Source organism: Lissotriton vulgaris, chromosome 2_1 (assembly GCF_964263255.1).
Source record: "Lissotriton vulgaris chromosome 2_1, aLisVul1.2, whole genome shotgun sequence".
Lineage (NCBI taxonomy): Eukaryota > Metazoa > Chordata > Amphibia > Caudata > Salamandridae > Lissotriton > Lissotriton vulgaris.
This window is the reverse complement of record NC_141687.1, coordinates 1,698,456,976-1,699,016,157: the sequence shown is the minus strand read 5'-3', so window position 1 is coordinate 1,699,016,157 and position 559,182 is coordinate 1,698,456,976. Positions and strand designations below refer to the sequence as shown.

The 559,182-nt window shown below is 44.9% G+C and overlaps 1 pseudogene across 1 annotated transcript; it reads right to left on the bottom strand.

The window, feature by feature from the left end:
• Positions 1-233,650: 233,650 nt before the first annotated feature.
• On the bottom strand, positions 233,651-459,397 carry LOC147733126 (pancreatic secretory granule membrane major glycoprotein GP2-like; annotated as a pseudogene). Its single transcript, XR_015308702.1, has 10 exons — positions 459,092-459,397; positions 453,504-453,512; positions 395,828-395,896; positions 368,361-368,575; positions 364,899-365,047; positions 358,008-358,253; positions 305,904-306,066; positions 242,134-242,209; positions 237,127-237,159; positions 233,651-233,940 (listed from the first exon to the last, which is right to left on the bottom strand). The product of XR_015308702.1 is annotated as a pancreatic secretory granule membrane major glycoprotein GP2-like (transcript).
• Positions 459,398-559,182: the final 99,785 nt, after the last annotated feature.

The following is a 559,182-nucleotide window of genomic DNA, read 5'->3' as shown; positions in this document are numbered from 1 at the left end:
ACCTTTCCCGAGGCCCCAGAAGACAGAGACCCAACCGACAAAAGCCACAAGTCGCCTGACACCAACTTCCCCCCTCACGCTGTCAAACAGGCCAACTCACCTCCAAGCCAGTTAGTCTTAGACCCTCAGAGGCTCAGACCGTGAGATGACGCAGCAGCTCCACCTGACCCGTCCACCCACTGCTCACGGGAACCCTCACAGCGACCAATACTCTGCAGAGAGTTAATCATTAACCAGAGGAACATTACTGTAACAAATAAATACAAAACACAACTGCCTTAGGAAATCAGCAAAAGCATCCACAGACCTGCTTGACCAAAGCCCTCAACATCATAAACACTGCCTTCTTGTCACACCTACACCACAACCCCAACCCAGCTCGGCCCTCCCCCAACAACGAACTAATTCAGAAACAAATGCTCACCTCACCTATTCTCCAAGCAAATCTACAACCTCTGTAACACCCACAAATCCCCGCTATGTGGGGCGCCGAAGCACATGCCTACATGGGCAGCATGTCACACTATGTAGGGTGTGGGGTTGGAAGGGTGTTGTCTTTTTTTTGATCATGTGTGGTAAGTGTTTCCATGTTGTGCATGTGGACCACAGGGGGTGGTGTCTGTGTTGTGGGATGCAGCACTCAGTAGTGTGACGGATGAAGAAGTGTGAGAGACAGGAGCACACTTTATTGTTTTCAGTAAGTTGGCAGCTTTGTGCAGCTCTGCATGTTCCTTTGTGGTATTTATTATGATCATTGTCCACTTAGCTGGTTATTGCACTGGGTTGTCCATTTTGAGATAGTTGGTTTAAAGTTTACGGTCCCAAGCAGGGATAGGTTAGAGGGCGAGATAGTGGAAAGATATGCTGGAATGGCCTGTTACTATCATTCCATATCTGAGTATCATTCTGAGATATCAAGAAGCAGTCATGGTGAGTAGCCTACTGGCAACATCAGTCCGAAATAGATCAAGTGAAACATACTGACCAAAACACCAGCCTCAGTGTCAGAATTCACTTGACACTCACACCATCAGCCACTCAGTGGCGTAGCTTCAGGGGCAATGTTTGGGGTTCATCCACAAATACATAAATTATTTGCGTGGTAGTTGCGTCTGGGGCCCTGAGTCAGGTCTGAAATCTCTGTGTGGGGTTCTCTGACAAGAATAAAAGACAAAACCACGACCTTTGATATAACACTGGAGAAATATTAACAGATATAAACATCTGGTGGCTGAATTTCAAGACCAGAAACTAGATAAATCGGAACCAATGCTTGCTTCCCTGCTTGTCCAAATTGTGTGATTCTAGGCAAACATTTTATTTCACAGTGTCTCCTTTTTCTTTATTATCACATATGAGAGTGCTTTCAAATAACTGAGTTCAGGATCTGCACCTTACAAGCACCTCTTATGTTTGATTTAACAGACTATACTGTTACCCCTTCTATAATAAGAATGCAGTCCATGTTTAGCGTTTACATGACTACTGACTTGCCACTTACGGCATTGCCGTTAGCCGGGAACCCATTTATGTTTTTAGTCCATCTTTAAAAACCATCCCTTTTCGTAAATGTTTGTAAATGCAGTGATATAATCTGTTGTACAAAGGTGAAAGGCTTCTGCATGTTAAAGAAATATACTTTTTTTCTAAATTTGCAAAGATTGTATAACATTTTTATATTATGTTTGGTGCACAATATATATGTAAAACGTTTTAATGGCTAGGGCCATGCATGGACTCTTAGAGCAAAGCCAGCCCCTTGGCTCGGATCTGGCTTGGCTATCCCTTCAAATTTGTTGGTGCGCCCGCCTCTATTTGCAATCCAGGCTTAGTACAAAGGCCATCAGTCATTTGGGTAAAGTGATTTGCAAAAGGCGAGGAGCAGAAGCACTGAGCTCTGCCCACATACGCCGATTTGATAACTCTGCCATCAAGGCTTCTCACGGTGGAGACAAATCACAATGTGTGCATTAAAAACTACTTTTAAAATAAGTGATCCCGGGACTCTAGGCCTTGGTGATCGTAGTCATGAGTTCCCAGGGAGACCTACGAGGCAGAGGCCCAGGGGCGTAGCTTCAAGTGGGGTTTGGGGCGTGACACCTCACAATGCATTTTTGGCTAGGTAGTTGAGTGTGTTTGTCCTGCTTCAGGTATGCTATGCCAGTCTCTGTTTTTCTGGTCTTTCTCATTTCACTAAGAGCGTTGGATTTTTTCGTTTTTTTGGAGCGGAACCCTAAATACATGTGACTGGTATACCAAAAAAACGTAAATCTGCACCCATAGAAGTACTCCTTGAATGGGTGCAAATGTACTACTTTTGTGCAGTAGTGGCTCCTGGAGGGAGTACTGAGGCGGTGGGGCGGGGGGTAGTAAACGCCCCACCACCCAGCAGCACTCCCTCCAGGAGCCACTACTGCTTTTTTGAAGTTCAGAAACAGTTGCAGCTGTAGGCTAAGAAAGTTGTGCCTGTTTCAGGGGTCTAGGCCCTCTACTGTTAACCAAACACCCAAAAGATGATGGGGTGAACGTTTGCAAATAGTCTAACCAGTAGCAAGGCTCAGGGTAGTATTTCCACCCAATATTTTCCGCCCACTGCCTGCTCTAGACGTAGGCCCACGTAATGAAAATCAGTGCTGACCCTGTTCCTAATGGAAACAGTCCATCCTGAACCATGGTCATCTTACCCCTCCACCTTCCACCCTGCAGCCCAATGTTTTTTTAGTTGGAAATTTGAGGTTCACACCACCCGAATCTCACTGACTAAGCTACGCCCTACAGTCACTGTACTGAAGTTAAGCAACTGCCACATCCTGAAATCAAGAACTAATGACTTTAATAATATTTACCAGAAAACATCTATTCACACCTCAGCCCCAAATCTCACATCTACCTGTTCCATATCACCCCTCACCAACCAGATAGACTCCCATGTACAACCACCCAAAAATGCCTTCCAAAAGCTTTACTACACATACCCCCTTCTCACAAACATCACTAAGAACTCCAACATGCACACACACAGTGGCAAGTAGGCAGCATCCAATTCTCTCCTTCCCATTTGCACCACCTCAAAGGTGCTGACGATCAACGCTCCTGAGCCCGATTGCTTCTAAACACTCCCTGGAAGCCACAAACATTTTTGATATATTCCTAGAAAAAGTGACCTACTCTTACTTATAGAAAGGTGGCTTGTTTAACATTGTACCCTAGTCCTACAACACTTTCCCAGAAGACTACAAACTGACTTACGTAACTCAAGTCTCTTTAAGATAAGGAGCCATCACACCACTAATTTATTTATTTATTTATTTATTTAGGGAATTTGGATAGCGCACAGATACCCCAACGGGGTGTCCCGGCACTTCTGTGAGAACTGATGTTGTGTCTGACTCAGATGGTACTAACAGAAGAGAAAGGTTTTTAGAGCTCTCCGGAAGGTGAGTTCCTCCTGGATGGTCCGGATGGACATAGGTAGCTTGTTCCAGTGGGAAGAGGCACAGACTTGGAATGTTTTTCCCCCAGAACAAACTTTTTTGAATCTGGGGGTGGAAAGAAGATGTCTATAGCTAGAACGGAGAAGTCTGGTGTTGCTGTAAGGACGGAGGCAGGAGGATAGGTATGCAGAGCCCTTTCTGTTGACTGCCCGGTGAGCTAAGGTAAGTGCCTTGAATTCCGCCCTTTTATGAACGGGGAGCCAGTGCAGCTTATGCCGGTGGGAGTGATACGTTCACAAAGGGGGAGGCCACAGACCAGACGAACAGCAGCATTCTGAACTGTCTGGGGACGCCGTTGGAGGCCCAAGGAGAGACCAAGGTACAGTCCATTGGCGTAATCCAGATGGGAGGTGATCAGAGCCTGCACAATAGTTTTCCTAGTCTGGACAAGAATCCAGAGCACACTTAGTATATCAAATCAAATTTCAATCTTCCAATGGTCAAATGGTTGAAATGATGGGATAGATCAAACACGCATAAGTATTTCAAAAAGGTTTTATTGTTCAACAGTGTTCTTTCCTCAGAATCACTGTGCTTATCACTCTAGCCTACACGTGTTTCATCACAGCATGTGGCTGTGAATCTTCAGGGCTAAAAAGGATGTATACAAGAAAGAAAAATAAAAACAAAAGGAAAAGAAATCAAACTATACAAATAATATGTGTGGAGGGTGGGGACACCAGTGAAGTGGAAACCAAAGAAAATAGGGATGGGAAAAAAGAGAAGGTGACTTTGGGTGAAATAACTCACGAGACATTTAAAAATCGGGTCTATACTATTGGTGCGTGTAATAGGTTGTGTGTAGTGACATACGGCCTTAGAAAACGGTTGGTATATCTTATACTAGGTAAGAGATTAATCGGTTTATCATAAGCATATAATTTGTGGCGTGCGGTGACTTTTCATGTTTAAGTATTGTCCTTTATGTGGTCTAAACCGTAATATTTCATTCATTAAAATGTTCCATGCCTCTAATAAGCATACAGTTTCAATAAGCAGAAAATGAGTATTTCAATAATTGGTTCTATATCATCATTCATTAATGAAACGGAATTAAACGTTCAAATTAGGCATATGCATGTGTAAAGTAGCGAAATAGTAAAACTGAATATATCACTTTTACGGGATCCGAACCTCGTTCCCTCATGCCTTGACATGACCAACTCTTGTTAGTAAATGGGACAATTGTCCAAACGTAAGTAAATGTGTACAAATAAAGAGCAAGAAAACGTCTGTCATTACTCCAAATCTATACAGTACTCCCACTAGACATGCTATATGTCTATATGTATTCTCTGCTCTAGAATGGGTACAAAACGTATTAGCTTTCACCACGTATCCAATAAACCCCTTAATGCTATTACTCATCTTACATAATTCCATCTATATGCTTCATGAAAAGGTGGACAAAAGTTAACATATTCTTTTGTAATTAGTTTATGTAAACACTCGCTACGAAAGAACCCTAGAGAATTCTAAGCATGTGTGACTGTCCCAACCGTGTTAGAATGTCTAAATAGGAATTAGTGACTGTAAGTTCCGGACCAGTTGGCACGCACTCTATGCATTGTGAAGACATGGGCTAAAGGTACTAAGCTGCCAAAGAAAAGCAAAAAATCCGGAAGAAAGTATACAAAAGGGTGAAGGGGGGGTTTGGGAATTACCTGATCTGAATGATCTAGGCGCATTATCTGTTGAATGAGGATAAAAATTATAATCAGCATAAATAATGAGGGCCGGTGTCAGACAAACGTTAAACAGACTGTGAAGAAATTGTTGAGATTAATGAAGGAAAAACTCACCGGGAGACCGGTGATAATTCCGTCCCGGTCCTAATCGGGATGTTTATGTTTGTAGGAGAACGGTACCGAAAATGATCGGTTGCCGTTTCGTCAAAATGGGGATGGTGTGTAAAAGTTCACACAGCGTCGGTGCTAATCGGGCTACACAACCAAAAGAAGGGAAATATTATTATGGTAAAATGGTTTGGTAACAAAATGCAGTGAGAGGCGAACCTCTTCAAAGAGACCGCTTCTATGGCTTACCTGTTTGCCCGTGGGTTGAGCCGAGTGCAGCTCCTGTTTCCGAATGCGGGAACAAACACCACGCGGTTCACGCCCATTAAAATAGGGCAATTGCAAAAAAGACTAGACCGCTCAGGTCGACTAATAGTGGGCAAGAATTAGAAGAGTTACTCAAATGAGTAATCAAAGTCCCCTTCATTTGCACTAAGTGCATATGTACAGATAGGGGACGCGCAAATACGTGAAAAAAGGACCGGGTGAAAAAAAGAAGGCTCATAATTGAACCCCAAAAAATTAACCAAGGGGATGAGAATTAACAAACAGAAAGGTAGGAGTCGAAATGATCGGTGTGGTTCAGAGTTTAGTACGGACCAAAATCTGTCCAATGAGTAAACGACTATTACAGCGTGTTTGTTAATATTGTGCCTGTTTAACAATTGCACCAAAACAATTATAATAGTCCCTAAAATCTTTCTTGTGGTGAGAAACGTAGACCATAACATGTTATGGGTTGTTTTGAAGAGGGTGAAACGGAGTTAAAAGGCTCTCCTATGCAGCTAGCATGGAACAAGCTCCATAGGAAGGTTGATCCATTATGGAGATGTTTTGGAGTATAAAGAGACCCGTGAGATAAAATGGAAAAAAATCATCCATTTTAAAATTATTTTTTAAATTTTTGTAATTTCTTATCCCTGTGATTGGCAGAAAAAACCGGAAAGCAACTCCCAATCGGGAGGAGAAGGAAACATTACCCTCAATGTCTTGGGAAAATACTTGCTAAATCCCTAGTGGGTATAATTGGTGACATTATTCCTGGTAATACATTCCACATTTTAATCAGCATAGTTATTACTAAAATTCAGTAGGCAAAGTTCATATAAGCTGGACATATTCTTCGTGAATTCGAGTCTACACAATAATTGTATATTATTACTCGTTACATTTAACATTGTACATTATCCTCATATACAGTAGTCATACTTTATATGACATCTTAATAGTCCTAGCCTAAGAAGAAATGTAGTTCATCATCTGTGTTTTGGCCTCTGTTGGTAGAATCCAGACGCATGATCCATAGTGCTTCCTGCCTTCTAAGGCGAAGTTCCCTGTTTCCACCTCTTACTGAGGGCTGTATCACATCAATGCCGTAGAACGTGAATGACTTGTTATCTCCTTGTGCCGGACAAGAGGCCATATGTATGGCCATGGGATATCGTGGGTCCTTAGTGGCATAAGCTCTAGCATGTTCTCTGATGCGTTCCTTAAGTGCCCTGATCGTACTCCCCACATATCTACTTTTACAAGCGCATTCAATGATATATACAGTGAATTTTGTGTTGCAGTTAATGTTGGTGTTGATTGTATACTGTTTCGATCTGTGATCCTGAAATGTCTTAGTTCCATGTTTGGCCCACCTGCACATTGGACACATGCCGCATTTAAAAAAGCCTTTGGACTTTTGAGTCAGCCAGTCACAAGTTCTTATAGCTTTGGGCACAGTAGGACTTAGTCTATTCTTGAGATTTCTCCCTTTACGAAAAGTAATTTGAGGATGATTGCCTATAGCCTCAGTCAATGTTCTGTCAGCACTAAGGATGCCCCAATGTTTCTGGAAACTTTTTCGTATTACAGGACTCAGCTCATTGAAGTCTGTCACAAGTCTCACTGGTTGTTTTCTAATATCAGTTCTTGGGCGTCTGGCTGCCAAAGTTGATTCTCTGCTGGTTTTTATGATCTTTTGGCCGGCTTTGGAAATAATTTGAGGATTATAACCTCTGTTAAAGAACCTGGACTGCATGTCTTGTAAACAAGTTTCAAATTCCTGTTCCTCACTACAGTTCCGCCTTGCTCGTATGAATTCTCCATACGGGATTCCGTTTTTTTGATGATCAGGATGACAACTCTTGTTGTGGAGTATTGAGTTACATGCTGTTTCTTTGCGGAATAATCTACTTTGTAGGATACCATCCTTGATGTATAGTTCTAAATCCAAAAAGGAAACACTTGTAGAGCTAATGTGTGTGGTGAAGCGCATGTTCATATCATTGTCATTTAAGTATACACAGAATTCTTCAAGTGTAGTGTCAGATCCTGACCAGATTAAGAGGCAATCGTCTATGTAGCGACCCCAATAAACAATATTATCAATCCATTTACTGCCCTTGATGCTCCAGATCATGTTAGCCTCCAGAGCACCCATATATATGTTGGCAAAAGAAGGAGAAAACCTTGAGCCCATGGCTACTCCTCTAGTTTGTCTGTACCATTTTTTGTCAAAAACAAAGAAATTCTGATTTAAAATAATATCCATCATCTTTATCAGCATCTTAGTGTGTTCGAGCAGAGTAATAGGTCTGGTGTTCAATGCTTTCGTAACAGCCTGTAATCCAAGTTCTGGTTCAATAGAAGTATAAAGGGAAACCACGTCAAGGGTTGCCATAATCAGTCCTGGTTGCCATGTGATGTCCGTTAAGATACTTAGGATATGTTTCGAATCCTGAATATAGGATGGCAGGTTTTTCACCAGTGGACTCAAAAATTTGTCCACATATTGGGAAAGTCTCTCAGTTGGACCCCCAATCCCCGATACGATTGGTCTACCAGGGGGAAAGGGTGCGGTTTTGTGAACCTTTGGCAGGGTATAGAGCTAAGGATAGGAAGGACGTGTGACTTTCAGAAACATGTATTCCGCATCATTAATCAGACATGCCCCTTTCCATTCTCTTAGATGGTTATTGATCAATATTGTAACCGGGCCCATGGGATTATTAGGAATGGCTTCATAACAGGAATTGTCAGAGAGTTGGGAGAAGATTTCTGTGTTGTAGTCTACTTTGTTCATGACAACTACGTTGCCTCCTTTATCAGCTTCACGGATGATAATGTCCTGGTTGTCACTCAGAGTTTTTAGCGCTATTCTCTCTTCTCTGGTTAGATTGTCATTAATTATATGACCACGTTTAGAGATTTTGTTTTCGTACTTGTTGATATCATCCAATACGAGTTTGTAGAAGGTGTCAATGGTGTTACCACTAGGAAGTGTTGGTGTCCATTTGGATTTATTTTTTAGGCCACTGTCTATTGTGTCGTCAGTCTTCAGTTCCAAGTCTGTTAATAGGTCATTGAATGAATTTGGGGGATCATCAAAATCCGTGATTGACAATAAGAGGTGTGATGCCAGGACCTCTTGGATACTGATAGGGTTAGTTGCAGTCTCTTCTAGGTCATCATCAGAAATTGTATGTTCTGTTGGGGTGCCCCAGAAATATTTTTTGAGTTTGAGTCCTCTGATATATTTGAACAAGTCAATCTTCATCCTACATGGATCGCCTTGGTCCATGGGATTAAAACTGAGACCTTTGCTCAATAAAGAGATCATATCCTTGTCCAGGTTCAAGGATGAAAGGTTAATCACCTGTACATCCTGACCAAATGAATTCTTCACTTCTTGGCGCCCGACCTCAGTTTCTCTCTGTAGTCGTCTTTGTCCTCCTCTCTGGCCTCTGCGGGTTTTGCGTGGGTTGGGTTTACTCTTGTTCGGTTGGTAATTTTCATTGTCCTGACTTCCCGAGAAAAAGCACTGCTGGTTCCGGAGGTTGTTGGCATCATTCTTGGATCCTGATTGGCGGTTGCGTTATCTTCAGGTTCACTCTCCGTTTCCGGAACACTGCTAAGAGAGGTGTTGCTTGAGGATATATTAGATGCTCCAGTTTTGGCAGCTTGTTGGTTGTTAGTTGCTTGTTGGTTGTTAGTTGGTTTGCGAACTTGTTGGTCATATTTCTTAGCAAAAGTAAAGACTCTTCCTTCACGGTAGTCAGCTTCATCTCTACGTATCTGTCTTGCCTTGCGGTCTTTGAGATCATTTTGATGTTTGGTCAGGATGTCTTCAAGAATTTTATAGTTTTTTTCAGTTGCATCCTTGAGATTAAGGGCTTCTATCTCCTTCTCTAGTTCCACAATTTCTGCCTGTAATTTGGTTACTTTTCGGTCTGCATTTTCTATTAGGATTCTCATTAGGTTGGTCGAGTTCATGGTTACTGATTCCTCCCATTTGTTCAGTAGGTCATCGTCGAGGTTATCAAAGGTCGGAAAGGTTTGCGATCGAAGACCTCTCGGGATTCTTTGTACCCTCAGATATTGTTTCAAGGTTGCGCCATCCCACCAGCGCGAATTTTCCGTTTTTTTAAGTCGTTCCAGTTTAAGAAATTTTTGTTTCAAGCTGGTTCCCGTTTGCTGATTTCCACTTGTCCTAGTGGTGGTTGGATGTGTGCCTTTAGCGAGATTTTCAAACATCTCGGAGGCGATCTTATCCCTATCCATTGTGAATCTGGTAGTAACTGGGTTGAAAACCGTAGTGGCTGCCTTTCTGAGTCAAGAGTTTTTATAGAGTCAGAGAACAGGTTTTTGAATGTTCAGAAATATGGCGCTCAGCTTGTCACGGTAAGTATTAAAGTGTCGTGGTATAGAGTTAGGTGCTTCTTGGCAGAGGAAAACCTTAACCTCTGAAAGAGAAGAGGTTCTGGGACCTCTCTCTAATGTAATTGGACAAGAATCCAGAGCACACTTAGTATATCAAATCAAATTTCAATCTTCCAATGGTCAAATGGTTGAAATGATGGGATAGATCAAACACGCATAAGTATTTCAAAAAGGTTTTATTGTTCAACAGTGTTCTTTCCTCAGAATCACTGTGCTTATCACTCTAGCCTACACGTGTTTCATCACAGCATGTGGCTGTGAATCTTCAGGGCTAAAAAGGATGTATACAAGAAAGAAAAATAAAAACAAAAGGAAAAGAAATCAAACTATACAAATAATATGTGTGGAGGGTGGGGACACCAGTGAAGTGGAAACCAAAGAAAATAGGGATGGGAAAAAAGAGAAGGTGACTTTGGGTGAAATAACTCACGAGACATTTAAAAATCGGGTCTATACTATTGGTGCGTGTAATAGGTTGTGTGTAGTGACATACGGCCTTAGAAAACGGTTGGTATATCTTATACTAGGTAAGAGATTCATCGGTTTATCATAAGCATATAATTTGTGGCGTGCGGTGACTTTTCATGTTTAAGTATTGTCCTTTATGTGGTCTAAACCGTAATATTTCATTCATTAAAATGTTCCATGCCTCTAATAAGCATACAGTTTCAATAAGCAGAAAATGAGTATTTCAATAATTGGTTCTATATCATCATTCATTAATGAAACGGAATTAAACGTTCAAATTAGGCATATGCATGTGTAAAGTAGCGAAATAGTAAAACTGAATATATCACTTTTACGGGATCCGAACCTCGTTCCCTCATGCCTTGACATGACCAACTCTTGTTAGTAAATGGGACAATTGTCCAAACGTAAGTAAATGTGTACAAATAAAGAGCAAGAAAACGTCTGTCATTACTCCAAATCTATACAGTACTCCCACTAGACATGCTATATGTCTATATGTATTCTCTGCTCTAGAATGGGTACAAAACGTATTAGCTTTCACCACGTATCCAATAAACCCCTTAATGCTATTACTCATCTTACATAATTCCATCTATATGCTTCATGAAAAGGTGGACAAAAGTTAACATATTCTTTTGTAATTAGTTTATGTAAACACTCGCTACGAAAGAACCCTAGAGAATTCTAAGCATGTGTGACTGTCCCAACCGTGTTAGAATGTCTAAATAGGAATTAGTGACTGTAAGTTCCGGACCAGTTGGCACGCACTCTATGCATTGTGAAGACATGGGCTAAAGGTACTAAGCTGCCAAAGAAAAGCAAAAAATCCGGAAGAAAGTATACAAAAGGGTGAAGGGGGGGTTTGGGAATTACCTGATCTGAATGATCTAGGCGCATTATCTGTTGAATGAGGATAAAAATTATAATCAGCATAAATAATGAGGGCCGGTGTCAGACAAACGTTAAACAGACTGTGAAGAAATTGTTGAGATTAATGAAGGAAAAACTCACCGGGAGACCGGTGATAATTCCGTCCCGGTCCTAATCGGGATGTTTATGTTTGTAGGAGAACGGTACCGAAAATGATCGGTTGCCGTTTCGTCAAAATGGGGATGGTGTGTAAAAGTTCACACAGCGTCGGTGCTAATCGGGCTACACAACCAAAAGAAGGGAAATATTATTATGGTAAAATGGTTTGGTAACAAAATGCAGTGAGAGGCGAACCTCTTCAAAGAGACCGCTTCTATGGCTTACCTGTTTGCCCGTGGGTTGAGCCGAGTGCAGCTCCTGTTTCCGAATGCGGGAACAAACACCACGCGGTTCACGCCCATTAAAATAGGGCAATTGCAAAAAAGACTAGACCGCTCAGGTCGACTAATAGTGGGCAAGAATTAGAAGAGTTACTCAAATGAGTAATCAAAGTCCCCTTCATTTGCACTAAGTGCATATGTACAGATAGGGGACGCGCAAATACGTGAAAAAAGGACCGGGTGAAAAAAAGAAGGCTCATAATTGAACCCCAAAAAATTAACCAAGGGGATGAGAATTAACAAACAGAAAGGTAGGAGTCGAAATGATCGGTGTGGTTCAGAGTTTAGTACGGACCAAAATCTGTCCAATGAGTAAACGACTATTACAGCGTGTTTGTTAATATTGTGCCTGTTTAACAATTGCACCAAAACAATTATAATAGTCCCTAAAATCTTTCTTGTGGTGAGAAACGTAGACCATAACATGTTATGGGTTGTTTTGAAGAGGGTGAAACGGAGTTAAAAGGCTCTCCTATGCAGCTAGCATGGAACAAGCTCCATAGGAAGGTTGATCCATTATGGAGATGTTTTGGAGTATAAAGAGACCCGTGAGATAAAATGGAAAGAAATCATCCATTTTAAAATTATTTTTTACATTTTTGTAATTTCTTATCCCTGTGATTGGCAGAAAAAACCGGAAAGCAACTCCCAATCGGGAGGAGAAGGAAACATTACCCTCAATGTCTTGGGAAAATACTTGCTAAATCCCTAGTGGGTATAATTGGTGACATTATTCCTGGTAATACATTCCACATTTTAATCAGCATAGTTATTACTAAAATTCAGTAGGCAAAGTTCATATAAGCTGGACATATTCTTCGTGAATTCGAGTCTACACAATAATTGTATATTATTACTCGTTACATTTAACATTGTACATTATCCTCATATACAGTAGTCATACTTTATATGACATCTTAATAGTCCTAGCCTAAGAAGAAATGTAGTTCATCATCTGTGTTTTGGCCTCTGTTGGTAGAATCCAGACGCATGATCCATAGTGCTTCCTGCCTTCTAAGGCGAAGTTCCCTGTTTCCACCTCTTACTGAGGGCTGTATCACATCAATGCCGTAGAACGTGAATGACTTGTTATCTCCTTGTGCCGGACAAGAGGCCATATGTATGGCCATGGGATATCGTGGGTCCTTAGTGGCATAAGCTCTAGCATGTTCTCTGATGCGTTCCTTAAGTGCCCTGATCGTACTCCCCACATATCTACTTTTACAAGCGCATTCAATGATATATACAGTGAATTTTGTGTTGCAGTTAATGTTGGTGTTGATTGTATACTGTTTCGATCTGTGATCCTGAAATGTCTTAGTTCCATGTTTGGCCCACCTGCACATTGGACACATGCCACATTTAAAAAAGCCTTTGGACTTTTGAGTCAGCCAGTCACAAGTTCTTATAGCTTTGGGCACAGTAGGACTTAGTCTATTCTTGAGATTTCTCCCTTTACGAAAAGTAATTTGAGGATGATTGCCTATAGCCTCAGTCAATGTTCTGTCAGCACTAAGGATGCCCCAATGTTTCTGGAAACTTTTTCGTATTACAGGACTCAGCTCATTGAAGTCTGTCACAAGTCTCACTGGTTGTTTTCTAATATCAGTTCTTGGGCGTCTGGCTGCCAAAGTTGATTCTCTGCTGGTTTTTATGATCTTTTGGCCGGCTTTGGAAATAATTTGAGGATTATAACCTCTGTTAAAGAACCTGGACTGCATGTCTTGTAAACAAGTTTCAAATTCCTGTTCCTCACTACAGTTCCGCCTTGCTCGTATGAATTCTCCATACGGGATTCCGTTTTTTTGATGATCAGGATGACAACTCTTGTTGTGGAGTATTGAGTTACATGCTGTTTCTTTGCGGAATAATCTACTTTGTAGGATACCATCCTTGATGTATAGTTCTAAATCCAAAAAGGAAACACTTGTAGAGCTAATGTGTGTGGTGAAGCGCATGTTCATATCATTGTCATTTAAGTATACACAGAATTCTTCAAGTGTAGTGTCAGATCCTGACCAGATTAAGAGGCAATCGTCTATGTAGCGACCCCAATAAACAATATTATCAATCCATTTACTGCCCTTGATGCTCCAGATCATGTTAGCCTCCAGAGCACCCATATATATGTTGGCAAAAGAAGGAGAAAACCTTGAGCCCATGGCTACTCCTCTAGTTTGGCTGTACCATTTTTTGTCAAAAACAAAGAAATTCTGATTTAAAATAATATCCATCATCTTTATCAGCATCTTAGTGTGTTCGAGCAGAGTAATAGGTCTGGTGTTCAATGCTTTCGTAACAGCCTGTAATCCAAGTTCTGGTTCAATAGAAGTATAAAGGGAAACCACGTCAAGGGTTGCCATAATCAGTCCTGGTTGCCATGTGATGTCCGTTAAGATACTTAGGATATGTTTCGAATCCTGAATATAGGATGGCAGGTTTTTCACCAGTGGACTCAAAAATTTGTCCACATATTGGGAAAGTCTCTCAGTTGGACCCCCAATCCCCGATACGATTGGTCTACCAGGGGGAAAGGGTGCGGTTTTGTGAACCTTTGGCAGGGTATAGAGCCAAGGATAGGAAGGACGTGTGACTTTCAGAAACATGTATTCCGCATCATTAATCAGACATGCCCCTTTCCATTCTCTTAGATGGTTATTGATCAATATTGTAACCGGGCCCATGGGATTATTAGGAATGGCTTCATAACAGGAATTGTCAGAGAGTTGGGAGAAGATTTCTGTGTTGTAGTCTACTTTGTTCATGACAACTACGTTGCCTCCTTTATCAGCTTCACGGATGATAATGTCCTGGTTGTCACTCAGAGTTTTTTGCGCTATTCTCTCTTCTCTGGTTAGATTGTCATTAATTATAGGACCACGTTTAGAGATTTTGTTTTCGTACTTGTTGATATCATCCAATACGAGTTTGTAGAAGGTGTCAATGGTGTTACCACTAGGAAGTGTTGGTGTCCATTTGGATTTATTTTTTAGGCCACTGTCTATTGTGTCGTCAGTCTTCAGTTCCAAGTCTGTTAATAGGTCATTGAATGAATTTGGGGGATCATCAAAATCCGTGATTGACAATAAGAGGTGTGATGCCAGGACCTCTTGGATACTGATAGGGTTAGTTGCAGTCTCTTCTAGGTCATCATCAGAAATTGTATGTTCTGTTGGGGTGCCCCAGAAATATTTTTTGAGTTTGAGTCCTCTGATATATTTGAACAAGTCAATCTTCATCCTACATGGATCGCCTTGGTCCATGGGATTAAAACTGAGACCTTTGCTCAATAAAGAGATCATATCCTTGTCCAGGTTCAAGGATGAAAGGTTAATCACCTGTACATCCTGACCAAATGAATTCTTCACTTCTTGGCGCCCGACCTCAGTTTCTCTCTGTAGTCGTCTTTGTCCTCCTCTCTGGCCTCTGCGGGTTTTGCGTGGGTTGGGTTTACTCTTGTTCGGTTGGTAATTTTCATTGTCCTGACTTCCCGAGAAAAAGCACTGCTGGTTCCGGAGGTTGTTGGCATCATTCTTGGATCCTGATTGGCGGTTGCGTTATCTTCAGGTTCACTCTCCGTTTCCGGAACACTGCTAAGAGAGGTGTTGCTTGAGGATATATTAGATGCTCCAGTTTTGGCAGCTTGTTGGTTGTTAGTTGCTTGTTGGTTGTTAGTTGGTTTGCGAACTTGTTGGTCATATTTCTTAGCAAAAGTAAAGACTCTTCCTTCACGGTAGTCAGCTTCATCTCTACGTATCTGTCTTGCCTTGCGGTCTTTGAGATCATTTTGATGTTTGGTCAGGATGTCTTCAAGAATTTTATAGTTTTTTTCAGTTGCATCCTTGAGATTAAGGGCTTCTATCTCCTTCTCTAGTTCCACAATTTCTGCCTGTAATTTGGTTACTTTTCGGTCTGCATTTTCTATTAGGATTCTCATTAGGTTGGTCGAGTTCATGGTTACTGATTCCTCCCATTTGTTCAGGAGGTCGTCGTCGAGGTCATAAAAGGTCGGAAAGGTTTGCGATCGAAGACCTCTCGGGATTCTTTGTACCCTCAGATATTGTTTCAAGGTTGCGCCATCCCACCAGCGCGAATTTTCCGTTTTCCGTGGATCAACCTTCCTATGGAGCTTGTTCCATGCTAGCTGCATAGGAGAGCCTTTTAACTCCGTTTCACCCTCTTCAAAACAACCCATAACATGTTATGGTCTACGTTTCTCACCACAAGAAAGATTTTAGGGACTATTATAATTGTTTTGGTGCAATTGTTAAACAGGCACAATATTAACAAACACGCTGTAATAGTCGTTTACTCATTGGACAGATTTTGGTCCGTACTAAACTCTGAACCACACCGATCATTTCGACTCCTACCTTTCTGTTTGTTAATTCTCATCCCCTTGGTTAATTTTTTGGGGTTCAATTATGAGCCTTCTTTTTTTCACCCGGTCCTTTTTTCACGTATTTGCGCGTCCCCTATCTGTACATATGCACTTAGTGCAAATGAAGGGGACTTTGATTACTCATTTGAGTAACTCTTCTAATTCTTGCCCACTATTAGTCGACCTGAGCGGTCTAGTCTTTTTTGCAATTGCCCTATTTTAATGGGCGTGAACCGCGTGGTGTTTGTTCCCGCATTCGGAAACAGGAGCTGCACTCGGCTCAACCCACGGGCAAACAGGTAAGCCATAGAAGCGGTCTCTTTGAAGAGGTTCGCCTCTCACTGCATTTTGTTACCAAACCATTTTACCATAATAATATTTCCCTTCTTTTGGTTGTGTAGCCCGATTAGCACCGACGCTGTGTGAACTTTTACACACCATCCCCATTTTGACGAAACGGCAACCGATCATTTTCGGTACCGTTCTCCTACAAACATAAACATCCCGATTAGGACCGGGACGGAATTATCACCGGTCTCCCGGTGAGTTTTTCCTTCATTAATCTCAACAATTTCTTCACAGTCTGTTTAACGTTTGTCTGACACCGGCCCTCATTATTTATGCTGATTATAATTTTTATCCTCATTCAACAGATAATGCGCCTAGATCATTCAGATCAGGTAATTCCCAAACCCCCCCTTCACCCTTTTGTATACTTTCTTCCGGATTTTTTGCTTTTCTTTGGCAGCTTAGTACCTTTAGCCCATGTCTTCACAATGCATAGAGTGCGTGCCAACTGGTCCGGAACTTACAGTCACTAATTCCTATTTAGACATTCTAACACGGTTGGGACAGTCACACATGCTTAGAATTCTCTAGGGTTCTTTCGTAGCGAGTGTTTACATAAACTAATTACAAAAGAATATGTTAACTTTTGTCCACCTTTTCATGAAGCATATAGATGGAATTATGTAAGATGAGTAATAGCATTAAGGGGTTTATTGGATACGTGGTGAAAGCTAATACGTTTTGTACCCATTCTAGAGCAGAGAATACATATAGACATATAGCATGTCTAGTGGGAGTACTGTATAGATTTGGAGTAATGACAGACGTTTTCTTGCTCTTTATTTGTACACATTTACTTACGTTTGGACAATTGTCCCATTTACTAACAAGAGTTGGTCATGTCAAGGCATGAGGGAACGAGGTTCGGATCCCGTAAAAGTGATATATTCAGTTTTACTATTTCGCTACTTTACACATGCATATGCCTAATTTGAACGTTTAATTCCGTTTCATTAATGAATGATGATATAGAACCAATTATTGAAATACTCATTTTCTGCTTATTGAAACTGTATGCTTATTAGAGGCATGGAACATTTTAATGAATGAAATATTACGGTTTAGACCACATAAAGGACAATACTTAAACATGAAAAGTCACCGCACGCCACAAATTATATGCTTATGATAAACCGATGAATCTCTTACCTAGTATAAGATATACCAACCGTTTTCTAAGGCCGTATGTCACTACACACAACCTATTACACGCACCAATAGTATAGACCCGATTTTTAAATGTCTCGTGAGTTATTTCACCCAAAGTCACCTTCTCTTTTTTCCCATCCCTATTTTCTTTGGTTTCCACTTCACTGGTGTCCCCACCCTCCACACATATTATTTGTATAGTTTGATTTCTTTTCCTTTTGTTTTTATTTTTCTTTCTTGTATACATCCTTTTTAGCCCTGAAGATTCACAGCCACATGCTGTGATGAAACACGTGTAGGCTAGAGTGATAAGCACAGTGATTCTGAGGAAAGAACACTGTTGAACAATAAAACCTTTTTGAAATACTTATGCGTGTTTGATCTATCCCATCATTTCAACCATTTGACCATTGGAAGATTGAAATTTGATTTGATATACTAAGTGTGCTCTGGATTCTTGTCCAATTACATTAGAGAGAGGTCCCAGAACCTCTTCTCTTTCAGAGGTTAAGGTTTTCCTCTGCCAAGAAGCACCTAACTCTATACCACGACACTTTAATACTTACCGTGACAAGCTGAGCGCCATATTTCTGAACATTCAAAAACCTGTTCTCTGACTCTATAAAAACTCTTGACTCAGAAAGGCAGCCACTACGGTTTTCAACCCAGTTACTACCAGATTCACAATGGATAGGGATAAGATCGCCTCCGAGATGTTTGAAAATCTCGCTAAAGGCACACATCCAACCACCACTAGGACAAGTGGAAATCAGCAAACGGGAACCAGCTTGAAACAAAAATTTCTTAAACTGGAACGACTTAAAAAAACGGAAAATTCGCGCTGGTGGGATGGCGCAACCTTGAAACAATATCTGAGGGTACAAAGAATCCCGAGAGGTCTTCGATCGCAAACCTTTCCGACCTTTGATGACCTCGACGACGACCTCCTGAACAAATGGGAGGAATCAGTAACCATGAACTCGACCAACCTAATGAGAATCCTAATAGAAAATGCAGACCGAAAAGTAACCAAATTACAGGCAGAAATTGTGGAACTAGAGAAGGAGATAGAAGCCCTTAATCTCAAGGATGAAACTGAAAAAAACTATAAAATTCTTGAAGACATCCTGACCAAACATCAAAATGATCTCAAAGACCGCAAGGCAAGACAGATACGTAGAGATGAAGCTGACTACCGTGAAGGAAGAGTCTTTACTTTTGCTAAGAAATATGACCAACAAGTTCGCAAACCAACTAACAACCAACAAGCAACTAACAACCAACAAGCTGCCAAAACTGGAGCATCTAATATATCCTCAAGCAACACCTCTCTTAGCAGTGTTCCGGAAACGGAGAGTGAACCTGAAGATAACGCAACCGCCAATCAGGATCCAAGAATGATGCCAACAACCTCCGGAACCAGCAGTGCTTTTTCTCGGGAAGTCAGGACAATGAAAATTACCAACCGAACAAGAGTAAACCCAACCCACGCAAAACCCGCAGAGGCCAGAGAGGAGGACAAAGACGACTACAGAGAGAAACTGAGGTCGGGCGCCAAGAAGTGAAGAATTCATTTGGTCAGGATGTACAGGTGATTAACCTTTCATCCTTGAACCTGGACAAGGATATGATCTCTTTATTGAGCAAAGGTCTCAGTTTTAATCCCATGGACCAAGGCGATCCATGTAGGATGAAGATTGACTTGTTCAAATATATCAGAGGACTCAAACTCAAAAAATATTTCTGGGGCACCCCAACAGAACATACAATTTCTGATGATGACCTAGAAGAGACTGCAACTAACCCTATCAGTATCCAAGAGGTCCTGGCATCACACCTCTTATTGTCAATCACGGATTTTGATGATCCCCCAAATTCATTCAATGACCTATTAACAGACTTGGAACTGAAGACTGACGACACAATAGACAGTGGCCTAAAAAATAAATCCAAATGGACACCAACACTTCCTAGTGGTAACACCATTGACACCTTCTACAAACTCGTATTGGATGATATCAACAAGTACGAAAACAAAATCTCTAAACGTGGTCCTATAATTAATGACAATCTAACAGATATAATTCACAAGAAGCACATACTGGTTATTGTTTTGCCCTCAGGAGAGGGCCGGGACTGCAAGCCCCAGCACGCAACGCGGTTCGCACGCTGCCACCGCCAGTTCCGCCACTCCAGGAGGCGCTTAAAACGGGCCCGGGGCTCCCACAGTGTCGGAGACCGTTGGTTATGGTTTTGCCCTCAGGAAGGGGCCGGGACTATAAGCCCCAGCATGCAACACAGCTTGCACGCCACCACCGCCAGTTCGGCCACCCCAGGTGGTGTGTAAAACCGGCCCAGGGCTCCTCCAGCGCGGGAGACTGTTGGTTATTGTTTTGCCCTCAGGAGGGGGTCGGACCGCCAACACCAGTACGCAACACAGCTTGTACGGCACCACCATCAGTTCCGCCGCGCCAGGAGACGCATAAAACCGGCCCAGGGCTCCAGCAGTGTGGGAGACCGTTTGTTATTATTTTACCCTCAGGAAGGGGCCGGGACTGTAAGCCCCAGCATGCAACGCAGCTTGCACGCCACCGCCGCCAGTTCAGCCACCCCAGGTGGTGTGTCAAACCGGCCCAGGGCTCCCGCAGCACAGGAGACCTTTGGTTATTGTTTTGCTCTGAGGAGGGGGCCGGCACTGCAAGCCCTAGCATGCAATGTGGCTTGCACACTGCCACCATCAGTTCCACCGTTCCAGGAGGCGCGTAAAACTGGCCCAGGGCTCCAGCAGTGTGGGAGACCGTTTGTTATTATTTTGACCCCAGGAGGGGGCCGGGTTGCAAGCCCCAGCACGCAAAGCAGCTTGCACACCATCACCGCCAGTTCCGCCACACTAGGAGGCGCGTAAAACCGGCCCAGGTCTCCCACAGCACGGGACGCACGTGGGCAAAGCCCGGGCCAAGGGCAGGCCCATCTTCACCCGTCCGCGGCCTATCATGGCTGGGCTGGGCCTAACCTCTTGGTTAGTCACTATTTTGAAGCAGAGCAAGCAACATAGTATCTGCCTTTTTTGTCTAAGAGCCACTTTTCAACGTTACAGGTCAGCGAAAGTCCTGGAAGACCCAACATTGTGGTGACCCCTAGTTTTATTTGTTCAATTGTTTTATTTGTGGAGGTCCCCCTGCTCGGACAGGGGGATCTCCACAACTTTAGGATTCCTCTGCATATACTCATTATGGGGAAGAGAAAAGCTGCTAATACTGATCCTCTGACTAACAATAAAAGGGCTACTATTGACTTGTTTGTAGCGAAATCAGTGGGGGCCATTTCTAAGGAGATTGACAAAGCGGAGAGGAGAATATCTATGGGTTTGGTCGGTCCCCCCTTTTGCCTGTTGACTTAGCAGATGTGATAACTACGAGTCCCTAGGTTATTACCTTGGATAATTCACAGGCTTCTGCAATGTCAGAGGGTGGTAAGCAATGTTCTAGGACCCCCGCCCCAGGCACTGTGGGGAGGGGCAATGGGAACCTCTAGATAATAACAAGAAAGGCATGGAGCCAGAGGTTTCCCCGGTACCCCGGAGATTGCGCAAAGCAAAGAAGAGAAATGAGCCCACACGGAGAGTGGAGGAACCAAAACCATCAATTAGCCTGACGGACATGGGGGAATTTTGGAATACCCTGAGGGAAATAGTTATGAATTTGCTGACAGACCTGCTCTCGCAGCTTTGGGACAAATTGGACAAAGTGTTATCAGACTCCAGAGAAACATTTGGTGGGGAAGTTCCTTCCTCACCAAGTGCCCAGTTACAGCAAGCATGTTCCCGTTTGCCTGTGCAAAATAATTTAATAAGCAGACCACCACATAATAATCGACCGCTAGGGAAAGGATCTCTGAGACATGTCATGGTCCAGAGCAATTTCTAACCATAAGGGTCACGTCCATTACTGGGGCCTGGTAGGACGTACTAAACTTATACAAAAGTAAAATTACCTGGCCTTCAATTCACAATACTGCTTTTTTATTCTGCAGATTTTGGATACAATACATTCAGTCATTGCACCTTTCTTTATCAATTGTAATCTATTTAAATCATCTTTAAACGACAGCTTTCATCTTTGATGCATTCAAGGTTACACATTTCATTTTTCAGAACATGATTCATTTAACAAAGTAACATAACTTTGTGCAAAAGATAACAAAAACATTAAAACAATATCAATGCATTATTCCTTCTGGACATTTTCACACGGTTACACCAGTCAATAATATTAATAGTCAGCCTGCCTGTGCTAAGATTATTTACACTTTTTTGTTTTTCAAAATGCACAAGCAGACTCGCTACGGGGAAAGAAATTTTTTTTGTTCCCTCTATGGGTATATTTTTTTGGTATTGAACCCTCACAAGAGTCCCACTCAATATGGATCCCTCGTATGCGGATCAAGGAAAAAGCCGACGCCTTTCCAATCCCCCTCTGAGTTTGAGGATTATAGTCAGTGCTGAACCACGGTGTAATCTGTATATTTTAATACAAAAAAAGGAGAGGGTAAAAAAGAACCAACACCACAAATTAGAACTCTATTTCTACAGGTCCCTTCTATATATGATAGATTCTTAAATAACAGTTTATGTACCTGATGTTTTTGAAAGTGACTCGCTCCTGTTATGCACCTTCTTTCTATTGCTTGCGAGTACCTAAACATATCAGAGAAAACTGTATAAATGAAGCAGTCTGGGATTTCATGTACTCATTATCATGACTCGCTTATTGGGAATGTACTGGATATTTTCATGCGTGTTTCCAGTGTGTTCTTGTTGCCGGTGATCGTTTCTTTAAATATTTGTGAAAGCTTGAACTTTGTCCTGAAAGATATGTGTTTTGATACATTACTGGGTCAGCAGTTCATTAATTGTCTTAGTAAAGTAAGAACTACACTGGTCACTCCTTTTACTTGAAAGTGGCTTCCTCTTTTCTCCAAGGCACCAATTTCCACTGTAAAGTTGTCTGTTTTCGTTTGGACCATCAGTTAAGTTAGCACACCAGATCCTACTGATATAATTGAAATGCTAGTCAATGCATGTTTGACAACATTTAACCCCTTCGAGGCTGATGACGAGCTGGGCTCGTCATGGTGTAGCCTCCTCGCACACTGATGACGAGCCCAGCTCATCATGTAAAGTGCGTTTTTTAAAAAGTCAGCATACGAGCAGAATAAGGGCAGCGCGCATGAGGTTAAGTGAAACGCTGCTTATTACAATATTGATTTTCCACCGATCGTTGTCACCGATATACATGAAAAGCTTGTCAATGTGCGTTTAACATCATTTAAGAGGAACTCTGCTTCCTACAACCGTAATAGTCACATAATAGCAACAGGACCTCCCACCCCACAACATAAGCATGCATCCCGCAAATAACACACAAGACACCAGTGTTAGATTGGGAAGAAACTGCTGCAGGTTTATTACATACAACGTTATGTAATCATAGCGGGGTTTCTTACGGGCGATCCAAGGGCAGGCCGCATTCTCACCACCTGCTCGCCTGTAGAGCCAGGCAGCACCGTGGCGAACCACCTATGTGCTACCCCTTATGGTAAAGATTATACTCATGCCCCTTGCGGGCCGTACTAGGCTAACCCCCGGTTGCACAGGCCCACAACAGCCCGAAGGACTACTGGGGTGCCGACACGGGTTCCCGGAACCTCCCATGAGGCCCCAGGTCTTAGGCTCTGGCACCCCTGGCACGCCCGCTGAGGTAAAGTGCTGCACCTCTCTGCTTCCGGATCACCCTGTAACTCCGCCTGCAATGAAAATTAAAACGTTCAAACTGTCCCCCCCTAGCTGACACACAGGGTGAGAGGTCGGGAGGGAAAAAGTGTGTCCCCACTGGCGAGGTCACTACGACGCGTCTGGTGCGGCAAAGAGGCAGAGGAAATGGCGAGGTGGGCTTAAGTACCCCTCGCCCTGCCTGCCGCACCGGACGTGACCACACTGCTCCTCCTCGCTCCCCTCGGGACTCCTCCTGCACGGGGGAGGAGAGGGGCTAGAGGGGGCGGGGGGAAGCCCTCTGTGACTAGGGGGCCGCCCTCCTGATGGCCACTGCGTGGCCTCGGGCAGCCGCATAGTCACATCATGGCAACATGACCCCCCCACCCCACAACATAAGCATGCATCCCGCAAATAACACACAAGACACCAGTGTTAGATTGGGAAGAAACTGATGCAGGTTTATTGCATACAACGTTATGTAATCATAGTGGGTTATCTTACGGGCGATCCAAGGGCAGGCCGCATTCTCGCCACCTGCCTGCCTGTAGAGCCAGGCAGCACTGTGGCAAACCACCTATGTGCTGCCCCTTATGATAAAGATTATACTCACGCCCCTTGCGGGGCGTACTAGGCAAACCCCCGGTTGCACAGGCCCACAACCGCCCGAAGGACTACTGGGGCGCCGACACGGGTTCCCGGAACCTCCCATAAGGCCTCAGGTCTTAGGCTCTGGAACCCCTATGTGCCTGCTGAAGTATAGTGCAGCACCTCTCTGCTTCCGGATCGCCCTATAACTCTGCCTGCAACCAAAATTAAAACATTAAAACATTCAAACTGCCCCCCCCAAGCTGACACACAGGGTGAGAGGTCGGGAGGGAAAAAGTGTGTCCCCGCTGGCGAGGTCACTACGACGCGTCCGGTGCAGCAAAGAGGCAGAGGAAATGGCGAGGGGGGCTTAAGTACCCCTCGCCCTGCCTGCCACACCGGATGTGACCACACAGCTCCTCCTCGCTCCCCTCGGGACTCCTCCTGCCCGGGGGAGGAGAGGGGCTAGAGGGGGCGGAGGGAAGCCCTCTGTGACTAGGGGGCCGCCCCCCTGATGGCCACTGCGTGGCCTCGGGCAGCCGCATAGTCACATCATGGCAATAGGACCCCCCACCCCACAAAATAAGCATGCATCCCTCAAATAACACACAAGACACCAGTGTTAGATTGGGAAGAAACTGCTGCAGGTTTATTACATATAACGGTATGTAATCATAGTGGGTTATCTTACGGGCGATCCAAGGGCAGGCCGCATTCTCGCCACCTGACCGCCTGTAGAGCCAGGCAGCACCGTGGCGAACCACCTATGTGCTGCCCCTTATGGTAAAGATTATACTCACGCCCCTTGCGGGCGTACTAGGCAAACCCCCGGTTGCACAGGCCCACAACCGCCCGAAGGACTACTGGGGCGCCGACACGGGTTCCCGGAACCTCCCACGAGGCCCCAGGTCTTAGGCTCTGGAACCCCTATGTGCCTGCTGAAGTATAGTGCAGCACCTCTCTGCTTCCGGATCGCCCTGTAACTCCGCCACAGCCCGGCCGGCGGCAACCATCACCGTCCGGGCCCCCCACTACCTAGCTTCCTTCCTACCTGCATCCTTATGGCTGGAATGCTTCCTGCCGATCTAGAAGAAAGGGCCACCCCACAGTGAGAGGTGGACCCCGGCACCACATGGTAGCCCTTGAATTAGTTCCTGAATCAGCTCATGCCTGACGGGTCCCGGAGCACTCTGCTCGAGAACTTGCCCCTGGCACAGTTGACTCATCACCACAACCTCACTACAGTTTCACAGGATTAGACACCTCGCCACCCTGCGTAGCACGATCGCCGGCCACCAAACCACACAAAGTCCCCATGCGTCTACGCCCTGCCTGCCGCACCGGACGTGACCACACAGCTCCTCCTCGCTCCCCTCGGGACTCCTCCTGCCCGGGGGAGGAGAGGGGCTAGAGGGGGCGGGGGGAAGCCCTCTGTGACTAGGGGGCCGCCCTCCTGATGGCCACTGCGTGGCCTCGGGCAGCCGCATAGTCACATCATGGCAACATGACCCCCCACCCCACAACATAAGCATGCATCCCGCAAATAACACACAAGACACCAGTGTTAGATTGGGAAGAAACTGCTGCAGGTTTATTACATATAACGGTATGTAATCATAGTGGGTTATCTTACGGGCGATCCAAGGGCAGGCCGCATTCTCGCCACCTGACCGCCTGTAGAGCCAGGCAGCACCGTGGCGAACCACCTATGTGCTGCCCCTTACGGTAAAGATTATACTCACGCCCCTTGCAGGCGTACTAGGCAAACCCCCGGTTGCACAGGCCCACAACCGCCCGAAGGACTACTGGGGCGCCGACACGGGTTCCCGGAACCTCCCTCGAGGCCCCAGGTCTTAGGCTCTGGAACCCCTATGTGCCTGCTGAAGTATAGTGCAGCACCTCTCTGCTTCCGGATCGCCCTGTAACTCCGCCACAGCCCGGCCGGCGGCAACCATCACCGTCCGGGCCCCCCACTACCTAGCTTCCTTCCTACCTGCATCCTTATGGCTGGAATGCTTCCTGCCGATCTAGAAGAAAGGGCCACCCCACAGTGAGAGGTGGACCCCGGCACCACATGGTAGCCCTTGAATTAGTTCCTGAATCAGCTCATGCCTGACGGGTCCCGGAGCACTCTGCATGAGAACTTGCCCCTGGCACAGTTGACTCATCACCACGACCTCACTACAGTTTCACAGGATTAGACACCTCGCCACCCTGCGTAGCACGATCGCCGGCCACCAAACCACACAAAGTCCCCATGCGTCTACAGACTCCCCGAAGTATATATATAACCTGTGAAGTACACGGTCCTTCAAGAGTTCTTGGGGTCGTAGCCCCCCCGGAGGATGACCAGCTGGAGGGAGGGGCTCCGGACTAGAATGCTGTGGGGTGAGCGGGATAAGCTTGGCCTCCCACAGTCGCTATACTTACTACCTCAAGGCCCTCAGGGAAGACCGGCTGGGCTTGAGGTGGCCAGGGCAAGATATGCAACTATCCCCACCCCAGGTGGGACCCGGACCCACAAACCCTGGTGTGAAGGACAGTGTCTTATCCAAAAGGCTACTGGAGATACAAGTAAGTACATTCCCAGAGTAAACCAACATGATCATCCCCCGTGAACCACACTCCTGGCCTCTCCCTGGACAACGCCTTCCTGCAGATAAGGCTTCCTAGAAGAATGTGGACTAGATGTTCCACAGTGTGGGGACTACACTACTGGGTTAAGTATGGCTCCACCAATTGCAGGACTCTGCCACCTTCTAAATTAAGCCGAATCGCATGAGTATGGCAACCTGCCAGGTAATCAACGCAACTAAGGAGTGTCAAAAGGACCTAGGCGCCTCACCTGCACGTGTTGTTACCTACCCTGCACTAGCGGCTCCACCTTGGCGCAGGGGCAAAACACTACACCAGGCACGCACGCCACGGAGGGCGATCGGGCAGAGCCACGGAAGGGTAACCACCTGGGGTCTACACATACGCAAGACCAGTGCTTGGGCCTACCACCCCAAGGGATCTAAACATGGTAGTGTCCTTGCCCCCTACTTCGACAGGCATTGCCCTATGAATTTCAAATATTAACCCTTTAGATTAGTCAAGCAACCTGCACTGATCACTGGACTCCCTAATACGCAGCCAACAGGGTAAACATACGTCCTAACAGGCCCGCCATCTTAGCACACTGGTGAAAGGATAACTGAAAGGGGTGGCTGGCGCATAAAGACCATCACGAGGATGGTTAGGTCCTGGGCCCATAGAATAACATTGCCGGATCTCCATCCCTAATTATGGAGTAAATAACAAAGGCAGCTAGAAATGCCTCAATGCTTTTACATTGATGTGAACAGGGTGTTTCTGCAATCTAACATCTGTCTCTCAGTTCGACAAAACAACCTAGCCTGGTCTTCAATACACTTTGACCTCCCCTGTTGGAGCAACTGGTAACCCCCTACTATCGGTGTGAAGCTAAAGCACACCTTACTGCCTGCCTACAGCAGCACCAAGCCTGCGGTGCCTGGATCAACAGACACCAGGGCATACAACTGCGAGACCCCATACCCACCAAAAAGGTTCTACCAGCTCTGCTCGTAACTGGTCCCACACATAAACCTGGTCTGGCTCTCTGCTCCAGAATCAAGGAGCTAACTTAGGATTCGATCAGAAGCTAGCTAGTCTCCCCAGAAAGTCAATGGGGGGGAGGAGGACCTAGACTGTTCTGAACAGGGGGGTGGGGAGGGGGGAGGGGGAGGGGCCCACAGGAGCCCCAAAACAACCAATACACCCAGCTATGGAGGTGGTAGATAGATCCAAACCTAATCTGCTGCCTGGTGCACGCCCCACCCCGGGCTCTCTAATTAGCTTGCTCTAACCGGCAGAAGGAAACCCGAGCCCGGAAAAGCTACCTGCGAGGACACTTGCGGGAAAGCCAGGAGCACTGGGGCAAGCGCTCGCGGACACTCGCCGGGTACTCTAACCATGCCAATCCGGGGGAAAGCTCAGTACCCTCAACTCGGCCTTCAGGCGCGGCGCTGGCCGGGGTATAAACTCTCCCCTAATCAGCGCTAGTTATTACTACAATCAGGCTGGGGGGCGGGTCGAGGAAACACTGATATGGGAGCAGGTGGAGTGGCCGAACCCCCACATGCATGCAGCACAACCAAGACCTGCCGAGCGGCTGAGTCCATGACTGGAGAGGCCAGTACAACCAAGTAAATGGCACAAAGGAAAAAGCGTTGCCACGATGAATCGGCAAGGCCCTGAGGGGACGAGTCTGCTCCAGTCCAGGCCTCACCACGAATCCCTCAATGTGCCCAAGCTTGCACGAGACACGCAATACTGGCCTGAGCCTGCAAGCATTACACAAACTCTTGCACTGCACTCGAGAGCCAAGTCAGTGCATCACCCCAAGATGGGACTCAGAAAACCGCAGTCTTCAACCTTAGTAGCGGCCTGAGTTCACTGTGCCGTGGGCTCCCATGTGCGATGAGCCGACCATTACGCGGCGACCAGAACCCCCTCGGCCTAAAACATAATCACCGTCTGCATCCACACCCTTCGCTCCAGCTCCCCTTACCAGATGGCCGTCCTGGAGGCCGAATAGCAAAAACCCCGGGGAGGGGGTGGATATGAGGAGACACTACTATGGCTGGACCTTGTGCTTTACTTCGCGCATACCCGATAGTACCCCTACCCAGCTGCCAAAGGGGTCGCTGCAACAGGTCCGGACAAAGGTCGAATCGTCCTGCCCCTAAATCCATGTGCCTATCATGCAGAGGAACTTCAATCACTACACCTGTGGCACCTGCTGCCGGCCATCAAAACCCCCGGGACCATGCAGACTGTCCCGTTGTACACTTTATTTATTTAACATGGGAGGCAGATCTTTTTCGGTTTTAGTACCGAAGCTTTGGAATGCCCTGTCTGAAACTCTCCGAAAGGAGGAGAATCTACTCCGCTTCAGGAAAGCCCTGAAGACCAGCTTGTTCCGAACATCGTTCAGCCCAGCCTAGGCATTCCACCTTCTCTCTCTCCTGGATGTTATGTTCTGTGGTCAAAGTGCCCTGAGACCTGTAGGTGACCCGGCGCTATATAAACCCATAATAACAATAACAATAACAACATATCAGTATGGTGTGACTAACCCGAAGGCGTCATGCGCCCCAAAATTGGAACTGAACCGATACGCGAGAACATCAGAAGTTAGCAAACCACCAAAGCAAACGCTACCTCAAAAGAGGCAAACTGACCATCGTGCCTAACCTGCCGCAAAGGTTAGGGCAATGCTAATCTGAACGAGGTGGGTATACCTAAAGGAACTGGATATGGCACACTAGAGGTCTCACCATTGCCCTCAAAACACGTGCGTGCAGCTGGGGAAGCGACGTGCTAAAGTTCCCGGCCGCTCAGCCTGCCGAGCATCAGCGGGGAAACCAGCCTCCGGGTACCTGGAAGGCCAAGCCAGACCCTTTTCCCCGAAAAGCAGGGGAACAACGACTCAGCTGACTGGAAGCGCAGCCACTGAAACTTTTCCTCCGATGACTGGTATACCCTTGCAAGGCACCCGGTCCAGTGGACCCTGGAAAGGGCCCCAAGTGGAATGTGATTAGCTGAACCCCACTCCGCCTCTAGGCACTTAGAAGGAGGTGGTGGGGGGGGGGGGCGTGGCCTCCTAGTGTGGCGCCATTTAAACTGACCGGACCCCCCTGTGCCACGCCATGGAAATAGCGGCGACGTGCCGAGATCCTAAAGCCGTGTCCCGGAACCTGGTGCCTCCCCGGTAGACGGCACGGCCCGGCAGAGCTCGCCGCGCCTGACTCCAGGGACGGAAGACGACCGGATGGCCTACCGTCACGCTGAGGGTAGGGCACGGAGCGTTACCCATGGCAACTCCCCTGCACTGCAAAATGTAAAGCCATGAGCGGTTATTTATTATTTTTTTTTATATATATGCGATTTCTATAGTGCGTACCACCCGAAGGTTTCAGAGCGCTATACATAAGAACCAGTTGAAAAGCATAAGGGCTTAGGATTACATGCGTTACAAAAGGATACACACGCAAAATTGTAAATGTACAATTATGACCAGTCACTCAAGGAGGTGATACAGGTGGATGTACTCCAGAGTCATACTGAAATGGTAAATAGTATGAAGGTCTCTGCATCTACTAGCGATTCGAGTTAACTCTATATACATTGAGAACAGATATGAATGGATATACTCTAAGGGACACAAGGAATGAAAGATAGAAAGGTCTACTGCACATACCAGTGATTAGATTCAACTCTAATACATATGGAAGGGATACTTAGGGAGGAACTCCAAGTATCACATACAAAAGGTAGGTAGTACAAAGGTCTACTGCGAATACTAGTGATGAGGGTTCTCTGTATACAGAGGGGAGGGGTACGACTGGGTAACCACGAAGAATCAAATAGAACTGGAAGAGAGCACAGCGGTCTACTGCATATACTAGTGATGGTTACCACTGGTATTGGTCATGTGTGACAAGCGGGAGATGATGAATTGCTACCTATGTTCAGTGCACTCACCAAATTATCATGGACTTGGAAAGGGGGCGCAAGACGTCCTCGAGGACGCAAGTGGAACAGTTGCCGGGCAACCAGCGAAGCCCTCACAGTTTCACACGCATCAAGCGGGAGCTGCCGGTTTGGAAGAAAAAGAAGCAGTCTCGATCACGGTGAGCAGTGGAGAGTGTGGGGAAGTGAATGGGGAGCTGGGGGTGCTGGAAAAAATGAATAATACACAGATGATGGATGCGTTACTCTCAGTAGAGGCTGGATTAAATGCGGAACTGAAGAGCAACTGCAAAGCTAAATGGGGCAGTTTGACGAGTCTAGACTCACAGCAGCAGGCTAAGAGCAGAAGCGCTAGAGGGGGTTCTCCAGAGTTTTATTCTGTTAATGAAGGGTCAGACTCAACAGACTTGAGTGAGCAGGAGGGGGGCAGTACTACTGAGGTCACCACAACCGGTTCAGATTCAGATAACTCTGGACACTCAAGGGATAAAAATAGCCAAAGAAAAAAGAAAACAGGAGCAAGAAGAAGCGGAGAAAGTAATAAAAATAAAAAATTGTCCTGGGACTATTCAGCGACCTCTGGGATATATCAAGAGTCTGGGGACGGAAATGGGGCTGGTAGTACACCCCAAAACATAACTATGGAAATGATGTTCAGTACCTTAAAACAAATACAGTCAGAGGCCAGGGTGGAAAGTCGGAGGGCAAGGAGAGATACAAAGAAAATACAGGCGTCAATTAGAAAACTGAACAGGAAGTATGAGGTGGTGGAAGAGAGGGTGTCAGAAGTGGAACAGAGGACAGGAAGAATGGAGGACGAGATGACGGACTGGCAAGACTTTAAAAATGAACAAGGGAAGAAAATTGAAGATCTTCAATGGAAGATAGAAGATTTTGAAAATCGGCAAAGACGGAACAACATAAGGCTACTTGGAATTGAGGAGGGACTGGAGGGGCAAGACCCAAGGGGTTATGTCATCAAACTATTGAAAGGAGCTTTCCCAGACTCCCAGTGGCAGTGGGAATCGGAAATCCAAAGAGCGCACAGATTCCCACTTATAATGAAGAAAAATCATAGAGCCCAGCAGAGTACATTGCCAAGAGCAATGCTTGTGTTCGTGGGGAACTTTCTTGCAAGACAGGAGATTATGGACAGAGCAAGACCAGATGCCAAGAAGACTTTTGACAATGTTACATTCTTTGCTAGACCTGACTTCTGTCATGTGACAGTTGAAAGAAGATGGAGGTTACGGCAGTTGATTTCCCCCTTTCAAAATGTAGGCGCAGAGGCGTATTTACTCTACCCAGCAAGGCTAAAGATTGTTAATCGAGGGCAGATTAGGGTGTTCACGTCAGAGATTAAAGCAGGAGAATTCTTGGCTGAGCTCACGGAACAGAGAGGGGGGGGGAAAATAATAAAGAAAAGAACACATCTAAAACAACATAGAACATGATACTATTGAACAACAGGTAACACGTAAGGGCAACAGGCAAGGGCAGGAGAGAGAGGCGATCCTACAGCTGAGGAGGCCACACATAGGTCAGGATTGACCTATTTGCCCGTAAAAGGGGGGGAGGGAGACAGGGGGAGGGGGGAGAGCTGGGGGGGAGAGGGGGGGGCAGGAAGAGTTCGACATATGGTTAAATACAACACGCAATAAGGAAACAAAGGAATACAATGCATTTGAGGAAAGAGTACCGCAGGCAGAAGCTTATGGGAATAAAAAGTGTTATCAATTGATGGAAAAATATAAGATCTGGCGATGACTTTAAGGATCGCCTCTATAAATATATGTGGTCTCAATAATGGTGGGAAAAGGCAGAGAGTAGCAGCAATGCTAAGAATGCTAAAACTGGATATAATTTGTCTCCAAGAGACACATATTGAAGGAAATAATAAATTTTTACTGGAGCAAATGGGATTTGAGGTGCTAGCTTCTACCAGACAGGATACCAAGACTAAGGGGGTAGCTATATTAGCTAAGAAAGGGGTATGTAAAATAAAAAGAAAAAAAGAAGATCAGAGCGGGAGATGGGTTATAATTGAGGGTGAAACTAGTGTAGGATGCTGTACCTTAGTGTCGATATATGGTTCTACAGAAGATGACCCTGAGGTTATTGAATATTTGGATCATGAATTGTCTCTTTGGCCAGAGCCAATTATTTGTTGTGGGGATTTGAACATAAATGGGTTGAACGGTTTGGGTAGGACGGGTATGACGGGTGGTGGGGCGTACGGGGGGAGGAAGAAGAAGGTTTGTAAGGCTGTATGTGATCTTATGAGACATAATTCATTGATCGATCTATGGGCACAGAGCCATCCACCTGGTACGGGTAGTACATACTATTCAGCACCTCATCGACTGGTTGTCAGATTAGACTATTTTCTGATTTCTAGTATACTAGTAGATGGTAGCCAAATAGAGAGACTGCCTAGGATGCTATCAGACCATAACCCACTAGTGTTGACACTACCACACAAGATAGCAGATGAGAGGAAGACTTATAACTGGACTTTCGAGAGGGGACTTCTTAAAGATGAGGGATATGTGAAAAGAATGGCAGCCTGGATTGAACAATTCTGGGAAACTAATAGAGGGACAGCAACAACTGCTATGGTCTGGGATGCCTTTAAGGCAGGCATCAGGGGGGAAACTCTCTGTTTTACGTTGCAACGAACTAAAAAAGAGAGAGAGGAAATGGAAACAATGATAAGGGAACTAAAAGAACTAGAAGACCTCCTAATATCAGCAATCACCAAGCAGGATCCGTTGGAAGATCTATTGCTAAATATAGAGTTAAAAAAGGCAGAGGCAGGTGAAAGTGCAGCAAGGAGGGCTGCGGCTAGGTATTTAGCCAAAAGAGAGGAGGGATATGAGTACAATGAGAGAATTGGGCACCTCCTCGCTATTAGAACTAGACAGAAGGCAGCAGCGGGAGAGATTAAGGAAATTAAAAATGAGGTAGGAGTAGTGGTGAATAAAGTAATAGACATACAGGACGTGTTCAAGAGATTCTATACAAAACTTTATGAGCAGGATATAACTAAAACAAAATCTGAGATCATAGAATATCTAAACATTATAACGCATCCAGTATTGGAAGGGGACGAGAAGGAGAAATTGGACACGAGCTTTACATTACAGGAGATCCAGGAAGCTGTGAAAAGTTTACCCTGTGGGAAAGCTACCGGCCCAGACCAGATCCCGGCAGAATTTTATAAAATATTTTGGGATATATTAGGGAAAGATATGCACGAAATTTTTATCCAAGCACAGAGGGGAGAGTCAATACCACAATCATGGGCAGGGGCTGATATCATTGTAATTTTAAAGAAAGATAAGTCACCTCTAGAACCTGGGTCATATCGCCCAATAACACTAATGGATTCGGATGCTAAAATATACACAAAATCACTTGCACTTAGGTTAAGTAAGGTTATAGAGCACTTAGTTAGCACATCGCAGCACGGTTTTATTCCAGGGAAGGGCACTACACAGCACACAAGGCAAATGATCACGATTCTGGATGCTATGGAGGATGCAGGAGACCCTGTCGCGGCTATATTTTTGGATGCAGAGAAGGCCTTCGACAGGGTCTCTTGGGACTACTTATGGGAGGTAATGAAGCAGTATGGAATTGGTAGAGGGTACATCAGAGCAATACAGGCTGTCTATTCCACCCCTACGGCCAGAATAAGAATAAATAAAGGGTATACCAAGACTGTACAGATACAACGAGGGACACGACAGGGTTGTCCAGCATCACCACTACTATTTGCCCTTTATATAGATCCCATTTTACGGAGACTGGAAGAAAACAATAGGATTCCCCCAATCGTGCTACATGAGAATAGATATAAAGTATTTGCGTACGCAGATGATGTGGCTGTCATCACTAACAAACCAGATATAGCAATTCCAGAGATAGAAAGAGAAGCATCAAACTTTGGAGCACTTTCAGGATATAAAATCAATACAGGAAAAACCCAGATAGTACAGAATAACCATATGAGATTTCAGGATAGTAGAGTTGTGAAGGAAGCAACGTACTTAGGAATAAAAGTTACGGCAGATCTGGATGTGTTGGTAGACCTTAACATTAGACCACTATTAAGGAAAGTCAAAGAGAACACAGAAAGGATGCATAGATTACATTTGACATTAATGGGAAGAATAAATGTAATCAAAATGATAACATTCCCTAAATTTTTATACCTATTTAGGGCAATTCCGCTATATTTTGATGACAGTTGGTTCAATAAGATAGAAGCTACGGTAAATTCATTTATTTGGGCACAGGGGAAAACCAGAAGAGCATATAGACATCTTACATTACCAAGGGAAAGAGGAGGGTGGGGGGCGCCTGATTTTAGATTTTATTATTGGGCGGTAGCTTTGCAGTACTTTCAGGGATTAATTGGTGGTGGCAATTCCGAACAAGGAGGTAGGGCACAAGGGTTTTTCAATGTTTACACGGTGTTGATGGGGGATGGGGCACTAAATGGATTCTTGAATACAGTTGATTTTACATATTTTAAGCACACAAGATTTAAAACTCTCAAAGCTGCATACAATATCTGGATGACGATATCAAAGAAAATAGGGATAGGAAGATACAACAGGTACACACGGTTGTATAATAACAGATCCCTCCCGAGGGAGATATTTAGAGATACAGTAATGAAGGAGTGGGATGATAAAGGGATCAAGAGAATTGGGGATTTACTGGATCAACAGGGCGGAATTATGCAGTTTCATGAGATACAAAACATTTTTAGGGTAGGGAATAATAGCTTCTTTAAATATCTTCAGGTTAGAAGCTACCTTGCAAATAAGCAAGGTGGATCTTTGGGTTTTGGCTCATGCCGTATAATGGATTATATAGAGAATAGCAGTCATTGCACAATTCGTTGTCTATATGCAGAACTGGGCAAGTATAAAAGTGATGATAGGGATAAATATGTGAGGAAGTGGGAGGGAAAAATTGGTTTAAAACCAGAGGGCTTTCAATTATCGCTTGATTTGGGTCGATTGACTTTATGTTCTACAACCTTACAGTCACAGCACTACAAAACTTTGTACTCATTGTACTATACTCCGGCAAGGATCGCACAATGGGGAGGTACAACAGGAACCACGTGTTCTAGGTGTGATGCTAATGATGCAGATATAATTCATGTATTCTCAAAATGTCCACAATTGTATTCTCTGAAAAATGATATTGAAAAATGTATTGATGTTTCACTAGGTTATAAAGTTAAGCTGACAGATGAATTACTGTTGCTGGGGGTGGTGACAGGGGAAGATGACATTCCTATTGAGTTTATGTTTATGGTAGCCGCGGTATTTCGTATATGTGTTGCAACATTATGGCTTGATAGGGCACCACCAACATTTCAAATGGGGATTGCTAGACTATTGGCAACATATAATTTAGAGAAAGCAATTTATGACAGGAAAGGGAAAAGAGGTAGATCTTTGGGTAAGAGGATTTGGAACCCAATTGAGAATTGGAAAAGTAGACCGATAATGTAGGGAAGGGAGGAGGTTAGGAAGGCTTATAAAGTAAAAGATATTAGCTGGAAGGATTCGGAAAGTTGGAAAATATTATTAGTATTGTTTATATGAATTTGGATGTTTATTTTTCTTAGTGGGAAATGAAATATGTCAGTATTGTGAATATTTAACTGAATAATGCGTGTTGTAAATGTAACCGTGATCTTTGGAGAAAATAAAAAATTAAAAAAAAAAAATTTAAAAAAAAAAAAAAAAAAAAAAGGAAAGGGGGCGCAAGAGGTAATTATATCCCTGTGGTGATTTCGACCTCTGGCAAGTGGAAGGCTGCAATAGCACTGGGACCAGAAGGAACTAAAATAAATTTAACAGTTAACAGGAGGGTGGGGCCACCCTGTGGATGAACCCTTCACTGCGACCCGTAAATAATTGGCCTCGCAAGTAGAGAACCACCTCGCTGCACTGAATCGGTTCTGCAGCTGAAGTCCGCCGCAGACGTGCTGAAACCTTAAGCCGGGGGCATGGCTGTATGCCCATGCCCGACTCAACCTCAAGCTGACCAGGAGTGGACAATGCTTATGCGCGCGACCCAGGAAAACGACAAGCCGCTCCCATCTAAAGTAGACGCAAACTCCTCAATATAAACACTCGCGCCCCCGCCAGCCCCCAACAACGGAGATCGCGAACCGGAGGACCACCCGGGCTGCAGGGCGCCACATGCACTATAGGAGATGAATGCAATCTTACGCTCCCAAAACGGTGGAAAGCAGCATCTGCCCCTCAGGGTCTTCCCATGAAACCCGCACCAGCGCTCACACCAGTACAAACACGAGCCCAGACGGAGTAACTACTAATGTTCTTTCAGCTCCTCCCCGACACAGACATGTCCACACAGTGTCCAGGCCATAACATGCCGCTGGTTCATAGACCATACCCTTTGAGAAACTACTAGTCGCCGTTGCAGATTAACTACCCACAACAAAAGTAAAGCAAATAATTAGGCCTTTTAGCTTAGTAACGCGGGCGTACTCAGGCGACCCAAATCTTTCCCCGGAGCATTAGGGAGGCCGCGTACTGGTGCACCTCTAAGCACTCAGTCGGCGCCAGCCCTCTGTCCTCCACCAAACAGAAACCAACACCGAGCCCGAGCTCCCGGACGCGACTGATGGCGACAAAAGGCAGCGGCGTCCTCGGCGCAACAGGGGGGACTGTGACCAACCGCCCCACTTCTAACATCACACGCTCCCTACACGAGAAAGCCACGGAAGGACGTGAAGCAACAGATTGCTTGAAATGAAACGAAAAGAGCGAGAAGGAGGGTCAAATGGAGCAAGAACAGTCTAGCGGGGGATACCCAAAGATCTACCGAGGGTGCCGAGCACCAAGGGGTGCCCAAATCATGGCCGGCAGTCCCGAAAGAAAAGGGGGGCAGGCCGGAGGCCTGACGTGATTCATCCAGCGACCCGCGCTGCAAAGCAGTCCAGGAAGCACAAACGACTCTCGCCCCGTGCCCCTAAGCCAGCCAGCAGGCCCAAGCTGCTTTCTCTGCCGCACAACACAACACCAGGCCACAGGGACTCGCGGACATCCTGGGCCCCAACCCCTGCCCCGCACGACCAGTGCAACCAGACTCCCACCCGGAGCCACTGACGGAGAAGGGGAGAGACCATGCTACAATACCCCGACACACACTCACCGGAAACAGACCCGACGCCAGACAGAGATACGACGGCGTCACCAGGACGAATCAAGCGGCGAAGAGCATCAGGGAACAAAAGTGTGTCCCCGCTGGCGAGTTCACTACGACGCGTCCGGTGCGGCAAAGAGGCAGAGGAAATGGCGAGGGGGGCTAAAGTACCCCTCGCCCTGCCTGCCGCACCAGACGTGACCACCCAGCTCCTCCTCGCTCCCCTCGGAACTCCTCCTGCCTGGGGGAGGAGAGGGGCTAGAGGGGGCGGGGTGAAGCCCTCTGTGACTAGGGGACCGCCCTCCTGATGGCCACTGCGTGGCCTCGGGCAGCCGCATTTTCCACTGCTCGTTGTTACAGTTACACGTCATTGTTTCACACACCATTACCTGCCGGTGTAAATGAAAGGCTCGTGAATACGTGTTCATTGTCATTTAGATGGAATGCTGTTTGCTACAATGTGGCTTGTTGTCACAGTTTAACATGCTCATTAACGATTGCTGATACAGTCTCTACGCGCTCATAGTTTTTTCACATTGTTTAGCGCAACAGCAGACTATATACTTGAAGTCACTTACATTTGGAGAAGCTTCACATCATTCCTCGATCATGCAGTTGGGGAAACACACATTCCTGTGTGCTTGTGCTGTCTCTTCTTTTATCAAGTTAGGCTTCCTTACAGGAACTGGAAGGCATTATGGAACTTGTAGTCCTTATTCTTTAAGTTATTGCTTAATTTAATTCTGACATTTCATTTAAACCTTTTGTTGTACAGTGAAATTTTAGAATTAAATAAGCCTCGCGCTTTAATAAAGAGCTTTCCAGGTTCCCTCGTCGTGGTGACAGTTTCAAACCTCATAGAACAGTCCATTCAAAATCACGTTCGGAGTGGTTATACTCCGCAAAATGTTGCACCATTGGCGCCGTCAGAATTCGATTTTTGATGCGTGAGCGATGTTGTACTATTCGCTGGTTGATTTGCTGTGTGGTTTTTCCAATATATATTTTAGAGCAAGGACATTCAATTGCATAAACAATATTTTTTGTTTTACAATTAGTAAATTCTGTGTGTGTCCATTTGATGGAATCATGTACAAACTCATGCCTTCAGATAGTCGTGCTGCATGCTGAGCAGTTGCCACACTTACAGTGCCCTTGAATGGGTGGTAAATTCCATTGCGCTCTTAGATCTGTTGCTTTTGTTGCTGTTGGGCACATGTCTGCCTGAATTATTTTATGTCCAATGCTTTTATTTTTACGCATAGCGAATAATGGTCTTTCCATGGGACATTCCAATTCAGTTAGGAGATGCCAATTTATTAGAATTATTTTCCGGTACTTATTGGTATGAGGCCCAAACGTGGACACATACACTAGTTTGTTCAGAGGTGCTTTTTCATTTGTGGTCAGAAGTGTTTCACGTGGTGTGTACCAGGCTCGTTTGACTGCATGCTTTAGCAATTTCCGGGGGTAACCTCTGTCTCTTAGTTGGTCACAGCAGATGGTCGCATTTATCATGAAGTCTTCTTTACGTGCACAATTCCGTCTAATTCTCAACAACTGCCCATAGGGCAAGTTTTTTTTTAGACTGCTGGGGTGGAAGCTTTGATAATGTAATATAGTTAGGCTATCTAGTTTTAGGTTTAAACCTATAATAACTGATAAAACCCCACCGAAAGGAAAATAGCCCTTCCTGGTGTAAACATATAAACACTGAAAAAACACCTTTTCAACCACAAACTAAGTGCCATTCAAAGAAAGGATAAGGTGATGAAAGGGACATTTTTATTTCTTCCTGAAGGGGCCAACACAATTTAACTTTGTTATACAAGGTAGCATCAAGAAAGACTGGGCTAACATTATTCTGCTCGAGTATTGTTGTTCAGAGATGTCACTAAAACATTGTCTCTTCTTCCTTCTGCTTTTTTCAGTTTTGTGGTCTTTGGTCTAAAGATGTGGTGTTATTATTTCAAGTTCAATAAATATTGGAGTGATATTGTTTGTATTTGCAGTAATTCAGCTATGTATGTGAAAAAATTGTAGGATGGTCTGTCAAAATCGATACCTGAGCTGAAGTGCTTCCCTGTAACAGATCCTTGTCACTTGCTGGACAGAATGCTGAAAGCATCCCTACAATCTTCAGTTACTGAAGAATGCTATTGACTTTGTAGTCCATTCTGGTGCAGTAAAAATGTATTTGGCTCTCATATACCCTCTGCACATGCACTATCAGTGCAGAAAGCAAACAATAATTGAAACTAAATTAAAATTCCATAAACACCGGAAAAACACTGTTTCTGTTGTTTTTAATGGCTCAAAAATGTGTAACCACTGTTTTTTTAAGGTATTGAAAAAACTGAAAAAACCCCACCAGAATTTACCTAAAATAGAAACTGAAAACAGGAAAGCCTAAATATAGTGTTCCTGTTCGTTGGTTTACGGTGTAGAGTTTTTGTATATTTCTGATTCTCTGCAAATACTTCTACATCCAAGAATGTAAGAACCAACCTGCTCTTTGTCATGGTAAACTTAATGTCTGGATGCCTTGTGTTTAACCATTCGCATTGAAAAGTTCCATGAATGGTTGAACACAAGGCATCCAGACATTAAGTTTACCATGACAAAGAGCAGGTCGGTTCTTACATTCTTAGTGATTCCCGACAGAGAGAAGGTAGACCACCCTCTAGATTATTCGAACGCGAACGGGCAGATAGGTTATATGGGGTAGGAGATAACATCAGCTATTCACCTAATACCCAAGGAGGGAGAGAGGTCAATTTGATTTCGTGTAATGTGGCAGGTCTGGCTCATAATTTGATGATATATATGGATCCAATTTGTAACTTCCCATAAGATCATTTGCCTGCAGAAGACCTGGGAGGTGGAAAATAAATTCTTTTTAGAAGGTTACAAGATGTTCTTCCTCCCAGTGAAACGGTCGATCTGTGGTCGAGCTAAAGGTAGTTTAGCTATATTTATTGCACTTGAGCTTTGTGGGTCTGTGAAACAATTGACCTGGAACTCTTCAGTGGCACAAGGCTAAAAGCTTGTGATCGGGAGAACGTTACGGTTTACAATAATTAATTTTTGTAAATACAAAAATAGGAATTTTAGCCCACCAAGTTGAAGGATCTAGCTGGTCTCCTGGATAAGTTACAGGGGGATGACCTACCGCTGTAAAACCTTACTCTGTTAGGTGATTTTAATTGTCATTTGTGTTCAGACATCGGACAAAGTATGAGGGACACTCCCATATGCCCGGCAGCAGATGATTGGCATAGGGAGCATTCCTCAGATGGAAGTGATTTAAATGCCCTTTTAAATACTCATGATTTAATGTTTAAATTACAAAATGCAGTAAAGCCCCCTAATAGACTCTACCCTCTTATAATGGGAGGGGCTGTGCTACTACTATTGATTTTATCTTTGTATCATCATCTATCCCTCTTCAAATTGAGGCAACAGGAGATTCTGAAGTGCTTATATATATCACCTTCAGAGAAAGATGTAATTAGTTCTTTTGTTGCCATTGCGAAGTCAGTGGCTGATCATTTAACTGCCCCAGTGGCCAGTTCTCGATTGGATAGCCCAAGGTGGTTTGACATTGGGTGCTCACAGGCGCTGAGGTATCTTAAAGCTGCATTGAAAGAGATTCCTCGCAACAGATCTTTGGTAGCCACTTGCCGCAATAATTATAAAAAGCGCTAAAGGAACGGAGGTCTTCATTACGAACATAGGCCTGGGATGAGTTTGTTCAGGCTAGCAAATTAAAAGATAGCTCGCTATTTTGGAAAGTCATCAACAGACCTTGTTTTTCAGAACCGGATAAACCGACCATAGGTCATCATATCATCCAGGACCAGTGAAAGAATCATTTCCAGGCTGTTTATAATCACAGAGATGGTGATCAACATAACAATGTGGTGCTCCTCTCATGTGACTCTCAGATTAGCTTTCTTCTAGATAAGGTCAAAATTGGCATAGAGGGACTGTCTCAGAATAAGGCCCCTGGACTTCTAAAAATCCAGTGATCAGGGGTGCTATGGATAGAAGGAGGCAGGGAGTTCTAAAGGGCAGATGCCAATGCCTTGAATGAGCGGCCACCTGCTCTAGCTCTACGTACCTGAGGCACCCGGCCAGCTGCAGATCAGCTGAGGGCAAGGCTTGGGTGGGTACATAAGGGGAGCACACAGCACTCAAAATTCCAGGGCAAAGGCCCGAAAAGATCTTATGGGTGATGCAGAGAGCTTTGAAGTGAATTCTCTGTTCCATAGGCAGCCAGTGTAGCCGACGGATGAGGTCGGAGATGTGACAATGTTTAGGGAGTGCAACAGAGCACGGGCATGTTGGAGCCTTTTGACACTGATTTGTTGGATCCTAAGAGTAACGCATTGCATTAGTCCAGTCTAGCTGTGATAGTGGTTTGGATGATCAACTGCTGGGTGTGAGAATCGAAAAGTCCTAGAATAGGCTTTAGGCCAAGTAGCAGTCCAAAGCAGGTGCCTGCTACTGACTTAGCGTGTGCCTCAAAAGAGAGAGCACTGTTCACCCATACTCCTAGGTTCTTGACCACAGATTTTGCAGAGGGGTGCACCAAGTGCAGGGGGCCACCACTGGCCGCGCCAGAGATGAGAGTCCCTTCCCCACCAAGAGGATTTCAGATTTGGTGGAGCAGCAGTTAAATCTTCCTGAAATTTCTCTGAGTCCTGGATGGGGTTGTTAGAGGAGGTAAGCACCAGCTGAGTGTCATCCGCGTATGACACCAGAGTAATGTCTCTGGGTTTAGCCATCAAAGCCAGCGGTCTGATCTAGACATTAAATAATAAAGGGCTCAAAGCTGAACCCTGGGGTACACCACAGCATAGCGGGTGGGTAAGGGAGGAAAAAGGGCGAGCAAAGACTTGAAAGGTCCGATCAGCTAGAAAAGATGAGAACCAGGAGAGGGCCTTGCTATCGATAGCGGTCTCCCTTAGCCGGTGTAGCAGGATCTTATGGGAGACCGTGTTGAAGACTGCACTCAGATCAAGCAGAATCAGTGAGCTGTTTGCCCTCATCCAAAGAAGCATGTTGTTCTGTAACCACAAGCAAAACAGATTCAGTACTGTGTCGTGGCCGGAAAGCATTGACTTCAAGGTACTGGGTTTAAATAGTGTTGACATATGATTCTGTGATTTTAGAGAGGAACGGAAGCAGAGAAATAGGTTGAAAATGTTCAGGCTTGGACACCTTCAGTGTTGTTTTTTTCAACAGAGGAACAACTTTAGCTTGTTTCCAGGACGCCGACGATAGAGACAGATTGATCAGTTCCAGGCACTCAGGTAGGAGAGATTGTTGGAATTTTATAAAAAAGTCAGGGTTCAGAGGATAATCTGGAGACCCTGACTTTACCTTGACAAATAGAGCTTCCAGGACTTTGGGGGAGATAGGAGAAAACGAAGAAAGGGAGTGGGTCCCAAGGCCAAAGGATGGACTCCTCCCAGGGTAGGGGAGAAGTATTTCCAGTGCAGAAACTGCTGTAGATATGCTCAACCTTATTAACGAAATATGTAGCCAATACTTCACATTTCAAATTGGAGGATAGGGTGCTGTCAGGGCCAGAAGGGGATAACCTGTGGGGATATGGCCAAGTCTTAAGCATTTTCCTGAAGCAGCTCTCATTCATTTAGTTTCTAAGGTAGGCCAGCATAGAATTCCAAGGTTTTGGGGTCATCCTCTCCTGGGGATAGGATGTAGCCTTGCGGCTAGAGCTGTCAACCTCGAAGCTTGGGAACCGGGTTCGAGTCTCGACAACGACGCTCAACATCTAGGATTCCAGGCAAATCACTTAATCTCCACGTGCCTACAAAAAAATATGAATGTGTCCTCATGTAATGAAACTGGTGCTCATGTAAAGCACTCTGATACCCGATGTCTCGGGTCTAGTTCGCGCTATATAAAACTCTAAAAAAAAAAGTATGAAAAAGACCTGCCACCCCATCTAGTCCTTTGAATCAATGACACCTTAACAATTGAGCCTTAGAAGATCTTAGAGTCCTAGACTGGGTATAAGGCACTAGAAGGTCCATGATCAAAGAAAGGCACCTCTGATTTATTGCTCGGTGAGCCATGAAGAGTGTCTTGAAGTTGCTTCTTTCTTTTACTAGGAGCCAGTGCAATGTGGCTAATGCACATTTTACTGAAGCATATATGGGCGAATTGAGAATCAGCATAGCAGACTCTTTCTGAATCAGTTGCAGTCTCTTGATGATGTATTGAGATTCACCCAGAAACAAGGAGTTCCTGTAATCAAGACGAGACAAAATCGGAGCTTGCACTACTATTCTCCTGGAGAGTGGGTAAGAGGTCAAGAATTTTTCGCAGTGTTCTGATCATCCTAAAACAGGCAGCTGCATGTTTTTCTTACATGTGCTTCCATAGTTAATACACTGTCAAGCCACATTCGTAGGCTCTTTATGGGGGAGAACTGGATTGGGGGTAGCCCTAAACTCCCTAGCCATTCTGTGTTCATTTAAGGGTTTGGTTTATTTCCTAACACCATCACTTCCATTTTTTTCTGTTTAGCTTAAGTGAATGGCTTGCCATCCACCATACAACTTACTCTAAGCAAGGGGCTAGGTGTTGTTGGATTAGGCCTGTCTCTGGGGAGAATGAGACAACACTTTGACTGGCATCCGCGTATGACATGATCGACACTCCCAATTCCACACTCCAACCAATCATCATGGTTCGGTCCATATACCCCGACCACAAGATATTTGAGGTCCCCCTTAGTGCAAAGGGCAACTACAAACCTACCCTGAGGGTCTTTAAAGAGGCCAGTCATTACCACCCCAGCTCTCTTATCAACCCATATCAGGCCTCCCCTGGCATGCAGGGTATATTCTGCAGAGTAACATTGCCCCTGTAATTCGTGGTGGACCTCCTCACTAAGTGTCACAGCCAAGTGTGTCTCCTGTATTGTGGCATTAGCTACTGAATGTCTATTTAAGTAGGCTTCCTCTCTCCGAACTTTCCTGCTGTCATTTAGACCACGAACGTTTCAGGTCAAAATATGAAAGAATTGTGCCTGCCCGCCCTCAGTTGTCATTACGTGAGTCTAATCAACCCTGAAAGATAAATCCATGTGCATACATCCTGTCTACTGCTGAAATGCCGCAACTCATTCCTCAAACAGCGTATAACCCTGTCTGCAAAAATAAACATGCCTCCCACGCCACGTAAACCCACAACTTCTGTGGCTATTTCAATTCTCTACCCCCCTCCTCATTACCCCTTTAACAACACCAAACACCCAATAAAGCAAACGAGATAGTGTGATACACTTGGGGGAAGATGTTGAAATCTTTTTCTGAAGTCCCACACTACCATGTCTCCATTCACAAATGCAATCGCCCAGATACACAATTCTGTGAGGGTCACAGTGACGCAGTCCTTTGGCATAATTGAGGCGGCAATGTCGGTCTGATAGTCTGCCCACTAATACAGAAACATTGTGGACATTTAGTCTGACACATAATTAACAGCCCCAGAGGACTCACCGTGACAGTCTGCACCTGATTAGTGGAGGGCTACTCATGAATTGTACCTCATAAATGAACTACCTTTCCCCTTACCCAGGAACCCCATGGAATTGTAGCTGTGTACTATTCAAAACAGATGCACAAAGTTCCCCAAGGGGGTAGTATTGGTATAGAGGAGTGGTCTTCCTACCTCTCTCCAGGTGTGGTTGTATGTGGAAGTCAGGGGCAAGTGTCACTTTTTTTTTTTTTGTCCTCATTACGCAACAGTTAAAAGTAAGGAGTTTTCAGGGACCTTTCTCAACTTCGAGGCTCCCCTAAGAAAAGAGACCCCTTACGTCCATACACTTATAAGGAGGAGGATTGTTGTATCGTAGTAGGTTGAGCTAGCCATATTTGCTACTCTTACAAGCCTTCCTCGACATTGTTGCGATAGCGTAATCATTGGACAGTTTACAGAGGAGTAGTGGGAAATCCAGGAATGTTACCACCATGTTACGTGCACAATATATATACCGCTCCAATAAATTCACCTCTTATGATATTCTTCCCACAAGTCCCAGAATTTATATATTTTTTTATCTAGGTTGAACACTTTCAAAACTGAAGCCAGCCATTCATAATGAGTGGGGGGCACATGAGTTATCCATTTTACACAAATTTCCCTTCTTGCCAAAAGAATCAGTATGAAAATTAAGTTTTCTTGAGCTTTAGTAAAAGGTCTTCCTACATTCGTACTTGAGACCCCAAAGATAACTAGGTCGATACTTACAGAAAGTTGTCTTCCAAAAACCCCTTCTAAGGTAATACCCACTTCTTTCCAGAAGGCGTCCAGGCTGGGACAACGCCAGAACATATGCAGGTCATCAGCCATCTGTAGACCACACTTTGGGCAGCTCTTCACTGTGGCCCCGTTCAGTTTGGATAATCTTTTCGGTGTCCAGTAGGCTCTGTGTACAGTGAGTAAATGATTTCTTTTGAGAGCAGCAGACGTTACAATTGACCAGCATATGCTCATAGATACTTGCCATGCAACACTTGTATCCAGCGTCTGCAGGTCTTTTCCCCAGATACTTTCTGGAATTCGGAAGTCGTCCTCCCCAGCCGAGATTAGAGCCCAGTACCAGAAGGAAATTTCTTTCGGAAATGGTTTGGACGTCTGCATCTTTATCTCCAGGGCGGTGTTACCTTTTCTAGTCTCTTTGAGGGACTTGCTCCAACTCAGTAGTTGGTAATACTTAAATTTCGAGAGAGTGGAGTTCGTGCATTGAGATAATATATCCCAATCAAGAAGTTTATTTTGAAACAGGAGCTGTCCCCATTCCGTTATTCCTGCTGATCTTAGCGGTATCGCTAAACTGTCTTTAAGGCAGTCTGGTGTGATCTGAGAATCCCAATCGGGGCCTTATCACTGTAAAAGGGGATATCCACTGTGGATCTAATACAGTACCACAGTCTAGCTGCAGATTTCAGGACCTTCAATTTAATTTTTTTAAAGAACTTCGGATGACCGAATTTGTAGAGAAAGTGGCTGGAAATATTTGTTAAAATTCGTAGGTATAATGGATAGTTTTCATAAGGACCCAACAACACTCTAATACTTTTAAATTGGAAAGCCCTGCAGTATTCTAGTAGATCTGGGCTTGCTATACCTCCTTGCTCTTTAGATCTTCTTAATTTACGCCATGCGATTCTTGGTTTTTTAGAAGACCATATGAAACTGGATAGGTCTCCCTGCATCTTTTTTATCTTGTCTCTATTGAACTCTAGCGGGATAGCGTTAAAAATAAAGGTGAATTTTGGTAATATTGCCATTTTTATGATGTTCGATTTACCCAGGAATGTTAAGGGCAGAGCTCTCCAGACTTTCAGTAACTTCTTTACCTCCATCTCTACCCTATGAAAATGTATTTGGGTAATTCTATCAATCTCCTTTACCAGATCAATACCCAGGTATCTTATCTTTTCTTTACTAAAGGGGGATATGACATTTTCATTCCAGCTTACAGTTTCAGTTTTTGTTTGATTTATCTGATAACCAGATATCCTCCCAAAGTTTATTAAGGTCTCTTCAGTTGTTTTGAGAGCCTCTTCTAGGTCTGAAGTAAAAATCATGAGATCGTCTGCATATAAAGCAACTTTCTTGTGCCACCCTTGATAACAAAATGGGGAGATTGAAGGAAGATTCCTAAGATATTCTGCAATCGGCTCAATATAGAAATTAAAAAGCAGGGGGGAGAGGGGGCATCCCTGGCGTGTACCTCTACCTATTTGGATGTTATTAGTTAGGTGACCATTAATTAGTATTTTGGCTCTGGGTGAGTTGTAAATATTTTCTACGACTTTTATGATGTTGTCCCCCAGTTTAAATTTCTTTAATACCTCACTTAGGTAGGACCAGTTTACCCTGTCAAATGCTTTGGCAGTGCAATTGTAATTATTGATAGTGGGATTTTCTCTACAATAGCGATGTCAATTGCCCCGATCAATTCATGTGTGAGATCCTGAAGATGCCTTCCTGCCATGAAAGCCCTTTTGATTAGAGTTTATTAGTGACCCCGCTATTTTCCCCAATCTTTTTGCCAGGATTTGAGTAAAGATCTTATAGTCACAGTTTAGGATGGATATTGGGCGATAGGATTCGCATTTCTTTGGGTTTTTACCTGGTTTCAAGATAATAGAAATGGTAGCATCGTTCCATGACTCCGGGATTTTAACGTTGTTTATAAAAATCTTGTTAAATAGTATTGTTAAATGGGGAGCCAGCGTATCTTTTAGCTTTGTATAGAATTCATTTGGGAGGGCGTCAGGACCGGCAGCTTTTCCTCTCTTTAGTTTTTTTATCGCTTGGACAACCTCCTCTGTTTTTATTTCACTATTTAAATTTTCTTTTTCCTCTGGGGTTAAGACTGGAATGTTTTGTGCTTGTACAAAGTTGAATATCTCCTCAATTTTTAGATTACAGTCCTCAGTGTAGAGGTTGGTAAAAAAGACCGAGAATTCTTCTTTTATTACTTTCTCTTCAAACCCATTTTGAGAGCTGTCTGTTGGATCTATACAGTTTATTTTATTTCTAGCTTGGTCTGTTTTAAGCTTCCACGCGAGCATCTTCCCGCAGCCCTCTCCATATTCATAATGGACAAGTTTACTGCTTTCCCATCTTTCCCTAATTTTGCCTTCTAGTAATGTCGATAAATTTTCCTTCAAATTGAGCCTTTCTTTAATTAAGTCTTGACATCTCAAGGGAGAAGTGTCTATCAAGATCTGTCGGTCCAGTGTTTTTATCTTCTCTTCTATTTTCTGGATCTCTTTTTTTGCATCTCTTGATTTATGAGTGGCCAAGCCGCAGATCTTGCCCCTTATTACTGCCCTATATGCGTCCCAGACCACTTGGGGTGAAGCACTCCCATTATTGACTTGAAAATATAGTTCTGTCTCCTGTGTAAGTTGGTCAATTATTATGGGGTCTAGGAGGACAGAACGATCCAGAGTCCATCTCGGTAATGTTATATCGTCATTTATTTTTAATGTCATGTGGACAGCCGAGTGGTCTGAGAGATGAGCGGGAAGGTGGATCAGTTTATGAGTGTTTTCTACTAGCCCCTGATCTATTAGAAAATAGTCAATTCTTGATTGTATACCGAGCTTTTTATTATTAAAGGTAAACCTGTCCTGTTTGGTGCCCTTCTCATCCCATACATCAATTAGATTTAGATCCCTTTTATATATTCCTAACCATTCTCTCATTTTAGGCAGACTGACCTGTTTTCTTTTTGGGAGCCGATCTGTATTTGGATTTAAAATTATATTAAAGTCTCCGCCTAGAATCACGGGAAAATTTACCGAAATCAAATGGGAGTATAGTGATTGTAATGGGGTAGGATCATCTATGTTAGGGCCATAAACCCCGGCTAAAATAAAGGTGTTATTAAGTATGCTAATCTTAGCTAGCGCCCATCTCCCCTTAGGGTCTGTCTCGGATGATAAGATTCTTGCCTTCAAGGATTTTTTTATGAGGATCACAACCCCTTTTGTGACGCACTGTTGGTCAGTACAAACATAATCCTCAACCCAATGAAGAGTTTTAATGATCTCTTCCCATTCTTTTCTAAGTAGGTGTGTTTCTTGTAGAATTAAGATTTCGCTATCAGCAGATTTTAGATATTCAAAGATTTTCCTTCTTCTGCTCTTAGTTCTTAACCCATTAACATTCCAGGTGGTTATTTTTATATTCTTCAGGTTTTTTCCCATCTCCCTCTGTAAAGTGTTTTGCATCCATTATTAATCAACTGGTTCCTGATGATCTCCTTTGCTTTAAGATGAGGACTTTTTTTTATGTTTTCCCCTATATTGCTCCCAACCCTCATGTGCCCCCCCCCCCCCTTCTCCCCTCTTAAAAGTGCTGAAGACCACTTGTGGATGTGGTAATATAAGATAAACGCGAAGAAGAAAAGAAAAAAGGAGGGATGGGGAGACACATACCCTCCCTGGGAAAGCCTCCCTTTCCATTGGGCCTTAATTATAGCCCTCTTTGAGCCCCGTGCCTGCATTCAAATAAGGTAATTGAGGATACTAGTGTTGTAAGAGTGTCTTAATACTAGATTTCATTTCTTCATTTTAGGTATATACCGTCTAGAGCACATATATTCAGACTAGGAATGGGATTGAGCTTGAATTTGAATTTGATCCCACATCTGTACTAAAAGATTATCAACTTCAAGAGGATCTTTGATGTTAAACATCTTATTCCTCCACATAATCCGGAGTGAAGCCGGGAACTTCATTTGGACTGTAGCTCCGAATGATTTTAGTTCAGGCATTTTTTGACCCAGTTCCCATTGCCTGTCTTGTGTCACTTTCGCAATGTCAGATCGGATCCTAAAAGACCAGTCATCCCTGTTGTATGCTCCCCTTTTTAGTGCTTCACTCAAGATCCTCTCTTTAATGTTGTAAGATCTAAAATTCACCAGGATCTTCCTTGGATTCTTCCTCTCTTTAGGTTTCCCAAAAGGATCACGGTGTACCCGCTGAATGTCATTTTCCAGGTCTAGGGTTTTACTCCATGGAAAATAATCCTCTATTAGCGAAATTATAAATTTCTTTATATCTGACCCTTCTCGACCTTCCGGCACATTAAGAATTCTCAAGTTAGATCTTCTAGAATGATTTTCCAAGGTTTCCAGCTTTTCCTCCATACTTTTGTCCTTTGCTTTTAAGTCTCTAATGTTTTGTTCTGATGCTTCCACTCTCTTAGTCAGACCGCTTCTACTGTGGAGACCCTCTCGTTTAGTGCCAGTAACTTTGAGTCCAATGCTTCAAATCTATCATGGAGTTTGATTTGGTTTTCCTCTGATATCTTAAATCTGGATGTCATCTCAACAAACATTTTTTCCATTAGGACCTCCATACTGCTACTAGGCTCACAGTGAGTCTTGTCAGATTTAGAGATAATGTTAGTTATATCTGAGTTGTGGGCGTCAGGGGATTCGATATTTATAGCATTCTCCAAATCTGAAGCAGTAGGCATAGTTGGACAGCTCAGGGTAGTTACAGTTCCAGAAGAGCCTTGAGGTATAATCAATGTTTGACTCAGGGTCTGGCTGGAAGGAGACCTCGAGATCAGGTCCTGTGATTGGGCTGTCGTCTGTGGCACCTCATGATCCTGATTCTCTAACTCTCTCATAGAGATTTCTGCCAAAAATGTGCTCGGGTCGCTTACGTCCCCCGATAGTGGCTGAGGTAACATCGGTGAAGTCGACTTTTCCATTACAGCTATAGTATCGACTTTGTCCTGCACTTTAAAATAAGACCTCAAGGAAGGTGTCATTTTTAATGCAGATTTTCTTCTCCTCTCAGCTACTTCCAGCCTCCCTTCTGGCACTCCTTTCTTATTTAATGGTATCCCTTTATCAATTTTAGGAGCTTTACGCGAAACTCTCTTTGTGATTCGCGGAATTACAGGTTGTTTAAGAACCGGTGGAGCTGATTTTTTGAGAAATTGCCTGTTCCTTAAGCAGTAAGTGGGCTTTTCCTGCTGTACCAGATCAAGTTCAGTCTCGGGTTTAGCAGCCAGACCCAAATTATCTACTTTATCTACTATAGTGTCAATTTTACCAATATCACTGAAACTAGCTAAGACCCCTGTCTGCTTTGATAGTACAGGGATTGTTGGAGGTGAGGAAACACAAACTGTGCTTTCTTTCTGCCCCTCCACTTTTACTCCACTCAGCCTCCTTAAAGTGGTATGTTGTAATAGTAGATGTAGATAGTGTGGCAATATATTGTTCTCACAAGCTCCCACCAAATAATTCGCCAGGAACAGATAGTCAGGGGGAATATTTTATACAGGCTTCCCAAAACTGACGTGTCAGTTACAGACAATGTGCTATTAAACTGAGGCTGGTATATCTTAACCAATGCCTCTGTAGAAGGGAATTGCCTAATTCTCCTGTTGCTTTGCTGAGCCTCAGAACTAGGGAGCCCCCCAGGGGAGTGTGCCCGAGCTCTAATCACTTCTAACCCCCCCGCCTTACCTCTAACACAGAATGCGCCTGCAGACCAGCCTCCCACTTCCCGGCGTCTGTGCTTGTGTTGAACGCCGAATCACCGATGTGCCGGCTCGGTTTCCTGCTGCTCGCTGCTGCAACAGCGGGGGTTGGAGGAGGATCTAGGACAGGATTTCGAACGCTGACCGGGATCAGCATGGAGAGTCGAGACGTTATCCGGCAAAGGCAATTACCGCAGGTAGGAAACAGGCTTTTCTTTTTAAAGCACTTGCGGTGCTCCGTGAAAAGCCGAGAGAGAAAAAAAGATCTGAAACTACCACTAAGCTGAGCTACGAGCAGGACCGCCGCTAAATACTACAATTAATACATTTAGCACGCCGTGATTATGCTACAGTTGCCCCTAGACACTATGTTTTCTTTACGAGCATCCTCACTGCACAGTACCGCGCGTGGAGCTCAGGCACGGAGCTCCCGACCGGTCTCAACAGCCGGCCGCCATCTTTCCCCTCCAGGAAGTCAGGGGCAAGTGCCCCTTGTCAGAATTAGGGAAACCTCACAGAACAGGCTGGTTTTACGGCTGCTGTCATATCACCAACCGATTGTTTTGTGTCATCATCGGCTTCCGATATGACAGCAGCCGTAAAACCAGCCTGTTGTGTGAGGTTTCCCTAATTCCCTAATTCCGACAAGGGACACTTGCCCCTGACTTCCACATACAACCACACCTGGAGAGAGGTAGGAAGACCACTCCTCTATACCAATACTACCCCCTTGGGGAACTTTGTGCATCTGTTTTGAATAGTGTTTGATGGGACGTGCACACTGGACCCATCTAAATATTGTCCCCCTCCTGTCCCTCCTTGTTGTTTATTGTAGCTGTGTACTACATACACTGACTTTACATTGTCCATGTCATTACCCATGAGAGTCCAGTTCTGTGTCTCTCAGTCTTTGTCTTTTCCATCTGTGCCAGGAGGGTCTGCTACACGGAGCTGCAAATTGGTCGATGAACCTTGGTGCTTCGAGCGCTGTCCCTTGTCTTTAAGAAACAGCAGAACTGCTTTGGGTCAGAGAAGAAGTGTACCTTACCATCCATCATGACCCTGAGTTTGACAGGATACAGCATGCTGTACTCCAGATTCAGCTCTCGTAATCTCTTTTTGGCTGGAAGGAAGATTCGTCTCGCCTCCTGAACTTTCACTGTGATGTCCGGGAACAGCGATAGGTCTGTGCCCTCATGTCGGAGGGTCCACAGTTCTCTCGCCATTCGCAGAGCTGCCTCCCGGTCCCTGTAGTTTAATAACCTTGAAATTATAGGTCTAAGGGGTGCTCCAAGGACCGGACATGTCGCTAGGGATCGATGCGCCTGCTCAACAACGAATATGTCTGAAAAAGTGTCACGACCTAGAAGCGTGATGAGCAGTTGCTTCACGTATTTTTCCATGTTTCTGATGTTGGACGTCTCTGATACACTAAAAATGCGAATATTGTTCCATCCACAGGATTTTATCTCATTCCTTGTCGGTCTCGGCATCCGCCCTAACGACATCCTCTATGTCAGATATGCGTTGCTCCCCCGAGTCAAGTCTGTCCCCATGCTTGTCTTGCCGCTCCGACATCCTGTCCATGCAGAATGATAGTGCGTTGAATTTGATATTGATTTTAGAGAGACTTTGCCGCTGACCGTGTGACCTGCAGGGGAACATGGGCGGGGCAGCGCTTTAGTCCCACCCGGCAAAACTCCAGCCGGCCCTGGTGGGGCGCCCCGCCCGCGTTTACGATTCCAGGCCAGGGGAGGGCCAACATGTGGGAGGGGCGATCCCCTTATATCTATCGCAGTGGCCAAGGCTCGGCCTCTCTTTTCCGGTATTCCCGCGGCTCAAGCGCTGTTCCTGTCCGGCCTTAGTGTGGCCCTCCTGCACCTGCCTGCCTCGCGGGTCTTGCGTCGGGTTTTTTCCCTCGATGGGTTTGCGGTGAGTGCTGAGTTCAGGTGTCCGCTTGCGGGAGTTCTGCGGTGGGGGGGGGCACAGAGCGGGAAGAGGCGAGGAGCGGAGGTTGTTTGAGACGTTTGTTGTCCCCGATGCCGAGCAGTGGTTTGTGTGGCCAGGGGGCCAAGGGAGAGCGTGTCCTGGGCAGTGTCTGTCCGGCGGTGTTCACACGTGGCCTATGGGCCTGCATCGGATCGCCTCTGTCGCTTTAAAAAGTGCTTGGGTAAAATACATCCCCTCAATGTTTTCGAGGTATTCTGCTAGCGTCAAACCGCCTATGGCCGCGTAAACGTTAATAGGGCAATGGGGAGTGCGTGATCATTGTAAACTATTAGGAAGGGAGAGGATGTGGTCTTACGGTTAGCACGGCCGCCTTTGGTGCTGCGAAACCGGGTTCGAGCCGCCTATCGAGCCATAATTTTAGTGATCGAGCCATGAACTTTGGTGTTCAATAAATAGATGTTTTACGGTGTGGAGGTTTTAGATGTTGGCGATGTTAGATTAGCGAGGGGACTGGGTTGGCGCCTTAATTCACTCGGGCTGGTCTTTTTAAGTGAGCGAGGTTCGGTTGTGGCTGTTTGCAAATGATATTTTCGGATTTGTTTGCCGTGTGGAGCCCAAGACAGCGGATGTGGTTGGCGGTCTGAGCTACGGCGCCCCGTTAGTCCTTCGGGCGGTCGGGGGGCCTGAACCGACCGGGGGTGTGCCACACCGCTCCGCCCGACAGGGGGGGTGGGAGTATAACGAAGTTGGTAATGTGCTGCACCGTCAGAGCATCGACTCGCCGTGCAAGATGGCTCCTTAGGCATGCGGGTCAGCGAGGGGCTGCCTGCTTTGGATCGCCTGTAAGATGACCCACCTGAAAACGTCATACGTGTGTTGTATGAAATAAACCTGCAACGGTTCTTTCCCATAAATATGTCTCCAGAGTTTCATTGGGGAGGAATTGTGTATATGCAAGCGGGCGGGAATGAATGGCGGTGTGGGCACTATGCTTAATAGTGCGGAACACCTCTTTCACATCTATATCCGCTGTTGTGTCTTGGTCATCAGATGTGGCATCCTGTTCAGCAGCCGTGGGATCTTGCGATCAGGTGTTTTTGCAAAACTCGAACGGCAATTTTGACTGAAGCGCGTCAGATTTGCCCATTTTGCCACAGCAAGGCTCACAGCAAAGACACTCCGAGTGCTCTACTGCGTTGGTATTGCACAATACCTGCCAGCACCGTTACGTGCTCTAAGGTATTCCAACTGAGCAACTCACCACTCTGCAGCATCAATAACTCGCTCATGGTAGTTTAAATCCCAATTCTCGAAACACCAGGCCAGGCAAGTGCCTGAGTGGCCCAATAGCGATCAAGGGTCCTTCCAGCAGTGTACAACAGTGTTCTGTGGGCACAGCACTCCTAAGGGCCCCGCCATCATTACATGTGTGCCATATGTTCCCTATGGCCTACTATTGTGCAGTGCAGGCAAGGGGATAGGTGGAAACGAGTAACACCTTTAGTGGGGAGAAGCTCACTGGCACAGTTCTGGGATGGGCCACATAGGGAAACTCAATTGGTGGCCCAGTGGACGCTGCGCACATCACCAGCTCGTTAAGCCCCGCTCAGCTAATGTGGCTGCTCCCCATGTTGACGCGATCTCCCGAGGCGCACGATCCTGCGCCTCGAGTACAGGCAGAGGCTTCCGTTGGTGGTTAGTACTGTGTGGCTGTGTTCTCGGGTCTGCATGGTTCCACAGAAAGTCCTCGTTAACAGTGAACTAGCGACCTGTCTGGCGGGGGTCTGAGTGAGTATTTGAGGCAGGGTTTTGCCAAATTATTAGTGGCGATCCGGGGAGCCGGGCTAACTCGCGGCCATTAGCGAGTCAGGCAAGCTCCGCCCCCATGTCTTCCAATGTTGCATGATAGAAGTGTCAAAGGCAGCACTCAGGTTGAGGAGAATGATTGCTGCTGAGCCTCCTTTGTCGAGCAGCAGTTTCAGCTCCTCCGTGATTGTTAACAGAACAGTCTCTGTGCTATGCTGAGGCCTAAAACCAGTTTGATATGGGTTGAGGAGTTAATTGTCCTCCACAAACTGGGAAAGTTTTTCATTCACATGTCGTTCAAGTATCTTCCACATGACTTGGAGCAGGGAGATAGGTTTGTAGTTCCCCGGGCAAGATGGGTCAAGATCAGGCTTGATCAATGCATGCTTCTACCCTTGGGGAACTATTCCCATTGAAGGACATGGGTTGAACATTGTGGGCAGGATTGTTTGTGCTCCTTTAACAAGAATGTGAGGTGGGGCAGGATCCATTGGCAAGCCAGCTTTAACTTTGTCAACTAAGTCAGAAAGCGACTTCATCATGACTGGGGGGAAGTTTAAGAGAAAGGTGCTCCTTTTGTGTAGAGCCAGAATATATGGTGGAATTGCCAAAGAGCTTCTTGTTTGTTGTAAGTTGTTATAAATAGCTGACACTTTATCTTGAATATAGGTTGCAAGATAATTGCAACATACTGTAGTGGGGATGGGCAGCGAGATTTTATAGTGGTGATCAAATTGACGATGCGGAAAAGCTCCCGTGGGGCAATGGCTGCTTTCATAATTGTTGTTTCATAATATGTTGCCTGTGCTCTTTTAATTTCCTGGTGGTAGTGTCTGATAGCTACCCTGTAGGAGTGTTTTAGGTTGTCATTATAGTTTTTCCTTCAATTCCTTTCAAGAACTTTGCAGTCTTTTTTAAGGGAACTAGATGGTTTCTTATTTACCATCTTTAATGTTGTGATGGGGGCCACTTTGTCTAATTAATTTTTTAGGTATTCATCTACTAAGGAGTTATCAGCATCCGGGTGAATTCTAACAAAGGGTTTTGTTAAGGCTAAAAGATTCTTCCAGTATTCCTGGTTCAGTTTTGTCCATCTATGACCTAAACTAACAGTGGCCGTCTTGGCTAATGAAGGAGGAGTACCCTCCATTGTAAATGAAATTAAGGCATGGTCCGTCCAGACTAGCGGGTGTGGTTTCCCAATTTTATATTAGGGTCATTACTAAAAACAGGGAACATAAGGTGCCCTTTAACATGAGTACCACTTTAAAATATATACATATATATTTTTTTTTTACAAAGAAGAACTGAGGTCTGCACAATAGGCGCTCAAAAAAGTATTCATGTATCACAAGTATATTAGTATATTCGTTCAACAGTAAATTGATTGTTGTGAGTCTCATTGCATTTAATCTTTACATTGTAGCAAATCTTACATGTCATGTGGAAACAATAGGCTGTGCTGTTCTTAAACTGTATGATCCCCTGTTTATGTAGGCCTCGTAGAAAAAAACACTTCATCCTCCTCATGTTCCATGCCTTAATAGGTCCAGCATTGCCCCCAGATCTTTCTAAATTTGCGTGGTCATCCCGTGCTGTGATATACCACCTTTTCTGAAGCCATATATAGATCTATCCCATGGCGCCATTCCCCTAAGGACGGTTTTTCAGAAGTGCCCCAGTGTTTTGCTATGTCTTGTTTGAGCACCACTAGGCCCAATACACTAAAGGTAAGATTGACTTGGGGGAGGTCTATATCGTTTGGGATGAAAGGAGTATGAATTTGGCATTTAGTGAGAGGTAATATGAATTTTTATGGTCAATTGTGTCCCCTAACGTAGACCCCAACGGCTCCATGTACGTGCTTCAAGTACATGTATGTTCCCTCCACAACCAGCTATGAAGACGCAAATACATTTGCGTCCAACGTTAACATGTCCTCTATCCGATCCACCATGAATGGGTCGATAATTCTGTTCCTAAGTATGCCTTGCCACCGTCTTTACATGGTGCACTTTCACGTTTTCCTGGCTCTGGCGAGCTAGGCCCTGATTTCTGCCATCGAGCCTTTTCTGCCTTCTGCCTCTGAAAGCTGCAGCCTGGATCTGCATCCGTGACCCTTGCCTTACTCCCTGCGCGGCGAGCGGTGCCCGGCTCGGCCTGCTTGCCTGCCAAGACTGTATTTTGCCTTCAAGTTATCTGCTCCGCTCCTCGAAAATACATTCCTGTCTAGTGATTTATGAAAACATCTCCCCAGCTGCAGAGCAAAGGGCCCGGCCTTTCTGTCTCCGTGCAAGTAATTCATTGCTCCCGTTACCATGGTAGGCCCATGGCCCCTCGCATTACACGTAGACACGTAGCACATATGCATGCACTAGCAGTCAGTATAGAATAGCCTCTGCCCGAGAGACCTTTCCTTCTAGATAATACAGTTCCCCAAACACAAGATATTAGATATGATTTGGGATTAGGTTGCTCTGACACTCCAGACTTCTGTCTCCTCATGTAGAGCTAAATGTCAAGTCCCCTTCACCCTCCATCCACGTCAATCACACGTCATGCTGCTGCGCGCGCATCCCTGCCATATATTTCTGCTGACACTGCAGGATTCCTCTATGGATCCACCCACCTGTGACACTCTCATGTGACGTTTCTAGCACACTCCTCCGTGTACGCCCTCGTGCACGCCTTCTGTTACGTACATGTGTTCCTATCTCTATTCTCTCAGCTGTTACGCCTTCTGTATCCATCACCATTGTATGCATTTACTATATATATTGTACTCTGTTAATAAAGCATTGTCTATCCCTTCCTGAACCTTCGTGGTGATGGAACATGATACTTGGTTCGAACCAATTCCATTTTATGGAATAAAACCCTTATAAACTCAGATGCCACGGACTCTGCCTCTCATTTTATGATTGAGCTATTTTATTGAACTTTACCGCATAGAAATTCCGCATAGGTAATATTTATTTTACCACATAATTGGCGCCCGAATAGGGACCCCTCCCCCACCTTACGCGCCGGCGGTGCGTTGCAGGCCTAGCCCCCTGCCACAGCCGTGACGGACAACTACGCGTACCCGCAGGATTTCCTGTATCTCCCTTAAGCCAACGGAGGTGACTGAGGCTGCGATCGACATCCAGACAAGGCGGTGAGGAGTGCGGAGGATCCCGACCAGAGCCCAGCCGAGAGAGCAAGGTCCGAGGTGTTCAGAGGCCCACCAGTTCCGAAGTACCTACGTCACGAGTCGAGTCCAGTCCAGTCCGGTCCAGTCCAGTGTGAGTTTCCGAGGCCTTCCGTTCCGTGCTTCCCGGTGAGTACCGTTGCTGGGGACGCATCTAGACGGGTGCATTAATTTGTGTCCGGTCAAGACGGGTTTGGGTACACAGACCCGGTCTGCACTGTTTAGCAGTGTATCTGTACTGTTTAGCAGTATATCAAGTATTCAGCTATCAAGTTATTGTCCGTTCTGAAATGTTTTAATGTGTCTTAATGTCGTGGTATGGGTGATTGTTTGAACTTCATTACTGTGTTCATTGTATTAGTTGTGTCCAAATCCGAGTAAGTATCAAGTATCAAGTATCAAGGTTCAGAATGCCACTGTTTTCTAAACTGAGACAGATAGGAACTAGAAAAGGGATACTCGAGGAAGCTGTTCCCATCCCACCCAGGGACACTCCCGGTTATTTTATGTACCACAAGCACGGCCTAGACGCCGAATTATATCTCGACTTGTGGGTGGATTACACTAAGGATTTAGCAGAGAATCAGAGATGGCCCGTTACAGGGACATGGGATGCCGAGTGCATCATGAGAGTAGAAGAAGCATTGTGGAAAGAGAAAGCCAGACAGTCACAGAAAGATGCCATTGAGCTATGGCGTAAAGAATCACACAGACGGACAGAGAAAGCACTCAGAAAATCGGAGAAAAGTAGAGAGGATTCCGAAAAAGCCAAAGAAAAGGAACTATTAGAAGAAGGAGAACGAGTTAGAATGGAACAACACGATAGACGGAGTAATGCCATTATGACAGGATTGTATCCAGTCCTGGCCGAGGGCCTGCCTAAGGTGACCCCGGAAATACCGAAAGATCTGCCCCCTCCATTGGTTCCGACTAAATTACGTCACAAGACCTCAGCAGATATTTTCCTTTCTTCCTATTTAGACGACGTAGCTCCCGAATATACCAATGTCCCACCTGTACCTATACCACCCGCCGATCGTCTCCCAGGTCCGCAAGCGCAAACTCCCCCCTTCCACAGTTTGTTTCAGCTCCACCCCCAGAAAGAAAAATGTTTTACATAGACAGACAGAATCCCTTGCGAGAAGTGCACCCAGTCAGGAATGATGATAATACCCTTAGACGTGTGTTTGTGTACACGCCCATAACTAAAATGGAATTATTGGAAATGAAGAAAATAGTGCCTAGTCATGATAAAGACCCAGCAGGTTTCCATCGTGAACTAAAAGACATGTTACTCATGGGAGACTATACCTATCCCGACATTATGAAAATATTGAAAGTTTTATTGCCTACCGGTATTTACGAGAAACTCAAGGAAAAAGAATGGGAGGTGGGAGACAAAAAGATAGATTGGGCTGCATTAGAAACAGAAGAAAATGGCCGAACCCCAGGTTTAGGTCTTGGGGATAAAACTAAAGCATTACCAGGATTATTAGTGCAAGTATTGCCAAGGCTGTTGGCAACTAAAAAGGAGGACTGGGATGCAATCTCAGCCTGCAAACAGAAACAAGGCCCCACTGATGTAGGTTGTATGCACATTACACCATACCGAGTTACGCTGAAACAAGGTGTTGTTTTACCACGAATCCAACAATACAAGTTACCACCAGATGCTGTAGTGGCTTTACTGAAAATCATTGACGAGCTCATTGCACAAGGAGTGGTTGTAGAAACCGACTCGAATCTATGTAATTCCCCTATCATTCCGATTCTTAAACGCACTGATCCGAATGCCCCTCCAGTCTATCGATTAGTGATCGATTTACGAGAATTGAATAAATGCATTGTACCACAATATCCCGTGGTCCCAGACATTTCGTCTCTATTGACAGCTATTGACTCAGAGGCAACGTTCTTTACTGTAATTGATCTGAAGAACGCCTTCTTTAGTGTCCCAATTGATCCGGAAAGCCAATATCTTTTCGGATTCTGTTTAAATGGCCGAAGCTTCAAATTTGCACGCGCACCTCAAGGATTCACAGAAAGCCCCAGCATCTATAGCCAAGCATTGAAAAGACAACTTCACAGTATTCACATGCCTGACAACACTGCCCTACTTCAGTACGTCGATGATTTACTGATCACCGCCCGTAGTGAACCGGAATGTGAACAAGCATCACTGACAGTTTTGTATTTCTTGGCTAACAAGGGACACAAGGTGTCTCCTTCGAAGCTGCAATTCTGTGTTCAGCAAGTGGTATACCTTGGGCACTTGCTGTCCAAAGGGGGGAGACAGCTAACACCTGACCGTATCCAGTTAATTGTAAACATGTCACAACCCAAGACACAAAAGGAGGTACGGGCCTTTATAGGCCTCACTTCTTACTGTAGACAATGGATCCCTCAGTATGCATTTCTAGCCAAGCCACTCATACAGTTGACAACTCAGGAGGCAGCGTCTTCGACTGTCCTCCCTTGGACTCAGGAACATACACATGCTTTTGACGATCTGAAGAAAGCCCTATGTCAAGCACCTGTTTTAGCGACACCATGTTACAGTAAACCTTTTACACTTTTTGTCACAGAACGCGAAGGTACTGCATTGTCAGTACTCACCCAGGATCAAGCAGGTTCACACAAACCGTGTGCTTATTTTTCTAGTACATTAGATCCAGTAGCACAGGCTTTGCCTGCGTGCTTGAAGTCAGTAGCAGCAACAGCTCTAGCAATCAGACAAAGTGATTCCATAGTGTTAGGACACCAATTGACAGTACAAGTTCCACATTCCGTGGAAGTTCTTTTAAACAGGACACAGACTCAGCACTTGACTATAGCACGACTGACAGGTTATGAATTGACATTGTTCCAACCACACATAGAAATCAGACGTTGCAATACATTGAATCCAGCTACACTTTTACCACTAAGTGAGACAGACCCTTTGGCACATGATTGTATCGAAATCATTACCATTACGACGAAACCCAGACAAGACTTGACAGACATTGCATTACCAGATCCAGACCTGACACTTTATGTGGATGGTTCATGTATGAGAACAAGTACAGGAGAGTTAGTGGCCGCCTACGCAGTCACGACCGAAACTGAAGTCATAGAAACACATCGTATTGATACACTGTCAGCACAAGCAGCAGAGCTCATTGCTCTGACTCAAGCATGTATTCGAGCCAAGAATAAGAAAGTTAACATATACACAGATTCCCGTTATGCATTCGGAGTCGCACACGACTTCGGTGTACTCTGGCGAGAGAGAGGTTTCTTGACCTCTCACAGGGCCAAAATCCAGCACGGTCCCCTCATCCAAGCTCTGTTAGAAGCAATACATTTGCCTACAGCCATATCCATCATGAAGTGCAAGGCACATACGAAAGTCACAGATACCATTTCCCAGGGTAATGACCTGGCAGATCGAACAGCCAAGCATACAGCTCAGACTCAGACTCACGCAACTGACCTGACAAAGACAGTAGTCCCGACACCGACACATTGCATGACAGTGAGGGATCCCGCCCTAGATGTAATTGACATACAGACACATGCTACACCAGACGACATCAAGAAATGGACTGAACTAGGAGGGATCCAGACAGAACAGGGATGGATGACGAAGGGGAAAGCCACATGGTTTCTCCCCGACTCTATGGTTCAAGTTATCATTAACACCGTACATAGTCCTGCACATTTAGGAGAAAAAGCCATGTTAGACAGTATTCAAAACCTTTGGTTCAATAAACATTTATGAGCAGCAGCCAAACAGAAAGTACGTACTTGCATGATCTGTTGTCAGTTCAACCCAGGTAAAGGCATTCCCGTAGAGCAAAGTGGATTTCATCCTCCCGATCACCCTTTTGAAGTTCTCCAGATGGATTATATCCAGATGGAACGTTGTCGAGGATTCAAATATGTCCTCGTAGTTGTATGTGCACTTTCCCGTTGGACGGAAGCATAGCACATTCCCAGATTACACTGCTCCGACCACTGCCAAGCAGCTGGTACGTGAATTCTTCCCACGGTATGGTTTGCCCCGTATCGTGTACTCAGATAATGGTCAGCCATTCTCGTCCGAGCTCATGAAGCAGGTGTCACTCCTGCTAGGTTATCAGTGGAAGTTCCACTGTGTCCGACATCCCGAGGCAGCAGGTCTCGTAGAGAGACATAATCAGACCCTGAAAACACGCCTTGCAAAAATATGTAGAGAGAAGGGAGTTGATTGGATAGTAGCTTTACCAGTTGCACTCTTTTACATGAGAATGATAGCACATTCAAGAACAGGGCTATCCCCGTATGAGGTGGTCTTTGGTAGGCCGCCGAATATGTGGGGGACGCCTCTGCCTCGTAAAATAACAGATGTTGACTGTAATATGCTGACAGATTACCTTGCCTCCTTGATGTCTGCACTAAAATCATGTCGTTCACAGGTAGCAGCAGCCTTTCCCGACAACACCGAGGTAAAGCCACACGAGATCGTCCCGGGGGACCTGGTGCTTGTCAGGAATTTCGACAGGAGGAGTCCGCTGGAGCCCCGTTGGCAGGAGCCGAAGCTTGTGTTATTAACAACAAGGACAGCAGTGAAAGTGAAGGGCCGCAAGGGCTGGCTCCACTCGAGTCATGTAAAAAGACACTATGGACTGCCGCCAAGACCAGACTCCCAGCCCTTCCCCCTTCCAGAGACTGATACTAAACTCCCCCTGGTAGAGAAAACTCCTTCTCAAGAATTCCGTATGAAGTTGAGGTCTAGCAAGTCAGACAGTTTAATTGTTTAAGTCCTCCCCTAGGTGAAGCGGTTAGACAGGTTCCTGACATGTACAAGTTAGACCCCAATAGAGAGAGAGATAGACAGAAACAGATCAAGAAACATGAATATTGTAAATCTCTCCACAGTCACTGCATTGTGACATTATTGATTATGTTTTTTCTGAGTCTTATGATTATTGCTGCAAGCATATTGCTACACATGTACTTTCCTATTTTCACACGTGCACATTCTTCTTCAAATGACACTGCCGAGCATACTTTCAGTGAATTGCCCCCGCACGAGTTATCTTACCGACTTGCGCTGCGCAACAATACATTCATTAGTATGTTACATCATTCCCATCAGACCAACAATGCTACCAATTGTTGGATATGTGGCCGACTCCCTCCCTATCAGAAGTATAAGGGAGTTCTGCCCCTCTTTCCGTACCCGTTCACACACAATGGTTCCTGTGGTGCATGGTTTAGTTTAATAAATTCTTTAGATTCTGATTCCGTAGTGTACCAGGGCAATTGGCTATGGGGAAATCTGAACACAGTTTTGCATAAAGTATGTTTCCCTGACAAGGAGGGTCTTCCTCAAAGGACAGGGACCGATCTAGAAAACGAAGTATATGGATTAGGTAATTTTACACTTAACCTCATGATTCTGAATGTCCAGTCCGAAGCCGAACCAGTCTTGCCTGCTATGTCAGTATTACCAGTCAAAGGTGAATTATGTGTCAGAAAGAATGGTTCAGTACACCTAGGTCATAGTAAATGTACTACTGTGATCGAATTCAGTGATAAAGGCAAGTCTACATTCAAAGCTTCCCGTCATTCCTATTTCATTTGTGGTCATACAGCATATATACACTTACCTCTAGATTGGGATGGTACTTGTTACATTGCATTCCTTCTGCCACCTGTTTTCCTAGCCCCTCCTGATTATCATAGGAACTCCCATCTAGTACACAACAGACCCAAGAGAGATCTCCCGATTGTCGACTATACTGAAACAGCATGGGAGCAGTATACAGACTTCAATAAAGGTTTCTTTCCCTGTTTAGGTGCTGTTTTTAATAGTAAACTGATACGTAAATTAACAAGAACCCTCGAGGCAGTAGGGAATGAAACTACTTCCGCCCTAGGCAACCTAACAGAGGAGCAGTCTGCTATGCGGATTGTTGTTCTTCAAAATCGTCTCGTTCTTGACGTCATCCTGGCCGATAGGGGCGGAGCTTGTAGAGTCATCGGATCGAGTTGCTGTGTTTTCATTCCAGAAAACGTACCATCAGTATATAGAGCCATAACCCGTCTCCACAAGATTGCAAGCCAGATACACCAGAATCCAGGCACCTGGACTTGGTCCGGTTGGTTCTGGAGCGTGTTATCAGCCTGGGGATGGAAAGTCCTATCCTTCCTCGGAATAGCCCTTCTCATAGTGTTCAGTTGTTGTCTATGTCTGCAATGTGGGCCAGCGATTTGCGGCTTGTGCGCAACATCATGTATTCCCCATCCAAGTTCACGTTCTAAATCCCGCCTGAAAAAGGAAGAGCAAATGATGCTATATGAACAAATTGATGGACTAATGAAGATTGATATATCATGAAGGGTCCGTAGGGGACAAGGAGGGAATGAGGTAATATGAATTTTTATGGTCAATTGTGTCCCCTAACTTAGACCCCAACGGCTCCATGTACGTGCTTCAAGTACATGTATGTTCCCTCCACAACCAGCTATGAAGACGCAAATACATTTGCGTCCAACGTTAACATGTCCTCTATCAGATCCACCATGAATGGGTCGATAATTCTGTTCCTAAGTATGCCTTGCCACCGTCTTTACATGGTGCACTTTCACGTTTTCCTGGCTCTGGCGAGCTAGGCCCTGATTTCTGCCATCGAGCCCTTTCTGCCTTCTGCCTCTGAAAGCTGCAGCCTGGATCTGCATCCGTGACCCTTGCCTTACTCCCAGCGCGGCGAGAGGTGCCCAGCTCGGCCTGCTTGCCTGCCAAGACTGTATTTTGCCTTCAAGTTATCTGCTCCGCTCCTCGAAAATACATTCCTGTCTAGTGATTTAGGAAAACATCTCCCCAGCTGCAGAGCAAAGGGCCCGGCCTTTCTGTCTCCGTGCAAGTAATTCATTGCTCCCGTTACCATGGTAGGCCCATGGCCCCTCGCATTACACGTAGACACGTAGCACATGTGCATGCACTAGCAGTCAGTATAGAATAGCCTCTGCCCGAGAGACCTTTCCTTCTAGATAATACAGTTCCCCAAACACAAGATATTAGATATGATTTGGGATTAGGTTGCTCTGACACTCCAGACTTCTGTCTCCTCATGTAGAGCTAAATGTCAAGTCCCCTTCACCCTCCAGTTCCACGTCAATCACACGTCATGCTGCTGCGCGCGCATCCCTGCCATATATTTCTGCTGACACTGCAGGATTCCTCTATGGATCCACCCACCTGTGACACTCTCATGTGACGTTTCTAGCACACACCTCCGTGTACGCCCTCGTGCACGCCTTCTGTTACGTACATGTGTTCCTATCTCTTTTCTCTCAGCTGTTACGCCTTCTGTATCCATCACCATTGTATGCATTTACTATATATATTTTACTCTGTTAATAAAGCATTGTCTATCCCTTCCTGAACCTTCGTGGTGATGGAACATGATACCTGGTTCGAACCAATTCCATTTTATGGAATAAAACCCTTATAAACTCAGATGCCACGGACTCTGCCTCTCATTTTATGATTGAGCTATTTTATTGAACTTTACCGCATAGAAATTCCGCATAGGTAATATTTATTTTACCACAAGTGGGAGTTGTTCCTCTAAAACATGGGACAGCTCCAATATATTCTCACCCAAATATGTCTCTATGAGGGGGCAACCTCATAATGTGTGTTAGATTTGGGGGTCTTTAGTTGGCACAGATAGGTACTTGTGACAAATAGGGACCCTTTCCTCTAGTCAGGGTAAGGGGTACACTCCTAAAATAACCCCTGCTCACCCCCTTGGTAGCTTGGCACGAGCAGACAGGCTTATCTCAGAGGCAGTGTGTAAAGCATTTGTGAACACATACAGTAATCAAGTGACAACACTACAGATGGACACCACACAAGTTGTATATTAAAAATAAGTATTTTTTATATAGATTTAACCTCATGCGCGCTAGCGGAATTCCGCTCCTGCGCTGAGATTTTTAAAAACGCATGTTACGTGACGAGCTGGGCTCGTCATCAGCGTGCGAGGAGGCTACGCCATGACGAGCCCAGCGCGTCATCAGCGTGGAAGGGGTTAACACAAGACCACAAACGACAAAAATCCACAAAACTGTACTTAAAATGGTAGAATTAGCTTAGTTCTCTTTAGCTCTTAAAATGTGACACTTTGAGTCAATGTACCTTAAGACGCGTAACGCTTCTACAAACAAAGTGTTGCAGGGATGGTGATGCGGCAGTTCCGTACACGCCAAGACGAAGATACGTTGAAGATCCAGTGCAAAGAAACAAAGATGGCATCTTCTTCTTGATGCGGCATGCTCCTCCGATGTTGCGAGATGTCTCGACTCGATGCGACAGCTGCAGCAGCAATACCTTTGTTCAGTGATGCGACAACAGCAGCTTTGGCGGCGACGCTCTGCTCCAATGATGCAAGATGCTTCTGCTCGATGCGACAACTGCAGCGGTGACACCCTTGCTCAGTGATGCGACGACAGCGGCTGCGACGGCGGCATGCTTCTCCGTGGATGCGAGGCACTTCTGCAGTGCAATGCGACAGCTACAGCGGCGACACCCTTGCTCAGTGATGCGACGGCAGTGGCTTCAATGGCAACACGCTTCTTCGATGTTGCGAGATGTTTCTTGTGATGCGGTGCAATGCGGCAGCTACAGCAGCGACATCTCCGTGATGCAACGGCAGCGGCTGTGACGACGACACGCTTCTTCTTCGTGAGTCGGGATTCCACCTCCTTGCGACATGCAGTCCCTCAGAAGGCCCTTCCAAAGAACTCTTGGGGAGCTGGTGGTTGAAGTTTGTTGTCCCTGAGACTTCTAGTTTAAGTGGGCACTCGCACAGCGTGGGTAAACTTGAGTTGATACGGTTGTAATGGATTGTAGCGTGCAATCGGATAAACACTGTCTGACCAAACAGTGAAAGCACAAGAGCTAAGAAGTCTGAAGGTTCCCCTACTCGGAGGGGAACAAACCGATGCACAGCATGTAGACCTTGGTCTTATTCACTAAACATTTTTGATGAAAAACAGTCTGATTGTTGAATTATCAAGTGTTTTATTCTTCACGTGGTATGTTTGTATTCATCTGTGTATTATACATCAAAGGCAAGTTACTGGGTGATCCATAATTCAATCATTATAATCCAAAACACAAATTCCCGATGCATTTCGGGCAGACGCCCTTTCTCAAGGGAAATGCTCTACAAAAAAGAAACAAATTGAACCAAAATCAATAATATGCAGGCGGTTAAATATTCGACCGAATAGCAGCATGTTGAAGCCAGATTTAAGGTGACTAGACAGCAAGTGACGAAGGTTAAAAATGAAATGTGACTAAAAAATACACCGGAGAAGCCAAGTAAAGTATGGTAACCAGAAAGGTGCATGCAAACAAGAAACGGAAATGATAGCAGAAAGTTACACAAAAATAAACAGAGTTGCTAGACCCTAAAACGGGTAAGAACAAACATCAACCTGCTTGGTAGCGCTCAAGTGAACTTACTTGAAGTTGTTAGTAAAGTGCCTCGCGGCGTAACAGCGGTGTGATGATACCAATGTAAGAGGTTCAAACGTGTGTTTAAATAGTGTGTAAAACATAAAGGTAGGACCCAAGATGTGCAATTAGTGAACAGTGAAGAAGGACATCGAACAGAGGAAATCGGTCGCCATCTTAGAACGGGTGTAAGAACAAAAAATCAGTGCCATGAGGTACATTATATAAACAATAGTGATAGACATAAAGTTCTTAATGAATCATAAGTAGCACAAAAATTCAATTCGGTCGTTCAGCCCATTTGGTACCATCGTGGAAAGGAAACGGATCCAAAAGTTCTCACGTTTTAGTTAAGTGTTCTTGTTGTTGTAAGTGACTGGTACTTGTTCCAAGATCAAAAATTTCAGTTGTGCAACTGTATGTCTGGATTCAGCAAAGTGAGAAGCAACTGTGGATTTCAGATTGTTGGTACGTATATTGCTTTTGTGTTCTAAAATCCTTGTGCGGATTTTTCGTTCTGTATGGCCCACATAGCATTTTCCGCATGGACACTTCAATAGGTATATGACATTGTTTGAGTTGCAAGTGGCGTTTACTTTCAATTTGATTTGATGCCCTTTCATGGGGTGACAGATAACATTACCAGAGATGCAATTGTTGCAATTCGAGCAGCTGTAGCAAGGTCTCAGTCCTTTGTAGATCCTGGGTGTGTTATCAAGATTAGGTTTGGATATAATTTCCTTCAAATTTCTACCTCTTGTGAATGCGAAAATGGGTGGTTGGTTGAACAAACCCTTAAAATCAGGTTCAAGGGTGAGAATAGACCAGTGTTTACGAATGATGGCTTGAAAACGGTTGGATGTTTTTGAATATTTGGATACAACCACGATGCGTTCTGATTGTTCTTTGTGCTTGGGTTGCAACAAGGCGAGCCTACTTTTCTTGTCAGTTCTTGCCATGGCAAGATCCAGTATGGGTGTGGGATATCCTCGTGCTTTGAGTCTATCCAATGTGTGTTTCATCTGTGTTTTGCATTCATTCTCATCAGAAACTATTCGTTTGATCCGTAACAGTTGTGCGTAGGGTAGATTATTCTTGAGACCAGAACGGTGAAAACTGCTGTAGTGGAGGGTTGAGTTTCTGTCTGTAGGCTTACGGTATACCGTGGTGAACCAGTTGCCTTGACTCCTGTGAATTTCCACGTCTAGATAATGTATGAGACTATCACTGTGTTCCCATGTGAATTGGATTCTTGATTGAACTGATTCCATGTTTCCAAAAAAGCATTCAAAGTGTCTGTGTTGCCCTCCCATAGGAGAAAAATGTCATCAATGAAGCGTAGGTAAAGACGTCCATGTTTTTGCCAACTGCTCTGAGTCATGATGTGAGATTCCTCGAATTGCTTCATATAAATGTTAGCATAGCAGGGAGCTGCCGAATTTCCCATGGCAGTGCCATTGAGTTGGAGCATCCACTTGTCTTTGATAGAAAAATAACTGTGATACAGTGTAAAGATAGTCAGTTGCATTAGGAATAGTTTGAAATCTGCATCAAGATCGGACGAGGATAAAACCTGTTCCACAGCTTCAATACCTCCATCATGTGGAATGGAGGTATACAGTGAACTGACGTCCACCGTACACATGATGAGTTGAGTATTCTTGTGCTGGTTCATGATGGATTCAATCTTGAGTAGGAAGTCAGTTGTGTCTTTGACATGTGATCTGGTGGCTAAGACGAATGGTTGCAAATATTTATCCAAGAATTTGCCGGTGTTTTCATGCAAGCTTCCTCTTGTCGACACGATGGGCCGAAAAGGGGGATGAGTGGGGTGCTTGTGCATCTTAGGCAACATGTAGAGAACCGGTGGTCTGGGGTTGGATGGTGTTAAAAATCTGCGGGTCTTGTCATCAATTGTACCTTGATCAAATGCAGCCTTAACAATGAGTGTAAGTTCTTGTGCGTACTCCTTGGTTGGATCTCCTGGTAGAGAATCATAGGTGTTTCTGTCATTGATATGAATTTCCACTTGTTGGTCATAAAAGGTGGTGGCCATAACGACTAGGGCACCACCTTTGTCTGCGTTCTGGCAGGTAATGGACGGGTCATCAGCCAATCTCTGGAGGATATTTCTTTCCTTCCGGGTTAAGTTCCCACGTTTTATGTTAGATTGAAAGGGCAAGTTCAAGATTTCCTGCTTGATCAAATTTTCAAAAGCGTCAATGATCTTATGACTCTGTGGTGGCATAAATGTGCTATGAGGTCTCAGTCCTCTAAGCATGTCTTCTTCCTGTGTGGTAACAGGGTTGATGTTGGTGAAAAAATGTCTTAAACGTAAGTTGCGGGTCAATTTAAAAGCACTGACTTCCAGTTCCAAAGAGTTGATCGTGGTGGTTGGAACGAAGGATTGACCCTTTTGTAACGTGTTGATTTCATCTCTGGTAAGTACGGTGGAAGATATGTTGATAACCAGGTTATCTTGAGTATTTATCGTCTGCCCTTGGTTTTCTTTTTGGCTTGTTGAGGTGACTTTCCTGTTTCCTCTGCGGGTTTTTCCCCCTCTGGATCTTTCTGTTGGTCTGGACCCGACTCTAAAAAATGTACCGAGGAGTCTGTAGATGTACTCGGTACTTCTTAGCTCTTGTGCTTTCACTGTTTGGTCAGACAGTGTTTATCCGATTGCACGCTACAATCCATTACAACCGTATCAACTCAAGTTTACCCACGCTGTGCGAGTGCCCACTTAAACTAGATTCTCTACTTACTCTGTCCACGGACCTCAGCACGCGCTTTGAAAATGAACTTCGACACAGTTTCAGGGATGACTGATCAAAAAGCGTCAACCTTCGCCTACACCACAGATGACGCGAACACAATTTACAATTTAATCCAGGAAGAAGTTTCCGCTGCTGGCAACACCCGCAGCGCTGAGAGTAATCTTAAACAATTGCTCTACCTCTTAAAAAAGGAAACCAACCAGAAATTACATGCAAGTACCCTAATACGGTACCACCGTGTACAACGGATCCCCGGGGCCTTCGTGTCCCACTCAAGCCTCTTTTATGCAAAAACAATGTTAAATTTGTGGAACGCTGGTACGCAATATTAAACAAATGTTCCCTCGACTTGATCCTGTTGATCGTCGAGGAATTAGCTAAATCTTTGGATGAACTGTCTACGGAAATCACCAATATCAAAAAGGAACTGACCGATTCCCTATCAGCAGAAGACCTAAACAAAATGCTGGATGACATTAAAATCCAACTGGAAAAACACACCCGAGAAACCCAGGAGAGAAAACTACGGAAGTTTAAAAGGGATACTATAGATTATAAGCTCGGCGAGGTATACACCTGGGCAGAGGTGTATGCCCGCCGACGCTCGAACAAACCCTACAACCCTGCCTCAACCACTGAAACATCATCCTCAGAAGATGACAGCAGATCCAGACCAACTCGCACAACACCAGACGTTGGGTCACAAACACCGAGTACATCTACAGACTCCTCGGTACATTTTTTAGAGTCGGGTCCAGACCAACAGAAAGATCCAGGGGGGGAAAAACCCGCAGAGGAAACAGGAAAGTCACCTCAACAAGCCAAAAAGAAAACCAAGGGCAGACGATAAATACTCAAGATAACCTGGTTATCAACATATCTTCCACCGTACTTACCAGAGATGAAATCAACACGTTACAAAAGGGTCAATCCTTCGTTCCAACCACCACAATCAACTCTTTGGAACTGGAAGTCAGTGCTTTTAAATTGACCCGCAACTTACGTTTAAGACATTTTTTCACCAACATCAACCCTGTTACCACACAGGAAGAAGACATGCTTAGAGGACTGAGACCTCATAGCACATTTATGCCACCACAGAGTCATAAGATCATTGACGCTTTTGAAAATTTGATCAAGCAGGAAATCTTGAACTTGCCCTTTCAATCTAACATAAAACGTGGGAACTTAACCCGGAAGGAAAGAAATATCCTCCAGAGATTGGCTGATGACCCGTCCATTACCTGCCAGAACGCAGACAAAGGTGGTGCCCTAGTCGTTATGGACACCACCTTTTATGACCAACAAGTGGAAATTCATATCAATGACAGAAACACCTATGATTCTCTACCAGGAGATCCAACCAAGGAGTACGCACAAGAACTTACACTCATTGTTAAGGCTGCATTTGATCAAGGTACAATTGATGACAAGACCCGCAGATTTTTAACACCATCCAACCCCAGACCACCGGTTCTCTACATGTTGCCTAAGATGCACAAGCACCCCACTCATCCCCCTTTTCGGCCCATCGTGTCGACAAGAGGAAGCTTGCATGAAAACACCGGCAAATTCTTGGATAAATATTTGCAACCATTCGTCTTAGCCACCAGATCACATGTCAAAGACACAACTGACTTCCTACTCAAGATTGAATCCATCATGAACCAGCACAAGAATACTCAACTCATCATGTGTACGGTGGACGTCAGTTCACTGTATACCTCCATTCCACATGATGGAGGTATTGAAGCTGTGGAACAGGTTTTATCCTCGTCCGATCTTGATGCAGATTTCAAACTATTCCTAATGCAACTGACTATCTTTACACTGTATCACAGTTATTTTTCTATCAAAGACAAGTGGATGCTCCAACTCAATGGCACTGCCATGGGAAATTCGGCAGCTCCCTGCTATGCTAACATTTATATGAAGCAATTCGAGGAATCTCACATCATGACTCAGAGCAGTTGGCAAAAACATGGACGTCTTTACCTACGCTTCATTGATGACATTTTTCTCCTATGGGAGGGCAACACAGACACTTTGAATGTTTTTTTGGAAACATGGAATCAGTTCAATCAAAGAATCCAATTCACATGGGAACACAGTGATAGTCTCATACATTATCTAGACGTGGAAATTCACAGGAGTCAAGGCAACTGGTTCACCACGGTATACCGTAAGCCTACAGACAGAAACTCAACCCTCCACTACAGCAGTTTTCACCGTTCTGGTCTCAAGAATAATCTACCCTACGCACAACTGTTACGGATCAAACGAATAGTTTCTGATGAGAATGAATGCAAAACACAGATGAAACACACATTGGATAGACTCAAAGCACGAGGATATCCCACACCCATACTGGATCTTGCCATGGCAAGAACTGACAAGAAAAGTAGGCTCGCCTTGTTGCAACCCAAGCACAAAGAACAATCAGAACGCATCGTGGTTGTATCCAAATATTCAAAAACATCCAACCGTTTTCAAGCCATCATTCGTAAACACTGGTCTATTCTCACCCTTGAACCTGATTTTAAGGGTTTGTTCAACCAACCACCCATTTTCGCATTCACAAGAGGTAGAAATTTGAAGGAAATTATATCCAAACCTAATCTTGATAACACACCCAGGATCTACAAAGGACTGAGACCTTGCTACAACTGCTCGAATTGCAACAATTGCATCTCTGGTAATGTTATCTGTCACCCCATGAAAGGGCATCAAATCAAATTGAAAGTAAACGCCACTTGCAACTCAAACAATGTCATATACCTATTGAAGTGTCCATGCGGAAAATGCTATGTGGGCCATACAGAACGAAAAATCCACACAAGGATTTTAGAACACAAAAGCAATATACGTACCAACAATCTGAAATCCACAGTTGCTTCTCACTTTGCTGAATCCAGACATACAGTTGCACAACTGAAATTTTTGATCTTGGAACAAGTACCAGTCACTTACAACAACAAGAACACTTTACTAAAACGTGAGAACTTTTGGATCCGTTTCCTTTCCACGATGGTACCAAATGGGCTGAACGACCGAATTGAATTTTTGTGCTACTTATGATTCATTAAGAACTTTATGTCTATCACTATTGTTTATATAATGTACCTCATGGCACTGATTTTTTGTTCTTACACCCGTTCTAAGATGGTGACCGATTTCCTCTGTTCGATGTCCTTCTTCACTGTTCACTAATTGCACATCTTGGGTCCTACCTTTATGTTTTACACACTATTTAAACACACGTTTGAACCTCTTACATTGGTATCATCACACCGCTGTTACGCCGCGAGGCACTTTACTAACAACTTCAAGTAAGTTCACTTGAGCGCTACCAAGCAGGTTGATGTTTGTTCTTACCCGTTTTAGGGTCTAGCAACTCTGTTTATTTTTGTGTAACTTTCTGCTATCATTTCCGTTTCTTGTTTGCATGCACCTTTCTGGTTACCATACTTTACTTGGCTTCTCCGGTGTATTTTTTAGTCACATTTCATTTTTAACCTTCGTCACTTGCTGTCTAGTCACCTTAAATCTGGCTTCAACATGCTGCTATTCGGTCGAATATTTAACCGCCTGCATATTATTGATTTTGGTTCAATTTGTTTCTTTTTTGTAGAGCATTTCCCTTGAGAAAGGGCATCTGCCCGAAATGCATCGGGAATTTGTGTTTTGGATTATAATGATTGAATTATGGATCACCCAGTAACTTGCCTTTGATGTATAATACACAGATGAATACAAACATACCACGTAAAGAATAAAACACTTGATAATTCAACAATCAGACTGTTTTTCATCAAAAATGTTTAGTGAATAAGACCAAGGTCTACATGCTGTGCATCGGTTTGTTCCCCTCCGAGTAGGGGAACCTTCAGACTTCTTAGTCCCTGAGACTTCAGCAGGAGGCAAGCTCTTGGAGATCCTTACAAGTTGATGAAAGTACACACAAAGTTCCTATCTCCTTTCTTTGGCAGTCAGGCAACCACTGCAGGCCAATCCCCCAAGCAGCACTTGAGCTTAGGGATAGTCTCTCCTCAGTCTCTCTGGTTCCACTCCTCAGCAAAGGTTTCTTCTTCTTGTCCAAAAGTGATCTAAATTCTTGGGATCAGGGTCCCAATACTTATACCCTAACATCCTTTGTCCTCTGAGGGCAGAGGGGACTTTGCCTAGTCCAAACCAATTCTGGTCAGTCCTGGAGCACTCTGTTTACATGACTCCTTCATTCCTTTCACAGTGCAGGGCAGAGACATCATACACACCACAGGAGGTTGTGCCAGCATTGTGGAGTGAAGGCACAGTCCTATTCAGGTCCCAGGTGCAACTTCTCCCTCCCATCTAGATGCAGATCTCTCTATTCACCACTGGGCTGACTCACCCTGTATCCTGGAATCCCCCAGCCCCTGTCAGTCAAACTCCAGACAAGGAATACACAACCTAGCAGAGGCAGGCCTAGATTGTTAGACAAGAAAATACCTAGTTTCTATAATTCTGGCCTATGGGGAATAGATAGCCTTGCACTAGTGAAAAACAAAAATGGCTGTAATTCACTTTTAGGACATGCCGCACATATAAGGGCTTGTCCTACCTTATACTTACAATCCACCCTGTCCTTGGGCCTACCATAGGGGTGTCTGATATGAAGAAAAGGGAAGGTTTAGGAACTGGCAAGTGGGTGCACGTGCCCAGTCAACATGGCAGTACCAGACTGCACACAGGCTCTGCAATGGCAGACCTGAGACACACTTTTACAGGCTGCTTCTGTGGATGGCACAACCAGTGCTGCAAGCTCACTAGCAGAATTTGGTTTACAAGCCCTGGGCACACTCAGTGCACTGTACTAGGGTCTGACCAGTAAACCAAATCAGCCAACCATGGAATCACTAATTCATACATCAATTTGTAATAGGAAGAGCATATGCACTTTAGCACTGATCAGCAGTGGTAAAGTGCCCAGTGTCATAAAACAGCCAACAACAGGTCAGAAAAAATAGAGGAGGAAGGCAAAAAGTTCAGGGATGACCCTGCAAAAAGGGTCAAGTCCAACAATGTGTGAATAAAAGTCCCAATTTCTTCATGACAACGGAGGCATGTGGGTGTCGGTGCCTTACCCATGATATGTAGTTTGTGCCGATCATAGTAGATCCTATGCATCACCTTGAATTGTATGAGCCTTGGGTGTGTCTTAATATCTACCTCCATGGGATGCATCAGAGCTGCCACCCAGTCTATATCCTCCTAATCCCCCACATCCCATGACCATCTCTCTCTCAGGCCCACTGGTGTATCTGGCATGTTGTTGTTAATTGTCCGGTATGTGTGTGAAATAGCCTTTCTTTCTGATGCTTCCATCAGGATACATCCCTCCAGAGGGGCATATTCCGGGAGTTCAACAGTATCGATACACTGCCTGCCAAGCATGGTACAAATGCACGAATTTCGGGTATTGGGCAGGTTGTATTTGATATTCAAATTGTAGTGTTGGGAAGGAAATTAATGTCCCTTTCTTCAATATGTCTCCTACTGTAGATAAACCAATTATATCCCATGCCTCAAAACCTTAAAGCTTGGAGACTTCAGCCAACCTCCTACCTTTCCACAGAGGGATCTCTTGTGTAATCCTACCAGCTCATCTCTCATCTTTTTTGTGGCTTCATGCCATGCCAATAAAGATACTTGTGTTGCCGGAGCTAAGGCATGGGCGCCCCCACCTCTGTACAAATAGTGCAGGTGTGTGTTTCTCCAACTCTGTTCTTTCATGACGATATGTAGGGTGGTCTTGTGGAGAATAGATCCAGTCATTTATGCACATTAAATGAGATGTCCAGTAGTAGCACTCAATATCTGGCAGCGGTAGGCCACCAATATAGTGAGACATTTGCAAAGTACAGAGTAATATACGGGGATAGCCACCATCCCAGAGAAGCGTCCACAGCCCTTTTTTAATTGCTGCAAAGACAGATGTGTCCACTGGGTAGTAAGTGTTCTGGAAAGCATAGAGCTATTTGTGATAATGTTGAAGGGGTTGGCATTGCCCATCAACGTTAGGTGGAGACCTCTCCAGGGTTCTACGTCAATTAGGAAGTTGGGAAGTACTCTCCTAATATTTTGTGTGTTGCAGAGCTTCCTTTTGGTGGTCATAATGACACCCAGATATTGGAAGCCATCAGTAGACTTTCGAAAACCCTGAGGAAGTGGCATCACAGGCTCTGGAGTTTGCGGTGTGTATGCCACCGATTTAGCCCAGTGGATGGTATATCCAGAATGAGCCCCTTATTGGTCTATTACCTTGAAGAGTGTCGGGATGGTAACTTTGGGTTTTGATACATAGAGAAGCATATTGTCAGTGTAGTGAGACAGTTTGTCTTCTACTTCATTCTCTGAAGTTACACTGAACCTGTGGTTGTGGGGTGTTGTCTGACCAAGAAGGCCATTGATTCTTTTGTTAGAGAAAAGAAAAGCGGGGAAAGGGACAGCCCTGTCTGGTCCCTCTGCATATTGAGAACTTGTTGGACATCACAATATTTACTCTGCTATCGGATTTTTATAGAGAAGAGCCACCCACCTCCTGAAGTCTGGACCGAAGCCATATTTGAAAAACGTTTGTCCTAAGAAGGGCTAGTGGACAGCATCAAATGTCTTCTTCGATAGTGGCCAGCAGGAGTGTGTTCTCCACGTTTAACAGGGAGATCAGGCAGCATTACTCACACTCATCAGCGAGTTTGCCCTCTTTGAGGATCACTACTATTGTGGCCATTCGGAGGTCCAACAGCAGTTCTCCCTTCCTCCATCCTTCACCGAACAGGTAAAACATATGGGGACCTAGGAACTTAGTTTTTTGATAGAACTCTATCGGGATACCGTTAGGACCCGGTGTTTTCCCAGTATGCATACTGGCTAAGGCCTCTTTTACCTCTTCGAGGGTCAGATCTGCCTCGAGGAGTTTCCTTTCTTCTTCTTGAAGGGAGGGTATTTCAATTGGGGCCAACTAGATGGCAATAGCAAGAGAATCTGGGAGTGGACCTGCTGCATAGAACTGTTTATAGTATCCTGCAGACTCTAATGCTTTGGCAGTGTCTATATTAAGGGCTTCCCCCAATTGGCTATTGATAGACCCAATTTGCATACCTTTCTCTGTGGCCTAGCCATGCTAGAAGTCTGCCGGCTTTGTCTCCTGTTTCATATAAACGATGTAGGGATTCCAGCATTTGCTGTTTTGCTTTTTCCTGTGCCAAACCCTTATATGCTGCCAATCGCCACAGTTTAGATGGGTCGGGAGCCCATGTCTGGGAATCTTCAAGCATAGGGATCTTTACCTCTAATGTCTCCAACCATGCCTTTTCCTTCCCTTTCTTTTGGGTTACCAGATTTTGGGCTCCGTCTCTCAGTACTGTTTTATAGGCTTCCCATATCACTATTATGAGTACCACTTTTTACTCTCTAAGTGAGCTGTAGGCACACTAGATCATGTAGGATGTTAGAGACCGTGATGTTATTTGACTCTTCAAAATGAATATTTAAATTACCAAGAAGTGTGAAAGTGTTTTTTTCATAACCAGGCTGGCTAGTGTAGGGCTTCAATAAAAGTTGCGCAAGGGCCTGGTGGTCATTAGATTAATAGCTCTTAGTAAGAGAGGTCGTAGGGGACAAATATATGGTGAAGGAGAGGGTTTCACAGTCTGGGATGGGCAGGGCATTGTATGTGCACCTAAATGTGTCTTTTAAGAAAATATCAATGCCCCCTTCCCTCCTGTGCTCTTTGTCCATCCTGCATATAAAATATCCTAGGGGAAGCGCATGAATGACACCAGGCAGGGAGCTATCATATAACCACTTTTCAGTTAGAAACAAGATATCAACCTGTTCCTCTACAATCAGTGAGAATAGTTTGTGTTTGTGACAGGCAATGGATCTACAGTTAATACGTGCAAGGTTCATTTTTTTTAACCAGACCTTTTGTCTCTTACTTCTTCAGGTCTGGAAAGCGAGTATCTACTGATGTAAATGTAAATGTACGGATTCCCTTGAACAATTCCCTCTGCCCGGTTCAAATCTTTACACACCCAGTTTCTGAATTCCCACTAACTAAAATCAGCAATTTAAAGTTTCAAAATGAGAAGTTTTGAAGCGCAAGAACGGAGTAACGCTTCCCTCACCGGCGTTCCCGACTAGCGTCTGCCATTTAAGGCTATTCTACTGACCACTAGAGCACAACAGTTCCCTCTGCCCGGTTCAACTATTTTCATCCTTCGCTTCTGAATTCCCAGTAACTTAAATCAACAATTTAAAGTTTAAATATTAGAAGTTTAAAGGGTAAGAAATGTGTAAAATGCAAAGTTTTGAAGTGGGAGCACAGAGCAACGCCAATAAGGTGGCTCCCACAATTCACTCTCAAGAAGAACTTTTAAAAGTGATTAACACATTTTGAAACTCAAAAGCCTTGACCAACTCAATTCCCCACCCCATGAGCTTTGCAACAAATGGTGAAAAACTTCATATTTGAATTCCTAGAGGAGCATCAACATGTATCTGCTAACTATCCACCAACTTCCAGACAAATTGTCTCAGCCCAACCAAACCAAATGTTCCAGCCAAACTGTGATACATGAAACCAGAGCCCCCTTCAATCCCATGTCAGGTGCTCAACTTCACAAAGTAATACAAGCATTTGCAATGCAATAGGTCTCGCATTAGGAAAGTGTGAGCTATTGGTATTGTAAATGACATTTTTTTAAACTATATGTTGTCTTTGAAAATATATAAATTAATAGCATTGTTATTCACAAAGCCAATAGCTTGCACTTTCCTAATGCGAGTCCTATTGGCTATGGCAATGCTTGTTGGTAGCAAGCAAGGACAGTGCTGTTGTGGTGCTGAGTGATGATGTGGTTGGACTGACTGATGTGGTGGTGTATTAGAGTGATGTGGTGGTGTATTAGAGTGATGTTTTGGTGTCTTAGAGTGATGTGGTGGTGTCCCAGAGTCATGTGGTCGTGTCCCAGATTGATGTGGTGGTGTCCTCGAATGATGTGGTGGTGTCCCTGAGTGGTGTGATGGTGTCCCTGGGTGGTGTGGTGGTGTCCCCGAGTGATGTGGCGGTGTCACCGAGAGATGTGGTGGTGTTCCCGAGTGATGTGGTGGTGTCCCTGAGTGATGTTGTGGTGTCCCTGAGTGATGTGGTGGTGTCCCTGAGTGATGTGGTGGTGTCCCTGAGTGGTGTGGTGGTGTCCCCGAGTGATGTGGTGGTGTTCCAGAGTGATGTGGTGGTGTCCTCGAGGGATGTGGGGGTGTCCCTGAGTGATGTGGTGGTGCCCGTGAGTGATGTGGCGGTGTCCCTCAGTGATGTGGTGGTGTCCCTGAGTGATGTGGTGGTGTCCCTGAGTGGTGCCCCTGAGTGATGTGGTGGTGTCCCTGAGTGATGTGGTGGTGTCCCTGAGTGATGTAGTGGTGCTCCTGAGTGATGTGGTAGTGTCACTGAGTGATGTGGTGGTGTCCCTGAGTGATATGGTGGTGCCCGAGTGATGTGGTGCTGTCCCTGAGTGATGTGGTGGTGCCTCCGAGTGATGTGGTGGTGTCCCCGAGTGATGTGGTGGTACCCCTGAGTGATGTAGTGGTGCCCCTGAGTGATGTGGTGGTGTCCCTGAGTGATGTGATGGTGTCCCCAAGTGATGTGGTGGTGTCCCTGAGTGATGTGGTTGTGTCCCTGAGTGATGTGGTGGTGCCCCTGAGTGATGTGGTGGTGTCCCTGAGTGATGTGGTTGTGTCCCTGAATGATTTGGTGGTGTCCCTGAGTGGTGTGGTGGTGTCCCCGAGTGATGTGGTGGTGTCCCTGAGTGATGTGGTGGTGTCCCTGAGTGGTGCCCCCGAGTGATGTTGTGGTGCCCCTGAGTGATGTGATGGTGCCCCTGAGTGATGTGGTGGTGTTCCTGAGTGATGTGGTGGTGTCCCCGAGTGATGTGGTGGTGTCCCCGAGTGATGTGGCGGTGTCCCCGAGTGATATGGTGGTTTCTCAGAGTGATGTGGTGGTGTCCCCGAGTTATGTGGTGGTATACCAGAGTGATGTAGTACTGTCCCTGAGTGATGTGGTGGTGTCCCCAAGTTATGTGGTGGTGTCCCTGAGTGATGTGGTGGTCCCCCTGAGTGATGTGGTGGTGTCCCTGAGTGATGTGGTGGTGTCCCTGAGTGGTGCCTCTGAGTGATATGGTGGTGCCCCTGAGTGATGTGGTGGTGTCCCTGAGTGTTGTGGTGGTGTTCCTGAGTGATGTGGTGGTGTTCCTAAGTGATGTGGTAGTGTCCCTGAGTGATGTGGTGGTGCCCCTGAGTGATGTGGTGGTGTCCCTGAGTGTTGTGGTGGTGTTCCTGAGTGATGTGGTGGTGTTCCTAAGTGATGTGGTAGTGTCCCTGAGTGATGTGGTGGTGCCCCTGAGTGATGTGGTGGTGCGCTTGAGTGATGTGGTGGTTTCCCCGAGTGATGTGGTGGGGCCCGAGTGATGTGGTGCTGTCCCTGAGTGATGTGGTGGTGCCTCCGAGTGATGTGGTGGTGTCCCCGAGTGACGTCGTGGTGTCCTTGAGTGATGTAGTGGTGCCCCTGAGTGATGTGGTGGTGCCCCTGAGTGATGTAATGGTGTCCCCAAGTGATGTGGCGGTGTCCCCGAGTGATGTGGTTGTGTCCCTGAGTGATGTGGTGGTGCCCCTGAGTGATGTGGTGGTGTCCCTGAGTGATGTGGTTGTGTCCCTGAATGATTTGGTGGTGTCCCTGAGTGATGTGGTGGTGTCCCCGAGTGATGTGGTGGTGTCCCTGAGTGATGTGGTGGTGTCCCTGAGTGGTGCCCCCGAGTGATGTTGTGGTGCCCCTGAGTGATGTGATGGTGCCCCTGAGTGATGTGGTGGTGTCCCTGAGTGATGTGGTGGTGTTCCTGAGGGATGTGGTGGTGTTCCTGAGTGATGTGGTGGTGTCCCCGAGTGATGTGGTGGTGTCCCCGAGTGATGTGGTGGTTTCTCAGAGTGATGTGGTGGTGTCCCCGAGTTATGTGGTCGTATTCCAGAGTGATGTAGTACTGTCCCTGAGTGATGTGGTGGTGTCCCCAAGTTATGTGGTGGTGTCCCTGAGTGATGTGGTGGTCCCCCTGAGTGATGTGGTGGTGTCCCTGAGTGATGTGGTGGTGTCCCTGAGTGGTGCCCCTGAGTGATATGGTGGTGCCCCTGAGTGATGTGGTGGTGTCCCTGAGTGTTGTGGTGGTGTTCCTGAGTGATGTGGTGGTGTTCCTAAGTGATGTGGTAGTGTCCCTGAGTGATGTGGTGGTGCCTCTGAGTGATGTGGTGGTGTCCCTGGGTGTTGTGGTGGTGTTCCTGAGTGATGTGGTGGTGTTCCTAAGTGATGTGGTAGTGTCCCTGAGTGATGTGGTGGTGCCCCTGAGTGATGTGGTGGGGCCCGAGTGATGTGGTGGTGTCCCTGAGTGACGTGGTGGTGCCCCTGAGTGATGTGGTGGTGTTCCTGAGTGATGTGGTGGTGTCCCTGAGTGATGTGGTGGTGCCCCTCAGTGATGTGGTGGTGTCCCCAAGTGATGTGGTGGTGTCCCTGAGGGATGTGGTGGTGTCCCTGAGTGGTGCCCCTGAGTGATGTGGTGGTGCCCCTGAGTGATGTGGTGGTATCCCTGAGTGATGTGGTGGTGTTCCTGAGTGATGTGGTGGTGCCCCTGAGTGATGTGGTGATGTTCCTGAGTGATGTGGTGGTGTTCCTGAGTGATGTGGTGGTGTTCCTGAGTGATGTGGTGGTGTCCCCGAGTGATGTGGTTGTGTCCCCGAGTGATGTGGTGGTGTCCCAGAGTGATGTGGCGGTGTCCCAGAGTGATGTGGTGGTGTCCCCGAGTGATGTGGTGGTGTCCCTGAGTGATGCGGTGGTGTCCAAGAGTGATGTGGTGGTGTCCCCGAGTGATTAGGTTAGAGAAAGGTAAGAATATTGCATGGGAGAAAGGAACACATACTGTATGGGAAATAGGGAGGTATAGTGTATGGGAGATAGGACAGCCTAAGAAATGAGGCATCATGTATGAGGCAAATTCAGGGGGATGTATGTCATCACAACGCTTCCTTTACCCCGCATGCCATTACAACGCAGGGATTACAACGAAAGTCGTTATAACGACTTTCGCTGGAGGGCGCTGGATAGTGGAATAGTTTCATTTTCTATTCCAACTCCAGGTCACGTTGACACTAGGGAAGGTGTTGGATAGAAAATTAAACTATTCCCTATCCAACAGCACCCTCCAGTGAAAGTTGTTGTAACGACTTTCGTTGTAATCCCTGCGTTGTAATGGCAGTGCGGGGTAATCCCAGTGTTGTCATGGCTGTTCACCATTCAGGGAGACTGTAAAAAACTGGAAGGCTGCGCACATAGGAGAAAGAAAGTCTGGTTGAATGGGAGAAGTCTACAGACTGTATGGGAGTAAGGAAGGTAGGTTGTATGGGATAATGTATGATAGAGTGCATGTGTTAAAGGGGGATACAGTGTATGTAAAATAAAATATTTGTATGAAAGACAAAAAGACTAATAGAGAAAGGAGAGCAGATTCTGTGAGAAGTTATCACAGAAGGCACGACGTAAAAACTGTTTATGGGAGAACAGAAGGCAGAGACTAAGGGGAAAGTTACACCCTACTGCATGGAAGAAAGGATGAGAGACCATGAAAGAAGCAACAGGTGACCTTAAGACAGAACAAACAGCAGTGTGTATCGTGGAACAGGAAATAGAAAGGAGGGGTTATGGGAGAAAGGGAGGCAGCAAGCAAGGGTAAAAGTAAGACAGAGAGCATGAGAGAAAGAAAAGCCGACATGGGAAAAAGGAAAGCAGAGAGCAAGGAAGAAGGGAAGGCAGAGTTCATGGGAGAGAGTAAGGCAGACAGAATGGAAAAAAGGGAAGGCTGGCAGTATGGGAGAAAGGGAAAAAGAAGCTAGAAAGCATGGGAGAAAGGAAGGCTGAGATCGTGGGTGACAGCAAGGCAGATATGGCCAGCAAGTTCGGGAGCGCATTCCTTGAAGCTGATGTGGGGGTGCGGGGGAGCGGGGGAGCTGCTTCGGAAGCCTGAGATCGTGGATGAAAGCAAGGCAGACATGGGAAAAGGAAGGTGAAGGGAATGGGGGAAAGGGAAGCAGAGTGAGAGGGAAAAACGAAGGCAGAGTGCTTGGGAAAAATGAAGACAGACAGCAAGGGAGAAAGGATGGGAGAGTGCATGGGAGAAAGGAAGGCAGAGATCATGGGAGAAGAAAAGCAGAGTGCATGAGAAGCTTGGGGCACAGTGCACCAGTGGCGTAACGAAACTTGAGGGCCCCCCTGCAAACTACATGGAGGGCCCCCCCCCCCATTCTCTGTGCTATTCTAGAGGTCTCAGGCAAGCGACCCGCCATACTGCAGGGGATGCGGGCTATTGTTACGCCACTGTCACCAATACAGCATTTATAAGTAACACGGAATAGTGGAGGAGTTAAAGGTTGGACTTAGTCTGCCAGCAGGCTATCATAGGTGGTGGTCCATTCATTACAGGGTCCCTGCCATTAGTAGGCTGGGGAAGTTTGTCCAATTTTAGGTGGGTTTCCTGATGCAGACTCCTGTCATGATATACAACATCGGGACCACTCATCCTTCAGTTTTTACAAAAGTGTATTCACTGCTCCTTCTCGTTTCTGTTTTAAAACATTAGACAATGCGACAATGCAATATTTCAAAAGCAGATGTAACTACAAAGAGCATATTTTGATAATACATTTTTATTCGTAGACAATAGCAATCTTAAGAGGCATTGCATAGCTTCATACACACTTTGGCCCCAATTCCATCACTGTCTCTCTCTTTCTCTCTCTCAGTCAGTCAGTCTCTCTCTCTCAGTCAGTCAGTCTATCTCTCTCTGTCAGTCGGTCTCTCTCTGTCAGTCTCTCTCTGTCTCTTATTCTCTCTCTCTCAGTCTCTCTCTCTGTCAGTCAGTCGCTCTCTCTGTCAGAGTCCCAGTCTCTCTCTCTCTCTGTCAGTCTCTCTCTTCCAGTCAGTCTCTCTCTTAGCCAGTCTCTCTCAGTCAGTCTCTCTCTCCCAGCCAGCCTCTCTCTCAATCAGTCTCTCTCAGTCAGTCAGTCTCTCTCTCTTAGTCAGTCAGTCTCTCTCTTAGTCAGTCTCTCTGTCAGTCCCTCTCTCTGTCAGTCTCTCTCTCAGTCGCTCTCTCAGTCAGTCTCTCTCCCTGTCAGTCTCTCTCTCTATCAGTCTCTCTGTCAGTCTCTCTCTCTCAGCCTCTCTCTCTCAGTCTCTATCTCTCAGTCAGTCTTTCAGACAGTCTCTCTCTCTCTCTGTCTATCCCTCTGTCAGTCTCTCTCAGTCAGTCATTCTCTCTCTCTCGCAGTCAGCCAGTCTCTCTTAGTCAATCTCTCTCTCTCTTAGTCAGTGACTCTCTCTGTCAGTCTCTCTCTCCTTCAGCCAGTCTCTCTCTCTCTGTCAGTCAGTCTTTCTCTGTGATTCTTTCTCTCTTTGTCAGTCTCTCTCTGTCAGTCAGTCTCTCTCTCTCGGTCGGTCAGTCTCTCTTTCTCTGTCAGTCTCTCAGTCTCTGTCTCTCCGTCAGTCTCTGTTAGTCAGTCTTTCTCTCAGTCAGTCTCTCTCTCACTCTGTCAGTTTCTCTCTCAGTCAGTCAGTCTCTTAGTCTCTCTCTCTCTCTTAGTCTCTCTCTCTCTCTGTCAGTCAGTCTCTCTCTCCACCCCAGTCAGTCTTTCTCTCTCCCAGTCAGTCAGTCTCTCTCAGTCAGTCATTCTCTCTACCTCAGTCAGTCTCTCTCTCTCTGTCAGCCTCTCTCCTAGTCAGTTTCTCTCAGCCAGTCAGTCTCTCAGTCAGTCAGTCTCTGCCTCTCTCTCAGTCCCTCTTTCAGTCAGTCTCTCTCTCTGTCAGTCAGTATCTCTCTACCTCAGTCAGTCAGTCTCTGTCAGTCAGTCAGTCTCTCTCTCTGTCAGTCAGTCTCACTCTCAATAAGTCTCTATCTCTCGGTCAGACAGTCAGTCACTCTCACAGTCAGCCAGTCTCTCTCTCTCTCTCTCTGTCAGTTTCTCGGCCAGTCAGTATTCAGTCTCTGAGTTAGTCAGTCAGTCTCTACTCTCTCTTCACTCTCTCTCTCCATTCTCTCTCCCAACTCTGTCCACTCTATCTCCACTGTCTCTCTCTCTCCACTCTCTCTCTCTCTCCACTCTCTCCACTGTCTCTCCACGCTCTCTCCACTCTCTCTCTCTCTCCACTGTCCATCTCCACTCTCTCTCCACTCTCTCTCTCTCTCTACTCTCTCTCCACTGCCTCTCTCCACTCTCTCTCGCTCTCTCTCTCTTTCTCTCTCCACTCTCCACTCTCTCTTTCCACTCTCTCTCTCCACTCTTTCTCTCTATCCACTCTCTCTCTCTCTACTCTCTCTCTCCACTCTCTCTCCACTCTCTCTCCACTGTCTCTCTCTCTACTCTCTCCACTTTCTCTCTCTGCCCTCTCTCTCCATTCTCTCTCCACTGTCTCCCTCCACTCTCTCCACTCTCTCTCCACTGTCTCTCTCTCCACTCTCTCTCTACTCTCTCTCTCTCTTCAATCACTCTCTCTCCACTCTCTCCACTCTTTCTCCACTGTCTCCCTCCTCTCTCTCTCTCCACTCTCTATCTCCACCCTCTCTCTCTACCTCTCTCTCTCCACTGTCTCTATGCACTCTCTCTCTCCACTCTCTCTCTCCACTCCCTCCACTCTCCACTCTCTCCACTCTCTCTCCACTCTCTCCCACTCTCTCTCACAAATTAGTGTGCATTCCATGGGCGTCCGCAGAAATATTTCCTGGGGGGGGGGGGGCATTTTTAACTTCATCACCATCCCCCTTGCACCCTTCTCCCCTCTGCCTTGCACCCTTCTCACCCTCCCCCTTGCACCCTCCCTCTCCCCCTTGCACCATTCTCCCCCTCCCCCCTTGTACCCTACTCCACCTCTGCCTTGCACCCTTTTCTACCTTGCACCATTCTCCCCTCTGCCTGGCACCCTTATCCCCTCTGCCTGGCACCCATCTCCTCCCTACCTTGCACCCTTCTCCCCTCCGCCTTGCACCCATTTCCTCTCTACCTTGCACCCATCTCCTCTCTGCCTTGCACCCATCTCCTCTCTACCTTGCACCCTTCTCCTCTCTACCTTTCACCCTTCTCCCCTCTGCCTTGCACCCTTCTCGGCCCCCCCTTGGCCCCCCCTGCGGACGCCCACATGGTGCGTTCTAACAAGAGTGCTTACCTGAGGGCACCATTTTGCTGCCTCATCCCTTCTCATATGAGCTTTGCCCTGGAGAATGCTCTCTGGGGACCCCCACTCCCCCCTTGTCAGGGTCCCGAGCAGTGCAGTTCTGTGCTGCCTCCTGCTCTCTGGGGCCCCCACACCATCCTCTTTCCGGGGGTTGTATGTTGTTACAACGCATGCTTTTACCACGCATGCCTTTACAACGCAGGTATTACAACGCAAGTCGTTACAACGACTTGCGTTGGGGGGCGCTGGATAGTGAATAGTATCTTCAGTACTGCTCGGGGGGGCCTGCCTGGAGACACCGACGGTTAGAGCGGTGCTCCTTTTACCTGCGCTGCAGCCAGGTGGGGTGAAGCTCCTCAGCCTACACATAAGGTATACGGTTGAGCACGCCTGGACTCTCAGGTGACATTTTTACGATTTATTTCTTTGAAAGCAGTAGTGTACTATATATAGGTCCTGAAGAATGCATTAAGAACATCTTATATATGCTGAAACATGTCGACCACTAACAAGTGCGGTTATTATTTAAAACCTGCACCCACACCTGCCTTTTAACCTTAGGGTTTGGGGGTTATCATTAAAATTCTTTTTACCACCCATTCACCTAATTTTAATATCTTTCACCTTTTCATTTCTAATCTTTACACTGCTTTTTCATTAGCCACCATTCCACTATTCTGTTCTGCTCTCATACCTCATACTACATCCCGGTCACGGTAATGTCTACCGGCCGTCTCGTCTCCTGGGTAAGGAGATCCCACATGATGATAAAAAGGGCGGAACAGTGTGGCTTCTGATGGGAACAATATTTCCCTCCTGGTACCCTTGAGTCTTGACTCGACCACTTTTTCAACTATTATTTCTCGCTGTTACTGTCCTGTGTATACATGGTATAGTGGTTCACACTGACAACACTTATTTTGACCCCCAGATATTATTCGTTGTGATATGTTGTGTTAGGGGCGTATATCTGGTTGGTCGATAAACTTGCCCTTAGACCCTCCCCACTTGTTGTTGTTGTGTACAAAATAGATTTGCCCACCGCTCAGGTCTGGAATCCTGGGATTGACCACTACTACCACATACCCTTTTGTCTACTGGGAGATTAGATATACCACCAACTTCCCTATATGAAGTCCAGGTAACCCCTACCCCTCTTTCTCTGCGTATTACATAAGGCAAAAACAAGATTAGCCTAGCTTCTTGGAATGTGGCATGAATTGCCTCAAATGTGGGGGACGATCAATGGAATAATCTCTGGCAATCCCTGGAAATTATCTGTTTCCAAGAAACATGGACTAAGGAGACCCTTTTCTTCCCAGGGTTCCATACTTTTCACTCTCCTGCAGTGCCTTCAATGTCAGGGAGAGTGCAGGGGGGACTATTAACCTTAATTTATAACACAATACCCCTACAAGTGAGGCAGGTTGGCACACCAAATATCCATTCTAAGCTTTTCCAACTCAAGCATAGAAACGAAGCCCCCTGGCTTATTAATACATTTTTATAATAATGAATTTGGAAGGAGCATGAAGGTAGTGGCAGAAGATATAAGTACCAAGGAGCTAGGGAAAATTACTGTACTCAGAAAAAAGGGTCTACTTAATATTATATGGGTAGGGGACTTTAACACCCACCTTTGCAAGAATAACAAGGTTAAGGCGTGTGGCCTAGAACACTAGCAGGGCAACCCCTCATCCATTTCTCACACAATGAATATGGTGACACTCTGAATAGTCTCCTACTCAAGAGTTACCAGGAAGTAATTAATAACATAAAAGTAGGCCAGGTAGGGGAACCATTCAGACGGGGTGCCTACAGGTCAACTATTGACTGTATTTTAGTTTCTTTCTTAATAAATGGGAAAGTGCTTCACCTTGACGACCAATTTACATGCTTTAGCGATCATGCTATACTACTTATCCATCTAAGCCTCCCTGGTAAAGAAAATAAACATCAATCGGTAGTGGATACCATATCCCTAACTACAAAGAATGGCTACCAAATAAAGTGGGCACAGGTTGAGAGGTTGAAATTGGCACCAGAAATAATAGCTCAAGCAAGGGAAGAGTTATCACACTGCCTGGAAGAAGGGGTATGCCCGTTCGCAGCTAGTCACCCAGTTTAGAGCCCTCTTAAGGAAACTAAAACTAGCACTCACCCGGATTAAGCCGGCAAATACCATGCGCATTTGTCAATGGTTTGATCAACCTTGTTCTGCAGCAAAGATAGCCCTTACCAATGCTCTAAAGGCACACCACAGAGATCCAGCGCTGATAAGACTGCTACATAGCAACTATAAGCAGGCCAGAAGAAGAAGAGAAAAGGATATCAAGGAGAAGGCCTGGGACAACCTTGAGCAAGCTGCTGTGTCAGGCAGCAGCAGGGTTTACTGGAATGTTATAAACACCCCTTATTTTAAAGACAATAAGGACCCCTCTCTGGACTCACACATAGAAGAGGACACATGGGGGAGACATTTTGAAATTATCTTTGGTTCCAACACCTCGCCCTACCATCTTCTGTAGAGCAAGCCCGCCTACTCCAGCGTAGTTTGAGATTTTCTCTATTTGAAGTCCGAAGAGGTTTGGAGTCCTGTGCCGCAGGGAAGGCTTCGGGCCCACATTGATCTTTTTCAGGAGAATTATGATATGTGGGTTCTCCTGTTAACAAATGTTTTTGATGCTATAGAGGACGAGGGCCCTCCACCATCATGGAACCAGAGTGGAATAGTCCCCATTTACAAGAAGGGAGACATGGCCAGCCCAAAGAACTATCACCCTGTCTCCCTTCTGGACACACCTGCCAAACCTATGGGCCAGCCCCTACTAACCAGTTTGGAGGATTGGGCCCAAGAATATGACATTCTGATGGAGTCGTGATACAGGTTTCAGAGGGGTAAGGGGACGGTGGACCAATGCCTTAACCTATTGAAAAGTATACCAAAGTAAAAGGTGGGAAGATCTAAATGGCCTTTATGGATCTGTTCTCACCAGAAGTTGGGGCCTATGTTGGAGGGGTTGACCCCCAATAATTTGCTTCATTCTTCAGCTATATACCAATGCCACCGCTTGTGTCAGGTATGGGGCAAATGGGTAATGTACGCGTTCATTTAAAATTGAGAGGGGAGTCGGGCAGGGATGCGTCCTCGCCCAGTTTCTATTCCACATCTATACAAACGGGATGGGGGCAGCCTGGCTGGTTCGCCCTTAGATGTGCCTACATTTGATAACATCCCCCTATCAATACTGGCTTATGCGGATGATGCACTCCTAATAGCTAGGACTGGAATCGCCCTACAAAGCCTTATAATATCATATGCTTCGTTTATGGCTTCATTAGATCTTAGAGTAGAATCACTGACAAAATGTCGAAGATCAGAATATCGACCTATAATCGAAGCAAGAATATCAAAGTGAAGAATATCGACATCCTATCTACATTATGGTAAGTACAAAAATAGTGAGAAAAAAATTGTCTTTAAAAATATTGTTTTTCATTTAAGTTAAAAAATAATGTAAAATAAAGTAAATAATACATATAATTAAAATAACCATACTTAAAAATATTTTAAAATGTTTAAAAATGATAAGTACTATATATAATGTAAAAATAAATTAAACATATACATATCATATATTATATATACTTACTAATAATTTGTAATAATTATTTTAATAACTTATACTTTTGTTTAAAATATCATATACATTATAAATACATCTATGCACATAAAACAAAAATTTAAATAAAATAAATAAATATATAACAAATTTTAAAAAGTTAAATTATTTTTACTCTTTTTAATATTAATTATATACTACATTAACTACAATAATACAACAAATTTTAGATAGCGGAGGTAATTAAATTACTATACCAACTCTAAACAGTGCAACAGTAGGGAAAATGTTTGATAGCATAGGGGTACAAATTACGATTCCCACCCCAGTGAGTGCAACTGTAGGGAAACTGTTGGATAGCGTAGGGGTTAAAATTACTTTTCCCACTCCAGGGAGTTCAACAGTAGGGAAAGTGTTGGATAGTGTAGGGCTGAAAAGTACTATTCCCACTCCAGAGAGTGCAACAGTAGGGAAAGTGTTGGATAGCGTAGGGGTGAAAATTATTTTTCCCACTCCAGGGAGTGCAACAGTAGCGAAAGGGTTGGATAGCGTAGGGGTAAAAATTACTATTCCCACTCCAGGGAGTGCAACAGTAGGGAAAGTGTTGGATAGTGTAGGGGTAAAAATTACTATTCCCACTCCAGTGAGTGCAACAGTAGGGAAAGTGTTGGATAGCGTAGGGGTAAAAATTACTATTTCCTCTCCAGGGAGTGCAACAGTAGGGAACGTGTTGGAAAGCGTAGGGGTATAAATTACTATTCCCACTCCAGGGAGTGCAACAGTAAAAAAGGGTTGGGCAGTGTAGGGTAAAAAATGACTATTCCCACTCCAGTGATTGCAACAGTAGGGAAAGTGTTGGATAGCATAGGGGTAAACATGACTATTCCCACACCAGTGAGTGCAACAGTAGGGAAAGCGTTGGATAGTGTAGGGGTCAAAATTACGATTCCCACTCCAGGGAGTGCAACTGTAGGGAAAGTGATGGATAGCGTAGGGGTAAAAATGACTATTCCCACTCCAGTGAGTGCAACAGTAGGGAAAGTGTTGGATAGCGTAGGGGTTAAAATTACTATTCCCACTCCAGTGAGTGCGACAGTAGGGAAAGTGTTGGATAGCTTAGGGGTTAAAATTAATATTCCAACTCCAGTGAATGTAACAGTGTGGAAAATGTAGGATAGCGTAGGGGTTAAATTAACATACTTATTAATTAAATAATTTTTGTAAAGTAAATGACACATCAAAAATTATTTACTAGAAAATTAATAATAAATACAAAGAAAATTAAATATTTACTTAAATACCATAAAATTACTTTCCACCTTATTCCCCCATAAACACACAACCCGCTACACGTAAAAACCCACAAATAATGTAATTGTCAATTAATAAGTTAATTAAAATTAATAATAAATTAGCAATTAATTAATTAACAATAACATTACCCAAATATTAATTATAATACATTAATTATATTTAATATAATTATAAATTAATCAATCAATACACATTTATTGCCAATTAATAATTAATCAATTAATTAACAATACATTAATTATCAATAACAATAAATAAATACAATATTAATTAATTTATTTATTATAATTAAATTACTTTCCACCCTATTCTCCTACAAACCCAGAGCCCCCTACACATAAAATTAACATAATTAATTTAATTTTCAATTATTACAAATTAATTACCAGTTACTATACCCTTGGCATGGACTGACCATTGGGCAGTCATCTTCGATATTCAGGCACATAAAACCTCCCCTCTGCATACTATCCCCACTCCACTCACACAATTCAAAGCCTGGCGATGCCTGGATCAGCAGCTCCTCAAAACACATCTGTCATCCACTATTTACGACCCTACACCAGACCCTATACTTGCCTCTTCCAACTACTCCGCATGGCTTAATAATGCCTTCAATGTCTTAGTACCACTGAAGAACTTTTAAAAAACACAGAACCGCTCCATCGGCCCCCTTGTTCTCCGATTCCTTCACACTTGAAAAACAACGTTGCAGCAACCTTGAGAGACGCTGGCGCAGAGATTACAATATAACTGATGAAACCCGTTATAAGATAGCCATCTCCAAGTATAAGCATCTCATTATCTCAGAGAAAAGCAAATACTACCTCAGTCAGATAGAAGGCCCAAGACTCCACAAAACAGCTTTTTCAGGTAGTCACTAAACTATCAGGGTCCGTGACAATCCCTCCACCAGCCCCCACCCAAGATCTGTGCAATGCCCTGGCAAGCTCCTTCCTAGACAAAGTCAGCAACATATATGTCAACTTTGCCACTCAACCTAAAACTGACTATTCGATGGCCACTCCTGACAACAACGAAAACACCCCTTCTTTCACGAATTTTAACCAAGTTTCACGAAAACAGATCAAGGACCTAATCTTAACCATCAAGTCAGGCTCCCCCACCGACCCTTGCCCAGCCACCATCTCAAAACTGATTCCTGATTTACTAGCCCCAAACCTAACAGACATCTGCCACGCCATGTTCAACACCAGCACCTACCCTGGCACATGTAAAAAAGGCTATAATCAAGCCGCTGCTGAAGAAGCCGGACCTTGATCCACTAGATACAAAAAATGACAGGTATATCACAAGGCTTCCTTTCCCATAAAATATTTTTGAGAAATTAATGAACTTACAATTAGCCCAATACATTGAAGATAATAACCTCCTGGATGAGTCGCAATTCGGTTCAGGAAAGGCCATGGCACAGAAACTGCCCTCATCAAAGCAGCAGACGAAATGAGAACAATCTTAGTCCATAGTGGGATTGCAGTGTTAGTGCTGCTAGACGTATCAGCAGCCTTTGACACGGTCGATCACGCTACACTGATCGATCGTCTCTCAAACATTGGCATCAAACTGAAGGCCAAGGATCTACTGGCTTTGTTTCTTTCCAACCACACACAATTAGGGAATCTCGGCAACTACAAGTCCTCTCCATTTACCCTCCTGTGCGGTGTGCCACAAGGTTCATCCTTAAGTCCGACACTGTTTAACATCTGTGTGTTGGACCTGGCCAAGGTCATCAAAGCCCACGGGATAAGACTTACATCCTACGCCGATGACACTCAATTGCTGCTTGCAATCCATAATGATAGAGGAGCAATTGCGACCAGCTTCCAAGATGGAATGCTGGCCAACAATTGCCTAAAGTTAAATTGCGGCAAAATGGAGGTATTGATTTTTGGTAAGCTATATCCTGTCTGGGACCAGCGCCTCCACCGGTAGAGAAAGTTAGAAATCTAGGGGTCATATTCGACTACAAACTGGCTTTCACATCACATGTCAATACTATTGTCTCGTCATATTTTTACACTCTCAGAATGATTAAAAAACTCCTACCCTTTCTTACATCAAGTGCCGGAAAAACCCTTGTTGGCACTCTAATAATGTCAAAAATCGACTACTGTAACAGCCTTTTCATCAACGCTCAGAAAAAGGTCACCAGCAAACTGCAGATGGTGCAGAACGCGGCCGCTAGAATGATAACAGGTACCCCCAAGTATCAACCAATCTCAACTGTAGTTTGAAAACTTCATTGGCTACCTATAATAAGCCACATCAAATTCAAAGCTCTTTGCATAGCCTTCAAGGCCATCCACAAAACTGGACCTGACTTCTTGAAGAAGGCTCTCTGTGTTTACACTCCCAATAGAACGTTGCGTTCTTCAACGGCCAACATTTTTTATTATTTTTATTTTTAAAATTTTTAAAACCTTTATTCGAAAAAGTGCACACAGCTATTCAGCCTGACATCCCGGAGGCAAGGCAGCATAACGGATCAGGAGAACAATACTGCAAGAATCAATGCAGCAGCCCAATGAAGGTTGATTTTAGTTTTTATAAAGGAACACAGAGGAAGAAGAAGAAAAAGGAGCGCCAGATAGGGCGCAAAGAGATAGGCAATGGAGTACAAGAAACCAGTGAGGCGCTGTTGGGGGGCAAAGGGGGAACATAGGGAACACAAGTATGAAAACAGGAGAAGAGGTCAGGAGCAAGGAGGGGAGGGAGGAAAACACAGGATAATATTCACAGCGTATTGCAGTTGGTGTCGCAGGCTACGGCGACAGATGTTCCTCCAGCGGAACAGGTTCCGGGGGTATGCAAATGTCTCCCCTGTACATATTCCAGGCCCCCCACAACTTCTGCCACTTTTTGGGTTTACCCCTGGCCACATAGACAGTCTTCTCCCTAAACATACACCAATCCATATTGGCTTTCCATTGCACAACCTTAGGAGCTACCGAAGCTCCCCACTTCTGAGCGATATCACGTTTAGCCACCATGTTGCCAAGGGTCACCCATTGCGTCTGAGCCACGTTGTGGTCCGTCAGATCCCAAATGTTGAGGAGGCACCTCCTGGCCTCCGCATTCACCGCTACCCCAGTCACCTCACCCATAATCAGGTGCACATGTCTCCAGTAAGAGGCTATGGCGGGGCATTCCCAGAGGATGTGCATAAAAGTGGCAACAGCACCACAGCCGCGGCGACAAAGCCCATCGATCGAGTAGCCCATATGCACAAGTCGGGGGACAGTTACGTAAACCCTGTGCAGGATCTTAAGCTGCACCAGTCTGAGACGGGAAGAGATGTCAACCTCCTTGGGGGAGGACACCGCACTCTGCCAGTCCTCGTCATCAATTTCCAACCCATCACGCACCCACTGGTCCCTCACGCCCAGGAGGAGGTCGGTTACGGACATTTATAAGCTTCTTATAGGACAGTGAAATGGCGCTGTCCGGCATATGGCCGTCCAGCACCCTATCTTCCAACGGGGAGCTTTCTGGGATCGCCCCCTCCTCCGGCCTAGCAGAAAGCAATGCGTGTCGTAGCTGGGCATACCGGAAAAATTCCGAGGTACCCAACTGATATTCAACCTGTAGCTGGGGAAAGGTCTTAACCTCGCCTCTCGACAACATGTCATCCACCCTGGAGATGCCTATGAGGTCCCACTTATCAAAACCCTTGGTGTGCCACAATCTGCCCAGGATGTCCGAGTCGTACAGTGGGGTCAGCCTGGTTAGTTTACCTTTCCAGCCCTGCGCCTTGGTGATTGCTCTCCAAATATGGACCATCGTTTTGGTTGGACCCGATATCCGCCCATCTAGAGACCTCGAGTAGAGCGCCCTATAGTAATTTACGCCACACAAGAGCCACCTATCCATGGCGTATCCAGGGTTGTTTTCCGGACCCTAGAGACCGTGATTGATGGCCGCTAACTGGGAGGCCCAATAGTATCTACGCACATCCGGTAGCGCTATCCCCCCATCGTACCACGGAAGCGTAAGCTTCGTGACAGCGATGCGGGCCGGCCATCCCAAAGCAAGGCACGTTGAAGGCCCTCGATCTCCCGGAAGTACCGGGCGGGGACCGGATCCTGAGTATTCTGCAGGGCATAAAGGAACCTGGGCAAGGACATCATTTTAAACAATGCCGCGCGCCCAAGCAAAGAGAGCGGAAGTTTGCGCCAACCCTCCACATCTCGCCGGAGGCGGAGAAGAGGGGGAAGCAGATTATTGTCGTAGCGCGCCTTCACATTACTGGAGATATAGATCCCCAAGTACCTGAAGCCCTGGCTGGCCACCTGGATGCCGCAGCCCCTAGGGAGGCGCGGTGTTCCCCCTTTCAGTACATACAGATATGACTTGGCCCAGTTGATAACAAGGCCAGAGTACCGGCCAAAAAGCCTCAGTACATCACAGGCCACGATGAGGGATGTGCAGGGGGAAGTGAGGTAAAGCAGAATATCGTCCGCGTAGAGGGAGACTCTGTCCTCAAAACCAGGGGCCCACCTGATACCATGCAGATCCGGGTGAGTCCGCAACAAGGCCGCGAGTGGCTCGAGCGCGAGTGCGAACAGAAGAGGCGACAAAGGACAACCCTGTCTAGTGCCCCTGTAAAGGGCAAAAGTCGCCGAAACACGGCCATTAACGGCAACATTAGCCAGCGGTTCAGCGTACAGGAGTTTAACCCATCTCACAAACACCGGACCAAAACCGAGCTTCGCCAACACTGCCCACAGGTAGCTCCACTCGAGGGAGTCAAAAGCCATCGTGGCGTCCAAAGACGCCAGGACAGCCGGCTCCTCAAGGGTATGGGCCCTGGCCAGGGCACCGTGTAGCCTACGCAAGTTAAGGGCAGTGTTGCGGTGTGGAATAAAGCCCGACTGGTCCGGGTGCACTAAGTCGCCGATAACACCAACCAGACGATTGGCGAGCATCTTGGCGAGAATCTTAGGCTCAGCGTTCAGGAGGGAGATGGGACGGTACGACCGGCACAAATCCCTCGGCTTCCCTTCCTTATGGATGACCACAATGGTGGCCAACCTCTGGTCAAGGGGAAGTAGACCATTCTCCCATGCCTCCAGGAACATATTGCGCAGGTGTGGGGACACCACATCCGGCCTGATCTTGTACAATTCAACCGGGATACCGTTGGGACCAGGCGCTTTGCCCGACCGCAGTGAACGGATCGCAAGTGCGACCTCATCCACGGAAACGTCCCTGTCCAGGTCATTACGTTCTTCGTCCGACAAGCACGGGAGATCGATATTGGAAACAAATGCAGCCGAATCGGTCTCAGACCGGTCCGAGACAGAGGAGTAGACACCTCGAAAGTAATCCGCAAAGGACTCAGCAATGGCACTCGGGTCAGTGACCACCACTCCGTCTTCCCCCAATATCTTGGGTATGACACGGCTGGCCCTCTCCCTCCTGTCCAGCCAGGCCAGCAACTTCCCGGCTTTGTCGCCGACATCGTAAATCCAACCCTGCTGTTCTTTAGCCAGGACGAGGGCGGCGTTAGTAGCGAGATCGCGGTACTCCGACTGTTTGAGGGAGAGATCATGCAAGAGAAAAGGATCGGGCTCTGCCTCCAACCGGGAGTCCATCTCCATGATCTCCGCCTCGATGCACGCCAAATCGGCATCTCTAACTCTACGGGCTTCCGCTATAAGAGCAAAGGCCTCGCCCCTCAAAACTGTCTTAAATGCCTCCCATAAAGTGGCGGCTGACATGACCGACCCCTCATTTTCAGTGAAATAGAGATCGATGGCCTTGGCCAGGAGACTACGAGTTTTGGGGTTGCGGAAGTACCACGGATTGACGACCACCGGTCGTTCCGACATAACAATATCAAAATCGAAAGAGACCCACAGCGGGGAATGATCAGAGATACCCCGGGCCTCGGAAACCGCAAGCGCGTGAGCCGCCAGGGTAAGAACGTAGTCGATTCTGGAAAGACTACCGTGGGCGCCAGAGTGGAAGGAATAGTGACATTGAGTGGGATGCAGGAGTCGCCAACTATCGACCAACCCCAGCGTCTCAAGGAAGGTGGGTAGCCACAACTGGGAGCTACGGAGGTCCCTAGGCGGATGGCGGTCCAAGGAACCGGAGCAAACCGAGTTAAAATCACCCCCCACAATCAACAACCCAGCGGGCAAATTCAAAATGGCGCCACCAAGGTCCTGGAAAGTGCTAGTCTGTAAGCCCGGGGGAACGTAAACTGAAAGTAATGTCAAGGCACGCCATTCCCATCGACCCGCAACGGCGGCATACCGCCCCCTCTCATCAATCAGAGTAGTGTCAATCTCAAACGGAAGGGACGTACGCACAAGAACACCCGCCCCCCGAGATCCCGAAGAGAACCCCGAATGGGCCACCATTTTAAACCCTTTACGGTTAAGCGCTTTACATGTATTGCCAACCAAGTGCGTCTCCTGCAAGAGAACAATATCCGGCATGTGTCGTTTAAGCAACTGAAGCACAACCCCTCTCTTAATACGGTCCCCCAAGCCGTTGACATTCCAACTGAGAACTTGAAATTTCCTACCCCCCATCATCATGTCCCAGATCCCACCCGTCCCCGAAAAGCCTCAACAACAAGTGAAACAGAACAGTACTTACGACCCATTGCCTAAAAGACAGAAAAGGAGAAAAAAGAAACAACCAACAAACATCCCCACCACCACCCCCCACCCTGCACCCCTGCAGCAGACTAAAAAGCCCCTCCAACCAGCAGTGTGCCTGTCGCCCCATAAACTAATCTACAAAAAAGACCCTGGAGGAGTGAGGAATCCCCGCAATCCCCTCCCGCCACCCTCCATGTAAAAACAGAAGAAACAAAAAATGGAATAGCTTTGGCATTAGCAGTCACAGACATCGGGAACACCAACCGCCAACAGAACCTAGTCCGAGTTGGCGCAACAGAACCTAGTCCTGGAGATCAAGCCCCCCGGTTGCGCCTCCGGAGTGCTCATCATGCTCTTCTCGACATTGCGGCAAGGTATTCAGCCAGTCGCTCGCAGATTCAGGCATGTCGAAGAACAGAGCTCGGACCTCATACTCGATCCGCAGTTTAGCAGGGAACAGCATAGAGTACTTGAAACCTATGTCTCTAAGGCGCCGTTTCACCCCCGCAAAGCTCTGACGCTGTCTCTGAACGGCCCTGGTGAAGTCCGGGTAAAAGTGCACTTCAGCGTTCTGGAATTTAAGTGGCCCATGTCTCCTGGAAGCTTGAAGGATCACATCCCGGTCTCTAAAATTGAAGAGCCGGGCGATGATGGGTCTAGGTGCGACACCCGACTTCGGAGGGCCGCCAGGTATCCTATGAGCCCGTTCCACCGAGAAAAAGTTACTCAGTCCGGCTGGTGCAAGGTGTGTCTGTATCAAGTCCTCCACAAAGAGGTCTACAGCCGCCTCTTCCGCTCCCTCCGGTACACCAATGATGCGGACGTTCTGCCGCCTTGCACGCCCTTCGAAGTCCTCCAGCCGTCTAGAGAATTGGTCGTTAACTGATCGTAGGGTCCGGACCTTCGCTTGCAGGTCCGAGACATCGGTAGTCAGGCTGGAGGTCTTAATATCAAGGGATTTCACCTGATCATTGGTTTTGCCCAAGTCGGCCCTGATCAGGTTGAGATCAATGGCCAGGGTGTCCACCTTGTGTGTAAGGACCTCATGCTGTTTCTGCATCTCAGTCCGGATGCCCGCGATGGCCCCCATGATATTACTCAAAGTGGGTTCCGAGCCGTCAGGCGAGCCCGTGCGTTGAGAGTCTTTAGAAGGAGCCACCACAGAAGGCGAGGTCCTTTGCTGGGCATAACAGTCGATCTTATTCGACTGTGGCTGAGTTGTCCTCCGAACGCCCCTGTTCGCCGTCCTGTCGGGGTCCCCTCTGCCGGCCATGATGGAGTCGAGGAGAACAAAGGGCTATCCAGCCCAGACAAAGCGGGCAGATGCGTAGGACCGAGGCGAAGCCAGCACACAAGCCAGGCCAACAGCAGGCGACTCCGCAGCTACGTACACTCCGCCAGCAGGGATCGAAGGTTCTCCCTTCGCATTTCAATCATGCGGCGTGTCGTCACGATCATCAGTCACCCATGAGACAATGGCGCATCCCTGGCACAAAGTTCAGCACGACGTAGCTTCGCCTAGGAACAACGGATTTGGAGGCGGAAAGCAGTTCCTGCGTCTGCGACCTTTCACCAATCGAAATCCACTACCGTGGAACAGGATAAACTGCAGGATATTTGCGGAGGGTCGGAGGGTCCGCGGAGCTCCGAGCTTACGCGGCCATCTTGCTCGCCCGCGAAGCTCCTCCCCCAACGGCCAATATTTTGATGGTCCCTCGCATTAAAAAATTTCCTGGGGTGACAGAAGATTTACTATCGCTACTGCTAAATTATGGAACACCCTCCCTCAACATATTAAATCTTGGCCAAACCTACCTGCCTTCAGGAAACTGATAAAAACTTTTTAATCAATAAGCACTCCACCTCTGGCTCGATCTTCTACACAGTCCATAGCGCTGAGACACCCAAGGGTATTTGTGCGCTCTACAAATTGCATAAATAAATAAATAATTAATTAATTAACAATAAATTAATTAACAATAACAATAAATTATTAAAAGAATACATTAATTATACTTTATATAACAATAAATGAATCAATTATTAAACAATAATTACCAATTAATAATTAATGATTAATAATCAATAACAATAAATAAAAACATATTAATTAATTAATTATAATTCAATTATTTCCCACCCTGTAAACCCAGAACCCGCTCTGATACTAAAATGCTAAATTTACTTAAAAAATTACTAATTTCTAAACATTTAATACATATATTTAAAAATAATAAAAATACATTACAAAAAATGTTAAACATACCATATAAAATACATACTAAAATACATAACACTAATATAAACATCGACATTATTAACAAAGATATTTTTGCTAACAATATTGCTTACTTCGATATTACTGACTTTGACATTACTTACTTTGATATAAAAAAAACGATGGGGCATATTAGCAAGAACCTCATTAAAATTATCGTCGTTTTAGCGGCAGGAAACGGCAATAATGTGCTTGCTAATATGTGTTATAGAATTCCAATAGAAGCCCAGGTTAGATGTCCTCCACATCTAACCTGGGCTTTTATTGGAATTCTATAACGCATATTAGCAAGCCCATTATCGCAGTTTTAGCTGCAGTGTCCTGCCGCTAAAACAGCGATAATTTTAACGAGGTTCATGCTAATATGCCCCTATATTACTTACCTTAAGGTCGATATTCTTGTCAACGATATTCTTGACATCGATATTCTGTCCCTACGATATTAAAAATTCGATATTAGTGTAGGTCTATATAAAAAATCGATATTTTGACTGTTCACCCTTAGAGTAAATGAATTGAAATCTTTCATCATTAACGCAAGAGCAGGCAGAGGATCAAAATCCCCCACTTCCATCTAGCATCTAAAAAAATCGAAGTGGTAGACTCCTTTTCATATCTAGGAGTCTTATTTGACGACAAATCTGGTGGTGGCAAGAACACTAGGGAGCCCATTAGGATGGCGGGCGGGCGGATTGCCTCCGCCAGGCCAGCGGTGGTCACCGCCGGCCTGGCGGGGGCAATCCACTTGCCATCCGCTCTGGAATGACCCCCCGCCATATTAGTATGGCTGGGGGGTCCACGGCGGACGGAAAGACCGCCCGATGCTTTTCCGCCCCAGTCGCTTTGCGACTGGGGCGGAAAAGGGTTTATATGGTGGTGGTGTCTATCAGACACCGCCAGCCATATTAGCATGGGCTTTAAACAATGCCTTTCCAGCATGCAGAGACTCCCTGCAGGCCCCTAGGGACTCCGGGGGGGTGGGGGGTGCACATGGGGGGTACCCCCCAGCACTGCCCGCCACAATGGTAGGAATGCAGGATGCGCCCACCATTGTGGTGGGCACATCCTAATGCTGCCCACAGGACCCCCGCCCTTATGGCGGGCGGTCCCTTTCACCGACAGGAACGCGGGCAGGCAAAGTCCGCCCGCCATCCTAATGAGCCCCTAGGTATGGAAAGGAGCCTGCAAGCCAAAAAGAGTTTTGCTTGGAAGTTAGGAGCCAGCACCTTGGATATGATTAAGAATATCTACTGTGCTAAAACAAAGGCAGCAGCAATGTATGGTGTGGGTTTATGGGGGATGGTAAATACGAATAAACACCAGAGTATGGAAGACGTATTTTTTAAACATAGGCTATCAGGACCCCATTCATTTTCAAATTATATTTTACACCGTGAATTAGGGTTACCTATTTGATAGACTGGCTCTCGATTTGACGTAGGCCCACTGAAAATTTAACACAACGCATTACTGGTGATTGTTTGAAGCTGGATCACTACAAAAAAATGGCCTAGCTCAGATATGTAGTGGCTGAACTGACTGCAATCGGTCTGGGAAATCTATTTAGGGACCCCTCAGCTTGCAGCAGTGCTTCAAAACAGAATATAACTGAGTTATATATGCAGAGGGCTACTACGGTACGGAGGGAAAGGAACCAGCAACAAAAGGCGTTCCTCGCATATGATCTTATTCCATCAAGAGCACTGGAAGGGTGTTCATATCTTTGCCGTATTACCATTGCTCAGCATAGATTTATTTTACTGCGCTTCCGCTTGAACCTCATCCCACTGATGTTTCGTGGAGAAGAAGTTTAAACACCCAGAATTGTCTCCCTGCCCATGCGATAATCACTCGCTCAGACGGACCTACACATAGCATTATTTTGTATGTTTTTATCATATTGAAAGGAAAACTTTGATCCTCCCACTATTAAGACGCTGTAATTTTGCACAATGTAGGGTGGCACTGTACTTTTTAAAGGCATTGCCTGATCCCTATGTTTGCTTTTCTGTTGCAAGTTTCTTGTGGTCTTGTATGAGAAAAAACAAGACCCGGTGTCTGTTGCACTGAAATTGTTGAATTATAGGAAAGGGGTCATATCTAATGAGGTGGACCCGAGTGCCCAAAAAATCCAAGAAGATCTCGACTGGTCTCTGAAAGGGTCTTCAAATAAAAATACATTATCTTTATTTGTCTAGGGCTCGTCTAAAGTTACTGCCACACAAACATCTTGATCGTTTTATAACTGTTTTTATAATACTGTTTTATGACTTTTGATGAAATTGTACTTTTATGGTCTGTTTTTTAAAAGAGATCGAATAAAGATTTATCGTATCGTATCGTACCTTTGTTTAATCAACTCACTTTAAGGATGTGCATGCAACTCAGTATACTAAAGGTAAATTAAACATGCTAAGGTCTGTCAAATGTTATAGAGGACAATGATACAACACCAACGAGTTTAGCAAATCAAAGATTTTTGCAGCCAGTGAAACATTGCTCACTTTGCCAAGCTTAGATTTCTGCACTGGGCTTGACTTACTAAAAGCCCATCAAATATTATACTGATTCATTAACCAGCATCAAACTTGTTGACCCATTACATTTAACTCTGCCCCTGATGGATTTCACCGAATTTAAATTTGCCCCCCCCCTTGAATCATCTGCATAAAACTAGACATACAAACAGAAAACTTAACATGCTAATGGTTTGCCAAATATCATCTGTGCTTGTGAAACTGAATCACAGTAAATGGCCCCCATTTTAAACCCCCCGTTGACCGTGCCTCCTTGCACAAGTTAAAAATGATATTATTACTGACCAGCAACATAAAACTGCACTTACGTTTGAATAATATACACACTTATATATATATATGTGTGTGTGTGTGTATGCGTGCATTTTTATATTATATATATATATATATATATATATATATATATATATATATATATATATATATATATATATATATATATATATATATATATATATATATATATATCACCACAACTTTTCCCGCGGGGGAAACACAACGGGTCGCACAACCAACTGGAGTTTAAACAGCAATCTCCTTTTATTTTTCAAATCAAAAATAGGGCAAATAGCGCACTTGATCTACGCGTTTCGGTGTATCGCCACCTTGCTCACGATCAACGGGTTTGCCCCACCCGTATACATTTATAACCAACCTCTTTTCAAAATCATGTTACTTCCTGTCACATGTGTTACTAAGGATTCTAGTCCTTGTAGTTTTACCAGTTCGTTACAAAGCAAAATATCAACTTAAAGTGCACCAAACAAAAACAATTGTTCATATTCAACATATTAGTCCTTCATTTCACTTTTCACTGTGTCAAGCGCCTTCCAATAGGCTAATGTCTCTGTAATATATTCTGCCTCCAGATAGGCACACTTTGCCATCCTGCTTTTCAGTTCGTAAACATTGTCCCTTTGTTACGGTAGCATTATACAGTTTATTTACAGGTGCACATATAATTCCTCCGTTTGGTTCAACCCATTTGGGTGTAGGGTCCTCAGGTTAATGATGAATCTCGATTCTGCTTGCCTTAATTGTCTTTCTCGATCACCTCCCCGCTCACCTTTGATAATCGTATGTATGCCATAAAATCTCAATTTTTGCCAATCACCTTCATGTGATTGTTCCATATGTTTTGCTATGGCGTTGGAGCGGTCCTTATGGATGGTTGCACGCATGTGCTGCAGTATGCGGTTTTTTAGTTCTGCTGTCGTGCTCCCTACATATTTCATCGGGCACGGGCACTCTACTACATAAACAGTGAATGGGGTTTTGCATGTGATACACTGTCTTATCTGCCATTTCTTTTTGTTTGCCAAAGTTATTTCCTTCGTTTGTTTGGCTATTTGGCACATTTTGCAGCTATGGCATTTCACAAAGCCTTTAGTTTTCAACCAATCGTCCTGTCGTTTTTTCTTGAAATGGCTGTGTATCAGATGGTCCTTTAAGTTCTTTGCGCGTCTGTATGTTATGGTTGGATGGGTGCCAACAATTTCTTTCACTGTGTTGTCCAACTGTAGTAATTTCCAATTCTTTCTTAAGATTTTGGATATTTTTTCACTTTCTTGGGAGAAATCCATGATCAAACGGATTTTGTCTGCTTCTTTATCATCCTCTGGTCTTTTCCTTTTAAGGCATTCTTCTCTGGTTTTTGTACTTGCCTTCAACCAACAGTTTTTCACTATTTTAGCTGGGTATTTGCGTTTTATAAATCTTTCCATTGTTTTTTTGCTGTTCTTGTCCCACTCATCTTTTTCACTGCATATCCGCCGGACTCTCAAGAACTCCCCGTACGGGATGCTGTTCAATAGTATTTTCTGGTGGAAGCTTGTGGCTTCTAATGTCGCATTGGTAGATGTTACTTTTCTGTGGAGAGTAGTGTGAATCTGCTGGTCCTTGATATAAATTTCGGTGTCCAGGAATATAATTCTGTCTTTACTCATGTTATAAGTGAATTTCAAATTTTTCACACTGTTATTCATTGTCTGAAAGTATTCCTGGAATTCTGCTTCGGTACCATCCCAAATAATCAACAAGTCGTCGATAAATCTCCTCCAACTTACAATTTTATTGACAGATGTTTCGTTGTTTGAATTCCAAGCTATTTCCTGCTCCCACCATCCCATAGTGAGACATGCGTACGATGGGCTAAAGGAAAATCCCATTGCGGTGCCATTTCGCCGTTTAAAGATTTCTCCTCCAAATGTAAAGGTATTTTGTTCCAAACATATTGTAATCATTTCCAGTAGCATTTGGTTATGACTACTGAATTCCAAGTTTCTCTCCTTTAAGAAAAAATTGCATGCTTTCACACCCATCTCATTATCAATGTTGGTGTATAGTCCAATTACATCCATTGATATTAGCCAATAGGATTCTTGCCAAGGTGTGTCTAGTAGTATTCGCAGTAGGTCACTCGTGTCCTGTATGTAGGAGTTTAGTTTAGCCACATAGGGTTTAAGGAAGTGATCGACATATTCCGCAACCGGTTCCAATATTGATCCCTTTGCGGATATTATCGGTCTCCCCGGGGGATTTTTTTGGTCCTTATGTATCTTAGGCAAGAAGTAAATGGTTGCCATTATTGGGTGTGATACTGTTAGAAATTTTGCCTCCATGTCATCAATTAATCCTTTTGTTTTCCATGCATCTATTTTCTCATCGATTTTGTTCTTTATAGCCATTACTGGTTTTTTTTTCAATTTTTCATAGTTCATGTTGTTCCTCAGTTGACGATGAGCTTCTTTCATATATGCATTTCGGTCCATGATTATCACGTTGCCGCCCTTGTCGGCGACTTTTATTTCTATTTTTTCATCCTCCAACAAGTTTTTTAAGGCCACTCGTTTCTCTTTTGTTAGATTGTCCTGTCCGTAATTCCCTTTCAGATTATACAGGTCCTGTATTACAGCTTCATGAAACAGATCCACTTTGTTTCCAGGCGTTAGTTGTGGGTAGAATTTGGATTTCGTTTTTTTTCCACTTTGTCCTGCCCCACATTGTGTTACGTTCTGTTCCACCACTTGCTCCTTTTTCCTCTTCTGTGGCATTTCTTCCAGGCCATTGTCTGCCTCTTCCCCTTCCTCTCCAAGCCATTTGTTCTTTTAAACCATCAAATTTTCTCGCAAAAGAAAATATTCCGCATAATCATTTGTGTCTCTGATAAATTTTGAGTGTTTTCGGTCCATCACAGTTTCCTCATGTTGATAAACATGGTATGCGGAAAGAAAGTTGCGGAATAATCGGTGTTTACCCTCCCCGGTAAGTACATTGGTGGCACGGCGGCCCACATCTCCAGCAACATACTCATATTTTTTTACCACCCATTTGAAAAATGCACAGGTCTCTCAAATTGATGGGCACCACCGACATACACTTTTAGACACACCTCCCGCTACAAGTTCTAGAATTGCGAACTTTAGAGCTGGGGAGCAACATTCGAATCTCGGCATCAGCTCAACATCCTGTGATTCCAGGCAAATCGCTTTGTCTCCCCATGCCTCCCACAAATGAATGTGTTCTTCTGTAATGTAAATTGTGCTCATGCCATGTTGTCGAGTTCGCGCTATATAATATTGCAAGGAAAAATAAAGTAGGGAAACTCGAGTTCACACACTACTGAATGCGCACTCTTAAGTGCTTCAGCAGTGCACTGTGCATCGGAGCGTTTCACAGGCCTGTCACAGATAAGAAATGCTATCAAAACGAAATCCTACAAAACAATATACTACTGGCCGACAGCAATTCATACCCGGACAACGTCGGGACGGGCTGCTAGTACATATATAAAAAATATTTATTTTTCAGAAAGATACACATTCACTGGATGATGTCATCAGTGATGTCATTTGAGATGTCATCAGAGATGTCATGAGTGATGTCACTGACCATGTCATGAGTGATGTAATATGTGACGTCATCAGCAGTGCATTGCACGCGCTAGTTATAGTGAGTCCAACTAACTATAACGTGGGAATTTCAATGGTTTTATGCGAGTAAAATTTCCACCTAACTATAACTGGTGTGAAACCTATGGTTTTTTCAGTGAATATATATATATATATATATATATATATAATCTTCACACAGTCGGGTCATTCAGAGACCGAGCTCTTCGCCAGGTGGTGCATGACATCGGTTATGCCCGAAAACCGTCAATTTCCATAAATCCGATTCCTTGCCAGTAAATGCACACTCAGAGTTGCATGTATACAAAGAAGCTGTTTAATGATTGGTCGTATAGCGTTTCGCCTAGATTTCACCCCCTAGATTCATCATCGGCATGTTTTGCGAGTCTGTAATAGCGATTAATAAGGAATCGCTATTACAGACTCGCAAAACGGGATTCATGTAGGAATTGCAATATTTATTGCGATTCCTACAGCTTCCTTATTTGCGATTAGCTAATTGCTAATCGCAAATAAGGAATAACTCCCCATTCATTCCTATGGGCCTAAAGGCCCATAGGAATGAATGGGAAGACATATCAATGTGCGAATCGCTATTAGCGATTCGCATTTTGAGTTTGCGATTTCAATGGTGCAGGGGTGTCCAAAGGATACCCTGTTGCACCCCTGAAATGATATTGGATGCTGGTGTTACGCACACACATGTCCCAAGGACATGTGTGTGTGTGACATACAACTTAAAAAAATACACTTAAGTGCATTTTTCTAAGTTTCCGCTATTTACCACGAGGTTTGTCTTCGCGGTAAATAGCGGAATCATCCCAAATGCAAAATTTGCGCTCGCAAAGGGCCAGATTCTCAGAATCTGGCCCTTTGCGAGCCGATTTCGGCTTCATAAATCTACCTGTAAATGTACAAAGTTATTGAAATTCAGCAGTTATAGTTAATATAATTTATGCCCCTGCAATGCACTGTGTATGACCCCACATATTACATCACTCATGATATGGTCAGTAATATCACTGATGGCATCTTCCAGTGAGTGTAAGTTTTCTGTAAACATTTTGAGATTTAAAAATATACTATGCTACTGCATAAGTGAAATTACTATTCTTTCTGCTCTACTAGTCAGTGATACTATTTCTACCATATGTGGCCTAAGTGGTTGTGTGGCTGTCTGTATCCATGTGTGAGTGAGTGTCTGTATGTGTGGGTGTTTCAGTCGCTGTGTGGAGGAGTGAGTGTCTGTTTGAGTGGCTGTATAGGTGAGTGAGTGGGTGTGTCAGTGGCTGTAATGGTTAGTGAGTGGCTGTGTAAGTGGCTGTATGGGTGGGTGAATGGGTATGTGAGTCACTGTATAGGTGAATAAGTGGATATGTGAATGGCTTTATAGGTGAGTGGGCAGACAGGAAGATGGCAGACGTTTTAACATTGAGCAAGATTAATTTTACTGATCCATTAATGTATTGCAATGGTTTTAACTAAATGCACAAATAAATTAAACTTGAAATTTGAAAACTTGAAACTCAGTGTTGTCACTGATGATGTCATGGGCGATGTAATATATGAGGTCATAATCAGTGCATTGCGGGCGTATGTTATAGTCAGCTCAGGGAACTATAACTGCTGAATTTCAATGGTTTTGTACGAGTGAAATCAGAGCCTAACTATAACATCCCTGTAACCTTTGCTTTTTTCATTGAATTTCTAAGGTGTTTTTAATTCTATTTTATAACTGTAACGTCCATGTAACCTTTGATTTTTCAGTGTTTCTTCGTTTTTTTAAATGTTATTTCCTAAACATAACGTCCCTGTAACATTTAGTTTTTTAAGTGAATTTCAAAGGCTTTTTCAAATTGCATTTCTAAAATATTATGTCCTTCTAATCTTTACTTTATTAGTTAATTTTTAGGAATTATTTTGAATGATAAATGTATTATAAAAAATGTTTCATTTTTTTATTACGTTCTTTGTTATGCTGTAGATATGCTTTTTTTTTACAAATAAACCTTTAATACGTTTTACAATGTAAAAGACAAAGATGTACTTAATGTAAAGTAAAAGAAGTCTTTTATGTAATTAAATAATTTTATTTAAAAAATATATATTTTTGAAGTACCTTCGCGGGTCAGGAAATAAAGATATGCTGCTACTCAATGGTTTTTACTCCCAATCATGTGATTGGCACAAATCCGTTAGTCCTAATAAGCAGATTTTACAAATATTTTTATAGCTGACTGTGCATACAGACACCCTTCCGTTGTTATTATTACCATCAGTGTGAATATATTTAGAAGTAAATAAACCCCTTATTATCCTTATATCTATTTTTCAAAATATTTACTCATTTTACCAGTTTCGTGAATCCTCAAGTTTACGTACCGGATTTATGAATTCATGTGAAAACACATCAAAATCTTACCTTCTGATTGGATACATTAGGACCCCACCCTTCCACATGGAAAACCACACCCAAAGGCAGCTACTTCTCGAGTGAAGTCTCTAGAAGGAGGATTGAGAAGCAGCAGTGCTGTGCTTTTAGACAATGGCTGAAGCTACATCCTCCGTTCAAAATGAGGATCCACAACCTCTTGAGGATGAAAAAGAAGTCACACCACCTTGCAGAAAAGAAAGTGATGTGTGGAAGCACTTTACTATTCCTTCTTGGGAAAAGATGGTATCAGCAAAATATGGCAAGTGCAACATTTGTGGCAAGCAGTTATTCAGAAGCACTGCAAAGAAATATTTGCATGGAACAAGTTCTATGTTGAAGCACCTAAAAACTGTTCTTGAGATGGTGTACAACCAGAGGATGCAATAGAAAGCAGGTACAACAGGAAAGACGACCCCTACTGCAGACGTAGGAGAATCATCTTCAGCTACAATACCAGCTGCCTGTGAGGAATTAACTGACATGGTTACTCACTGCGCAAAATTCCACGTACTTGTCACTGTGAAAATGTCTTCTGTGGGTGCAATATTGGATACAGTGAAGAAGCATCACAGTTAGTTTTTTTTTCACATTAAAAGACTAAAAAATGCTTGTTGGAAACTGAAGTCAGTTGCTTCTTTTTATTTCCCCATCCTTACCATTTTTACTGCCATTGTTTTGTTAAAAATAAACTGCAAGAAAATGTTTTTGATTTGGTAGATTGCTGTGCCTTATTTTCTATTTTGGATAAGTTTGGTTTCCCATTTCAGCTGATACATATGTAAAAAAACTTAATATAGTCAGACGGAAGCCACAATTGTCATTAATGGAACAGAAGCTGGGAGGGTGGATATTAAATGGGGCACGCGTCAGGGCTGTCCGTTATCCCCTCGTTTGTTTTCTGTTTATCGAACCCCTTGCTGTCAAAATTTGTAATAACTCATTGATTGTGCCTCACATGGAAAATATTGCAAAAATTAAGCTATATGCAGATGACATAATCTTATATCTTAAAGCTGGAGGGTCTAACATACAGAATGCGTTGGATGGAATTCAGAAATTCATGAAGGTAGGGAGATATAAAGTTAACCAAGCTAAAACAGAAATACTTACATTTAATCCCATCCCTTTGGATTTCCTGGCTTCCTTACATCCTCGATTGCCACATCCAGTGAGATACCTGGGCCTTTATGTTACAAACGGTTATGGGCAATTATTTTCTTTGAATTATACTAATATACATATATATACACATATATATATACACATATATATATATACACACACACACACACACACATATATATATATATATATATATATATATATATATATATATATATATATATATATATGTATATATATATATTATAGTTAGTAGAGAACTATAACTCGCGCCCCCACAATGCACTTCTGATGACGTTACATATTACATCACTCATGACATGGTCAGTGACATCACTGATGAAATCTCAAATGACATCACTGATGACATCATCCATGTGATAATCTGATGCACCTCCTCACACCCTAATAAAACCTTTTAGACACCCACTCTAAAGTATAGACTAACAATATCGAAACCATAGACAGACTAATAGCAGTTGGTACATACCCGCTCAGTGATTCCTAGGTCTACACACACACATATCCACGCATTCACCCATTTTCAAAGGTTTTTTAAATGCTAATTTCTAACTATAGCATCCCTGAAAACTAGGTTTTTTCACTGAATTTCAAAGGTTTTTTAAATGCTAATTTCTAACTATAACATAGCACTCGCATTTGTAGAGTGGTGGAGAAAGATGAGCGTGTCCTCCGAACACCTCTTAGCAATCCCACTGTGTGAGATTTACTGGAGGTAACAGGAGGGGTAGTTAGCACCCAACATCTACCTTGTGGTCAACTACCCCTCCTATTGCCACTAGTAAGCCCCACACAGCAGGGTTGCTAACTCCACTTACTAGGCCACACCCCCCCTTTCAACACCACTCTGCAAACGCGCCACCTGGTACCTTGTAAGTTGGGGAATTAATTCCCCTTGAATACTGAGGGTCCCTGGGGGCCAACTTGCCCACCAGGTACCTCCAGTAAGCGCCACAGAGCTGGATTGCAGAAAGGTGGCCAAAGGCCATGCCCCCTTTCTCCACCACTCTGCAAACATGCCCCCCGGTGCATTGTAAGTTGTGGGATTAATTCCCCTTGAATACTGAAGGTCCCTGGGGGCCAACTTGCCCGCCAGGTACCTCCAGTAAGCGACATAGGGCTCAAGGGCTACCTTTTTGCCAAATTTGGTGTAATTCCCTTCAGCAGTTTTTGGGGCTGTACCCTGTTTCACAATTCCTGTGGAAATTAACATGGGGAAACACGTTTTGGGACCCCCCTTTTTTCTCAGCCCTGCTTGACGAAACACCCCAAAACTTTCAAGACAGGAGCTGACCTGAGTGACCATTAGTTTTGGACATTTTGCGAAGATTCGTCAAATGGCGCCAAAGATAGCGGCAAAACAAAAAACGCTTTTTGAACAGAAACAAGACCCTAACTATAACTACCTACTGGTGACCGCCAGTATGTAATATATATATATATATATATATATATATATATATATATATATATATATATATATATATATATATATATATATGTGTATATATATATATATATATATATATATATATATATATATTTTTTTTTTATTTATTTATATATATCCAGAATCAATAAATGCAGATTTTGACGGGGAATTACAATACCGTTTTTAATAGAGAGACTTGAAATAATCTAGTCCGGGTTTTGCGAGCAACATAGACATATATGATGGGACCCTTCTTTTTAAAAATACAAACTGAAGGGCATAACTCTCAATAGCACAGATAGAAAAACTTTTAAAGCAATGGTATTTGCAGGCTTTACTCTGGTGTGACTTCTCTGAGTAATTTTAGTTGTGCAGCAAGTTTTGAATATAAATATAAATATCATTCTCCCACATAGGAGCGAATACCCAGTGAATGTAGAACAAAGGGCATCTTCAAATTTTATTATTATGGTAAAGCTTTAAAGGAAGCACCAATAGGGTGCAAAACAGGTGAAGCAAGGCAGTGAGACTCCTGAAACCTGTCCCTGTGTTTTATTTGTGTGTGGAATGTAACCATGCAGTAAACGGAAGAATACCTATGATCATGAGTGCCAGCTTTTCAATCACAGAATATTGGGGAAGTGTTTGACTACAACTCTGACGGAGGCAGAAAAACAACTGCTAACTCTTGGGTTATCTTTTGGTTCAATCAGTGATTTTAGCTACACGCAAACAAGAGTGGACATTTTTTGCTTCATCCGAAAACTAAAACGAATGAAATTCTTTTCCATCAAAGAAGGCTTAAAGGCAGCTCAATCACCAGGTGATGTCAGTGGTGCCAACGTGAAATTACAGGCAAAGGATGTCCCAGCAATGTTGGCCTTACATGACATGTTAGAAGAAGTACCCACTCAGGTTGCTGATAACATAATGATACCATCAACACAAGAAGGATTAACAGCAGCACAAATCAAACAAGGTGGAGCGGGTATGAGCCCTTTTAAGCCCAAATCTCAATTTATACCAATGATGCCGAAGGACGCCATCGATATCTTCCACGAGGTGGTTACTGAGGATATTAAAAAGTTATACCATCAGGTCAAACATAAAAAGCGTCAAAAAAGTAGTCAAGACATACAGTATTACAAATTGATAAAAAAATTAAGTGAGAATCATGAGGTGGTCATAACCAAATCGGATAAGGGAGGCAACATTGTCATTTGGCCTCCAAAGGAGTACATAAAAGAAGCACAAAGACATCTTGAGTACCAATTCTGCTACAACAAAGTGGACATGGAACAATATAATATAGCCAGAAATGTTTTAAAAACAAAATTACTACAATGGAAAAGATAAGGATTTATATCCTCTGAAGAATATAATTTCCTACATGTAGAACATCCCATCATGCCTAGGTTGTATTTAATACCTAAAGTCCACGAGGAGATCATCCCTGTCCCTGGAAGACCCATCATATCTGCGATTGGGAGCATAGCAGAACATATAACGAAGTATGTGGACTTCTTTTTACAAGACCTGGTTAAACAATTGCCCACTTATATAAAAGACACAGGGGATCTATTGAACAAGTTAAAAGATGTACAGTGGTTGGACGATTTGATGTTTATAGCTTTAGACATCGAATCCTTGTACACAAGTATTCAACATGAAGAAGGTCTAAATGCTTTGAAATACTTTTTAGTCATGAGACCTATGGACTGCTATACACACAACAAACTTCTTGTAGATCTCGTAACATGGTGTCTATACAACTATTACTTTCTATTTGGAAATGATGTATATTTACAAAAGAGGGGTGTGGCAATAGGGGCCTGTTTTTCCCCCACCTATGCATGCTTGCATGTAGGGTGGTGGGAGGAATAGGTCCTCAAACGAACATTTCAACCTGACTATGACAATCATGTAGCGCACTGGTGGCGCTATATTGATGATATTTTACTGGTGTGGAAAGGAGATGAGAAAAGTGCTTTGAAATGTATTGATCGCATCAATGTTAACACAGTTAATCTGAAATTTACTTCACAGATTAGCAGACTACAAGTACAATCCTTAGATGTGAATATCTACATCAAGAATGGGAATATAGCGACTAATTTACATAGAAAGGGCACAGCTGGTAACACTACCTTACATGCTAGTAGTCAGCACCCGAGACATACAATCAGAAGTATCCCATTAGGAGAATTGATACGTCTTAAACGGATCTGTAGTACAGATGAGGATTTCGCTATCTGCAAACTTAAAGCCCTACAGGAATTCAGAGCTAGGGGCTATGGCGAGTCCATACTGTCAGATGCGGTCACCAAAGTGGATTTAAGCTAGAGGGAGAGTCTCCTATCCCCCAAAACTGAAACAATACAATCAAATATGACATAAAATAATCCCAGATTAATCACCGCCTTTTGTAAACAGGAAAGAACAATTCGGGCTATTATCAAACCTAACTGGCCAATCATCTTAACTGATAGAGTTTTGGCTCCAGTTTTATCATCTCAGCCCATTATTACTCATGGGAAGGGCCCTTCCATGAGTACTCAAATTGTTGAGACCTTTCCCGAATCAGCCACTGCAGCTAAATGGCTCCAGCCTAAGCAGGGGTTCTTTAAGTGATCCTCCTGCAGGGCATGTCGATTCGGGGTCATTACTACTTCTTACGTCACTCCCTTTAGCCCAGAAAAAATTGCAATTGAAGGCCATTATAATTACAAAACAGAATTTGCAGTTTATATACTGACGTGCACCTGCGGGCTTAAGTATGTGGGAAGTACTAAGCTACAGGTGCACGTCAGAATACTGCAACATCTAAGGGCTAATGTAAATAACGAGTCAACATATCCATGTCATGAATGATGTAATATGTGACATCATCAGCAGTGGATTGCGGGTGCGCGATATATAGTTAGTGCAACTAACTATATATGGAATTTCATTGGTTTTATGTCAATAAAATGTCCAGCTAACTATATATGGTCTCTAACCTATGGTTTTTTCAGTGAATTTTCAAGGTTTTGTAAATGCAAATTCCTAACTATATATAGTCTATAACCTATGTTTTTTTAAGTGAATTTCATTGGTTTTTTTAAAAGCTGATATCTATAGCTGTAAAATATATTCTTTATTACGTGACGTATCACGTAGCCACGTGAGACGCCTCATGACGCGTCGCATAACCGTGACGTATCGGCTCTGCAGCGCAAACAAAACCCGTAACGTAAGCGCGCCGGTGCACGCTTACAGATATATATATTTTTTAACCTTAATTAGACAAAATCCACACGTGCAAAAAGCCTAACTATATATACCTTCTGGCTATCGCCAGTAGGTAATATATATATATATATATATATATATATATATATATATGAAGCATTCTTCGTTTAAATCAGACACATGACTCAATTTTTAATTTAATTTGAATTTGGCTTTTTTTTTCTAAATTTCATTCTTTTTTGTGGAATAATTAAATTACAAACTGCAATCTGGATGCCGTTCGGCAGTTAAAACTCCATCTTTTCATCACTTCTGCCCCATACCTGCGGAACTGCCTTTAGATTTGGACAATTCTGATTTCTTTGTTTAAGGGATACCAATACCTGTACACTGAGAAGAAGCTCGACATCAGAAATGCCCATTAAACGAGATAGGTCACCGAGGGTCAGCGAGCAGGAAATTGTTTTATCGTTGTAAGAGAGGTTTCTAGGTTAAAGCACCTCCTAGAGAGGTCTCTGTAACCAGTAACCTATTCCAGAGGGTTACTGAACCTTCCATCCTTTTCTGAGCAATAAAAAACTCGTTTAAGCAGGGAACAAAGAACACTTGCTAGCCGGGCTACAGAGAAGGCTTGCCATGATGCATAGTCTATCACTAGTACAAAAATAATATTAAAGTGCTGAGGTAACGGTAACGCTCTTGCTGAAAGCAACAGGTAAAATGGCGTGTCCCTTCCCAGTCTGAAAAGAGGGGCAGACTTGGTGTGCCCTCCAGACTGTGAAGTCTCGCTGTGGGCTTCATGCCATTACAGAGTCCCTCAGCGCACATGTGTGATTTCCATGTGTGCTGAGGTGAAATGATCAAAAGCCTAAAGCTAACATGTGGTGAGGGAAACTCAAGGCATGGGTACATGCATCACCCAAGACATGCAGGGAGACAGCTGTGCCACATGGACTGGAGCAAAATCTGATCCATTCTCTAAACACCAGCATCACAATAGTGCAGAATGAGTTTGCATGTGTTTTTTAACCAGTGCAAAATGTATATACTGAGGTTCATTCCGTGGAAGGAACGTTTTTGCCTCTGGAATCAGGAATACTTGAGTACGAATCCAAACATCGACACTTGAGCAGAAATAACTAGTATTTGGAGCAATAAAAAGGGGAAATGTGGGTATATTGACCGTATACAAATTGCTGAATGATAAATTGTTCTTACGGTCAACTTAAGGTGAAAATATAGCTGTCCGGGGAGGACTGAACATATGGTTGAGTCAATCAGTCCGGGGGGTAAATAATTAAGAGCCAAGGCTGATCACTGTAACTGTATACATTTTTTTTCACCGACAATAATTACCCAATTAAAGCGGAAGTGGTCGTAGCTCCTTCACAGGCTCTTTGCAGTTACTACCAGCGGCGGCTGAACTGCGGCGGGGGCGGGCACCGACAATGTGCCCCGCGCCCCCTCCGCCACTGCTCCAGCCTCCCTCTTGGTCTCTGGGGCTCCCTCGGCACAGGGGAGCCCCGCACCTGTCCGTTCCGCCTTCTCTTCGTCCTGGTGCCATCTTCCTTCTTCCCCCTCGCGGCGGGGGCAGGCATTCCCGGCCGGCCGCGCTGGGATTGGCCGGCCGGCCCCAGCACTTCCGGGTCGCCACGGGCAGCGCGGCGGCCCGATTTCAGGCAGGCAGGCAGGGACAAAAATGAGGTGGGCACTCGTAGGTGCAAATAACACAGGTGGTAGGGCTCCCTCACATCATGGGAGTCCTGCAGAGTCAGCTGCCATCTTCCTTCTTCCCCCTCGCGGCGGGGGCGGGCATTTCCAGCTGGCCGCTCTGGGATTGGCCGGCCGGCCCCAGCACTTCCGGGTCGCCGCGGGCAGCGCGGCGTCCCGATTTCAAGCAGGCAGGCGGGGAGAGTGCGCGCACGCGTGCGCGCCGATAGATATATAATTGATTTTAAATGCAATTTTCTCAGCAAATACTGGACGGATTTACACCATTTAAAAAAAAGCGTAATCTGCGAACAAATCTCTTCCATTTTACCAAATTTCAAATAATTCCGTTCAGCCGTTCGGGCTGTAGCCGTGTCTAAAGGTCCTATGGAAATTAACATGGGGAAAACACGTTTTGGGACCCCCCTTTTTTCTCAGCCCCCACTTGACGAATCCCCCCCAAACTTTCAGGGAAGGAGAGGAGCGGAGCGAGCTATCTTCTTCAAAAAATTTGCGAAGATTCATCAACCAGCACCAAAGTTATTCCCAATAGAATGTTGGGGATTTCCTATGGAAACTAGGTCCTAACTATATACCTACTGGCTACCGAAGGGTGTGAGGTGCCGCCATAGACTGGACTATGGTTAGGGTCCCTGTGGATGTTTTAAAGGACATTTTTGAAGGGTTTCCGAAGTGGCATATGAGGCTAGTCAATGAAATGCAGCACGGACTACAGGTGCCAGCGCACTACACGACCCAGCATGCAGCAGGTGAAAGAACAGCTGAAACACGACGCCCAACAGAGGGTTAAAAAAATTGGAAGCTCCATAAGGTCGAGGGTCGTGAAGGTGAGCTGCTAGTGCCTGAAAATCTACGGCGCCTCATTCTCTGATGAAGGTCACTGCGTGACCGAAATGCATAAGTGATAGAAGATGCCGATTTAAAAAGCAAATAAAGAATTTGAACAGCGGAAGGGGTTTGCGACTCATTCCCTCTCTCGTGCAGAGAGGTCAGTTTGGATATTAATGTGGCTTGGTCCAGCCCAAGAGTAACACACCGCCCGTCAAGAGCGCCAGTCACACCCGAAACTGGACCACCTTTGTTTGGATGTGGAGACACGAAGGGTGTGAGGTGCCGCCATAGACTGGACTATGGTTAGGGTCCCTGTGGATGTTTTAAAGGACATTTTTGAAGGGTTTCCGAAGTGGCATATGAGGCTAGTCAATGAAATGCAGCACGGACTACAGGTGGCAGCGCACTACACGACCCAGCATGCAGCAGGTGAAAGAACAGCTGAAACACGACGCCCAACAGAGGGTTAAAAAAATTGGAAGCTCCATAAGGTCGAGGGTCGTGAAGGTGAGCTGCTAGTGCCTGAAAATCTGCGGCGCCTCATTCTCTGATGAAGGTCACTGCGTGACCGAAATGCATAAGTGATAGAAGATGCCGATTTAAAAAGCAAATAAAGAATTTGAACAGCGGAAGGGGTTTGCGACTCATTCCCTCTCTCGTGCAGAGAGGTCAGTTTGGATATTAATGTGGCTTGGTCCAGCCCAAGAGTAACGCACCGCCCGTCAAGAGCGCCAGTCACACCCGAAACCGGACCACCTTTGTTTGGATTTGGAGGCACGAAGGGTGTGAGGTGCCGCCATAGACTGGACTATGGTTAGGGTCCCTGTGGATGTTTTAAAGGACATTTTTGAAGGATATACATATATATATATATATATATATATATATATATATATATATATATATATATATATATATATATATATATATATATATATATATATATATGTATATACATATATATATATATATGTATATATATATATATATATATATATATATATATATCCTTCACCAAACAGAAAATAATGTCTGCACTCGTCCAATTGCTCAGATTAGGGTTTTATTCAAGAGACTCAAGGAGCCCCATTCACCTACGCGTTTCGACCGCAGGTCTTGATCACAGTGTTGCCACTTGTCCATTTTCTATTTTCACTTTATATACATTTACTACCCATCAACTTATAATGAAGCATCCTGGGAGATGTAGTTTTAACAATCAAATTGGAATTCAGAAATGTTTTTAAAGCATAGCATGTAAATACATTTTACCAACTTTAGTATTCTATTCATCACTGTTAATTTATATACAAGAGTTTGACAGGGGACAGAGCAAACCTTCAAGGATTTTTGTAATAGTCGGTTCAAAGCATGGAAAAATTCCATTTAACCTGAATGTTGGTTAGTCCGACACATAGTTCATTAATCACTGAATTATCGAATATAATATCTATGTTGTAATCATTGATTTATTGGCTTAGTGCCATAGTTCTTCATAGGTAGTCCCACCCTCAGTCAAAGATTTTATAGGGCTCAGTGCCCAAGAAGGAATATTAAAAAAAGTGATTTTCAAACAGGTCTGCATACAAAGTGGGTTCCAGAGCTCTCATATGTATTTATTATGTGTCTTAGTCCCCATGTATCGGAAGGTCATTAGAGATGTACAACAATTTGGAAAGAAAGGGGACCCCTACATACTAGTTAGTTTGCTAATGGTAGGGAATACATAGACATAAGTTGAGAAAGAAAATAGCAAACCAATGATAATATTAATGCCCTTATTCCAACCTCATTTCAAATATTGTCTACATAGACAGTAATGATTCACTTAGACAATAATGTATGAAAAATATATGATTATTTTATTTTTCTTGTTATTTATTTACTTTTTATGTCCAAAATGGAAAAAAGACATAAAAAGTAAATAAATAACAAGAAAAATAAAATAATCATATATTTTTCATACATTATTGTCTAAGTGAATCATTACTGTCTATGTAGTCAATATTTGAAATGAGGTTGGAATAAGGGCATTAGCATTAGAGATGTACATACATCTCATCGTCCATATTCAATCCTCTCGGCGTCTTGGTTTGAAAGCGTATGATTAGACGCGACTCTAATCTTCTCAATTGCAATTTTCGATTACCTCCTCTTTCATTGGGAAGTATGGTTGCTATTCCACTTTAACGTATGTCTTTCCAAGTTTTTCCATTGTGCAGCGACATATGTTTAGCAATGGCGTAGGACATGTCCCCATTTTGAATTGCTCGGATGTGCTCCAAGATTCTTTTATGTAACGGACACATCATCATTCCAATGTAATTCTTACCAAACGCACAAGTCAAAATATAGACCACATGTGTGGTTTTGCAAGTTATAGTATCCTCTATGTTGAAGGCCTTTCTTGTGGATCTTTAAAGGATTTCAGGGACACTCCTACCGTGCACGCCTTACAATGAAGACATTTGGTAAAGCCTTTCTGTCTAGAGGTCAACCAGTCATTTTTCTTTTTCATTTTAAAGTGACTGTTCACTAATTTGTCTTGCAATGATGGCGGTTTCCGAAATGTTACCAGGGGATGTTCGCTTACTTGATCATCGATATCTGGATCTTTTTTAATGATGTTCCAATATTTATTGAGAATCCTTCTTACGTTTTGACTCTCTTTACTGTAGGTCATGATCATTCTGATCGGTTCTGGTTTAGACGTTGATTCGACTTGCTTTTTATCGATCAGAGTTTGTGTTCTGCTTAGGTTTCTAGCTTTCAGTTCTCCTTTTTTGATATCTTTATAGTTGTATCCTCGCTTAAGGAATCTTTTTGTGGTCTCCTTGTATTTTAGAATCATTTCTTTTGGATTCGAGCAATTTCTTTTCATGCGAATGAATTCTCGTAAGGTATACTCTTTTTTAGGGTTGTAGGATGAAAGCTATCTCCATGTAAAACACTGTTGGTCGCTGTACTTTTTCTATGAACAGTGGTTTCCAATTGTCCCTTTTCTATGTATACCTTTGTATCTAAGAACACAATCTCTTTATCGCTGATAGCTGATGTAAATTTCAGTCCCAGATCATTGTTGTTCAATTTATTCAAATATTCGGAGAATTCAATTTCGGTACCATTCCAGATCAGGAATAAATTGTCGATAAAACGGAGCCAAAGTACAATCTTTGACGTGTGGGGGTCATTCTCTTCGTCCCATGCTATTGTTCTTTCCCAGTAGCCCATTGCAAGGTTAGCGTAGCTCGGTGAAAAAGCCACGCCCATAGCCGTTCCGCATCTTTGGGCATAATGTATTTTATTAAAGAGAAAGGCATTGTTATTAAGGCATAGCTCCGTCATTTCTTTGATCATTTGCCAATGTTGAAGTTCTTCCAATGGTTTCTGTTTGAAGAAAAAATCCCTGGCAGTGAGTCCCATTTCGTGAGTTATGGAAGTATACAAGGAGACTACATCGATGGTAGCCAGTTTGTATCCATCGACTCAAGCAATGTTCAGCAAGTTACGTAGGAAGACTCCTGTATCTTTAAGATACGATGTTAGTGTGGGGACTATGGGTGCCAGAAAGTGATCCACGTAGATAGAAAGATTGTCATACAATGAACCACAACTTGCTATTATAGGCCTGCCCGGTGGTTTCCTAAGTGTTTTATGCACTTTCGGCAGAAAGTACATAGTAGGCTTTACAGGATCCTCATTGGTCAGAAATTGTACTTCCTGGTTGGTCAGTAGTCCTAGATTTTCCCATTTGGTCAATTTGATATTGAGTTCAGCGATCAAATCATTGATCGGGTTCTTTTTTAATTTCTCATAGTTTTTAGTTTCATTAAGTTGACGCATAGCTTCTAGTATATAGTCAGATTTATCCATTAGGACTATATTTCCACCCTTATCGGCTGGTTTGATTTCAAGTGATTCATTTTCCATCAAAGATCGTAAAGCTTTTCTTTCCAGAGTTGACATATTTTCATTTTTTCCTTTGTGTTTAGTTTTTTGCATTTTTTCTAGGTCAGCGTTCACCAGATCAAAAAAAGTATCAATTTTATTTCTAGGGTGTAACATAGGACAAAATCTCGTTTGTTTCTTAAATGTCGTTTTGAGATGTTGATTTGTGACTTGTCCCATGCTAGATAGTATTCGGCTGTCAGTTAATGTCGAATCATCCGTTTCATTAACTAATTCAAAGGCTGTTCGCATGGCAGGAATTTCAGCAATGATTATGTGTTTTTCATTCTCAGCATTGTCATTCACGCTTAATTCATTGTTTGTTTGGATATTTTGTTTTTTAAAGAATTTTGCCAGTTTGAGTTTACGTGTGTACTTATACAGATGGATTTTTGTTTCTACTGGATCAAAGTGTTTTTCCGGGCAGAATGTAAGCCCTTTGTTTAGTAAACTTTCCTCAGCTCTTGTTAAGACATGTTTGGATAGATTTATTATCAAATAAGGATCTGATTCTCCATTGGCTACTATTTGTTTGTGACTCGGTTTCGTAGGGTATATCCCTTTGTTTTTTCCGGAGCCTCTTCTGGTTTTTCTTCGTTTTTTTTTCTGGCTTTGTTGGCCCCTTCCTTTTTGTTTTGTAAATTGTTGTTTCTGGCCTCTTCCTCTCCCTCTCCCTCGACCTCTTCCCCTTGTTTGCTGTTGCTCTAAATAGACCATTTTCACCTCTTCTAAAAAAGGTGTCCTTGTTCCTGTGGTTTCCTGGTCTTCATTTTCGCTCCAATCAGTATCTGATTCGCTCAAAGTGGTATTTGGGGTTTCAGTTTGAGGTTGTGATTTCAGTTGAAGTTTAATTTGTTCAAATTTCTTTGCAAATGTAAGAATTCTGCCACATGAGTAGTCTTGTTCATCTCTCCTGTATTTGCGTTCTTTTCGTTCTTCTACTTCTGTCTCATGTTTGTCCAGAATCATTTCCATGCCTTTTCTTAACTTTTTAGTTTCTTCGTCTTTGCCATGAGATAGTATAAGAGATTCAAGCTCTGATATTTTTACATGCAGTTCATCCACATCAATTTTTGCGTATTTTACTATTATTCTTATCATATTTGTAGAGCATTGCATGTTATTGTTGCTCCAATCAATGAGCATCTCTGGGCGTGTGTCTGGATGGTTAGGGAGAGTATTTATTCTGAGACCTCTTCGGATCATTTTGCATTCCAAATATTTTTCCAGTGTTAGAATTTCCCAACTCTTGGTTATTTATTTTTTTAAAAGTCTTTCCAATTTCACAAATAATTGCTTCAGTGTCATGGAACTCAAATCTGTCTCCTCTGTTTCTTTATTAGTATCATCCGTGGTCTTTTCTGGTTTTTCCCCTTTTTGGAATACAGTTTGTGCACGCAGTGCACGTTTGGTTGCTCTTTCTTCCATGATGCAGGCTTAGTTACTTGGTTTCAAAGAAAAACGTTTCTTTTTTCCACAAAGATAAATTAGCTGTGTGGCCGGGGAATTATCTTTATTTTGTTCCTCTTAATCCATGAGCATTGGACAATATAGTTTAAACAGTCGCGTCAAAACAGAATGTTCCGTATTCTATTGGATCGCTACAGTGAAACTGTGTATATTTACCGCGACTGCCGCTGGGCGTTTCCGTGTGTAAACAATGGACGCAGAGCGCTCTCACCTTCTTGTTTGCTTGTGAAGCGCGGCGTCTCGGAGTTCAATCCTTTTTTTCCCTTTCATGCAAGTATGACGGAATGCCTCTCGTGGGTCCCTCGGGAAAAATAAATAGTTTGTAGTATCCCAGTTCCTCGGCGATCGCCTGGGTTGCCTCGATCCGAGCAGCAAACAGCTTTCCGTTTCTTGGCAATCTCCAATGCCGTACGTTGTCAATCACGTTTGTTTGGGCTGGGAGCCTCAGAAGGTAGTCGGGTGCCGCCTTCTTTTTTATCAATTTGCCACCAATTCATTCCTAAGAAGGTGCACACATTGAACGGTCGGTGCAGACAGCAGGGATGAACGTGTCCCCACAATAAATCCTTCACCAAACAGAAAATAATGTCTGCACTCGTCCAATTGCTCAGATTAGGGTTTTATTCAAGAGACTCAAGGAGCCCCATTCACCTACGCGTTTCGACCGCAGGTCTTGATCACAGTGTTGCCACTTGTCCATTTTCTATTTTCACTTTATATACATTTACTACCCATCAACTTATAATGAAGCATCCTGGGAGATGTAGTTTTAACAATCAAATTGGAATTCAGAAACGTTTTTAAAGCATAGCATGTAAATACATTTTACCAACTTTAGTATTCTATTCATCACTGTTAATTTATATACAAGAGTTTGACAGGGGGCAGAGCAAACCTTCAAGGATTTTTGTAATAGTCGGTTCAAAGCATGGAAAAATTCCATTTAACCTGAATGTTGGTTAGTCCGACACATAGTTCATTAATCACTGAATTATCGAATATAATGTCTATGTTGTAATCATTGATTTATTGGCTTAGTGCCATAGTTCTTCATAGGTAGTCCCACCCTCAGTCAAACATTTTATAGGACTCAGTGCCTAAGAAGGTATATTAAAAAAAGTGATTTTCAAACAGGTCTGCATACAAAGTGAGTTCCAGAGCTCTCATATGTATTTATTATGTGTCTTAGTCCCCATTTATCGGAAGGTCATTAGAGATGTACGTACATCTCATCGTCCATATTCAATCCTCTCGGCGTCTTGGTTTGAAAGCGTATGATTAGACGCAACTCTAATCTTCTCAATTGCAATTTTTGATTACCTCCTCTTTCATTGGGAAGTATGGTTGCTATTCCACTGTAACGTATGTCTTTCCAAGTTTTTCCATTGTGCAGCGACATATGTTTAGCAATGGCGTAAGACATGTCCCCATTTTGAATTGCTCGCATGTGCTCCAAGATTCTTGTATGTAACGGACACGTCGTCATTCCAATGTAATTCTTACCACACGCACAAGTCAAAATATAGACCACATGTGTGGTTTTGCAAGTTATAGGATCCTCTATGTTGAAGGTCTTTCCTTGTGGATCTTTTAAGGATTTCAGGGACACTCCTACCGTGCACGCCTTACAATGAAGACATTTGGTAAAGCCTTTGTGTCTAGAGGTCAACCAGTCATTTTTCTTTTTCATTTTAAAGTTACTGTTCACTAATTTGTCTTGCAATGATGGCGGTTTTCGAAATGTTACCAGGGGGTGTTCGCTTACTTGATCACCGATATCTGGATCTTTTTTAATGATGTTCCAATATTTATTGAGAATCCTTCTTACGTTTTGACTCTCTTTACTGTAGGTCATGATCATTCTGATTGGTTCTGGTTTAGACGTTGATTCGACTTGCTTTTTATCGATCAGAGTTTGTGTTCTGCTTAGGTTTCTAGCTTTCAGTTCTCCTTTTTTGATATCTTTATAGTTGTATCCTCGCTTAAGGAATCTTTTTGTGGTCTCCTTGTATTTTAGATTAATTTCTTCTGGATTCGAGCAATTTCTTTTCATGCGAATGAATTCCCCGTAAAGTATACTCTTTTTTAGGGTTGTAGGATGAAAGCTATCTCCATGTAAAACACTGTTGGTCGCTGTACTTTTTCTATGAACAGCGGTTTCCAATTGTCCCTTTTCTATGTATACCTTTGTATCTAAGAACACAATCTCTTTATCGCTGATAGCTGATGTAAATTTCAGTCCCAGATCATTGTTGTTCAATTTATTCAAATATTCGGAGAATTCAATTTCGGTACCATTCCAGATCAGGAATAAATCGTCGATAAAACGGAGTCAAAGTACAATCTTTGACGTGTGGGGGTCATTCTCTTCGTCCCATGCTATTGTTCTTTCCCAGTAGCCCATTGCAAGGTTAGCGTAGCTCGGTGAAAAAGCCACGTCCATAGCCGTTCCGCATCTTTGGGCATAATGTATTTTATTAAAGAGAAAGACATTGTTATTAAGGCATAGCTCCGTCATTTCTTTGATCATTTGCCAATGTTGAAGTTCTTCCAATGGTTTCTGTTTGAAGAAAAAATCCATGGCAGTGAGTCCCAAAAGGAAGGGACCAACAAAGCCAGAAAAAAAACCGAAGGAAAACCAGAAGAGGCTCCGGAAAAAACAAAGGGATATACCCTACGAAACCGAGTAACAAACAAATAGTAGCCAATGGAGAATCAGATCCTTATTTGATAATAAATCTATCCAAACATGTCTTAACAAGAGCTGAGGAAAGTGTACTAAACAAAGGGCTTACATTCTGCCTGGAAAAACACTTTGAGCCGGTAGAAACAAAAATCGATCTGTATAAGTACACACGTAAACTCAAACTGGTTTTTCTGCATCCTCCGGGCCGGCCGAAGCCACCGCCGGCCCGGAGGATGAGGAAAAAGCGCTGCGGAGCCTCCAAAGACCCACCGACAAATTAGGATGGCTGGTGGGTCTGGAATTCCGTCCTCAGCTTTTCCGCCGCGGTCGCCTTCCGACCGCGGCGGAAAAGCTCTAACATGGCTGGCGGTGTCTATCAGACACTGCCAGCCATATTAGGATGGTGGTGAATACATGCTTTTCCACGGCGGCTTTTCCACCGTGGAAAAGCATACGGACTTTCACTTCGGGGGCGGTGAAGGGTGGGTGGGGGGTGCACATGGGGGGTACCTATGGTACCCCCCTGCATTTGCGTGCGTAAAGCGGCAGGCACTGCGCAATGCCTGCTGCTTTGTGCATGCAAATGCGATGCATGCATTTTTAACCTTGCAGCGGGTGCAGCTTGAAGCTGCACCCGCAGCAATGTTAAAGATAGAGGATGTGACCGCCACCCTGGCGGTCACATCCTAATCTACTCGGAAGGAACGCCGCAGCCCTTGCGGGCGTTCCCTCCTCCTCAGGGGTCGCGGACGGACTCAAGTCCGTCCGCGATCCTAATGACCCCCTAAGTATCTAAAAATCCATTTGATCCTAATACAAATACATATAAAAATATCTCATCTGTAAAAAATACTGAATACATATATATACAATATATACATGCTTATTTACAAGATAATAAATAAATATATCAATATATCAAAAAAAGTCTATCCAAATTAAAACAGTTGGCTAACCCGTATATTTCATTTTAACAACTTACGTCAGCCAACTGTTTTAAAACGCCACACAAATAAGCGATTTTATCTCCAAAATAATTAAGCCCATGTGGGCCCATTCAAACTATGAGCAACACCTGATAGATTCTTATATTTTTAAAACCCTCATATATTGCCCTCCATGGTTTCTGTAGATGGCATACACTAAATTAGTTTGTGCAAGTGCGTAAAAATCCTATAATCCTACAGTACTGAAAACATGTTGATCTGTGATTGACCATAAGTTATTATTAAACAATTTCTAGGAAATACAAGCACTGGCGTTGCAAATACGTCTCGCAGTAGGAAAGTTGGAGCTATTGGTTTTGTAAATGACATTTTATATTTATATATCGTTATTGGCATTGTCGATAACAATCTATAAATATAAAATGTCATTTACAAAACCAATAGCTCCAACTTTTCAAATGCGAAACCTATTGGCAACGCCAGTGCTTGTTCTTAGTTTAAAGCTTGGCAGTTTCTGTAGCAATACAGGGCATTTCGCGTGTACTTGATCTGTATCACTTTTCCCCCCATAATTGTGAGGCAGCTGTTTCATTTTGCAGCTGCGATAAAATGTGCCCTGGCACACGTGTTAATGCGTGTTGGAGGCAGCAGCATTGGTTATTTGTACCTGCGGCTTACTATTAAGTCAAATGCCTTGAGCGGCTATAATTAGTGCCAAAGGTTGTAGCGCGTTTTTTGGGCCTTTGCGTTATGTTATAGAGGGGCTATGTACTATATTTGATAGCCCCAGCCAACATTTTATGTTGTTGCAGGGGCCCCCTTTTCCAAATTCCTGTGTCTCTGCCTGTTGTCAGAGAGCATTAGAGGAATGCGTTCTTGGAGATAAGCTGATAATTTATGGGTGGGGATGGCCTTCAACTCTGAAGAATCCCTTGTGCCCGCTTTGAAGTGGAGTGGGGGGTTTTATGGCCCTTCCCTCCATCTGCCGAGACGTGAGCAGCATATGGCGGCCCGCTCTAAGTGTTGTGTCCAGATAATTGCGGCTGTGGCTTCCGTTACTTAATGTTTTGTTGCAGTTTTATATAGAGTGAACTCAACCCAAAGGTATTGGAGCGCCCAACATGAGCAACTTTTACGCTACACTAGGTCACTGTGTTATTTTAAAGGCACAGGGAGATTACTTGAATTGCCCAGAACCACAGGATGTTGAGCCAGCGCCGAGACTCGAACCCGGATCCCTAGTTGCGAAGTGGGCAGCTATGGAGTAACCACGTCCTCTCCGCATAACTTTTCAGGTTATGCTTTTCTCATGCGTGAGGCATTACTGAGGCAGAACGTTTTAGAGCTAAATGAGAACAATAAAGGACTAAGTGACCTCAAAAATGCCAGGAGCATCACATAAATCATTTCATATGTGTAAGAAAAACTCATTAATAATAAACACCTTACTGAGGCTGTGAATTCAGTGGACACGTTAAACATAGTGACACTTTTATGGTGTTGAGTTTGGCAAACCTGTAATGGGCATCCCATCCCTGACCGCCATGTGCTTCCTGGCTGCTACGCTCACTCCTGTCTCTAGCAGGAGCTTGCTTGGGCCTTTGGAGTCTGACGGTGAGGGCTGGGGCTCGGGCGCCCCTTTTCACTGTGCTCAGTGCAGCATCACTGAGGTTGAGTGGGTACAAGCTGCTAGCATGAGCAAATATAGACATGGAGTGGCAAAAAGGGCTCAATCAATCATGCAGCAAACTCTGCAATTAAACAAGTGAACCACGCGTATGGTTTTTTATTTTTATTTTTGAGTTTGTTCGCGTTTCACTTTTCTAGTTATTTTTTATTTTTACAGATTATTATAGAATTATTTTAATGTTCCTTTGGTCTATTACACACAACATTGAGAGGTAAGGAGGGGGTGAGGGCAGGAAAGCGAGGGAGTGAGTGGAAGGGGAATGTCTAGGGTGGGAGAGCAATAGAGACGAGAGTGAGTAGGTCAATGAGAGTGGTGCGGGAGAGACAGAGAGGTGAAGAGACAGTGTGGGTGACAACAAATAATAGACAGAGGCACAGAAGGGACGCAGGAGAGGAAGCAAGTGTCACAGGAAAAAGAAAGATAATTATGGTGTGTGTGCGAGAGAGTTTAGAGCGAAAGATGCGGGAAGAGAGAGAGAGGAACACAGACGTTGAGAGATTGAGGGGTGACAATGAAAGAGTGCGTGAGAGATAGAAAGAGGAAACGTCGGATGAGAGAGAGTCTAGAGAAAGAGAATGAGACAAAGAATCAAGGGGGTAAGAATCCAATGAGATAGAGAACAAGAGAAGCAAATGAAGCAGAGAGGCGACTGAGGGAGAATGAGTGATAGACGGAGATGAGGAGAAGAGGAGAGGAGAGAGAGGAGGGAGAAGTAGGCAGACAAAGAAAGGGAAATAATGAGAGTGTGATAGAGACACATTGACCTAAGTGCAAGAGATAGGACCTAATAAACGAGAGGATAACATTAAATAAATGCACGCAGAGAGACAAAGTGAAATAATGCGTCACCAACACGTACCTGATAATGCAGAGCGGCCGGGAAACTGAAAGTACGGCCGGCCAGCCATGATTAATTAGGGGAGGAGAAGCCGCAGAGCGCACGCTGGACGAAGCCCTTTGATGTGCTATGCGGCCATTAAAAAAAATGCAATTAGGAGGGAGGGAGGCTGATGCGCGTGCTTGTTTGGTCACGTGATTCACGTGAACTCAAAGAAAACCGCAGCAAGAAGCCCTTGGTTTGACGAGGATTTCGAGCACTTGAATTCTCGCTCCGCTCAATGCGCTTGCGCGCATTGATAGGTCGCGAGACCTAAAAAAGGTTGTTACATTCTCCTAGTTGTTTATGTGGTCACATTATAACCTGCTAACCTGGCCTGTTTCAATGGTTTAATCGCAACCCCTCAAAATGATTACATTTTCAGAATAGATACATTTTATTTAGAGACAGGTTTATAAGTCTTCACTGGCGTTTAGACCTCCGGGGCTCTTACTGTCTAACTCCAATATGTAACGTGTCTCAAGGAGACGCAATGTAGCTTCCCTGTCTCCTCCACGTTTCAAAGGTAAGATGGTATTTATCAAGAAATATTGGAGATATTTAGGGTCACTGTCGTGTTTTAGCTCGAAGTGACGAGCCACCGGGTAGCCTGATCTTTTCCTGAAATGGCTCTAATGTGCTGCAGAATCCGTTTGTGGGCGGGCAAACGAGTGCTGCCCACATATCTAAGCCCACACGGACACTGCAGCACATATTCTGTTTTGCAAGTCAATCTCTTATTGATGGGTATTGGTTTACTTTTAAATGGACTTAAATAGTGAGTCTTGTTACTTCCAAAACGACAGGCCTTGCATGACGAACATTTCTTAAAGCCTTTGCTTAAAGCCATCCTAGTCCCTGAAGTTATGGTGTCAAGGCTGTTACTGACCAAGGCATTTGCCATTGAGGGGGATTTTCTAAACGTCAGTTCGGGTTTGTTAGCCACCAAACTGCCTATCACAGGATCCCCCCTCACCGAATTCCAGTTTCTATAAAAGATTTTATTGATCTCCGAGTGTTGTTTATTGTATGTTAAAATGACTCTTGATTGAATTTCTGTTGTAGCGGTCTCAAGTTCGTCGGTATTGGTTTTGAGAATTAAAGCCGGTTGTCTCGTAATTGTTCTCGTACGGGCAATGGCTTTGTCAATTATCTCCTCAGAATAACCCCTTTCCAAAAACCGTCTCTTACTTGCCTCTTGGGCACTGGCACAGTCTGACTCAGAGCTACAAATCCTTCTCAATCGCAACATCTCCCCGTAGGGGATGCTATGTATGAGATGGTGCGGATGTTGACTATGCTAAATAAGTTTGTACAGCAGTAGTCGGTAGCTTGGGAAGGTTTAAGTTGGTGTTTCTGGTACACTTGACAATGATGTATTTTTAAGATTGCAGAATGACTTTGTTTGGTTAAAGGTGACGTTTTGGCATGGCTAAGGGTTCACTTTGGGATAGTTGAAAATTGCTGGTTGTCAAGAATAAAGTTGGTAAGTTGATATAGATGAGTACGGATGATTGCCATAGTTTACAAGGGTGGTTTGGTGTGGCTGACTTTGATGGCTTAATATGGCTAAGGGTGGTAAACCAATATGAGTGAGGATAGATGATAAAGAGTGAAATTACATAGAATGATGGAATAGTGGCTAGTGGACAGCGGTCTGTTAAGGTTTATGATTGCAGGTTAGCTAAGGTGGTCGGTTGTCTACTTAAAGATGGTGGGTCGCTAAAGTAGAGGATTGTGGGTCGCTGTAGGTAAGAGTGGTGGTATAGTGTGGTTGACAAATACTAATTAACTAACAATAACAATATAGTAGTGCATAAAATTGAGAATCGTGGATTCACATGGTGGAGAATGGTTGACTGTCATGGTCAAGATTGATACTTTAATGTGTGTTAGCAGGGTTGGTTGCTATACCTAAGTATAGTCTGTTATTTAATGTAAGAATAGCTGGTTAAATATAGTTTAGGATGGTGATTCATAGGTATGAGGGTGGGTGAATATATGGCTGAGGAGGGTTGGTTGGTAAGTAATGAGGACAATGAGTTGATGGAGTTGAGGGTGTTGGGTCAGTATAGTTAATGATGGTTGTATGCTTGCTATGGATCAGAGTGATGCGAAAGGCTAGAATGCTTAAATGGATACAAATGTCTGAATGTTGGTGCTTGGTGGATTAATATTTTTGCACACCTCCATTTGCCTGGATACAGAATAAAAGTTTGTGAAAATAAATTACAAACTTGGAGACAATGAAAGGAAAAAAAATGTAAGCCAGAATGAGGAAGTATGTGCAACTTTACATCTGCAGCAAACAAGAGAGTTCACGTGAACTAGCAGAGGAGCGGCAGACACTCCCAGGCCTGGCATGCCAATTATTTATTCCCCTGCAGGTAGCAGTGACAACACACTTAAAAAGATCAGTGAATGTCAAATATTCTCCTTCGGGCCCATTCCTCGAAAATAACCTCTGTAACTAGTGATTTTCTAGAACTGGAAACCTGCCAGACGTCACGGCCCCAGCAACCCACACTTCATGGTTGGTCCACACAGCTGCGCCACCGCCATGAAAAACAGCCCAACTTCTTCTAAAACACCAGTGAGAGCTACTTTTCCCGTCTCATCTCCTACAAGCTGATAAGATGTGGGTGACCACATAATGTGTTAAAGGAAAGGAATGCTATGGTTCCGAATGGGCAGGGTGTTCCAGCAATCTTTTTTTTTTTTTATGAATCTTTTTATTTAACAGCCTCGACATAAAGGTACAAATCACAGAATCATTTTAGTTTACAGTAGAATCAGGTAATACACAGTATTGCAACACAGTTCATTGAAATTCACTGGGATGGGGAGTCATCTTCAGCAGCATCACGTGGGGGTAACCAAATATCTCCCCGATAGGCGTTCTAGGGGGCCCACACTTTAGACCATTTGCGGGGACAGCCTCGAGCCACATAGACTGTCTTCTCCCTCAACATACACCAGTTTAGATCCCGTTCTCTAGCTACAACTGTGGGCGGATGCGGGGCTCCCCAGAGCTGTGTGATATTTCTCCTGGCAATCACGCATCCAAGTGTGACCCATTTCGTTGTGTAGGCATTTAGGTCAGTAGGTTCCCAGATATTTAGGAGACACCTAGGTGCTTCCGGTTGAAGGTCTACCCCCAACACTTCACTCATGATCGTGTGAATTTTGCGCCAATATTCTTGGATTTGGTCACAATGCCATAAGATGTGTATGAACGTACCTAATTGTGTGCATCCTCTCCTACAAGAACTGTCTGTCAGCCCACCCATGTGTATCAGTTGGGGGCCAGTTATATAAGTTCTGTGAGGGATCTTTAATTGCACCAGTCAAAGTCTCGCTGGGATAGCAACTATCTTAGGAGAGGAGACCACTTCCTGCCAGGTTTCCTCATCTAATTCTATTCCGTCCTCCGTCCATTTGTCTCGTAGCCTGAGGAGAGGGTTGTCAATGTTATTGCGGGGAATGAGATTTTAATATCTTTTTATGATCGATTTAATAACTTATCTCATTCGTCAATTTTGGATCGCTTGTTTTCTGTCATTGAGTAAAAGACAAACCCCGCATAGGTTAGATAAACCCCATAAACTGACGCAACTCTGAAGAACCACTTACAACTGATAAAGTTTAAAAGATTTAATAGAAAATTAAGAAAAGTTGCAAATACAATCCTCTCAGGATAAGATTCATCAAATATACAGGAACTAAAAGGAACTTATATTCCCTAAAGAACCTCAGTCTACAAACGAATACACTAGATATGATGTGGTTCCGTTGCGTCATCTAAAGAAAGAGAAAAATAATAAAGTTAATCTGTCCCTACTCTATACTAAGTGATATCCCTACTTCGCAAGTTCCTAACCTAAAAAGGTGTCAGCAATTTGACTTCCAAAGAAGTACAAACTTTCTTAGCCTCTAAAGGTAATTTCTATCGAGAAGCAGTACCCTCTCTGCCTACCCATCCGCTCTCTAAGGGTCCTCGGCCTACTGCTCTCTTGCGCTCTGATCTCTCTCAGCGCATCTGCTCAAGTCATCTACTCTGAGCTCTTCGCCTTCGCCTTCGCTCTCGCAATTCGCTTCACCCTTCGCTATCTTCTCCCCGGGGTGCTGTCCCTAAAATACACAATCACAGTGTGGGTGGAACGCCCCTTCGACGCCCACCGTGGACTTTCCCCATGATCTCATTCTTTGCTCTTTTCCATGTCTTCATCTCCTTCCGTCGTCCGTTAAGTTGACCCTTCTCCTTAGGCGCCATCTTCGTCTTCTTGCTGGTGACTTCATTGACATATCAGTTGTCCTTTCGGAACAAAAGTCTATCACCTCAGCAGAACTTTACTCTTTACAACTATATGCATAACCTTTCATGGTCCTGTGAATGGTCATTTCAAAACAAGACTCAAATTCCAAGCGCCCCTTATCACGTTTAGGCCATAAACTCCGTCCGGAATTGTCACCTTAAATCTAACAAGAACTAGACCCCTTGGCTCGCACGTTCACATCAAGGCTATTCACGACTCCTGTGAGCCCACTAAATTACAAACAGCGGACTACACTCCTGCGAACCCTTGGTCAGCTAGGTTAAAATCACACATGACCTAAACCCTTCTAACATTCTTACAAGAAGCTTTCTACACAGTATATAACCTTTAACACACATTTATATATATAATCGCATTGAGTAAATCGTTTGCTTAAGTGAATACATTCTACATAGAATATAAATTACATAGAATATAACTTTATATTCCCATTCGTTACATCGTTATGTATGTTCTCTGCACATCTCTCCATGTTATATTTCTCGCCGTTTCTCCATTTAAAGTTACACATGTACATGAATTCCACTTTGCACGTTCTTCAGTTCATAAGCATTTCTACACATTCCTACGTTAGCCCACTACGTATACGGGCCTTCTAAATCTAATGCATGTTCAAGAGTAAATACAGTTATATTTCCTATATTACCTTGATAACATCGGTTAATTATATGCTATAAGTGTTAACTTCACGTTGCAGTATACATTTCATTCCTACGTTATACGATATGCTTGTAAATATGGCTCGGATATACGTTTTATTCAAATTGCGCTCTCTCAGTTCCCCCCTTTGATGACTTCTGGGAGTCATCACTAAATGCAATTTGAATAGCACCCTTACACAGAACTAGTTACAATATTCCCTCTTTTTATCGTTTCGAGAGCTCTTAAACTCTTGTACTGTTGATCTTGTAAAGCAGCTAATCTCCTTTCTTGCTCTCTCATGGATCTTTGTAACTGGTTCGACCTATACCATTTATACAATTTCACAAACCCTAATAATGTGATTATGCAAATCAATACTATCAATACAGGTTTTAATATATACCACACAATGCTTTTACCAAGGTTGGCAAACCAACTTCCAACCTTTCCTACTCCATGACCTACTTTCTCCCAAACATTTGTTTTTGATAAATCTTCGATTTCTTTATGTATCTGTGTAATGTTCTGTATGACTTTCTCAAGTGGTTTTGAATTGTCTGGAATGTAAGTACAACATTCTTGGACCTTCAAAGCCTTGCAAACTCCGCCCTCTTTTGCTAGCAGTACATCTAAAGCAAGTCGGTTCTGAAGAACCATTGCCCTAATCGACTGCATCTCTCCCTCTACTAGCATTAATGACCTTGCAGTACTTGCAGATAATCTATCTACGACTGTAGCTAGTCTCCTGATCTTAACATCGTTAAGTATCAAACCTAACATAGGAAACATCGCTCCAAATATGTCTCCAACCACTTCTGCATCTCCTACTTCCCTTTTCGCTCTTGTCGAAGCCTTTCCTTCTATGATTGCTAAATCCTTTGCATGATATATTTTGGGGAAGACAATTGCCAAGTAACACGAACCATACCAATTGTCAGGCAGTTTTACATAGGCATTTCTTCCACATACAAAATATACATTAGGAATCGCTTGCATCCCTTTCATAAAATCTTTCGTATAGTACTCTAATCTAAAAGCATGTTCGCAATTTACTTCACCTACAAATACACTCTCATAATATGTCTTGCCTCGAGTTAAACATAACTTCCCTTTCTGCGTTCTATCCAAAGCTATTGGACCATTGCTACCTTTCTTCTTGTGTGCTTTTTCTTCTTCGGTCCAATCTGTTTTCCACTGTCCTGACATTTTTAGAATCTTCTGCCTTCTGTATCGGTCATCTACTTGTCCTATAAACTTTTTCTCTACTTCTGACACTTTGCAAGTCAGATTATTTCTGCGTGTATATGATGTATCTAATGTATCCCAAGGAAGAAAGAATTTAGCTAGTCTATCCTCCTTTTTATAATAGTCCCACTTATTCATTTGTTTATAATTCGGAACTTCAGGCAGTACCGAATCATAATTTGAAAAGTAGTACTCAAATCCTTCCCTACCATAAAATATACTAAGCAGTAAACTACATGTTATCCCATAAGTCAATGGGAGATGATGATATCGGATGCCTTCGTCTACGGAAGCCGGCAATTGCATACATACATAGCATTCTTCGGCCTCCATGGCATCGATATACTCGTACAACAATTTGGCATATGCATTTGACCTAAAGTTTCCCTGTGACTCGTCTACGTGTAACCTACGAGCTTCATTCACCAGTAACGCCTTTTCACGGATGACATTGCTCTCCTCCTCCTTCCCAACAAGAGCAGGTTTCAAAGTCGTTACAGGCTTTACATCTTCTACTTCTTTATCCCTTTCATGTCCTACCATGTATGATGTGGTAACTACTGTAATAATAAGAAAAATTACTACTGCTATTAGTGTACCTATTATGCATTTGGCTTTTCGGTTTGGGTTGCCGTTCTCCATGTTATCAAAAACAGCGCAACTCCTTCCTTTGCGAGGAAAGTTTTTCTTTTCAGTCTTTGAAAGTGCTATTTAACAACAAAAGTCTCTTTTCGCAACAATGTCTTTTTCTCTTTAGCAACAGACAACCCTAACCCTTCTCCGTCCTCTAAATGTAATCCCTAAATTTATTCTTCTTTCCACTCGGCTCTAGGTTATCTTCTTCTTTATAGCTTATATACAAAAGTTTTTATGCATCAAAAATTATTCTCGTACCTGCAGCTTTAACAACAAGTTCCAATAGTTCAAAACGAACAACTTTTTCTTCTTCTTCTGAAATTTGATGACCAAAAGTCGGAAACTGTAATCGATTTAGCACTAGATCTTTGATCCGACTTAGGTATGGGGGTATGGGAAGTGTGAAAGTCAGTAACCCCTCAGTCTCGAGTCCAGGAGTCAACATCCATATCTCCACTGCCACAAATGGATCGAGATCGATTACCTTCACTTCTTTCACTCTCCCAGATTTCTGTCCCCAAGACATCTGCTAGATAAGTCCACTCTGGGGTGGCGTACCTTCTGCAGGGCACACGTACCCTTCTCGATCTTCTTGGACTCTCAGTGCCTGAGTCTGTAGTTTCTTCTTCTTGGTCCGACTCTTCAGCGATCGGGACAAGGGTTCTTTCTTGGTCTGCTTTTAAGCTTGGCCTTCTCCTTCTCTCCGGCCAACTAGCTTCGTCACTCCTTGTCCTCCTACTCCTTGTTCTGGGACTTGTCTCTTGGTCACTCTCAGCTTGTTCGGTATCTGATTCGGACTCCCATGTACTCTCTTCTTCTGAGACGACTTCGGTCCCACTGGTGTCCTGACCATCGTCGGCCTGCTCCGACACCGGCTCAGCTTCTTCGATCACCTCTACAGCTTGGCTTTCCCCCTCTATGGCTTCTCCGCTTTCTGCTGGATTCTCATCCGAGAGAGGAGCTGTATCTTCCAGAGGTGTTGGCACTCTTCGGGTGTGTGAGGCGTGTATCCAGTTGGGCAAACCTCCACACTTTACTGCAGTGTTCGTAACCAATATGACTTGGAACGGTCCTCTCCAGCGCACGTCTAGACAGTTCTTCCTAACGTGCTTCTTCACCAGGACCCAGTCCCCCGGACACAGGTCATGGCACAAGTCTTGTGCTGATGGAACCTCCGCAGCCTGGACCTGAAGGGACACAGAATTAATGGCATCAGATAGTCCCTTGCAGTAATCCAGGATCAAATCGTCTGTGATGTTCAATAACGCTGCAGTCGGAACCGATGGCAATCTCATAGCTCTTCCCATTAGCACCTCGTGTGGAGAAAGACCTGTTCTTCTATCTGGTGTGCTACGTATGCTCATAAGAACCAATGGAAGTGCATCAGGCCAATTCAGGGATGTCGGTGAACAAACTTTGGCGAGTCTGGACTTGATTGTACAGTTGATTTGTTCTACAATCCCTGAAGCTTCTGGTCGATAACTGCAATGGAGCTTCTGATCAATACCCAAAGCTGAGCACAACATCTTCACTATTTCGCTATTGAAATGAGTTCCTCTGTCCGATTCCAAAGAGGATGGCACCCCAAACCTCGGTATCAACTCTCTAAGTAACAACTTCGCTACTGTGAGTGTATCGCACCTACGTGTCGGGTAGGCTTCAACCCATCTAGAAAATATACAGACAATCACTAAAACGTATCTGAGTCTATTGCATAGAGGCATTTCAATGAAATAAAGCTGCATTCTATTGAAAGGCCCCCCAGACCTCCCAATGTGACTCAGTGTGACTGGTGTTCTCTTTCCTACGTTTAGTTGCTGACAGATAGCACAACGATGACATACTGCTTCTGCCGCTACTCTAAACTTCGGATTAAACCACGTTTGTCTGAATACTCTCACCATGGCATCTCTACCTATGTGTGTTGATCCATGCAATTTCCTTGCCATTGGATTAACAAGCTTGTTTGGTAAAACTGCTCTCCCATCTGCAGAGATCCAAAAATTCATTTCACTTTTTGTACATCCAGCTGTCTCCCAACCCTTTTTCTCATCATCTGGTGCATTTTCCTGAACACTCTTCAGCTCATCCCACGTGTCTACAGTGTCTAACAACATTGTCAATTCAGTTCTTTCCTGTATTCCCCCCACTTCTACATTGGTGTGAGAATAACCTTGTTCTGCGCAATAACGCGCTACCTCGTCAGCATAACGGTTGCCTTGCGACACAAAGTCTACGTTCTTCGTGTGCGCGGCACATTTGACAACTGCTATGGCTGACGGACCTTGCAATGCCTCTAACAATAATCTCACGAATTCTCCATTCCTAATTGGAGAACCCGAGGAGGTCATGTAACCTCTTTAAGACCATAACTGCCCATAGTCGTGAACTACCCCGAAACCATACTGGCTATCGGTGTATATGGTGACTCGAATTTTGTTACCGGCTAAGCAGGCACGGGTCAAAGCAATAATTTCAGCTACCTGAGCGGAATGTACTCCTTCCAGGCAGGCGGCTTCCACAACTCTGGTAATAGTACAAACTGCATATGCTGCTCTCAGCTGACCAATATCGTCTCTTACACATGAACCATCAACAAAGAATATTTCATCGGGGTCAGTCAATGGCTCATCTACGATATCTGGTCTCGGTTTGGTGCATAGTTCAGTCACATCAAGGCAGTCATGATCTGTACAAATTTCATCATCAATCTCATTTGGAAGTGGCATCAAAGTTGCAGGATTCAAGACGGAGCATCTCTTTAGGGTCACATTCTCGGCAGCCAGTATGACTTGCTCGTAGAGTGTGAGCCTGCTATTTGTCAGATGCTGAGTCTTAGTCCTGGTCATTAACAATTCTACAGAATGCGGTACGTACACCACTAACTGATGTCCCATTACCACACTTTCACATCTTTCAATGCTGACACCCGTTGCAGCTACGGATTTGAGACATCCGGGCAACGCTGCGGCTACTGGATCTAATGTAGCCGAAAAATACGCCACTGGCCTACGCGCATTTCCGTGTATCTGGGCCAAAACTGCTAAAGCGCATCCCTCTCTTTCCCAGCAGTAAAGCAAGAATGGCTTTGTGTAATCAGGCATTCCTAAAGCCGGGGCACGACATAAGTCCTCCCTCAGCTGCAAAAATGCCATCAAACAATCTTTGTCCCATGGTACCGGATCACTTACTCCTTTGTGCGTCAGTTGTAGTAACGGTTTTGCCTTCAGTGAGAAGTTGGCTATCCACTGCCGACAATAACCGACCATGCCTAGAAACATCCTGACTTCTCTTTGTGTTGTAGACGCGTTCATTTTCATGATCGCCTCTATTCTGTCTGGAGACACCTTCGGCTTTCCCTTTTCAATCCTATGGCCCAAGTATTGCACTTCAGTCTTACAATACTGCAATTTACTTGGAGACACCTTGTGTCCGTTCTCGGCCAAGTGATTTAGTAAGGTAATGGTGTCTACTTTGCAAGCTTCCTCAGTTTCTGACGCAACTAGGAGGTCGTCTATGTACTGAACTAGAACCGAGTTCTTGGGCAGTACTAGACTTTCAAGATTCTTCTTCAGTAGCTGGTTAAAAATCGATGGGCTTTCTGTATACCCCTGAGGGATACGACACCATGTTAAAACGCGATCTTCCAGCTTAAAAGCGAAAAGATACTGGCTCTCTTCATCTAAAGGAATCGAAAAGAAAGCCTGGCACAAATCTATTACGGTGAACCATTCAGCTTGGAACGGTATCTGGAATAATATCACTGATGGATTCGGTACCACTGGACAACATGAGACAACGATATTATTAACCTTTCGTAGATCCTGCACAATTCTGTATTTTCCACTAGGCTTCTGTAAACCCATAATCGGGGAATTACATGGACTTCCCACGATCTCCTTCAGTATTCCCTGTTTAATCATGGATTCGATCACAGGCTTTATTCCTGCAATCGTCTCCGGTGTCAACTTATATTGTGGTATTCTCGGATACTCGGCATTGGGTCTTACCATGATCTTTACTGGTTCTACCCCTTTGATCAATCCTATTTCTTCTCCTGTAAAATCCCACACTTCAGCTGACACTTTCTCCCTCAAATCCTGTGGAAGCTCTTCCACCGTTAGGGTAGGATATAGTTCCACGCATTCCTGTGAGTTTACGACTTTAAAATCAGCATCCTCATCATTGGTCTGCACTTCTACTCCTTCAGGTGTGCAATGTATTGTGCAATTCAATTTACACAACAGATCTCTTCCTAACAGACACACAGGGCTAGAATCACAGATTACAAACTGATGTTCATCACTGTAATTCCCTATCTTCACTGATACTGGTTCTGTCAGAGGATTCGTCATCCTCCTGTTTGCGACTCCTACCACCTGAATCGTCTCTCCCGACATTGGCAGACCTGGGACTACCGCTGATCTCAACGTGGATCGAGTGGCCCCCGTATCCACCAAAAAGGTCGTAGGACATCCAGCTACTTCAGCCTCTACGTAGGGTCCTCTCTGATCTACTTCCAGGGCTGCACCTAGAGTACAGTCTTCTCCTCTATTCACTCGTTGCCCTGTAAGAGGATCAACGTAGTAGCATTCTTCTCCTCTTACGAACAATGGCATTTGTCTATAGGTTTTCCCTCCATTTGTAATGCGAGGCGGTTGAGGAAACGGGGCTCGAGGAGTCTGATTCCCCCCTTTGATAAACTTTCCCTTCGGGATTGCTGTTCCCTTTACCATGTTGGGTTGAACCTCATCCTCTTCCTGTTCTAATTCCCCCGTCTCGACATTATATGGACACTCGCGTCTCCAATGTCCCACCTCGTTACACTGATGGCACCTCGTTGTCTTTTTCAGTGTTGCGATATCTATTCTCGGTCTCGGTCTTTCTTCCTCCTCTCTATTTTGATTATTCTGTTTCTTTACTGGTGTTCCTGTTCCCTGTTGCCGCTGTCCACCCTTTCCAGCTGATTGCATTTGCACCAACATCAGCTTTTCTTTAAGTTTCTTTGCTTTTGAGTCTATTTCGTCGCTACAGTACCTTGCATATCTTAGAATCTCATCTAACGGTTTGTTCTGCCAACAAATCAAATGCTGTTGTATCATTAGGCTTATGTCTGGCCTTAATCCTAGAACGAACTTCGACACAAACTGTCCTATGTCTTTAGGATCCATGACATCCAACCCGCTATACTGTTTAAATGCTTTCAGCAATCTCTCGTAGAATTCGTGAACTGTCTCTTTAGGTTCCTGAGTTGTTCGATCTATCTTAACCCAGTCTATGTCTTGCACTGGCACTTTCTCTTTTAACCATGCAATTACTCTTTCGTACTTTTCCATGACTCTATCGGATGGGCGGTTTGTCTGGGTATCTCTCGGAGGCTCACAAGTGGGCCATTCAATACTAAGTTTGCATGCCGTCCACAAATCTCCGGGTACTACGATATCGAACAAAGTGTTCAAATCGATCCACAGCACCTTTGAGATTTTCACGAACCTCTCTACTTGCTTGTACCACTCTACGGGGTTCTCTCTTAACTTGGGGAAAGAATTAGTGAATGCCGCTAAATCCCCCCTACTCCAAGGTACATGAACGTAGTTTCCGTTCGCGATTTCTCGCAAAGGGAAAGCTTCCATTCGCATTAGGTCTCCATCCTGGGACTTCACAAGTGCACTCCTTCTGACAGATCCCCTCTTGGACCATTTTTCCTCCCATCTATCCAGATCTCTCCATATCCTAATACACATGATCAGTTCCCTTATGTGTACTCTTAGCCCAATCGTCCTACGCTCATCTAGATCTCGATCTGTGCAATTCAGCCTATGGTTGGCCTGTAAGGCTTTAGTTCGTGACATGTCTATCATATACTTGTCTGCTAATTCAGATAATTTCTCATGAGCTGCCCTTGCCTTTCGAGTAACATCTTTAGATAAAAACAGTATTTCATCTGGTTCGTACAGCTCTAACCTTTCTATTGCCACTGTGCCATCAATTATCTCATCCAAGTCTGACTTTAAACTCATTACATCAATCCGTCTTGCTTTTATTTCAGCTCTCAGTACGTCAGTCCTAGGTTGTTCTCTTACATCCCTCTCACCTCCACTATGCGCCCTACGCCTAAGCACAGGTGAGTTATGAGGAGTTTTTCTTCCATCTCTTTGTTCCCACCTCTCTAGATCCCAAGCCTTTCCATCTTCCCTTGGGGTGTGGTGGAACATTGCTCCATTCCCCATCACTACATTCCGTCTTTCTGGCTCGGTGTCTCCAGATACGATATAGGATCCACCGTGCTGTTCTAAACCATTGTAACTCGCTTGCTGTCTGGTGTCGCTCAACAACCGATAAGATCCTTCATGGCCCTCCATGCTCCCGCGATCTCGTTCGTGATCACCGGATGCATGGCGAGACGTTTCGCGACTCCCTATATTCTCATGACTTCGTTCGCGTTCACCGGATGCATGGCGGGACCCTTCGCGGCTCTCCATGTTTCCGTGATTTTGTTTGTGATCACCGGAGGCATGTCGAGACGTTTCACGACTCTCCATGTTACCGTGATTCCAATGTCGCGCATTTTCTTCTGGGGCATGGTGAGTGCATCTGAAACTATTTCGATACTCCTGCGTCCTTCGTTCTCCCTCACTAAAAGTGACGCGAGGCACCTCCCCACACCCTGTTCTTCTGTCGTTACACATTTGCCTATTGCCGCTGGTAATATGGCAAGTATCTCCTCTGCTTCCTTGACTCCCTCTCTCCCACTCTGGGCTGCTTTCGCCAGCTCCACAATGAGAGAGGATCCTGTTATCCTGATCACTCCATTCTGCTCCTGTTTCTAATTTCTTATTCTCAGTTTCTTCGGCAGTATCCCATTCTCTCAAATATTCCCTTAATTCGTTATAGGATTTCGGTTTCGGTCCCCTTAAATCCATCTGTCCTCTTTGGCCCCCTTGTTCTACCCAGGGACCCGTTGCAGAATCTAGTGGGGTAATCCGACTCATTGGTGCTAGTATCTGCCTCTGAGGATTCATCATCCTATTCCTATTCTCCATCTCTGCCCTTTCCCTGTCCCATTGTGCCTGTTCCTCCTGCTGGACTCCGGGTTATAGATTGACACTATAGGCCCTATGGTAACAGGTACTTGCAGAGCATCTGGCATTTGATACGACCTTGCATACTGCATTTCTGGCACCTTCTGGACCACGAATCTTCCTACTACTCTCTGTTCGGAACTAGATTGAGGTACTTCCTCACCTTTCTTGGCATCCCACTCTGATACTGGGAGCGATTTATATTCCCCCCATCTAGCTCCGTCCCCTTGTTGTAATACAGGACTTTCGGCTTCTCCGCTGTACGGAGGTGGTCTATCTGTTAATAGCCTCTCTATCAGATCCTCTTCTGTCTCGCTATCCTCATCTTCTTCTAGAGGTTTCTTTTCCCCCGTAACTTCTAGCATCGGGTACAGCTTGTCTGCTTCTATCTTTTGCACCCTCCACTTTTTGGCCTCATCGTCCCATTTAGCATCCTGCACTGCTTTTACCGATCGCCTCACTCTTTCCTGGCGTCTCTTTACGCTCTTTTCGTGTGCTGCTCTAAACCATGTGCTAAGGGCTTCGAACTGTGTTGGCCTTGGTAGAGGTCTTGTTGCAAGCATTACTGCTTTTAGTTGGTTCAATACTTCTAGCTTAAACGTTCCGTATCTCGGAAACGTCAGTTCCTTATTCCCTTCCGTTAGCTTATTCCACTCGGAGATCCATAATATCGAGTGTAAGCCTACATTTACTGCCATATGATAAGCTGGTGTGCCTTCTGGTGGAGCTTCTTCTCCGGCATACAAGTTTCCTCTATCTCTCTTAAAGATCGCCCTTAAACGTTTAAAACACCTCATTTTCGATAATCTTCAAATTTCCTCTACTCTCTTCCTTATTTACGTCTCGATGACAAACCAACCAATCCCTACGCGACTCTCGCTAATCGGTCTATCCCAGCGCGACTCTACGCTGACCGACCAATCTCAGCGCGGCTCTACGTTGACGTCACTCGTTCTCTTTGCAGCAATTCCCTTCCGTTCTCAACTCGTCTCACGATCTTGCATGCGTTTTCATTCATACGCTGAAAAATGACTACTTCCGTCCAAGCGATCACTTTTCTCTGACTGTACGGCCACAGCCTAACTGTAATTGTCACCTCAACTGACGAAACGTCTTTCCTCTCACGGTCAGACGATCGCCTTGACTGATAGGTTACTTACACACAGTAAACGTACGACCAGCGTCCGTTACTCATACACTCACTCTTACGCTCCCCCTATCATCGGTCGGTCGGGCGATCAATGGTACCTCATGACCCCCTTTCAATGGTGAACAATTATTCTGGGTGTTCGATACACCCGAACCACTTAAGCCCTTCTCTGGACTTAAGATTTTATCCGGTTGCGCGTGCTCACAACCTTCCCTCAATCACACTACAGGCATTCAACTCCGCTTGACATTACAACACAGGTACAACATAAAATACCGCAATCTTACAACGCATGACCCTTATACTCACTCTCGACCGACTCTGCTGCTTTTCTCTCGACGCACCGTCAGCACCTTCTTCGGCAGGGATTCTTCTTCTGGTCGTCGATGACTAGGGACCTTGGGGTAATCTAGACCTGACCTAGGTTGTCTTCCTCAAGAAGAAAACCATCTTTCTCTGCTACCAACTGCGGGGAATGAGATTTTAATATCTTTTTATGATCGATTTAATAACTTATCTCATTCGTCAATTTTGGATCGCTTGTTTTCTGTCATTGAGTAAAAGACAAACCCCGCATAGGTTAGATAAACCCCATAAACTGACGCAACTCTGAAGAACCACTTACAACTGATAAAGTTTAAAAGATTTAATATAAAATTAAGAAAAGTTGCAAATACAATCCTCTCAGGATAAGATTCATCAAATATACAGGAACTAAAAGGAACTTATATTCCCTAAAGAACCTCAGTCTACAAACGAATACACTAGATATGATGTGGTTCCGTTGCGTCATCTAAAGAAAGAGAAAAATAATCAAGTTAATCTGTCCCTACTCTATACTAAGTGATATCCCTACTTCGCAAGTTCCTAACCTAAAAAGGTGTCAGCAATTTGACTTCCAAAGAAGTACAAACTTTCTTAGCCTCTAAAGGTAATTTCTATCGAGAAGCAGTACCCTCTCTGCCTACCCATCCGCTCTCTAAGGGTCCTCGGCCTACTGCTCTCTTGCGCTCTGATCTCTCTCAGCGCATCTGCTCAAGTCATCTACTCTGAGCTCTTCGCCTTCGCCTTCGCTCTCGCAATTCGCTTCACCCTTCGCTATCTTCTCCCCGGGGTGCTGTCCCTAAAATACACAATCACAGTGTGGGTGGAACGCCCCTTCGACGCCCACCGTGGACTTTCCCCATGATCTCATTCTTTGCTCTTTTCCATGTCTTCATCTCCTTCCGTCGTCCGTTAAGTTGACCCTTCTCCTTAGGCGCCATCTTCGTCTTCTTGCTGGTGACTTCATTGACATATCAGTTGTCCTTTCGGAACAAAAGTCTATCACCTCAGCAGAACTTTACTCTTTACAACTATATGCATAACCTTTCATGGTCCTGTGAATGGTCATTTCAAAACAAGACTCAAATTCCAAGCGCCCCTTATCACGTTTAGGCCATAAACTCCGTCCGGAATTGTCACCTTAAATCTAACAAGAACTAGACCCCTTGGCTCGCACGTTCACATCAAGGCTATTCACGACTCCTGTGAGCCCACTAAATTACAAACAGCGGACTACACTCCTGCGAACCCTTGGTCAGCTAGGTTAAAATCACACATGACCTAAACCCTTCTAACATTCTTACAAGAAGCTTTCTACACAGTATATAACCTTTAACACACATTTATATATATAATCGCATTGAGTAAATCGTTTGCTTAAGTGAATACATTCTACATAGAATATAAATTACATAGAATATAACTTTATATTCCCATTCGTTACATCATTATGTATGTTCTCTGCACATCTCTCCATGTTATATTTCTCGCCGTTTCTCCATTTAAAGTTACACATGTACATGAATTCCACTTTGCACGTTCTTCAGTTCATAAGCATTTCTACACATTCCTACGTTAGCCCACTACGTATACGGGCCTTCTAAATCTAATGCATGTTCAAGAGTAAATACAGTTATATTTCCTATATTACCTTGATAACATCGGTTAATTATATGCTATAAGTGTTAACTTCACGTTGCAGTATACATTTCATTCCTACGTTATACGATATGCTTGTAAATATGGCTCGGATATACGTTTTATTCAAATTGCGCTCTCTCAGTTCCCCCCTTTGATGACTTCTGGGAGTCATCACTAAATGCAATTTGAATAGCACCCTTACACAGAACTAGTTACAATATTCCCTCTTTTTATCGTTTCGAGAGCTCTTAAACTCTTGTACTGTTGATCTTGTAAAGCAGCTAATCTCCTTTCTTGCTCTCTCATGGATCTTTGTAACTGGTTCGACCTATACCATTTATACAATTTCACAAACCCTAATAATGTGATTATGCAAATCAATACTATCAATACAGGTTTTAATATATACCACACAATGCTTTTACCAAGGTTGGCAAACCAACTTCCAACCTTTCCTACTCCATGACCTACTTTCTCCCAAACATTTGTTTTTGATAAATCTTCGATTTCTTTATGTATCTGTGTAATGTTCTGTATGACTTTCTCAAGTGGTTTTGAATTGTCTGGAATGTAAGTACAACATTCTTGGACCTTCAAAGCCTTGCAAACTCCGCCCTCTTTTGCTAGCAGTACATCTAAAGCAAGTCGGTTCTGAAGAACCATTGCCCTAATCGACTGCATCTCTCCCTCTACTAGCATTAATGACCTTGCAGTACTTGCAGATAATCTATCTACGACTGTAGCTAGTCTCCTGATCTTAACATCGTTAAGTATCAAACCTAACATAGGAAACATCGCTCCAAATATGTCTCCAACCACTTCTGCATCTCCTACTTCCCTTTTCGCTCTTGTCGAAGCCTTTCCTTCTATGATTGCTAAATCCTTTGCATGATATATTTTGGGGAAGACAATTGCCAAGTAACACGAACCATACCAATTGTCAGGCAGTTTTACATAGGCATTTCTTCCACATACAAAATATACATTAGGAATCGCTTGCATCCCTTTCATAAAATCTTTCGTATAGTACTCTAATCTAAAAGCATGTTCGCAATTTACTTCACCTACAAATACACTCTCATAATATGTCTTGCCTCGAGTTAAACATAACTTCCCTTTCTGCGTTCTATCCAAAGCTATTGGACCATTGCTACCTTTCTTCTTGTGTGCTTTTTCTTCTTCGGTCCAATCTGTTTTCCACTGTCCTGACATTTTTAGAATCTTCTGCCTTCTGTATCGGTCATCTACTTGTCCTATAAACTTTTTCTCTACTTCTGACACTTTGCAAGTCAGATTATTTCTGCGTGTATATGATGTATCTAATGTATCCCAAGGAAGAAAGAATTTAGCTAGTCTATCCTCCTTTTTATAATAGTCCCACTTATTCATTTGTTTATAATTCGGAACTTCAGGCAGTACCGAATCATAATTTGAAAAGTAGTACTCAAATCCTTCCCTACCATAAAATATACTAAGCAGTAAACTACATGTTATCCCATAAGTCAATGGGAGATGATGATATCGGATGCCTTCGTCTACGGAAGCCGGCAATTGCATACATACATAGCATTCTTCGGCCTCCATGGCATCGATATACTCGTACAACAATTTGGCATATGCATTTGACCTAAAGTTTCCCTGTGACTCGTCTACGTGTAACCTACGAGCTTCATTCACCAGTAACGCCTTTTCACGGATGACATTGCTCTCCTCCTCCTTCCCAACAAGAGCAGGTTTCAAAGTCGTTACAGGCTTTACATCTTCTACTTCTTTATCCCTTTCATGTCCTACCATGTATGATGTGGTAACTACTGTAATAATAAGAAAAATTACTACTGCTATTAGTGTACCTATTATGCATTTGGCTTTTCGGTTTGGGTTGCCGTTCTCCATGTTATCAAAAACAGCGCAACTCCTTCCTTTGCGAGGAAAGTTTTTCTTTTCAGTCTTTGAAAGTGCTATTTAACAACAAAAGTCTCTTTTCGCAACAATGTCTTTTTCTCTTTAGCAACAGACAACCCTAACCCTTCTCCGTCCTCTAAATGTAATCCCTAAATTTATTCTTCTTTCCACTCGGCTCTAGGTTATCTTCTTCTTTATAGCTTATATACAAAAGTTTTTATGCATCAAAAATTATTCTCGTACCTGCAGCTTTAACAACAAGTTCCAATAGTTCAAAACGAACAACTTTTTCTTCTTCTTCTGAAATTTGATGACCAAAAGTCGGAAACTGTAATCGATTTAGCACTAGATCTTTGATCCGACTTAGGTATGGGGGTATGGGAAGTGTGAAAGTCAGTAACCCCTCAGTCTCGAGTCCAGGAGTCAACATCCATATCTCCACTGCCACAAATGGATCGAGATCGATTACCTTCACTTCTTTCACTCTCCCAGATTTCTGTCCCCAAGACATCTGCTAGATAAGTCCACTCTGGGGTGGCGTACCTTCTGCAGGGCACACGTACCCTTCTCGATCTTCTTGGACTCTCAGTGCCTGAGTCTGTAGTTTCTTCTTCTTGGTCCGACTCTTCAGCGATCGGGACAAGGGTTCTTTCTTGGTCTGCTTTTAAGCTTGGCCTTCTCCTTCTCTCCGGCCAACTAGCTTCGTCACTCCTTGTCCTCCTACTCCTTGTTCTGGGACTTGTCTCTTGGTCACTCTCAGCTTGTTCGGTATCTGATTCGGACTCCCATGTACTCTCTTCTTCTGAGACGACTTCGGTCCCACTGGTGTCCTGACCATCGTCGGCCTGCTCCGACACCGGCTCAGCTTCTTCGATCACCTCTACAGCTTGGCTTTCCCCCTCTATGGCTTCTCCGCTTTCTGCTGGATTCTCATCCGAGAGAGGAGCTGTATCTTCCAGAGGTGTTGGCACTCTTCGGGTGTGTGAGGCGTGTATCCAGTTGGGCAAACCTCCACACTTTACTGCAGTGTTCGTAACCAATATGACTTGGAACGGTCCTCTCCAGCGCACGTCTAGACAGTTCTTCCTAACGTGCTTCTTCACCAGGACCCAGTCCCCCGGACACAGGTCATGGCACAAGTCTTGTGCTGATGGAACCTCCGCAGCCTGGACCTGAAGGGACACAGAATTAATGGCATCAGATAGTCCCTTGCAGTAATCCAGGATCAAATCGTCTGTGATGTTCAATAACGCTGCAGTCGGAACCGATGGCAATCTCATAGCTCTTCCCATTAGCACCTCGTGTGGAGAAAGACCTGTTCTTCTATCTGGTGTGCTACGTATGCTCATAAGAACCAATGGAAGTGCATCAGGCCAATTCAGGGATGTCGGTGAACAAACTTTGGCGAGTCTGGACTTGATTGTACAGTTGATTTGTTCTACAATCCCTGAAGCTTCTGGTCGATAACTGCAATGGAGCTTCTGATCAATACCCAAAGCTGAGCACAACATCTTCACTATTTCGCTATTGAAATGAGTTCCTCTGTCCGATTCCAAAGAGGATGGCACCCCAAACCTCGGTATCAACTCTCTAAGTAACAACTTCGCTACTGTGAGTGTATCGCACCTACGTGTCGGGTAGGCTTCAACCCATCTAGAAAATATACAGACAATCACTAAAACGTATCTGAGTCTATTGCATAGAGGCATTTCAATGAAATCAAGCTGCATTCTATTGAAAGGCCCCCCAGACCTCCCAATGTGACTCAGTGTGACTGGTGTTCTCTTTCCTACGTTTAGTTGCTGACAGATAGCACAACGATGACATACTGCTTCTGCCGCTACTCTAAACTTCGGATTAAACCACGTTTGTCTGAATACTCTCACCATGGCATCTCTACCTATGTGTGTTGATCCATGCAATTTCCTTGCCATTGGATTAACAAGCTTGTTTGGTAAAACTGCTCTCCCATCTGCAGAGATCCAAAAATTCATTTCACTTTTTGTACATCCAGCTGTCTCCCAACCCTTTTTCTCATCATCTGGTGCATTTTCCTGAACACTCTTCAGCTCATCCCACGTGTCTACAGTGTCTAACAACATTGTCAATTCAGTTCTTTCCTGTATTCCCCCCACTTCTACATTGGTGTGAGAATAACCTTGTTCTGCGCAATAACGCGCTACCTCGTCAGCATAACGGTTGCCTTGCGACACAAAGTCTACGTTCTTCGTGTGCGCGGCACATTTGACAACTGCTATGGCTGACGGACCTTGCAATGCCTCTAACAATAATCTCACGAATTCTCCATTCCTAATTGGAGAACCCGAGGAGGTCATGTAACCTCTTTAAGACCATAACTGCCCATAGTCGTGAACTACCCCGAAACCATACTGGCTATCGGTGTATATGGTGACTCGAATTTTGTTACCGGCTAAGCAGGCACGGGTCAAAGCAATAATTTCAGCTACCTGAGCGGAATGTACTCCTTCCAGGCAGGCGGCTTCCACAACTCTGGTAATAGTACAAACTGCATATGCTGCTCTCAGCTGACCAATATCGTCTCTTACACATGAACCATCAACAAAGAATATTTCATCGGGGTCAGTCAATGGCTCATCTACGATATCTGGTCTCGGTTTGGTGCATAGTTCAGTCACATCAAGGCAGTCATGATCTGTACAAATTTCATCATCAATCTCATTTGGAAGTGGCATCAAAGTTGCAGGATTCAAGACGGAGCATCTCTTTAGGGTCACATTCTCGGCAGCCAGTATGACTTGCTCGTAGAGTGTGAGCCTGCTATTTGTCAGATGCTGAGTCTTAGTCCTGGTCATTAACAATTCTACAGAATGCGGTACGTACACCACTAACTGATGTCCCATGACCACACTTTCACATCTTTCAATGCTGACACCCGTTGCAGCTACGGATTTGAGACATCCGGGCAACGCTGCGGCTACTGGATCTAATGTAGCCGAAAAATACGCCACTGGCCTACGCGCATTTCCGTGTATCTGGGCCAAAACTGCTAAAGCGCATCCCTCTCTTTCCCAGCAGTAAAGCAAGAATGGCTTTGTGTAATCAGGCATTCCTAAAGCCGGGGCACGACATAAGTCCTCCCTCAGCTGCAAAAATGCCATCAAACAATCTTTGTCCCATGGTACCGGATCACTTACTCCTTTGTGCGTCAGTTGTAGTAACGGTTTTGCCTTCAGTGAGAAGTTGGCTATCCACTGCCGACAATAACCGACCATGCCTAGAAACATCCTGACTTCTCTTTGTGTTGTAGACGCGTTCATTTTCATGATCGCCTCTATTCTGTCTGGAGACACCTTCGGCTTTCCCTTTTCAATCCTATGGCCCAAGTATTGCACTTCAGTCTTACAATACTGCAATTTACTTGGAGACACCTTGTGTCCGTTCTCGGCCAAGTGATTTAGTAAGGTAATGGTGTCTACTTTGCAAGCTTCCTCAGTTTCTGACGCAACTAGGAGGTCGTCTATGTACTGAACTAGAACCGAGTTCTTGGGCAGTACTAGACTTTCAAGATTCTTCTTCAGTAGCTGGTTAAAAATCGATGGGCTTTCTGTATACCCCTGAGGGATACGACACCATGTTAAAACGCGATCTTCCAGCTTAAAAGCGAAAAGATACTGGCTCTCTTCATCTAAAGGAATCGAAAAGAAAGCCTGGCACAAATCTATTACGGTGAACCATTCAGCTTGGAACGGTATCTGGAATAATATCACTGATGGATTCGGTACCACTGGACAACATGAGACAACGATATTATTAACCTTTCGTAGATCCTGCACAATTCTGTATTTTCCACTAGGCTTCTGTAAACCCATAATCGGGGAATTACATGGACTTCCCACGATCTCCTTCAGTATTCCCTGTTTAATCATGGATTCGATCACAGGCTTTATTCCTGCAATCGTCTCCGGTGTCAACTTATATTGTGGTATTCTCGGATACTCGGCATTGGGTCTTACCATGATCTTTACTGGTTCTACCCCTTTGATCAATCCTATTTCTTCTCCTGTAAAATCCCACACTTCAGCTGACACTTTCTCCCTCAAATCCTGTGGAAGCTCTTCCACCGTTAGGGTAGGATATAGTTCCACGCATTCCTGTGAGTTTACGACTTTAAAATCAGCATCCTCATCATTGGTCTGCACTTCTACTCCTTCAGGTGTGCAATGTATTGTGCAATTCAATTTACACAACAGATCTCTTCCTAACAGACACACAGGGCTAGAATCACAGATTACAAACTGATGTTCATCACTGTAATTCCCTATCTTCACTGATACTGGTTCTGTCAGAGGATTCGTCATCCTCCTGTTTGCGACTCCTACCACCTGAATCGTCTCTCCCGACATTGGCAGACCTGGGACTACCGCTGATCTCAACGTGGATCGAGTGGCCCCCGTATCCACCAAAAAGGTCGTAGGACATCCAGCTACTTCAGCCTCTACGTAGGGTCCTCTCTGATCTACTTCCAGGGCTGCACCTAGAGTACAGTCTTCTCCTCTATTCACTCGTTGCCCTGTAAGAGGATCAACGTAGTAGCATTCTTCTCCTCTTACGAACAATGGCATTTGTCTATAGGTTTTCCCTCCATTTGTAATGCGAGGCGGTTGAGGAAACGGGGCTCGAGGAGTCTGATTCCCCCCTTTGATAAACTTTCCCTTCGGGATTGCTGTTCCCTTTACCATGTTGGGTTGAACCTCATCCTCTTCCTGTTCTAATTCCCCCGTCTCGACATTATATGGACACTCGCGTCTCCAATGTCCCACCTCGTTACACTGATGGCACCTCGTTGTCTTTTTCAGTGTTGCGATATCTATTCTCGGTCTCGGTCTTTCTTCCTCCTCTCTATTTTGATTATTCTGTTTCTTTACTGGTGTTCCTGTTCCCTGTTGCCGCTGTCCACCCTTTCCAGCTGATTGCATTTGCACCAACATCAGCTTTTCTTTAAGTTTCTTTGCTTTTGAGTCTATTTCGTCGCTACAGTACCTTGCATATCTTAGAATCTCATCTAACGGTTTGTTCTGCCAACAAATCAAATGCTGTTGTATCATTAGGCTTATGTCTGGCCTTAATCCTAGAACGAACTTCGACACAAACTGTCCTATGTCTTTAGGATCCATGACATCCAACCCGCTATACTGTTTAAATGCTTTCAGCAATCTCTCGTAGAATTCGTGAACTGTCTCTTTAGGTTCCTGAGTTGTTCGATCTATCTTAACCCAGTCTATGTCTTGCACTGGCACTTTCTCTTTTAACCATGCAATTACTCTTTCGTACTTTTCCATGACTCTATCGGATGGGCCGTTTGTCTGGGTATCTCTCGGAGGCTCACAAGTGGGCCATTCAATACTAAGTTTGCATGCCGTCCACAAATCTCCGGGTACTACGATATCGAACAAAGTGTTCAAATCGATCCACAGCACCTTTGAGATTTTCACGAACCTCTCTACTTGCTTGTACCACTCTACGGGGTTCTCTCTTAACTTGGGGAAAGAATTAGTGAATGCCGCTAAATCCCCCCTACTCCAAGGTACATGAACGTAGTTTCCGTTCGCGATTTCTCGCAAAGGGAAAGCTTCCATTCGCATTAGGTCTCCATCCTGGGACTTCACAAGTGCACTCCTTCTGACAGATCCCCTCTTGGACCATTTTTCCTCCCATCTATCCAGATCTCTCCATATCCTAATACACATGATCAGTTCCCTTATGTGTACTCTTAGCCCAATCGTCCTACGCTCATCTAGATCTCGATCTGTGCAATTCAGCCTATGGTTGGCCTGTAAGGCTTTAGTTCATGACATGTCTATCATATACTTGTCTGCTAATTCAGATAATTTCTCATGAGCTGCCCTTGCCTTTCGAGTAACATCTTTAGATAAAAACAGTATTTCATCTGGTTCGTACAGCTCTAACCTTTCTATTGCCACTGTGCCATCAATTATCTCATCCAAGTCTGACTTTAAACTCATTACATCAATCCGTCTTGCTTTTATTTCAGCTCTCAGTACGTCAGTCCTAGGTTGTTCTCTTACATCCCTCTCACCTCCACTATGCGCCCTACGCCTAAGCACAGGTGAGTTATGAGGAGTTTTTCTTCCATCTCTTTGTTCCCACCTCTCTAGATCCCAAGCCTTTCCATCTTCCCTTGGGGTGTGGTGGAACATTGCTCCATTCCCCATCACTACATTCCGTCTTTCTGGCTCGGTGTCTCCAGATACGATATAGGATCCACCGTGCTGTTCTAAACCATTGTAACTCGCTTGCTGTCTGGTGTCGCTCAACAACCGATAAGATCCTTCATGGCCCTCCATGCTCCCGCGATCTCGTTCGTGATCACCGGATGCATGGCGAGACGTTTCGCGACTCCCTATATTCTCATGACTTCGTTCGCGTTCACCGGATGCATGGCGGGACCCTTCGCGGCTCTCCATGTTTCCGTGATTTTGTTTGTGATCACCGGAGGCATGTCGAGACGTTTCACGACTCTCCATGTTACCGTGATTCCAATGTCGCGCATTTTCTTCTGGGGCATGGTGAGTGCATCTGAAACTATTTCGATACTCCTGCGTCCTTCGTTCTCCCTCACTAAAAGTGACGCGAGGCACCTCCCCACACCCTGTTCTTCTGTCGTTACACATTTGCCTATTGCCGCTGGTAATATGGCAAGTATCTCCTCTGCTTCCTTGACTCCCTCTCTCCCACTCTGGGCTGCTTTCGCCAGCTCCACAATGAGAGAGGATCCTGTTATCCTGATCACTCCATTCTGCTCCTGTTTCTAATTTCTTATTCTCAGTTTCTTCGGCAGTATCCCATTCTCTCAAATATTCCCTTAATTCCTTATAGGATTTCGGTTTCGGTCCCCTTAAATCCATCTGTCCTCTTTGGCCCCCTTGTTCTACCCAGGGACCCGTTGCAGAATCTAGTGGGGTACTCCGACTCATTGGTGCTAGTATCTGCCTCTGAGGATTCATCATCCTATTCCTATTCTCCATCTCTGCCCTTTCCCTGTCCCATTGTGCCTGTTCCTCCTGCTGGACTCCGGGTTATAGATTGACACTATAGGCCCTATGGTAACAGGTACTTGCAGAGCATCTGGCATTTGATACGACCTTGCATACTGCATTTCTGGCACCTTCTGGACCACGAATCTTCCTACTACTCTCTGTTCGGAACTAGATTGAGGTACTTCCTCACCTTTCTTGGCATCCCACTCTGATACTGGGAGCGATTTATATTCCCCCCATCTAGCTCCGTCCCCTTGTTGTAATACAGGACTTTCGGCTTCTCCGCTGTACGGAGGTGGTCTATCTGTTAATAGCCTCTCTATCAGATCCTCTTCTGTCTCGCTATCCTCATCTTCTTCTAGAGGTTTCTTTTCCCCCGTAACTTCTAGCATCGGGTACAGCTTGTCTGCTTCTATCTTTTGCACCCTCCACTTTTTGGCCTCATCGTCCCATTTAGCATCCTGCACTGCTTTTACCGATCGCCTCACTCTTTCCTGGCGTCTCTTTACGCTCTTTTCGTGTGCTGCTCTAAACCATGTGCTAAGGGCTTCGAACTGTGTTGGCCTTGGTAGAGGTCTTGTTGCAAGCATTACTGCTTTTAGTTGGTTCAATACTTCTAGCTTAAACGTTCCGTATCTCGGAAACGTCAGTTCCTTATTCCCTTCCGTTAGCTTATTCCACTCGGAGATCCATAATATCGAGTGTAAGCCTACATTTACTGCCATATGATAAGCTGGTGTGCCTTCTGGTGGAGCTTCTTCTCCGGCATACAAGTTTCCTCTATCTCTCTTAAAGATCGCCCTTAAACGTTTAAAACACCTCATTTTCGATAATCTTCAAATTTCCTCTACTCTCTTCCTTATTTACGTCTCGATGACAAACCAACCAATCCCTACGCGACTCTCGCTAATCGGTCTATCCCAGCGCGACTCTACGCTGACCGACCAATCTCAGCGCGGCTCTACGTTGACGTCACTCGTTCTCTTTGCAGCAATTCCCTTCCGTTCTCAACTCGTCTCACGATCTTGCATGCGTTTTCATTCATACGCTGAAAAATGACTACTTCCGTCCAAGCGATCACTTTTCTCTGACTGTACGGCCACAGCCTAACTGTAATTGTCACCTCAACTGACGAAACGTCTTTCCTCTCACGGTCAGACGATCGCCTTGACTGATAGGTTACTTACACACAGTAAACGTACGACCAGCGTCCGTTACTCATACACTCACTCTTACGCTCCCCCTATCATCGGTCGGTCGGGCGATCAATGGTACCTCATGACCCCCTTTCAATGGTGAACAATTATTCTGGGTGTTCGATACACCCGAACCACTTAAGCCCTTCTCTGGACTTAAGATTTTATCCGGTTGCGCGTGCTCACAACCTTCCCTCAATCACACTACAGGCATTCAACTCCGCTTGACATTACAACACAGGTACAACATAAAATACCGCAATCTTACAACGCATGACCCTTATACTCACTCTCGACCGACTCTGCTGCTTTTCTCTCGACGCACCGTCAGCACCTTCTTCGGCAGGGATTCTTCTTCTGGTCGTCGATGACTAGGGACCTTGGGGTAATCTAGACCTGACCTAGGTTGTCTTCCTCAAGAAGAAAACCATCTTTCTCTGCTACCAACTGCGGGGAATGAGATTTTAATATCTTTTTATGATCGATTTAATAACTTATCTCATTCGTCAATTTTGGATCGCTTGTTTTCTGTCATTGAGTAAAAGACAAACCCCGCATAGGTTAGATAAACCCCATAAACTGACGCAACTCTGAAGAACCACTTACAACTGATAAAGTTTAAAAGATTTAATATAAAATTAAGAAAAGTTGCAAATACAATCCTCTCAGGATAAGATTCATCAAATATACAGGAACTAAAAGGAACTTATATTCCCTAAAGAACCTCAGTCTACAAACGAATACACTAGATATGATGTGGTTCCGTTGCGTCATCTAAAGAAAGAGAAAAATAATCAAGTTAATCTGTCCCTACTCTATACTAAGTGATATCCCTACTTCGCAAGTTCCTAACCTAAAAAGGTGTCAGCAATTTGACTTCCAAAGAAGTACAAACTTTCTTAGCCTCTAAAGGTAATTTCTATCGAGAAGCAGTACCCTCTCTGCCTACCCATCCGCTCTCTTCAAGGGTCCTCGGCCTACTGCTCTCTTGCGCTCTGATCTCTCTCAGCGCATCTGCTCAAGTCATCTACTCTGAGCTCTTCGCCTTCGCCTTCGCTCTCGCAATTCGCTTCACCCTTCGCTATCTTCTCCCCGGGGTGCTGTCCCTAAAATACACAATCACAGTGTGGGTGGAACGCCCCTTCGACGCCCACCGTGGACTTTCCCCATGATCTCATTCTTTGCTCTTTTCCATGTCTTCATCTCCTTCCGTCGTCCGTTAAGTTGACCCTTCTCCTTAGGCGCCATCTTCGTCTTCTTGCTGGTGACTTCATTGACATATCAGTTGTCCTTTCGGAACAAAAGTCTATCACCTCAGCAGAACTTTACTCTTTACAACTATATGCATAACCTTTCATGGTCCTGTGAATGGTCATTTCAAAACAAGACTCAAATTCCAAGCGCCCCTTATCACGTTTAGGCCATAAACTCCGTCCGGAATTGTCACCTTAAATCTAACAAGAACTAGACCCCTTGGCTCGCACGTTCACATCAAGGCTATTCACGACTCCTGTGAGCCCACTAAATTACAAACAGCGGACTACACTCCTGCGAACCCTTGGTCAGCTAGGTTAAAATCACACATGACCTAAACCCTTCTAACATTCTTACAAGAAGCTTTCTACACAGTATAACCTTTAACACACATTTATATATATAATCGCATTGAGTAAATCGTTTGCTTAAGTGAATACATTCTACATAGAATATAAATTACATAGAATATAACTTTATATTCCCATTCGTTACATCGTTATGTATGTTCTCTGCACATCTCTCCATGTTATATTTCTCGCCGTTTCTCCATTTAAAGTTACACATGTACATGAATTCCACTTTGCACGTTCTTCAGTTCATAAGCATTTCTACACATTCCTACGTTAGCCCACTACGTATACGGGCCTTCTAAATCTAATGCATGTTCAAGAGTAAATACAGTTATATTTCCTATATTACCTTGATAACATCGGTTAATTATATGCTATAAGTGTTAACTTCACGTTGCAGTATACATTTCATTCCTACGTTATACGATATGCTTGTAAATATGGCTCGGATATACGTTTTATTCAAATTGCGCTCTCTCATTATTGATAAGCTTCCGATATGTTAGGGAAATGGCCCTATCAGGTAAATAGCCATCCAGTAGCCTGTCCTCCAGTAGGTAAATGTCTGGCACATCAGAGTCCTCGGGGATAGCCGCTTGCAGCGAGTGTCTGATTTATATGTAACAATAGTATTTTGAATCTGCCAGGGCATATTGAGATGCAGAGTGCCAAAGGGCTTTACCCCCCCCCCCCCCCGCACACCAAAGGTCTTTGATACGGGAAATCCCTATTAGGTCCCATTTGTCAAATCCTTTTTAATTTAGTTTGTTTTGCCAACCAATTGATTTAGTGGCAGAGTGCCAGGTTTAACTGTATGGGCTGTGGGTTCGGTGAGTGGATATTTATTTGGTGTTGAATATAGTGCCCTCGAAAAGGACCTGTTGGATAATAGCCATCAGTCCATTAGGAATCCCGGATTGCCCGGGTGTCCATACGTACAGTGATTGATAGCTGTAAGATGTGCGGCCCAGTAGTATTTTTGATGTCAGGCAGCCCAATTTCCCCATCATACCAACCAAGTGCTCATTTTTTCATCGTTATGCGTGGTCTCCCTCCCCATAGCAGGTCTCTAAGGAACCCTTCGACGTCTTTAAAATACGCATTTGAGAAAATATCAGCTGAGTTCTGAAGTGCATACAGAAAGCAAGGCAAATACATCATTTTAAATAAGGGAGCCTTGCCCAACAGGGAGAGCTGGAGGGACTTCCAATGCATTATATCACTCGAGCCGTTGCAGTGGAGGGAGTAGATTGCGGGCCTGTGTAATCGAAGGGTCTAAAGATACAAAAATACCCAGGTACTTGAAGCCTTCTGAGACCACCGGAATCGGGCAATTTCAGGGTAAAGGGGGAGGAGTTCCCCAAAGGACATAGAGGAGCAATTTCTGCCAATTGATTCGAAACCCAGAGTACCTCCCAAAAGCATCTAGTATATCAAAAGCTACTATTAGGGATCTTTTGGGGGACTTAAGATAAAGGAGAACATCATCAGCATATAAGGAGATCCGATCTTCCCATTCCGCCGACAAGCGCATCCCCCGAATCATTACATCTTTACGGATCCGTGCTGCAAGTGGTTCTAGGGCCAGAGCAAACAGCAAAGGAGAAAGGGGGCACCCCTGTCGGGTACCTCTACTAAGTTCAAAGGGTTCAGATTTCCTGTTATTTACCACTATCTGGGCCATTGACGCACTATATAACAACTGTATCCAACGGCAGAAATTTGGGCCAAAGCCCAGCTTGGCGAGCACTGCAAAAAGGTAGGGCCATTCCAATGTGTCTAAATCCATGGTGGCATCGAGACAGACCACAACGGCGTCTTCTCGTAACGTCGGTACCCTGCCCAGGACTGCGTGTAGTCGGCACAAATTGAGGGCGTGTCTCTTTTAGGCATAAACCCTGATTGGTCTGGAAAAACTAGGTCACCTATCACCTTGATCAGTCTATTGGCCAGTACCTTAGCCAGGATTTTGGGTTCCACATTCAGCAGCGATATAGGCTGATAAGAGGTGCACTCTGTCCTGGGCTTCCCTTCTTTATGGATTGTGACTATTTTTGCAATTTGTTGGTCTCGCGGTAAAGTCCCCTCCCTTAGGCTATCCTCAAACATAGACTTCAGCCTATAGGCTAATTTGTCCGGCTGGAGCTTGTAGAGCTCTATCGGAATACAATTTGGGCCCAAAGCTTTCCCAGAGTGTAGCGCTCTTATTGCCGTGGCTATTTAGTCAGTTGTGAGTACACTATCCATAAACGTGAAGTCTGAGTCCGACAGTCTAGGAAGAGTTATATCTTTAATGAGATCAGTAAAGTCTGTTGCAGGGTATGGCGCTACCGAACTATACACTGTTTGAAAATGAGCTGCAAAGTGGTTAGCTATGTCTTGGCGGTCCGTCACTGAGGAACCATCAGTGCTATTGAGTTCTGGCACCAGTCTGCTGGCCTGATTGTGCTTGTCTAACCATGCGAGCAATTTGCCAGCCTTGTCGCCCCAGTCATATATTCGCCCCAGCCTTTTCCTGCCCCATTAGTTTGGCACAATCGGTGACCAATGCCTGGTATTCCTCCTGTCGCAGGCATAGGGAATGGAAGGTTTCAGGCATGGGATCTGAAGAGACCTCCTGTTCCAGACGGTATAGGTCCTGCTCCATGTCTGAGATTTCTCTCATCTTATCTTTTTTAGAGCCATCTATCAAGGACAGGGCTTGTCCTTGGACCACAGTTTTAAAGGCTTCCCAGAGCGCCTGAGGCGATTCTACTGAGTGTTCGTTCTCTAAAAAGTATTCTTCGATAGATTTGATTAACCCTTTCCGTATTTTGGGTTTTTTAAAATGCCACAGATTTATTGGGGCAACTTCCCCACTTGTGTGTGATCCAGGACTATGTGGACCCATAGTGGGGATTGATCGGAGATACCCCACGCCAGATGTCGGATTTCGTGTATGCCTGCAATCTGTGAAGCCGGGACCAGTATATAATCCAGACGGGATAGGCTTTTGTGCACCCCTGAGTGGAAGGTGTGTTGTACCCTATCGGGATTATGTGTCCTCCAGCCATCAATTAGTCCCATTGCTTCTAGAAAGCTGGTAAATGCATGAGCAGCCTGAGAAATAGCTCGAGGGGGGTGCCTGTCTAAGGCGCCCGAGACAATAGAATTAAAATCGCCTCCAGGCACCAGGTATCCTTCAGGCAATGTTAGGAGTATTGTACTCAAGTCAGTGATGGTTGTGCCCTGCAGCCCTGGGGGTGCGTATATGGATATGAAGGTGATGAGCCTGCCCTCCCAAGAGCCCGTGACCCCAACATATCTGCCGGTCATCTACGTATGTGGAGGTGAGCGAGAAAGGAAACAACTTCTTCTGCATAATAACCACTCCCCTGGAACTAGAGGTGAAGCCCGCATGTGCTACCATTGAATATCCCCACCTATGCATTGCTTTACATGAATTACCAACAAGGTGTTTTTCCTGGAGTAAAACGATGTCCGGTGCCTGCCGCTTAATATATTGCAACACTACACTCCTCTTAATCCTGTCCCCCAGCCCGTTAACATTCCAACTTAAGATTTTGAGTTCCCTATTGCACTGCATTCCCATTGTAAGCTGGATAGCGCCCCCCTAATGGGGTCACATGCATACATTGTACCGTCGAGAAAATCCAACAAAATACTAAAGAAATTTAAATTCCTTCTCAACAACCTCCCATCCTGCTCCCCTGCACTCCGGTCTTTGAACTGCCCATAATATTTAAATGCAGAGTGCCTGTCACCCAATTAGTCTACTGAAAAGAAAAACACACACAAGGGGAGGCTTTAGTACCCCCCCCCCCATCTTTGCAGATTGTTGATGTAGGACATGTTCGATATTCAGGTCACCAGATGGCCATATGGAAGAACTGCAGGATGTCTGTGTAAAGTTCTATGACAACTCTAGCCGGGCGCAATGGTTCAAAGTTCTACAACGGCTGAAGAAAGGCATCGTGAAGCAACGAAGGCCCTGTTTTCAAGATAGCATCGTTGGGTTTACTGGACGGTAGAGTCTTGGTCTGGTGAGGGTTTGAAGCTGTCCAGCCAGTCAGATGCCACCACCGGTAAGTCAAAGAAGCGGGTCTTACCAGCAAGTTCAACTCGCAAGCGTGCTGGGAAGAGCATGGCGTACTTGAGACCTCTTTCTCTTAAACGTCGCTTTACCTCAAGAAAGGAGCGTCGCCGCGTCTGCACCTCACGGGTGAAGTCAGGGAAGAAGGGGATCTCGGAGCTATCCACCTGGTTTGGAGGAGCTACCCTTGCCGCCTGGAGGATCGTGTCCCTGTCTCTGTAATTGAGCAGCCGGGTCAGAAGTTGCCGAGGGGGGACCCCAGGCTTCGGTGACCTCCAGGCACTGTATGGGCCCTCTCCTCCACAAACAGTTTAGAAAGGCCCTTGGGTTGTAGCCTCGTCGTGATCAGCTCCTCGATAAATAAGTCAGCAGCTGGCCCCTCCGATTTCTCAGGCACGCCAAGAATGCGGATGTTATTGCGTCGCAGACGTCCTTCATAGTCATCCAGCTTGTCCTCTGTGGATTTGCGAAACGATTGGAGCTCCCCGACGTCCGTTTGGAGCTGCAAGGTGTCCTCCACAAGGCTGGCAGTGGTGATTTCCAATTGTTTGACCTTCTCCCTGTATTTTGTGAGATCCGCTCTGATCAGTGTCACCTCCGAGGAAAGAGTGTCAACAGAGGTGGGGACGCCCATGCTGCCATTAAGTCCTTCATTGTTGGTTCGGTGGGGTCCTGCTCCGCTCCACTTTGCGATTTGTCCCCTGCCCCCTTCTTCTCGGCATGGTCCGTCTTCAGACAGGTAAATCGATCAAGTCTACTTTGTTGGGACGCTCTGGCACCCTTGGCGCCGGACATGGCAAGGCGTCGGTAGTGCCCTGGAGAGGGTCCTATGGTGAAATGCTAGGTGGAACTGATCCTTAACAAGGTCTTTCTAAGGTCGTCAGGGTGGTACGGGGCCTGTCCCGCATCAAGGCGGAGGGCGCTGATGTAACTACTTTGTAACAGGCTACGTGGTGGGAATGGCAATACGGTGTCTCCAAAGGTAAGGTGCACCAGGGGCGTCGCCGCCCGCAGGTACCGTGAAGCCCCACGCAAGACGAGCTGGGTGCGGAGCGCGACCTAATTACAGTCCACCCGCTTGTCAGACAGAATCTTCGCCGCTCAGGTCCCGAACTCACTCAGCGAATTCTCCCACCAGACATCATAGGGCTTCAGCGATTTGACAGACTCCTGGGCCAGTGGCACGCCGAGGAACAACGTGGGAGCAGGTTGGTACACTGATTGTGACCCAAGGCGGTTGAGTACACTGAGGCTAAAACAATAGGGAGACCACTCCTCGTGCCCCCGTAGATCACGTCAATGGCACTCAGCAAAGGCACACAAACTCGCCACCAAGTCCAGAGGGCGCCCCATTCAATAAGGTCAGACCCAGCAAATCACAGATTTTAACAGCTGCTTCAGCCGTGGGCCAGCACAGTCTCTATGCAGTGTAGCACACACCATCCAGTGGAGCTTCGTGGGACCCCCACTGTTAGCTCCACAATAGGCACATATGCAGGTAACCTTGCGCTCAGCCCTCAGAATCACTGCCACCTCCAGCTCTTTTCTACATCAGTGCAAGGGGAAAGTGGGGTCAGTCAAGTGCAGGCACCACCCCACCCGCTCCAGCGTTTTCGAGGGCAAAGTCAGTAGCATATGAAAATGTTGGTATAACGCCGTCACAAACTTGTCTCGCTGTCCCAAGCAGCAACTGGGTCACTACAGGCAGGCCGCGGGAACGTCTCACCATCCTAGGGCAGCCGGCCCGCGCCCCAGCGCGGGCGCGTTTATATGAGGGTATAGTTGCGCTTCCCCAGGCGTCGCAGCGCTCCGACCCTCGTTCTGCTGTTTTACCTGCCCGTTGGGGGAGGGGACAGGGAGGGGGGGCTCGCTGATGACTCCGGCGTTCCGGGCGGTTGTCAGGAGGGTCGTGAGGCCCTTCACGCATCGGCTGCATCCGGCCCGGGCCCAGGCACACTGACGCAGGATGCAGTGCTTTATCAGCCCCATTCACTTGGAGGCAGTTGTTCCTGCAGGTTATGCTCCGATGCAGTTCCCCACAGTCACAGGGGGGCTGCGGCCGATTCCGGAGCTCCGTGGGTTCCTGACTCCGTACTCCCAGGGGTGGGGGAGGGGGTCACGCGAGCCACCTCGCCTCCCCGCCAGTCACTTCAATAATAGAGGCCCCGGCTCCACCAGACACAGGCGCAGAGACGCCACTCGATACCCCTCCTGCCCACCGTCACCGATTTGCCTCAGGGATGCCTCATTTAGCGCCGCTTATTCTCCCATTTACGATACTGTTTCGTTTGCCCGGATATTTGGGTCGGATTGATGTGGTAGGGCTGGAGGGTCACAGAGCAGCCCTAAGTTGTGGCCATGATGGTTGCCGCCGAGCCCCACCTCTGTCCCTGCAATCTTGGTGTTGGGATCAGGGTGTCCCTGCCGCTGTAGTGCAGCTATGCCATACAGAAGTCAGGTAATTGTCGGCTCTCGGTGTTTCACCTTATAGCCAGTGGAAGTGACTTCATACCCTTTGCATACTCTTTGACCTTTGGTAACCTCACAGGTATACTTTCCCCCTGACTCTCCTTAACTTCTCAACAGTACACATTCCTACTTGCTGCTGATGGTTAAGGGAATGACAAGGAGTGTAAAATACAAAAATGTAACATAAAGGTGGGCAAGCCAGCTGGCTGTCTGGCCTAGTTGTCTGGGATCCCCTCCCAAACCCAAGGCTGAGATCAAGAGACTCGGTATTTGGCTGGAGCAAGATCTCTCCTTTAGGACCCAGGCTACTAAACTGGCAGGTGTCTGTTTCGGCCTTCTCCGATCTGTGCACAAAGTGCTGCCCCTGCTTCCATTTCCATCTCGGAAGCTTCTGATCCAGGGTCTGATTATATCAAGATTGGATTTCAGCAATGCAATCTATCTGGGCGCCCCTGAGGCCACTCTGAACAAACTACAGCAAGTTCAGAATGCGGCGGCACGAATGCTTAACAACATCTCTATGTCACGGTCGGCTAAACCCGCATTGAGGGCTTTGCATAGGTTACCGGTGCGAGAAAGGGTGAAATTTAAATCTCTCTGCCTTGCACATAAAATCTTGCTAGGTAAAGGCCCCCCCGCCCTACAAAAGCTGGTGACCCCCTACAAGGCAAGCAGAACACTCCGCTCAGACCAAAACATCTACTCAAGATTCCTAGGGTTAAAAAGGCCCGTTCAGGAGGTAGGAGATTCTCCGTAAAGGTCGCAACCCTTTGGAACTCACTCCCTTTAAGTTTGCGCTCTGAGCCATGCCTTTTGTGTTTTCGTAAACACCTAAAAACTTTTCTCTTTTGTTAACCGCTGTTCCTCCTACTCACTTAAGCATTATTCTGTTTGGTTAAGCGCTGGGATGCTCCAGGGTAACCCCGCGCTATACAAGACTGTCTTAATAATAATGTCTTGGGTCGAGCCAAGCCAGAGCCAATCCGGGGACCTTACATGGACCCCAAGAGCCAAAGCACCAGCCGAGCCATCATTATGTAAATTACCCAGCAGTTACAAACATTGAGGTGGTGTCATAAACTTCTTTGGCCACAGTCATAAAATGCAGGGGCATATTATCAAGATGGGCGTTAAAATTATCGCCGCTTTAGCGGCAGGAAACTGCTGCTAAAGCAGCGATAATGGGCTTGACAACATGCCTTTGTGAATTTCCATAGAAGCCCAGGTTCTGGTGTGAACCTGGGCTTCTATGGGAATTCACAAGGGCATATTATCAAGCCCATTTTTGAAGTTTTAGCGGCAGTTTCCTGATGCTAAAACAACAATAATTTTAACGCAGTTCTTGATAATATGCCCCAAAGTTTAGTATGGAAGCAGAGATTTTAGCCCATGTTTTCCATTCACTCAGTGTTCGGTTCAGCCACAGGAGTTACTTCCCGCCTCTTGTTCTGCATAAACAAACTTAAGTGTAAATAATGTTCACACTGAGGTAGCACACAAAACTATTTCAGAAAAAGACCCACTTCTCAATAGAGGCAATCAAACAGATTACAGGTTACAGCCTGGCAGTGGGACTGCAGACTGCTGGACATATGCTATTTTTCTTGTTTTGTATTTAATTTAATGAGTAAAGGCAATGGAAGGAGAAACACTCATTTTGGATGCAATTCGTGCCTGTGTCACACCTTCTCTCTTTTAAGAAAGCTGCTTCCGCATTTTTCTCCTATAAAGTTCCATAAGTGAGGTGGGAGAGGGCAGGCCTGGCTCATTCTTATATTGTGTTTCGATTTAGATACCCGTACATAGGTTTCCTGAATCATGCCCTTATATAGGCACAACTCACATTGCCCTTATTTAGGCATCGTATCCCAGTCCTTATTTAGGCATCAGCCATCCTATCCAAATACAGGCATGGTCACCTACATCGGTCCATCCCACGTCACAAGTTCTTAGAAACCAGACCCTTAAGCCATTGAGACTTTCCCTGCTTGGATTATTGATTTATCCAAGAACTCATTTATTATGCATAAACAACTATTCCTTAGGGGTTAATTCATGATGTCTTCCTCTGCCAAACTTTACGTCAATGCTAGCATTCCTAAGCACCTTCCAGCTATAAATATACCTTCACTTACCATGGCAAACCACGGCTCGACTACACAGCTCGATACGGCTTGCCACGGCAAGTTTGGAAGGAATTCGAGTCCCCGCCTGATGCACTGACCAGACGCTGTCATCCTGCTCACAGAGAATCCAGCTTCCAGTGTCCTGACTCCCTTCGCAGGATGTAAGGGATTGAGATCCAGAAAGAGATTTCCACCACTCTCAATATAAGGTATGGAGCAGACTAGAACCTAGATGGACTCTTGGAAATACAAACTATAGCATACTATACTATAGAAAACAGCACCTACTTCTTACCTCATACTACACGGTACACTGGGGTAGAACTCTTTAGAAGCACCAGATGAGTATACACATTTTAGCCTGTGTTATTTGTGTATGTTTATATGAGTATTTGTCATAGTTAAAAGCCCATGCTATTGCAGTATTATTTCTTCTTACTGCTCACACTGTACGTATTATATTTCGCATACTGTCTTGCGATTGTAACAGCTCATATCTCTTGCACGAGAAATAAGACTGTTCAATAAACCCTTTTTATTGAAACGCCCGTCTATCTATTTCTGTGTAACTCTGAAGAAACTAAGCATGCACAATTGACTGAGTGAAACTGTTATCTATTGTTTCCACGATTCTGAGAACTGTTCTGATTCTAAGGGAAGCAAAGTTGTCATGTGTATGCGGTTGTCAGAAACGAATCCCTTCTTGTTTATTCAAGAAGTTTCTAGTGACCTCTGAGTTAGCTGGCACACAAAGGAATTAAGTTTAATATACTCAATAGAGGCATACTGACCTCAATCCTATGCAAAAACTATAGTGTATATTATTCCAATGCACACAGCATATAAGGGAAATAGGAACTAAACTACACTTAAATCATACTCCAGAGATGGGTCCGAACCACACCTTTGTACCCAGCCAGGGTCGAGTCTATTGCCTGCCCTCCCCTATCACGTATGCAAGGGTCGTAAGATCCATGTTTACTTTGTGTCCCTCAACCTATAACCGATGTCCGTGTGTAGACTCAACATTGAACCATCACATTTCTGGTGAATGTTTCTAAAAACGACAAATGGCTCTCCAGGGATCATCATCTGTAGGTACCTGGCACATGAAATGAATCTCTGCATGTGAAAGAACATGTACAGAACAAGCACCTCAACTGTGCTCTGCAAAGAAATCATGAATCTCCAAAGTCCAGGGCGCCAAATGTGGACGAAAAACACCCAACATTTTGTTGCATTGTTACGCCAGAATTTATACAAAAAACCCACAAACATCTACAGCAGCACATATGTGAACATTATAGCATAAGAAACAGAACAAAAACTGCTTTGAAAACATGTGTATGTGGCACATGTAGCTCAAGTGCATGTTGCAAATACAATTTTTATTTTGTGTTTTTGTGAAAGATCGATTGTGGGCTTACGAAAACTTTACAGTGTGCTAACAGCTTGCTCATTGCTTACCATATACAAGCATTAGTGTCACTCTGATGCGCTTGCTTCTTATTCCAGGCTTACCTTCCTCTGTTTGCCCCTTCTCTGAAGCATACGTCTTTACCATCTTTTTGATTGTCTGACTTGTATCCTTTCAATGCGGAATTTTAGAGAACTTAGGGCCAGATGTATGAAGCTCAAATGGGTTCGCAAACGCCGAAATGCGAACTCATTTGAGCAAAATGGTATGTGTGTAGCATATTTCAGTGCAAAATAAGGAATCGCAAATTTGCGATTCCTTATTTTGCGATTGCATGTAAGGAGTCGCAAAATGTGCGATTCCTTAAATGCAATGTATGATGCAAAAAAAATTGCTAATTGTCCCTAAGGAATCGCAAATTACCACCAACTTCAAGTTGGTGGTAATTTGCGAATTTCTTGAAAGTTTTTCATTTTTGCATTTTTAAAAGTGTCATGTGATGCACATACATGCCCTTAGGGCATGTATGTGCACCACATGTGCACCCATGCTTATTTCAGGGGTGCAACAGGGTGTCCTTAGGACACCCTTGCACCCTTGAAATTATTCTCAATTTGTGATTAGCAAATTGCGAATCGCAAATTGAGAATAATTTCACATTCATTCCTATAAGCCTCCTGACCCATAGAAAAGAATGGAAAATTATTCCTTAATTGCGATTAGCAATTTGCTAATCGCAATTAAGGAATTTTAAGAAATCGCAAAAAAATAGCGAATTTCTACATACATACCATTTTGCAATTCTCAAATAGCGATTCCTTAAAAATCGAAATTTGAGAATCGCAAAAGTGTATCTTGATACATCTGGCCCTAACTTTCTTTTTAATTTAGCACTCAATGAGAGTGCATGAGTTTTTTGTCTCTCCCCCACATGTAATGCATACCTCCTCACAACTCCCTCCTCCATCTGTCTGTGTTACCCCCCCAGCTTGTTTATTGCTTTTCTCAAACCGCCCCACCAATCCCACCTGCAGTGCTCTACAACTTCTGTTGCTCCCAGCGCTTGTCCAACTTGACCATATACAGGCAGCTCTAATGCTACAGGAGCCTGTACAGTAAAGGGGGTTCCCTACTGCTGCTCTCTTGCTGCTGGCTGCCCATTTGACGATAAGATGGTAGAATCTCCTTCGACATACCAAAGAGAAATCTCCCACCGCCGATCACGCGCTCACAGGCGGTGCAATTTGTATTGTGGCGACATGCAACATATAAAACGCACATAAATGCACGGGGAGCCCTGATCGCATTATCTAAACACGTGCCCTGTATTGTGTCAAAAGTGCCCATCCTGATGTCACAGAATGGTTTGGCAGTATGTATTGCCTTGCCTTACTGCCGGTGATGCAACCTTTAAAAAAACCTTTAAAAATCGCTGCAATACAAATTGCACCGCCTGTGAGCGCGTGATTGTGTGACACGCTGCTTAAAGTCACTGATGGTTGCTGGTATGCAGCAATTGGGCAGCCATCAGGTAACATTATATTCATGTTTCTCACATGGGCCGTTGTGTGTGTATTGGTTGAAATTCTGGCAGTTACACACCGATGACTCATACTGGCTTTCCGCTGTGTTGTATGTGTGTATGTTATTTTTAATTTTACTACAGGTCGAGTGAATTGAGGAAAACAAAACCTGAATTCAGAACTCCGACTTCGCCCTGATGAATTTGCTGAAGTAATAGCAATGAAACATGTCGGCATCATTCAAACATGGTATAATTTGAACCATTTTTAAATTTGGACTACTTGCAGCAGCAGAATAAAGTTTTTACAGCCAGCAAGTGGTTCCACTTTTTAGCAGCGGTAGCTATTTCTTGCCGTGTGGCCATTACAGGGGTTTAGGTGCATACACTCACTTTATTACCTTTGATATAGTTAAGTGGATAGTTAGTTTGTTCATATAAACAACACTTTTTATGAGTTGGTATCTCACCTTCACAATTACTTTGTTGTTTTTCTCTGTTTTGTCACTACAAGGAGAGAGCGACCAATGATGAGAAGTGGGTAAACTGGCAATCTCATGCCAGGAACCCCTTCGGGTGTTACTACCGTGAGGCGCTTTCTCTTTGTTTTCACATTTTTTCACTCTTCTTTCACTTGTGGGAATTAGATTAGACCATAGTAAATTTTGTAGTATATACACCACGACCTGCAGACTAGTGTTAAGTAAACACATTGAGTGTTAGAGTATGACTGCGCATCTCTGCTCCAGGTCTGTTTGACGTGTTGGTGTCTGTTTGAGGAGGTACTTATTGTTGAACACTCCCAAGAAAGAGCCCAATACTATTTCTTTTCCCGGGTTTTTGAGACACTGGGCAAGACACATTTTTAGGCAGCTTATTCAGAATAGCTGGTAATATATAACTTAATTTCAGCACATTCAAGCTCTTGTGAGGGGTGAGTTGGAAAGAGATGAGGTAGAGAGAGCAGATGTAGACAGAAAGAGGTAGGCACAGTGTGGCAGAGAGAGAGGTGAGATTGTGGGAGACAAGTAAATAGAGATACGATTGAGATGTCTATTAAAAGAGAAGTGACTTAAAGCAAGTAGAGATAAAGAGATAGTGGTAGGTAGATATCGATCAGTGGGGTATAAAAGATGAGGTAAAGTAATGTGAGAGAAATGAGACAAAAAGATGGCTGTGGAAAAGAAAGTGTGGCAGAGAGGTGAGAAAGTAGTCAGTGTGATGTGTATTTAGAGAGGTGAGGTAGAGGAAAATGTATAAATGTAGTAATTGATGAGGCAGGGAGAGAGAGATAAGATGCAATACAGCAACAACATAGAGAGAGAGAGATAAAGTAAAAAAAAGGTAAGATAGAGAGGGAAGAGATATAGAAAGGGGCAATGAAGACAGCAGGAGGTAAGAGTACATTAAAGGGAGCTAGAGAAGTAGAGAGAGTAGTGAGCAAGGTTGAGGTATAAAACCAGTCCTATAACTATCCCATTCATTTTATCAGGGTGGGTGAAAGGTGGAGGCCCTGGTCAATTTCCCACTTTGCCCGTGCCTTAACGCACCTCTTACTAGCATTGTTTTGACTCAGCTTCTACCATTAACAGAGATTGAGCTACAACCACCCTCCTTCTCCTATTGTGAGAGAAAAACCAGAGAAAAACAATCAAAAGAGACTGCTTTAGAGCCAGGGTACTGATTGTAGCTGTTACTGAAATCAAAGCAATAAACATGGAAAAGCTTTTCTTGGCCACAGAAAGCAACATATCAAGCATTTATAAACTGCAAAATCTTTAAAGATGCCATCTTCATCTTTCATGCGCATCACATATGATGGTCTACCTTAAAATGCATCACACACTGAATGTTTGCAAAAAAAACCCATTAAGGCCTTCCTTGTACATCCAAATAGAAGAATTTGTCACAGATCAATAGATTTTTGTAGTAGCCTGAGAGGTAAAAGGGCGTTAATATCGAACAAAATTTCTGATTACAGTGCAGTCTTCATAAACACTCAATGGAAGGAGAGTTTAAACATTTTATTACAGATTCAAAACCAAGCTGTTATAAATGAGTTTCAGAAACATATTGTAAGAATACAGAAGCGAACTTCCTCAAATACCAACTTGACAAATCCAAATATCGCCAGAAACTACTTTTTGAGACATTAAATCACAATCCATCAACACCTCTACCCAACCTCAGCACCTCGCTTGCCTACAACCAAACTGTGATTCGGTGGCTGAATTCTTCCTTAAAAAGACAAATACAATCGAATCAGATCTAAGGTCTGCTGCACTCACTCTCTCGCCCTCTCCTGACTCCTCTGTCTCCACAACCAAAAACAATGCGTCATAGTCATTTCACTCCCCTCAATGACATTACCATCCTCAACATTCTCTCTACCCTTAAACTCTCAAATCACTTCAATGACCCCCTTTCCCCTAACTTCTTTAAAGAAATGATAGGTTCACTAGCACCGCTCTGGTCCAGGAACATCAACGCTTCTTCAAGGTGAGATCCTAGGCTGCTTAAAGGCGGGCCTAGTGCTGCCTATTCTCAAAAAACCCTCAGCTGACCCTGCTGACCTAAACAACTACCGCCCAATCACAAATATACCCACCCTGGCTAAACTTCTGGAGAAATGTGTTCATGAACAACTACGCAAACACATTGATCAATTCCAGCTTCTCAACCTATTCCAATCGGGATTCAGCATTGGCCACAGCACCAAAACGGGCATCACTCACATTGTGGACGACGCTCTCACTTTACTTGACCAAAATGAAGCCTGCCTTTTAATTCTGCTTGGTCTCTTATCTGCATTTAATACTTTCAAACATGACTATCTACTCTGCCTCTTGTAAAGTAGGATGCACTCTTAGGCACGGTCCTTAAAAGGTTTGCCTCTTTCCTCAACAACAGAACACAAAGAGCCAAATCCAACCAGTCTCTCTCCAACCCGAGTCCCTGCACCCTTGGTGTCCCCCAAGGATCCTCTTATTCCCCCAGACTCTTCAACCCACCCTGGAACCACTGACTGTAATTCCTAAAGCCTCCAACATCCAATATCACATGTATGCGGACAACACCCAACTCTACGTGAAAATCTCCTCCCCAAAGACATCAAATCTCTCAACGGAACCCTGCTCAAAACCCTTAACTGGCTAACCTCCAACCATCTCAAATTAAACGCCCTCAAGACGGAATTCCTCCTCATTGCACCTGCTAGGCAAACCCCCATTGTGGTGAAATTTCTCGTAACCTCACCGCCCTGAACTGCACGCCTCACATCATTAACTCCACTAAATCACTGGGAGTTTTGCTAGACAAAAACCTAAACATGCAAGACCACATCAGATCATTGACCAAAGGAGCGAACTTCCAACTCTGCATCTCAAGAAAACTCAAACCCTACCTTCCCCAAGATGACATTAAATTGGCGGTGTAAGCACTTTTAATTTGCAGACTAGAATACGGCAGTGCAACTCTTTGCGGTGTGCTGAAACTCACTTTAGCACCTATCAGAGCATCTCTAAATGCTGCTACTAGACTCATCACGGGTTCTAAGAAGACCAACCACATTTCACCGGACCTTACATGCCTCAATTGGCTGCCCTTTGAAGCAAGGATACAACTAAAGATCACCTGTATGACCCATAGAGCACTACACTACAACACCCCACTCTACCTGACAAACAAGCTGGAACTTTCAGGTGGCTACAGGTCCACAAGGAGCACCGGCACACTGCTGCTCAAGCCCAAGAAATCTAGTAAGCTTAAAACTTACAATCGGGCATTCTCTGGCATCGCTCCGAGAATCTGGAACTCCCTTCCAGTAGAAACAAGACTGATTCCCTCTACTATTTATTTTTTAAAAACATTTTATTGGATAAGAACAGTACGTAGAACATACAGTGTAGCAAGCATGACAATTAGGGTACAACACTGGTCTGACCAATCAGGCCTCGCATATCACATGTAATTGAGCAGAATATCAAGTATCATCAGATTTGGCCTAAAACATACAGTTTAGCATTCATGACAATTAGAGTATACCACTGGTCTAATCAATCAGGCCTCTCATTCCATACGTAATTGACCAGATACCTCTAGTTTTGGTTCGAAACTCTAAACCTATCTACCCTGCCCCTCCCTGGCTCACTCCTCGGCATTGTCCTCATCCGAATCTGTTTGTTTGTCCTCTTGCAGTGGTTCACAAATCTCCCCCCTGAACACGTTCCACTGGGTCCAAATCTTGTTCCACTTGCGTGGGCTCGCCCTTGCTGTATAGACTGCCTTTTCTGTAATCATCACCATATCCATGTTCTTACACCACTGTGCTAACGTGGGAAGTTCTGCTGCGCCCCATTTCTGAACTATGTCTCTCTTCGCTACTAGCATGCCTACTGTAGATCAGGTTTGACCGTATCTAGTGAGGTCATTCGGCTCCCATACAATTAGCAGGCATTTGCGTGGCTCAGGGACAAGAGACACCTCCAGCATCTGAGAGATGGTACGCATTACTTGTCTCCAATACTCTGCTATACGGGGACATTCCTACATGGTATGTATAATTGTTCCCTCCTCCCCACACCCGCGAAGACAGTAGGGGTGTTGGGCCCGTTGTATTTTGTGTAGAGTAGTTCTTGTGTAGTACACCCGGTGCAGGATTTTGAGCTGCACTAGACGGAACTTTGCCGAGATGCCCACCTCTTTCGGAGTTGCCAGCGCCTCGTTCCATTCCGAATCGTCCATGTCTCCTAATTCAACTTCCCATTTCTCTCTCAATTTTAATGTAGGGTCTGGTAGGTTGTTAATCAATTTACGATAGGTGAGGGATGTGGCGCTTTGTTGCATGTAGTCCGTGAGAAGGCGGTCTTCAAGACGGGATGCCTCCGGGACCTCTGTGTCTGCTGGTATGGCCGTAAGCAGAGCATGCCTAATTTGCACATATCTATATGATTCAGTTGTTGCTAAGTCATATTGTTGTTGTAGCTGGGTAAAGGGAACCACTGTTCCCTTGTCCCATAGGTCTCCTACCGTTGATAAACTGATGTTGTCCCATTGTCTGAAGCCCTTACTGTGTCTCAGTCGCCCCAAGGCTTTGGTGTACCATAGTGGGGTAAGTTTGGTGATTCTACCTTTCCACCCTAGTTTAGCCTGTGCTGTATGCCACAGTGTGGTCGTGAGTGTTGTTTGTCCCACCATCTTCGTTGCCAGCCTTTTGTCGTATAGGGCTGCAAGCATACTGTTGGTACCCATCTGCACCCTATCGGCCCTATATGCTGGGTCATCCTGGGGTGCATGTAGTTATTGGTTGATGGTCTTCAACTGCGCCGCCCAGTAATACAATTGTAGGTTCGGCAGTGCAATCCCCCCCTCATACCAACTCCTGTTCATTTTGGCGTGTGCTATGCGTGCTGGCCGATTGCTCCATAGCAGGTTGGACACCAGAGCTGACACCTGTCTGAAATACCTCGGTGGTACCGGGTAGGGTGCGTTGTCGAGAGCATAGAGAAATCTCGGCAGCGCCATCATTTTGTAAAGTGCCGCTCTGCCCAGCAGTGTCAAGGGCAATGTCGCCAAGTGTTTTACATCATGTCTCAAACGTTCTAGCGGCGGTTTCAATTTTGTTTCAAAGAAGTACGTCTGGTCCCCCGTGACCTGTATACCAAGGTACTTAAAAGAAGTCCCAGCTAATAGTAGAGGGCAGTCAGTACCAAGAACGGGAGCCAATCCCCGAAGCACATACAGCTCCGATTTTGCCCATTTTATGGTATAGCCTGAGGTCTTCCCCTGCGTGTCACAGAGTGCCAGGAGTTCCGGTATGCCATGTTACCGGGTACATCAGGTACACCAGCATATCGTCTGCGTAGAGTGAGAGATGATCTTCCCACCCTTCCGCCCAGGTGATCCCTTTCAACAGGGGGGTAGCACGTATCAATGTCGCCAGGGGTTCAAGCACTATCGCAAAGAGTAGTGGCGATAAGGGACAACCCTGACGTCTTCCCCTCGCCAGCGGAATCGTATGGGAAATATGGCCATTCGCCATGACCTGAGCAATTGGGTTGGTGTACAGCAAACAAACCCATGCTATAAAGTTAAGACCAAGCCCCATGTGGGACAGGACCTCAAAAAGATATTGCCATTTCACCATATCGAAGGCCATTTTCGCTTCGAGTGCCAATATGACCGCTGGAGCCGATTGTGACGGCGCTCTGGCCAACACTCCATGTACTCACCTTAGGTTGAGGGCAGTGTTCCTATGAGGCATAAAGCCCGAATGGTCTGGATGGATCAATTGCGGGAGGTGGGAAATCAGCCTATTAGCTAAGAGTTTTGCCAACATTTTTGCTTCCGCATTGAGAAGGGAGATTGGGCGATAGGACGTATAGTCTGCCAGTGGTTTCAAAGGTTTTGGGATTGCCACAATTGTCGCGGTTCGTTGGTCTAGCGGGAGTTCGGCCTTCGTCAGATAGTCAGTGTACATTGCCAATAGGGGCCAACTGAGCTTTTCGGACATAATTTTATACCATTCTATTGGGATGCCGTTGGGTCCCAGTGCTTTCCCCGACTGCACAGCATGTATGGCTCGTTGTACCTTCTCGGCAGTGATATCTGCTTCTAGCTCTGTGGCCGCCACCGGTGTCAGCGTTCGCATCACGATGTGGCTAAGTGAAGCTCGAGCTGCTTCCGCCGTCACTTCTCTATCTGGGGTGTAGACAGCCTCAAAGTGCTCTGCAAGGGCCAGCACTATCTCTCCTGGGCTTGTTTGGGCTATCCCATCCTTAGTGTACAATTGTTGTATTCCCTTGGTGCTAGCCCCTCTCTTGTCCAACCAGGCCAACATTTTCCCGGCCTTGTCCCCTACATCGTATACCTTATGTGTGGTTGCTGCAATATGTTCAACCGTCCGGTGTTGTAGATGCTCCCTGTACTGCTGCTGACGTGTATGTATGGTGTGGGACGTGTCTGGTGTAGGGTCCGCCATATGGGCCACGTTTGCTGCATGTAATGCTAGTTCTAACTTGGATAACTCCTATTGTTGCTTGCGCTTATATCCCGTAATGGACGTTATAGCCTGTCCCCGAAGTACTGTCTTTTACGCCTCCCAGAGAATAGCGGGAGAAGCTACAGATGCCGTGTTTTCGTCGAAGTAGTGTTTAGTCATTTTTTTTAGTTCCTTTTTAATTTTAGGGACCTTGAGATATGTTGCGTAGATGGGATATATCCTTCTACGTGATTTCTCTTGGGTGGAAAGAGTTAATATTAATGGGGAGTGATCAGATATCCCCCTGGGTTGGATTTCTACATTGTCAACCTGCTGTAGGCCATTCCCTAACGCCAGGAAATAGTCTATCCGCGATAGACTGTTGTGTACCATGGAATGGTAAGTGTACTGTTTTGCGGTGGGGTGTGTGTGTCTCCAAATATCTATTAACCCCAAGTCCTCCATGAAGCTCTGGAAGCAGGATGGTCCGGGCGCTCAGGCCCATGCCGGGAATCTGTCCGCTAGAGCATCTACTGTTGCGTTGAGATCACCCCCGATATCTATATCTCCCGCAGGCAGAGTCAGAAGAAAATCACCCAGCGCTGGCAACGTAACTGAGTGGAGTGCCGGACGAATGTAGACGGACACAACGTTCGCCTCCCTTTCCATTGCCCCAGAATCAGTGCGAGATTCCCTCTACTCTTGCCTTCAAAAAGGAAGTCAAAATGCTACTATTGAACAAGCTCTTCTAATGTACAATGCATTGAACTTGATGCTGTGCTGCTATTGTCTCTAAGTGACTGTATTTTATGTGGTTTGCTCTTGGTGTATATTGCCCTACTTGTCGCTCTCACCCATCCTGCTTCCTATGCCCACCTCAATTTCATCTTGCTCCTGTTGTATTTTGTCCCACTGTTTCCATGATTTCTCTACCCTAGCTGTTTTCCTTTGTCTATCTAAACAGTAGGTAAAGCGCTCTGATACCCACCTGGGTCATGTTCGCGCTATACAAAACTTTACAACAAAAATAAAGAATTTCGAGTGGGAATCTAAAGCGGCGAACATAATTTTTCCTCAATATCAGGAAGCATATGAGGAGTTCAGTAGCCACACTGTAGAAAATGATAAACAGAATCTAAAGATTAGATTGCAGGTTTTGATCCTCCTGCTTATACACAAGGATGTCTTAGAAAATCTATTAAGTTCTATTCTAAACTAGGGATCAGGGATACCCTATTGAAATCAGTGGAGCAAAAAAGGTGTCAGCATAATGGAGACTTCAGTACAAGTTATCCAAGTTATCTATTATTATTAAGTCATTTTATATGGCGCAAGCAAGACCTGAAGGTATCAGAGAGCTTTACATAACCACGAAAAAAAAACAATAGAGTAAAGTTGCTTAACATATAATGTGAGACACTTAGATTCTAGTACGAGCATAAATAGAGACAAAGAAAATCGTTAGTTAGGCATTTAGGGTGGTTACCATATGCAGACAATTAGCACTGTATGAGTTACGGGTGAAAAAGACATAATAGCTGAAGCATTCAAACAACCAACTATCACAGAGGGTTTAATCTTAGGGAGAGAAAGTTATTGGAACACAGTTCAGTTAGCTTGCATGTTAAAGTATTTCTTTGGGAGAAGGAGTCTCAGGTCTCGTTTACAGTAAGAGAAGGAGGGGTTGCATAGTAGATCTCTAGGGAGTGAGTTCCATATGTTGGGTGCATTTCCAGAAAAACAGCAAGCCTGAGTTGATTTCCTTTTTGTTTGGGAGGTATGAAAAGAAGTGAGTTGGAGCTTCTCAAAGTTCTGTTTCTTCCTTCCTTCCTTCTTTCGTAAGTTTGTTGTCTAGATAGTTGGAGGTATGTGTGTGAAGGGCTTTGTGGGTGATGCAAGCAGTCTTGTAAATACATCTTCCTTCGAAGGGAAGCCAGTTGAGTATCTTGAGGGATGGTGTGATGTGTTCAAACCATTTAACACCTGTTATGAGCTGGACAGCCATGTTTAGAACTAATTTAAGGGGGGCGAGGGGAATTTTTGGCATCCCCGTGAAGATGGCCTTCCCATAGTCCAGTTTGGAGAGTCCAAGAGATTGTACCACTGTCTTAAAATCATATGGGGGGGATGAATGGTTTAATTTTCTTGAGCTGTTTTAGTATGTAAAGCGCTCCTTTGGCTGTCTTTTTGATGTGATCCTTCATTGATATGTTTTTTTTATCCAGGGTGATGCCTAAGGACTTTACGGAGTTGAACAGAGTGAGAGAGAAACTTAGTGCATTCAGGTCATTGAGCTTGTCTTGGATTGGTAGGGGGTTACTTATGTGCGAGAACAGTATTCTGTTTTGTTGAGGTTCAGCTTTAGGTGGTTGGAATTAAACGAAGATTGTATCTTATCTTGACTAGCGTTGAGGTGTAGGATGTCACTGGGTGATTTGATTTTGTAGTAGAGTTGTAGTAGAGTTGAGTGTCATCAGCATATAGGTGAAATTTTATATCTGTTTGCTCCAGGATGATTGTAAGTGGTTCCATAAAGAGATTGAAAAGTGAAGGGGGGAGAATTGAGCCCTGAGATACACCAAGAGTAAATAGTGTGGGCGTGGAGAGACAGGAGTTGATTTTAATTTGTTGCAATTGGTCTTGTAGGTAAGATGTGAACCATTTTAATACTGTGCCATTGATATCACAGCAGATTTTAAGTCAAGGGGAAAGCATCACAATCAGAAATATAGCCAAAGGTCTGTACTTCTCCAAGTCTTAGGGCATCTGCTGTCTATCTAACAATGCACTCACCTATTAACACATACAAAATCCACATCATTATCTCCAGTAAAATGCAATTGTCTCCACTGCAGAAATTGGCTACTACCTTCGATTCTCCCACCTTCCAATTGGAACATCATGGTGACCCTGAGCGCCCTTTTCAGCCATGGGAGCCAGCCTCCTACTTTGTTAGCATGTTTCCTTTTTGCCAAAGATTTCTTCCCGTACCTCACTATCACCTTTCTGTAACTAACAAAGCCTTGAAACTGCACATGCAGAAGAGAGAAGATGTACAGCATACACACTTTCACATTGAAGGTTAAACACAGGAGCCCAAAAGCTTAAGTCCTTTGGTCATGCTACCTTTAGTAAAACAGCTTCCACCAGTAACAAAGAATGAACTACAGCCTCCCTCGTCCTCCTGTTATTGTGAGAGGAAAGTCAGAGGAAAACAGTCAGAAGAGACTGCATTTGAGCCAGGGCACTGATTACAGCTGTTACGGAAATCAAAGCAATAAACCTGGAAAAGCTTTTCTTGGCCACAGAAAATATGTCAAGCATTAATATACTGCAAAATCTTTACAGACACCACCTTCATTTTTCACGAGCATCTCATATCATGGTTTGCCTTAAAAAACATCACACACTGCATTTTTTCAAAAAGAATGGTACGGCCTTCTTTGTACATCCAAGTAGCAGGATTTTCTGTAATTGCCTTTTTTTTCACATGTGCAAGAAATTTTCACACACATGACCAGTGTTTGTTGACTTGTTAATGGAATTGGAATGCCTTTATTGACCTGAAATAAAATATTTTTCATACATATTGTGCAGCTTTCCATAAGACAGTTAAAAAAATAACCTGCACGTTCGCAACATTGCACTATGCATTCCTAGTGCTTTGACTCTTGTTTCACATGCAGCCATTGGTAGTTAGAATTACTCTGGGTAACACCAAAAACACAGACCTCCAATAAACACACAATATGGCACCCTTGATTGAACTATTCCATTTGCTGTTCACATCTAAACTCTGTTCTTGGCCATGCAAAATGGAAACTACATTAATCACTACACTAGGGGCGGGTGTAGACATCTTGAGTTCAGCATTTTAAAATAGAACTGCGGGTCTCTCAATTATATTAAATAAACTGAATCAACGGAAAAGGTCACCTGCTAACAACCTGTTATTGTTTGCTGTACCCCCTTTTAGTAGTAGTGCGGTACTGCTTGCTTCTGCCCCCCCCCCCCATGTAGGCCTTCACCAGCGGCTTGCTGTCACCTATTTACAACAAGGGGTGGTGAGGGACAGAGTCTCTGAATTAAGCAGAAAGCTCTCACCCAGTCAAGAGATCAGGGCTAGATCCAACACCGTTTTTTAGCTCACTGCACCATCCCAGTTTCAGAACCTGGCTGTATGCAAATTAGTCTGTTCCTGTCCCAGTGCATGATGGGAACAGGGCAAACCAAACTACAAAAGCCAATTCTTACACTGGGAAGGAAACAAGCTCCCGGGGACCGGTTTCTGGCATTACAGCTGTCTTCGGCCCGGTTTGCTTGAATCCTGATGGTGCAATGAGCAATTCTGTTCATCACCACCCCCTTTTCTGAATCGATTTTGGCCACTATAGGTGTGGCAGGGTATACTCAGACATGAGTCCCTTTCTCACTGCTCCATCAGGATTCAAGCAAGCCGGGCCGAAGACGGCTGAAATGCCAGAAACCGGTCCCCGGTAGCTTGTCTCCTTTCTGGTGAAGAATTGGCTTGGTAGTTTAGTCTGCCCTGTTCCCATGATGCACTGTGCCAGGGACTGACTGATTTGCATATAGCCAGGTTCTGAGCTGGGATGGGGCAGTGAGATAAATAACGGTGATGGATCAGGCCCTGATCTTTGGACTGGGTAAGAGTGGTCTGCTCAATTCAGACACTCTGTTCATCACCACCCCCTTTTCTGAATCGATTTTGGCCACTATAGGTGTGGCAGGGTATACTCAGACATGAGTCCCTTTCTCACTGCTCCATCAGGATTCAAGCAAGCCGGGCCGAAGACGGCTGAAATGCCAGAAACCGGTCCCCGGTAGCTTGTCTCCTTTCTGGTGAAGAATTGGCTTGGTAGTTTAGTCTGCCCTGTTCCCATGATGCACTGGGCCAGGGACAGACTGATTTGCATATAGCCAGGTTCTGAGCTGGGATGGGGCAGTGAGATAAATAACGGTGATGGATCAGGCCCTGATCTTTGGACTGGGTAAGAGTGGTCTGCTCAATTCAGACACTCTGTTCATCACCACCCCCTTTTCTGAATCGATTTTGGCCACTATAGGTGTGGCAGGGTATACTCAGACATGAGTCCCTTTCTCACTGCTCCATCAGGATTCAAGCAAGCCGGGCCGAAGACGGCTGAAATGCCAGAAACTGGTCCCCGGTAGCTTGTCTCCTTTCTGGTGAAGAATTGGCTTGGTAGTTTAGTCTGCCCTGTTCCCATGATGCACTGGGCCAGGGACAGACTGATTTGCATATAGCCAGGTTCTGAGCTGGGATGGGGCAGTGAGATAAATAACGGTGATGGATCAGGCCCTGATCTTTGGACTGGGTAAGAGTGGTCTGCTCAATTCAGACACTCTGTTCATCACCACCCCCTTTTCTGAATTGATTTTGGCCACTATAGGTGTGGCAGGGTATACTCAGACATGAGTCCCTTTCTCACTGCTCCATCAGGATTCAAGCAAGCCGGGCCGAAGACGGCTGAAATGCCAGAAACCGGTCCCCGGTAGCTTGTCTCCTTTCTGGTGAAGAATTGGCTTGGTAGTTTAGTCTGCCCTGTTCCCATGATGCACTGGGCCAGGGACAGACTGATTTGCATATAGCCAGGTTCTGAGCTGGGATGGGGCAGTGAGATAAATAACGGTGATGGATCAGGCCCTGATCTTTGGACTGGATAAGAGTGGTCTGCTCAATTCAGACACTCTGTTCATCACCACCCCCTTTTCTGAATTGCTGTCACCTAGCCTTGACTGCAGATTATCCCTTTTTTTTAGAATATGGAAGTTGAGACCTACCTCCCAGTCTGTTTCATCAGGAGCATTTTACACAAGACACTACACTGTGCTGTTGTGGCCAAAAACAGCTTCTAGGGGAAGCCTCACATCTACACTAGTGCATTCCTGTGCGGGCAGACTTCATTCACCTCGAACACCTTTAAGAAAGCAGGGATACAGGCACCTTTTATACACTCCAGGTAGTCCCTTGACTACCCAGCATGGGAAATAGAACGTGGAAATAGATTGAAAATCCATGCGGTACCCAATACCCTTTGGGAGCAAGCAATAAAAAAAATCTGGTGGTACTAAAGGGGCCTGCTCTAATTCTGTTGCCATGTTCATCACAAACGAAAACAGCACTATACCTCCACAGGTGCACATTTCGCAACCAATTATCTTACACCCAGACAAATACATGTCTCTTTTCATTTCTAACCTAATCCTACTCAAACTGTTAGCTAATACATAAACAATTTTTAATGTAAGACTGACAGCTTTTTTTCACAGCACACCATTCCTTTAATTGCACATTTTCTGTGACAAATGGCTGTGGTAAATGAACAAGTAGGCCTCACTTTCTTGCCTAGACCAGATCCTTCAGGACATAAGGGAATTGAAATTCTATGTCAGGACCGGAGGCTTCAGATTATGCTTTTCTCTCTTCGCTGTTTATTTAACAGACACCACATAGCAGCCAGAAAAGCAAATAATTTTTAAAGAATATGTCATAGACCCCAACACTGGGTCAAAACATATCAAAAACATCATAACACATGGGATAAACTACAACTCCCATCAGTCCATAAACATAGTCCTTCCACAGTGTCCATAGCGTTAAGGTAGGGCGCCAATCTTGTGATCCCATCCTCTTTCTTCGCTGCCTCGCAGCCAGTTAAGGGCCTTTTTTTCCCTGTCTCTCACTTGTTATTGTGTGGTGGGGACGTTGTGGGTTCTGGCACTGTGTGTGGTTTATATCGCTTTGGGGACCATTGTATGTGGATTTGAACCCTGTTTTATTCCCTTACAGAGTCCCGTATTTATTCTTTTCTTGTTGCGGGGACGTTTCGCCCCTGACGCGACTGTCCCCGGGTTTGCGGCTTGTGTAAATAGCCGCTAGAGGGTGCCGTTGCGTCTCGTTCTCCTCAGCGTGTTTTCCCTAAGACTAAGACGGGAGCCGCGCTGAGGAGAACGAACGCGTCGGAGCTTTGCCTGCCGCCTCACCGTGACGCCCGCAAAGAGTTGTATCGCCCCATTCACATCTTGACGCCCCGTGGGGGTCTGTATTTAGCGGGTTACCGCTTCTGACGCCTGTGGGCGGAATCCTCAGCACTTGCCAATTTCTTGCAAAAAACAGCCGTGTTCCTGTGTAAGCACGCTAGGGAGGCGGCATTTGACCCAGTCTTTTTCATAATAGGGTCAGTGCGCTGTCGGAGGGGTGCTGCCTCTGTAGTTTCTGGTGTGCCAGTTCTGAAAAACCTTGCTAGCCTCCGGTTAGCCTGCATTCCTGGTGTCTGGTGCCAGTTGACGACCCTCATCCTTACCCTCGGTGCTACAGGGACATTAGTCATGGCAGAGGGGTACTATGTGGAAGAGGAGGAAACCCACCAGTACTTGGGGGATGATGAATTTTATGAAGCTGTCGATCCGTCTATTTTCAGGTGTGTTCAGGAGATCGTTAGGCCTATGGAGGATAGACTCTCGGCCCACATAGTAGAAGAGTGTGCAAAGTTGGCCCCTGTACCACTAGGTTCCAATGAGGTGGCCCGGCTTCTTCGGAGGAGAACCCGCCTGCTCCCAAAAAGGCGTGTAGGGACGGAGGCTCGGGGGGTGCGCAGGGTGTGGATAAGGACGCCTTTGAACGCCTCAGAGATGCGTTCTTGGCCAAGGCGACTGACCCTGACGCTTCTGCGCCACTCCCAACCCCGGGCCCTTCAGGGCCGCCTGCGACAGCCCCTTCCTCTCCGGGAGAGTTCTCCCCGGTGGACACCGATGATGATGGCGGTTCAGTGCGATCGTGGCGCCCGTCTGGATCAGCGACTGAGTTGCCCCACGACGCTTCGGGGATGCTTGACCCGGACGATATTATCCACCCGAGGTCGGCAGCCTGGGCGCCAGGCGACAAGGTCGCAAAGTTTGTGGCGGGGTGTCTACGCAAGCCATTGGAAAAAGAGGCGCATAGTTGCCTGAGGTGAGAATGTCCGCGGCCTACACTGGAGGGTAAGGTGGCCATGACCCCTGAGTTGGACGGGAAAATGGCCACCTTTATGGCTAAGTTTGTTAAAGATCCTCGCAAAGGCATTGACCGCTCGTGGCGGTCATGCCAAGACAAGTTATTGGACACCATAGGCCCACTAACTAAGATCCTGGATATGGCGGAGGAAGCCAAGGTCTCAGGCTCCATCATTTCCCCGGACGTTTTGTCCAACTGGGCGCAGAGAGCGTTAATATTTTTGGGCAACGCTAACTGTGACCTTTCAACTGAGCGAAGGCGCTCGTTGCTGATCAAGTTAGACCCCAAATTGGGGGACCTGGCCTCCTCAGAGGCGGGAGCAGTGGCGCAGGGCGGCCTTTTCGGTGACCCTTTCATAAAAGAACTGGGGAAGTTCGTCTCCACTTTTTCCTCCCTGGATAAAGCTCAATCCAACATCAAGAGGGTGTTAAACCAGCGGTTTTCTAGGGGAGCCGGTCGTGGTAGGGGCCTCCCGACCGGCCGTGGCGGTCAAAATCCACCCAATAAAGGGCAAGGCTCCGGCAGAGGCCAATACAATTCCTCGGCCAACTACAATAACTTCTACCCCTCCAGAGGCCAACGTTTCAGAGGCTTCGGCGGCTACAGGAATGACGCAGGAAACAACAATTCCCACGATGAGTGTCATCCCGGCGGACCACGTTCGGATAGGGGGAGACTAGCCTGTTTTCCGCAAGCCTGGTCGGCACTCACGAAAGACGCGTGGGTTCTTCAGACTGTGCGCAGTTTCCGCATAGACTTTTACGACCGCCCATATCAGTTAAGGGCTCCACGTCCCATTCTTTTTTCCCAAGAGGATGCCCGGTTGATCGACGAGGAGGTCTCAGCGCTATGCCAAAAAGGGGCCATCTGTCGTTCAACACGGCATCCCTCAGGTTTCCTCAGCAATATTTTCCTGGTGGAAAAGACGGATGGGGGCAAGAGGCCCGTGATAAATCTCCGGGAGTTCAATGGTTGGTTGGTCTACAACCACTTCAAGATGGAGGGTATTCATCTTTTGAGGGACGTCCTACTGTCAAACGACTGGATGGTCCGTCTAGACCTCAAGGACGCTTACTTAGTGGTACCCATCCACCCGCCTCACCGTCGGTTCCTACAGTTCCTTTGGCGGGAGCAGATCTATGAGTTCACAGCCCTTCCGTCCGGGCTCTCCTCTGCTCCATGGTGTTTCACCAAGCTGTTACGCCCCGCGGTGGAGGTCCTTCGGAGTCAAGGCATCCGGATGATCGTCTACCTGGACGACATCCTCCTGATGGAGCAATGTCCCAACAAATTGGTTCTTCAGCTCAACCAGACGATAACTTTGTTGCAGGGTCTGGGCTTCATTATCAACCAGGACAAGTCTGTCTTGACGCCTTCCCAGAGGATGGTGTTCCTGGGGTTCCTGGTGGATTCGGTGCAGGCCTCTCTGAGCCTCCCGTCGCGGAAAATGGCCAAAATAAAACACGAGCTCCAGCAGACGATCACAAAGTCACACACGTCCCTGCGTCAGATCACCAGAGTGGTAGGTCTTCTCTCATCCTTCATTCAGGCGATCTTTCCGGGTCCGCTTCATTATCGGGCCCTCCAGCTCCTCAAAGCATATCATCTCTGAAGAGGCCTATCTTACGACCAGTTGGTCTCGTTGTTGGACGAGGTAAAAGAAGAGATGTCCTGGTGGCTCTCCCATATGGAGGCCTGGAACGGCCGAGCTATTTTTGGGTCAGTTCCGGACTTAATAATAGAGTCGGACGCCAGCAGATCGGGCTGGGGCGCCGTTGCGGCGATTTCTCCACAGGCGGAGGTTGGGCATCAGAGGAGCAGCAACTCCATATCAATTGTCTGGAGCTCCTCGCAGGCTCTTTTGTGGTCCGGTGTTGGACCAAGGACTCAGCAACATTGTATGTCCTTTTACGAATGGACAACATCTCGGCGGTGCGCTATGTCAACCACCCGGGCGGCCCACGGTCCAGGGCCCTGGCGAACTTGGCGAGAGATTTTTGGGATTACTGCCTCGCCCAACAGGTCTCAATGACGGCGGAGTACCTGCCGGGTCGGGCCAATCAGGTGGCGGACTGGCACTCGAGGTACCTGCTGGACTCGAGTCTATGGAAACTGGACGCACGGGTGTTCCGTTGGTTGGAGTCCATATGGGGCCCGTTTTCGGTGGATCTGTTTGCGTCTCGCCTCGACTTCCAGTTGCTGAGGTTCTTCAGTTATAGACCGGATCCTCTAGCGGAGGCCACAGATGCATTTTTCCAAGACTGGAGTCGGGAATGGCCTTATGCCTTCCCTCCGTTTTCAATGGTGGTGAGATCTGCGGCCCTTCTGTGCCACCAACAAGCGGAAGCGGTGATGGTGACGCCCTGGTGGAGGTCGCAAGTTGTGTTTCCAGTTCTTCTGGAACTTTCTTGGGATTCTCCAATCCTACTCCCCCGGCTCCCTCGTCGTCTTCTCAATCGGACGGGGACCCGCATCACCTGATAATGCAGGATTCTCTCCGCCTCATGGCATGAAGGCTTTCCGGAGACGCTGGTCGCTCCCAGGCCTTCGGGCTCGGCTGAGTCCTTTCTGTCTAAAGCATGGGCTAGCAATACCACGAAGAGGTACCGATCAACATTGGTCCAGGTGAGGTTCGTTGGTGTCTTCGACGGGACTGGGATCCCCTGGTCGCAGGGGTCATTCACATCCTGAATTTCCTGGCGGAACTGGCGGCGAATGGTCTGGCTTACCGGACCATTAACGCCATACGCTCGGCGATTTCGGCAGCGCACGGACCGCTAGACGGGGCTCCGGTGGGGGAGCATCCCTTGGTTTGCCGAATCCTTCGGGGAGTACGTCTTTCCTTACCTCCGGAACCGAGATACTCCGTCCTTTGGGATGTTAATGTGGTTCTGAATCTTTTCCTTTCTTGGCAGCAGAACAGATATCTTTCTCTGAAAGAACTTTCAGCAAAATTGGCCATGCTCTTGTGCCTGGTGTCGTGTGGTAGGGTATCTGATGTACGGGCTTTGGATATTGCAGCGAGAGTTTTTCCCCGGATGGGGTTACCTTCACGGTGGGTCGTCGTACAAAGTCCGCTACAAGATCTATATCTAACCCGGATTTTGTGGACATTCCCAAACTTTGCGTCGTTCAGTGCCTGAAAACATACAAAGACGTTACGTTGGAACTTCGCCCTCTGGGCGAACAACAGCTCCTGATTGCGCTGAGAAAACCGCATAAAGCGGTGTCTTCTCCCACCAAAGCCCGTTGGGTGTGGTGGGTGCTGCAAGAGGCTGGCATTGATACAAAACAGTTTGGAGCTCATTCGGCCAGAGGTGCCATGGCCTCGAAGGCGTTCTCCTTGGGAGCGCGTTTGGAGGACCTAATGCGTGCTGCGGATTGGTCCTCGGATTCCACGTTCAAACGGTTTTACTTTAAGCCTGTGGTGGATATTGCGAGTTTGGTGGTTCGTCAGCTTTAAACAAGCATAATCTGAAGCCTCCGGTCCTGACATAGAATCGAAATGTGCCTAGCATAGTAACCGTAAGTTTCAATTCTAATAAGGACACAGAGGCGAGGATTATCCCACGTATTTTCCTATGAGATCCCTCCCCGTATTGGTGTAAGTAAACAGCTTACTTTGGGTGTACTTGCTTCTAATGTCTCTGCCTATGCATTGTGCTTGAGTTGGTCTTGCCGGTCCACTGGGATTTACAACGCTGACGCTGTTGTTGTTTTTCCTACTAGGTTATGAGGCTAAACAGGACCGTGGTTGATTTGGCGCGACTCACGCGAAGAAAGAGGAAAGGATCACAAGATAGACGCCCTACCTTAACGCTATGGACTATGTGGAAGGACTATGTTTATGGACTGATGGGAGTTGTAGTTTATACCATGTGTTATGATGTTTTTGATATGTTTTGACCCAGTGTTGGGGTATATGACATATTCTTTAAAAATTATTTGCTTTTCTGGCTGCTATGTGGCTCATGACGAGCTGAGCTCGTCATGAGCATCCAAGGTGTTAATCGTGACATGCTTAACCATCGGCGCCTATCCACACTCTGGTAAGATAATACCACACGGGGCAGACTCAACCAAAGTTGGAATGAAAGTTCTTAGAGAAATCAAAACTGGATAAGCAGGGATCCAGGTGAAAAGTATATTACTAAAAATATCTACAGTTATAACACTCTTTCTTTTTTATTCACATGTTACCTGGGATATGATAAAAAAAGTATTTGGAGGTTTTTGTTGAAGGCAAGTGTTCAACTAACTTTGCTGTATCTTTGCCAACATGGTTCAGCCCTCGCACATAGCCTGTCCGGGTCTGGGGCCTTCACCAGGGCTTGTTCTGTGTGTCTATTCACTCAAAAAAAGGGGGAGAGGACCAATTCCTACCCAACCTCCCAAACTATCACTATTCACACAAAAGAGAGGTAGGAATGGAAAGTGTGGTTATTTGATACAAGTGGCACATGCTCAGTGTGAAAAAACTGCCCTCACTCACAATTTGTGACATGCTTCATCATTGTGCTTGCTAACTAACACCCAGTGCAGCCCAACACCTGGGGAGGAGCAAAGGGGAGAGGAAGACAATACAAACACATATAAATAATAGCAGGATCAACAAAGAAATGTGTACAGTTGGTGATATCAAAGCTAGCTCGGTTATATCCCCGGTTACCCTTTATTCCTGGATTAACCAGCCAGGTTTAAAAGAAAGCAGGATGTGGCGAATTTAGATTATTAGTACCCATTCTTGCCCACTCTCCTTACTGCATGTTTGTTGACATGTTTCAGCGAATTACAAAAAGCCCTCGGTTCGAAGGTCTGGACGACATTCTTCAAGATCTCTTGATCACCTATTTTTTAGAGACCCCTCCGGCTGAGCTACCTCAATCCAGTAGGTTAATCTAGGGTATTTCCCTTGGTCCATTCTATGGGGCTATGTAGGTCACAATTCGGTGATATCTGTGGATATAAACATTCCCACAATCACACAGTATACGCCACTGTCGATTGAATCTGTGGATGATTATAATATGTCCCCCCGTATCTACCAGTGTCTCACACTGGCATCACATTATCCCTTATATCTAAGGCCTCCTTGGCGGGCCGTCAGGGTACCAATAATTATATGTCACTCTTCATTGATCCAGATCCAATCGATCCAAAGTTCATTCACTTACTTTGTACTACTTTTATATCCAGAACATTATAGCACAGGTGTACCTGCACCCCTTGTATAAAAACCACCCATCAAGGATATTCTGCAATTCTCTAGTATTAGTCAGGCCCAATACTGTGTCTTTAATAGTGTGAGCCAGCTTATCGAGTTTCAATGGTGACACTGCTCGAAATGGCGTGAAAGGAGGAGCGGCTCCCTGTAGTCACATACTATACACATTAGGAGACAGTAAAGCATACATTCTTTAGCGTCTGCTTATGTTACTACATTTGGCAAAGTCCATTCTAATGCTGAGCTCATATGTGTAGTTTTTAAATCGGTTCCCAAGTTCTCATGGGACCGATCTACAAAAGGGCATCCCTCACCACCATTAGCCCTTGTTCTCATAATCGGTCTCTCACTCTCTAAAAACTCAGATTTAGACCGTAGATGGCACGCCAATCTATATAGCTGCGAGGGTATATAGATGTCAGTGGCCTCTCGCCCTGACTCCTTACTTCTTCAAGGTGAGACCACTCCATCGGCAAAGCTCTCCTCGGGCCGTGTAGCTAGCAGTCTCCCGTTGTGGCACCTCTAGTTAACTGAGCTGTTGCGGTCATGTGGGGATCCCTCTCCACGTAACCGCACCGATCCGAAGCATTGAATACGCTTCCTAGTCTTATTTGTCAGGCTCTCTTGAGGCGCCAAGTTTAAATAGTGCGCGCATATCTACATTTACCCACTTTGTGCGAACAAATTATTTTACAGCACATTCAAATCCTGCCTGCGTGTGGTTTTTCATAAAACTATATCGCGAGAAAAACCCATTTTTTTGCACAATGATTCCTAATATGTGTTTAGTGTCGGAATGACCTGATATCCCTACCACAGGCGTAGTCCCAGAATCATAATAATGGATCCAGCATCACCAATACATGGGGTGTTTCTAAGATATATAAATAACTGCTATTTACCGAAATTTCAAATGGCATACCTCACTATGTCTCTGAAGCTGTGTTCAAGATCATCATCATATCCCAGTATGTAAAGTGATTCATCTAGTCAATTCTTTTTTTGTGGTAATGCCCCCAAAAGTATTCATGAAAGAAAAAATATACAAAAATCAGGAAGGGGGACATGCAATCCTTCCCCAGTCTAGGGGAGTGAGATCCTACACCCTTACTTATCTCTGATACAGAATTGGATTCATAATAGTCCTATCCATTTGAACATGTGCATTATGGTGACTGTAGTGTATACCATTGCCAGGCATTGCAAATATGGGCGTGAGGAAACGTAGTCTATATACCCACTTCTGTTCCCTTAGGAGTAGTTATTTCATAATATCTACTGTGGTGTTATGAATATTGGGTTTATCCCGCACCGTCCAGAATACATCATCCACTGAATGATGTTTCTCCAGATAGTGTGTGGTGAACTTAGTGTTGGCTTTCTGGCAGTGTATATTACTTCTATGTTCCATGATACCTATTTTTACTTTACGTGTTGTCAAACCTACGTATTGCATTTTGCATGGATATTTTATCAAGTATATGACATTCTCTGAGTTGCAGTTCGTTTGTACCTACAGCACCCACGGATATGTTAGCCCAACGTCTATGCCCTTTTTGTCTCTTGTCAGAAGAAGTACATCACAAGCCACATCTGGTGTCCTGGCACTAGAGTACTGCCCCACAGGCCCTGTCTTTGGTTTTGTGCTTTTCCGTGGGGTCTTGTGTGCACCGGTAAGTCTTTCGGATTTGCACTCCTTTAGGAGGAGAACAGAGATTTTTAGGTCTCGCCTAAGACAGCGCATGCGCTGTCTCTTCGAGACATTTAGTAAGTGGCTTTTAAAAGTGCCACCAGAGGCTTTTGCTGGCCTACAGCTTGCGTTAATGAGCTCATGCACGTGCACAGCTGCCATCTGTGTTTTTATTGCTGTAATCAGGCTCCTCTCCTTGCACTATCCCCCTCCCTTTTCCCCCTTCCTCCTGGTCAGCTTTATTTGTGTCTTCTAGCTGTGAATCATGCTCCTCTGCTCGCACTCCCCCTCCCTTCTCCCCCCCTTCTCCATCCTCTTCAGCAGTTTCATTTGTGTCTTCTATCACTGTGAATGCTTCTGCTTCCACCAGGCACCCACACCACCAGCCGTCAGTGCACGCTTCCAGCAGGCTTACACACCACCAGCCGCCAGTGTACGCTTCCACCAGGCATACACACCACCAGCTGTCAGTGCACGCTTCCACCAGGCACACACACCACCAGCCATCAGTGCACTCTTCCATCAGGCACACACACAACCAGCCGTCAGTGCACGCTTCCAACAGGCACACACACCACCCGCTGTCAGTGCACGCTTCCACCAGGAGCACACCACCAGCCGTCAGTGCACGCTTCCAGTAGGCACACACACCACCAGCCATCAGTGCACGCTTCCACCAGGCACACACACTACCAGCCGCTTCCACCAGGCATACAACACACACCACCAGCTGTCAGTGCATGCTTCCACCAGGCACACACACTACCAGCCATCAGTGCACACTTCCACCAGGCACACACACCACCAGCCGTCAGTGCACACTTCCACCAGGCATACACACCACCTGCTGTCAGTGCACGCTTCCACCAGGCACACACCACCAGCCGTCAGTGCACGCTTTCACAAGGCACACACACCACCAGCCATCAGTGAGCGCTTCCACCAGTCATACACACCACCATCCATCAGTGGACGCTTCCACCAGGCACACACACCACCAGCCGTCATTGCATGCTTCGACCAGGCACACAAACCACAAGCCGTCAATGCACACTTTCACCAGGCACACACACTATCAGCCGTCACACACTACCAGCCGTCGGTGCACGCTTAGACCAGCACACACACACCACCAGCTGTCGGTGCACGCTTTCATCAGGCACATGCACCACCAGCCATCAGTGCACGCTTCCACCAGGCACGCACACCACCAGCCGTCACTGCACACTTCCACCAGGCACACACCACCTGACGTCAGGGCACTCTTCCACCAGGCACACACCACCAACTGTCAGTGCACGCTTCTACCAGGCACACACACCACCAGCCGTCAGTGCACACTTCCACCAGGCACACACCACCAGACGTCAGTACACTCTTCCACCAGGCACACAAACCACCAGCCGCCGGTGCACACTTTGACCAGGCACACACACACACCACCAGCTGCTGGTGCATGCTTTCATTAGGCACACCCACCACCAGCCGTCAGTGCATATCTTTACCAGGCACACACACCATCAACTGTCAGTGCACGCTTCCACCAGGCACACACACCACCAGCCATCAGTACACACTTCCACCAGGCACACACACTACCAGCCATCAGTGCACACTTCCACCAGGCATACACACCACCAGCTGTCAGTTCATGCTTCGTTCATGCTTCTACCAGGCACACACACCACCAGCCGTCAGTGCACGCTTCCACCAGGCACACACCACCAGACGTTAGTGCACACTTCCACCAGGCACACACACCACCAGCCTTCAGTGCATGCTTCCACCAGGCACACACACCACCAGCCATCAGTGCACACTTCCACCAGGCATACACACCACCAGCTGTCATTGAATTCTTCCACCAGGCACACACACCACCAGCCGTCAGTGCACGCATCCCCCAGGCACACACACCACCAGCCGTCAGTGCACGCTTCCACCAGGCATACAGACCACAAGCTGCCAGTGCACGCTCCACCAGGCACACACCACCAGCCGTCAGTGCACACTTCCACCAGGCATACACACCACCAGCAGTCGGTGCACGCTTTGACCAGGCACACACACACCACCAGCTGTTGGTGCATGCTTTCACCAGGCACACGCACCACCAGACATCAGTGCACACCTTCACCAGGCACACACACCACCAGCTGTCAGTGGACGCTTCCACCAGGCACACACACCACCAGCCGTCAGTGCACACTTCCACCAGGCACACACACCACCAGCTGTCAGTGCACGCTTCCACCAGGTAGACACACCACCAGCCGTCAGTGCACGCTTTCACCAGGCACACACACCACCAGCTGTCAGTGCACGCTTCCACCAGGCACACACACACCACCAGCTTTCAGTGCACCCTTCCACCGGGCACACACACCACCAGCCATCAGTGCACACATCCACCAGGCACACACACAACCAGCCGTCAGTGCACGCTTCCACCAGGCAGACACCACCAGACATCAGTACATACTTCCACCAGGCACACACACCACTAGCCATCAGTGCACACTTCCACCAGGCACACACCCAACCAGCCGTCAGTGCACACTTCCACCAGGCATACACACCACCAGCCATCAGTGCATACTTCCATCAGGCACACTCACCACCAGCCGTCAGTGCACACTTCCACCAGGCATACACACCACCAGCTGTCAGTGCATGCTTCCACCAGGCACACACACTACCAGCAGCCATCGGTGCACGCTTCCACCATGCACACACCACCAGCCATCAGTGCACGCTTTCACCAGGCACACACACACCACCAGCGGTGGTGCACGCTTTCACCAGGCACACGCACCACCAGCCATCAGTGCACACTTTCACCAGAAACACACACCACCAGCTGTCAGTGCACGCTTCCACCGGGCACACACACCACCAGCTGTCAGTGCACGCTTCCACCAGGCACACACACCACCAGCCATCAGTGCACACTTCCACCAGGCACACACACCACCAGCAGTCGGGGCACGCTTTGACCAGGCACACACACACCACCAGCTGTCGGTGCATGCTTTCACCAGGCACACGCACCACCAGACATCAGTGCACACCTTCACCAGGCACACAAGCCACCAGCTGTCAGTGGACGCTTCCACCAGGCACACACACCACCAGCCATCAGTGCACACTTCTACCAGGCACACACACCACCAGCCGTCAGTGCACGCTTCCACCAGGTACACACCACCAGCCGTCAGTGCACGCTTTCACCAGGCACACACACCACCAGCTGTCAGTGCACGCTTCCACCAGGCACACACACCACCAGCTTTCAGTGCACACTTCCACCAGGCACACACACCACCAGCCGTCAGTGCACACATCCACCAGGCACACACACCACCAGCCGTCAGTGCACGCTTCCACCAGGCACACACCACCAGACATCAGTACATACTTCCACCAGGCACACACACCACTAGCCATCAGTGCACACTTCCACCAGGCACACACCCAACCAGCCGTCAGTGCACACTTCCACCAGGCATACACACCACCAGCCATCAGTGCATACTTCCATCAGGCATACTCACCACCAGCCGTCAGTGCACACTTCCACCAGGCATACACACCACCAGCTGTCAGTGCATGCTTCCACCAGGCACACACACTACCAGCAGCCATCGGTGCATGCTTCCACCATGCACACACCACCAGCCATCAGTGCACGCTTTCACCAGGCACACACACACCACCAGCCGTTGGTGCACGCTTTCACCAGGCATGCGCACCACCAGCCGTCAGTGCACACTTTCACCAGAAACACACACCACCAGCCGTTAGTGCACGCTTCCACCGGGCACACACACCACCAGCTGTCAGTGCACGCTTCCACCAGGCACACACACCACCAGCCATCAGTGCACACTTTCACCAGGCACACACTACCAGCCGTCACACACTACCAGTCATTGGTGCTTGCTTCCACCAGACACACACCACCAGCCGTCAGTGCACGCTTTCACCAGGCACACACACACCACCAGCCATCGGTGCATGCTTTCACAGGGCGCACACACTACCAGCAGTCAGTGCACGCTTTCACCTGCCACAAACATCACCAGCCATCATTGCACGATTCCACCAGGCACACACACCACCAGCTGTCAGTGCACGCTTCCACCAGGCACACACACAACCAGCCGTCAGTGCACGCTTCCAACAGGCACACACACCACAAGCCATCAGTGCACTCTTCCACCAGGCACACACACCACCAGCTGTCATTGCACGCATTCACCAGGCACACACACCACCAGCTGTCAGTGCTCACTTTCACCAGGCACACACACCATCAGCCGTCAGTGCAGCAGGCAGGCTCTTCTCAGAGTTTCCTGGTAAATATGTTTTCAATGCCTGGGAGGGAGTGGGTCGAGTTTCCTTAAACCATGCTGAGTATGCAGGTGCAGTGCATGAACTCCTGTGTGAGTGAGTCTTGCTGCCTGGGGCTCACTCACTCCACACTTTTTAAATTGCGCCTGCACCAGGCTTTTTCTCATGCGCACAGCTAGGCAGCCCCAACACCCCCGGGAATGACTGCTTCCTACAACCAGAATGGAAACAACATTCAGAGCAATGAAAACACGTTCATGTGAAGCAAAGAACTATTAACAAACACCATGTCCAGCTATTGTAGATTTGGCAACTTAAACAAAACGGTAACAAAAAACAAACAAGCATTGGCATAGCCAATTGGTCTCGCTTTTTGGACCCTATAAGTATTTCGTTATGCAGCAGAATATCCTTGGTGCAACAACACCAACTGTTGCATGGCTAAACACTTATAAGGTCCCTAATGCGAGACCTATTGGCTATGCCAAAGCTTGTTCTAAATGTAGGTCATTTGAATTTAGAATATGCCAATTCTTCAATATAAGTTGTTTAATGTTGTGTGATGCCGTGTTGAAAGTCGTGCCACAGACAGTGCTTCTCATGCTTGGTTTCATTGCTTTCTACAGGAGAATCTCCCTGGTCAAATCTGTGGCCCTTTTCTTTGCCTTATGTATCAACCTGTCTGGATATTGTCTCTCTCGGAGTTTCTCTGAGAGAAGAGTGCATTCATCCAGGAATTCTGTCTTATTTGTATAATTCCTCTGCAATTGGAAAAAATGTCCCACGGGTAGATTTTCTCTTAGGGACCTCGGGTGGAAGCTGTTAAAAGAGAATCGGGCAATTTTATCCGGGTTGACAGAGTCCCTCCCCTTGGTTCGATAAACCTTATAAAAATAATAATAATAAAATAAATAAATATAAAAAAAGTGATAACCAGATCCAGGAAAGCGAGTTCGGTCCATGTGACGGTTGGTGTTAAGTGAAGTAGTGTATTCCGACCATTCAGCCGATGTCAGTATGTTTATGTTTATAGAATATACGCCCAATAACATCGGGGGCTCAAAGTCAGAATGCATTGCCCCCTGGCACATTTACGCGATTTACCTTTTATAAAGAAATTAAATAAGTGAACCACGTTTATCCCCAAAAGAACGCTTTTTTCTCAAAGGCAAAGGATTTAGAACGCCATTTCAATCAAACTACAAACACTCGGTCACCTGCCAGCCCTGAGATATTTGTCACAGAGGGAGTGTTTACACAAGCACTGGATCAGGATATTTCTGTCGACAAGGTATACAATAGAAAATCATGTTTATAATTATGAAAGGGCAATACGTCCAAACAAAAAACTGAAGCATACGAGACCCCAACCTTCATAGTTCGCTAAGAACACAACAGTTATTTAAAAGGTTATAATGTCCATGGCCCTCAATATATACAAGACTAACAGCTAGATTCATGAAGCCAAATTGCGATCGCAATAGCTGCGAAAAAGCAATTGTGATCGCAATTTGATGAAAAGGGATTCAACAAAGAAAATTGCGAAATCGCACACTTTTTCTGCGAATTCGCAATAAAATTCGCAGAATCCTGGAAGAAGACAATCTGCGAATCGGTAATAGCGAGAAACCATGGATTCTGCGAATAAAAGTGTGATATCGCAAAGAAATCGCTATCGCAATTCATGAAAAATCGCAAATAGCGAAAAAACCCAAAATCGCATTTAGCGACGCGCAAATTAAGGAGAACCCAAACCAGGTGGTAACCATGAAAAAAAAACCACTAAAGAAAAAAAGTATTGCAAAGTACCAACAGGTGCTGGCTTGACCAAACACACTTAAGGACATGCAGCTGGAGCCTCAGGACTCACACAATGCCAGGACTCTACATGGTGGTCAGGCGGCGAAGGCTACAGCGAGCAGCACGGAACAGATGACGTATCCAGGAGCGGATATTCCGTCAGCGGGTCACCCTACTGGGCCAAACCAGGGAGCAAACCTACGCAAAGTACCGCCTAAGTGGGGCAATGATAATCAAGCTGATCCGGGACCTAGACCCCCTCCTGCAGCACCCAAGAAGGAGGACCAATGCCGTTCCCACACATGTGCAGGTATTCTGCAGCCTGCACCTACTGGCCTCCGGAAGCTTCCAGGGTATAGTCGCTGTTGCAGGGGGAATATCCCAGCCCACCATGTCCCGCTGCCTAAGGAGTTTCCTGGAGGCTATGCTGACCCGCCTACACCACTACATATCATTTCCCACCAGCCAACAGGACTTGAAAGAAACCAAGCTGCAATTTTACAATGTAGCACAATTTCCACACATCATAGGATGCATTGACTGTACCCACATCCACATCTGCCCACCAGCACAAACGGAATACATGTATCATAACCACAAGTCATACCACTCCCTCAATATACAGATGGTATGCAATGCGAAGACAATCATCACGGACATAGTGGCACAGTACCCGGGGAGCACACATGACTCCTTCATATTCCGGCACAGTGGCATCCACACACGATTGGCCAGGGGAGACTTTGGTGAAGGACACCTACTGGGTAAGTACACATGCCACACAACAGTACAATTTGATAATGACGCTGCGCTGCAGAGGCACTCACCCTCTGCTCCTATCATGAAGGTGACAGCGGCTATGCTCTCCGTGAGTACCTACTCACCCCATACCTCAACCCAGCAACACCACAGCAACGGCGTTACAATGCAGCACACATACGCACAAGAAATTGCATTGAGAGGACATTTGGCCTTTTGAAGAGCAGATTCTGCATACTGCACAAGACTGGTGGGGCCATCAAATACTATCCTGAGGTCTGCTGCCGCATCGTGGCCGTGTGTGCTATCCTACACAACATTGCTACCAAGCGCAAGATACCTGTAGACATCTCAGGCAGTGAGTCAGAAGGGGACAATCGGCCACCTGCACATGTGCGTCACGCATGCGGGGAGAATCGAGCAGAAGGACACAGGCGCCGCAACCAAATCTGCATGAACTATTTCTAGGGCACCCACTCCCCACACCCATTACTCAACTCATGCATGACAACATTAATAATGACATGAGGCACTTTACGTTATTCAGAATTTTAGTTACTGTTACTGCACAATAAACATGGCATTCTGAAAAGTGTGAAAAGATTGACATATTGCGTCATAAGTCCAGGTTAGTCTGTATGGCTTGCTTGTTGCATCAGCATGTGGCCTCAATGTAATGCACAACAGTTCAGTGGCGTCTCTGGGTAGTTGCCCCTGACCTCCTCTCAACGTCCTCCTCCTGATTCTGCCGTGCGGCAGCAGAGGGCCTGCTGCTGCGGCGGGGTGCTACGACCAGTGGTATGGACTGGCTGCTGTGGCTTGATGTTGCCTCACGGTTGTCGTCTGCCCCCCCCCCCCCCCGCCTGGCCATGGCCAGTGGCCTGCATGCCCTGCATGGCTGTTGCTATGTTCTCCAGGGCTGTTGCAACGTCCTGGCAGCACTGCACCATTTGGACCTGCATGGCCAGGGAGGGTCGCGAGAGCTGGGAGGTGCCGTTCCCAATAATGTGATTTGACCACGTGTACGCCGACAGGCGGGTCAACAGTTGGCGATGTCTGCAGCGATTGACATCCCGCTGCCTGGACATTGCCTGAGTGTTGGCCTCCACAGCTGCTGTCATATTTGCCACATTACGTGCCGTCTTGTCCAGTTGGAGGTGGATGGTGGCTAGGTGTCGGGCCTGGGTCTGGTGCACACTCAGCATCCTGCGCTCAATAGAGAGCCCACCTGCTCGCACAATTCTGCCGAGCGGGATGTTTTGGTGCGCGCTCCCTGACCAGACCGCTCGTTTGGCTCCTCACAGCCGCAGGGCGGCGGGTTTGCTGGCGACCTGCTGCTGGTGTTGCAGGCCCCACTGATGGCTGTGTGCTGCGTGGTGCTACAGCAGCGCATGTTGTCACGGGGGTGGCACAGGCCACAGGGGCGGGTGGTGGGATGACCGCTGTTGTGGCAGCTTGCCCTGATGGTCCGGGCTGTGGGGTATGATGTGTATCCCCCTCCGTGTCCTCCGTGTTCTCCTCAATCACCAGGGCCTCGCTGTCTGTGCTGGGGACATCAGCGCCACCTGTGATGTAAAGTGGACGTTTATTAGTGACATGTTCCTTACACAGTTAGGCTTGCTACATGCATGCAGTCTACCATTCCTTGTCTCGCTGCAGGATTGACTCTCACTGGACATGTCAGGCTCTATGGTACAGGATGGTAATTGTGGGCAGACTACATGTCCCACAATGCAATTGCGCTATGGAGCTGTACTTTGGCTGCATGATTGGGGTTTGTTATGGGATGCACTGGAGTCATGGACAATGTTAGGGGACAGGGGATTGCAGTCGCATGGCACTTACCTGGTGTGTCTTGGGTGGGTCGGGAGGAGTCAAGCTGGGTCACATCCACGCAGGCCTGTGGGTTGATGGTCTCCTCCACTTGGTCCTCCAGTGGGGTGTTCGGTGGGACAGTGGGCTCCCCTCCACCTGTCGCCAATTGCTCCCCCAGCCTCTCAGCAATCTTTTCTTTTGCCCTCCCTCTTAAGTCATACCAGCGCTTTTTCAGCTCGTCCACGAGCACTGAGTCACCCCCACGGCGTTCACTTTGGCGCGGATGCGCAGCCATATGCGCCTTTTGTCCGCCTCTTGTACCATTCGGGAGTCTTTGCCAAATAGGCGGTTGTGATCCTTGGAAACTCCTTCAATTATGTGTTCGAGCTCCTGCTCTGAAAACTTTATTTTGTGCTTTCTCCCACTGGTGGAAGCTGCTGCTGCATCCTGTGCCATGCTTGCCACTGTGGTGTCTCCTGCTGTGGTCCTGTGGGAATGCTGGAGGGGAGCTCTGCAACTGCTGCCTGTACTTCAGCCTCTCACTGCTGAATGAGGGTGGGACCTGCCTACTTCCTGATTGTGATGTCATCACTGTGCTCAGGAGGCGACTTCCCGTTTTTGCGATCTCGCAGTTAGCGAGATCGATATTTGCGATATCGGTAATTGCAAAATCGCAATTTCAACAGGGGTATCGGCGGATTCTGCGATTTTTTACCGATTTCTGGCATCTCGCAATCGGCGATTGCGGCCGCTTGCGAATCGCATTTTTAAATCGCAAAACTTCATGAATGCCGTTCTGCGATTTCTAAATTGCAATTCGCATTTTCTCGCAATTTAAAAATCGCAGAATTGGACATTGATGAATCTGGCTGTAAGTACCAGTCTCTGGAAGGGAGCTTTTTATAAACATAAACATACTGACTCCACAGAGATTCCACAAAATCCAGAACCAAATAATGGTCGGCTGCATTAAACACATGATGTGCTTTATTTTACTCGAATACATGTCTTCCACCCACATGGAGTTTGACAATAAGACGGTACAACTCTCCAGGACCGCATGGTTTGTGAAAACACATAAATAATCAAGGGTAAGCACTAAGCATGATAAATTTGAAAGAGCAGTTTTTTTCCCTACTGTTTTAGTTCACATCATATAATTTCGTATCCACAAGGGTTGTTTTGGTTAAAAAAGTATTTTAAAATTACCGGTTACATGTACGACAACTGATAATTGTTTCCTATGAAGAAAGAATTAATACAATTCAACATTGAAGAAACAATAAATGAATCGCTTGTTATACCGAGAGTATTTGGAAATACTATTTCACTTTTATATAGGCTGGGAAGTGTCCCCCCCCCCTTTCCTTTCCCCCATCCCCTTCTCCTTACATTGCTTTAATAGCAATATAAGAATGGGCCATCATAACTCACAAGAACGTTTTCTGATAGGGATCATGTAGATAATCTAAAGTTTCAATCCCTGCAGGGAAATATTTTCGCAATCCACCCTCAACCCCAACAATTCCCCCTTATTGTCTCGTACGAAAATCCCAAGAACAGAAGACAGAGAAAGGTGAGAGTTTTAGGTCTCACGGGAAACATCCTTTACCGCGTAACCATTACAGCGCAGTATGGTTACATCGTGGTTTTAACAACGCAAGTCATTACCACTACTTGCACTGGAGGGCGCTCTAGACTAAGGAATAGTGTGAATTACTATTTCAACACCTTCCCTACTGTACGTAGACTGGAGTTGGAAGATTAATTCACATTATTCCTAAGGCCAGCCCCCTACAGCACAAGTCGATGTAAGGACTTGCATTGTTAAAACCGCAATGTAACATACCGTGTTGTGATGGTACACGTTGTATCATCATTCATCCGGCCTCACTATTGTGCATGGTGTGCCTGAATGATTAAGCAGGGACACGCATAACAAGCCCTGACAATGGCCCAGACCCGGACGGGTTGTTTGCGAGGGCTGAGACATGTTGGTAAAGAAACAGTATGTTTAGTTGAACAATTGCCTTCAACAAAAACCTCCAAATACTTTTTTATTCATATCCCAGGTCACTGTGAATACAAAAGAAATTGATTGGTATACCTGTACATATTGTTAGTAATATACTTTTCACCTGGATCTCTGCTCATCCAGTTTTGATTTATCTAAGTACTCCCATTCCATCTTCGATAGTCTGCCCTGGTGGTATTATTCTACCAGAGTGTGGATTAGTGCAGTGAAGCGTCCAATGCAATATCTTTGGATACACAAGAGGTTCAATGAAAGGATCAATTTACTCATTATAGATATTCCAGTTGCTTTTTGTGTGAGGCTGGGAGAGTGCAATTGGTCTGTGAATCTCTCGCTCTCTAACCGTGTGGGAACTCCTCACCATGTTCTCAGTCAGCCAACACAGACTACTAGAAATTATGAGGCACTCAGTCACCCCTCAGTCAATAAGTACAGTTGTGCAAAGAGGCAACGGCGGACTCCAAGTGCCGCACTTCCTCTGTGTGTTCCCCCAAGTAGTATATCAAATATCAGATGGTAGTTGGTGTGCACAATCTGCTCCTGCACCTGCCGTTGAGGTATGCCACCTGCCAGGCAGGAAAATAGAACTGTGAGGAAAGTGGAGCGGTGCATACCCAAGAAGGTGTTTCGTCAATAAAGAAGCTTGATCAGGGTCTTCGTTGTATAAATCTTTATTTGTGACAATCCATGTGGTTATTAAAATGCATCAGCCAACACATTTCGTTCAAGATTTGAACTTTGTCAGGGCGGTTCAGATGTAAGAAGGATCGGGTGATGAGGCCGAGAAATCTGTGGGCCCGGCCTGAAGGACTGGGTTCTTTTGGACCCAGCGGTGCCAGGGCACAACACCTGAAACCTTCGTGGGTAACCTGCTCCGGCGTACAAGTCACAGAGACACGGGACACTTCCTTCGGCGTCAAAGAGTCAAGGTTTATTTACTGCAGGGAACACAGAAGTCACGACAAGTACACCACGTGCAACTTGGGGAGACTGCTTCAAATTGGTTTTGTGGATCGCTCCTTTTATACAGTTTTTACCCATAGGCTAACATTGAACACAAAGGTTTACAACTCAGTTCCCACATCTAGCACCCAGAGGGGTCGCTTTGGTCGCTTTGAAACATACAAGGTCCGGAACATAAGTGCGGAAACATTTGGCGGTTCCCAACTGTAAAAACCCATCTTCCCACCATTAGCAAATTCCAATCAGCAGTAAAGTGGATCGAAACAGGAACGAAGACAGGTGCAGAGGAAGACGGAGACAGTGGGGAGATCGGAAAGGGTGTAAAAGGGGAGGTGCCGGGAAACACGAGATACAGGCATCAAAGGGACGTGCCTAATGAGATGCACGGCTGAGACAATAAGCCCGTGCGGCAAGATGAGCCTCGAGCGGCGCCACCTGCCTTACAGCAGCAACCCCCTCGTCATAAAGACACTTTCAAAGGACATGTGTCTTCCGCAAATATCTTGGGAGTCCCAGGGTCGCGAAGCGGACAGCGTCCGTTCGCTGACTACTTGAGGGCAAGAGACAAAATGGATGCCGTATCTAAGATGGAACCCGTGGGTACAGATGAGAAGCCCACATAACAAACGAACGGTTTGAGTTAGCACAGCGAAACTGCGCACACTTACTAAACTCGTCATTTGCGGTTCATAGATACTAGACTCGACCATATTCGTGCGAGTCGAAGACACCACTTACAATTGTCACGGAACCTCAGACGCTCCTTTTGCCCTCATGTAGGCAAGCACTAGTCGGAATCATATTCGATATTCATCAGACCATCAAGATGTCGTTGTAGCATAGCTCTGTCCGACCGAGTCCCCTTGGTAACAGATGGTTGTCTCATACACGTTGTAGCACAGAGGCCACATAAGGCAGGACCACACTGCACACAAAGGCAACACGTGAACAGGAACACTACCACAACCCCGATGATCATCAGAATCTTCCAACCCCAAGTCGACATCAGGCCCCAAAACCAACCGAGTAGCGTCCAATCCCCTACATCCACGTGTATGGATTCGGAGATCTTATGCAACTTCGAGATGGCTTGATAGACAGTAGGAGCATTATCAGGTATGAAAATGCAACAGCTCGAATGGATCACTTTACATACCCCACCGCGATCTGCCAAGACGACATCTAAAACCATACGGTTTTGCAACGTCATAAGTCTCTCCGCCTGAAGTTCTGAGGTGATATTACCAAGGGCACTGGCAGTAACATTAGCTGTCGATTCTACCACTCGAGTCAAATGTCTCAGGTTCCTACTATTAACCATAGGTCCCCAAAACGGGAGGAAACCCTTGAAAAAGTCTCCTGCCTCTTGACCGGCAGTATCTTCTTCGCTAATTACGCCTCGTACAACTCTAGTCTTGTGGTAATCGGCATCTACAGTGAACGTCGGAGGCAACAGATTTGCAACAAAACATGAGCCCATGAAGTCTGAGGGCAACCATGTATATGCACGATCATGACAGATGAAGTACGTACCCTTGGCAGCCAGAAACACAGGGGTCGGGGACATTGGCAGAACGTAACTTTCAGTGCAAGCACTGACTCCAAGTGAGGCTTGCGAACCACGACCCACGAGACAAAGATTACCAGTGTGGGGTACGACCCATATTGGAGGCGAGCTTTGAAGCTGCTTTTCATTAGTGAACATACTATATTCCCCTCTACTCGGGGCCCTATAGGCTTGTACCTCTTCTTTAGGGATGAGAAAAGCATCATGGATCTCATCTTCCAAATCCTGTATTGCCATCGATAGCACCCACTGGTACGAGGTAGGACCAGGTTTGGGGGAACGTTCTGGAGTGGGGTGGAAACCTAGTGCGCTTCGAAGCATTGTTTGGTATGCTCGAGCTGACCCTTGGGAACTATACGGTAGCACCAGATATGGAATTCCCTTACCCGTAGTATGTGGCATCAACCCACACACCCAACAATTAGTAGTGTTAACCACTAACTGATGCTGATGGAGGAGCTGGATAAAGGAATTGTTGCGGAATTCTACACGTCTAGCCTGTTCGTGTTCCGGTAAAATATGAAAGGAATGGGGAGAAACAGTAGAAGTAATAGAAGTAAGGTTAGGGTAAGAAGTAGGAGTAGGGGTAGGAAGCAAAAAGTAAGACATAGCATAATACACCCCACCCGCCAAGAATGCAGAAGCAGTTAAAAACAATACAAACAATTGGAATACAAAACATTTAGTACGACTGAGTTTCTGCAGTTTGACTCTATACGCCTGAGCTCCTTCCAAATCGTTCAGCTTCGAAAGTGCCATTTCCCTACGACCGTCCGCAACGTTTCTTGACGCACTTCGTTCTGTGCAGCAATAGTCAATCCCCAGGAGTTCCTAGGAACCGACGGCCTTTAACCTAGCGTCAAGACCTACTGTCCAGAAGGAAGTACGCGCGCGGCCCTACGGCCCTCAATACACAATATGTATTTTTATTTAGCACAATATTTCGGCTGTGGAAGGAAAAAGAGATACAAGGAAAAAGCTTAATATATGCACAAAACAAGTTTCAGTGATACGAATGTTCAAAGTTGATCAGGGGAAACGAGGATATTGCAGTTATCAGTTTCAGCAAAGCAAGAAAACAATTTTATTTGTCCTTAGTATGAGAACGCAAAGAATATCGATGTTTCCCGGGACGTGTCTGCTCGTCAAACAAAGGATCCGTTGAAGAGACAGCGTCCTGCTGATCAGTTTGTTGATTTTGTCTTGAATCTTTTGCTGACAATGTTCCAACAGTGGCTTTCTGCTGCGCTGAGTGTTCACCAACAAGCTGTGCGTCGCTAAAAGGCACAAACGCCGGCAATGTCTCTGCTTCTGTTGACGCAATGCCTTTCCTCACCCACGGGTCTGCCGGCAAAGGAATAGGGACTCGTTTACAATGGGTAGCATGTACCCAATTCTTCCGCCCCTCAAGACGAACGGCAGTCCTCGTGGCCAGGAGCACCTGGTGAGGTCCAACAAAACGGGGGTCCAGATTCTTCTTGCGTGAAAAATTACGGGTGACAACCCAATCACCGGGCTGGAGCTGGTGGCCTGGACCCTCCGTCTGCGTCGGCAAGGCGTCGTAAACCTGTTGATGAATTAACCTCAGTTTAGCAGTCAAGTCATGTAAGTAGTCAATCAACATCGGATACTCAAGATCAACGAATATACCTGGCCTAGGAACCCCCCACACATTCGCAGGACGGCCGAACACTATTTCATAGGGACTAAGCCCTATTCGGGAGTGTACAGTCGCCCTAGTTGACAGTAGTGCTAGAGGCAAAGCGTCAGGCCACGAAAGTCCACTCGTAGCCTGAATCTTTGCTAATTTTAATTTAAGGGTACCATTGTAACCTTCAACCAATCCAGCTGACTGGGGATGATTGGCGCTATGGAATTTTTGATTAATTCCAAGGCCCTTACACACACTCTTCATCACACTTCCAACAAACTCACTTCCGTTATCTGACCACACGACTCTAGGCATTCCATACCGAGGAAAGTATTCCTTCAGTAGGATTTTCGCAGTAGACAAAGCAGTATTATCTTTGAGGGGATAGGCCTCGATCCATCGGGAGAATGCGCAAACCACAACCAAAACGTATTTCAGGTTATTGCATCGCTCCATATGGATGAAGTCCAATTGAATCACCTCAAAGGGATACGAAGGAGGAGCAAAACTGCCAGGGGGAGTTGGGGTTCCTTTGCCAGGATTGTACATTATACACACCATACAATTCTTCACCAGACGTTCAGCACACTTCGTAATACCATCATTCTTCCACACATCAGCCAACAACTTGCAAATACCTTTCGCGCTAATATGTGCTAACCCATGTGCCATTGTCACAACGGCTAGTACATACGCATCCGGTAACATCCATCTTTTCTGATCCGACAAATCAATCCAGCAACCATTCGCATCCAACCTTCCCGTACTTTCTTTCCACTTCGTCTTTTCAGTATCAGTGGCCTCATTCTGAATTGCTTTCACGCTCTCTATAGTATTCTCACACATACTTGATTCTGTAGGCCACCTAACCGAACTCGTCACATACATTCGAGTGCTAAGGTTCCGGGCAGTCTCCTTAGCAATCTCATCTGCAAACGCGTTACCACGACCAACATCATCCGTCACCTTACGATGCGCACTACACTTAACAATCGCAACCTGAGCAGGCAAAGTCAATGCATCCAAAAGATCGTTCACGAGCTGGCCATGCTGTATTTTCGTGCCATGCGACGTGAAGAAACCACGCTCTCGCCACAACCGTCCAAAGCTATGCGCTACACCGAAAGCGTACTGACTATCGGTGTACACATTCACACGTTTACCTTTTGCTAATACACATGCTCTAGTAAGCGCAATCAGCTCTGCAGCTTGGGCAGAATTCTGATTCAATCTCGCAGTCTCAACAACAGTATTCAACGTCACAACAGCATAAGCAGTAGTTACATCACCATTCGGCAATTTAAAACATGACCCATCCACATACAGGGTGCCGTCAGGGTCTTCCAATGGGGTGTTTTTAAGGTCCACTCGACCTTTTGTTTCCTCCTCTGTACGCAAGTAACAGTCATGTTCTGCTACTTCATCTGACTCTGCACTAATTGGTAACAAAGTTGCCGGATTTAGGACATTACAACGTTTTATCTGAATGTGGCTTGCCAAGAGCGTCAATTCGTACCCAGATAACCTCGCACTCGTCAAGTGCTGAGTTTTCGTTCGATTCAAAAGAGTGTCGACTGCATGCGGAACCATCACCGTAAGCATATTATCCATGACCAATCCTGCTGATTGTCGGATGGAGACCGCAGCTGCCGCAGTTGCTCTCAAACAACTCGGCAATGCTCTAGCTACTGGGTCTAAGGTCGAGGAAAAATATGCACATGGACGTTGCTTACCACCAAAAGGTTGCGTTAAGACACTCAACGCACAACCTTCCCTCTCGTGAACATATAACGTGAACGGCTTGCTGTAATCAGGGGTACCTAACACAGGAGCCGAACACAATGAATCACGTAATTCAGAAAAACTTTTCTGACATTCTTCCGTCCATGGTAAAGGAGTTGAAACATCCTTGCACGTAAGAGCCACCAATGGTTTCGCTAGCAATGAAAAATTTGGGATCCATTGCCTACAGTATGACGTGATACCTAGAAAGGCACGCACATCTCTCTGGGTTTGTGGCACAGCCATTCGCGCAATCGCTGCAATTCTCTCTGGGGTCAATCTCCTTCCCTCCTTTGACAATAAGTGACCTAGATAGGTTACTTCTTGACAACAATATTGGAGTTTAGAAGGTGACACCTTGTGATTTAACTCACAGAGATGTTGCAGCAACGATACCGTAGCAATTTTGCAAATGTCCTGAGTATCAGCAGCCACCAATAAGTCGTCGACGTATTGGATTAAAGCCGCACCAACCGGCAACCTAAACGCATCCAGTTGACCCTTCAAAGCTTGACTGTAAATCGATGGACTTTCACAGTAGCCCTGAGGAGCGCGTTTGAAGCGGAAGCTACGTCCACCAAGAGAGAAACCGAAAAGGTCCCTGCTCTCTTCGGCAATCGGGATGCTGAAAAACGCATTTTTCAAATCAATCACCGAAAACCATGAAGCAGTAGCTGGAATCAGAGTCAGTAGCGCCGTGATGTCAGGCACAACAGGGAATTGAGGAACCACAATTTTATTTACCTCCCGTAAATCGATAACAAAACGATAAACAGGCGGTTTGGTAGGATCAGTACGTTTAAGAATGGGCAGCACAGGGCTGTTGCACACGTTTCCCCGAGTCTCCTCAATAACATCTTTCTCGATCAAATCATAGATGATCGCTAACAGAGCTCGTTCACCATCAAGGGAGATACGGTACTGGGGAATACGTGGCAATCGCACATTCGATTTCAACTGAACAACATAAGGGGAGATATCAAGTAGGCCCACATCGTTGGGACCCGTCGCCCACAAAGACGCAGGAAGAGAATCCAATTCCGGTGGAAGCTTATCGAGGGACAAATACATGGGAGAGACTACTTTCTCTCCGAACGTAAGCTTTACACCCGCAGGAGAACAATACAAAGTTGCATACAAACGTTTAAGCAAATCCAGACCCAAAAGATTTTCGCCACAACCAGTGGTCAAAATCAATGGAGCTTCGAGCTCACGAGGCCCAATTTTAAGGGGCAAAGGGCGCGAAACTGGATTGCTAACGGGGGCGCCAGAGAATCCAACGGATACATTTGTTAAGCCAGACAAAGGTGCGCCAGGGAGTTTCGAATGCATGATAGAACTTTTCGCTGCACCAGTGTCCAACAGAAAAGGCTCAACGACGCCCGATGTAGCAACTGCGACGTAAGGCCCTCTCTGATCAACCGGAACTGATACCACTCCCTCTCCTTGTCTTTGGCTGTCCTAGTAATTACTGTCGTCAGTTCCCTGATCGACGTAATAATCGTCTACATTGTACTGCGCAGATCGTCCTTGTGATGATCCACGTTGATCGAAACAATTATTAGAATTTGAGGAGTTGTCAGAGCGGTCGTTCTGAGCACCACGACCTCTACCACGTGATGCATTCTGTGAACCACCACGGCCTCCTCTAGACGAATTACCACTATTACGATCATTTAAAGCAGGACAATCAAATTTAATGTGTCCCTCCTGTCTACAATAAGCACATTGATTGTACCCTAATGAAGATCTGTTGAAAGAGGAATCATTACGCGACTGCGATCGATTCGATTGCGACTGTGATCTATTCTGCTGAGACGCATTCTGATTAGAACGCGGCGGATATGCTTGTTGCAACAACACTTTAGTTTTCAGCTCTTTCGTCTTTTTATCAGCACGGTCAGTTTCCTCTTTTTCTCTATTTTCGTAATATTGTGCCGTAGCCAGAATCTGAGCTGAGGTAGAAACGGCCCACGCACTTTCTGAATTCTTCAATTTATTGCACAAGTCGGGCAATAAGTTCGATACAAATTTATCCACAAACAACCGTTGTCCACCCTCAGTAGCCATATCCTGTCCACTATGATCAACGAATGTCTCCTCAAACCTCGTAAAGAAGTCTGAAACACTCTCATCTTTCTTTTGCTTACAGGCTGACAATTTGTCCCAATTTACCCTCATAGCTGGCATGAGCGTTTTCATTAACGTAATGATTCGCTGGGGAAGAAGTTCAATCAATTGGTCGGGTTTAGTAGCAGCAGCTTGTCCAGCATCTGCCGCCGTAATAGCAGCCCAATCACCACCTAATTCATTTGTGTGATCTTGGTGACGAATCTTGGCCCATACCGGTTGCGGTACGACATTGCCAAACAACATGTCGATATCGGCAAGATTCATTACCGTAGCATCTACGAGCTGCGATAATTCCTTATAATACCCAGCAGGATTTTTGCGAGGATCGGGCAAAGTTTGTTTCACCTGAAGCACTTCCGATCGTTTCCATGGGAGGTGTATCCACACTCTCTGGAAATGTGCCGCTATTGGGTTATTTACATCGGTATTATCAGCGGGTACCCAAACCGGCGGAACTTCACGCATAGGATATTGGCCAGACTCAGCTTGTTGGCGTTCAAGATCCTCTACAAACAGTGCGTGAGGAATGGGAGCGAGGCGGAAAGACAACAACTGCTCGATAGCACGTCGGACATTAGTATCGACTATCAGTCCAGTTGCGAACTGAAGCCGAAGATTAGACAGGGCGGTCAGCACCTCGTCAGGCGCAACTGCCGCTATCTGATCATGTAAAAGTTTACACATTTCGTCAAACACATACCTCTGAGTCGGTATGTTGAATTGACTAAATGTTTCAAGAACAACACGGGGTGGATTTCTCTGCGGATTGTCCATCCAACTCATCGCCATATTGTATAGCGCAACGCGTTCCCTATTACCAGGAAGCTGACTACGCCTCTGCGGTGGGCCATCGGAACCAGCGGACCCAAAAACAGGTCCGAGCGACTGAAAGAAGCTAGCCGCAATGGGAGAATTACGGTTACGAGTAGAGGGACAAGAATAAGACACAGGGCTAACAAGAGAAGGAGTAGAAACGTTAGCAACAACAGGGGTTAACAACACCGGAGCAGTAGCGTGAGTAGGAGTATGTGGAAGCGGAGGAGCAGTAGGAATAGAAACAGGCACAGGAGCAGGAACAGTCGGAAGAGCGGGTGCAGGTTGAGGAACAGGCGGAGGAATAACAGGTGGAAGAACAGGTACGGCAGGGACCACAGGAGCTGCGGTACCCTGTACGTACGGAGGTGGCGACTTCATAAGATAGGACATTAAAGGATCCTCAACTGCCTCTTCCTTCTTATCCGACTCCGTAGGCAAAGCAGGATAGCATTTATCTATGGTCATACGTTGCAGCCTCTCAAACACTTCCTTATCCTTATCCTCCTTATCACGCTGAAACTGCTCAGCCTTCTTTACAATAGTAGCAACATTATCTCGCTCACTACGTTTATTCTGTCTGATCTCTTTCTGTCGGGCTTCTTTGCGCCACAACCGAAAGGCATCAAACATGGCCGGCCTAGATTTACGTTCGAACAACTTAATTTCCAAATTATCTAAGATCGACGCTTCGAAGCTACCATGAGGTGGCCAACGAAGATCGCCGTCTTTCTTTGTGTATTTTATCCAATAATCGTTAAAAGCAATCGGGCCTAGCCCATGTTTGCTATATAAGTCATAAGTAGGAGTTCCTACCGGAGGTATCGGACACGAGTCCTCCAGCAGGGAATCCGCACCACAAGGTCTAAAGCAACTGAACAAAGTACTGCGACCAGGCATCTTGCACGCTAGCCGAGTTTCACAAACTTCAAGGGTTACGGGATTTACCAAGTCCCAGCAAGAACAAAACCCTCGGTCTTTGGCGGCTGCAGTCGTCAAACAAATACAACAACAAAAGTACGCTAGCAAAGTGTCACCGACAAAAACACTCACACAGCGTGTACAACAAAAACAAACACTAGTGTTTACAACAAAGACACTCGCGAAAGTGTCTACAACAAAAACACTCGCTAAAGTGTTTACAACCAAGGATTCTGGGAGCGACCCACAAATACTTAACTCAAAGATCAATGGCGTCCTCAGGAAGGCCCGTCAATCGTCTCGCTATACCAAGGTCTACGCCAGGCGCCAAAACAGGTCTACAGTCAGGGCAGCAGTCCGTCGCAGCCGTTAGGAGGCGGGAATCTTCGCGGGAAAAGTCTTCGGGCCACTTATTTCGACAACCGGATCGATGAAGCGGGGTGCACCTTCCCTCGGAGATTTCACACGAAGTTCCTCACGACCGTCGGGCTTGGACCGGTACCACTGATGCAGCCCCACGTTGGGCGCCAACTGAAGGACTGGGTTCTTTTGGACCCAGCGGTGCCAGGGCACAACACCTGAAACCTTCGTGGGTAACCTGCTCCGGCGTACAAGTCACAGAGACACGGGACACTTCCTTCGGCGTCAAAGAGTCAAGGTTTATTTACTGCAGGGAACACAGAAGTCACGACAAGTACACCACGTGCAACTTGGGGAGACTGCTTCAAATTGGTTTTGTGGATCGCTCCTTTTATACAGTTTTTACCCATAGGCTAACATTGAACACAAAGGTTTACAACTCAGTTCCCACATCTAGCACCCAGAGGGGTCGCTTTGGTCGCTTTGAAACATACAAGGTCCGGAACATAAGTGCGGAAACATTTGGCGGTTCCCAACTGTAAAAACCCATCTTCCCACCATTAGCAAATTCCAATCAGCAGTAAAGTGGATCGAAACAGGAACGAAGACAGGTGCAGAGGAAGACGGAGACAGTGGGGAGATCGGAAAGGGTGTAAAAGGGGAGGTGCCGGGAAACACGAGATACAGGCATCAAAGGGACGTGCCTAATGAGATGCACGGCTGAGACAATAAGCCCGTGCGGCAAGATGAGCCTCGAGCGGCGCCACCTGCCTTACAGCAGCAACCCCCTCGTCATAAAGACACTTTCAAAGGACATGTGTCTTCCGCAAATATCTTGGGAGTCCCAGGGTCGCGAAGCGGACAGCGTCCGTTCGCTGACTACTTGAGGGCAAGAGACAAAATGGATGCCGTATCTAAGATGGAACCCGTGGGTACAGATGAGAAGCCCACATAACAAACGAACGGTTTGAGTTAGCACAGCGAAACTGCGCACACTTACTAAACTCGTCATTTGCGGTTCATAGATACTAGACTCGACCATATTCGTGCGAGTCGAAGACACCACTTACAATTGTCACGGAACCTCAGGCCTGGGTCTCTCCTGGTTTATAGAAAAAGAATCAGTGGCACTCAGAGTATGTGCTGGCAAGAGTGAAGCAGCCACCTTGAGGTCCTTGTCTCAGCGTATCAGCTAGATGTCTAGCCGATATGCTGAGACAAGGACTCTAGGTTTCTCTTCACCGGCACTTACCAAGGTGGCCGCTTCACTCTTGCCAGCACATACTCTGAGTGCCACTGAGTCCTTTTCTGTAAACCAGGAGTGACCCAGGCCTGGCCCACAGCTTTCTTGGCTGATGTATTTTAATAACCACATGGATTGTCACAAATAAAGATTTATACAATGAAGACACTGATCGAGCTTCTTTATTGACGAAACAACTTCCTGGGAGTGCACTGCTCCACTTTCCTCACAGTTCAATAAGTACAGTGCTTGGCTTGATTTGGGTATTTAACTTTCAGTACTTCCAGCCTGGCTTGAACATAGTGATGGTTAAAGCCTTGAGTCATGATTTGAACAGCCTGTAACTTGTGCTCTTATTCTATCCACCATGGTGAACCTAAGCTCTGGTGATCCAGAAGAGCCTATTCTAAGTACAAATCCATCCTTTATATGCCGTAAGTACTCTTAGATGGGCAGAGTCTTTGAAAAGCTTGTTATCTCCACCATGTTATTCATATTTATTTTGCTCAGGCCAAGAATACCTTCTGGGTATCAGCTGTGCTTTAAACCTCTTGTGGTATCCTCACATAATGTTTCATTCCCTATGTTTCTTCACTCTAGCTGCTCAGCCTGTGTGTGTCTACTCTGTATGGAATGTTGGTGAGTGGACCTTCACTAGAATGCCTGGGTGACTGGATGTGGTGTGACAGTTTATGAGAGGGGCTGAGCAGCTAGCAGGCTGCTCCTTGTGGGGCTGTGAATTACCATCTACAAGACTTTTACCACCTGTTAACTTACTTGTAAATAAACCTACTTGGTTTACATCATACCAGCGTAGCGTGGTTCCTACATTAATTTTGGCGACGAATTGGAGACCTTCCCACGCAAGAAGCAATTAGGAGCATTGGTCTATTGTCAGGGGACGTCTCACATAAGCCTCATAAGGAATCTGCAACATCAAGACATTTCTTTCTTCGAATTGGCAAAACATTCTTGGAACGTCGTCTATGGGAGCACGTTTTAATGAATACAGTGTTGGTTTAGTGCTGTTCAATGCTGCCATCTAGTGGCTTTTTCTCATGTATCAGTTTTCAGTGTTTTAGTCGAAATTTTCACTGTTCTCTATTTAAGAAGCATTATTGAGTATGTCAATTATAGCTTTACAGTACAGCTTCATTTCAAGTACAGTTTACAGCTTTACAGGATAACTGTTTACAGTTTTACAGCATTACAGTTATACATATTAAGTTTTTCCCTTACGTTAGGAATATTACGTTTTTTTCTTGCAGGAGTTAGCTACACTTTATATGGCCCCTTCACAGGGGTGAACCCTTACACAGGGTGATTGTTCCCTACTTTGGGGTAAGTTTTGGGGATTTTTATGACAAATTTTACGCTTAATTACATTTGTACCCTTACGTGAGGGTGGTCTTTTTGACTTGTTGCAGGGGTGGGTTCTTGCGTGCTTAAGACGCCTTGCGCCGCACGCCTTGGTATGTTGTCACATGATTTGCCTCCTCTCAATGGAGAATTTTTGAAAGGTTGCCCCTTAGTTACTGGTGGGGCAGGACATTGGGTCACAGTCCCTCTCGTCCACATATACACATTTTCATTTTTCGACGTCCCCTGTTTAGGGTGGGGGCAGGACATTGGGTACAAGTCCCTTTTGTTCACATGTACGTATAGTTGTCCCCTGTTTAGGGTGGGAGCTGTATTAGTTCCTTTAGTCCACATACACACATTACTTGTCTTCCTACATGGGAGGACACATGATTTTACATTGTTGTCTCTTATTTTAGTTTGAGGCAGGACACTGGGTTTTTAGTCCTTTTGTCCACATGACTTGATTCTCACATTACATTTTGGTCTATATTTATTTTCTGTATTTGAGGAGGGGGATGGTTATATAGTATTGGGTAGCCATCTTTCCTTCTTGTCTTGGGTTCCTTTCCCTCTCGTGGTGCAGTGTTCCGTCATCCCTGGGTCTGGGCTATTGACTTTTGTTTTAAATGGTTCATTTCTTCCTCATGATGTTCACTTCATTTTTGGGATGTGGACTATTTATGTATGATGTACATTTATGCTTATAGTTAATTGTATGTTCTTAGTTATGCATTCACTATTTCTTCTGTTCATTAGGGAAGAGGTATGTAGTATCCTCACATGATGTTTCATTCCCTATGTTTCTTCACTCTAGCTGCTCAGCCTGTGTGTGTATACTCTGTATGGAATGTTGGTGAGTGGACCTTCACTAGAATGCCTGGGTGACTGAATGTGGTGTGACAGTTGATGAGAGGGGCTGAGCAGCTAGCAGACTGCTCCTTGTGGGGCTGTGAATTACCATCTACAAGACTTTTACCACCTGTTAACTTACTTGTAAATAAACCAACTTGATTTACATCATACCAGCGTAGCATGGTTACTACACCTCTCTACAACAAAGCATATAAATCCAAACTGATAAATGTGGTTATACCAAATACGGAGCTGAAAAAGTTAAAGGTAACTCCCCGCTAACACTGCAAAGCATACCATAACATAACATGACCGCATATGAAATGAACTACACAAGCATAAGTGAACAGAAATGTGGGAATATTGGGACAGGTAAATCCAGTTTTACGTTGCATTTCAGAGAATGATATTCCCCTCAGTAAGGCCTCAATAGCTACAGGCCAATGCCTGAGAAACCACTTGCACAGCTGTGAGGCATCTGAGGATCATGTGAAGTTCTTCAATGACACTTCAGTGTTCATAGGAGGACGGATCCTGCCCTTGCGACTTCACATTAGTCAAATTTACTTGCAAGATGGAGACAGCTGTGGTCACATCTTATCACCATGACAAGTGGTACATGGGAACAGCATCTGGGGGTGCTTATGGTGTTCATTCACCCACAACCTGGTGCTTCAGGATTACAATAGCTGATTTATATTTGTATATTTAAGTTCACGATTTCAACACTGCAATAAAATGGTTCCAGTATCATCAAAGCATTAAAACGAGGAGCTACACCAGTCTATTTTCCACAGTCCTACCTCATCTAATTTTAAAATGAAACATGAAAACGATCATGGCATTTCATTTAGTTTAACAAGCAAAAAGAAATGTTTTCCCACCTTAACGCCTTTTTTCGTTGTTACTACTAGTGCTGTCTTCACAAGGAGCCAATCAAAAAAAAGGGGGAGCAAACTGCCTGGCACACCAGTACACAATTCACCCAGATGCCTTGTGGTAAATGCAAAACATGATAACACTCATTTTAGTTGAAAGTCTTCAGTATTTACCAATGTTGGTGCAGCTAGTGGTGTGTATCTCTAGCCATGTGTTTATGGATATTTGACCTTCTTCAGTAGAGTGGGACATCTTACATTTGGAGGTGCTGGCAATGCTGCTCATAGTCATCTCAGGTCTCTGTTCCACTCTGTTAGTAATGGGGCCTCTAGTTTGCAGAGGTATGCACACTGTCTAAGTAAGGGACCACACTCTGGTCAGGGTAAGTGTAGTACACACTAAAAGTTTACCTGTGCTCACCCTTTGGTAGCTTGGCACACAGCAGCCAGGCTAAACTAACAAGGCAGTGTGCAAAGTATTTGTGCACACACATGCACACACGTACACACACACACACAGTTACACAGTTAAAACCCCACAAAAGTACTTTACAACCATTTAATAAAATACCCAATATTTATCTAAGTGACTACAATAGCTCCACCTGAGGCTATCTGGTCGCCCTAAACCAGATAAATCCACAAATTCAGTCTGACCGCTAAGGAGCGCAGGCAAGCTAAAGGAGTCGCACGGACCCCCGCACAGTACCTTGGATGCATCAAAAAGTCAAAGACGGTGTGATGCACAGAGGAGGGGAGTCTTCGCAATAGCAGGTGATTCATCAATTCCTTACCGCCTTGGTTGTTGGCACGCTTGTGCTTGGGATGATGCATTGTGTAAAGTAGGTGAGGCGACACTGTAGCAAAATGATGTGTCAGTTCCTGGAGGCGTTGCAGGGTCGTTGAGCCGCTAATGCCCAGGGACGATGCGAGGCACAGGGGAGGTGATGCATCCGTTGCAGGTGCTCGACCTCAGGTCCTAAAGGCAATGTGGTGTTGATGATGCGTCGAAGTCATGTGCTATGCGTCGATTCCCCGGAATCAATTTTGAACCACCAGGCAGCAGACGCTGCGCTGGAGTCAGAGCAGTGCATCACGGATATCACGGAAGTGGTGCTTGAGCCTCAAGCAAACTGCAGTACCTCAGAGGCTCCTGAAGCAAAGTCAGGGCTTGTGTTGTAAGTTGCAGCCATTGCCTCACACACTCAAAGAGCAGAGACCATGGCTTCATTGCAGGCAGCAGTGATGCATTGATCTTGCATGAGATTCACCAGTTCTGAAATGACAATTGGAGTCGATGCATCGATTTCTCGGTTACACCAGAATCACCTCTAAGGGTCTAGGACAGGGTTTGGCACCACTTGGCAGGTAAGGACTCACAGCACAGAAGCCCAGATTCTGGTAGCAAGATGCGGGTGAAGTCTTTGGTGGACCAGAGACTTCTAACAGGAGGAATGCTCAACTCAAGCCTTTGGAGAAACTTTAGAAAGCAGGATGCAGAGAGCAAATTCCAGTCCTCTCACTCCCATGCAAGAAGAAGCAGACTGCAGGCTATCACTGCAAGTTAAGCAGCAAAGTGGCAGTCCAACAGCTCTTCTTCCTGTTGGAATGTCCTCATCCCAGAAGAGTTCTGAGTATATGGTGTCAGAGGTTCAGTACATATTCCCATTTTTGCTGTGGTTCCAGACACATTACAGGGGGGTATGCAGCTCTTTGTGTGGGGACAGGCACAGCCCTATTCAGGTGCAAGTGTCATCTCCTCCCACCAATCTACCTCAGGAAGGCACATCAGCCTGGTTATGGGTCACCAGACTATGCAGGGCACAACTCAGCTCCCTTTTTGTGTGACTGTCTAGCGTGAATTCACAAAACTCAACTGTCATCCAACCCAGGGATGTATTCTAGCGACAAGCAGAGGTATAGAATGGTTAAAGTAAGAAAATGCCAACTTTCTAAAAGCAGAAAAAGTAGCGCCCCAACAAGTTTTGAACCCAAGAATAAAACTGAAGATTTAAAAATTAAAAGGATCAAGAATATTTTATCACCTCGGAGACAAGTGAACATTTGGAGTGTTTTTTTACAGAGTTATGATCGAACAGAGTAAAAGTGAAACACAGCAGTTAATTTATTGGACAGTTGATTCTTGATGGCTTTATTTGTTTCTTCCATTGCGCAATTTTGAGTCACAATAGATATGTTACATTGAAGTATGGATTTTTACATATGCAGCATTGCTATTGTTATGTTTCACTTGGTGTTTAGCTATGAATGAACACAGGCTTTTTGGAGGGTAGAGCACTAGCTCACTAGTCTTTTTGTGGCATTATTTTGGGGATGGGGAGTGCATTGTGGGATTTTGAGTTTTTTGTTTTTTTAGTTTCTTGGCGCATTTTTTCATGGGTGGAGTATTGTCATAGGGGGTACAGGTCACGGGGTTGGAGCTAATCAGTGAGTCATTGAGATTGGTTGGGAGCAAGTGGGTGGGTACAGTTTAAATCATGGACCGATCAGCGTCAGAACAGATAACAGTTAAATGAAACATGTGAGAAGAGTAAGAGTAGGTTAAGCAGATAGTTGCGGCTTTTTGAAGGTAATTGGTGAAGTTTAGACTGTAGGGGACAAAGGAGAGGCGGATTTGCAGGGTGAGTGGGGTATATTCATTCGGCTTTTTGGGAGAATAAACAGAGAGAGGATTGGGGACATCACAAGAATTGTCTTGTAGCAGGTTGAGTAGCATGCCATGAAAGAGTTGGACTGGGGGGAGAAATTGAGGGTGGGTTTGGTTGTGTTTTAGTTTAAACATATGAATTTTGCGGAGTCATGCTGGGTGGATATCATGGGGGAATGTGGGTGTCATAGTATTGATTGTTAGGTTGATGGGCAACATTGAGCTGACAGCTTAGCTGTTTTTTTATCTGTTACAGAGAGCCCTGACGAAGAGCCTCTGGGCACGAAATGTATTGGGTACAAGTTACTCTGATGCAAGATTGACCTTTATGTGTCACTGTAAAAAATCTGGATGGGTATGCAGGAGGCATAAGAAAAGAGCAATAAAGAATGAAGGAAAATCTTGCTGTCTCCGTGGTGATTACATAAACTAGGAAGAATTAAGGGATAAGAAACGGTGGAATTAAGTGGATAAAGAGGTTAATATGAATAACGAAGGAGCAAGTGTTGTACTGTGGGGGATGTTATCCCATACCGCAGTGCGTCAGTGGGTGCGCGAGGACTGTGCCCTTTGTAATAAACTTTCTAAAAGCGCCATTTTCATACCTGCACATAAAAAAACAACTTCACTAAAATATATATTTTTGAGATATGTTTTTGAATTGTGAGTCCAGAGACACCAAAGTTCATTTTTCTATCAGCTTTCAATTGGAAGATACAACTGTCAAGTCTTACAAGGCAGCTCCAATGCTAACCTATGGGAGAGATAGGCCTTGCTTTAGTGAAAAACGAATTAAGCAGTTTTTCACTACCAGGACATGTACAATTTAAAAGTACATGTCCTATCTTTTAAATTCATCACACCCTGCCCATGGGGCTACTTAGGGCCTACCTTATGGGTGCCTTACTTGTAATAAAAGGGACTTTTTGGGTTGGGCAAGTAGGCGAACTTGCCAGGTTGACATGGTAGTTCAAAAATGCACACACAAACTCTGCAGTGGCAGGGCGGAGACAGGTTTGAAGGGCTACGGAGTGGGTGGCACAATCAGTGCAGCAGGCCCACTAGTAGAACTTTATTTACAGGCTCTGGGTACATATAGTGCACTGTAGTAGGGACTTATTAGTAAATCAAATATGTCCATCATGGAGAAACCAATCATACCATGTTTTAGGGGAGAGAGCATTTGCACTTTATCGCTTATTAGCAGTGGTAAAGTGCTCAGAGTCCTAAATCTATCAAAAGAAGGGCAGGAAAATAGGAGAAAGAAGGCAAAAGATTTGAGGATAGCCCTGCAAAAAGGACAAGGTCCAACACACTCCGAGAGGGATCTTGCCACCGAATATGTTTGCCAGCCCAATAACTCAACAAAGTGCCCATCACAAAAAGGTGGGAGGATAAACATGGACTGGCATACGGCATACTGTGCTGTCTTTAGCCTTACTTCTAGCACCACTCTAACCACCACTATGACTACGGGTGGTACAAGAATTGCTTTGCCGTAAACAACTAACAGCAATACTCTACTGTAAAACAGCTATAACAAGTAGTACCACTGGCAATTGTAGTAGTAGTGTACTGCCACTGGTAATTGTGGTAGTAATGAATAATTTAATCTTTCCAATTCTAGCTCTACTACTGTTAATTATTACTTTAAAATGTCTTTATTACATGAATAAAGGATCTTGGGCCAGATGTAGGTAATCCCAGATTACCGATTCTTAAATACCGAATCATACCGATTCGGTATTTAAGAACTGGCAAGTGGGATGTAGGTAATTTTACCGAAAAAATTACTGAATCGGTAAGTTTCGGTAATTACCGAATCGGTATTTACCGATTTGGTAATTGCCTGGAGGCCCATAGGAATGAATGTCAATTACCGAATTGGTAAATTCTGATTCGGTAATTGGGGGAAACTTTGAAGGGTGGCAGGGTGTCACTTTGACACCCTGTTGCACCCCTCAATTGTGTATGAGTCCACATGTTGCAGACATACATGCCCTAAGGGCGCCGGGAAACCCTCAGGGTAGCTGTTGCGCTATATAAATGTAATAAATAAAATAAAATAAGGGCATGTATGTCTGCAACATGGCACTGAAGCAATTTGCATAAAATTGCTTTTTGGGTGGTTTTCTTAATTTACCACCAACTTGTAGTTGGTGGTAAATAGCGAATCCCAAAAAGGGGAAAGCATTCATTTGAGTGCTCCCTACATTGCTAATTCGGTAATTTACTGATTCGGTATTTTAACCTCATCGATGCTGCAGCAATTCCCCTCCTGTGCTGCAGATCCTTTACACCCATTGTTCATGACGAGCTCAGCTCGTCATAAGCACAGCTCAACCGTGCCTCATGACGAGCTGAGCTCGTCATGAGCATCGAAGGGGTTAAGGAATCGGTAATTTACCGATTCTTTAAAATACCGATTTGGTAAATTACCGAGATAGCAATTTGGGCACCTACATCTCAGTAGCCTAATTTCGGTTGGTAACGGCCGAAATTCGGTAATTTCGGCCGTTACCGACCGGATTTTCGATTCCTACATCTGGCCTTAAGTCTCAAGTTAAGGTTTGATAAGTTCACTTTAGTTGCCAAATTGGAAAAAAGATTTCAGAAATAATCATGGTGTTTTACTCATTTAAATTCCACGCCTTCGATTTGTCAAGTTTCCACATTAATTTTTGCCAATGCAAAAAATTGAGATGTTGCCATATTTGTTACTATATTCTTGGCTTTATTGAAAATAGAGAAACAATTTAATGCGTTTTTAGGCCCCCCACACTAAATTGTCAGCGATCATCAGAAAGTTAATAGATGGGGTCCTACTTTTGAACAAACAGACAATATAACTAATTCATCGAGGTCAGCCATTTATAGATTAAAAAGGAGGAATGTCATGGCACACCTGGTTTGTGTTTGTAGGTGAAACCCTTTGGTGATAAATAGTCAAACAATTTGATGGCCCTCTATAAATATATTAACACATGTTGTCTAGTGGCTAGGATTCCAGTATCTCCACTTCGCACAAATTGGGATTCCTTTGCCAAACCACCTTCTTTAGCGGGACACATTTGGGTGCACCTAATAATGGCATTTGGCCTAATATTATCCAACATGCTAAGGGGCATATTCTCAAGAAACGGCGTTAAAATTATAGAAGTACATGTTCTGGTGTGAAAATGGGCATCTATTGGAATTCTCAAGGGCATATTATCAACCCAGTATCGCAGCTTTAGCTGCAGTTTCCTGTTGCTAAAGCGGCGCTAATTTTAACGCCGTTCTTGATAATATGCCCCTCAGTCTTTTAGCACATAAGGGTGTTTCTTTTTGCGTTGTTCTACTCACACACATATTTTAATACTGCTGTATATGAGCAATATTATTTCTACAATCAACATGTTATGTTATGTTATGTTATTCAAAATGTATTAAGCGCACGGGCACCCAGGGGTTTCATGGCGCTAAAGGTGAGAAGGATGGTAAACAATACCCTAACCGTGCGCTTGCTTGAATAACCAGGTCTTCAGTGCGCCCCTGAATTCCGCCAGCTTAGTGCAGCTCCGGAGTGACAGGGGAAAAGAGTTCCAGATCTTAGGGGCCAAATAAGCGAATCGGCATCCACCAAGTTGTTTCTTTTTGAAAAGGGGCAAGGTGAGGAGAGACAAGTGGGCAGAGCGGAGATTGCGGGTCGGTTCGTATTTGTTTATCAGATGATTAATGAACCTGGGACTTTTGCCATGTAGAGCTTTGAAGATCAGGCAGCCTACCTTGAAGGTAACCCGGTGGGCTATGGGAAGCCAATGAAGAGTGGCTAGCAATGGTTTCGCCGAACTCCTGCCATTGCTTTTAAATATTAATCTGGCCGCCTGATTTTGTACGATCTGCAGGCGTTTAGAGAGAGCCAGGGGGAGGCCTAAATAAATAGAATTCGAAAAATCTAAACGGGAGAGGACCAAGGCAATTACCACCTGGATAAGGGCAGAGTGTGTGAGCAGATGAGCAATTTTCTTGATCTTTCGCAACTGGAAGAAGCTGGAAGGAATCACCGTTCCCACCTGACTTTTCAGTGAGAGGTCGGAGCTGAGGGTGACCCCGAGATTCTTCACCGACAGAGAGGGAGACGGGGGAGATCACATTGAAGACGGCCAAAAATGAGGTCCCCAGCTAGTTGCGCTTTTTCCTGGGAGTACCAGCTCCGTCTTTCCAGGGTTAAGTTTTAGATGGTTCTGATCCATCCACCCTTGAATGTGCAGCATAGTAATCTGGAATTCCTCGACAGAGTCCATTGAGTTTAGTGGGAATACCAGCTGCAGGTCATCCGCGTAGTTGTAGATAGTGACCTTCCTGTTTTTTAAGGAGTGCAGCAGCGGTTTAAGGTACAGATTGAATAGGAGGGGGGACAATGATGAACCCTGCGGGACGCCGCAGGTGGTAGAGAGTTTGGGCACCATAAAGTTCTCGAGCTTGACTGCCTGGGATCGGTCCTTCAGGAAGGACTTGACCCAGCCAAGAGCCAAGCTGCTGAGGCCGGCTTGTTCGACACGGTGTAATAAGATGGTATGATCCACCGTGTCGAACGCTGCCGACAGGTCTAAGAGTACCAAGGCCTGATGTATGCCCTTATCGGCGTTGGACCTCAAAGTGTCCTGGACAGCGAGGATCACCGCCTCAGTAGAATGTGCCTGGCGGAATCCGGCTTGGTTGGGCTCCACGTAGTCAGATGTCTCTATAAAATAGGAAATACAGCTAGCCACATGGGCTTCGAGAATCTTAGCACCATAAGGGAGGAGAGATATGGGACGATAGTTCGATAGATTGGAGGAATCAGCACCTGGTTTCTTAATTAATGGGACTAGCGTGGCATTTTTAAATGAATTGGGAACTATTCCCTGTGATAAGGACTCGTTCAGGAGGGGGAGTATTCCTTGAGGAAGTGTTGAATAGACTTCCTTCAGTATGTGCGGGGGGCAGGGGTCATTGGGGGACCCGGACTTTACGCGGTTCATCAACTCCGCTAACTTGGGTTGATCTATAGAAGGAATAGCCTGGAGTTTGTAGGAGTTTCTACAAATTTCCACACTATCCACAGTGGTAGAGGTGGTTTGAATATTATCGTTTATGATGGCAATCTTCTCCTTAAAGAAATCATTAAGCTGATTACACATCATTTGAGTAAGGGGTTGAGAGGGGGAGGTTCTGACATCGTTACACAGTTCGTTTACGACTCTAAAGATTTATCAAGATTTGTTTTGGGCGTTGGAAATTTTTTCTGAGAAGAAGACTGCCTTAGCAGTTAAAATGGAGCTCTTGTACTTCCTGCGGGCTGCCGTATATGACAGTCTATCTTTGTCAAGGTACCCGTGTCTCCATTTTCTCTCCAGTTGGCGCAGTTCTAATTTTTGATTTTTTAGGTCTGTGGTAAACCACCTGTGGGCGTCCATACGGCGAGCGCGTGAGAACTTGGTTAACCCCTTAAGTGCTGCCTCGGTGCATTGGCCGACGGCAGCACTACCTCCCCAGTGCTGCGCACGACCATTGGACGTCCATTCAGCACTAGTTCCAATGGACAGCGCAGCACTGGGGAGGGATGTTTAATAGCATCTATGAGGTTAAGGGAACATGCACATTGCAGGCAGCTAGGAGCCATTCGGTACGTTTTTTTGTCCATCAGGTTAATATCGGGGGAGGATGTAGGAAGAGAATTAGCCAAGGTGGACAGAAAATCTTGATTATTTAACCCCTTCCATGCTCATGACGAGCTCAGCTCGTCATGAGGCACACTGGAGCTGTGCTCATGACAAGGTGAGCTCGTCATGAATAATGGGATCCTGCATTTCTCAGCGCACAGCGGGAATTGCCTTAGCATTCAAGGTGTTAAGGAGCTCCATTTCCTGACTAGCCCCCCCCAAGGGAACAGGAGTTTTTAAATGGCCCTGAAAGGTGATGGAGAATTGCAGTAGGTGATGATCAGACCATATGCAAGGCAAGGTCGTGGGGGTAGATATAGGGACATTACGTGACCAAATCTGGTCCAAGATATGTCCTTTTTCATGGGTGGGAGTCAGGACATATTGAAAGAAGTTCAAATTAGAGAGAAGCTCAAAAAGTTCTGTGGCATGGGGTCCTGCTTCCAAGTTGTTATACCAGTAATTTAAATCCCCTATCAACATGACCTTATCGTAATCAACGACTAAGCTGGCCAGTTGCTCAGACAGAGAGACTGGAAATGTAGGCATAGTTATAGGTGGACGATAAATCAGTACCAGCACCATAGTTCCTTTGTCTGTATCAGATTTGATTACCAAGTTTTCAGTGTCTGGTAGGTCCAAGGAAGATAAGGTGGTGAACGTGGGATCTTTATGAATGAGGGCGGCGACGCCACCCCCAGGTTTTCCGGGTTTTCTGTTTACTGACAGAATGTAATAGTCTTCCGGTAGGGCTGTAAGAATATCCGGTAAGGAGTCCGCTGTGAGCCAAGTTTCAGAGACAAACAGTATGTCTGGCCTGTCCAATTTGAGCAGTAGAAAGATGTCTAGTTGATGTTTTACCAGAGATCTGGTGTTAAGGTATAGACAGCGAAGGGTCAAAGCGTTTGGACTTAGGGTAGAGCTAGAGGAGTTAGAACCTTGAGGTATGGTAGAGGAGGGCTCCCGCATTAATTGGAGGGGATAGATGTTGTTGGCTTTTAAGCGGGCGCATGTAGTGGGATCGAGAGAGGAGAAGCCAGAATTTTGCAAAGAGCGAAGTTCAAGGGAGGTATAACTGCTATTTACTCCATTCTGCCTGGTCCCTGGGCCCGTCCAGGCACGGACGGGCGCAGACGGGCTTGCCTTAGGCGCGCCTTTGGCGCGCAAACGGTGCGCCCGCTGCGCTCGTCCGCTGCGCGTCCTTGAGAGGCACATGATTATAAGGAGGAGAGTAAAAGAATAGGGGTGTGGCCTAGCGAGGGTGGGCGTGGCTTGTGCGTGGCCCGGGGAGATGGCGGCAAAAGGAACCGAGCTCCGTGTCAGCGCTAAGGTCCGCTGCGCGGCTGCGCTAAGGTCCGCTGCGCGGCTGCTCTCAGGAAGTGCCCTGTCACAGGTATGAGTGCTCAGGGGAGAGTGGTGAGATTAAAATACAAGCAATTAGACACAAGTAAAAACAACAATGGCACGATTCTCCTGGCTTTCCGCCTCAGGAGTGTGGGTGTTCTCTGGGCGCACTCGTAGTCAGCGCGGTTTAAATACATATAGGACCAATTGTATAGTTTTATAAGGAAAAGAACATTAACAGGCTCCGCAGTCTCAAATACATTTGTTAGGCTGAATCAAACTTACACAAGCGAGTTCAAAATATATATTGGAAAATAAGGCTGCAAAGTTGGAGATGTAATTCCCTGCTAACAAAAAGTGTCAACATGTTTCAGCCATGTATGGTGCTTAGCGCTGTACTTCTTGAGGTTGTTAGGAGCTACGATGGTTTAAGGAGATACCAGAAGGGAGGGACATGCCTAGTTTCACTTTTGCTATTGTGACAGAGTTAGGCTACAATTAGTTTTTAGTTGACTTTTTGTGGATATACTTTTTGGAGTAGAGGTACGGCAGGGCCTTGAATCACATGGGCTGCCTCTACTCAATGCTGCAGCGTCATCAGTTTGTGTACATTCATACTCATTTAGAAACAATGTATTTCAGGGAGCTAATATTTCCTAGGATTCTTTAGGAGTGCATTAGTTACACAGCCCCTTGTGACCTGGTACATGGTACAAAAAACATATTTCTCAACAATAGCACAGTGTGACTAGACATAGCTTATTGGGTGCATGCATGTCAGGGCCTCAGGCCTAGTAAGTTCTTCTCCTGTTCTCTGTGCTAAGGATATTTCCACACCAATACCCACTCACGGTGAAGTAGCTTTATGTATCAAGCTGACATTTATTTCAGACTCCTTGTGCCTTGATAGGTAACAGGATTTGCAAACATGCCCTATGTGACCTGTTTAGTGGTGCATAAGCACTATTTCTGGATATGTAATGGTTGATAATATAACTTCATGATACATGTGTTCCATGGACTCTGAACACAACATCACAATGCATCAAATGACCACAACTCAGCTTCCTGTCCTGTGACGTGTTGGCTTTAAGCTTGTCTTTGACCATGTCCATCCCTCTCCTGCCTTTTGTCCAGGTTCACGCTATAGAGGTACTTTATACATTCACCCCTTTTCTAGCAGCGGAGTCATCCTTAGAAAAACAGTAGGGGTCTCCAACCTTTTCTGTAATAAGAGCTACTTATGTTCAATGGAAATCACCAGGAGCTACTACCAATATGACTTTAACACTTTTTCAAGACAACACTATAGCGCCCTACATGGCCCTTTGTATTCCAGACAAATTCCTATGGAAATGCATGTCGTTTTTCGCTGATCTATGCTCTCTCTGCCTGTCAAAGGTTAAAGTTTTTAAAGTTTGCTAGTATTTATTTGTAAAATTCCCCCGCAGTAGCCTTTCAGCTCAATCACATTATAAAAGCCCGTCACAATTAGAGTTCTTAGTATGGTTGGTGAGAGTGGCACAATGTCTTGTCCAAGAACTGTCCAGGTCCAGATCCACCGCACGCATGGGCCCCACAGTCTGAAGATGGCTTAGGCTGGCTTGTGAAGGGATCCCACTTTCTGAACAAAGTTCAACCTGACTTGTAAGCTGATGCCACATTTTGAACATTGTTTATTAAGCCTTGTGAGCCTCGGTCTGTCCGGGGAGTAGCTAACTCTAAGGGGATCCAGCAGTCTGAATAGAGCCTATCTTGACTTAAGGGGATCCCAAAATATGCACCAGCATAAGCCTGACATTTGAGACTTAGACCTGTACAGGCAAAACCTGACTTATGAGAAGATAACAAGGAGTGTACCATTTTATCATTACTTTAAGGACTCCCAAAGCCAGTACAATGCCATGCCTGACTTTTGATGGTATATTTTCATCTATACTAAGCCTCATCTGACTATAAACGTATTCCAAGGACATCATATCCTTTGCTCGCCTCTTGAGAAGATCCCTTGGCAATTAAATGAGTGAAGATCCAATTCTTGGTGCCTCTAGAGGCTCTTACAACCTACAGAGAACTAAGCTTGAGAAGTGAGAGCATTTTCCAGTCTGTAAAAAGTGTAGCTTCTCATTGAAAGGAATAACCAGTTCTACAAAGTTGCAACAGACTTGTAAGTGTTTCCAAAGATTGGGGAGGCTTATCATAACTCATGAGGGGCCTTGGAAGTCTGTGCAGAGCTATGAGTGCCTCAGGGCTGGATGTCATGATCTGGACTGGGCTAAACCTGACTCCTGAGATTATCCTGTAAACTGCAATCAATCATGGTTTATATAGCGCGACTACTCACCCGTGAGGGTCTCAAGGTGCTGAAGGAGAGGAGGGGGGGTGGTGATAAGTCTGGGTGCTGGGGTTCAGTCGAAGAACCAGGTCTTGACACTGCAGAGGGCTTAACCTGATTACCATTAAATGCTCTCGGTTTCTGTAAAATCCAGGGACAGATTGTACATGAACAAAAAACAAGAAATGGCATAGGTCTGCATTTTAATATTGTTTTTTATTTGCTCATTCAATATTTTTCAAATAATTACATGACATTTTTACATGTTGAAAGAAGAAAAGGACAACGTTTCTATCAGAAATGACATATTCTGCACAAGATTATGCATGTAAAACACCACATAATATTATGTGGTAAAGTTTGCATTTGTCTCACCACTACGTTTACTGCGGGTGGGCGACCACTATAGGTGAGTAGGATTCTGGCCAGTAAAGTGAGAAGTCAGCTCACCCACACAGAAAATGTAATATGCAACACATAGTATTTATGCATTAAAATATATATTGCATTCATTCAAGGAGTTATTGTGAAACAGTGTAATTTATAAAGCAAACATATATTAGGGCACAAGAACAATGCCTCCATATGCAGCTGGAAAAACCTGGTTGACTTTGAAAAAATAATCGATGGCCCTGAAACTGAATGAAAACCTCTTGAATTTAGCAATGGCAATTTAGGGATTTTAAGGTCTTGGTTACTGTATTTTTTGGACCACGCTAATTGGAACAACGTTGATCTTATTACTCATTTTCAGATAAGTCAAGCTCATGTCATGCCAAACAATGTTGAATTATACGATACACATTTAGACATGGGGACATGAAAAAAAAAAAAAGCTGAAAGTTCAAACTGCCCAATGTCTGCCAGTCAAAGAGGACCAAAAGAAAGCTCGAACAAACATTGATAAAAAAAACTTTATTTTTGCGATTGGATCTAGATTTTATTTGTTTCGCAACAACAACATTTTACGTGGAATTTAGTGTCTTACCAGCGTATTTTCTAAAAGTAGGAAATTACCATTTAGCCGACTATTGCATAATAGTAAAATAAAACATATTCATAATCAGAACTAATTCCCCCATTCACAATTCGATTTTGGCTGCAACAGTCAAAACTAAAGACCAACTAAGTGGTGTAAGTTATGATTGAATTGATCTCAGCGAATGGCTGCATCTTTCTGCCGCATTCCAGTCCAGCACTGTTATGATTTACACCATTTCATCATTCTCCTCCGAATCCTTGTCCCAATCTCCTCTTTCTATGTGCACATTTCTTGGGATCTGCCGAGTAAAAAAACTGGGAGGGGGTGGGAAACAGAAGAAGGAAAGGGGGGTGCCACTGTCACACGATTTCAGCTCCCTTCACACAGTCACCCGGTGGTGAGGAGCCGAATTCCCACTGTGAAGAGGAACGCAAGCTGAAAACCACTGTAAACAGTGGATTTTCTGATCATTCTTGGAGGCAGTAAGCAGCTTTTGTCCATTAAAGGGTGTGAAAAAAACTAAGGGTGGGCGTAGTTCGCGTAGTAGTGCTACGCGAAGCTACGCGAAGTGCACTTCGCACTACGCGAACTTCACGTAGCACCACGCGAGCTGCGTAGTAGCATGTTCGCACTGTGTAAGATGCGTTTTCAATGATTGCACAGTGCGGACAAGCATCCGGCACTGTGCAATCATTGAAAACGGCATCTTGCACAGTGCGAGCTGTAGTTTTCTGCTGCTCAAGTAGATTATTACTCGAGCTGCAGCTTTCTCAACGCGAACTGGTAGTTTCTCATTGAGAGCGGTCGCGAGCATGCACAACCACTCACAATGAGAAACCTTACTTACCTGCGTTGAGAATCTCGCCGGGATGTAATTTTGCTTGCTCGCTGTCGCGAACATGACGTTCAGGACCGCGAACAAGCAAAAAATGAGCGCTGCACTACGCTACGCTGCACAACGCATGTTCGCACTGTGCTACGTGCAGCTCGCGTAGTGCGAAGTTGCGCAAACTTCGCAAACTCCGCGAGCGTAGCGTAGTGCTTCGCCCAGGCCTAAAAATAACCCAGGACATCGCGACTGCCTCAATGACCCTTGTTTTTTGTTTTTTTGTGGGGGCTTGGTGAGGGGCAGGGAGCATCTTCGATAGCTCTCGGCACCAGGCCCTGCCCCCTTCAAGGCCCCGCCCCCTCCTCAAATGGTGAAGTATTTTTGTAAGATGGTGAGTATGGATTACGGATGTTATAATGAGGTAGTGATATAAGTGAGGTAATGAGAGATGTAATGTAACAGGACAAAGGTGAGGTAGGCAGAAAAAAAGTACATAGAGGTAGAAAGAGAAAGAAGTAAATTGAGAAGTAGAGAGATAGGTGAGGTTTTAGAGTGAGGTAGAGGGATAGAGAAGCTAGAGATAAGGAGAAAGAAATGTATAGATACATGGTAGAGATGGGTGAGATAAAGAGAAGAACTAGGTCAGAAGACAAGTCAGGTAAAGTGAAATGAGGCAGAGCTAACGGTACAAAGGAGTCGGTAAAAATGAGCTGAAGATAGAAAACAGGTGAAGTAGAGAGAATGAGGTGAGGTAGAAAAAGGAAGATTCGGTTGAGATAGACGTAGGAAGAGACGGAGTGAGGTAGAGAAAGAAGGGTGAATAAGCGAGAGATAGGGACAGAGAGAGGGAGAAAGAGTGGCAAGTGCGAATTCAAGTGCAGAAGGCAGTGCAGAGAGAGATGAGAGAGACAGGGGTATTGTTAGAGGAGAAGAGGTAGAGAGAGAGATGGCAAGACGGAGTAAGATAGCGAAAGAGTTGCAATAGAGGAAACAGAGGTAGAAAGAGAGAGTGGAGGTAGAGGTGGAGAGGTGATGGGGAGGAAATTTGGGAGTTTAGTTAGTAAGAGAAAAAGAGCAGTATGGTAGAGGGAGATGAGATAGTGAGAAAGATGTGAGGTACCAAGAGAAATGAGGTACAAAGGCCAAGTACAGAGTGATGAGGCAGAGAGAGGGCTCAGGAAGAGTAAGACAGAAGTAAGATATAGAAAGGAGAGAGAGAGATATATTGCGGTAAAGAGAGGTGAGGTTGAGAGAAAGTTGATGCGATGGGGTGCGAGGTGACATGAAACAGAAATTTTAGGTGCAGGAAACTGAAGAAAAGAGAAGGGGAGATGTAGAGGGACACCTGTAGAGTGGTAGAATGAAAGGTAAGGTTTTGTAAGAGAGAGAGAGAGAGAGAGAGACAGAGAGAGGGATAGAGAGAGAGAGAGAGAGAGAGAGAGAGAGAGAGAGAGAGAGGGAGGTGGTGTGCAGAGAGGAGTGTTTAAAGAACAGTTAAGTAGACGTAGGTGAGGTAGTAAGATTTGAGATAGAGAGTGCAGGGACGGTACATATATACATCATGTAGAAATAGGTAGAGAGGGAGAAGTTAAAAGAGAGGGGAGAAGTAGAAGAGGTGAGGTAATGACCAAGACATAGAACTGAAAGATAATATGCTTTACTTAATTTGCCACCAACTGCCTGAGATTTTACAGAGGGGGGTAAAACCCATGCAGTCACGGGGACCTGGGCGTAGTGTGGTAAATGTATAAGGGGGGTCCCCGTGGGAGAAAATTATGAACAAACACAATATAATTTTTTTTTCAAAGGACTAAGGTGGTGGTTCAAAAAGGAAAGAATGTTGTCATTTATTCAACAACACATCATTATCATTAATGAAACATTGTTGCAACAATGTTTCATTAATGATAATGATGTGTTGTTGAATAAATGACAACATTATTTCCTTTTTGAACCACCACCTTAGTCCTTTGAAAAAAATGTTATATTGTGTTTGTTCATAATTTTCTCCCACGGGGACCCCCCTTATACATTTACCACCAACTGCCTGAGAGCGTAAGGGACAGACAGGGAGTGCACAGTACCTTTCCGTGAAGTGTGTATGCCGAACTGTCAAATTAAAAAATAATTCTTTTTTTATGCGGACCGTCACTAAGACGGGACTTCCGGGACTTCTTGTTCAGGTTGCCTGGGAGGCAATGCTAGGTGGGGGCCCTGGACAATTGCCCACTTTGCCCATGCCGTAAAATAGCTCCGAGACTCAGGGAAAAACCTCTAAATTCACTTGTCTGGACATCATGCCTCGCCCTCGAGGCTTTCCCAATCCGCGCTCTTGTTGAGTCTTCACATCATCTTGAGAGCCAGGAGCGCCAGCAGGGAGCTCCACAGCGCAGTCCTGGAGACACCTGCAAGGGGAGAGATGAGGGTTAGAGCACCCGTCAAAGCAGTGAACAAAAGAAGGGGGTTCCCCGTTGGGTTTCTTAAAGATATAGGCAGGCCATAGGGGGGAAAACAACTGTGAATAGAACAAAAGAGAGCACCCTGCCTAGGGATATAATGGCCCTAGCTAGAGGATCCGTCAAAGCAGGACAGGGCCAAAACTCTGGAAGATAACACAATACTGCTCCGCTCAGTTCTGTGAGCGCCTTCCCAGTTAAAAGGCCCTGAGAATCTCAGGGAGAAAGTGATGGAAGAAGAGAAGAATTACTGGACAAGAAAGCATCACCCAATCAGAGCAAACCACAGAAGGATAGTGTGAACAGTGCTGGAGGAGAGAGCCGGCAATAATATTGTGAGAATCTACTGCTCTGTAATGACAGCATGTTTCTTGACTAATGGTATGTGTATAACAGGGTGCGCCTTAACTGGGGTGCCATCACCCCCAGGGGGTTTGAGATGACTTTTCAGATGTTGCGACAAACAGGGACAGTATGTACTGTATGCATAATATTCATCCAACGAGACTTTCGTAGGGGGTGAGGACATTAATCAAACATTTCTTAAGGGAGCGGGCCATAGAAAAGGTTGGGAAGCCCTGGTGTAATAGGTTAAAACCAGGCTGTCATCAGTTGGAACTCTCATGAGGTGGCTTGTTCTGAAAGCTCCGAAGACTTGAGAGTGGTGAGACGCCAATCTATAGAGATTGTGTGGACATTATTTTTTTTAATGTCTGTCTTACAGAGGTCCTCTTATACCCACCAAGAAGAAGATGAACTGCAGATGAGATTAGAAATGGTGACCCCTTACCTGCACAGACTGACTTTGTGATCCCTCCAGAAGCAGACAAGGAGTGGCAGCAAAGAGAAGAAAGGCGGGCAGGTTGGAAGACAAGCAGAGAATGGAAGTGGGGCAGAGAGGAGAAACTATTGAAGGCAAGGGAGGAAGAAAGCAAGTGGTAGTGTAGAGATTGGGCACTATACCAACTAAGATTAATACTGTTTCTCAACTTTGGGGTGAGGAAGCCCAGAAGGCAAGGAGAGGGGTGCAAGCACTGAAACTGGTAGCCTTTTCCAGCCAATCGGTTCAAATTGGTGTCTTTATGGAACATCCTCCCAATTGTATGTGAGTGAGAGGACATTGCTTTGTCAGTTAGAAACACAAGCAGGCAGGTTGGATTAATTAAATGTCTTCATTAGAAATCAAAATACACTACAAGTTATAAACCAGGAAGGGTGAGATTTGTACCTCTTGGGCACATATTTACACATTTTGTATCCCCTCTGGAAAAAAAACAAGTTAACCAAAATCTCAAAATATCTTTTTTGAAAGACTATTTTTGCAGAGTGATGTGCAGGGAGACCTGACCTGACCAATGGCAAACCGTCCCTTGACATCGCAGCTGGGCTTCAGTCACACCCTCATCTGCATCTGAATTCGAGTAATATCTCAAAAGTGTGCCCGTTGTAGCAATCATGGTTCTTTTATTCACTTAGGGCGAAAACCACAGCCCTTTGGGACATAATTGTATATTTCCACCTTGAAATGGCGGAAATGGTAAAAAGAGTGCTAAACCCAACCTTGGGACAATGGTGTCCAGAAAGGATTAGCCAGAATCTGAGAAGGAACAGTAATACTGTAAACATTTGAGACCTTCGTAACAGTAGTTACAATGACATTCATTTAATTCCCTTGAGAAGACCCAAAAAGGTCAAAAGCTTGGAAGAAACTCAGTATATGAACATAAGATGCATTTAAATAAAATTAATCTAAGTGGAACTTGTTTGCAACTTCTGATTATTCTGAAAATGTGGCTTTTTTCAGCCCTCCTGGACCTATGCTGTACATCCTGTCCCCGAGCCAAAGGTTTGTAGCAGCTGTACAAGCCTGCTTTGCACAGTCGGTACATACATTCAAGCAGACATGGTACCTCCCCAGTGGGTCTATACAGCAATGAAGCAGTGCTGGAGATACAGTGAAGCATCTGATTGGGCCCAGCAGGTAGTTGAATACTATCCCTAGCTACACCACAGAGGGACAGAAAATACCTGGAACACTCTTTAACACAGGCACGGCCATCCTTGCAGCACATAGACCAGCTATTTCCCACTGTGGGGCATGCTACAGAAGGGGATGCCCGTCTCAAGGACACGACAGAGGCATTCACAGAATGGTAAAAACAAAGGCTTATAAAGAGGGGGCACACATAGAGAGGGGCTGGGTAGCAGAGAAGGAGGGCAGATGAAAAGCAGGTTTAGTGATGAGTGCTGAAGACCAGGGAGGTTTCAGAACAGGAGACAAGCTTGTAAATTGGCGGGCACATTAAGTGGCAAGAGTGGGCAGCAGACAGCGGGCAGGATAGGAAGGAGAGCGCGAGCAGAGGAATTAGTGCCTGCACCTGCTGTTAGTCTTGTGCTTTGGGGTGAGTGTGAGGTATCTATAGAATGAGACCTAGAAGCTTCTGGATGAATATGAATTGTGAGCATACTGTGACAGATTTACAAGCCCCTTACGCCTCCTTGCGCCACTATTGCGACACTTTTTTTGACGCAAGGGTGACGCAAAAAATGCGGCCAATTTACAATGTGACGCATCTTGGGAGATGTGTCACGTTGTAAAGCCCTGCACCACATTATACCTGCTCCAGGTATAATGTATGCAGGCTAGGCGTCCCCACGCAAAAAGCCATGTAAAACTGACGCAGTGAATTTACATTTGACTGTGTCACTCCACGCCTTCACTGCGTCAAAATCCCTATGGCTGCTCAGACCAGGCGTAAGGAATGACGCATGGCTTTTTGTATGGGACTCACCCATCTGTTTTGGCACATTGCTGGAGTGGTGTCACTTTCATGAGCAACTCCAGCAATGCCTCACTTTTGTGCCAACAGATGCGCAGGATTTCTGAAGCATCTGTTAATCCTCGCGCCATGGAGCACTGCTTTGTAAATACAGCGCATCCATGGTGGTGCAAGGACATTTGGCACGAGCGCAAGGAAACTGACGCATCTCTGCAGATGCGTCAATTCCTTGTAAATCTGCCCCTGTTAAAACTCATTATTGGTGCATCTCCTTTACGTCTCTCACCTCAGTGAGCTCTTTCCTCCACCACGAAGCAAGGGAAAGACAGGCAGAGGAGTGTATTGTGCTTCTTACCTGAGCAGGAGCCTGAAGTGAGTCTGTCATAATCTGTAAAAAGAGACAGTGAGGCACAGTTAGTTTCACAGACTTGCACTGCCCTGGGTGTGAGAGGTTTTAGAGTTTTATCTTGGTCTCTACCTCCCTGAGACATGAGAGGACACGCTGCATCCATGTTTAAAGGGTAATGGCATCGAGCCCTAGACCTAGTCGTCTTAGTCCTGGGGCTCGAGTGGTCACCTCAGAAAGTGGTCGCTCAGTCACCCGGGAGTTTTACTCATGGTTGGAAAGATATGTTGGGATTGAAAAGAGCTCACTCTTTCATTACCTAAGGGCTTAGCCAGAGACTACCAATAACATGGCCTTCTTCAGAGAACCCAACCCAGTGTCCATCTATAGTGATTTCTGGCTACAGGGGGCTCTTGGAGATGCCTACCGAAAGGCCTCCTGCAGAGTCATCGAACCCTGGTTCTTCTTCGGAGCTAGATACCACCTGAGCCACGCTTTGGGGAATGATCCAACCCAAGCGCCTTCGATGGAGAACAGTCGAACCCCAAAGCCAAAAAGAGGTTGTAAAGGAAAACACTGGCACTACTGAGATGCACGTGCTGCATTGCAGCGAACATATCTGTGAATATACCAAAGAGGCAACGGATGGAATGGGCATGCAAAGTGCACTGCAATGTTGCCTTCAAATGATTATTTCAAAGTAGGCAAGGATGTGACAGGAATAACGTATTCCCTCATCTAGTAGAAGCCCTGTCTACAAGTAGACGACAAGAGTGAAATAGTTGTTGACATTCTGCTCTGTTCTGCACTTCGAGTATGATTTGCTTTTCAGAGCAGCGACAAAAGGTGACATGAACCTTCCTCACCTTATCCGACAGACCTCTGTCCTGTACTCTCTGTGTTCATTCAATCCAGTGTCCATCATCTTTGACTATATGTGCCGCTGCGAGAATGTCTGTGCATATATGCATATGCCGGTGTATGCAGGATGCCTGTACTGGTGTTGTATGTGTGTGCATGTTTGCTTGCATACTGAAAAGTATATCTGTAAGTCTGTGTGTATCGTCGTCTTTAAGTATGTATACGTATCGACCTTGCCACATAGGAGCCTATATCTATTGGTCTGTGGGCATGATTACAAAATATGTGAATTTGCACATGGGCTTCGGTGCTTGTGTGTCTATGTGATTGAGTGCTTGTATGATTTTTGGTCTGCCTACATGGTACTTGCATATTTGATGTCTGTCTGTTGGTCTGTGGGAATGAGTGTCTATATTTCTTTTAGTGTTGTGCATAGATGCCTAAAGATATATATGTTGGTCTCTGTTGTATGGAATGCTCTGGATGTTATCCTTCTGTCTGCAGTGCTTAATTTGAGCCAGTGGTTTCAGGTGCCTGGCACCGGCACTTAATTGTCAACACCACACTTATGAGAGTCTGTCACATGGTGGTGCTGCTCATCTAATTTAGAGATGAGCCGAGAAAAGGTTGTTTATAAATACAATGTACATTAAAAACTACTTATATCTGCTCCCCAGCCATTCCTTTAGCTTTGGGGCCCTGGAATAATCCAAACTGTCACACTTGCAGGCGAGAGAGATGGTTTGGCAGCAATGACAGAGTCTATGGGTGGTGCAAGCTGTAGTGGCCCCCTGGTCAGGGCCCTGGCACTTATTATTTTACAAATTAAGCACTGTTTGTCTGTCCATGTGTTCCTGCTCGGGTGTGTTGTGACTGTATGGGCATTGTAGAAGATCAAAAGCAAACTTTTTCCGGAACCAATTTGACCAAGTCAAAAATCGACCCCAAAAACCTTTTGAACTAGTCAAAGTATAATCTAATGTGTTACCTTACCCCCCATGCCCCCAAGTTAGACCACGAGCACTACCCAGCTGCCAAGAATTCGCCTCCTTCTTCACTGAGGAGACAGAAAGCATGAAGATGGACCTACTTAAGGCCTTAGCAATTCACACTGACACCTATAAGGGCAGCCCACCTCCCTCTCTAGCATCCCCTAACCTATGCACAACAAAGCTCGCCCTAAAAAATAACGCCAAATCGTCCTCCTTCAAAACTCACAGTGAAGATGCAATCTTAAAAGTGCTTATGTCATTGAACCCCTCTAACCCCTTCACCGATCCTTTTCCTACAAACTACCTAAAGAGTTCATAAAGCTGCTACTGCCACTATGGACCAAGATTATCAGTACCTCTCTGCTTCCAGGAATAATTCCAGAAAACCTTAAATCTGGGCAGGTGTCCCCCATGCTAAAAAAACAAACGGCAGACCACACAGACTTAAATAATTACCGCCCGATCTCTAACATCCCTACTCTGGCTAAACTCCTAAAATAATGTGTACACATCCAGCTGGACAACCATATTGATCATTCCAACCTGCTCAAAAAATACCAATCGGGCTTTCGAGCAGGGCCCAGTACCGAGTCGGCCATGACCTACATTGTAGATGACACACTAAAAATCCTAGACCAAAACGAAGCCTGTCTGCTAATCTTGCTCGATCTATCTACGGCATTCAAAACCGTCAAACAAGACAATCTTCTGGATCATCTGATATATAGATTGGACTTTTGAGGATCAGTACTAAATTGGTTCACCTCCTTCCTCCATAATAGATCCCAAAGATTCAAGGTCAGTCAATCCTTATCTATTGCCATCCCAGTCACTTTAGGAGTCCCGCAGGGCTCATCCCTCTCACCTACACTTTTCAACCTATTCATGGAACCACTCACCGAAAATCCCAGCTCCTCAAACATCCACTATCACATGTACGCAAACAATACACAACAATACTTAAAGGTCACTTTTCTGGGGGCCATCAAATCTCTCAACTTAGCTCTACAAAAAACTCAGACTTGGCTGGCGGAAAACAACCTAAAACTAAACACGCTCAAGAATGAATTCCTCCTAATTGCTCCATCCAACCAAACAACCATCATTGAAGAACGGCTTAAACAACTAACAGTGCTCAACTGCCAACCTCATATTATTGACGTTTGGCAGAAATCTAAACATGCAGAAACATATTAGTGCCGTAACAAAAGGAGAAAACATTCAGATGAACACTTTGAAAAAATGAAAACCCTTCCTTCCTGCAAATGACTTCAAACTGGCAGTTCAAGCACTAGTAATCCCAAGACTAGACTAGACTATGGGAGAGCAAAGCTATGTGGACTTCCCAGATCTACAACAGTCCCTCTAAGAGCCTCACTCAATTCAGGGGCTAGGCTCATCATGGGCTCAAAAAGAACCAGTTCAACAAAGTGGGGGACAGAGGGGCTTTTTTACAGAGGTCCAGCAAAGGTGCCCTGTATGAATCTATGCAATAGAGGTTTTCTGTTCCTTAACAGGGTGATGCCTAGAATATTAACAGATGTGCGACTCACCAATACCATGGATTATGGTGTGGGTGTCAGGTACTGTTGAGAGGAGGTGGGACCAGGTGGGATCCCACTTAATCGGAACTAGGGTCCTCGCACACCCAGCGAGCTAGGTGTCATGCTTCATCATATGGACCTGCTCCTCGTTGGGTCGGCACTGCAATACCCAACGAGCTACCATAAAGGGGCTCTTTATCAGAGATCTTTTGTTCCTTGCCGTATGATGAAGTGGGGTGTGTGGCCCGTGAAGTGTAGATACAGTGAAGTGTGTGGTTAAAACAAGTCGGATAATCCAAATAATATTTTATTCAGGTTGGCTGTCCCCTTGACTAAAAATGGGTGGAGTTGCAGCATTCCTGGCTTCTAGGTTCAGTACAAGCTATGCTCATCTCCTCTATGGGAGCCCGTTGGGTATTGCAGTGCCGACCCAACGAGGAGCAGGTCCATATGATGAAGCATGACACCTAGCTCGCTGGGTGTGTGAGGACTCTAGTACGATTAAGTGGAATCCCACCCGGTACCACCTCCTCCCAACAATGCCTGACCCCCACACCATAATCCATGGTATTGGTGAGTTGGACATCTGTTTATCTTCTAGGCATTACCCTGTTGAGGAACAGCAAACCTCTATTGCATAGACTCAAAAAGAACCTGCCACATTACCTCCGACCATAGGCGCTCAACTGGCTACCATTTGAAGCAAGAATTCAACTAAAAATTACTTGCATGACTCACAACTCCCTACATCACAATACTCCGAGTTATTTGGCCCAGAAACTGGTCCTCTCGTGTGGCAACAGATCCTCCAGAAGTTCCAGAAATCTTCTTCTGAGACCACAACGATTTGCCAAAAAGAAAACATACAACTGTGCCTTCTCGGGAATCGCTCCTAGGATATGGAATGCACTGCCCCCAGAAACCAGACTGAATCACTCTTCTACCTCTTTCAAGAAGTAAAATTTCAACTCGAGTAAATTCACATGAACAATGGATCTAACTCTCCTAACGGTTGTTTGTATAACAATACATAATCAGGACATACTATGTTCTGTTGTTTCATCTTTCTACCCTGTAAAGCGCTCTGATGCCCGCAAGGGTCATGTTCATGCTATATAAAATCTTCAGAAATAAAATAAAATAAAATTAAAAATTGTGTAAGACTGTTAGTGAATCTTTAGGTGCGTCATTTCCTTAGACATGTGACTATGTGTTTTTTGGGGTGCATGGGTGACTTTGTATGGTTGTCTACATGGTGCCTCGAGGTATGGTGACCCACATGCATGAGCGACTGCCTGCATGGTCTACTCTAATATGTATTGATGCCTGTAGGGATACTGGTCAGTTTGAGCGCATGGATGTCTGCAGGTGTGTTGTTCTATCTGCATATTTGGTTGCATGTGGGACGGTATTTTAGTTGTCGCTGTGTGCATACTCTAGACAAAATTACACCTAACTGCTGTGACCGCAGGTGTTTCAGCCAAAGAACCTGCGGAGCCAGTCAAACCATGCAAGGCCTGGCACAGTGCGTGTGTCAGTCATTGCAAGCACCGGTGCAGAGGGAAAGGACATGCGGGCCGAGCCAGCCCCAGATCAAAGACCCATGACAAGCTAATTACCTGTAACTGAAATGGGCCCGATGCGTAGTGTCCCCGAGCCGGGACCGAGCTCATCTGCCCTCCTCTGAGACGTACACTGCAATATGCAAGAAAAAAAATTAAAAAACAGAAGCAAAACGTGTGAGAATCACATAGTTAAAATGAGTCAGAAGTCTGCAGTGAGACACACAAAACTGGTACAGCATTGGCAGCAGCTGTGCAATCTTTCCTTGCACTCCCAATAGGGACAGTAAGGCAATGGCAATGCATGTTACTTTCCTCGTACATATAGTGCACGTGGAACGCAGATATGCATTTGTGTCTTTGGGGCTTATTTACAAGCTCCTCGCGCTGTCGGTGTGATGCTTTTAACATGGGAAAATATGACGCATGTGCGGCACAAGGGCCTTGTAAATATGCCCCAAAGACACCAATGCATATCTGTGTACCACATACACAATATGCAAGTCGAAAGATCTTTTTACAACCTCTGCATTAACAGTAACCCTGGTGCAGAATGCAGCCAATCCTCAGATAATGCATTCTTCTAACGACGGCAACATTTTGTAAAAAAAGACACATTAGGTAGGCTTTCTTGACTGATTAAGTTCAACATTTCGAAAGCTAAACAAGGATGCCAGTACTGCAACTTTTCTCTAAATTATAAACTTAACAAAATCCGTGTCAGGCTGTAAAATCCTTTGTAGAATTCCCATCAACCCTGTTTGCAGAACACTTGCCAACAGCAGTAAGAAAATTGATGATGAACAGTGACGGAGGTGAGTAATATGGTCTGGTACTCCCCGTGTCCCCTATTTACCTTTTGTACCGGCAGCCCTTGTACGGATGGGGTCACACTCCTTCCTTCAAGGCAATAAAAAATATCCACACCAAATTTACTTTTTGGATTAGGGGGTGTAACCCCACGGCCGTATTTATTACAAAATTAAAAAACATTATTTATTCACATTATGTGCAATTACGCAGAAAGTCCGGATACATTGTTAGATAGATGATGTAACATGGCTAACCTTAAACTCTAATATACACGACACTCCTACCGTACATCTAACAATGCATATATTTTCTTTATGCGTGTCCCCTCAAGAGCCTACGGCAAGGTCAATGACTGGCAGCCCCTAGATCCCAGTATACTACCAATTACGCAGCCGACGTAGGTTTGCGCGGGGGTACAGCTTATCGGACGGATATTCTCCCCCGGGCCTCCCCTACGCCCTGTGCCCTAAACTCCATAAACAGGGGCTGCAATATTCTGCATACTTGCGCCCTGATGCGCATGCGCATGCGAGTGCGGCCACAGCCCCACTGGGAAAAGTGTCTCCCCCGGCCCCCAGCCCCCGCACCCCGACAGCCTACCTACCGGCTGTCACTGCCCCTGGAGTTACATGGTTCTGACCGCTAAGGACCGAAGACAATGCTTACCAATCATGACCTTACCGCCTGACCGGAGACACACACAACTAAATACGACATTATTGCTTGAGACCAAATATATATATGTATACTTTTTAAACGCACCTGAACCAACGTCCTCTGCTGCGGACCTCTTCTGAACCAGATGCTGCAGTGCAGGCAACAAACCTGGCGCTGCTCTCATGCTGTAAGTGCAGCGCACTGATTGAAGGTAGCAGCCTCATTTGAAGCTCCCCGGCACCCTGGAGACCTGTCTTAAGACAGCTGAGCTACAAGTTTCAAAGTGTGCATGTCTGGCTGGCCGTCGCAAGACGGCCAGCCAAAGGGACATGCACACTTTGAAGAGTGCATAGACAGCCCACTATCCTCCCAGCCTCTGTCATTCAGCAGCGGGCCCCGCCCTCGTCCTGATGCTCGGTTCAGGACGGGAGGATGAAAATACAACAATAATGTATTACTGTTTTATTTTTCATCTTTTTCATCTTTGGGAGTAACTTAAGTGGGGTGATACTCCTCCGCTCCAATGGAGGAGCCACCGCCGGAAAAGAGAATGGGTCTTGCATATTGACTTTGATAATGCATTTTTTGCCTTACTGTACCTCACAGACAACAGGGGGCGAGGGTGGGGTGATGTGGAAGCACACAGACAACGAATGGAGGGGCAAATGGACAGCAGACCTTGGTGGGTGGGGATGGGGAAGCACACAGCCAACGGAGAGGGGTAAAGAAGCAAGAGCAACAGCAGAAGGTGAAGAGGGAGGAAGAAAAAACAACAACTGAGATAGGGAGGGGAAGGGAAGAAACACATGGGCAAGAAAAAGGAACACAAAGTACATGAAGGAGACAGACAGTAAACACATGTTGTCTCCTAGAGTGCTTAACCAAAAAGAAATACGGAGCACTTGAAAATGGACAAGTGGAAGGAGTGGAATGACACAGTTAATAAGTTCATGTCTCAGGGCAGGGACAATGCACCATTAGCCCACGAAAGATGATCCCTCGAAAGATGATGAATAAGAAGCAGGCAAATGATTGTCAATAAACCCAAACAATCGCAAAAAAGGGTGGGCTGTAAGTCTAGCTTAAGCTAACAATATGTCCCTAAACAGACAGTGCATGCTTTGCCTTGGGTTAGACCAAGTGAAGCTACTAATTCTGTGTATATTGGCAGATAGCAGGTAAACTGGTGCACTACAGATTGGGAATTTAATGGGTTTCTAATCCTTACAAAATGGGCACGTAGCTCGATTCATGGTCGAGCAAGTGATGGATTCGCCATGATATAGCTTGCACCCTGCAAATTACTAATATTACAACAGAGGGTAGGTTTGTAATGGCTAACAATTATTCACTTGAATAGATAATTTGCAGTACGGATCTGCCTCTTGGTAGTAAGAAACATGCTGAGTTCACTGTTGAATTAAGGAAGCTTGTGGGAAAACTGAAGGAACGGTTCTTAACACGTATATTTATTGTAGTGGACGATTTAAACTAAAGCTTCTCTGAGCTTGACTCTGATGACTCCTGCTTCAGACATGTAACTCTCTATGAAATATTCAAATGGACATATACTTTCACTATCTACTAACATTAAGACGGCAAGCGGTCAGTACCTTAGGCAAAAATGTTTTGCAATGCAATTTATAAAACAAAAGGCCACTGCCCAAATGATTCTCCCGCTGTCCCGACTCATAGAGCAGCCTCAAGTAACAGTCCTCTGTAGCAACAATGCTCTGGATTACTTATTCAATTCTGGGTATTCTTTACAGTTAGTTGATTCACTTGAAGTTGTTTGTCAGCACAATAGTGATTACTCGCCTCTGGTGCTCTTAAGGGTACAATAGGAGTATCACAGACTAGGATTGCCCAAGTTAACAACGTCCTTAAGGGTGCACGACAACACATCTCTTGGAATATGAGTGTAACAAGAAGTCCTGATTAATGGATATGGGAGATTGCCCAGAAAAGTCGTGAAGATATCAGGAAAGTTCAAGCGCAAAGTGAGAAGAAAGCTATGTATGGACGTTAGTCACATTTGTGCACCTCTGCACTTGATGAATTACTGGTTCTGAGCCATTGCCTACACATATTAGCACAAAAAAGTTTGAGGAATTTAAGAATTTCTGATCATGGTATACTGCAGATTTTTTTTTAAAAAGTAAAGTAAATCTATATTATTAAGTAGTATTAGAGCACTGACAAATGACTCAACTAATGTACACACAAGATACATTTAAAAACTAGTAATCTAGAATATAGAAAGACTATTGGTGCAGCAAAGTATAGACCTCGAGAAATGTAGTCCAAAAAGTGGGAAACTATCAAAGAGAAAGGGCACTTAGAAATATAGGTTTGTGTATACCTAGACAACCACTGGACTTATGTATTACTAAATTAAAGTGGCAGAATCATATTACATCTTTATATCACAGAGGATAGATATGACTATATACGACTAATGATAGATGGAAATTACCTTGATTTAGAAAGCTGATTGAAAAATTGATAAAGGAACAGAAACTGTGGGAGCCCACGGGCCCAATGGTGTTTCCATTGTGGTCCTCAAATCAAATCCTACATTTTGGTCCTCTCATCCACTTCCATTTTTCGGACTCTTACAAAAAGCGGGCTATTGACCTCTATTTGCGATGGAGGCATTTTGGTACCCAGGAGCAAAAATAGAGACAAATCTCCCTGGCAACTATCAGTTAATAGCTCTCCTAGACACCAAGCTTATACTTTTTTTTAGAGACATATTACATTTATTGTTGAAGTAGTCAGTTAATAGTCGATTACTACCAAGAACCCAAAGTGCATTCCGATTTTTTTGTAGCATCTTGAAAAATCTGAAAGCCCTACAACTAATGGCGTCTCATGCTTTATTTACCAAAGGCTGTACTAATATTATGTTGACTTTAGTAGAGCTTGTCATTGGGTGGACAGATCAACACTATTGCGGAAATTAGTAGAACATAACATCTGTGCAGGGTTACTAAAACTGACACTAGAGTCACAAGAGAATACTTGGATGTAGATTCAAGCAAACGTCAACACCACCTGAAAATTCCCACCACAGCAGGATTAAAAAAGGGCTGTTTTTTTGCACCAATACTGTTTAACCCTTAGGGAACTGACGTGAACAAGCATTTACAAGAGACCAAATGGTTTCCATCTAAATTGAGGGGAAGTGACCCTGAAGGATCAGATCAGACACCCATATGATTTCATCACTGTGAGAAAGTGGATCATTAGGTGACGCGGATGGTAGTTCCCTTCAAGAAATAACAGCACTAATCCTTATTAGATCTAGTTAGATCTTAATAATTTAAACCCAAGCTCAACCCTTGGTAGCTGTAGCAAAGAGATGACAGGCTTGACTTAGGATAAATGTATAAAGCTTTCATCAGTACCAAAATAGTTAAAAAGTAGGAAAGACAACTCAATAGAAACCCCACTCCAATGTATAAAAGAAAAAGGAGCAAATGAGCAAACAGACAGCTAAACAACAAAGAATGGATGTAGGGAACCAAAGATATGATTATTCAAAGTTTTAGATGTTTCCAGCAACAAAAAGCGCCAACCACAAGTATCTGATTGCACTAGTCTGGGTCACAGCCAAAGGTTAAGGCCAACAAAGATGCAGCAGGAGTTAGATACAGAGACCAGGTATGGGCTGGAGGAAAGTTTTATCTTCTGACTTAGTCTCTGGAATGAAAATCGAAAATCCTTAGTGGGGCAAGGCAGCAGGCCTTAGCCAAAATGGGTTCCACAAGGCCGGATATCAGTCAGACAAAGTCATGGTGAAGCCATTGACTTTGACGGCAAAGCTCTGAGTGGGAGAAATCTGAAATTCACACCCAAGGAAGGTCCCTTGCTGACTGGATACTTTTGGGCTCCTTTGGGTGGTGAAGTTTTCTACCTTTGGACGTCGAAACCTTTTTGAAAATCAGGATCCTTTTAGAGGGGCAAACTGGCGTGTTGAGTCTGACCGGCAGTACAAAGTCAGTGGCTGCCGCTCGTTGGCGGTCCAGTGGTAGCCTCTGGTTATTTTAGCAAAAATCCTTTAAAATGTTTATAAATCCCAGCCTTTAGGGCTAAACAGGAGGAGCACAATCTGACACTTATCTACGGACCCGGGACCTTCAGAATACCACATGGGGTCAGGACTCACTCCAAGGGTAGCCACCAGAAGGGTTTGGGACAAGTCCAGTTGGAACTGGTCAACTTGGCTATTCGGAAAGGTGGACTGCTTGCAGCTTTTGTGTCCATGTAGGTTGACAGGAGACTATCCAACCAGCCCTTGGAGTCCTATGTTCAGTTCTGGGTTCAAGCGGGAGCAGGTCCAGCCCGTGGGTTTCTCCTCACAGCTTACAGTAGGTGCAGTTCTCTTTCTGAAGTCCAAAGGGATTAGAAGGTGCAGTCTTTCTTCTGTCTTCCTCAGGTTCAGCAGGGTTCTGAGGAAGGTATCCAGGGGTGCCCTTTTATGTATGGTACTACCTTTTGGGTGGGGGAAGATCCCTATCCAATAGAGAAAATGTTCCTGGGGGCAGCTCTACCCAATTTGACATCATTGACTGTGGGTTTAGCCCTAAACAAACCCACAGTGCCCAGATTTGCCAAACTCCAACATGGCAAAATCTTTGTTTCTTTGATCAGAGCTCTGGCATACCCCTGGGGTGTGAGTAGGGAAATGAGGAACTCTTCTTGTAAACCAGTTCTGGAACAGGTTCTCCTTCCCCCTCGACTGGCACTGGTACCTCTCTGGCTACTTGGACAATGGCCAGGCAGTTGTGTGCTGCATCAGCCTGTTATAGGGGAGATGCAGTTGGTGGGTACACCCCCCAAGCCATCCTTTCAGGATGAGGTCACACCTTCTCCCAGCCATGGCCCTTTTGTTCCCTTTCCTGAGAGCAATTACCACCACCCAGCAGGCTGAGAGATGACAGTTGGGAATTAACTTTGAAAAGACTACTGGAGGTTTTAGGCAGGAAAGCCCTAAATTTGCAAAAGTTGTGTTAAAAAAAATACTAATTTAAAGCTGATTTGACCTACAGATTGGAAATACAATTCCTATTTATTTGAGCAACGGATCTACCTATCTTCAAAATGATTTTCTATGGAAGAGCCAGCCTTGCTATTGCGAAAAATTACTTCGGAGATTTTTCATTGCAAGGACATGTAAAATTTAAGAACACGTGTCCTACTCTTTAAATACTATGCACTCTGCCCTATGCACATTGAGGCCCTACCTTAGGGAGGGCTCCCAGGTATTAAAAAGACAGTTGTAAGCCTGACAAAAAAATAATTTTGCCTAGTCGAATTTGCAAGTCTAAAACAGCACAGCTCGGCTGCAGTGGCAGGCCTAGATTCATGCTTTCACTTATCCCTTTAGAGGCTGCACAATAGGCTCTGCAACCCACTAATGACATTTGACTTACAGGCCCTGGAACAAAGAGTGCAATACACTAGGGACGTGTACGTTTATATGTCAATCAGGGATTACCAATTCTATGTGGTTTTAGGATTCTAAACGCACACACTGGGTGCAAAAAGAGGGAGGGTGGAAGTGACCATGCAAAAATGGCATTTTATTACAATCTTCTTTTGATTGTATTGGCATGCTACACTGCCAACAATATACTTGCAAAGAACATCAGCAAGGTCATTGAAGTGGTATGTGGTAAGAGCATGGCCCGTGACTCTTCATTCACTGAAGTCCTGAAATGAGAGCAAGTACCACAATGTAGATATTTAATGGTAACATTGCCTCCTATGCTGAACTGGTGGGCGCAAGCGGATGACATCACAACCAGAAAGGTATGTACATATATGGGCCTCAAGCTTGCCCTCTCCACCTTTGGGGTTGGTCAGTGGAACCCGTCCTACAAGTTTTTAATTGTGAGAGGGTCACAGGTATGCTGTCCTGCGCACCAGTAATTATGGCTCGATCCGCATCAAAGCTGGGCTTCCTGGAATGTGTGCTGAAAAGGCGGTGCCATTAGAGAACCTCCACACCCGGTAGTGTTATTCGTTTAAAACTTGTCACACTGGTGAGGTAAAAGCGGGAACTATTTCTGAAATATGCCCCAATCATAAATCCCGAGACAACTGCGAATACACGCGGATCTGCAAGGAGCAGTTTAAAGAGTCCTGCCGTTAACAGTCTCCTAAAACTTGACCTGAATGATTTTTGGGCGAGTTTCTCCTCGGTCGAAATCCAGTTGTAAAACACAGATTAAGGTTTAGGCGCGCGCTGTAGGCAGCACACCTCATGATATTGAAATGCGGGTTCCATAATGCCACTAATTAAGACCCTACAGTCCCCGACGTTATATTTCCTATTCAGATTAACAAATCATGGAAGACATTCTTATACGTGACTATGGGGCATTTTATCAACAACTAGCAATATTTTTCGCTAAATGAGCTTAGCGATATTTTTTTTATCGCCGAGCATTGCTGGATTTTATCGCAGAGATAACGTGCTATTAGCAAAGTTTATCTTAAATGCGATAAAATATCCCGCGATAGCGGCTCAATGCGTGAATATCGCAAGAAATCCAGTGATATTCAGGCATTAACGCCAATAGGGTCTTAACCTGAATATCCAACTCCCACTGGGTATACAGGTTAAGAAGTCGTCTGAGCAGGCGTTAGTTTTTGGCGATATTTGCGCTTAGCGCAATTTTTTTATCGCTGTGCCTGTGTTGATAATAGGCGATAGCGATGTTTACTTTCAGTCGCTAACAGGTTGGGTACGCCCACTTTGCATGTCATGAGCGATAAATATCGCTGACATGCAAAGCAGGCCCCAAACCTCTCGCTATTGCCTACAAACTGTCGCTAACTTCTGTTAGCGACAGCTTGCTAATAGGGGGATGAAATTATCGCTGCTTTAGCGGGAAAAAGTCCTGCAAAAGTGGCGATAAGGCCCTTGATAATATGCCCCTATGTTTCCACCAACTGCCAACATTAGAGGAAAGGGGAGGATGGTACCCGGGACATTTCCCTAAAAAGCTAGACAGTGAAGATTTGTCTCACCGAGTTAAGTTGTCTTAAGACGTTAAGTGCACGTTTCTTGAAACCCACCAGTAGAATGAACACTATAAGGACCCAACAGGAGGCTTTTCAAATGTGCTTGAGACGCAATTTAAATGAAGTAGCAACTTTTGTAACTCCACTATCACCGAAACTAAGGCAGGCAGTCCATTAGTACCTTGCACGGGTCATTTAATAACAATGTCCCGCAAGAACCACACTTTAGCATTCACTTTTTAAAACTATATTAAATGTAGATGTGGCAATACCTGTGGAGATTAACCAATTTTTTTTTATTTTGCTACTAGAGCCCTTTTTGGGTCAAAGGATTGTAACTGGATTATTCTCTTCTTTGTCATTATTCTTTGGGGCATAGTCTATGGTAATAGTGGGTTCCTTGCCCCATCCCATGGCCCACCTCAGTCTAATTTCTGTTGCTGTGAGTCTAGGGGAATGTTAGGAAGAAATGTCAGAATCCAAAGAGTGTTGTCATGACCGGTTTAAGTAGCACTGGCTAGACATAGGTTTTGCAATTTCGTACAGGCTTCTTTGATCTATAGAGTAAGGGGCAACACGGCAGGCCTTCTGTTGATGAGCCTACGATTATCTGTCTTTCACCCTTTGGTTGATTGTAACCATCAGACATGAGGTATGGCATTTTCCTCTTTACCAACATACGACCAATTCATAGATAGAGACGTTATTTGAATTCACAGTAGAGAGTTGTAGTAGGGGGTGAGTACTTCATGGAAAACAAGTCCATCGGTGACAGATGTACTACACACAATGGCCCTCCATGGAGTGGTTGTGATGCAGGACAAAGGAAGTGAGGCTGAAGATACTGACATGACACCCCCTCGATTTACACCTCCTTTGAGAGTGACTTGACTACGGCTCTATAGTAGATGGCCACCTCACTCCTGTCATTAGGGACCTTGTGTTGGTTCTCTTCCATTGAACTACTCAATCTAACACACCTGATAGCAATGATTTCAAGGTTAAAAATCCAAGGTTGAAAGTAGTTTCCATAATGGCATGGAGTTGGCCAAGCGTCACTGGGCAGTATAAGCATCATGTCGGTTTGCAGAAGTGTGGCTCACCGGTTAGAGCAGGCAGACCCTGAAGCAGAGGTCAGACCCGGGACCAGGGTTCAATTCCCGACGCGGCAGGGTCTTGAGCTCAAATGTCCATGGACTCGATAATTCTCGCTTCGGTGCCTGACCTAATCATGGGTTCACACTCTGCAACTCTGGGCATTAAGCTTGCTTAATCTCCACAACGGCCCCCCGCGGCGGGATGCCTGGCTTTCACCTTGGGGATGCCCTGTAGGGGCTATCTCACAGGGAAAAGCCAGGACGGGTTCCCAAGGCAAGCGCGGAGATACCCCTTCGGGGGTCGATTCTGGCGCTATGTAAGAAACATAATAATAATAATAATAATAATAATAATAATCACTGTGTCGCGAGCTACACACCCACCTGGAGGCAAGTGATGAGCTTTCAAATGAACCATCACCAACCCTCCACAAATGTCCCCAGTGGAGATGGTGTGCGGCAAGGTGCTGGCAGTGAGGCTGGAGAAATATCCAGGGCCTCCTGCAGGCAGCCCTCAGTCAAGGTAACTAGACTGTGACTGTACAGCAGCATCACAGGAGTCCTCCAGCACCAAGTGTCTGTGTGTTTGGTATGAATGTGTGTGAGTGTGTGCAAGAGAGAGCGCGAGAAGACAGAGAGATAATGCCTGATATCTGTCTCACTGCAACCTGTGACATAGCTCCTCTAATCCAGCATCTGGTTATGCAGCATACTAGGTCCATCTTTTACTTGATGGGGCCCACATTTGGTATGATGGGAATAATTCTTGCAATTTCAGCATCTTTGCATGATGGTGCTGACACCTAGCAGAATGGTGGCCCTAGAATATTAACAGTGATGTTTTGCATACTGTGGATACGCATGGAATAATAGCACCAACTTCTGGCATAACGCTGGCCGAGGCAAAATGGTGGTAATTCATAATATCTTGTGGTCACCCATGCCATGATGGAGCCCAATTTCCTGTGTAATGCTGGTCCAGGCATATTGGTGGTAATTCTTTGAATAATGTGGGAATTCATGGTTTCTTGCTAATGCTAGCCCTGTAGTAATGCTGGTACAAGTTTTTTTTTTAATTTGAATTGATTTACAGCTAGATGCATCAAACAAAAATCCGCTCGCAAAGGGGCAAATGCTCAGAATCAGCCCCTTTGTGACCGGTATTTTTGCATTTGGGATGCATCATCCCAAATGCAAAAATCGCAAATTGAGAAATCACTAAATTGCGATTATTTGCATTTAAGGAATCTCAAATTGAGATTCCTTAATTAAATGCAATGTATGAAAGTTTTAAAAATAGCGAATTCGCTAATAGGGCATGCAAATTACCATGAAGTACAACTTCATGGTAATTTGCAAAAACTTTGAAAAATGCACTAAAGTGCATTTTTCAAAGTTTCATGTTGCGCACACACATGCCCTAAGGGCCTGTGTGTGCGCAACATATGTGCGCAGATCAATTTCAGGGGTGCACCCTTGAAATCTCAATCTCAATATGCGAATCGCTAATTGCGATTTGCAAATTGAGATTGTCTTCCCATTCATTCCTATGGGCCTCTAGGCACATAGGAATGAATGGGGAGGTATTCCTTAATTGCGAGTCGCAATTTGCGAGTCGCAATTAAGGAATTCTAAGAAATCACTACTTTTTAAGTGATTTCTTGATGCATTCCATTTTGCTATTCCTTAATAGCGAATCGGTATTTTTCGCTATTAAGGAATCGCAAAATGGGTGGTTGATGCATCTGGGGGCTAGTCCTTTGCTGAGGACTAGCCCCCAGATGCATCAACAACCCATCATATATAATATATATATATAATTATACATTCTGTTTAAAACAATGATAATGTGACCACAGCAAAACAGTTTAGAAAAAGCTTTTTAAAAATGTAATCAAGTTATGACAAACAAATTAAACATGCAGTAAAAAGCAATATAAGGACTTGTACCATCGTTATATTGTGTCTGGTACGGATAGGGTTTAAATACCCGCATCTGGCCTCGACCAGTGTCGGGTTTGGACATTCAAACAGTACATGCGGTAAGTCTAGGACTCCTCCATCACATAAATCACAAGTACTGGTGGTATTTTAGCAGGTGTTTCATTTTGAAGTTAAAGCTTTTAAAGGTAAAATCTCTAGCAGTAATAAAATGATACAACGTCGGACCCCATGAACAAAGGTGAAGTGAGTATAACGTTGCTGGGATTCCTATTCTACTAATTCTGCATAGTGTTCATAATGTTTTAGTTGAGAGCAATGTTTAGCATCAAAATCATAACTTATTCTCGGGATCAGGTGTTTTAAGAAAAGCCTCAAGTCAGGGAACAGGTGTCCAGGATTTCAAAAGTGCTAATGCGCAATTCGATTGGTAAAGTGCTGTAATTAAATTCTGTTTAAAAGTATATTGCAATGATTCATTCCAAAAAGTCTTCATTTTTAATGTACATCGTAAGGATCCCTGTTCAGCATGTACGAGATTATAAGCCCGTTTTATGATGTTAGTGATGACTCTGGTATATGAGCTAACTAGGAAAAGCTTGAGGCGCAAAGCTTGAGCGGGAATTGCTTGGTTAACTTCTATCAGTTTACGGAGGATATTCCCTTCTTTTATTTTTCTTTCATTCCAATTTTTTATTGGAATGTATTCCAAGGCATAAAATAGAATAGGTGGAATTTTCAAACTATAAACCTCTAAATGGGAGTGAAAATGTCTATTCCGGGTGGAGGAGTATAAAAGTTGAAGTGCACGACCATGGGCATCTGCTTTGCACCTGATATGCTGAAGATGAGAGGAATTTTGTAATGTTTCCCAGTTATGTATATTCTTTAACCGCCTCTAAGGATTTTCCCCCTAGTGACCGGTTACATTTAGTAAATTGCTTTCTTCCTCTGAAAGGAACTACTTTGGTTTTAGATATGTTTGGGAGAAAAAATAAATCCTCTATGTAACTGGTGAGTGCCTGTAAGTTTCTTTGTAGGCCAATTGGTGTGAGATTTAATATAACCATATCGTCTGCGTACATCAAGATATGTATATTCCACAATGATAATTTTGGGGGTAAATTGTTAATTTTTATAAAATAGTAAGGAAGGTCACTTTTATAAAGAGAAAATAAAAGCGAGGCTAGAAGACAACCTTGCTTCAGACCATTTGGTGTGGCTACTGGTCGAGTGAATCCTTTCTCTCTCCCCATTTGCATTCAACACCATGTTGTTGTGAGTAGCGATATAATTATGTTAATACGTTTATCAGGCATTCCTAATTTTCCTAGCTTCTCCCAGAGTGTAGGTCTATGTACTCTGTCAAAAGCTGTTGTAAAGTCAATGAAAACACAACAGACGACCTGCGCTTGTGACACTACCTATTTGTCAATGATCGTCTATAGAGCCGCTATGTTGTCAATTAGGGAGTGTTTTGGATGGAACCCAGCTTGAGTCTTAGGGATCACTCCAAATGAAAAAGCCCAGTCCTTCAAATATTCCAGTGCTCTAGCCGTGAAGGTCTTCCCAATGGCATCCAACATTGCGATTTGTTTTGTCGATATTTGCTGGGAAGTGTCCTTGAGCTTTTTTAAAAAAAACTGGAATCACAATGTTCCCCTGCCTTGATTTTGGAATTTTCCCTGTGTGATAACAATGGGAATATAAGGGGGATAAAAACTTATTCCAGTCGTCTGGTTGCGTTCGATTACTTTTATCGGGATCTTATAGGGTAATGCTGGTAATTCATGACAGATATTGAAAATCTTAGGACTAATGATGCCCACCACTGGCATACAGCTGTTTTTTGACATACATGACATGATGACACCTACTGCAGCCATAAAACTGGCCCTTGTATCATGAATGATGGTGGCAATACTTGATAATTGTGGACATATGTTTTCATACAGTCCCATTACTAAGCAAGAAAAGGTATGGATCATAGTTAACAATATTTGAAGGATTGACAATCAGGCGTCCCACACACATAAAGCAGATACAGCATACGCAACAGCACACTAGCTTTGCAACAGTGGGCAACCTTGACTAGGCCTTCAGTATGCAAACGTTGTCAGGTGTGGCTGGCATCCAACTACCTTGAATATCAGTGGGTTAGCCGTAGAAATCACAGATGATCTTCTGTGCATGTATAAATAAAGAGAACACTTACACCCTAGTCCTGGGTTGATCCCTGGATATTTTGACGTGGACAAGCTGTCTGTGCTGGATTCTGTCCACTTCTGGACTCTGGGTACTGGAGCATGTGCAATGAATTTAGTGCGTCCACAGCACTGGGTAGAACTTTGGGCCCTGTTTTACTATGATGTGGCGTCATGGTTGTGTCACTTTCAGCCTTGATGCAAAATAAGTTTTGACATTTACTGAGGTTGCACTGCAGGTCACACACTCGACCCTATCTTCACCTCCAGCAAACATGTCTCCTTCAGCCACACCACAGCTCTCCATTGGACGGACCACAGCTGCGTTCACTTTATCTACAAGAAAACCACAACCCACAACCATCTTCAACCTACTATGCGAAGAAACTGGAACAAAATCACCATCGACCAGATCTCCTCATCGCTTCTTCAAAACCCCCCTGCCCACTCCCAAAACCCTGACCAAGCAGCCATTAACCTCACCCAACGGCTATCTAACAGCGCCGACATCCTAGCACCGTTGAAAAAACGTCAAATCAAACTAGGCTGCAAAAACGCCTCCTGGTTCAACGATGATCTTAAGAAATCGAAGAAACTCTGTCGCTCCCTTGAGAAAGCCTGGAAAAAAGACCCAAACACCAGCACCAGGGACGCCTTCAAAAACGCCACCCGCATACACCACCAACTAATCCGGTCCGCCAAGAAAGCCGCATTCAAAGACTGACTAGATAACAACGCCCACAACAGCAAGGAATTATTCAACATCGTCAAAGAATTTACCAACCCATCAGCCAACTCCAACGACATCACCCCCTCCCAAGCCCTCTGCGACTCCCTAGCTTCCTTCTTCCACAACAAAATCGCAGACATCCACAACAGCTTCGACAACCGACCCGGAGACCAACCCACCCAACCTTCTGCAGGACCTTCACCCCCCTTGAACATCCTCAACGACTGGAACCCAATCTCCACTGAGGACACCATCCGCCTGATGAACTCCATCCACTCAGGATCCCCAACTGACCCATGCCCTCACCACATCTTCAACAAAGCAGACTCCATCATAGCACCACACCTCCGAGATGTCATCAACTGCTCCCTCAACTCCGCCACTTTCCCGGAAAGCTAGAAACACGCAGAGCTCAGCGCCCTTCTGAAAAAACCCACAGCTGACCCCACCGAACTCAAAAACTACCGCCCCATCTCGCTTCTTCCATTCCCGGCCAAAGTCATTGAGAAAGCTGTCAACAACCAGCTCGCCACCTTCCTCGAAGCCAACAAATCCCTCGACTCCTCACAGTCCGGATTCCGAGCCAAACACAGCACCGAGACCGCACTTATCGCAGCAACAGACGACATTCGAACTCTACTGGACAATGGAGACACAGTCGCCCTCATCCTCCTTGACCTCTCCGCTGCCTTCGACACAGTCTGTCATAGCACCCTTCTACAACGCCTCAGAAACGTCGGAATCCAAGGAAAAGCACTGGAATGGATCACCTCGTTCCTCTCCGGAAGAACCCAGAGAGTCCGCCTCCCACCATTCAAGTCAGAGGCCTCTGATGTCATCTGCGGCGTGCCACAAGGATCGTCACTCAGCCCCACCCTCTTCAACTTATACATGAGCCCCCTTGCGGCTATCGCTCGCCAACACAATCTCAACATCATCTCCTACGCTGACGACACTCAACTGATCCTCTAACTCACCAAAGACCCTAACACCGCCAAAACCAACTTACACGAAGGAATGAAAGAAGTAGCCGAGTGGATGAAGCACAGCCGTCTGAAACTGAACTCAGACAAAACAGAAGTCCTCATCTTAGGCACCTCCCCCTCCGCCTGGGATGACTCTTGGTGGCCAGAGGCCCTTGGAAAAGCACCCATCCCGACGGACCACGCACGGAACCTGGGCATCATCCTGGACTCCTCACTCTCGATGACCAGACAAGTCAACGCCGTTTCATCATCTTGATACAACATCCTTCGCATGCTCAAAAAAACCTTTCGCTGGATCCCCACCGAAACTAGAAAAACGGTCACCCACGCACTGGTCACGAGCCGCCTGGACTACGGAAACACCCTATACGCCGGTACCACCGCAAAACTCCAGAAAAAACTTCAACGCATCCAGAACGCTTCAGCCAGGCTCATACTAGACATCCCGCGTAAAGACCACATCTCTGGTCACCTGAAAAACCTCCACTGGCTCCCCGTAAATAAGAGGATCACTTTCCGCCTCCTAACCCACGCACACAAAGCACTTTACGAACTTGGACCCGAATGCCTCAACACACGACTGTCCTTCTACACCCCCTCCCGTCAGCTGCGATCCTCCAACCAAGCCCTTGCCACTGTACCTCGCATCAACAAAACCACCATGGGAGGTAGATCCTTCTCCTACCTGGCAGCTAAAACCTGGAACTCACTTCCCACTCACCTTCGCCTTACTCAGAACCACCTAGCATTCAGAAAGCAACTTAAAACTTGGATATTCGACAAGTAATCCCCCACCCTGCCTCAAGTGCCTTGAGACCCTATGGGTATGTAGCGCGCTATATAAATCTCTTGACTTGACTTGACTTGACATACCCATATTTAGAAAGATTGGAAACCTGGGTGTGTGCCAAAATGGTGTACATACCTGACAGAGGCGTAACAATGATTTTTTTCTGTGTGCAGGAAGGTATCTCTTGCTGCACAAAAGCAATTCTGCCCATAACGCAGGCATTCATGCACTATGGAGCGCTAGGCAGCCCACAGTGCGCCGGCGTAATGAGACAGCAGAAATGCTCCATATCTTTGTAAATATGGAGAAATTCAGCTCTCTCCCTTTCATGCAAAGAGCCTAGAACCCCTCTCTTTTTATCACTGCTTTCTCATCATCCTTACCGCCCACCTCACAATTTGTGAGCAGACACACACACACATTCCCACATTAGTGTAACTATATAACCTCTGTTGCCATATTTCATACGTGCCATCCTTTTAAAGAAGTGACTGTCTATGATTATTCAAGCCCCAATTTCATCTTTTGACTCTCAAGACAATACATTGTTGATTAACTTACTCCGGACTCTGGAAACTGTGTAGTCCCTTTGTTTTATGATGTTATGTGAATCCTACTGAAAGCCTATTTAAGAAAATCTATATATTTGTGCCTTGCCTTTATTTAGGGATCTTGTTTATTCTTCGGCAGGAGAAGTACAGTATATCTGCTCCAGTCTGTGAGTCCCAAATAATGAATTTTTGTGTTTGTTAATAAATCCTTTCAGACTTTGATTGCAGAGGCGTGACAAAAGCCTCCACAGACACGGCGGTGCAGGAGCCCCTGAGCTCCAGGGGACCCTCTGACGCTGGCAATTATGTGGCCTGAGAGCTCCGGACTGGCCCCATGCATGCACTTTGCAGGCCCCCCCCCCCCCCCCCCCCTCAAGTTTCATCACACCACTGTTTGATTGGCATGCGTGCAGATTGTCTTTAACACCTCTTAAATCTAACAACTCCTTCCCTCCAAAGGACTATTCCCATTCAGAACTTTTACCAAGAGCTGGTCATCTGAGGCCATTGACACTTGCCCTACATGCCAGACACAGCTAGAGAGTGTCTGGCATGTACTGTTTGCCTGCCCAGCTTACGTCAGATCACAGAAGTTTTGGCTAGCCCCAATCTCAAAACAACACCATCGTAACCATCTTGCTGCCCTTCGTATGTTGAGATCAGAATGTACCTCTACCATTCCTCTTGCTAAGTTCCTTGGAGCGATGTGGATTTTGCATAGGAAATCTTTATTGCTCTCTTTACTATGGAAGGTCTTATCATATGATGGTTCTATTTGCTGTAAGTACATTTTAAAAGGGGAACTTTTCCTAACTTTAATAATTTATTATTATGTACGAGACTGGGTTGTAAAACAACCTTTATTGTATGGAACATTCTTTTATCTATGTATTTTATAATTGATTATCTTTGTATTTGTACTTTTATGGCACTGGAGGCTGAAATTAAGCAAATTCAATTGATGGCATGTTTTATGCTCTGAGAGTGGCATTTTCTATCTGAAATTACCACAAACATTGCCTGCAGCAAAGCACACAGCTATGCAGTCTTCCGTACTTTGCAACCCACATACACAGCTTGTGTTTACAAGTTAAAAACATCTGTTTTGCAAATGTGAGCCACTTTTTAGCTATCTGATTGGCTAATGGGGTCACTTTAAATTTGGTACCCCAGCCTATTATCAGTTCTTGTTTGACCCTGCCAGTATTATCCACACACCTGGGATGGCGTTTGCTAGGAAACACCCTTTACCATTCAGTCAGAACCACGTAGTGCCTTTACAATGCAGGCACTACAATGAATGCGTCGTTACCACGTGTTCTTTTAGCATGCAAGTCATTACAGTGACTTGCTTTAGGGAACGCGGTGTTGGACTGGTGTTGGATTTTAAGTCCAACACTCTCCCTACTGTTACACATACTGGAGTTGCAATGTTAAATAATACTATTCCAAATTCCAGAACTTCGCTAAGGCAAGTTGTTGCAACAACTTGTGTGCTAAAGGAACGTGTGGTAACTATGTGTTTGTTGTATTGCCCCTGTTGGAAAGGCATGCATGGTAAAGGCATGCATGGCTCCATCATACAACCGTCTTTGCCACTTCAGGATTACGCATGCTATGTTGTTAGTGGTTATCCTTGGGCTATAGGGTAGGGTGCACCATGGTCCCTGGTCCTGAAGAAAGCCTTGCGATTGATATTTAGAGGCTGAAACATGTAGACCTAATGTTTTAACCTAGGGTGTGACTGACCAATTTACTCAGTTGCAACATCCGCAGCACATTTTTAATCTAGCCTTACTATACCACTATTAAAATTTGTTAGGAATAGTATAGGCTATTTTATTCCCACTTTTGCACCATCGCTTGCACTTAAAGGAAAAATCCCGCTCCGCTGTAGTCAGGCGTTGTAGCACACCGGAGAGGCACTCGGCCTCTCTGGTGGGGGCCCAAATATGAGGCATGTCACCAACTAGGTTGGTGAGTGAGTGCTCTTTATAAAAACATGAGTGACTCCTGTTGATAGCCCTTGACCTTCTGGCTTCACTCTTTTGTTGTTTATTGAATATTCCCCCAGGGAACAGGAGTGGATGCAATCATTTCCCTCTATCGCTTTTTGTTTATATAGATCCTTGGGCTATGCCATCTCCCCTCTAGAGTGGATGTCGTAGACTTACCACGGTGATGTCAGTATTTTCTGGGTGGATATGGCGTAACTCCTAGAATTACAGATATGTTTATTTCTTGTATTGCACTAGCTCTGCATCTGGGTGGACCCTATACACCCACTGTTATGGTTTCTGTAGTTATTAGTGCACTAACCCATCTCCATTCTTTTGTGGATCCTTTGAACCTACTTTTCTTATGACCTTAGCTGGGGCTGCACTTTCACTGCAACAGGGTCACATCCCACAACCCACTACTGTGGTGTCTGTGATGCCCGCTAATCCCAGAAAGGTGTAATAGATGGGCCTGCTGACTTGCTTGGTTAAATCTTTCACTGATTCTAGATGGATCCAGTCCTGCTTACATGTTAGCTAAAACAGTCACCAGGAAGCTGTAAATGTAATATATTAACTATGGTAGGTATATGCAATAACTGACTCTAGCGCTTACACCTCTCTCTGCTTCACAACATACATACTTGAAGCTACATTTGCAAGGACACGTTTGGAGCACAGCCCTAAACCTTGCACACAACACCAAACTACTTACAGCATAAACCATTATGAAAAACAACACTTTGCTAACTATGTACAACAAATTGAGGTTTTTCTTACACTACCACCTGAAAGTGCTTTGGGGTTTCATTATCATACATGGTGAAAACCCCTATGCTATAGCTGTAACACAATATCTAAGTAAATAGATGACTCCCACCACAAAGCTCATCCTTCTGGAATCTCCTCTGAATCAAAGCAGACTTACTACACTTCTACTGGGGGCTAGTAATGCGCCTGTTCTCATCAACCTACAACTTACTTCCTCATATCAGAAATCTCTCCATGTCCATTTGCAGCATTTTTTATTTTACAGATTTATACCGCGCTAGGAACTCGACTCCCTAAGGAGTATCTCCGCGCCTTTGGCATCATCTGTGAAGCAATAGCCCTGTCTGATGTACAGCAGTTGCTCTATCAGAGTTAGTAATTGAACAAGAAGGTTTTAAATTTTTTCCTAAAAGGAAAGTGTTCCCTACAAACTCTGATGTCATAGGGGAGATCATTCCAGAGTTTTGGACCAGCCACTGACAGAGCCCTTCCCCCTTGTCTAGATTTCCAAAACCTGGGGACACATAACAGTTGTTGATCTCCAGATCTCAAGGCCCTTACGGGGGTATAGGGAATGAACTTTTTGGTCAGGTAGTCAGGACCGTTACCATTAAGGCATTTATGGATGGTGCAGCAAGTTTTAAACAGCACCCTCTGTTTTACAGTGAGCCAATGGAGTTTATTTAATAGTGGCATTGAGGGAGTACGGGCTGGAGCATTAAAAACAAGTCGAGCAGCTGTATTTTGCACGACTTGTAGTCTGGCCATGACCCCCTCATTAGCGGCCAGCAGCAAACCATTGCAATAATCCAGTCTGCTCAGCACGAGCGACTGAATCAGTGTTTTCCTTGTGATATCAGGTAACAGGGGGAATACCCGTCGGAGAAGACCAATGACATGGAAACAGGAGCTTACAACCTGATTGGCATGATGTTTAAGGGCAAGCTCCTGATCCAATTTTACTCCTAGATCTTTCACTACCACTCTGGGTACAGGGACTGGGCCTAGATCATGAGGCCACCAGTCAGGAGTCCATAATCGTTTGGCTTCCCCAAAGAGCATAACCTCGGTCTTAGAGACGTTACACTGAAGGAAATTAGCTGCCATCCAATGTGCCACCTCTTTCATTCCCAGTGCAAAGGAGTTACGCACCTCAGGAGTCATGATTTTGAATGGGAAGAGGAGTTGGGTATCATCTGCATATGATACAGGGATGAACCCATGAGATCTCATGATGTTAGCTAGGGGTGCCACATAGATGTTAAAGAGCGTTGGGCTCAAGCAAGAGCCCTATGGCACCCCCTTTGAGATCTCAACCTCCTCTGACCGATAAGGACCCAGTATGACTCTCTGAGTGCGGTTGGTGAAAAAACTCCTTAACCAGGCCAACGCCTTGCCTTCCAGACCGATGTCAATTAGTCTGGAGGTCATGATATCATGTGACACAGTGTCAAACGCCGCTGACAAATCTAGGAGCACCAGGATAACGGAAAAACCCTTATCCTGTAGCATCCGTAGCAGTAGCTGTGTGAGTACTACATAAACTTCTAAATAATACATGTTGTTATCTTCTCAGCGTTCTTATAGTGCATTTATATCATTTAAGATCTCTAAGTGCTTTCGGAATTTGGGTGGCCTTTCACCTTGGTGATATGATTTCTCAGTGATTGAGTTCATCGTAGTCCTTGTGTAGTGTGGATAATATTATCCAAAAATATGATTCTTCTTTTTCTACCCTGTAGTTGTAGTTATTATTATTATTAATAAGTATTTGTAGAGCGCATGGCTTCCCTTAGGTATCCCACGCTATCAGTAACAAGCAAAGCAAAAAAGAGATTGACTGATTATGGCAGACTCTGGAAGAGCCAGGTCTTCAGCTGCCTCTGAAAGGAGAGATGGTGGGTAGTTGAGCGCAGCTGGACAGGGAGAGTGTTTCATATTTTGGCGGCATTGCAGGAGAAAGGTGTGTCCCCCTGATCATGCTCTCTTAATTTTTGGTACCACTGCCAGAAACTGGCTGGCTGACCGGAGACATCTTGTGGGGTGGTAAAAGGCCAGAAGAGAGTGGTTTATCTTTGGACCTATCCCCCAGAGAGTTTTATGAGCTATACATAATGCTTTGAACTTAATCTGTTCATTTATTGGCAGCCAGTAAAGTTTTTTTAGTACCGGCTTGACTGATTGTGGGTAGAAGGTGTGATAAAGGAGCCTGGCTGAACAATTCTGCACTACCTGAAGTTTCCTTATGGTGCCTTTGTGGTGCCTAAATAGAGGGAATTCCAGTAATCCAGCCAGAAGAGCACCAGTGTCTGGACTATCACTCTTCATGCCAGAACCGGAAGAAGTGGGAGAATGTCTTCGCAGCATTCTAATAATGCCAAAACAGGATGCGACTAACCTGATTGCTTGGCTATTAAAATTAATAGAATTATCTAGACAGACTCCCAGACTTTTGATCTGACCTCTGGGGGCTGGTGGCAGACCAAGACATTTAGACCAGCTTAGTCCAACTGATTCAGCTGAAGCGCTGGGGTGGTTACCCAGGATCATTAACTCAGTCTTGTCTCCCTTGAGCTTGAGACAAGACCGGTTCATCCACGAGGCCACAGCTTCAATACAGTATTCAAGATTAATTGGTGTGTTCTTTGGGTGCTTTAATGCTACTACCAGTTGCGTGTCATCCACATAGGTAATAATTTGAATCCCATATGGTAGGACTAGCTCGGCCAGAGGTTTGAGATAAATATTAAATAGGGTGAGACTCAATGATGAGCCCTGGGGGACTCCACACGAGAGTGACAGGCATTTGGAAATGCAGTTCCCCTCAAACACCAGAAATACTCTATCCTTCAGGAAAGATTTGATCCTTGCCAAGTCCTTGCCTGAGACTCCCACCATTCTAAGTCTGTCAAATAAGATGTTATAATTGACTGTATCAATTGCAGAGCTCAGGTCAAGTAAAATGACCACCACTACACCTCCCTGATCAAGGATTTTCTTGGGATACCTTCCCATGGCACCTTTCTACTCTTTTACCAGTGTTTTTCGCAGTGAAGCCAGTGCTTAATTTGAGCCAGTGGTTTCCTGTGCTCATCCCGGCACTTAATTGTCAACATTGGTGCATGTGAAAGTCTGCCTCAAGGTGGTACTGTCTGGCTAATTAAGAGATGACCACAAAACAGTTAATTGGTAACTCTAGATACATTACAAATTACTATTACCTGCCGCCCAAACCGTTCTTCTAGCTTGTGAGCCTGAAATAGATGGAATCATCACATTTGTAGTTGTCTGATGGTTAGTAGTTGTATTTTTACTTTTATTGGCAGCATGGCAGGGGCAATATGTGATGCAAGCTACAGTGGCCTCCTGACAAGAGTCCTGGTACTTATTTATGTACAGGTTTAGCACTGTATGAACAGTAACCTACCTCTGGATGCTTTAAGAACAAGAGTCTGAGTTCTGACTGGACTGATATTTATGGCACTGGCTAAAATCTGACACTGCAGAGTCAGAGTTCATGGGGTGCAATAAATAGTAGACAACTATCAGTTTGTCTCCCATAATGGGGTATAAAATATAGCTGTTGTTGCTTTTCACACAAAAAAACATGTGCCCTGGTAAATACAGACATTTTTCCACTGATCAATTTTGGCAGGTCAAACCTGCAGAAATGTATCCCGGTAAACCTCTGGGCAACATTAGTTGCAGCATACACAGGAATTATGTGGGCCACTCATTATGATGGCCTTATATAGCTCAAAACCATGGCTGGAACTTTCTCTCAGCGGTTCCAATCAAGGGGTATGGTGAAATTGCTTTAATTATTGGTGTGTGAAAAATTTGCTTGTGCCATCAGAAACATTAAATGTTTTGGTGAAACATAAAAGCTGTGAAACCCGGTTTGTCTAGTTTGAGAGTCTGTAACTCAGCCCTCAGTCCACAGCTCCAAGCATATGAGGAAGAGATCTAAAGGATTGGCGTCACTGTCTACTACAGCGAAGTCATTTTACCTTAAGCCTTTAGAACCGTAGATTGAGAGTAATTACAGAAACAACGTGTAACAAGCCTTAAAAACAGCAGTAGGGTGATTAATTAATTTATACGTGGGGTGTTGGATAGGAAAACCTGGGTCCTATAAATGTGCTAACAGTTTTGTCTAGGCACCCTCTTTCTGCTTATTGGTAGCATCTATAAGTGCGTCACGTAGCTGAGTGTTGTTTCTTCCTCCTGAGATGGAGAGTTTTTGGTGTGTTGGTGTTGCAGTCTTACAGGTAATGCAGCAGGTTCCATCAATCAGTGACTGCGGGGCTGAGGATGTGGGTCTGTGAGTGTAACAATGATGTACCCGGACTTCCTGAGCTCTAGGATGAGAGCGTGGCGCAGAGGGACAATTATCGCAAGTTAAAGTGAGGGAACTTTGTAAAAATTGTTTTGAATCTGATGATTTTTAATGTTGCTACCTGAATCTACCATTTAATGTTTTAAAATACCTTGTTGTCTGGAGTTGAATGGACTGCTGCTAAGGGGCGGGGGAACCAGATCTCGACTGGGGCAGTTTGGAAACTACAAGTACCATAGAGAGGACCGCTGTCCTCAAGTCACCTTAGAGTCAGGGAAGTTTGGCGCTCTAGGTGTTATACAGGCACGCCAAAGGTGTGCCAAAGGCAAGCCCGTCTGCACCCATCCACACCCGACGGGGACCAGGGACCAGGAACCCTGCCCATTTCACCACAGACCACCCTAACCTCCTGAAGAACAACACAGAAGAAATACTGTGGTTTAGACTGACTCCGGCACCTCAGTGTGCCCACACCCTTAAGCCTGACAGTCCAAGAGGCGACTATGAGGATTTTGTCCAGTGCAATTTGGTTTAAAAAAAAGCACATAAACAGTAATATTTTAACGCAGGGCACTCAAGAGTAGAATGAACAATGGAGAATGGGGCTAATTAACAGCAGGTCTCTCCCAGTGCGAAAGATAGAGATTCGGCTCTTAGTAGAGGAAGAACAACTAGATGAGCTGTTTATTACGGAGATCTGACTCAAAGAGAGCTCAACCCCAGATGTTGTCATGGCCCTTCCCCTGGGCTATCGTATCAGTAAACAGAATTGGTGGGCAAGATAGGAGGTGGTATCATCATTATCTATAAAGAAGAGTTTAGATGCTCCACTACACCCTTACAATCACTAACTGTGACATTTTGCAATTTAATCACATTTTCTCCCTCATGTTCATTTTCCGGAATTCTTACCTACAGGTCTCCAGGGCCATGCAGCACGTTTATAGATGTTCTCCCTGACTCCATAGCCAGAATTATTGTGGGAAAAGGATTCATCACCAAACTTGCCGATTTTAACATACATATAGATGAACCCAATAACCCATCCACCAAGAGACTTCTACAAGATCTAGAAGCTATGCAACTTAACCAATTAGTTGGCGCCCCCACACATGAGAAAGGGCATATTCTCGATCCCATCTTTTCCAATGACCCAAAGATCCAGGTGAATACACCTATCCCTGTTCCTTGGCCACACCACTAGTTTATCCTTTTTTCACTTACCAAAACATCTATATGAATTTCTTCTAACTCCATCTTGAATCCAGATAGAAGCTGGCCCAAGCCTACATCAGAAAGATGGGTTAAGACCCTAGAGTCCTCCACTACCATACCAATAGACAACTCAGATGAGGCTTTGGTACATCGGATCAACCAAGGTTCGGACCAATGTCTTAAGGAATCTAGACCAAGGGCTCAATGTAATACCAAAAGAGCCCCTTGGTTTAATAGTCATTTAGCTTCCCTGAAAAAGTACTGTAAGAAACTTGAAAGGAAGTGGAGGAAGTTCTATGCCCGCCCAAAAAATCTAGTACAAGGGTGACATCAGACACTATTTTAATGAAATTAAGTAAGCCCATGCCAAGCACTTTGAGGAGGGAATCAACATGGCGGCCAACTCCCCCAGGGAACTATTTAAGATTGTCAAATCCCTGACAACCACAGAGCAAGGCAACTCTCTTCATCAATCCATGAAAGAGAGATGTAATGAGTTAACAGCATTAAAAAAATAGAAAGTAGAAAACATCTACAACTTACTGCAAGGGAACTCTCCTGGCGGACAGGAATCACAGCAGGGTAATTCCCATGGGTCAGATCAGTATCAAGGAGCTGATCACACAGGGTTGGCAGCTGCACCTGTTTTAGATCACTTTACTGCTCTGAATAAGGAAAACACTAGGCTTCTCTTGTGCAAGATCTCCTCTCATTATCCCTCGAATCCTGGATAGTACCAAAGAAGTGGAAACAAGAAATTGTGAGGTCCTTGTTGAAGATGCCCCACCTAGATCCAGTCGTACTGGGGAACTTTTAGCCTATCTTGTTGTTACCCATCTTGGAAAATTTAGAGGAAAAAACATGTTAATTATCCCCTCTCACAGTTTTTGGAGTAGACACACATTTTTTATATTTATTTTTTATTTATTTAATGTGATTTTATATTGCGCGAACATTACCCGAAGGTGTCAGAGCGCTTTACAAAAGAACCAGTTGCGTTACATAAGGACTTTGGATTACATGAGTTACATAAGAGATACTAACAGAAAAAATTGCAAATGTACAAGTTGTAAAGTCACTCAAGGAAGAGGTATAAACTCTAAAAACACATAGGAATGATAGCAAGTACAAAGGTCTACCACATATACTAGTGGTTAGAGTTCTATATATACAAATAGTACATTCACTATTACATAGGAATATAAAAAACATTACACAGTTTCCTGCCACAAGATAGGTGGGGTAAAGAGCTGGGTAGCGGGGGAAAGTAAAAGAGTCGGAATGAGAAGCGGAGCAGGAGGAACAGGTAAGGGTGAAAAAAAAAAGTTAAAGGGAAACCAAAAGTCAGGGTTAATGTCAGAAAAACCGGTTTGGAACCCGCAAACAAAAAGACCTACGTTGGGTTCAGATTTTGCAATAAAATCATTTTGGACAAGGAAAGGGTTAGAGCGGACGGTGGGGTGGGGGGGGCACAAGGCGCAGTCCAGGGTCACGCATTGTCCAGTAAGTCCATTGATGCCAAGACTCAGATGGGCTTCTGACCGCAACACAGTACAGAATCAGCTCTTCTAGTGGTCACTGAGGAGCCCAAAGGGATACTAGATCAAGGGACTTTGGCTGCAATATTACTTCTAGACCTAAAGGCGCCTTTTGATACTGTGGATCACTTCACCCTGATACATAGGCTGCGGGAGGTAGGCATCCAGGACAAAGCCCTCCAATGGGCTATCTCCTTTCTGAGTGATAGATCATTTCAGATAATGGAATCCACCTGTCTATCAGATACACTGCAAGTCCCATGCAGAGTCCCACATGGCTCGTCTCTCAGCCCCACACTATTTAACATATATATGCACCCATTGGCGAAAAATTGTCCAGGAGTTTGGGCGGCCGATCGTGTTGTATGGGAACAACACACAACTGGTGGTATCGATGGTGAAAGGGCCGAACTCAAACCACCTCCAACTGGTACCCTGTATGCAAAAGCTGGCTAATTGGATGGCCAGGTGTAGCCTAAAACTAAACGTGATAAAACAGAATTGATGCTCCTGGGAAACAATCACTGGCCCAGGGCCATGATTAACTGGCAAGAGGTCTGGAGAAGACCCCCGTCTCCAAACCATCAATAAAGAATCTGGGCATGTGGCTGGCTAATAATCTTTCAATTGAAATCCAAGTAAAGAAAGTAGCAGCAACCTGCTTTGGTATATTCCTAATGAACTGTAAGATCATAGGACTTATGCCAGAACAGTGGTCCAGGCCCTGGTCGTCTCATGTGTTGATTATGGCAACTCCCTGTACCTGGGATTTCCAAAATAAGTTACTAACAGACTGCAGGTGCAGCACAACGCTGCAGCCATGCTACTTTTAAAAACACCTAGAAGGAATCAGTGAAAACTTCCTTGAAACAGATTAATTGATTGCCCATCAAATCCAGGATCAAATTCAAATCCCTCCGCCTGGCTCATAAGGCTATGAATGGCATGCGTCCAGCCACCCTCAAGGAACTCATCCCTCCTTATGTCGTTGTTGATCAAGAGATCATAATGGGGAGGTAGATCTTTCTCATTCCTGGCCCCGAAGATGTGGAAATCCATGACCAGGGAACTGAGGCTGCTGGAAGATGAACCCAGCTTCAGGAAAAAACTTATGGCTTGGCTGTTCCCATGATGATTTCTCTCAAATTCCGTTGCCAACAGCTCTCTCTTCTTAGTTGTTGGGAATTAGGTAGGGATCTGATTTTCTCTCTTTTCAGTCCTCTCTCTATGCACATGCAATTGGACCCGCCCCTCTTTCTGCCACGCCTCCTTTCCAGTCTCTTTAAATCCATGCTGGGCTGGAGACTCCTTGCTTGGTTTCTATACTGGTCGCATTATTTTCTACCAGCCTTTGGGTCCACGTCTTGGTCCACTCCCTGGCAGTTGCAGAGACGTCTGAAGGAGCTACACGGAGCTATGAGGCAGAGCGAGGCTTCGTTCGGCATTTTGGATTGAGGATGACACGTGGATTTTTTCTTGGACCTACCTTTTTTCTGGGTCTTCTGAGTGAGGAGTTTGTTAATTGGAAACTACCTTCATTCCATCCTTTCCCGGCTGTGCGCGGCTGTGTGCAGTTTAGGGATTCGTAAAACCGGAAAAAGCATTTCCAGATCTTTTGGGAACTATCGTCTTCGTTGTGGGAAGTTGTTGGACGCTTTCACGGAGCTGACGATTCAAGCGTCTCCGGTTGTTCCTGTTCTTTTCTTTGTTTTTTCCTTGTGGCCGCAATCGTTTTTTGTACTTTGCTGAGGAACATCACGGTACATTTAGGGTTTTTTCGGTCTATGTGACTTTTTCCCCTATACATGAATTAAGTGGTATTTTGAACTTTTAATTTGTTTGGACAAAAGACCAAGGCTGTACATTGTGCCAGCTTTTCATTCCCGAGACTCGTTAAGGTCCATTCGTTGTACAGGACTGGTAAGCAAAGGGATGGGGTTGAATTCTGCCATACTGTATGTGTAAAGCATGTGCCAAGAGAAACGACATTGGGGGTGTTCTCATAATCTCTTGTGTTTCTTTTCTTCTCTCTACAGTTAACAAGTCAGTATCTTAGCAGTGGCGAGTCCTGAGGGTGATGTGGTCGAACTGGGTCCCTTGGTCTTTCCTTCTCTTTTTATTTTTTCCCATCTTCTCCCTCTACTCAGTCTGTTGGTTTCGCGGTTGCATTTCTGGCGAACTACAGTCCGAGTGGGGGTAGCGGATTGGGCATATCCTCGCTTCTGCAGTGTGGGTCCAGTCGGGTGATAATCTGACATCAGTGCTAGGAAGCCTTTGGACAGCTATACACTTTATTAAATCGCCACACATAAACATAAAAGAATGGCTTTGGCAACAGGTATTAGCAATTCTTAATGTATACTGAATTAATGACCAACAGTTGTTGTGCTTATCTCTCAGTTATAAAAAAAAAAGCGCCACCATGTGGAAGACTGTCCGAGGGCTTCTGTTTAGCTATTTTACACATGATTGGTGTACGTCAACACTCAGGCCCGGCATCTGTATGATATACTTATAATTCTGCATGCCCGTGATTGACTTTCAAAACACGTGGCTAAATCTCACTTCTATCAAAAAACATTTTTTTTGTGCGTTCATACAAACAAAATCAAGTGATGCAAAGCCTTTATTTAACTCCTTCTCTGCTAGGCCTTCCCCCTCCTGTGCTAAGCCGTTTTTTTGGCCATTTGGGGTAGTTCTCGCTTAGGCCCCTATAATGTTTTGTACACATAAGGTATCCAAGCTAATTTTGCGTCTTGTTTCCCAACATCCTGAGGATTATAAAGGTATCCAGGAATTGTGGATTCCCCTGGAGGGGATCGAGAAATCAGTCAGAATACAGCTATATTTTGTTTTTTGGGAGGAATAATGGGAAAAAGGTGCTGCAGAATAAGGGGTCTTCTTTTTTCCACTGCAAATGGTATCAATGAAGGGTTTGCGGTGCTAAAATCACCATATTCCTAGTTTTCAGGAACAGGCAGACGCTTGTCAGAAAAACAAACGTTTCTACACACTTATGGCATTTTACTGGGACATTGTCTATTTTTCCTGTTTTTTGTCCTTCCAGTTAGTGGTAGAAACAGGGGTGAAACCAATAATGGATCCCAGAAAGCTATACATTTCAGAAAAGTAGACAACATTCTGAATTTAGAAGGTTTTCCTATAAAACAAATATTGAAATTGAGGTGAAAAAAAGCAGCCATTGGTGCCTACACAGTATGGCAGATTTTTTTAAATCAATATACTGTTACATCTACTGGACCCTCCCGATTGTGAGGATATATTTTATTTATTTATTTATTTATTTATTTAAACATTTATAAAGCGCTACAAAGGCCCTTGGGCATCTTGGCGCTGATATCTGCTAAATTCAGCCCTAAAGGAGGATCTACTTATTGGTCAAATAACCAAGTTTTGAGTTGTTTTCGAAAGGACCACAAAGAGGGACTGTTCTTTATGATTAGCGGCAAGGAGTTCCAGAGCTTGGTTGCGGAAACAAGAAATCTTCTGTCACCCCATGAGACCAGTTTGGTATGGGGTACTTCCAGCTGGAAGAGATCAGAGGACCGCAGGGACCTAGCGGGCCGGTAGGGGATGAGTTGTTGAGTCAGAAAGGCCGGTCCCTGGTTGTGCAGTGCCTTATAGACAATGCACAGAGCCTTAAACTTAGCTCTGTTCCTAATGGAGAGCCAATGCAACTCTCTGATAGTGCACGAGACTGATTGGAATTTGGGGATGTTACCCAACAGTCGGGCAGCGGCATTTTGAATAGTCTGCAGCTTGTTGAGGACTCTCTCTTGGGCATTCAAGAATAGAGCATTACAATAGTCCAAGGTGGATAAGACCAAGGACGTGATCAAGGTTTTGCCAGCTGAAGTAGGGAGAAAAGGGAGGATTTTTTTGATGATTCGTAGTTTATAAAATGCGGAGGAGGCAATCTGATGTGCATGAGGAAGAAAAGTAAGCCTGTCATCAACCATGACACCCAGGTTCCTCACCTTGCTGACTGGGGTGGGCGGTGAACCCATGGACTGTGGCCACCAGCGGGAAGACCAATCTGGGGATAAGTGTCCAAAGATGACCACCTCGGACTTATCCGAGTTCAATTTGAGGCAGTTGGCGGCCATCCAACTTCCTATAGCCTGCATGCCCAGATTGAAGTTATCAGCCACTTTTTGTCCGTCATTTCTGATGGCCAAGACCAACTGGGTATCGTCAGCATAGGAAGTAAGGCTCATCCCATGAGCTCTGATGGTGTTGGCATATATAGGACTTGTAGGTTCACCAAGAACTCGAGGTGCTCAGACCAAATAACTGAGCTGCAACTTGCAGTGATATTTCATTGTGTACTGGGTATACAGCAAATCATTTGGTAAAATATAAAGAGTGAAAAATAGGTATCAAGAAAACCTATGTATTTCCAAAATGTGAACATCATATGGAGTTTAGAAGCAGGGGTAATTTGCACATCTCTAAATTTGTGGGTACCCATACTAGCATGTGAATTAGAGGGCATTTTTTCAAAATGACTTCTTTTTCACACACTGTCTTACATTTGGAAGGCAGAAATGTATAGAAAGTCAAATGGTAATAACACATGTTCTACTATTCTGTGTTCCACTAAGTCTCCCAATGCAAAGGGTACTTCACTTGTGTGGGTAGTATTACTGCACGCAACAGGAAACGCCCCAAAAAGCAACATGGACACATCAAAGTTTTCTAATGAAAGCTGATCCTTTTTTTGCAATGTGTCTAGCTGTGGATTTTGGACCCTAGGTCAGCTGGCACCTAGGGAAACCTAGCAAATCTGTACATGTGTGAAAAATAGACATCTTGGGGGCTCCAGGATGGGGTGTCTTGCATGGCTCTCACCAGGTTCTGGTACCCAGAATCCCGTGCAAACCTCAAACTTTGTAAACAAAAACAAAAATAATTGTTCTCACATTTCCGTGATGGAAAGTTCTGGGATCTGCGGGGAGCCAAAAAACTTCCACCCACCCAGAATACTCCTGAGTCTCCCAATGCAAATTATACCTCACTTGTGTGGGTAGACATAGTGCCCACAACAGGAAATGGCTCCTAACATATTGCTGAGACACCAAAATGAGCTCTCACCAAATCTCACCAAATAACCTGGTTTTGTAAAGGGGTAATCTGTGTTTGGTTCCGGGGTTCAGCGGCCATGTAGGCAAACGTACCAAACCCAGACATTTCTGAAACCTTTTTGAGGAGGAGTGGGCCTACCAGACACTTAGGAACCTGGTCATGGAATGTTGTAAGTGGGCACTTACCCAAAACCTTTTCCATTTCGAAGACACAGTGTACCTCCAGCAACATGAGTATGGGCAGCACCTTTGCCCGGAGCATAGCCGGCCTCTATGTCCATCATCTGGAGACCCACAACATACTTGCACTTCCCAACCCTTTCAGAAACCATATAAAGTTATGGAAGAGGTACATCGACGATGTCCTGGTGGTCTGGGAAGGAGAATAAAGCACAGGACTTTCTTCTTTGGCTCAACACACAGGATGAGTTCCTTAAGTTCACATGTACCCTAAGTAGGTAACAATTGGTCTTCCTGGATCTGAATAACATAATTGATGGGGGCGGAAAATTAAGGACAACCACACACAAGAAAGCAACTGCAAAAAAAGTGCCTTTTACTTTCCCCCACGCCACTTGAGGGAGAACAGGCTGACCACCTGACTAAGAAATTAATCATGTGGAAATATTGCAGGAGGATGGTTTCACAACTGAGAGTCCCTTTTGGAGCCACCAGTCATAAAAGAGAAGGAAGAGAAGCTCATTTGTATCATGGCCTACAGCATAGCAGCTAATGCCGTCACCAAGATCATTAATAAACACTGGCAAATTTTGAACAGTGGTGTCATGACAATACCATGCCCAATGTTCTTGAACAGAAAAGGCAGAAGTTTAAAGGACATCCTAGTACACACACATTCTAAAAAACATCTAAACACAAGGATGACCACTCAAGGGACCTAGCTCCTGTAGTGGGACACTACCCATGTGGAAATCGTAGTGTCTGCCACCTAATCCAACCTACCAAAACTCTCACACTAAGCAACAATATCACATGGCAACTCAGAAAATTCAAGAATTATAACACAGAGAAGGTAGTGTACATAATCACGTGCCCATGCAGCCTCAACTATGTTGGAATGACCACTAGGAAAGTGGAGACTCATATCTGCAAACACGGGCGCAATGTGCGCTGCGACAGGACAACTACCAAGATATCAGCCCATTACATTGAGAAGAGATACACAGTTCTGGATTTTAAATGAGTTGTACTGGAATCAACGGAACATCACGAAACAGTAGAAGCCAAACTTTTCTAGACGGAGCAACGTTGGGTTTTCAAATTGAAAACACACATAGTGGGTTTGAATGACAATATACCATGGGGTAGTTTTGCAAGATAAATCTCATGCCCAGGAACATCATGCATCGGAAACACCAGAATGAGATCCTATACAACAACGTACTTGACACGTTATATACGCACACCCGTGTTGACAGATATTGTCTATGTATAACATTTAGGGGTTCCGCATAATGGTTCCCTTTAAAATTGTTATTGCATATAGCAATGGGAGAGTATGGGCTTAAGGCATCTCTGTGCCTCCAGGGTCTCCCCACTTGAGAGTTACAACGTGCCATAATGCATGCCTTCCTGGAAACATCACTATGTACATATCCCTAGCATTACGTAAAATCCTGGCAGCAGAATATATGACCCACACATGACCCTTTTAATTAAATGCAGCTCCTGTTAATTCATCTTCCCTTGCTACAATATCAGGGTTTTAATGTAAAATCTTTATTCGTTGTGAAATACGAATGTAACCTCCCCTCCCGGCCCTCTTTTTTCTAAATGGGAGTACCAGCGACCCGCTTAACTCCTACACAATCTAGGGTCTTTTCTATCGAAGCACAACAGAATGACACAGGCAAGACTAGTATAAGTTCTTTCTTCCTTCCGGGTGGATCGGGATAGCCCAAACCATGGCGGCCATGTTGACAGGTTATCGCACCTGCCTTTTTTCAAGCGTGACACGTGAGCACGCGTACGTGCATGTGGTTGGTTTTTAATCAGGTGCCGCAGCGGGACCAGGCAAGATGTGGTTCCCGACCGGCAAGAAAATCGATTTGAAAACGAAGTTCTGGCTTTGATGAAGTGAATCTCTAACCCCCGACCCCACAGCTACTATTAAAGCAGGCTTCTATCTTGTAAACCCACTGAACTTTCATTATAATTTTCCACAAAAGTGTGAGACTACAAGCTGAACTTCCCGCTGGTGAAAACCATGAAGCTTTGGCTTCAGTACAAAAATATACATGTAGTATGTGGTATATATGTTGTGTATTGTACTTTGCGAATAATACTTCAGGTTTTTTGCAAAACTCTTTAGCCGCAGTATGAGACACCGGCAACTATGGATGTGTGTTGTGCATTTTATGTGTTGTATGTTATAGTATTTACAGGCAACTTTTCGTTGGTGACTACTTCACTATATGTGCCACGGGTAACCACGAACGAATGTAAGGACAAGTCACTATTGGTTTGACTTTTCGCCCAGGAGGTGGTCACATGGATGAAGTGTACAATGACTAGGCCCATTCAAAATGACTAAGCAAACGTGGGAAAAGTATAATTATTGTTCTTTCGCTTTAATCTTTCAGACATTTTGAAAAATATGAGTACCAGGTGGTATTATTATTTATGCACCTGTGTAAGCATGCGCGATTGATGCACTTTATGTAAGTTCTGATTAGTAGAACAACTGTAGGAGTGGAACTAGGTATCTCACACATAATACACTAGGTCCTGAAGAATAGCTGAGAGGGGTAGGCTTGTGTTTCCAGGAATACGGCACTTTGTCCTACTTCCATCAGGACCCGTATTTATGTCATCTGCCTGGAATAACATCCTGATTTATGCAACAAATTGACCATCTATGTGTTGCACACGCCAGGACTATTAGAATGAATGGAAGAATGAGAGTTGAATGAAAGAACAATAGGTAGACTAAAATGGTGAATATGAGAGTATGACTGAAGTGTGGTTTGTTACTGGGTAGGTCCTAATGTAGCATGAATTTTCCCCTTTTTCTATTTCCCTACCAGTGTATGTCTTTTTTAATGTTCTAGAAATATGACGTGGATCTAAAAATGAAATTTATTTTTGTACATTTTTGCTATCTCATCCAAAAGAATATAAAAAAATAAAAATATACATATTTCTAATATTCTCTCTTGAGTGTATTTGGATTAACTTGGTTTTTGTCATGCGCAGTGCCAGCTCCTAGATCTATCACCCCTTACATATTGTTGGGATCCTCTAGTTAGGACCATTATACCCTGAGGCAGGGTTGCTTTCTTTTGTTCTTTTGTCAGTTTTCTCCCCCTACAGCCTGCCTACATCTTTAAATACCCTTTGGGGAACCCCCTTCTTTCACTAGTAGGCTAGAAACATGTCGACCATTAGGCTTTGGGAAAATTAATCCCTTGAATCCTAATTTTTTTCCCTGTTTTTAATCATACCGACTAGGGGTCAGAATAAAGCAACATTACTAACCCTGGGTGTAGTTCGGGTAGTAGCGCCATGTGTAGCTACACGAACTGCGTAGTGCGGCAGGGAAATGCTATTCGCAATGATTGCACAGTGCCGGATGCTTGTTCGCACTGTGCAATCATTGCAAACGGCATCTTGCACAGTGCAAGCGGTTGTTTTCTGCCGCTCGAGTAGATTTTTACTCGAGCTGCAGCTTTCTCAATGGGGACTGGTAGTTTCTCATCGCGAGCGGTCGCGAGCATACGCGACCACTCGCAATGAGAAACCTGACCTCCCCGCATTGAGAATCTCGCCAGGAGGTTTATTTTCCATGCTTGCGATCGGTAACTTGATGTTGCTGATCGCAAACGAGGAAAAAGTCTTCCCGGGATGTAATTTTGCTCGCTTGTGGTTGCCAATTTGACGTTGTGGACCACGAGCAAGCAAAAAAAGCACGCTACGCTATGCGTTTTTGCACAGTGCTATGTGCAATTTGCGTAGCACGTAGTAGCGCAAACTACGCAAGCGTAGCGTAGTCCTACGCCCAGGCCTAAACATTACCCACTAGCCAGGTATTTTTAACAAACACCTTCCTTTGCCTTACTCCTCCCTTGCAAAATCACCTGCCTCTCACAGTAAAAAAAACTCAGTGCTCCGGCGTAGTTCATCAGGTCGCACCACACCCCGTTCTGCAGAGGAAGGGGAAGGATCCTATGATGAAACATGCCACCAAGGGGTAAGTCTGGTGGATGAGGGTTTTATGGGAAACTTAATTTTTTCCCACAAGTGATGAAACAATTACTCCCGGCACAAGTAAGGTTGGCTCCCTTTGTGTTTCCGAATATTTTTGAAAACTAGACATGTACGGGAGTCCAGGGATGGCTTGCATGGATCCCCTAACGTTTTCTTACCCAGAATCCCCTGCAGACCTCAAATTCAGCAAAATAAATCACATTTTCCTCACATTTCGGTTTGGGAAAGATGTGGTATCAATGTGCCATCACAAATTTCCTACCACTCAGCATTCCCCCAGGTCTCCTGATAAAAATGCTACCTCGCTTGTGTGGGTGGGCCAACTGCCCACGACAGGGAAGGGCCCAAATGTATTGTGGAGGCATCAAAATTATTGATCACAAAAAGACCTGGTTTTGCAAGGGGTCACCTGCATTTTTGGTCCCTGGCTTGGTGGCCATCTAGGAAAACCTACCAAACCCAGACATTTCTGAAAACAAGATACCAAGGGGTGTCTAGGGGTGTGTAGCTTGCGTGGATCATCAAATGTTTTTATACCCAGAAACCCCTGCAAACCTCAAATTTTGCTAAAATATAATTTTTTTCTCATCTTTCTGTGTAGGATGAGCGTGTCAGTACAAATTTCCAACCACTCAGCGTTTCCCTTGGTTTTCAGATAAAACTGATAACTCATATGTGAGGTTGGGCCAAGTGCCTGCAACAGGGAAGAGCCAAAAACGTTTTGAGATTAAAGGGGAACCAAAACGTGTCTATAAGGCCCATCTTTTATACGTTTCTAGGCTATTAGGGCACCCACACTAGTGAGGCATCATTTCATCGGGAGATCAAGGAGAATGCTGAGTGTTAGGAAATTTGAGCTGGCTCAGTAATCCTTCAATCTTCCCATACAGACATGTGAGGAAAATGTGACTTTTCAGCTAACTTTGAGGTTTGCAGAGGATACTGGGTAGGAAAAAGCTGGAGGATCCACGCAAGCCAAGCGACAATACACACACACCGCCAGCCAAGCAACATCCAACGCACACCACCAGCCATGCGCGATCCACACACACTGCCAGCCAAGCTTCAGTTCAGGCACACTGCCAGCCAAGCGAAAATCCACGCACACCGCCAGGCAAGCGCAAGTCCATGCACACCACCAGCAAAATGCATGTACACACACAGCCAGCCAAACGTCAGTACATGCAGACCGTCAGCCGAACTCATTTCACACACACACACACACACAGAAACTTTCCCTGGTATCCAATGACTTTGTGCCCCATGAGCCTAAAAATACCGCTAATCTGCACCCAAGAGGGCAAAACAACTAAAATGTGTGCCTAAATTTTTTTTCAAAAAGAGTGCCCATGACTATGGGGACGCTCTCTAACATGCCCATAAACATATCCCTAGTGTCTAGTGGGCTTTCTGCCTCCACCCAGGGGTGGCTAATCAGCTGTAATAACCACCATCTGCCCCCCACCGGGACATAAAGACTGTGCCCATTTCTTTTTTTGTGGGGGCTGGGGGCATCCACATTTTCATTCTGGGCTGAACCTACACAAAGTAAAAATAGTCCCTAGTGTCTACTTACAGGCCTTTCTTCCCACATGGGGCCATATCTGCCACAGGGGGGGTGTCCTAAAGAGTGTGCCCATTTTTCAGGGGGGTGGTGGAGGCATCAGCATACCCCCTCAGGGCAGGCCCGGCCTCTGTACAAAGTAAAATGTAGTCCCTGGTGCTAGTGGACTTTCTGCCTCCTGAGGTGGGATATTGGGGCTATTGTCCCCATATGCTCCTGGGGGGAGCTGAAAGACTGTGTCCAGTTTTTTTGGGGGGGTGGGAGCATTGGCATGTCCATTCCGGGCAGCCCCATCCCTACACTAAGAAAAAAAGAATCCCTGGTGCCCAGTAGGCTTTTTGCCCCCAGAGGGACAGATCGGGGGACTATTGCCTCATCTGATCCCCAGGGGAGGCAGAAAGACTTTGGTCCCCATTTATGTGGGGTGGGGGCATGGGCATGCCCATTTTGGGCAGCCCCACTCCTCTTTTTCAAAAAACATTCCTGGTGTCTAGTGGGCTTTCTGGCCCCAAGGGAGCAGATATGGGGCAATAATCCCCATCTGTCCACCAGGGAGGGCAGAAAGACTCTCCCTTTTGTGTTTTGGGGGTGGGGGCATTGGTATGCCCGTTTTGGGCAGCTACCACCCCTAAATATAAAAAATAATAATCTGTGGTGGCTAGTGGGCTTTCTGCCCCCTGAGTAGATTGGGGGCAGAAATACTTTTGTTGCAATTTCTTTTGGATGGGGGCATGGTCTTGCCTATTGCGGGCAGCACCCACCTCTCTTTTATAAAAAAATAAATCCCTGGTGTCTAGTGAGCTTTCTGCCCCACCGCGGGTGGTAATAACCCTCATCTGCCTCCTGGGGGGGCAGAAAGACTGTTACTTTTGTGTTTGGGGCTTTGGCATGCCCATTTGAGGAAGCCCCCTTTACTAGGTATTGGAAAAAAAATCATGTTGACTAATGGACTTTCTGCCCACTCCATGGGGCAGATCGAGAGCTAGTGCCCCCATCTGCCCACCGGAGAGGTAAGAAAGAATGTGCCTATTTCTGGGAGGAGTGGGGGCATTATAATGACTGTTCAGGGCAGTCCCCACCACAAAATGTACATAAAAATGTAATCTCTGGTTCCTAGTGGGCTTTCTGCCCCCCACGGGGGTGACGAGATGGCCAGCTGATCCCTGCGGTGAGAAGTGGCTTGAGATCCACTTTGGACGTTGTTTTTCTCCCGTCTGCAACTGGTGACTTTGACAGCTTTAAGGCAAGTGTTGGTAATTGGCTGCTTGTACGTGGGCAGTCAGTGAGTCAAGACTAAGGGGAACGCTTTGTGTCTGATGGAATTGGCGTGGATGGTTTGGGGGCTGTTTGAGGTGTCGTCTTGTGACCTCACAGTGAGCGGCATTTAGACCTTCTTGCCTGCACCATTTCAAATCCTCTGAAAGCAACAGGCGCACGGCTGCTCACGCAATCCACGCTCACCACAGTGGCAAAACAAGCCATACAGCTTCTTGTAAAGCACATAAAACACGACATGGGAGGACATTGTGAAGTGAGTTACCTCGCATCGAGCACCCCTTCGTGGTCACAGCCCTGATTGGCGTTCTAGTTTACCATTATTCAAGTGAGTCATCTCACTGCTGATTCACACTCATGTTACAGCGCTGCAGCATGTCACAATCTACAGGTAACTCACTCACCTGTCAACTATAGTTTTATACCACAGTGAGTCACGGTGATTCACACACCTTTGTTCATCTCGCATACTATAATTAATTTAGTGGGTTTCTTTGTCTTCATACTTTCCACGTAATACACTTATCGCTACTTATTCCATCGTGCAGTCACAAGGAGCAATTGTTTCTCCTCCCATTTTCTTGCCTTCTTCAAGTCCACTTGCTATGGAGTGGGATGACTGGCTACCCATGTTCGAAAATTACTTGGAGGCTATGGATGATGCTCGTTTTCGTGCTGCCAGGAAAAAAGCTGTTTTACTGAATAATTTAGGTAAGGAAGGTCAGCGCATCTTTAAATATTTACGAACAGATACTTTACCCAATGGTAACCCCATGTTTATGTGGAAAAAAACCGACTAGAGTGCAGATTTGCAAAAGCGATTAACATTGTGATGAACCGTTACAGATTCTACACTCACCAACAGAAGGAAAGCCAATCCATTGGTGACTTTGGGCCAGATGTAGGAACCCTAATACCGGTCGGTAACGGCCGAAATTACCGAATTCTGGCCGTTACCGAATTTCGGCCGTTACCGACTGGTATTAGGCATTTGGGATGTAGGTGGCTACATTTCTATCGGTATTTAAGAATTCGGTAAATTACCAAATTCTTAAATACCGATTCGATAAATTACCGAATCTGAAATCTAGGAAGCACTCAAGTGAGTGCTTTTCACCTGTAAGGATTTGTTATTTACCACCAACTACAAGTTGGTGGTAAATAACGAAAACCATTAAAAAAGGAATTTTTTGCTTTTTATTCAGTGCCATGTGGCAGACATACAGGCCTTTAGGGCATGTATGTGTGCCATGGTATACAACCTTTACAACGAATCTTTTACCACGCACTACCATTACAACGCAGTCATTACAACGCAAACCATTACAACACATTGCGCTGGGGGGCGCTCTAGGATAGGGAATAAGTTTAATTTACTATCCAACACCTTCCCTAGTGTCCACGGGGGCTGGAGTTGGAAAAGTAAATTAAACTATTCACTATCCAGCACCCCAAAGCGCTATGCGTTGTAATGGTATGCGTTGTAAAAACCGCGTTGTAATGGTATGCGTGGTAAAAGTATGCGTTGTAACGTCATACATCCGTGTGCCACATGTGCACCCATGCACTATTCACGGGTACAACAGGGTGTCAATGTGACACCCTGCCACCCTTGAAAGGGTTCCCCCTATTACCGATTCGGTATTTACCGAATCGGTATTTACCAAATCGGGAATGAATGGGTATTACTGAATCGGTATTTACCGATTCGGTAAATACCGAATCGGTAAATAACGATTCTTAATTACCTAATCTTATCGATTCAGTAATTTTTACCGAAAAATTATCTACATCCCATTTACCTATTCTTAAATACCAAATCGGTAAACTTCGGTATTTAAGAATAGGCAAATTGAGATTACCTACATCTGGCCCTTTGTGTCCAAACTTAGGGAACTTTCACTAAAATGTAAATTTGGGGCTATGACAGACGAATTGGTCCGTGAACAGGAGTGACTGTGGGCTGCGAAAAATCCTTCACTATTGAAATTGCTAAAGTTGTTGAACAATCTCAACACTGTATGAGTGAGTTGGGTAAAAAAGATTGTAGCAATCCTGAAGTTGTGTAGTAAGAGAAGATCTTGATGTTGAAGCTGTATTCATATCTGGTTGCGCTATTCAAAGGAATAGACAACCAACAAAATCTTGCTACAGATACGGTAGTGCTTTTCACAATGTGGATTATTGCAGATGCGTAGCTATTGATAAGAATTGCAGGAAGTATGGGCGCAAAGGACACTTTGCAACAGTGTGCTACCGTGCAAACTTGGGTAACTACCATGTTAAAACCTAAACTGCAGTGTCAACATTATCGGCGCCATCTTGTCCCATTTCGAGCCCATTTGTGCGCGTAAGCGGCAGCCATTTTAAATGCCATGGCCTCTCTGCCCATCGCCGACAGCCAGCGCGTCTCTCTCTCTTTCTTTCCTGACCTCGCAGGCATCCCCCGCGCGCTGACAGCCCCCGCTCCCACATGCCTTGGGCCATAAACCCCTCTTCAGCACAACTCTGCCTCGGAACCCCATCCTGTTCCCAGCGCGGCACCTCCCTTCATTCCTTTCATGATCCCGGGTCCTTTGATAAAACCCCCTTTTTCTGTGCCCGTTTGTCTTACTCGTTCCCAGGCTGCCACCTGGCCCTGCGGATACTGTTTATTGCCCCCTATACAGTAGGAAGCTTCTCCCATCAAAGGATCCACGAGTTGATCAAAGCCCCCACCCCATGAGATCTGATCAACCACATACATTCCGTGAATCGGCGGAATGTCCAGCTGCGCGATAATCATCACCTGTTGTGACCGGGGTGGGGACTTCAACTGTAAATGTGTGTGGGAACAGGCCTGAAGCGGGGATTCCGAGGATGTCCTTCCATACTTCAAAGCATTTGCAAGAATGTGCCACGTGCAATAAAGATCATAAACCTGTGTATAAGAGGCCAGGCCTCAGAGATGCGGTTAGAGCACCTCGAGTAGATACCCTGTTGTCTGATTTGATGTGTTCTGCTCCGTCGGAATAAAACTTCTGTTTCCTGCCTTCCAGTCTCCAGCGCCTGCCTCTTAGTTTGGTAATTTGAATGGTAGAAAGAGGCGGTTAACGCCGGGCAACTCTGAAAAAGGTCATCGGCCCTACCTTTTTCCACAATTGGCGTCCCAAACGTGGGGCCCATCAGCGACTCATGGATACAGTGGGAGAGGTCCTGACGACAGAGTGAACGACTGCAACGATCGGGAGAGCTCCTGTCCGATAGACCCTCGTCTGACAGCCGATCATCCGAACTTCAATGGTTCCGAACAGACCTCTCTCTCGAGTGATCTACGGTCCTGACTGGGAACCATCAGGAGTGCCGCGAAGATCACGAAGAATAGAGGACGATCGGGCGCTGGATTCGGAAGACAAGAAACTGTCCATGCGGTCTGGGTAAGGTCGTGTAAACACGACAAATTGCGAAATGATTGTTTGATTGTTTGGAAAATACTAGTATTACTCTTTTGTTGATTTGTTTGGAGATTCACTGTCTGCAAACGGAGAAACAACAGGCTCTCTCTTTGCAAGCAGTGAAGGATAGGTAACGCAGACTTTTGTCCCCGATGTAATCCGTCGTGCCTATCTTCCTCCCCCACTGATTGATTGTTTGGCCCGAACTGTTGTTCGCGGATTGTTTTCTGGAGATTCTCTGTCTGCAAACAGGGAAGAAAAGGTTCTCTCTTTGCAGGTAGTGAAAGGGTAGGTAACGCAGACTTTTGTCCCCGTTGTAACCCGTCGTGCCTACTTATTCTCCCCATTGATTGTTTGATTGACCGAACATTGACTGTTCGATATTGGTTCTTTTGAGGTATTCACCGCCTGCAAACAACGAAGAATAGAAATATTCTGTCTAGTCTTTGCACGCAGTGATAAGAGAGGTAGTGCAGACCTTTGTCCCCGTTGTAATCCGTCATGCCTATCTTCTCCCCACTGATTGGTAGCCTGTTTAGCCCGGACCGCTTATTAGAGATGAACCATCCGGCTCCACTGGAGGGCACCCCTAATAAGGACATGTTCATGAAGCATGGATTGATCGCTATAGCTTATAGCAAGCTGTGGCATAAATATACGAAGAAGGATCGGGAAAGTCAGTGGCCACTCATAGGATCCTTCGATGAGGATAAAATAAGCGCGCTAGAAACAGCCCTTGGGAAACACAAGACAACGCCCACTATGCTTGATAGTCTCGGCATGTGGCGCAAAGAAGCCGAACAGCGTAAAAAGAGAACTGAGAGTAGGTTGGGAAAAGAGCTGCGAAAGGCAGCCCACCTAGCTGCTAAGAAATTAGAAGAAGAGATTAAGGAAAGAGAAGAAGCCAAACAGAAACTAGAGGTAGAGACATCAAGCCAGTGTCCGGTTAGAACGCCCTCTGCGCTCTATCCTGAATTGCCCTTGAAACAGCGAGCCAACGATGATCTTTTGTTAGGCCCTCCGATCATCTACATGCCCCCTCCATATGCCCCTTCCCAAACCTTAGCACAACACCCGCTATCCCCAAGCACAGACGAGAATGGTACCAGAGTTTCGGTCCCTATGACCTCCGCGCCGGCCGAACCACTTGTACTAGTTACAGCACAAGCGACAGTGTTAGATGACCCAGAGACCCGAAAGGCTGATTCCGCAAGAACAAACAGATTAAGCAAGGATGAGCGAGCAGGGATTGGCAAGATAGTGAGGACACTGGTAGAAAGAAAGGAAAGTGAAGAACACATCACGGATATGTTCAACTCATATGCAGGGAGCCACAGACGACATTTTGCCGTTAGACTGTGTTATCATGTCCTGAATGTGTATGAGGACCGATATCGAGACAGAGGTCCCGAGAGCCTAACGACTCTGTATAGAAAGGTCGATATCGGGGATGAGGGCGAGTGTGATGTGACGGACCACCTTACGCGTACGCTTGAGGTTTTCCGCCACCTCACTGAACAGGAATCGGAAGCTAAACCCACGACACCCGCAGCAACCGAACCACAAACTGAGCGAGCTAGCACCATGATGCCAATAAGAGAGGCTGCCCACTACTGGGTTCCTCCACGAGGTCTAGGAACACACGATGACGTCAACCACCAAGATGCAAGAGGGAGGGTAGTGTATAACTGGGTCTACCAGCCATGGGATCGGCAAGATATTCTGACGTTCCGGAAATCTCTGCCCGATTTACGTAAAAACCCCACTGCCTTCTATACTGAATTAGGTACGGCCCTAGGTTCAACGTTCATGACCTTGGCTGACATCGACTTGTTTTTTGGGTTATGTCTGCCAGCTGATGTGTGGAAGCAAATCCGGAAAGTCGACCACCTGGAGCTGTTCGGACATACCTGGTCACAACTCGATGGCATAGATAGGCAACGAGAACCTGGACAGAAGCCTTTGAAATTCATTTTAGACCTCCCAGACAAAATTGTACAGAAACTGAAAACCCTGATCCCAGAAAAGAAAGTGGACTGGTCGATCGTAACGGCTTGTCGTCAGAAACCCCAGGAAGACGTATCGGAATACTTCTCCCGGTTTGAAACAGTTTTCTCCGATTACAGCGGCCAGGACATGACCACTGCAACCGTCTGTTTGTCCAGAATTATGTTAAGGGTTTGTCGCCGGAGGTCTCCCAGAAACTGCAGGCCAGCGAGAGTAGTTGGGCGGCCTCCAAACCTGCGGCTATCCTTCAGATGGCCCAATATTACGAGCACCAGAAAAATGAAAACGATAGAGCAACAGAGAAAAAGAAAAAAGACTTAAAAGAGAGGGTGATGATCGCACAGTTGCAAGGGGTGACTATAGGACGAGAGCAATACAAAGGAAACTATCAGACAAATGCCCCTAGGAACGTACCTCCTAAAGACCGCACCTCGACACCCCACATTGGACGTACAGACATTAGCGAGGACCAGTGTGCCTTCTGTAAAGGATTCGGCCATTGGAAATCCCAGTGCCCGGTTCTTTTGGAGATGAACAGAAATAGGAAACCCAAGGACGTAGCGGGTGGACCGAGAAATAGAGGACAGCAACGGGGGCCCGCAAATGACACGACTAACGATAGATCAAACAGACCAAATACATTTGACCGACCCAGACAGAACCAGTACCAGCAGTCTGACTGCGACGATGCCCGCAACTTCGCATAGGACTGCCAAGGGCAAGGGAGGGATCCAGTCGAGCTCTATGTTGACCAGCAAGGTCCTTATGTCACTGCTAAGGTCCTGGGTACAAAGTCTCCATTTCTGGTAGACACTGGTGCGACACGTAGTGCATTATCTAAACGACTGATTCCAAGGGCACCCTTGTCTGGCTCACTTGTGACATCGATAGGCTTCGATGGAACGCCCTCCACTAACCCTTTGTCCACACCGATCCCCTTTGACTTAGAGAACAACACGACTGACACAACGTTTTTGCTTTCTGCCAATACTCCTGACGCCATTAGGGGGCTTGACTTACTGAAGCATTTCCGAGCGACTATTAGATGTTCCCAAGACGGAGTTCGAGTCTTCCTGTACGACAACCCCATGCTGCTTATACATTGCCCTTCCCGACGCATGTTTTCCATCATCGACACTGACTCGTCCCTACTTGACACTCTGCCTCCGTATCTGTGGGCTAAGACAGATTCGGACGTAGGACGCATGATGATTGACCCAGTGCACATCACTGTTCGACCGGACGCAATACTCCCAAAACTTCCACAATATCGGATATTGCCCGAGGGCGAGAAGGCATTGGTAAAGATTATTCAGTCACTGATAGACGCAGGAGTGGTAGAGGAAGTGGTTAGCAACGTTTGCAACAGCCCTATCTTGCCCATCATCAAGAAACAAGGAGAGGGAGATGAGAAAGCATACCGCTTCATCATTGACCTTCGAGAGATCAACAAAGTGGTTGTACCCCAGTACCCCGTGGTCTCAGACATCACCACTATCCTGACTTTGATTCCTTCTACTGCCACCACCTTCACTGTCATTGACCTAAAAAATGCATTTTTCTCTATCCCCATCCACCCAGACAGCCGATATCTCTTCGGCTTCACCCTAAAAGCCCGCTCATATAGGTTCTGTCGAGCCCCCCAAGGCTACACAGAAAGCCCCAGCATCTACAGCCACGCCCTCAAGAGACAACTGGATCAGGTCCAGTTACCCGATGGAGTGGTGTTAATACAATACGTCGATGACATCCTTTTGGCGGCGGACACCACTCCACTAGCAGTCACCGCCACCATTCAACTCCTGCACTTCCTTGCGGAAAATGGCCACAAGGTCTCCAAGAAGAAGTTGCAATTCTGCCAACCCCAGGTCACTTACTTAGGCCACCTTTTGTCCAAAGACGGAAGGAAACTTACTCCCGACCGGATCCAAACCATTCTTGAAACCCCTGTCCCTAAGACTCAGAAACAGGTCCGCTCCCTACTAGGCATCACCTACTTCTGCCGACAGTGGTTACCAAACTTCAGCCTCATTGTGAAACCACTGCTTTCTCTGCTAGCTAAAGATGTCCCCTTCCCACTCCCTTGGACCCCTGAATGCCAATCCTCCTTCATAGAACTACGAGATGCCCTTTGTTCAGCCCCTGTTCTAGGTACCCCCGATTACACAAAGCCCTTCTCCCTCTACACTCATGAAAGGGAGGGGTGTGCTTTATCTGTCCTGACCCAGTCCATTGGCCCAAAGCAACGACCGTGCGCTTACTTCTCTGCCACTCTTGACCCCGTAGCCAGAGCCTTGCCTGCCTGCCTTCGAGCTGTAGCTGCCGCTGCTATCTCTATCTGACAGAGTGAGGGGATCGTGCTCTCGAATTCCCTCACGGTACTAGTACCCCATGCAGTTGACACCCTCCTGAACCAAACCAAGACGCAACACCTGACGAGTGCACGACTGACTGGATACGAACTGACTCTGCTCGCACCCCACATCACCCTGAAAAGATGCACCACACTGAACCCAGCAACTTTGTTGCCCCTACCGAAAAACGATCCCAGTGTGCCCCCTGTACATGACTGTGTGACCCTCACGGACGAACAGACTAGAAGTAGAGTTGATCTCAGAGACACAGCTTTTCCTGACCCTGACGGAGAGCTGTGGGTGGACGGCTCTTGCATCAAACTCCCCGATGGCACCACTTCAGCTGCCTATGCAGTCACCACGGCCTGAACTGTAGTAGAGACAGCCCGCATCACGCAACGATCTGCACAGGCAGCGGAACTGATCGCCCTGACACGAGCATGCATCCTAGCAGCAGGAACCACAGTGAACATTTACACCGACAGCCAGTATGCCTTCGGGGTGGTTCACCATTTTGGGCTCCTTTGGAAGGAAAGGGGATTCTTGACCTCACACGGCACTCCCATCTTACATGGAGATCTAGATTCCGCCCTGATCGAAGCTGTCCTTCTCCCCAAAAGACTTGCAGTCATCAAATGCCAGGCACACAAGAAAGTGACAGACATTATTGGACAGGGAAATGCACTAGCCGATATCACTGCTCGAACCACAGCTGAAAACAGGACGACGACACGCATGTACGTGACCAGGTCACAAGCAGAGAAATGGACCGACGCTAGGGACACTATTAGGGACATTCAAATGGCTAGCACACAACACAAATTAACTGAATGGGCACGGGTGGGACTAAAGGACGATGAAGGCTGCTGGCGGACGAAAGACACGAACAAATGGTTGCTACCTGACTCATACCTGATTCCCATACTGACTATGGCACACTCCCCTGCTCACATAGGATCAGCCCCCATGATTGAACTTGTCTCCAGAGTTTGGCACAACGACAAAATCACAGACTCCGCCAAACGTCTGGTCCAACAATGCTTGATATGCCTACAACATAACCCCCAGAAAGGAACTGCGGTACCCCGGGGAGGGTTTGGGGTTCCCAATCACCCGTTTGAAGTCCTGCAGATGGACTACATCCAACTAGACAGATGCCAAGGCCTGAAATATGTACTTGTAGTGGTGTGTGCATTCAGCAAATGGGTGGAGGCATACCCAACCCGTGATAACACTGCTATGGCCACTGCAAAGGTACTGTTAAAGGAATTTTTCCCTCGCTACGGCCGTTGTCGAATTTTATGGAGCGACAATGGCCCCCACTTCCTAGCCGAAGTTATCCAGCTCATTTTAAAGGGGCTGGGTATCAAGCAGAAGTTCCACGCAGTCTTCCACCCCCAGTCTGCTGGACTTGTTGAGCGACACAATGCCACACTAAAACTAAAGCTAGCCAAGATAGTGGCTACCACAGGACTGAGATGGCCAGATGCTCTCCCACTGGCATTGCTATCAATGCGTTCCACTCCTACCAAACACCATTTGACACCTTACGAGGTCGTTTTCGGCCGACCCATGAGCGTCTGGTCTGCACCAAAACCGACTTCCATTCATGACGTCCCGGACGTCCTAATGTCTGATTACTTGTATAAATTGAATGAAACTCTGTCTGTCATTCACCAACAGGTGCTGCATGCCATCCCTGACACTTCCAGGGGTCCCGGACACAACCTGCAACCCGGGGATTACATCTTAATCAAGAACTTCCAGCGTGCCAAGAGTCTGGAACCCCAGTGGACGGGCCCCTGGCAAGTCCTACTGACCACCCGAACAGCTCTTTGAGTGGAAGGAAAGCGGACCTGGGTGCATGCGCACCATTGTAAGAGGATTCCCCTGACTCTGATGACAACCGAAGACGTGACCACCCAGGAAGAGCTCCTGAACAAAGACCGACCATCACTGAATTGCTACCCAGACACAGAGACACTCGAACTTGCAAAGATTCCTGACCCTACTGTGCCATCCAAAGAAGGGTATAACCTGCGACGAAAGGAGAGAGTTTCGGCTAAGCAGACCATTGACTAAGTCATAATTCTCAGATCGGTGGCCTAGCACAACAAGGGCTGTCAGGAGAGAAAGCCAGACGAGGTATTTGGTTCTGCCCGCTACCGAGCTCCCTTGAAGATGATGGAAGCGTCCGATAAGAAGGTGATGGAAGCGCCCGATAAGAAGGTGATGGAAGCAACCGGACATCCGAAAATCCACTACAGGGACCCAAAGACAGACAGAATCCATAGTTCAAAGACAATTGCACTTTTCATCACAATCCTTTTCTGCTTTCTCCTCATGACCACGCTCTGGATTGTGGAAGAAAATGCACCTGCTCATGAAACATTCCTAACCACTGCGCAGCCTACTACCATGAAGGAACATTATTTGATCTCTCTCTCTCCCCAACTCAGAGAAAGGCGAAAGGAGTTTTGGAACAACTCCTTTGTGCAGCTGCTGCACCAGCACAATCTTGCCACCAATGCCACCAACTGCTGGATCTGTGGGTTGCTACCCCACGCCACTGGACATTCGATACCTTTCATCCCTTCACCCTTCTCAATTCACGGCTCCTGCCTTGCTTGGCTGATCCTCCTGCAAGAGAGCTATAAGGACAATGCCACCTCTAGCAAAACCATGACGCATTTCTTTCATGAGGTCTGGCGAAACAAAACAAAGACACATTTCTGCCCGCGGACCTCCAACGACTCTATCCACATGGACATCCCTGCTAAAGAACGAATTGAAATGCAGGTGTTCAACAATCCAACCAGACCCACCTTCTCCTACCTACGGAAGCGAACAGCTGCCACTCTAACTGTGGCTCTATCTGTCATCAACGTCACAGGCCATATGTGCATAGAAGGGCTTGGGACACAGCTGGTGGGCCGCAGTGCTTGCCACTTCACCAGAACTTTGGACTCTACCGATCCACCTTCCTTCGTATCCTCTCCAAACATGTACTTTGTTTGCGGCACAAAGGCTTACACCTGGCTCCCCAAAGGCTGGGTGGGCACTTGTTTCATCTCCTTCATCCTCCCTCCGACTTATGTGGCTCCAGCGAATGATCATAGACAAAAATGAGCCAAGGACATTGAACAAGCCGACTCTACAGGAGCACAGTTCCTTGATGCAATGAAGGGACTTGTTCCACTCTGGGGCCCGATGGCAAACAGCCGTGCCATCCGACATCTGACTCAGGCAGTCGAGACAACATTGAACATCACAGCTGGTATCCTTGCAAACAACACAGCCGAGCTTCAAGCGGTCCGCCTGGTGGCTCTCCAGAACCGCCTTGTTCTAGATGTGGTTCTAGCGGATCCTGGTGGAGCATGCCGCATTATTGGGTCCAGCTGCTGTACATATATACCGGACAATTCACCCTCAGTGTACAAGGCCATTGAACACCTCCACAGACTCTCCTCAGAAGTTCACCAGGAGCAGGAAGAATGGTCGCTTGGTGGATGGTTCTGGAGTACTGTTAAGAACTGAGGCTGGAGACTGTTTACCATTATCCTGATTCCTGTATTTGTAATATGTGGGTTATGCTTAGGAATTCAATGCCTGCCGCCTCTTATGTGCGAATTGTATTTGCCCTAAGACTGTGGAAAGGAACGCATGGGAGCACTATATGATGCCGAGGTTAGGAATTTAATGCAGATTGACATTGAGTAGACAAGCTGGCTAGATATGTTGAAAAGGGAGGACTGTTAAAACCTAGACTGCAGTGTCAACATTATCGGCGCCATCTTGCCCCATTTTGAGCCCATTTGTGCACGTAAGCGGCAGCCATTTTAAATGCCATGGCCTCTCTGCCCATCGCCGACAGCCAGCGCGTCTCTCTCTCTCTCTTTCCTGACCTCGCAGGCATCCCCCGCGCGCTGACAGCCCCTGCTCTCACATGCCTTGGGCCATAAACCCCTCTTCAGCACAACTCTGCCTCGGAACCCCATCCTGTTCCCAGCGCGGCACCTCCCTTCATTCCTTTCATGATCCCGGGTCCTTTGATAAAACCCCCTTTTTCTGTGCCCGTTTGTCTTACTCGTTCCCAGGCCGCCACCTGGCCCTGCGGATACTGTTTATTGCCCCCTATACAGTAGGAAGCTTCTCCCATCAAAGGATCCACGAGTTGATCGAAGCCCCCACCCCATGAGATCCGATCAACCACATACATTCTGTGAATCGGCGGAATGTCCAGCTGCGCGATAATCATCACCTGTTGTGACCGGGGTGGGGACTTCAACTGTAAATGTGTGTGGGAATGGGCCTGAAACGGGGATTCCGAGTATGTCCTTCCATACTTCAAAGCATTTGCAAGAATGTGCCACGTGCAATAAAGATCATAAACCTGTGTATAAGAGGCCAGGCCTCAGAGATGCGGTTAGAGCACCTCGAGAAGATACCCTGTTGTCTGATTTGATGTGTTCTGCTCCGTCGGAATAAAACTTCTGTTTCCTGCCTTCCAGTCTCCAGCGCCTGCCTCTTTGTTAGGTAATTTGAATGGTAGAAAGAGGCGGTTAACGCCGGGCAACTCTGAAAAAGGTCATCGGCCCTACCTTTTTCCACAACCATAGATGAAAATATTAGCATTATACCACATTAAGGGAGGATTTTGATAGTAGTTGAAGTTAGTGATGGCCAGGGCAGAAGAAACAGACCCAAAGCAGAGTTCGTAGTTAACAGAAAATCTGTACAATTTCTATGTATACCATCGTTTTCAAAGCAGTATTTGACAAGTTGTGCCAGATATAACTTTATTTCAAAAAAGATATTAGCCCTGTTGGCTATCAAGGTGAAACCATAAAAATCTTGGGATACATTAATACCGCTAAAGAATTTGGTGGACGATCAATACACGAGAAAGTGTATGTTTGCGATGGATTGACCCCCTATTCTAGGGTGGATGCATCAATATGATTTGTATATTATTGTTGACCCTAGGGAACCCACCCAAGTAATTTTAGTTGAGAATTTGTCCCTGGAGGGTATTTTGGAATAGGCTAAAGATGTTTTTAGAGAAAAACTAGGATGTTTACAAGGTTATTTCCATAAGACACTCACAGCCCGATTCATCATCGGCATGTTTTGCGAGTCTGTAATAGCGAAACATAAGAAATCGCTATTACAGACTCGCAAAACGGGATTCATGAAGGAATCACAAAATAAATTGCGATTCCTACACATTTCTTATTTGCGATTAGCAAATTGCTAATCGCAAATAAGGATGCGATTTCAAGGGTGCTAGGGGTGTCCACAGGACACCCTGTAGCACCCCTGAAATGTAAATTAGACTTATGTTGCGCACACACATGTCCAAAGGACATGTGTGTGTGTAACATACAACTGAGAAAAGTGCATTTTTCTCATTTTTCTCTATTTACCATGAAGTCTGACTTCGCGGTAAATAGCTGGAATAAATAGCGAATTCGCAAATTTTTTTTGGGTCATGAATAGCATTTAAGGAATCTCAAATTGAGATTCCTTAAATGCGATTGCAATTTGAGAAATCGCAATTTTTTGCGATTTCTCAAATTGCGAGTACATGACCCAATGATGAATTTCAAATGCCATTTTTGCGGGTGCAAACGGGCAAATTCTGTGATTCGCACCGTTTGCGCCCGCAAAAATACTTCATGAATCTAGCTGAAAGTACGTAGAATACCTTTGGTAGCTAGAGTAGCAGTAAAGGATATGCTTAGAGATATGGTGTCATCAGGTGTAATTGAGCCAGTTGAAAGTTCCATTTGGGTTTCTCCTGTGGTTATCACAGAGAAATCTGACGGCAAGCTCAGATTTAACAACACTGTTTACTTCCAAAATGACATTCTTGTATTTGGGGGCACTATTGAACAACATAATCGTACTCTCAGACAAGCCCAGCATAAGATAAAGGAATCAGGGTTAAACCTCATACGTAAACATTTAATATTTCTGGTTGACAAAGTTGAATACTTAGGTTATAAAATCTCTGCCGAAGGCGTGAGGTGTAAAGAAAATCTCTTGGAGGCCATCAGGTTTCTCCTGCACCTTTTGACAAAGACAAATTAAGATCCTTTTTTGGGTCTCATTGAGGACTACTCAAAATGTGTTCAAAGATTTTCCGGAAAAACAGAGGTTCTAAGATTACTTCTAAGGAAGGGTGCTACCTTTGTGTGGGAAGAGCAGCAACAGTTATGTTTTGACAATATATTTAACAAAAACATTCATGAGGCTGGCATCTTACCCCTTTTAACACTAAGCTAGAATCTGTCCTCACTGTTGACATTAGTGCCACAGACTCGGAGCGGTCCTTGCTCAAGTTCATAATGGACATGAATGGACTGTGGCATTCACGTCTGGGACACTAACTAGTTCCGAAAGGAATTATTCGGTTATTGAGCTTGAGACTCTGGCGGCAGCTTGGGGTGATGAATACTTTAGAATGTACTTATGGGGTTCCAAATTTAATTTGAAATCTGAACATAAACCTTTAGTCGAAGTGTTATTGCCAGGTGGAACCAGTAATTCCTCAGCAAGGCTAGACAGATTAGCTTATCGTCTGAAAGAATACTGTTATAAGGTTGAATATGTACAGGGGTGGAGAAATTATCAGGCTGATTGCTTGTCAAAACTATCCCTGGATTGGGAGGGTGTTGACAGGGCATCAGTCTTGGCAAAAGAATGTGAAGGAGCAGTGGTTTTTGTACAAAATGTTCTAAGTGTGGTTAAAGTGCAAGGCATCACTGAAGGGGAGTGGATTCAAGAAATGGACTCTGACACTGTAATGCAAGAAGTTAAGCGCTTAATTCTGCAAGGTAGTAGTAGGAGGGAAAGCACGGTGTCCCCATGTGTTAGACTTTACTTAACCCCTTCGCTGCGGATGACAAAGCCAGCTCGTCATGGGCGTTACCTGCGCTACGCGGATGACGAGCTGGCTTTGTCACAAACCGCGCGATTTTCAAAATTCAGCGCACAGCGGGAAAACCCGTAGCGCGCATGCGGTTAACAATTCTGGACGAATTGTTTGTATGTGATGAAGTTCTAGTTATGAGAGGAGAACTATTTATTCCTCCTCTAGGGTTGAGGAACAAACTTATCAGACTGGCACATGAGGGGCATTTAGGCCAAACCAGAACAAAAATAAGGTTGCGTGTAAATTTGCGGTGGCCTGGGATGAATGCCGATATTGACACATGGGTAGAGAAGTGTGATGTTTGTAAAAAAGGTGAAAAACAAATAGCAGATCCAAAGCAACCCTGGCACACTATCAGCTTAGATTTTATTGGTCCTATGAATTAACTTAAAAGTGATTGCAGATTTGCCACGGTAGTGATAAATGTATACACCAAATGGTTAACTGTAAAATTTATGAAAGAAATTACAACAAAGGCAACTGTGAAAATCTTGAAGGAGATTTGGTGTGTGGAGGGACTACACTGAGTGGTCATTACTGACAATGGCACGTAGTTAACTTCAGCAGAAATGCGAGCATTTTTAGACGCCTATGGGGTTAAACACAATCGGACTTCGCTTTACAACCCTCAGGGTAATGGTATGGTTGAGAGCGCGAACCGCTTGGTCAAAGGTACTATTCAGATGTTGCTGACTTGTGGAAGAGATGTGGGTTGCATGGTTTCTGAAATGTTGTGGGTGTATCGCTCAAGCATACATGGGGTGCCTGGGAAAACACCTTTTGAAATGATGCGTGGGAGGCTGCCAAATATCAAGCTTGTTCCAACTTGGATGAGGGAAGTGGTATGTAGAAGTAACTTTCCTCCATCTTTGGTGGAAGACAAAACCCCCAGACGCATCTGCTCTGGTGATTGGGTGAAACTGCGTAGCGGCAGATGTAGCGGAGGATTGTCCAAATTCATGGGGCCTATCAAAGTTGCACGTACTTTACCTTATGCTGTGGTATTAGAGAAAGGAGACAAATGGAACTACAGGTGTGTAGCACTCTATCAGACATGGAGTGTTATAGATGATATTGCTACAAACCATCATAATCAGACTTTCAGCAATACCTTCATGTCAATTTCTGATTGTGATTTGACTTCTTCCTCACAAGTAGGCTTGGGTGCACGTGGAAGCAGTTAAAGTAGTGGAGCTGCTCCCACTAACCTTGAATATCCTAATCCTGGTGGAAGGGAGACGAGACTCAGAAGGGGTCGTCATCCTCCAGGATATCTCAATGATTATATGTGTGATTAAATATCTTCTGGTTCATTTTCGTATACAATGAGTGTGTTCTAATATTTGCTAGGTTTTCTAGGTTATAATTGTATACTATTATTTTGTTAATTTCCTTCTTTTCTCTATTTTATTGTTTTTAATTATTTTTTTCCTTTCTCCTTGTTTTTTTCCACATTCTTGCAGTTCACTCTGTGTTTAGTCAATGTTTAAAAAAAAACAATAAGGGATGGGGATGTGTGGTACAGTATGCTGTACTTCTTCTGTGTAGAGAATGTGGAGCACTATCCTCCACCGTGTTCCACATTCCACTTACCATGATAATGTTTCAATCTTGTCAAATCAAGAAGGAGAGAGAGGATTGGATAAGCTTGTCCATATCCCCAGGGTTTATATGTAATTATCAACAAGGACTAGCTTAGTTGTGAGAAGCGACTCAACAGAGAAACGTTTGTGGGCAAACCATTTGGTTTGATCATGAAGCCCTTACCCACCAACCTAGTTGGTGGCAGGCTTCATCATCGGGCCCGCCACAGTGACACCGAATGTGTCCCGGGTTTGCTGCGACGCCTGGTTACAGTGGAGCTGGTATGATTGCTGAGTGTGCAGTGTCGTGGGTGAGTTTAGTGAAAGTTAAAAGCTATACAGTGGGTCCCAGTACCCGAGGGTAAAAAAAGATTTTAATCACTAGGCCCCTGTTAGTATCTAAAAGGCAGACGGACGTCCTGGAGTATGGATTATGACCTCCTACGTCATGTGTGGTCTACATGTTTCAGCCAGGCCTTTATCTTTTAAACTGGCTTTCCTCAGGACCAATGAGTGGTAGGTTTGGCTAGGTGCCGGCTGAGCTGGGGCCCAAAATTCACAACTACCCACATTGCAAATAACACATTGTTTTTCAGTGGAAAAAAGTAATGGGTCTATGTTGCGTTTGGCACCCTTTCGTGTTGCAGGCACTTGGCCTACCCACACCTTTTTTTCTCTGGAGACGTGGGGGAACGCTGGGTGGTAGGAAATTGCTGGCTGCCTGCAGATTCCCAGACTTTTCCTCATAGAAATGCAAATTTGTAGCTTTGCAGGGTATTCTGGATAAAAGAAACCTCATGCGACCCACATAAATTACTCCACCCTGGACTGCCACAGGTGTTTAGTTTTAAAAAATGTGCTGGTTTGGTAGGTTTTCCTAGGTGTGGGCTGAGCTGGGGCCCCAAATCCACAGCTCGCCACCTTGTAAAAGAACATGCATTCTGCTGGGTGAAATATGATGTCCCCTAGTTCATGTTTTGGGGTGTTTTGTTTCGCAGGCGCAAGGCCCAGACACACAAGTGGGGTATCATTTTCATTGAGAGACATGTGAAAATGCAGAATAGTAGAACATGTGTTATTACCAATCGAATATCTCTACGTTTGTACCTTTCAAATGTAAGCAAGTGTGTAACACAGAAGACATTTTACAAAATGCCTTCTGAAACACATGCCAGTATGGGTACACATACATTCAGAGCTATACAAACAACTACTGCTCCAAAACTCAGTGTCTGGTGGACATTGCAGAAATACAGAGTTTTCCTGCATACCCTTTTTCAATCTATATAATTTACCATATGAATTGCTGTAAAGCCGTTACACAATGAAAGAACATCAAAAGGTGCAGCTCGGTTGTCGTCTCTGGGAACCTCGGATTCTTGGAGAATCTACAAGCCCTATATATCCCCATAACCAAAAACGGTCCAGCAGACATACGGGTATATTACTTTTGAAAATCTGCCATGGTAAGAGGAAGTCACAGATGAAAACGTAAAAACAAATGGCAGTTTTTCAACTCAATTGCAATACTTTTTTTATTTTCAATTGTTACTTTTCATACAAAAACCTTAAAGGATCTACACAAGTGACCTCTTACTGAATTCAGATTTTTGTCTAGTTTTCAGGAATGTATAGCTGTTCAGGATCCACCATGGGTTTCATACCAGTTCCACCACAAACTGGAAGAAGGTTGGAAGTACAAATAAGAGGAAAAATGCGCCATATTCCGGTAAAATTCCAAAATTGGGTTGAAAAATGTTGATTTCTGATTCAAGTCTGCCTGTTCCTGAAAGCTGGGAAGATGGTGATTTTGCACTGCAACCCCTTCGTTAATGAAGTTGGCAGGAAAAAAACAGACCACATTCTGCCACATTTTGGCTACTTTCTTTGTCCCCTCCAAGGAAATCCATAAATCCTGGATACCTTTAGAATCCCCCGGAATGGTGGAAAAAAGGCTACTAATTTGATATGGAAACCTTATGTGGACAAAAAGTTATGTATACCTAAGCACGAACTACTCCAAATAGCCAAAAAAAGGCTTAGCAATGGGTATGAAAAGGCCTAGATGCAAAGGGTTTAAACAAGGACTTTGCATCGTTTGATTTTGTTTGTAAACACGCCAAATAAAGTTTTTAACTTAAAGTGATAGAAGTGTGATTTAGCTACATTGTTTTGAAAGTTAATCATAGGCACGCAGAATTACAAGTATTTCATACCGATGCTGGAACTGAGTGTTGGCATACACCAATCGTCTGTAGAATTTATAAACAGGTGTCCATGAAAAACAGCCTCTGGCATTCGACCTTGGGATTCAAATGCACAGCAAATGTGACAAGATAACAACATGAATTAAAGCCCTGTTTACAGAGGATCACTCATGTTTTCGCTTGCTGCTCCAAGCGAAAACACGAGTTCTCATGTTATGCGCTCTGTAACAAAGAAAAGAAGTAGTTACTTAAACAGCTCCTAAAATGGAAGCAGTGGAGGAATAGTGTGATTCGTCTATGCTCTTGGGGAAGGCTAAACACAGGAATATTCAATTATCAAAAAGAGAGAGAGGACTAGAAGGCTAGTCCGTATCCCCAGGATTATTATGTGTCATCAAAGAGGACTAGTTTATTTATGCGTGATACAGGACTCAAGACTGTATGGTAGGGGAAGGTGAGAAATACTTTAATTTCTTTAAAAAGCCCTCACCCACCAACCTAGTTGGTTGCATGCTTTATCATTAGGCCCACCCAGTGACACCAAATGTGTCCTGAGTGTGCTACAACGCCTGTATTACAGTGGAGCGGGTATTTTGCTGAGTGTGCAGTGATAGTGAAGTGAGGGTGAAATTTAAAAAATATCCAGTGGTCCCAATACCCAGAGGGTTTTCCGTTAATATATGGGCCTCTGGTAGTAATAAAAACAAGGCGGTGGATGTAGGTGGAGTGATAGTTAGGAACTCCTGCATCCAGTGGGCGGTCTACATGTTTCAGCCAGGCCTTTCATTAATAACTGGCTTTCATCAGGACCTTAATTATGTGAATGTGAGATCTACACTAGAGGTGAGTTTATGACCTTAATGTGTTGCACGCGCTAAGGTGCCTTGACGTCAACACGCCCATAAAGAAATTCAAGTATTTCTCATCTTCCCCTACCATACAGTCCTGTATCACGCATAAATAGACTAGTCCTCTTTGATGACACATAAACACAGGAATAGGCATGACAAATCCATGCCACGGACAAACGGGGAGTAAGAATACAATAGAGATGATTGAGACAGCAAATGGGAAACCTATGTTCAGGCCGAAGCCCACAACGTATATACAACATGTTTCTTCGAGACAGTGCATGCACTGTTTAGCTGAGACCTAAAAAACAATTGCTTACATTATGCCAAATAATGTAAATAACATTGTTATTACATTGTTACATGATGCCATTTGTAAGTGGAGAACTGCTGTGGGGAGGCCGCTTCTCTATGTCGATGCGTTTCTGCTGCACTGCTTTCAGTGCTCCAGCCCACAGAGGGGCTAGGGAACATTACACACTCAGCTGGTGATGTGTGAAAAAAGGCAGGCCTCACCTGGCACCAAGTGTGCATGGCTGCGCTGCTGTGCCAATAGCATTGACAACGCTTTGACAACGCCTATAGACATTAACATTGACAGCGACTATAGCTCTCAGATTGCGAGACCTATTGCTTTGCCATTGCTTGTTTTTCTGTAGCAAATGTGGTGACCTTGGGTTTCCGCAACTCGGGAGAGAGAAGGAGCGAGGCTGATATGTGGCTGGGTAATATATGGAGAATCTGGCTGGGTGGGTCGATCATAATTGAAAATAAAATGTGGCTGTAACTTCTCTGAGGATCAGTGGTAATACTGAAGGGGCAGTGCTTAATTTGAGCCAATGGTTTCTGGTGCTCGGCATTGGGTCTTAATTGTCAGCACCGGGACCTATGACAGTCTTCCACATGGTGGAGCTGTTTTTTTATAACTTAGAGATGAGCACAACAACTGTTGGTTACTAATTCAGTATACATTAAGAATTACTAATACTTGTTGCCAAAGCCATTCTTTTATGTTTATGTTTATGTGTGGCGATTTTATAAAGTGTATAGCTGTCCGAAGGCTTGCCAGCACTGAGAAGAGAGAGCTATTGGTGACGGAATCTGAGAGAAATCATCATGGCAACAGCCAAGCCATATGTTTTTTTCCTGAAGCTGGGTTAATCTTCCAGCAGCCTCAGTTCTCTGGTCATGAAATTCCACATCTTCAGGACCAGGAATGAGAAAGATCTACCTCCCCATTTTGATCTCTTGATCCTCAACTTCTTTATGAGGCGGTCATAAGATGACCTGAGGGACCTCTTTGGTACATAAGAAAAGAGGAGCGTGGTTCCTTGAGCGTGGTTGGACCCCTGCTATTCATAGCCTTATGAGCCAGGCGGAGGGATTTTAATTTGATCCTGGATTCGATGGGCAACCAATTAAGCTGTTTCAAGCAAGTTTTCACTGATTCTTGTCTAGGTGTTTTTAAAAGTAGCCTGGCCGCAGCGTTCTGCACCACCTGCAGTCTGTTAATAACATATTCTGGAGATCCCAGGTACAGGTAGTTGTCCTATGATCTTAAGGATCATTCGGAATATACCAAAGCAGGTAGCTGCTACTTTTTTTTACTTGGATTTCCATTGAAAGATTATCCAGCCCGATGCCCAGATTCTTTATTGATGGTTTGGGGACAGGGGGGTGTTCCTCAGTCTTCTTGACAGTTAATCATGGCATTTAGTTTTAGACTAAAGCTAGCATCCACTTAGCCACCTTTTGCATACAGGGTACCAGTTGGAGGTGGTTTGAGTTCGGCCCTTCCACCACTGATACCACCAGTAGTGTGCTGTTCCCATATGACACGATCAACAGCCCAAACTCCTGGACATTTTTTGCCAAAGGGTGCATATATATGTTAAATTGTGCGGGGCTGTGAGACGAGCCCTGTGGGACTCTGCATGGGACTTACATTGTATACACAGGTGGATTCCATTATCTGAAATGATCTATCACTCATAAATGAGATAAGCCATTGGAGGGCTTTGTCCTGGATGCCTAACCCCTCAGCCTATGTATCAGGGTGAAGTGATCCACAGTAATAAAAGTTGCACTTAGGTCTAGAAGGGTGAGCAGCCTTTACAACGCGGGAATTACCACGCGCTGCCATTACCACGCGCTGCCATTACTACGCTGCTTTTACAACGCAAGTCATTACAATGACTTGCGCTGGAGGGTGCTGTTGGATAGGGAACAGTTTAATTTTCTATCCAACACCTTCCCTACTGTAACGTGGACTGGAGTTGGAATAGAAAATTAAACTATTCCACTATCCAGCGCTTACAGTGCAAGTCGTTGTAACGACTTGCGTTGTAAAAACAGCGTTCTAATGGCATACGTGGTAATAGCCCGCGTTGTTCTGTCATACAACCGTCTAGAAGTAAGACTGCGACTGAAGTCCCTTGATCTAGTATCCCTTTAAGCTCCTCGGTGACCACTAGAAGAACTATTTTCTGTCTTGTGTTGTGGTCGGAAACCCATCTGAGTCTTGTGTAAAATGTTAGACTCCTCCAAAAACTGTGAGATGGTATAATTAACATGTTTTTCCTCTAATTTTCCCAAGATGAGTAACAACGAGATAGGGTGAAAGTTTCCCAGTACGCCTTGATCTAGGTGGGGCTTCTTCAACAAGGGCCTCACAATTGCGTGTTTCCACTTCTTTGGTACTATCCCAGTTTTGAGGGATAATGAGAGGAGCTCTGTTGTGGCGGAGACAATGGAGCCCCCGCCCTGGAGTAAGATATACAGGGGGTGCAGGATCTTGGAGAGAGCCTGAATTAATTTTGCACAAGAGGAGCCTACTGTTTTCCTTATTCAGGGCAGTAAAGTGATCTAAAACACATGCGGCTGCCAACCTGGTGTGGTCAGCTCCTTGATATTGATCTGACTCATGGGAATTACCCTGCCGTGATTCCTGTCTGCAAGGAGACTTCCCTTGCAGTGAGTTGTAGATGTTTTCAACTTTATTTTTTTTAATGCAGCTAACTCGTTACATCTCTCCTTCATTGATTGATGAAGAGAGTTGCCTTGCTCCGTCATTGTCAGGGATTTGACAATCCTAAATAGTTTCCTGGGGGAGTTGTCCACCCTGTTGATTCCCTCCTCAAAGTGCTTGGCCTGGGCTTGCTTAATTTCATTATGATAGTGTCTGATGGCTCCCTTGCACTAGATTTTTTGGGCGGTCATAGAACTTCCTCCACTTCCTTTCAAGTTTCTTACAGTACTTTTTCATGGAAGTTAAATGACTAATAAAGCAAGGGGCTCTTTTGGTATTACATTGAGCCCTTGGTCTAGATTTCTGAATACATTGGTCCTACGCTTGGTTGATCCAATGTACCAAAGCGTGTCAGCCTCATCTGGGTTGTCTGTTGGGATGGGAGTGGAGGACTTCAGGATCTTAACCCATTTGTCTGATGTAAGCTTGGGCCCGCTTCTGTCTGGATTCAAGATGGAGCTAGAAGAAATTCATATAGATGTTTTTGTAAATGAAAAAGGGATAAAATAGTGGTCTGGCCAAGGAACTGGGATAGGTGTATTCACATGGATTCTTGGATCATTGGAAAAGATGGGATCGAGAATATGCCCTTTCTCATGTGTGGCGGAGCCAACTTATTGGATAAGTTGCATGGCTTCTAGATCTTGTAGAAGTCTCTTGGTGGATGGGTTATTGGGTTCATCGATATGTATGTTAAAATCGCCAAGCGTGGTGATGAATCCTTTTCCCACAATAATGCTGGCTATGGAGTCAGGGAGAACATCTATAAATGTGCTGCACGGCCCTGAAGACCTGTAGATAAGAATTCCGGAAAATGAATATATGGGAGAAAATGTGACTTTAAATTGCAAAAAGTCACAGTTAATAAATTGCAAGGCGTGTAGTGGAACATCTAAACTCTTCTTTATAGATAATGGTGATACCGCCTCCTATTTTGCCCACCAATTTTGTTTACTGATACGATAGCCCAGGGCCACGACAATATCTGCGGTTACAAAAAAAAATGCAGTTCCATAAACAGATCCTAAAATTGAAGCAGTGGAGGGATAGTGTAATTTGTCCTTGCTCTTGGGGAGGGCTAAACACATGAGAAGGCATGACAAATGCAAGCCATGGACAAATGGGGAGAAAGAATATGAGGGCTATGATGGAAACAGCAAATGGGAAGCCTTTGAGCGGGCTGAAGGTATGTACAACATATCTCTTTGAGATAATGTATGTGCTATGCTATCTAGCCGAGACCTGATGAACTCCACAACACTTGCAGTCTCCGAGCCAATTAATGACGGGGACTTCGCTGCCTCTCGTTTTGTACATGATTGTGAACTTTTCTTCTCTCATCTCACACTGTTGATATCTTCCTAGACCTGCACTGTATACGTTCCAACCCACCCATCCATACATTTAGGGCCTCATTATAATAGCTGTCTGACTTTTGCCCAACCGCTATCCTGTCCGGAACGGGACGACCCGACTAGTTGTGGGCAGTCCTGCAATCGGGAGTCGGATGCGACCGCCTTCAAGGTGGTAGCAATGTGTATTCTTTGTATTGCGGCGTGTGCGGCGGGCTGTAGGACATGCCGCTATACAAAAAACCCCCACATCTGACCTATCCCTGCACCATGTGGCAGGCACCGCATGATGATTGTCACTTAGTGCAGGAATATGGGGGGGGCACCTATCCCCCAGTGCCTATATCAGAGGTCCAGGGGCGAAGGGATGGCCCACTAGGGCCCCAAGTCACTCGCCGCCTGCCTTTTCATGGTAGGTTAACCGCCATGAGATGGCCAGCGGAAACTGACATTGTAATCCCTACGGCGATGCCTGAGTAGGCACTGCCACCATTGTAGGGATTACAGTCCCTCTGACGGTCCAACAGGCTCCTTGAGCCCATTGGATTAGTGTTGGACGGTCTCTACATCCGCCGACCATCTGCCCGCCATCCTAATGCGGCGGATGGTCTTGCATGGTCCGATGGCGGTGAGACCACCACTGATGGCCTGATGGTGGTGGTTCCACCGCCATCGTAATGAGGCCCTTAGTTAATGCTGTTCCTGTACTTTACTCTTTCCAGCAGGTTTTCTTCCACATACTGATCTATGCTTCAGCAGAAGTCCTATACCTGCATTAACCTATAAGCCAGAGGGAAACAATGTGGCGTTACGGCCGAAGCTGCCGGTTTAGGAGCAAGGTTTGAATAACAGTGTCAGCTCAACATCTTGTGTTTCTGGGAAAATCACTTACTCTCTGTGCCTAAAAAAGTGCGACCTTGTGGAATGCAACTGGAGCTCATGTAAATCGCTTCAATGACTATGGGCCAACTTTGCGTTACATAAAACTGCAAAAAAGGCTCAGGCTAGATAGCATAAGAAATAATAACAAGCATTATTTACTACAGTGCTGGTGAATAGTGTGGAACTTCTGTCTGCGCAGGGATCTCACTTTACCTACCCCTCATAATAAGGGCATAAGAGGGCAAATATGTGGCATGCAAAATTTTATGTCGCTCCAAAATATACACATAAGAACAAATGCAGGCACCACAGAGGTCAACAGGGGAAGAACACCCGGGCCCAAATTCAAGTACTCACCGCGGTGCAGCTCCCTGCTCCTGTCCGGAGACAAAGCTGTACGTCACAGAAGAGGTGCAGTGTAGTAGCGCTTTGGAAGATGAACATATCGACGCTGAACCTAACTTCTAGCGACTCGCCATTGGAGTCCACTGTAGTGGGAACCACGTTTTCGCCTGCACACCTGAGGAAGGAAGAGCCGGGACACTGAGTGCCATGCACTGAACCCTCCGAGCTGCAAAGGTTTCTAGGGCACACATTCTACATTGTACAGGTTCCACCCTTAGGAATTCCAGATCGCATGAATTAAGCACCTGCAGCATCAGGCAGTTTGTGTCATCTTAGCATCTGTATATTCTATGACATTTTACAGCACAAACCTTGTCATTCTAGGATATGCTGCTGTAACCTTGGAATTGCTAATTGCAACACAAGAAATGTAATATATTGCATATTCTGCCCCTGCCTTACATTGGACAGACACAGCAACTGATAAAGGCTAGGATGAGCCAACACTGTAGCCGCATCAGAGACTCTGTAATCAACGCCCCATTAGTCAGCCACTTCAACGAAAAAAACCACACAGCAGATGGCATAAGGTGGCAAGTCATAGATAGGGCCTCTATTCCAGAAAGAGGAGGAGATCTTACACAAATTCTCCAACGACTAGAATGTCGTTGGATAGAATATACTGACTCGATATTGCAGGGATTGAATACCGTGGAGAAGTGGTGAGAATTTGTCACTACACTGAGCAACTATCCTTAGTACATGTCAAATAGTTGTATAATCAGACAGCACTGTACTAATTTTTCCCCACATTTACATTTATCTATAGCTGGGTAAAACACACACATGGCATGTACACTACTGGAAATGGCATTCCATTGGAAACAGGGGGTTATATTGAACATAACTTCTAGCTAACTCCTTGCCAGCACTAATGGTTGTATAACATATAGGTCTCACCACCGGGATTGGTTAGAAAACACAATGCAGGGCATTGTATTGTATTGTATTGCATTCAATCAATCAATCAACAGAATTTGTATAGCGCGCTACTCACCCGTTAGGGTCTCAAGGCGCTGAGGGGGGGGGGGGGGACGCTACTGCTCGAACAGCCAGGTCTTGAGTTATTTCCTTAAGGAGAGATGGTCCAGGGTCAGCCGTAGGTGAATGGGGAGGGAGTTCCATGTCTTGGCTCCCAGGTAGGAGAAGGATCTTCCTCCGACGGTGGATTTGCGGATTCGTGGGACTGAGGCGAGGGCGAGGCTGGCAGAACGGAGTTGGCGGGTGGGTGTGTAGAATGTGAGTCAGCGGTTAAGGTACTTCGGGCCCGTGTTGTGGAGAGCCTTGTGTGCATCGGTGTGGAGTCTGAACGTGATCCTCTTGCTGACGGGGAGCCAGTGCAGGTCTTTCAGGTGGACAGAGATCTGGCTGTGGCGAGGGATGTCCAGGATTAGTTGTGCTGAGGTGTTGTGAATGCGCTGGAGTCTTTTCTGTAGTTTGGCTGTGGTTCCAGCGTAGAGGGTGTTCCCGTGGTCCAGGCGGCTGGTGACGAGGACCTGGGTGACCGTCTTCCTGGTCTCGGTGGGGATCCATCGGAAGATCTTTCGGAGCATGCGCAGGGTGTTTAAGCAGGATGAGGAGACGGCGTTGACTTGCTTGGTCATCGTGAGGGAGGAGTACAGGATGAAGCCTAGGTTGCGTGCGTGGTCCGTTGGCTTGGGTGCGGTTCCCAGGGCAGGGGGCCATTAGGAGTCATCCCAGGCGGAGGGAGATGGTCCGAGGATGAGGACTTCCATCTTGTCTGAGTTCAGTTTCAGCCGGCTGATCTTCATCCATTCCGCGACGTCTTTCATTCCTTCCTGGAGGTTGGCTTTGGCAGAGGCGGGGTCGTTGGTGAGGGAGAGGATCAGCTGGGTGTCGTCGGCGTAGGAGATGATGTTGAGGTTGTGTTGGCGTGCGATGGCTACGAGAGGGCTCATGTAGACATTAAAGAGGGTGGGGCTGAGTGAGGATCCTTGCGGAACGCCGCAGATGACTTCAGTGGCAGGGGAGCGGAACGGGGGGAGGCGGACTCTCTGCGTTCTTCCGTCGAGGAACGAGAGGATCCACTCCTGGGCCGCTCCTTGGATTCCGGTGTTGCTGAGGCGCTGTATCAGGGTGCGGTGGCATACGGTATCGAAGGCTGCTGAGAGGTCCAGGAGGATGAGGGCGGCAGTTTCTCCGTTGTCGAGCAGGGACCTGATGTCGTCGGTGGCTGCGATGAGGGCGGTCTCAGTGTTGTGGTTTGCTCGGAAGCCTGACTGTGAGGGGTCGAGGGATCCGTTGGTCTCGAGGAAGGCGGAGAGTTGTCTGTTGACGGCCTTCTCGATGACTTTGGCTGGAAAGGGGAGGAGCGAGATGGGGCGGAGGTTCTTGAGGTCCGTGGGGTCCGCGGTGGGTTTCTTCAGGAGGGCGCTCAGCTCGGCATGTTTCCAACTCTCCGGAAAGGTGGCGGATGCGAAGGAGCTGTTGATGATGTTCCGGAGTTGGGGTGCGATGGTGGAGTCGGCTTTGTTGAAGATGTGGTGTGGGCAAGGGTCGGTAGGGGAGCCGGAGTGAATGGTGTTCATCCGGCGGGTGGTGTCTTCAGTGCTGACCGGGGTCCAGGTGCAGAGGGTGGTGGTGGGGGTGTTGGTTTGGTGGTTGGGTCCGTGGTCTGCGCGCCGAAGCTGTTGTGTATGTCGGCGATCTTGCGGTGGAAGAATGAGGCGAGTGAGTCGCAGAGGTCTTGCGAGGGTGTGATGTCGTTGTTGCAGGCGCTGGGGTTGGAGAGCTCTTTAACCATGCTGAAGAGTTCCTTGCTGTTGTGGGTGTTGTTGTCCAGTCGTTCTTTGAATGTTGCCTTCTCGGTGGTGTGGATCAGCTGGTGGTGTTTGCGGGTGGCGTTCTTGAGGGCGGTCATGTGTTCTGCTGTCTTGTCATGGCGCCAGGCTTTCTCGAGGGTGCGGCAGGTTTTCTTGGAGTTTTTGAGTTTGTTGGTAAACCACAAGGCTTTTCTGCTGCCGGGTCTGCTGGGAGGATTTTTCAGTGGTGCCAGTTCGTCAGCGCAGTTGATGAGCCACTGTGTGAGGTTGCGGGCTGCTTCGTTGGGGTCCGTCGTGTTGGTGGGCGGGTTCTGGCTGAGGGCGGTGGTGAGCTGGTCAGTGGGGATCTTACTCCAGCTTCTGCGGGGAACCTGTTGTGGATGGTGGTGGGTCGTGGTTCTCCTGAAACTGAAGTGGACGCAGCTGTGGTCTGTCCAGTGTAGTCCGGTTAAGTGGCTGAAGGAGATGTGCTTGCTGGAGGAGAAGATGGGGTTGAGCGTGTGGCCGGCGTAGTGGGTGGGGGTGTTCACCAGTTGCTTGAGTCCAAGGTTGGCGAGGTTCTCCAGCAGGGCGGCGGTGTTGCAGTCCTTGTTGTTCTCCAGGTGGAAGTTGAGGTCCCCTAGGAGCATGAAGTCTGTGGAGGTGAGGGCGTGCGGACTGATGAAGTTGGCAATGGCTTCGCTGAATTGTGTGTGAGGTCCCGGGGGTCTGTAGATGAGGGTGCCTCTGAGGGTGGTCTTGGGGTCGGTGTGTATCTGGAAGTGTAGGTGCTCGGCGGCAGTGAGGGTGTCGTCGGAGTTGGTCGTGATGCGGATGGTGTTCTTATGGACGATGGCGATGCCTCCTCCAGTTTGGTTGACGCGGTCCGTCCGGATGATCTTGTAGCCCTCCGGGATGGCTATGGCGATGTCGGGTGCTGAGGAGGCGTTCATCCATGTTTCCGTGAGGAAGGCGACGTCTGGAGATGTTGAGTCGAGGAGGTTCCAGAGTTCGACGGCGTGCCTGTGGATGGAGCGAGTGTTGAGCAGGATGCACTTAAGGTGGTTGTTGCTGGGGCTCGGATTGGCGGGTGCGGTGCAGGTTCGGAGGCAGGTGAATTAGCAGGCTTGGCAGGTGAAGGGTCCGTGGGTGCGTTTCGGGGTGGCTCGGTAGCAGGCGGGGTTTCGGCCGGCATTGAATGCATGGAGGGTTGTGGCGTCGTAGGTTCGTCGGGTGCGCTGGCACCGACGCGGACCAGGGGTTCTGGCGCTGGGCGCGGTCCAGGCGCGGACAGGCGCAGACGGGCTTGCCTTTGGCGCGCCTTCGGCGCATGATCGGCGCGCCCGCTGCTTGTACGCGCGATCCCCGCCATAAATGGCGAAGAGGGTGGGAGGAGCAGCTGGGAGGCGGGAGCGGGGTGGCGCGGGGATGGGGATACAGAAGGAAAAAAAGGGGCCGGGCTGCAGGGGAGCAGCGGCAGGGAGCGGGGAGGGGGCACTGGTGGGAAGCGGTCACGAGGGGGCAAGGAGCGAGGAACACAAACAGGGGGCAAAGCAGGGGGCACAAGGAGGAAGAAAATACGCACAGGGGACGACGGTCACAGGTCACAAGGCAAAAGACAAAAGCCTATGCCACAGGGGCAGTGGCGATTGAGCGAGGCAGTCAGGGAGACCGGGCGCACACAGGGGGAGCCGCGCGGCGGGTGGAGTGACCTTCACAGACCAGGGTCAGGTCAGGTCACGCTCACCGTCGCGCGGGCGAGCCCTAAATAGCCGGTGGGAGGGTGGAGCAGCTGGGAGGCGGGAGCGGTGTGGCGCGGGGATGGGGATGGGGATACAGAAGGAAAAAAGGGGGCGGGCCGCAGGGGAGCAGCGGCAGGGAGCGGGGTGGGGGCACTGGCGGGAAGCGGTCATGAGGGGGCAAGGAGCGAGGAACACAAACAGGGGGCAAAGCAGGGGGCACAAGGAGGAAGAAAATACGCACAGAGGACGACGGTCACAGGTCACAAGGCAAAAGACAAAAACCTATGCCACAGGGGCAGTGGCGATCGAGCGAGGCTGTCAGGGAGACTGGGCGCACACAGGGGGAGCCGCGCAGCGGGGGAGTGACTTTCACAGACCAGGGTCAGGTCAGGTCACAATTGTAACAAAAATTGTAGTAACTCCACCATACTTGTATAGAGTTGCAACCGGCTGTAATGTCAAAAATATGCTACCCTACAATTCAGATTGAGCATACAATATTCCTGATATTAGAACAAGGGTTCATACCTGTCAACTACCCTGCTTGCAATCACTACAATGCATATCCAATAGAGCATTTGTTGAAAAAGGAAAGCGAAACAATCCAATGTGATCATTTCAGCATGTCGTAAACAATAAGCCCAAATAGGATGAAGAAATTGTACATATTAACAGAATTACATGAGCATTGTATACAATATGATTATCATTTACATCTGTAAAGTTTTGTACACTGAGCGGTTCGTCATACATGTGATATAACAAAATGTTTAGAACACGCAATTTAGTGTCCTGATGTCAAGTACCAATAATGGATTATCGTACGGTGTGTTACACTGTAATACCAACCTAATCAGCCACTCTAGGCACAATTGTCAATTGTGTACCCTGAATGCCTCATCACACATGTGTTATGAATGCTGTTTATCATATTCTTGACTAAGTAAATAATGTAGAGTACTTGAACTGACGTCCAATACCAAACAATGGGCTAGCGCGAAGTTGAGAAGCCTGCCATACCCACCAAAACACACACCGTAGGCAATAGGTACACCAATCGTCTTGGCGCTATTATGAACAAGACTTTTCACAGGCACACATACCATGCAAACGACACACAACATCACTGTTCTTTTAACACAATGGTTATTGGATATAAGTAAGCGCGCATTAAAACTAGGACACCCGTCCTGTCCCCACACTCAATAGAATCATCAATTCATCACGGTAGGAATGTCCGCAATCTATAATTAATATCCACGCACATTACTTGCCCTTAAAGAACTTGAATGGGCTTTACACATGCGTCAGGCAGAGGTCTGTTTTCTGTTTTCATTACTGATAACAGAAATACAGATCTTATCCACGAATAACACTCTGCGGCCGGGTCTGAACAAAGACTTTCGGTGGGAAGGCAGGCCTTTATAAATCCAGAGCAAGCCTTGACCCCGTGTCATCGTACCTGAACAGACAGACACACGCTGTCCTGCTACTTGGAAGGATTGCCACGGGCTGCAGTTGATTCATTCTCCATAAGAGGTAAGCGGGGACACACCCTGCTGTTGAATGCTGCTAGCGCGGTGGTAAATCACGTTTTCCCGTGCGCACAATTTTTAATGCATTGACCTCTTCTTTTAGACACCAAAGTGAGAATATTCTCACCCTCCATATGATAAAAGTATGCCCTCATCGTAATTGACGACAGAAATAAGAAGACTGCTTCCATTCATGCGCTCAAAATCGGAACTCGGTAAGCGCTGAGCTTTTAATTAATATTATGTTCACCCCACTACAAGTGTCCCCGTATTATTATCAATGCACTTGCTCCCCCTATCTACAGACCCGTCTTGACAGCTCTTTGATCGTGCCATCCTCCGCATACGTGGAGCCCTACATTGTGCGCATTCACGTAATAGCCGGCTCACCACTCACCTCACACTTTGGGTAAGTTCCAGGTCTGTTTCTAGTTGCAATACTATGCTATGCCTCCAACCCCTACTATTGGAATACTAATTACTCGTTTTTCTTACATGTGTAGCTCCCAGCTGGGACCCATGTGAATATCTTTTTTCTTATCCTATGCACGGTGCCACACGCTCCACACAAGCTGGTCCATTACCCTTCATATACTATATAAACGAAACCTTAGTTCTACTATATAATACCAGTTGCTTAAAATGAGCCACATACTGACATTATCCCTCATCTTCTCATAGGTGTCCCTACGATCATAGGTCCTGAAGAGATCCTACACTGCACACAGGGTCGAAACCCGTCGACAAGTTGCATAAACGAACCTTTGTTTACCAGCACTGATCACTGTATTTAGTGCTGTTCACTGTACATATATATGTTAATGGTCATTTATATGAAGCATTGGAAACCTTGTATATATTTCACATATATGTCACTAATTTCCTAGGTTCCGTTTTTCACTGGGACACCTCTCACTCAGAACTATATGTTCAAATGTATTACTTTGTAACAGTATTTCATTTCAAGGCTTATATAAATATTTTTGATTCAAAAACAAATCACAGGTGTATTTACTTCCTTCTCTCTCCAATATCACTATAACCCAATATATTGCCATTGTGCCCATATACATTGAGATTACTTCATTAAGTGTCCACAGGAGCCTTTGTTTTTTGATAATAAGTTTATTACCCTGGTTCCTTGTGAGAAGGTTTCCCTTGTTCCTGTCCTGAAAAAGCTTCTACGGCACACATTCTACATTGTACAGATTCCATCCTAAAGAATTCCAGATTGCATGAATTAAGCACCTACAGCATCAGGCAGTTTGTGTGATCTCAGCATCTGTTTATTCTATGACATCTTACAGCACAAACATTGTCCTTCTAGGATCTGCCGCTGTAACCTTTGCCTTTTGAAAGAGGCATGCTTTAGTTTGTTAATGCCACTATTGCCTTATATGTTGCTGTACGATGTGGTTTGTTACACTCGCTATTGAACCTTCTGGTGTTTTGTTCAGATAGCTTTTATCCCAGAATGTTCTGTACCAGGGTTTCTTACTGCAGTCTTTGCCTCTTAAAATGCTCTGGACTATCACTATTGATTTCGTTCCATAAAATATTGATCACTGTGGTTTGTTGCTATAGTTTTTAGTTCAGTCATTGCCCCAGTTCTAGGTACGTTTTTAGATGTAAATGATCTACGTAGTGCCAAGATGCCCTATGAGGTTAAATCAGTGCTGTCCTGGAAATAAATCAATCAGGTAGAATGCTGAGCTTTCTTAATGAGGTTTTAGATCTATGAAATGCTTTTACATTCTGGATTGGTACTGTGGTAAAATGATATGCTGGGCTGGCTGTTGCATTTTTTTTGCTTTGTAGGTTGGAATACGAAGTATCTTTCTTATGTCTGTTTTTCCTCGTAGGATGTTTGCTGCGTGGTTTATTACACGGTCTATTGCTCAAGCGAATCCTGCACACTAGGCTTTATGTCTGTATGTAATTCCCCATAGAATATAACTATAGACAGACAACAGAATGGGCCGTGTCCTGTCCTGTTAGTATAGTTGGATGGAATGTAGTGCATATGATTTGTTAATGTTGCCCGCAAAGACCTCTCTGAAAAGGTTTGTTACAGTCATTATTTCCTCGCACTATAAGTAGGTAAAATGTACCCTAAATTTCGCTTTATTTGAAATTGGTGACTTTTCATGAAATTTCGTGCTAAACAATTGTGTGTGCAATTTTTGGCCACAGAAGAAGAGCTCATGCAGAAAATGTCTCCTCGAGAAACATTTTCTGCTCAAATCAGTCTCCTGATAGTATCTTCTATGCATTTTTTATGCGTGGTATAGTATACCCTCGTATGAAAAAAAATCACCCTAAAAGCCTAATTTCATGAACGTTTTATCAAATTTCACGAAGTTTCCTGAAAACAATTACACAATATCCCACCGCAACTTTTAATTCTATGGCATAATCTCCTACGCCGACGACACCCAGCTGATCCTCTCCCTGACCAACGACCCCGCCTCCGCCAGAGCCAACCTGCACGAAGGGATGAAAGAGGTAGCCGAGTGGATGACGACCAGCCGCCTGAAACTGAACTCTGACAAGACGGAGGTCCTCATCCTGGGCTCTTCACCCTCCGCCTGGGACGACTCCTGGTGGCCTCCCGCCCTGGGCACCGCACCCAAACCGACAGACAATGCACGCAACCTGGGCTTCATCCTGGACTCCTCCCTCTCCATGACCAGGCAAGTCAACAACGTCTCCTCGGCGTGCTTCAACATCCTACGCATGCTACGGAAGATCTTCTGGTGGATCCCCACCGAGACCAGGAAGACCGTCACCCAGGCCCTCGTCACCAGCCGACTGGACTACGGCAACGCCCTCTACGCCGGCACCACCGCCAAGCTCCAGAAGAGACTCCAGCGGATCCAGAACGCCTCAGCCAGACTCATCCTCGACATCCCACGAACCAGCCACATCTCCGGACATCTGAGAGACCTTCACTGGCTCCCCGTCAACAAAAGAATCACCTTCCGCCTCCTCACCCACGCACACAAAGCCCTACACGACCAAGGCCCGAGCTACCTCAACAGCCGGATCAACTTCTACGCTCCCAAACGCCACCTCCGATCAGCCAACCACGCCCTCGCCGCCGTCCCCCGCATCCGAAGAGCGACTACAGGAGGAAGGTCCTTCTCCTACCTGGCCGCCAAGACCTGGAACTCCCGCCCGACCGATCTCCGCCTGACCCAAGACCACCTCTCCTTCAGGAAGAAGCTGAAGACCTGGCTGTTCGAGCAGTAGCGGCACCCCCCCTCCCCCAGCGCCGTGAGACCCTAGGGGTATGTAGCGCGCTCTATAATTGTCATTGATTGATTGATTGATGGCTATTTCCACGGGTCGTGCTGTCACTCAGAGTTTGTTGTCAGTTTGTTTCGGTGTCCTGGTCCTACACAAAACTACTGTACACTGTTGGGTGTCTATATTCAGAGACGTCTGGCAAGGGTTCCGGGGAGCCTAATGCAAGAAAGGAAATGGCGCCCTCTGTTTGGGTAGTGAAAGACAGCAGGTTAGGGGTTGCTCCTAATTGAAGCGACCTTGTGGTCACTGTCAAGGTGTGAAAGACAACTACAATGGGGATGCAATGGGCCCTCACACTCCTGGACGCCAATACCACTCTACCCGTTACAGTAATGATTTTCCCATGGGCTAGAGTTAGTTTTTGTTATCCCATAGAAAAGTGTCCCCTTTTTTCTGTTAATATGATTTGTAGCTATAGTTATTGACTCATAGCCACCCCACGGACATCTTAACCCCTTGGGCGCGGCCGCGATTCTGCGCCTGTGTGGCAGAATCGCGAGTGGGCGGGTTCATGACAGCTCCCAACCGTCATCAGCACACGCCCACCGTAGTGCATGACGGCTGGGGGCCGTCATCAGCATCGAAAGGGTTAAGCAAGACAGCCTACTGTTGGAAGCTTCCGAGCTAGGGACTGCCTTTTGGCCTAATCCCGAGAATAAGCCCCTTCATCTAGACACCCGACCATCGGGTTCCAAAGGAATCAATATTGGGACCACATAGTGAAGGGTCTGGAAGGGTTATGGTTATGGCCTACTCGCAGAGCATGACATATGGAACGCTCACACACTGGTGGATTCAGTGGTCGAAGTGGGGGAAAAAAAAGTAGGGGAACTGTGGGTGGAGATCAGGGGGCGGAATAACCAGAGGATTGGGCTAGTGGGCGGGGTCAGAATTTTGGCCAGAAAGAGCAAATCATTCTACTTTGTGGTGTTTGTTTGGCATGTCACTACCCAGTTACAACTTATTACGATATTTAATTTAACCAATGGATACACATTTATTTGAGGTTTAATATGAGTTATTGACATTAAAATACATTCACAAAGTGGGATTCGTTTTTAATCACAGAATGTCCCAAATACGCTTAAAAGTGGAATCATAAGCCATTTGCCTCCAAGCCATGGAGTTTCTGTCATCAGCACATCTTCCTTTTTCTACAATATCAGCTCAAACATGAATGGCAAAATATCCTAAGTTGCAAATGTTTTCTATACAATTATGGCTCTGCAATATTTGACACATAATGCATCACCTGCTGCATAATTTGACGAATGTAACTAATAAGTTGTTTGAAGATCAAACGGATCAAAAAGTTACTAAAAAATGTGACTTGTGTTTCTGCAAAGTGAACAGCCCTTTGAAAAGGTTCACGGATCACCTTTCTCACTGCTGCATTTGTATGTTACACTGCTACTAATTTGGCAAAATCTTTGCAGACTGTTAGCATTTGTAAAAATGTCAAAATAATAATGTATCAGAAAATATACACTGTTGAAGCCTGGGGACCATAATAATTGGGTGATTCCGTCCCGAAGTATTTCTTCTACAACTTGTTTTTCCACTGGGGCAATAAGTCCCCATAGCTCACTGTGGATATGTTAAAAGATGTAAGACATACCAACGTTGTAAATAGGTGCATATAATAATACATCACATTGTAAATAGGTGTATATATATAACATAAGATTGTAACAGGATACTCACCACCTATGTTTTTAACCCATTGTCTTTTAGCTGTCCTCATAACGCATTGGCGTTCACCTCACGTACTTAAATATTAGGTTCTGGAGTCATGATGAGACTATGGCTATGCATGAGATGAACTACAGCATCGCAAATGTTACCTTTACACTTTTGTCTCTCACAACAGGTAGATCCAGGTTGTTAAAAGGTACTTTTGAGTAATAGACATGACTTCAGGGAAACCATTGCCTTTTGAATTTGGTGACTGAAATCGGCAGCAGCAGTGGGGGACACGGACTGGGGCTGATTTACGAACCCCCCCAAGGACTTTTCATCCACCTCTCGTGTTTCCCGCTTCACGGGAAATGCTCATACCTGGGGCCACTCCCAAGGAAAGGCTGAGGGAGACTATGTCACCCACAAGGCAGTGCAGCACAGCGACAACCTCCCGCAACGCCCAGAGCAGAGCTGGTGTTTAAAATCAACACCGGAACCGCGCTTCGCGGGAAACCTTTGCCTTTTGAATTTGGCGACTGAAATCGGCAGCAGCAGTGGGGGACACGGACTGGGGCTGATTTACAAACCTCCCCAAGGACTTTTCATCCACCTCCCGCGTTTCCCGCTTCGAGGGAAACGCTCGTACCTGGGGCCACTCCCGAGAAAAGACTGAGGGAGACTAAGTCGCCCACAAGGCAGTGCGGCACAGCGACAACCTCCCGCAACGCCCAGAGCAGAGCTGGTGTTTAAAATCAACACCGGAACCGCGCATCGCGGGAAACCTTTGCCTTTTGAATTTGGTGACTGAAATCGGCAGAAGCAGTGGGGGACACGGACTGGGGCTGATTTACGAACCCCGCCCAGGACTTTTCATCCACCTCTTGCGTTTCCCGCTTCGCGGGAAACGCTCGTACCTGGGGCCACTCCCGAGAAAAGGCTGAGGGAGACTACGTCGCCCACAAGGCAGTGCGGCACAGCGACAACCTCCCGCAACGCCCAGAGCAGGTGTTTAAAATCAACACCGGAACCGCGCATCGCGGGACGCGCCGGGCGAAGCCAGGGCCAAGGGTGGGCCCGTTTAAGCCTGTTCAAGACCGGACAAGGATGAGACGGGCCACCCCCTTAAGATTTCTACCAACAGCTCCATGAAAACTGAGGCCAGTGATTTTTTTGCAAATTGATTTATTTAGTAACGGTCTGTCCGACGTATCTTGGGGCCCATTCCACTGCATAAAGATTTATACATCAACTTATAATGGCTACATCATCACCCCTAGGAGGAAATGGTAGAAGAAGTACCGGGGGTTCTTTAATGGGCACTTTGGATAATTTCTTGATACGAGTATCAAGTGCCTTGGCTAAAGACATTGAACTAACTGAAAAAAGACTGTCTATGGACAATCTGTCAGATAACTTTTCAGATAAAAGGCCATCTATGGGAAGTATTGCAAGGGCAAAATCTCCAGTTGCTCAGGGATCGGAGCACCAGGATATACAGATTTCTAGTGAAGAGGAGGATGATAGTTATATCTTACAGCCAGCAGAGCCATTTGTAGGTCGGAACTCCATAGAAAACGCGACAAAAACTGGGACACAGAAGAACAAACCCCAGAGGAAGCCCCCCTCACCCAATATAAAGACAAGGTCAACCGTCAAAACAGGGGCGGCATAGTTACCGCACGTCCCTATAGCGCTTAAAAGGAAAAGAACAGGGGTACAAAAGCAAGCTGCAGAGAGAGGGGCAAAAAAAGCCAAGGATGCTGCTTACATGGAGAACCCCGTAGTCGGTAATGTACCGCGCTCTTATGAACTGGCCCCAATAAATGAAGGAGCCAACCCACAGATAAATAAGGAAGGGGCTGTTGGGGGTGAATCACCTTCTTTTTGGAAAATCCTGGAAAATCCTATTAAAAAGACAATTAAACCGATTCACGACAGACCGGACAGGATCGAATCAAGACTGGGGTGTGTGGAACTCTTGCTTGCATCAATACAAACAAGGGGTTACCAGCTGACTTTGGTTCCCCGCGCAGCCGACTTAACGCTGCGGCGGGAGGTTACCGATCACTCTCACTCCCTCACGCCACTTTGGCGAGCGCCGAGGCCACGCCCCCTCACCGAGGCCATGCCCCCTTCCTCCCTCCCGCCCCCTATAAGTCATGTGCCACCACCGAACACGCAGCGGACAAGCGCAGCTGGCGCGACAAATGCGCGCCGAAGGCGCGCATAAGGCAAGCCCGTCTGCGCCCGTCGGCGACCGACCGCGCCTAGGGCCTATGCCAACCCGCTATCCCGGACCACATTAATATTCATCGGCGCAACTAATTGGTCTCCAAGGCCCTTGGCCTATTGAAGCCTCCCTGTCCACCCACATTAACAACTTGGGACTGGCAGCCTCAGCCGCTCCTCCCGCTTTTCATGCCCCGATTCATCCGCTTCCTCTCTCCACCCTCCCCTGTCCCGTCCCTCTTGCCGGGCCTAGACATGCTCCTCTCTCCATCTACTACCTTAATACACGCTCTGCAGTCAAGCACTGCCACAAACTTTCCGTCTTACCTGATCTCCATAAACTGGACCTCTTATTTCTTACGGAGACTTGGTTCCGTGATTGTTCTCTCCCCATCCTATTAGCTTCTCTCCCCGCTACCTACTACGCTCTCCGAGCTGACCGGCCACCCGGCAAATCAGGCGGGGGTGTCGCCCTGATTGCTCGGAAGGATCTTCCATTTCAACCCCTCAGCTTTCCCCCGATCGGTACATCTGACTTCTTAGTCACTCGTTCACTTTTCTTTAATGTACCCCTTACTTGTTTACTTATGTACCGTCCCCCCCAACCTTCTCAAACCTTTCTTGACGGGTTTCAAGAACTTGTGGCCACCCTAGCAGTCAACAACTCTTCCGTTTTGGTGCTAGGTGACTTCAACTTTTGGCCCTCAGATCCAGCTGAATGCTCCACCTCCAAAGAATTCTCCGAAACTCTACGCTCCCTTAATTTCACCTCGCATGTCCATTCCCCTACGCACACTCAAGGCCATACCCTCGACCAGATCTGGTCTCTGAACTGCCCTATTACGTCTCTGTCTATTTCCCCTTGTCCCTGGTCTGACCACTCTCTGATCTCCTTTCTCTCTCAACTTGGCCCACCCTCCAAGCCCTCGCACCCTTAAAATATCTGGGTACGATCCTGGGGTCGGGTAGATGTGGCCTCTCTAGCCTCCTCTCTCTCCTCTTCCAGCCCAGACCTATCTGGTCTGCCCTCTTCAGAACAAGCCAACTCCATCAATTCTTGGCTACTTTCAGCCTGTGACTCCATCGCCCGCTTAGGCGGGTCTCCTCTAGACGGACGAACGACTCCAACCACTGGTTCAATGATGACCTGAAGGCGCTAAAACTTTCAGTCCGCCACGCAAAACGAGCCTGGAGACGACAGTACTGTCCCATTCTCAAAGCTCAGTACACCTCCCTCTTGCAGCAATACAAGAAATCTATTCTGTCCTCCAAAAAGGACTACTTTTCCTCTAAAATCCTAGTTGCAGAGAATAAACCCAGAGAAATCTTCTCTATTATTAATAAACTCGCTTACTCTGACGGAACCACTCTCAAACCCACCCCCTCTCATCCGCTATGCGACTCCCTGAATTCTTATTTTCTGGATAAAATTGCAACAATTAGAGCCAATATCCTCCCCCCCCTCTTCCTCTTACCTTAACCCGCCCTGCCCCCCATACAGGCTTGTCTCGACTCTCTCCCTCTACTAACAGAGGAATCCCTTCTCTCCCTCCTCCCTCTGGTTAAATCTGGGTCCCCACTTGACCCGTGCCCTGCCCATGTACTCTGTCACATTTTCATGAACTGCCCGTCACCCCGCTTACTTTTCTCAACTGCTCCCTGTCTCAGGGTGTGGTTACCCCTGCTCTCAAAACCGCTATAATCCTCCACATTCTAAAAAAACCTAGCGCGGACCTCTCTGTCCCCGCCAACTATCACCCTATCTCTCTGCTCCTCTTCCTAGGGAAAGTACTCACCACCTATGTGGAAGAAAACCGAATCTTGGCTCCCCGCCAAGCCGGATTTCGCCCAGCTCACTCCACCGAGTCAGTCGTGCTTTCAGTACTTGACAACCTTAGAGAAGGATTGGACAGTAACAGCTCCCAGGCCTTGGTGCTACTCGACCTCTCCGCCGCCTTTGACACGGTGGACCATTCCATCTTACTCTCCCGTGTCGGGGCGGCGGGGATCGGAGGCTCGGCCTTGGTCTGGTTGTCCTCCTTCCTAAGTGATCGCACCCAAGCGGTCCGCCTGGGCGATTTCTTGGCTGAACCTCGGAAGGTGTTATGTGGGGTCCCTCAAGGCTCCTCTCTTTCCCCTTCACTTTTCAATCTGTACATAGCTCCCCTTATCTTTGCTCTTCAACAAATGGAGGTCTCCGTATATAACTATGCGGATGACCTCCAGCTCATATTTTCTCTCTCTCATTCTCCTGACTCTAAATCTAATTTTCAATCTACAATGCTCTTTATCCGGGACTGGATGAATCACAACCACCTGAAACTAAAACCAGATAAAACAGAGCTGGTTTTGACAGGTGGTTGCTCCAGTCCCTGGTCCCCCCCTCTTCTGGCCCCCTTCCCTTGGGCCCTCTCCATCCCCCTCTTCCTCTGTTAAAACCCTCGGTATTAAAATTAATGATCAACTCACTTTGCACTCCCAGGTGAGTTTGGTGGTTTCCTCCTCTTTTCTATCTCTCCGTACTATCCGCAAGGTTTCCCGCTTCTTCTCCTTCACGGCCCTAAAACTCATTGTACTTGCCATGGTCGTCTCTCGCTTGGATTATGCCAATGCCCTTTATCACGGCATGCCTGCCTACAATGTACGACGACTACAGCTGGTTCAGAACCAAGCTGCCCGCTTGGTTTACAACCTCACCAAATCCCATCACGTCACTCCCCTCTTAAAATCCTTGCACTGGCTCCCCATTCGCGAACGCTCCCAATTCAAGGTGGGCTGCCTCGCCTTCCAGGCCCAGCTAGGCTCTTCTCCTGCTTTTATCTCTTCAGAGATCAAACCCTATGCCCCCACCAGAGAACTTCGCTCCTCTTCTCAACATCTGCTGATTGCCCCCGTTTTCGCCAAAATAAATGGGGAGGCTCTAAATTCTCTACCCTTCCCCCCATCTTCTGGAACTCCCTCCCAGCCCAACTCAGATGTTCCACCCAATACTCGCTCTTCAGAAAGGCTTTAAAAACCTTTCAATTCTCCAAAGCCTTCCCCCAATAATCTCTCACAAGTCCCCCCCTGTTATTCTCGCTTCTCAAGGACTCAACATACTGTAGCGCCATGGAACCCTCAGGTGTATGCGCGCTTTATAAATAATTTAAAACTCAAACTCATCAGGGTAGTGACCAACATGGCAAGGCTACAAAAGCACCAGGACAAAATATTGAGTGTAACACCACTAATAACAATATTAATGTTTTAGCGAGTTCTAATGCTGCTTTAGTAGGTTGTCAATCACCCATAGCAAACAGGCAAGGGACAGTCGAGGGTTCATCGTCTAGTTCAGTAGGGGAAGGGGGAACAAAACGAAGAAGTATGGATGTTGGTGGCGTGTCTAGCAATCATGTAGCTCAACCATCTGTGGTACAACCCCAGCCTGTGTTTAACTCAACCATAAATCACCCGGTAACTACACTGCAAACAATAGATTTACCCCCAGACTCAGCACCCTACGTGGTAATTCTAGCAGGGGTACCATCGCTTGAGCAGGGGAAGAGGGAAACATATAGATAGTTAAAAAACAAGTGCATTTATTGGCTTAACGAAAATCGCCCTTTGCCACTCTATATGAGTGCTGAGATACTGTTTGCTAGGCGGGTCAATTGGGTGGGAAGGCGGGCAAAGACAGGAGAAGGGGATTTCATCATCATTAATTTCAGGGACCCACGATGTGCTGAATTTATTTGCAATTGAGTACAGAAAGAACAAACGGGTCGAATTCAACCACTGCCTCTAATGTATTTTTATGCCCCAGTACAGATTAGACAGTGGGGTAACCCAATTAACCCAAATAGGAATAACAGACAGAATTTTCTTGCTCCGCAGAACATAAGGTTAGAGAACAGGTTTGAAGTATTCTCCGGGTTGTCCGAGTGTGACTGACAACAAATTCAAAAAGATGGAGAATGTGAGGGGAGTTCCCCACCAATCCTAATTTCCATAGTAGAGCCATGTCATAGATCCTTGCCGACTAAAGAACCACTAATAATAAACCAGTGGAGTACACTGGATTTACTGTCTTGGAACCTGGCGGGTTTATCAGCCAAATTCAAAAACAAGGAATGGCTGGAGTATGTAAATAAATGTAATGTAATTTGTGCCCAAGAGACCTGGGCAGTGGATTCAACCAATTTTAACCTGGACGGTTATAAAATGTTCAGTGTCCCAGCAGTTAGATCTAATGCAGGAAGAGCGAGAGGAGGGCTTGTGGTGTGGGTCTGCTTGACTATAAAAGGTATATTGAAGGATTTGCATTGGAAGTCCGACTGTATGTTGGCGGTACAGCTGAAGACTAAGGAACTCAATCTAATTGTCGTTAATTTTTATAACGTGGATGGGGGCAGAGCAGAGGAATTGGAAATATGTCTAGGCATCCAGATGGAGCAAATGACAGATATCCTAGCCCCACAAAACCCTTCACGGAGAATTGGTCTTCTTGCAACATGGAGGAGGATGCCCATTTTGAGCACACTACAGAAGGGGTCAAACTAAATAGAATGATGTCAAACTTGGAGTTGGCACACTCAATGGATTTAATACCCCTTAACTAGGAAAGTGGAGTTAATCCGACATTTAAAGGGATAGGGTGTGATTCCTATATAGATTTTGTATTAGTGTCACCTTCAATAAAGCTAAGATTACTAGAATTTAACATCGAGTGTAGTGGCTTTAGTGATCACAATCCCGTCACCCTGGTAATGGTACTAGCTAGAGGGGAGAAGGAAACAAGAAGGAGACTAACGGATGTCAGGGAGACGGTAACTGATCAGGGTAGACATTTAAAGTGGGCCGAATTGGACGGGGCAACTTTTTATAAAACACTAGTGACCAAGGGCACAGAATATTTGGATTTATGTTTAAATTTGGACGTAAATGGGACCCCGGTAGTTGAGGCGTTTGAAAATTTAGGACGGTTAATTGATAGTCTACTATATACAAAGGGGAAGGGTAAAGTAGTGTTTAAACATAAATGGTTTGATAGAGGATGCTCCCAAGCACAGAACAAGCTCAGAGCAGCGCTTAAACATAAACCAAGGGATGGACTAATGATTATGCGCTGTAGAACACGCTACAAACAAGAAATCAAGCATCGAAAAAATGTCCTCCAAATGGAGACTTGGGAAGATCTGAGGGAGGCATCGGAAAAAAGAGACCTTTCAATGTTTTGGTCTATAATAAACAGACCCTGCTTTCAAGAAGGAGACAGCCCCTGTATAGCATCTAATGTATTGCCTGAGCAGTGGGTGGCCCACTTTTCTGGGTTATACAACCAAAGCACTCAGGATGAGGGAGAGCAGGATGTGGGTAGGGTGACAAATATAGAAATGAATACTCTCTCCCTACAGGAGATTGAGGGGGCATCAAGGGCCTCACTCGTAACAAGGCACCGGGGCCAGACGGGATCCCGCTGGACCTTTTTTTAAGTAATATAGAACTGTGGGGCCCGATATTGACGAGAGTTATTAATGCCGCCACAGCTTCAGGTCTTCCCCGCTCTTGGTCGACGGCCATAATTGTTCCTATTTTCAAAAAAGGTAATAGGGACAATCTACAATGTTAGAGGCCCATCTCCTTGATAGATGTAACTGTAAAGGTAATGGGCAGGGCCATCCTGAATCGCCTTATGTGGTGGGAAGAAGAGAACTGTATCCTGACAGAAGTACAATATGGCTTTAAGGCAGGCAGATCTACCACTGACCAGTGTTTAAATCTATACTTATTGGTCACAAAATATACAGTGGCAAGCAATGAAAAAGTGTATTTAGCCTTTATTGATCTGGCGGCAGCTTTCGATTGTGTAAATCGCTCGAAGCTGTGGGCCATACTCTTGGGTTTAGGTTTTGATGTTGGTTTCATCCACATCCTGAGAACCCTCCACCATAATACAACGGCAAAAGTGAGGTATAACCCAGAGGGGGGCTTGACCGAATCCTTTAAATGTACTAGCGGGGTAAGACAAGGATGTATTTTAGCACCCTTTCTGTTTTCCATATATATAAATGGGCTTGAAAAATTTCTAACCAGTTTACAAGTGGACTCCCCAAGGATAGGAGATAGATCAGTGCCGGTCCTTCTCTAACGCAGACGTCGAGGTCCTGCTGGCACGTAAGCCATTGGGTCTGCAGTGTCTAATTGATGGGTTCATTGAGTTCATGAATGGCCTGGATCTATCTGCCAACCTAAAAAAATCATATGTTATTGAGGTGGGCTCTAAAAGTAAGGGAAAAGACTTTAACTATAGAATAGGTTCAACGATTCTGGAAAAAGTCCAGTCTTTTTTATATTTGGGCATTTTATTTGATAGGAACTTAACTTTTAAACCTCTGATTGAGGGACACGGTAAAAAACTAGCAACAAGCTGTGGTACGATCATGAACTTTGGCCATCGCTTAGGACGCTGGTCCCCTGAGCAAATGATGACCCTTTACAACTCTGTCTCTGTCGTGAAAGTGATATATGGGGCAGAGCTGTGGGGAATAGGGAATGTAGATAGACTGCAAAGACAGGAAAACAAGTATCTGAAGAGGCTTCTTAAAGTTCCACAGGGCACGTCATCCTATATAGTACATGAGGAACTAGGCTGTAAGTTTCTGGAAGACAGAGCACAAATAAGGCCTGTGGTGGCCTGGTTAAAAATATGGGCCAGTTAGGAAGCCACCCTGACCCAACAAATAATTTCAGATTGCCTGGGTACGGAAAAGGGTAGCTCAATTCCCTGGCTAAAATATGTGAAAGAGGGAAATTGCTGTGGAACTCTATTTTCAAACCCACAAACTATTACTAAACGGGATCAAGTGATAGTAAGCGAAAAGCTTTTCAAAACCAAAAAGGCAATACGGGAATCCCATTCAAAGAAACTGCAGACAGTCCAGGCATATCTGCTAGTGAAATCTTGCAGGGGGCAGGAACCATATCTTGCTCTTGTATATAACCCACATGATAGGTTTTTAATAACACGTTTTAGACTCGACATGATTCACCATGTGCTATCAAACCCCTCAGGGTTCACTGAGTCAGTCGAATCAAAGGGACCCTGCGGCTGCGATCAACAATCTCCGCAGGATTCCCTTCATTTTGTATTATTATGCCCATTTTATTTAATGCCCAGGCGCTGTTTTTTAAGAGGAATTTTAAAGAAAGCTAATATTAGATCCGCAAGAGACGTGCTGGTCTTTTTAAAAGTAGCAAAAGATCCCCTGACCTTATTGTGTGTTACTAATTTTTTAAGAACTTTCGTTAGATTGAGGTCCAGTATTGAAATATGACGACTGTTATCGAATTGAGGGGAGGGAAAGTTGTTTTGCTCCCAAACTGTTTTTATGAACTATGTGAATCATTGTGTTGCTCACTGTGATTTTCTTCTCTTTTATGGTATTACTGGTTGAAAGGTCAGCACATTTTATTAATCGAATTTTTAATGTTGTACTTTTATGGTGTTAATTAAATGCTGAATAAAGTTATTGATGATGATGATGACTTCAGTGTGCAATTTTGTGTGCCACTAACCATAGATGTAGATAGTTTTTACCAAGGTCCTGAAGAATCGCAAGTTTATTGAACTGACAGCGAGAAACATGTTGACGCACACGTTCTAATAAGGACACCACCAAGCAAGGTATTATCCTCGGGCAAGTGCCTTGTACACTGTTTTTAGTTAGGGTAGGAGACCCCCAGAATAAAGTTCGTCCTTCTAGGTGCTCCCAACCTGATTTTAAATCACTGCACCACTTCTACACAGTCCTGGCCCCACACCAGTCAAACACTATCTGGAAGCAAAACATGATGCCAATGAAATTCGTTGGCTCATACTTGAGAAAATCCGAAAATCATCAGGTGCATTAAGCACCCAAATACGCAAATGCAGAGAAGTCTATTGGATTTTTACTCTGAACACCTATGCCACAGGAATGAACAACGAAATACCCTGGGAGCAGGTTTTAAAATAGAACTATGGCAAACTAATATATGAAACTCCTTTAACCCATCATTTCAATATGGCCGTGAGAATCTCCGCTGAAACTGAGACATATTGGTATCCTCTTCCAGTAACTTTATTTCCAGCTCATAGTTTAGACTCTTACACACTGTTCACCCATAACTAAAGAAATCAGGCAGTATTATTTTAAACACGGAACCGGCGCCTCATATGCCAGAAAAAGGTAATATCCCCATGCAACACAGTATCTATTTAATATCTTAAGATGGCCGCCACACAAGTCCGTGCGATTCAGTGGCACTTCGTTTCTGTCTAATCCAGGGTTCTCCAAACCGGTCCTGGAGGGCCGGATCCATGCCAGATTTTTTGGATATCCCCATTGAGATACATGTAGTAATTTTAAAAATCTGGCTTGGATCCGGCCCTCCAGGACCGGTTTGGAGACCCCTGGTCTAATCCTTCCAGAGATAGACTTCCGGGTAACAGTAGATTGACATCCGGTTCTACAACAATGAAATACGCGCACCAGTTCTAATTATAAATAGGGATCCCATCCAGTCGTGAATCTAGCTTCCGACATCCAGTCGAGACGCCGGAAAACCAGACCCCTCATCGGAGGACGCTACCAACTCCATCTCCAGGTAAAGACCCACCCTTGCCAGATTAGATAGACAGCCTCTTGTCGAACACTGCGACAATTATCACTTTGAACCGCTTTTAAGGACTACGAACTCAGAACCGTTACGAAACAAGGTAACTGATCCCGATAAGGACACCGGGGGGCTAACCGGGTCCAGTTGTCCCTAACGGCTCTATGAATCCACCCTTACTCGTGTTTAATCTCTCTCCTCCTTCGTAGTTTTAAACATGATATCCTTCTCTCCATGATATCTCCCGGATAATTCTGCGTTACCCTATGCTGCCACATCGCCAAGGTAATGCGGACCTCTTTTACCATTCAAAACAGGTCCCACCAACTAGGCCAACACTACCATCCTTTTAAGAACTGGCCTTGATTACTATTTACCACCAATCGCTGCCCCCCCCATACAACCAAGAGAAGTTTTACCCTCTCCATTGTGAACAACTACTCCTTAATACAATTTCCTTTTCCCTTTGCCTTACTTATAGTTTTTAAGAATATCGAAGACCACAGGGTAGCATCGTATCACCCCTGTCAAACTCTACACGACCGATACCTTACTATCAGGTACTAAATTAACTACTCACGTGATCACCTCTACTATGTTCCCCATATCCTTTTAAATGATACCATCGGCACTTGACTGATACCATCGTTATGTTTTTCTTATAGCGAAGAGTTAACCTCTGCATCCCAGACTGTGTCATATCCTTGGCCTTAGTACAACTCCCAAGTGCATCTAGAGTCCATCTCCTCGTATTGCGGCTGCAATACAAGATTGGTAAGGCACCATCCAAGCACGCTAGTAGCACTCACTATTCTTTATCACCCCCTTCTTATCTAAAAAAGTACAACAACCCCTCCCCCCCTTCTTTCTTCTTTTTTCACCCTGTAACTACCCTGACTGATTCCAAGCAGGTTACACTAATCACTTGCCTATTTCTCCCTTTTCTCCCTCTCCTTTTTTCTCCCTCTCTTTCTCCCTCGTCCTTTCCTCTTTGCTCTTGTCCTCCGTTCTTGTCTAGCCCCCTTCCCTCCTGTACCTCTTCTCCAGATAATATAGATATCGATTAGCTAGAGTATACACCCATAGCTACCAACCATCAGATATTTGGACCTTTCGTAATTCACTGATTTAGGGAACAGGACTCCTTCTCTAGCCTTTATCTACTGTGAACTAGAGATAAGAGTGATGCCCATAAACTGCTATCAAATGCATGATCTGTTTATGCTAGTGTATGTAATTATGTATATATGTATATAGTAAGATTTTTCCCTCTTTTTAAACAAATGTTTTTTAAATAATAGATCTAATGCACTGAATGCACATGTAACATTATTAGTAGGGCTTTACACTGACACTGATATGGATTTTTCATATATTTTGTATAGGTACATTTGGAACATACATCATGGCTTCCTGATGAAGGCTAATAGCCGAAACGCGCGTAGCAACTATAATCTATTTCTAGCCATGTTTTTGACTAATATTAAGTATTTTTGTATTTTTGTATCTTCTGGATCTATTTATGAATTGTATATCTATACTGAAATGTATTGTGATGCATAAAAATTACAAAGTGCACAACATAAGACTAACTGTTGGATCTAAATCAATGAATGTTAAAAAGTTAGATCCACAATAATATTATTGAATAAAGCATCTTTTTAACCAAATGCTTTAATGTGTATTGTTAATCCATAGTCAGTACTCCCTGTTGTCAGTTTGTGTCCATCTGTAATCCATGTTCCTAAATTTCTGTCTTTTCAAATAATATAGTGATCCCGATTTAGGAACTTTAGTCGGGGATACCTCCTTTTCTTACACACACCCACACCTGCACTTCACCAAACGGCAGTTGGATAGAAGATCTCCGACAAAGTGCCCCTATTTTGGGGAGCCTGTTGGGTATTGCACCGCCGACCCAACGAGGAGCAGCCCAAATGAAGAAGCATGACACCTGCAAGGGTGTGTGAGGGCATTAAGATCTAACATATGGAGTCCCATCTATGACCCTTTCAGGGAATAGTGGTACCAAGTCAATCGGGACTCCACCATCACCTTTCTTAAAGGAACAGCATAATCCCATTTTTGAAAACGCCCAAAGCAGGCAGCACATGTTAAAAGTGCTTGTTCATGAAGCAGAGAGACCGTGACATTTGTGAACTAAGTTTGGTGTGCGTGCAAATCCTGCATTGCCGACCCCTGGTGAGTTGCATCTACTACTGCTAAAACAGGGCCAATGGAGGTACCAAAGGGTGCCGCAGACTGGTCTCAAGGGCAAGGACGGCTTTAGCACTGTTTGAGCCCTGTGCGACAATGTTTGTGCCCCCCAATAACTCCCTCAGCCATGGATTCCCTCACTACCACCCTTTAACAGTGCCCCTCGAGTCTCCATAACCACTCTCTTGCTCAGATGCATTTGATTTGATTTACAGCGCCACTGATACCAGTATAGGGTGTCAGAGCACTTTACATCACACACATTACAGATGGGAAATGTTACATAAGACAAAGGACTACAAGGTGTAAGAGTCACGACAACCATAATAGTAGTCAGTATAGTTTAATAGTGATTGGTCTGGAGAAACACAAACTTCTAATTTAGAAACGTAATACCATGGTTGGGGGTTCTCTTTAATAACCAGAATTTATTTCTATCTAAATGAACCCTTTTTGCAACATTAGGATAATCAAAGACTGGAAAAACACCATAACGCTCTAATGTGTACCTTGACGTTTCCATGCAGCTCTTAGATGACAGCTAATAGCTCACTGTTTTATGTTAGGATTCTGACTTATAAACTGAAAGCAAGAAAAGGATGTCAGTGACAAAAGCAGAAACCCACTGACCTATTTACATTATGTGCACGTTGTGATCTGCATGGTACATGTTCATTGTAGCAGGTACATTAACCCTCTGCACTGCCTTGCCACAAGTCAAAACTTCCACTTGACAAAACCCCATCTCTCTCTAGGAAGAACATTAATCACTGGAGTTATGATTACATATTTATTGTTGCCGAAAATTGCTGGAGGCCATAAAGGAGGCAGCAAGTGATTTTAGAAAAATAATATACTTGCAAACATGACGCCCCCACCTTAGTCAGCACCTCCAGGAATGGTGCACTTCCCCACCCATGGAAAACAATGTTGTTCAAAGAAAGACAAGAAAACAAAAGCAGCGCTTCACTGGCAAACTCAGTAAAGTGGCGCTAATGTGTTTGGGTGAATACAATCAATCTGGCCATTTTGAGACATCTCTAACTTTTATTGTATTGCAATTGCATTTATATAGCACCTACTACCCATGACGAGGAATCAAAGCACTTTTTCGCCAAGTAGCATGCTACTCTGGAACCCATAAAGGATTAGTGGTGAATTAGAATAGTGAAATATGAAAGTAATTTGAGTTGTGGATATGCTAGTCAGTTATTTATGGAGTGGTGTGGCTCACTGGTTAGAGGCAGCAGACCTGGAAGCAGAGAACAGCCCGGGACCAGGGTTCAATTCCCGATGCGGCAGGGTCGTGGACCAGGGTCAGCGGACTCGATAATTCTCACCTCGGTGCCTACTCTAACCAGGGATCACACTCGGCAACTCTGGGCATTAGCTTGCCTCATCGCTACAACAGCCCCACACATTCGCCGGGGATGCCTGGTTTCACCTTGGAGATACCCAGTAGGGACCATCTCACAGGGATAGCCAGGACGGGTTCCCCAGCGGTCTACAGCGCCACGATGCCCCAGGGAAGCAGTGTGCTTTATAAGACTACATTACATTACATTATTTGGATTAAGAAGGATAGTGTAGGGAGGGAAAAAGGTTTGCATTTATATAGCGCTTTCTACCCCTGATGGGGTGTTGAAGAGCTTTTTCGGCGAGTGCCACGCTATTCCAGAACCAATAAAGTGGTGAATTAGTATATTACAAAATGAAATTAATTTGAGTGGTGGTTATGTTAGTCTGTTATTTGGATTGAAAAGGATAGTGGAGGGATGGTAGAGGGAAGGATTTAGAAACCTTTTTTGTTTTCTTTTGGAGCTTGGAATGAGTAAAAGGGAGGTGGAGGAAAAGGTTTAGAAAGGCTTGTTTTGGGGGATTGGAACAGTAAAAGAGGTATAAGATGATGCAAGGAGGCGTAGAGTAGGAAGGAGTCTAGAAAGGGTTACTTTGTGGGATCATAGTAGTGGTATGGGGTTTGGGTTGAATGACGGTGGATGTAGAGATATATTGATAGAGGTGAGAAATAGGGTAGGGTAGTGCATTAGAGAAAGTAGTAGGAAGAGGTTTGAGATGAGCCAGAGAGTTGAGGTAGAGGAGAGGTGACAAAAGTTACAATGATTGACTCCTTCCAAGATAATACAATGGAAATGTGCATATTTAAAATCAAAGTCACACCCCAAGAAACCTTAAAGGGCGCTCTTGTTTACCGCCCCCCAGGGCCATTAAACAATTTTAATTGAAAAATAATGGAAAAAAATGTCCCTTACATAACAATTCTTGTTACTTGGAGGTTTTAATGTCCACAGTGATGATAAGGAGAACATAGAGGCGGCAAGCTTTCTAGTAGATATGGCCACTTTAGGCTTAAATAAAATTAATTTTGGGCCTACGCACTCAGCCGGTCATACACTGGATATTATACTCTCCACATCTCCTCATATTGTTGCTGATCCTGTCTGCCCACTAATGTGGTCAGATCATTTTATGATTCCATTTAAAATCCAGAGCAATTGCAGACCCTTAATGACGGGACGTTCTGCGAGAGGTCCTCAAAGACGTTGGCACAGAGTTACATCTGAATCTTTCGAAAATATTTACGCTCCCCCTGTTTTTAATGAGCTTATGGATGGGTCCACAAAACGTAAGATTTTTAATGAAACCATGAGTGAGGTGATAGATAGGCTGGCACCTATGTCACACCAGCTCGGCAACTCCAGAATAAAAAGTGACAAATGGTACAGTGATGATCTACGCAGTGAAAAATCCAGGTGCAAATACTTTGAAAAATCTAGGCGTAAATTCCAGCTGGAGACAGATAAACGAAATTTAAACTGGCCCTTACTATCATAAGAATCTAAAAAGGGCACGTAAAGACCATTATATAACTAAACTTGAGCAGGCAGGCCACTCATCAATCGATCTTTATAAAATTCTTAAAGCCATTACCCATCCTACAGCATGTGCACAGCTGATCACCCCTTCACAGGGTTTATGTGATAATCTAGCTATATATTTTGACGACAAAATCAACTTGATTTATAAACAATTTCCCCAAAATATGGACCAGGTGCTACCTATTAAATATGAGTTAGTACCGAGATTAGGCTCAGGAGATGGTCTGAAACAGTTTAAACATATTGATGTTTCACAAGTGGAAGCCATGCTAAAAAAGGCTAAATCTGGATCTCCTTTGGATATTATACCTGCCCATACGTTTGCCCTTCTAGCTCCTTTTTTGGCTGCCCCCATTGCTGAGATCTTAAACTCCTCACTATATAAAGGCAGTGTGCCTTTAGATTGGAAGGCCGCTCAAGTACTACCCATCAAGAAGAAAGATCAGGCGCTGCCGAAGTGCTCTCCAACTATCATCCCATTTCGCTTCTTCTTTTAATGGGCAAGATGGCGGAGAGCCATGTTAACACGTAGTTAATGGTTTACTTTGAGAGTAATGGCATCCTTAATTCCTCACAGTCCGGGTTTAGATCCAACTACTTCACTGAGACAACGCTCATTGGGGTTACAGACTATATTAAAATGGCCTTTGATAGTAATAAAGGAGTGATGTTGGTCCTGTTGGACCTAACCGCAGCCTTCGGCATGGTCTCTCATCAGAAATTGATATTTCGCCTGAGAGAGGCCCGTCTGCAGGAGCTGGCGCTTAAATGGCTTGTTAGTTTTTTAGACCAGCGCACCCAAACTGTCAATCTGGGCCCTTACCGATCACGAACTGTGAACCCCAGGGCTCTTGCTTGAGCCCGACCTTATTTAATATCTATGTGGACCCCTTTGCTAAAGTCATCCGAAAGTACGGCTTTATTCCATTCTCGTATGCAGACGACACTCAATTACTCCTATTCTTTGATAAGGATATGGAGTCAGTTGATCAGCATTTTGCTAAAGGCATGTCTGCCATAGCTGATTGGATGACTGAACACTTTTTGCAGTTAAATGCGGCCCAAACCGAAATCTTGTTATTTGGTCCTGCACTTACCTCCTGGTCTCCTGCATGGTGGCTGACAGTGCTAGGCCCCGCCCCCTCTCCTACCTTGGTGGCAAAAAATCTAGGGGTCCGGCTGGATGCACAGCTATTAATGAACGTCTAAATAATGACCACTGCGGGGACCTGTTATCATACCCTGAGCCTTTTTCGCAGAGTGTTCATTTGGCTGCCCCTCGCAGTACGTAGAACCCTAGTTCAGGTTCTGATTATAGGTCACCTCAACTATTGTAATGCCTTACTGGCCTCTGCGAACGAGGCCCTTCTTAGTAGATTACAAATCGTTAAAAATGTGGCGGCAAGCTTAGTCCTTAATAAACCACCTCGTACCACCCCTGGGCCATTATTGAAGTCTCTTCTCTTCATTGGCTCCCTATTCGCCAGAGATTAAGTTCAAGCTCTGCTGCTTTGCCCACAGAGCCGTTTTTGGCAAATGCCCGAGTTACATGGCAGATAAGTTTCAATTGTATTGCCCGAACTGGTGTCTTAGATCGGAAGGCAAAGAGCTGCCGGCGGTCCCCTATTTTAAGAAAATTCGATCTGGAGGCAAAACCATTGCCTACCTGGCCCCAAAACATTGGAATTCCCTGCCAGAGGAGCTTCGTAAATGTTCTAGCTTTGTTCGCTTCAGAAAACTTCTGAAGACGGAATTATTCACGGCTTGAGTTATGGAAGTATGTGCCAGTCTGCTCTTTTTTCTATGCTAGCACGGCGATACCCCTGAGGGGGTGATTCCTGCACTTTACAAATTCCCTACATACAAACATACATACATCCATAGATCTTATGTTTGGGCGTAAAGAGTTCCATAGTTTGGCTGCTTGAACAGAGATGGTTCCAACCGAATCCCCTCGACGACTGAGTGCCGCACTTGCTGGGAGTAGGAAGCGCTATATAAATGCAGTCTACAATCACAATTCTGAAAAGTCCCTGAAAGGCCTATTCCTCAGCACTGTCTTCTGTGTAGAAGTCTAATTAATCCCCTAGAAAGAGTGCATAATGTGAGAGCAGGCAGGGACGCGGCCATGCATGATGGCCATGCAAGCCTTCCCTGATGTCAGTATCTATGCCGCTAGGAACAACAACGTGTATGTGTGGGCTCCAACTATAGCAGGACTGAGTTACGTAATGAAGGCTCAGATCTCTGTACTGGGGTGAATGTATGACATTGTTCTGCATTCTGTCCATCAACTGTTTTTTTTGGCATTTGTCACCCCGAGTGGGACGGGTATGCTCAGACGTGAGTCCCGTGCTCTCCATGCCACTGAAATCAAGCTATCCAGGCTGATGAGGGCTGAAAACCCGAAACCGGTCCTTGGATGCTTGTTCCCAGTCCAGGGAGGACCTGGATTGCCAGTTCAGGCTGGACTGTTCCCATGGGGCAAAGGGTCAAGATTGATTTGCATATGGCTGGGTTCAAACTGGAATGGCATGGTGAGCAAAAAAACGATGGATTTAGGCCCATATCTCTGTATTGGGGTGAATGTATGACATTGTTCTGCATTATGTCCATGAACTGTTTTTTTTGCATTTGTCACCCGAGTGGGACGGGTATGCTCAGAAGTGAGTCCTGTGCTCTCCATGCCACTGGAGTCAAGCTATCCAGGCTGATGAGGGCTGAAAGCCCGAAACCGGCCCTTGGACGCCTGTTTCCAATCCAGGGAGGACCTGGCTTGGCAGTTCGGGCTGGACTGTTCCCATGGGGCACAGGGTCAAGACTGATTTGCATATGGCTGGGTACAAACTGGAATGGCATTATGATAAAAAAAACTATGGATTTAGGCCCAGATCTCTGTACTGGGGTGAATGTATGACATTGTTCTGCATTCTGTCCATCAACTGTTTTTCTTTGCATTTGTCATCCCGAGTGGGACGGGTATGCTCAGACGTGAGTCCCGTGCTCTCCATGCCACTGGAATCAAGCTATCCAGGCTGATGAGGGCTGAAAGCCCGAAACCAGTCCTTGGATTCTTGTTTCCAGTCCAGGGAGGACCGGGCTTGGCAGTTCGGGCTGGGCTGTTCCCATGGAGCACAGGGTCAAGACTGATTTGCATATGGCTGGGTTCAAACTGGAAAGGCATGGTGAGCAAAAAAACTATGGATTTAGGCCCAGATTTCTGTACTGGGGTGAATTTATGACATTGTTCTGCATTCTGTCCATCAACTGTTTTTTTGTTTTTTGCTTTTTTTTAAATTTTTTTGTATCTTTGGCCCTGGCATAGACTGACCAGGTGTCCCAGATTTGCTGGGACAGTCTCAGTTTTTCAACAGCTGTCCCCGTAGATTTCAGAAAATGTGGCTCATGTCCCGGTTTTTAGAGAGGGTCAACTGAAAACAGTGAGAATCACTTTTCTTGGGGGTTCCAAAGCAGGGTTAGTTAGCATCTGTTATAAGTAAGTAATTTAATTAACAGGCATGATGCTGGTTTTAAAAATTACATTGTATATGTCTTCTCAGTGCCTCTTCTGTGCTACTGGGGGATGTCATTCTCTGCCACTTTGCTGATGTAAAATTGTGGGCCTTCCTCTATTTTTGCAAAATCTCCCAGATATGGTAACCCCACTCTGGCAGCATCTTACACCCCCAGAAGACAAAAGTACCTCTTCGACTGGAAGTGCAAACAGTGGTGGGGGGAGGTACAGGACTAAAAGGCACAACAGCTTCTCTGCACAGTCCTGTATGCATGTGCCTGAAAGATTTCGCATGCTTCCTAGCAGGGTATGCTAACCCTTTGAGGCCGGCAGCAGGACAGAGCCGTCTGAAGGTCTGTTTATATGGGCAGCCTGTGTTTGTGTACATGTCATGTCCTCTCAATGTACACACCTCCTCCCTCTCCATAATAAGATGTTACTTACAGATCCGTAGAATTTTCTTTTGTTGTTCATAGCCAGGAACAGATCACTCTTGAAGCTCAGTACGCTGACCACGCCCCTTTCTACAGGAGAGATTTCTAGCAGACTATATCGTTTTTTTTTTATCATTGTATTTTTTTTGTTATTTTTCACATTTCGAAAGTTTAATTTCTCTCCTTCCCGGCTTCATTTTGGAATAGAAAAATCGCCGAAAAAGATAACATTTCCAGAGTGATTAATTTTTTGGGGGTCCATTTCACGGAGAAACAAATAAAGGAAAGGAGTGGAAAGAGGGACTAATAACCGTTTCTTGAAGTCAATAAGTGAGGAGGAGCAAGACTGATAGAGAGGGAGGCAGAGTAAAAAAGTGGGTGGGGGCAGCTGCTGGGGGGGGGGGCTTCAGCTGCCAGCAGCAGAGAAAGAGAAGTGGACACTGTTCTTGTCTTCTCTGGGCAGGAAGGAAGAAACAGAGTCCTTTTACTTCTCTGCCTGTCCCGCCTCCCCGAATTGCCACAAACGGCAAGCTTTATCTATAGGCCATGGCAATTTCTGGTGTCCTGGGACGCCCAGTTAAACTAAAAAAGTAGGGGAATGGAACTTGTTAAATGAACAAAGTAGGGGCAAGCCGTGCCCTGCCGGTCCCGCCCACTTTGACCACTGGGTGGATTCCGGCCAAAGGTCACGTGCGACCTTGAGCCCTTTTATTTATTCCCTCGGGCCGAGCCCGCTACCGAGGGATGGTTGCTGCTACATTTTCTCGTAGCGGCCGGGTGGCTCTCTACACCCATGTGCTCGTTGCGAAGCAACAAAGATCACGGATCCACGCTGAAACGGTTGTATGACGTTACAACGCATTCCCTTGCAATGCATGCCTTTTCCACACATGTGTTACAACGTGAATGCCATAACCACGCATATGGTTTACCACGAAAATACCTTTACCATGCATACCTTTACAACGATTTTCGTTGTATAACTATGCATGATAATTGCATTTTCATGGTAAACTGACTGCAGGGCTGATTATTTAGTTAAAATCTATAAATATGTTTTTAATAAATCCTAACCTAATAAATTAGTATAATTTAAAAAATATACTCAAAGTTTCTATTGACGGAATTCTCCTTCTTCTAACACTTTTTTAATTGGTAATTTTTAAATTTTTATGACAGTGCAGTTTGTAGATGCACATAAGTAATTACGTTGTTAGGGAGGCTCTCGCATGAAGGACAAGAGGCACAGAAGAGCGTTTTTTAGGTAAGAGTTTTGCGTTTTTTTAAAAACCCACTCGTTTTTTTTAGGTGGGGAGATCCCCCAACCCCCCTTTTTTAATTTGACCTTTACCTCACATTCCTTTACTACGTATCTCATAGTAAAGGAATGTGTGGTAAAGGTTATACGTGGTAACCATGCACGTTTTGTAAAGCATACGTGGTTAGTGTATTCGTGGAAACGGCCGCGTGGTAGTGGTTGTTTCCCGCATGTAAGGGACCTGGGAAGACTCCCCGGACCAAGGATCGCCGTTGGTGCAAATACTGTAGGATGCCTTTTTGGCACTCTCTGCCCGTGCCAGGAGGTGCAGGTTCACAAACTGGTCCTAATCGTGAGGGTTCACTGCCTCTCCCAGTTCTCCTGCTCCCCTGCCTCAAGTCGGACTGGGGAAGGAGAGGATGCGACGATCATGGGAAAGTAGGGAGAGCACTGCTGTCCCTGCTTACCCTGGAGGACGAGGAAATTTAAGCCAGTGCTATTGCGGAGTTTCATGGACGCTGTCTCCCCAGTCACCGAGATGCCTGCGACCAGCTAGAGCGGGGGATGGAAAGATCGAGAAGGCCATGTTGAGGCTGATCGAGAACAAAGGGCTCCAGTGCATGGGGGCAGCCTCCAGCATTGAAACAGCAAAAGCATAATAGCAAATAGGACTAAGGCATTGTTAACTGGTACTCTGATTTTTTAATATAATATTATCGATATCATAATGATATACTATATAGCTTCATTATGCTATTTCTATATTCTTTGTCACTTCCTGCCTATACTTGCAGATTACATCTATGATGTTACTTTAAACTACACATATTTTGTACACACCAATTGTGACTTTCTTTTTGTTTGTTTATAGAGATGTATCCGTTTTGCATGTGTTATGTAATATATGTTATGTGTCTATTGTAAAGTGCTCTGACACATTCAGATAAAGTGCACGCTATATAAAAATGCATAAATAAATAAATGCACTGTGGTTTGCTACTGTGGCTACTTTCCAATAGAATGGGGCACAGAACACTCGGATTGTGGTTTGCTATTGAACCTAGGATTCGGTTCTGATTATGATAAGTTTGTTGTTGACTGTGGTTGTTTACTTTGGGGCTTTCCATGGTATGCGCTGTAGTGTGGTTGCTTTCTTATTTTTTTAATTATTTATTTTATGAATTTGGAGAGTGCAACATGCACTGCAGAAGTGTTTCTTGGAGAAGTGAAAAAGGGCTATCACCGAATGTTGTCTATAAAAACTATTAGTTTAGTGAAAACTAGATGTAGAAGGCCAACGCCACCTATGTGGGGAATAGTCTTTCTCTCAGAAATAGCCCTTACAACAATGGAACATTACAATGAATGAATCTTTCTATGATGCAAAGTTTCTGTTGGTGTACCTTGGGGGGGATTTACAGCACACTCTATCTATCTATCTATCTATCTATCTATCTATCTATCTATCTATCTATCTATCTATCTATCTATCTATCTATCTATCTATCTATCTATCTATCTATCTATCTATCTATCTATCTATCTATCTATATATCTATCTATCTATCTATCTATCTATCTATCTATATTCACTGAAAAAACAAAAGGGGACATGGAACGTTATAGTTAGGCTCGGATTTCACTCATACAAAACCAGCAAAATTCAGTAGTTCTAGTTAGCTGAGCTAACTATAACTTGCGCCCCCACAATGCACAGCTTATTACTTCACATATTAAATCACTCATGACACGGTCAGTGACATCTGTCATGATATCACTGGTGACATCTCAAATGAAATCGTGATGACATCATCCAGTGACTGTGAGTGTTTAAAAAAAAATAGGAATTTTAAATATATATACTAAGGTGTATTGGTGAATCAGTGGGTGTATGAGTGCCTGTATGGATGATTCAGTGGGTGCGTGACTGACTGTATAAGTGAGTGATTAGGTGTCTCAGTGAATGTATAGGTGAGTGACTGGTAGTGTGAATGTTTGTCAGTTGGTGTTAACATAGCTGTATGGGTGTGTGCGAGTGGGTATGCGAGTGGCTGTATGGGAGATTGATTGGAGTGAGGGTTTGTGTGACTGCCTGTATAAATGAGTGAGTGGGTGAGTCAGTGGCTGTATGGATTAGTGAGTGTGTGCATGACTGTGTGGGCGAGTGAGTGGATGTGTCAGTGGTATATGGGTGAGCAACTGGGTATGTGAAAGGCAGTATAGGTGAGTGATGGGATATATGAGTGACTGTATGGGTGAGTGAGTGGATGTGAGACTGGCTGTATGGGCGAGTGTGTGTTTGTGTCAGTGACTGTATAGCTGAGTGATTATGTGTTAGTATATGGATGAGTAAGTAAGTGGATATGGGTGTAACTATATGGGTGAAAAAGTGGCTGTGTAATTGTATGGGTGGGTGAGTAGGTGTGTGAGTAGTTCTATGGGTGACTGACTCAGTGTGTGAGTGACTGTATGGGTGTATAAGTGACTTTGTCAGTGGCTGTATTAGTGAGTGAGTGGATTTGTGTGTAGATCTATGCATCAGTGAGTGGGTGTGTAAATACTAATATGGGTTTGTAAATAGTTGCGTGGGAGTGAGTGTACAAAAGGTTCTATGGGGGGCGTGAGTGGGTGCGTTAATGATTTTGTGGATGATGTCATAAGTGATGTCATTTGAGATGTCATCAGTGATGTCACTGTCCATGTCATGAGTGATATAATATGTGAGGTCATAAGCAGTGCTGTTATATACCTGAGTTAGACCCATGTAGCAAGGCAGCTTATTCCTTACATTGCCCTAGAAAATAACATTGCTGTTGTAACCTTTTGCACACATTTGCATGCAGGACAAAGTTGGATTAGTTTCTCTGGAACTACTTTGTTTATGCATCCAGCTTCACACAACATTGTCACAATGCCCTGAACATCATGTCCTAGGCCTCTCTACGCACTACGCACTAGGTACAAAAGTCACCCTATTTTCATCCACGGGTCGATAGCACTATCCACATATCCTTAACATCACTAATCTAGTACGCAGATCTCAAAGACTGCTTTTTATTATAAGTAATAGGCATCCCGATCGATTGGTAGAGGAGGCGCTTCTGCTGGCACCAAAGATCCTTGCCTGCTGAGAAATCACCATGCACCGGTCTGACATTCCATGAGGGGTGTCCAACTCGAGATCAAGACTGGGTCTTTCACTCTCTCCCAACAGGTAATGGGGTTGGATCGTCCTTAGGGGGATTCTTGGCTCTACACCTACACACACTCTAGGTACGTCGTAGGAGTACATTAGATTACTATATTGCATATATGCCTGCATATATTCATTACTTCAGCACCATGGTAGAAATGTATCTACTGTTCACTCATTTGGTACTTGTAATCTCCTTTATTTGCTTCTGTCGCCAAATAATTGCAGCACATGTATTTTATGCAAGGATAACGTTGGTTCAATAAATATTATTGAAAACATCACACTGTGTATACTCTGTATATTTTCTCTGAGAACAAATGATCACAAGTAACTGCACAAAAGGTTCTGTATTGTTTCCATGATTCCAGAGGAATCAGGGTTGTCATGTTCAGTGGTTGCCAGAAACTGTTTGCTCCTTGGTAAGTTAGGGGGGCTTGCAGGGTCACTTTGATCAAATTCCCCAGATTGAACAAAGACTTAAAGAAAGGAGAATGGAGGAATGATGAAACCAGAGGTTCACTTCGACTTCTCTTCCTCCAGTTTTTATGAGAGCTAGGTCAACTAATGAGCTTGCTAACCTTCGCCTGATATGCCTGACGAACCAATGCAGCCTGGGTCCGCTAAGCCAGTGGGATCCTCAATATCGGTGCATCAGGACCTCACACCGCAGCCTTGCTGCATCTCAGAACCAACCCATCATCTCTGCTGCACACGCATCTTCAACGCTGATCTCTGCAAAGCTCCAAAAACCAGAATCTAAGGTGCTCTGTTGAGCGGGCCTAACTGGGTCACTGCAGTTGGCCTGTACTCCATCGCGGTTGGCCTGAAGTTGTGACTTTGTCCCAGTCCGGCACAACCCGAGATCCACAGATTGTGCTTTTTGCCTTTTGGCACCATTTTCTCTCAAGACATTAAAATTCAATATATCCAGTTTTATTGATTAGATTTTTGTCGGTTTTGTCTTGTTCTATTTAATAAATGAAGCTCTATTGTTCTAACCTGGTATGGGGTCTTTTTGTGTGGTGTTTTACCATTTACTGTTTGAGGCACTGCACAAATACTTTACACATTGCCTCTAAGTTAAACCTGACTACTATGTGCTAAGCTACCAGGGGGTTGAGCAAATTTTAATTTAGGGCTTGCTTGTGCCTTACCCTGACTAGAAATGTGGTTGATGCTTGACCAGGGCTCACACCCCAGCCAACCATTAACCCAGTTTTTAACACCAATGCTCCAGTAGTTTTCTAGAGATTCATGAATTGCACATTCTCTGATGTCCGGAACCAGATTCTTGTGTAACTGGACAACATCATCATCTTCTCTGCTTCCCTTCCTGAACATTAATTCCATGTTGTTCCCTCCTTCTACATCTCATGGACAACTATCTCTCCAGTAAAGTAGAGAAGTGCTTGTTCAAAAGAACAGAAATAGAGTTCTTGTGGTATTGCCTTTTTGAGAGTGAATTATCGAATTACTCTATTAAGATCTTTGCCATCTTTGATTGGCCGACTCCTAAGTCCATCAAGGAGACCCAGAGATTCTTAGGACTAGCAAACTTGTATTGACGATTCATAAAGAAGTTTGCTGACATGAATAGACATGTATCTTCCACTTTAAAGAAAGAGAACCTATCTAAAAGATTTTTACTTGGGATCTTAAAACCCTAGATGCCTTTGCCAATCACAAGGAGGCTTTCACCCAAGCTCCTCTTCTCAGACACCCAAATCAATCCAGAAAGTTCCTTGTGGTTACTTATGCTTCAAAGTTTGGTGTAGGAGCAGAGATACTTCATGTCCAGCAGGAGGAAAACCTGGAGCATCCTATTTTTTATTTCTCCAATGGCCTGAATTTATGTGAGCAAACATTTTCAGTTTGAGAAAACATACTCTTGGCCCTCAGTCAAGCTTGTAAGAAATTATGCTTAGTGTGAGTAGTTGAACCTTTTGAAGTTCCATGGACCACCGAAACCTTCCGTTTCTGAAGAGCAGGACATGTAGAAACAGCAGACAAGCTTGCTAGACCATTTTCTTTTCTCGGTATGGTTTCTGTTACTCAACAACCAGGCACAAAGTAAGTTCCTACTGACACCTTGTCTACACTGTACATGTTAGTTAATGAGTCAGAGACTTATATCCTCTTGCTCCCTGATAAAGGTATCCATCTGGCAATGACTTTTTTACAGTGCATGAGAGATGCTCATGTGGAGGGGTCTCTAGAAGACCTCAATGCGCTGCAGAGTCAAGTACTTCTGAATCTATATTTTTTCCAGCAGGTATTGTTGATTCTTACTAAGGTCCTTTAAACAGAGATTCTGGAAATGTGTCACAACACTGCATTAGGAGGTAATCTCAGGGTTGCGTCAACCTTAGAACTAGTTTTACATTCCTTCTGGTGGTTTACAGTTCAAAAGGGAGGTAGAGCTTTATGTTAAATCTTGTCCTGTTTGTGCACAATCCAAATTAGTCCATCATAAGGCTCTGGCTTTCTCCAGCCTTTGCCTGTTCTTCTTCATACATGGCACATGATTTCCTCTGACCTTATTGTGAACTTACCCTCCTTGGCAGGAAATTGAGTGAACATTGTCATAGTGCACATCTTTTCTGAACTGGCTCAGTGTTCTTTGTTCCAGAGGCATCCATCTGCCTGATTGAGCACAACGAAATGTCTGGATTATATATTCTGCCTGTATGGGATCCCCAATACTATGATCTCAGACACATATTCTCACTACATTTGTAGATTCTGGCAATTAATTTGCTCTAGTCTGTCCTCAGGTTGCCATCCAGAATCTAATGGAAAGATTGAGAGGATCATCCAGAGTCTTGAACAGTATTTGAGGTGTTTCTTCAATACTACTCAAAACAACTGGGCAGAATTTTTACCCATAGCAGAGTTCCTGTATAACCATGGTTTAACCATTCTATTGTATCCATTGTAGCCATATTCCTTTCTTTAAATCTTCTCTGTTTTCTACTCCACTTGTGCCTACTGCTGCTGATTTCCTAGAGAGACTTGACTCTGAAAGAAAGGACATTGCTTGGAATTTAAAAGATCCTAAAACTGCTATGAAGACTAGAACTGATAGATTAAGAAGACCAGTCCCAAACTTTAAGGTGGGAGAGAAGGTTTGGCAGCCTTCCAGGTTCTTGCCCCCTAGAAAAATTGCCAGTCAGGTCTCTTCTTCTATTTTCTGGTTCCTTTGTAACAACCAAACACATCTATCCTGCTGTCTTTAAGCTCTGTCTTCTTAACTCTTGGAAAATTCACCCTATTTTTCATGTCTCCCAGATGAAGCCTTTTGTCATTGATCCTTTTCGTCTCAGTTATCCACCTCCCCCCCTCCAGTATTAGTAGATGGAAAATAAGAGTATGAAGTTAGTGAGATCTGTGATTCCCAGATTTTCAGAGGCCTCTGTTTTTGCACTGGAACTGCTATCCTGCTAATTAGTGTTTTTGGGTTTCTGCTTCTTCAGTCCATGCCACTATAATGGTTTAAAAAAAATCTGGCCTTTCCTCACAGGCCTGGGGCCTTGTGAGAGGGGTATACTGTTGCAACTGCACCACCTGGGCTACTTGGATATCCGATAACCATGGTACCTTACATGGCCCAGTTTTTCCCTATCTCAGGTAACACCAGGTGAAGGCTGCAGTTGCAGGCTGTGGGTGTCACTCAGATGGAGCGTCCTTGTGTCCTTAGGATCCTAGCTGCTACTCCTTGCTCCTATAGCTTCAATATGGCAATCACCTGCCTGAGGGGTTGTAGCTGCTGCTGCTTTTTAAAGGTGATCCACAGTTAGTCTGGTTCAGGTTTTAATTCCTTTTTCTTTCCCTTTTCCATTTTTGCTATTATAACCTTGATTTCTTTCTGCTTTTCTCCATCTTTGTAGTTCCAGACGTCTGATGTTTTGGAGGCAAGATGGCGGACGCAAGAGCGTCCGTGTGAGGAGCAGCGGTAGTGGGCTTGTCATTATCTACATCCTACACCGTTTTAATCGCCGGCATGCCCGCTCTACTAACCTGCGGTAATCTTTAAAGATATTACATTTACTTTACTTGCGGGTGAGTCGGGGATACGGCAAGACCTCTACAGGAATCTTCAGCGCTCGTTCCTGGCGGCTTGGCGGCGCCGGTCAATGAGGGGAGCCGGTGTGCCTGGGTCTTGCGAAATCCCTGATTGGAGCTCCGTCATCGGTATCAGCAAGCTAAGCGGCTCAGCCGGGTTCTACTACAGCCGCTTGCAGACGGCTGCAGGCTGCAACGCTCGTTACAGGATGCCGAAACAGCCGAAGCCCAAGACGCGCGCTGTGACAGCCGCAGCAGCTCAGGACACGGTTCAGACTCGAGGAGCCGCTACACCATCAGCGGTTCAAAGCGTTCAAAGTGGCAAAGCTATCAGTAACCTATTACATGATAAAACTGTATCTGGAGAAGGCTCCGGTTTATCGGTAACAACTGCTCCAGTCCAGGTTCTTGCACAAACCCCACCAGTGCATTCTGGGAGTAGTAGTGTTTCTACTGGAACTATTCCGAAAATTCATGGCATTTTCAGGAAAATAAATAAAAGCTTCAACAACAACAAAGGAAAGGGAGAGCAAGGAGAAATTCCGGAACAGACCGAACAGCTCGAGCGGTCTCTAATTCAACAACAACTTACCCCGCCCTGCAACTACTCAGCAAATCTCAACAGCCCTATGCAAGCTAACGCTGGACTCACCGAGCAGGTACCTCAAGAGGAGTCTACACTGGCTTTATCTTCATATCATGGAAAAGAAAGGGGTACTATAACCAATTCTGTTGATGGCGCTATACTATCTGCACAGCAGTCACAGCCGGAGGAGATTCCACCCCTCGATACCCTGCGGCAAGAATCATCAGAGTCAGTAGAGATCACAGAAGCAGCTAATTTACGAGTAGAAATGGAATCTACCGACTCGGCTGGCCAACTCTACTCGATGTCGGATTTATCGAATGCGCTGGTAGTTGCTATGGAGATGGAGATGGAGAAGGAGGCAGTGAGTGGGGAGACGATGAGAGTGGGAAGAGTTTACATAGTTCCCCCCAGGATTCTGACTTTGACTGTGACAAATCTTCGGAGCGACCGGACTGGGGTGATGAGGAACATACGGTTCTCACAGTCCAAGGTACCTCCATTGAGCAGTCTCCTACCCCCTTGGTATTAACCTCTGAGACTTCTTCGACACCTGACATAAGATTAAATACTTTATACCAAGTCATGCTTCAGCATCACGAAGAGACCAGAACTGAGAACTTATGCACTCAAGGCGCAGTTCGCCGCCTTCAAAATAACCTTCGCCGAGTTGGTAAAACTTGTAATGAGGTCTCAGCTAGAGTGGTAGAAGCAGAAGCTCGGATTTCAGCAATTGAGGACTTGACGACTCGCCAGAATAAACAGCTGTCATCGTTAGAGGGGCTAAAAGAGGAGATCAATTGGAAGTTTGTGGATCTCGAAAATAGGTCACGTAGGAACAACCTGCGTATCCTAGGTATTCCTGAAGCTAGTGAAGGGGGAGATATTAGAAAATTTGTAGTAGATCTTTCACTGAGGCCTTTCCAGAGCTTACTCAGGGGAAATGGGATATAGAACTCCAAAGGGCGCATAGATTCCCCTTTCAAAAGAATCTCAGAAGTGATTCCAATGCTAAGCCCAGGGCTATCCTTATCTGTTTAAATAACTTTCTTGCAAGAGAAGCTCTCTACGATCTAGCTAGGCCAGACAGGAAGCGTAGGGGGAAAGGCCTGGAGTTCTTTGTCCGCCCTGATTATTGTCATTCCACTGTGCAACTCAGATGGCAGTTCCGACAGATGATTCCACTCTTTCAAGCAAAGGGAGCCCAGGCTTTTCTCCTTAATCCTGCTAAACTGAAGGTTATTTTTAAAGAGAGAACATACTTTCTAACCTCAGAGGGGGCAGCCAAAGAATTGCTTACATCAATTTGATCTGATATAAAGTTAGACTCCATTCACTGAGGTTCTTTGTTTGGGGATATATAGCAGTAATTATTTCTTTTTTCTTTATATTTCGTATCCCTCACGCATTAATCTACTTCTCTTTTTAGATAATGGAGGGCATATATAATCGGTTCCTTTAATGTAGTTTAGTGTAGTTTAATGACGAGACACACTAGTTGCATCTCACATTATCATCACGATGAGGGACTCTTTAGTCCCTTTGCCTCTACTTGGGAGGGGGTGGGGGTGGGGTGGGGCCTTGAGGGAGGGAAGGGGGTTGGTAGGGTGCGAGATTGATCAGGTGAAAAGAAAATTTCATAAAATTAAAGCAGAGAGTATACTGTTTGCTGGTGCAGTTAATTTAATTATGAGTATGAAATGTAACCATAAAAAACTGTTTGTTGATATAGTTCATTGGAGATGTCAAGAGAGAATCATGTGTAGTAAATTTCATTCTAATGACTACGTCACTAATGTTTGGGAGGATCCTATCAAAATGAAATGACGGGGAAATTGAGGATTTGTTCATGGAATCTGTGTGGGCTAAACAACAAAAAGAAGAGGGGGTATGTGCACAGATGATACAGTCGATGCGTATAGACCTTTTATGCATACAAGAGTCGCATTTGACCTGGAGTGATCGGCATTGATTTAATGATTTAGGTATGCAATTATTGGCTTGCACATGTCAAGGAACTACCACATAGGGGGTGGCAATCCTCATCAGAAGAGGGTTAGGGTTTCTTAAGCGCATATTGACAACAAAACCTATACCATTTGCTCAATCTACGCTCCTAATACAGACGATCCTGAAATTTTGAATTTCTTAAGTCTTGAGCTAGCGCAATGGCCATCTCCCTTGATACTTTGCTGCAACTTTAATATTCATCTGTATGGGGGCCTAGATCCTTATAGCAGGGCCGACTATATGGGTTTAAAGAAAAAGACTTTTAAAGCTTTAAAATGTTTCATAAAAGAATATGGTTTGTCCGATGTAGCATTTACAAAGAATCCCATCCTACCTGATTACACTTTTTATTCCGCACCGCATCATAAGATGGTGTGGTTGGACTATTTTTTTATTAATACCTCTCTCATGGATAATATTGTATTTGAGACATTTCCCCGCATTATTTTGAATCATAACCCAATTATGATAGAATTAAAAATTCATCCCAGCGTTAATTTTAAGCAGTGTTCATTTGATCGGAAACTGCTGGCGGATTCAAAATATATAGAACATATGGGCAAGTGGATCACAGAATTTTTTGAATTTAACAGAGGCAGCGCCCCCCCTAAAATCGTATGGATTACATTTAAAGCGGGGGTGAGAGGAGAGACCCTTTCATATTCAATAATAAACAGAAACTCATTCGTGATAAAATGGATCTTTTATATAAAGCTGTTCGAGAGTGGGAAGAGAAGCTGATATCTGCTATTCGGAACAATCAGAACACTGAAGCTATTAAATCATCACTAGCCAATCATAAAGCCAAACTTTATGAAGTCTTTGCAGCCAAACTGGCCGAACAATCTGCAGTCATGAGGGCACAGATATTCGAAATGGGGGAACAAACTGGGAAAGTTTTGGCAAAAAAGATGAGACAAAAAGTGGCATCAAATTTTATTGGTTCAATTAAAGATGAGGCCGGTCAGACACATACCAAACCTGATAAAATTCTAGATGTCTTTCGACAATTCTATTGCAAACTATATGCTCAAGATACCCTATATTATTCTACTGATTTATTCTTGAACTTTATTCTTAACGATAACGTGGCCAAACTTTCTTTAGGACAGACCCAGTTTTTAGATTTGGATATCACCTGGGAAGAGATAAATTCTGCGATATTATCTCTGGCTATTGGTAAAACCATGGGACCAGATGGGATTCCTTTAGAATTTTACAGAATGTTCAGAAATGTGCTAAAAAAAGATATGTTGACTACATTCTTGGAAGCACAGAAAGGTGATAATTCTCCTTCGTGGGCTGAATCGACCATTATGGCATTTATTAAAAAGGACAAATCTCCCTCTGATCCGGCCTCTTATAGGCCGATATCACTTATAAATGCCGACAGCAAAGCTTTTTCTAAAATCCTAGCAACACGGTTGTCATCAATAATTCCTACTATACTATCGTGATGGCAACATCGGTTTATACCTAAACGTGACACCACGGATCATGTCCGTCGAGTAATTGCTCTGCTGGACTGGGCAGAAGGTACAAATACACCGGTTGGGGTTGCTCTTTTAGACGCCGAAAAGGCGTTCGATCGAGTGGCTTGGCCTTATCTTTGGGATTTACTATCATTTAAGGGGTTTGGACCAGGTATGATGAGGGCACTGAAAGCTTTGTATAACACACCTATTTCATCTATTAAAATTGGAGTAAACAAGTCAACCACGTTTCCCATCTGCCGAGGTACTAGGCAGGGGTGCCCGGCCTCCCCGTTGCTATTCGCAATTTATATTGATGTCTTTCTAAATAAACTAAACCACGTGCACGAGATAACACCGGTGGTAGCGGCAGGCATACATTACAGGGCACTGGAATATGCTGATGACGTGGTTGTCCTTACCACGGATATAGTTAAAGCAATTTCAAAGATAGAAGATCTGGCCAATCACTTTGGTGCCTTCTCGGGCTATAAATTAAATATGGCTAAGACACAAATCTTGTTCACTGATCACAACCCCCCATTACTTCCTAATATAGTTCCCATTGCGACATATTTGGGTATTAAGATCACCTCACCAGTTTCACAAATCCCCGAAAAAAACATTTTACCTACGATAAAAAAGTCTGAGACTTTACTTGAGCGCATTAATCATTTACACTTGTCTCTATATGGCAGAAACAATGTCATGAAGATGATGATTTTGACGAAATTCTTATATTTATTTTGCTGTATCCCTTTAGAGTTTCCTTTTCCTATTTTTAAACAGCTGGAGAAAATTACAGGAAGATTTCTCTGGGGGTATAAACGACATTGAAGAGCCTACCAAAAAATGATAATACCAAAGGACAGGGGGGGTTGGGGCATCCCATATTTTTTCTATTATTATCTATCCTCAGTGTTGCAATTCATCTCCCCTTTAATAATTAGCGACAAGGCCCCGATCTTGGACTCCCACTCCCCATCTATTTATGAACTGGTTCTAGGAGTAGAGGCCAAGGGTTGTCTACTAAAAATTTACTGAGCCCAGCTACTATAAAAGAACCAAATTTAAGATTCTAAAAGCTACTTTTAGGGCTTGGAAATCCATCAAACGAATTGTTGACATTCCCAGAATTACGAGATACACTCCCCTGATGTCTCTTCATATTTTTCCATTTGCGGGAACAGATAATATTATGAAAAGATGGAGCAACCTTGGCATCACACAGCTTAGAGATCTCTTACAGGATGATAAGCTGTCACCATTTACTGAGCTTCTCAAACTAAATTTAAACTAACAAACACTGATTATTTTAAATATTTACAGTGCATTCAATTCAACATACACTCCAAATACCACTCAGTGCCACATAGTTACACGCCACATAATTACACTGCACTCAATGCAACATACACTCCAAAAACAACTCAGTGCCACATAATTACACGGCACATAATTACACTCTACTGAATGCAACACACACTCCACACAATACCATATAATTATATGCTACATAATTACATACACTCAATGCAACATACACACCAAACAATATCACTCAGTGCCTCATAATTATATGCTACATAATTACACTGCGCTCAACGCAACATACACTCCAAATACCACTCAGTGCCACATAATTACACTGCACTCAATGCAACATGCACTCCAAATACCACTCAGTGCCACAGAAGTATATGCTACATATTTACATATGCTACATATTTACACTGTGCTCAACGCAACATACACTCCAAATACCACTCAGTGCCAAATAATTACATGCCACATAATTACACTGCACTCAATGCAACATACACTCCAAATACCACTCAGTGCCAATTAGTTACATGCCACATAATTACACTCTATCGCATCACCACAGCATCACTCAGCACCACCAAGGGGCACCACTACATCACTCAGCGCCACCACAGCATCTGTGCAACCATTCAACAACAATTGGTTCAAATATTTTCTCTCAATGTTTCAAGCTTTATTACAAATGTCACATAAAGATGTTAATATTTCACTTCTGTTCTTGGATTTTCGTCACAATAAAATACACTGAACATAATCTTCACAAAAGTTATTTACAAAAGTTTAATCTATTGCCATTATAAATTACAATAACTTTTATTAACTAAAAAAATTAAAATCAATGGTTATTCGTAATATCAATACATCCAAGTAACGTAAATACAACACATATTGCATTACAAATGCTATAGGTGTCACATTTGCAAAAGTTAAAAGTATTGTCTTTGTAAATGACAAAGCTATTAATTTTGCTATTTTCAAAACCAACACATAAATAAAAAATGTGTCATTTACAATACCAATAGCTCAAACTTTCCTAATGCGAGACCTATTGGCAACGCCAGTGCTTGTTTATTGAGTCCTTATTTACAGTGTTGCTTTTTTTAATGTATAATCATGATTGGAAAATTGTTATTTTTCTTTCTTTCTTATGCAATGTTTGTCGTATATATGAAACATTCTCTGCTGTTTTTCTTTTTCGGTCATGCTGTTTTCTTTTGTACTAAACATGTTTGTAATCTGATCAACTCGCAATGAAAAACAATAAAAAATTTTTTTTTTTAAAAGACCTCTGATGTTCCATGCCATTTCCTTTTCCTGTTCTTTTGATATATAAGGGGTTCAGTCTGAGTGAAGGGTGCGTTACAATGACACTACGTTCCTTCATTTGTCTCCTCACTATTTATCATGCAGATACAATATGTAGATATTTTTATACTGTCTTTTTATACCCTGTGTATTTCTTGAACTGTATCCTGTCTCTTTTTATGATTCTCAAAAATCGAATAAAAGTGATTGACTGACTGACTTGTCTCCTCACTCTCTCCACTTGCTCATCCTTATTCCTAACTTCTGAAAAATTCCACAATCAGATTCTGGATTCCTGTTTTTCTTCAGTCCTTAGAAGTCTTTGTCCAGGAATCAGAATTTTTACTCCCTTGGTTTTATCATCAAGGACCGAACTGAGAACCCAAAGCAGCCCTAGCAATTTTGCGCATGCCAGCCCTCTGGGGGTGCGCAAGTGTGCATTGCTGCTTTTGTTACTGGGGTCCAATATCCAGGCTGATGAAGGCTGATAGCCAGAAACCGGTCCTTGGATGCTTGATTCCGGTCTGGGAAAGACATGGCTTGGTAGTTCAGACTGGACTGTTCCCATGAGGCACAGGGTCAGAGCTTATTTGCATATAGCCAGTGTCTAACCCAGGGTGGTATGGAGAGCAAAAAAACGATGGATTTAGGCCCAGATCCTTGTACTGGGGTGAATGTATGACATTGTTCTACATTCTGTCCATCAACTGTGTTTTTTGCAATTTTCAGCCCGAGTGTGCTGGGTATACTCAGACGTGAGTCCCAGGCTCTCCACACCACTGGAGTCAACCTATCCAGGCTGATGAAGGCTGATAGCCAGAAACCGGTCCTTGGATGCTTGAGTCCGGTCTGGGGAAGACATGGCTTGGTAGTTCGGACTGGACTGTTCCCATGAGGCACAGAGTCAGTGCTGATTTGCATATAGCCAGTGTCTAACCCATGGTGGTGTGGAGTGCAAAAAAACGATGGATTTAGGCCCAGATCCTTGTACTGGGGTGAATGTATGACATTGTTCTACATTCTGTCCATTCTGTACATCCCCCCCCCCCCCAAGCGCCTTGAGACCCTCCGGGTAAGTAGTGCGCTCTACAAATGTCTTTGATTGATTGATTGAACTGTGTTTTTTGCAGGGGGCCAATATTGCAGCACGGCACCCAGTAACAAAACAAAACCCCACTGCTGAAAAACTAGCCCCCACCCTTCCAGCCTCCCAGGAAAACGCCTAATGCCTGCTACGGCCAGTCTGGCCCTGTTATCGTCCTGAGAAGGTGGCAGCTACTCGATTGCGTCTGCCTATCACATAGCCCAATCTGTGTTGACATTATGGCTTCCGGAAATAGTCACCCTTACATCGTACAAAGGCCCAGACCTGGGTAACGGGTGAGCATCCAGCCCTGAACAACACCACACCATTATACCTTACCATACCAAATCACACAACAACACCCACTACTAGACACCGCTAATGTCTTTGTCCTACTTCCTACTTTTTATTTGCTGTCCTATACTGCTTACGTCCTTTTGTCAAATGCCTTGTCCCATCATCTTTCAAAAGGCTCACTGTATATTTTGGTAAACTTAGATTTTTTACCTTACATATTCTTGTCTCATGTGCTGCTTTTATCATGGATTGTCTTCCCACTAATTACGATTCAAATACTTTGTATTTTTGAATTTTTTGTGTGAAATATTTCCATCCTAGGCTTTGGGTACCTTAGCCACGATGCCACATGGATTAATTTTAGCAGGGCACAAGTAACTGCAGTGAGGGAAAACATTTTGCTCCTTTTTTCAGGCCTACCTTCAGTGTGAAATTTACTAAAGCACTGGTGATTGGATGGCCAGCTTATTGTAAAGGCTGGAGGGAGGAAACGTACACCATTGGGGCCACTTACAGGGTAGGGATTTCCTCTGCCTAAGATGGGAGAAGGTTGTAATTACTCTTTCGGATCTTTGAAATCTGATATAAACAGATGATCTTGGCTCTTCTGGATTCTGACCCCAAATATACATTTATATGCTAACAACGGTACTGTGTCCACTTAGACATACCACACACACTGCGGTGCAGGGCCCACGACCTCCAGGGCCCCCCCTGCGGCACTGTGCATGGGCAGGGGGCCCCTGGCCTGAGAGGTCCTGACTTGGGGAGTGTTGGCTCCATGTACTTTGCAGGAGGGACCCCTCAAATTTCATTATGCCACTGGCCACAATGAAGATTGCATGCATTTGCGTTTGCTGCAGGCAATGCCTGTTTGCAGTTGTGGCCTGTGCAGGTAAGCGTGGTGGGGGTGGGGGGAATGGAAGTTGACATATAACGGGATTGTGAAAATAAAATAAATAAAACCAATTACCTTTGCACACCGCATCACCGTGTTGGCGATGCGGCGAGTGTAAGGTAAGTGTTTTTTTAAATGTATTTATTTTAATTTTTCTTTCACTATCCCATCGTATATCAACTTCCATTCCCCCCACCCCCGGCTCACCACGCTTACCTGCATGGGTCACGACAGCAAACAAACATTGCCTGCAGCAAGCGCAAATGCATGCAATCTTCATTCCTTCCAAAACACTTATACAACATATATTTGCAATTTGAAAACGGCCCCAATTTGCAAATATGAAAAATGGACCATCTTTTTAGCTTTTTAACTCACTAATTGGAGGCAATTCTATGTTGGTGTCCGAGCCTATTTTCTGTCCCAGTCCAACCCGTTGCACAGAGAGATAACAAAAAAAAGCAAATGTGTTACCCATCTTTCTTTGTGTAAAAGAATAAACCTTTTCTCTGTGAAATACTATCAGTAATGAGAAGGAAACACAGACACCAGGCTGTACAGTTCTCGCTTAAGGATTCTTTTGAGCTCCAAAATCTCAAGACAGGTCCTGAAATTTCAGTACATGGCAGCTTCCACAGAACACATTGTCTGCCAGTCAATTTTCATGCACCATTGCTAGAGTCCCCAGCACTAGCATCACAGTGTTACCTGTCACACTTCAGGCCTCCTGTATCCTACTGGAAGTCTGTAAGTGCAGATGAGAGAAGTGTTACCCTCAATTGGCAGCAAGTTATCCACCAGATGTGGCTTGAAGTTGTGTATTTCTTTACTGGAAGGAGTCCATATTCTTCATGTGTTGTTCCAGTGAACCCATCGGATGTACCATGTTACAACGCATACCATTACAACTACCTACTGTTACAACGCGACCATTACAACGCATACCATTACAACGCATAGCGCTTTGAGGTGCTGGATAGTGGTAAGTATAATTTACTATTCTAACTCCAGTCCCCATGGACCCTAGGGAAGGTGTTGGATAGTAAATTATACTTATTCCCTATCCTAGAGCGCCCCCAGCGCAATGCGTTGTAATGGTATGCGTTGTAAAAGTCGCGTTGTAACAGTATTGCGTTGTAACAAATGCGTTGTAACAGGTGTATACCGAACCCATCTATGGGCCCAATTCACAAAGGTGAATTGAGATGAAAGTCTAACTTTACGACTTTCAGTATTCACAAAGGGCATTTACTAGTAGTAAAATTAGACTTTTGTCTTAGTTAAACTTAAATTTTGGTCTTAAGTTTAACTGATACCAAAACTGAGGCAAAAGTCTAACTTTATTAAAGTAAAGTTAGACTCAGGTTACATTTGTGAATTGGGCCCTTTGTGATTGTTTTCTCCTGAGACTTCTCGACCCCCTAAACTTTCCCTAACAGTTTCTACAGTTTTAGCTTTGAACAGCTCCTGAGATGTGTAGTGCCCTCTCCAGCCTGGGTTCTCGCCAATGACTACTCCACACGTGGAGCTTAGTATAACTCGCCTTTATTCTTCTGTATGCAAGTGCAAACTCAACATTCTAAACCTCCATTCACTTCAATCCACTCTAATGCTTTTGTCACAGGATGAAGCCTTACGGCTAGAGTGGTCGACCTCGAAGCTGGGCAACTGGGTTTGAGCCTAGGCAATGATGCTCAAACAGCCTGCGATTCTGGGCTCGTCTCCCTGTGCTTAACAAAAATGAATGTGTCCATCTGTAACAAAACTGGTATATATTACTCCCTTTTGAAGAGCTTAAGAAGTCTACCTTGTCTCTGAGCTGAAGGGAGAAAGTTGGTAATTGATACAGTTATCTCATCCTTTTTGGATTAAAGGAATGTGGGAGCATATTAGCAAGAACCTCGTTAAAATTATCACAGTTTTAGCGGCAGGAATCTGCTGCTAAAACGGCGATAAAGGGTTTGCTAATATGCGTTATAGAATTCCAATAGAAGCCCAGGTTAGATGACATAATATCAGGGGGTGAACAACACTTACAACGCAACTTTTACATCGCAGAGCCTTTACAACGCAACCATTACAACGCAAACTATTACAACGCATTGCTCTGGGGGGCGCTCTAGGATAGGGAATAGGTTCATTTACTATCCAATAACCTTCCCTAGTGTCCACGGGGACTGGAGTTGGAATAGTAAATTAAACTATTCACTATCCAGCGCCCCAAAGCACTATGCGTTGTAATGGACTGTGTTGTAATAATTGCGTTGTAAAGGCATGCGATGTAAATGCATGCGTTGTAACGTCATACATCCTATCAGGGTACTAAATATCTCAATACAAAAAGATTGTGGTTAAAAATATTGATGGCACAAATATTGACTTTACATACTTGCTGTTTAAAGTACAAGAACAACGACTACAAGAATATCATGGTCAAAAATATAAAAAATAATTAACTAGGTATATATATATATATATATATATATATATATATATATATATATATATATATATATATATATATATATATATATAACAGTAATTAACATTCAAATGATTTTAAAAAATGAACTACATTTAATATTTATAAATATATTTATATATATATATATAAAATATAAAAACTTAAACACATTTAATAACAATAAGTAAATATGTAACTTCAAATTAAATTAAAACAAAGAATATAGATGGAAATTAATTTAACAGTTTAACATCACTAACATATAAAACTTTATTGTTGGGGAAGCTTCTGGGCCTTCGTTAATTTAAAAAACATTGGCCTAAACAAACATATTTTTTGGTCTCACGCCTTGCCATTGCAGTCCTACTTAAGGGACCTACTTAGTGTGTGGATCTGCTCTATGCTCCTTGTGAAAGGGCACAGTGCTGTCAGTCAGATGAAGTGGCCATTGGCTGAAGTAGGCTGACCAATTGCTCCATGGTGCATGCTGAAGTGGGCAGCAGAAAAATGTGAATGACTCAATAACATATCAATGTATGGAGATGGCTGGCTGAAAACCATGTAAGCAAGTATATTATGCATATAATTTTATATAATCAAAAGGTGTTCGTTAATGTCGGACCTAAAAATAAGAAATCTACAAACCTAACTTGGAGCACTATGAGAGACTTTGTCAGTCATCAGTCAGCACTTGTGAGACTTCGTCCATAGCATCGGCCTCATGAAGCGACTCATTAGCCACTCATGCCCCATAGCTTCATTGTAAGTCGTGCATTGGAATCTTCTAAGGAGTCAGTGTGTTTCTGTCAGTGCAGTGAATTTGGTTCTTTCAGAACATTGGTCAACAGGGCTGGAAGGGAGAAGCCTCCATACTGCTGTACTAGGAAAACTCCCTGGAAGCTTGATGTGTCAGCTATCTCATTTGTCATGTTTCTAAACTGTTCTTCCTGCGGTAATTGTTGTTGTATACTGGTGTGACCTATTGACTTCCAATAATATTAAATGTATCCGGTGCTTAGTTATGGTATGCATTCAACAATACAAGTTCTATATGTTCTCTGGAAATCAGTATTCTACAGAGATATTTGCATATGTATCCTTGGGGCCTGTTTGTGAGGACAACACAGCACTTACGATAAACTCACCCGCCTGAAATCAGCAGCACCTTTTCATTACTCGCCAAGTTGGATGTTGGACCAGCAAAGCAATTTTCTGCTCTTAGGACAAATGTTTCAGAGTCCAGAAAGTCTGAAATTATCCCAAAATACAATGTTGATCCCGCAGCGACTTCATAATTATCCTTGTCAATGGGTCTGGCGTATGATGAATCAGAATATGCAGTCATGATGGTGAGAATTGAGCCGGTGTCGTTGATGGCCAAAGCTATTTGACTGAAGATTAATAAAAAAGGTTTGTAATTAAAGGATAAATCACCTTCAAATACATTTACAGGTATTAAATATACCACACCATCAATCCACATATTAAACCACTATCTGTATCCCAAGCAGTGTACCACACCACTATGTTTGCCCTAATTGAGGAACCAGATCACACCCACTACTCCAATCAGTAAACCAAACATCATTTTTATTTCAGTCAGTATGGAAAGCCACCATGATAATCCAAATCTGCATTCCCAACCATGACCAAATTCTAATTATGAAAGTAAATCTCTCAAATCTGCCACCAAACATCTATCTATCATTATCACAACCACCACACAAGGTCACCTTAAGTGTCCCATCTAAAAACGAAATTCCATTTTTTTCTTAAGCAATTAAAACACTACAATTATCATCATCATCATCAAAACAGACTTTATTCGGTAATATTTCAACCATAAAAGTACAATAAAAACATACAGTACATACATCAAATTACATTGTAGATTCAGAGGATAAAAAAAGCTGTGATCATTACATACAGTGATTCAGTCATTGATCCAAGCCTAGTCGCAATTTAAGAGTCAGTTTTAAAAATTCAAGAACTTGAAGGACACTGTTGCTGTGTAGCAATTGTAGATATAAAAAGGCTGGTCGTATCTGATTAAAATTCATTTCTTTTAAGAGGGCAATTAAAAAGCGTTTACGGGGGAATTCATAGTATTTACATAAGAACATAAAATGCATCATGTCCTGTGGAGACTTACCGTCGCAGCCACAGGACAGAGGATGTTTACAGAAGCTCTCCTTTTTGGGTCTGATAAGCAGATGTTGAAATTGATTGAATCTAAATCTTGTAAGCAGAAATTTATCATGGGTGCTGAAAGTGCCGAGTAGATAAGGCTCTGTTGACAAACATGTTTTTACCATAATGAATTTCCTCACACTAACTTTTTGTAGCTCAACACCCTCCCTCTCAGCCTTCTTGCGCTGGAAGAACAACAGCTTAACTGAGTCAACATCCGCCTTCACACTTCCTTCTGGGTGTTCAAATAATTCCGGACGACCCATCTCGGTAAAACATGATTTTAAATACTTCAACCAGGGAGTGCGTGAAGCATGCTCAAGAGCCAGAAAATCCTTAACAATTAGGTGTGTTAGGGGGATTTCCTCACATAGCCACATTTTCAGCCAGCATAGCAGAGGTCGTAGGGTCAGGATATCACTCAGGTACCCTACTCCTAGTTCCTCATGTACTATGAAGTTTGAGGTAGCGGCCGAAACACACAAAAGCCGTTTAAAGAACAGATTTTCTGTGGTCTGTAGTTGTTCCCCCACCATATAGCCCCAAAGCTCACTCCCATATGCTGCGGTAGCTACAGATTTTGCTTCATACAATTTGATCATAGCAGCCGTTGGTTTTTTGCCAAGTTTTGACGCAAAGTTAAAAATGGAGGCATTAACCTTTGAAACATCACATTTTTTCTTTGCGAGTTGGGGGGCCCAGGATAGTTTAGAGTCAAAAAGTACTCCCAGATAGGAAAATGTGCTTGAGAGTGGTATAACTGTCTCATCTAATTTAAAAGTATGTTGTTTCTTTGGCTGTTTCCCTACCTGCATGATGAACGATTTGGAGTTATTCACTAACAAATCCCTATCTTCCATAAATTTTTTAAATGCATTCAGTAACAATTGAAGGCCATTTTCAGTTCTTGCTAACAGAACCGCATCGTCTGCGTATAACAAGACTGGAATACTTCTAGTCCCCACCCTTGGGCTGTCTGATTTTACCTCCCGTAAAACACCGTCCAGTTCATTTATATAAAAATTAAAAAGGAAAGGGGCCAGTATGCATCCTTGCCTCACCCCCTTCCCGGTTCTAAAATCCTCAGTTACGGATAAATCTTGGGAGTACCTTACATTTGCACTGGTGTTATTATGGAGGTCAGCCAGAAAGTTTATAATATCATTGTCCACTCCCTTATCCCTCATGGACCCCCACAGCTTCCCCCTGTTGACACAGTCGAAAGCTGAGGATAGGTCCATGAAGGCCAAGTAGACTGTGCCTTTTTTAACGATGGTGTATTTACTTAGTAATAAGAAGAGATTCAGGCATTGTGTTGTAGTCGAGCGGCCATTACAGAAGCCGTATTGGGCGATGGACATGATGTTTTTGTCCCGTGTCCACTCAGTTAATCGCCGCAAAACTATTCTCCCCACCAGTTTGGCCACAGAATTGATCAGGGAGATAGGCCTGTAACAAAGGGGGCTGTCCCTGTCCCCCTTTTTAAATATGGGCACAATTGTGGAGAGACCCCATGACGTCGGGCACCCTGCCCTTGAGGCTGCATTAATAACTGCCGCGACAATCGGTGCCCAAAAATTTGGATCAGATTTGAAGAGATCCGAGGGTATCCCATCCGGGCCAGGTGATTTGCCCGCTGTAAGCCCCTCGATACCCATCACGACCTCTCCTATACTAACATTCATTCACTACAATTATCCAAATATATAGGTGAAGTCACAATTATTATCCGATTAAATATACTTACCTTGATGATTCAAATTGATACACTAAACCACAATCAATATAGCAGCTGGGAAAATCATCATCATGATCCCAATTAGTTTATCAATCCTCTATTGTAAGTTCAATCACTGAATAAAATCACTAATATTTTATAGCCCAATAAACCAAACAACCACATTATCCCAAACAGTACTTCAAATCAGCTGCATCGTCCCATGTAATACATCAGTATATCCTCATTAGTATTCCAATCTGTAAGCTAAGTCACCCATGATTATTACTGTAGGTTCTTACTCCCTAAATGTGATTTCTATATACAAACTTCGACAGCCATCACAGCCCCTATATTGTCTGTCTCTGCATCCTTTGCCCATAAACATGCACTAGTAACTGTGCACCCAAACAAACAAGAAAAGATCAACAATATTATGTAGGAAGGACCCAGACGTCTAGGAATCATCCTCATCAGTTTGAAACATCATCCCTGGACACTATTCCACTCCAACCTATAGATAAAGATCTCTGCAGGATCAAGATCGACAGTCTTTCACACATGCACATACATACACACAGACGCACACACAACACCGCAAATACCCAAAACTCCCAAATCAACAACAGAATTTGACTGTGAGAGAACTTCGTCTTCTCTGAGGCATCATTTGCAAACCTCTTTTTGTCTGGCCTCACGATTGTCATATTGTGAAGTCTCTTAACATTCATCATTGATGGACTGTGCCGTCCTCCCACCCCATACAAACCGTTTTTCACTTCAACCACTGCGCTGTTGTTTGTACCAGCATTTACACCAAAAGACCAGTGATAAAAAACACTGTTTTCACGAGTAGATTTTGTGTGGGTGATTGAAGTGAATGATCATGCAAAAGTGAACTTCCAGTGCATCGGTTATGTAATGCTGCCTATTTGACTCTGTTAGGGAGTTGTGAAGCATACTGATTTTGCAGTGTAAAATGTCTTGTTCTTGACTAGGTTTTAGTTTAAATAGATGATAGTAGATTTACTGAAGGATGCCACCCATGGACATCTTTGAGGACTAGCTACTGGTAGCTGCTATCCCTGACTTTTCCTTTGGTAATCCTGACACTATGGCAGTGCCCTTGTAGCTCCAAATCTGAGGGGCTATGAAGGCAAGGGCACAAAGTAAACAAGGTTCCAGAGGGCCTGATTACCTTCAGGGGGCTTCAACCCATGTGCCAATCATGGAGCCCTTAAGTAGCAAAAAGCGAAGCTGTTGGGGCATTAAGGATCGGCAAGAGGTCCGCTCTGTGAATTTTTGGTGAATTCATGTTCATGATGCCAGCTGGAGAAACTGCTCGGGATAGATTAGGGATTTTAGGGTAAGGATGCAGAAGAGGGTTTCACAGCACTGAAAGCAGGCCTCACATTCAACGCAGTTCAAGTGAAGCACCTACATGCCAAGGGGATATGTTTAGGACAGAGGCTACAGGATTTCAGCCAAATCCAGCCAACAGACTAATTCCAGACATCCTACTTCTTTTGGGGAAGCAGGGGATTGCACCTATTATGGGGTAATCATCAGCTTCCCGGGCAGGTAGGCAACCCTCGACAATACTGCACTGCATTGATATATTTGTTGATGAAGTTGGGCGCTGATGAGGTTAAAGCTAGCCAGCGCCCTCAATAGTCTCTCATTATGTCGTCTGGTTTGAAAGTCATTTCGTCTGATGTCACACGATGTGACCAGTGCCGGAACTGGAAAAAATGTATTCCGGGAATTCATAAATGAGTGGTCAAGGTGTGTCAAAGGAAAGGGAGCGGAGTCACGAGGGGAGGAGCTTGAAAAGCAGAGCCTGACAGAGCCTGTCAGTCAATTTTTACAAATAATCTACTGCAAAGAAACTGGCAACAAGGACAAATGTGACAGTGAGTATGTTGTAGCTGACTTAATTGGTCACAAAGAGGCTGTTTTTTAAATATCTTAAATGGTTAAGACACCTGCTGCAGAGATCTATCTGTGCCTAGCAATTTTGAGGGGATTATAATAGTGGCAAAATTACTCTGGTGATGAATTCAGTTCTGGGAGAGTTGTGTGGTTTATCCAATCACAGTTTTGGCTTGTAATGTAGCATAGAGTGTTAATGTGCCTTCTGCAAAGCTCTTCATGTAATACAGTTCATAGATTTGTATCTTATGTAGATAGGTCTGTGGGCTACTGCTTTTGACCCTGGGATCATGTTGTTACTTCCAGTTACTAAGTTGAAATCCTTCTAATATAGCACAGAGATCTATTTATCGGCATTAAAGAGCTGCATGCAAACTGTAAACGATGGCGTTAGATCCTTATGTTTTTTCTCAATCTATCATTATTCTAAGATTGCAAAGAAGGGCTCCTCTGGGAATGAATACATTCTTGTTAGTACAGACAAGTCCAATCACTGCATTACAGTTTAAATCCTGACTTTGACTTTCTCCTGTATGTTTACTCTTAACATATAATGTCTACAAATATGAAAATGTATTATTCCTACACCTTATGGAAAACAGCGATTACAATGTGGCTGTTTCCCCGCATAACTTTAAGCACGCATGCTTTAACGCATTGTAAAAGTATGCATGGTAAAGATATACGTGTGGTAAGGGGGTGCAGGTTACCATACATAGCCTTTACCACACATACCTTTACAACAAATTACGTTTTAAAGGTATGTGTGGTAAAGTTATGTGTGTGGTAAGGGTGGGTGAGGCTATCAGCATAAGTAGAGGAAACAGACCCTTCTGCTTCCTCTGTATGATGTATGTCGCACCTTAGAGGAGCTAGAGAGGTGCTGTTGTGGAAAGGTAAGGGGGATTTAAAATTAATTCTTTTTTTTTCTGGAAGGGAAGGTATACAGGGGTCTGCTTCTAGGGCTCACTGGAGGGCTAGTTTTAGGAGGCGCTGGTGGCCACAGTGGGGGGTTGCGCAGGGGTCGGTTTTTAGGGTTCAGGGCAGGGGAGGATACTTTGTTAGAAGGGTTGAGGGCCAGGGCGGGGGTCACACAGGGGATAGGCCAGGGGTATTTCTTTCAAAAAGGACTGATGGGCGGGGGTAAGGGGTCTGCAGGGGGCCGGTTTTAGAAGTTTGGGATGGGTCAGGAAAAACCTTTACCACGAATATGCCCTTAACATGCATGCTTTTACAACGACATTTGTTGTAAAGGTATGAGTTGTAAAGGCATATTCATAATAGGCATGCATTGCAACAGAATGTGTTTTAACGTATTGCAAACCACCTTATAACCCTCACAGTCTATTTCGTGTACATTTCCTGTGCATTGATTTACACACTTTTATTGTGTGTCTCTGTGTTTGATTTAAAACACTTTGACACCCCACACCGGATAAGTAGTGATATTAAAAAACGAAATAAAAAGAAATGAATAGGTGCCATTTAAATAATTATCTGTATAATTACTGATAAACACAGACAAATCTTGCATTCTTACAGTGCATGCACATCTCTTACATACGGGGGCTGAACAAAGTCAAAAACCTGCCTCCAAGTCATAGTTTCTCTAAAGTGCTAATGAAATGATAAGCTGTGTGCCTTTGTTTTCTTCCATTGCATCAGCATCTAGATAATAGGTTTCAGGTAGGGTCCAGCCAGAGTGATACTTGCACAAAAGAAGTGCTAATCGCCGTTTAAATCAGGCCTTTGTTTGTTCTTGACTGGAAGTGAAAATAAGAACTTGTCTGCAGGCTGTTGCACAGAACTGAATGCCGACATATGTGGGGCAGCTGAATTGTGTACCGATATTGGAAAATGACACCAGAACAAACTCAGAATATTTAACAGGATCTGACAAATCCCAGACCCGGCCCAGAAACAGCTGCTGGAATCGGGATGCTGCTCCATACCTCTACTTACCAACACTGGATGTGACTTACCAAGAAGTCATCAGCGGGCTAAAACCTATGGGATGTCATTTACGGTGATTTGGAAACCTTAAATATCTGAACTCTGATTGGTCTCACAATGCCGTCAAGTTAGTAGGCACTCAAAGGTATTTTCTCCCTCCATAAACTTAAGGTGTAATGAAACACTTTCCTCTCACTTCCACACTGCCATTGGGATACTCTCATGTGCTCATATGCCAACTTACCTCTCTGGAGGTGTGTGGGGATAATCCACGTGGGCCGTGCCATTCTGTGCATCCGACGTATATGTACAAGAGAACGGCACATTCAGCAATCCTTTGGTCTGCGACGGGATGTGAAGGACATTCGAGAAAGTCTTTTGGTCGCCATTAATCTGAAAACAAAGTTACATGATTCAATATTTTTCGACAAACATTGAGGCACCTGATTTAAACTTCCCTGATGTAGGAAGCACACCTGCCTTCCAATGCCCGCTGCACAGGCTGAATCCATCAATCCCTGAGTAATACAGCCATGCCAGTTTTTCAAGACATCCAGATAAGATAGATTGGCAGGCATACAATGAAACACAGTGGAACTAAATTACTTATGTGTCCTTGACTTAGGCCCTTTTTGACTTACTTCAAACACCACCACTCTATAAACTGTGCACTGCGCACTGGTTGGGCAGGCTTGCATGATAAATCGCACGTCTTATTCCGCAAGAAGGGAATACTGTGTGAGGACCAGGTTCTTCGACTGAACCACAGATCCGACCCCCTTCCCGCACTCAGCGCCTTGTGACCCTTACGGGTGAGTAGTCGTGCTTTATAAGAAACCTGATTGGTTGATTGATTGATTGATTGATTGATGTGAAGCCTTTCCTCCGAGACCTGGGGCAGGCACACCTGTGGTGATTCCAAGCAGACACTGTTGCACTCCAACTGGATGACCAAGTTACTTTTGTGCGCCTGGTTCTCTGGTTGTAGGGAGGGTGAGCAGCCAAGGTCTTCTCCAGGAAGTGATAGAGGGTTTAGATCTCAGGTAGGGAATCACACAAATTATTATGCTCAATAAACCCTTTGAAGGGCAATTAGAATAATGGATCACTCAAGAAAGACACCTTTCAGGGCTACAATATGGTCGAAACACAATTCTAGTGTCCACACTGTAACACAATATTACACAAATGATATGGCTCCCTTTGGCCAATGTTATCCTGTTGAAAAGGTTGAACGTCCCCTGCTAACTTCAGGAATTCTCAGTCTCATCTCTTTTGCTATGAACACACAAGGCAGTGCAACAAAAACACAATTATTTGAGTCACTGGGAATGCACCCTGGATAAAAAGATACCGTTTTTATCCATCCATAGTATTATAGGGCAGAGCTATTTGCAGACAAAATGGACACTGGTGAGATGGTGGAGAAAAGTACACAACAGAGGTTGAGTCCACAAATGCCATACTAGAACTCCGTGATTAAACTATCGGGGAAATACTCTTACCACATGAGCGCTTTCAATTCTGAATGTTTCCACTGAGAATGAAGAGTCACAGGAAGAAATGGTGTTTGTACGATATTTCATGGTCCACATTGTGACATTTTGTGTATCCAAAAAGCTAGGACTGAACGCAACAGTCTCTCAAGTAGTAATTTAAAACTTGATGCACCAAAGGTATTCTATTACAACAGCATTAGAGTACTCGCAATACGACCATTACCAGATGCAAATTTTAGACAGATTGGTTTGCTGTTATTTAAACTAATTGAGGCAGTGTTGTTGCATCCCAAATTAGTATTTTGGGAGTAAAGGAAGAAAAAGAGTTAGACAACGTTAATCTGGGCTTTGTTAAATATTCAGGTTAGCCATAAGATAAATGTATGCACCAGAAATCTAAATTGGTGTGATTTACATATTTAATGACTATCCTGATATTTTGGCATGGATCTGACACTCCTCAACTTCCTGCTTGTGAGAGGAAGAGACTCCAGACGGTGTAGAACTGCAAAGTAGACTTGTCTTTGAGATAAAGAATTGGGGGCTTATTCACCAGTTTAGTACAAACTGCAGTAGCTGCCAGTGCAAGGAAGATTTGAAGTCGAGTACTGCGTTTTAGTAACTGGGTCTTCTGGATCAACACTATCTCAGGGTATCCCGCATCAGCTTCAGGCTGAATGCAACCTTGAGGTCTACTGGGCCATAACATGATGCCTCCCAGTTGAAGACAACCAGTGTAGGACATTGGCCTGTTTCCAACCAAAATCTCTGAAGTCAGGTAGATAAGGTTGTCCACCAGACAGATGATCATGGTGAATTAAATAATCTAATCAAAGTTTTTTTATGAAAACTTACAGCTAGGTCCTGATGAAGCTGGCAAATGATAACTCGATGCACAAACTTTGGTCAGGCCAAGCCAGTTCCATGTCTAGAGGCACCATACAGGATTTGTCTAAACATCCAGCATATGAATTAGGGTGTCATACCATACCAGCCAGGGTACAAAGCAGACCTAGGGTAGGCATTGGGTGTGATACTTTCAAGCAGTGCTTTAAATGGAAAAATAGAAGTAGAGGTACTCTGTACCAGAGTACCTGCTTGTTTCTGAGAAGTGCCGGTACTCTCCAATTAAAAGTATAGCATTTCTCTGGAGACGTGCTGGTACTCTCCCTCTCAAACTAAAAATGTGCTGGTACTCCATACCGGACAGAACCGTCCTATTTAAAGCACTGCTTTCAAGGTTTGGCAATATCAAGGTGAAGAGTAAGTATCAAAGGATGAAAACACGCACTGAGCTCATGGAGTAGAGCCAAGGGATTGCTGGATGCACCGAGGTAGGGGAGTATGAGACAAGGGATTGACTGAGCTGAGTGAGGTAGAATAAACCAAGGTATCAGAGGCAAGATGCACTGAGCTTCAGGAGCGAATGCGTTAGTGGTTGCAACATGCAGGCCTCACTATACCTGCAAGTACTCCGAGGGCTCCCAGGGCAATACACTGGAGAAGGCTTCCTGCATTTCAAGACCGTCATTGAAAACTAATAAATAAACTTCTAAGCCTTGATGAAGTTGCCCTAGAGGAAATGAAACGCGTTGGCTGAGCTTTTCTTACCACTTAAATTCTGTATGAAATTAGAAAATGAAGAACTTTTTTGATACTACCTACAGTCTATTGGACTTCATTGCCTGGCGCACCCCTATTTGTAGTATTCAAGTTTGGATCTGGAGCACAGAGGCGCCATGCAATGGCTGGCGCTGGGGAGTTTTGCGTAGGAACAAGATTTATTGGAACTAGCGTGAGGTGCAGGGCTAAGAGTCCGCCGTTGTAACCTTGGACATTAATAATTTACACAATGTTATCCTTAAAAGCTGGCACAATAACTCAATTTGCTAATGGATCCCTTGTAAAGATATGCGTGTAACCCTGTAGGTCATAGCTTCGATATCCCAGTGAGTGGGCTCTTCCTTTCACTCTTTTGAGATTGATAAAAACAAGTACTGTTGAATTGGGTTATATTTGGCAGCTGTTATCTGACCCTAGAGACAAGGGGAAATGGTATAGTGCACTACATAAGTGTTATAAGTTTTTCTATGATTAATGTTGCTTACCTAGACTGAGGAGATGAGCTCTCTGTGAAGGATCTCCAACTCTACCTCTAATTGTTAAAATATTAACAGAAAAACAAATAAAGCCACTGTGAGTCTCACCTCCATCACATTTCCGCAGATTCCATTTTGAGTTGGGATTTCGAAAGAAGATACATTGATGTTATTGAGCAATGAAAAAGTCATGGTGCAGTTCATGTCCACGTTGGATAAGTAGGAATTCTCAGGACTTCTGCTGAGCGCCTCCAACAAGCACTTACTGACAGAGATGGTCATGAAGTCATCACAGGTGAGCACTGGAACCAGGTCATTTTCAGCTACAATGCAGAAGGGCTGTTACAATACAACCACTGTACACAGGACAAGGTAGAGCATCTCAAAGATTCACAACAGATAATCACAGGCTGCCCCACTGATACCCCTATCATAAACTTAGATGTCTCTGCAGTTATGATCCCGCAGATAAACCCAGACACCCATGCAGACAGGACAACAATAACCCTAGATGCTCCCACAGACACCACACAATAATGCTTGATACCCCCATGGATACTCTCACCTCAAAATAGTCATAGGCTTCCTGACAACACAATAAAAAGTAACACCAGACGTAGACCACAAGAGTAGCCACAGGCATTGGCAAAGATATCTTCACAATAACCTTTGACTCCCCCACAGACACTGGTACAATAAACATAGATACCCCAGCAGACAATCCCACAATATTCCTAGATTGGTCTTGTGGGGAATTACATGGTGTGGGTGTGTGACTTCAATGTGTAGTAAACCCAGAAACATGCAGCCTGTTTTTGCTGGGTCCTTCAGGGCAGTCCTTCTTCGGTCCCCTCTCCAGTTCAGACGTGGTCTGAGATCTGGGTGCTAGGGGTGCCACTTCTATACACAAACTAGGATGCCACACTTTTTGTGGAGTCGGCGGAACGAGAGGAAAATTATGGGCGGTCTATATTTGCATTCTACCTCTATTGATACACAGACACTGCAGGGCAAATGAGACACAGTAAGGTCAACAACAGGAATTTTCCCTTTTTATGAAGATCAAACAATAGTTTTTCTTTTTTTTGTTAAGATAGGACCTTAAACATATTGCTCTTTCTATTGTGTTCTGGGAGTCAAAACATTGAAAGGTTTGGCCTCACATTCCCCATGTGTGTCATTCTTCGTTACTGGCCCTCCTCGCTCACCAGAAAATGCTTCTAGTGGTGAGCCGTCTCTCCTCTGAGACTATAGGGAGCACTTGTGGATGATATATGGAGGTTAGGATCCAGGATTACATGAGCTAAAAGTCTTGGTGACCTGTGGAATCCTAAAAAGCCACTTGGGAGGAGGTGGTTGCATGTCTCAGTAGTCACACATTTGTCAAGGGTAGCATGCTGCTTTATTACCTATTCGGAAAGCCTGCTCTCGACCCAGCTCACCATCCAAGTAAGGAGTCAAGACCTATAATGACTACTGAAAGGCGAGTAATAACTCACCTTGCATGCAAGTAGTGCTGCATGCTTTTTAATTTGAGTGATTGTGTATCTGGGGCAGTGTGGATGTGACATTCTGATAAAACCCTTCGTTCTAAGTGGCCTTAGTGTAGGGACTGAAACATATCAACGATTTGTTAGTGCCAGAGGATCATAATATCCTAACCCCCATTTCGATTTTTTAACCATACCAAAACAGCCATTAATACAATGAAACAGAGTTTGGATTGAGGTATTTTTATCCTTTTAGGTACCCTGATAATGAAAATATCCGAAGTGCTCCCGGAAATGTAGTCGAGCCTATCCTAGTTTTTAGGTAGCAGGATGAGACACGATGATGACGCATGCCACTACTAGAGTGGGTGAGTGTTTAAAAAAAGAAAGGGAACATTTTCCTGTTCCCTGATATTAACAGGATGCTGTTTATAAGGAAAGCCTCATATTTAGGCAGGGGTATCAATTTCTTTTTCTGCAAGAAAAGCTCTGACCAAGGTCTGAGTCTTTGGACCCCTAAGGCCAAAATGTTCTGGTTCTTGGGCAGAAGAGGTTGGACATGGCCTCTGACCAGTTGATGGCCCAAGTACGCTACAGCGCCTATTCCTATTTGGCACTTACTTGCCTTAATAGTCAGGCCTTCTTGCTGCAGTGCCTGAAGCAGTTCCTACAGGTAGCAATGTCATCAAATAGTGCCCAGACCCGAGAAAACTCTATTCACCAACCTATGGTAGGTGTCAGGTGCATTTTTCAAACTACAGCGTATCACTCTGAACTGAAAGTGGCTTACAGGGGTTGAAAATGCAGTCCTCTCCCTGGTTGCTTGAGTGAGGCTAATCTGTAAGTATCCTGAAGGTAAATCAAAGATACATTGGTACTTGGCAGCCCCCAACTTATCTACGAGCTCAGCAGTTTTTGGGAAGGGGTGAGCAGCAGTCATCGTGACTGCATGTAGGCCTCTATAGTCCACACAGAACCTCATCTCAGGTTTCCTACCATTTGGGTTTGGTTTGCACACTAGTGCAACTGGGCTGGCCAAAGAACTGTTAGAGGACTCAATCACCCCAAGCTCTAGCATCCTGGCTACCTTACCCTTACTGCTGTGTGGAAGAAGAACATTCCATCGCCTATTGAGTTTCTCTGATAAATCCTTTATCATGCCCCTCGTGGTCTTATAGAATATTTCAAACAGCGCATTACCTTGGGGTGGTAGGAAGTGGCAAACCTATAAGTAACACCACACTCATCCTACTTTGCTTTCAGATAGGCAGACATAAGGACGGCGAATCTATCTGAAATCACCTCCTTAGGAAAACCTACTGTGGTGAAGAACCAAGTAGGGCCCTGGCCACTGCAGGTGAAGTGACGGTCCTAATTAGAATTGCCTCTGGGTACCTGCTGAAAAGGCCCACTGCCACTAGGATGAACCTTATCCCAGAGGAAGTCTGAGGGTCAAAGAGACCAACAATGTCCATCCCTACCCACTCAAAGGGGGTCCCCATCACTGGTAGTTGTATCAGAGAAGCCTTTGGAACTGGCTTGACAGATGAAACAGGAGCTATACACCTCATTTGCTGTCTCTGACATCTGTAGCTAATAAAAATGATTTACGAACCGTTCCCAGGTTTTGGTCTACCCCAGATTACCAGTCAGGGTGATGTCATGGGCCAGGTTGAGGAGGAATTCTCTATATTGTCGGAGAACCACCACTCTCCTGGTTGCCCTGTTTTGGGGTCTCCCCCTTACTATACAGAACTCACTTATCCTAGTACACCCTGTTGTACCACTAGCATCACCCTGTGCTTCCCTTTCTGCTACTTGCTGTGTGCCCTCAAGAGCGGGGCAAGTCCTCTGCTCTGGTACAAATCCTCCCCTGGAGAAACCACCTGCACCCTGAAGTTCTGCCAACTCTGACATGTCTCTCAGGGAGGTATCCTCCTCTTGCAGACACCAGGTACTTTCTCTCAGGGTTAGACTCCCTCAGGATCTAGGGACTCACGGAAGCTGGGTGTCCACACTACCTGCCATTTCTCTTGTTCTTTGGGACCTGAGTCATTCTTCCAGGCTTCAGCTTCCTTTGACTACCCTATAGGGCTGTTTGTGCTCCAATTGAGCGCACACCCACTTATGGAGGTCCCGCATTGCTGCATGAACCTTCCTTTCCACATGTGCCCAAACAGCTGTTTCCAGCTAATTTCCCGGCATACATTTCACTGGGATGGCATGAAAGACAGCTACCTTATTTAGGCCAGTAACTCCTTCCCACTTATCATTAACTATAGCCAGGGTATGGAACTTTGTGTCATTGTCAGAGTTTGCTATATGGTCCACCTCATCAGGAATGATTTGACCTGGGGAAATAAGCTTGGCCATGACCATAGTTATGCTGGCAACTGTATCTCCTAGAGCCTTGACTTCAATCCCATTGCTCTTTGGCCAAGCTGTACTTTTCTGCACTAGGGGGGCAAGTTACCAATGTGCCTATTTCCACCCCACCCATTGATACTAGGGTGACCTCAGTATACATCTTGGAATCCCAAGGGACAACCTCTACCTCTATGCCTACACTGGCAAAACTCTTGCAATGGTTATCAGTAGGTGACTTCTTGGTGAACAGAAGATCTCTTCTTCTACGTCCTGGCTGCTGTCAGTTTACACACAGACCAGCCTTTGAGGAATCATAACTTTTAGCCAGGTATTCTCTTCACCTGGACTTGGATGGGTCTTGGGTCTCTCCTTCTTGGGCATTCTTTGGTGGCCCTTCAGAGAACTCTTTCTTTTTATGATTGTTGCCCCCTTACTTCGGACCACCTCTGTGGGGCTTCTGGGGTACCCTAGTCCACACTCATTCATCTGTTATCTTGCCCAGCTCTCTGGTGAAAGCTTTGCATCTACTAGATTCTGGTGTAAGTTCTCTGTAGGGTTGGTTGTAATGACAAACTCTATAACCACCACATTATAGAACCCTTCACATGTGTCTCCCTTGTTACCCTTTATCCAGCCACCCAGTGCCTTTACTGGAGCATACACAAAGTACACCCATGTGTTAGTTGCCCCCTTGCCCGTGTTCCTAAATTATCGTCAATATTTGTCTGAGGCGAGACCAAATAACACTATAAGAGCTGCTTTCATGAGGGTGTAAGACTCAGCCACTTCTCCCTCTAGTGTTAAGGACCCCCGGTGATGGGCACCCACCTTTCTTATCCCGAGACCTCTTTCATAAGATGCCAGTAACTTATCAATGTCACCCCCTCAACATACTTAGGCACAATACTCTTGGGCAATCTGGGATCAGGAGCACCCTCTGCAGTTACCCCTAGATTCTTTTTTGGTTGCCTCCATTCTCTTTGAACTTCAAGCCCCGCTTTACTCTCCGTTCCTCCAGGGCCAGTCTTTCCTCAAGGCCAATCTCCTTTCCTTCAGATCTAGGAGGCTTGCTTGGACCCTGAGGTCTCTTGGAACCATCTCTGAAGCTGAGCCCCTCTCCCTTTTCCACTGCCTGGGGCAATTTCACTCTCCAAGAGTGCGTGGGCTCTACAGGCTTACTCCCAAGCCAAGAGGGCCTTCGTGAGATCCTGCTTTTTGGCAGGAGAGCCCAGGTTGATTTTTCAGTCCTGACACAATCCTCTCTGCGTATTAATCTTGCGTGTGGGCAGAGTGTCCAAGTTGATCTCCATGTTTCCTGACCTTTTTGCAACTTTCATAGAATTTTGTTAAACCTTTTCAAAGTTTTAAAAACTTTTTCAAACTTTCTCAGAAATGTTTAAAAATGTGTAAATTCTTTGAAACTGTGCCTTGGAGACTTCAAAACTTGGCAGACTGATGGTAAATTACAGCTACTTTCTTCTAGGTGTTGACTTTCCAGGTTTTATAACTGATTAACCGAATGGTACTGCAAACACAAGTTCTGGTTCTCACTGCTAGGTACGAATGTGGGGAAAGAGGTTTATAATATGGTGTGGTTTTATGACTCCCTATGTAATAAACTCACAAACCCGTATTAGGGCCAATTGGGATCATTTGAAAATCTTAGTTCAACCCTGGGTAGCTGTGACTCTGAGCAGTCTTGTTGATTCTGAGCAGTCAGGCTTTATCAAAGTAACAAGTACAAAGCATTTAGAAGTAGCAATACAGTTAAATAAAATAAATGCAACACAATAAAAATCCAACACCAATTTATAACAATAAGTTGCATTTTTATCTTTAGATAGATGTCTCAATGACAAAAATCTTATGTAGGGTTCAGGAGATTTACATTTTTAAAGAAAAATATTTCACAGACTTTCACTTAGTGCAATCAGTCACTGTAATCTAAAGCGACTCGCAGTTTAGTAATTTGAAAACAGCTAGAAAGGCATATCTGTGGTGACTAACTCCATCAGGGAGTGAATCACTGTCACCAATAAGATCAAGTAGAACAGCTATCTCACAATCAAAGCAGTTACCAGTCCTGTTCCAGGCTTTATGGGCAAACCACCATGGTTTTTAATGGAGCAGTCCTGATGGAATAGATCAGGATCCTGAAGATGCTGAGCCAATGAGAGGGTCTTCCTGCGGCTACCCATCAGACCATGAACATGGTGGGGTAACGCTGGACACAGGGGACAATATTCCTTGAAGTCTGAGTGAAGACCAGCCAAAAACAGTTGCCACTGGTCTACTGGTCTCTGGTAACAGTAAAAACAGTGGTTCCCTTTAACTGGCGGTAACTTCCTTGCTGGATGCCACAACTTCACTCTGACGGCTCTCCTGGGTCCAACAAACTCAGGTGCAACATCTGAGGGTCAGAACCAAATCTACCAGGCTGCTCTTCGGGGATAAGTGATGGTCAAACAGTCTTGGCTACCAATTTGCCCAGGCAGGCTTTTTTAGCTTTTGTGGCCTGGAACTGTAACAGGAGATCATCCAACTGACCTTTGGAATCCCTTCTTCTGTCTGGGACTCAGGGATGTTTTCATTGAGCAGCGTGCCAAAGACACAGCCCTATCTTTGCTAGCCCAAGAAGCTGCAGGTGTAGTCCAGTCTTTGGTCCGAGGTTTGGGTGCCAGGGGTGCCACTTTTATGTCCAGTTCGTACCCTAAGGGATGCTGAGACTATTAGCCAATGGCCTACCAGGTGCTCCCCTGCCTAGTGATGACTTCCTGTGAAGTGTGGCACTAGCTAGCCCTGAATACACCATTCTGCCCACTTCCAACATGGCAGAAGACTTCTCTTAGCGTGTGGAGCTCCCTAGCTCGTCCCAGATGTATGGCTACCTGGGGGCTACTTGCCCACAAACAAAACGATTTGGCAACAGCTTCCCCATCTCTGTCCCTGAAGCAAGCCTTTATGCAAAACAGAAGAGCAGACCCTTTCTTGTGTAACTACCATTGACATTTTAAAGGCAGCTTCCCCTGTGAAGCTTGCATTTTGGTCTCACACTCTGTTTTGCCTTCCTGCCAGGCGGAGGCCACACCTCTTCCAACGGCAGTACCTTTGTGATTCTTCCTTTGAGCCATGCACACCTACCCCCAGGAGGGCAGAAGCCTCTCTCGAGGTCAGAAACTGTGAACGGTTACTGGAAAACATAAAGCAACATAGTGACAACTTTCCAAAGTTGCCATTTGTGCAAAAGGTATATTAAATTCGACTTGACCTTAAGTCGGATTTATTCCAACAAATCTTTTGCTAATTTGAAGTATCATATTTAGTCATTCTATTGAGAAGTTAGCACTGATGAGTTGTTAGCATGTAACTCTGTACTCCCCAATGGAGCAAATAGCCTTTCCACAGTTAAAACGACAATGCAAGGTTTTTACTGTTAGGACATGTAAGTTAATAAACACATGTAAGTTAATAAACACATGTCCATCATTTTAATTATAATACCTTTAATGCCCAGTAGGCCTGCCTTAGCAGTGACTTATAAATATTACAAAGGGAGGTTTGGGCTCTCCTATTACTTTAAATGGTAAAGTCGATTTAGCAGTATAAAATGGCTATACCAATTGGCAATGGTGGGGTGGGAGTCATGCTTTGCTTTGTCACACTGATGGTAGCACAATAAGTGCTGCAGTCCACAAGGGAAGATTTAACTTACAGGGCCTGGGTACCCCTGGCTCCATATACTAGGGACTTATAAGTAAGTAAACGTATGCCAATTGTGGGTGAACAAATTAGACTTACACATTTTAAGGATCAGACCACTGGCATTGAGGCTTTTTTGGCAGTGGCAGTTTCTTTCCATGGGCGTGGGGGCTGTGCCTACCCTATTACCGGCATCCGCATTTCTTTTAAAATGCTAAGTAACACCAGTGGCAATGACTTCGTATTGTAAAAGAAATGTGGAAGCCTTGAACCAGTTGTGCTACTGCCTGCCTGATGAACGAAGTTCCGAGTCAGACACAGGCGTCAGACACGGGCATCAGACAGGGCAGGGAGGTTTCTTGTGACACATGAGCTATTGCGCATGTGTAAATGTAAAATGTAAATTGAAGGGTCTCAAGGCGCTTTTATGAATACTGCTGTGGAACCCATCCTGGCTTTCCCTGTGAGGCGTCCACTCCCGGGCACCCCCAAGGTGGAGGCCAGGCATCCTTAGCGTTGTGGGGGCCGTTGTGGAGATTAAGCAAGCTATTGCCCAGAGTTGCAGAGTGGGACTCCATGATTGGAATAGGCACCGAGGCGAGAATTATCAGGTCGGTGGAATTTTTGAGCCTAAGACCCGCCGAGGCGGGGAATTGAACCCTGGTCCCAGGCTAGACATCTGCATCTGGGACTGCCGCTCTAACCATTGAGCCACACTTCTGTCACATAAAAGATCTGTAAACCAGGCTGACATGGTGCCAGCCCTGCATTCACTGTTTGGGGGGCCATCAAACCTCCCACAAATGGCGTCAGGCAGCGTCATATTTCCAAGCAGCCCCAGGTGGATACAGTATAAGCCCTGTACCTCCAGAGGCTGCTAAAGCTATAGCATGGCGATTCCACCCTTTCCCAAGTCATCACTGGATGAGGTGGGGTCATCAAGCATAACTGACCTCACCCATCTCTGTGACAAGAAGGAAAGGGTAAATTCCTAGGCTAATGACATGCTCGCATCTACCACAGTGTATCTGTCAAATCCATAACTGTTGCTTCTTCCGCAGTTTACCAACTCGCCATGATAAGTAATCGTGGGGCTTCTGTTCTGTTTTTACTGGTCCCACTATAACTGTATCCATTAATCTGTGCCCCCCTTTTCTCTATGCTCCTCAGCTACCCTACCCCTCCCCAAACTTTGTATATTTCTGCATTTGAGACTATTTTGCTTTGTTTACTGTGTAACTTTGTAAAGCGCTCTGATACCCTCACGAGTCAAGTTCACGCTCTATAAAACATTAAAATAAATAAATAAAATAATTGTGCTGTGATTACTGTAGTATGCTGCATTTTATAAAACAATGCTTTCAATCTAATCGGACATGACATCACAGAGTCATGAGACTCAACTCATGACCCTGTGAGGCCCAGTCGCATGCTGCTTGCTCAGTTGGGGGAAGTACAGCCATTGTGCATCTGGGATTTCATATTACAGCTCTTGCTCGCATTTGCCATTCATATTTAAACCACTGGCATTCATGTTATTCACAATACAATTGTACATTTGTTTTAGCTGTCTGGGGAGGTTATGGTTGGCTATAACTGAGATGAGCAAGCTCCATTCAGGTGGTTTATTTGGTATAATGTGAAAAAACACAGAGAGGCAGAATCATTGGTACACCAGTATGTATAGATGTGTCTGTTGGATCATTCAAGTATTCTGATATTGAAATAATATGATAATTGACAAAGCAATCCCCCAGAGTCTCCAGTTTCTTAGTGCGCAGTTGATGAATCACCCCAACCTCGCCGGTCATGGCCAAGCTAGGATTGTTAATTAACGGGAAATGTGGTGAGCCGTGCTGCAACCAGAATACACTGCACATGCTTCTGCTAAGTGTATTTCTGTGTATAGCATTTCAGCTGGATTCACAGTAGAGCTTTCACTTTCAGTTACTCTGTGGACTGAGACTGGGACACCTCTCTCTCTAACAGCAACAGGCAGCACACCAACCCTGGCCTCAACTCATCAACCTGCAGGACTGACTCGGACAGAAGCTGCCTGATAAGATAAGTTTCAAATATTAAATAATTTACTTTTTAATTTAGTATTCAAGCACATTACATTGCCACACATATGTTTAGCAGGTCTATCATGAGTACGTTTGAGAGTTTAACAAGATTAACAAATTAGATTTTACGTTGAGGCTGTGCCCAAAAAATTAATGCAACGACGACGCAAAATCTGGACCTCAGCTTGTACATTTATTTATTTTAAACTCTGCTATGAAGAAATTGGCAACAAGGAGAAATGTGGCAATAAATCCATTCTGTTTAATTGTTTGCAAATTCTGTATTTTAAGAAATCGTATGGAGTTTAGGCACCTTTTGTACAGATCTTTGTGTGCCCAGAATATCTCAGTGAGTAATAATAATGAAATGATAACTCTGGAGGGAAACAACCTTTACAACGCAACTTTTACAACGCACTACCATTACAACGAAACTTTCACAGCGCAACATCCAGTACAACGCATGCCATTACAACGCATACCACTACAACGCATGTCATTACAACGCAGTCATTACAACACATACCATTACAACGCATAGCATTACAACACATAGTGCCCTTGCACTATCCAACACTTACCCTACTGTTCCGCCCCCTGGAGTTAGAATAGTAATTTTTACCCCTACACTACCCAACACTTACCCTACTATTGCACCCCCTGGAGTAAGAATAGTAATTTTTACCCTTACACTATCCAACACTTACCCTACTGTTGCACCCCCCTGGAGTTAGAATAGTAATTTTTACCCCTACACTATCCAATACTTACCTTACATGCAATGTAATGTTATGCGTTGTAATGGTATGCGTTGTAAAGGTAGTATGCGATGTAATGGAATGCGTTGTAAAGGTAGTTTTTAAAAATTTGTTGTAATGGCATGCGTTTTAATGGAATGCGTTGTAATGGATGTTGTGTTGTAAAAAATGTGTTGTAAAGGTATGCGTTGTAAAAGTATGCATTGTAACGTCATACATCCACTCTGGAGGTTAACACATTTGCTTGAGAGATGTCAGTATTATCTAGTCCCAGATTTTAATCAAAGTAGAACAGAAGGTTAATGTCTCCTGCAAAGCACATCATGTAATATGCAGATGACAGATTTTTATTGTCTGTAGCTACTAGAGCCAAAGAAGTCAGGCCTGATACCCTAGCCCTTTTCGGATGTCAGATTTTCTTGGCAACACAGAAATTCTTTGGAATGCTTTATGAATTTTCCTTTACAAATGCCCATAATAACTCAATTTCTGGTCAATTTATCACAGACATAGTGCTGCAAATTGCACCAAAATACACCAATTTAAAAAAATATTATTGGGGCTAGAGAACCTCACAGAAAATCCCACAAGAATCCTTGACTCCCCCTCTGACATCAGCACACTGTCCTTGCAACGCGGTTAGATGGTCGGCGGGATTCTGAGCCTTGGTTAGTGACCCCTGACGAAGGGTCATGTTTCGACCCAAAATGCATTGGGTTTCTGAAGATGCCATGGATTGAACTCGATGGGTTGTTAATGAATATCATGGATTGAATGGAATTTGATTCTCCTAATGACCGAAAAGAACATTAAAAATAATAAAGAGATATTATTAACTTTATTTAAACGCATTTAAACTTCATGAAAACTTCAGTTTGAACCTGTTGATAACAATGTATTTGTTATTAGAATTGTACTCCTGCCAGCAGGAAGGGTTGTTCCCCTGCACACTTGGTTTACATCAGCACAATAACCCCAGGCTCCCACAAGATGTCATCACAACAAACCTAGACGTACCCCCAACAGACATCTCCCATTATACCCATAGACACTGTCTTTCTTGAAGACACCACCACAATAACTTTATATATTACTGCAACAACACTAGATACTGCCAAGAACCCCCACAATAACCCAAGAATCCCTTCATCCAACACCACAATAACTCTAGACAGCCTACAGACACCATCAAAATAACCTTGGATACCCATACAGAGATTTCTACCTTTAACCATAAATTCACCTGCAGATATCACTATAATAGGACCAAACAATCCAATAGACCCCTTCACAAGAATCCTCCTCGTCAGCTGAAAACACCCCAATACACAAACCAGAATACCAACGCAATCACAGTAGACAACCTGGTACACCACAAAAAATCATAGACACTCCCACTCTAGGTTACTTCTTAGCTATTTCCACAAACATCCTTGACATCCTCAGAGATATGCGCACAACCAACACGGCCAAAAAAATGTATGTCTCCCCTACAGGCACCTCCACACTACTAAATGTGGCCAACAGAGGGCCAGATAATAACCCTAGTTATAATTGCTGACACCCCCCAATTACCCCAAAAAGCCCCCACATTTCCTCCAGTATCACCCAGCGCACCCTGACAATAACCATCTACGACATCCCTCAGATACCGCCACAATAAGCCTAGGATAGTACACAGCCAACACTCTAATAACCCTAGAAATCACTACAATAACCATTTGCACCCCACGAAGCACCAACACAGACACAATCATAACAAGCCTAGACATCTCCACAAATAGCCCCACAACAATTGTAGCTTTCTCTGCTGACACCTCCACAACAATAACTCTAGTCAGCCTCACAGACAGCTCTATAATTATCATGAGCCCAACAAAGACACCACAAAAATAACTGTACACATCCTGTGGTAAATTAAATTACCTATACTTAATTTCTATGCGGTGAAGTTCAATAAGAATAACTCAGTCAAAAAAAATGAGAGGCAGAGTCCGTGGCATCTGAGGTTATAAGGGTTTTATTCCTTAAAAAGGAATTGGTTCGAACCAGGTATCATGTTCCATCACCACAAGGGTTCAGGAAGGGAATGGACATGGACATGTACAATGCTTTATTAACAGAATATCATATATATAGTCAATGCATATAGTGGTGATGAATGCAGAAGGGGTAACAGCTGAGAGAAATGAGATAAGAACACACATGCGTAACAGAAGGCGTGCACAAGGGCGTACACAGAGGAGTGTGCTAGAAACGTCATAAAGAAGAGTCACAGGTGGGTGGATCCATAGAAGAATCCTGCAGAGTCAGCAGAAATATGCGGCAGAGATGCGCGCGCAGCAGCATGACGTGTAATTGACGTGGAACCGGAGGGTGAAGGGGACTTGACATTTGCGCTATACATGGAGACAGAAGTCTGGCGTGTCAGGACAACCTAAACCCAAATCATATCTAATATCTTGTGTTTGAGGAACTGTATTATCTAGAAGGAAAGGTCTCTCGGGCAGAGGCTATTCTATACTGACTGCTAGAGCGTGCATATGCGACTACGTGTCTACGTGTAAAGAAAGGGGCCATGGGCCTACCATGGTAACGGGAGCTATGAATTACTTGCATGGAGACAGAAGGCCGGGCCCTTTGCTCTGCAGCTCGGAAGGATGTTTACCTAAACTACTAGACAGGAATGTATTTTCGAGGAGCGGAGCAGATAACTTGAAGGCTGAATACTGTTTTGGCAGGCAAGCAGGCCGAGCCAGGCACCGCTAGCCGCGCAGGGAGTAAGACAAAGGTCAGGGATACAGATGCAGGTCCAGGCTGCAGCTTTCAGAGGCAGAAGGCAGGAAAAGCTCGATGGCAGAAATCGGGGCCTAACTCGCCAGAGCCAGGAAAACGTGAAAAGTGCACCATGTAAAGACGGTGGCAAGGCATACTTAGGAACTGAATATTCGACCCATTCATGGTGGATCTGAAAGAGGACATGTTAACGTTGGACGCAAATGTATTTGCGTCTTCATAGCTGGAAGTGGAGGGAACATACATGTACTTGAAGCACGTACATGGAGCCGTTGGGGTCTACGTTAGGGGACACAATTGACCATAAAAATTCATATTACCTCATTCCCTCCTTGTCCCCTAGGGACCCTTCATGATATATCAATCCTCATTAATCTATCAATCTGTTCATGTAACATCATTTGCTCTTCTTTCTTCTTACGGTATTTTGAACGTGGACTTGAATGAGGAATACATGATGTGGCGCACAAGCCGCAAATCGCTGGCCCACATTGCAGACATAGACAACAACTGAATACTATGAGAAGGGCTATTCCTAGGAAGGATAGGACTTTCCATCCCCAGGCTGATAACACGCTCCAGAACCAACCGGACCAAGTCCAGGTGCCTGGATTCTGGTGTATCTGACTTGCAATCTTGTGAAGACGGGTTATGGCTCTATATACTGATGGCGCGTTTTCTGGAATGAAAACACAGCAGCTTGATCCGATGACTCTACAAGCTCCGCCCCTATCGGCCAGGATGACGTCAAGGACAAGACGATTTTGAAGAACAACAATCCGCATAGCAGACTGCTCCTCTGTTAAGTTGCCTAGGGCGGAAGTAGTTTCATTCACTACTGCTTTAAGGGTCCTGGTTAATTTACGTATCAATTTACTATTGAAGACAGCACCTAAGTAGGGAAAGAAACCTTTATTGAAATCTGTATACTGCTCCCATGCCGTTTCAGTGTAATCGACAATCGGGAGATCTCTCTGGGGTCTATTGTGTACTAGATGGGAGTCCCTATGATAATCAGGAGGGGCTAGGAAAACAGGTGGCAGAAGGAAGGCAATGTAACAAGTACCATCCCAATCTAGAGGTAAACGTATATATGCTGTATGACCACAAACGAAATAAGAATGACGGGAAGCCTTGAATGTAGACTTGCCTTTATCACTGAATTTAATTACAGTGGTACATGTGCTATGACCTAGATGTACTGAACCATTCTTTCTGACACATAATTCACCTTTGACTGGTAATACGGACATAGCGGGCAGGACTGGTTCGGTTTCGGACTCAACATTCAGAATCATGAGGTTAAGTGTAAAGTTACCTAATCCATATACTTCGTTTTCTAGATCAGTCCCTGTCCTTTGGGGAAGACCCTCCTTGTCAGGGAAACATACTTTATGCAGAACTGTGTTCAGAGTTCCCCATACCCAATTGCCCTGGTATACTATGGAATTGGAGTCTAGAGAGTTCATTAAACTAAACCATGCACCACAAGAACCATTGTGTGTGAACGGGTACGGAAAGAGGGGCAGAACTCCCTTGTATTTCCGATAGGGAGGGAGTCGGCCACATATCCAACAATTAGTAGCATTGCTGGTCTGATGGGAATGATGTAACATACTGATGAATGTATTGTTGCGCAGCGCAAGTCGGTAAGACAACTCATGCGGGGGCAGGTCACTGAAAGTGTGCTCGACAGTGTCATTTGGAGAAGAATGTGCACGTTTGAAAATAGGAAAATATACATGAAGCAGTATACTTGCAGCAATAATCATAAGACTCAGAAAAAACATAATTAATAGTGTCACAATACAGTGACTACGAAGTGATTTACAATATTCACGTTTCTTGAGCTGTTTCTGTCTATCTCTCTCTCTATTGGTGTCTAGGGGATACATGTCAGAAACTTGTCTAACCGATTCACCTAGGGGAGGACTTAAACAATTAAACTGTCTGACTTGCTAGACCTCAACTTTAATTTATACTCCTGAGAAGAAGTTTTCTCTACCAGGGGGAGTTTTGAGTCAGTCTGTGGAGGAGGGCAGGGCTGGGAGTCTAAGTCTGGCGGCAGTCCATGGCATTTTTTAACATGACTCGAGTGAAGCCAGCCCTTACGGCCCTCCACTTTGATCGCAGTCCTTGTAGTCAATAGTACTAGCTTCGGCGCCTGCCAACGGGGCTCCAGCGGACTTCTCCTGTCGAAGTTCCTCACGAACACCAGGTCCCCCGGAACAACCTCATGTGGCTTCACCTCGGTGTTGTCGGGAAAGGCTGCAGCAACCTGTGAACGACATGATTGTAGTGCAGACATCAAGGAAGCAAGGTAATCTGTCAGCATGTTACAGTCAACATCAGTAATTTTTCTCGGCAAAGGCGTCCCCCACATATTCGGTGGCCTACCAAAGACCACCTCGTACGGGGATAGCCCTGTTCGAGAGTGTGCTACCATTCTCATGTAAAAGAGTGCAACTGGTAAAGCTACTATCCAGTCGACGCCTTTCTCTCTACAGATCTTGGCAAGACGAATTTTCAGAGTTTGATTATGACGTTCCACGAGACCTGCTGCCTCGGGATGTCGGACACAGTGGAATTTCCATTGATAGCCTAGCAGGAGTGATACCTGCTTCATAAGCTCGGACGAAAATGGCTGACCGTTATCTGAGTATACTATACGGGGCAAACCATACCTGGGGAAGAATTCACGAACCAGCTGCTTGGCAGTGGTCGGAGCAGTGTAATCTGGGACTGGATACGCTTCTGTCCAACGGGAGAGTGCACATACAACTACGAGGACATATTTGAATCCTCGACAGCGTTCCATCTGGATATAATCCATCTGGAGGACTTCAAAAGGGTGATCGGGAGGATGAAATCCACCTTGCTCTACGGGAATGCTTTTACCTGGGTTGAACTGACAACAGATCATGCAAGTACGCACTTTCTGTTTTGCTGCTGCTCGTAAATGTTTATTGAACCAAAGGTTTTGAATACTATCTAACATGGCTTTTTCTCCTAAATGTGCTGGACTGTGTACTGTGTTAATGATAACTTGAACCATAGAGTCGGGGAGAAATCATGTAGATTTTCCCTTCGTCATCCCTTCCTGTTCTGTCTGGATCCCTCCTAGTTCAGTCCATTTCTTGATTTCGTCTGGTGTAGCATGCGTCTGTATGTCAATTACATCTAGGGCGGGATCCTTAACCGTCATGCAATGTGTCGGTGTCTGGACTATTGTTTTTGTCAGGTCGGTTGTGTGAGTCTGAGTCTGAGCTGTATGCTTGGCTGTTCGGTCTGCCAGGTCGTTACCCTGGGAAATGATATCTGTGACTTTCGTATGTGCCTTGCACTTCATAATGGATATGGCTGTAGGCAAATGTATTGCGTCTAACAGAGCTTGAATGAGGGGACCGTGTTGGATCTTGGCACCGTGAGAAGTCAAAAACCCTCTTTCTCGCCAGAGTACTCCGAAGTCGTGTACAACTCCGAATGCATAACGTGAATCTGTATATATGTTAACTCTCTTGTTCTTTGCTCGAATACAGGCTTGTGTCAGAGCGATGAGCTCTGCTGCTTGAGCTGACAGGGTGTCAATACAATTCGTTTCTATGACTTCAGTTTCTGTCGTGACTGCATATGCGGCCACTAACTCTCCTGTACTTGTTCTCATACATGAACCATCCACATAAAGTGTCAGGTCTGGATTTGATAATGCGGTATCTGTCAAGTTTTGTCTGGGTTTTGTCGTAATGGTAATGACTTCAATACAATCATGTGCCAATGGATCTGTCTCATTTAATGGCAGAAGTGTAGCAGGATTCAATGTATTACAACGTCTGATTTCTATGTGTGGCTGAAACAATGTCAATTCATAACCTGTCAGTCGTGCTATAGTCAAGTGTTGAGTCTGTGTTCGGTTTAAAAGAACTTCCACGGAGTGTGGAACTTGTACTGTCAATTGATGTCCTAACACTATGGAATCGCTTTGTCTGATTGCTAGAGCTGTCGCTGCTACTGATTTCAAGCACGCAGGCAGCGCCTGGGCTACTGGATCCAATGTACTAGAAAAATAAGCACACGGTTTGTGTGAACCTGCTTGATCTTGGGTGAGTACTGACAATGCAGTACCTTCGCGTTCTGTGACAAAAAGTGTAAAAGGCTTGCTGTAACATGGTGTCGCTAAAGCTGGTGCTTGACATAAGGCTTTCTTTAAGTCATCAAAAGCTTGTGTATGTTCCTGAGTCCAAGGGAGGACAGTCGATGTCGCTGCCTCCTGGGTTGTCAGCTGTATGAGTGGCTTGGCTAGAAATGCATACTGAGGAATCCATTGTCTACAGTAAGAAGTGAGGCCTATAAAAGCTCGTACCTCCTTTTGTGTTTTGGGTTGTGACATGTTTACAATTAACTGGATACGGTCAGGTGTTAGCTGTCTCCCCCCTTTGGACAGCAAGTGCCCAAGGTAAACCACTTGCTGAACACAGAATTGCAGCTTCGAAGGAGACACCTTGTGTCCCTTGTCGGCCAAGAAATGCAAAACCGTCAGTGATGCTTGCTCACATTCAGGTTCACTTCGGGCGGTGATCAATAGATCATCGACATACTGAAGTAGGGCAGTGTTATCAGGCATGTGAATACTGTCAAGTTGTCTTTTCAGTGCTTGGCTATAGATGCTGGGGCTTTCTGTGAATCCTTGAGGTGCGCGTGCAAATTTGAAGCTTCGGCCATTTAAACAGAATCCGAAGAGATATTGGCTTTCCGGATCAATGGGGACACTAAAGAAGGCGTTCTTCAGATCAATTACAGTAAAGAACGTTGCCTCGGAATCAATAGCTGTCAGTAGTGAGGAGATATCTGGGACCACAGGATACTGTGGTACAATGCATTTATTCAATTCGCGTAAATCAATAACTAATCGATAAACTGGAGGTGCATTTGGATCAGTGCGTTTAAGAATCGGAATGATAGGAGAATTACATAAATTTGAGTCGGTTTCTACAACTACTCCTTGTGCAATGAGCTCGTCAATGATTTTCAGTAAAGCCACTACAGCATCTGGGGGTAACTTGTATTGTCGGATTCGTGGTAGTACTACTCCTGGCTTGAGTGTGACTCGATATGGTGTAATGTGCATACAACCTACATCAGTGGGGCCTTGTGCCCATAAATGTGCAGGAACATTCTGTAATCTGGGATCAATATCTCTCAACACATAGTGACCCTTGAAGTCACGCAAAAACAGTCTTACTCCTTCCGGAGAACAGCAAATCACAGCTCCTAGAGCTTTCAGTGTCTTGATACCTAACAAGTTTTCTGGACATGATTTCGTTAATAACAAATCTGTAGTGCGAGACAACGGACCAACTAAAAGTGGTACTGGTTTCGATACTTCATTTACAATAGGCTTGCCTGAAAATCCAAGGGAAACATTCTGGGAGCCTGAGAGGGGTGCCCCTGGAACCTCGTCGTGGCTTATTGTTGTTCTGCTTGCCCCTGTGTCAATCAAAAACTTTCTATCTTTACCTAATACCTGACTATGAACGTAGGGACCCTCTTGATCTACAGGAACCTCAATAAGAGGCAAGCCAACTTCCCTCTCTAGGCTGTTTCATGTGTATCGCTGATAATCGGGATAATCAGTTTGGGCATACTGGTACATCTGCTGCGTTGCATGTTGTGTTGCGGCAATTGGTTGTGGCTGTGGTATCGCTACGGTCTGTACTGTCTGTTGTGGAGCATGCATAGACTGGATATTCTGTGGTACTTGTTGTTGGACCTGGTCCTGTCTAGGTTGACGCGGTCTTTCTTTAGTTTTACCTGTAGCTATATTGTGTTTCAAAACTGCACAATCGTTTATATAGTGACCTGGCTGTTTACAATAGTTGCATGTCCCTTTAACAGGAGCTGCTGAATTGTTGGACTGTGTCATACCCTTTTTCTGGCCGTCAGCTGGAACTGACTGGGCTACTAACATTTTCATTTTCGTATCTTTCATACGTCTTTGTTCGGGATCATGTTCTTCTCTAATTCTGTTCTGGTGGTACTGTAACATTTGTAACATTTGGGAAGGCGTGTTTGCTTGCCAGGTGCTCTCGACTTTCAGTACACGATTCCTAACTTGGGGCAGAGAATTTTCGACTAACTTGGATACAAAAAGGTGTGGATATGACTCGCTACTTGCTTTCAGTCCACTATTAATAATAAAACATTTCTCAAATCGGGAATAAAAATCACTAGTGTCTTCATCGGGTTTCTGTTTGCAGGCTGAGATTGCATCCCAGTCCTCCTTTTTCGTTGCTAATAAACGTGGCAATACTTGTACTAACAATCCTGGTAATGCTTTAGTTTTATCCCCAAGCCCTAGGCCTGGGGTTCGAGTATTTTCTTCGTTCTCTAATGCAGCCCAATCAATCTTTGCGTCTCCCACCTCCCATTCTTTTTCTTTGAGTTTCTCGTAAATACCGGCAGGCAATAATACTTTCAATATTTTCATGATGTCGGGATAGGTATAATCACCCATGAGTAACATGTCTTTTATTTCACGGTGGAAACCTGCAGGGTCTTTATCGTGACTGGGCACTAGTTTCTTCATTTCCAATAATTCCATTTTAGTTATGGGCGTGTACACAAACACACGTCTAAAGGTATTATCAGCATTCCTGACTGGATGCACTTCTCGCAAGGGATTTTGTCTGTCTATGTAAAACATTTTTCTTTCTGGGGGTGGAGCTGAAACAAACTGTGGATTCAGGAAAGCACTATATCTGTGTCGATGTTCTAGAATTACCTTAATTAAGTCGGTACCCAGGCCCCTCCATTTATTCATGAGTAACTCTATTAATACATCAGGTAAGGGACCTGGATCAGAATGTTGGCTCTTATACAATATAAGGAGGTGTTGTATCATATACATACTAGCTAGTCGCTGTTCATCTGGGGAAAGATTCAAAAAGGTCTGCGCTAATGCGTCATCACTATATTTATCAGAATTGTCAGCCCATTGTACTGCTGACCTGGCTAATTCTTGTTCATCCATGGAATCGAGTACATGGTACCCCATTCGTTCTTGAAGTATTTTATCGGTAGCCTGAAATAGATGTTCAGGAGTCTTCGGGTTTGACATAGCGGAGTGATAAAGTCTCTTGCTTTCTGGGCGTATCGGCTTATTAAAGGATCTACCCTTTCCTACATATGCTATCGTTCCTCTATCTTCTGGCTCTTCCTCTCCTGAGGATTTATTCGTGTCTGATTCTGCTTCCCTTTCAGCGTTCTCTTTTGCATGAAATACTACTATTTCTTTACGAATTTTCCTGTACATGGCTTCTATACATGCCTTTCTATCATGTTTTCCCTCTGAAATATTCTGACCCCACGTAGTTAGTACCTCCATCTCTTCTTTATTTACATCAGGCCGGTCTCGTTCTCTTATGAAACAGTTTATGAGGAATCTTAATAATACACTTTGAAGGTCTACTTCAAACCTAGCCTCGTGAATACATTCTTGACCCTCCCCTGTCTGAACAAAATGATATATCCTGTCTAGGTAATCTTGCATTCCTGGAAATAAAACCAAAAAGTTTGCAGCACGTCTTATACGTATTGAGGCTAATATCATGCAATCGTCTTTGCCTGGTACTGGGTCATATCTACAGTATGTAAGAAGCTCTTTAAGCTTTTCCATTGTGGCTGGTTTCGGAGTACGTTCCATTGCTAGTTCTCTAGTAGTTAATCGGTGTGCTGGTGGTGGGGTATGATAACCCCCTGATGCACCTCCTAAGGCGGAGGCTTGAGCATGATCTGTCTGTAGGGTCGTGTCAGGCCCGAAAGGATTAAGCGGATTAATAGGGTTAATGGGGGGTGCAGGAAGTGGTGGAGGAGTGGTCTGTCGTTGGGGAAGGTTATTAGTGGGTGCAGGTGGAACATTGGTGTATGCAGGTGCTACATCGTCTAAATAAGAAGAAAGGAAATTCTCTGCTGCGGTCTTGTGACGTAATTTAGTCGGAACCAATGGAGGAGGCTGATCTTTCGGTACTTCCGGGGTCGCCTTGGGCAGGCCCTCGGCCAGGACTGGATACAATCCTGTCATAATAGCATTACTACGTCTATCGTGTTGTTCTATCCTAACTCGTTCTCCTTCTTCTAGTAGTTCTTTTTCCTTGGCTTTTTCGGAATCCTCTTTACTTCTCTCTGCTTTTCTGAGTGCTTTCTCTGTCCGTCTGTGTGATTCTTTACGCCATAATTCAATGGCATCTTTCTGTGACTGCCTGGCTTTCTTTTTCCATAAAGCTTCTTCTACTCTCAAGATGCACTCGGCATCCCATGTCCCTGTAACGGGCCATCTCTGATTCTCTGCTAGATCTTTGGTGTAGTCCACCCACAAGTCGAGATATAATACAGCATCTAAGCCGTGCTTGTGGTACATAAAATATCCGGGAGTGTCCCTGGGTGGGATGGGAACAGCTTCCTCGAGTATCCCTTTTCTAGTTCCAATCTGTTTCAGTTTAGAAAACAACGGCATGGTTGAGCCGTGATACTTGATACTTAATACTTACTCGGACTTGGACACAACTAATACAATAAACACAGTAAATGAAAATCAAACAATCACTCATACCACGACATTAAAACACATTAAAAACATTTCGAACAACGAACACTAACTTGATATACTGCTAAACAGTACAGATACACTGCTAAACAGTGCAGACCGGGTCTGTGTACCCAAACTCGTCTTGACCGGACACAAATTAATGCACCCGTCTAGATGCGTCCCCAGCAACGGTACTCACCGGGAAGCACGGAACGGAAGGCCTCGGAAACTCGACACTGGACTGGACCGGACTGGACTCGACTCGTGACGTAGGTACTTCGGAACTTCGGAACTGGTGGGCCTCTGAACACCTCGGACCTTGCTCTCTCGGCTGGGCTCTGGTCGGGATCCTCCGCACTCCTCACCGCCTCGTCTGGGTGTCGATCGCAGCCTCAGTCACCTCCGTTGGCCTGAGGGAGATACAGGAAATCCTGCGGGTACGCGTAGTTGTCCGTCACGGCTGTGGCAGGGGACCAGGCCTGCAACGCACCGCCGGCGCGTAAGGTGGGGGAGGGGTGCCTGTTTGGGCGCCAATTATGTGGTAAATTAAATTACCTATACTTAATTTCTATGCGGTAAAGTTCAATAAGAATAACTCAGTCAAAAAAAATGAGAGGCAGAGTCCGTGGCATCTGAGGTTATAAGGGTTTTATTCCTTAAAAAGGAATTGGTTCAAACCAGGTATCATGTTCCATCACCACAAGGGTTCAGGAAGGGAATGGACATGGACATGTACAATGCTTTATTAACAGAATATCATATATATAGTCAATGCATATAGTGGTGATGAATGCAGAATGCGTAACAGCTGAGAGAAATGAGATAAGAACACACATGCGTAACAGAAGGCGTGCACAAGGGCGTACACAGAGGTGTGTGCTAGAAACGTCATAAAGAAGAGTCACAGGTGGGTGGATCCATAGAAGAATCCTGCAGAGTCAGCAGAAATATGCGGCAGAGATGCGCGCGCAGCAGCATGACGTGTAATTGACGTGGAACCGGAGGGTGAAGGGGACTTGACATTTGCGCTATACATGGAGACAGAAGTCTGGCGTGTCAGGACAACCTAAACCCAAATCATATCTAATATCTTGTGTTTGAGAAACTGTATTATCTAGAAGGAAAGGTCTCTCGGGCAGAGGCTATTCTATACTGACTGCTAGAGCGTGCATATGCGACTACGTGTCTACGTGTAAAGAAAGGGGCCATGGGCCTACCATGGTAACGGGAGCTATGAATTACTTGCATGGAGACAGAAGGCCGGGCCCTTTGCTCTGCAGCTGGGAAGGATGTTTACCTAAACTACTAGACAGGAATGTATTTTCGAGGAGCGGAGCAGATAACTTGAAGGCTGAATACTGTTTTGGCAGGCAAGCAGGCCGAGCCAGGCACCGCTAGCCGCGCAGGGAGTAAGACAAAGGTCAGGGATACAGATGCAGGTCCAGGCTGCAGCTTTCAGAGGCAGAAGGCAGGAAAAGCTCGATGGCAGAAATCGGGGCCTAACTCGCCAGAGCCAGGAAAACGTGAAAAGTGCACCATGTAAAGACGGTGGCAAGGCATACTTAGGAACTGAATATTCGACCCATTCATGGTGGATCTGAAAGAGGACATGTTAACGTTGGACGCAAATGTATTTGCGTCTTCATAGCTGGAAGTGGAGGGAACATACATGTACTTGAAGCACGTACATGGAGCCGTTGGGGTCTACGTTAGGGGACACAATTGACCATAAAAATTCATATTACCTCATTCCCCCCCAGACACGTTCATGATAACCTGCGATGTGTACACAGTCACCTAAAAAATTAGCAGAGTTAGCCCCATAATTACCCTGGGCTCTTCTGTAGACACAATAAACATAGCCCTAGACACACTGAAAACCACTTTAGGAAGCCTAACATACCCCAGAATAACCATAGACACTCCCATTAAATCTAAAGTCTCTCCACAGATATTCTCAGACAAATAGTCTAGATCTCCCCCACAGACACCGCTATAATAACCCTAGTGACCCCCAAGTGCACCCCACAATAACGGACACCCCCAAAGATAACCCCCACAATCTCAATAGACACCCTTACAGAGACCACTACAATAACCCTAGCACCTACGCAGACACCACCTGAATACTCCTTGATACTTATGCTGACACCACCTTCAATAACCCTAGATATTAATACCAATACTAGGCCTCCAATCAGATAAACCCACAATAATCCCAGACAAACCCAATAACCCCAAATTTCCCTAAAGTCATCCTAACAATAAATACTACAGTAGCTGTAGAAACCTCCACAGGCAGCACAAATGCTTTAAATGCCCCAGATATTCCAACAATAACACTAAACTCCACCACATACATTACTTCACTTGCTCTAGATAACCTCATAGAAATATGCACAATAACCATAGACTCTTTATCCAACTACTGTTATAATCCTAGACAAGCTCACAATAATCCTAGACACAGCCACCGATTTTAAAATAACCCCATATATTATCACTATAAACCTAGGCTCTCCCAGAGATATTCCCACACAGTAACCCTATGAGACATTCACAGAAAATAAACCTAGAAGTCACCTTCCGAACAATCCCTGAAAACATTAAATGTACACACCCACAATCCATACTGCTATTGATTAAACTCAGGCTTCCCTGTAGCCACCCTACACCATAGACATCCACACAAGCAGCCGTAAATAGGCAAATGTACCCTGAAAAATTACACAAACACACCGCTGCCTAAATTACCATGGACAGACACCACCACAGAAAGATTAAAGTTAACTCTGCCAAAGACCCTGCCGAATAGCTCTAGACTTCACTGCAGACACTGCCTCAATAATCCTAGATATCCCTGTAAAGATCAGCATTTTTATAATAGTGTTAGCATAATAACTCTAGACACCCAGACAGTATCCTTAAAGTTTTCAGATGACATCACTAAGAAATGCCTGGACATCGCTACATACACTTCTAGAATAGTCCTTAACTCCTCTAAAAACATCTCGCCAAAGACGCCACCACAATATTCTTACACACCGCACAAACACAATAAAGCTTGGCTCTCAACGGGCATTACCCTACAATACCCTTACAGATCCTAGCAGTTCCCCCTAAAATAATCATAAAGCCCCACCCGGCAGACATTCCCACAATAACCCTAAAACATCCCTACTGACTCAACCAAAATGACAATATACACTTCTGCAGACAACCCATAATAACAGTATATGCTCCCCACACTCACTACCACAATAAACTTATACTCCCTACAGACACTCTCATGTAACCTTCTGTACAGCAACAGTAGTAGAGTAGGATACCTTCAGTGAAACACAAAAGTATGCACGATTTGCATAATATGACCGATGGCCACACTCTGGAAGCCCCGCTCTATAAAGGAAATCCCTTCCAACCAATGTGAACAGGGAGTGGCATCAGCCATGAGCCCTGACCACCCAAGAGTCTTGACCTAGAAGTGATATTGTCCCTGCACCTTCTCCTCGAGATCACACCACCCCATAAATCATGACCAGGAAGTGACATCACCCATGTTTGCAGTGTGGAAACCCCACTCTGAAAGCAATGTAATTTTTCCTATTTGCCTGGATGTGACAGTACTCACAGACCCTCTGCCCCTGAAGTGATTTCACAGAGGCCCCTAACCCTGAAAGTACCCAGGTACCCTAAAACAGAGACCTTTCGCCCAAGAGACAACCTATCTAGGTGTGGCAGAAACTGGAAACAGATGCAGGAAATGAGAGCTTTGATCCAAGACACTGCTCATGTAGGTGTGAGAGATGCTGGAAACAGGGGAGAGAGAGACCAGTAATTCAAGAGGCAGTCTATGCAGAGGGCTGAAAACAGATGAAAATAGAGATGTCTGAACCATACTGTAAAAGGTAATGAACAACCAACTTAGGGCTTTTCTCCATCTTAATAATTCTCTGGACCCATCGCGATATGGGTTCAGAGCCTATCATAGTACTGAGCTGGCTCTGTTAAAATCCACGGAGGAAATTCGAGAGGCCGTGGACAGGGAAGGAAATGCTGTACTCATTGTACTAGACCTATACGCGGCCTTTGACATGGTCCATCATAAAATATTGATAGGACCGTTTGTCTGAAATTTGTGTAAAGGGGTCCACTTGTAAACTTTTACAATCTTTCTTATCAAATAGGTCTCAAACTGTCGACCTGGATGGTAATACCTCCAAACCTTTCTCACTCCCTAGTGGGGTGTCGCAGGGCTCGTCTCTTAGCCCAACGCTATTTCATATATATGTAGCACCATTGGCTGGAGTCATTAGGCCCTTTGGCTTCCGGTTCACCTCTTACGCATATGACACACAAATTGTGTTATTGCTGACAGAGGGAGCTGAAAAGGAGACCGGGGATCGCGTTCATGACTGCATGAGCGCCATTGCGGTCTGGATGTCCTCCAAGTGTTTAAAACTCAATTCTTCCAAGACCGAGGTCCTCAAATTTGGCTATAATCCTCGGGTGTGGACACCGGAGTGGTGGCCAGAGCACCATGGTGTATGTCCAGTACCTTCAAAAAAAGCCAAAAACCTGGGAATTCTGGTGGATAACAAACTTACTATGGGTGACCAAGTCAATATGGTGACCTCAGCCTGCTTTATGGTCCCCAGAATAATCAGGAAAATTAAGATCTTCCTTACTGAGAGCAATCTTAAGACAATGGTTACGGCCCTCATAATGTCGCGTCTGGACTATTGTAATAGGTTATACCTTAATGTTCAAAAACAACATTTGAACAGACTTCTATTGGTCCAGAACGCAGGGGCTAGAATGCTGCCTGGAACACCGAAGTTCGTTTCTGTTAAGGGAGAACAGAAAAAACTGCACTGACTCCCAGTAAAGCTAAGAACACGCTTCAAGGCTTTGTGTATTGTCTTTAGGGCCTTTAATGGAACAGGTCCAGAGTTTCTCCGACGTAAACTCCAATGGTATGTTCCAGGCAGGATGCTACAATCAACTGGTGCTAAACAAGTGTAAGTTGCCTCCTTCAAAAAAAAACATTGGGGAGGTAGAAACTTTATTTTTTGTGCATCTAGAGCTTGGAACAAGCTCTCTTTTCAGCTTAGAAATGCCCCGGACCTTTTTACTTTCCATAAGGGCTTGAAGACGTGGCTTTTTTCTCAGTAGCACGTTATCAGCCTCTCCAGGAAACCAGTACTTAGCGCCAAGACACCCCAGGGTAACCGTGTGCTCCATAAGTATAAATAACATAACATAACATAAGACACCCCATGAAGGTATGGGATTGGATTGGAGCAGAGCAGGGTAAAGAGACCATTAATTGAAGAGATGATCAAAGCATGAGTGAGAAGAACTGGAAACAGCAAGAACAAAGTCACCGCTGACCCAAGAGACGGCCCATGCATCTGGGAGAAGATCAGCACACAGGATTCAAGAGAGACCTCTATTCCAGGAGATGGCCCAAGCAGAAATGAGAGAGGCGAAGAAAAAACTGCAGCAACAAGAGATGAACAATCCAAGTGTGAGAGCATGAAACAATGGAGAAAAGAATGCCCATTAATTTAAGAGGCGACCCATGGGGTTTTATGGTCCCTATAGGTGTGAGAGGGGCTGAATACAGAGGAGGGAAGAGAGACCACTCCAACATGAAATGACCCATGCAGATGTGAGAGCTTCTTGGTTGAGTAACATGAACAGATGAACCAAGAAAGAGCTCTTTGGGTTTGCAACGGGTTCGTACAGAGTACGGAACACAAAGAAGAGACCCCCAGGACGTGTGCAGAAAGTGAAGTCAGAGTTACATACTTACTTGCACCTCTGTAGAAACTGTCATTACATTGACATATCATATCCGCTTCATCCTCGTCATTTGCACATACTGCAGAGGAGACAATAAAGCAAGGTACATCAGAATCTTAGAACAGATGCTCAACAAGCATGTCATAAATAGTGATGTAGGGGATGGGCAATAAGCAAAAATATGCAGGTATCAGGGCGTCTCTACAGCTTTCTGGATGGATCCACTTACTCATGAAAGTGTGAATGGACGGGCACCTCTTTTGAATGACGAGCTGCTATTGAGGCCCCTGAACAGAGAGGAAGGATATCTTCTGCCCAGGGTGATTGGAGAAGAGAACAAAAAAGTAAATGGGACTCTGATGCTGCAGTCAGGTTGCTGCAACTTGTGTCATCACGCAAGCAAATGTAGCCACACCATTTCCCTGCTACAAACCAATGGAGATGGCTGCCTGCAGAGCCCCTCCCAGAGGGACCTGGAAGAACCAAGGGGCATATTTATAAGGGCTTTATCTCTGCTTTTTTGGCTTAAAAAGCAGAAATAAAACTATCACCCTATTTACAAGACGGTGCTAACATGCATAATTGCATGTGAGCACACTTTTTCCCAACGCCTCCCTTTGCATCTCTAATGAGATGCAAAGTGGGCGTCACTGGGCGTACCCCGGATTGACAACCTTGCAAATATCGTTGATGTTCACATTGTGATATTTACAAGGCTGCCCCAGCATTTTAGCACACGTTAGTTTTTGGAGAAAACTAGTGTTTTCGCCAAAAACTAACATCTGCTAAAATGCAGACTTACCTATCCCTAACATTGGGGTGGATTATGCTGATACGAACCTGTGGGTTGTATCAGCAAGGTTATCGCTGTTTTGCAGGGAACATCAATGGAAAGCCAGCTATGTTTCCTGCAAAACGGCGATAACCTCGCTATCTCCGGAATTTTTATTGCCCTGTTGTAATGCGTTGGTAATAACACGCAACCTGGGCGATAAATTCCAGAGATAGCCTGCGATAATAAACATATCGCTAAGCAGGGTGTGGCAGGCCGACTGCCAAAAGAGGTTGCCCCCCACCTACCCTCGACACCCAGGAGTGCAAGTAGATCCAGAAGAACAGTGTCTGTGGGGCTGTCTTGGAATGTGCTGTCTTGGAATGTGTTCAATCGCTCCACGATGGGTAGTCACAGACGCGCCTATCACTGGGAAAACACCCTACTGGAGTTCAGGGTAAAGGGGCTCTGTAAAACAAAAGTTAGCTAGAGCAGCTGATGACGTATTTTGCGCAGGTCAGAGGATGGGCAGAGGGTAGCTTGGTTATAAATAAGGGTGGAAGAAAGGTTAATTATAAGCAGGGCTGTGGGGTGTTAAGAAAGTGCCTGGGAAGGGGGAAGGATGAATGGGCTTTGAGCAGATATGGCACCCATTCCTTTAGGACTGGAACGGACACAGACATTTTAAAATGTTTTTAAGCTAGGTTATAGTTTCTCAGCTAGAGTTTAGTCAGTGATTTTAGATTAAAAAGTTATGATATATGGAAGGGTGGCTGCATGTGGGGATATAATTGACCAGATTTGGAGACAAGCTGTAAAACGGATTTCTGTTCCATAGGCTTGGTAGCCAGCTGGAGTGGTAACGAAGAAAGAGATTTGAAATTGTGGTCACTCCATCATCAAATGAACAGGAGAACATACAGGTTGGCCGAGATTTGGACAACACTTAGGGTTGGATTTTGATGAGGTGGTGGTGAGATGGTATAGTCTAGGTCAGTGCTTCCGAACCAATGGGTCAATTTCTGGTGAGCCCCAAAATCAATGCAATAAATAAAGATGCCTTTAAATTCTGTATTTATCTTGACACATTTGCTGCGCTTCAAAGATAGGTCAAATGTCAGGCTATATCTTCTGAAGCTTATTTGTTAAACTCAGAGACTGGTGTTTAGGTACTCCTCTCACTTTGCTGTCAGAGAAAGAAAGATTTGAATTATGTGACAATCCTATTGGACAACATGAAGTGTAAAAGGAAAGTTGGAGATTGTAATTTTTACTAACACACAAGAAATGCAAATACCAGTAAATTAACTGTAGACATTCAGCAGTTAGCAAAGCAAAATAAAGCACATTATTTTCTAATTGTGAAGTGTGATGGAAACAAAGTTTAAGTATAATCAGAACAAATCAAGACACTTTACTTGGTAATGCACAAATAATACACATTCACTGAAAACCTTTATCCGCACATTATCATTTGTGTGCAATATGGTTTTATCTATAAAACTGCATGGCTGTGCAAATGTAGTGACCATTTCAATGGAAAATGTGCTGCCTTCAAATAACAATGCTCTACCACATGCTTTATACATTAAAAAGTCGCTCTCCTCATGTCTTTTAAAGCAAGGTAGGTTGTAAAACGTTTTCGTAGGAAAAAGTGGGTCGTAGATGTAAAATGTTTGTGAAGCACTGGTTTGGTGGTACAAGGTGGGAAAACTAATTCCCACGTTATGGGAGTTGAAGAAAAAGTGGTCAAGAGTAGACAATCTATTACTATACCTTGGGGAAAATGGCATGGTATAATCCACTTGGCTGGTGTTGATAAGTTGGGACAATTTGGGAAAATTAGATTTAAACATTGTACCATACAGACGAGACAGGGTTATGCTGTTCTGGATGCAGATACTTCCCTGGAGAATTTAGAAGTGGCAAGAAAGCCTGCAGGAATGAACAGAGCACAGATTGGAGGTGAACATGAGCTATTTGGATACCCCAACTTAGTGGGGTTGGGGTAATTAATAATGTGGATGTTGCATTTGGGGGCCTGGTTCTATTAAGGCATGGTGGGGTTCACTTGTCCCTACTGGGTAATAGGTTGTACCTAAAAATGTGATGAAGGTGCTGCAGCAGTTACAAGGTAACAAGGTTGAAGAAGAGTGGGGCAGAAGAAACACCTCAGAGGAAGGTGTGGGTGCAGAAAGAACACCAAAAGGGAGGGTCATTCTGGTGCAAGGGCGATTGCTCAAAGAACAAAGATTTGAGTAGAAGTTAAAGGAGAAGTAGGGGGGGAAGGAATGGTGAGCCAATAGACAGGCAGGGTGGACAAGCAATGTATGGTGTCTTGGGGTGGGAGTGGAATTATAAGAGGGCAGTAAGACATAACACTGGCTACAAGATAGGCTGTTACTAAGGTAATGGTGTGTGAAAAGTAAGTGTGAGAATGTGTTTAGAGAGTAGGCAAAATCAGTGCTTAATTTAGAAAATATTAAATGCGGGGGCCCAAAGTTTTGCAAAGAGGCTCACGAGAGGCACTACTGAATGTGAAGGGGTGCCAAATATCAAGTCTGCGGAGTCTTGATTCCAGCTAATACCTCTTAAATCACCATCAACTACTCCCTGCCTATTTTCTATTGCTGTTTCTGTTTCATCCCTCCTTTATCCCTTTGTCACTGTTTTTCTGCCTTTCTCTTCGTCATTCCTTTCCTCTTTTGTGTTTCTCTCTCTGTTGCTCTGAATCAAAGTATTTTTAGGAAAAATACGTGTCTGTCCCTTATAGAACTGGGGGTCTGTAGGTGGCAATGGTATACACCTTTGATCAAATAGGAACCGTGGCTTCTAAGTCAGGGAAAGGGGATTACACTACTGGATAACCCCTGCTCACCCCCTTGGTAGCTTGACACGAGCAGGCAAGCTTATCTCAGAGGCAGTGTGTTAAGCACTTGTGAACACATACAGTAATACAGTGAAAACACTACAGATGGACACAACGCAGGTTTTATAAAAGTAAGTATTCTTTATATAGACTTATCACAAGAAGATCACTTAAAAGCAGTCTTTAGCAACCGATAACCCCAACTGGAGTTATCACAACATCAAGGTCAAAGAAATCCCAAAGTACGGCGCCGACCACAAAAACAGCTCCTGGCGTCTGGGAGGTGCGTCGTCGTTGGCACATTGCGGCGTCGGTTCCTTGCTTCGGGGGAAGATGATGCGTCAGGACCTGGATGCTTGCGCAGGCAGGGGAGGCGTTGGATCCGGACCGGAGAGGAGGTGACGTCACGATGGCGCCGAAACCACGGTTCCGTACGATGTCACAATGTCGATGGATTCTTGACCACCCACGTCGATGATCGGCTCCGCGATGATGTCGGCTTTGTAGTCGATGTGGCACAGCGGCGGCATCGGGCAGGGGTCGCAAGTCGGAGCAGGGCTCACGGCTATGGCAGGCTTACGATGTTGTTCGCTGGCGTCGAAGTGGCATGCGCCCGGCGGTGGGTCTACGTTGCAAGTCAGAGCAGGGCTCACGGCTTTGATGCAGATCATGGCGTCGCTCGCCGGCGTCGATGTTGCAGAATTCCTTCTGTAGCCGCTAGAACAGCAAGATGCAGGTAAACAGAAGGGGTGAAGTCTGGTATCCCTGAGACCTTGGTCAGGAGGCAATCTCAAAACAAGCCCTTGGAGTAATATTTAGCAAGATGATGAAAGTCCTTTAGAAGTTCCTTCTGCTCTCCTTAGCACTGAAGACACCACTGTAGGCCAACCCAGCAACACAGCACACCGCAGGGGGGCAGTACAACTCCTACAGCTTCCTTGATTCTTCTCCTTGGCAGAGGTTTGTCTTGTTGTTCCAGAAGTGATCTAAAGTCTTGGGGTCCGGTCCCCATATTTATACTGCAAAATCCTTTGTCCTCTGAAGGCAAAGGGGCATGTACCTAGTCCAAACCAGTTCTGTGCAGTTCTGGAGCACTTTGTTTACAGGACTCCTTCTTTCCTTTGAGAGTGTGGGCCAGGGACATCAGACACACCACAGGAGGTGAAATCAGCATTGTGAAAGGTAGGCACAACCCTATTCAGACCCAGGTGCTATTCCTCCCACCCATCTACATGCAGATAGGTCTATTCAGCCTTGTGCTGACTCATCCTTTCTCCTGGAATTCCCCAGCCCCTGTCACTTACAAAACCAGACATACCATACACACGCTAGCAGAGGCAGGCTCGATGGTTAGGTAAGAAAATACCTACTTTCTTAAAGTGGTATTTTCAAACACAGAATGTTAAAACCAAGTTTACTAAAAGATGTATTTTATCATTCTGAGTTCAGGCATACTACATTCGAATTTCTACCAGTTTCCGTGGGTCAGGCAGGATTATAGGATGTCATAATCAAACTGCCCATTCTGACCTATGAGGAGTGGTAGCCTTGCAATAGTGAAAAACGAAAATGGCTCTAATTCACTATTAGGACATGCCACAAATACCAGGGCATGTCCTACCTTATAATTACAATGCACCATGCCCTTGGGCCTACCTTAGGTTTAGGGACTGGCAAGTGGATGCACTTACTAAGTCATCATTGCAGTACTAGACTGCACACAGGCTCTGCAATGGCAGGCCTGAGACACACTTTACAAGTTGCTTCTGTGGGTGGCACAATCAGTGCTGCAAGTCCACCAGCAGCATTTGATTTACAAGCCCTGGGCACACATGGTGCACACTACTAGGGTCTGACAAGTAAACCAAATAACCCAATCATGGAGTCACTAATCAATACATCAATTTAACATAGGGAGCACTTGCAATGTGGCACTGAATAGCAGTGGCACAGTGCCCAGAGCATCTAACTAGCAAAACAGATCAAAAACAGAGGAGGCAATCAGTAACAAATGGAAGGGAGACTCACGCCAATGATTCCAGGTCAAACACATATCCCCTCTAGCTGAAATCAGGGGAAAACTACCCTTCCTCTTGGGAGTTCTCTTTACTAAGGTGGAAAAATCCAGACAGGCCATCAGCATTGGCGTGTTCTGTACCAGGGCGGTGTTCCACCGTAAAGTCCATCCCCTGTAGGGAAATGGACCACCTCAACAACTTTGGGTTCTCCCCCTCATTTGCATCAACCATCTGATGGGCCTGTGTCTGAACCCAGAAGTGAGTCCCAAACAGGTATGGTCTCAACTTCTTCAGTGCCCAGACCACAGCAAATGCCTCACGCTCAATTGCACTCCACCTCTGTTCGGGTGGAAGTAACCTCCTACTGATGAAGGCTACAGGTTGGTCTAGGCCCTCCTCATTAATCTGTGAAAGAACAGCCCCCACACCATGCTCTGAAGCATCTATCCGAACAATGAACGGGTGCTGTGCATGTATCAGTCTTCAAGCCTTCTGACAGGTGTCAGTCCAGTTCACTTTCTTGGGCTGCTTCCCGGAAGTCAGCTCAGTCAAGCTTGCAACATTGTTGCCATACCGCTTGACAAACCTCCTGTAGTACCCCGTGAGTCCTAAAAAGCTCTCACCTGCGTCTGAGTCTTTGGGGGTTCCCATGTCAGGATGGTATCAATCTTGGGTTGTAGGGGCTCCACCTGGCCGCTCCCTACCTGGTGCCCCAAGTACACCACGGAACCCTGCTCGATCGGGCACTTACTCGCCTTGATCGTGAGGCCTGCCTTGCGCAGTGCCATAAACACTTCCCAGAGGTGGCACAGATGTTCTTCCCAACTGGTGCTGAACACTGCAATGTCATCCAGGTAGGCGGCACTGAAATCTTTCAGTCCAGCCAACACCTGGTTGACCAACCTCTGAAAGGTGGCAGGGGCATTCTTCATCCCAAAGGGCATAACCCGGAATTGGTAGTGCCCATCTGATGTGGAGAATGCTGACCTCTCTTTGGCCCCATCAGTCAAGGCAATCTGCCAGCACCGAGACGTCAAATCAAATGTGCTGAGGTACCATGCAGCACCTAACCGATCAAAGAGCTCATTACCTCTGGGGATGGGGTGCACGTCAGTCCTGGTGACTGAATTGAGTCCTCGGTAGTTCACACAGAACCGGAGTTCAGGTGTGGCACCAGGCTGGGCAGCCTTTGGGACGAAGACCACTGGGCTGGCCCAAGGACTGTTAGAGGATTCAATCACTACTAAGGCGAACATCTTGGAGACCTCCTCCTTGATGTAAGTTCTGACCCTGTCAGTCACCCTGTAAGCATTGTGCTTCACAGGAGGACTGTCCCCAGTGTCTACATCATGGACGCACCACTCAGTGACACCAGGAACCAGGGAAAACAAATCAGAGAATTGCCTCAACAATTGGCGAAAATCTCGCTGCTGTTCAGGGGTCAGTGTAGCAAAGAGGCTGACACCATCCACTGACCCATCTTGCTCTGTTGCAGACAGGAGCTCAGGAAGAGGCTGGGTCTCCACCTTCATTCCATCATCTGTTGCTAGCCCACTTCGGACCTTTCTAAGTGGGGCTTCAGACGGTTAAAATGCAGGCCCCGCAAAGGGTTCCTAGGAGACCGCAAGTTTACCAAATAGGTGACATTACTCTTGTGCTCCACCACCTCAAATGGTCTGGTCCACCTGTCTTGGAGTGCAAAAGGCTGCACAGGGGCCATGACCCAAACTTTCTGTCCAGGTTGAAGCTCAATCAGAGTGCCATTCCGATCGTACCACCACTTCATCTCCTCCTGGCTGGCTTCCAGATTCACTTGGGCAAGTTGTATGAAACGCTGAGTCTGGTTCCTGAAGCCCAGCATGTAACTGTATACATCCTGGGGAGGTTTCCTGGGAGAGTGCGCCCAGCCTTCCTTGACCAGATTCAAATCGTATCTTACCGGGTGTCCACACAGTAGTTCAATGGGGCTGAACCCTAGGGACTTCTGTGGCACCTCACGGTAAGCAAAAAGGAGGCATTGCAAAAGGACGTACCACGTACGCCTCATAGGTTCCTCAAGACCCATAATCATGCCTTTAAAGGTCTGGTTGAATCTTTCAACCAGCCCATTACTTTGGGGTGGTAAGGAGTGGTGAACTTGTATGTAACACTGCACTCCTGCCACAGGGACTTCATATACTTAGATATGAAGCTGGTATCACGGCCTGACACCACCTCTCTGGGGAACCCCACACAGGAGAAAATCCCCATCAGTGCACATCCCACCACTGGGGCCGTCACTGTCCTGAGCGGGATGGCTTCCGGGTAGTGAATAGCATGGTCCACCAAGACCAGGATATACCTGTTGCCCGTGGCTGTTTTGGGGTCCAGTGGCCCCACAATGTCAATGCCCACCCGTTCAAAGGGGGTACTGACTACAGGGAAAGGTTGGAGAGAAGCCTTTTGCTTCCTTCCACTTTTCCCACTTGCCTGGCAAGTTTGACAAGTCTTACAATGAGTGTCTGAACTCTTCCAATTTGGGGCCAATAAAAGTCAGTGACAAGCCTTTCAAAGGTCTTGTCCTGCCCCAGATGTCCAGCTAAACGCATATCATGAGCCAACCCCTGTAGGAAGGCTCTGAAGTGCTGGGGTAGCACCATCACACAGACTGACCCAGGCTCAGCAACCTTAGGGTCTGTATACAGGAGGCCGTTCTCCCAGTAGATCCAATGTGATCCAGACTGATCACCTGCTGCCTGGTTTGTGGCCTGTTGCCGCAAAGCCACAAGAGAAGGGCACTTCTTCTGCCCTGCAAAAAATTCCTCCCTGGAGGGTCCTCCTTCTTGCTGCCAATGGGTCAGCTCAGGCAGGTCCCCCAGTTCAGCAACTTGCTCCCCTGTAGGTTCCAGGGCATCCCTCCTCAAGGTCTGCCTCCTTCTGGACCGTGGGAACAATGAGGGCTGGTTTCTCGCACCCCTACCTCTTCTCTTTAAGGCAGGTTCCTGGGCCTTACTCTCAGGCTCCAGGATCACTTGCACACCCTTACTGGCTGCCATAGACTGAGTGGTCACACACGCCCACTCAGGCAGACCCAACATCTCCAAATGAGCCTTCTTCTCCACCTTATCCCAAGGGGGGCTTTCAAAATCATTGCCCAACAGAAAATCAACGGGCATGGCTGGCCTCACAGTTACTTGGAGAGTACCTGATACCACGCCCCCCCCCACTCAAAGGGAACCTGAGCCACCTTGCAGTGGCTCTCTGTGTTTTCAGCAGCAACAACTGGGAAAAATGCTTTGGGGACCACCTGCTCTTCAGACACCAAGTGACCCCTGACAGCTGTCACACTGGCTCCGGTGTCTCTAAGAGACTCCACTCTATGGCCATTTATGGTTACCCACTGCCTGTATTTCTTAGTGTTATCAGGCAGCTGAGTCTTAGGGACCATCTCAAAGTCTCCTAAGGAGACAAGGGACATTTCTGCGGGACCCCACCCACCTTGGGCACCCATGTCCTCCCCTCCCAGGGCTACACTCGCCATATGACTGGGGTTGCACGGGGGTGCACGGGGTGGTACATATTGACCCTTTTGGGAACACTGGGGATCATACCACCGGTGTCCCACTTGCTTACACTGAAAGCAGGGAGCAGCCCCCCTGTGAACAGTTTTACCGGTCAGGGGCTCTGGCTTTTTCTCAGGGGGAGGCTGGGAACCTTTCCCTTGATTCTCTTGGGAATTACTTTGGGGCCCTTTCTGGAACTCCCTCTGTTTACCCTTGTCCCCCCACTCTTCTGCTAGGGACCCTGCCCATCTTTGGCTGAGTCGCCCACATGACCCTTGTGGACCCTGGTACTGACCCTGCGGTCCGCCTCCTCAGCAAGCTTCCTAGGGTTAGTTAACTTGCTATCAATAAGGTGCTGGTGTAGCTCTGGAAAACAATTAGCAGACAAGTGTTCCCATGCAAACAAATCACAGAGCGCTTCAAAAGTATCCACTTTGATACCCTTCACCCAGCCATCCATACCTCTGCAAAAGAAAGATACATATTCTACCCAAGTGGTTCTCTCCAGCTTCTTACAGTTTCTGAATCTCTGTCTATAGAGTTCTGGGGTCAAACCATACCTTGTCATCAGGGCTTCCTTCATGTGGGCATAAGACATCCTATGTTCACTGGGTGTGTCTAACAAAGTATCCCTCCGTTCACTCACAAGGCGGCCCGCCAACCCAGCTCCCCAATCCTTGTCAGGGACCGGGTGGGCCAACATTGCTATCTCATAGGCTGCAAACCACTGCCCATTATCTTCATGCTTATGAAAATCTTTGATGACATCCTTTGGGTTATATACCCTGCCTTCTGAAGGCACAGATGATGCGCTGCCAACAGAGGGATTGCTCTCTAAGCCCTTTGCCTTGATCTCTAACTCCCTCAACATCCTTTCATGCTCCATTCTCATTTTCTCTCTCTTTCCAAGGACAACCTGTTATTCTCTATTTCCCTATGACCCTCCATCTTAAGCTTAGCCATCTCCAGCTTGTGTGCCCTATTTCTCTATCTGTCTTCCAGTTCTCTGGGGGGCAGGTCTTTTGGAAGAAATGCTACTGCCAGGTGGGGACGGTACCCCTTCCCTAGCTGGAAACACTGGCCTATCCAGTTGCCCATCTGCATCCCCAGCTGGCTCCAACACCAGATCAGGGGCCTTTCTTGCTTCTACCAGGCCCTCAGCGCCTTTTGGTAGTCATCCTTTTTGGAAATGCCTGGTGTAACAAATTCCAATTTCTTGCAGAGATGCTTGAGCTGTTTTAAAGTGTAGGTTTCCAACCTTTCTTGCTCAGAATCTAGATCCATAGATGCAACTGATGCTGGTTTACTCATTGCAGTAGGAATTGGCAGTTCTCAGGAAAAATAACAGTCCAAGGAAAAAAATAATTCTACCGAAATGTATGTGGTCGCATTTGTTCTGCACTCACTAGTAGTGTACACCAATCATTGTATATGAGGCAGAAATGCAAGTCCAAATCCTCACCACTGACCACCAATGTTAGAACTGGGGGTCTCTTGGGGGCAATGGTATACACTTTTGATCAAATAGGGACCCTTGCTTCTAAGTCAGGGAAATGGGGATTACACTACTGGATAACCCCTGCTCACGCACTTGGTAGCTTAGCACAAACAGACAGGCTTATCTCAGAGGCAGTGTGTTAAGCACTTGTAAACACATACAGTAATACAGTGAAAACACTACAGATGGACACAACACAGGTTTTATAAAAATAAGTATTCTTTATATAGACTTTTCACAAGACCATAAATTACAGAAATCCACAATACTGTACTCAATATTAATTCTTCAAGATGGTAGCAATGATTCAAAAATAGGTTATTCACTTAAAAGCAGTATTTTGCAACCGATTACCCCAACTGGAGTTATCACCATGTCACGGTCAAAGAAATCCCAAAGTACGGCACCGTGATCCAGAAGTGATCTAAAGTCTTAGGGTCTGAGTCCCCATATTTATACTGCAAAATCCTTTGTCCTCTGAAGGCAGAGGGGCCTGTACCAATCCCCCAGCCCCTGTCACTTATAAAACCAGGCATACAATACACAAGCTAGCACAGGCAGGCTGGATGGTTGGGTAAGAAAATACCTACTTTCTAAAAGTGGTATTTTCAAACACAGAATGTTAAAACCAACTTTACTAAAAGATGTATTTTATCATTCAGAGTTAAGGTATACTAAATTCAAATTTCTGCCATGTTCCCTGGGTCAGTTAGGATTATAAGATGTTATAATCAAACTGGCCTATGGGGACTGGTAGCCTTGCAATGGTGAAAAACGAAAATGGCTGTAATTCACTATTAGGACATGCCACCCACACCAGGGCAAGTCCTACCTTATACTTACAATGCACCCTGCCATTGGGCCTACCTTAGGGGTGTCTGATATGAAGAAAAGGGAATGTTTAGGGACTGGCAAGTGGGTGCACTCACCAAGTTGACATAGCAGTACTAGACCGCACACAAGCTCTGCAATGGCAGGCCTGAGACACACTTTACAAGCTGCTTCTGTGGGTGGCACAACCAGTGCTGCAAGTCCACCAGCAGCATTTGATTAACAAGCCCTGGGCACACATGGTGCACTGTAGTAGGGCCTGACAAGTAAATCATATAACCCAATCATGGAGTCACTAATCAATGCATACATTTTAACATAGGGAGCACTTGCACTGTGGCACTGAATAGCAGTGGCAGAGTTCCCAAAGCATCTAACCAGCAAAACAGATAAAAAACAGAGGAGGCAATCAGTAAAAAATGGAAGGGAGACTCTCGCCAATGATACCAGGTCTAACAGTCCCCACAAATAAGTGCCAGTGGCCCCACCTGCCACCACTGGCTCATATTAAACACTCCTTCATTCTTTCCTTGACTCTAACTGAAGCTTACGCTTGCGCTTTGTTATCCTTTTTTTATTGTTGAGTGATCGTTGAGTGCACTGATTTTATTAGATCTGTCAGCGGCATTCGATACGGTCAGCCATAAAACCCTCTTGTCCCACCTTGCCAATGTGGGTATAGAGGGACCTGCCTACCAATGGCTTGAATCTTTCCTGTCCAATCGGACACAGAGGGTGCAGCTAGGTGATCAGGTATCGTTCACCGGCCCCTTGATGTGTGGTGTCCCGCAGGGCTCGGCATTGTCCCCCTTGCTTTTCAATCTATACCTACAACCACTGGTGGAGACCCTGGCCCAATTGGACTGCCAGGTCTTCAATTATGCAGACGACACCCAGCTCCTTGTACGGATTAACAACTCCAGCGTTACTCAGGAACACGTACGAGGTGCTGCGCTTTACAGCGAGCTGGATGACTGATAATTCACCTAAAATAAACCCAGACAAGATGGAAATTCTGGTTGCCCACACATCAATAACCCTTGGTGTGACCTGTTCTGGCCGCGGGAGCTGGGAGTTATCCCTACCCCAGTCCCAGTGGTAAGAAGCTTGGGCAACAAAATCGACGCCAAACCTTCAATGAACAATCAAGTGTCTGCAGTGGTTGGTACCTGCACAGGGCTTTTGAGGTGCTTGCGGAAACTCGTTCCCCTCCTCACTACAGCTTCTCTACAGGCTACTGTTTCTGCCACAATTTTGCCCAGGTTGGACTATAGGAATGCCTCTTACATCGGCCTCCCGTGGAAACTAACAAGAAGACTACAGGTTGTGCAGAACGATGCGGCACGCCTCATTTTTTATCTACCAAGACGGACTCACGCCTCTTCACTGCTCTCAAAATTACATTGGCTCCCTATTAGGCAGTGAGCAGCTTTTAAGGGCCTTTGCATTGCTCATAAGGCCATCTACGGTCAGGCCCCATCATACATCAAGGACCGCCTGACGAGTTACATCCCGGCTCGGACCCTCCGTTCCTCTGTAGCTTGCCGCCTAGTCACCCCTCGCTTTCATTCTTCTCGTAAAGGGGGCAGAGCCTTTTCCACCTTGATACCACAGCTCTGGAACAGCCTACCAGAAAATTTGCGCAAGGAACCAGTCCTCCTTTCGTTTAGAAAAAAACTCAAGACTATTTTGTTTGTGGAGGCACTGTCTACGTAATAATTCGTCCACACTAGCTCACATGCATTGTCTGTTGTAATATTCCCCCTAGAAGCGCGAAGAGACCTGATGGTGAACTAGCGCTATACAAAAGCCAATTAACATTAACATTAACTCTCACACGGCGAACACATCTATCCACACAGACTTGTACCATTATTGATGCAACAATTATATTACTAACTCCAGACGAAGATGACGCTTGCGGCTTCACATTATTCATCGATGAGTCATCCTTGACTCTCACGCGGAGAAAACTCTACTCAAACGGATTTCGTGACTTGTACAGTTATTGATGCATCAAATAAAATACGGCTGTTGGACCCGGCCCTTTTGGCAGGTTCACCCCGAGACTGAGGGGGCTGCCCTTGCTGTGTGATCTGGGGCTCACCTGCAGTTTGTTGTTTCCACTAAGGTAGAGGAAAGGGGACTTTGCTGTGTCCTGTTTCCCCCCACCTGCTTGAAGAGGAACTGTGCTGTGTGCTTTGTACCTCAGAAGTGAAATAGTTTCCAGGTGGTAGACCAGTGATGGAGTGAGGCCTGATCTGGTAGGAGAAGAGAGTTCTGGTTTGGAGTTAACCAGGTGGGTTCAGAGCGGTGTAGAACCGGAAGGTGTCCCTGCCGTGCGGGTCTGTGTCCGTGTTTTGTCGCCCAAAGCAGGGAAGCCCATCAATGGAGTGATTGGTCTACCCTGCGTTTTGGCTGGAAGGGGGTTGTGTTGGACCCGGGCCTTTTGGCAGGTTCACCCCGAGACTTTTTGCTTTTTCCTAGCCTGTTTCTGTGACCTGGTGTTTGTGATTTTAGGCCTCTGCGCACTTTTTCACTGTGGTACAGTGTAAAGTGCTTGAGCTCTCTGGTATGTGTGGTGAGTGACCTGCCCTCCCATAGGAATGAATGGGGAATATGTATGCCCATGGTAGTTCCTGATGTGTGGGGGTGCAGAGGCGAGTTTGATATGTGCGAACTCGTGAGATTGAATGCTGCGTAATGATATATGCGGCATGACTGTGTCTAGTCTAGAAGTGCCACTTTTAGAAGTTGGCATATTTGTGTAATTTGTGTCTGCCGTGTGATTGGCTGGTGAGCCTGGTCCGGGAGTGCCTGGGCCTGCTTGTGGATTGACTGTCTGGTTTGAGGGTGACAGGGGCTGGGGAGCCCCAGGAGGTTGTCTGAGTCAGCCTGTGGATGAAAGGCTGCATCTGCTGCCAGGGAAGTGGGAGGAGATGGCACCTGGGAGTGACTAGGGCTGTGCCTGCCTGACCACAATGCTGGCTCCACCTCCCGCTGGGCGACTGTCACCTCTGTCCCTGACACTAAAGGAGGACCCTAAAACCAGTTCTAGCTGGTTCTCACACTGCCTGCACAAAGACTTCAAAGGCTTTTCTCTGTATAAGAAGGGGCTGTGTCCCCTTCCATTTTATTCTTGTTTTCTGACTTGAATCCTGCCAGGCGCGTGCTGCTGCTTGGGCCCCAGCCCCTGAACACCTGATGGACTTTCCTACATGCCTTGAGGACTTCTGGGGGACCCCTCAGCCTTGCCTGGGCTGATTGGGGGGACTTTGCTTTGCCCCCCTGGGACCTTTGGCAGCATGGAGAAGCTGCATTTTTCCGCAGAGAGCGCTTGATTTGTGTTTCTAGCGCCTGGAAGCGCTGTTTTTTAAAAAAAATTAAAATTTATTTTAAAGGTTTTATATAGCGCTGGCTAGTCCCGGAGGTATCAGAGCGCTTTACATGAGTACCAGATCATAGTTACAGGTTAAATCATTACAACGGTTACACAGTTATTAGAGCATGGCAACATAGTTACTTGTAAGGTCGAGATAAACAACAAGCACAAATACGTTAGGGAAAAAGCAGGCAAGGGGAGAGATTCAGGGGAGGGAGTTAGGAGCAGGGGAAGTAGACAGATAATGAAGGCGGGAAAGAGGAGGGGAGGGTGAGAGACACCTCATGGAGAGAGGAGGGGAAGGGCGACGGGGGCACAAACCGATAGACGAGTCAAAGCAACGTCCAAAGTCCAGTAAGCTGTGATCCCAGGGGAAGTGGTATCCCTTCCCTATCTCTGTTGCGAGAGGGTCCCTTTATGCAGTGGACTCTCTCAGAGGGGTCTCTGAGACTCCAAGGCCTACATACTGGATCCGTCCCCAAAAAGGGGAGAGGGAGTGCTTTGGCAAGGGGTGCCATACCATACCTCAGCTGTGAGTGGCTCCCTTGGCGCAGTGGACTCTCTCAGCGGGTTCGCTGAGACTCTAGAGTATAAATATTGGAACTTTCCCCAACAAGGGGAGAAGGAGTGCTTAGTCAAAGGGCACAAAGGACAGGGGGCTAGGGAGAGTAGCAAGCAAGGGGAGATATTCAGGGGAGTGGGGAAAGGAGCAAGGGAGGTAGACAAAGAGAGAAAGAGTACTAAATGGGAACATGTTTAATTAATGAGTTAATATATAGCTAGACCCGAAGGAATCAGAGTGCTTTACATGAGGAACAATAATGTTACAATTAATATCAGTTAAAAGTTACATATGTATCAAGAAAAGCATTTAAAGAATATAGGGGACAAGGTGAATGGAGCAAGGAAGGGTAAGGGGATAGGAGGAAGATAAGACGTAGAGACGAGGGGAAAATCTGTCCAAGGTCTGGCAGGTAGGTGTCGGCTGGGGGGAGTCCACAACACATCTCCTCTTTAGCTATCTGGTATCTCCACCGGACATCAGAAGACTGCAGAGGAGGAAATTCACAGCCCTTCTCTACAAAAGGTATTGGGGTAGCTCCACCGGGCATCATTCAGAATAGCTGAGATGAATAGATGAATAGATGTGGATGCCTCCGTACCTTTTATTTCATCACCAAAAGGCAGATGGAGGCCCATCCAAAAGAACAATTGTGTTGCATGTGCCGTCAAGTAAAAGAAATGTTTATACATGTCTTCTCTGTGTGCCCAAATATGCTAGCACGCCAGCGGCTACTGCTACACAAGCAGTTTTTAGCCTTAGATATTAAAACCTGCAGGGCGGCGGCCATGGAGGCTTTATATCCAAAGATTGTTATATTGAACATTTGCCTGGTGCAGTTTTTAGCAATTTTTAACAAACAGATTGAAACTTTACCTTGAAGAAAGGGACACGCAAAATATGTGCAACTGCACAGTAAATGTCACCCCTGCATAGCTGTTTTTATGGTTGCATTAGGTGTTTAAGCCTCTTTGGCAGATAGGTGCATTTAACAAATTTGTCCTTTTTTTGCACACTTTGCATTAATGTACCATTAAGTTCTGAAAAGGCTTCTTTTGCACAGCAAAAGTCAGGCTAACATTAAGCATCATGATCAATGTTGTTGTGTTCCTAATCGCAGCAGGTGATGTGAGTTGCTATTCTGCCACAATATGTTTATACAGTTTTTGCCCATTGCACAGTAACCTGTGGATTTTACATGCCACACATGCTGCACAATCCTTGTTAGTTAAGGATCATATATAATGCACTGTTAAAATGCAAAAATACCTACTTTGTACAATAGCATCAAGTTGGTACTAAACATAAGGAACAAACATCGTCATGCATTATCCCTAGCAGGTGGGGTGAGCTGGCGATCTGTCTAAAAATGTTTATACAACTTTTGTACTCTGACATTTACTTGTGGATCTTTGCACACTCCTTGTTAGTTCAGGTTCTCTTATAATATATTCTTAAACCCTGATAATGCCTCATTTGTGCAGTAGTCTGAAGTTTGTATTAAGTATCTAGAACAAACCTTGTCATGCTTTGAAACCCAAGCAGTTGCTGTTCTGCTCCAAATTGTTTACAGTGTTTGACATTTGCTCAGTTACCCGTGGATCCTTGCATTCTTTTTTAGTAAGGATCATATATTTAGTTCGGAGTTTGATTACGTTGTCTTATTTCATCTCCCTGTGCTCATATGCACAATAGAGGAAAGCCAATGGTTTTCAACTAGTTACAAAATCCCTATTTTTATCTTCTTGTAAGCATGGTTTTCGGAGATGGCTCGATGCGCCTGTGATGGGGAGACACTTGTGCTTAGACTGCCTGAAGTACAGTACTTGTGATCATGTAGTACATTTTATTATGTTTATGGTAATAATTAACTAATAAACAAAATCTTTGATTGATTGATTGCAGCAAGCTTCCCTTAATGAAACTAGACTGATAGACTGATTGGGCTTAACAAGAAGGGGTACAAAAGTTTCTAGGCGAGATGCTACAATTTTGGCAAATATATTCGAATCATAATTGATTAATGAAATAGGTTGATAATTTTTGCAAAGTGTGGTATCTTTATGCTTCTCCCTGAGCGCCTGGGAGCGCTCTGCCTGTTTTCTGGCGCTAGGAGTGCTTTACTTTGCCCAAGCGCTTAGTAGCGCTTTTATTTTCATATTTAATTGAGGCCGGTGCCCACCCGGCATTGCCACGCGTTGAATTCCCCGCCGCTGCTTGGGACGAAGCACCGGAGGGACCGCGCTGGGATTGGGCCGCTGTTTGGGGCTTGTCCCGGTGGGCCGCGCTGCCATTGGCTGACCGGCCCGAGATTCCTTGATGACGTCTCCCCGGGTCGCGCCGTGATTGGCTGCCGGCCGAGGAGAGAAGAGAAGATGAGCGAGGCGGCCATTGCGGGGCTCTCGGGAGTGAGGGAGAGCCCTGCTGGTGCCATGGACGATGTTGCCGGTCTCCCGTGATTGTGAGGGAGACCGGGGAAGAAGGAAGCTGCCTGCCATGCCCGCCACGGGGCCCCTGAGTGAAAGGAGAACCCCGGGGAGAGAGAGAAGACCGGCCGCCCGAGCCGCAAGGCCTCCGTACTGCGAGGAGAGCCCCGCAGCAGGACCGCGAGCAGTTGGTGAGTCTGGACTGGGCCGGGTAGAGTGGGGCAGAAGAGAAGGGAGGGGCGCCGGGACACATTGTCGGTGTCCGCCCCCCCTCCAGTAGCGGGAGCTCGCGCTAATTGTCAGTATGAAGCCACGAGGGCTTCAAGGGCGGCCCCGGTTGGCAGAGGGTCGCCCCAACGTGGAGGTAGAGCCCAGAGAGGCTCAGAGGGGGCATTTCTTTCTGTAGAGCCACAGAGGCTCAGAGGGGGCATTTCTTTGTGTAGAGCCCCGAGGCTCCATGCTCATATTTTGTTTCAGAGTCCACGAGAGGCTCCACGGGGGTACCTAGTGAACTCAAGTCCCCCAAGGGGGGTGGGGGGGCACAGTTGTTTTGAGAGCCTGAGGGCTCCATGGAGCCTATTTTTGTTTTAGAGCCTGTGTGGCTCCAACGGTTGTGTTAGGTCAGAGCCTGTGTAGGCTCCAACGGGGGCACAAGTGCTTCAGAGCCTGTGTGGCTCCAACAGTTGGCGCAGTTTGCGCCTAAGGGTCGGTGAGGACCCTGTCGCAGTTTGGATTCACAGCTGCCCAGCAATTAGTGGGCAGCTGCACCGTTTAGGTCTTGTGAGTGTTCCCAGGTGCCCAGCAAGTAGTGGGCACCTGCTACGTTTAGGCTTGTGCTTGGACTGGCGCTGCATGGCAGCGCGCCCTGACATTCTGGACACAGGGCGTCTTAGCCCCAACAAGGCCAGTTGGCCTAGGGACTGCCACAGGTCGTGGCTTATGTAAGTTTTGCGCAATTGTATGGTTATTGCACCTCTGAATGCGTTTTCTTGCATCATGTGTTATTCCTGCACCTCTGAATGTTTTTAGGCATCATGTGATTTTTGCGCTATTGTATTGTTCTGGCACCTCTGAATGTTTTTTTAGGCATCATGTGTCTTCCTTTTCCCTGCGCTGCACCTTTGAATGTTTTAGGCATCATGTGTCTTCTTGCGCTGCACCTTTGAATGTATTTTATTGCATCATGTGTCGTCCTTGATCTTACTCCTCTGAATGTATATTTATGTGTCTTCTTGCGCTGCACCTTTGAATGTATTTTATTGCATCATGTGTCTTCCTTGATCTTACTCCTCTGAATGTATATTTATGCATCATGGGTAATGTGTTCCTTCCTAGACCCCTAAACGCTGTGTGATACTTAGGTTGTTGTCGGCACACCTCTGAATGTTTTTAGGCATCATGTGTTTTCCTTTATTACTCCTCTGAATGTGTTTCATGCATCATGGGTAATGTGTTCTTGTTTATACCCCTAGGTGCTGTGTGATACTTAGGTGGTTGTTCTTTTTAGTACAGGTGGTCCTAGTGAGGTCCTGGTTCCTGTTACCAGTGGTTACTGGTTGTGTGCCATAGTTGCTAATTTGTGCTACTATGATTTTTATTCTTTATTATTCTTTATTCTAAAAGTGCTATTTCTGATTCTGACAGTGGCCCATGTGGCCCTGTCCTGTACATAATCCCTTGTGAATATTGTCCGTGCCAGTTGGCACCATGTATTTTGTGTGATACTATCTGATGTGTTTTTACAATACAAAAGTTATTTTATAATAACCTTGTGTGGAGTTCCTTTTGTGGTGTGCCTAGGATGTTGTTGCTGTTGTGTGCTGGCGCAAATGCTTTACACATTGCCTCCGAGTTTAGCCTTGCTGCTCGTGCCAAGCTACCAGGGGGTGAGCAGGGGTTATCTTGGCGTGTGACTCCCTTGCCCTGACTAGAATGGTGGTTTCTGCCTAGCTTTGGCGACAGCCTTAGCCAACCAAAAATAGCCAGTTCTAACAACGGCACAAAATAAAACTGTTTAAGGGCCCGATTCACAGAACTAACTTAAGACATAATCCTAAACTTACTACTTTTGGTATCCACAGAATGCACTTACTACTTTTGGTATTCACAAAATGGACTTTACGTCTGCACTCAGGCCAGAGATTTCGGCCTGGAGGCGGAGATTCCGGCCCGTAGGTGGAACTTCCAGCCCGGAGGTGGAGATTTCGGCCCGGAGGGGGAGATTTCAGCCACGGCTAAGTCTCCGCCACCGGCCGGAACCCATACCTTGTTCCTATCCATGTCCATGTTTTGCAGGTGAAAACCTGGGGGCGTATTACCAAGCAATAGCGATAATTATCGCTATTGCTTGGTTAGAGACAAAAATGTACCGCTGAGCTGCGGCGATTTTTACTGCAAATAAACCTTGGTATTACCAAGGTTTAACGCAAATGCGATAAAAATCGCCGCAAATGAATGAATATCGCTGAAAAGTCAGCGATATTCATGCATTACCGAGCTAATGCTCTTAGCCATGTTATCCACCTCCCATTGGATAACATGGCTAAGAACTGCTCAGGGCAGGTGTTAGCTTTTGGAGATATTCGCGCTTAGCGCGAATATCTCCAAACGTTGGTAATAGGAGATAGCGATGTTAGCGACTGTTTTCAGTCGCTAACATCTTGGCATGCCCACTTTGCATGTCATTAGTGATAAATATCACTGACATGCAAAGTGGGGCCCAAGATGGTCGCTATCTCCTACTAGCTGTCGCTAACTGGTGTTAGTGACAGCTAGGTAATAGGGAGATAATTTTATCTCCGCTTTCTTGGCTTTTAAAGCCAAAAAAGCGGAGATAAACCCCCTTGATAATATGCCCCATATTTAGGTAGGGTAAGAGGGAGGAAATGACAGCAAAGAGGTGTGACAAGAACTCCAGTAGCAGATTATTTTATGGTTTCAGCTCTCCTTGAGAGACTATTCTGTGGGATGTGGGGTGGCTGGAGGGGAAGTCTATCCTGTTGGAATTCAGGCCTTCAAGCTGATCTCTGGAGTTGCCCACTGATGCACTGAAATAATTTTCTGTGAAGGGCAGAGGCCAGGTTGAGTCATGGATTTCTCTGTTTCCAACACATTTACTCTTTGGCAATGCACACTTGTGGTTCTGGGGGTTCTGAACCTGTGTTTTAAATGTCATGATTCTGTTATGAATTTGTTATCAGTGAACCGCAAATGATGAATGCGTTATTCATGAGTATTTTCATCATGTTACACCAATGGATTCACTGTACATTTGAAGGTTTTGTATTGAACACTTGGGTTTCATCTTGTAAATAGCAGCCATGTTATTCGTTGCCCTTACAGTAGGCTCTCCCCATGGCAGAGCAAGCATTTAAAGGACATAACCTTAGCATGGGTTTGTGCTGACTTCTGCATGACCTGACGACAGCTGACCCTGTTGCTTGAGGCTAACCTCCCAAGCCAGTTCCTTGTTCAGCAGCTGGCGCAATAAAGTTCAAAGAGCAGGACATGTCCAATCTTTTATGGCACCGTTCCCACCGCTCCTATCTCCGTCCCATCTGTTGCTGCCTTTCCTTTAAGACATGTTCATCGATCTAGTTGAAGGTTTTATGGTGGGTTTGTCCGGCCTGATTGAACAGGAAACCAAGCATGTGTGCGATCCTTTTTTTAGCCTGGACTTATCTTGAAAGTGGTGCTTTGTGTGCACGTCCTGGGAGTGACTAATAATAATAAGGAATGTGTGTGCCTAGAGCACAATTTTCTGTATAAAAGGCCTGTGCGAGGCCATGCAGGCAGACCCCCTCATTCAGTTGCTTTAAGAGTGGCTGGGCGACGGAGCCTCACAATTAATCATAATAAAGATGTCTTTTCATATTTCAGATTCTGTGTTGATTTCTTTGCCACTTTTGAATGGACTACTTATTGGTAAGACCCCTGAGAAGGAGTATTGTAAATATTTGTTTCTTCAGTTGGCGCAACCAACGGGGGCCTCATCATGAAGTGACTACCTGGAGGAGAGATTTTTCAGAGAACAGAATTCTGCTGGGGAAGGCAAGACAGAAACCTACTAAAAGAGGTACTCTGTGCACGGAGGTTCTGGGGGATTCTCTGTCTTAGCGGCCCAGTATATTTTTGATTTTTCTGACTTAAAACTCTCCAAAAGATGTCACTCCTGACTGAGCAACCCTTTTTGGCGTAAGTTTTTTTAAAGAGACTGTTAGTGCAGTTAGAAATTGGCAGTTAGAATTTGGACAACTATTTGTTTGGTACAGCTTTGATAAGTATTTGTGGGTCGCTCCCAGTTAGCTTTGTGGTTCCGTTTTAGGAACATTTGTTTCAAATTTGTGAACTTGGCATCTGTTTGACATTTGCTTTGTACTTTGAAACTTGGCCTTTGTTGTTGAAACCTGGTTCTTTGATTTAAGTGGGTCGCTCCCAGTCCTTAGTAGTTCTTTGTTTGGTTCTTTGTATTATTTGAAGATTGCAATTTTCAATAACCGAGGGTTTGCATATTTGCAAATATATCGATGGAGATAACCCCTTGAAGTTTGATGCTGGATTAGTGAGCTATAAGATGCCTGATCTTAGCGAATTTGGAGCTTTGTATTGGCCAACTTTGTATACGCTTGAATTAGCCGGTTTATCTAAATAGGTTAGATTTACAAACATATTTCTTCCTTGGTGATTTTGTATCCCCAGAGAACTAAAATATGTCATAATACATAACAAGGATCCTTTGCTCTGTGTAATTTTATGAATGGATATGCAGAACGATTTTTGGTGTTCTGCCAGCTGCAGCTAGTGAATTGAGTGTATTTTTTGGTTTTTACACTGTTGAGCAGTGTTTCTTGTAAATATGACTTACAGCTACGTATAGTCCGGACTGTCCTGTTTTCGTCCTGAGTGTTGATTTGTGGGTTTAAATGTGTGTTTGAATGCGTGGTTAAAATGTGTGTTTACATGTCTATTTTGTTTGTGAGTTTTGTTGTAAATTGCGATGGCGCGATTTACAAGAAATGGTTAGAGAGCGCTGTATTGTGTTTCCTAAATGTTTTCAACACTTTCTGTTTATGTCTGAAATGAGCTCAATGTGTGTGGTTCACATTTAATGGATATAAATAAGGCCCCAGCCAAAAACGAAATTACATGTTTTTGCAGAAATAAATACATTTACAGCGTTTTCACTTACATGCACTGTATTAAATGTTCACAGGCAAAACGTTTTTAGCTGCAGTATATTTGCATAGGAATGTTTCTTCAGCCAGCAATTTATTTGCAGTTAAACACGGGTGGAATTTTGCATGACGGCCCTTTTACATGACAGAGGCCCTAAAAGTGACGCAGAATGTGACGCTTTTTAAATTAGGCATATGCGCTCAGGTTTGTGAGTTAATGCATCTAAATAATAGACAAGGAATGTAGCGGGCTCTTATATGTAAAAAAATCACAAACAGAAATAATTGGGTTTTATTAGAAGACAAAAATTATTAATGGAAAAATAATTAATACAAATTAGTGCTACCAAAATCGTTTTTTACTATTTATAAAGCTTAGCACTCATACTATGACCTCTTAGCATTCAAATGTGATTTACGGTATGTTGCATCACTAAAATGACAAGAATTCATGTGTATAAATTCGCTTGCCATAGGCGCAAGCAAGCTCATTTTTATAACGTATAAATTATTATTTTAACATACCTAACTCATGGATTATGTAATAGACTTTCTAGTAATTCATATTCTGCAAAACGATTGTAGGATACTCATTTTTTAATGCCCAAAATAAGAAAGTCGATTTTGAGTACATTCACTGCTGGTTCGATTGCCCACAGTGAGTTAGGGAGACCACACATAGAAGATCTGATAAAGTTGAGGCCAATTATAGCCTGGCTAAAAATTTGGGTGAACCCGGAGGCGTCACTAAGTAGAGAAATGTTATCAGATTGTCTAAAGAGGGATAAATGTATGCGTATTCCTTGGCTCCTTTATGTAAAGAATAACTTAGAGGAGCTAGGCCTGGGGAACCTCTTCCTTCACCCTACATTGATTGTAGCCCAGGACAAACAGCATGTGGGGAGAATATTCCTGGAACAGAAAACCATGTGCAGAGAGGTGGCTGAAGGCTGTAAAAAAACTGTGAGGGCCCATCGCCAAGTAAAAAGTGTTCAAGGCATGGAGCCGTACTTGTTTCTCATGCATAATGCCCAGGATAGGTTCCTGATGTGCCGATTTAGACTTAACTTACTCCCATTCATGTTGGCATCACCAGCTGGGTTTGTTACAACAATAGACCAGAAGGGGCCCTGCGGCTGCGACAATAGGTCTCCGCAGGATTCCCTTCATCTGGTCTTACTTTGCCCTCTCTACTCTATGCCCCGGCGTAAATATCTTGTAAACATCTTGAAAAATGCTAATTTGGTCCACGCAAGGGAGGCATTAGTTTTTTTACAGAAAGCCGAGGACCCTTTGACACTGTGTAGCATTTTGAATTTCATTAAAGTTGCCCTAAGACTAAGGCTCACTAGAGGTGTAGATTGAAACCTTTTATTCTGTCTTTTTAATGTTAAATATGGTCATACTACTGCAACTATGTCTGTAAATTTATTGTACAAAGAATTCTGAAATGTTTAATGCTTTTTTATTGTGTAAATATGAATGTGCTTTAATGGTGTTTTTTAATCACCGAATAAAGATTCTTTGAATTGAATTGAATTGAGTACATTCACTGTTTAAACTGCATTTTTGCTTTCCTTAAAGTGTCTCAGCTTTAAGCAAATGCATGCATTTAGGTTTTGATATAAGGTTGTGCTTTCTTGTGATTCAGTGGGTTAATGTGCCAGTCCACAGGCTTGTTTTAATATAAGGATTGGAGGTTCTATCTTCAAGCTAGGCCTATGGAAAGTTTGCTTATTTAACACTGATGAAGTGTGTGCCATAGGATTGCAACAAGTAATTACTCCAACAAAAAAAAACTGGTCTGTGTGTCTTTCGCTTTTGAGACAAATTGACAGTGAATGTAGTCTAATAATATGGGAATAGTGATAATTTTAGCGCCTAAAAAGAGATTTTTTTTTTTAAATAGCTTGAATTATTGCAGATTAGATCCAGCCTACTGGCTTTGTCAGCTCCACTGTGGCAGAGGCCGGGGGCTGGGAGAATTTGCAACAGCTGGCTCAGTGCGCTCGCTGAGATGTTCTCTTTTAAGTGTTTCCCCATAAATTATGGAGAAGGCCCCTCGTGTGTTGCCATTTACAGCCTCTTAATTAGGCCTTTGTTTCCAAGGAATGCAGAATGACCTCTCTGAACGGCTGCTTAGGGTGAGGTTTCTGGTTTCACCTGGTAACATGAAAGACCTTGATTTAAACGGGGAGATGAAAAGGGGTTTCTTTAAACATCGTGTTAAATGCTTGGCAGGACTGCTACATTGTGTTTCCACGTTAAGGAAAATAATGTTTGCTAATTGTGTTTATTTTACAGAAAACGAAATGATGCATCCAGTCTTAGATAAAAATAACATGCAGCCTTTTTCACACAATTTTGAAGGTTATAGGCCTAGTTAGAGAAATTGCTCATTAAAAATAACATGCATATGGAGTATCAGTGTAACAATTTCTTTTAGAACGATAAGAATAAGGTGGTTTTATGTCGAGAAGTCACGGTTAAGTGATGTAAAATATTTCTGTGTCTCTTCCAATGTGTTTTTTTTTTTTGGTGTTGTGTATTTTTCTGCTTTTTGCCAACAGATTGTTTATGGATTGTTCTTAAGAGGAGAAGACACGTGAGTTTGGCTAATTGACAAAAGATGTGTTTTTGCGTCATTTCTTTAACAGAAAGAAATGTACATGTTTCTGTTTGAGGTAGTTACAGCTGTCATGACACATTATATTTGACAATGGACCTACAACTGCGTTGTGCTCAATGTCAAACGGTGGGAGTTTGGACCTGACAATTTAGACAGGCCCAAATATTGGGTTTTTGGCTGCAGGTTTAAAGTGCATAAAATACACATGCCATGGTGCTGCATTTTTGTATGTTTTGTTTATGTTGTTACCATCACAAGTTCTCCTGTGTTCTGAAGAGGTCCGTATGACGATACGTACCGCTACACAATTATTGGATGAATTTGGTATAATGATAAATTTCACAGATATGGTTTGCATACTGTGAGGAAGAATGGCAGCACTTTTACCAGTGCATGCCTACGTTTGGCTATATTGATAAGAAAACTAAACAAATATAAAAGGTTCAAAGTGTATCACCTGATGTTACTTACTGCAAATTCCCTTAAAGGAATAGGCAGCCCTAAATTGTTATGTATCCTTGATTGGACCTAAGGATAGAATTATAGATCTGTGACTCACGGTGACCTAATTTTTATATTGCATTATTTAATCATGTTTTGTTTCCCAAATAGCATATGGCTTTTGTCCCTTGAAAGGAAGCCAGGTTTCATTTTTTTCCTCTCCCTGAAGAGAGAACAGGAACATAGAATTAGAATTTGTGTAACTTTGGTCTTTTGTGTATTCCCCGTTCTCTTGGTGCTGTGTCACATGCCTGAGGCACCCAAGCAAACTCTTGTTCTTCCTATAGATTTTTCTTTTGTTGCTCCGCCCCTGACCAATGTCGCATTATGCTTAGTTATTAGGCATTTTAGTTGTGTCCTAATTCCATTTCCCCTTTTCCCATATTCCTTTCACCAGTCAGCCCATTTATTATTATGGGTGTATTGTTTATGTGCACACTTCTAGACTGTAGTTATGTATTAGGGACCCCCCCATGTTATGTAAAATGTTTTTTTCAGACTGACTGTCAAGGTAGTGATAGGCTGGTTCCAATGTCTATTTTTAATTTTTCAGTTTTCTTGTGTTCCTGCTGCTTTAATTTTTTGGTGGGATTAGATGTGTTCTAAACATGCAAATACCAGGACTTTCTAGTGTTTGTTCTTTGTCTTCACATTTGATCATTAACCTTTTGTATTGCATAGTGCACTCAATGCACATTTTTAAAGGGACTTTTCTTCATGTCTTTGATAATGTGAATGATGTTATTTTTCTATTCGAGATGTTCTAGATAAGGAATTTAGGAACACCTAGGCTTAGTCATTGAGGGAACACATGTATTTACCCCATTAGACAATGCCACTGTGTGAGGAAATTCATTTTGATAGAATTCCTGTGTAGCTATAGATGACAGAGAATAATGAAAAGAACATAACTGAAGATTCTAAAGATACTGTTTTGCCCTTTTGCCTTTGCTCTTGTATTTTATGCCCATGGCACATTGTCACTCCCTTGTAGATTGCAGGCCACCTGCTCACCAGTCCTCTTGTTAAAGCACATGAACTGTTTTTTGTGCTTGATTTGAAGGAAACTAACAATTGTGTTATATTCCCTACATCACTAGGCTCTGCTAAGATCTTCCAGAGTTAAAGGAAGAGTGATTCCCTGCAGACCTGTGATCAACAATAAGCTCACACCCCATCAGTGACCGCTCTAAGATGAACAGATTTCCTGGCTCTACACTTCTTGCAAACAAGGAAGTCGCGAAGCTGGACAACGATCATCAGCGCGACATCAGTGATACCTCCAAAGCAAGGCATTTGATTTGCGAAAGGCGTTGCAGAAGAAAGGAGGAGCTGATTCGTTTATTTGTTGTTTGGGCTTTGTACCTGTTATGTGCTGGAAAACCTCTGTCAGTGTACATTCCCTTGAGCCCTTGGCCCGAGTTTTGGCCACATTCACACCTCTTTTGCTTTGCACCAGTGGAAAGGCAGTGCACCCAAGGATCCACGTTTGGAAAAAGGCACTACATTCTGGTGCCCATGAGAGAGCAGCTTGAGCGTCCCCTGACACGAAATAATGAGTGTTGGAGCCTGAAAGTGCTGCTGATTTTGCTGGTCATTTCTAAATAGTGCTTGGATCTGCACGAGGTGCTTTGTGCCCTTGATCAATGAACAGCACATCATTTGTAGTGTCTGCCACAAAGAAGAGACACTGGTGCATTGTTTTGAGACATTGAGACTTTTGAGTGAGCTGTGAGTGTTTTCCCCGGACGGCACTCCAACTAAACAGTATTGTCTCCTCATGAAAGGCCTGACTTGAAGAGGCCCAACGCGAAGAAAACACTGGAAGCGGATTTGATGGACTTTGGGTATTTTCTGTGAGCTTGTATAGACTCGAAGTTTGGAAACTAATTTTTGCTGCTTTGCTGGCATTGTTTTAAAGTACTATTCTGTTTAGTAAAAGCAGAATAAAGTCCACTCTCTGTGGAAGAGTATTCCTTTTTCATCTGAGAGTATTGAGCAGGAACACCACTGTTTCACTTGAAAATATAATAAATTACTGAAGTGCGTAGGAAGCAATATAAAACGTTATTAGAAAATTCAATGATTTGCTTTCTGCTTAGGACTGTGCAAGTATTACGCATTTGACCTTTTGTCGTTTTTTTCCCTTGCTGAATTGTATTATGGTTTTTGTTAAATTTTTGATTGGTTACCATTTGCCAGTTGCAGGGTCACGTAGGAGTACCAACGGTTCAGTTTGTGACCTGAGTAGTGGCAGTAGGCCTGCAGGACCTGCAGTGTCCCTATGACCTGCTAATAATCACAGCTGAAGTACTCTACCAAGATTGCGTGAGCGACATTAGAAAATGGAGATTGTATTGAGGAATGACGATAAAAAGCAAGAGATGAAAAACAGACATGATAGAATATTGTTCTCTAAGTGCGGTATAGCTCTATCTATTTTAATACTTTTATGTATTTTATTGGCTACTATATTTTGGTTTGTTTCCTTCTACACAATTGACGTCTGCACCAACTTCCCAACATACTCTTTCTGTTTCTTCACATGAGCTTCATATTTTACCTGAACATGAACTGGTTAGGTCAGAGTTTACTGATAATTCCTTTGGTATAGTATTTACATCAACACCAGCTAGTGATGAATATAGACATGGTCTCAGAATTAGCATGAGTATAGGTTATTGCCTATGTAAGGGCAAAAGGATGCTCTGTGGTTCTGGGGGTTCTGAACCTGTGTTTTAAATGTCATGATTCTGTTATGAATTTGGTATCAGTGAACCGCAAATGATGAATGCGTTATTCATGAGTATTTTCATCATGTTACACCAATGGATTCACTGTACATTTGAAGGTTTTGTATTGAACACTTGGGTTTCATCTTGTAAATAGCAGCCATGTTATTCGTTGCCCTTACAGTAGGCTCTCCCCATGGCAGAGCAAGCATTTAAAGGACATAACCTTAGCATGGGTTTGTGCTGACTTCTGCATGACCTGACGACAGCTGACCCTGTTGCTTGAGGCTAACCTCCCAAGCCAGTTCCTTGTTCAGCAGCTGGCGCAATAAAGTTCAAAGAGCAGGACATGTCCAATCTTTTATGGCACCATTCCCACCGCTCCTATCTCCGTCCCATCTGTTGCTGCCTTTCCTTTAAGACATGTTCATCGATCTAGTTGAAGGTTTTATGGTGGGTTTGTCCGGCCTGATTGAACAGGAAACCAAGCATGTGTGCGATCCTTTTTTTAGCCTGGACTTATCTTGAAAGTGGTGCTTTGTGTGCACGTCCTGGGAGTGACTAATAATAATAAGGAATGTGTGTGCCTAGAGCACAATTTTCTGTATAAAAGGCCTGTGCGAGGCCATGCAGGCAGACTCCCTCATTCAGTTGCTTTAAGAGTGGCTGGGCGACGGAGCCTCACAATTAATCATAATAAAGATGTCTTTTCATATTTCAGATTCTGTGTTGATTTCTTTGCCACTTTTGAATGGACTACTTATTGGTAAGACCCCTGAGAAGGAGTATTGTAAATATTTGTTTCTTCACACTCATGCTGATGCTGATGTGTGACGTTTTGTGCCAGGTCATTCCTTTGTGGGCTACCACATTCATTTGGGCAGCAGCAAAGGTTTAGAAGAGAATTAGCAACATCTGTAGCAGTATGTGCAAGATAAATCCCTGCTGAAACTTTATGCTATTGTTTTCTTTCATAAGATATACTGAATGTAATTTTTGTTTTGATTGCAAGTGGATCTTTATTTTAATCAAATGTTAACAATCATGGAACTTGTGTGCATACAAATCATTAAGATATTATGGTCATGTACCTCAACAGCAAGTGTGTGTTGTTATGTTACAATAACTTGTAGAATCCACATGCACCACACAGTCTCTGTAACTGTCCCAACACACGGCTCAGGACACTTATTAAGCCCTTCGGCGCTGGTGACGGAACCGCGCCGTCACCAGCCTCGGTTGCGCTGTGCTGGTAACGGAGCGATTCCGTCACGGCCCGCTCGGCGCGCCTGCGCAGCGCTGATTTCGCGCCTGCGTGGCGCGTTCTATTGAGCGGGCGGGGTCGTGACAGAACCGCTCCGTCACAAGCACAGCGCGCCCGAGGCTCTTGACAGAGCGGTTGCATCACGAGTACGGGAACGCCGCGCGGCCCCCCTCCCTACTAGCGCTGCGGTGGAATAGCCGCCGCAGCAAAGGAGTTAATAGGCTTGCTTAAAGAGCCAAGTCTTCAGCATCTGTCTGAACTTCCCATAATTTAAGGTGGCTCTGAGGTCCAAAGGCAGGGAGTTCCAGACATGAGGAGCAGTGAGTGAGACGCTGACTCCACCGGTCATATTCCTCTTAAATTGGTTAATCCCTAACAAGTGCAAATGGTAGGATCTAACATCTCTAGTGGGGGAATATTTGTGAATCCGGGATTTAATAAAAGCTGCACTTTTCATATGCAAAGCTTTGAAGATATTGCAACATGTTTTGAATGTGGATCTCTGAGAAACTGGGAGCCAGTACAATACCTTTTGTAAGAAGACAAGGAACCCTGAAAGTATGAGGGACCTAGGGTATACAGTTATATTGTTAGAACACAGGCCCTTCCAAAAGAAAGGGAATTGGTTATGATAACATATTTAACTAATTAAACTTATAACCAATTCCCTTTTGGAAGGGACCTTCGTTTTAACAGTAGGTTTGGAAAGTTGATAAATCAGTCAACTAGCCTGGTTTTGGATCCACTGGAGCCTCTGTGTAAGGTGTTTAAGAAGAATATGTGACGTTTTTCCGCATACAAATACCCCGCATACCATCACTCCGTAAAAATGATTCCGCAAATACTGTCACTCCGCAAATTAACACAACGCAAACTTTTACAACGAATATGCCTATACCACGCATGCCTTTACAACGCAACGGCATGCATGTTAAAGGTATACTCATTGTAAAAGTTTTAAAGGTAAGTGAGTACCCTGCAAAAACACAAACCTACACTACACAAACACTACCCTACACTACACCAACGCCAAAACACTACCCACTACCCTACACTACCTTACACTACACTAACATTACCCTAAACCCTAAAACACTACCTACACTACGCAAACACTACCCTAAACCCTAAAACACTACCCTACATTACACATACACTACCCTACACTACACAAACACTACCATAAACCCTAAAACACTACCCTATACTACAAAAAGACTACTCTACACTAAACCCACACCACAACACTACCCTAACCCCTAAAACACTACCCTACACTACACATACATTACACTAACACGACCCTAAACCTTAAAACACTACCCTACACTACACATACACTACCCTACACAAACACAACCCTAAACCCTAAAACACTACCCTACACTACACATACACTACACAAACACAACCCTAAAACATAAAACACTACCCCCTGCATGACCCTACACTACACAAACGCTACAACACTACCCTAAACCCTAAAACACTACCCCCTGTATGACCCTACACTACACAAACACGACAACACTACCCTAAACCCTACAACACTATCCTAAATCCTAAAGCACTACCCCCAGCATGACCCTACACTACACAAACACTACACCACTACCCTAAACCCTAAAACGCTACCCCCGCATGACCCTACAATACACAAACAGTACAACACTACCCTAAACCCTAAAACACTACCCCCAGCATGACACTACACTACACAAACACTACAACACTACCCTAAAACCTAAAACACTACCCCCAGCATAACCCTACACTACACAAACACTACAACACTTCCCTAAACCCTAAAACACTACCCCTGCATGACCCTACACTACACAAACACTACAACACTACCCTAAACCCTATAACACTACCCCCAGCATGACCCTACACTACACAAACACTACAACACTACCCTAAACCCTAAAACACTACCCCCAGCATGACCCTACACTGCACAAACACTACAACACTTCCCTAAACCCTAAAACACTACCCCTGCATGACCCTACACCACACAAACACTACAACACTACCCTAAACCCTATAACACTACCCCCAGCACGACCCTACACAACCACCACAACTCTACACTACACTAACACTACACTACACTACACAATCACTACCCCAGCACGACCCCCCACCCCTAAAAAACTTAACCCAAACCCCCTTACCTCTCTCGTCGTTGTGGTTCCACACTCCTCCTGGTTCCATCTTCTTGAATTCTATTTTTTTCTTCACAACGCATGTGCATTTACCATACATGCCTTTACAACGTAACTCGTAGTAAGAGCATGCGTGGTAAATGCACATGCGTTGTGAAAAAATGCGGAGTGATGGTATGCGAGGTCAAAGACCTCGCGGAGTAATGGTATGCGGACTGAAAGTCCGATGGAAAAAAGAGTAACCGTGCCGTACCGTTCAAGAAGGCCCAAGTAAAGAAAATTGGCATAGTCCATTTTTGACATGACCAAAGCTATTATAACTTAAACCAAGGTAGTGAAGAATTTCTTGATCTTCCTAATTCTGTGAAGTTGGAAAAAGAAGGAAGATTTAACTGAGCCAAGTTGCAGTTTCAGAGATAGATCCGCGCCAATAATGAGACCAAGAGTTTTTACTGACTTATTTTGAAAGGGGGGAGCCCATCTCATTGAGCCCGAAGGAAGGACTCCAGAGGTCAAGCTTATTTTTGGTGACTACTATCTCTGTTTTGTCAGAGTTTAGTTTCAGATGGTTGCTGTTCATTCAATCCTGAATGAACAGCATTGTGTCTTGAAAATGTAACTTAGAATTAGGAGTGCAATCAATGGTGAAGAGGAGTTGCATGTCATCCGCATAGTTAAAAATGTAAATTGTCATGTTTTTGAGAGAGTGAGCCAGGAGACAGATATATACATTTAAAAGAAGAGGGGAAAGAGAAGAGCCTTGTGGTACTCCACAATGCAATGGGACTTCAGGACAAATGCAGGGGAAAAGTCTAACTGATTGAGATCTGTCCTTGTGAAAAGAGACAATCCAATTGATTGCTGAGGTCGGAAGTCCTGCGGTCCTGACACGGTCAGCCAAAAGGCTATGGTTGACTGTGCCAAAGGCCTCGGCTTGAGTGTTGTGTTTGTATGGGGGTGGTTGGAGGAATAAGAAAACGAGATATTGCAAGTTGTGTTTCAGTGACTTCGGACCTGCTTTTATGGAATCTTGCAATGGTCTAGAAACATTTCTCCTGGCTTTTTGAAGATTTACAAACTTGTGCTGTGCTGTAAATATCATGGAGGTAGACCACTTTGAGTACTCCTCTTTAGGTTCTTTATATATTTTTTATATTATTGCTGGTATATTCTAGTCCTGTACTTATTGCTATTTTCAGAATGTGGTGTTTGTGAATTCTTTGCAGAACATTGAGTATTCAAGGACAACCATCATTTATACTGGAGCTGGACAATCCGCCTTTGGAATGAAAATGTGGCCAGATCTTTTTGAAAGTGCTGTGAAAGTACTAGAGAAGAAAATTAAATTAAAAATAAATGTATAAAGCACAATACAATTACCCAAAGGTGTCAAGAATGCCACCCACCCTCTCTCCTGCCCACAGGAAACTGACTCTCTTGAAGCCTTGTTTAGGTGCAAAAGGGTTGAAGGAGTTTAAAAGTAGCCACCTTTCGAAAGTCTGAGAAGTGCAAATGTTTTCCAAACTTCTATGAAACAAATGTAAGAACGATATGGGGGAAAAGTCAAGTGTTTTAGAACGTTTTGGGACTTATACACAGTTACGAAAAACTCAGCTTCACATAGCGAAGCAACGTTTTTTCCTCAGTCGCACTTGCCAATGTTAAGTTGGCAAGTGTGGAAAATCCTACTCCAGACCAACTCCCAGAGAGATTTCTCAATACGGACCGTCGTGGACGGCCACTGTCGCTCGTATTGAGAAACCTTCCGTTCGCATTGAGGAAGCTGCCACTCGAATAGAACATCTACTCAAGCAGCAGAAAGAAGCCGCACCCTCTTGTGCTGCGGATGGTGCTGTTCACACTGATTTTCCAGCGCTCGACAATCACTCAGCACTAAAAATCAGCATGAACGGCGTGACCTAATGCACTCTGCCATATGTGGAACTCCGTGTAGCGCAGTAGAGTTTTTTGGCCACTTTGCGGAGTTCCGCATAGCAGAAATACACAAATCTCATCCTGGCCTACTAATGACCTCATCTCTGTGACTGCTTTGATTCCTAATGGGACGCAAACTATGACATACCCCATTATTACTCATGAGGTAGGTCGGTTTGCGACTCACAAGGAATCCCTAAATGAATTAGGAATACCGATTTCTTAATTGCAATTCAGAGAGAATTGCAACTAGGAAATCGGTATTCCTAATGTTTGTACATCTGGTTCAAACAGAGCAAACCGCCCTCTCCATAGAAGAGTTCACTGCACCCTTTCACTATCCTTCCACCCATCCATCAATCCATCCATCCATCAATCCACTCTTTGATCTGTTCACCCATTCATTTCTCCATCCCTTAACATATTCATCCGTCTACGTTTCACCCTTTGAGATATACAACCATCCTTTCACCCTTCCACCCATCAATATATCCTTGTATCCAACCTTTCACTTCCCCCATCTGTCCATTCTTCATATGTTCGTCCATCTAATCATCTTTTCACAGATCTATCCTCTTACTCTTCCATCCATCTTTTCAAATTTGCATCATCATTCTTTCACCTTTCTTCTTACCCTTCTATCCTACAATTCACCTTGCCATCCTTATTTCTGTTCATTTTTCATCCTTGCCTTAACACTTCCCTTTGCCTTTCATTTTTCTTTACCCTTTCTATCCACTCTTCTTGTATATCATTCTTACTTTTTTCTTACCTTTGCTTATCATACTCACTTTTTCTGTTTGACCTATCTCTGTGTTTTCCCTATTTTCATTATTCCTTCATGTCTCTATCTCTATTTCCTTTGCTGTGCGTAAGAGCCCACTTCCGACATCACCCGTCATGGCATTCCTTAACATTATTATTTATGATCTTTCTGTCCCGTCCGCTCCTGGACCCATCCGCGCCTGGACAGCGCCCAGCGCCAGACCCCCTGCCCCCGCAAACTCCTCTCCACCCGCATAATGAACGACTCCGCTTCCCTCTCAGCCCTTAACCCCGGCCGCCCACCCAACTGCTACCAAGCCGCCCCAGGACACACCCATGGACCCTTCACCTGCCACTCCTGCAAGTTCGACTGAATCAGGACCCACACCAGATCCACAAACTCCAAACAGAGCTCCAACACTAACCACCTAAAGTGCATCCTGCTCAACACCCGCTCGGTCCACAGACACGCCATTGAACTCTGGAACCTACTCGACACTACATCGCTGGATGTCGCCTTCCTTACAGAAACCTGGATGAACGCCTCATCAGCGCCCGACATTGCCATAGCCATCTCGGACGGCTACAAGATCATCCGAAAGGACCGCACCAACCAAACAGGAGGAGGCATCGCCATCGTCCATAAGAACACCATCCACATCATGACCAGTTCCGACGATTACCTCGCAACCGTCAAACACCTTCACTTCCAGATCCACACCGACCCCAAGACCACACTCAGAGGCACCCTCATCTACAGACCACCAGGACCCCGCACACAATTCAGCGAAGACATCATCGACTTCATCAGCCCACACGCCCTCCCCTCCGAGGACTACATTCTACTGGGAGACCTCAACTTCCACCTGGAAAAGAAAAACGACAGCAACACTACCACCCTTCTGGACAACCTGGACAACCTCGGACTCGAACAACTTGTCAATACCCCCACCCACTATGCCGGACACATGCTCGACCCAATCTTCACCTCCAGCAAGCACATCTCCTTCAATCACACCACAGCTCTCCACTGGACTGACCACAGCTGCGTTCATTTCAACTACAAAAAGACCACGACCCACAACCCCCCACAACCTATTCCCCGAAGAAACTTGAACAAAACTACCACCGACCAGCTCTTCACATCGCTTCACCAAAACCCCCCCGCCAAATCATCGGACCCAAACCAAGCAGCCACCAACCTCACACAATGGATCACCCATAGCGCCGACGAACTAGCACCCTTGAAAAACCATCAAATCAAGCAAGGTAGCAAAAAAGCCCCCTGGTTCAACAATGACCTTAGGAAATCCAAGTTCTGTCGTACCCTCGAGAAAGCCTGGAGAAAAACCCAACCACTGACAACCTGACCACCTTCAAGAACGCCACCCGCAAACACCACCAACTAATCCGAACCACCAAGAAATCAGCATTCAAGGATCGCCTTGACAACAACGCCCAAAACAGCAAGGAACTATTCAACATCGTCAAAGAATTTACCAACCCCACCGCCGGCACCAACAATATCACTCCCTCCCAAGACCTCTGCGACTCCCTAGCCTCATTCTTCCACAACAAAATCGCCGACATACATAACAGCTTTGAAAACCAGTCCGAAGACCAGTTCACTCCACCCACCTCCGAACCAAAACCGCCCTCTAACATCCTTTGCGACTGGAACCCAATCACCACTGAAGACACCATCCGCCTGATGAACTCCATCCACTCGGGATCGCCAACCGACCCATGCCCCCACCACATTTTCAACAAAGCAGACTCCATTATCGCACCCATCTCCGTGACGTCATCAACTGCTCCTTCAACTCCGCTACCTTCCCGGAAAGCTGGAAACATGCCGAACTCAGCGCCCTTCTAAAGAAACCCACAGCAGACCCCACTGAACTTAGGAACTACCGCCCCATCTCGCTCCTCCCATTCCCTGCCAAAGTCATTGAGAAAGCCGTCAACAGTCAGCTCGCCGCCTTCCTTGAATCCAACATATCCCTCGACCCCTCACAGTCCGGCTTCCGAGCCAAAAACAGCACCGAAACGGCCCTCATCGCAGCAACAGACGACATTCGAACTCTACTGGACAACGGAGAAACAGCTGCCCTCATCCTACTTGACCTCTCCGCAGCCTTCGACACAGTCTGTCATAGCACCCTCATACAACGCCTTAGCAACGTCGGAATACAAGGATAAGCATTGGACTGGATCATCTCTTTCCTCGCCGGAAGAACCCAGAGAGTCCGCCTCCCCCCTTTTAGATCAGAGGCCACCGAAGTCATCTGCGGCGTACCACAAGGATCATCACTCAGTCCCACCCTCTTCAACATATACATGAGTCCCCTCGCATCCATCACACGCCAACACAACCTTAACATCATCTCTTACGCAGACGACACCCAGCTGATCCTCTCCCTCACCAAAGACCCAAACACCGCCAAAACCAACTTACACGAAGGAATGAAAGAAGTAGCCGAGTGGATGAAGAACAGCCGTTTAAAACTGAACTCGGACAAAACAGAAGTCCTCATCTTAGGTTCATCGCCCGCTGCCTGGGACGACTCATGGTGGCCACCGGCCCTGGGAACCGCACCCATACCTACGGACCATGCACGTAAACTGGGCTTCATCCTGGACTCCTCCCTCTCGATGACCAGACAAGTCAACGCTGTCTCATCATCATGATTCAACATCCTACGCATGCTCAAAAAAATCTTCAGCTGGATCCCCACCGAAACTAGAAAGACGGTCACCCACGCACTGGTCACAAGCCGGCTGGATTACGGAAACACCCTTTACGCTGGAACCACAGCCAAACTACAGAAAAAACTCCAACGCATCCAAAACGCCTCAGCCAGACTCATACTGGACATCCCCCGTCAAGCTCACATTTCCGGTCACCTGAAAGACCTCCACTGGCTCCCCGTCAACAAGAGAATAACGTTCCGTCTCCTCACCCACGCACACAAAGCCCTCTACGACCTAGGACCCGAATGCCTCAACACGCGACTGTCCTTCTACACCCCCACCCGCCAACTACGATCGTCCAACCAAGCCCTCACCGCAATTCCGCGCATCCATAGATCCACCATGGGGGGAAGATCCTTCTCCTACTTAGCGGCCAAGACCTGGAATTCCCTCCCCACCCACCTCCGCCTTACACAGAACCACCTTTCCTTCAGAAAGCAACTAAAAACTTGGATATTTGATAAGTAAAGTACCCCCCTCCCCCAAGCGCCTTGAGACCCTCCTGGTGAGTAGTGCGCTATACAAATTTTCGAACTTGAACTTGAACTCTGTCTCCAGATCTGCAGACAGAAGAGACCCATAATACATGAATTAATGTTTTAGTAGGGCTCAGTTCACCAACCCATAAGGCCCAAGGCCAGCTCCCTCTTACGCTGGTGGGAGGGGGGCAATTAACTATACCACTGGCCAAGACTCACCTGTGGTGGAAAAAAAATGCATATAGGTAATCCCCGGAGCTGAAAAAAATCAGCCCATAGACATAGTTAGGTGAGGTTGCTGACCCTCTCTGAAGAATGATAAAAGGCCTGACCTGCTCTGCACACAATCACTGGCTGCTGGGGAGATTAGTTAAACAGCTCAACTCAGAATCATAAACAGCCTTGCCTGCTCTGTGAGAAATAGAAGAGCATTCATTTGAGAAAGTGGTTTATTAGTTGAGGTGGATTGGTGTCCAGCACAAGTAATAACGTTGCTATCTTGTAAGATCTAGATAAAAGTTTCATTAATTTAAACCTAAGCTCAACCCCTGGCAGCTACGGCACAGAAAAGGCAAGCTTAACTTGAAGAAAATGTGTAAAAGATTTAAAAGTACCAAAACAGCTCAAAATTTAAAACACAAAATGATAGAAAATATCTCTCCAATTTAGAAAAATAGAGTAAACTTAAATGAAGAAAATGATGCCAAAACTACAAATACCCAATAATAGGAAACTGAGATAGTCATTTTTAAAGATGTAAGTGAAAATAGATCCAAAAAGTTCAATGCACCCATGGTAGTCAATGTTTGTGGTAGAATGGGACCTAGGAGCAATCTGAGGCCAACCCGGGATGGAGAATTGGTTGTATAGATCAATAGATTAGTCTTGCTGGAGCCTGGAAGTAGAAAAGTTCTGTAGAAATCTCTAAATCATAATCCAAAAGGCACTTTTTCTTAGGGCCTCATTACAATGGTGGTCGAACAAGCGTCGGACCTCCATCGCTGCGGGCAGGTGACCTCCCGACATGATGTCGGCAGTCCCGCCCACCCTATTAGGATAAGGCTGCCATAGAGGCAGTCGTAAAATGCATTTTTCTAGTGTGGCTTGTGCTGCGGCCCAGGAAAAGGGCAGCAGTACAAACCGCACTAGAAAAAAACATTTTGTGCACATCCATGCACCGTGTGCCAGGCATGATGTGGTGCCTTGCACAAGGGGCATGAATGTGTGCATGGATGTGTGAGGGGGCACTATATGTGTTCCCCCCAAGCCACTAAGCATTGGCCTATGGGGGACGTGAGTCCTGCTTGGGGGCCCCAAAGTCCCTTTCCTTCTGCCTGTTAATGGCCGTGGGACCGCCATGAACAGGCAGTCTGAAAGAGATATCATATTCCCTTCAGTGGTGCCTGCGCAGATTAGAAATACGACTGCCATCCTAACGGATCTTTGATCCTGTCGGAGGCGGCGGTCTTACCCCCGACCTCTGTGGTCCGACCGGCTGCATTGTAATGCAGGGGTGAGATCGGTTCTTTAGATGGCCAGCGAACTGCCACCGACGGCCTATCAGTTGCGGTCTGCCCACCATGGTAATGATGGCCATGGAGTCCGCATAATCTCTGGTGTATACTTCTGAGGCACTTAGGAGCTCAAGAGAGCACTTATAGAGTCTCAGCCTGTCAGACAGGGACCACAGCAAAAGGAACAAATGATAGACAGAATGCTGAACAAGGCAAAAACTCACACCCCCAATCACAAGGATCTGGGTTTACTCCATCTTTCTTTTGCTCATCCTGCCACCCCAGTTTGGACCCAGCAATATGCAAATCAGTCTTGACCCTTTTTCTCATGGGAACAGTCCAGCTCAAACTGCCAAGCCAGATCCTCCCGGGACTAGAAACAAGCCTCCTGGGATCGGTTTCGAGACATCACCCCATATCAGCCAGGCTAGCTTGAATGCAGTGGCTGAAGAAGCCGTCCTCAGATTCGACAGACCTCAAGAACTTCAGAATCATTTCCCTGCTCCCCTTTTCAGCCAAGGTCATCGAGAAGGCCATCAGCACCCAACTCTCTGAGTTCATCGAAGTAAACCATATCCTGGACCGCACTATTCACCCCCACCGACGACATCTGCTCGCTCCTTGATTGTGGCGAAACTGCATCCCTCATCCTACTGGACCTCTCGTCCGCCTTCAACACCGTCTCCCACCACACCCCAATCATAAGACATCACAACGCTGGCATCCATGACAAGGCACTGGACTGGATCCACTCCTTCCTCACCGCCCGGACACAGTGAGTTAGACTACTCCAGTTCCTCCCTGGGCTGTACCCTCTTCAACATCTACATGGCCCCCTCACAGACATCGTCAGAAGCCACCGACTCAACACCATTTCCTAAGCTGATGGCAGCCAGCTGATCCTCTCCCTTATCATTGATCCCACAACCACCAGAACCAACTTCTTCAGCAAATGAAGGCCATTGCCACCTGGATGAATGACAGCTGCCACAAGCTCAACATGGACAAGACTGAAGTACTCATCCTGGGTCCCACCCCTTCAGCCTGGGACAACTCCTGGTGGCCAGCTGCTCTGAGACCCTTTGTACCCCTACGGACCATGCATGCAACCATGGCATCATACTGGACTAATCACTCTCAATGAACCACCAAATCAACACGATTTCCTCAGCCTGCTTCTACACACTCCACCTGCTTCGAAAAACATTCAGATGGATCCCCACAGAATCCAGAAAGACTGTCACCCACACACTCATCACCAGCAGACTCAACTACAGCCACACCCTCTATGCGGGTGTCACTCAGAAACAACTCAACAAACCACAGATTGTTCAAAACGCCACCGCCAAATGGGTCTTCCACATCCCCTGCCACATCACACAACACCTCTGACAACCCACTGGCTCTCGGTCAACAAGATAATCATCTTCAAGTTCCTCACACATGCCTACAAAGCTCTCCACAACATAGGACCAGCGTACCTGAACTACTACCTCGCTTTACACATACTTGCCAGACAACTTCATTCCGCCCATCACGTCCTAGCCTCTGTGCCCAGGATCCACAACTGGAGGAAGTTCTTTTTCTTACCTCGCCGCCAAGACCTGGAACACCCTGCCCCTCCACCTCAGGCAATCTGCGTGGAAGGACCACAAGACCTGGCTCTTCGAATGATCCTCCACAAGCAGAAGGACCATCAGCACCCCTCCCCAGCACCTTGAAACCCTCATGGGCGAGTAGTCGCACTTCATAAACCCCTGATTGATTGATTGATTGATTGATTGAGAAATCCGGAAAAATCCATGGTGGTGTGGCTTGCATGAATCGCACTATATCCAGAATTCTGTGAGATTGTCAAACTGACACCTCTCTCAAATTGTTTTTAGTGCAACCATTCTGCCTGCCTCCTCAAGACATCAGATTATTGACTTTTTCAAGCTCCCAAAGTTAAGATGTTAAATAATAGATAGAGCTATTTCAGTGACTGCCACCGCTCATTGGACCCAGCTTTCTCTGGCCATCAGGTGAGAAAGCCAATTATTGAATTGTAGGTAAGCCTTAAAGACATGGATTTCACCAATTAAATAAATATAGAAACTTTTTTTTCTCCACTTAGAAGGCATTTGCTGCAGCACCAAGGTGCCTTCGGTATAAGAGAGCACTACAATACCCAAATGCATACATACATGCAAAGCATAGCTGAAAAACCCTACATTTTCTCCCATTTAGGAGTCAGAAAACATGAACTTCCAGCCAATGACACATGCCCTATCATTCTGCATTCCTGCTCTACTCCCAATGACAAAAATATATCCTGCATGTGTGGGTATGCCTTTCATACAGTAGAGGTAAGGGGGAAAACTATCACTCATACAAAACAAGATACTTACCTAAAAAGGCACTGTGTATGGTTTAAAAATGCTACAAAAAGCACTTAGTCAGAACCATGAGCTCTACCACATACTTTTCTTTTTGAAGAAATCTCCAAAGTTTTCTCAGTGTGTGTCAAAGAGCTGGATTTGAGGTTTTCTGGATACAGTAGTTTATGATATTTACTTCATTACATTTCTGTTACCAATGTTGTCACATTCAATGAGGTTGTTGCATCTTTTCTGCTGGAGGAAGATTGGCAAAATGTCACCCACCTAACAGTCTAGCTCAAAGTTTCAACTCCTGCTCCAACCGAAATGAGATTAAGTATTACTGACTTTGCAAAGACAACAAAATGTATCTTCGGCCCAAGAGCTGATTTGCAATACACAGCATAAGTATTGTATGCAGACATTTGCATCATGAGCACTGCCAGCCTCCTACATCAAATGTAGACCTTACTTGCAACTTTGTTCAGATGAAGCATAAGGGTGCTCTTGTCAACCACACCTGTGTATTTGTTGTAGTCCAAAACACAATTTAGTTCGGGGACGTCAATCATCTGAGCATAAACATACAAGGGAGATTTCTCATCAGGTATGGCGGTTGGAAAACGCATGTCTTTTCAGTCATGGAACTCCACAGTGATCAGTTCTTCGCAACATAGAGCAATATACTTCCCTCTTAAATTTTCATAACTGCCAGGTTATAGAGAACCCCTTTCCTGGTGACCATAACTGTTCTAGTCCACACAATAGAAGGGGTGATGGTACAGACTCACCTACCCCTAGCCCCCTGTCAATATTTAGTACACTTTCTGGAGTAATGACCATAACTGTGCCACATGCCCATGGACGAGTGGCCATATGAAACATCTCCTTGAAATGTAGAATTGCAGTATTGAAATTATCTAACTACACATGGTGCCCATTGTTGAAAAGAGGACATTCAAGATCCCAAACAATTTTCTATGTGATACCTAAGGACACAGGAAACCATAGCATTAAGTGCGAGAGTCCTTCCAAATGTAGAATTGAAAGCTGGTGGTGTAACCAGCAGATCTATCACAAAGTGGATACAACTTTATACCATGCAAAGCTCTCTTGCTTCAGATATACTGCCTAAACAACAGCTGTCCGCAGTGCAACATCAACGAATCAGTTGCAGCAATGTTCCACTCTGATATATAGTTTTGCGGAAAAATAGTGCAAAGTGGTACAGAACTTGATGAACTATGCACAGCCGAAAACCATCTGGATTGTCCCTGAAACTGGGCCTGTGCTTTGGGACTGAAAAAGCAGCAAGTGATGCAGAAGCCAAAAATGGTGTCTACTTATCACAGAAGAGTACACTGAAATAAACCACAGTGGGTCTTAAGGCTAGTTGGAGGGTACAGAAGGCTAGTACACAATAACTATCAGGAAGGCAAGAGACAAAGATTTCTTCAAGTCTTGAACAGTGGTTGTAGCCATCATTGCACTCTTGAATGGAGCAGTATCCTCTCACCGTGCTTCAGCATTGGTATTGGTTAGAACTATCATCTCACTGAGAAACCCATTTTTCATAAACGGCATGAAAAGGGCAGTTGGGGTGTAATAGTGTCCACATGACAGCCAGCAACTGCAGTGAATAGTGGAAGAACATCCTGAACCCCATCTGGGGCAATTCACCTCAACTTTTCCACTCACTTTGATCCAGCATGAAGCGCTTCATAGTAGCACAGCAAGAATGCCGTAGGCCCTGGCGTAAGTTAGGACAATGGCCCCTTTTACCACTATTGTGGCCGTAAAATACAGCAATTATCAGACTTCAATGGGCCCCACACGACTTTGGGCCCGAGTGCCACTGCACCTGCTGTACCATTGGCAGCTAAGCACCTGGTGCTTCACCATTATCACTTGAAGCAGAAACTGACAGTCACTGCTGTATCACTCAGTTGCAATATAAGTTTCTGAATCCTGCTCTGGTTCTAGTTTTAAACTGTCTTCCATGACCAGCTGCTGTACTGCAATAAGCAGACATCCCCAGGGAGGCAATACCTGTTATCTGAAAAACTCCAATATAGGAAACATAAAACTCAAAAGGAAAAGACCATAAAAACGCACAAGAAAACCCTATACTGTGGTGAACTACTTTCATTTTTTGCAAAAATCAATTGGACTTCTTGAATGTAGAACAAAATGACATTAAAACGTATTTATTCACAATGCATAAAAAAGAGCACATGACAAAAACACTATTGAATAAAACCTCTAAAATGAAATATATGAAAACATGTTTTAACACTGAGCCCAAATAACATAAAAAACACACAAAATTTAAATTGTAAAAACAAAACACCTCAAGCAATTATCTATATTCAAACAATAGAAAGCCTACATTAAAAAGGAAAACGTTTAAAGAAAGACAAACTAAAGCAGCAAACAGAATAAAGATTAACAAAAAATGTATTAATAATGAAAAATATATAACTATCACCTTACCTTAACCTTCAAATAAATAACCAAGTTAAAAATACTGAAATTACTGAAAAATATGAAAACTGTTTAAAATAGAAATCACAAAGAATCAATCACACAAAACTAGTTGAAAATGGTCAAACTTACTTTTGCCGTCCACAGTATGCCACACTGCAAAAAAGAAAAAGAAAAACCCCAAGAATTATCATCACTGATTAGCACTTAGATACAGTACGTAAAAAAGGAAGTACAGTAAACAGAATAGTATTCAAGATAATCAATAGTCTACAAGTTGTCCCTAATGGGAAACAGTCTATTTAAAAAAAACACACACACACTTATGGGACACAGTGCCATAGGCGCTGGAAGGAGGGGTGCTGGTGGTGCTGCAGCACCCCCAAGATAGCCATGATGGAGTTCAGATGGTGAATGTGTAATAAGGATGCTTGTAAAAAATGTTTTATCTTGTCACATTTGTGGTGCATTCAAAAACAGAGACAAATAACAGGCTGAGTCTTCTGACAAAACGCTGCATATTTTTTTAACGTGGAGATTGGTATTTATGTATCTTTCCTCTTTTGTTAAGTGAACTATCTGACAATCTTGCTGTGATACTGGGATGAAGGGGAAATCTTTAGGATGTCAGTTTTTTTCTAACACACAACACAATTTTAAATACCTGTAAATGAATTTTAAAAATATTTTAAAATACACTAGCAGTTTGGAAAGCACAAATGAAGCACTTTAAAAAAATTTTTTTAAGTGTAATGGAAACAAATATTTTAATAGGATCTAAACAAATCAACACACAAATGATAAATATTTACTGAAACCCGAATTCCACACATTATCATTTGTGCGCATCATATTTTTATCAGTAAAAATGTTTGTCAGTGTGAATTTTGTGGCCATTTCAATGGAAAGTGTGATGTTTGTAAATGACTGGGTGCTACCACACCCTGCTTTAGTAATATAGTTGCAAGAGTGTACTGCAAAATGCACACTGGCTACATATTACATACCACACCTTTACCACCCTCCTGCTGAATGGGCGCGGCTCATTTGCTATACTTGTACTTTGTGAAGCGCGTGGATTTTTCACAATCCCCATGACTTCAGTGATATAACTTTGATGGCAGCACCCCCACTCTGAAAAGTGTTCCAGCACCACTGCCCTGTACCTGGTGCTCCCGTACTCATTGGTGCAGGAATAAACTGAGAACTAACTGGATTCCATTTCCAAGAGCTATTCTTGACCCACAACCAGGTTTGGGACAGGCTTCTCCTAACAGTAAAGGTACAAACTAGTAACACTGGGACACGTGCATTAACTCAGAATGGCATTGTAATGGTGGGGCGGTACTGCATAGTATCAGTAATTCAAGGAGTTGAGTTAACTACCCACCAGTTCCATCAGTCACCTAGGACTCTCAGTTTATGAGGGCGTGTACTGTATGTGATGTATCTGTCCATGTCCCACACCAAACTAACATGGGGGACCAGGCATCCCACTTTTGCTCATTTCAGAGGATGGGGCTACCGAGGTATGTGCAATGCCAAGAGTTGATATAAAGTGGATTAGCAGCCAGGGGTGTAGCGTCTTCCCCAGACTGGGCATCCGCCAATTACTACTCCACATATGGAGCTTGGTATTACAAGTCTTTATTTGTCTGCATATAACTACAAACTTAAAGTTCTAAAACAAGCTTTCACTGTGTTTTACTATGACACCTACATCACAGCGCTACAGAGTCCATTCTGAGCCAAAAGGGTTCCGTCATAAAACTCGCAAGACACTACATCTCCACCTCTGTTAAATAATTTTTTTTTTACAAATCAATATATATAAATATATAGAGAGAGAGAGAGGAGGCAGAAGTGATCTGTCTGAGAAGGGGGACAAAGGGCGGCTTTTACCTGCTACGTGACTACAGAAATGGCGTTGAATCACTGTCCAGCAAAATTGGAAGGCAGCACCTGCTGTTTTTGATGTCTCTTCACTATAGGAGCTCAATCAGTGGACTTCAATGCCTAGCATGCAGTTGGGCTGCAGGACTGGCACGAGGTGCCTTACACCTGTGAGGCGAAGAAGGGGCGAGTGGTCACGTGATAAGGAGTGGCGACAACTTTAAACATCAGAGTAATGGACCCCCGTGAACAAGAAGGACACATCTGAAATGGGCACTGAAGAAAGACAATTAAAGTCTGAAACGCGTCTGCCTAGCGTTTTTTAGGGACCCTTTGCTTGCATGCGCATATCACATCAATAAAGCCGTCTGTTTGTACCCCCGGAGCTGGTCATACTCTTTCTTTTTGTGGAGAAGAGACTGGTGGTGATATATATATAGAAGTATATATATTTACATCACTTTAATTACCTTCTTGTCGCTTTAATTATTCACCCTGATCTGGTTACTGGAAGCTGTAATCTTCAGTGTCAGAGATTTTCAGAGACGGTGAAGAAGTAATAGCAGTCACTAAGTTTTCAGGTTCAGTCTTTCCTTCACCATCTCGATCAGAAGACTGATGAATCAAATGCCGAAAGTGAGAAGGATCTCTGGTAAAATACTTTTCAGGATGCTGGGCAGTCTCCATGTGTCCCTTGGTGGACAATATGTAGAAAGGTTCAGCATCATATTCAGCATCATATGGAGCATCACATTTCTTTCTTCACATTTGTTGGGCGATCACTAAATCTCCTCTCCTAAATTCAATGTTCTTTGCATGTTGCCTCTTGTCTGCTTAGGCGTTCTTTTCTCCTTGTTAACCAAGTCCTTTGCACAAGGTGTGTTCTCACTTTCGTCTCCTTTGTTAGTCCATTGAGGTAACTTGGTTGTCATTGCTCTCCAAACATCAAAGTCACAGGACTTTCGCCTGTGGTCAAGTGAAGTGTTGACCGATAGGCTTCTAGGGTAGAATTCAATACAGTTTTTAAACTGAGCCTTTCAAGAGTGGCACGCTGCACTGCTTTCATTAGCATACTCATAAAACGCTCAACAAGCCTGTTGGCCTGTGACCATAAAGGTGTACTCTTCTAATGCTTTATGTACAGATGCTCCAGGAAATCCTTTAATTCTTGACTGTTAAAAGGCGGGCCATTATCAGACTTCAAAATGGCTGTAACCCCCATGTCGCAAAGATGACATCTCGTCTCTCAATGACTCGCTCGTGTGTTGTGAATGGGAGATTTATTAATGGGAAACGTGAGTACTCTTCCACGATGCAGTAGTATTAGACATCCTGACTACACCTAGTATTCTAAATGCACCCTCGACACACACCATGGTAACATCAGATGAGTGAAACAAACTTACAAACCGCAAGCGATTGCACATTAGAACCACCACACATGGGTCCATTATAACTGAATACCTCCGGGGCAACTGCGCCCCCACAGGACTTATTGTTACTAATGTCCCTAGGCTGTTCCGACATAATCCTTCCTTCTTGAAAGATTGGTCCCTCATTGCGTGGCGCTGCATGAGGAACTGGCTCATATTGATTATAAGCACAGCTAAGAAGGAGGGGGAAAGTATTTTGATCCAAATTCACACATCAGAGAATCAACGGTGCAACTCTTTTCAAAAAGAACCTAGATGAGACAAACAAGACCACTAAAGAGTATAAAGAGTCTTTCCTTACCAGTAAAATCACAAAATTCAAGAAGGACTTGGTCAAGTTTGCCATGGAGAAGGTGGTTCCTTATACCAATGCTTCCTACCAAACCCCAGAATACCACAGGGCAGGCAGGCGGTACAGATCAAACTACTCGTCATCGGACAGAGAGGTTACATCTAGTGACTCAGACGCGAGCCAAGGTAACACTAACCAGTGAGCACAGTACCAAAATCAAAGGAAGTGGGGTGGATCACGGGGAGGATCCCAGACCACCCAGTGGTGGCCACCAAATCCCTGGATTTACCCCCCTTTTCCTATATTTGGTCAAGGCCAACCTAGTCCACTGATGGGATTCCAACAACAGCCCCCATCAGGTTACAGCCAGACTTTTTCATGGAAAGACCGCAGACAATCAAGAGGACGGAGGTGGTCTCAACAACAAGTACACTGGAGCTCCCCGGTCTCTCAACGCAACACCAGGAGCATGACGAAGACCGTGCAACAACAAGCAGGCCCGAGCAGGGAACCTGCCTGATAGTTAACCTGAGCAAATGGGAACTTACTCCTGATGAAATTTAGGTACTTAATCGCGGATTAGGTTTTGTGCCAACAAACAGCGGTGATCCTTTCCAAATTCAACAAGAGGTACACCAAATTTTCATGAAGGTCAGAGTTCACTTTTTCTATGCAGATAAGAGCCCTTCAACAAATAACTTGGAGACTAATAACACCAACCTGCGACCCAAGTCGACCTTTAATCCACTGATCGGCTCAGTCCCAGATGAAGTGGCCACTTTCGAAAAAACAGTCTTGAAAGACCTCAACTCTGGACTTGCTTCGCCACTAAGGACATACAATAACATCCCGAAATGCGAATAACAAGCACTACGTACTCTGACCATGGACAAAACCATCACCATCAAACCCGCCGACAAAGGCGGAGCCACGGTAATACTCAACACCGACTCCTATAGGGAAGAATGCCTCTGACAACTGAGCATCAGCACTTCCTATTGGCGCCTAGACAGAGACCCAACAGAGAGGATCACAGAAATCATCTCGACCATGACTAAGGAAGCCTGTGAAAATGGATGGATCACCTCTAAAGAAGCCGATTTCCTATGTACTAAGACACCGGTGATCCCCTACTTCTATGTACTCCCCAAAATTCATAAGCCATAGAGACCCCCTTCGGGGAGACCTATCATCTCGGGGATCGGCTCTGTCCTAGAGCCTCTGTCGCAATTTGTCGACTTTTTCTTCGAACACACGAGAGATACCAGAAGTCTGAAGTCACTGGAGTCCTTGACTGGAACCTATAAAGTATTCCTTACAAAAGACAAAACCAAAAAGTTAATGTACAAGAAAAACATTAGCAAGGCGTTGATGTAAAGACACACAGGAGAGAAAGAAACATGATGCTAGACTCGAAAATTTACCCATCAGCCCACTCAATAGTGGCACTTCGTCATCTGGGTTTTTATGGGGTAATGGTGTCCAGTATGCCCTTCCTCGGGAGGAACCTGAGGCTAGCAGATCATGGACCCCATGGTTGGACCTTCAACCATAGAAGATGACCGAGTATAGGCTGGAGGGGCAAAGTTGCAGTGCTCAGAAATTGTGAAAAAGGAAAGGAAAAAGAAACATAATCCAAGGGTTAAAAATACCTAACTTGATGCCATAAGAAAACTTTATTGGGTCTGTCCATCATAGTGGTATGGTTAAAAGCAGAGTGATAATAGCATGCAAGGAATTGCTATTCACCATGAATGTAATCTGGTCAACATGTTTCAGCCTTTATCGGCTTTCGTCAGGACCTATGATGCACTACTGCAACACTTACTTAACGTGCTGTGAAAGACAATCTACAGAACGAATCCAATTCTCACATGAGCAATTGGTGTATCTTCTCCCACATTGTAGGGAGGAAAAACCTCCCTGGCAACCGCTCAGGGTAAAGGAGGCCACACACTCTCCGTCGTTGCCTCGGTCCTGGAACTGAGCCGAGGGGAAGGTCTCCCCCTCGGCCGAGGCAACGACGGAGAGTGCGTGGCCTCCTTTACCCTGAGCGGTTGCCAGGTGAGGTGAGGTTTTTCCTCCCTACAATGTGGGAGAAGATACACCAATTGCTCATGTGAGAATTGGATTCGTTCTGTAGATTGTCTTTCACAGCACGTTAAGTAAGTGTTGCAGTAGTGCATCATAGGTCCTGACGAAAGCCGATAAAGGCTGAAACATGTTGACCAGATTACATTCATGGTGAATAGCAATTCCTTGCATGCTATTATCACTCTGCTTTTAACCATACCACTTTGATGGACAGACCCAATAAAGTTTTCTTATGGCATCAAGTTAGGTATTTTTAACCCTTGGATTATGTTTCTTTTTCCTTTCCTTTTTCACAATTTCTGAGCACTGCAACTTTGCCCCTCCAGCCTATACTCGGTCATCTTCTATGGTTGAAGGTCCAACCATGGGGTCCATTATCTGTTAGCCTCAGGTTCCTCCCGAGGAAGGGCATACTGGACACCATTACCCCATAAAAACCCAGATGACGAAGTGCCACTATTGAGTGGGCTGATGGGTACATTTTCGAGTCTAGCATCATGTATCTTTCTCTCCTGTGTGTCTTTACATCAACGCCTTGCTAATGTTTTTCTTGTACATTAACTTTTTGGTTTTGTCTTTTGTAAGGAATACTTTAGAGGTTCCAGTCAAGGACTCCAGTGACTTCAGACTTCTGGTATCTCTTGTGTGTTTCATTGTTTAGTTGGGGGACAAGGTACCAGTAGGTCTATAAAAACAATTTCCCCTGAGGCCCTCCACTACTTTTTGTGTTTACTCAACTTTTTTCTTCGACCTCTGGTGAGCAAGATGCCCACCTACCTGAAGGACACAACGGATGTACTTCATCTTCTTGATGGGCTAAATTTCGATCCAAACACAGACTACCTTGTTTCTTTTGATGTTGAATCACTATATAGCTGCATTCTGTAAGACCAAACCTTAAATACAATAGAACAACTGCTGACAGCACAACCACCGGATACCATCACACCAATCTCCTTCATCATGAACTGCGCGACAATGGCAATGAAGGAGAATTACTTTCAATTTGAAACGCAACTCTACCTCCAGCCTCCAGATATCTGAAACATCCATGGGCAGCACCTTCGCCCCCAGCCTAGAGAACCTATACATGCATGTATTTGAAAAAGGTGTTGTCCTTGGGAGAGACAATCCATTTCTCACACACATTATCCTTTGGAAGAGATATAGTGAGGATATCCTCGTGATTTGGCGAGGAGATGACGTCACGATTAATCACTTCCATAACTGGCTGAACACCAGAAATAATCACCTTTGCTTCACATGTGAATACAGTAAGGACAGACTAGCATTCCTGGACCTCTCCATCTACCCTGCAGGAGGTACTCTAGAGACAAAACTCTATCAAAAACCCATGGCCCGCAATGCCCAACTCCTATATGAGAGTTACCACCCCAAGGCTTGTGTGACAACTTGCCATTCGGACAGTTCTTGAGGCTCAGACAGAATTGTTCTAGCAAAGAGAAATACATCAAACATGCCTCACGACTGAAGAGTAACCTATTGGACGGACACTACCCAGCTGCCTTAGTCAAAACCTCTGCAAAACGTGCCCTCAACAATAACCGAGAGGCCTTATTAGATCATCCAGGGACCAAACAAACACCCTCCGAACTGGTGTGTGTTAACACCTATTGTTCCTTGTCCAAAATAGTTAAGAAGTCAAAACTGCACAACTGGGACATTCTCAACAAGGGCCAGCTGTCCCTAAAGAAACTCATTTTCGCCTTCAAAAGAGACCATAACCTGAGAGACTGCCTAGTACTCACTAGACCACTGCCCAATTCCACACCTAGACCTAATACCCTCTGGAGTCTACCAGACGTCCAGGGTCATTACCCGGGTCATGTACAGCTTGCGCCCAAACGAAAGTCACCAAGTTCATTGACATAGGGACACAAAGGCCCTGGGTTCTACAATACCACACCAACTGCAATAGTGAGCGGTTGGTATACCTCATCACCTGTCCCTGTGGTCTGAGGTATGTGGGGATGACTACCAGGAAAGTACGCACCTACATACTCGACCACAAAAGTACGATTAGGTGTGGAAAGCAAATGACTAGACTTACGAAACATTTTTTCGAAATGCAGCATGGAGCTGACTCACTCAATAGAATAATTCTGGATAAACCCAATCTCAATTCCGCTACCTCAGGCTTGGCTGCAAAACTTCTCAGACTTGAGCAGAGGTGGGTGTATAGGTTGGACACCACCAATGTGGGTCTCAACGATGATATCTCCTGGTTGGCCCTCTCCTGAGCACCCACTACCCGTTAGCTATGTGCAAGCTCCTTTGTATAGCCTGGACACGATGTCTGCCATTGCAACTGCCCAGCATTCTGTACACTGGGAGATATGATTCGATACTGCAGACGTGTCCTACAACCCACCCTTCGGGCCACTGCCATACCCATTTTTTTGCCCTGGCCACTGTCATTCCTTTCTCCCGAGTAGCCACTTAGGCAACCCCACAGGTGTCCGGCTCCGGCCCCACTCCCGAGGTTAACTAGGAGCATTCCTTCTATTTTAGAATGCTCGAAGGGGCACTCTCTCTTGTTTTTTTGCCCAATCACCCCTGGACCCCTGCCCCCCTCCGTGTGTGACGGATCTCTTGTACTGGGTTGCCTGACCGGATATTACTATTTGAAGGGGCCCCCACAGTTGGACCCCCTAATCATGGTTTCTTATGTTGTGGGTTGGCCGTCCCGCCTTTGGGACACCCCTAGCTTCACACTGGCTCTGTGGTCTCTGATGGCTCGCCTTCGAACCAATCACAGTTCTACTTGAGCCGCACAGACTACAATTCCCATGCTCCCATCCTTTATGTAGGACTTTGGTCGCCGGCAGCTCAACACCGGCACTCACTTTATTCGGCATTATTTAACATCAGCCACCCCACAGGTTAGTGCTCCAGACCCACGGATGTGTGCCAGCCCCTGGCCAGATGCCGCAAACCAGCGGTAAGTACCCGGCATTACGAAGCAATCCAGCCAGCTGCCAGCTCATCTTGGAGTCAACCCCTAGCGCCGTGAGTGCTTTGCAGCATTCTGCGTGTCTGACTCCTTTCAGTGAGCCCACTGTTCCGCTGCCCTACCACCATCTAGGATCAGCAACCCCTATGCTGGCCTTACACCAGAGTGTTATGTTTTTCAGGTACAACTTAGTGGGCACCAGCCCCGCCACTGGTTGGGTTTTACCAACTTCCAAGCTGACCCCATGTTCAGTCTACTGCCCCCCCACCACAGTCACCACATGGGCCTGGGTCCGCATTTCCTTTTTGCCGCACACTGCTCATCCCTGCATTTGCCTGAGGAGTAATGCGCGGTGCCAACACCAGCGTAACACGCTTTTCCATCCCCTTTACCTATCACCACTAGTGCAAAGCCCGATCCGTCCACCCTTCCTGTTCGGTTGAGAAGCCAGCAGCCAGTCTGTATACATGAGATAGGTTATCCATTAGACACCCAAACCCACTGTCAGAACACAAACTTCCCTGCACCCAGAGCTCTGCCATTGCGTTCTATCTACTATTAAATCTCCTCCTCTTTCTGCAACTCATTTTAAATGCAATGAACCTTCTCAGATAGGTTTGGCGCACGTACCAATTGGCTAGTATGCCAGGACTGATGTGGAGAACTTTGTAACCAACAGTGGTGAGTCACACATCCTAGTACATTTAACTATTATTTAAATGTTGTCTAACTCTTTTCTGCATGAGAGGATTAACTATATCTCTAGTCCACTAAACCTGGTTGTATTGAATGCATATGTACCTATTACATGTTTGTTTCTTGTTTCTATCACAGGTTACGCTGTGAACATACTGAACAGCTGTACCACTGGTTCAGTATAACACTTTATCACTATCACACATTTACCTTCACACGTGTGTTCACAACACACTTATTTTAAATCCCAGTAGCTGAATAACCAACCCTGAAGAAGGCCACAACACTCGAACAGGTCCCTAGGCCGAAACATACTAGAAGTTTTCAATTATCTGAACTGCCTCGCATTAACAGCCTGTCGTTTTTTAGAACTGTACCTGCAATTTCACATCAAGTATATAGTGCCTGTCTGCAGCAAAGGCTCCATCCTTTTATATTGCGATCAGTACTACACCTTTATTTAAAAAAAATGTATTTATGGATTTTTACATATACATACAATGTACAGTGATTCAGTCATATGGGCAGCCACCCTGTGCGGTACAGGGTACATGGTAAACATTATTCGACTGGTGCCCCTTTTTCTGGTTATACAATGAAGGTGTGCTAGAACGGAGAGGAGTAAGGTGTGAATAAGTAAAGAGAGAGAGAGAGTATCCTGTAGCTTCGGCAGGTTCAACGTGTGTAGTTGTTGTGGCAACTAAAACCCCTTTTTGGCTTGTAGTTCGTTGAGATGTTAAGGTATTTACGGTGGGCTGGCGGGGGGTAAGTTCTTGTCCAGTGACTCCCAAAGGTTCCTTGAGGCGGTTTTTCATGGTGAGTATCTTATCGCTAGGGAGTCGGCTCCTCTTAGATAGGTGATCCAGCTAAGCCAACCGCTGTATGATGCTTTAGAGGTATTCTTCCAGTTTGTGAGTACCAAATTGACTGCAGCGGTTAGGAGAATGTCTAACAGCTCTCTTTCTCCCTCTGTGGGGAGTTCAGTTCGCAAGAAGGCCGTTGTGATCGAAGCAAAATCCCTCTTTATTTTACAGTGGAGCGCTTTGCCTATAAAGTCAAATAGCTTCCCCCAAACCCATTGAGTGTCGGGCACAGAAAAATAAGATGTTCCAGGTCACCGTTGGCTACGTTGCAGTTCCAGCATGTGGGGCTGTCTCTAATCCCCAGTTTGTGTAATCGGTCTGGGGTCCAGAATGTTTTATGTAGGAGCCACAGTTTGGTCTGTGCGAGGACTGGAGAGATCTTTTTTCGTGTGATGGATGACCATAGAGTGCTCTACTCCCGGTCGTTCAAAGGGGAGTTTATGCGGCACTTCCAATACTTTTCCGTCTTCTCGTTGATACTTGTTTTTTGTGTGTTGAGTGTTTTGTATAGGTGTGACACCTGGTGTCCCAGTGTGTTTATGTTAGTTACGTATTGGAATACTGATGGCTTTCTGCTTGTTATTTTGGACTTTGACAAAGCTGTTTTAATCTTTAGGAAGTTCCTGTAGAGGTCTAAGTCATCGGGATGGTGGGAGGCTTTTAGGTTGGCGAATGTCAGCGGTGCGGATTCTTCTTCCAGCTGATAGGGGTGTGTGATGCCCTTTTCTATCCAGTTATCGTAAAAGAGTTTTTTCCCTTTGTATTTTATGGCACTATTTGCCCATTGAGATTCAGCTTTGGAGCCCCTAATACTGACCTCCATTTTCTTCTCTAGCTTCAGGAGTGCTATTTTAGTGTTTTTCAAAATCGTGTTGTTTCACAAGGGGGTGTGTGCTGGCCGTGAGGAGAGCTAGTGGGTTGAGGTTTTTTAATATTGCCTTCTCTAGTTGTAGCCAAACTGGTGCGTATTCTGTCGGCAGCTCTATCCACTGTGTGCCTTGTTTGGCAAGAAATGCAAGTTGAAATATTCTGAAGTCTGCTATGTTTACCCCTCCCTGACTTTTGGGCCTTCTCAGTGTCTTCAGACTTATCCTCGCTTTTTTGTCCCGCCAGAGAAAGTTGCTACACATTTTGTCTAGTTTGTGATGAAAATCATCAGAGAGGAAGAGTGGCAGTTAAACTGAACAAGGTACTGCCCAAACTTATAAGTAACTCCCAGGTGGGCTTCATGTAAGGCAGAATGCCCAGCGACAACACACGCCTTTTATGCCATGTCCTATAACAAACAGCACAGAGTCCACTACAAGTGGTTACGATCGCACTGGACGCGGAGAAGGCCTTCGATAAAGTCTCATGGGCATTCCTGGAGCAATGCATGCAGACATTTAACCTAGGAGAAGGATACGTTAAAATGGCAATGGCCCTGTATCAATCACCAACAGCGAGCATCACAATAAACGGGGCTCTCTCGGAACCATTTATACTGCAACAAGGAACGAGACAGGGCTGCCCGTTATCACCCGCACTCTTCCTCTTGGCCCTAGAACCCCTAATCCAAGATATAAAACTGAATGAGAAAATGAAGGGGGTGACCATCAGCCAAACTACTGTCAAAGTAGCAGCGTATGCGGATGATATACTGATAATCACAACACAATGAGGGAGGTACCCTAAAGACCAGTGAGGGACCGGGTAAACAAATATGCAAAAAAACACAAGAAGTCCCTAGGTGGTGGGGGTATATACCCTACAGTGTAGACTAACCCAACCCGAAGGCTCAAAGGGTATCCACACTGTCAAGGACAAGATAGTATTTCACTTAACATACACATAATTTTCAAATACAAGCCAACAGTCAGTATAGGAACCCTGTCTCTAAATCATCACATTAGTTAGGAGACTATAAACTTTACCAGTATAAAAAACAGTTTATTAAAAACAATACAGTATAAGTTTGCAATCATAAAACAGTTATACATTCAAATGGACATCATTTATTAAAAAAAAAAAAAGGTTGACGCGGCGTTTCGGTGTCTTGTGTTGATTGTAACACCTTCTTCAGGACGGGGTTTGTTAGTTAAAAAAATCTCTCAGAAATTTTGAGGGATTTGTGGCATATGCAGTCTCATGAGGATACAGTTTTTTTCAATCATTAATCTGATTCTCATGGGCTTATCTTCATTAAACGTTGTTTAGATAGAAGTGTTCCACCTGGATATATATATTCATTTAAGTTATCTGTGCTGTATCAGGGGTGACCACCGTATATCATTTCAGCTATACACCATGTAACTTTAGGTATGCAATGTTGGGGAGGATTCCACTTGTCATGTGGGGGTAGAGTTCTTCAAAGTTACTTCATTCTCTTCTACCAGCTCGCTTCCTATTCCTTCCTGATTATCAGAATAGTGCTTATTCCTGAGTCCTCATACAGCTTCCCCATGGTGTATAGCTGAAATGATATACGGTGGTCACCCCTGATACAGCACAGATAACTTAAATGAATATATATATCCAGGTGGAACACTTCTATCTAAACAACGTTTAATGTTTTTTTTTTTTTTAATAAATGATGTCCATTTGAATGTATAACTGTTTTATGATTGCAAACTTATACTGTATTGTTTTTAATAAACTGTTTTTTATACTGGTAAAGTTTATAGTCTCCTAACCAATGTGATGATTTAGAGACAGGGTTCCTATACTGACTGTTGGCTTGTATTTGAAAATTATGTGTATGTTAAGTGAAATACTATCTTGTCCTTGACAGTGTGGATACCCTTTGAGCCTTCGGGTTGGGTTAGTCTACACTGTATGATATACTGATAATGACACAACACCCAAAGACATCGATAGAAGCACTCTTGTCCACAATCAGCGAATATGCTGAGCTTTCAGGGTACAAACTCAATAACGACAAGTCAGAATGCAGACCACTAAACATCCACTCCACCAAAGAGGTCCTGGGATCCTCAGGAATCAAGTGGCAGTCAATACTACACCTTTATCCATATAACACTTGTTTTGCTGCCAAGGCACATCCCATTGCTCTTGTGTTGTTGATTATGTCGCCCTGAGGAAGGTGATGCCCATATTGGTGCTAACACCGAAACACACGTCGGCGCTGGATTCCACTTGTTGGAATTTATTGAAATAGAGAAAATCCCCCCTATTGATGTCTTTTAAGGATATTCATAACTTTTGAAAATGTGTATCTGCATTGTATTATTGATTGTTTTTGAATGTATTTATCTTGATCTGTTTGTTTATTTTTTCATGAGGCACATGTATATCTCTAGGCTAGGCCTCATGTGTTCTTCTGTATCCCTTTTCTTGGGGGATCTCTATTCATGTATATTGCGAGTGAATGTCTGATATTGATAGGCATGTGAGAATGCGAGCATATGTCTGAGGTTCGAGTGATCCAGCTGTGGGATGTGTTTTGGATATTTATATTTATTATGGAACCATGTTGATGTATTATAATATTTAACTTGAATAAAAGCCCTTTTTGTGATTTTTTTCCTCCCTGTCGTGGTTCACTACTAATTTGCTTCATGCACTGGCCTTGTTCTTTATATCTCATGACTTTTTGCACGCACTGAGCCATACAGGTAGAGAACCCCCTCTTTTGAGTATATTGTACAGACTGATGTTGCATCAGGTGTTTTGTCGATGCCTGTCTCTAAATTACTTGTCACTTTCACAGTTCTTGGAAAGATAGGCACAGATAACATCTGCGGCAAAGGCAGACATGTTGATGATTCTTCAGAAACACAGAAAATTTGTATTGTCTTTACCTCATAATGACATGCAGTATCTGGGCCAAAGGTAAAGAAGCTGGACAGCTAACGAAAACAGAGACTGTAGCTAAAAGGGAACCTGTTCTGTATGTGTTTAAGAACCTACACCTAAAAGAAAGAAGCCTAAAAGAAAGTTATTAAAATAGATAAAATAATAGAATTATCGAGGCAAACAGTCTTTCGATTTATGACATTCCTGGAATCATTTCTAAACTCAGTAGTCACTAAATTACCACTGAATGTGTTTTTGATTAATCTTGCTCATCAGACATGTTCATGTTAACTTTACAAAATAAAAGCAAATGCCAGAAACGAGCATTTGATGAAAAGGCAATTAATCACTTGTTAAATATTCAATGACACATGTCTTCAAACTGAAATGAAGAAGAAGGGATCTCTGCACTGGATGATATGATCCATACAAGAGTAGTACAATAGACAAGTAGTCTGGTGTTGATAACCTCTCTGGAAAAAGCCCTGGGACTAGAAGATTTGCACTGTTTGGATTATTGCTAGGCTCTCTTTAGGGGGGATTGTTTATTGTTCTGCAAGCTCAAATTTGGTGCATATATCTAATTTGTGGTGGTGATAAAGGGTATCGGCCTAATTGGTTTATTAAAGAACATTATGTCCGATACCTTAGGTCTAAGCTGTTCATCATGGAAAATTACAAGAAAAGTAGTAGGTTTAGGAATATTATATATTAAATCCAATATAGTTTTATGGGTGGATTGGTATTACATTGTGCCAATGCCTGTACACAGGCATTTGTTATATGAAATCTCACAGTTGTGTCTGGTACTCACGGATTTGATTTTGTTACTTCCTTCGACAAACCCTGGGATAGGGAATTTGTGCAGGAATCATCCTTGCTAAAACCTTTTAGGAGAGCCTGACAGGTGTGTTAGTCTGCCAGGCCCTTAGAATAAAAAAATTGATAAATGTAAAACCTCGACATACATATACACAAATAGAGGGGCTTATGGTCAGCCCTATTTTGTCTGGAACAGGATTTGTGTATACATAGGGTTTTAAATGTGTTAAAGGAAAAGTGTTTAACTGTTCTCTGAACACATACTTTGGTCATGTCTTGTGTGAAGAAGGGGATAAACAAATGCGAGGCTTTAGCAGTGGTATGGTCTGTGAAGCATTTGAGGACATATGTCTGGGAAAGCCCTTGTGGGGTACGTTATCATCATAAACCATTAGTGGAGGAATTGACAACAGAGGCAAAAATCAAATCAATGTATCCTTACTGGCAAGTAAGGGCCACTCATTGATGTCCTTCAAGAAGTTACAGACAATAATATAGGATTTGGTTGGTGGTGAAGGGAGGAATGTATTTGGTAATGGGTATCAGGTATGGTATTGGGGTAAAATAATGATAGTTGCATGTAAATATGTGTAACTACATTTTGAAACACATTGGCTTTTGTAACTAATTTGCAAAATGTGTTTAGCAAATAATTTATAAACAAAGAATAGTGAAGATAAATAAATAAGTTATAGTGCCATTAGAACTAGGTTCATACAAGAGTTTTCTTTGATGAATTCTAGTTGATCTATGGTTGATTGGGGAATTTCTGTATATGAGTTTTTTATAGCCCGGTATATTAAAGAAAAACCCCATGTTAAAGATAACTATTTCTGAACTGGGTGGCTATCTTGGAATATAATTTTTCATAGTATTTCATTGATTTACGGTCCTAAAATGACGTATAAGCAAACATTATTTTAGCCATCTTGGATCAGTGCAACAGTGATACACTGTACCCCACAATTTAGCATTCGAAAATTGCTGCCCAGTGCGATGTTTAATAAGCAGTCATCTTGGAATGATATTGTGCAGAGCATATAATTGTTTTTACCCTCCAAGATGGCAAACAAGTTGCTTCTGAACATGACAGCTATGCACAACACCATTGCAAGATGGCACCCTGCTGTAATGTTTAATTTGTATGTCCTTTTCAAGCATATGCCCATCAAATTTAGGTTGGGGCATGTCTTCTTTTTTCTACTTTTATTCTGTTATCTTCCATATGATTACTGAGTTTCTGTGCCTGATGTATTGTGCTTGAGTAAGTGGGTGAATCCAAAAATGAATCAGTGGATGTTTGTATGAGTGCAAGGATGAGTGTCAGTGTTATGACTTATTGAGCTGCTAAACTCACCATAGACTGAAGAGACACTTTCAGTTATAAGCCTGACCTACTAGCATTTCCAATGCCTGTTTTATTAGGGGCCAAAATGGACAGATTTTGCTGTCGTTGTCAGGTGGTTGGAATAAAGGGAAAGTAAAGATTTTAGTACAACAACTATACAACAATTCCTTATAAGTGTGGAGCATAGATCACTAATGTATCTGCAGCACGCTCACAGGGAATGGAATAAAGACAGACTTAGAGCTTGAAAGGTGATCTATGGCCACAGATTCCTGCCACCTGCAGGCTGTCTGTCCACACTGCAAGCTGAGAAGATCAGCAGCATTGAAAACACAAGAGCGAGGAGCTGCTTTTCTATTTGAAAACCATAGATATGGGGTAACACGAATATTGTTCCCCACCACCAGGAAACAAGCAGTTGAGTATCCAGCATGTGTGTAGATCACAAGTGTGAGCACACCCAAAGGTCAATGGATGGATCTCACCCTGAGAAAATCACATTCATGATCCCTGTGTCACTCTGGTCAGGTAATTATAAGTTAGTGGGCAAACACGTGTGTGCCCTGTTGCTGCCAATTGGTGGGGAGGATAGTCAAGGTAATTTCCTTTGTGACCTCCCATTTTATTAAATTCCTTAATCCCTAGTGTCTAGTGAACGCACCATCCAATCTCATACCACTGCGAATATCTAGTGCTCTTTGTGATGTGAGATGTGCCACTGAAAAGCTGCGATTCTCAGCTTTCCAATGGCACCTGAAACACACAGATTCCTGTGAGCATGGAGCATGGGGACGTTTTGTGCCAGCAGCAAACCCACAGGTAAAGGGAGAAAGAGAGGGGTTGTCTCACCTTTCTTCCATATCCATGAAGAATGCTCCGCTCAACAGATTGACATCCGCCTGAAAGGACGGTGTGACCATTGGGTCCAGGTTTCCATTGGTGGGGTGGGCCAAGGCCATGCCCATTATGACTGCCCCCCACCTTGTCATCCTTGATAATGATGTTCATTGGACGGGCCAAACATTCACCTGCATTAAAAGATCCTTGCTTTTTTCTTGACGAAAGGTATGCTTTAGAGTTTTAAGATTTTCAGCAACACCCCTTCCATGGCACTCTTCGCCATGCGTGTGGATAAAAGGCCTCCTTTATGCTCATCCATGTCCACATGGAAAACCGGAAACGATTTCCTAGGCATCTGGTCCTTCAACTGATGTCAGATATCTCCAACTTGAACACCTCAGTTGTAGGGAGTCTCAACCAGTAGGCCAGAGCTGAAGACATTTCTGCTCAATTTGAAGGAGTTTAAGGGTGGTAGGAGCATCAGAGCTGTAAATGACACCGCTCGCCTGCCCCTGCCCTCAGCACTATGGATAGCAGTGTGGACAAGAAGGTTCATAACGTCCAATTTGTTAATTTTATTTACAGCATGAATACAACTGGATCAAATGGAAAGTATACAAAACACATATCTACACAATAAGGACCGCAATACTCAATAACACAGAATTTAGTAGCTATATAATGACCTATTGTCTCACAAAAAGAATGGTTATCCATTTGTGGGTATGGGCTATGGTTAGAGCGGGACAAATGTGCTAAAATCAAAGGCTATTGGCTAAACATTATTCAATGCTAATAAACAGTTCTAACAGTTGTGAAGGTCTTCTGTTGGTAAAGTATAGATATACCTGAATTAGGAAAAGACACAGAACCAAGTCAAGCAGGACATATATACACTGTTGGCAGAGAGCTCATGTCCATAAAGCTTTACAAACACTAACACTTACTAAAAAAGTAAAGGTCAAAACAAGTCCTGCACAGGAGGAGGGGTATTCATCTTTTCGGTTATATTAAACAATATCCGCAAACATATATGTTTGCAAACACATGGAACAACAAAGGTCAATGCAACGGTATTAACAGTATGAAGGATGCCTACAATGCAATGGGTTCGTGTCTGGGTGGTTGTGCCTGTAGTCTACGGAGTACTTTGTCGACCTCAGGTTTGCCTTAGGAACACGGTTGCTGCGACCATGGAGCAGACAGGAATCAGAGATGCCCATAAGGTTCTTGGATCTGGCTAGCCACTCACGTGCAACCAGTAAGGGCAGGTCTGAGGGAGCATGAAGATATTAATAAAAAAATAAAGAAAGATGGTGCAAAGAGTAGTGTGCTCACTGCTATCGCAACTGTACTTGCAGGGGTTAACATTTCAGGCTGCCCAGGTCTCTGGCGCATGCAGAGAACCGTGACCCCAGAATATCAGCATTAACATCGTGTCGTGTGAGGTGGGACCTCTGCTAGCCTGGCTCCATCATGGGGTGTGGTGGGGTGTGCAGTGGGCTTAGGCTGGCAGCAACAGTGTAGGATACCTGGTGGGGTGTAGGAAGGCCGGAAGTTACCTATCTGCTGAGCCAGAACCGCTAGAAGTCCGGCCAGGATCTTCATCTTCGAGCCCCGCCCTCTCACTGGAGGCTGCATCGTCGGCGGAAGAAACTTCTTGAAGGGGGCCCGCCGAGAGGGTTCAGGCTTCCGATGTGAGCAAGAGCGACCTCATCCTCCATGAACGAGCCGCATCTTCCACAGAGAGTCGGGCTGTCAGGGTGTGCGAGGCGGGGAGCTGAGAACGGGAGGAAAAGGAGGCGGTGTGTCAGACCAGATCTACAACACTCACTCTCTCTGCTGGAAACCACCGCCTGCCCGCACGAGACTGCAGTGTGCTGAGCACGGGAGCTCTGGGTGCGCCCTCAAGCCGTGGTGACAGGGGTGAAGTGCACTTCAGCGGAGAGAGGGTAGAAACAGGTCTAGGCAGTCATCTGAATAGTGAAGGAGGGCAGGGCTGTCCTAGGTAAAAGCAACGCTCCTCCAGGTTAGGTTCAAAGCACCCTGGGGAAAGACAGCAGCAGCACTTCATGGAAGAAGGACTTAACTGGCCGGAGGTCGGGAGGCAGGCAGAGCTTTCTGGGGATTATTGTAGAGCACAAAGGTGAGGTGACAGGTGCAGAGCCCGCTACAGGGCTTGGTGACCTCAGGGGTAGGAGCAGAGCAAAACACCTCTGGGACAGAGAAAGAGCCCGTAGAGTCCGCACAATACTCTCTGGCGCGCAGGGCATGTCTCATTGGGGACGGTGTTATTCTAAGGGGCAGGTACACGTCTCAGGAAGCAGAGCAGTCCTCTCGAGTGGTAGAGGCATGTCTCTTTGGGGTTCTGGCAAAGCTGCCGTGGATTCATGTCTGCCCTCTAAGGAGTGAGATTGACCTCCCTTGGGGTCAGCAGGGTTTCTCTGTAGATAGGCGCCTCGTGAACATGTAGGAATCAACATCCTCTAACCCGCCTGTCACAAATTGAGAAAAACAGAGCTCCTAAAACACGAGCGAACAATAATAATGCGCGAAAAAAACTGCAGTCTAATTAAAGAGTCTGTACTGTTCCTGCAGGCAAAGAAGCGCGCGGCCCAGTGCCTGGGCCTGATGGTCTGTGCCGAACCACATAGGCGCACTTAAAGAAAACAAACAAACGACTTTTCAACAAGAGTGTCACCTTTAGTACTAGAAAGGCGCCTCCTCGCCTTAGGGCATCCCGCACAGCTGGTTGACTTGCAGTCGTCATCAGAGGCACAATTAACAAACTAGACCCACCCGACCTCCTGCGGCGAAAAGAGCACATCCTGCCTGACAAGCTGGGCAACAGGTTCAGTGAGCTGTCCGAAGAGAATTTGGCAGCAAATCACCCATTCGGCGAGCAGTCACCGTGGAACTATCTGGAGAATGCCATGACGATAAAGAGTCTAATTGTGAGAAACGGCTGTATCATGTGAAAGAGTAACATTTTTTTTCTACTCAATAAAAAATTACGGAAATTGAAAAAAAAAAGAGTACAGTATTAGGAAGTAAAGCATCACACCAAAGCGTACCGTTTTGAAGGAGTAGAGTTGTGTGAAAGAGTAGTTATGAGGAAAAGTAAAGTTATTAAGAAGTTTACAGACTAGGGAGAGTAGAGTTAAAAGGATGAGTACAATGAAAAGAGAAGCGTTGCGTCATTTGATGCAAGTGAGATGTGCTCAGACAAGGGAGTAGCCAGAACATTAAAATATCCTCACTTTAAACCAAAGTCCTGATGGCACTATGACTACGCATGCAAACCAAGTAAGCCCAACTAACCCCTCACCTTCGAAATGAGCACCAAAGACTTCCATCTAAGCATCTATCTATCCATCATTTCACCCTCCCATCCACCTGCTAATATCCCCCTTTTTCACCTTTACATTATGTCATCCATTCATTCTTTAGTCAATCAATCGATCTTTCACCATTCCATTCATCTGTAATTTCATCCATTATTCCATCCCTCCATTCACACATCTATCATCTATACAGGCATCCAGCCATATGTCCATCCATCCATTGTTTGATTTACCCATCCTTCAACAAAGCCTTTCATCCATTAGTTGATTCTTTTGTCTATCCATTTATTCACCCACACATCCATCTTCTCAGATTTTGATTTACTTTGTCATCCATCCTCTCATATTTCCATTTAATATGCCATTCATCCACCCTGACAGATTTCCATTTAACTTGCCATCCTTTCGCCCACCTACCCATCCGTCCTCTCACATTTCCATTTACTCTGCCATCCATCCATCCATCCATCCATCCATCCATCCATCCATCCATCCATCCATCCATCCATCCATCCATCCATCCATCCATCCATCCATCCATCCATCCATCCATCCATCCATCAATCCATCCATCCATCCATCCATCCATCCATCCATCCATCCATCCATCCATCCATCCATCCATCCATCCATCCATCCATCCACCCATCCATCCATCCATCCATCCACCCATCTATCTATCCATTTGCTCTGCCCTCCATTCATTCACCCATCTACCCATCCTTCCACCCACTCTTTCACCCATCCTCTTACCTAATCATCCACCCATCATTTTACCCACCCATCCATCCTTTTCATCCACTCATCCCCTCATACTTTCACCAAATCATCCACCCATCCTTTCACCCATCCCTCCAGCCTTTGACCCACCCATCCTTGTCTATATTCGACTTGGGCGGCTACTGAAGACTGGCGAAAGTTTCTAATTGCCACACAAGTCGAATATTGAGAAATTGTACAGCACAGTATAATTTGCCATTGTTTATTGTCTGTTCATTAAGTGTTATATTTGTATGATTGCATTTCTTAAGTGTTATATTTTGCACAGTTCAGGTACCTGTACCCTGGGTGAAGATTAGTATTCCTGTTAAAATATCTGTATAAATATTGCTTGGTATAATTACATACATCACCAGTTACTAATTCATATTTTCACGGTAGACAGTATTTTTGAAACAATTAATTCCCATATATATTACATTTTTTTTGTTTAGATTAATTTCTCGCCTTGGTATTGTTGGATCATTTGGTCATTTTTGTATCCTGCTATTTCTGTGCTCACTATTCTAACAAACAACCCGTGAGTTGGCTTGGCTAATGTGCATATTTTGGTGTAGCTAAACAGAGAGAACCGATGACGTACTTGTTTGGTTGATGAGACTACAGAGCAGAGGACTAGGAACAATGGACACTTTTGTTAGCAGTGAGCTGGTGTAGTTTATTGTTATAGGTAGGTGTGATTATTTTGATAGCACCAATGAGAGAGGAGTTGGCATAATGGCTAGGGTGGTCTACCTCGAATATGGGGACCTGGGTTCGAGTCTCGGCAATGATGCTGAACATCCTGTGATTCTGGGCAAATCACTTAATCTCCCAGTGTCTTACAGAAATTAATGTGTGTCCTCGTGTAACGCAGCTGGTGCTATGTAAAGCGCTCTGATACCAGATATCGGGTCAAGTTTGCGCAATATAAAACTCCAGAAAAAGAGGTTTGTTTGGTAGCAAGTTGGTATGGCATTCAGTGTCTCTTAAACAAGAGGAACCAGGACTTTTTTTACTAGGTCCTACACACGTACTCCTAAGTCGTATCTATGAAAAATAAACTAGTATGCAGTTCCTAAGTGTGTAGGAGTGTTCAGGTCAGTTACGAAGTGCCCTCACACACCCCGGAGATTGTCATGCTTCATCATTGGGCCAGCTCCTCGTTGGGCCGGTGCTACAATACCCGATGGGCACCCGCAAAGGGGCTCTTTGGTGGAGATCTTTTATTGACGATGCTGCTGGTTGTGTACGGGATGTGGACATGGTAGTACAGTGTGTGTGCAGTGTAGTGTAAAATAGATCAACGGCCGCCCTTTTCAATAATTTTATTCCTAGGGTGCACTAGCCTAATTCAAATCTGAAAGCCTTGTTTCGATATAAAGGTCCCTCAGGGCCTGCGTGGTACATGTAGTCGACATGTTTCTTGCCTCAAGAAGCCCCTGACGGGTCTAGTGGCAATTCATCAGGACCATGTTTTATTTAGAGAAATTAATCTTAACTCTAGCACTTCTGCAATGCTGGTTCTTGACGTTGTGTGATGTAGTAGTAACCAGTGTTAAGGAGTTGGAGAACATCCTTGCGGCGCTTGGTCAGTGTAGTGAGCCCATATGGGTCTATATATGTTTAAAACAGTAGAGAAGGGGTGTGGCTTTTTGCTTTCCCTCATGAAGTGCCTGGGAGTGTTTCTGGAGTTTTAAAAATAGCCGGGAAATCCCATGTGATTCGGCGATGCGGTGTACAGTGGATAACATCTAATGTCATGTTATGAGGATCTGTCAATGTATTATAGGCGATCCTTCTGTGATTAGTGCCATTTCACAATGTATGCTAGCTCCAATTTATTAATTTGTTTAAGGAGCCACAGCATCTGTGCGCCTAATAAAAACACATAACATAACATAACATAACATAACACAGGGCGAAGATTGCATGCCAGCTACAGTATTTAATTCATTAAGGAGCCATAGGTGTGCCCTAAGGCGGAGATTGTATCACTAGAAAAAACTTAAAAGTGGACAAACAAGGGCAGCACAACACAATTAGTGGGTTAGGAGCAACTGATTTGTTGCCGTTTATGTGTGGACAAACCACGCGCAAAAACAAGGGGCAGCCACCTCACCCGTAGTTTCAGCCATATGCAAGTACACCCATATAAACTTTGAATGCAGCCTCAGCTGTAAGCGTATTTAATCACATTTTATAATGCTCGTGGTGAAAATCAGGGGAATAGGTGCGGTGAGCATGTTTTTAGCGTGGTCCGAAGCGGACTGCGGGTTATCCCACTCATCCCTGTTTGCGGAAGTCTGGATTGACCATACCACCAATGACCTACACTGGAGAATATTGAAATCCCACCCCCAAATATGGAAGTAGGCTTTGTTCAGGAAGGAACAATACTGGATTTTTAATCTCTCCTCACACACCAAAGGTCTAAACGATGATATCCCCTGGGTGGAACTGAATCGACCTGGGCAATTTATTTACATAATGGCACAATGGGACCTGCCTCATAACCCCCATCAGGCACCTCTTATGGGTCACTATCCACTAGATACTCTGCTTGATGACTGTGGGACAACAACCTGCCATTCGCCAGATTTCCTACTACAGGTGACATACCACACAGCCCCGCCTGCACGACGTTAGCCACCACCACCCCTTAGTTGATGGTGATACATCTCATAGGAAGGGGCCTTTCTATTCTACATTAGCGACCACAACACACAATTGATGGTTAATCTTCTTCTTTGTTTAAACCCTAGAGCATAGACCACATGATATTCCCACAAACAAGTGGGTTTCCTCTTTGAGGGGAGTAATACAGTCACCATGCTCGCCTTTCATATCCTTTCATTCCCAACGAATATTATGGACAACACCGTTCAATGTAAATCATGATTAGGTCAATGTACCTCTTGCCATAATGCAGCCTAAAAACAATTCTTTCAGCTCTTCTAATACTTTATTAATGCTGGAAAATACCACATCAGAGGTGCTGTTTGTTATGGGATAAGAATGGACTGATAATCACCGCTGAATATAGACCATGATTAGGTCAATGTAACACTAGCCACAATGCAGCCTACAACCATCTCCTTCAGCGCTTCTATAACCTTACCAATGCTGGATAAATACCACATCATAGGTGTTTTTCGTTATAGGCTATGGATGAACTGAAAACCACTAGCCATATGTATTTTTACTGGAATGTTCTGTAGTTATACATACTCACAATCACCTAGTCGCCTGTAGTGTTAGTCATCCTTAATAAAGTTCACAGTTAACGTTCTAATGATGTGAAGCTCTGACGCTAGAACATGGTTTTCCTGATACTCTGGCCATGCACACACACTCATGGGCATCAGAGCGAGGGTAGGATCACAGCTAGTTGCCGCACCACCCTACGTGAGCATGCCTTCTTTTAGGACACGCTGCTCAGACACAATTGATCTCTGCTGGTAGGATACAAGCAATAGTTGGTAATCTTTATACGCTTGTCCTATACCATATTTTCCTTTAGGTACGAGCAACGAGGTACTCTGTTGTAATACCCAGTCACTCCAGACGTCCGCAAACAGGGGTGAGTGAGATAACCCACAGTTCGCTTCGGACCATTCTTAAAACACGCTCACTGCACCTACTTCCCTGATTTTCACCAGAGCATTATAAAATGTGATTGAACACGCTTACAACTGGAGCAGCGTGTATGTTTATATGAGTGTACTTGCATGGTATGCAGTCTAAATATCGAGTTTTTTAATCGAGTGGACATAATATCGAGTCAGGAATATCGAGCCTGCAATAATATCGAGGGAAGTAATATCGAGGGATGTATTATCGATTTTTAAAGTAAAAAAAAAATATCAAAGGTAGTAATATCGAGTTGTTAATATCGAGTGTAACATATTGATTATGTTTGAAAGTAATTAATATCGAAAGTAAAAATATAGAGTGTCAGAATATGGAATGTAAAAATATAGAGTGTCAGAATATGGAATGTAAAAATATAATGTTAGAATATCGAATGTAAAAATATAGAAAGTTAGAATATTGAAATTATTGTTATAGAGTGTAAGAATATTTATAATAGTATTTTAGATAGTAAAATATGTTATTTAAGTTATAAAAAAATACATATTTTGACATAATTTTTAATAAATAATTAAAAAAATAATTATAAAAAAAAATGTATAATAACATTTAGGAGCGGGATGTGGGTTTTTAGGGGAATAGGGTGGGGAGTGTTTTAAAAAAGGTAATTTGGAATGAATTTTTTTTATTTAAATTTTAAAAAAAAATAAAAGTATATTAAAATTAGGAGCGGGATGTGGGTTTTTAGGGGAATAGGGTGGGGAGTGTTTTAAAAAAGTGAAATTTGAATAAAAAAATAAAAATATTTAAAGAAAAGTATAATAAAATTTAGTAGCGGGATATGGGTTTTTAGGGGAATAGGGTGGGGATTGTTTTTAAAAAGTAAAAATTGAATATAAAAAAAAATAAAAAAAACATAAATGTATAAAGAAATTTAGGAGCGGTATGTGTGGTTTTAGGGAAATGTGTGGGGAGTGTTTTACAAATGTGTTTTGTAAAAATGTTTTTTTTTGTATTATTTATTTTGAATTTTTTTTCAAATTTGTATTAAAATTTAGGAGTGGAAATAGGGTGGGGATTGTTATAAAATTAGAAATGTGTAATATTTATTTTAATTTTTTATAAGAAAACAAATGTAAAAAATGTATACTAAAATTTAGGAATGGGATGTGGGTTTTTAGGGGAATCGGGTTGGGATTGTTTTAAAATTTTAAATTTGAATTTTTTTTTCTAAATTTAAATTTAGGTAAATTTTCTTAAATGTTCTTAAATTTAGGAAAGGGGTGTGGATTTTTAGGGGCATAGGGTGGGGAGTGTTTTAAAAAAACTTGACTTTGTAAATTTGATTTTAAAAAATGTAAAAATATTTTTTTTTTAATAAGTAGAAAATTATATTGGTTTTGAGTATAGTACATTTGCTGACTTTGTAGTTGGTGGAGTGGGGTTAGTTAATTATATTGTTTAATTGTCCAACACCTTCCCTGAGTTAGTACTTGGTGGAGTGGGAATAGTAAATTATTTGGGTTTTGTGTCCAGCACCTTCCCTGAATTTGTACTTGGAGGAGTGGGGATAGTAAATTATATGGGTTTTGTGTCTAGCACCTACCCTGAGTTAGTACTTGGTGGAGAAGGAATAGTAAATTATATGGGCTTAGTGTCCAGCACTTTCCATGAGTTTGTACTTGGTGGAGTTGGAATAGAAAATTATATGGGTTTAGTGTCAAGCACCTTCTCTGAGTTTGGACTTGGTGGAGTTTGAATAGTAAATTATATGGGTTCTGTGTCCAGCACCTTCCCTGAGTTAGTACTTGGTGGAGTGAGAAAAGTAAATTATATTGTTTGAGTGTCCAGCACCTTCCATGAGTTTATAGTTGGTGGAGTTGGAATAGTAAATTATATGGGTTTTGTGTCCAGCACCTTCTCTGACTTTCTACTTGGTGGAGCGGGAATAGTAAATTATATGGGTTTAGTGTCCAGCACCTTCCCTGAGTTTGTACTTGGTGGAGTTGGAATAGTAAATTATATGGGTTTAGTGTCCAGCAACTTTCCTGAGTTTGTACTTGGTGGAGTATGAATAGTAAATTATATGGGTTTTGTGTCCAGCACCTTCCCTGAATTTGTACTTGGTGGAGTGGGAATAGTTAATTATATGGGTTTTGTGTCCAGCACCTTCCCTGAGTTAGTACTTGATGGATTGGGAATAGTAAATTATATTGTTTGAGTGACCAACCATTTCCCTGAGTTTATAGTTGGTGGAATTGGAATAGTAAATTATATTGGTTTAGTGTCCAGCCACTTTCACTGAATTTGTACTTGGTGGAGTGGGAAAAGTAAATTATATAGGTTTAGTGTCCAGCACCGTCCCTGACTTTCTACTTGGTGGAGTGGGAATAATAAATTATATGGGTTTTGTGTCCAGCACCTTCCCTGAGTTAGTACTTGGTGGAGTGGGAATAGTAAATGATATTGTTTGAGTGTCCAGCACCTTCCATGAGTTTATAGGTGGAGTTGGAATAGTAAATTATATGTGTTTTGTGTCCAGCACCTTCCCTGACTTTCTACTTGGTGGAATGGGAATTGTAAATTATATGGGTTTAGTGTCCAGTACCTTCCCTGAGTTTGTACTTGGTGGAGTTGGAATAGTAAATTATATGGGTTTAGTGTCCAGCACCTTCCCTGAGTTTGTACTAGGTGGAGTGGGAATAGTAAATTATATGGGTTTTGTGTCTAGCACCTTCCCTGAGTTAGTATTTGGTGGGTTGGGAATAGTAAATTATATTGTTTGAGTGTCCAACACCTTCCCTGAGTTTATAGTTGGTGGAGTTGGAATAATAAATTATATGAGTTTTGTGTCCAGCACCTTCCCTGAATTTGTACTTGGTGGTGTGGGAATAGTAAATTATCCGGGTTTTGTGTCCAGCACCCTCCCTGAGTTTGGACTTGGTGGAGTTGGAATAGTAAATTATATGGGTTTTGTGTCCAGCACCTTCCCTGCATTTGTACTTGGTGGAGTAGGAATAGTAAAGTATATGGGTTTTGTGTCCAGCACCTTCCTTGAGTTATTACTTGGTGGAGTGGGAATAGCAAATTATATTGTTTGAGTGTCCAACACCTTCCCTGAGTTTATAGTTGGTGGAGTTTGAATAGTAAATTATATGGGTTTTGTGTCCAGCACCGTTCCTGAATTTGTACTTGGTAGTGTGGGAATAGTAAATTATCTGGGTTTTGTGTCCAGCACCTTCCCTGAGTTTGGACTTGGTGGAGTTGGAATAGTAAATTATATGGGTTTTGTGCCCAGCACCTTCCCTGAATTTGTACTTGGTGGAGTAGGAATAGTAAATTATATGGGTTTTGTGTCTAGCACCTTCCCTGAGTTAGTACTTGGTGGAGTGTGAACAGTACATTATATTGTTTGAGTGTCCAACACCTTCGCTGAGTTTATAGTTGGTGGAGTTGGAATAGTAAATTATATGGGTTTTGTGTCCAGCATCTTCCCTGAATTTGTACTTGGTGGAGTGGGAATAGTAAATTATATGGGTTTTGTGTCCAGCACCTTCCCTGAGTTAGTACTTGGTGGAGTGGGAATAGTAAATTATATTGTTTGAGTGTCCAACACCTTCCATGAGTTTATAGTTGGTGGTGTTGGAATAGTAAATTATATGGGTTTTGTGTCCAGCACCTTCCTTGAGTTAGTACTTGGTGGAGTGGGAATAGTAAATTATATTGTTTGACTGTCCAGCACCTTCCCTGAGTTTATAGTTGGTGGAGTAGGAATAGTAAATTATATGGGTTTTGTGTCCTGCACCTTCCTTGAGTTAGTACTTGGTGGAGTGGGAACAGTCAATTATATTGTTTGAGTGTCTAACACCTTCCCTGAGTTTATAGTTGGTGGAGTTGGAATAGTAAATTATATGGGTTTTGTATCCAGCATCTTCCCTGAATTTGTACTTGGTGGAGTGGGAATAGTAAATTATATGGGTTTTGTGTCCAGCACCTTCCCTGAGTTAGTACTTGGTGGAGTGGGAATAGTAAATTATATTGTTTGAGTGTCCAACACCTTCCATGAGTTTATAGTTGGTGGAGTTGGAATAGTAAATTATATGGGTTTTGTGTCCAGCACCTTCCTTGAGTTAGTACTTGGTGGAGTAGGAATAGTAAATTATATTGTTTGACTGTCCAGCACCTTCCCTGAGTTTATAGTTGGTGGAGTTGGAATAGTAAATTATATGAGTTTTGTGTCCAGCACCTTCCTTGAGTTTATACTTGGTGTAGTGGGAATAGTAATTTATTAGGGTTAAGGGTTTAGCACCTTCTCTGACTTTATACTTTGTGGAGTGGGAATGATAAATTATTTGAGTTGACTGTTCTGCATTTTGGTAGAATATATAGTTGATGGAGTGGGAATAGTAAATTTTATTCTATGAATGTTTAATACTTTTGGGAGAATATATGTAATGATATTGAGTATGTTTAGCTCATGTTGTATGGTGAAATTAATATAATAATAATTAAATATTGTGATTGTTAGTAATTAAAAATCAAGTAATCAGAGTCACAGCATGTTTTAAATATTTTATTATTTTCAAAAAGTAGGTAATAAAATAAGAAATCAGAAAATAATTTTATTGACATTTTTAAATGTTATTTGAACATTTTTATTTTCATGAAACATATTAAAAATATTGACATTTTCATCACAGTTGTACATTTGTTTCCAAAAATGATTATTGCAAACCTAATTTAGTACAATTATTTTTAAGTAAATTAATATGTATTAAGTGTACATTTTTTGTTTATTTCACAGTTTTGTAATGTACTAATAAAGATTCATTAGACAAGTCATATACAACAATTATTTTTATAATTTATTTACACTGTGGTAGTATTTTTAAACATATTTTGTAGTACACATATTTATAAATATTAACACAAAAAGGTAGGTTTTGTTAACATTAATATAATATTTACATTTTTGATTTTTGAAATACGTTATTATTATTAATATATAAAATAGTAATAATAATACATTTTACAGATACATTGCTAATGTTTTTAGGTAAAATATAGGTTTATACAAACAGTAAATAATAGTACTTTAATAACAGTATTGTATATTCATACAGTTAGGTAAGTAATTTTTAATAAGGTAAATGTTTGTTTATTTAATGTACAGTCAATGAAAATAACATATAGTACATTGGAATAATTTTTATAACAATGTAACATTTTTGTTTCATTAAAAAAATACAATAGTTACATAATGTATATTGTAACATGTGTAAAATAATTTTAGAATGTTGTTTAATGTTAATATAAATAGAACTATTTGTTTGTTTGGAACTATTTTGTAACCGCGCCATGGTATTTTGGGTCATTTCGACTTAGAAGAGCTTGGGGTTGGAGGCTGCTTCGCGTGTGGAAGGGTAAGTTTAATTTAAAGTACTTTATTTAAGTTATATGTTTAGTTTGAGTGTTTGTGGAGTGTGTGTAGGTTTTTTATTGTTTGGTAGTTGTAGGATGTGTGCGTTTTAGGCGGTAGTTACGGTTATCGTTTTGGTTCCGGTTTACTAGTTTTAGGTTAGTTTGTTGATGAGGTAGGAATAGGATTAGAAATGTAAATTAATGTTTTGTATTATGTTTAAAAATGTTTTATATGGTATGTTGGGGTGCATTGTGTGCGGGTGGGTATGTTTTTTTTCTATGTTACAGGTACTTCATGTAGATGTCATTTATGGGAGAAGATAGCATTTTTTAATAATTGTGAGTTCAGTGAGGGAGATCAATAGAAAATTTAGACCATATCAGTTACCATTTGTTTCCTTAGTTTAAAAACACTTTTTAAATGATTTAAAACCACAGTAACAGTTAAAACCGTATCCATTTTCTGGACTTCTAAAAAAGCTGGGCGGCATCTGGTTAAATTCATTTCTTTTAAAAAAGGGACAATAATTTTTCTACGGGAGGCACTATGAAATCTGCAGAAGAAAAGGATATGGGGCCAGATGCATCAAGCATCCATTTTGCGATTCCTTATTAGCGAAAAATAAGGAATCGCTAATATGGAATAGCAAAATGGAATGCATCAAGCAATCACTATGAAAATAGCGATTCCTTAGAATTCCTTAATTGCGACTCGCAAATTGCGAGTCGCAATTAATGAATACCTCCCCATTAATTCCTATGGGCCTAGAGGCCCATAGGAATGAATGGGAAGACAATCTCAATTTGCGAATCGCAATTAGCGATTTGCAAATTGAGATTGCGAGTTCAAGGGTGCAGGGGTGTCCAAAGGACACCCTGTTACACCCCTGAATGTGATCTGTGCACATATGTTGCGCACACACATGCCCTTAGGGCATGTGTGTGCACAACATGAAACTTTAAAAAATGCACAAAAGTGCATTTTTCAAAGTTTTTGCAAATTACCATGAAGTTGTACTTCGTGGTAATTTGCGTGCCCTATTAGCGAATTCGCTATTTTTGATACTTTCATGCATTGCATTTAAGGAATCTCAATTTGAGATTCCTTACATGCAAACAATCGCAATTTAGCGAATTCTCTATTTGCGATTTTTGCATTTGGGATGATGCATCCCAAATGCAAAAATTGCACTCGCAAAGGGCCAGATTCTGAGAATCTGGCCCTTTTGCGAGCGCATTTCGCTTGATGCATCTGGCCCATGGATATCTGATTGTTGTGACATACCATCACACAAGCAAGTGGGCAATATACGCTTCCATGAGTTCATGCTCGGAAAGGACACTAATCTAAAAAATATACAGAATCTAAAGCGAGTTAAAAGAAAGCGATCATAGTTTGTCATGGGCAGGGATAAATATGGCTGTACAGAGTTAATCTCACAGAGAGTAAGGAGGTGGGAATGTACTGAATGTCTCAAGATTTCAACTCTCTACCTCTTATCCACAAGGTGGTCCAGGCAAAGGGTTTTTAGTGTACTCCTAGAAATGCTATCCATTGAAGATGGGTCCGAATAATAGGAATAGCATCCAATCTCAGTCAGGAAACACTTTACATATCCCAGCTATTAGAGACACACTTTCTAACATTTTCGGTTATTCCTGGAGCGTTTTTTATATTTTAGACTATTTTCGGGTTTTTCATGGGTTATCGTTGGATCTATTATGGAGAAGAATCGTTATGGATGTAATTTTTTAATTTTATTTACATTACATTTCCATGGAGCGTTTTTTCTGTTTTTGTGAACTATTTTCCGGTTTTTAAGGGTTTTCGAGTGGATTGTGTTGGAGAAGAAGTTTTTTGGATTTTGTGTGATTTTTGGATGATTTCGTTTAGATTGTTTGGGTGGATTACTTCTAAGGAATCAGTCTGACCCTGTGCCTCATTGGAACAGTCCAGCCCAAACTGCCAAGCCATGTCTTCCCTGGACCGGAAACAAGCTTCAGAGGACCGGTTTCTGGCATTCCATCCGTCTTCAGCCCGGCTTGCTTGAATCCAGTGGCAAAGTGAGCAAGGGACTAACGTCTGAGCATACCCTGCCACACTTATGGCGGCCAAAAGCGGTACAAAAGGGGGTGGTGATGGACGGAGCATCTGAATCAATCAAACACTCACACCCAGTCAAAAAATCTAGGTTTAATCCATCACCGTTCTTTATCCCATTTATTGGATGCCTTTTAATTTGGAAGTTTTCTTTCTAAGTTTCATTTTATAAGTTGTCTGTTATTTTAGTTTGTATACTTACTTTGTTTTTAGAGTTGATAGGTTTGTAAATGTTGGCCTTTTTTTCTTTAAATGTGGTGTATCTGCAAAAAATGGTAAACTTGAAAGAAAATGATTAGTTTATTGTTTCATTTATTATTTGTAGCTTGTAGTGTTAAGCCTAGTAGTTAATGTTAGGTACTTACTTTTGTTTTTTTATCCTTTGTTTGATGGTAGCAGCATTCTGTTCTGGTGAGAATTTGGCAGAGTTTCCCCTTCTTCATGTTTTGTAGCACCAATTGGTATCTAATTGTGTGTTTTCTTTCTTTATATAGTATTTGAATTTTGTATTGGTTGATTTGATTGGTCAATGTAAGTGTTTGGTGTTTTTTATTGGTTGTTAGAGATATTTTGAATTTTTTTGATAGTTATGCGATTCGTTTTGTGAATGCTCAGTAATGGTTTTATATTGTGATATATTTTTCATTCTTTTTATTTAATATTATTTTGTAATGTGAGCTGTATAATGTTTTTTATGATTATTATGTGAACCTATTGTATTGTAAAAATGTTTTATATGTTATAAATGTTTTTTATTTATTGTTTGTTTGTAGTATGTTATATTTTATATAAGTATGCTGATTTATGTTACTAATTACTGTGTTTTTTATCAGATATATCCGTTTATTTATTATGTATAGTGAAGTCGATAATTTGACTTAGTGATATTTTAGTAGTCTATATTTTTGTTTTCGATATTTTTGATTTTGGCTTTATGTGTGTTGAAAGTCGATATATTTTGTTTGCGATATTTTTTAGGGTCGATAATGTTGTTTTCAATGTTTTTTATTTGCGATATTGTTTAGTCGATATTTGTGTATTTTTATGTTTAATTATTGGGAGTCGATATTTTTGTATTCGATATAATTATGTCGATAATTTTTGTACTCGATATTTGGTCCGTCGATATTGTTTCAGTGATCCGTACTTGCATATGGTTGAAACTACGAGTGAGGTGGCTACCCTTTGTTTTTGCTCGAGGTTTGTTCACACATATACAGCAACAATTCAGTTGCTCCTAACCCACTACTTGTGTTGTGCGGCCCTTGTTTGTCCACTTTTATGTTTTTTCCAGTGATACAATCTCCACCTTATGGCACACCTATGACTCCTTAATTAATTAAATATTGGAGCTGGCATGCAATCTCCGCCCGGTGGCTCACTTGTGGCTCCTTAAATGAATTATTAAATTGGAGCTAGTATACATTGTGAAATAGCACTGACCACAGAAGGATGGACTATAATACATTGATGGATCCTCATAACCTGATGACATTAGATGTTATCCACTGCATGTGGAGAAGTGTGGCTCAATGATTGTGGAGATGTGTGGCTCAATGATTAGAGCGGCAGACCCTGATGCAGAGGTCTAGCCCGGGACCAGGGTTCAATTCCCCGCCTCGGTGGGTCTTGGGCTCAAACAAATTTCACGGACCTGATAATTCTCGCCTCGGTGCCTATTCCAATCATGGAGTCCCACTCTGCAACTCTGGGCAATAGCTTGCTTAATCTCCACAATGGCCCCCACAACGCTAAGGATGCCTGGCCTCCACCTTGGGGGTGCCCAGGAGTGGACGCCTCACAGGGTAAGCCAGGATGGGTTCCACAGCGGTATTCGTACAAGCGCCTTGAGACCCTTGCGGGTGAGTACAAGGGAGGAAGGACACCCGAATGCCCCTTTGCACTTGCCTCTTCATTGCGGGTTCACCGCCGAAGGAGCATTGTAATACCTACCATAGTGCCTGTCAGGCACTGCCACCATTGTAGGTATTACTTCACCTCTAACAGACCGACGGGCTCCTTGAGCCTGTCAGATCCGTGGTGGCTGGTCTCTCCGACCACCACCTACCCGCCCACCATCCTAATATGGTGGCGGAAAACACCATTACGATGGCGGTGCGACCACCACCGACGGGCTGTCAGAGGCGGTCCCACAGTCATCGTTATCAGGCTGAAAAATCTGTGGTAAGTTTATTTTTATAATAAGTGTAGGAAAGTAGTATCTGCTTTGTATGGTTACCCCACTTTTTGGTAGATGTAATGCTATTTTTGACTAGTCTGACTGGGATCCTGCTAATCAGAACTCCAGTCTATCTGCTTTCTCCCTAAACTGTTATGATATGTACTTAGGTGCACCCCAGATTGGATACTGGGGTACCTTTGTCAGTCCCAGTACATGGTACCCATGTACCCAGAGCATAGGTACCCCAGAGGTCTCCAATGGACTGCAGCATGTATTGTGCCACCCATGAGAGTCCATTTAAAATGGACCCAGAGGCCTGCCATTGCAGCCTGTGTACGTTGGTGCATGCACCACCTACTTAAGATATAGGCTTACCACATCTAAGGGCCACTGCACTTAAAACCTATAAGTCACCCCTCTAGCAGGTCTTTAAAATCCTGAGGGCAGGTGCTCGTTTCTAAGTGAGAGGGTGCCCCTGCATAAGCAGGATGCCCCTGCCGCATACGGGTTGTCATTGAAGCAGCCATATACTAATATAGAGAGGCATTACATGACCGCATGATGACCATCTCGAAAATGGCTGCACCAAACCTAATCCTGTTTGGTGTCAAACATATTGCAATCATACCTCCACACCTTTGGGAGGTAAAATTCTGCCCACAGAGCGAGCCCTCTGTTAGACTCTCGTTGTTCCCGGTACTAGCCTTCTAGTCCCAGACAGCATAAAATGGTTGCTGCCGATCAGAGACACATTTCTGCCCTCCTGCTGCTGAGCCAAGCTCGAGCATGGGAAGGCAGGACAATAGGCATCCTGTCACAGGGAGGTGTGACCAACTCCCAGACAGGATTTAGTGTATTAGGGCTGGGTGGGTGTGCTTGCCAGCTCCCGGAAATCTGCATGAGGGGCACATTTGGTGTCCCTGTGCATAGTCCAGTTCAAATGAGTCCTGGAAGCCGTTGTCTCCCGCTCTGGTGCGAAACTGGACAAAGGACATGGGAGTAACCTGCCCCTGTCCAGACCCTCCCCTGGGAGAGTCCCCTGAATCTTTCCAACCATTTCCTTAGGGTACTTAAGGGCTTACCTGGGTGTAGGTCCCTAGATTCGTCATGGACAAGATTTAGAACTGAAACCACTGCACACTTAGACCGTTTGGGCACCTTGACTTTGCTGGACTTCGTTTGGGCCTGACTTCGTCTCCCTCTCAGTCTACTGCCTTGTCTGTGCCTGTGCACCATACAGGATACATATAGGGCCTGTGGAGCACCCAAGACACCTGAAGATAATCTCCCTTGGAGTGAAGGAGTCACTCCCCTGCATTCTCCGGCACCCCAACACTGCTGACCGGTCTGCTGATCCTAAGCTCCTATGGACTCTGAAGGGTTCAACAACACGGTACAACACAGCAGATAGTTTTCTACATCCCTTGAGGCCCAAGCTGCCTTCTCACCCAGTTTGAGATTAGAATCCCTTGTGGGCGCTGCAATACTCTAACCCTTGTGCACAGCATACTTTTGTAGGGACAATTGCTTGTTGGCAATTCTGCATCAAGTGCATTGGGCAACAAGTAGCCCCAACCTCTGGCAACTTTTCTTGCAAAGATCTTCAACCATACCGCACCATGTGCTCCGTGGCCTGTTGTTTTGTAAAGCTGCCCGAGGTCCTCCTGCAACTCCAGTGTCTTCGACCTGTGGGTCTTGTGGAAGGTCAACTGCATCTCCCACAATTGCTCTGGGCTTGCCCTGACATCCCAACTTCTGGTGAGACTCCTGGACCTTGCTGGTCGTCTTCTTGCAACTTCTTGACCTCCTGTGTGGGTTGCTTTTGCCAAGGCTAGTTGGTGCTCCCCCCAAACACCAACCCCTCAGCACTCGACATCCTTCATGGGACAGCTCGTATCAGGCTCCTGGTTGTCCTCAGCATTGCCTGGTCCCCGCAGCTGCAAAGTCAAGGTTATCTACATCTATCCTTAAGCACCTGACATCGGTGGGCATTCGTCTACTGAGCCCCTGGTCACTCTCAAGTGACCCAGACTCTGTCTCCTCTGCTTTCAGGTACTCTTCACCAAGAATACTCATTTGGATTCCCACGGACACTTTCTCCTCTTCCAGCAGCGGCACTTTCCTGAAGTCCTCCATTGGGTCTGATGGCGGTTTCGGACGCCACTTCACACCTATGCGACTGGCTTCCCTGAGATATGTAACTTGGGTACCACTATATCCACGGGTGGGGTGGCTCTCCAACCTTCGGTCTTCCGAAATCTTCAAAAATGCAACTGCGACTTGCACATAGACTTGTATCGAGCACACAGTCGTGTACTCACACTGCACACACTCTTCGTGGGGTCCCTATCTATTTACCTTTGGTGGTTCCTTGGGGTCCCAGCAATTCTACATCCTTCGCCATTGTCCTGACTCGAGTCGGGGTTCTTATACCTGTCTCTTAGTATATGGTTCGTCCCCCCGGGGCCTGCTGTATATTAGTGATATTTACTCTCATTTCTTTGCTATAGTATTGTGGGCTTTATGTATATCTCCGTGTGAGAGATACTGGAACGTACTAGAGAGTATTATGTATTAAATAAATATTTTTATAAATACCTTGTGTGGTTCCCTTTTATTTAATCTATACTATTAGATTGCATTGTGGTAAAACAAGCTGCTTTACACCCCTTCAAGTCTAAGCCTGAAGGCTGCTTTCCACAGCTACCACTTGGATAGCTTTCTAAGGTTGTCTGAGATCTCTTAAATCACCATTAGGGTTGTTTGGACTGGTGCAAGGTGCCAACTTACATTAGTGGACATCATATACCAGGCCAGCCTCCCACATGAAGCTCCAGATTTAGATTTTGACTGGTGGTCTGTCAGTCAAGGTAGTGAATGACAATATGTCCGCCACCCTGATGGACTAGTGCCCGCAAAATTGAGAGGTCACCTCTGGCCTAGTGGTGAACTCTGTACCTTCAGAGGAATTGCTGCCATATTGGTTTTTCTGAAGCTTCAACATATTTAGTGGATGTCTGCCATCGCTTTTGACAGCTGTGCACAAAACGTACTAAACTTACCTGGGAATGGGGCGTCAGTATTTTTGTTTTTGTTTGTTGCCGCCAGGTACTCCCGGGTGGAAATGGACATAAATAAAGTACATCGGACTGTCAGCGCTTTGTCAGGCCTTTACAGGAAGCAGTAAGTCAATAGAGCCAACAGGTGCATCCCCGATGGAAAGCTGATGGTCCATATTAAATAAGGTGGGTGGACCGAAAGCTTGACAAACAGGAAACTCGGTCACATATTTAACAGAGCACCCTGTCCGCCAAACTCTAAATCAGCTGTACATTTTATAACAGGCTAAAATTATATTGCAAAGAAAGGAGCCAAGATGTGTGAGGGACTTTAGAGGACAGTCAAGGATTTTTGGCCAAAACTCATATTCTATGATAGCAACTGGCAGTTGGCCACCTTTGCTGTGTTACAACTTCAGCTAGTTTTGTTTGTTAGCTAGAGCTCTTTGAAAACTCAGATCTTTCAACCTTTACTTACAATATTAAATGCAGCTGGCTGCCAAGTCACTTGGATTCACCCTGGACACCTGCCTCAACATCTAGGAACATACTGACAAAGAAACAAAGAAGGTCAGGTACTAGTTCTCTTTCCTAAAGAAAGTAAAACCATTTCTTCTAGAAAGGGATTTCAGAACTGCTGTTCAAGGCCTGACACTCTTGCACCTAGATAGTGTTAATATAATTGTTGAGAATGTCGATTATTAGTTGGGAGGATGTGAGTCCTCAGCCTGTAATAATGTCCCAATTCTATACCAGGCCCGGTTAGGTCTCAATAATTTAAAGCTAAGCTCAACCTTGCTAGCTGTAGCACAGAGCAGACATTCTTGACTTAGGAGACGTGTTCAGTACCAAAACAGTTAAAAAGTAGAACACACAGCCCAATAAAAATCTCACTCCAATTTATATATAAATACAGACAATTTTAATGAACAAATAGACTCTAAAACTACAAAAACCCAACAAGGGGAACTGGAAATATGAATTTTTAAAGATTGAATAAAGTTTTAGAGATAAAAAGCACAAAGAGTCAACCATGTGCAACTATTCACACTAGACCATGTCAAAGTCAAAAGCTAAGGCTGACTGCATTGGAGAGTGGGATAGATACAGAGACCAGTTTTACCTTCGGAATTAGAACCACATATACAAAGCTTTTTGATGGCCTCCAACTGGCTGATTCGCAGAATTGACCTGTGTACAAATTTAAAAAGAAATTTTTAAGTGTTCAAAGCCCTAATTGCAATTTGGTACATACTTTTGTACATTAGAGTTTGCAATTACCACATAGTGAATCGCAAACATTTGCTATTTGGTAATCACAAACACTAAGCTTCATATATGTGGCCCCTAGTCTCTGAAATGGAATGTAAAAATCATCAGTGGATCAAAGCAGCAGGCAATGGCTGAGATGGGTTACACGAGGCCGGATATCCTTTGGAGAAAGTTCAGGTGAAGCTATTGACTTTGGACATGAAAGTTCTGAGCTGGACGCATTCAAGATTCACACCCAAAGAATGCCCCTCACTGGCTGGATACTGTTGGCACCTTCACCTAGTGAAGATTTCTGCCTTCGGACTTAGTTACTTATTGGAGTTTGAGATCCTCTAGCGGGCCAAGGCTGCAAGCTGTGGCCACACAGGGCTCCACGAGGCCAGATACTTCTCTGCAACGTCTTGTGAAACAGATTTGCTGCTGCAGAGAAGCTTTAAGCAGGAGCAACTTACTTGAATCACTGACCCAGTGGTAACGGACTTTGTCGGATTGACTTGGAAGGTTGGCCCCGGTCTTCTGGCGGTTATCACGGAAAAAGTCCCAGCTCCCTAGGGGTGAGCGGAATTTGCATAATCGCGTTACGCAAATCTCAGCGAAACGGTAAAAAATCTCAGCGAACACGCAGAAATTCCGTGAGCAGGCGAAATTGCTTGTTCGCGAAGCTTTTTTACTGTTCGCAATCGCTGTTTGCGTGCTCGGGTGGGGAAATATCTTGCAAACACGCATTTTGAGAACGCAAATGCAGAATTTTGGGCAATTTCGCATTCTACGCAGAACGCAAAATTATCCAAATTCCGCGAACGGAACGGAATTTACCGCCCAGGCCTACTTTCAGGGTAAACCGGTCCCCGGAAGCTTGTTTCCTTCCCAGTGAAAGAATTGGCTTGGTAGTTTGGTCTGCCCTGTTCCCATGATGCTCTGGGCCAGGGACAGACTAATTTGCATATAGCGAGGTTCTGAGCTGGGATGGTGCAGTTAGCTAAAAAACGGTGTTGGATCAAGCCCTGATCTCTTGACTGGGTGAGAGTATTCTGCTTAATTCAGAAACTCTGTCCATCACCACCCCCTGTTGTTTAATTACTTTTAGGGTTAGGCAGGAGGAGTACACTCTTGACACTTATCCAAGGGCTCCTGGAACTTAGGGACACCAATTGAGCGGTAAGGACTCGCTCCAGGTGAAGCCACTAGCTGGAACTGATTAGATGGGCTCTTTTGGAAAGTGAGATTCTTGCAGATTTTGTGTTCCTGTGGTTTACCAGGAGGTCAGCCAATGGACCCTTGGAGTTGACTTCTTTGTCCTGGGTACAAAGGGTAACAGGTCCAGGCTTTGGGGTCTCTCTCCAGGGTTCAACAGCATGTGCAATCCTTCTTCTGTATTCCACTGGTTCAAATGCATTCTGAAGAGGGTACTGGGAGTGACACATTTATGCTCAATGCCAGCCTGTGGGTGGGAGAAACTCCTGACCACTTTCTAATCAACAAGGTAAAAATTCCCAAAGGTGACCCTTCCCACTTTTGCAATACTGCCTGTGTGTTTTACTGTAAACTATCCCACAGTGCCCCTCTCTGCCTAAAACATCGCAGCACCTTTCTTCCCTTGTTCAGAGCTCCCTGTGGTCACCCACAGTTGTGTCTATGTTAATGGGCAAACCGTCCCCTGGGATGACCCACCAAAGGTTACGGGGCAGTCCCCCTTCCACCGGGATTGGTGCTTGGTTGCACAGCAGGACAATTAAGCAGCAGGCCTAGGTCTGAGTTACCTCTACTTGTGACAGGGTATGCAGCTTTTGAAGTATAATTAAGTTCATGGGCACAGCAATGTGTCCATCTTGTGAGAGCGAAGAGCATTTTCCCACACCAAGCCCCTTGCATACTGTCTGTGAGAAATACACATCCTCACTACAGGAGAGCCATTAACAGTCAGGTGACACTGGCACAAAGGCACATTCGGCTTAGAAAGGAAAGTGCCAACTTTCTAAAATTAAATTTTCAAAATAGTCATTTAAAATCCGACTTGACCCTTTCATTGGATTTTTAAATACGATTTGTATGAGCCATTGAATCATTGATTTAGCTATTCCGAAATTGAAGCTATGCATTTATAATGTGTTCTAATGTAGTCCAGTGCTTTTCTATGGGAGAGCCAGCTTTGCCACAGTGAAAAAAGAGTTTTCACTGCTAGGAGATGTAAAACTTAAGTACACACTGCCCTACTTTTGAAATACCATGAACCCTGCCCTTTGGGCTGTTACGGCCTACCTTAGAGGTGACTAAGTATTAAAAAGGAAAGTTTAGGGGAGGCAAAGGTTTGTTTTTTGCCAGCTTGTATTTGTAGTTTTTCTTTTTTTAATTTAAAAATATTTTATTAAGAAAATGTTTTACACATACATTTAGCATTGTTTTCACTTTGCGGGGTAACATCACAATCTAGCTTTACATGACACTACAGGTACGTTGTCTACATGATCGGATGTCCCCCTTTAGCTTGTCCTTCTATGGGGATGATAGAAAGTGGGGGGTGAAAGAAAGAGCAGGAAAAGAAAATAAATAAATGAAAAAATGCACATGGTGAGCTCTTGCTTGTAGTTCTATCTTAGACAGCAGGGGCGAGCCCTGTGGGCTATCGCCCTCCTTTGGTTCTGTTCATGAGGGGTCGAAATGACCTAAGTACTCGTTGAGCATACCCCTGGTTGCTGGTCTCCAGGGCGAGTTACGTAGTGTGATACTGTCTGTGCCTCTAAGGTGTGCTATCCAGTTGAGCCACCCTTTGGATGTCTCATTGTGTGTCTCCTTCCTTTTGGAGACCACCATTTTAACTGACAAGGTCAGCAGGAGGTCTAGCAGGTCCCTGTCTTGTTTAGACTCTAGGTCAGTGGTTATGAACGTCGAGGTGAGGGTGGAGAAATCTGGCTTTTTTAAAACTGCTTATCTTGGGCTGCAAGGCAGGCCTGAAGAAATGTTTTGTATGGTCTCTTTAGTCATGGCACAATAGGTGCTGCAAGTTATTAGTGAAATTTAAATAGCCGGCGCTCCGTATACTGGGCGCACTATATTAGGGACTTATAGGGTAGTTAAGTGGGCGAAGCGGGGTTTTTAACCAATTTAACAAGTCCGTAAGGGTAAGAACACAAGCCCTGGGGCCTGGTTAGCAGTATCCCACTGGACAGCGTCTAAAGACCAAAAACATAAATCCAAAATAAAATGGGTCTCACTATGCAAAATTAGGCATTTTCTTACACCCTGCCCCATAGCATCCCACACTCCACAATGGTGACATTTGCATGCATATTACAGGACACAGCACATATCATCCAAGGCCTGGAGAAGTAAAGGGAACAACCAACATTTAATATGTATCATCTGATGTTGTGCAGTTGTATGGCTCTTTGAGCCCGGTGGTAATAGTTTTAAATTATAATATGAATTCTGCTTCTTTTTCATGATTAATTTGCCCAGATTCCCATATTGTTGGCTGGATACTTAAAAGTCAATTTAAAATTCTCCTAAGTGTGGTACCTGGACATAAAATGATTAACCAACAGGGCTGTGATGGTTTTACAACTTTTTTTCGATTATTATTGTCCAGTTAATTTTCAATCTCATGATTCATTTTACCAAATTAAAGTTTATCACAGAGGCAGGTAAAGCCATAAACAACATTCTTCGTTTTGTGATTGGTAAATGACTCATGTTTAATTTTTATTATCAATTGTGTGAATTTTGATCCTGTAATAGTCTGATTGTAAGAAGCATGCCTCCAGCGTCCATGGGGTCCTTTTTTCCATAGGGAAGAAATGCCCCTAGTTTTATCATGTTTGATTGGCACATGAGCTCTAGCCAAATGATCTCTTTTGCTTTTTTTTTTTTCTGAGTCAAATAATGGTTCATCCATTAAGCATTTCAAAGTTTGTAATCTATGGCAGTTTTTGCGATGATCTTTTTCAATTTGCTTGTTTTTCAAGGTGCTTATGTATGTTAAGCCCTTGTATGCTCATGACGGCTCCGGGCCGTCATGAGTCACAGTGGGTGTGCCCGCACGACGGCCAGGAGATGTCCTAATCCCTCCCGCTGTTTATTTCTCCCACACCGCCCGGGAAATAAACCCACATCCAAGGGGTTAATACACATACTTTAATGTCAGTCCTACTGAATTCTTTTCGTTTCAGACAGGTTCTCTTGCGACAAACCATGCCATCTTCCTCTTGTTTTTGAGGAGTTTGTTTAGAAACCCTCTCTCTTTCTTTCATAATCTAAGGTTCTCAGAATGCAAGAAGTAATCTTGCTTCCTTGTACAATTACATCTGATTTGAAGGAATTATCCATGCAGGAGACTGTCCCTTAAACTTAAGGGCGAAAGCTACTTTAATGTGATAGACAGTTTCTGTCTGTGGGTTTGATATGTAGAGAGGCGCAACATTCGCAATGTGCCAAATATCAAATATATTAATTTAATGTGTATCTGAGTGAATTGTAAATTTAATTACTGGTGATCGAGCGTTAAGCCAGTCCTTGAAACCCCGTAGGTTTTCTATGTTGCCTGTCCAAATGTAGAAGATGTTGTCAATATATCTTCGCCACATAATTATGGGAAATTGGTATGTATTGTTACTGAAGATTCAACGTTCTTCATAGTGACCCATGTAGAAAATGGCTTGTTCTGGGCTAAATGAACAGCCCACTACCATGCCATTGGAGTGTATGAAAAAAAAAACAATTGAATGTAAAGAAGTTTCGTCTAAGGGTTTCCTCAGCTAAATTTAGGGTGAAGTTGTGGATGCACAGTGTGTTCTGATGCATTGGCCTAAATATATTTCTAAAACCTCATGGGTCTGCTCTCGAGGGATGTTGGCAGTGCTTAATTTGAGCCAGTGGTTTTTGGTGCTCGGCATCAACACTTAACTGTCAACACCTGCATTTATGACAGCTGCCACACGGTGGTACAGTTTGTGAAATTTAAAGATGAGAAGTTTGGGTCTGAAACATGTCGACCAACGATTTGGACACAGTCAAATAGTGCAGAGGATCCATACTCAATCCTAGACTGCACGAACCACACTGCTTGTTTTTTAATTACCTCCCATACACCAGACAGAATAAATTATTTATGGCAGTATGAGGAAGTATTAGGTTAAGCATTAGCAGAAGACATCCTGTATTTAGAGACTATCTTGTCCGTTTTGTGGAATCCATTTTGTATTTCTGTCAGCCATTTTGTTTGCCATGTGCTCGCCATGTGCTCTGTCCTACCTTTCTGTTAACTGCTCTTGAAATCTGCCTAGAGACGAGATATATTTATCATCTTCCACCTTCGCACATGCTTAGTTGAGCTCGCAGCTGCTGAAGTCTGTAACTGTCAGGATGTGTCCAGCAGAATTAGCAAACTGTTAGCTCCTCCCACTTGTTGCCTGTACACTTTCTGTATGACCTTATATGTACCTACAACCAGCATTTTGTACTTGTACCGCCTTCATTTGAGCCCCTGTGTGGGTATAAAAGGAACAAGCTCCTTCCATTCAGTGTGCTACTTCATACATACTTCATACATACCAGAAGGGTGCTGTGTGAATGTCGTTCCACCTCATGAGGTTTAATAAACTCTAAAACACAGTTTTACAAAAGAGGGTATTGGGGACAATTTTTACCGACCCTGTAATCTCCACACCCCAAATTATATATATGAAAGAATGCACAGGGAGACTACCGGTCAACACTACGTAAACTATTCAGATACCCAGAAAGAAAAGGACACCAAGCAATCACAAGTCAAGTCACACCTGGTTGAGAAGAAAATCCCATCAGCCCACCACACTGGCAGAGCATTATCATCTGGGAGTTGGTAATAGTAAATCTGTGCAGTCGACCCCAGAGTCGGGAGACTGTGCTGCACTAGATTTAAAACCAATGGTTAACCCAGCCAAATGTAATCTCAAAAAATGGTGCTGATAGTGTGCAGTGCAAAGTGAATGTTAATATTAAAAATGGCTAAAAGGACAAAAAATGTGTTTAATTGGGATTGTCCTAGTGTCAAACAAAGCCTGATAGTTTGAAAATATAACTATCTTATGGCAATAGGAAAAAGGTCAACATGTTTCAGCCGTGTAGGTAACAATGCCCGGCTTTCGTCAGGACCTAAAGAGTAGTACGCTACTGCAATAATGATACAATAAATGTGTGAAAAATCAAAAACATTACTTAAATGAGAAATTTGTACAATAGTGGTTATCAACCATCCTACCAGAACCTGGTGTGCACCAAAGTGTGATCAATTCCAAGTTGGCACAAGTACAATCTTCTTTCCTGAAATGATAAAATCAATTATTTTGTGTTGCTTCATGGTGAACCTAAATCTTCAGAGACACTGTATAGTTTACTTGCTGTCTTAAAAAGTAATTATCTCATTTTGACAAACATGCCCAATAAGTGGCTAAGCATTTTATAAGCTTGATAACCTATCTTTATTCAATATAAATGTACTCACCCAGTTTTGTGTGGGAGTATGCCTCACCTCACCCAGCAACTGCTCAGTGAATGAGGCCCGCTCTGTTTCAAAATGTAAAATAACACAAATGAAAAATAAATCCCAATGTGTCCCCAGATAATACAATACTTTCAACCTTAACTGTTAATATGATCTTGACAATAGACTGGAGGGCTCCAGAATGCAAAGCCAGCATTCAAAAATGTATGCTATGTTCCTTGAATTTAATAGAGACCAACTTCTCAAAATAACATAGACCTATATGAAAATGAAGGCTCACATTGTATTACTAGACAACCTTGATGGAGTACAAAGTACTACATCCATCACTGCAAAGTTGGATAAGTCTTCAGGTAAAGTAGTACTAAAAGGGAATTCTCCCTTGTAAAGACTAAGAAGGAATAAGGATGGCAGCCTAACTCACCTGTCCGTCGGTACCCCCAGCTGTAGACCAAGCCGAAGGGGAGGTACCGGAACGGCAGGACGACTCTGTTTATATACCCCTCCTAATTGGTTAATTGCCATTGCAAAGCTTAATGCTTATTCGCGCATAAATATCGCGCCTGCGCTTAATTACTTGACTGAGCCACTGCCCTTTGTGGTGGTGATCGTTTTGGGCATGCTCTGTTTGTTATCTATATCCTACGCATGCGCATATGACAGAGCACCAACCTTACTCGCGCGCGCATGCGCATGTGTCGGGACACTAGTACTACTGCTGGCGCATGCTCGTAATGTAGCGCCAGGCGCCCACAGCACTGTGCTTGATCAAGATAAAGAAAAACTACGAAGGGGTGAGGCTCACAAGCGAGTCGATCGCGCGACTATGCATGATTGTTAAGACCCAGCCTCTATCCTTCGATACAGTGAAAGTTATGGGCATCCTTTACCAATAACCTTAATGCAGTGCCCGCGCGCACCTTGCAATACAGCCCTTTTCACGCGCGCATGCGCACGAGTCGGGACGTTGAAGCCAATGATGGCGCCTGTTCAGCATTATAGTACCTGGTACCAAAGGCCCTAGGTTAAATTCAAGATTATCTAAGAAGGTTTTATAACTGGTTACACTGAATCCTAGTGGGGGCTAAATTTAATATGAATTAATCAAAGCAGTCATATGATCATGACATACCATATTTATCTTTTTTTATATAGTGTCGCACTTTATTGTGAAGTAGGAAAACATTTTTTTATATAATGATTCTTTTTACGATTAATCACTCCTCCAAATACATTGATGTTAAATTTATAGACTCACAGTAATGTGTTCCATTAACCAGGTATCAATGCACTGAGGACATGTTATTAATGGCCAAATCGGAAGCACCAGGGAGTTCACAATAGTGCCCGATCCGCCATAGAGACTGGTACGTTGGCTGAAGCTGAAAAAATATGGAGAAACCTTCTGCAAGTGTGATTATTATTAATAAACTTTGTCTTTTCTATTCCAGTTTCTGTGCCAACTTCTTCCTTCCTCTTGGTCTGGGGACTGTGTGCAGAGAAGGGCGAATCCCTTGCACTGGTAGGCCTTGCTGAGGCTCACCACCACAGAAGGCTTTTTAACATTTCACTTCACTTGAGCACCACTTCATTTACTACCGATTTCTGATCACTACTGTAAAAACCAGTAGTGTAAAAACCAGTGGTTCCCTCCAGGTGGAGAAAGCATACAGAAAGAGAGCCGATGATGATGCTGACACGTAAATAACAAGGCGGAGAATCAAGATAAACCGCCATCCGACCTGTCTACGTGAATGAGGGTTTTTAAGTACTCTGTTGAGCACTGACGGATAGAACACATTGAACCCTGGTTGCAGGTACAAGTGATCCATTCTCATTGATTTTGAATAATTTAAAGATGAACAGAACAATAATTTCTTGTTAATTCAAAATACAAAAAGCAACAAATACCTGCCATACAACCCATTCCTATAGCTTTGTGGGCCTTGAACAGTCTAAATTGTCACACACGTAGCAGTGGTATGGTTGGTAGCTGTGTAGGTACTGTCATTGGCAGTGCTGGCACTGCCAATGGGTGGTGTAAGCTGTGGTGGCCTCCTGAAGAGGGCCCCAGCACTTTGTTTTACATATTAAGCACTGGATGTTGGTGCACAGTGACTCTACTTTCAGTGTTACTAGGATTGGTTTATTGGGATCAAAACTCTGGCCCTACATTTCCTTGATGATGTCCACTGTGTTTTGTCTGTATCATTGAACTTCACTAAATATGTCTAAATGTTTAGAGATTGGATACAGTATTGATTTACAACTGGATACAATTGGCCGTCCTGTTGGATGTTCAAGATTTTTGTCTACTGTTGATAGTACCTACAGTATTGGTGTCCTGTGATTCCTGTTATAAAGAAAATCATATTCCCTTTCACTTCCAACTTTGTTCCAAGCCACCAGCTAACGGACTCTTATGTTCCTGTAATACACTCAATGAGTTGTGCAATAGTTTCCTGTAATGTCCAGCGTTTGAAAATTGCTTGATGCCCTCTCCATCTTTTTATTAAATTACTTTTCCTTTGCCTTTGTCTTCAGGCCTATGATGATGTTATTGGCAGTTTTTAGTTGTTTTAAGGTTTGCTTTTGAGTTACAGTCAAATTGTGCTTATGGTATGCAATTTTTTGTTTCCAATCATTCTATTTCAGACTGATAACCTTTTTAAAAGGCAATGATTTGGGTTGGTGTTATATGGCCAGGTAGTAAAAAGTTGGATTTAGAGTTGGTGTCAGTTTGAAAGGAGTGTCAGTGGTAAAGCGCCAGGTTCGCACAGGACACCTATTGACTTAATAAAGAGCAATATTGACCTCTGGGGCCCCCTGATTACAAATATTTTTAACAGCTTGCTAAACATGCATATCCCCGACTCATGGAAACTGGCCACAATCGTACCCATCTTTAAAAAGACCGACAGGATGTACCCAAAGTGCTAAAAACCCATCATCCTATTAGACAGCACAATTTCCTGGGTGTTACTTTTAGTTCCACAAGCTCTTGGCAGCCACAATTGGCCAGTTCTAGTCTAAACTTAGTAGGTCAGCAGAAGTTATTTTTAATCCCTCTCGGACAAAAGGAAAGGGGATGATTTTACCTCTATTAAAAATCTATAAAACTCAATGTGTCCCTGCGGCTACATATTGGGCAGGGATATGGGGCTCTTGCAAGAGCTCTTCTCTTCAACGTAAGGAAGATTGTATATGTAGGAGGTTTTTGCAGCTCCCCCTCTCAGCCTCTAGTTTTATTTTACACACAGAGATCAAGCAGAGATCAAGCAACGTTGCATAGAGGATAGTGTTCGAATGGCGCCTCTACTTCTCTGGGTCAATATTTGGACAAATTCCGAAGCCACATTCCGTAGGCGTAGAGAGATCATTTCAGATTGACACAACCTTACAAGTGCATGGGTTGTCGCTAATGTTTCTGTCTCCTATTAGGCTACAGAAAGAAGACACATCTAGGATAAAAAGTATTTTTTGAGAATGCTGTGCTGAGGTAAGAATGCAGAAGGAGCTGACCAAGAGCTCTATCTCGACTTACTACAGTATCCTAGCCAGTCCAGAGCCCATTCCTCATCTTTCTTTAGAATTAACACACTGGAAATAGGTCCCTACTTTTTTGTTTCAGATCAGGCTTGCTATGGCGACTTATGAGTGGTAGAATGCCAACTGACGCTTTGGGATGCTCCTCCAGGGCTTCTCCGTGTGATGGAGTTTCCACTGCATTACTTTCTATAAATATTTTAGTTACACCCGGTGACCTTTTTGTAAGTGCTTTTAAAATCCTTGGCGAACTGAAGCTGTGAACAGGTCTTGCACAAATTGCAATCATTAGATACCTTAATCATTTGTGCTAGGGTGTGTTCTTTCCTTAAAGCAGCTGTTTTAGCTAGGAGAACCATGGGCAAATAGTACTGTTCGTTTTAATATGATCTTATTCTGATTTGAGATATTTACTGTACGTGATTAGTTTATATTTTATAGATGCACTAGGCACTTTATTTGTGGATATGTAAATTGTTTTAAAGAATGTATGTGTTTTATGTTGTTACTTAGCATTAGTTATTATGCTTTATGGTTATTGGATCATTTATTTTATTAATTATGCTAAGGTGATGGTATTATTCATTTTATAATCCTTTAATTGCTCTGTATTTTTTTTAACCTTTTATGGCCACATACGGCCAAATAAAGAAATAAAGAACATAAGGTGATTTCTTGCATTAAAGTAGGCTTTTAGTCTCAACTTTCATTTTTCATGCTCACTAGGGGGCATGTTATCAAGAAACTGCGTTAAAATTATCTCTGCTTTATCTGCAGAAAACTGCCGCTAAAGGGCGATAATGGGCTTGTCAACATGGGCTTCTATTGGAATTCTCAAGGGCATATTATCAAGCCCACAGGCACGGGCCGTGCCGGGCGTTACACTGGGGCGGTGACGTCAGGCAGGGAGGGTCAGGGTGGGGGGGATGTAAAATACGGGATAAGGACCATTAGAGGTAAGTATCGAAGAAAAAAAAAACGAATTTCGTTGCCCACTCTGCATCACATTTGGCGATGCAGAGTGGGCAACGAAATTCGTTTTTTTTTTATACTTACCTCTAATGGTCCTTATCCCGTATTTTACATCCCTCCACCCTAACCCTCCCCTGCCTGACGTCACCGCCCCAGTGTAACGCCTGGCACCGCCGGTGCCTGCAAGCCAATTATCGCCGCTTTAGCAGCAGTTTTCTTCCGCTAAAGCGGCGATAATTTTAACTCCGTGCTTGATAATATGCCCCAAAGTTTGTTGGTGTGGAAGGAACACATGATAAACCCAAGGAAAGTAATTGTGTTTCTTCTATAGTGAGCTGGTTATTCAAAAAGTTAACAATGAGGTTTATTTCTTGTAGGTCTTCCTCTGTGTTGTTATTTACCCCTTGTCCTGCTCCTTCTTGCATCTTCCTCTGCCTTTGTTTGAGCCTCTTCCTTAAATGATTGGTAGGATTCTTCTCTCCGGTATCGTTTAATGCCGGAGGAAATGCCTTCCTGTGGATCTTTCTTTGCTGGAATTGGATGAGGATGTTTCTGAAAAGGTGATAAATCTCTTCTTAAGCCGTCGGTCTGTGTGCAGTTCTTACTGTTTTTCTTGTCTGGTGTTAAATTGAGATTTTAAATATGGCTACACTACTTCAAGTTTGGAATTAGATTTGTCTTTAATATGCATGACATTTATGATTCTGAGTTGCCTGATTGAAGACTTGAATCAGGTTTTCTAACGTTTTTAAGTGTTACTTGCTGTTTTGAATGGCTTTGTTGTTCCTGATTGTGTCCTAAAATTTAATGATTTCTTCGCATCTATTTAAGTGAGTCTTAATCTGATGTCAATATATATCCCTCTCCAATTAATTTCAATAGTCTTTATTTGATCACTTAAAAGCAAATCATAAAATATAGAATACATACATTTAAATACCCTATAAGTGCAGTACAAAATCAAACATCAAAACATTATCAAAATAAAGATACATTATCGATCATAAAATCAGGAGTCCCATTAAAAAAACATGAAATTATGCGATCAACTGCACATTTTGAAGAGGAGACCACAGTTAAACATACGTCAAGACAATCTAACTGTTGCAAATAAAGCAATGCCACTCTGCACCTGCAAAATTGGTGCTTGCTTAGAAGAGGCAGTAAAAACATTGTGCAAAAGGAAAATAAAATTTACACAAGAAAACAAAGGTCAACAAAGTCTGGGTAGACGTCTCATCGCACAGGCAGAAACATATATTAGAGGAGCCGAATTGAACTTTTAGGAAACATAATACCCATCTGATGGATATCAATCTAAACTTGAACAACAGCGTACACTCCCAGGATCCCTCTACCAAGCTCAAATAATGCGCCACACCCAGTGTGGTTTGTACATGGCAGTATTCCCTAACGAAGGGCTTCATTAATTCTCTGACTAGCATTTGTTTTCTTCTATCAGATAAAAAAATATCTGGGATCCACTGTTTGTCCTTCTTGCAAATGTTGATTGGGCTCTCAAAAATTAAAAGGGAAGCAAGCCTAGAGCTACAGTTGTATCCCTGATATATTTTAGCCAGAGAGTACTATTCCCATCAGAACAACAAGAAAGGCAGTTTTAAATTATCTCCCTGTTTAGACTGCCCTGCTTGTTACATAAACTGTTTCTGGTCCAGGGAAGACATGGCTTGGCAGTTCGAGCTGGACTGTTCAATCAATCAATCAATCAATTAATCAATCAGAGTTTTTGTAAAGCAAGCTACTTACCCGTGAGGGTCTCAAGGCGCTGAGGGGAGGGGGTGCAGCTACTGCTCGAAGAGCCAGGTCTTGAGGAGTCTTCTGAAGGCGAGTAGGTCTTGGTCTGCCGTAGGTGGTTAGGGAGGGTGTTCCAGGTCTTGGCGGCGAGGTAGGAGAAGGATCTGCCGCTGGAGGTTGTTCGTTGGATGCGGGGGACAGCGGCGAGGGCGAGGCTGGCGGAGCGGAGCTGGTGGGTGGGGGTGTAGAAGCTGAGTCTGCTGTTCAGGTAGGCTGGTCCGGCGTTGTGGAGTGCTTTGTGTGCGTGTGTGAGGAGCTTGAAGGTGATCCTCTTGTCAACGGGGAGCCAGTGTAGGTCTCTCAGGTGGGGGGTGATGTGGCTGCGGTGGGGAATGTTAACGATCAGTCGGGCGGGCCGTTTTGGATGGGTTGTAGTCGTCATAGGTGTTTGGCTGGTATTCCTGCATAGAGTGTGTTGCAGTAGTCCAGTCTGCTGCTGACTAGGGTCTCTGTCACAATTCTTCTTGTTTCGGTCGGGATCCACTTTTAGATCCTAGGGAGCATGCGGAGGGTGTTGTAGCAGGAGGAGAAGACGGCGTTGACCTGTTTAGACATGGAGAGGGAGGAGTCGAGGATGAATACTAGGTTGCGTGCATGGTCGGTCGGTGTCGGTGCTGTTTCCAGGGTGGTCGGCCACCAGGAGCCATTCCAGGCTGAGGGGGTGGGTCCGAGGATGAGTACCTCCGTCTTTTCCGAGTTCAGCTTCAGACGGCTGTTCCTCATCCAGTCGGCGACGGCCTTCATTCCCTCGTGGGGGTTGGTTTTGGCGGTGTGCGGGTCCTTGATGAGGGAGAGGACGAGCTGGGTGTCGTCAGCGTAGGAGATGATGTTGAAGTCGTGTTGGTGGGCCACTTGTGCGAGGCCATGTAGACGTTGAACAGCGTCGGTCTTAGGCTTGGCAGTTCGGGCTGGACTGTTCCCATGAGGCACCGGGTCAGACTGATTTGCATATGGCCATGTCTGAACTGGGGTGGTGGAGTGAGCTAAAGAATGATGATGGATTAAACCCAGATCAGTTGACCTGGGGTGAGTGTTTGATTTGCTCAAGCGCTCCGTCCATCATCCCCTTTGGTATCACTTTGTTCGCCCTAAGTTGGCAGGGTATGCCCAGACGTGGGTCCCTTGCTCACTTTGCCACTGGATTCAAGCTAGCCTGGCTGATGACGACTGATTAGCCAGAAACCAGTCCCAGGATGCTTGTTTCCGGTCCAGGGAAGACATGGCTTGGCAGTTCGGGCTGGACTGTTCCCATGAGGCACAGGGTCAGACTGATTTGCATATGGCCATGTCTGAACTGGGGTGGTGGAGTGAGCTAAAGAATGATGATGGATTAAACCCAGATCACTTGACTAGAGGTGAGTGTTTGATTTGCTCAAGCGTTCCGTCCATCATCCCCGTTGGTATTGCGTTATTGCTTTGTTTGCCCTAAGTTGGCAGGGTATGCCCAGATGTGGATCCCTTGCTCACTTTGCCACTGGATTCAAGCTAGCCTGGCTGATGACGGCTTATTAGGCAGAAGCTGGTCCCAGGATGCTTGTTTCTGGTCCAGGGAAGACATGGCTTGGCAGTTCGGGCTGGACTGTTCCCATGAGGCACAGGGTCAGACTGATTTGCATATGGCCATGTCTGAACTGGGGTGGTGGAGTGAGCTAAAGAATGATGATGGATTAAACCCAGATCAGTTGACTGGGGGTGCTGCTAATTAAGGTACTGTACCCATTGTGATATTCTGGTCTTTACATTGCATCATTGCCACGTGCACCGTCATCGCATTATTACTGCCTGCAGTACATCTTTACTACAACCCATCCGGTTTGATTTGACGTTAGGGTACCTGCTATTACTATTGTCATCATCCTAAGAATGGGGAAAAAACGGGTTCCTGTCCCAGCAGAGTCTGTGAACACCTTAGACTCATATCTTGTGCAAGTAGTTAACGATATTAACAACAAGCGTAGGCAATCTCTTGGGTTGAGTCAATCACCCATTTTGCCGTCAGCAAGTCCGTCGACAAGCGCTTTAAGCTCCGAGACATCTGAACTACCGCCAGAAAATCTCCCAGGTACTCCAGAAAATCTGATTTCTCAAGATCTGGACTCCGAGGATAAAGCTGATTCTGACCTCCAATCAGACAGACAAGATCTGATCGATTTATCAGATAATACTACCAACGATTTAAATCAGCAGACAGCTGCCACGGAAGCAGTTCTACACTCTCCGCAACTTGCCACAAGGGCTGTTAGAGCTTGTCGAAAATCTGCAGCAAAACGTGGGGGCAAACATCTAAGCAGGAAGAAGGCTGCTACACCACCCCCTACTCGAGTAAGGAAACAGCTTGATCCCGTTACTGATATTGAGCCAAGAAGTACCATCGACGAGGACCTCTTTAATAGAATCCAAGACATGATTGACATTAAAATCAGGACTATAATCAAACCCATGATAGGGAAATTGGACAAGTTAACATCTGAGGTAAAAAAGTTGGGTGCGGCACATAGTAAGCTGGCAGACGAGGTCGAAAATTTATCCTCCCTCGTCACAAACTTAATACCCACAAACGTAGAGGCCACCCCTAATGAGAGTAGCTCGCAACCCATTCAGCAAGGGCTGTCACCTCCGCCCCCATCACCCTCACTACCACCATTACCTGCAGTGGGTCAGGTTGCAGACACTGCAGATCCTAGCATCAGCACATCTGCAGCTATAGCGGGAACACATCAAGTGGACATTTCAGCTCAATTTATCTTGGAAGCCTCGCCGGTTGTCCTGGTGCTGGCAAACGTCCCCGTTTTAACACAAGGCAAAGTAGAGTCCAACCAGGACCTAAAAGACAAAGCGTTACATTGGCTCACCAATAACATGCTTATGACAGAACAGGGTTTTGATAAGCTGGCAGGGGACATTGTTATGTCAAGGAGGGTTCCATGGATCGGTAGCAAGCCCAAAAAGTTTCAAGGGGATTGCGTCATCTTAAATTTTGCCAACGCCGAGGTCCTCCCAGACATCTTAAACAATATTTTTCCACCCCAACGACGTAGTGGCTCCATAATTCCCCTCACCCTCAAGTTCTTTTTCGACAAAAATAGGTTTACCATCCTACCTAAACTTCCCAGCCACAAAAGAACCATCAATGCTGACAGATGGGGAGGGGGCCCTAGATTTCGACATTATAATGACTGGTCTCAACCCACAGCATATAGGGAGCCAGGAAGACTCTATCGCCCAAATGACCTAAACACCAGGCCACCTTTGGTACAAGAGCCAAGAGGGAATGCTTGGGGCTCTGGTATACGGGCCTATGATTACAGCACCAGGGGTATTAGGCCAACACAATGGTTGGGAAACGATCAGTTCCCGGTACACCCAATAACCCCACAACCTTTGTGGAACTTAGCTCCATTTGGACAGGCCCAGGTAGCCACCCCTTTTGAGTGGGGATTTGGTACTGGCAACAGATTTGCTCCCTTGTCAGACTTAAATTCCTGCGACTGACTCGAACCAGAAGCAGTCCAAGAACGGGAGGAGCCGTCCGACTCATTATTAACAGGTGGCGGTCAGGCATTGCAACAACCAATAGCTGAAAGTGCAGCTGAGAACGCGATAGAAGACTTAAGGTCATCCACTGACCACTGCAAGATAATAAGTTGGAACGTGGCGGGCCTAAACGCCAAACGGCAGGATCATGCATGGCTAAGTTTTATCTCTAAACATCACATCATCGCCCTGCAAGAAACTTGGGATACGGCGTATAACCTTTGGTGGGATGGGTACACTAGTTTTACCAAACCTGCAGTCCCTAGTAGAGCGGGTAGAGCCAAGGGGGGCTTGGTGATCTTGTTCTCATTGGCTCTAAAAGGCAGCTATAGGCAGATCAGCTCTGATTCCGATAACATTTTAATGGTTGAGAGGGTGACTAGTAAAGATTGTAAGTCATTATATGTAAATTTTTATAATTCTAGAAATAGCGATTATAATGGTCGTAATATCGCAAGCCTAGATAACATTTTAAATACAGTACTTCAGGATACTAATTTAGTCTATGAGTTAATTTTATTAGGCGATTTTAATATTCATTGTGCGAATTAGCCTGCAAGGGTAGTGATGTAAAGGAGGCTGAGGACGTAGCCATACAGGGTCTTCATTTCGAACATTCTGTAGAGGGGCAGGAGCTGGAGGAACTCCTGGCCAACTTTGATTTAATCGAACCTGACTGCGCCCTGAGAATTCCAACTTTTACCGGTACCCTACATGGTACAGTGATTGATTATATTTTTGTGACACGGGGCATTCTAAGCAGGACTATGGCCTATTGCACTGTACCCACTCACTTCAGCGATCATAACCCAGTTCTTCTTGAAGTGGCCTGGGGTGCCTACATGGGGGCACCTCCAGCAACTGAGAAAGTGGCACAATCCCGGAGGACCGCTGATCAAAATAGACGAGTGAAGTGGGCTAAAGTGATCCCGGATAATTTCTATAAAAAATGCTTCCCCAAAATCAAAGCCCAAGTTGAGCTCTGTAGAAATCCGCATACACAAGGGCATACCATAGTCGCAGCCTATGAGGCAATTTGCGCCCAGGTCTCTAAGGATCTCCTGGTCAAACCCACTCCAGGAGTACAAGGTCATAAGCGCTGGTTTGATCATGAATGCTCGAAAGCACACAGAGAACTGCTAGTGGCACTAAAATCTGCACCCAGGGATAGAGCTGACATCTCAAGAAAAAGGAAGATCTATAAAGCGGCCACAAAAAACCGCAAAGACGCTATCAAACGCGAAACTTGGGATAATCTCCTTTCCGCGGCTGTACTAAAGGACAGTAGGAGATTTTGGGAGATCATGAGGCAGCCCCTATTTGCGGAAGATAACAACGCACCCCTGGACTGTGTGATCACTGACGAAACATGGTTGTCCTTTTTCAAAAATGTATATGGGGGAGATGATGACGAAGGCAGAAACAGGGGTCAGCTGCCCAGCAAACACGTACACCACATTATCTTCAACTCGCAAGAAGTGGAAAAAGCACTCCTGGCAACCACCAAACACAAGGCACCTGGTCCGGATGGAGTCCCGGCTGACTTCTTCATGTTCTCTCCTAAGCTATGGGCCGAGGTTATGGCAAATCTGTTTAATGCAGTGAACGGCAACCCAGCGCCTGCCTCATGGGCCATATCCACGATCGTCCCCATTTTCAAAAACAAAGGGCGCAGGGACGACCCCGCATTCTACAGGCCCATATCCCTATTGGACTCGACCATAAAAATATTGGGCAGAGTTCTGTTAGCCAGATTGAGGGAGAACATCGAGGATCGTGGAGGCCTATCTGACTTGCAATACGGTTTTAGAGAGAGAAAGGGTACCATTGAACAATGTACTAACTTGCATCTACTCATTTCCAAGTATACTGTAGCCAAGGAGGGGTCTGTGTTTCTTGCCTTTATGGACCTTTCATCGGCGTTTGATCTTGTTAATAGATCAAAATTGTGGGCGATCCTGTTGGAGTTGGGCATCGAAGAAGCCTTGGTCTCGTTCATGGCCACTATGCATCAGGAGCTCTTCGCAGCTGCTCGAGTGTCAAACAGTGGTAGATGTACCCCACTGTTTAAATCCTTAAAGGGGGTACGTCAAGGCTGCATTTTAGCCCCCACGCTTTTCACCATCTACATCAACGGCTTGGGGGCATATCTGCGCGGCCAGAATGCGGACGTCCCACGTGCAGGGGACGTGCAAATCCCGGCACTCCTGTACGCTGACGACGCCGTGTTGATTGCTCGAACTGGTGTTGGCCTTCAGACTCTTTTGGACACATTTGGCATTTTTATGAATAATTTGGACTTGAAGGTGAATGTATCAAAATCACACACAATGGTAATGGGGCGCGAGTGCACCAAAAAAAGGCATAAATCCTTTTTTTGTAGAGGGGTCCCCGTCTCAATGGTAACGACATTCCCCTACCTGGGTGTTTTATTTGACCAAAAGGGAACATGGGGGCCACAGATAAGAGCCAAAAAGTTGGCGGTAATTAGATCCTCCTCAGCGATCCTGGGTTTCGCAGGCAAGCTGGGAGCCCGGCCCATGAAAGCCCTTCTAAAGATCTATAAGAGCAAGCCAGTGGCTATTGCACTTTACGGTTCACCTTTGTGGGGCTACGCTAATCTTGAACCTATCCAGAGAGCGGAAAACAGATTTATTAGATCCCTTCTATCCGTACCTCAGTCTACCCCAACCTACTCAATCCATCGAGAGGTGGGCTTACCGTATCTGTCAGACCTACTGAGCTTAGCACCCCTGATCCTATGGTTGAAACTGTGGTTAAACGAAGACCTCCCACTAAACCATAACATTTTGAAGGATGTTTTATCTTTAGATAAACACAGTAGTATCCCATGGATGGCCTATCTAATTAAATCTTTTACTGACCTGGGCCGCCCTGAGCTCTTTCTATGCCCAGACAAAATCAGGGCCCAAGATATAGGTCACATAAAAAAGGCATTCATGGATAGGAAGGAAGCGCATCGTGAGGATGCCGAATTATTGAAGCCATCAGTTAGGTCTCATAACCTTTTGGTCAGCGCCCCCTCCATTGCACCTTATCTTATTTTTGTAACCGTTCCCTACCATAGGTTCCTGCTAACCAAGTTCAGGTTCAACCTGATACACTACCATCTTGGTTCATTTAAGGGCTGGCAGAAGCCAGATGAAGCCCCACCTTGTAGATGTGACGACTTCTCGGTGCAGGACACAATGCACTTTGTCATGTTTTGCAGCTTCTTTCATGAGCAGAGGAAAAAATATCTACTCCCTGTCCTGAAAGAAGCGGGTTTCACTCAGGTTCGCCCAGCCTTGCTTTATTTACAGCTTTTGTCAAATCCCCGCACTACCTTTTGCATCGCGAATTTCTTAGTAGCCGCAGCTAGGGTGAAAGCTGTCGGTCAAAACTCGCCTTAGCAATTTTTAAGGGTTATCATCAGTATTATTTTTGCTTCTTATGAATGAATTTGTATAGTTTTTAACATTGTATAGTATTTAACTTATATCTGTAGTTTTAATGTTCTTATGGAAATGCTGGGCTATGTATGTATGGGCATATGTATCCTATGTTACGTTTTATCATTTATGTTTCTTTGTATGACTTGTAATAAGTCGAATAAAGATATCCTGACTGACTGACTGACTGGGGGTGAGTGTTTGATTTACTCAGGCGCTATGTCCATCATCCCCTTTGGTATCGCTTTGTTCGCCCTAAGTTGGCAGGATATGCCCAGACGTGGGTCCCTTGCTCACTTTGCCACTGGTTTCAAGCTAGCCTGGCTGATGATGGCTGATTAGCCAGAAACTGGTCCCAGGATGCTTGTTTCCGGTCAAGGGAAGACATGGCAGTTCGGGCTGGACTGTTCCCATGAGGCACAGGGTTAGACTGATTTGCATATGGCCATGTCTGAACTGGGCTGGTGGAGTGGGCAAAAGAATGATGATGGATTAAACTCAGATCAGTTGACTGGGGGTGAGTGTTTGATTTGCTCAAGCGCTCAGTCCATCATCCCCTTTGGTATTGCTTTGTTTGCCCTAAGTTGGCAGGGTATGCTCAGACGTGGGTCCCTTGCTTACCTTGCCACTGGATTCAAGCTAGCCTGGCTGATGACGGCTGACTAGCCAGAAACTGGTCCCAGGATGCTTGTTTCCGGTCCAGGGAAGACATGGCTTGGCAGTTTGGGCTGGACTGTTCCCATGGGGCACAGGGTCAGACTGATTTGCATATGGTAATGTCTGAACTGGGGTGGTGGAGTGAGCTAAAGATTGATGATGGATTAAACCCAGAACAGTTGACTGGGGTGAGTGTTTGATTTGCTCAAGTGCTCCGTTCATTATCCCCTTTTGTATCGCTTTGTTACATGAACTTAAGCACAATAGCAGCAGGGTAGCAAGTTTGATCCTTCTTCAAGATAGTCCATGCCCAGTATTTGATCGATATAATAGTGTGAAATTGTCAAGAGAACTCCCAATATGCGCTGACAAACTCTATCGTCTTCAGTTTGGATATAACCCACATCCCTATAACCACATACCCCCACTTCATAGGATAAAATGGGACTACATTTCCTTCTATAGATCTCAATTAAGGATTGTATGGGCTTTTTCTAAGCATGGGGGAATTTTGCGAATCTGGCGTTCGCGAATTTGCGTATTTTCGAACTCGCAATCTGCAAAATCCGCGAATTCTCGCGAATTTGCAGATTTTTTTTGTGTTCGCAAGGGTTTCTGCCAGTTGGCGAGGGTTTTGTACCAGTTCGCAATTGCAAAGTTACATGTCGGCTCGCAGCGGTCGCGACTATGTTGTTTCTACGTCTGGTTCATCATCACAGGTTCCCAGCACCCTCTGTTTCACCACTGCCACCCTCTGTTTCCCCCATGCCACCCTCTAGTACATCAATGCCACCCTCTGGTTCATCATCACTGTAGATTATGGGGGGAAAAGCAAGCACACCTGCCCTGCTTCAACTGACATGAATTAATTTGGGGTTGATTTAATAATGTGTCACTGTTTTAAAATTCCAGTCTGGCACCTGCTTCCTTATCTGTAATTTGCTTTCTGTTGCAGTGCAATTTTTTTTTCCAGGACCTTTGTGGCCTACTTGCAGCTATTCTATGAGCCTGCTGTGAGGGTCAGAGCAGGGTCATAGAATTGTTGCAACTAGCAACTGAACTCTGGAGGGGCCCCAGTCAGGAAGCACTACAGGGAATGGTTACTATTACTAATGATGAGTTTGAACTTTTGCACCTGCTGAGTGCTTTCAGTTTTGCAAAACTCGTTTTTCTGCAAAACAGCAACTGTAATGCCCCAAACAAACATAGGCAACTGAACTCTGGAGGGGCCCCTCAGGAAGTACTACAGGGAATGGTTACTAATGATGAGTGAGCTTTTGCACCTGCTGAGTGCTTTCAGTTTTGCAAAACTCATTTTTCTGCAGAACAGCAACTGTAATGCCCCAAACAAACTTACTTGTGAAAGTTGATTTCTAATCCAAAAGTGATCCAAAGAAAGTCAAAAGGCCTCAAATCCAAAAAAGTGCAGGCAAATGTCAACCTGAGGAGTTATTCTGATAAAAAACATCGTTTTCAGAAGGCCTATGCTGCTTGCTAGTGGATTTCTTGTGCAGAATTGCAAATTTTGTAATTTCGCGAGTGCGAGATTGTTGCTGCCCACCGCACCTACATGTTCGCAATTGCGAACTCTCGCGATGCATCGCCAAACTCCTGCGGGATCCCGCAGCAAGATCCAAAATGGCTCAGCATTCGCAAAATATCGAGAAAAACAACTCGGCAAACGCTGAATGACGGTAAGTGAACGCCGCATGCCACAATATTGTATCACCAAGAAAAAAAATCCGCTGCGTGCAAATTTGCGGATTTTCGGTAAATTCGCGAGAGTTCGCGGATTGCGAATTTACCGAAAATCCGCAAAATCCGCGAGCGGAACGGATTTTCCGCCCATGCTTAGCTTTTTCCCTGTAGAGGAAATAAGGGAAAAGATCTTACAGACTGCTTGTAAAAAGCAATGTATCCTGTTGGTAATACAGAGTGCCCAAGTACAAGAACTGTTGAACATTAAACCAATATATGGAACTGACTTACTTTCTCAATAGACCTATCATTAAGGCGTATACAATGAGTTTTTTCATTTTTGGGGCCACAGGCCGTAATGAAGGTTTTTGGCAATTACATTTCCAAGTCCAGCTGTTTCATAAAAGAGACGGAAGTAGCAAGCAATGAGTTAAGACCGTTGGCTGCCTTGCCAAGCAATACAGCATGATCTGCATAAAGAAGCGCTGGAATGGTTTCTTTTTTTACCACTAATACATCTAACCCAAGATTTATATCAGCAGATTCTAGGTCGTTTACATAAAGCAAGAACAATATGGTTGCCATCACACAACCTTGGTGGACCCTCTGCTTACTGAAAAGGGAGCAGTGCACTCCCTTTCTCCCCTATATCTCACAGAGGCAACCAAGTCCGGGTGTAGAGATTTCAGGAAGGTCACTAAGCCCCGTTCAAGACTCATTGAAGTTAAAATATCTCACATATTTGATCTATTTACACAATCAAAAGCACTGCACAGAGCATAAATGCTAGATGGAGAGAGCTATGTTTAGCAAACATACATTTGCACTTCTAAAAGGTGGAGATTTAAGCATTTTTCAATTGTTCAAAGCCCCTTCCTGGACCCATATTGGACCTGAATATTTTTAATTCTCTGTGGACCAGAGGAGCAATCTATCCAAAACATTTCTCCCAATAATCTTAACTGTGGGGTTGAGAAGAGAGATTGGGTGGCAGCTTTTTGTATCCAGTGGCTTTCCCTTTTTTAAACCAGGCACAATTATGGATGAGCACCAGGAGGATGGCATGCCAGCCTTACATGTTGAGTTAGTAATATTTGTGAGCAGGGGACCCAAGAACCCAAGGTTTTCCCTACATAGATCCATGGTAATCCCAATAGGCCTGGGGACCTTTTTTAGGTTTCGCCTGGGGCACGGAGCTTTAGCTCCGCCCCCAGGAGAAATCTTTAGTTTTCAGTATGGGGGACTTGAATCCGCCCCTTCTTCCATTGGCTAGCTCCATAATGGAGGCTAGCCATTGGAAGCCGGATCTGTCCGTCAAGGCCGGACCAGATTCGTGGGCGTTCCCGAGATTTTTTCCCTCTCCACCCTTTTTGCCTCGTCATCGGGCGGTGGGCGGAGTTTTGTATTTTTTTTTTTTAGGTGTTTGTTGTAAGCGCTGGGAGCGCTCCATTTTCACTTATAGCGCTTCCCATCTGCCCTAGCGCTGGGAGTGCCGTATTACTGACCTGGAGCCCACCCGGCATTTGCCGCCAGATCGCATCCGAGCGAGTGCCTTCCTCGCGGCATATTTAAATTAGGGAGGGAGCCCACCCCTCGTGTGCCTCTAATTCACCGCCGCAGCCCAGGAGTTTGTTCAAGTCCCCGCCGGGCCGCCGCGCTGCCTGCGACGACCCGGAAGCGGTTGGGCAGCCGGCCAATCCCAGCGCGGCCCCAACCGGAAGTCCCGCCCCATCGCGGCGAGAGAGAGAAACTACTGCCCGAGGAGCCACAAAAGCTCCTGATTGAGTCCCGGTCCCGAGATGGGGGACCGGGTGAAGAGCGGCCCGGCGCATAGGGAAGGCGGGGCTCTCATGTGGTGAGAGAGCCCCGCAAAGCGCTACTGCCGCCCGAGAGGCAGAACCGCCGCCGAGCACCGCCAGAACCGGTGAGTGTGTTGAGGGAGAGGAGGGGCGTCGGGGCACATTGCCGGTGCCCGCCCCTCCCCTCCAGAGCGAGTATCATTGTGCTCAGAGGCCCGTGAGGCCTCAAGTGATTCCGAGTCCATCGAGAGGGGCTCCGCCTACCTCCAGTGACGCGGAGTCCCCCGAGAGGGACTCCGCTTGCCCCCCACCTTGTTCTCGATCCCTAAGAGGCTCCAACGTTGGCTGCAGTTCCTGGAGAGCCCGAGAGGCTCAGTTAGGTTGGAGTCCAACCATCAGGGCAAAGCTATCCTGATTACAAAAAGAATTACACAAGCAGACTTCAGAAAGCATAGTCTTTCATCAAGGTGTAAACAGGTAATATGTTTAGACCATTTACTCAAGTGTTATTCTACAGGTAACATAGTTCATAGACAAGAAGGAGCTATCATGCATGTCTCTTTGTGTGACAGCATTTTTAAAAGTTCAGGCCTTAAACACCAAAAGCTATCATTCAGGTGTGATATCTTTCAGTCTCAATTCTAGGTCCACAGTTATAACCTTGGTTACACCTGCTTTACAAGCTAGGTCGCTAGTATCGTAGTTGCAACTTCTAGATAGAGAAGATATATGTGTATTTGACTGCTCATATTAGGAACCTTTGGAAATCAAGGATTCTCAGAACTCTCCAGACAGCACTGATATCATTAAAACTGCTCCACTGTCCACCCTGAAGGATAAGTAAGCAGTTATGCTGAATAGACAAGCCATCATTCAGGACAGGTGTACTTAGCAACAGCATAAATTGGCCATGTATGGTAAATATAATTTTAATTGCATTCATGTAGCGCTTACTACTCCTGACCCGGTGTTGTAGCGCTTTTTCAGCAAGTAGCATGCTACTCTGGAGCCCAAAAAAGGGTTAGTGGTATATTAGTATAGGGAAATATAAGTTGTTAATTCAAGGGGTGGACATGTGAGTCTGTTAGTCAGTACAAATCTAATGGCAATGTAAATGACAATGCCATTTATTTATCTGTTTTCAAAACCAACACATAAATACAAATTTTGTCATTTACAATGCCAATAGCTCTAACATTTCCAAAGGCGAAACCATTGCATTGTAAATGCTTGTTGGAAGGGCTATTCACAATAGCTTCAAACCCCTCTTCGGAGAAAAATGAGAAATCTAGAGGCAGGACAAGACAATCTCTGTTCTCTCTATCTTGGGTACAATCATTAGTGCGTACATTTTACCAAAATGGTGCACCTACTCCTTAGGTCGATGTGTACACAGACTCTGCTAGATGTGCTCCTTGAAGTAAGACCAGCATGGACTGCCTTACAAGAGGCTTGGGAATCTTTAGTCTGGCAGTTTTTCCCAGTGTTTAGTCTTCCGATCGGCTTTTTCACTTTTTTAGCAACAGCATATATTCCTTCCTACAGGCTTGTATTAATTCCCTTTATTTTGGGGAACGTTTTAATTCCTTTCTAAGTCTATAATTTGCTTCTCTGCATGACCTGTCGACCAAAACTTATGATCCGACCTGTTACGTATAGGCCTTGTAAGCAGGGCCTTGATATGGAAATTTAGCTCCCCGAAGCTCCCCAAAACTACAGCGGGTTATTCTCTTCTGAAATACAAGGATTTCTCAAGCCCTTGCAACCAAACATAATTTTGCACAAAATTTGTGACATGTTTTCAAAATGCCAAAGTAATCTGCCTCCAGCATCCTTCATAGAAATCGGCTACTTGTGGCCAGCTACAGGTTTTGGCCCTTTCTTTGGGATTCTTATCACAATGGTTAAGGGGTTGTTATTGCTATATATGCTGGGAAGAACTTCCTCATTTGCGACATAAGTATGCATATTTCTAGACATGAAAATATAGTCAAATATGGAGCAAGACCCCTTGCTCATGTATGTTAGAACCTCATATAGCATCAGGTTATTCATGGCACTCTCTAGATCATATAGCGCCGCACAGGTAAGTATAAAGCACCCCGTAGAATCCAAATTTAAATCAAAGCTATACTCACTTTGGAAGGGAAAGAAAGTAGAGGATGGCAAGAGTGGCAAACACCCAGCTTGCCTTTGAAGTCAACAGCCAGTAAGAGATTAAATGATAAACCCTAGCATGTGTTCCAGTTTACCACTTTGCCAATAAAATCTAAAAAAGCTATAAATATTTTGATTATCCTTGACCACAAAATCATTATTATTATGATTAATTAAGGCCAAATCAAAATTGGGTCCCCACCTCAAATCGAAAGCCTGCATGGGACCCCCCTCAACTAAAAACGTCTCCATATTACAATCAGTGGAGACTTTGAACCAGGAACCAGACCACCATTGGCCCAGCCAGAGGCTGTTGGGGCGGCTGCTAAGGTAAAGAAAGTGTAACAGTCAAAGAAAACTTCAGCCTGTCACCAAGTCTCTAGTAGTAATACAATATTCAAGTTGTTAATGAGTGTTCAATCTGGAATTTGGAGGCTAAAACTGCAAAATTCCTGCTCAATAGCTTCAGGTTGAAATTTGAGCGAAAGATGTGCTTAGCCACCTACTCCAATGCTGGAAATACCAAACGAGGGGAAATTAAATTGCAGCACTGTATTACCTCATAAAAATGACAGGATACAGATGCATTCACATGGGCATCGACTTTAACCGATGGGTCCATAGACCTATTTTGGCCCAGAGTTGATTCAAGGCTAAATGGAATGGCAGGAAGAAGATTATTAGTAATGATGTGGTGAGAGCAATCAGCCTCAGAAGGTGTAGGAAAGTGGATTATTAGGAGTGGCAAACATACGTCTGCAACTGGCAATAAGGCCACTAACACAGTCTAAGGCTCAGAATAAGTCTCAAAAAAGTATTCCCATGCTCAACCCGTTGTAGCTTGGTTGCCAGCAGGTAGGCTTAACTTCCAAGAAAGGTATGTAAAGCATTAAAAAGCACCAGTCCTGTAAATAATTAAGATACAACACACAATAAAAACCCAACACCAATTTATAAAAAAAGGAAATATTTTTATCTTTAAAATGACAACAAAACAAAAAAATGCAATGTAGGGAACCGGAGATTTGAATTTTTAAAGATTTAGGCCCAGATGTAGGTCGCCAAATACCTGTCGGTAACGGCCGTTTTCGGCCGTTACCGACCGGTATTTGGGATTTGACATGTAGGTGGCCGTATATTTACTGAATCAGTATATTTACCGATTCAGTAAATTTACTGATTCTGTAAAATACCGAATCGGTAAATTTACTGAATCGGTAAATCCAGATGTATGTGGCACTTCAAACAGTGCCACAGGCCATTACCGATTCGTTATTTACCATGTAATACTATTGCATGGTAAATAACGAATTCCTGTGTACATGCACATCTGTGCATGTACACCTGTGCCATGTGGCAAACATACATGCCCTGGGCATGTATGTGTGCCACATGGCACACAAGGCAAAATCAGGGGTGCAACAGGGTTTCAAAGTGACACCCTGTTCCCCTTTACAATTCGGTATTTTTACCGAATCGGTATTTACCGATTCGGTAATTACCGACTTGGTATTTGTCATTGATTCCTATGGGCCTCAAGGCCCATAGGAATCAATGGCAATTACCGAATCGGTAAATACCGATTTGGTAATTACAGAATCCTACAGAATCGCTAAAAAATACTGAATTTTTAACTACATCTCATTTACCCAATTTAGAATACCGAATCAGTAAAATTCGGTATTCTAGAGTCGGTAAATGAGAATTACCTACATCTAGGCCTTGGACCTATATAGCACATAGGAACCCATAGCGCCTATTGAGACATCTGGTCATGATAGACCGGGACAAAGTCAAAGCTTCAGGCCAACCACGATGGAGCCCTGCGTGGCTACCCCTCACGGTAGGTCTCGGTCAACGTTTTTATCTCCTGACTTAGAAACTTTTCTGGGCCGTTTCGTCCCGGGGTCCCTCGAAGCTCTTAGCCAGTCCGGATTCAGTGAGGGTGCGCCTCCTTGTGCTACTTCTGGTCAAACTTATGGATTTCAGACCTCTGGAACTTTCCACTTGGATGAACCAAGGATCCAGGCGGGCTCGCCGTGGAAGGTGGGCGACTTGACTCTCAAGGTTTTTCCCGGCCACCTACGTTCAGACTTAGAAACTTTTATGAAGCTTTTTTTTTAGGGGTTCCTCGCTGCTCTTCACCGGGCTCTTTCAGCCAAATCTCAGTCAAACTCTGGAAGTCGGACTTCCGGGGCTTTTCTGTGGGCAAACCTGGACAGCAGAGCGTCTCAAAGTTGAGGGTAGGCTGGCTAGGTCAAGTCGGTCCACTTAAGGAGTTTTTTCCAAAGTTGCTCCATACTTCTTCAAACTTATAGAACTTCTTCCTGAAGTTCCTTTGAGGGTCCCAATGTGTCTAACACTTACTCTAAAGGTCTGGAAGCTTCAGAATGGTCCTGGTCCTTGAACATTTTAGACTTCAATTCCCACCATCAACTGGGACAAAACCCTTACAAATCTACTGGTAGTACTCCAGGCTGGGGATTCTTGGTAGTGATGGTCCAGGTGAGCTCTGTTAACCTGTAGCTGGCAGGGAGTCCACTCTTTAGTCCTTTTGAAGCAAGATAGATGCACAAGGCTGTAGTTCCAGATGTTGCAGCAAGCGCAGTCAGTCAGAGTGCAGGACCTGGTTGGTGCAAATCGATCTACTCATCATGGACCCTTCTTCTTGTTTCAAGCGCTTCTCAAATACTTATTCCCAGTTCTCTGGGTCAAGCAGGAGGGTGCTCCTGTCCAATGAGGTGCCAGGCAACACACCAGAATATGATCATATCCTCCCAGAGAGCACCTTTCTCCAAAATTAAACATGGCTGATTTTTCAGCAGAGAGACAGGAGCTGGCTAAGCCAACCTTCAGGATGGTTAATCTCCATATTGTCCCTCCCCCTCGCATCTGCTCCTTCCTTCCTTAATCCTGCCATCTGGCTGGGTTCAAAGAGATGGGGTGTAAATGAAACTGGCTTCTCCTGCCTGTCTCCTCCTTCTATTGAAGATGATTGTTTACAACCCATCCTCCTGCTCTGGCATTCCTATGGGGCAGAGCCCTGACCTCCCAGAATGGCTCTCTTACCCCAGGGGCTACTTATCACCTCATCAAAGCATCCTGGCTAATCCACTTAACTCTGACCAACCAGAACAGATCACTGGAAAGCTGAATTTTGGCTTACAGACAAGAAAGTCTTAAAGACTTTAGGGCAAGATGGCGGCCGTGTGAGACGGTCGGAACGCAGCTCGCGTGAGGAGGGGTGCAATGTTTGAGAGGTGACCCCGTAACCCCCCACCGAAGGCTGAATTAGGGTGATTTGATTTAATGTAAGCGCGAGGCTTAAGACGCGAGACGGAGGAGAACGGAGGAAAAAGAACGCGCACATCAAAGTACATCAAAGCAAAAACAGCTTTATGAAACTGACCTGCAGCCAGCCGCTGAAGCGGCTGTTACTGGACATGGCGCAGCTGACGCGGCGGCTTAGAGGCGGAGCTGTCATCGGACTGCAGACAGAGGCAGCGGAGTTCGCGGAGTTCGCGGCATTAGCCTTCAGGAACGAAGCCTCGCGGAGCCTGCTTCAAAGACGGCGATTTCAGCGGAGAAGGAAACCCAGCGTCGGTGAGCACAGACAAACAGAAAAACAATCGCATCAGGATACTAATCTCCCGAGAGACAGGGAGGAGCAGAAGCATTACAATCTGGAGGGTGCTGGTGAACTGCAGGCGGAGAGTACCGAAAACGGAAACACCCCAGGCGGTAAGGAGGAATTCGGGCCAGAGGAAAGGAGGAGGGCAATTATGGCTCCTAAAATGAGTGCCAGTGCTAAAGCGGCTGCTAGAAGAGCAGCAGCGGAACTAGCTGAGTCAATGATAGACATTGATGGGAGTAAAAGGAAGAAACAAGGCTCCCCTATAGCTAAAAAAACGGCACAGCAGGGTGCTAGTAAAGGAAACTCTGACACTCTGGACACTAGCCCAATATCGGATATCTTCCAAAAAATGAGTAAGAATAAGGATCCTAAAGATCTGAAGGGAGATAACATACAGGCTCCTCAGGATAATGATGAGGCATCCCCTGACCTTACAGTTGATGGTCTTGCTGAACAACTAAATACTGTAGTAACTGTGGAAGGGGAAGAGCAGCAAGCGGAGAATCCAGCAGCAGATCAGCTGGGTAATAGTAAAGCGATAGCAATACATCGAGGGTTAGAAGAGATCCTGGAGGATGATACTGGGGAGAGCAGCTGCAGTAAAAAAGAAGCTCCAAGCAAGGCTTTTTTCTCGGTATCGGAGGGTGGTGAATGGTCTGAGGAAGGAGAAGATAGCTTGGATCAAGAAATCAGTGACATAGAGACGGGCAGTGATCTGGAACCTGAAGAAAGTAGCCCCCCAAGTACAGCGGTAAAAATGGTGGTGAGATCTAAAATTCATAACCAGAAAAGAGAGTTACCGCAGCCAAACGCTACCATAGATAGCCCAGAGGGGGATTCAGCACAAATGTCTCTCCTGGAGGTTATTCACCAAGAGATACTGGCGCATAGAGAGGAAGCAAGGCAAGAGAGCCGTAAGTCTCAGGCGGCTGTCAGACAAATGCAAGGGGTGGTCAGAAAGTTGACTAAGGCCTGTGTGAACCTGGGCGAGCGAGTGACCAATTTGGAAGACAGAGTGGTCTCCACAGAAGCTGATTCAGCAGCTGCAGTCAATAAAGTCGATACGCAAGCAAAATAGCTTACAGATATTCAGTGGAAACTGGAGTCATTAGAAAATAGATCGAGGCAGAACAACCTGCGTATCCTTGGAATTCCTGAAGGGGCAGAGGGCACAGACATGAAATCATTTGTCGTTAAACTTTTTGAGTCTGCCTTCATGGAGTTGAAAGACTGGGATTTTGATAGGGTGATTCAGAGGGCACATCGTACCCCAGCCAATATCTATAAAAATGCGAAGGAGGGAGATAAGCCTAGGGCAATTTTAATTTTTCTGGGCAACTTTAATTTGAGACAAGCAATCTCTGAGAGGGCGAGAACTGATAAAAAAAAAGACAGCTGACGGCTATACCTTCTTCGTTCGCCCCGACTTTTGTCATATCACAGTTGAGAGACGCTGCAGATTACGGCAGATGATCAAACCTTTTCAGGACAAGGGCATGCAGGCCTATTTGATCAACCCCGCCCAACTCAAGATAATTAAAGACGGAAAAACATTCTATTTCTCCTCGGAGATTAAAGCCAAAGAGTTCTTGATGTCATAGATGGAGCAATTGGATTGTTAAAATGTTAATCTCAGTTGGGAACTGAGGTTGCTGACTCACAAATGTTTCTAAATATAATGAACAGAGTAGGGGAGTTTTTGATTAACATTCTTATGTTTTGGGTCTCATTAATGGAGTATGGATAAAATGGGAGAATCTAAACAGGTAGATAGGTAGATAGGGTGTGTGGTGGAGGGAATTGAAAATGGTGGGGGACTATAATGGATTATAAGGTAAAGTTTGTGGGGGGTAAAAAAAAAAAAAAAAAAATCGGTAGTGTATTGGGGATTGGAGAAGGCATAACATTTTTCCAAAAAACACCTCTCCTCACGTTGAGCTGCAACCATCACGTGCACAGACCAGTGGTCTGAGCGCCTGTAGACGAGGGGGGCGGTCGTGGGGGGGCTCCATTTTGGAGCTCGGTAGGGGGAGGGAGAAAGTGCAGAGGGAGGAGTGGGTGGGGGTGGGGAGGGAAGGGGGGTTGAAAATTTTGAAAAATCACGAGATGGAAAGGAGTAGTTTTCAGGTTGATATCAGTTATTTGGATTATAGTCATTGTAGGAAAGGTAAATACTCAAAATATGTCAGACATTAGAATATGCACTATTAATGCAGGGGGTTTAAATGATTGGAAGAAGCGGCAGAGATTGAGCCACTTGGTTAGAACAAATAATATCGATATAGTCTGTGTTCAGGAGACCCATATTCCATGGAATAAAAGGAAGATCTTGGAAATGTATGGGTATACCCTGATTGGATGCTCCACTCAATCATCAATGATCAGAGGAGTGGCTATATTAGCTAAAAATCATCTGGGCGGAGTGAAATGTATTAAAACAGATGGTTCAGGAAGATGGTTATTAGCGGAAATGAATATGGGGTTTACACTATGTGTAATATATGGTCCGAATGAGGATGACCCTATGATTTACGATAAATTAGAAGAGGAATTGGCTAATTGGACTGCCCCAATGATAGTTTGTGGTGATATGAATATTTGTGCAGACTGGCATCAGGGGAATAAATATACAGGCCGCAAACGAAAGGTTAACGCAGCTATAAGCTCCATGATCCAGTCTCATGGCTTGGTAGATGTATGGGGAGAAAAGATGCCAGGTGATCGAGGGTATACATATTTCTCCCATCCAGCACAAAAGTATTCAAAGTTAAATTATTTTTTTATTACAATAGGGGAGATAGATAAGGTTAAAATTCAGAAATTACCAAGAATAATTTCCGATCATAATCCTCTGATACTCTCTTACAAAGTTCCTAGTGTATTAAGAAAAACTTCTAGATGGACATTTGATAGGAAATTATTAAATGATGAAAGGTTTTTAGAGCACATGAAAAGATGGACAAAGGAATTTTTTGATTGTAATAGATATAGTGCCTCCGGAAATGGTGTTTGGGAGTCGTTTAAAGCTGCATTAAGGGGGGAGACGATTAGCTGTGCTGCAAGATTAAGGAAAGAGGATAAGAGCAAGATAGATAAGTTTATCGTAGATCTGGCAGAATTAGAGAGATATCACATTGATGAAATAACAACCGGTAAAGATAGTGGGGAGACTATTAGAAATATGGCCAGGGTCAAGGGTGACCTCTTAAAAATAATCACTCAGAAAGAGATATGTGAATATCAGACACAAAGAGCAAGGCGATATGAGACTGGTGAACAGGCTGGCAGAGCATTAGCACTGCGTATAAGACAAAATTTGAATAGAAATAAAATTAGCAAGATCAAATACAATGGGAGAGAATATACTGACCCAAATTCTATAATACAGGCGTTCCAAGAATTTTATCAAAAACTTTATGATCAAGAGCCAGGAGTGGCACCACTCATGCAAGACCAGTTCCTTATAACACCAAGGGTGGAGGAGGAGGATAGAGCTCGATTGGAATTGGATATTACAAGGGAGGAGATAAAAAATGCCCTGAGTGAACTGGCATTGGGTAAAGCGGCTGGTCCAGATGGGATCCCAATTGAGGTTTATAGGGCTCTGAGCGATGAAATTCTCCCTATACTGGAAGATCTTTTTAATGGAGTTATATGCTCAGGTATTATTCCGGATACGTGGAAGCAGACCAACATTGTGGTATTTCATAAAAAGGGTAAGCCAGAGGAGAATCCCGGCTCATATCGGCCGATATCTTTAATAAATACAGATGCGAAATTATATTCAAAAATCTGGGCTAAAAGATTAGGAGGGATTACAGGTCAACTTGTCTCACCCTGGCAGCATGGGTTCGTCCCAGGGCGAGGCACGACTGAACATACAGCCAGGGCTATATCATTATTTGATGCTGTTACTGCTACAGGGGGTGACATGGCTATGATTTTATTGGATGCCGAGAAGGCGTTTGACCGTGTGGTTTGGGATTTTATGTGGGAGGTGTTGGAGTCAAGGGGTTTTGGAGAAAAATGTAGGAAAGGTATTAAGGCAATGTATATGGACCCAGTTGCTAGAATTACTACAATGGGGCTGCAATCGGAGGAGGTAATGATCAGAAGAGGTACACGCCAGGGTTGTCCCTGTTCACCCATACTTTTCTCATTATATATAGATCCGCTAATTAGGAAGATTCTGGCTTCAGATAAAATATCCTCTGTTACATCTCATAGTCATACTACTAAGCTATTGGCGTATGCGGACGACCTGGCAGTCGTTACAAACAAGCCGGATATCGCAATACAGGAACTAATTAACTTGGCTCAGCAGTTTGGGTCATATTCAGGGTATAAACTTAATACTGATAAAACTATAATAATATGTACAAAGAATATCCAAAAAAGGGATCAAAGATATGTCGATTCGGCAGTTTATTTAGGAGTTAAAATTAATGCTGATGTGGGTAAAATCATCCAGGAAAACTATTCACCGGTAATAGCGGCAAAGGATAAGGATCTGAGAAGAATCGATGTACTACATCTGTCTTTGATCGGTCGAGTGAACGTTCTTAAAATGACAATGTTTCTATTGTATTTATTCCGCGCTATTCCCTTATTAATTGATGAAGCCCTGATGAAAAAAATGGAAGCAGTTTTTTCACAGTTTTTATGGCAATACGGTAAAGTGAGAAGATCGTTAGCTAGACTGTCATTACCATTAGAGAGAGGAGGGCTAGCGGCTCCTAATCTAAGACTGTATCATTGGGTATGTTTATTGTTGCATATGAAACATTTATTGTGCTCTGATACTCCCGCTCTGTTGCCTGGCTCTCCCAGAATTCCTACAATCTACGAAGTATTAATCGGTGACAAAGCCATGGGGATTTTAACTCGGGAAGTTAACCTGCGGTATTTTTTTTTAAAATCTGTTTATTAGCATAGTTTCGTGAGCAGTAATAGCATACAACGTCATGCATACAGTCTCAGTGTAATTTCCGCAGGTACATGTATGCGGTTGCTCCAAGCATATATAGAAACATAGTGAATTCGATTTTTCATTTTGTCGATGTATTAGAACAAACTAACAAAACCCCTTCACAACCGGTCCCACCCTCCACCCCTACGAAATCCCACCCGACACTCTCTTAGTAAGCACATAATTGAAACATCGACATGTGGATCACACTCAATGTAATGATACAAAGCGCAAGGCTAACACACAGGTAAGATGGGGTAGTGTGAGCGATGGGTCGGGGCTACCCGTCCCCATCGCAGTGCACCGTAGGCAGTGGTGGTCGTGGTCGTGCATGGGAGAGTGAGTCGGGGCACGGTAATACCCCAAATAGCTATTCACTAGCATCCTCATCACCGTCGTCATCGCCAGCCTCAAAGACCCCCAATGTGTCAAACCATTCCAGTGAGATCGGCGTTTTCCGGAGGCCCCTATTCTCCTCCCTTTGTAGTGCTACGCCCTCAGCTTTCCCCCAGCGCACTACCTCTGCCCGCCACATATCTGGGTTGGGTGGTCTCGGTGATTTCCATCTCATCGTGATGGCACGCTTCGCCAGCAACAAGGCCAGATCAGAGAAGCGCGCCGCCACGGTTCTGGTGCGGGTCGATGGTCCCAGCCCTAGAAGTGTAGTTTCCAGTGTAGGTATTCGGGGCAGTGTACCCGCTTTCGTGAGTGAGTCATGGACAGTGCTCCAGAAATACCCTAGTTTGGGGCACTGCCACAGCATATGTACTAGTGATGCGTCGTCCGCATCGCATCGGGGGCAGTTATGCCTGGTCGCAGGGAACATCACATGTAGTCGGTGTGGTGTCAGGTAGGCTCTATGTAATATCATCAGTTGGATGAACTTGTACTTGGGGTTCCTAGCTACTTTCTTGGGGAACTGAAGTATGCGCTCCCATTCCTTGTCTCGCAGCGGTCTTCCAATTTCTACCTCCCATGTCGCTCGTAATGGTGATAGTGTGAGTGCCCTCCCCGACTTAATGCTAGATGTGAGCCACTTGGTCAGGTGGCCGCCCGTTCCCATGAGGTAGAGCATTGTAATAAGAGGGTTCGTAGTAGGCTCCCGCCCGTCAGGCGACCATTTGCATGAAATGTAGTGTCGGAGTCCGGCGTGTAGGAGAAAGGAGCCGCCGGGGACACCCTGTGAAGTCCTGAAGTCTTCGAAAGACAGTAGGTGTCCCTCTGCAAATAGGTCACCCACATGTGTCACGCCTGCGTCATGCCAGGGATCCAGTAGGGTCGCCGTGAGTGTGCCCGAACCCAGTGGTATGCCCAATAGTGGAATCGTGGGGGCATATGGAGTCCCGAGGGACGTGTACTTCAGTGCCTTCCGCCAGTATGTGATCGCCAACTTGAGAAGTGGCGGGGCGGTTCTGGGAAGGTCCGAGCCAGGAAGGAGCAAGGTGTGCACTCTCCCTTTAGTACGGTCATCCTCTGTTAAATTAATCTCGTGAAGATTACGGCCCGCCACCCAGTAAGCTAGCCATTGCAGCTGACATGCATAAGTATATGCCCTGAAGTCCGGTAAGCCCATGCCTCCAGAGTCGGAGGGGAGTTGCATCTTGGCCAGACCTATGCGCCTGCGGCCATGTCCCCACACAAGTTCGGTTAGCAGCGAGTCGAGGGTCTTAAATGTCGCCGCTGGGATCAGGAACGGCAAGTTGGTGAAGTAGTAGATAAGCCGGGGGAGCATCACCATCTTGGAGATTGCCACCCTCCCGGGTATTGAGAGCGGCAATGTAAGCCAAAACTGAATCTGTGATTTCAGCGCCCGAATGGCCTTCCCTAGGTTGCCGTCTATCATCATGCTCGCCTCTCTGTATATCTGGATCCCCAGGTATCGGAAGGTAGTGTCAGCCATCTGGAATGCATGAGGGGCAAAAGGCAGGGGAGCCGACCCCTCTGTGGCTGCAAAGGTGAACCCGTAGGACTTAGACTCGCTTATGGTGAGGCCTGAGATCTCTCTGAAATCCTCGAAAACCCGAGAAATCGGGCTTAAATCGCCTCTCAGGTTACGGAGATACAATATGATATCATCCGCGTAGGCAGATACAACATGGTCCGTGCCATGGCGTCGTATGCCATAGCGGGGGGCCATCAACCTGAGCCTACAGAGTAAGGGTTCAAGGGCAAGGACAAAGAGGAGAGGGGAGAGCGGGCAGCCCTGCCTGGTGCCTCTGGCAATGGCCATAGGACCCGAGATTTGATTGGCGGTGCGCACTCTGGCCGTGGGGCTGGTGTATAGTAATCTGATCCAATCGAGGAATTCGGGTGGTATCCCGAATTTTAACAGAGTGGCGAACATATAGTCCCACCTCAGGGAATCAAAAGCTTGTTTTAAGTCTAAAGAAATGCACCCTTCGGGGCCTGCTTCCATATTGTCTCCGAGCATGAGCTGAGCCAAGCGCCTAAGATTCATGGCCGTGTTGCGGCCCGTTACAAAACCGCATTGGTCCGGGTGGACCAGCTGGGGCACGTATTGCACGAGCCTTGACGCCAGTACCTTGCTCAGTATTTTAGAATCAGTATTGAGAAGGGACAGGGGCCTGTAGTCGGCCAGCTGCAGTCCATCCTTGGCCGGTTTCAAGAGGGATGTGATCAGGGCCTGCATGGATGACTGCGGTAGGGAGGTTGTGCGTAAGGCTGTCAGATAAACAGTATGTAACCGTGGGGCCAGAAGGTCTACATACGTGGCGTAGAACTCCGTTGGCAGGCCATCCGTTCCAGGGGCCTTGCCCTTCGGAAGGGCTCTTATCGCCTGTCTGATTTCCGCCACTGAAATAGTGCGCTTCAAGTCTTTATTCTGAGCGGCAGTAAGTTGTGGGAGGGCCAGACCCTCCATGAAGGCCGCAATTGCGGGCTCTGCTAGGGGCTGTGGGGGACTATACAATGTGGTGTAGTAGTCCTTAAACGCCGTGTTGATCCCTATTTGGGTGGTAGCTGAGCGGCCATATTGGTCGAACACCCTCAGAATGGGTTGGCTAATCGGGGAATCCCGCAGGAGGCGGGCGAGTAGGGGTCCAGCTCGGTCAGCCTGCGTATGCTGCCTGTTCGTGTATTCCCGGTAGTCTATGATTCGCAATTCTTCCAGGAGCTCCGCATGTCTAATATGTGCCTCTTGCAGTGGCGTGAAGGGAACATTGGTGCCCGCTGCCTCATTCTCCAGGGATGCAAGTGAGCCCTCCACCTCCTTCAGTTCACTGATCACCTCCCGTCTCCTTCCCACCCTAAGAGCCATTGCAGCCCCCCTAAGACAGACCTTGAAAGCGTCCCACTCTACCTGCCGGGAGCTGGCCATGTGTGCATTCGTGGAGAAGTAGGTATCTATAGTGTCGGACAGGGAGGATCGGAAGACCGAGTCCTCGAGGAGATCAGGAGACAGCCGCCAAGTCGGAATGGGAGCCAGTGTTCTACCCCACTGCCATGTAATCTCCACGGGGTTGTGGTCTGACAGCGTTTTCCCCATGTGCTGGGCCTGGACAATCTGTGTTGTGAGGGAACGGGAGCAGAAGACATGATCAATTCTGGTGTGAAGCCGGTGGGGAGGGGAGAAAAAGGTGTATTCCCTATCTAGAGGGTGTATGCTGCGCCACACATCTGCCATATCCCAGCCCTCGGCCCAACTTGCAAGCGCATCAGCCTGTTTTCTGCTCTCGGTTGTCTGTAAGGGGGGGTGTGATCTATCCAACATAACATCAAGCACAGCATTGAAATCACCCCGATGATCCATTGATGGTCAGCCCAATCTGCAACACCCCGTTTACATTGGACAAAAATTCCGATTGATTCGTGTTAGGTGAGTACACACAGCCAATGACTACCGCCTCCCCATCCAACAGACCCCATATGAACACATAGCGACCCTCTTGATCAATACGTTGCTCTAGCAGCTGAAAGGGAATAGAGCCACGAAGCCAAATTGCCGCCCCTCTAGAGAATGCAGAGTATGAGGTCGCAAAGAGCTGCCCTCTCCATTTCTTGCGCAGCTTCACCGCTTCGGCAGCGTTCAAATGTGTCTCTTGCAGGCAAGCAATCTGTGTCCCTCTTCTGTTGAGCTGCGCAAGGATTCTATGTCGTTTATGCACAGATCCCATGCCACGCACATTCCAGGTGCACAATTGATAGTTATTAAGGGGACCCATCTCCAACTGTGCGGCTCAACAATGTGATACAACTGGGTGACCCCACATGTCCTGCTGTGCTAAAAGGTGAGAGTGTCTCGCAAACAAGTAACCCCTAAACAAAAAGGTCCCTGAGCCAACGTACCCAGGAGCCAAACCATGGTGCCCAACGTGGGCACAAGTCAGTCAAGTTCTTGTGCATACCGGGGGTGGTAGGCCTCCGTCAATCGGCCCTGAACTGTCTGAGTGGGCACGGTAGCCCAGAATACAATGGGCCCCTGCACATATAACCCACCATATGTGAATGAGGGGATTAGTTATACGTTACCACCCGGAGGGGATCAATCGTATCGTGGTTCAGAACTCCTCTGCCATCTGGGCTGTGATCTTCGGGAAGAGCTGCAAGCTGGTGACCGAACCAGACACCTCAGTGTGGGTGTCGGTGGTGACGGAGATTCTGTCTCCGGCTACTTCCGCGTCGTGGGCGGCCAACGCCTCCTCAGTTAGGCAATGATGCGGGGATGATGACGTTTGGCCTGTCGCCTGGCGTCCAGAGGGGTGCGTCGTCGCCGGAGCTCCGTGTGGTGAGTGACGTCTGGGGCTGTGAGTGTCGCTCCGTCGGTTTGGCGAGCCTCTGCGGGTGTCACTGTGGTGGTCCGCAAACGGGTCCTGCGACTCCGGTGGGGTCAGGGTGATCTCCATCCATTCTGCCGCTTCCTCGGGTGAGTCGAAAAAATGGGACCTGTTGCCATGTAGGATTTTAAGCCGGGCAGGGAATAAAAGTGCATATTTCATGTTTCTGTCCCGCAGTTTGCGTTTCACCCCCATGAAGTTGGACCTGGCCCACTGCACAGTGGGCGTGAAATCGGGGTAGACCGATATAGTCTTGTCCTCAAAGCGTATTGGCGCTTCCTCCCTTGCTGCCCGCAGGACAGTGTCACGGTCCCTGAAGTGGAGGAGACGGGCGATCAGGGGGCGAGGGGGCGCCCCAGGCTGCGGGGGCCGCGATGGCATCCTATGGGCCCTTTCCACACTGTAGAGGGCGGTGAGGTCTCTCCGGCCCACCAGCTTCCTTAGCCAATCCTCGACAAATTGCGTGGGATCCTTCCCCTCGCTTCGCTCCGGAATACCAAGGATGCGGACGTTGTTGCGGCGGGCCCGTCCTTCCGCGTCGTCCACTCTGTCCCACAGTTGTTTCAGTTGCTTCTCCACGTTTTCTAATTTCGTGGAATGTTCCGTCTGCTGCGGTATCAAGTCGTCCAGCGCTATTTTCTGCTCTGCCACTCGATCCGCCAACTTGTTGTGGTCAGCCTTAAGTAGGGATAGGCCAGTTGCCATAGAGTCTATGCGCGATTCTAGTGCTTCGCGCGTCGCGCGTATTTCATTCAAAATCAGATCCAGTTTGGCGTCTTGTGACCCCTTGCCAGTCGGCGGGATGATATCCACGTTGGAGGAGGTTAGCGGGTCTTCGGAGCACGTGGACTGTACATCCGTTCGGGCGCCCTGGTCCTGAGGCTTGCCCCTGTTTCTGCCCATTGTTCTTGTTAGCAGGGTGGCGCTGCAGTGGATGCAGCAGGCCGCCTAAGAGTCCGGCAGAGGGTACGTGAGGTCCACTACGCGCTAGATAGAGGTGGACGTAGCGAGGGCCCCAGGGTTGCCGGGGGCAGTGCAGTCTATCCCAGCTAGGTGTCAGCGGGGGGGTGAGTCGGTGCGCCGCCGACGATTCCGCACGCAGGTGTGATCCTGGTTCCGCAGAGGTGGTGAGGGAAAAAAGGTGAAGGGTCCAGACCACAGGAGAGTACGCTTGTAGTGGCTTGCGGAAGCGCGGTGAAGGACAGGGCTACAGCGCCGTGGAATGTAGTCAAAGCGTGTGGCGCACTTTCCCACCTCAGATCTTTGCACTCGTGGCCGCGATATGTGCCACTCCGCGTTGTGTGGCCGCTCCCTGTCCTCAGTCTGATGGTTCTGGGGTATGTGGAACGGGTCTGCCAGGGTCCAAGGGTCTCCACCAGGCCCCTATCTGGGGGCAAAATGGCGCCAGGAAGCACCGATGTCTGTTCGATCCGCAATATGTAGCAATGCAGGCAGCCGGTCCCGCACCGTGGTTCTTGCCGTTGTGACGGGAAGGCGGAGATCCGCCGGTGTCGTGGGCGGGCGGGGGAAGGCCCGGAGGTGTTCCTGCGCCACAGAGGGGCCGTGCAGCTACGCGGCTGGTCCGCAATGAGGTGGTCAAGTGGAGAGGGGATAGCGGAGCCGCAGCGGGGGTAAGCACTGTACCGCACTCCGGGTTCCGGTCGGTAGCTCGGCAGAGGTCCAAGTCCGAGTCCCGACTGGACCGCGAAGGAGGCTGTAGGCAGGCCGGCCAGGCCGATCACTCTAGGCCGGTGCTTCGCTTCAGTGTGCAGGCCGCATCTGGGTCCGTCGGGGAGCTCAGCAGAGAAGACGTCTCAGCGGGGCTACGCTTCACCGCCACACTCCGCTTGCCTCCGGAGACAACCTGTGTCCAAATCAGATGGGTCGCAGGCAGGGGAACGCAGGATATTCAGCTTATGTATAGGGCATAGGACGGAGCTGGCAAGCTACACGTCCACCATTGACGGCTCCAGGCCACGCCCCCCCCAAGTTAACCTGCGGTATTACAAGAGGAGTAAAAGTAAAGTGATGTTAAGTGTATGGGGTGTATGGAATTTGATGCTGAAATTTCTTAAGATTCCTAAGATCAATGGAATATTAGACCTCTGGAACTCAAGCCCATTCATTCATCTTGGACAGAATAGGAATAGCGCCCTTTGGAAAAGTTTGGGTATTCGATGCTTGGGTGACGTTATGAGCAAGGAAGATTTGTTAGGGTTTGAGGTCCTGCAACAAAGATACAGTATCCCAATGAACCACTGGATGCTGTATAACCAGTTAGAACAATCAGTGAAATCCATAAGACCTAGGATCTCTATTCAGGAGTTAAACCCGATTGTTCAATATATAAGGAATGGGGGCAGAAAGATTAAAATAGGTTATAGTCATCTTTTACAGGGCATGGAAGAGGATGTAGCGCAAGTAGAAAACGCCTGGGCCCTTAGAATAGGGGATCCAAATGTAGATGTGGACTATGCCCTGGCATTAAATAAGAAAATTTTAAGAGCAACCAACCTAAAAACACAACATTACAAGATGATCTTTAATTTATATTACATCCCCGCGAAGTTGTTTCAATGGGGTAAAAGGGATACAGACAGATGTCCAAAATGTAATTATGGCCCAGCAGATCTAACTCATATGTTCTATTCTTGCCCAAATCTTAAACCTGTTTTAACTGAAATGGAGAAGTTTTTATCGGGGTTGCTAGAGTGCCAAATCTCTCTATCCCCAACTACTGTGTTAATTGGCAGGGATGAAAATCTCAAAGTTGCACATGAAGCCGAAGCTTTTGTCTTTCTGTGTGTTGCAGTATTAAGAATTCTAATAGCGGCGGCCTGGAAAGATCCAGTAGCCCCCTCATTCCCGATCCGGCTAACTAGACTGCTTGGGATCCACAATATTGAGGAGTGTTTATATAATTTTAAGGGACAAAAGAAGAAAGAGTATGGTAAAAAAAATCTGGGCACCTCTAAGTAATTGGAGGAAAACAAGATGATGAAACTTTTGAGGTTTTTTTTGCCTGTATGTAAAGCACTTTAAGACAATACATTTTATCTTTTTGTAATCTGAACATATTCTCTTCTGAGTTGATCGTTTTATAGTCTAGAAGAAATAGGCATTAGTGTATATATGTTTCTTCGTAAACCCTCATGTATTCTGTTAGGATTTCTTTTTATCCAGCTGATATTTTAACTGTATTTATGATCGTTTTTTTTTCTTCTGTATTCTAATCCATCTCAATAAAAATAAAAAAAAATAAAAAATAAAAAGACAAGAAAGTCTTAAAACTTCTTGTCTGTACATTTTAGGATAAATTCAACAATAGAAGATTGTTGGATTTATTAATACCACACCAGGAAGTCCTTGAATAATACTTTTATGACATCCTTGATGTTAGTTAATATTTAATAAGTTCTTACCATGTTAACCTATGTGACTGGGGATCTGCAATGGGGAAAATTAACTTGGAAATTTCTCTAACACAAGGGTCTATAAATCATCTTTTATAACGACCCTGCCAATATCTACAGGACCCCCAACCCTGGAACACCTAGGGGAAACTTTAGGGGGTTCTGAATATTTCTAAACATTGCCGATCTTAACTCCACAGTGCCCCTAGCACAAAAGTCAATTTTGGGAAGCACTTTACTGCAATGTGGGGAGTGAAATGTGCAATTTCGCTAACACCAGGGCATATAAAAAACATTTTATAAGGAGTCTCCTTATAAATATCTGACCCTCCACCCCTGGGATACATAGGGGAACTAGGGGTACCTAATATTTCTGAAACATTGTAGGTTGTTAATATTTAAGAACAACATCATAGGTGAGTTTGGACAAAATGTAATTTTAAATGCAGTCCTGCAACACGGGGCTGCTTTTAAACTGACCTTAAGCTTTAGCAATGCACACATGCAAGTGAAACAAGCATTTACAATGCAATAGGTCTCGCATTATTAAAGTTTGAGCTATTGCAATTGCTAAATAATGCAACACCAATAGCTCAAACTTTAATAATGCAAAACCTATTGCATTGCAAATGCTTGTTTGAGAATGCGTGTTATATAACTTGGATTCTCAAAGTATGGCCCTGGGGTCACTTTTAGCCCTACTGACCTTAATATGCGGCCCCACTTTGAACAGCACAAAACACACAGTTGATGGACAGAATGCAGAACAATGTCTTACATTCACCCCAGTACAAAGATCTGGGCCTAAATCCATCGTTTTTTTGCACTCCACACCACCCTAGGTCAGACAACGGCTATATGCAAATCAGCCTTGACCCTGTGCCTCATGGGAACAGTCCAGCCTGAACCACCAAGCCATGTCTTTCCTAGACCGGAATAAATCATCCAAGGACCAGTTTCTGGCTATCAGCCTTCTTCAGCCTGGATAGCTTCACTCCAGTGATGTGGAGAGCCTGGGACTCACGTCTGAGCATACCCAGCCCACTCGGGGTGAAAATTGCAAAAATCACAGTTGATGGACAGAATGCAGAACAGTGTCTTACATTTACCCCAGTACAAAGATCTGGGCCTAAATCCATCGTTTCTTTGCACTCCACACCACCCTAGGTCAGACAACGGCTATATGCAAATCAGCCTTGACCCTGTGCCTCATGGGAACAGTCCAGCCTGAACTACCAAGCCATGTCTTTCCTAGACCGGAATCAAGCATCCAAGGACCGGTTTCTGGCTATCAGCCTTCTTCAGCCTGGATAGCTTGACTCCAGTGATGTGGAGAGCCTGGGACTCACGTCTGAGCATACCCAGCCCACTCAGGGTGAAAATTGCAAAAAACACAGTTGATGGACAGAATGCAGAACAATGTCTTACATTCACCCCAGTACAAAGATCTGGGCCTAAATCCATAGTTTTTTTGCACTCCACACCACCCTAGGCCAGACACTGGCTATATGCAAATCAGCCTTGACCCTGTGCCTCATGGAACAGTCCAGCGTGAACTACCAAGCCTTGTCTTTCCTAGACCGGAATCAAGCATCCAAGGACCGTTTTCTGGCTATCATCCTTCTTCAGCCTGGATAGCTTGACTCCAGTGGTGTGGAGAGCCTGGGACTCACGTCTGAGCATACCCAGCCCACTCGGGTTGAAAATTGCAAAAAACACAGTTGATGGACAGAATGCAGAACAATGTCTTACATTCACCCCAGTACAAAGTTCTGGGCCTAATTCCATCGTTTATTTGCACTCCACACCACCCTAGGTCAGACAGTGGCTATATGCAAATCAGCCTTGACCCTGTGCCTCATGGGAACAGTCGAGCCTGAACTACCAAGCCATGTCTTTCCTAGACCGGAATCAAGCATCCAAAGACCAGCTTCTGGCTATCAGCCTTCTTCAGCCTGGATAGCTTGACTCCAGTGGTGTGGAGAGCCTGGGACTCACGTCTGAGCATACCCAGCCCACTCGGGGTGAAAATTGCAAAAAACAAAGTTGATGGACAGAAAGCAGAACAATGTCTTACATTCACCCCAGTACAAAGATCTGGGCCTAAATCCATCGTTCTTTTGCACTCCACACCACCCTAGGTCAGTCACTGACTATATACAAATCAGCCTTGACCCTGTGCCTCATGGGAACAGTCCAGCCCGAACTACCAAGCCATGTCTTTCCTAGACCGGAATCAAGCATCCAAGGACCGGTTTCTGGCTATCAGCCTTCTTCAGCCTGGATAGCTTGACTCCAGGGAAGACATGGCCTGACAGTTCGGGCTGGACTGTTCCCATGAGGCACAGGGTCAGACTGATTTGCATATGGCCATGTCTGAACTGGGGTGGCAGAGTGGGCTAAAGAACGGTGATGGATTAAACCCAGATCTTTTGACTGCGTGTGAGTGTTTGATTGATTCAGATGCTCCATCCATCACCACCCCCTTTTGTACCGCTTTTGGCCGCCCTAAGTGTGGCAGGGTATGCTTAGACGTGAGTCCCTTGCTCACTTTGCCACTGGATTCAAGCAAGCCGGGCTGAAGACGGCTGGAATGCCAGAAACCGGTCCTCGGAAGCTTGTTTCCGGTCCAGGGAAGACATGGCCTGGCAGTTCGGGCTGGGCTGTTCCCATGAGGCACAGGGTCAGACTGATTTGCATATGGCCATGTCTGAACTGGGGTGGCAGAGTGGGCTAAAGAACGGTGGTGGAATAAACCCAGATCTTTTGACTGGGTGTGAGTGTTTGATTGATTCAGATGCTCCGTCCATCACCACCCCCTTTTGTACCGCTTTTGGCCGCCATAAGTGTGGCAGGGTATGCTCAGACGTGAGTCCCTTGCTCACTTTGCCACTGGATTCAAGCAAGCTGGGCTGAAGACGTCTGGAATGCCAGAAACCGGTCCTCAGAAGCTTGTTTTCGGTCCAGGGAAGACATGACCTGGCAGTGCGGGCTGGACTGTTCACATGAGGCACAGGGTCAGACTGATTTGCATATGGCCATGTCTGAACTGGGGTGGCAGAGTGGGCTAAAGAACGGTGATGGATTAAACCCAGATCTTTTGACTGGGTGTGAGTGTTTGATTGATTCAGATGCTCCGTCCATCACCACCCTCTTTTGTACCACTTTTGGCCGTCATAAGTGTGACAGGGTATGCTCAGACGTGAGTCCCTTGCTCACTTTGCCACTGGATTCAAGCAAGCCGGGCTGAAGACAGCTGGAATGCAAGAAACCGGTCCTCGGAAGCTTGTTTCCGGTCCAGGGAAGACATGGCCTGGCAGTTCGGGCTGGACTGTTCCCATGAGGCACAGGGTCAGACTGATTTGCATATGGCCATGTCTGAACTGGGGTGGCAGAGTGGGCTAAAGAACGGTGATGGATTAAACCCAGATCTTTTGACTGGGTGTGAGTGTTTAATTGATTCAGATGCTCCGTCCATCACCGCCCCCTTTTGTACCGCTTTTGGCTGCCATAAGTGTGGCAGGGTATGCTCAGACGTGAGTCCCTTGCTCACTTTGCCACTGGATTCAAGCAAGCCGGGCTGAAGACGGCTGGAATGCCAGAAACCGGTCCTCCGAAGCTTGTTTCCGGTCCAGGGAAGACATGGCCTGGCAGTACGGGCTGGACTGTTCCCATGAGGCACAGGGTCAGACTGATTTGCATATGGCCATGTCTGAACTGGGGTGGCAGAGTGGGCTAAAGAACGGCGATGGATTAAACCCAGATCTTTTGACTGGGTGTAAGTGTTTGATTGATTCAGATGCTCCGTCCATCACCACCCCCTTTTGTACCGCTTTTGGCTGCCATAAGTGTGGCAGGGTATGCTCAAACGTGAGTCCCTTGCTCACTTTGCCACTGGATTCAAGCAAGCTGGGCTGAAGTTGGCTGGAATGCCATAAACCGGTCCTCGGAAGCTTGTTTCCGGTCCAGGGAAGACATTGCCTCGCAGTTCGGGCTGGACTGTTACCATGAGGCACAGGGTCAGACTGATTTGCATATGGCCATGTCTGAACTGGGGTGGCAGAGTGGGCTAAAGAACGGTGATGGATTAAACCCAGATCTTTTGACTGGGTGTGAGTGTTTGATTAATTCAGATGCTCCGTCCATCACCACCCCCTTTTGTACCGCTTTTGGCTGCCATAAGTGTGGCAGGGTATTCTCAGACGTGAGTCCCTTGCTCACTTTGCCACTGGATTCAAGCAAGCCGGGCTGAAGACGGCTGGAATGCCAGAAACCGGTCCTCGGAAGCTTGTTTCCGGTCCAGGGAAGACATGGCCTGGCAGTTCGGGCTGGACTGTTCCCATGAGGCACAGGGTCAGACTGATTTGCATATGGCCATGTCTGAACTGGGGTGACAGAGTGGGCTAAAGAACGGTGATGGATTAAACCCATATCTTTTGACTGGGTGTGAGTGTTTAATTGATTCAGATGCCCCGTCCATCACCACCCCCTTTTGTACCGCTTTTGTCCGCCATAAGTGTGGCAGGGTATGCTCAGACGTGAGTCCCTTGCTCACCTTGCCACTGGATTCAAGCAAGCCGGGCTGAAAACGGCTGGAATGCCAGAAAGCGGGCCTCGGAAGCTTGTTTCTAGTCCAGGGAAGACATGGCCTGGCAGTTCAGGCTGGACTGTTCCCATGAGGCACAGGGTCAGACTGATTTGCATATGGCCATGTCTGAACTGGGGTGGCAGAGTGCGCTAAAGAACGGTGATGGATTAACCCTAGATCTTTTGACTGGGTGTGAGTGTTTGATTGATTCAGATGCTCCGTCCATCACCACCCCCTTTTTTACCGCTTTTGGCCGCCATAAGTGTGGCAGGGTATGCTCAGACGTGAGTCCCTTGCTCACTTTGCCACTGGATTCAAGCAAGCCGGGCTGAAGATGGCTGGAATGCCAGAAACCGGTCCTCAGAAGCTTGTTTCCGGTCCAGGGAAGACATGGCCTGGCAGTTCCGGCTGGACTGTTCCCATGAGGCACAAGGTCAGACTGATTTGCATATGGCCATGTCTGAACTGGGGTGGCAGAGTGGGCTAAAGAACGGTGATGGATTAAACCCAGATCTTTTGACTGGGTGTGAGTGTTTGATTGATTCAGATGCTCCGTCCATCACCACACCCCCTTTTGTACCGCTTTTGGCCGCCATAAGTGTGGCAGGGTATGCTCAGACGTGAGTCCCTTGCTCACCTTGCCACTGGATTAAAGCAAGCCGGACTGAAGACGGCTGGAATGCCAGAAACCGGTCCTCCGAAGCTTGTTTCTGGTCCAGGGAAGACATGGCCTGGCAGTTCGGGCTGGACTGTTCCCATGAGGCACAGGGTCAGACTGATTTGCATATGGCCATGTCTAAACTGGGGTGGCAGAGTGGGCTAAAGAACGGTGATGGATTAAACCTAGATCTTTTGACTCGGTGTTAGTGTTTGATTGATTCAGATGCTCCGTCCATCACCAGCCCCTTTTGTACCGCTTTTGTCCGCCATAAGTGTGGCAGGGTATGCTCAGACGTGAGTCCCTTGCTCACTTTGCCACTGGATTCAAGAAAGCCGGGCTGAAGACGGCTGGAATGCCAGAAACCGGTCCTCCGAAGCTTTTTTCCGGTCCAGGGAAGACATGGCCTGGCAGTTCGGGCTGGACTGTTCCCATGAGGCACAGGGTCAGACTGATTTGCATATAGCCATGTCTGAACTGGGGTGGCAGAGTGGGCTAAAGAACGGTGATGGATTAAACCCAGATCTTTTGACTGGGTGTGAGTGTTTGATTGATTCAGATGCTCCGTCCATCACCACCCCCTTTTATACCGCTTTTGGCCACCATAAGTGTGGCAGGGTATGCTCAGACGTAAGTCCCCTGCTCACTTTGCCACTGGATTCAAGCAAGCTGGGCTGAAGACGGCGTGAATGCCAGAAACCGGTCCTCGGAAGCTTGTTTCCGGTCCAGGGAAGACATGGCCTGGCAGTTCGGGCTGGACTGTTCCCATGAGGCACAGGGTCAGACTGATTTGCATATAGCCATGTCTGAACTGGGGTGGTGTGGAGTGTTTCATTGATTCAGATGCTCCGTCCATCACCACCCCCTTTTGTACCCCCTTTTATCTACTTGGGCATTGTAGGGTCTATCATTGCAAATTGTAAGTGTACCACTTTACATGTGCCTTTTTACACATAGCACTGGCCCTGGGTCTGGTTAGCAGAGCCAAGGGTACAAAGTAATTTACCGCCAGTATCAATCAGCAACAAATGAGGGTGAACAAGGCAAAGGGACGACTTTCTAACACAGCGCTCCCTTCACTTGCCCTCCATCTTACTTCTGCATAGTCCCCATTGGCCAGGCGCTATCCTGTTTAGGCCCCAAAGTATGGAATACCCTGCCTGAAGTGCAGGGAATCATTAATGTTTTTCCTTTTTTCTGATTTGTTTCTTTGCTTTCTTGCCTTTATTCTCCAGAGTGAAGATGCCCTAGTTCAACATTGCGCTTATAACTAAGTGAATATATGACTTTGATGCCCAATTATCACTTGCTGCACTTGGATACCCCTCTGGGTAAATACTGTGCTCTACACATTTCTGATTGATTGATTGATTGTGCATACAATCTTCAATTGGCTTTTCGTACTTATTTTATTTTTTGTAACACGTTCCGTCCAGCAATGTATTTCCTAAGTATAACATATATTCCTGTATACAGCATTTCTGAACAAAATGTGTCTGCCAGCAGGGATACATAAATAAATAAGTTATAAGTACCTTTACTCTATATTAGTTTCCAAGAAATCTGGTATAGGTCTTGCCCATCTGGACCAATGTTGGACACACCTGCTTTATGCAGTTTCCTAATGGGTCAGTTTGTGCTCCCCAGTAAGCAGTCCTGCAGTCATCCATAGTCCTCGGATCTCAGCGCAAGCACAGCTTGCTGAAGAGAGGTTGGGCTCAGGCAGCCAGGAGCATCATGAGGGAGACTATTTCAAATGCTGTACATAGATATTTCATGCTGGGAGTCGCTTTTGAAGTCATACAATGTGGTGTTATAGAGAATGCATAGCCCCCTGAAGAAAGGACTGCTGTGAGCTACTCCTACTTGCCATGTTAGTCATGCTGCCAGAAAGTAGAGTTTCTACTTGCATGTGATGATGCACTGATTGTTGTACTTATGAAGTCAACTCTGCTGCTAGGAGTAAACTGGAATGAGAGTCTTCTGAACGCTTTTAAAAATGCAGCCCAGTAACAGGCCCACTCTGGGGACAGTCCGGACTGGACTGTTCACATGAGGAGCAGGGTCAAGACTGATTTGCATATGGCTGGGTCTAATCTGGGGTGTCATGGTGAGACGCCCTCCCACTGACTTCTTATAGCGCTCCTCGGCTCCTAGACGCTGTGACTCGCTCCTCCTGACGGTCCGAGTGGTCGCTCCCAGTGTCCCTGGCAGACACATGGTATTGGTATCGTAGCGCTGCTTTGCCAAAGATTGAATTATTTCTGCTGCATTTAATATCGCCTGCCTGTGCAACGCTCTGCCTCCTTAGCGCTGCTTTGCCAAAGATTGAATTATTTCTGCTGCATTTAATATCGCCTGCCTGTGCAACGCTCTGCCTCCTTAGCGCTGCTTTGCCAAAGATTGAATTATTTCTGCTGCATTTAATATCGCCTGCCTGTGCAACGCTCTGCCTCCTTAGCGCTGCTTTGCCAAAGATTGAATTATTTCTGCTGCATTTAATCTCGCCTGCCTGTGTAACGCTTTGCCTCCTTAGCGCTCGAAGTATTGACTGTGCTTGCTATTAATTACTTTGTTTTGCGCGTTAGCCAATAGCGCTCCGCCCTGCTCCCCCCTCCGCCTCCATTTTGTTTGTTTTTCTGCTCCTCGTGTGCCCGACCCGCCTCCCAGCTGAGACGCCCTCGCCCCTCCCCCTCCACTATCCATATATGAGAGTTGTTCCCGCGCGCAGCGTTTACGCGCAGCGACCGCGCCCAACCCGCGCCGAAGGTGCGCCAAAGGTAAGCCCGTCTACGCCCGTCCGCGCCTGGACCGCGCCCAGTGCCAGACCCCTGTCCCCCGTCCCTCCCAGCCCCCCCGCATTACCTACAATGCCGCCACCCTCCTAGCCCTTAACCCCGGTCGCGCCCCCAACTGCGTCCTAGCCGCTCCTGGACGCACCCATGGACCGTTCTCCTGCTTCTCCTGCAAATTTAGCGGCACTGACAACATCTCCGCTACGACCACACCACAGATTCCCAACCCCAACCACCTACAATGCATCCTTCTCAACACCCGCTCGGTCCACAGGCACGCCATTGACCTTTGGAACCTACTAGACACCATCTCTCCTGACGCGCCTTCCTAACGGAAACATGGATGAACGCTTCCTCCGCCCCTGACATCGCCATCGCTATCCCTGATGACTATAAGATCACACGCAAGGACCGCACCGACCACACAGGAGGAGGAATCGCTATCGTCCATAAGAAATCCATCCGCATCTCTACCAGCTCCGACGCCAACCTCGCTAACTCCGAACACCTTCACTTCCAGATCCACATCGACCCCAAGACAACTCTTAGAGGCACCCTCCTCTACAGACCACCAGGACCCCGCGCAAAATTCAGTGAAGACATCACGGACTTCATCACCCCACACGCGCTCCCCTCCAAAGACTACATCCTTCTGGGAGACCTCAACTTCCACCTTGAAAAGATCCACGACCGCAACACCGCCACCCTCTTAGACAACCTCGCCAACCTCGGACTTAAACAACTGGTCACTTCCCCCACCCACATCGCAGGTCACACACTCGACCCCATCTTCACCTCCAGCAACCATGTCTCCTTCAGCCACACTACGGATCTCCTCTGGACTGACCACAGCTGCGTTCACTTCACCTACAACAAGCCGAAACCCATCATCCACCTCCAACCAACTCTACAAAGAAACTGGAACAAAATCACCACGGATCAGATCTCCACATCGCTCCTTCGAACCTCCCCAGCCCTCTCTTCTAACGCCAACGAAGCCGCCTCCAACCTCACCCTCTGGTTATCCAACACCGCCGACACCTTAGCACCACTGAAAAAACGTCAACACAAACTTGGCAACAAGAAGGCCTCATGGTTCAACGATGATCTCAAGAAGTCCAAGAAACTGTGCCGCTCCCTTGAAAAGGCCTGGAAAAAAGACCCATCCACCAGCAACAAGGACGCCTTCAAAAGCGCCACCCGTACTCACCACCAACTGATCCGAAAAGCCAAGAAAACAGCATTCAAGGATCGACTTGACAACAACGCCCACAACAGCAAGGAACTTTTCAACATCGTCAAGGAATTTTCCAACCCCTCGGCCAACTCCAACGGCATCACCCCCTCTCAAACCCTCTGCGACTCCCTAGCCTCTTTTTTCCACAACAAGATTGCTGACATCCACAACAGCTTTGACAACCAACCCGGAAGCCAACCCACCCTACCATCTGCTGACCATCCTTCCCCCGTAAACACCCTTAACGCCTGGAACCCAATCTCCACTGAGGACACCATCCGCCTGATGAATTCCATCCACTCTGGATCCCCCACTGACCCATGCCCTCACCACATCTTCAACAAAGCAGACTCCGTCATAGCTCCACACCTCCGAGACGTCATCAACTGCTCCTTCAACTCCGCTACCTTCCCTGAAGACTGGAAACACGCTGAACTCACCGCCCTTCTGAAAAAACCAACAGCAGACCCCACTGAACTCAAAAACTACTGCCCCATCTCGCTTCTTCCATTCCCGGCCAAAGTCATCGAGAAAGCTGTCAACAACCAGCTCGCCGCCTTCCTCGAAGCCAACAAATCACTCGACCCCTCACAATCTGGCTTCCGAGCCAAACACAGCACTGAGACCGCCCTCATCGCAGCAACAGACGACATTCGAACTCTACTGGACAATGGAGACACAGTCGCCCTCATCCTCCTCGACCTCTCTGCAGCCTTCGACACAGTCTGCCACAGCACCCTTTTACAACGCCTCAGAAACATCGGAATCCAAGGAAAAGCACTGGAATGGATCACCTCGTTCCTCACCGGAAGAACCCAGAGAGTCCGCCTCCCACCATTCAAGTCCGAGGCCTCTGAAATCATCTGCGGCGTACCACAAGGATCCTCACTCAGCCCCACCCTCTTCAACGTATACATGAGCCCCCTCGCGGCCATCGCCCGCCAACACAACCTCAACATCATCTCTTACGCGGATGACACTCAACTGATCCTTTCTCTCACCAAGGACCCCAGCACCGCCAAAACTAACCTACACGAAGGAATGAAAGAAGTCGCCGAATGGATGAAACAAAGCCGTCTGAAACTGAACTCAGACAAAACAGAAGTCTTCATCTTAGGTAAATCCCCCTCTGCATGGGACGACTCCTGGTGGCCGGAAGCCCTCGGAAAAGCACCCATCCCGACAGACCACGCACGGAACCTTGGCGTCATCCTGGATTCTTCACTCTCAATGAACAGACAAGTCAGCGCCGTATCCTCTTCCTGCTTTAACATTCTTCGCATGCTCAGAAAAACATTTAGCTGGATCCCCTCCGAAACAAGGAAAACAGTCACCCACGCTCTAGTCACGAGCCGACTGGACTACGGAAACACCCTCTACGCAGGTACTACCGCAAAACTCCAGAAGAAACTACAACGAATCCAAAACGCCTCAGCCAGGCTCATATTAGACATCCCACGCAACGAACACATCTCTGGTCACCTTAAAGACCTCCACTGGCTACCCGTCAATAAGAGGATCACTTTCCGACTGCTTACCCACGCACACAAATCACTCTACGACATCGGACCAGATTGCCTCAACTCTCGACTGTCCTTCTACACCCCCTCCCGCCAACTTCGCTCTTCCAGCCAAGCCCTCGCCACTGTACCTCGCATCAACAAGACCACCATGGGAGGCAGATCCTTTTCATACCTGGCTGCCAAAACTTGGAACTCACTCCCCGTTTACCTTCGCCTCACCCAGAATCACCTAGCGTTCAGAAAGCAGCTTAAAACGTGGATATTTGACAAATAATCCCCCTCCCCTCCCTAAGTGCCTTGAAACCCTCTGGGTATGTAGTGCGCTATACAAATTTTTTTGACTTGACTTGAATGTGAGATTTAACCCAGCTCTATTGATTGGGGGGTGAATGTTTGATTTGTTCTGCATTCCGTCCATCATTTGTATGTCTTTTGCTTTCTTGTCCTAACTGTTGCGGGTATGCCCTAATGTGGGTTCTGGGCTTACTGTGTCACTGGATTCAATCTACCCTGGCTGATGAGCTGTGATACCCTGAAACCAATCCCGGGATGCTTGTTTCTTTTCCAGGGAGGACCTGGCTTGGCGGTTCAGGATGGGCTGTTCTCATGAGGAGCAGGGTCAAGACTGATTTGCATATGGCTGAGTCTGAACTAGCGCGGCATAGTGAGGAAAATAAAGATTAATTAAACCCAGATCTCTTGACTGTGGGTGAATGTTTGATTTGTTCTGTATTCCGAACATCATTTGTGTGTCTTTAATTCAGGAGACAGGCATATGTTTACTGGTGGAATTCTAGATATAAATAAATCACCTGGCTGGTTGACATCACTAATGCGTGGGTAATTCATTTATTGCCTAAGAGCTTGCCTTGGTATGTCGAAGCCTAAAAGACAGTGCAGCTGTCTGATTTTCTAAGAACATCTTTGGAACATTCGGAAAGCTTCCCTGGAAATGCATTCTGCCCATTGCTTCCCATTTGCTTTGTGGTTTGTAACTCACATTTGCTTGCTTTATATTTGCTGGTTGTATTTGTTTTAGGCTGGCCAGCTTGAGTTTACCCCTTTCCTTGCCCAAACCCTATTTACTGTATTCTTCCACCAGTACTGAATTTCTGTAAACAGGCCTTTAAATCTTGCTCTTACTTTGTCACATTTGCTGTGTATTCAAAGACAGAGGTTAAATGTCAGGCTTTGCCTTAAAGGGAGTTTGGCATTTACTTTTCTTTCTCTGACTTCAAAGTTAGAGGATTTATGTGACAACCATGCTACTTACTCATGGTGTGCTGTACAATGTTAAGTTTTCTAGAATAAAACAACATTTAAATATCTGTAAATAAACTTTGCAGATATTTCAGAATATGGAAAGCACAAATGAAGCACATTGTTTGTGAATTTTGAAGTCTGGTTGAAAGAAATATTTTAATATGATCAAAACAAATCAATACACTAGGTGATGACATTTCCATACATTATCATTTGTGCGGTGTATACTTTTATTAGTAAAACGTTTTGTCTGTGCAAATGTAATGATTATATCAAATGAAGATGTGTTGTCTGTAATGGCAATGCACTACCATACTATGCATACTCTACTCCACTTCACCCCACTCCACTCTTCACTGCACTACTCATCAACACTGCACTCTACTCTGCACCACTCCACACTACGCCACTACACACTGCGTCACTGCAGTATATTCTACACCACTGTGCACTATGCCACTCCACTCCACACTATATCACTTCATCTAGTCTGCACCCCTCCATTCTTCGCCACTTCACTCGACGCCTCTGTACTCCACACCACTCTGTTCCAATGAACTCTACCCCACACTACCCTACTATGGACCCCTGCACTTTTTGCCACTGCACTACATACCAATGCAATCTAATCTGCTATGCACTACTGCACTCTACGCCACTCAACTCTATGCCACTGCAATCTACCCTGTGATACTCCACTCCATTCTACCCCACTGCACTCAACTCCACTCTAGTCGGTGCTACTGCAGTCTACGCCACTGCACTCTACACCTATGCATTCAAAACCAATACACTCTACATCACCGCATTCTATTCCAATCTACTCTGCACCATTGCACTATACGCTACTATCCTCCACTCTGCAATACTCTATTATAAGCCACTACACTCTACGCCACTCTACTCTACATTATTGCACTCTGTCACTTTACTCTGCATCACTCTACACCACTGCACTTTAAATGAATGCACTCTACACCAATCTACTGTACACCATTGCTCTCTACACCACTCTACTCTGCAACACTGCACTCTCTGCAACTGAACTGCACGCCACTCTGCTCAGCACCACTGGACTATATGCCACTGCACTCTACTCTGCACCACTCTATTCTATGCCACTCTATTGTACTCTACAGCAATGCACTCTATGCCACTATACCTTTCACCATTACACTCTATGCCAATCCACTCTACGCCTCTCTACTCTACTCTATGTCAGTGCACTACACTCTACTTTACTATGCACCTCTGCACCACTGTACTCTGCACCACCCTACTCCATGCCAATACACTCTACAACAATGCACTCCATGCCATCGTACTCTATGACACTTCACTCTGCAAGACTGCACTCTCCGTCACTGAACCTAAGGCCACCCTACTCTATGCCACTGCACTGTATGTCACTGCACTGTACAATACGCACTCTACACCACTGCACTCTACTCTGCATCACTCAACTTTACGGCACTCCACTGCACTCTGCGTTAATGTACTCTGCGCCTCTTCTATTTACACCACTCCACTCTGCATCACTCCACTCTACGCCACTCCAATCTATTCTGCACTACTACACTCCATGCCATTGCACTCTACTCTATGTCACTGCACTCTCTGCCACTGCACTCTATGCCAATGCACTCTACATCACTCTACTCCACTCTGTGCCTTTTCACTCTTTGCCATTGCACTCTTCTCCTCACCACTCTATTCTACCCCACTCTACTGCACTCTACACCAGTGCACGCTGCTTCAATATTCTCTACATCACTACACTCAAAACCAATCCACTCTGTGCCTCTCAACTCCACTCTGCACCACTCTACTCTATGCCAGTGCACTCTACCATGCACCATTGTACTCTACACCACTCTACTCTATGCCAGTGCACTATACTCTACTCTACTATGCACCTCTGCACCACTCTACTCTATGTCAGTGCACTATACTCTACTCTACTATGCACCTCTGCACCACTGTACTCTGCACCACTCTACTCCATGCCAATACACTCTACAACAATGCACTCCATGCCATTGTACTCTATGACACTCTACTCTGCAAGACTGCACTCTCCGCCACTGAACCTAAGGCCACTCTACTCTATGCCACTGCACTGTATGTCACTGTACTGTACAATACGCACTCTACACCACTGCACTCTACTCTGCATCACTCAACTTTTTGGCACTCCACTGCACTCTGCGTTGATGTACTCTGCGCCTCTTCTGTTTACACCACTCCACTCTGCATCACTCCACACTACGCCACTCCAATCTATTCTGCACTACTATACTCCATGCCATTGCACTCTGCTCTATGCCATTGCACTCTATGCCACTCTACTCTACACCTCTGCACTCTACCTTGCACCACTCCTCTCTACTCCACTTCACTCTACTCTATGTCACTGCACTCTCTGCCACTGCATTCTATGCCACTGCACTCTACGTCACTCTACTCCACTCTGTGCCTTTCCACTCTATGCCATTGCACTCTTCTCCTCACCACTCTATTCTACCCCACTCTACTGCACTCTACACCAGTGCACTCTGCTTCAATATTCTCTACATCACTACACTCAAAACCAATCCACTCTGCGCCTCTCAACTCCACTCTGCACCACTCTACTCTATGCCAGTGCACTCTACCATGCACCATTGTACTCCACACCACTCTATTCTATGCCAGTGCACTCTACTAAGCACCACTGTACTCCACACCACTCTACTCTATGTTAACGCACTCTACGACAATGCTCTCTATGCCACTGCAGTCTACGCCATTGCACTCTATGACACTGCACTTTATGACATTCTGCTCTGCAAGACTGCGCTCTCCCCCACTGCACTCAACACCACCGAACTCAACACCAATCTACTCTATGCCACTGCATTCTATATCACTGCACTCTATGCCGCTGCACTCTACACCACTGAATTCTACTCTGCACCACTCTACTCTACAGCACACTACTGCACTCTACGCTAATGCTCTCTATACCCCTACACTTTATGCCTCTTTACTCTGCATCACTCCACCCTATGCCACTCTAATCTATTCTGCAGCACTGCACTCTACGTCACTGCATTTCACTCTATGCCACTGCACTCTATGCCACTATACTCTTCACCTCTGACTCTACCCTGCATCACTCCACTCTACCCTGCACCACTCCACTCTACCCCCACTTCGCTCTACTCTGAAACAATCTACTCTATGTCACTGCACTCTACGCCATTGCACTTTATGCCACTGCAATCTACTCTGCACCAATCTACTGTATGCCACTGCACTCTATGCCAATGGACTCTACACCACTTTACTCAAAACAATCTACTGCACCACGGTACTTTACTCCACTCCACACTAGTCCACTCTATTCCACTACATTCCACAATACTTTATTTTGTGATACTATACGCCATTAAACTCTTTTACACTCTACTCTACTCTGTGCCACTCTATGACACTACTCCACTCTGTGATGCTGTACGCAAATCCCTCTACTCCAGTACAAGCCACTATACTCTATTCTAAGATACACTACTCCACTCTATGCCACTCTATTCTGATACTCCATTCCACTTCACTCTACAATAATCTACTATGCTCTATGTCACTGTACTCTACAACACTGTACTCCACTCTACGCAACAACCTGTGTGCCACTCCACTCTGCTGTACACCACTCTACGACACTCAATACCACTCCACTCTGCAACACTCTACTCCACTCTGACACTGTACTCCACTCTACCTCACTCAACTCTACTCCAAATAATTCCTTCTCCCTGGTCGTCGTCTGTCAAATCCTCCTCTCCCCCCGTCCCACCACTCTTATCTGCATGGGCCACCCCTGCATTTAGAGACCAGCTAGACAAGTGGATTGTCACAATATTGTGGTTGAAATATCGCCCTGCAAAAATATCACATCAACACCACTATATTATCAAGGCAAATAGATGTGGTGTTAGGAATGGTGAATCTGTACCTCTCTATATATACTTACCTTAATGACAGTTCCCGATTATGAGTAGCACAGTACAGATGGGTGCAAAATCCACAACCATAATTACCGGCACTATTCTGTAGCATCCACCAGTGCCATGAAATTGCAAGTGAAGCCCCTTGAAAAGGGGAAAGACTATGTGAATACAGAATTAATGGGCAGAATTCTGCATGGTAGTCCCTTCTTCAAGGGGTTTAAAGCATACACTTACCACCTGCTCTGAGTAGAGGTGAAAGAGTTGGGGCAGCCTGGTGTGGGAGTGGGGAGAGAAGGATCCTGAGTGCAGGAGAGGGAAGGGAAAGAAATCTCAAGGCAGTGCATGCTCACCAAGCCAGTGAAAATTGGAGATCGGTTTTCCCTTGCCACAGTCACAGGGGTAAAACTACTGCACTCCGCCAACTCATAATCAGGCACATAAAGGTGGTTGATATAGTGGATGCAATATTTTTGTAGGCGGCATTTTGACAGCGATATTGTGACGCACAGTCGCAAATGCACCCTATATTCCAGTGAGGAACCACTAAAAGCAGACTCCTGTTAACGGTGGGCATCAGAAAAATACCACTAACACGGAGGTTTGTCATCTAGGGAATGTGACAGCAATAAACTAATGGGCAGATTTATGTCGGACTTTCGGCACTTTTGCGCCGCTGTTGCGTCACTTCTGTGACGCAGCGGCGGCTTAAACCCTGCGCCACATTGCGACATACTTACATCGTGACGCATCTATGGAGATGCGTCACGGTGTAAGGCCCTTCGCCACATGAAACCTGCGTCAGGTTTCATGTGGGCGTTTCCACGTAGGGGGAGCCTTCCGTCGTAGGAACGCCCCTGAAAAGTGACTCAGTGAAATCGACAAGATTTCACTGAGTCACTTTCCCAACGCTGATGCATCAAAACCCTGCGCCTGCTTGGAGCAGGCGTAAGGTTTGACGCACCATGTTAGAGATAGGGCTAGTTGGAATAGTGCTGGAGTTGCGTGTCGCACGCAACACAACTTCAGCACTGCGCCAACTTCACGCCCTAGATGCGACATGCATCTGTTTATTTGTAAATGCGGCGCATCATGGGTGGCGCAAGTATAAACTTGCGTGCCGTATCTTTCCTGGCGCATCTCTGCTGATTTGCAGAGATGCGTCAGGCAACACAAATCTGCTCCTGAGTTTGTTAGCAGAAAGCTTCACTACAGTTTCTGCAGAATTTTGTGTCTTTTTTAAAAAGGATTTTTTGATTGCGTATTTAAGTTTGAAAAATGAACCTGGCAACGAGAGGTGACACAGACAATTATACTTATCTTTGACTTTCATTTTCCAAATGCGACTAGTTCTGGAGGATTTTAGAGTAGGAGCTACTAACACTTGATATCAGTGGTTAGCATGTTACGTCACTAGGAGCAGTGTGACCTACCATAGGAGGAGCTGCATGTGTCTTCTGCCATTCTACTGGTCAGGAGGACCACCTGGATTTCCAGCCACTTACCTACCTTAGACTCTCACGTGCAACTGACTAAAGATGCACATCAAATACAATGCTCAGGATTTCCTTTTTGATGTGACAGATGTAACTATTAACAACATAAATAATGTTACATGTGAGAGTACATTTAAGCATTGAACCACCTCAAGGCATAGTCTGGAAACACTTGCTCACAATTTTAGCCTTGTACCAGTGCTGGGAATGCCCAGGCCCACTGAAGAAAGGAGTTAGCCCAGGCCTCTGGAGCCAGAACAGGAAGCAACTTCTATTTGGAGTTATGGTAGGGAAGGCCGTGGCAGTCAATCAACAAGGGGCAGAGCTGAGGTCCCCAGAGTAGGTGAGATTAGTGGCTCTTCCATGGTGCCATCTTCAACTGTCCCAGCATAATGTGCAGAATAGCTGGGACAGGGTTGGGAGGTGATATGGAACCCTCGGATTGGCCAGTGACGTCTGGCTTCTAGAGCCTTCCACCCCAACTTAAAAACTCTTGCACAATAGTGAGAGAGTTTTTTTTGTTGGAGCTGGACACTGGAACCGGTCTGCGGCAAGATGGCGCCTGGGGAACTGCGAGACTGCACCCAGTGGCCGAGGGAGGTGCTCCGCAATAACATCGGCCTCCGCTTACCCAGCAGACGGTGCTCCCCCCTCAAGTAGTGATATGGGCACAAGGTGTGTGATATAGAAACCAGTGAACATCACGTGCCTAAGCCCACCAGATTGCATCACGGCATCAGCATTGGATAAAAAATGGTGGGCGCACTGATCGCTACCCTTCCAGCTTAAGAGTACTTCTACCATCACCGAGTGGCTGCTGCCTATGAGGGAAGCCTGGTATACCCTTCTACTCAAGGTACACCTTGTTTTTGGTCCGCTGCTTGACACACTCATGGCGATCAGCACCGCGTTACTGCCTGTCCCTGCCTGACTCCAAAATGGCGGCTTTAATTTCCCGATCATTTCGCATCTGAATCTGTTCTTGCCTTAATATGTGCTATGTGTTAGGGGGTACTTCAACTTCCTGCATTCTGCCTTGGAGGCCTCTCCTCTTTTTTTATTTTTACAAGCACCGCTACAACTGCCCAGTGACTTACCAATGTTCCATGATGGCAAACGCCACTGAGTTCAACCGAGTGCAGACTGTAGATAAGATGGCGACTAGCACTTGTTGGGCTCTGCTCTTACCTGTGCTGTTGACTCTCACAGCACCTGCATCATGCTAGTGGTACCCCAGACAGCCAAATCAGCGATACATCTAGCGAGGCGCAGTGGGTAAGTTCTGCTGACTTTGGATTCTGTCCCCTCCACCCCTCCTCTCATCACCCCTGACCTGGGGGCGAGCTGGAACTTAAGGCGGATATCGCTTCCAGTAACTCCGGGTTCGGTGCTCTCAATTCAACTTTGACGATGCCCAGTGGGCGGAACCCATGACTGTCTGTATATTATGCGGTGCCCGAGCAACCGTGGCAGATGCCCAGTGGAGCAGTCCTATGCAGCTAAAGAGGAGTTTGGCTCTGGTTCACCCCTCGGCCAGCACCCACTGTCAGGTTTTGAGTCCCGGCATTCGCGCCTGCCTAAGGTTGGAACTTCATGTCCCAGAAGTCCCGGCGGCATGAAGGCGGGAACCTTATAAACCCTCTGAACCCGGAAGTCGGGTTGTATTGGATTTGGTGTTTTGTGCTGGATGGAGAGAGGTGCGGCTGCCCGTTCGTTGTGGGATCCGTGGTGCTTCCTTGTACTCTTCGCGAAGACACGGACTTCTGTGGATGTGACCCCTTTTAGGGTCGGACCTTGATTTTACTGATGCAGGTAAGCGTGTTGGCTGATACGCTCTGTTGACGCTGTGGTGCTTCGCGGCGTTGCTTACGCGAAGACAAAGTCACCTTCTGTACTATTGTGACAGCAAAGTAGCGCTTCGGCAGTTGCCAGTAGGAGGCGCTGTGGGGCTTCGCTGATGGTTCGTGAAGACAGAGATGCCAGCAGAATCCTGAGCTACAAGAGAGATTCTCTCGAGGGGGCGTGCCTTGCTGTGCTAGGAGGAGACTACTCTGAACTTACCAAGGATCCCAGTAAACTGTTGACTCCGTGAGTGTTGGCAGTAAGATGAGTAGGCTCACTTCTCTGAGGAGTCTTCTTGTTTTCTGTTGTTACTATTTCTTGTTACTTTCCAGGCTCTGGTGCATTTCTTTTTGATACTGTTTTAGCTTTTGTGACTTAACAGAAGAGGGGGTGCCATATCATTTTGATTGCCAGGAGGACATGGTATCTGCGCTGCCTGACGGTTTTCATAGTGTCCTCATGGTGTGTGTCACTGGTAGGTACAAAGAAGGAGTCTAGATCCGAGAGGTACATAGTAGGCGAGGTAGGGGAGTAATGATGTGCTTATGTTCTTATAGGAGGTTTCCAGGGGGCAGCACTCAGGAGGAGAGCATCAGGCGTCAATGAGGTTCTTCCCTCTGATACTCTTAGCAAGGTATGGGTACGAAAACATTGGAGTATAAAGACAGACAGGTGTCCAAGAACTCTTAGCACAGGCTCTTCCTTTGTTTTCCAGATTGGCAGCCTCTAGGCCGCACCATCCCGGCCGTTTACATTTTCCCTTGCCTGACCGCCTCTAAGTTTGGGTGTTTGATTAGAACCAAGCTTGGGGAGGTCTGGAGGTGGACCCTTTGAGCATCGCCTGGATCCTGAGGAGCGTGTAGTCATTGACAGAATCCAATACCTAAGAATTATTGCTCTTTTTGGTCCAGGTTATTCCCAAACATGGCACCCTTGGAGGACGTACTACAAGCTCTGGTGCTAGTGCAGCAGGAACTAGTGGATTCCAAGGCTGAGACTGCGGCTTTAAGGGAATGGGTGGATAGACAGGCGCGCAACCCTTTTGACGCCTCCTCATCCAACCCTCAGATACACGTCACGGTGCCCCCTCCAGTCCCTTTAGCCACACCAGAGAGGTATTCCCGGGGATCCCCACAAAATACAGACCTTTCTCACACAAATAGCACTACACTTTTTGTGTAGGCCTGCGTCCTTCCCTACTAATATCTCTAGAGTAGCTTTTGCGATCTCGTATCTCACTGGAGATGCGGCTGAATGGGCGGTTCCATTGGTTCGGAATGATGACCCTTTGTTGTCTAACTGGGATGCCTTCAGGAAGGAGTTTGAGAGGGTGTTCGATAGGAGAGCTACTAGGTTCAGTGCAGATAAGACATCTACGTGAATATATAGATCACTACAGCGCCTTGGGGTTCATACGACCATCCCATTCACCTGCGGCCTCTCCGCTTTTTTTCACAGCCAAAGCCAATGGGGACTTCAGAGCCTGTATAGACTATCGCGTTCCGAACAAGAACATAGTGAGAAACCGGTACCCGCTTCCGCTCATCCCCGTGTTTTTGGACCAGGTGAGAGAGGCCACAATTTATACTCGTCTCGATCTACAAGGGGCCTACCACCTGGTCCGTATAAGGCAGGGAGATGAGTGGAAGACAGCGTTTAAGATACGATACGGCCTGTACAAATATCTGGTCATGCCGTTCGGGCTGTGTAATGCCCCTGCGGCGTTTCAATACTTCCTAGATGACGTACTGAAAGACTATCTGGACCGCATAGCGGTCGTATATATAGATGACATCCTCATCTATTCTGCTTCCCCGGCTCAACATTCTGAGGATGTGTGTATGATCTTACAACGTTTGCAAGAGAACCACCTTTAATGTAAGTTAAGTAAGTGTGATTTCAGCGTGCAACAGGTGGAGTTCTTGGGGTGATCTTAAGTCCCCTGGGGTTCAGTATGGCAGATAGAAAGGTGACAGCGGTGCAGGAGTGGCCGATCCCCAAGAACGTGAGAGAGGTACAACGATTCCTTGGTTTCGCCAACTTTTATCGGTGGTTCATCTCACACTTTTCTCATTTGGCAACCCCCATCACCAGGCTTCTGAGGAAAGGGGTTCCCTTTGTATGGACTCCTGAGACAACGATTGCGTTTGACCAGCTCAAGGAGGCGTTTTGTTCGGCACCTGTTTTACGCCATCCTCAGGTCGATGTTCCTTTGATCATTGAGGCAGACGCTTCAGATCTGGCTATTGGCGCGGTCCTGTCACAAAGGGAACGGGAGACAGGGCAGTTGCATCCGGTGGCCTTCCTGTCCAAGAAACTGAACCAGGCAGAGGCTAATTATACTGTGGCAGAGAAAGAACTTCTGGCGATCAAAAGAGCCTTCCAGGAATGGAGGCACTACCTGTGGGGGGCTCAACATCCGGTCACGGTATACACGGACCATCGCAACCTGCAATATATGACAACCGCTCGGCATTTATCCCAGAGACAGATGCGATGGACCTTGTTCTTTGCAGAATACAACTTTGTGATTACCTTCCGTCCTGGCATTGACAACCGGAAAGCAGACTCACTGTCCAGACAAATGGAGGAAGATGTTAGGTGCCTGGTTACTCCTGAGGCCATTGTACCCCCCGAGAGGGTTGTGTGTGGGGTCACGGTGGAAGGCTTTCTGGATCAGGTGAAGAATCATAAGACCATGGCCCAATGGCATGAATGGGTAACAAAAGATCAACATCGCTCCTTACAGCATGGGGTGCCTTTGTTCCGCAACCGACTGTATTTGCCGTACCATGAGATTCGCCAGAAAGCATTTAAATGGTGTCACAACGCAGTGCTAGCAGGACATCCCAGAATCACGAAAACACTATCTTCGATGCAACAATCCTTCTGATGGGATAATATGGCTAAGGATGTGAAAATCTGGGTTTCCCAATGCGACACCTGTGCTCGAGCCAAGGGAGAGTCCTGTAAAGCGAAGGGGCTTTTGATGCCGTTGCCCACTCCTTCCAGCCCATGGCAGACCATCAGTCTCGATTTTGTGGTAGGGTTACCCATGGATCAAGGGTGCAACGCCATCCTTGTGGTGGTGGACAGTTTAACCAAAGCCGGACATTTTCTTCCATGTAAGAACTTGCCGACTGCCGCCCAAACAGCTCAAATGTTGTTACAACAGGTGGTTCGGTTACATGGCCTTCCCAAAGTCATAGTTTCCAACAGGGGACCACAGTTTGTTGCTCGATTTTGGAAGGCTTGGTGTAAGGCGTTGCAAGTGGAGGTGGCCTTATCCACAAGTTTCCATCCGCAGACCGATGGCCAGACCGATAGGTTGAATCAAACTCTCAAGAAATACCTGAGATGCTATGCTAAGGAGGCCTCTGAATCCTGGGTGTCGCTACTATGGCTGGCGGAACTCACGTATAATAACTCTTGGCACAGTTCCATCAAGGAAACCCCTTTTAGGGCAAACACAGGGTATCACACATTGCCCCTGACAGTACCGAGCGAAGTTCTGAATCATCCGTTGGTCCATGCACAAGTTAAGGATCTACTGAAGGTACATAAGCGTATACAAACGGAGTTGGTGCGATCTAAACTTACCTACAAGAAATGGGCTGATCTCCATCGGCAAGCCAGGCCTCAGTACAAAGCAGGGGACCGGGTGTGGTTATCCACCAAGAACATCAGGTTCAGATACCGCAGCGTGTTCCATCCTCGCTTTATTGGCCCGTACGTTGTCATCCGCCGAGTGAATCCGGTAGCATATCGATTGAAGCTGCCTGCCTCCCTGCGGATTCATCCGGTGTTCCATTGTAGCCTACTGAAGCCGGCCAGTGGACGCCGTTGCAAGGCAGGACCTCCAGTGGTGCGGGATGGCCAGTTGGAATATGAGGTACGCAGGATCTTGGACTCCCAGTATCGACAGGGCCGGCTTTGGTACCTTGTTTCCTGGAAGGGATACGGCTCGGAGGAGGATTGCTGGGAACCTTGTGCGTGCTCCGAGAGCAGTGCGTTTGTTCCATGCACGCAATCCGGGCAAACCTGGATCTAGGAGGCGCCTGGGAGGAGGACGTACTGTCAGGTTCTGAGTCCCGGTATTCGCACCTGCCTAAGGTTGGAACTTCATGTCCCAGAAGTCCCGGCGGCATGAAGGCGGGAACCTTATAAACCCTCTGAACCCGGAAGTCGGGTTGCATTGGATTTGGTGTTTTGTGCTGGATGGAGAGTGGTGCGGCTGCCCGTTCGTTGTGGGATCCGTGGTGCTTCAATGTACTCTTCGCGAAGACACGGACTTCTGTGGATGTGACCCCTTTTAGGGTCGGACCTTGATTCCACTGATGCAGGTAAGCGTGTAGGCTGATACGCTCTGTTGACGCTGTGGTGCTTCGCTGTGTTGTTTAACGCGAAGACACAGCCATCGTAGGAACCACCGAAAAAGGGGGATAAGCGTGTCGGATGATGCATTCTGGTGACGCTGTGGTGCTTCGCGGTGTTGCTTACGCGAAGACACAGTCACCTTCTGTACTATTGTGACAGCAAAGTAGCGCTTCGGCAGTTGCGAGTAGGAGGCGCTCTGGGGCTTCGCTGATGGTTCGCGAAGACACAGACACCGGCGGAATCCTGAGCTACAAGAGAGATTCTCTCCAGAGGGAGTGCCTTGCTGTGCTAGGAGGAGACTACTCTGAACTTACCAAGGAGCCCAGTAAACTGTTGACTCTGTGAGTGTTGGCAGTAAGACGAGTAGGCTCACTTCTCTGAGGAGTCTTCTTGTTTTCTGTTGTTACTATTTCTTGTTACTTTCCGGGCTCTGGTGCATTTCTTTTTGATACTGTTTTAGCTTCTGCGACTTAACAGAAGAGGGGGTGCCTTATCGTTTTGATTGCTAAGAGGACATGGTATTGGCGCTGCCTGACGGTTTTCATAGTGTCCTCATGGTGTGTGTCACTGGTGGGTAATAAGAAGGGGGTCTAGATCCGAGAGGTACATAGTAGGCGAGATAGGGGAGTAATGATGTGCTTATGTTCTTATTGGAGGTTTCCAGGGGGCAGCACTCAGGTGGAGAGCGCCAGGAGTCAATGAGGTTCTTCCCACTGATACTCTTAGCAAGGCATGAGTACGAAAACATTGGAGTATAAAGACAGACAGGTGTCCAAGAATACTTAATAACAGGCTCTTCCTTTGTTTTCCAGATTGGCAGTCTCCAGGCCGCACCATCATTTACATTTTTCCTCGCCTGACCGCCTCTAAGTTTGGGTGTTTGATTAGAACCAAGCTTGGGGAGGTCTGGAGGTGGACCCTTTGAGCATCGCCTGGATCCCGAGGAGCGTGTAGTCCTTGACACCTACCCATCCGGACATCGGACATTGTTCTCCTCGTCTTCCCGTTTTGTCTTCCACCTGCATTTCTTACCCCTGTTTCCATTCTCCCTCTACCTTTTTCTTCCCTTAAGACATGTGTACGCGCTAATAACTCTTATTATTGTGTAATCTCATGTTTTTTTTCCTCTCCTATGTCTATTCTTAGCTAAGTAATTATGTAACCTGTAATTTCACTGATCCTCATGTAAAGCACTCTGATACGTTCGGGTCTAGCCAGCGCTATATAAAACTTTGCAAATAAAAAATAAAATAAATAAAAAACTTCAAGGCTATTCACGTTCACCCTGGGACTTTGAAGTTGCATCTCATTAGCTCTGGAATCATTTGAACTCGGTGATTATCACGAAAACTCCAGAAACATACCAGGTACTGTAGGTCTCCAACAATAATTACCCAGTTCTACAGTTGAATGTGGGAAACAGTGGGTCAATTTGAAAATGTCAGCTATTACAGGAAATTTTTAGTTCTGGGCTCCAAATTACGCTGTCTAGAAAGAGATGTGTTGTATATACTTTGTGGGCTTCAACCTGCTTATAGGCTTCTCATTTACAGGCCTCATCGTCGCTCTCCTAATCTTTCTCCCTATTTATCCATGACATGCATGCGTCATGCCTCTTCCTGTGTTTACCCCTCCCCGAGAGCATGGACCAATTACTACTATCCATCCACTCCTCCCATTTAATTACCATTTTTGGGACTTCTTTTTTCTTTGTTTAAGAGCCCACCTCCGGAGCGGTCGTGTTTTCATTTGCTCTGAGTGCCGCACTGCATCACCCTGCTCCCACTGTCTCTTTCTGCATCCCACGCCCCCATGTCTGCTTGCCCTGTGCTTTTCCGACTGTCATGGAATTTCTCTCCCCCACTGCACATTTTTTCTTATCCAGTCCCCGAGTCACCCTCCTCCCGCTGTTGTGTATTCCCTCTCGCACCCCGGTGGCTGCTTGCCCTGTGCTTCTCCGACTGTAATGGAACAATCTCCTTCATGGTCTTCATTGCCTTGCAAGGTCACACGACCGCTTTGTTTCAGCTGCCCTTCACTCTTTCTCACCCTCCCACCCCTGAGATAGTTTCGAAAATCAGGAAGATATCATAATGGGCAAGTTGGTTACTAATAAAGCAAGCTGCAGGAAGGGCTTGTTTCAATTCACAGGGTGATCATTGTAAAGCACCACATGCCACCAACTGCGCTCCTAAGCGCTGGAGTGCATCTGTATAGTAAGCGTTTTATGGTTTGCAATACAGCACACAGTACAGCAGCAATCTCTTTAATGGTCTCCATTGCCTTGCAAGGTCACATGACCGCTTAATTTCAGCTGCCCATCACTCACTCATTCTCACTCACCTGAGATAGCTACAAAAAACAGGAACAATTCATAATGGGCTCGCTGGTTACTAATAGAACAGGCAGTGGGAGAGCTTGATTTAATTCGCTGGATGGTCACTGTAAAACCCCACATGCCACCAACTGCACTCCTAGGCACTGGAGTGCATCTGTATATAAAGCGTTTGGTGGTATTGAATACAACGCACAGTACATTACCAATCCCCTACATGATCTCCATTGCCTTGCAGGGTCATGTGGCCGCTTCCTTTCGGCTGCCTTTTACTCACTCATTCTCACCCCCTTACCCATCCCTGAGATAGTTACAAAAAACAGGAACATGTCATAACCGGATTGCTGGTTTCTAATACAACATGCTCCAGGAAGGACTTGTTTCAATTCATTGGATGGTCATTGTAAAGCACCCCATGTCACCAACTGTACTCCTAGGTGCTGGAGGGTATCTGCATAGTCAGCGTTTTGTGGTTTGGAATACAGCGCATACCACATCAGCAATCCCCTCGATGGTCTTCATTGCATTGCAAGGTCATGTGCCTACTTCCTTTCAGCTGCCTTTCACTTACTCATTCTCACCCTACTCCGCACCCTTGAGATTGTTACAAAAAACAGGAACACGTCATAACAGGCTCTCTGTTTACTAATAAAACTGGCTGCGGGAATGGCTTGTTTCAATTTACTGGATGGTCATTGTAAAGCGCCACATGCCACCAACTGCACTTCTAGACGCAGGAGTGTATCTGTATAGTAAACATTTCGTGGTTTACAATACAGCCCACAGCACATAAGCAAGCACTTGGCGAGTTATGATGCAGAATCAAGATAAAATAAATAAAAGGGATTGTCAACAGGCGACACTCTGCCTTTGAAATGTAAGTTTGCTAAATGTCGATGATAGCACCCAAGAGATTTCACCCTACTCAGATTTTGAAACTGCAACCTACTAGGGTCACCAAAGATGCACTTTGCACGTGCACGGTCTATGAGTCCTGTGCCAACGATAATAACAACAGTGTGAAAAAATAATACAATACTATTGCATAACACATTGAGACTGACATATCTAAGTACTACAATCATTTTTTACTATTACACAAATTAACAGGATTGATTTTATCAACTTCAGAAAGTTCAAAGGCCAAATTAGCTCTGCAGGATCTGGCCTCGCGACCCAGTGATAACAGTACAGTGGCATTATGAGCTGGCTTACCACTTTCTTGCAATGGCCTTGACATCCATGCGGTCTCTGCAATCCCAATTCACTGGAAAGGAGGTATGGTCAGACTATATCATGTTTATGTCAAACCAGATACACACAACAGTGACCCACAAAACACGATGTAGTAGAAAGAAGGAATAGATTTAATAAAGGATTCCTAAATTTGAATATACGCATACATTTATCTCTGCATTTTGATGATTGTTGCCCGTGATGCTTCTAGCCAGTCGGATAGCTCAGTGGGTTGAGGGCCTGCAGCAGGCATTTGTGTGTAACATGCAAGTCACAACTATAAATTGCACTAAAGCAGACAGTGCCTTCTGTTCTTGAGAGGTGATTAAAATAAGTATCATGATTTTACTAGGTAATTGTGGCAGCACTAGTTAAAGGGATTTGTTATATATATCATATTGTGTTTTGCTCTCTATCATATGGTAAATGTAATTTGGGATTCCTTGTTCATGTACGCCCGTGTTTACACAAAGGAGTAACGGCGCATCAGCTGTGGGCTCTTGGGCACTGTATCAGCATGGGGACCATTTAAAATCTTGCCATGCATTGCTGAAACACATTGACATTAGCAAAGTCAATAGCTTTAGCATTGCCGAGACCGATTGGCTTTGCCAATGCTTGTTGACAATGCAGCCCCCAAAAGGTTGGTTCTCCAGGGAGGACAACCATATGCTATAGCTCATTTAGAGCATTTTGAACACTGACTCTGGGACACGTTGGAGCTTAAAATGTATCTATCATCCCATTCTCCAACTATCAGTTCCTATTAACTGGATATTAGAAAGTTGACCTTTTGTGTTGGGAGAAAATCCAAGTGTTCTTGTGGGAGTTAGGGTTTAGCAGTTTTGGGGACTTTTTAGAGAGTTTCAGCCATATGAGGCAAATCTGATGAGCTGCCACTCCTTGCTTCCGGAGATGCTGAGAAACCAGCACAATAATCAGACTTATCACGTAAAACTAGTTACTTTTGTTACACGATCTACTTGCTTTGCTTATCAAAAAACCTTCTCATGGAAAAAAATTGAGACAGCAAGGGTTCCTATTGAGGACCTGCAATCAGTATTGCATAGAATTACATTGTCCCTATGCCTCTATGTTATTTGTGTTGCTGTGCTCACCAGATAAGTGATAAAAACACTTTGGAGTAGTATTTTGACCCCAGAATTTGCTAGGATAGTATGTGTTTGTGTTAATTTTATCAAAAACCTGTATTTTGCATATGTAACAAGTATTCCTATTTCTTTTTAAAGGGGTCATGCAAAAAAATAATTCTCTTTCCCAGTCTTACAACTCTCACAATCAGAAAGAAGAGTCATTCTAGAATGATACTGTTGTAAACTATTTGCATTGTATAACTCTATGACCTTTTCTATTTTATGCCCTTTACACCCATTCCAGATGGCTCTGACTCTACTTGGAATTCTATGTGAGTCAGTTAGAGCTTGGCCAGCAGGCGTGTGGGTTGTCTGTCATTACTTCCCAGAATATATCACCCTTATCTATAAAGAGAGCGTCTGCAGTTACTTACAACATTTTGGCGACGTTTGCGGCTGGCCAAGTGAAGGATCTGCAGCTTCTGGAGAAGAATTTCATTCTGATTGATGGTCGGCGTATTTTTGTGAAGCAGATGACAGTGCCCATCGCCGGAGAATCCATTGCATGATGTCCATTCGCTTCCCTCGTGAGGGGCTTGAAGATGGGGAACATCTTTCAGAAGCTAAGAGTGGTTTGAAGAGGGGCAAAAGAAGAAACAGCAACTGTGAGTAGCGCGCGCTGTTTCAGTAACATCTGATCGGCATTGATTGCGCTGGCTTAGCTGTTTCCTGCCAACGCTGGAATTGTGAGGAGCGTTAGTGTCCGACAGCAAGCTTACAGCCAGCAGCTCGTTGAGAGGCAGTGACATATCACGTCAGAAACAGAACGTGATACGTTTGTTCCAAGCCTCTCTCCTGTGTTCCCCTCTTGTCGGGGCCATCTTTTAAATAAAAAAAAACTCTTCTTCGTTTTTAGGCACTGCGTGCATTTTCAAGAGCGCGAGTGGAGCGGAAAGAACAGCGCTTCACGGCGGAGTTTCCCCAAGCGGGATAGACACTAAAGGGATCTACGAAGTGCTCATTTTTAATAAGGTACGCTTACAAATTGAAATTTACCAAACTTTATTCTCCACACTCAATGCAAAGTGTCAGTTCTATAATACTTTTCAGTGTTATAAGGGCATATTGAAGGGAAGTTCCTAGAATATATCAAATATCTGTATTTTTGAGGACTTTTAAAAGTTTTCCTTTTATTAATATGTCCCAACAAGTAAATGTCACACTTCCTCCACCATTCTTGAGTGAACCGGGTAATCCGGATATACCCTGGGAGGATTGGTTCATTATATTTGATAATTACCTTGAGGCACTTGACGGACAGGAATTTTCAGCGAAACTCAAGAAGGCTATCTTACTTAGTACACTTGGCAAGGAGGGACAAAGAGTATTTAGATTCTTACCCATGGCATTACAGGGAAATTGTCAGCCTATGCCCAACGAATACAAAGAGGCCATTTCTAGACTCGAAGTCAGTTTCTCTAAGGAAGAAAATCTTGTTATGAATCGATACAAGTTTTATACTCATCGCCAGAAAGAAGGAGAACCAATAGATGATTTTGTAGCCCGCCTTAGAGAGCTGTCAGTAAAATGTAAATGTGGGGCGATGAATGATGAACTTATCAGGGATCAACTGATAGTGCAATGCAATAACAAGAAAATACAAGAAAGATTATGGGCAACAAAGAATCCTTCTTTGAAAGTTGCTATTGAATTGGCTAAAGTCATTGAGGAGTCTGAAAGCTGTATGAAAGCCATAGATTTGCAAAAGAAAAACAGTTCACAACAAGAAGTGTCAGATGTATCTGAAAAGAAGTACAGTGCTGAGTGTGAAAATTATGATGTTTAATCTGTAGCTGTGGTAAAGAACAAATTTAAACTAACTAGCAGGTAGAATATTTCGCCTAGCAAGTTCTATTCACGATGTGGAAGCAATAGTCATACATCAGATGCTAGGTTCTGTTTTGCAGCCAACAAAGAATGTCTCAAATGTGGTAGCTTAGGCCATCTCTCAAACATGTGTAAGACTAAGAACAGACAGAAAGTTGCTGTTGTTGAAGATTACATTCACAAAAGTAAAATGGAAAGAGATAGACTGCTAGTACTTGACAACATTGATGTGCTTGGTGTGGAAGAAAGAAGGCAGAACAGTCCAAAAGCTATTTTCAAAATTGATGGACACAAGGTATCTTTAATGGTTGATACAGGCTCTAGATATAGCATTATCCCTCAGTCCATCTTTAATAGCATCTGGACAGAGAAAATGTTGGGACATAGTGACATTTCACCTAGAGGTTTTCAAGGGGAAACCATTGGCATTGTTGGTTACTTTGATTCAGATATTGTATTCGAAAATAGATCCACTTTTGGTAGAGTATATGTATCAGTTGATGGCCCACCAATATTAGGGGGGGGGTACTCCATTATGATTTGTACATTGTAATTAACCCAAGAGCAAAAACTCAGGTAATGGTTATCGAGGATGACTCAGTTAAGAATATATTGAAATAATTCAGTTCCGTTTTCAGTAATGAACTAGGAGCACTTAAAGGTTATTCCCATCTCATCAAACTTAAAAAAAATAGTTTTCCAGTTCAACGCAAATTGAGAAGGATTCCTCTCTTAATTAGAGATGAAGTGAAATATTCGATAAAGATATGCTTCAGAGTGGGGTAATTTAACCTGTGGAGGCATCCGCTTGGGTGTCTCCGATCTTGATTTCGTAGAAATCAGATGGTAAGTTGAGGTTTTGTGTTGATTTAAGATCCTTGAACAAGTGTGTAGTTGCAGATACCTTTCCTCTACCTAATATTGGTGAACTGGTACCCACTCTTCAAGGTGCTAAGTTCTTCTCAAAACTGGACTTGAAAAGTGCATATCACCAGGTAAGACTACATGAAACCTTAAAACATCTCACTGCGTTCACTACCACTGAGGGAATCTTTCAATTTACACGGCTTCCGTTTGGCTTAATATCAGCAGCCAGCGTGTTCAATGTATGGTTACTGAGATCTTTAAAGGCCTATGGAAGGTGGTGTTTTTCCAAGATGACATCTTGATTTTTGCACAGGATTTGGGATGCTGGCCTTACTTTACATAAGGAGAAGTGTTCATTCTTGGTGAAGAACATAGAGTATCTTGAACATGAGATCTCAGCTTTATGGGTGTCAAAGCAAAGAAAGATCTTCTTTTGGCCATATGTCTTGCCCCATGTCCGGTCGACAAAGACCAACTTCGATCGTTCATGGCGTTAATTGAGTATTATTCAAAGTTTGTAGAAAATTTTTCGGAGAAGACCATACATCTGAGAACATTACTCAAGAAAGGTTGCAAATTTGTATGGGGTGTTGAACAAGAATCGAGTTTCATTCAGATCAAGAATGACATCTGCCAGGCTAAAGTACTTGCTCCATTTGACACAAAATGAGTTTCGACTCTGATGGTTGATGCTAGTGCTACTGGGCTAGGTGCTGTGATTCTGCAAAAGCATAATGAAGTAGAACGTGCCATTGCTTTTGCATCGCGCACACTTTCTTCATCTGAACAGAATTATTCTGTTATTGAAAAAGAAGCATTGGCAGCAGCTTGGGGGGCACACTATTTCCGTACTTATCTTTAGGGCACTAAATGTTATCTGAAAACAGACCATAAACCGCTAATTCGCATTCTCTCACCTGGGGTGCGATTAGAGGGTCACCAAGATTAGCACGACTAGCTGCAAAACTCCAGGATTATCATTTGGAAATTTCTCATATCCAAGGATGAAGGATTTTTCAGGCTGATTGTCTGTCTAGACTTTCAATCAAAAGTAATGATTCTAAGGATGAATGTTTCAACTTAGAAAGTAAAGAGGAAAGTATTGCTTGGATTGATGATGTTCTTTCTATAAGTGAGGGGTCTTTCTCACATGATGATTGGATCAAAGCCATGCGTAATGACCATGCGTTACAAGAAGTCATACACATGGTAAAATTAGGTCCAAGAAGAGAAAGCTGCTTACATGTTTCTGTTCGTCTGTTTTTGAAAGTACTCAACGAGCTATCTACTTGTGATGACCACATATTAATGCGTGGAGATAAGTTTATTCCTCCTTCTGAGTTAAAGTCTAAATTAATTTGCATGGCACATGAAGGACATCTTGGACAAACCTTGACCCAACAGAGATTGAAAGCCAACTTTTGGTGGCCTGGAATTGACTCTCAAGTATCTTTGTGGATAGAGGGATGTCCAACTTGCAAAGAAGGAGAGAAAAGATTGAAAGTTGCTGTTGGATCTTCTATGGAAAAATTGGAGTCTCCTGATATTCCTTGGCATACTATTTGTATAGATTTTATTGAACCAATGGAGGAACTACCTGTTTCTCGGCGTTTTGCAATTGTTTCCATTGATTTATTTAGTAAATGATTATCTGTAGAGTTTTTAAAAGACATTACCACAGAAAGCACCATAAACCACTTAGGGGCTCTTTTTCAACAAGAGGGTTTTCCTAATGTTATTGTTACTGATAATGGTACATAGTTGGTGTCACAAAGCATGCGATCTTTCCTGTCCAATTGTGGTGTCTCACACCATCGTACTTCACTTTATAATCCACATGGAAATGGCCTATGTGAAAGGATTAACAGGCTTGTTAAAGGCACAATTCAAATGGCTCTTTCAAAAGGTGGCTCTGTCAATGACCTGGTTCAAGAGATGGTTTGTGCTTACAGCACTACTATCAATGGTTCAAAAGATAAGTCACCTTTTGAAATCATGCGGGGCAGAGTACCAAGTACCAAACTCATTCCGTCATGGTTAAAAGTTTTGGCTTCTAAAGGTGAACAATTGAAAGAACAAGATGCAGGGAAAATATGTATCTCTAACATATCCAAAGGGGACTATGTTAAAGTGAAACCTGGAAGGGTCTCTAAAGGCTTATCTAAATGTAGAGATCCTTATTGTATCAATAATGTATTTCCTCACTATGTTGTCCTTACAAATGGTGAGAAATGGAAAATTAGGAGAGTTTCCTTGTATCCGAGAAAAAGTATGTTTGGTGGTAATAGTGTTGGGAAGAATCCGTCTGATCTTATTTACAATGATCGGAATAGTGGCTATATGTTTTCTTCTACTGAAGATTCTTCCTCATCCTTTTTTCCAGCTTACAGAAGATCTGATAGTGGAGGTGATGCTACTGACTCACATTGTTCAAATGTTCCGACCAATAACACTTCTGACTCTCCTAATTCCTTTAATGTCTCCTTAGCTGTTAATTCCAGGATTGCAAGGTATCGTAGACCTCCTGTATATCTAAATCATTATTTTTGTAATTAATCTTTTCATGTTTTTTGTATTTCTCATGATTGTCTCAGTTAAAGTGTTGTGTTTCATTCTCCTTGTAAAGAGGGAAGATATGTTGTAAACTATTTGCATTGTATAACTCTATGACCTTTTCTACTCTATGCCCTTTACACCCATTCCAGAATACTGATGACTCTGACTCTACTTGGAATTCTATGAGAGTCAATTAGAGCTTGGTCAGCAGGCGTGTGGGTTGTCTGTCATTACTCTCCAGAATAAATCACCTTTAACTATAAAGAGAGTGTCTGCAGTTACTTACAGCAGATACTTTGTTTGATGATGTCTTGTTGGGCTTTGAAACCTATTGCAACATCATTCACAGGATGGCCCATCTAAAAGACTACTGTGACTAGTCATTGAGTTTATTGATTATAATTACCATGCCAGACTGTATCGTAGTTCAAATATTACCAACTCCTTGAGTAAGTCCTTGCTGCTTGATGTAGTGAAGTTTATATAGTGGAGTCTGTAATTGCAACAACTTGGTTAGTCGATTGGAACTCCAAATTATGTTAAGCCCTGACTACTCTAGTACCCACTCGTTACCCACTGTATGAAGCCGATGATCATGGCCGCTGGAAGTTTGAGGCAGGGGAGCACCAAGTCATGCAGCAAGGCTGAATAAATTGTGGCTGGAAAAGGCAAATTATGTGGCATAATGCAGCACTTTTAAAATAATATTACTTCATTTTTTTAATACATTTTACAGATGATAATACTACGTGTGCAATGGTTTCCCCTCATTAGTCCTAGTTTAGCACCTAATACAGAAATAAGCAACTGAAAGGTAACCTTTTAACCTTTGCAACATTTTTGGTAATTTTTTTGCCTTTTTTGAGCTACAAAATATGTTTTTGTTCAAATTTGCAGATAATGCAACAGATAATGGCAAATGTGGTAATACAATAATTATGCAAAAAAGAACGCGGCCACAGAATTGCATAATCCCAGTGGCCTGCATCCTCCATTCACTCATGTTTGTATATTGCTCCTCTTATCAGTCATCTCGACCTTGCCCTCTGCGTTAACAGTGCCACAGGTGAATCATTTATGCACCATAAGTAGCTAAGAGACCTTAAAGTTAATTATGGGTATGGGAAACTCTGAAAGATAGGAAGGGTCTAGCACTGACGCAGACTTCAATTCTATTGTAATATAACGATGGTGGTAGAACTCTGGACTTTGCCTGTACCTACCAAAGAACCCCATCTCAAGAGAGAGAAATTGGTGTGAGCACTACAAACATAACAACAGACGATAGTCCAGAGAAGGATTTGAGGGTCTATCGACCACCACATTCAGAAAGGGGTTTGCAAAAGCTTAGCATGATTATTCTATCTGTGTGATTTGTATATAACAGATGACACTGGATGGACACTTCAAGAATCCTACTGGGATTTTCATTTCAAAACCTTGTTCTGCAATGTGATTCGTGGGTGCTTTTCAATGTGCTATTCCATTCTGATGCTTTCTCTAGTAGCTGCTCTGCATTTTCACCTAATTGCATCAGGTGAGTCGATTCGCTCTACCGAACGATGTAGCCAATGTAAATGAGCACTCCTATGTTTGTCCGTAGCAGTGCAGAACAAGAGTGCCATACATGGCATCCTCCCCATTCTGGGTACCCGCCAATGACTAAGCCACACACAGAGCTTAGGTTTACACCTCTTTATTAGTCTGTGTGTAACTTCGAGTTCAACATTCTAAACCAGCCGTGAATGCATTCCACTCTAACACTTACGTCACAGTTCTACAGAGTCTCGCAAAAGGGTTCCTTAATTTCTAACTTGCAAGATACTATATCTCCCACTTAGTTAAATAAAAATGTTACTTTTGTTTACAAAATATGTAAATAGATAGAAAGACATATACAATTGAATCTCTTCAATCAATATTTTTGGTGCTTTAATTGTTCGACATGATCCTGTTCTCGGAGACTGGGAACTGTCATCACCGATGTCCAGGATCTGCATCAGCATTGTAGTGGTAGCAGCAGTCACTGATGGTTCAGACCTAGTCTCTCCTTCAACAGTTAGATGTGATGAACGACTAATTAAAGGCTAAAATGAGAAGTGTCTCTGGTAATAGACTTCCCAGGCTGCCTGGCAGTCACCGCCTGTCCTTTGGTAGACACCACTTGAAAAGGTGCTGCATCAAACAGCACATCGGATTTTCTTCTCCGCATCTGTCATGCGAGCACTCGCTTTCCTTTCCTATAGATAATGTTCTTCACACATCATCTTTGGTTAGCATATGTTTTTATCATTTGTTTATTCCCCAAGTGTTTCTCAAGAGTTGCGTTCTCATCTCTCTTAAGGCAGGATTCAACACAGTTTTCGAATTGAACTAATAAAGGTTAGCACGCTATCCTGCTTACTTTAGGGTACTCATAAACCGCTCAGCAAGTCCATTGGCTGCAGCCACAAAAGTTTGCGATTTTGATGCTTTATATTCAAATGCTCCAAGAAATCTTTAAACTCTCGACTAGTGAAAGGAGGGCCATCACTATGGCTGGACCAACCCATGTCGCAAAGATGGCAACTTGTCTTTCAATGACTCAATCTTGTGTAGTAGATGAAAGAACTTCCGTTTATGGAAATCATGAATATTCATCCATAATCTCCAGCAGGTGATGTCCGTTATCAAGTGGACCTAAAATGTCAATGGCTTTTTTCTCCCATGCATGCGCTGGGAGTAACAAGGAACAGTTTTACCAATCTTCCTTGATCCCAGCAACAGAGTTAGAAAGGAAATTGAGTGCCTGACTAAGAGGACCTTGGAGAATGAGGAAATCTGCCACAAAGAATACCACTATTTAAATATCAGTCACCTCAAAATGGCAAGCCTTTACAGTGTCCCAAAAATGCAAAACAATTGTTTGGATCCACCGTCTACTCAATAGTTACTACTATCAGTCGACCACGGAGCAACTCTCCAAATATGTGGATGCAATTCTGAGACCTCATGTCCGAAAGATTACATTGTATATTAAAGACACGAGAGCCATCATTACTACAGTTGAAGGGTTGTCTTTTAATGCCAGCAGGGAGACACTGATCACATTATATATCAAAGCTCTCTATAGCAACATACCACAACAAGATGCTACAGAGGAAGCTGACTGGTTCATGGAATAATACCATGTAGAGGGCCCGAAAGTTTTCATTCTTGAAAGTTTAAAGTCTACATATTGTACTTGAAGAAAATACCTTCACATTCAATGGCCAATCATTC